The sequence below is a fragment of the Cynocephalus volans genome, chromosome 11 (assembly GCF_027409185.1).
Source record: "Cynocephalus volans isolate mCynVol1 chromosome 11, mCynVol1.pri, whole genome shotgun sequence".
NCBI classification, from domain to species: domain Eukaryota; kingdom Metazoa; phylum Chordata; class Mammalia; order Dermoptera; family Cynocephalidae; genus Cynocephalus; species Cynocephalus volans.
In genome coordinates this window covers 40445294-41022009 of record NC_084470.1, presented here as the reverse complement: position 1 = coordinate 41022009, position 576716 = coordinate 40445294, and the positions used below count along the sequence as shown (strand labels likewise).

Genomic DNA, 576716 nt, shown 5'->3' with positions numbered 1-576716 from the left:
ACCAAGATGAGCTCAAGACTGGAAGAAAATATTCACAATACAGTTGTCTGCCAAAAATTTATATCCTGAAAATAAAAAGAGCTACTGAAATCAATAATAAAAAGATAAACGACCCAATTAGAAAGAGCAAAAGATATGGCCATACTCTTTACTAAACAGAATATCTAATGGCCAATAAGCATGCAGAAGAGTGCTGAATATCATTACTCATTGGTGAATTATGTTATACTTATAATTATATTATACTTATATGATACTTTATATTATACTTATAATTATATTATACTTATATGATACTTTATATTATACTTACAATTATATTATACTTTGATACCACTGCAAACCCATCTCACTGCTAAAATGAAAAAAGACTTTCAACATCAAGTATAGGCAAAATTGTGAAGCAACTGTTATTCTCATGTACATTGCTAGAAACATAAATTGGCTCAATCTCTTTCAAAAATTACTTAGCAATATCAAATAAAGATAAAAATCCTAAATTAAGTTCCAGTAATCTTATTTTTAGGTGTATATCTAAAAGATATGAGTGCATATGTCCTCTCTGAGACATGAATAAGAATTTTCAGAGAAGCTTTATTTGAAACAACAAAATGAAAAAAAATAAATGTTCATCAATAAAAGAATAGATAAATGAGTTATGGTAGTCATACAATGAAATACTACAGAGAAATAACAAAGAACAAATGACTGATATGTTCACCAAAATGAATGAATCTTACATGCATTATATTGAATAAGGTGAATCAAACACAAAAGAATCTGGATGATTCTGTTATATGGAATTTTAGAACAGGCATCTTTTATGACCACCAGCTAGTTAGTGATAATAGAAGTAAGAAAGAGGTAACCATGAGGGGGTTGGTAATGACTGGAAAGAGCCATGAGGGAATCTTCTGTGCATTATCTTAATCTGGGTGGTGATTTTGTGGGTGTGTGAATATGGAAAAATTCATCAAATGGTACACTTAAAATTAGTGCACTTTAGTGTCTAAATATTCTAACGACAAAACATAAGAATAAAGTAAAAGGAAAGCATATTAAAGATAGGGGCAGAAGTTAATAAAACAAACCCACAATATTAAAAATTAACAAAAATAGAAGCAGATTCTATGAATAGACTAATCAAGGAAAGAGGACATAAGTTATATCAGTGTCAATCTTACAGATGTTTAAAGAAAACATAATACTCTAAACAAATTTACACCAATAAATGTGAAAATGTTTATGAAAATTATATTTTGTGAAAAATACAACTTATCAAACTAAGAAGAAACTTTCTTCAATGTTAGAAGAAATAGAATATCTGAAAAGTTTTACGTCTGTTTAAGTAATTCAATCAGTAACTAAAAATATTTTGACAAAGAACATTACTGGCCCAGATAAGTTCCACAGTGGATTTTTCCAAATATTTAAGTAAGAATAACACCAGAATTAATCAAAATTTTTTATATTATAGAAAATAAGATACCTCCTTCCAGCTTATAAAGCCAGAATAACATTGTCACCAAAACCTTATTAGGACATGGAAAGAAACATAAGTCACTGGCCAATCTCTCATGAACATTAATTTTAAAAAGGTATCAATGAAATATTCACCATTCAATCCAACAATGTCTAAAAGGAATAATATATCATAACCAACCTGGGTTTATCCTAGGAATGCAAGTTGGTTTAATATTTGGTTAATATTTAGTTAATATTAATATTTGATCTAATTCATTGCATTGACAATATAAGAAAAAATCGATATGACTCTCTCAGTAGATGTGAAAAAAGCATTTGATAACTTTCAACACTCATTCATGTATTTTTAAAAAACAGCTAAATAAGAATGGAAACTTCCTTAATATATAATGCATTTCTAGTGAATAATGATAATAATAGTTATTATTATTAAACTAAAACATCATACTTGGGTAGAGGGATCCAAACCCTTGACCTTGATGTTGTAAAACTGCACTCTAACCAACTGAGCTAACCAGCCAGCTCCACAAACATCTAACTTAATAGTGAATAACTGAAACCCTAGCCCCTGAGATTAGGAGTGAGACAAGGATGTCCTCTATAATCCCTTTATTCGATATTACTTTCTAAGCCCTACTTGATGTAACGAGAGAAGAAAAAGTCATAAGGATTGAAAAAGAGGAATTAAATCAGACAAGAGGATTGTATTCATACAACTTTCTTTTTAGTTTATAGATATGGTACTAGAATTAACAAGTGAATTCCACATGCTTACTGTGTACAAGCTGACATACAAAAATCAATTCTATTTCTGCAAACAAGCAACAAATGATTAGGAAATAAAGTTTAAAAATATATTATTTACAATAGCATCAAAAATATAAAATATTTCTAAATCTGACAAAACATGTGAAAATATCTGGAGAAAACCATAAAACATTATTGAGAATAAAAGGTCTTAGCAAAATTATAATAGAGTTATCCTTATACATTTTTATCTATGTATGTTATATTAAAAGTTTTTAAAATGAGGGAAACTAAAAAATCCCGAAGACATATACCATGTTCTAGGTTAGACTTAATATAAAATTATCAAATCTTCCCAAATCCATCTACAGATTCAACGAAATCACACAAAAAAATCTTGCAGCATTTTTCCATGAACATTTATGTTTACTTTAAAATTTACTTGAAAACTATAAAAGCCAAGAATAAAAAATGATCTTGAAGTAGAACAAAATGATAAGAGAGACTGTTAGATATCAAGGTTTATAAAATCAAGGGGAGAAAAACAGACTTTTGAAATAAATAGATTTCGGAAACAAGCCCACATATATATATGTTCACTTGATTTTTGACCAGTGTACCACTGCAATGCATTGTGAAAAGATAACCATTTTACTAAATGGTTCTAGGTCAATCACATACCCATGGGGAGAACAAAAATGAATCTCACTCTCTATTCCACACCATATGCAGAAATGAACTCCAGGTGGATCACGGAGCTGATATAAAATGAAAAATCTATTAAGCTTCTAGATGATAACACAGGATAATATTTTCATGATGTTGGCATAGAAAAATACTTATTTTAAAAAAATACAAAAAGCACTAGTCATAAAGGAAAAGATTATTAGCTTAATCTACATTAAAACCAAGAATTTCTAATCCTCAAAGACAACTTAAATGTACTAAAAGGTAACCCATGGAGTTCCAGAAGACATTTGTAATAAATGTAGTTGACAAAGGTCTCAAAACTAGAAGATTCCTACAAATTAATAAGAAAAAAGATAGCCAATCCCATAGAAAAATAGGTAAAAACACTTAAACATACCATTTGAGAATGAGGATATCCAAAAAGACAACAAACAAGAAAAGGTTGCTTAATTCCATTAGTTATCAGGAAAATATAAATTAAACCATCTTATGATATCACAACATACCCACCAGAATGGTTAAGAAGAAAAAAGAAAATAAAAGACTGACAATGCCAAATGTTGGTGAAGACGTGGAGCAAATGGAATTCTTACACACACGAATTTATACAACCACTTGGAAAAACTATCACTCAGTATCTACTAAAACTGAACATGTGTATATCCTATTACCTAGCCATTCCCCTCCTAGGTAAATGCACATAAAATGTGTATAGATGTGTACCAAAAGACAGTACAAAATACTTCCATCAACACTTCATAATGACCCAAAACCGGAAAACTGAGAACAACACAAATGTATATCAAGAATATAATGAATTAGGTGGTGCATTCATACAATGTACTACTTTAGAGCAATAAAAGTAAGCAAATTATTGGACCTGCAAAAATATTCATGAAGTTCACGGACATGTTGGATGAAAGAAGCTAGACACAAAAGAATACAGATTGTACGATTTCACTGATAAAAACACAAAAATATTCTAAACTAAACTTTGATGATAGTCAAATAGGGGTTACCTTGAAGAGTAGAGTACTGCCTGAGAGGTGGTTTGAGGGGGTTATCAGACACATTGGTAGAGTTTAAAAGTTTAATTTCCTGATCTAGATGATAGTTTACATGTGATTTTACTCTGAGAAAATTCATCAAGCTATATATAAAGGGTTAGAGAACAAGAGATGATAGAGAGCCTTGAAGTGCTTAAAGGACCATACCCACCCTCACCCACTGCAAACTGACCACCTGCTGCAGTATCTAGTTATAGATAAGAAAACTAATTAACTTCAAATCATGTTAACAATTTTGTTAATTACAAAAGACTGGACATTTTGACTGCTGGACTTCTAACTCTCTAAACATCAACAGAAAGTGCATGGGCTCCTTAGTCTTCATTCAGGGTCAATGTTTTAAGAACTGGGCAATAAATAAATGTCGTTTGTGTATCTATATCTATGTATCTATATGTATAGATATATACAGATTTTGTTTTAAACCCTCTCTTTCTTTGTCTCCCTGCTGAAGGCAGAGGATGCAGTGGAGGACTTGGGTCACGCCTTAGCGAGAACTGTCCATTCAAGAAAATCCACTTCGGACTTTTCTGAGCGAGACATAAATTCATGTTGAATATAGTTAATATATTTTAGAGTTGTTGGTTTCAGTTTTTAGCCGCACCTAAGTAATACACTGCTGTTAGAAGTTTCTAGGTAAACCAAGTCACCAAAGGCTTACAGATGAAAAAAGCAAAATGGCAGGAAAAACGACTTTTGTTCATCAAGTACTATTTCGCACCAGCCTCTCTGCTAATAGTGACTAGAACTTCTCACACATTTATCACTCCCCACGTACAATGTTAACTTCTTTATGGACATGATTTCATCTAGTATCTACGACCACCCTGTTGAGATGAGTATGATCATCATTATTATTCAGAAGAGGTCATTTGACCTGACCATGCATTCATTTACTCATCTGATATTCATTGTGAGCCTATTACACGCCAGTCGTGGTTCTAGGCACTGAAGATACACAAATGAACAAAATGTCCTCAAAGAAAAGAAAGCTTATATTCTAACTGGGTACTTCACAAACCTGGCTGCACGTTACAATTTCCTGAGAAGCTTTTAGAAAGCTTAAGTGCCTATTGCTAGGTGAAAACAGCCAGTCTGAAAAGGCTACGTACTGTAATTTCAACTGTATGATATCCAGGAAAAGGCAAAACTATAGAGACACTAAAGATTAGTGGTGGCCAGGGATACAGGGTGAGTCGGGGGAAAGGATACACAGGTGAGGTATGGGATTTTTCGAGTGGTGAAACTATGCTGTATAATACTGTAATGGTAGATACACGGTATTACACATTAAACCCACAGAACTGTACAACACAAAGAGTGATCCTTAATGTAAACTATGAAACTTAGCTGATAATAACACATCAATATTGTTTCATCAATTTTAACTAACATACCACACTAATATAAGATGTTAATAATAAGGGAAACTGTGCAGGGGGCAGCAAGTGTATGTGGGAATTCTCTGTACTTTCTGCACAATTTTTCTGTTAACCTAAAACTAGTCTAAAAATAAACACTATAATAATAATAATTTTTAAAGTTTATAACTGCTATACCAAAAAGAAAAAAGAAAAAAAAAAAAAAAAAGACCTGCCCTTGGGCCTCACATGAAAATTTTGATTAAATAGAATTATGGGTCTCAAGGAGTGTTTTAAAGTGTCCCCTCCTCATGCTTTTAAGCCTACAATACCAAGTGCTGGCAAAGATCTGGGACAACTGGATCTCTCATACACTGCTGCTGAGAATGCAAAATGGTACAACCACTTTGGAAATACTTTGACAGTTTCTTATAAAGTTAAAAGTATACTTACCAAATGACCTAGTAATCTCACTCTTAGGTACTTACCCAAGGGAAATGAAAACATATATTCACACAAAAACCTGTACACAAATATTAATAGCAGCTCTATTCATAATCGTCAGAAACTGAAAACAATCCAGATGTCCTTCAGCTGGTGAACGGACAAACTTAGGTACGTCCCCACAATGGAATACTACTCGATGAGAAAAAGGAATGAACTACTGATACACACAGCAACATGGATGCATTTCAAAAGCGTTTCACTAAGTTAAAGAAGCACTGTTCTAGTGAGATAATCTACAAATAAGCAAAACATGCAGTAAATCACAAAGTGCTTAAGTGTTATAAAAATAACAGTGCAGGGAAGTGAGAAAGGGAAGGGAGACTAAGGATGGACTTGCAAATTCAAATAGGGTGGTCCAGAGAAGCTTCTCTGAGAGGGTGAGATATCAGTAAAGACTGAAAGAGATAGACCTTGTATTCTGGGGGCACAGTTTGAATTTTATAGGAAGTGCATGAGAAAGCCATTGGAGGAAGAAAAAGGTCTTGAATGAATTTATATTTCAACTGACCATTCTAGCTGCTAGTTTGATAACAGACCCCTGTGGTTTAAGAGAGGAAGCAGGAGACAAGGAAGGAGACTATTTATAGTAGTTAAAGTAGGAGATGATGGCTGAGGGAAATGTTCATGCTGCACAACCTCTCTCCACACATTCTCTCCCTAAATGAAATAGAGATAGAGTATCTCTGAAAGGTATTGTGAAGCCTGTGCAAACTGCTAATTAAGCCTGGCAACTCAAGGACTACAAGGAGAAAAATGTTCACTTTTAATGTTACCAGGACAAATGTTTATGCTTACATGTAGACTGGCAATAGAAAATAAACAAAGCTCAGTCTACACAGAGCTAATCTGTTGTCTACATGTGTTAATGAGAAGGTTAAAGGACACAACTGATGGCAGGAGAGGACAGCAATGAAGAGTTTATCTGACCCACCATACGAGACCCTCATCTGTCTAGGATGCTTGCTGTGGATTGATTGAATTGTGTCCCCCAAAGTTCATATATGAGAAGCTTAACTCCCACTGTAACTGATGAGGGTAGGAAATCCTATTATGGTAATTGAAAGGTGGAGCCTTGGAGAGGTGGTTGGATTGTGAGGACTGCACCCTCGTGAATGAATTGATCCATTTTTGGAATAGTGGGTTTGGTTCTGAGGGCTTTAAAGGGAGAATACATGAGGAACTATCTCTCTGCTCTGCCATTTTCCACCATGTGAGACCCCTGGGTCACTGTTGCCACCACTAAGGCCTTCACCAGATATGTTCCCTGGACTTTGGACTTTCCAAATTCTGAAACTATAAGTAAAAAAATCCATTTTCTTACATATTACCCAGTTCCAGGTATTTTGTTGTAAGCAACAGAGATGGACAAATACAACATTCCTCTCTAAGCAGGTTCCTACCAATGCCAGCTCCTCAAATCTCTGAAGCCTGGCGTGCCAGCTAATGAGATTCTGTAACCAGTATTTCCAAGCCAGGACTAAGCCTGAAAAATCATTCTTTGTTCATGTTTCAGTTTGGGTTTTCCCAGAAGCCACCCTGAACAAGGATTCAAGTGCAAGCATTTATGTGGCAGACACAGGAAACACAACTAAGAAAGTAGAGAAGTGACAAGTGGGAGGAGAAAGCAGCCCACCAAGCTAGCTCCCCTTCTGGGTAAAAGGAGCTTAATCCTGAGTGGAGACTTCAGGACACTGTGTAATATAATGCCTAAGAATTACACCACCCAAGGAACTAGGGAGCTGGGGTGTTTATAAACCAACTCCTGTCAGTCATTTGTTGAGGGCTGCTGAGGACCAGCGAAGGTTATTTTTTAAGCACGACCAGTGTCCTAGAGTGGAGGCTTTGGAAAAAAGTCTTCAGGCAAAGAGATGCCAACACTAGCATTTGGAAGGCAATGGGAGCTCTCTGAAATCCCAAGGCTCAAGGGATAGGAACAGAGCACTCACAGATTCTGCTGCATTATACCCTCCCCTACTGTGTTAAGAGTAAGACATTTCATCACCTCTGGCCAACATACCAGCTGCAGAGGAAATGATTCCAACAAATAGCAAAAAGGAGGAACCCTTCCCTCCATCCATTTCTCTCAAAGTACTCGTCATTGATTTATCCATTATGTTATTGTTATAAATTAATAAAGTAAGGCACACGTTAATTTACTTTATAGGTTTCTCAGCCACTGATTTTCTATTATCCCTTTCTATTACTCAACTCACTGACTCCTCCAGATAAATTGTCTGCAACACAAATTCATCCCCGACTCTTGGATTTTATTAAGTACATAAAAGGTGTGTGATTTGTATTACCAACTCAACTCATCACCACATATTCAAAACTTAGCCAATTAAGCTCAAGTGCACATTTAAATAGGAAAGAGATTTCCAGTTTCTAGTTAGTATTCTTATTGCCTAATGAATTGCTCATTCTTTCTAATTCTAGTGCCATTTGCTTAATTTTCTTTTAATTTCCAAAATGTAAGAATAACATGTCTTATTTTCTAGATGTGTGAAAATAAGTTGTCTTAATATTGCTTGTTAAAATTTCTTAAGAACATTGAAGAAAAGTCCCATGAATGATAAGTAATAAATGTACCACCTGACAGTGCCAGGCACACAATAGGCACTCAATAAATGTTTGTTGAATGAATGACTGAGCCTACATTTTTATGGTCAATGCCCATGCACAAATCAGGAGACTGTTCAGTTCTCAGTATAATAGCTTATTTATTTATTGAGTAGCTATTGTCCTCATATGTTTTTGGTGAGCCTGGTAAAGTGAAAAATATATGCTTGCATTTATACTGTTTCTTAGGGCTAATTGGTAGTTCTTTATTTTTATAGTCCTTTGATGCATTAATAAATTTCAGTAAGAGCAGAAGCCATTAATCCACCCATTTATTCATTCAAAATATTTATTAAATGCCAACTATGGGCCAGGACTCATGAAAAATTTTATGGTATAGATAAGGTTAAAATGATGCCCAGCCCTTTAGAACATCATCATCTGTGCTAAAGAGTTTATAATACTACCATAATGCAGCCCACGGAAAAAGGAAACTGACTCCTGAGGGAGTCAGGAAAATTTCATGCAATATCCAATATTTGAGATGGGTCTCCTGGTTTAAAGAGGTTTCCAAACAGTAAAAAAGTAGGGAAAGGCATACTGGATAAAGAGTTGTGCAAAGTTCTGTACTCATGTGCATAGTTCTGTTTTTTTTCTGTTTTTGAAACTGTGTTGCAATGTCTCCGTATCCTATGTTAGGCTTCTCCTGAGAAAAGGAACCAATAGGAGATATTGAGAGGGAGGAGGATGGAGAGAGATTTTAAGGAATTGACTCACGTGACTGTGGGACCGGCAGGTCTGAAATTTGTAGGGTAGGCTGGCAGCCTGGAAATTCAGGTTAAGAGCTGATGTTGCTTTCTTAAGTCTGAATTGCGGGCCAGCAGTCTGAAAACCCATGCAGGATTTCTATGTTAAAATCTTGAGGCAGGATTTCTTCTTCTGGAAATCATGGTCTTTGCTCTTAAGGCTTTCAACTGATTGGCTGAGGCCCACCCACATTATAGAGGGGAATTTGCTTGACTCGAAGCCTACTAATTTAAATATTAATCACATCTAATAAATACCTGCACAGAAGCATCTTAATTGGTGTTTGACCAAACAGAGTGTGAGAACGACTGGACTGGAGTCTTAGGTTCAATATTTAGGTTATGAAGAACAGTATTTACATAGAAGCAGGTTATTAATAGGCTTATTTTTCATGGGCTTCAGTCTCTTGATAGATTTTCATGTTTAAATGGCATATCTGATAGTCCCAGCAATATCAACTTGTATTCTAATTTTGGAGAAACAAAAGAGAGCACTATTGATTGTTTATAAATCTTTACTCTGTGATATTAAATAATCCATTGAACTTTTTCTTCATCACTACCTCCAGCTCTTTAGCTAAGACTCTAAGCTGGCTTCAATTTCCTTGACTAAGGTCAATAGGACCCATATCAGAATTTGCCTCAAGACTCTTCAGTAGCCCTTCTACTTGTTTTGTCATACAACGGGAACTATTTCTCAACTGTTTCACAGCAGTCCAGAGACAATATATTAAGATTACCAACAGGAAGGGTTACTTTTTGAACTCCTTTTGTGATTTAAGTACTCCATTCACTCATGGACCTTCAAGCTTTTTGTATCAGTTATCTATTGTTACAATAATGCCTCACAAACAACCACAAAAACCTCAGTGGTATGCAACATTAAGTGTTTCCTGCTCATGCATCTGAGATAGGTGGCTTGGTGGCTCTGCTGCTCTAGGCTGGACTCAGTCACATGTCTATAGATTGGCTGGATACTGGCTGATCTAGGATGACCTCCGCTGGATAACTGAAACAGCTAGGTTCTGCCCCATGTCTCTCACCTGGCATGTTCTCACAATGATGGCAGAGCACAAGAAGAGGGCAAACAGAAATGCAAATATGTTTATTCACACCTCTGCTTGCATCATGTCCATCAAGATCTCATTATCCAAAGTAAGTCACACAGCTGAGCCCAAAGTCAGGGTGAGGGGTACTGCAAAGTTACATGGCCACAGACCTGTTTCATCCAGAGAGATAAAACACTGAGGTCATGCTTAACATCTACCTCACTTTCTGATCAGAAAACACTTCCCTATCTCCTCCTCTCCGTCATCTTCACCTGGGTACCTCTTACTCACCTTTTGGATTTACTTTTAATGTCACTTTCCTGGGAAACCTCCACTGACTCCTCAAAGCCAAATTCCATGCCCCTCCTGCGAGCTTCTGGAGCTCCCTGTCCATTTCCATTACTGTAGACTTCATGATATAATCATAAGTTGGCAAATCCAAGAAAGTTAACTTTATGAGCTTTCTTAAATATGAGATACTCATAATATGTATTTGAACAAGGTTGTGGTATTTGATTACCAAATGATTGAAGAGCTTCATTAGGATTTATTGGGTTTTCTTTGAGATTTTAATGTCTAGAATGAGTGACACAAAGTTCTGTTTATTATGAAGACTGATTTTCCTCATCAATACCCAAACATACAACCATACTTTTCCACAGGCTGTCCCTTCCACCTGTAACCTTTCCCCTCTGTGCCAAACTAAATCTTCCTCATCTTTTAAGGTTCTACCAGGCTTAGTTAGTAACTATCCCTAATGCTCTCATAACACTCCACTTACCTTTTTATGGTCTGAGGACAACAGATTATTTCCACTAGCTAATGACAAGAATATTATGGTATACTGCCAGATTGCGTTCTTAATAGCTCAGGGATGAAATGGAAACTTACACCCAGTGTGCCCATCATGGCCTGCTGCCCAGACACCTGAGTGAGCATTGGACAGCAGCCTTGCTTTCTGATCTCCACCATTTGATTGCAGTAAGCTTAACTAACTAGGTTTCTGCCCATGCCCTAATGCTCAATTGCCCTGAGGTCACTAGAAGCCCATGAAATCCCTAACTTGGACCCCGAACTCTTCCCTTAGGTATCACTATCCTTCCATCTCCAGCTGACTACACCCTACTTTCAACAGTTTCTTGACCTACAATTCAAACTTTGCAGCAACACTAGGACCACCCATCACCACCAAAATACACACGAAGGCTCTGGGCTCAGTTATTTGTATGTCAATCTCTCTCAACTTCATCTCCAAAGGCCATTTCTCTTATCCAAATTTCCTGCCTCTACTACTTCCCAGTGAGCTTTTGGCATCCTGCTCAGTTGGCAACAAGCTTTGAGAGCGGCTTGTATCTCTCATTCCTTCTCTGTTTTTGCCCTCTTTTCTATAACATACGTATTTCCCATAATGTTTTAGTTTCCCAAAACTTGTATTTTCTATCTTCATTTGCCCTTAGGGAGTCCGAGCAGCAAAAGACTCATAGCCCTGCCTGCTTACCTGCCGTCTGAAGGGGGAAACTAGATGATGGGATATTTCTTTTAAAAAAGAAAAAGAGAGAAAGAAATACAGATTCAGCAAGTACACATCATTAGCAGGAAGCAAGCTGGTCCCAGGAGTGGTGATTAGGCATTTAAAGAAATAATAAGGGTGGAAAGCTCGAAAACCGTATAGCAAAAAGCATTTAAAATAACCACTCACTGGCCAATTTTGTGAAGTCAATGACTTGCAAGCAGTTTGATTCATAACATGAAAGAGACTTTTAAAAAAATTAACAGACCAAAGTGCTATGAAGCTCCCTAGTCATTCTTCTACAGGATGATGACAGAAAAAATTTTCCCATTCAGGAAGAGGTTTCTGCCATGGATGCTGGCGGTCCTCAGGGCTCTGTCCTAAATTTATATCTTCTTCCCAGGATATGCCATCCATTTTCATGGATTGCATTTCCACTTTAAGATATTGATTCCTTCAGTCCAAACTATCCCTCTGTGTCCCAAACCCACATAGGCACAAGCCTATTGTATATTTCCACTTGGATGTCATAGAGGTATTGAAGGTACTTTGTGCTGTTTAGTTTTCATTTGTCCCCCCAGACACAGTCCTCACCCTTTTCTATTCCGCTCTGTGACTCTCCTGAAGCCTGGGCATCACGGGCGGCTCCTCCCCCTCCCCCTCACTACGATCTAGCAATCATCAAATCCTGTGCACTCTTAGACTCTCACATCCTCCCACTTCTCTTCAATGCTTGACAAGGTCACCATCGTCTCAGAGCAAGTTCACTGTGTCAATGTCCTAAATGATCTCCATGCCTTCGATCTTGACCTTCTCCAATCTGTTCCACACAATGCAGGCAAGATCATCTTTCATAAACACGAATCTGATTAAGCCACTCATCTGCTTAAAACCCTCCTGTGCTCCCTGTTGTCTTCAAAATCAAGTCTAAATTTTTAAGACTCAAGGACCTTTATTATCTGACTTCCAATTACTGCTGTATCCTCTTTCACTGTTTGCTTCGCCCCCACTTTTTATCCCTGAGACTTTATTCTGTTCCAAATCTCACCATGTTCTTTCATCTCTGGATTTTGGCAAATGTTGATTCTCTAATTGGAACATTCTCTCCTTCTCTGCCAACCCCTTCTCACCTAGCTAACAACTACTGATGAGGAGACGAATGCTTAGTTAGAACAGGGACCATGTCTATTGTGCACACCATTGTATCTCGAGCACCTAGTTCACTGCCTGGAACTTACCACACCAGCATGGAAGCCACTAGTCCAAGTGCTATTGAACAGCTGAAATGTGCCAAGTCTGAATGGACATGTGCTGTAGGCATAAAAGACGTACATGGTTTTGAAGACCGAGTACAATAAAATGTAAAATGTCTCAATGTTTCTATTCTGATTACATAATGATAATATTTTGAATATATTAGATCAACTACTCTAATTTTATGTTAAAATTAATCTCACTTGTTTCTTTTTATTTTGTCTAATGTTGGCCACTTTCACATTAGAATTTGTTAGGAAATTTTAAATTACATATGTGGCTCACATTATATTTCTGTCGGAAAGCTCTGTTGGTAAATATTTGTTGAACAAGTAAAGTTGAATAACTAAATAATGGAATAAGAAAAATATCCAGTTTCTAGATTTGGCTTTTCTTCCTTTAGGAACATTCTCCATATCTGAGCTACATGCTCCTTTTATGTCCTCCCAAAGAACACTGTAATTCCCCTAATATGATAATTATCATACTGCACCAAAATGGCATTTTTAAGTCCATGAGGGCATGCACTGTACCTATCTTGTTCAACTTTGGATCACCAGTGCCCGGTATGTACCTAGCATATAGTAAATGCTCAACAAACGTTTGATAAATGAGTGAACTAAGAGGTCAATGGTCAGGCAATATGAAAAAAGAGATACAAACAACAGTAGTGAGATGACGATGATAATTACAATGATATCTGAATGATATCTGCTATGATTGTATGACTGCTCAGTGACAGGTGCTTCACATTCATGTATAACAGGCCCTGTGCAGAGCCTAAGGGACATTGACATCACACCAGAGGCAAGTAGATTGCTGACTCTTATTCCAATATGGCAGCTCTAGTTAAGGCAAGTGTCTGAAAGAGGCCTGGAGAGACTGAAGCCCATAATGAGGGCTGTGATCACATCTAAGGTGACTGTTGTGGTCTCCTCTTCTGTGGGCATTATAAACACTGTATGATTCTGAGTCAGGGGAAGTGGTGCCTGGCACAAGTGCTGATTAGCGTAAGTATAGAACTGTTGCAGGCTTAGGTGCAAAGACTGGGTGTGGAGGTGGGCAGTGAGATACAGCCCTTTCTGACCTGGTGTTCTCCTTGGCTGCATGCCCACTGCTGAGGCCATGGTAGGAGTAAACCAGAAACAACTCTGTCTAGTGCTGGGAAATGTCAATCTCTCTTCTTTGTTTCCTGAATGTGCTGATATCCTTCTGTATCCTTTAGACAAGACACCACTTTTCATTTATTACAGTTTTTCATTTGTACATATGACGGTAATGTAGTTTATTACCTCTAATCTTCATAAGAATTAGGAGATGTTATTCTCATTAGACTGAAAGGGAAAATAAGCTAAAATACATAAGCAAACGTTTAAGGGTCACATTGCAAGCAAGTGATATATTTGGAATTCAATTCTACAAGAGTCTAACATCCATGCTCTTTCCATCCCTACCTCTCTGTGGTACATGACACAAGGACATGTCAGATTCCAGTGGTTATTCCTGTCCCTACAAAGAATAAGTGAAGCAGCTGGCAAAAGAGAAGCCTGTGGCTCTTTCTCCTAAATACAGAAAACCTTTCACAACCAGCAGAATCCAAGGTTAACAAAGGCAGCTCAAAGTGGCCAGATTCCATGACTTCAAATGGAGTCCCAGACTCTCCAGATATCCTGAGCAAATTCATCACCCAAGATTCCCATCCTTGTTCCCCAACTTTGTCTTGACCATGGTTTTGATCAATGACTCTGAATCTCATAGTTAACCTTCTTGGAGAGTCCTGCTACATTAACTTACCAGGTGACCTTTTCCCAGTATCACTTTACTTCAGGGCTACATTTGGTACCCTGGTCATGTCCTTCTTATTCTGGAGCCTTGGCCCAACCCTACTTTCACCTGGTACTGTCCATTTTATTTCCGCAGCACTAAGTTCTCAAACTGGTCTGAGGCACTTCCATAATAAACATGGAAGAACCTTGGTCACAAAAGCCCTGGGAAGATGGCAGCGGGATTAAGGAAGATAGAAAGGGCTCTTCTTGAGGCTAGGAGTAGAGAGGAAAGGATAGCGACATGGCCCTGAGCCTGGCTGTGAAACCAATGGCATCCTTCATGACTCAGAAGTATGAGCCGAGCTCACTTCTGCTCAACCATGGCGAGGTCCATGATTTGGATAAAGTTGGTATACCTACTCCTCTCTCATCACCCACAACAGGACTCTCCCATAGTTTCCTCTCATCTGTTAAAAAAAAAAGCATAAAAATGTTTATTTCATGATGTCAATGTAGTGGGTAAAGAGAATCTAGTACACTGTTTGGCACAGGATAAGATCTCAAACAGTATCTAGATCTTAAGTACATACTTTATGTGGTTTAAGGCATCTCTTGAAATTCATTCTGCTAGGAGTTTCTGAGAAGAGCCAAACCTAGAGTGGGTATAATAAAAATAATAAGAGGAAAGATCAAAACAGAAAAGAAGGAAAGAAGTTTTAATTAAGTTTTGCCATGAAAAGTTTTTGAAGAAAAATGAGCTATTCTGTGTAAATCACATGCAAATATTCTTCAATAACACAGACCAAGCTTGTCCCAGTTTGAAGTCATAAGACACTGAAATTTATAAACTTTTATTCTGGCCTAGGTTTGAATTAAACATATGAGAGACAGTTATATAATTTTTAAACTATTCACAAAGGACCTCAGTAAGGGCAATGATGAAGGAAACATCAGCGCTAGACTGGAAAAGGTATCAGTATGCCACACGTGGGGAACCGGCAACATGGTCACCTAGTTCATGATAAGGAGGAGCTAGAAGGCAAGAGAAGAGTATTTCTGTGTCTGTATGCATAGGTTATTTACCTAGGCAATTTATAATCACTTTCAGGGAATTTCAATGTGAGAGAGGACTTTAAAGGTGCTTTAGTCCCCATTGAAGAGCGTATACTGCAAAAATAAATAAATAAATAGATAGATAAATAAAATACACACACATATATTTCACTTCAATCAGGCCAAAGTTCATTTGTAATCTCAACAACAATAATATACATAAAGTTGAGAGAAGAAACAAAATATTTAAAAGAGAAAAGTATATAATGACTTGGGCAGCCATGGAACCTCTCATAGTCTCAGTTTCCCCATCTTCATGCATTTTGTGAGGCTCCAGAAAGGATGACAAAAAGCCATTTGTTAGTAACATCAACAACAATGATGGTAACAGCCACTGTTAGAATTTCCTGAGCTCTACGTATCAGGCATCATTTAGCACTTTACATATACTTTCTTGTGTAACACTTGCAATGAGGCTGTGAGACAGAGACGCTATAATGATTTCCATTGTGATGATGAGGAAACTGAGGCTCAGATAGGGTTAGACCACATGACAAGCTAGGGAGAAAAAGAGCTGAGATTCAAAGCAGGACTGTCTGGCTCAGAGCCTGACGCTGCCTCTCCCACCACTGTAGTGTATGGATGTTAGTTATTGGGGCTGCTATGACTGTGCTTCTTGGAGAGCCCCAGAAACCTGGCTAACCTGACATAAACACATAAGCAAAATACAACAGCTGAACTGAAGCACTGCAGGACTAAAATGAGAAAAATCAAAGGTTTAAGGTTAAAAATGAATAGAAGCTTCACTTGCTTTAAAAATGCCCTGGCCATAGCTCTTGTAGCCATGGCGGAAGAGTTGTACACATGACCTGGGTAAATTCCAACAGGAGGGAAAAAGGCTGGCTGTGCCTCACTCGTAAAAGAAAGCGGCAGGGAAAGGCTAGGATAAAAAGGACACAAAAAGCGTGTCAACAGAGCGGTGAGGGGACAGTGGGGTGAAGTGAAAGAGAACACAAACATCCTAATTGTTAACAGAGACAGGAAAACAGGCAGAAGTTAGCAGTGTAAAGGCTGCCTGGAGACACCGTCCTCTGGGGAGCCAGAAAAGAAGCTGCAATTCAGGGCAACTTAGGGGCACTTCCTTAGATTTTATTAAAAGCACTACTGCATGTGAATTTTTGCTGCCAGTTCTTCCTTAAAGTTTTCTGGAAATGCTTTTCCCTCTAAAAGCTAAAGAGTTTATAACTTATTTGAGGCTGTGGAGGAGAATTTTACAATTAAAAGCTCTAAAAGGCAGAGTTCTTCCATAAGATGAGTAGAAATAAAGGCTCTCTAATTTTTCCTTTATGACCCTGGGAGAAAATGTAGACAGAGCAGGGAAAGGAGCCAAGAAGATTTTAAGGACCGTCCTTCCGGGTGCCAGCCAGAGAGCTAGATAGAGCCTGGCCCTGAGGTTTCCCAACCCTAAATAAGACTACTACCCAACAATGTGAAACGTGGATTTGATTCCCATGTCAAGAATAAATCACTTTTTTGTGCAAAGTGGTGCAACTTCTTTGAAGAGCAACTTGGGAATCACAACGTTAAGGGGTAGCAACTCCAATTTAAATAATTTTGTCTAGAAGACATACAGATATATAGAGATGTGTGTATGAAGATATGTGTTAAAGTTTATTTATAATATTGAAAATCTGGGCAACCAAAATGGTCATCAATAAGGGACTAGTTAAATAAATGATGGCACATCATAGAATGAAATATTATGCTCCTCTTAGTCATTTTTGGCAATGTACAAAGATCTTTCTTCAAAACATATCCATTAAAAAATAACAATATGTATAAAATGAATGATCTCATTTGTGTTAAATGAATTACACATAATTTAATATATTTTTGTGTGCATAAAAATTTCTAGAAAGATTCATTAAAAGAATTGTTTTCATAGTGGTGGGGTAAAGTTAGGGCATATTTGAAGTGAAAGAAATTTTAATTTTCTTTTTATATCCTTCTGTACTGTTACCAGTTTTAAATCATGACCATGAATTTTTAGAAAACCATATTTAAAAAGTTAAAAGATGTTTCTCTATGAGGGAGTAGACTTCAAAATGGGATCTCTTTAACATTAAGATATAAATCCCTGAGAAGAAACCATAGTAAAATGGAATCAATACTTTAATAACTTTTTTACTTTTTGATGAATTAGAGTTATCCCACGGATGTAACCAAAGTTAAATATTAGAGAACCTATTAACAAAATGCATTACATCATTAGACTAAGAAAGAAGAATTACATAATCATCTTATTGGATGCCAAAGGACATTTGGTAAAAATAAAAAACTGATTAAAAAGAAAAAAATACTCTTTATAAATAGTAGACTTTCATCATGGATAAAGAGTAAGTAACTAAAAACAACAGCCAACTTCATAATTGGAATTACAGAGACATTCCAGTTATACAGGACATTGTATATTTCTGAACTTTCTTATGATGTCCATGTATGAGTTCTATATTTTAAAAAAAAAATTGTTTCAGAATCTGTCTGAAAAATTCCTTGGAGAAGACTAAGAAAGGTAAATATGTGAACCTGAAAAAATCTTCTCAGTACAGAAAAAGACCCAGGGCACTGTTTTAGAATTTGGTTACACCACAGACGTGTTTGAGAACACTTAAACTCTTCTCACGGATGACTCTAAACTATCTTCATAACGTGCTTTCCTTCAATATCATCCAGCAGGAGATACTGAGCATTTACTCTGTGATCAAGGACTGTGCTAGGCTTGAGGTTCTCAAAATAGAAAGTAAGAAGGGGAGGGCAGTGAACACTCCTAGGCAGGTATCAGGACTTGAGATGAGACGGTGGATTGTAACCAGTTCCCCCGGTAGGAGGTCGACTACAGCAATGACTGAGTAGAGTAGAGAACGGCTGCTAGGAGGGTAGGATGAGCTTCCAGCACTCTTCATAGTTTACCTAAGTGTGGAAAGATGTGACGGTGGTAAAACCAGGGCTCCATTCAGACAAGGAGAGGTGGAGGGATTGCTCAGTGGCAAGTGTAAAAATAGAGGGGTGCTTGTCCACAATTAGACAAAGGTTCACAGAGATGGAGAGAAGATAGAAGATCAGGTTTCAGCGTTCACGTGGATTGGATGGGTGGCTATCATTCACAAACCAGGAATCACCAAAACAAGAAACTTCACTGGAGGTTAAGTTTTAAATATCCCAGCCTTGACACATTGATTCCAGAACTGCCCACGGGCACTAGCTCTTGTGTTAAGTAGCAAATCCAAGACTTGGACTGAGCACCAGTGATCCCCAGTCACTGGCACTCTTTACATCTTACCTACCACTGCAGGGATCTGCCATTGGATATTTAGCACTTTCTATGCACAAAGCACTATGTAGAAGATAATGGAAAGAAGGCACAACCCCTGCTCTCAAAAACACTCAGCAAAACCAGGAAGATCTCTGACGATGATTCTTAAATATTAGCAACATCAGAATCACCTGAAAGACTTGTTAAAACACAGATTGCTGGGCCCCGCCCCAAAGTGTCTGATTCACTAGGTCTGTGACGAATCCTGAGAATTTGCATTTCTAACAAGTTCCCAGGTAATGCTTATGTTGCTAGTCCTACGACCGCATCTTGGGAATTGCTGACCTAGGGAAATAGTTAACTATAAACGCTGTGGAAACTCAGAGTATAGAGATGCTCATTTATGGAGATTAAAATCAGACCACGAATAAAACTTTTATATGTTCCCAAAGTTACAGCTTCTAGGTCCGTGATGTTCTCTGCAACATGCATATGGTTAATGTACTTTTTGTAAAAGAAGAGCCAGGTCCTAAGTCAATTCAAATAGCGGGGGATTATACGAGGATACTACAAAAATGATGACAAGATTCATATTATCTTTCCATTTTGTTTTCCATGAACTTTTCGAAGTACCTTCATATACTGCCTTTATTTAGGCCTACTCAAGCATTAGAAACAAGGGCTTCAGGATGTTCTCTTTAAAGATCAGATACTTCAGTACATGATTCAGAGTACAAGTTCATGGTCACTGCAGGTGTGGGCCATTCTGGACCACAGAAACATCTTTGCACCTCCAACTTTCCTGGGAAAAATAATAAACATAATAGCTACAGTTCTATAGCAGACTGCAGTTTACAAGTACTTTTACTTATGTTTACCTGAGGGATCAATTGAGAAACATACGAGTGTGCTGCAGCTGTAACATATATTTAAATACGACTTATCATCATAATTTGACCCTTACAGATTCCCCAGCATAGTATTGCTGTCTATCTTTTACCTATGAATAAAGTGAATGAGAAAAGTGACTTGACTGTGGTGAGAAAGCTTCCAAGTAGCAGAGAGAAATTTGAGAATTTTTATTCTGAATTTTGTGCTGTATTAGAAGATATACCAAGAAGTCAATTTTTGAATCTCCTCCATCCACAGCCATCATACTGTATCATTTGCTGCTCTCTCTATTTGCTCTGCCCAATCCCCCAGGGCACTTCCACAGCTCACTGGAGCAGAGGTGGGGATCTGACCAGAAGAGTAGCCAGGGCATAGGCCTGGGGTCGCACTATGTTTCTCAAACTTAAAGGTGTACTAAATTCACCTGGAGGCTCATTAAACCATTGCTGGGCCCCACCCCAGAGTTCCTGATTCAGTAGTTCTGGGGTGGGGCGGGGCCGTATAATTTGCTTTACTAATGAGGTCCTGGATGATGCTGGTGCTGCTGTTCAGGAGACAAAATTTTGAAGATTCCTGAATTACAGGATAGCTAGAACATCAGATTTCCTTTATTCAAAATGTGTACCAGGAAATTCTGAGAGCACACGGTATTTAACAATGAAGGAGGAAAATGAAAGAAAACGTGGGGAGAGCATTAATGAGTAAGAGCTGTGAGGGACTATGGCAAACTAGGCTTATAAAAGAACAGAAACTATAAGTAAAAGCAATGTGGCAAAGAAATGTTTTTCAGAACAGAGAAAAAAAAATGCAGCCATTGATGGCAGAACAGACAGAAGCAACCATGCAAAGGACACTCACGCTGAGAGAGCTTCACAGTACAGGGTAAAGATCCTAGAAGCCTCCTGACCAAGACCTCTAGCGTTGCCAGGAAACCAGAACTCTCTGCTACCTCTTCTTTCTGAGTCTTGGTTATTTGGCTCTTCTGGATGCCCTTGTAATATTCCCTGCCCTATTGGCTGTGGTGCCTATTATGGCTGATTTTATGTGTCAACTTGGCCGTGCCATGACGTGCCCAGATTAAGCATTATTTCTGAGTGTATCTGTGGGTGTTTCTGGATGAGATTAACATTTAGACTCAGTAGACTCAGTAATGTAGATTACCCCCCCCACCCCCGCCATGTGGGTGGGCACCACCCAATCTAATTAGTTGAGGGCCTGAATAGAACAAAATAGCAAAGGAAAGAGGACTTCACCCCTTTCCCTTCCTTCCCGATTGCTTGAGCTGGGACTTCAATCTTCTGCCCTCAGTTCTCCAGTTCTGAGGCCTTCAGACACAGATTGAAATCTATAACATTGGTTCTCCAGCAGTCAGGCCTTAGGTCTCCAGCTTCCTAGGTCTCCAGCTTGCAGCCAGCAGATCATGGGTCTTCTCAGTCTCCATAACTACGCAAACCAATTCCTTATTATAAATCATTTCATATATATGCATATATGTGTGTATGTGCATGCATGTGTGTACGTGTGTGTATGTGTGTGTATGTATATCTCCTGTTGGCTCTTTTTCTCTGGAGAACCCTGACTAATAAGAAATCTCTGTCCCTTTCAAAGAAAGATCTCCACATGATCAGGGGAGGAAGCTGAACATTTTGCAATAATGTTCCCTATTTGCTAATTCACAGTATAGTCCATAGATTTGGAAACTAGCATTGTCTAGCAAAGTAATGTGGGTGCAGAATCACTCTGGACTACCAGGTTCCTCAAGACAAGGCTATTCCTTGTTCTCTGGTTCCAACAAATTGACCTGATCAGCAACTATACATTTCTCTGTGTCATTGGTGATTCTCCAATCATATATCTTCCCCTTGAAGACAGCAATTTGCACTCTGAAGAATTGCCAGCATAACCTCCCAGGCTGGTGAAAAGGGAAAATAACAGTCAGGAAGTAAAAAATATATTCACTATAATTTCTAATAACTTTAAATAACTAGTTGCATGATCTGGAGTAATTACCTTTAAAAAAATGAAGCAGAAAGGGTTTATCTATAAGGAGAAAAGTGTGTCTAAATCATGAACAGATTTACTTGCCATTGCCAGTCAATCGGTAGTGACTTTCTAGAGGGTTGTCTGCAGAAAGATAATTAGGCTGTGTCCATCAAAGGTGCCATGATTAGTTAATAACATCTGTCATGGCATGGCAGGGGCATATTTGCCCTTCCTGACCCAAGTGCTATCATGAGTCTCTTCCATTTCTTAATTCTATGATTCCATGTTATTATCCTTAATGTGAAGGTACCAGGCATGTGTCTACCTCCAAGAGTTAAGTTTATTTCTCCTGTACGGTCATCTTTCTGTTTTTTTCCTCCTGTTGGGTATTGGGCTCCATTTTTTTCTCAGGTGAATATGACAACACTCCAGTTCACCGCATTAAAGTGCATAGCAAATGCATAATAATATAGTGTCTGCTAAACACTTCATAAAAAGTAGCACTAATAATCCATACCACATCTCTGTTTGCTTAGAAAAACCTGCATGGGGCAGATGAATTCAAAACTCCAGTGGGAGGGAGTTGCAGCCCTCTGACCACAGCCACTGGATCCAGATAAAGTGGCAGCAAGAATAGACTTTTGATGAAAACCACCTTGGTTTCCCCTGTTTCTTTTTTTCCTGAGCCTTTTTAAGAGTGGTGTCAAATTATTCCAATGCACTATAGCCCTGTTTCTGTAGAAAATATATCAGCATAAAATGACAAAGCAGAGAAAAATCATTAGGTCTAAATGCTCTTTCAAAGTGCATTAGAAAGACAGCACTATTTATCTTGTGCTGTCAGTGTTGATGAGCTGCCTCTAACCTGTGTAAATCATTTCCCAGAGCCTCAGTTTCCTCATCTGTCAAAAAAGAGGTTATAACAGATGAATTCTCAGGTCCTTTCCAGCTGTGATATTTTATGAATTCTATGACCTTCACTACAAATGATTGCTACATGGAATAGGCAAACTAAAATAACTAAAAAGGAACTGGCCTGTTATAACTAAAAATTCTAATGACTCTCTATCAATGAAAATCCCATCAAAAAATAAAAATAAAAATTCTATTGGTTAAATGTTGAATACCTTCAATTTAGTTGGATACCCATCCCTGGTTCTCAAACTTGGGGCGGCAGGATGAGGGTGGGGTTTCCACCCAGGGGAAATTTGCCAATATTTGGAGACACTTTTGCTTGTCACACCTGGGGCCGAAAGGGGGCGTACTACTGGCATCTAGTGAGTAAAGTCTAGGTACGCTGCTAAACACCTTACAATGCACAAGACAGCTCCCCACAACAAAGAATTATGTTGTCCAAAATGTCAGTAGTGCTGAGGTTCAGGATACCTGTGTTAACTCCATCTCATTGCAGCAGAGTTTACAAAGATTTTGAGCATGGGGAAAAAGATCTTCAATTTTATATATATATATATATATATATATATATCTCATATATATCAAATTTATATATATATAGTCTCTGTTGTTTTAATTGACAAAAATCAAGCTAATTGCTTGATTTACATCAACTGCACCAGGCCGAATTAGCCACTACACTACAATATAACTAAATATTAAGGATTTCTAAATATTACTAAGTTATGGAAAAAAAAAACAGAACTCACACTTAAGCCATTTCTAAGCTGATGAGTACTACTTGTAACAAATCTTTTCTTTTAATGGTCACATGCTTTGCTTGTATGAATTTCAATCAACCATAATTCTATTTTTAATTTTTTTCAAGAAAAACTGAAAGATCTTCCTTCATTATCATTAGATGCAATAAATGACACAGTTCTCTATTTCCCAACCTCATTCAGCTAAAATATGAGAATGGAAGAACTTGCCAAAGGAATGTGCCTTCTATTTTTGAAGGTAACCAAAAGTACCTATATCTAGTGCTGAGATTGCCAAAGTGGAAGTTAAAATAAAAGCATATTTTTTCCATTCTGCTAAATTTTATTTTTGCATGTTAACTATCTTTAGAGGACTGGAAAGATTCCCATAGAAAAGCCACTATATCTTCTTTCCTCCATGAACAAAGAGAGGCAAGAAATAATACTACACAACACTTACAATTGGAAGGTTGCTGTTACAGTGACATAGCATTGTCTATCCCGACAAATACACTCAGAAATTGGGCCTATCTTTCTAAAATAGGCCAGCAAATTAGAGCCCCACACTGCCTCCGGGGTATAGTAATATGTAATATATTAAGTAGTCTAACTCATAATTACAAACATGTAAATTCCAGATGCTGCTTTTTATATATACCTCATGCCTCTTTGCTTTGTAGTAAATAGGGTCTGAGAAATCCTCGAATCAGTGTCTTCACTGGCACAAACTTTAGTCCCAGGTACTGAGCATCTTCCAAATGATGAAGACAAGATGATCAGTAAACACGTTTTCATAAAAGGTCCCAAATAGTACATTCTTTTTGTTGTTGTTAAGTGATGAATAATCTGTTTGAGTGATTCCTTCTCTCCACTTAAATTCATCCCAAACACTAACTCTCCTTTATAAATTTTCCCTTTGTTTGACAGAGAAACTGATGCCAAGTATCTCTACTTGATAATGACCATCTCTGCTTTATATCCCTGTGACACTTTATGTGCAGGGTTCTCTTAGGAATAGTTAGGGAATTTGATTAATGTTTTGACCTAGTCTCTGCTCACATTCATTTTACTGTTTTAAGTACCCTCTTAATGGAAGACTTTCTGAAGTCATGATTCCCATCATGAAACCTTCATGAGAGAGTTGAGTCATTTATTTAGACTTCTCCATCTGAAACTTTACTCCAGGGTCAATTATCCAAATAGGGCAGGAACATCCCACCCCATCCCAGCCTACGCCCTGACAACTGCCCAGTTGGTCCAGGTTATTACCAGGCTGTCCATTTTATTTTATCAGGAGAAAACTGGCTTATGGATTTGCAGACTTTTGGTAGGTCATTCCTCAAAAGTCTGCTCTTCTATTGCTCTTAAAATAGTATGAGAGAGTTTCTTTCTCAGACACTGAATACTTTTGTTCTTTTCTATGGTGGAACCTCACAAATATTGTATTAGGTCCTAAACTAGAGGAATTAGAACTCAACAGATAATTTTGTCTAAAAGAGCAGACAGTGATTCTATGCAAGGAAGACCCATGCTATCTAACCATGGCAGATGGGAAATCTGAAGAGGTCAGAACATCTAAAATCCCTCTCTGTCCTCTGAGTGTTCTGATAAAAACAGCATGGATGACAGAATGTATAGTAATTCATTGTTTGCCTGTGACAGAATATAGTAATTCATCTATTTACAAGTCTGTTTTTTTCTGGACTGGAATATGAACTCTTGAGGGCAGGGAATGTGTCCTGTTTATCACCTCAAGGCCTCCAACAGTACATGGCACATGGAAGGTATTTGATTGATTGAGTAACTACATGAATGAACACTATTTTGTCAACCTGACTTAGCTGGCCTATGTGCACCATTTTGCTCTGCCTCTTACATTGGTTTTGCATTAAGGAACTATCACTAGAAATCTCCAACAACTTTAGTTTAATGCTCCCTTCTCCATTCAAAGCCCTGTGACAATACTATTTTGTTAATGATCTTCTTAGGAGGATGAGGGCACATGTCCTTACAAGTCTAAATAAGAGGAAATGGCAGGAAATTAGGTTGTACGTGAAGAAGGACTTTACCAGAGTGACAAAATATTGAAACAGGGATCTCAAAGAACATTCCAGAGTCTCTAGAACCTTCTCTTCTAGGGCAGGAATATCCCACCCCATCCCAGCCAAATGAAAAACTCCCAAGGTTTCTTTATCTCATAACCTCTCAAAGGCCATTCTGACTCTACGATAATATTGAAGGGATTGCAGTAGGCAGAAAGCTTAACCACCATTGCTCTGCTATAAAACAAAAGTAGAAAGGCCAAGCTACTCATTGAAAAATAAAAATAAAGAAGATCATAAAGCACTTTGCAAACAAAAAGGGCTCTAGCAATGCTGAATAATAATTTCAATGCCTTCCAAACGAGCCACTGCATTTGACAGGATTATCTTGAAATAACAAGTGAGGGCCTATTCTGACTAACAGAATAAACAACCATTGCTAGAGTGCCCTGGAAATTCTTACGAAGCATCTGGATTTCATAACACAATGCTCTTCTGTCTCTCTTCTGCCTTCCTCTTTCCCTCTTTCTATTTGTCTGTCTCTTCCTCTTTCCCTTCCTCCATTTTTGTTTTGCAGTCTTATTTCTATTAACACATGATGACAAAAAAATTAACTATAATAAAAAAATAGTTTCCAATTTACTTAAGACACAGAGCAAAACCTCACAGAATTCATTATCATTTTAAGTAGGAGAAAGCTTTTTAAAGCAGGCTTAAGTAATTGACAATCAAATTACTTCCAAATACACTAGTTTAAGGAATCTGGACAATGAGTGATTGCGGAAGGGCCTTGTGGAAGATGGATTCCATTACCGGTCCAATTAATAGCTGTACTGTATCCTCTCTCTGCAGTGTGACTTGGCAGTTCCTCCTGTCAAGAGGAGGAATCTGTTTCTTCATTCCTTTGGACTGGACTGAGCTGTGCCCACAAGAATGTGACAGGAGTGACAGTGTGTCAGTTCTGAGTATCTGAGGCTTTGCATGTTTACACCCTCAATCTCAGATTCCCACCACCATCACACAATAAGCCTGGGTTAGCTCACTGGATGATGAGAGACCACATGGAGGACATCCACATGGTCCTAGTTGAGAACAATATCAGTGACTAGGGAATGTCCAGTCAACTCCTCAAACATGTGATAGAGACAAGCCAGTATCAGCGGAGTTATCTACCTAACACCCAACTTACCTCAGGCACATGGGTTAGGTCAGCTGAGACCAGCAGAACCATTCAGATGAACCACAGACTTCTAAGCAATAATAAATGTTTGCGTTTTAAGCCCCAAGGTTTTGGAGTGGCTTGTTATGCAGCAATATCTAACTGAAACAGGCCTCATCTTTACCTCCTGACCACTTGATCAATTGTTTTACCTGATATTTACTAATTTCAATGGAGTTCATACATACCAGGACCCTGGATATATACTTTGTACCTGCTACATTACAATGGATGATTGACACTTGGACTATCACCCATGGTCCTAAATGGCATCCCTGTATTCAGAGAGATATTTATTCCCTTTATGATTACAGCAATTCCTGGTTACAATTCATGAAGACCCTCATGCTGTTATTAATATAAAAGGAGGCATGGCCAAACATGAACAAAACTGTGAAATATAACAGGCAAATTGTCAATATCATCTCATCAGCTCTCTGTGATGATGTCATCTTTCCCCTCATACAGACTTGATCATACAGTCTCTGTTACTCACAGCAGGAAAGAGTGAGAAAGCTCTATCAAGACCAGAGGTTTATCTACAGTCTGCTGTCCCTACAAGAGCAACAGGAAGTCAAGAAAGTCCCTAGAATTGTGTGCAAACATTTGTATGCACGTTCATATGTGCTTCTTACGAGAAAAATTGCTTGGTATCCCCTCTTAGCAACTGACAGAATAGCTACACAGAAAATCAGCAAGAATACAGAATATCTGAACAACACAATCAACCAATAGTATCTATTTTGACATAGAACACTCTACCCAACAACAGAACACACATTTTTTTCACATGCACATGGAACACTGACCAAAACAAAACATATCTGGGTCTTAAAAAAAAATTTAACAAATTTAAAAGTATTGAAATCATATAGCCTGTGTTCTCTAACCATAATGTAATCAAATTAGAAATCAACAATGGAAAGACAATAGGAAACCTCAAAAAACATGACGTAGCTAAAGGAGAGCTGAGAGGGAGTTTTATAGCACTAAATGCTTACATAAGAAGTGAGGAAAAGTCTCAACTCTAATCTAATCTAATTTCTAATCAGAAAACTCTAAGTTTCTACCTCAAGCAATTAGAAAAATGTATAACATTTGGTTGGTGATTATAATAATGGCTTTGAAGTTCCAGCAAAAAGTCAGTTTTCCAAATTTCTTTTCATTTACATATCTCTTATTCTTCATTATTCTCAGTTCCTAGATAAAATTATTGGTATTATTTCTTAGGCTGTCCTAAACAAAATATTAAAGGTGACAGACAATTGAAGAAACTTTGGAAAAGTAGAACAGAACAAAAACAACAACAACAAAACCTAGAAAAGAAAGAGCAAAATAAGCCCAAAGATAGTAAAAGGAAGAAAATTATGAACAACAGAAATGAATGAAATTGAAAACAGAAAAAAAAATTAGAGAAATACAGTAAATCGAAAAGCAGCTTCTTCAGTTCCAGTAAAACTGACAAACCTTTAGTAAGACTGACTGAATGAAGTAGGGGATGTCACTTCAGATCCTGCAGTATCATGAACAACTTTGTGCTCACAAATTCAGTAACTAGAAGAAATTGACCAATTGTTCAAAAACCACAAACTACCAAAATTCAGCCAGTATCAAAAAGATAGTCTGAACAGGTCCATAACCATTGAAGAATAAAAAGACCCCAAATAAGAAAGCTCCAGGGCCAGAGGGTTTCACTTGAGAATTCTACCAAACATTTAAAGAAGAGTTTACAACAATTTTACATAATCTCTTCCAGGAAAACAGAAGAGGAAGGAACAGTTTCCACCTCATTTCATGAGGCCAATGTTATCCTGATACTAAAACCAGACAAAGACATAGAAGAAGAAGTGAGGACGAGGAGGAGATAGAAGAGGAGGAGGTGGGAAGTGGGAAGGGGCAGGAAAAGGGAGTGGGTGGGTAGGGGAGGGCACGGCTAATATCTCGGATGAGCTCACATACAAAAATCTTCAACAGAATATTAGCAAACCAGATTCAACAATGTGTGCCCATGAAGAAAAGAACAGCTGCCAATCTGCAGGGAACTGTCAGTACCTTCAATATCTGCCCTAGCTGCAAAGAGCTGCCTTGCCCAAGGGTAGCACTCCTCCTGGAGCAGCATTGGGTGAATGAGAAAGGTTGGGGTATAAAGGTCCAGCTGTTTTAGCCCAATGAAGAATGTTCTGACACCCCTGTTTTAAGAAGTGTGACATGAGGTAAGAATCTGATCAGAAGAAGACTGGGGCATAAATGCCCTCCAGTCTACCTGGCTGCCTTAATGGTCCTTTTTCCACCATGTGCCACCACTCCCGGGCCTACTGGCCTTACCAATATCCAGGTTCCAAGTCAAACCTTTACCTTCACACTCTGACCTTTCAACATTCACCTGTCCTCTGTTCCATTCTAGTTTGGCAACCACTTCATTCATAAACTTGTTCCAATGGAAACCATGCCCATTAAATTCAGACAGTGTTAGGGACTGAACATCTTTACCTCTTTCAGAACCATTTACATTTTAACATAGGAGTCCTGGGACACCACTGCTTAATCCCAATGTAATATGGATATATTTAAAAATTCCGGTGCCTAGGTTTCAGCCCAGATTAATTGGATCAGAACATTTTGAAATAGGGTCCAGTATCTGTTCTTTTTAAATCTCCACTGGTGATTCTGATGCACAGTAAAGATAAAGATAAAGATTGATTGAAACATATAAAAAAAGAAAAAGCTTTTCCATTTATGGGGTTCTCACAGAAGAAAGAATCTATGTTTTAGTGCAGATATATTTGGCTCTACAATACTCAATATACTAGAAATAGAATTACTTTATCAAATGAAACTATAGCATCAAAATTATCGAGTAATCTGAGTCGTTTGTGTTCAGTGGACATCCATTATTTTTTTGCTTCTTTAGTGACTTTGCCTTTTGGGAACAGGTCCTCCTACACCTGGTGGGCCTGCCAATCCCATGATCCTGATTCCCCAGCCAAGAAAGTAAGCACGTGACCCAGCATGGCCAAGTGCCAATATGCCACCTCTAGACACAGGAATTAATCTAGGATTGAAAACACCCAAATAAGATTATTTAGTGTCCTTTTAGAGAGATTTATATAACCACTGGGAAAAAGAAGTCCCTTCTCCTTTTAAGACAGAAATCATCAAAGTTCTTAAAGCTGGAGTAAGCAGGAACCATCTCTGCTGCCACACAAAAATAATCACCCTGAAAATGAAGTTGTCACTGGAGAAAGCCATAAGATGGAGACAGTGAGAGTCCCATTAACTGTGTTGGTACCCCTACATGCATTCCCTTGGGTTCCCCAGTTATCTAGGCCAGTAAATTCTCTTTTTCTTTAAACCAATTCAACTTAGATTTCTGTTACTTGAAATCAAGCAATTTCTAATATATTATGTGTTACCCAGATCCAGCTGAAGTAACCTCATCCTTTGAGATCTTGCTAAAATTTATTTGCATCCCTTCCCCTCTATTCTATAATTCATTTGTCTTTTTCAAAATTTCTAAAAATTGGAAGGGATTTACAGTTTCCTTATTGCATTTAGCTTTAGGTCCTTACTTTATGTCTGCTGAAGCCTGATAGTCCCAGGTAGACTCATCTTTCTTTATACTACACTGTTTCAGCCATGGAATTCAGCCCCTTTTCTTTGGTATTACCAGAAACCCCTCACAAGATGTGTGTGTGTGTGTGTGTGTGTGTGTGTGTGTGTGTGTGTCTGTGCATACTCATACAGCTGACTTTACTAAAGCTTTGAGGTGATATAAGGGCTTTATATTACAAGACAGCAACTAACTTGAATTGTTAGACATGACTTTTCCTTAAAGCCATTTAGAGTCCCTACTTCCAGGGAGAATATCCCACTAGTCACCTAGACCCCGACTATATTGCCTGGTGCTCTTCCTTTTCCTCTAGACTTTCTACACCTTTCCTAGCTTTCTTATTTTCCTGATCTCTCAGCCTTGGGCTCCCCCACCCAGAAAGCTAACCCCAGCACTATTATACTGAACAAGTTAACCTCACTCAGGACCTTCCTGTACAAATCCCAACATTTGCAATGTCCTCAGTTAAACAAAAGGGCCTTCTGCTCAGATCTTCGCCTTCAGTAACACAGAAGAATTGACCAAGTCTTTAAATATCAGGCTCACCTATCTCTCTCCCTGATATGTGACTTTACATGGAGGAAAGCAGTATAGGGATCTCATTTGCCGATGATACGAATGGTGCTGCCATCATCTATTCTCTCATCTCACTCTTTTATCTTAGCAGGAAAGGCAGCTACAATCAGTTTTGGTTTCAAATACCAATTTCCTTTCCCAAACACACACATGTTTTGATTGAGAGATCCTGAAAAACATCTCAGTTCCCTGTTTTACTATAGAGGCAGCACCATGTGCACAGTGACTCCTGAGTGAGATTGAAGATATTCTGAGAAAAAATTTCCTTTAGTTGAAATAACCTGAGGTTAGTAAGATGTTAGCCTTAGCTTGGAGGTTAGAGAAGGATAGGAGCAGACAGGCTGTAGAATCAGCAAATAAAAACCTTTCTCTCTCTAGGACAGGATTTCTCAGCATTATTGACATTTTCAACTGGATCATTCTTCATTGTGGGGGGCTGTCCTGTGCACTGCAGGCTACTTAGCAGCATCCCTGGCCTCTACCCACTAGATACCAGTAATACATTCACCATCCCCCAGTTGTGATAATCAAAAATGTCTCCAGACACTGCCAAATATCCAATGGGGTACAAAATTGCTGCTAGCTGAGAATCCATATTTTAGGGGATCACTCTGTGGGAATATATGACATAAAAGAAATGGATATTGGTTGCAGCATTATAAAATGTCTACATATGACCTATTCTATCCTAACTCAATGAATAAAACTTTAATCTCTTTGATTCTGTAGTTCTAGATGATACCTCAAAATCCACTTTAAATATTAAGATAAAAATAAATGCTTATTCACTATACTAATTTGTTTTAAAAATATCTGAGTCTGGCACACATCTTTGGTAATGATACATACCTCAGAAGCATGCTGGGAGAATTAGTACTTAGAAAGTGCTTTAAAGATAAGACCATATTAAAATTATTAGTGCAGATTTTACAAGCCATATTGTTTTGAAAATGGATTTTGCTAAGAGATGTTCTGAATTTCTAAGTGCAAAACCTCTACTCATCTCTCCTTAATTACATGTTAGTGAATTTTACAGATGCAGGACTGGCCATAGTGCTATGTTTATTGGTCCCTGACATTTAATACTCATAAAATTTTTGTTTGCAGTAGGTGACCTGTTATATTACACTGTTATATCTAGTTCAGATTCTTCCCCAAATCATGCTGGGACGTTAATTGGGGAAAACATGGAAAACTGAAGAAACAAGAGATTGGATGTGGCCTATGCCAGGGGTACTAAGGTGAGGGGTGCTAGAGGACCAAATTCCAGGACCCTAAGAAGCTTGAATCCAGAATCCACCCAGCCCTGTACAGGTAGGTTGGCAGTGCTATGGTTCTGAGAAATTTGCATGACTTTGAAAAGGTCTCCAGGTATGAACTGAGGATATAAAGGGACAGACCCAAAGTGCATAAATTATAGTGAAGGTTGTTTGATGGGCATTTCTTCAAGCTCACCAGAAATAGCAGTTAGAAAAGTGAGACTAATTCCTGGGAGGTCAGATCTGGTTGAGAAACTAGGAAGAACTAAGGCTTCTGGATATTCAGAAGCTATACCTGAGTGTGCTGGAGCCCTATATACTCATTAAGATGTCCTTGCACTCCATGGATCAATGTGTGGTTCTTAGTCATTTAAAACATGGCTCTGTAGAGAGTGACATTCAAGAAGATCACAATACTCACCAAAATAATGAAACAAACAAACAAAAATGAGTAAATACAAGAGGTGTTCAAAAGGTTCATGGAAGGATTCATATCTTTTAATTCAATTTTTTCCATGAGCTTTTTGAAGTCCCCATGTATTCGTAACCACCTATTTAAACACCTTTCTTTAGAGACAAGTTCCTATGGTTGATACAGAGTAAAATGGAGATATCTTTATAAGGGCTAAGGAGAAAGGGAAGGAGAATGTATCTGTCAGGAGAGACTGCAAATAAAGAATTCACCCCAAATATATCAAACCAAGAGTCACAGATACTTGTTGGTAAGATTAAGGAACAAGCAAGGGATGTCTAAGCACCCAGCCACTGGCAACATGGGAAACCATTACTACTCTAGAGTCAAAGAGGCAAGAAGATAAGGCAAGCATTTCAGGAGCTCCGTGAGAGGTATTGTCTCTGTATCTGCATGATCTCAGATTCCACCAGAGGGCACAGCAGAGGGGCTCTCTGGTGGAATCTGAGATCATACAGAAATGCAGCCACTATCAGAGATACGGACTCAAAGCAGAGAGGAAACATGGAAGAAATAGGTTGGCCTCTCTCCCCTTCTGCTCTCTGATATCTTTCTGATGCCTTCCATTGGCCAAACCCTACTGAAAGCCATCTTAGTGAGTATGAGTGTTGTGGTCCAGAGGAGTCGGCGTTCTATGTGCTTAATCAGGGAACATGAGGGCAGAGAGCAGGCCTAGGTGGGAAAGTAAATGGAGAATAACCAGCACAGGAATAAACACATATTGAACACTTACTGTAAGTAGCAGACACTGGATGAGGCATTTTATCTAATTAAAGTCATGTGTCGATAGAGCTGATAGGTGATTTGAGCAAACCTTTCTGCAAATATTTCCCGTCAGCCTAAAATTTCCACCATTCAATAAGAATTGGAATTATATTGGTGCTTTAATAGTCTTTTGTAAGAATAACTCTTTAAATGTGTAAGAAACATAGTTTGGCACATGTTTTCCAAATATTGTCCTCGAGTTTTTTCATCATTCTTGTATGGAGGTCACCCGGTCACAGTTATTTAATGGCAGGTATGTGTTGATTAGGTCAAGAATATCCTGTAAGTCAGGCTGAAGTGCTGCTCAAAATGAATAAGAAATTATGGAGAAGATTGTGGTGATAAGTGATACTGATTGCTATCTTCAAATACCTGGTGGGCTGTCAAGTGAAAGACAATATGATTTCTTCCTTATTGCTGTGGGACTTAGACAAAGGGTACAAACTAAAGTCCCACAGGCCAAATCTAGCTATGGATGGGTTGTTTGTCTCTCAAAGTGTGGGCCCACAGAGAGTTTTAAAGGTTTTGCATCAGTTACCAATGTGAACAATCAGGAGATGTCACATAAAAATTCCAAATTCTGGTTTCCTTGGAAAAAATCAGGATACCTCACATTTCTTCAAAGAAACAATAAATGAGAGCTAAAAAGTGGCATGTGCTTCAGTTTACCACAGTCCCTACCACGACCTACTGTCTTCACTACATTGTGGTTACATGCTAGATGCCATTTATTATAAAACTTGAACTATTTACTATCTGGATTGCTTCACTCATGGGTACTATCTGCCAAACCTATGTAGGCATTTGAATTTCCTGAGTTATAAGTAAGATCCATGGGTAAACCCATAGAGACACAGATTTTCACCCAATAATAAGGATGAGCTCCCCAAAGATGGCATTGATTGCCATGGTGTTAACGTGTTCACTGACACTGAGCATTTCCAAGGGAAGTTGGATCACCATTTGGCAGCCACTCTACATAGGGAATTTAAGCTCTGAATGATAATCCTTAAAATTCCTTCCCTGATACTTTACTGGTGGTTAGATTGTGATCTTTTAAAGTCTTAGACTATTCTCCATTCATCTTTGATTCTAACATAGATGTGAGAGTATGGTTGATGTAAAATAAACATATAGTACGTCGTATAATGCTACAATTCATGATTCCGTATTTTAGGGCCGTGATGGCTGAAATTACTTTTTTTTAACCTGGGAAAGATGACATATTATTTGTCATTCATCAACAAACCAATAATCATATCTGATCACTTAGAAAGACCCAGCAGTCATGAGATTTAGAATAAGTAAAGTCTTAAAAAGGCATGCAGAATTAAACCCTAAAAGGATCAAAGAAGCCTCCCAATAATGTTTACATCCTTAAAATTTTTTTAAAGGGATTATTCCATTGAGTTACACAAGGTCAGTCACTTACAGGAAAAAAAAAAAAAAAAAGTGGTTTAACAAAAAGATAGGAAGAAGAGAATTCTACTCATAGTGTAAAAACTCTGGAGTGTGACTACCTCTGAGTTAAAGACAGAGATTTAGAAAATAATTGGTTCAGGGCCGACCCCGTGGCGCACTCGGGAGAGTGCAGTGCTGGGAGCGCAGCACTGCTCCTGCCGCGGGTTCGGATCCTATATAGGGATGGCTGGTGCGCTCACTGGCTGAGTGGGGTACGGCCGGTCACAAAAAGACAAACAAACAAACAAACAAAAATATCTTTTTAGAATGTCCCTACTTTCCACGCCTCTGGTAAAGTAAAACAGTCTTTAAGCTCCTTATCTTTCAGCTTATTTTTTCCTGCCTTTTCTTCCTGTAGGATTCATAATACCAAGGGCCAAGGTGGTTTGTGGACAATGGTGAAGAAAGCCAAGGAGGTGGCTAGACTTGCTTTTCTTCTAGATTTGCTTTTAATCCACAGAGAAAAAGGCTTTTTTGAGACCCAGCTACAGGCCAGGAAGTTCACCCACCTTAGAGCTTCCAAGTAACACTGTGGAGCCAACATCTTAGGATAATAAACAGTCTGCTTGCTTCTTCTCTTGTGCCACTGTAACTCCATTCCCACAGAGCATTACCCTGCTTTAAACCCCTGGTTTGAATGATGATGTCCCTTCCAAAATTCATGTTTGAAGTTAATCCCCAATGCAACAGTATTAAAAGTGTGGCCTTTGGGAGGTGATTAAGCAATGTGGGCTCTGCCCTCTTGAGTGGGATTAGCACCTTATCAAAGGGCTTGAGGTTTCAGGAAGCACTCTCTTGCCCTTCCAGCCCTTCTACCATGTGAGGACACAGTGTTTGACCCTTCTGGAGGATAGAGCAACAAGGCACCATCTGGAAGCAGACCAGGCCCTCATCAGACACCAAACCTGCTGGCTCCTTGATCTTGGATTTTCCAGCCTCTGGACCTGTGAGAAATAAATTTCTGTTGTTTATAAATTGCCCAGTCTATGGTATTTTGTTATAACAGCATAAATGGATGAACTAAGAAAATGCTTAGAATAAAATTCAAACTCTCTCCCATGGTACACAAATCCCAACAGGATCTAACCCCTTCAATCTCATCTCATACAACTTTCATTTATGGCTAAACTCTACCCCACTGGTCTTTTATCTCTTCCTAAAACACATACCAAGCATATTTTTGCCTCATGGATTTGCATGTGCTGTTCTTCAATTTAGACACTTTCCCCGAGGCTGGTTTTTCCTCATTCTTCAAGTCTCAATTTAAATGTCACCTCAGAGAAATCTTCCCTAACTATATACATCTCACATCCACAACTCTCTTTAATATCACTTTGTTTTCTTTTTCTATTAGCACAAACCACAATCTACATGGGTTTATTTCTTGTCTGTGTCCCTCCTCTAGAATGTAAGCTCCAAGATTTTGTGTGACCCAAATGCCTGGCATAGTGCCTGGCCAAGAGAGGGCCCTCAAATATTCGATGGATTATAAACAGCATGCATTTTTTAGAAATGTGCATCTCAATATCTCCCATATAGATGCATAGCAGGATTTAGGAGCACAGGAGCAAACAAATATGTTTCACACCATCATAATCACCAGGGATAAGGCACAAGACAGAGTGTGAAAGCATCACGGAGCAATATAGGAGAAAAAGAATAAAAGCTAATATTGGTTGGGGTAAATCAAGCAACCCTATAGGAAAGAAACAGTTCTTATGCATCTTCAAAGAGTGTTTTGGATTTCAATAGGTAGAGAAAGAAGATGATGACATGAAGAAAGGGAAATAACACAAACAAAAAATTTAATTTAAAGGCATGTTTAAAGATTGATACTAAACCAAAGAAGTGAGAGGGTTTATAAGAGAATAGTGGGAGAGAAAAATGAGAAAGTAAGTTAGGGCTGTACACTAGAAAATCTGGAATGGCAAGATAAAGAGTTTGAACACATCTCATCACATACTAGGAGTCATGAAGGCTTCTAGACCAGGACAATGACATGATCAGGGACATAATCTTTGGGAAAATTTGTGCTGCAACAATATTGAAGATGGATTGCAGTAGAGAGAGACTGACAATGAGAAAATCTGTTAAAAGGCTATAACACTTATTTGAATGGTAGCATTTGAGGGCCCAAGAAAGAGTTTTGTCAGTAGAAGAAGAAATGAAGATATCAGAGAGACATACCAAGGCTGGATCACATGGCCGTGTGGGATGATAAAAAGAGAGATTTGAGTGAAGCAAGTAACATGACTGATACGCAGGGAGAAGGGAAAATAAGAAGAATCTGGGCTGGGAAGAGGAAGCACTGAGCCCTGAGCTGCCTGAAGCACATCCAGATAGACATCCTATGCGTGGTTGAAAATGAAGATTCAATTTTGGGGGGAGGTTCGACCAACCAACAGTCCCCTCCAGAGATAATAATTTAAACAGTGTGGAAGAGTTTAGTGACAGAAAAATTTATCAAGAAACTAAGAAAGAAGGCAGAACCTTGAAGAACATCTACCTTTTGGGGTCAGATAGAGGAACAAGAAAACAAAGGGGTTTTGTCAGATGACTCCAAAATAGATCGAACACCTGCTCCACATGTCAGAAGTTCAAGTTCCTAACAATAGTATAAATAAATGCATCTATTTATCTTCCAGCACGATTCTTCCTGCAGGATCGCAAATGTCTTATTAATGTCACCCACAACATCTATTTATTATGGCTGTTTATTATTCATCTTGAAGTGACAGCATACCTGGCACTTGCTTAAACACTTAGAGAAATTCCTGCTGTAACAGATATCAGGTAAAGGGAGACAAGGTGTACACATCAATTTTAAAATCAAGATTTAGAATCTGGGTTTAAAGACACAAAATTCCTTTGTGTGAATTAATTCCTCCTCTCTCCAAAGATTTTTTCTGGAAAAAATTTCACTGGTGTTCATTTAGTGTAAAAGGAATTTTCCACATGAATTATGGAATTCTGTTTTCTTTTCATTAAGGTTTTTATACCACTCTGCACTTCAGTCTCTGTAGATGATCTATGGCTAATAAACAATCAGAATTGCCAGAAGAAAATGGAACCTATGAGTTAAAGGCGGATGTGGTTGAATATACAAAATTCAATATGATTCGAATTTCTGTAGCCCAGGGACTTGTCTTTCTAGAAGCTGTCACTTCTACTTTTTCTTTCTTAATCTTCAGCTTAATCAATGGTTTTAATGGCAAAGGCAACAAAGCCTATCACTATCTAGCCAACAAACCTCATTTTATGTCCCTTAGACCAATGGTCCTCAGACTATGGTCTCACTGCTGGCAGCTCTGGCCTCACCTGGGAACTTGTTAGACATGCAAATTTTCCAGCCTCACCCAGACTTAGTGATAAGAAATTCTGGGGGAGAGCCCATAATCTGTGTTTTAACACCTCCTCCTGGTGATTCTGCTTTGAGAACCGGCACCTTAGACCAATGGTATAAATTCCATCACCCACAGGACAAAAATCTCAATCTAAACCTTATCAAAGTCATACCTTTTACAGATGAGAAAACTGATCTTTCTACTATATCTCATGGCTATCTGCACCTGTACCCTGCCTTATGTTCATCAGTAAAAGGACTACAAAATGATGATCAACATATAAGGCTAATAAATGAGAAAGGAGTATGGTTACAGTTTAAGTTAATAATCCAGGAGGCATTGTGTAGGAAAATAAATTTAAAAAATAAATAATGGATAAACATTTAGAACAGGTAATAAAAGCACTCATTAAAAATGCTAATGAAAACTTATAATATTAAAATATATATTTTTCCAACACTCCCATTAAAGTGGCTCAAAGTAATAGTATTTTGTCTATCATCACATCCGTGGGGATAAAACTGATATGCCATCCTAGTACTATTCTGTTATAATAGGAATCGGGGCTTGCTTCTCAGGGATTAAAATCTTGACTAATAGTAGAAAACAATCAATATGGATATGAAACATCCTGTTGCCTTTAAGCAAGAGACTTTCAAAAGTGTCTCAAGAGTAAAGCTGAAGAGACAAGGGAGACAACTTAATGGGGTGCCCATGGTGCAATATTTGAGCAAAAAGATAATTACAATTCATTGGAGTACCTTAGGTCTATGAAAATCCTTGAGTCCATAATACTCTCAACAATGAAAAAGTAGAAGGTATACAAAGAGGTCAGTGAAAAACAAAAAGATATATTTATTTTTTTAATATTTTTAATAAGTAGATAAGTAATAAGAATTGACATGTATAGATGTTCAGTTTCCTTTATTTAATATATATTTTAACATACGTATTTTTCCTCAGTAAACAGAAAAAAACAGCTACAGTGAATTTTAAGTCAAATAACTCAGGAAAAGTTGGTGATTTTTCTCGGTAGATGAGTTATCAACTCCTGTAGTCACTTAATAACAGTCAGTAGAAAGAGCTCCATAGTACGTTGGAAGCTGATGTATGAAGTAATGATCTGAAGGAGAGAATGTGTTGCCCAGACACAGCCCTTCATCTCATGAATAATGAAACCACTGGACATTTCTATCAAAAATACCGAGAAACCAAAGCAACCCAAGGTAAAGGCTCCCTGCCTGAAACTAAGATTTGATGGACATGGCAACCATCAGGGGAGGCTCCACATTGCTAATATAAGACAGGGGCTTCCAATGGCCATTGACATAGCAACTGAACCTTGACTCTCAGAAAAAACTCAACCCAGAAAACACCAGTCCAGGTGGATCAACTCTGAAGGGATCGAGTAAGATCCTCTGTGCCAACTAAACAATCAAGTGATTGATAACTCAAAATCTACAAAACCAGCTAGTCTGGAACTACATTCTTTTTCTGGCAAGATTACTGTAACCCTAGGTAAGTATAAGAAGTATAAAAAACAATGGAGGTATAAAACAAGTTGATAAATAATGAAGACATAAGTCAAGCCCATAGTATAAATACTCTTAATAGTTTAAGTGTAGATACAAAAATTTTGAATCCCATTGTGATTTGTGTGTGTATTCGTGTATGTGCCATCTGCTTTCAAAGTTTGTAAAGCTTTTAAATGAAATTGGTGGATATTTTCTTAAAACATTTTAAAGAATTTGCCTAATTTAATTTGTAGTCAGCATTTAAATATTTAAGATGATTCCATTTATAAGAGATATTTTGATTTATTCGTGGCAAAGGTAGCATTTGAATATTTAGGGAAAAAAATTAAGTTAATAAGATGAAAATATGAGCATTTAAAAAGGTACCAACAATTGTGTTTCCCTCTATAAAAAGTCCTTGGTCATTAAAGATCTTAGGAACAATATTATTCTCTGATGTTTTCCTAACAGGAATCTTGCCCCTCAACATCTAAGCATGCATTCAAGGATGGGGATTTACTTTCCCTTGCCCCTCCAGTAAGCGCAGGATTGGGTGCACACTCTTGATGGCTCAAACTAAAAATGGACAGGAAATCTATGAAATATTTTCCACTATCTACTTCAATTATTTTGAGTAAAGATGGAGTAGATACCTAACATGGGGAAAATTCTCTCCTCAGCCACATATTGAATACAACGATGCATAAAATACAGCCCCACCCTCCAAGATCTTAGCAAAGAGTAAAAAGAAAAGAGATGAGGCAGACTGATTTGTACTATAATTCCATTTACATCTCCAATAAGAGAAACATCGAATCTTCTCCTGGGAACCCCACAGAGAAAACATGTTTCTTTGTATGTCTCCTCCCAATAAAAAAACTAAATTCAATGTGTGATGTCTGTAACAAAGATCCAGTCCCATTTTCTTACTTTACAGGCATGACATTTTCAATGTTTATCTTTAAAAACAGTAGCAGGTCAGTCTGACATGTTTTTTAAAGCATCCTAACTGGAACCTAAGAGAATCGGTTCGAGTTGATAATGAAAACAGCAAAAATGAAATCCCATTTATAAAACTGACATGCCAGAAAAAGCAAACCTCCTGTATAACAGCCCTGATCAATGTGTTCCAGCTACTCGGTATAATATTTTCAATATTCCCACAAAAATGTCCCGGCACAACAAAGGCTCGCAGACAGATAGTATCCTGGAGTCTCCTGTAACGGGATTTGACAAGAGCCAGGCACTTTAGGCAGGCTCAATCAATGTTAATTGAAGCAGAAGTGATTCAAAGGCAAATAGGAGTCCTTGAGAGGTGAGAGGGGGCATTGGGATTGTGACTCTGTCCTTTTCCCATTACCCCCTTATATTTAATTACTTGTTCTAGCCAGTGAAATTGTAATTTGATTTGTCATCAGGTGACACTTGCCTATGGTATAACATGTTGGTTGAGTCTTCCATTAAAAGGAAAAATATCTCATAACTTGTGGAAATGTCGGTTGCACAGAAAGAAAATCATTCTCTGGCAATTGAGTCACAGGTTTATGAGGTTCCCTTTCCTGTTCCTAACATAGCCAAGTACAAATAGAAGGACAAAAGAAGAAACTATTTAGTCTTGCATGATACTGCTGTATTTTCTCTGGTGTATAATTATTTTAAAAATTGTCCAGCACCAGAATTTTGAATTAGCTTGGACTCCTCTGAGAAGCAGACCCTAAGATAGGAATTTATGTGCAAAAATTAACTTTTTACTGGGTAGGTGATCCTAGGAAAGCCTGGTTGAGAAGTGAGAGGGTGAGACAGGGAAGGAAAGGAGATCACCAATCAAAGTGGGTTCGCAAGCTAGTTACCACCATGAGCAACTGGAGTGTCACCTCACCGGAGAACTCAGAGACAGTGTAGAACATGCCTCGGTCAGTCCACCCAAGGGGTGAGAGAGCTGGGGTGTTCATATTCCAACTCTCTTCAGTGATTACATGAGGGTTAGTCTCAAATGGGGAGGAGGAATGAATGCCCTAGCACTTCTGGCCTGTGAGGTACAAAGACACCCCGACTCAGAGAAAGGCCTCAGAAATGTGGACAGGGTGCCAACTGCATCTGCTGCAACCTGCTTGCAAATATGTGAATTGCTTTAAACTCCAGTGGTCCCTCAAACAGATACACCATATCACCACTCTCTGAATAATCTGTTAGAATCGGGAAGAGGTTATTTCAGTCTACCACAAACAATGTGCTCTGATAGAGACTTCAGGAACTAAGGTTAGAGTCCGCATCATTTTGCTCAAGAATCTAATAGTGTTTCTCAATTAATTTTGTGCTCTCTTAGTTACCCTTTACATAGCTCATGGGCTCAACATTCATATCCATTAAGACCTCTGGATATGATGCACTGGAACCTCAAACTGCTAAATAGAAAATAGAATTTAGCATAAGGTAGTCTCAACCTGGACCTCCTCCACAAGTGTTCTGTTGTTTTTTTTTTTTAATTTAAAAAATACTATTTAAAAAAAAAATTTATTTTTTATATTGATTTACACTTAGTTGGCATACATTTGCCAAGAGCTTAGACAATAATTGAGGGAAGCAGACAAGAGAGGATGATAATTAATAGCCTCTAATTACAAATAAGGACAATGAAGTTCCAAAGGTGAGGTTCAAAGTCACAGGCCAGTAAGCAATTAGACAGGGACGGGAGCCCAGGTGAGAAAGCATGGTGGTGAAGAGCCCCAGCTTTGGAGTCAGGCAGACCTGGTTCATCTCAGCTATGCTTCTCACCACTGAGTGGTTTGGCCAGTTACCTAACAACTTTATGCCTCAGTATCTCATAAATGTAATGGGGGTAAGGAGAGTGTTTACTTCATGTGACCATTGTGGTGATTAAATGAGCCAGGGCTTACAAAGTGCTTTGCCTAGTGCCCAGCATATAGCAAGTGCTCAACAAGGATTAACTTGATGTTGCAATTATTGTTACCATTTTAATGACTTCAAGATAGAAAGTAGAAAACAGTCTTTACTATGCATGTCTTAAAGTCCAAGGACAATGTCTGTGGGACTATAATACGTACAATGGCAATCAGAGAACAACTATTCCATCTGCCACCCAGCATGAAATAAACTATCTTAGCTCTTGTCCTTGCTTCACATTTTGGTCATCTCAAAATCGCACATGTGGTGCTGGAGACTGCTAGGGTTTTCTCAAAAGTAATTTCCACTAAAGTGACAGATCCAGCCTGATGAGGCCTTCCAAGGCCTCAATTCTTTCCTACCATGAATGAGATCTCCTTGTAGTATTTAGAGGGATACTCACCTGCCCTTGGATGGCATGGCACTGATGTTGCAAACAAGTGGGAAAGATGGTTCTCACATAGCTATGTGCACGGTAAATCACTTCCTAAGAAAAGGCTAATGTCTCTGTGAAGGAGGTAAAAAATCGGACTTATCTTACAGAAGGAGGAACTAAGGAGTTGAGGTATTTGGCTATGTGGACAAGGTGGGAGCCACAGATTCTCCTCTTCTGACTTCTGTCCCATGAATCTTCACATTTCTTTCCGATGGCTTTAAGTGAAGAGACTAAGACGCTATTCAGAGGTTACTCAGTGTTCTCAATCAAAGGCCAATGGTAAGGAATTAAAAAATTCATTCAATTTTTTATTAACAAATAAAACACCCACCATTTGTTGAGCATTGCTACATCCCAATGTATTTACAATGTGTAAAATACCATCCATGTGATGTCCTTTTACAGGCACCTATCACCATAATGACAGGAAGTATCGTTATTTCCATTTTGAACATGAGAAAAATGAGGTTCAGAGAGTTCATGGCTTGTCCTAGGGTCTCACAGAAGTAAATGGGGACTCCAGAATTAGAGAATGATGGCAGACAGCAGCACATCTGTCTAACGGGTTTATGTCATGACTAGAGATTTCTACAGTTGACTACAGTATAAGGAGGAGAGGAGTTGACCACGTGACTCTGACCCCATATGCAGACAATGTACAGCTCTGTGCCATTTCTGAAAAAGCATTAATGCTGAATCCAGCCAAAATCTCTGGCAGGTCTACCACTTGTAGGTCTACGTTGGTCTTTCTTACGAAGCCACTAAGGACACAGTTTTGCAGGAAATTGACAGAGACCTTGTTGCTGAGTCAACCGAAGGTGTTTTATTGCAAGGCAGGCACAGTTACAAAACGTAAGTCATAAATACTACAGTGTCCATAAACCCAATCACAGGAGCATGGTTGTTCTTTAACTCCTCCAAAACAGGCAGATCCACAGACAGACCTAAGCAACATTGTTGATGAGGTCAGTTGATCTCCAATTCCTGCTTTGTCTTAGAAAATGGCATTTTGAAACCATCTGCTTAACTGTTGACTAGCTTACATTCAGGGTATTTGAAGACACTTCTGATATTTATAATGTCTTCACCATTCTATCTGCAGGATTGGACAAGAATTAAATTTCAACCTTCCAGGTTTGTGTTTCTTTGTAGTGTAACATATACATCAAATAGTGTGCAAGAGCCCCAGACACAATCTATGTTTGACTATATTTCAACTTCAAGCAATATCACATTGAGATTGCTTCAGTAGCTAAGCAAATGTGACTTGGGCCATTACCTGGACCCAAACTTTAAAAATGGAAAGGAAATGTATTTTTAATCTACGGATCAGTCCTGCACAAGTCAAACCACACAGCCCCATTTACTAGATAACCTGGGATTGCAATTCAGAAAACCTCTATGGACAGAATTTGTTCATAAACAAGATGAATTTTAGCACAGAATTATAATTTTAAAGTAAATCCTTTTTTCTTTTTTTCAATAATTCTCAGGGCCAAGGAAAGAAAAAGAAAAGGCAGAACAAAAAGGAAGCCAACCAGTCAAAAGCATCCAGAACTGTGTGTTATGCAGGTGATGGTAGAGGAGAAACAGTCCAATCCAGAACTACAGCTCAGAGGGCTTCAGTCTGAAGGGTGCTGAGCTTGAGTCCCACTGTAGATGCTTCTTGGTTCCACCATCTGTGTTTCTGTTCTGGGCACCAGCAGCTTCTTCCTCACTATCCTTCCGTAGCTCCCCAGGACACCTGAGATGGTCGTCTGTCCTCAGGCCAAAAAGTGGTGCATGCCTGTGGAAGGACACACAGGAAAAAGCCCATCAGGCATGGGCCCCAACAATCTGAAAGCTAAAGCCTGATGGAAGTAACAGGTAGAGGGAAGAGTATGGGGTTCCTCACCTGCTCCCAGCTTGCTTCCACTGCCTCTCCAGAAGGGTGGCTTTATGCTTTGGAACAGCCAGTGCCTTGAATGGTTGAGATCCAGGAGCTAGCACATTGTGTTATCCATCACCTTGCAATCCATGATACCTCTGTTGACAAGAACATAACATAAATACCCTGGCATCAATGGACTCTGAAATCTTGAGGAGGAGACACAACAGAGCAACACAGACACACAGAAAGGAGGGAAAGGAGAATGAGAGAAAAGAAAACTCAGAAAGGATACTCTACCTGCCACCTTTCCCTGGGATTCCCCTAGGCAGGCGTATCCTGGACTGGACGGGAGGCGTGAAGTGATTTCTAAGACTGCCCAGAGGTCTCAAAGGTCTGTAAGTCAGGAGGCATCATTCCAGGGCCATGCGGGCACCTGAACTCAAAACTCAGCTCCTTGAGAACCTCAGCCAGCCTCGCCCCAACTCTCCTGAGTGGATCCTGTCACTGAAATACTATTTAACAGAGAGCAAAACGCAGTTGCAAATTAGCAGGAGGTCCTCCATGTTCCCTTGCCCCCAGGGTAGTTGTCAGGGAAAGGTCAGAGGGATGGGGTAGGGTATCGGCCACAAAGTCTTCTCTTCAGTGGTTTCAGTGTTCAAGTCAGCCCACTCTCAGCTTCCCACCAAGTGACAAAAGCTCTAGGAAGATTCCTCCAGGCCCATGGTTCCCGCCCTTTGGTTCAATCTAGCATTGCACGTTGACTCTAGGGTATTACTCAGACCCTGGAAAAGGTTCTGTCTCAGCCAGGCTTCCCAACCAGGGTAGAAGAACTCCAGATACGCAGCATGAGAGACACCTGGCTCGACTTGTGACCCTCCTTTTCCAAAACTCATGGGAATCCTAAGCCTACCTCTTTGTTCTTCATAGAACCTGTCTCCCCTGGACACACTGTTAGTAGTGTACAAGGAACAGAGGCTGGGAATCGTAGAAGCTGGAGTGCTACCAAGAAAGGCATAGAGAAGAAGGCATTCAAGAGAAACTTCCTCAAACAAACCCGGTTAGCAGTGGCGTACCAAAGGGTGGAGGATGGGAGTGCTCTGGCTGGATACACATAACAGAGGGGGTGCATTCCCTACAGAGAATTTAAAAGCAACAATAAAAGCAAGAGTCAGTCTGCTCTTTACTGTGACCATGCACTGGCAGTTCGAAACAGTGTTGATGACAAAATATTGCTCCTCACCCAGGCAGTTCCCCCTCCTTGGTCCATCACTGCTAACTATTCCTGGTACCCTGATCCTGCCAGAGCCTTTGCATGTGCTCTGCCTTTGCCTGGAACCTTCTTCCCCCACTCCCACTGGCCCACATCCTTCCTACTTTCAAGCCCATTTCAAATGCTCCTTCTTCAATGAGGCCTCTCATGACCCTCTTGGCTAGGAATAATCCCTTCCTGCTCTTAACCCCTAGGGCAACTTCTCTGTATTATTTTATTTATACTTTGTATTACATTTAAATATTCAAATATGTTATCTTCTTTATTAACAGACATCAAGATGCTGTGAAAAGTGTATGGGATTTGGAACTAGGCCTGGGTTAGAATCCCAGTTCTCCCCCTGAACTAGCTGTACATGTTGGGCTTGTTATTCAAACTCTTTAGCTTGTTTCTATGCCTATAACATGGTGAGAATATCACCTGTCTCACAGGGTTTGTTGCATGAAATTAGATAATGCACACAAAATATCTAGCCTGAGATAATGTACCCTCTACAGTTATTTGTTTCTTTACTCTCTGCCTTAAGGGGAGAATCTTACTCTTTCATCTTTGTCCTCCCCTCTCCATTCCCACAAGACTTATCAAGATAAGTCACAAAATGCAGAGGGTACAGAAATGTGGAGGGTATTAAAAATGAGGGTATAGAATACCTACCACATGGGCCTGTTTGGAGGATGAAATGAAGGAATATGTGTTAAGTGCTTAGATCAGAACCTCGCACATGGTATGAGCTTGGAAACGCATGTTAAATAAAATCATCTTGTAAGTTAATGTAGGACTCCTTGCCTCCATGAAGCACGACAAATATAAATTATCAAGATTCTCTTTCCCCTGCTTCAAATTCCTTCCTGCCTTCCCCAAATAAAAATATCACAGGGAAAACAGATTGGGCAGAGTGTTTACAAAAATCATTGAATGTTACAGCTAAGAGACCCTTTCCCCCTTTAGGTAGGTAACATGTCTTGAGAACTCCCAAGGGCCATGTACCATGCTAATAACTTTAAAGACAGTATCTCATTTAATCTTCACCCGAATCCTATGAGGCTCTGCCTTGACGATCCCTATTTTACAGACACAGCAACTGAGGCACAGAGAGGTTAAGTAACCTGCCCACAAATACAGAGCTATGTTTGAAAACCAAGTAACCTGCCCTAGTAAGGCGCAGAGCAAGGTTTGGAAACCAGGTGTTTGTGCCATGCTCTCACTTATTTTAGATCAACTGCAGAATTTTCTGCAATGACTGAAATGTTCTGTCCTATCTAATATGGTAGTCAGTAGCCACATGGAGCTACTGAGCTCTTGAAATGGAGACACTGTGACTGAAGAATTGAATTTCAAATTTTACTTCATTTTAATTAAAGTTTAAATAGCCACATGTGTCTAGTGGCCACCATACTGGAGAGTGAGGTTTATTGTATCTCAGAGACCAGTTCACACAGGCCCCTAGTTTTGTCACAGATCATATAATTCACCCTAAACAAGAGGTCAGAGCAGAATCTTCAGAGTGGGGAGCAGGGTGGTATGAAGAACAGAGTACAAGGGCATAGGCTTTGTAGCAAGACACACTTGAGCTTGAAATCCAGGTCCTATGGCTCACTGCCTGTGCCCACAGCACATTAGTTAACCTTCCTGTGTGTCTGCTCTCTTTTCTGTTAAGGAGGCATAATAATACCATTTCTAGGGTCAATGTGATTATCAAATAATACAGCGTATGAGACAGAGTGCTTAGCACACATCTGGTACAATTTAAGGTGAAGTTGTATCACACATACACATAACTTACATGAATTCCTCTCTCTGTGCTTGGTGAGAGTGCAGAAGAAAGAGAGAGAAACTCATAATATAGACAGTTGGGAGCCGGGGGTCCCCTGCATTCCACTCAGTATGCATACATGTGTCACAGAGTGAGCCTGCGATAAGAGACACAGATCTGTTTTTTCATCCCAATAGGCTCTCATGTCTTAGTGTATGATTCTAGTGTTTATTTGTGATTTTCTCCTAATGCCCTGACTTTAGAACCTAACCACCTCCCTCCTCCCAGCCACATAAGGATTCTCATGTTATTCCTTCTGGAACCAAGTTCCTACATACAGGCTACCGTTGTGATTATTTTTATACCTGAGTAGCAACCCATCTATCTTAGCCAGCTAAGATATTTTGTTCCTGCCAGCACACTCACATGCACACATTCTCCCTCTTCCTCGCCCTAACCCTCCTCTTCTCCCTCTTACTTCTCCTCTCCCCACTCCCTACCTCCTGCACTCAGATGCTCTCTCTGCTGGCTCTTAATTTTTAAAAAACTTAATTGCCTCCAGCCCCAAACCCACCCTGCTTAAGCAGAGCTGCAGCTGGGGCTCTGTAATCACACCTCTCCTGGGCCTTCTGGCTCCCTGCTAGGTTCTGCCAGTAGAGGGCGCCAGAGTGAGGCTGGAGGCAGGAGGAGGAGGAGGAGGAACTGGCTTCCTCTTTGCTTCCTGTTCGTCAGCATCACTGGTAATATTCTTAACCCTGGAGGCAGCAATTTGTTCCAGTAAGAGCAATTGATTCTGCTTGGCAGTTTCTCTAGATTCCCAGCATCAGTTTCATTGTGACCCCTTCAGAGACGCCAGCACAGCCAACCATCCAGTGCCCTTTCCTAAGAAGTCTTGGTTCTTTTGCAGGGCCCATAGTCCAAACTTTTAAGTTTTAATTATTCTAATTTCTTCCCTTTGTCCCTCCCAGCCCTTCCTGCAGTTTACTACCTCTGTGAACCTCAGTAATCATTTGTGCCTCTTGGGTAATCCAATACCTGGTTAATTTTTTATATTAATTCCTTCTGTTAAAGTAACTGCTGGGGCTTCTTTCTCCTGACTGGACCCCGCCTGAGATTCCTTTCCTTTCCTCTTCCATAGACTCGACTATGTTGCTGAGTACATAAGAATGCATGCCGAGGCTCACTGTACTGCCCTACAATTTTTTCTCCCAGATAAAAGCTGTCAACAAATTGTCAACAATAAAATTTGTCAACAAATCAACATGTACTGACATTTCTGTTTTAGGTCTTCTCTGCCTCACATCTAAATACAGGATAGAAAAAAAGAAATAGAGTACATCAGATCATATGATTTGATATAAATTCTCAGGGATATATAAATTCATTCCTGGGCACATCTGCCAGAGCAGCTAAAAGTCAGGTAGAACACACGGGCATTCCATTGCCAAAGATCAATACACAGGAGTCCTTGCAGGGGGCATTTGCTAAAGTTTAGGGGGCAGGCCTTTTGTAGCAATATGTCAACAAGCAACTAGTGTCAGATGAATAAGAGCCCTTTGCAGTGTTTCAGAGCCTCTGACAGTCTTAATTTCCCCATCTGCCAGCTCTCTAGAGAAGATACATACACACGATACAATCCAAGAGGAGACTGTATCATATCAATCAGATCCACTTTAGAGGTACAGATCACAATCACCCCCACACCCATCCCCCCAGTGCTGTCAGTCTTATCCCCTTCATAAATTCAGCAGGAGACCCAGAACAAAACCTCCAGTGCTTGTTGGTTACTGCCAAGGAAAGACACATTGACCCATGGCTTCTCTAATCACATTCACCTCTCATTCTTCTAAAGTGATTCCTCTGAAATGGTATGGAGGTTCCTCAAACAATTACAGATAGCTCTACCATATGACCCAGCTATCCCACTGCTGGGAATATACCCAGAGGAATGGAAATCATCATGCCAAATGGATACCTGTACTCCAATGTTTATTGCAGCTCTATTTGCAATAGCCAAGAGTTGGAACCAGCCCAAATGTCCATCATCTGATGAGTGGATAAGGAAACTGTGGTACATCTACACAATGGAATACTCCTCTGCTATAAAAAAGAATGAGATACTACTATTTGCAACAACATGGATGGACTTTGAGAAAATTATATTAAGTGAAACAAGTCAGGCACAGAAAAAGAAATACCACACGTTCTCACTTATTTGTGGGAGCTAAAAATAAATAAATAAACACACAAACAAACAAAGGGGTGGGGGGAAGAAGACAGAATAACCACAAAAATTCCTTGAACTATTAAAGTCAAGTGAACAGATATGATTGGTGGGGAGGGGGTAAAGGGGCATGAAAATCAACTGCAATGTATATTGAGAAGTAAAATAAAAAATAATAATAAATAAAAAACAAATTAATTAATTAAATAAAATAAAATAAACAAAAGTGATTCCTGTGAATGCATCAGGACTTCTTGGCACAAAGTGACTTGTGTGATCCATGGTGTGGCTAACTCACCCACTATCCCCAATAAAATTTGCAGTGGAGACATGTCTAGTGAATCTCAAGGCAGCCATCACAACCTGGATCCTCATACCCCAAACTGCTCATCATCAGTCTACTTCAGTTGGTAGCCTTCTTTCCCGTGCCACTGGGCCCTCCTCTTTTGACGAACTTTCATAAGAAAGTCTGTGGCTTCTGGCATGAATGCCATCCACTGCTGCTTTTAGGTTTTGTAGAGAGTGGTCTTCTCAAGGTTCAAAAGCCCTCTCTCCTTTCCTTCCCAAACCATCTTTCTCACTAATACCTATAAACGTAGCAGAGGCTGTCAGCACCTCATCCATACCCCTCAGGCCTCACCAAGGTCAACTTCCAAATGCTTCTTTGCATGAGGGTTTTCTCCAGAAACTATTCTGTCTGGGGATGTCAGTCCAGAAATATCTGGGTATTAACTTACCCTGAGAGAAGACCTCAACCAATGATGATAGGAGGCTAGGGCATAATTTTGATGCAAATGTTCTAAACTGTTCCCTAGAATTTTTCTGTAGGATTGAGCTCCAGCTGCCCATAGTCAAAGCTGGCCTCAAAACATACCATGTACTGGCTGCCTTCCTTTCCCTATCATCCTTTTCCTCTCCTCTTACTGGTGTTTCTTATACTTACCAAATAAACCATTTGCTCTCAAATCCTTGTCTCAAGGTCACTGAAAACTACCTTTTCTAATCCTAGTCACTTCAGCCATTTCAGAAATACCTTAACTTTATGTACATATAGATACAATTATACATAAATATGTATTTCCAAGCTGCATCAATTGGATTTATGAATAACTATATATGTCCAGCTGACATAGTTCAGTTTTCATGTATTTAGCTGTGTGCTGGCTCTGTCTCTTCTGTAAGTTGATAAGATGCTCAAAGGTCAGGAGCACATCATCCCCTTCTTCTATAATTTTCCATGATGCCTGGTGTGATGCTCTGCAGAATGAATATTCATTCAATCCGGGCTGAGAGACAAGAGGCCACAGAGGTCAGGTCCATTTGTCCCACGGGCCTGTCAAGGGTGAGAAAGCTCCTAAGAGAAAGAAATTGTGATGCTGTTTTCAACCCTTTGAAGGATGAGCCTGGAAGCCCAGAATGGAAGCTGGCACTGAGACAGGGCACCAAGTCAGGACACGAGTCATGTGACACGTGCTGGGCCCTCTAGGCCAGAGGGATGTGAAATGCTACATAATCATCAGATATGTTCTCATAGCCCGCTTCAGAGTGAATCCAGTCAGAAGCAAACTGAGCTATATAAGCTGGATGGACCAATGGGAGGCCCGTCCTTGGGAGATCTTTTCTGAAAACCCTGAGCCTCTGCTGCAAATCAAAATAGCCATTATTAAGCACCTCCGAGTACCTCACAGAACTGGGTGCTAATAGGCAAAGGTCCAAAACAGGTAAAGGAGAGGTCCTACCTCAACTCATGCTCCAAATAACAGTGGCAGACAATGAGAAATACTAATACCACTAACTACAAACACGCTTCTCTTTGCTCAGGGCTCTCATCTCCCTCTTGTGTCATGAGGACTTTAAGGCCTTTCCATTTGCCTATTTCCCTTCCTAACTAGAATGAAGGCTGGTTTATCAGACATTCTAGACCTGGAATCTTTATTAACCAGCTCCCCTAGGACATAAAGATTCCAAAGGACCTTCTGAATCAAACAAAGGTGAAATGACACTCAGCGTCATTTCAGAGCTGAGTATTTTGTTGCATTATTTCTAAGCCTTTTACAACTGACAATCCAGATAAGGTATTGATTAAACAGATCATTTTGCATCCTCAACTTGGCTGCTAACAGAGTTCACTGTAATATAGCTTCAGCCCTTTCTGGTTGAATCTAGTGCCCCAAGAGCAAATGGCCACCAGAGGCCTCTCACACTCAGCCCCTCCCAGAACCTGGGCTATGGTGCAGGTGCACAGGGCAGTCCTGCCCCCAGAAGGTAGCCTCCTACGAGCTGTGCAATTCTAAAAGAACATGCCTAATGCTTTGACTGAGGAAAGCACACCAACATATGGCTGCACACAATTTCTGCTGATTGAGGAAACCTTAGATTCTATAGATGCTTTCTAAAAATAATTCTAATTTGAATAAAAAGTCCAGTCCTTTGTAGAGCCCAGACTGTTTTTCCCCCATCACATGGGAACTTGAAGAGGCCACAACAATGACAAGCAGACAGAGCAATGTGTAATTCATCCAGAAAAGAACTGCAAACAGAATTACAAACAGCTGTCACAATGGCGAAGAAAAAAAAAAAAAAAAGCCAGAATTAAGAAGGGCATGGAAGGGAAGCACAATGACAGCCAGAGGCCTCCAGCACCAAATATGAAGGCACACATACCCTCAAGATCAGCCTCTAATTTCCACCTCCATCTACGTGGAAATGCTTCATCTGACAGTCACATAAACTCACTTAGGAAATAAATAATCATTCACACTAGCTATATTGAAAATAGCCACAATAGCCAGACTCATCAAGTCTCAGAGTGAAGTACTAGATGATTTGGTCAATTCAAAATGGGTTTTTTTTTTTACACATTATTCACAGGAGAAATTTGCTGCTAAAATTTCTCACATGCACGTGAGAAATACAATACCAATGGAATGTTTAATTACAGTCACTTTCAAAGATATGTGTCTACTGAAAGAAAACCATGGCAAAAGGGAAAAAGGAAACACATTCCATGAGGCTGATTCACTCTCTGGGTTCTTTGCATGCATGAGTGTCATTACAGAATGAAAATGGTATGTCATGTTGCCAACAGAATTATCCACGCATAAGGAAGACTTTGGCACTTTCTTACGACTCATGCTAATAATATTCCATCCTATGCCAAATCGTGCTCAAGACTGCATTGAACTTATGATTGGCTATTTCACCTGTAGCAAGTTATAATATTAAACATCACCCCTTGGTAATCTCGTTAATATCTAAAGCAGCTGAATATAAAAGAGTCCCTTATTTGAAGTCAATTCTAAATCTGCCCAATGTCTACTCCTAAGGCAGTTTAACATCTTAAATTTAACATTAGTTTTCTATCAATTTTTTTCCTTCACTCACAAAATGCATTTGTCCTACTAATCTCTAGGTGCTATTAATCATAAATGGACAAAAGAGTACTTACTGTGTTGAGCATTTTAATGATGGTGCTTCAAAGAAGACCACAGCTCCTATACAAACATTTTTGTATACATTCCAGATTTTAGCAACTGGAGTATAAACTCCATGAAAGCCAAGTCCATTCCTTATGCATGCACCTTTTACAAGCTTCATAATGCCTAGCAAAGTGCTAGAGACTAAAATAAGGTGACTGTATTATTTTCTGAATATAAAATCCAGTGCTCACTGTATTAGGAGATATCTTAAAGTATTACCCAACTGGGATTAGGCATTCCCAGGCTTCCAAGGGTAGGTTCCAGATAAGTGTTCCTCATGAAGGTGGTGCCAGTTAGTCATCTTCTAGAGGGCTCTCAGTTTTACCTGTAACCTACTGGTGGAGGTGGGAAGGAGGTGAGGAAGGGATAGTAAAAGAAGACAATTTTGTCTCAATGATTTCTAGCATTCCTATCTCTTCCTAGCTCCATATTCTACGAATGAGGGCTCTCAACAAGGTCTTGAATGCAAGAATTTGTTTAATATGCAGTTTACTGATGCAAGGATTTTGCCAGATCATCACAATGGGGAATGAGGCCCTAGGAAACCTCTGTGGTCGGCCCACAGGACAAGGCACAAATAGACTTGAGAGTTTTTGGTCTCCTAAGCTAGAGACCATCCCTCTCGGCCCTTTGTCCACTGCTGTTTACAGGAAATGGAGGAAGTGTTGGGGGTAGAGTCAAGGGGTAGAGATTTTTCTTTCCTCAGGAATGCTGAGAGGGGAGCTGGATGTCACTTGGGACAGATACTCAAGAAAAAAGGAGTTCTGCTTATTATTGAGAGGTATCTGTGACATATAATGGATACTTATCTAGCTATTTAGACAATTCTGGGTTTCGAATGCCTCATCTATAACATGGGATTACTGGATATCTTGATTACACTGAGCATCTCATATTTAGACATGACACTCAACGCAATCACTCTAATAGATTGGGGCTGTCAATGAGAAAATCCCCTTTGCTGTAGCCAAAGGAAGGTTATTAAGCTCAGCTCACAAAATGGGTTCAAACAAAGTTTTTGCATCCAAGTCTATACCAGTAAATTTCCAATGTATCAATTGTTTCAAAGCTGTGACCCAGAGGAACCAAGTTCCCAGGCAGGAAATGAATATAAACAGAGTTCACATTTGTCTGTGTGTGGCCTATCCAGAAGCAAACAGATTACTCAACCAGGGCAAACACATGAGGTGCCAACATCAAACTTGAATGGTGACAGGGCCAATTATGACTCGGCTTGCCTCCCTAAATTTGAAATGTCACTTAACTCTGGAGAAATGTTCTGTCTGTAAAAGACGTGTGTAAAAGACCTGTGAGACCCCACCACTATGACTTTTATTCCTGTAGATGTCACGAGGAAGAAGCCAGGTAGAATAACCAACTTGCCATGCTGTGCTGCAAACCTATAAATTCCTTGATTTTGGAGAAGTAAAAATCTTCAGTTTAATCCAGAAGTCATATGACAAAAGCCCCAGAGGTAACCCAGACAAATGAAGACAGCTGAGCAGGCACCTGGTGAGACTTGAGAGCATGTGATTCAGTTCCTGCAGTCACTTGCCATGAGACTATTAGGGCCGAGGGGTGCCAAATCTTCCTATTTTTCAAGAGAAGCCAAACATCTAGATAATTTATGGAAAACTTCCTGACATTAAAATGTTAGCAAGTACAAAATTTTTAAATTGCTGTGCAGGCAAACAAGACACATCTATGGGCCAGATTTGGCTTGTGAGTTGCCCAATTCCCAGGTTTCTTTTCTAGATAAAATTAGAGACATGGAAAACATCAGACTTCAATGGTATGGTTTTAACATAAGCAGGGTATAGTGAGTATCAGCCTTAAAGTCAGAAATGCTGTATGTTTGTCCTGGATCTGCCATGCTTTCATAGAAAGAAGGTGGACAAATTGCCCGGCTTCCTGAAGTCTCCGTTTCCTCTCATCTAAAATGGAGATAAACTTTAAGGCCATGGTGAGGATTACATCACAGTGGGCTAAGATATATGTAAAGCACTCAGTGCACTGCCTGGTATATTACACGGTGGTCTACTTTATGTCTCCGTTTCCTCAACTAAAAATTTGGGATAATAATAATTTTACCTCAAAGGAGTTGTTGTTTGAATTAAATGAGATAATGCAAACACAGGGCTTAGCATGGTGCCTAAGAGAGAGTAATCAGTAAGATTTTGTTGTTATTATTATTATTTGTAACCAAGAAACAAATTTTTAAACCCTAAATTTTATAGACATGGACACGAGACCCAGAGAGAAAGACAGTTTATTCAAGGCTCTACTAAGTGTACAGCAAAGTCAGAATCAAGAAATAGGTCTCCTGACTCCTGACTAGTAAACTTTTCCACAAAGTTCTAGTTTCTACTAAAATCTGAGATCACAAAGTGGTTTTTTTTTTTTTCATATACTGGTTTCACCAATATATTCAATACTAATCAATAGGGTAGTGTCATTTTTGTTGTTAATGACTGATGAGGTTGATGTGACTGTGTCTTAATGTACTGATAAAGTGGGGAAAGGGACAAGAAAGAAAAATACTAGCAGATTTTCTTCATTATATAAAGTCCAAAGAATAGTTCATACTTTTCAATAAAATCCAAAGCATTAATTCACTTTCGTTTTTTAAAAAAAACTACGATATGAAATGATCTGCATTCTGATTCATCCTGAAACCAACATTCCTAATGATCACAAGTACTATGTTTGATGTCTGCAGAAAAAGAACATTAGTCTATTTAGGTAGACAAACAAAGTTATCCAGAGCAACTGTTTAGACAGACAGGGCTTATGGACATCAACACTGTCAAGGTAAAACACTTAGGAATCCAACATTATCTTCTATGAAAGCAAAACTGCATAAAATGTTTGGAACACAAGAGGTAGGATTATGAACAATGAACAAAACTGAAAGTTCCTAAAACATGCAGTTGCCTTTAAATACAGGCCTGAAAATAGGGCCCTATTTGTTAAAATTTGTTCATCACCTCCTATCTTTTGTTCTCTTCTATTCTCCACATCTTGTCTCTCTTTAGGATCTACTGTTGTAAAATATCCTCTTCTCTCTCCAGTTCCCATCCAGGCTCCATGGCCACCACCATGTGGAAATCAGTCTATGCAGAGAGTTTATGCACAGCATCATTTCACTGGACCCAGAACAGGCTCTTGGAAGAACCTTAGAGAGTCTCGGTCCTTCTCTCAAAGTTCCCTCATTATGCTTCTTATCTCAGGTTTCCTAAGTTTTCCATTCGTGTAAACAATTAATACTAACTAGGAGTCTGCCACTGACCCAACCCATTCGGGCTCATACATGCAACAAATGGCAATTTCAAGCATTCATTTTTACTTCCATCTAGATAGGTCCTTAGCTATAATTTAAAACTACAGAAATAATGACAGTAATAAATTTTAAAGTCTTCAAGACTTGTTTTTAAATCATCTCTATTTACCCCTGATTCTATCAGTTAATCTCCCCATTGAAATATGTTCTGCCTCACTACAGTTTGTTTTTACTAGTATTAAACATGTATTCCTTTACCTCCCTGACTATGTTTTAAGCTCCTTTAGAAAAGAACAAGTATTGTCGGCATTTGGAAACATTTTCCCTACCCAGCACCTGGCAGAATGTTCTGCACTTAGTAGGCATCCTAGTAATAATTTGTTAAATTGAATTATGGCCCAAATTTATGTCTGATCATCATTTTAAAACACTGCGATCTATTTTCAAATCTTCTCAGTGCTCTCATAAGAGAAAGTGGAGATGAATTCATTACTACGCCCAGTAAAGTGAAAAGCCCAAACTGGATTTTGCTTTCCCTACTAGTTTGTTACGCAACTGGAATATGAAGCTGGTTAGAGCCCGTGGCACACTTGGTAGAGTGCTGCGCTGGGAGCGCGGCACGCTCCCACCGCGGGTTCGGATCCTATATAAGAATGACTAGTGCACTCACTGGCTGAGTGCCGGTCACGAAAAAAAAAAAAAAAAAAAAAAGAAACCATATGCATCTAGGCTGGTAGATCTATCAAGGATCCTATTGAAGATATTAACATATAAACTGTTTAGAGTGGGATTTATGCATTTCCATCATAGGTAATAGAGATAAAAGGGAACCTGTCAAATCACAGGGACTATTTGTCTGCCCAAGGAGAGTTTCAATTAAAATGATTATTTACATATGTTCTGTAGGGCTTTAAAGACTACATTTTTCATATTCCCTTGGGAATCCAGCAAGAGGCAAAGAGTACAGTAGTCCCCCTTCACCCCAAGTTTTGCTTTCCACGGTTTCGGTTACCCAAGGTCAACCATAGTCCAAAAGTAGGTGAGTAGTACAATGACATATTTTGAAAGAGAGACGAGGTCCACATTCACAAAGTTATATTACAGTACATTGTTGTAACTGTCCTATTTTATTATTTATTGGTTGTTGTTATTCTTCTACTCTGCCTTATTTATAAATTAAACTTTATCATAGGTATACATATATATAGAAAATACCATAGTATATATAGGGTTCAGTACTATCTGTGGTTTCAGGCATCCACTGGGGGTCTTGGGACATATCACTTGCAAAGAAAGGGGACTACTGTATATTCATTTTTGCAGGTGAAGCAGAGAGTAACTCAATGAAGAGTCTCATATTCCTCAGAGACCAAAGTTCTACATCCTAATCTCAGACACTGGAATGTTAAGCCACAGATTTCAGAATAAAGATTCTTTAGTAGGTTTATATGTTCCTAATCAGAATGTCAGGACTAATTACAATGAAGTTTACTGTCTTTTTATAGGCATGACTTTACAGAATGAGACTATTTCTTCCTAAGTACTATGATTATAACTCAGATACTCAGTTGCAAGCTGAGCATTGGTGGCTAAACGATGGCTTAAGGGCCAAAATAGAGGTATAAATCGCACCATCATTCCACTTAGGTAAGGCTTTTTTATAAAATAAAACTGTTTATTAAAACAATTACCTTTCTTTATATTTAGCCAAACAATAGACAGAGCAATAGTAAAAAAAAATTCAAACACCTAGGCACAATCAGGTGCCACATTCACAAATCTTACACTGTTATCAGTCATTATTCAGTCTAAGCATGATCATAAATACAATCTTGATTAGGCCTCATGTAATTCAAAGTTCCTTGCCTTTGTGTATGGGTGTGAGAGTGTGTGCATGTGCATGCACATGTGTGTTTTGCAAGGTATTCTTTGCTCAAAACCATCTATCCAGCATTATGAATGTCTAAACTCCATATGGCCTTTCTTCATGTTTAAGTTTTCAATTTCTGTAACATTCACATTGATGGAAAAATGCATCTCTCTTGTCTGCCTGACTACCTAGCACAAAATATTCCCTTTTTCCCTTTCCACATTTCCTGATTTCCCTTCTCTTCATGGTCTTTGCAAAAAGGAGAAAACAGGCGGTCTAGATATATGACAGATTTTGTGACACCTCAGTTTCTAATTTGGAGAGTAGTTCTACAACAATATTAAGGAGTTGGTGTGTGCATTATCCTAAGGCGTATTCTACCACCGTCTTTCAGCTGCTGCCCTGATTAGCTCACTCACACACAGCTCACAGATACTACACTATCTTAAAAGGAGTTGGAATTACTTAAGTACAAGCCTATTTCAGACCTTCTTCTTTTAAAATCACATACATAAAATATTTTCTTTGCACACATACACAGACACACACACACATACACACACACATACACACACACATTTAAGTGCCCCAAGGAACTGCACTGTATTAGATACTTTGACATTTGTTTTTTCCTAGGAGCTTATAATAGGTAATACTGACTCAGACAGACATGTCGTGAGCATTCAGCAAACACTATCTAAATCATTAAATTGTGAAGAGGCAGTGAAATGTCTGTCCCATATACAGCAGCCCAAGGGCTTTTGAGGTAAGGAACAAAGAAAGGTATAAAACTGAGGAAAATAGTCCAATATCTAGTGACACCCACATCCAGTAATCTCAGGATGCTGGGAAGCCATATGTTCTTTGTTTATCAGACCAAAACAAATAGAATCATGACATCATGGCTTGAGAAATTAAAAAGGAAGGTGGCTCAAGAGGTAGGAGATTCTTAAAGGGGGAAATTCTGATAATATTGTCATAAACATCCAAATGAACATCACAGGAATAGATTTTTTAAATATAACCAAGTGTCTGCACAGGCAATTCTCTGATAGGCTGATATTTTCAAAGGATGTGTACAAAGAAAGAAAAAAAGTGTCCATTGTGAAGGATGGAAAGTGTCAGAAAGGCTAAAGCAGAGAAAGAACCAAAGATTTTTGAGAAAAGTATGAAGAAATATAAGTGTCTCTTTTTTCTATGAGTCCTTCTTTTAAAGCTCAATCCAGAAAGAAAAACAAAGGTAGAGACAGTTCAGCTAACTGAAGTACAGCAGAAAAGAAGTAGAACCACTCCTTTACTGTCATTTTCTCTTTCAAGATGGCTTTTAAACAAAAAGGGTTGAACAAAACAAACAGGATATTTATTTCTTTATTTACTAGTTGACTACTTCAATTATTAAGTAACTCCTAAGGGCCAGGACTTGTGCTAGCCTCTGGAAAAACTTTGGTGCAAAAGGCAAACATAGCCTTTGCCCTCATGGAACTTGAAATCTAGTGAAATTAAAACTGAAAGGAAACTTGACAGCTCCCTTACCCACACAGATCCTCCAAGGTTAGCAAAAAGTTATCTATCACTCCTTTGGCAACCTTGAAATGCTTGAAGATTCGTTTTATTAATGGAGCTGTCAGATTTTGTTACAAAGTCTAAGAGATGATGAGGAAATATAATAGAGCACTTGACTGATTGAGTTAGAGACTCCAGACCAAATAAATCAGATTCTATAATACTGAAAGACTTTATGGAGTAACTGCAGAACACGCAGTGAATCTCTTTTCTTTCTTTTTTTTTTTTTTTGTTGGGCAGCTGGCCAGTACCAGGGTCTGAACCCTTGACTTTGGTGTTACAAGGCAGTGCTCTAACCAACTGAGCTAACCAACCAGCTGTGAATTTCATTCTTTAAAAATTTTTATAGGAATTTAAAAAACTACAAAAGTATTAAATGCTTTTTACAAAGTACTAATAATACAAAAAGAATACAAAAGACATACAGCATCACAATGATGCTGCAATCAAGGTCCCTGTGCACACGTGTTAATGCAGTGGTGTGCTACAGTCTGCCCTTCCAGACATAGTACAGCCAATTGTGTGCATTTCTTCCCAAGTCTGCGTTTAGTGATGGTTCATTAGTCACCTGAACATGATCATGGTGGGAGTATTTACAGTAGGGAAAGTGGCAAGTGCTACAAATGAGATTTTCTTCTTTCCTTCCCTTTCTTCCTCCTTCCCTCTCCCTTCCCTCTCTATTACTCCGCCTCCTTTTCTTCCTTTGTCCCTCCCTCTCTGGAGAGCCAGTGGTTAAACATCTACCAGTAAACCAATGTCTTAATGTAAAATGCCATGAATTCTGAAGAATAATATTTCTCAAAGGGTTCTTTGGGTAAGTGTATATTTTTTATTTTTATAGATGCCACCAGATTATTTTTCTATAATGTAAAAATTTATACTGTGACTACAGCATATGAATATATACATATAACCAAGTCCCCAACATTAATATGATGAATATTATATCTACATTTAATTTTAGCCAAATTAAAGGGTGGAAAATTGTATCCCATTATTGTTTCAATGTGTGGTACCCAGATCACAAATGAGTTGGGGGATCTTGTCATACAGTTATTGACAATTTGCATTCCTCTTCTGTGAGTTGCCTGTTCATATAATTTTCCCATTTTAAAATTTTTGTTCTTTACTTTTTTATATCATTTAATCTGACCATATTAATTATGTCATATGAAATTTTGTTCTGTTGTGTGTTACAAATACTTTTTTCCTAATCTATTTTTGATCTTTAGACTTTGTATTTGTTATCTTTTGCCAAACATTTTTTGCTGACAAATGTGTCTATCATTTCCTCTGTGGTTCCTGGTTTTCTTTTCTTACTTAAGCAATTCTCCCCCATCCAAGGCTTCGAGAAAAGCTACATGGATAATAGTTAAGAGCCTGGGGCTCTGTACCCAAACAGCTTCAGACTGAATCCCGGCTCTACCACTATATATGCCAACCTGCTCTTACTTTCAGTTTCCCACCTATATATAAATTGGGAAAAAAGGAAACAGTAACAAATTTATAGGGCTATTATGATGAGTAAATATTTAACTATATGCGAGTACTTCAAAAAGTTTACAGAAGGATTTGGATTATGTTTTAATTCTATTTTTCCACAAACTTTCTGAAGTATCCTCATATACTGTGAAGTATCATCACTGTTCATTGTTCTTTCTCCTCTATCCTGAAATGTCTATTCTGATTCAATTATCCTTTGGTTATATTAGTTCACCGAATATTTTCACAGATAGTATAAGTATTGCATATACTCTGAAGCTTTGCATGTCTGAATATTTCTGCCTTTTTTTCTGATTGCTAGGTGAAATCTCAGATAAGATTCCTGACTGCTACTCCTTCCCTCAACAGTCTCCAGACATCCCATTCTTCTAGTTTCAGTGGTTACAGGCTAGTGCTAGTCTGATTCTCCTTCCCTACTAAGGAATATATTCTTTCCGCCTGGAAGCTTAGAAATTTTCTCCTTTTGTCTTTCCAGAATTTCACCAGGAAATACTTGTATAGATTATACATACAAGGCTATTTCAAAAAGTTCATGGAAAAAAGGAATGAAAGATAACACAAATCCTTTCATAAACTTTTTGAAGACCCCTCATATGTACACCAATGTAAACCAATGTATACTGCTGTGTATATATACTGTGTGTGTGTATATATATATATATATATATATGAGTATTCATACACACATGCACACATATGTGTGCACACAACCCCATGCATGTACAGTCCAGTGTATACAGACCAACATATCTTCACGTGTATATTCATACATGTTCATGTATATGTATATATGTCCAAATATGTATGTGTGCATGTGCACAGACATGTGTGTACATATATACATATGTATATAGGTGCACACAGACATGTGTGCACCTATATACATAGACACATATACATATATATAGACACACACTCCTCCCCCCCCGCCAGGAAACCTGCCTGGACCTGAACTATATTTTTTCAAACAAAAATTTCAAGTCTTTTGTTACTTCAAAAAACTTTTCTGCTTTTCTTAATTATTATTGCTTCTCCATCTGCTACTCTTTGCCTCCTGGAAGTTTTTTTTATTTGCAAATTAAGTGTTCTAGAACTATCTCTTCTGTCTCTTACATTTTTCACTCAGTATTTTCATTCCTTTGCATTTTTGCTCTGTGTTGTAAGATAATCCTTATACTTAATCTTCCAGGAATCTAATTTAATCTTCAAAAGAGACTATTCTCCTTTCAAACTGCATGCTAAGTTTTTAATTTGCAAAGTATTTTTTTATTAATTCTAGAATGTGGGGATTTTAATTGCATCTCCTTAAAAAAATCTTAATTTTTTCATAAAGTTTTCATGTCAATTGCATTACTTCTATATCAACAGAAAAACATTTTCAACTGGTTTATTTGGCTATTTACACATACTTTGTACACAACCATGATGCTAAGCTTTAAAAAATTATTTTATGAACACCACCAGTATACAAAATAAACCTAAACAATAGCCATTAACCTATCTCATTTTTATTTTCCCCTTGAAGATTTAAAGAGAATAGGAGAAATGCCAGGTACCCAGAGAGAAAAGAATGTCCAGGTTTTCAAAAGAAATGGGGAATGAGAAATGGGAAAAGAAACAGACTCTAGAAATTGGCGAGCTTGATATCAGCCTCAATTAATTTTAATATGTATACTAAATAAATTGTGGATGCTTCAAAAGAAGTGATTACTAAAATTAACATTGGTTTGTCTAAATAGGATTACCAAACCTGGTCATTTCAAAGAAGTACCACAGACATTAAAAATAAGCTTAGTGATAGATTTTACTGTTTCAAGATATCCTTTTAAAGAAGAGGGAGAAATGGCTAGTAGCGAGATGGATTAATAGCAAGTTGGAAAACAAATTTCCAAAGAGTGTTGATTAATGACATCAAGTCAATGTGAAAGAAAATCTGTACAAGCTGCAAAAAGTTTTTATACTTTTCAAAAACATATATCAATGTCAGGTACAATAAGAGAAATCTGGCTTAACAGAAGCTCATATAAATAAGACCAAGGGACTTTAGTTAGATGCACGTTCAAAATATTGTACAAATAATACAATTGCCAAAACGGCATATGAAATCTTAGGCTGTAATAAAGATGTACAGAGTCCAAGAAGTGAGCAAGGTGAGAAGGGGTCAGAGTAATATGTTTGATAATGGCAAGCCCATAGGATGCCTTTGTGTTGATAAGAAAATGGAGGCTCTTCCTCTGTGAAAACACAGCCTTGAGCCCTGACATGTGGCTTGATAGGTTGGAGGGCAGGGTAAGGAGCTAGCCTCCCTTTGCCTCCATTTTCAGGCACCCTCTTAGAGCACACAATCTGCATAACTGTGAGGTAGCCTTGGTAACAAACCCCTATATTCTGCATTGCTCAGATTTCAGCTGGAAGATTTTGCTCTGAACTAGGTATTCCCTGTTAAGAGAGATTTTCAAAGTGGGATACTTATAAAGATGAACAGAATAGCAATTAGTCTGGAAAGGAAGTCATATGAGAAAGGATTTAAAAACCTGGTAAAGCTAAGGCTTGATAAGAAAAAAACTCAGGAGACCATGAGAGCAGACTTCAACTATTTGAAAGAAAGGGATTTAGATTTATTCTGGGTAGATCAAGAAGGTCAAATGAGTACTAGTAGGTAGATTCACAATGCCCTGCACATAGTGAGTACTCAAGAAATATCTCAGATTAAAATTATAACAAGACATGTTTCAAGTTAAAGAGATATTTTCCACAAATATGGCTATTCAAAAATAGGATAACTTCTTTTGAAAAAAAGTAAGTGCCTCATAAGTAGAGCTAATTCTATGGTCAAGAATTTTATAGAAGAACCTCTGTTAAACAAACTTTTAACTAGCAGAACTCTTCCAAGACTCCACAGAGTTTCACAGCATATAGTGTCTAACTATGCACCCACTAGCGATTATAAGAGATACAAATATAAATCAGGTGCATTTTCTGCCTTGAAGTAGTTCATCCTCTAGCAATGGAGACAGACAGGTACAAAACCATGATGCTAAGCTTTAAACAATTATTTCACAAATGCCCCCAGTATACAGAGTAAACCTAAACAACAGACACTATCTATTTTATTTTTATTCTCACCTGCAAGAATTGGAGTCTGAGCCATCCAATAATTTGCCACAGATGTTTATTCTCGTCTTTAAATATTTAACTCTGGTAGCAATCCTAAGAACATATTTATTCCCAAGATCCCACTAAAGTCTAATTTACTCTAAGGTATCAGAAAACAAATCTGAACACAGTGCCCTCTGCACAACTCTAATTTATGTTTTGATGTTATTTCAATCAGAATTATCATTCATGCTTACGGTTTGCCCTTGAGGGTCCTGGCTTGCACCTGTTGCCCAGCATAATCACTCATGCCACTCCCTTCACTCTCAAAAGTGTCCAGTTTGGACAATAAATTATATGGTCACCTTGATGCTACCCTACGTTCTAAATTCTCTGTGCTCCACTTTGTGGAATATAGAGAAAGAATCATAAAAGCACTAAGAGAGTAGTTGTGAATGAACAAGATACGTTCCTGGTGATTACTAACATTACTTAAATGCCATGATGCAGAGCAGAATGAAATAGTTACACAAACAAAATACAAAGTTCTATGGCAGTGTGGTGGAAGAAAAGACTCGAAGCAAAGACAAGAGAAATTTCTATTTCTCAGAGAAATAGAAAATTTCCTTAAAACAGAAATGGGTTAAAATATCAATAAGTGGAAAGGGTATTCCAGCCAGAATATGGAAATACTGTACCTATATACCCATGTTTATTCATTCATTATTTGCCTAACAAATAAAAAATATAATGTAAATTTGGTTCAAGGAACACTATATTATGTAGGTAATAAAATAGGGAAATGGAAATATTGGGTTAGTCCAATATTCCTATATCAACATTTTGTTGTTGTTGTTGTTAACAGAAATTGAAATGGAAGGAAAATAAGAGTAAATAGGTTTTCCAAGGTGTTTTACATATTATTGTTAGCAAATGTGGTGCAGTATAACTGTCTTAAATAGTAATGGTTTGTCCCTCAGTGGATTTCTTCATTCAAGTTATTTTTTCCTCTTTCTCCTGCCTGGGGATTTATGATTTAGCAGGCTGTAATAGGCAAGATAAAGCCATTCATCATGCAGGCTTAATGTAGGAAAGTAAATTTAACTTGGTGAGCTTGATATATAAATATTGGCCTTTTTGGGAACACACAGGGCATATTTACTTGAGTGTAAAATCCAGGCTATATACTACGTCCAACAAATTTCTCAGGTCTGAGGGACAGGGGAAGGGTCTTTCAGTGCTTTAGGTTATGGAAACTGCTGAGACTACTACTAGGGGTGGGAAAGGAGCTGCGTTTTTTCTACCTTCCCAGCACCTATTATTGAGGGCATTTTAATACAGCAGATTTTATCTCAGTATCTATATCTATGTTTATATCTATATCTCCATTTCACAGACATTGAAAATTAAAATCTAACCACGTGGAAATTCTAGGGTTGGTCTTCTGTAGGTGAATTTATTCACAGAGAGGGTTAGAATGTCTCTGATGACAGGACAAGTGAAGATGGCATTTTATGAGTTTTAATGCTATGTCTAGACAGCTTTTTCATAAGCCAGCAACCACGTCATATGCCAGAAAGGCTTTGGATGAAAGATATGGGGATTACCACTGGAGGGGGCTGAGTGAGAGTGTGTTATCAGTCAGCCAATACAGAGAAAATATTGTCAGGCTGATTGGTCAAAGGGCAATGACTTCACTTGTATTCATTTTTAGCAGGTGATTCTAGCATTCTTTAGATAAAGCTGAGATTTAGAATGAGAAATTTAGAAATGTAGATACATAACTCATCTCCATTTAAAGTTTTAGTATTAAGAGCTATGCTTCAAGCTCTCAGTGGATATGCTCTACTAAAATAATTTTAAATATTCCAGGATAAAATATTATTAAATAAGTAAAGTATTTATTTCAAAATGTTTAAAATAAAATTGGGGGATGGGGCTGCATACATGAATAACACAACTTTTACTTACTGCAGGTCATGGTTTAAGTCATCTAACCATCAATATCCAAAGGTTTTGTCAAAGTCAAAACAGAAGCCATCTCAATCCCAGTCTCAGCTACAATATCTTAAGTTAAACACAAAGACTGTCAAGAAGCCAAGTTATTGCTATGTCATATCTCTTTTTTCTGAACATCTTTAAAACAGGCATGCTATATCTGGTTACTAGAGATGATTCAGTTCAGTTCAACAAGCAATGTTGAGTGTCTACCACATGACAGGCTCTAGGTCCTAGGGACTGAAAATTGAGTAAACCATGGTGCCTGTCCTCAACAAGCTTATGGTTTTCTGGTTTAGGGTATCAGACTAATATAAGGGCAAAGTTATTAATTTTCATTTTTCCTAACTGCTTCAACTATATACAACTATATGTACTGCATGAGGAACAGAAGTATGAAATTAGATTGTGGGGAGAAAACACGGAGAAACAAGACAAGACTCCAGGGATACTGCAATCACATCTTTTAGTTCAGTTGATAATACAATCAAGGTGGTCTCCAGTCTCATCAGAGAAGGCTTCAGAGAAAGGGTGGAACTGAAGGGTATATTGAATTGGGGGAAGAAGAGGAGGCAGCATTCTAAGAGGTTAGGGTCAGTAGGATAATCGCAGCAAAAAAATTTATGCAGTTATCTAAAGATTGAAGTAAGACAGGAGAGGTAAAGAAGCAAATGCTACAGCTCAGTTAATAGAACAAAGGTCTTTAATGATAAGGCCAGAAACATTTATGGTGACCATATAGTACACTCAATAGCTGGGGAATGGCAAAATAAGCCAAGGATCAGTGTTGATAGAGGCTTTCCATGGAAATTTCCAATTCACTAAGTCAGGCCATTCACACTCATGATGGTTGACTTCATTCTCATTGAGCGTTGATGATAAACAGAAGCAGTTACTCTGTGAAATGCACCCAAAGAAAAAATACTATACATACAAGCCAAGGGGTGGGACTCCAGTTACCCTGGGGACCCAATCGTAAAGTTTTGATTCTGTGTCAGAAAATAAAATCCTTGCTTGTCATGAAAAGAATATTTGAGCCTACAATTAATTTGCCATACACTGACTTGTCACTCGATGCAGATTAGTTCTTTCCATCAGTTTTAAGCACATTAGAGCTCTCAAGCAGCAGAACAATTCCTCTGTTATTAAAGTTGTCATTAGTCATGTGTATCAAGCCCTAAAATGACAAAAATGATTCTAAACCTTTCTTAAATTGCTGGAAGACTGGGAAATCACAGAAGTGTAACCTTGTTTATAGATAACAGTAAAAACAGTGGTGGGGGGATGGAATAAAGAGGTGAGTATGTAAATTACAACTGCACCTGTTTGTTTCCTTTAGAAAGCATTAAGGTATCACCCCAGGTGATAATTATAAAAGCATACACACTCAGCTTTGGATATAAGGCTGACAAATTACTCTAGAATAACATTTGGGGTCTTAGAATGCTTAGCTGAATGGGTTAGGAAAGGCACATGATTAGGGAAAACCCTTTGGCTTCAAAGTATATTGATCTTATCACTGTTCCTCTACAGATAATGATAAAGATGTACAAAATAATGTGCTCAACTTAAATTTAGAAGAGAAAATTCCTGTACTAGCTTTCTTAGTTTGAAATCTCTTAATTGCATTTAAAAGCCTGAAAACATGTTCTCCAGCCCCAACTGTTCCCTCTTTTAAAATATTCTTCTATAAATAAGGCTAATAGCTTCATTTTCTTTACGATAATGGGATTAACTATTTATGGGCATAACAACAGGTCAAAAACCAATCTCCATTACCTGTCAGATAAAAACAATTCAATAACTGCTTTCAGCATCTTTTTTTTTTTTTTCCTTTTATGGAGGATATGACATAACATTATTTGAGATAACTATTAACCTTTGTCAGAATACTACCAGCACAAACCTACCCTGAATGTAACAGGGATAAGAAAACGAGATGCAGCTATTGCAAATTCAAGTGCTGAGGGCTAGGGGAGTAAAGGAAGCCTTTATAATGGGTCTTTCTGTCCGGTGGCAGCTGCTTACGAGAATATACTTTATAAAGTCACTATACATGCCAGTTGCTTTTCTATTCATTCCCCAAATATGGTCAGGTATTTGAAGGGGAAAAGGTCCCACAGTGTCTGTGTGGGCCAAGCAGTTCACCAAAACAGTCGCCCAAAAATGAAAAATAAACTGTTTCCTACCAAAATTTTAAAAATCCATTTTCTATTAAAATAACATTAGCAAAGATAAAATAATAGGAATTAGATTAGATTCTTCTTGCCGTTATTCTGTCCTCATTGTCTGAAAACTTTTCTAACAAGGCACTCTTCAACATCCATGAGATAAGATGAGGTTTAGATCGTGTTTTTCACTGTACCTAGAAGGCTAACGCACCATCCACATAACCTGTGATCTCACTGTGGGATCGGCATCACAAACGTGTAGAAAAAGGTTTTCAGTCCACACCTTACTTTTGCCTGCCATATAGACTCCTCCCTCTGTGTACCCTTTCCCATTCAGGCACTGTCATCAACTTACCCTAAAATTGGCTCAGAAGGAATTGTCTCTCCTACCATCACCCTGCCCTTTTTTCTCTTCCTTTCTGCCTCCCCATCTTCTTTACCTGCTTCTCTTTCCCCCATAATGTGCCACTATGAGGATTCATTTCAACCATAAGTCCATAAAATGCTGGCACCTCTACGTGGGTGCCAATCTATAAACTCAACTTTACATTGCTAAGGACAAGAGAGCAAGTCAAAATATTACCCAATCAAACAAAGTCTAATGACAGCACTGGCTCACAGCCTGTCCCAATAAAGATCATTTATATAATAGGTCACTTACTGGGGACATCACTGTGTAGCAATTTTTTCTAAGACCTTAGTCCGATTTCTGTTTTATCCTGTATACTGTCATGGGAACTTGGTGGTTCAGTGAGTCAAAATGAATTCAAAGATATATACACATGATTAACAAGTCTTTGAAAACACAAGTGTTAATTGCAAATATCCAATCACACCACATACATTTTACGAAGCAAATACAACAAGTTTGTATTGTTATTTGGAAGCATAAAATAGAAGGGTTATTCTGTTTTTCATTGTCAATCCTTCCCTATTAGAGAGATGATAAAAGACAGCACAGGCTAATTTGTTAGATGCAGAAATCATCCCAGGATCACTGGTTTTCAGCCACATTTCAACCAGACCGACTCCCTGAGAAGGCCCCTTTCCAGCACCTCTAAAACCCACAGAGGACAATATGAAAACTGCTCATTATAGTCCATCGACCTCACTTAACAGAAAAGGACTTTGAACTCAGGAAGACTCTATACCTTGCCCAATGACACACATGTGGCTAGCTTAGAGGCAGAGCACTCTCTTTTTACCTCCTCTTTCTCTTTGTGTTTTATACATTTGAGCACTGTATTAAATCGGATAGGCTCCATTTGCCTAGGGCCATGTTTTATTTCTTCTACCATATTGGTTTCATGACCATGGTTCCTTCATTGTTCTGTTTTTTCACACCTACTCTCAAAATCATACTTACTATTTTAAAATAGGTTTCAGTCTACCTGGCTCCTCCAGTCTCAGTCTCCACTCTTTGCCTCCCAGACAGAGCCCAACACTCATGGCCGCGCACTGATTTTTACACAGCTCTCTGAAGTCTTTCTGCACTTCTCACTTCACTTATTAAGTTGTAAGTTAAGCTATTAACTGTCAGATAAGCTATTTTCTGTTATTTCTTGCCTTCACTTTTTCTAATGAGAAAAGACTGATTTCTTGGGACAGTATCACTAGATGACTATCACTTCAGGATAAAAGAACACTTGTTTTGATAGTGGGTATAGTTTTTATACCTCTTCTCCTCTACCACTTTTAAATATTTACCTCACAGCTATTGAAACAAAAACAAACAAAAAACTTCACACACACAAAGTGACAATACTTCAATTGACATCATTTGCGGTTCTAAGTATTGCTAATCTCAATATGACTGCCTGTATGGGGGATCAATGAGCCATTCCATCTACCTGATTACCTGGACACTTCAAGGACTCGCTCATCATTAATTCAGCCTAAGAATTCTTGCCTAAAACTTAATGAGATTGACCTGCTGGTGTGGCTACTGATCCCACAATATCAGCCAGATGTGAGCCCAAAGTGTGAGCCTTCAATCACTAAACTGTGTGATTAAACCTTCTCTGCTTCCCTATTAGAATAATCATAATTGCAATTATAATCATAGAGATCTACTAGTCACATGGCTTACTTAAACTGCATACCTGCCAGAATTCATATTGGCCTAACTGTTCTGCCTTTTTTGTTTCCTATTGACATTATGGTATCTCTTGCTTTGGACAATGAATGTTCTGTGGCATAATGGTTAGGCCAAATTAGTGGGTGGCAACATTGTTGACAATCCTGTAGTTAAAAAAATGAGACTGGTGGTGACCCCAGGAAGGTTTGGAAAATAGCAAAGCATACTAAAAATAATAATAATAATAATACACTTAATAATAAACAGCTTTGGGAAGAAAATGAAAACAAAAACAATTTATTGTCAACTTCAATAAACACTTAAATAATATAATAACTGCCATTAATGGCAGTGCCAGCTACTACAAAAATTAAAAGCACTAAGAAGAGAATTATCAATAAAAAGATCTGTCAAGCAACTTTCTGTTAATTTTTTGATGCACCTATTTAAATGCTTTAGTATAAAAACAGTTTCATATTTTGGAGGTGTTTCTTCTTTTTAACTTAATCAATTATGGCTAGAACCTACACTCTGGTTACATTTAAGAGAGAAATGATAATATATTTGTCCTTGGTATACACAGAAATGTAAGTCCTCAGTCATCATTAACATGAATTCAAAAGAGTACATGCCTGCAAAGTCTTCCATCATCCAACAAATACTTATTAAGAACCTATCATGTTACCAGTTACTAAGTGCTGAGGATAGAGCAGTGAAGAAAACAGTAAAAATTCCTGCCATCATATGCCTAAAATAAGATTTTTTTTAAGTTACCACACTCTTAGGAAAAGACTCACTGCTCTACAGCCACAGCTACAAGTAACCACCAGAACTGGTCTTCAGCCCATTTAATCCATAAATGACAACTCATCTCAGTGAACGCACTTCTGAAAGCCAACCACACAATACAGCCCTTGGTCTCCTCCTGGCTTCTCTACATCTCCCTACCCCACTCCTGAAAATCAGTCTCCTAAGGGCAAGGGCTGGCTCTGCTTCCCCATCCCATCTCTCCAGCATCCACATCAGTTCCTGCCACACAGTCAGTACTTAGTTTAAGCAGATTGCTTTCCTCACTTTCAATCACTAAACAATATTTACCAAAGCAGACTAACTTAAATCTTTATGTTCCAGAGCTATTGTACTTTGAAAAGACCAAGCTGTCTAAATTCAAATAAATTTTGACATTTGGGGGAAGTAGGGAGTCTATGAGTAGGTGAGCAAGACTTGCCAAATTCTTCTTCCCAGGATCAGCTGTGGAACGGGTTCCAGTCTCTTCTGAATCCAAAGAATTGTAAAAAAAAAAAAAAAAAAAAAAAAAAAAAATTCACATTTTCTTACAATTGCTTCCCTTCAGTGCTCCAGCAGCATATAAGACACTTACATATATTTAGATAACCAGTTTGTGAGAAGTGACTGCCTAATTTATCCTTGTCCATTTGCGTGTAACAACAGTGTCGTGAAACTACTCTCACCCGTTCATTAAATTCTATTATCTGAAGTGTAATTGTTCTTTCACTGAGGGATCACAAAGAGTACCTGTTTCATATGTTGCCCCAACAGTCTGAGACAAGCACACAAACTGGGCTTTTTATTTCAAAGGGAAAAGGAGATGGGAAAGCAATCAACCTTCATTGAAATATCTCTTAGGTCCAAATACTTTGCTGCATATTCTACTTACATTGAAAGGTTCATAATCAAACCTATTTATTTGGTAGCTCATTAATTCATTCAATCATACACTCAATAAGTGATTATGGAGCATCTGTGATATGATATGCTAGGCACTGGAGATAAAACAGTGAACAAGATAGAAATAGGGAGAAATGTATCTACCAGAATGAAACCTGTAAAGGTGGTATGATTATCCTTATTTTTCAGACATGGATACAAATTTTAAGGAGCTTAAACAACTTTTCCAAATCATACAATTCATAAGTTTTAGAGCCTGATTTCAAACCACCCAGGGCTTTCTGATCATAAAATTCAACCCCTTTGTTCTACCAAACTCCTTCCCCTTCATTTAGCTACTTCTACTCAAGATATGGTCCCTAGACCAGTAGCATCAGCATCACCTGGGGGCTCATGAGAAATGCAGATCTCAGGTCTCTATCCCTGCCAGACCTACTAAGTCAGAATCTGCATTTTTAACAATCCTCAAGTGATTTGTGTGTACATTAAAATCTGCATAGGTCGGGGCCAAGAAGCTCTTTAGTTAGGTAAGGAATGGAAAACAAATAAAGAATTAAAATATTTTGTTAAAGCTATACCAAATGTGCTGTAATTCCACCAGTATGGTTTGCATTTTGAGATAAACTATGTAGGCTGAGCCTCCAAGTTTATAACCCAACTTGGTAAATAGTTTATACACATACTCAAAGAAAAGCACAAGAAACACAATTTTTTAATGGAAAAAAAATGATCTCTAAGAATATTACATAAAAATATAATTATACATGTTTTTAAAAAAATTTGCAGTGAGACCCTCAGAACTCATACCAACTCCTGGAATGCACTGATTTTAATACACTAGCTTGCTAAGAGTTTTCAGGATATGTCAGACTTATACCATTTCTAACCCTGTTCAGGTAAATCCACTTAATTAGAATGACCTCATATTCCCTCTAAGCAGCCATGCTAACCTATATTTTCTTCAAGACACAGGTTAACTACTACTTCCTCAGGCATTCACTTATCAAATGTTTGAAAGCCTCTTATGATTGAAGCAAGGTCACTCATAGGAAGCCTGAGCTTTTGGAAGATGCCAGTCATTTGCAAAACTTTTTCCACAGGAATTTATTTCTAGCCCCCGGCCTATGACTTCCAGTAACCTCTCTTCATCTCACTCCTCAGGACATGACCCACTGGACACTGGTGAATACCCTGCTTCCTCTGTTGCTCCTAGGTTCTTGGCTTCAACTGTGACAGATACCTTCTGAAATCCTAGTGCCTGAGACTTGGATCTGTGTGTGGTCTTTCCTCAACATTCTGTAATGTTCTAGTACCTTTCTGTATACACTTCTAACTTGGTATCTAAAAACAACTAACCAACTAATCAACCAACAAGAAAATCCTTCTAAATGCTTTCTGAATCTTGGTACTGAGACATGGCTTCCCTCACCTTCAATAAGGTAAAGTCATCAATAAACTCTGAATCGCCAAGTCTTATAACCACTTTTGGCAGGTTACGGTATTTTAAAGTATTAGTCTTCCCACAAAATTCTTCCTGAGAATCCCAAGGGCTCTTTTCTAGAATGCATGAGTCACCCTTGGGGAAACCAGAAAACAAAGACTGCAAAAATACTTCACTATTAATTTCAAAAGCCACTCTTTGAAATATACAAACCATTTGTTCAAAAAAAAAGCAGGAAAAGAGGAAGAAGAGCTAAGTAAACAGGAGGGTGTGAGACCCAAAAACCAGTATCCTCCCCTAAAGCATGTACCGTCCATGACCAGAAGCAAGGGCTGTGAGGTCATGCCAGACATATTTGACACCACTGACGACCATCAATGCACATCGACTCACTCTTCTCCCACTGATGGTTCCTTCTAACACGTTGGCTACGTCTGCTTCCCCTCACACTCTCTGTACCTATCCCCAAAGCATCAATCCCTGGTCTTCTACTACCTGCTTGCCTCCTCAGAGGCCCTTCTCTTCCCACCTGCCCTTCACCAATAGGGCACTATTTCTCCAAATTCATTTCTTGACCCTTCCTTCCAACCTCTCTCCTTTCCTTTTGTATTTCTGTAATGATACTTCATTGATTCAAAGGTGAAATTTCAACAGCTTAGGTTACAGACCAAAAGGAACAAGCACGTAGATGGATAAACAAACATGAATACTACACTGAAAACCTTATACTTTAGGAACAGACCTCAATTGTACCAACCACATGCAAAATTCAAACAGGCTGAACCATCAGCGGTAAAATAGATTGGAAAATTGGAGTAATTAACCAGGTAATTTCATAAAATAAATAAATAAATTCCAACAACTGAGGGAAAAAAGACATTTTTTTTAAGACGAAAGGCATCTGGGTTGCCAGTCTACATTGATCAAATTGACGAGAAAATTGCTCAGTTCTCTATTTCACACTTCCTGGTAAACACAGTGAAAAATGTGCAGGTTATTGAACAATTTCATAAAGTGACTAAAGTATATACATTATATTCAGGCCTTAATACAATTTACATTTGTGCAAATGCCTCACATGTGGTATCATGGAGAGATGGATCTGGATTTGCATAGTGACCTCTGTCAGCAGTGGCCCTGCACGTAGCATTTCAGAAGTTAAAAGACAGATGCTACACCTCTCTTTCAGCAGCTGGAAGCTGGGTGAGGCCGCCCGTGGGGACTTTCTGGGTGTAGTTTACAGTACAAATTTTTTATAGTCAGTCTCATATCCCTTTAAGGCAATATTCCTAAATTTTCTCAAATCAAAACATATTTGGTGAGCATTTAGACCAGGGATTAGAAAACTTTCTTTAAAGGGCCAGACACTTTAGGCTTTGCAGGCCACACTGACCGTGTCACAACTATGCAACTCGGCTGCTATAGCAGGAAGGTAGGTACAAACATTACATAAAGGAATGGGCCGGGAGGGCTGTGTTCTAATAAGACATTATTTACAAAAACTGGTGAAGGGCCAGATTTTACCCGTGCACCATAGTTTACTGACCCCTGCTTAAGACTGTGGGGAACGGAGAAAAAGGAACTCTCATACATTGTTGGTGGGACTGCAAAATGGTGCAGCCTCTATGGAAAATGGTATGGAGGTTCCTCAAACAATTGCAGATAGATCTACCATACGACCCAGCTATCCCACTGTTGGGAATATACCCAGAGGAATGGAAATCATCAAGTCGAAGGTATACCTGTTCCCCAATGTTCATCACAGCACTCTTTACAATAGCCAAGAGTTGGAACCAGCCCAAATGTCCATCATCAGATGAGTGGATACGGAAAATGTGATACATCTACACAATGGAATACTACTCAGCTATAAAAACGAATGAAATACTGCCATTTGCAACAACATGGATGGACCTTGAGAGAATTATATTAAGTGAAACAAGTCAGGCACAGAAAGAGAAATACCACATGTTCTCACTTATTGGTGGGAGCTAAAAATTAATATATAAATTCACACACACACACACACACAAACCGGGGGGGGGAGAAGATATAACAACCACAACTACTTGAAGTTGATACGACAAGCAAACAGAAAGGACATTGTTGGGGGGTAGGGGGGGAGGGAGAAGGGAGGGAGGTTTTGGTGATGGGGAGCAATAATCTGCCACAATGTTTATCGACAAAATAAAATTAAAAAAAAAAAAAAGACTGTGGGGAACAAATCCCCTCTCCACTGAATTTGAAAAACAATTAATCATCCATCATCTTAACACCATGTTCATCGTTATCGTCATCATAATTATCACTCCCATTTTATAAATTAGGAAAGTCTAACAGGTAAATCTGTATAGATGGTAAGTGTTTGGACTGGGACTCTGATGATTTGTTCTCAAGTCTAGTTTTCCTTCCGATAGAGCACAGTACGTATGCACAACATCAAAAATAAAACATTCTAACAGCAGTTCGATACCAGAGTAGAGAAAATGGCAAAAAGAGCAAAATTAGATTTATAGGAGTAAAATTAAAGGAGTGCAAATTAAATGTGCACAACAGTAATATCTCATTAGAAAAAAAGAAATATAACTGTCAATAGATACGCCCATCTGTCTGTTGTGAACTGCAACATTTATCTCTTATCTGAGCTCCTCTTATTGTCTGTACTACATCATTGAACTCATCTATTTTAATTCATACGTAAAGGTATCAGAATAAGAGATACAGGGTATTAGAGATACAAAAGGCAAGCTTTTTGAACATCTATTTCTCAAGTTTAGAAGTGGACTTTATATGGATATACCTGATCCTACAATAGATGAGGATAATTCAGATTATCTGGCAGAAGCAGGTAAAATCTTCAGAATTATTTCAGTGATATTATTTTCTTGGCTAAGCACATATGAGGGTACTTCAAAAAGTTGGTGGAAAAATGGAAATGAAACATTATACGAATCCACAAACTTTTTGAAGTACCCTTGTATATTGGAGTATATTCATCAGTAAAAGAGTTAAAAAATTCAAGAGAATATTTGTACTCAATTGGTTTTCATATACATATGTTTTCAATAAAGTAAATATAATTTGTATCTTAGGACAAGACATGTGTTCTAAAACAGAAACATTTTTCCTTATTCCAAAGCATTTTTCATTAGTTACCACTTCCTCAAAGTTTTCCATTAGTTAGTACAATTATTCTAGTAGCACATGGATTTAGCAAAATATTTTTTGAGACTGTTCTGTTCAAAATGCGTGAATTGGCAAAAAGTAAAAATACTTCTTGAATTTTTAAGCCACACTAAATATTCTAATACAGACAGTATTTTCAAGCAATGAAGATATTATTTCTGTCATTAACGTTTCTTTGAGCCATTGAGTAGATATTGCTGGTTCACAGTGATCTGTATTCCCCTCCTTCTTGGGCATATGGGAGACTCTAGTTCCTAAGCACCTTGTAGTCAGTCGAGGCCATGTGACCAGTGCTAGTCAATGAAACATGAGTGGAAGTCAGATGCATCACTTCTTGGCAGAGGCAGTGAAAAGTCCCAGTGTGACCCTTTAGTCTCTCTCTTGCCCAGTTCTGGCAAATGTGGAACAGGCTGTGTTGAGATGGCAGAACCAAACTGAAACTGCTTGAATTACTGAGTTACCAAATAAAAGAAAGTTCCTCTGGTGAGTCTCCTGGACCCCCACCCAGGGCCAGCTTCATGGGCATATGACCTATGTGATCACCCAGGACTCCATGCTAAGAAGGGCTCTGTGAATGGGTTAATGCTCTGCTGTCAATATCTTGTGAAACAGGACTTCCCCTAGATCAAGTCTGTGGCTGGGCATTTCTACTGGTTGCTCTTATACCTGGTGATGTGGCATTTAAACCTGGTTCCCCGAGCCTTCCAAAGACTTTAACAGCTACCTAATGCTCTCAAATATATACATCTGTGAGAGTGCATGTGAGGGGCATCTCTGTGAGGGTGTTTCTGGAAGAGATTAGCAATTGAACTAGTAAACTGAGTAAAGAAAATTGCCCTCACCAATGCAGGTGCATCATCCAATCCATTAAGGGCTTAAATAAAACAAAAAGGCAGAGAAATGGCAAATTTGCTCTCTCTACTTGAGTTGGACATCCCTCTTCTCCTGGACTCAGACATCATCAATCCTGGTTCTCAGATTTTCACAGCCTCCCTAATCACATGAGACAATTCCTCACAATAAATCTCTTTCTGTATTTCTCTCTATATATCCTATTGGTTCTGTTTCTCTGTGTGGCGAAAGTGAAAGTAAAGGGTCAGCGTCCCTCAGATGGTCAGAATCTTGCTGAGCATTTGATGTAAGTGATAACTGTGTGTGTGCACCCAGGTGTTCCTGGATTATTGTCTGATGTAAGTGTGCATGTGCACCCAGGTGTTCCTGGGTTATTGGACTTAAGTATAAAGGACAAGGCCCTGATCCACAGCCCCCCCATCCCCAGGACACCCCCAGAGGGCCACAGGGAGGCCACTACTGTGGCTGCAAGCTGTTACTGCCAGGGCCCCCAGGATGCCCCCCAGAGGCCACCGCTATTGCTAGATTTGTTGAAGGTTGCTGTAAGCTGCTGCTGTTGCTGCTACTGTTGCAAAGCTGAGGACTGAGATTGCATTGGAATGAACCTATCAACTCTGCCAATGGCTCCTGGGATCTTTCCTAATTACCTAGCTTGCGACCTTCATGTGAGGGCTCTATGAACCAGCAGGCATATGAGGGGTCTGTGACCCAGCTTGCATGGCATGTGAGGGGTCTGTGACCCAGCTTGCATGGCATGTGAGGGGTCTGTGACCCAACCTGGCATGTGAGGGGTCTGGTGACACAGCCTGGCATGTGAGGGATCTGTGACCCAGTCTATACAATAAGTTCGAAGGGTGTGAGCCCTAGCCTGACACTCTGGAAAACCTTAATACAGAACGGAATCATTCTTTCCAAACATTCATAGAATTGGGATATAAACCTGTTAATACAAGGGTACTCCAGAAAGTTCATGGAAAGATTTGTATTGTTTCCATTTTATTTTTCCACAAATTTTTTGAAGTACCCTTGAATACAATCTTCATATTTTAAATAGATCATAAATAATATATAATATATAAAGTAATACATAATAAATATATACATAAGTATAATAAAATGACATAAATAATACATAATATATTGTTGAAATACATAGGGCTTCAAATAGTCTTGCAGCTACAGAAAGACTGAATGCCTTAAAAGACCTGGTAGGTCTTGCCTATGTGCTATGGTATAATAGTAAACATGTGCATTTTCTGTATTTGAGTGTCTGTAAACAATCTATTTTAACAAGCCCTTTGCTGCCAATCTATTTCCCAGATAATAAAATGCTTGAAAAAATAAAAATTATACAATATAAAAAACCTGTGCTTTTCCACAACTTGAAAGCCGGGTTTTCATCAGGCACAGATGTATCATGTTACCCACAGCAGAGTAAGCTGCAGTTCTAGCTCAGGAAAGAACATTTGTCAAAGTGATTCCAATTTAAGTCTATCCCTTCATCCAGGGTTCCTCAGAATTTTACTCAAAGTCCTCATGGTAGCTTTGTGGGTGGTAGCAACACCTTGAGCTGCCCCATACTTTTAAAAAATCTGAAGTCAACACATTCAGCAAATAAGTAAAAAAAAAATTGGTGCAGCTCAGGCAAATGCACTCTTCGCTTCACCACATGTTCTCTTCAGTGGCAAATGTAGTACTACTTTAAATAGTATCAACTTCTTATTTGTAATTGTACAGTCACTGGAAAGTAGGTCAAGACATGCTGGAGCTTCCCCATTTCCCAAATACTATAGGCTATGCATGAAAATTGAGACTTATCAGGGCTGAAGTTAAGGGGAAGGAGGGGGAAAAAAAACAAGCAAAGGATAAGAAGAAATGTAATATATTTCCCTTCAAGCCCCTTCATAAATCTTCATCTGCTTTCCAACAAGATCTGGGAAAATCACAGTTTCACTCTGGGACAGGGATGCTCATTACCCAAGTTCAAAACCTATGAAAAATTACAGTGGAAAAATCATTCACAACTGATTTATGGTTAAATTGAAAGAAGTGGAAGTGTTGGACCAATCACCTGCTTTTTAAATATCTTTCAATCTCAAACCCACTCTAAAAGCTAGGCTCCAATCTGCTTCTATAATTAGAGTACCAAAACAAGAGGCATTAATACCTTCAACAGATCATTAATCATTCCCACTACCTCATGATGGAGGCCACGGCCATGGACTGGAGGCAGGGTTGAGCAAATAAAATAGTCATTGATCTCTATTTGAAGACTAGAGCAAGCAGTTCACTCCATGTGTGTGTTTTTTGGGTATCTATCACACTGGAATTGCTATGTAGATCAACAATAACAAAATCATTTCACTTTAACAGCCTGAAGCAATGATGGAAACTATGAGTGTTTCCAGTAATAAGCAAACTAAAATCCACTTTAGGTGCCTATACTTAGTCAGTACTTAGTTCTTATTTTTTGATTAACCAGCAACAATTCATTGCCTCCTATTGCTTCAATATTGAGACAAAAAGTTACGTATAGGCACACAAACTGTCTACTGGATTCTCTTGAATCCTTCATGAATCAACATCTTTTTGAGAGCAGTAAAATCTCATTAATATAAACTGTTTAGAAGGGTAAACTTTCTAAACAATGGAGAAAAATAGTTACTACAGATTAGATTTCTTAATCAAGTGAAGTTGCCTTCCTTTTATGGTCTGTTAGCAATATTTTGAAATTAACAGCCAATAGATGTAGAATCAACCCCAGATCACCTATCTTACAGTAAAAGTAAACCCCTGGGCATCTATTTGCCTCCTCTGTTTATTGCAGATCACAATACTTACTGATCCTTCCTTATAGGATGACTCTGAAGATGGTTGGATTTAAAGCTTACAAAGTACCTTAACTAACTTGAGAGTACTGTGCAAAGGTAAACTTCCACTAAGACAAGAGAAATAAAGTTGGAGTCCTTTAAGTATCTGTATTAATTAATGAACAGATAAGAATGCCTCATCGTTACACATTACTAGTTTATCTATAAACGAATGCTTAGATATCACTTGAAAAGTGTGCAAGGTACTCATTTTTAATTTGACAAATTTGACTGATTTACTACTTACAATTACTAGCTCTCTATATAAGTATTAATTCCCTAAAACCAGATGTTAAGTAGCAGTACTTCACTTAGCTAAAATAGCTACTGTTACTCCCATGCCAAGGTTGCCACCTGCATTCTTCTGTAGATAGATCCCACACACACAGAGGAACATGTGGACCCCTGAAAATACTAACTGTGTAACCCTTAGAATTCTTCTCCTACTCTCCACATATCAATACTAGAACAGGCTGGGTAAAAGCTTCTCTGAATCTTTCAGTATCACCTTGTGACCAGTAAAGGCAGAACAAAGCTACTGTCATAGAAATAGGGTCTGCTTCTGGTTCTGATATTCTAAATACCCACATGGTACTGACGCTGTTGCTAACCTGACAAAGATCTAGAACACCTTTAAATATCTTCTAGATACCTAGTGCAATGCTGTCCAGTAGAACTTTCTGCAATCAGAAACTATCCTTTAATCTGTAATATCTAATGTGGTTAGATATCATGTGGATGGTGAGTACTGTAGTGTGACTGAGGATATTAATTTTTTAAATGTTTAAAAATTTAATTTAAATGGTCGTGTGTGGCTAACAGCCACTATATAAGCCACTGCAGCCTCACAGTCTTTTCGCAGCTAATTCCAGTTTGCCATTCTCCTTGTAGGACCTTAAAAGTTACTTAGTATGTAGGAATCTCATGTGAAAATGGTGGTAACAGTACTCATCATGTATCGTTTTGGTGAGAATTAAAGATAACGTATTAACCGACTGGAGCAGGCATTCACACTGTTATCCCACATTCTCTATCCACCTAATTACTGTATCACCTTGGAACATCACTTCCTCCATGAATCCTTACCTAGTCTTAAAATTTGTCCTAAAACCCTTTCCTAAGAGGCTTTCAGGCACCTGCACTTCCTTTATTTAATTGCCTATATTTTCTCACTAAACTTGGCCGTCCTATTTACCATTATATTCCAAGCATCAATGCCTAGAACACAGTAACCCAAAGGAACTTTTGAAAGCCTCTTCTAGAAATTTCCAATGTATCTCAATGTTCTACAGGTTGTTTCTTCAATACTTGTGAATGTTGGTTATCTATATGATATATAAGAAATGACTAGTCCAAGAAGCATTGTCTATATTCTTGTCACAGAGAGAAACTAAATCTGGTTACTTGTGAGATTCAAGTGATTCAATAAAAACAGATTCACAGGGAAAGCATCCCAACTGCACCTGCCAGGCCTAAAGTGGAAAAGAGAAACGAAGTGACTCTAACAGCACTAGACTGGGTTCTCTTACTCACCTTCAGAAGAACAGCAGGCCCTGAAATCTGCAAATGGTTCTTCACTGCTTAGAGCCGTAAGATGCCAGATCCTCGTATCCAATCTACTTTTATGTCTGGATGAACTATGGTGTTGCCAATGGCAACATAGGGACTGCACGCTGGGAGTCTGTTATGCCCAATAAAATTAATACTGACTGCACCTCCACAGAGAACATGGTGCTTTCCTGGTTCAGACAGAAAACAAGCCACAGGGCTAAATACTTATGTGTACGTTATAACTGTAGAGGCTGGATCAGATTTCCTTTTTTTGTGGGTTTTTGTTGTTTTGTTTTATTTTTTAGAAAAACATTTGAACTTTGAAGACTGCAATAAATTAGCCCAGTGTTTAAATGAAGACGGGCCAATCTAAATTCCTTAGCATAGAACCGTGCACATTATTTCATAAAATAATACGTTATTATTGTTACAATCATTATGAGACTCAGTTTCCACATCTGCAAAGTGGCAGTAATAGCACCCACCATGCAAGGTTGTGGTAAGCATTAAAGATAATGCATTAAGTATCTGGAAGGGGATCTGAAGCTGTTATTCAGAATTCTGCACCTACCTAATTTCTACATCATTTCTTCCAGGAATCCTAAACTGACCTCAAAATTTGGGAAAGACCCCTTCCTGTAAGAACTCAAGGCAGCTGCATTTTCTTTACTTACATATCTTTTTTCTCTCACTAGACCTTGGCTACCCTGTTTACCATTATATTCCAAGCATTAATGCCTAGAACACAACAGAAACTCATTATTATTTAAAAATAAATGAATGAGTGAATCAATGAAGAAATGAATGCTTATGCATTACCCATCAATAGAACACATGTGGGGATGATTTGCTTCTTCTGTTAGGGTTCATACCCTTTTTCCTTTTGGAATGGGAAGTACTTGGTATGGTAGGCAGACTAACGGGCTACCAAAACTGTCCACATCATAATCTCCAGAAGCTGTGAATATGTGAGGTTGCGTGGCAGATGGAATTAAGGTTGCTAATCGGCTGATCTTAAAATAGGGAGATTATCCCAGATTATCTAGATGGGCTCAATGTGGAGGTCCTTAAAAAGGGAAGAGGGAGGCAAAAGAGTTGAGTCAGAGGGAGATGTGACTGCAGATCACAGTTATGAGATATAAGGAGGGTTTGATCTGTTGCTGGCTTTGTAAAAGAAGGAAGGATGGGCTCCAGATCCCAGGAAAGGTAAGGATTACAATCTCCTCTAGAGCCTCCAGAAAGGAACACAGCCCTGCTGACACTTTGATTATAGCCCAATGAGACCTATTCAGACTTCTAACCCGCAACACTGTAAGATAATAAATTTGTGTTGGTTTAAGCCACTAAATTCGTGGCAATTTGTTTCAGTAGCAACATGAAACAATACGCTTAGGTAGTTTAAAAACATATTAATGCCTGGGTTCCACTCCTTAGAGTTCAGATTTAGTTAATCTGGGGTATTGCCAAGGCATCAGGATTTTTGAAAGTGCTGCAGGTGAGTCTACTGTGAAGCAAAGCTTAAGAATCATTCAAGTATCCAACAGAATTTGTATAGTCAATATCACTCTTACACACACACACCCTCTCAAGAAAAAAATCAGCCATTACAACAACCCTACTAAGTCAGTAGGGAAGACATTACAATCTACTTCGTACAGGAAAGAAATCCGAGATTAGGTGCAGAGAGATTCAGCAGATATGCCAAATCTGGCAGTTAGCAGGTGAACTGAAATTAACTGGGGGCCAGAATCTTAAACATGGAAGTGCCTAGGACATTTAGAACTAGGAATTGTCCCTACCTTTGATTGAGCATTCCTGTGCACCACACCTAGGAGTAACCAAACTGGGAAGCAAATGATGTAAACACAACTCAAAAAGTATTTTCATATTCTTGACCATGAATTTGTGTCTCTCTTGCCATTAGTTCAATTTAGTAATGTATTTCAGAATCGGTTCATGAATCATCAGTGGACTTTAGTCTAATCACCTGGATCAGGTGTTAGCAAAACTACAGCCTACAGGCCAAATCTGGCCCATTCCTGTTTTTATAAATAAAGTTTTATTAGAACACCACTATGATTTATTCATAAATTGTCTACAGCTGCTTCCACACTACAAAGCACAGTTGAACAGTTGTGACGGAGACTTACAGAGCTGAAAATATCTTTATTATTTGGCCCTTTACAGAAAAATTTGCCAACCCCTGACCCAGATCAAGTATGGATATTCACCTTCCCCTTTGCCACCCTGTTATCCTTCAGCCTTTTAACCTCCTGAGGACAATTTAAAGAGCCTGGTAGAAGCATTCAACAATAACAGCTTGCAGATATAGACAGAAACACCTAAGACTGATCTTTTAATAATAATTTTAATTTACCAGGACTGTAGTTCAGAGAAACTCAATATACTTGGAACATTATCTCATTTTTTTCCTGACAGTTTTTATTAGAAAAAAAATTGCGGATAACCAATACATTAAAGACATCATTTAAATCATTTAAGATATCATCAGTTCCTCTATGCCTTCTCCCACTGTCAGTGTTTTGAGAAGTAATTGTTCATTTGTGCATAGCCCTGTACAATGCAATTTAAAAAGACATAGTATTTGCCTTTTGGGAGCTTACACAATCTAAGACAGGCAAGGATGGCAGAGAAAGAATGCTGCTGAGGGGTAAACTAAACAAATCCATAAAACAAACAAGCATTAATGTAATATATTCACAAAAGGTGAGTCTAGATTTAACAGGAAGACAAATAAATAAGCATTCATGAAAGCAACCCAACTCTCTTAACAATCTCTTTTAATTATTTAATGGAAGGTTTTCTGGAGATGGAGGTGTAAATGAAGTGATTAAGGTGACCTGAGAAACAATTCTAGGCATATGGCTTAATTACGCTTAAAGGAGCAAATTAGCTGTAAGCACTGGTACAGAAATTTACCTAGGAAGACTAGGGAAACCCAAAAGCATTCTAATGTCCAATGTTGAAAGGGAAGACAAAACTCTATATTTGGAATGGCAAAAATAGAGCATTAAACCCCCAGTGTCCTAACCCACTCCCACGGCAGACATCATGCTATACTGTGATATATATATTTTGTCTTTCCCTTTTTGTTTCCTGGCATACAGCTCCTAAAATCCTTGGAACCTCCAGAATGAGAAGAGTGTCTTTTGTATGCTAATGAGATAGCAGGTAGCTGGGGGTCCCTATATATAGCTTTAGGGATGGGGGCTGGTCACTGGAAAGACCAAAGCAGGATTAGAGGGTTGGGACTTTCAACCCTCCAGGGAGGGGAAAGAAGCAGGTTAAGCTGATCACCAATAGCCAATGATTTAATCAATTGTGCCTACATAATGAAGCCTCCAGAAAACACCAAAAGAGCAAGGTTCACAGAGCTTCTGGATAGCCTGGAGGGTAGTGCACCCAGAGAGGGCACAGAAGCTCAGCACTTCTATCATACCTCTCCCTATGCTACACTTCCATCCTGCTGTTTGTCTGTCTTCTTTGTAATGTCCTTTATAATAAACCAGTAAACATAAGTGTTTCCCTGAGTTCTGCGAGCCACTCTAGCAAATTGATCAAACCCAAGTATGGGGTTGTGGAAAACCCGGTTTATAGCTGGTTGGCCAGAAGTATAGATAACAACTTACCACTTGTGACCAGCACCTCAAGTGGAGAAAAGTCTTATGGAACTGAGCCCTCTTACCTGTGGGATCTGATGCTACCTCCAGGTAGATATTGTCAGAACTGAATTAAATTAGAGGACACCCAGCTGGTGCCTACTAGAGAATCCACTGCAGAATTGCTTAACTAACGTATGGGGAAAAACCCCCACACTTCTGGGGTCACAGAAGCGCTCTGTGTTGTGAGAGTACAGTAGGCCCTTACCCTTAAACATCACTAATTGATCACAGCACTTTCCTGTTAAGCGTAGACACAGCCTTACAATTCTGTTCATTACAGCACTCTTAGATTCAATACCAATAAATAATCAGAAGTGACCCTTAAATTAAAAAAGGAAAGATACCACCTCTACTTCAGATCTTTCTCCACTGGACAATGAGAGAAATAACTGTTTCTTCTAATTTACACCCCCCCCCCCCAGAAAAACTAAGTTGAAAAATCAAAAAATGATAACCTATATTAACTTAAAAGGAGCAATACTGGAATTGGGGGTCTCTAGAGGAAAAGGCAATTAATTGCTAATCAGAGAGGAACTTAGAGGTATAACGAGAAAGGAAATGGATGTCAAAGAGTAGAACAGAAGTGATCCAAAATTACTGAGCGTACAGTGAACACTGTGGTGTGTGCCCAGATCCCCTCCAGGACTGAGGCACTCAATCCCCCAGCCGTCACAGTGCTGCCTACCCAGAGCTCACAGCTGCATACCTCTCCAGGAATTGCCCTTGTGTAAAGGGAGCTACACACTCAAGGTTACAGCACCTCCCCTAAACAGCCCCCGTCCAACGACTGGCTGATGGAGTAACAAGGCTGGGCCTCCCTGAGATAATTCTGAAGGACCGTCCTGCTCTGGGTCTTCCCTTTGGTTTGACTGAAGCTTCAGCTGCAAGTGCATTACAGTTCAACTTCCCCTTCTGCCCAATCCTACCACCTTCATTCACTTCCTTACAGATGTGGTTCCAGAGACCACGGCCCCAGAGAATCTCCTGCACGCAAACCTCTGTCTCAGAGTTCCTTTCTAGGAAACCAATTTAAGACACAGTACCATCTGAATGGTGAGTACAGTTAGGCACTCTTTCATACTTTATCTTATTTAGGAGGTCTCACAAAGACCCAGTGAGAGTGTTATTACGATGACCATTTGAAAGATGGTTGAGGCTCAGAAAAATCAAGTCACATGCTTAACGTAAGTGCCAGAGACAGGAGTTGAACCCAGGTGGGTGCTGTACTATTCAGATCAAGGATTAATTGGCAGTTCCACAACAAGAAGTCCAAATATTCAGATGAGCCTGGAATGATTGAGATTAAAAAGATAGAGAAGACACTAGGCCAAAGACAAGAAAGGACAAGAAGTTTGAGCCAAGAGTGCAAACGAATATAAAAATAAGACTAATTCTGGGACAGGAAATTTTAGCCCTTAAATCTCAATTATGTTTCTTGCCTGTGGATAGTCTCAAGCCTATGTTTGTATATAAGAAATAAATAACAACAACAATAATAGTAGCTACCACTGATGGAAAAGCAATCTCAAGTCAGGTGCTATGCTCTTGTTTTACCTATTGCCACCCCTTTCTAAGTTCCCAACAGTGCTGCATGCAAGTACCGTGAACACCATTTTACAGGTGAGTACAACCGAAGCTCAGAAAATTTGAGTGACTTGCCCATGGTCACAAAGCTAATCAGTGCAAAAGTCAGTATTTAAATACAGGTTTGTCTCAGTGCTCAGTTCATGACGTTTCTGAACCAGAAAAAGTGCTAAAGGAGCTCTGTGACTCTAATATTGATAACAGCAATAGCTACCATTTACTGAACACTTATAATAAACCAGGTATTTTCTGTCTCTTAAATCTCAGTAATAGGTATTATTACTGTCTTCCTTTTACAAAGGACAAAAAAAGAGGCATGGAGAGAGAGAAGAAACTTGTCCAAAGTCACACAGCTAGTAAGGGGCAGAGCCAGAATTTGAACCCAGGCATCTGACTCCCCCATCCTTGTGCTTTATGGCTGTGTTAAACCACCAGAAGCTGGGGTAGAGAAGCCGGGTTTACACACAGTTCCTTAAAACAAATAATGAATCAAAAGTTACTCTAAAGTTTGTGATACAAAATCTCAGAGATATAAGATGGTATGATCCATTGTGATGAAAAAACTGAAATTAGGGAGAAATCATGGAGTGAGGATGAAATAAGTATCTTTGTTAAGTTAATTTTGAGCAGATAATAAAAATATTCTATTGCATTTTATATTTAATTGTGTTTTAATTGAGTTTTTTCTATATTATTGTAGAATGTGTATGATTTATACAGGGTTGGGTCAAGCTGACCATTTGGGGTGGCCAGGAGATTGAGGTATCATCTAAGAGTGAACAGTAGCCAAACCCAGAGGAGAAGGCAACTGGTGGGGATTCTGGAACAGAGGAATCCACAGGAAAAGGAATGAAAAAAAGAAAACCACTCTGGCGGGGGAGGGAGGAAGCTACATAGAAAACGATTGTGCCCTGAAAACCCAGTGTCCGAGGGAGAAAACAGCCTGGAACTCTCACTTCTTTAATGACATTTCCATAAATATTAAGCAGTAGTTCTCCTTTTTTCCTTCAAATGCCTCCTTCCAAAACAAGTCTGTGGTTACTTCCATCTCAAACCTGACATCACCTCTGGCACCTAAGTCGCTGCAAAAAAAATGCATCCTCACAATCAGCTCCAGGAACTGTCACCAAGGCTTCCACAAACAATACCTCTCATGGGCGGCAGTCAATTTCTTTTGAACCCAGTTCTGAATTGCTCTTTGAACCTTGCTCGAACCTTGCCCTTTGAGTAGCTCCAGGAATTGGTGTCTTCCCACAGAGACTCTGACTGGGTGGCCCTCTCCCTCCGGCCTCAGCTCTCTCTTCCTGACACTTGAGCAGAAAGAATGGAGGCAGCATCCTCTTAGAAGAATTTTACCCTTTTCTTGTTCTCAGTTTGGCATTATAAGTTCAATTCTCTTCCTTCTCAAGTATTTGCTCCTCCTAGGCTTTTAAATATTATCTCCTCTTCTTTCTGCCCCACTCCTGAAACACATCTGATCAATCACCAAGCCCATGACTACCACCTGCAAAAAACTGCTCGGAGAACTGCTGGTTCCTGCTCCTGCTCTCTGCTGTACTCATCTTCCCACCACCGCTTTCTTACTCCTCAGCATTATCACTTCCCTGGACTTTACAGCCACCACTGTAACCCATTCATTTTGCCTATGAAGGCAACAAACATCTCAGCTTTTACTCAACTTCCCATTAACTCCCTGCTAACCAGGGCATGACCCCACAGCATTTTCCATGAAACCTTGGCACAGAGAAGTCAATGACTCAATTCTTACCAGCACTGCAAAGGCCTACATCTCTTGGCTCCTTTTCCATCATCCTCTACATCAAGTTCTTCTTCCACCTTCAGAGAAGGGTGATAGCAAATATATACGTGTCTATATTCATGCCAATATATTTTCTAATTAGCAAATAGCTTTGTCTGGTCCAGAAATAGCATTGAATAAGATCTCTCTACTTGTACAGTCATGGCAAGAAACCATTATCAAATAACACTGGCAAATAAGCGTGAGTGCCTTGTAAGTACGAGATATTGTGCCCCACTGCTTCTGAGTTCAGACATGATGGAGTAACCAGTTTCTTAGGTTCATTTTTGAAAAAGAAGTAATCAAGTGGTTAGAGGCACCTCTGAATCCAGCTGCCTCTGGCTTAATGCCAACAGAAAATCCAGACATCTAGTGAAACTGAATGGGCCACCAGACAGATGTCTGCCCGTCTGTTACTACCTTACAGGGTCACTCTGTGGTCCCAGCTCAGTCCAGTTTTCTCAGGAAATGTGGGTCAGTTGAAAGATGGGTCATAATGGGAGACAGGCTGGTCCAATGGTCCCTGCTGATATGATTAAGGTGGATCAATCCAGAGTCACCTTCCAGAACCACAATGTTTCAGGGGAAAGTGCCAAATAATGAGCTCCCTGTTGGATTGAAGGAATGGGAGACCACAAAATCCAGAAGTTGAGCATCAGGGGAAGCTTCAATGGTAAAGTTATTATTGTAAAAAAAAAAAAAAAAAATTAACATCTGTGACATCGTCTTTGAGATTAGTGACTAAGTCCTGGTTTGGCCACTGGTCTACTCTGAAAGTTTGGGTAAAGCAGTCTTAAAATGTACCTTCTGCCAAATGAGAAAGGTAGAGATTCCTGAAAACGATAAATGTTTTACCATTCTGTTTATAAATGTTATTGAACTTACCAGCGAAAACTATACAGAAAATATATAGAAAATACATGTCTGCATCTCCTTCACAACCCCACACCCTCACCCCCCACCACTCATCCAGAAAAATGCCCAAACCTCCAGTAATCCCCCTGCACCAGAGCACAGCCAGAAACGTGGAGAAGGGAAAGCAGCGTAATGAATCACGGGTCCCTGAAGCCTCTTTCCAGTCAGACAACGAACTGGGACAAATGCAGGATCTGGGAACCAAATTAAACCGGTCCAGCACCTCCTACATTTTAAATTAACCAAGGATTTAAGCTGATATCAATAAGGTACACAGAACATTGGGCATTGTTGAATTTAAATAAAACTCAGTGTGTGTTGCAGAACATTTTCCATAAAATTATGAATCTGAAAGAACAATCACTCATGGGGAAGATAATTAGAAAAGTTGAAAAGTATTTTTGGCTTTAACTTCAACCACTGTAGGAAATAAAAGAACACAAGGAATTCTTCTCCTATTTAAAATTTAGGAGAGCCTGTAGGAACTAAACTTGCTTATCCTTTATAAAATAGTGCTCCCGGGTAGGGCATGATAGATAACTCCATATAAATATTGGAAAGTAAACAATGCTGAAAAACCAAGGACTACTTTCACTGATATTGGCTTTAAAACAAGAAAACAGCTGAGGCAGACAAAGATTCTCTCAGCAGAGCCACTTGTCTTCCTGCCCCTCCACTAAACACAAACAAGGCTTTGCAGAATTAGGGACAGGTGTGCAACTCATCACCTGGCAGGTTAGGAAACATCGCAGAGCCTCAGACCAGCTCTACCCCCTCTGACAAGGCTGGTACTCTGCTGCTAGGCAACTGTACTGGCATACCTACACATCAAAATACTCAAAAATCAAACAAAACAAAACCTCTGACCTAGTTGGAAAATGGTTGCTGTCCTGAAGCCCTCCAGGTGTTCCCAACCCCACCCCCCCACCCCTGACTGCCCTTGGTCTATCTCTTGGAACTTTCTGGAACTCCTCACGATTTAGATTATAAAATGTTAACAGCTGCCACCTCAGGTGGCCTCCAGGACGCTGCTTCAGGTTTATGCCCAGGATCTTTAGTTTAATATCCATGCCTTACCATTTATTGAATATTAAATAAATATCACTTCTGTCCTCTATTTTCTTCTTGTGGTTCACAAGTAAGTGGATCACACAGAGATTTACTTCTTCCCCAGACAAAACCACCAGTTCACCATTCCCCAGAATAACACAGTAGAGTAATGGGTTTTTAAAGTATCAATTTAGGCAGTGCCTTTTTTTTGCCCCAACAATGTAATACACAGCACCTCAACAGTGCAGAAAGCCTGGACTTTGGCATCAAAGTGACTTGGGTCTGAAGTCTTATACTCTTGACTATCTCTGTACTCCAAAATACATTCCTTTCATTTCCCAGACTTCTTTGTCAACTGAGCCCTTCTTTTTGCAACAATCAGCATCCTCTTATCAGAGCCCACTTGAATAAGTGCTTCTCTACTGGAAAACCAGGCACAATTCAGGTAACAGTCAGTGTATCCATGTCCCTTGCCTCCACAACGGGACAACTTCAGGACCTCGAGGCCCATACTATGGACCATCTATAACTACCCCTTCACATATGAAAGATGGCCCTAAAATAATATCCAGGGCTGATACCCAGTTGACATTGGCCTTGGAAGTCCTGACACTGGGACTCCACTGAATCAAGATCTTTCCCTGTGAACTAGGAACCACAAAACACCAAACTCCAGCAAGATGCCCTTGCGGCGGCAGTCCTGGTACTCGATGGGTTCTGCATGAGAGGCAAGCCTCATGGCTTCATATTCTGGGCCTGCTGCAATGCTGCCTTTAGGGTCAATGCTATGAAACTTCATTACAAGACCATGACATGATGAGATACTGAGTATACAGCCTTATTGAGACAAGCTCAAGGCTGGTCCAATTTACATAGAATTTTGAAACATCATAAGCAGTTTAGAATCAGGCTCCAGGGTATGTATATAAAAGGCTACAATGGTATCAGCTACTGCCTATTGTGCCTCTTTTAGGGCCCATGCATTGTGCTAAGTATTTCCATGTCCCATTTACAACCACCCTACAATACAGACATTATCTCAATTATACATATGGAGAAACTGAGGCTCAGAGAGGTAAAATAACTTGCCCTGAATCACAAAGCCAAGAAGAGACAAAACTAGGATGCAAACCTCCTCAAAAGCCCATGCACTTTTCAGTGCTCGATGCCTCCTATTTGTATTTCATTCTCACACTGAGGTAGAAGTCATCTCCACTTTTTGAGTGAGAAAACTGAAACTTAGAGAAGTCCACACTTCTAAGTAGCGGAGACAGTATAAAAACCTAGACACACTGTCTCTCTCCATCTAAAATATGTACAAGGATGTAGACACTAAATGCAGAAGGTTAAGCATTTATTTTACACTAAAAAAAAAAAAAAAAAAAAAATCAGGCAGCCTTGGTTGGCCTGTATGAATAGCAGAAGAACAAGAGTGAGAAAAGTTCAGAAAATGTGGACCAGGCAACCTGTCATTCCAATCTTCTCCAGAAAGAGTGTCCAGGAAAACATCAGTCTAGGTGACTTTCCCCAAACCAACTTTGCCCTCAGTCTCTGCTTTTGCTTTTTTTTTTTTTTTTTAATAGGGACACAAATTTCAGTTGCAGAAAGATACTTGTCATTTCTGGCTAGAGCTGAAGGACTTCAACTCACCTACCTTCTCCAGTCTTCAGGGACTTGAACCAAGATCTTGCGATGTATGTTAATCATGCAGACTGCATTCCTCTCTTCATTTCTGACATGTTTAGTTCAAGGAGTTTTCAACAAAAGGCAACATTCCCCATCTGACTGGAACAGTCAATATTTGGCAGAAGGTTAACATGGGACTCAAGTGGTCAAGAAGAAATTGAGGCTGAAAACAGCAAATACTGCCATTACAGATATGCTACAGAGAACTCTCTTGGTCTTGAATGCAACACCTTTAATTCAAGCAAGCAATGTAAGTAGCTGCCACTGTTTGAGAAGATGAAAAGAGTAAATAATAACACCTTTACAAATTCAGGCTCTCCCACCAAGGGGCTTGAACAAAACTGCCATGGAGTCATCCCACATACAGTGAAAGGAAATAAAATCACTGCTCTCACCAGCAAAGTCAGTCAGTAGGCAGCCCTACAAGGGTGGTTGTGGTTGGAAAGGAAGGCAGTTTGCTTGTTAGAAGCCAATATGGTATAAAATTTAAATTTAAAAAACAGAAAAGAAAAGGCAAAACAAAACCCCTTTCAGGGTCAAAAGATTCCTAGATTGAGAGAAGGCTCTGGAGCAGCTTGCTAATTGATATGGCTGAAAGGCCCCTGCTGCTCCGCCATGACAGAGATGCATCTCCACACTCCCACCCCAACATGGAACTCAACCTCCCAGGCCCAGGGCTAAACGACCTTGGCATTCCAACCTTTACCCACAGTGGTAAGTGTATATACTAAAACCCAGAGTGTCATTCCCTAAATGTTCTAGTCATTTTGAGCCCTTCTTAAGAATGGTTGCTTTAACTAAATGGGACCCTGAGACGTAGCAATCTAGAAAAAAATTTAGCATCTAGTACATCTTCAGAGATTATTCAGTTTATTTACCTCTGTTCTTCAGGTAGGAAAACAGGGAGGTACAAGAGGGAAAGGACTTGCTCAGGGGCTCTCAGAAAGATAATTTTAGTAAATATGAGAGACCCTAGAGTGAACTGGACTGTTCATATGACAAATATTGGACTTTTTTCAACTTCTTAATAAAAGAAACCTATCTCACTTAAGGAAAACTTTAATAAGCCTTTATAAATATTAAAATCAACTGTTGCCTAGTTAGTTGATGCTTTCAAAATTTACACACCAATATCAACCTTTGCCAATATTTATCTTGAAAAGCTTATAGCTTCACAAAATTCCTGTGTTCTTCTTATATTAACCCTCAGAGGTTCTTGAGATATATGAGATGTCTGTCCTTCATGCTCCTTCCATAGAGCTGCATACTCAGGTGCCTGCCTGGATCTTCTAGGTGGCTGCCTAATAAATAACCCCCAAGGAAAGAGATAAGGACCATAACATAACATCAAACTTTCAGAAGGAGAGAACAGACCTATACTTACTAGACGTGGGAAAGTGGGAGGGAGGTGGGAGATAAGAAATAATTGGGTAAGGGACACAAAAAGTAATTATGATTTGTAGTGATGAACATGCTAATAATATTGATTTGATAATCACATTCAACTCTGAACTCCATAAATATATATATATTTTTTTAAAAAATGAATAAATAAATAAATAACCTCCCAAACCAAACATGGCCCAAAGGACAACCCTGCCACCATCCCTCTCAGTCCATTGCTCCTTTGTCTCCGTCATCGCAGGAAATGGTACCACCATCAGCTAGTGAACAAGTGAAGGAGCAGCAATCAGCTCTGGTTCTGATTCCTGCCATTTGCGTATCCCCAACAAGATTCTTCACAATTCTCATCAAGTCAATCTCTAAAATACACTTCAAACATAAGCACTTAATTCAAACTACCATCATCTCTCAACTAAACTGCTACAATAGTCTCCTAATTAATCTCTCTGTTTTTGATCTTACCCCCTTCCAATCCCTTGTACGTTTAGCAGTGACAATCGTCATATATATTACAGAAATATTAGATCATGTCACTCTCCTGCTTATAATCTGTCAATGGATTCTACAGGTCTTATAATAAAATTCCATATCCTTACACCACCTTCAAGACCCTATGTGAGCTTGCCCTTCCTCACTCTCCAATATCAGCTCGTATCATCTACTGCTCACCCCACCCCTGCCCTGGACTAGCCACACTCCAGCTTCTCCCACCTCCTTTCCATGGCTTGAATTCACTGAACTCTTTCATACGTCATGGCCTTCACACTTGCTTTTCTCCTCCACATGGAATACTTGTCCCCTCGCTGTTGACAAGGCTATTTTCATTTCAACCTTCAGGTCTCACCCCAGTCTTTTCCTAATTACCCCCTCCACTACCTCAGTTGCTCTCTACCACATGACCTTATGCATTTCTTTCTTTGGAGGTACTTACTCCCACCCCACAACAACCCTACCATGGAATATAACCTCCTGAGGGTCAGGGCCTTGTCAATCACATTCACCTTTGCATTTTCTTGTCCAGAACAGTGCCTGGCACAAAGTAAGTGAATATTACATGAATATTCAATAAATATTTGCTGGATGAATTAACATTCACAGTCATCACGCATTAGGGGTCTTGTGACTTTCTCACATACTATCTCCTATTTTATGATTGTCACCTGTTATCACAAAGCTTCCTCTCAGTACATCCCAGTAACAACAACTGTACTCTCCTGCTTTCTAATAAGATGCTTCCAATGATCTAGGATCTAGAAACATAGACCAAAAACCTGTTAGCAATGAATGAAGCATAAGAGTAAATGTGCTCAGAAGAAAGATCTAAATAAGAAGCCTGTATTTAGACCTATAATTTTATATCTATTTTAGCTTCTCAGGAGAGTATTTTTGCTTAGATCTTCATATAGGTATACCCTATAGAGTATAGCTAAAGGGAAAGTGACCTCAAGAAAAGACATTATCATAGTGGTTAGTAGTAGTAACAGTCATTTTAACAATAATTAATAATCATAATGATAATATCTCCTCACATTTTCTGGGTACTTACTAAATTGCCAGTACTTTCATAATTGCTTTATATATATTTAACTCTTTATAATAATCCTATAAAATAAGTATTAGTAATATCATGCTCATACAGGTGAGTAAACTGAAGCACAGGGAGATTAAATACAGTAGATCACCAAAGTAGACGGTTAATGGCCGAGAGTGGATGTGATGATCCCCCAAAAATCTTATGCTAAAACATGTGCTCATAACCACTACCCCATACTGCCTCCCAGTGAGCCATGACTAGGTCATAATTTTACACTTTAAATAAGAATGGTTTAGCTATACACATATTTGGGATAATAATGTTTTAAAATAAGTTATAACCGAACATATAAGCCCATTAATAACATTTTTTGGCTTCTAGAAATGTTTAAAATGACAGAAAAAAAAGAATAAACAAATGCATAAAACAAAGTAAAACGATCAATGGCAGGAGCAAGAAAAACCTGAAATGCACTTTTGTACATATATAGTTAATCGCGAGCCACTGACTTAGAAGAAATACTTGCCTGTTGCTCTTTAGGATGGAAAAGATGTTACCACCACCAGAGGGTTTCTAAAAACATTATGACTTTGTATAATTTGCATATGACAAAATTAAATTTAGTATAGTTGGTCCCGTTATGTAACATGTGTTCCTGATAGTCATGAGTACGTACTGAAGGATTACTGGACCAGTAACTCAGGAGAATGCTGTTCCAAGGGGTCTTGATTTGAGGAAGGCATTTGGCAGTCCTTTACTGCATTCTTGGGACACACTGGTGACATGCAGACTCATGACAGAGGGAGCCTGTCTTTGCTTAAGTTTGCAGAAAGTGGAGCCTGGGTCAGAGGGAGTCAGGAGTGAGGCAAATGAGGAGGACAGTGGAGGTGGAGAGCCACAAAAAGAGCCAACACAGCCACCACTACGTGCTACCAACTGCTCATCAGATGCAACCCAGACAGACTGTGCAGGAGGAGGAAGAGCAAAAGATATATCTTCAGTCTCCCTTTGCTCAAAGATGTGCTCCACGGGGTGGGAAACCATCACATTTCCAGGCTGAACATGCAGGGACAGGACTGTGGTCCTTTGGCATCGCATGCCTCGGTGTCAATAGGAATGTCTCAGGACAGAAGGTGAGAAGGCTCTTCACAGACATGTGGGGAGGTGCTATCAGGTTGCACCTGCATGGAGCAGATGAAAGCCCACACTGGGCAGGTCAGGGCAGCAGCAGCTGGAAGAGTGCTGAGACAGGAGAGGGAATCTGAAGTGACTGGTACACAAGGGGTTGTGGGGCACAAGTGGCAGGCTGTGTTTGCAGCTGGCTGAAGGAAGGGTCCCAGACAGGGCTGGTGAGCTGAGCTGATCCACTCCAGCCTGGAAGGGAGTAGGCATTCAAATGCTGTGAGGCTGTGGCTTCAGCCAGCAGGAAACAGGGAGGGGTTGGTATTCGATATCTTTATTACCTACTCAGAGGAAGACATAGAAAGTGAGCTCACAAACCATTCAGATGTCACAAGACTGGGAAAGACAACTAGCAGCTTGAATAAGCCAATCAAAATTCTAAAGATTCTGACAGGCTGGAATGATGAGTGACAACTGGTAAGAGGAAATTTTACAAGGGAAAAATATTGCCTGGGTGGGTTCACTGGCTAGAAGATAAATCACCGTCAAGAATGAACATCTGCAGGGAAAGAAATCATGAAAAGAGAATGTTTTATCTCTAGTTCCCTCACTTGAGGGTCTGGGCAGGGCACAACAGAGAGAACAGCACTGCACAGCATTTATTGCCCAAATGCCAAAGAAGCCCGCTTCTTCCTCCACTAGTTTGTCAGTCCCCCATGTGCTTTATTCCATTAACAATAATCATTCGTTGAATTTGCTTCCCAACTTTTTGTTTTGGAAATGTTCAAACATAGAAAAGTTAGAAGACTAGTGCAATGAACTCTCATATACCAATCACCTAGATTTGAACTGTTTACATTTTGCCATGTGTCGTACACGTTTGTGTGTGCATGTTTGTCCCAAGCACTTGAAAGTAACTCAAAAAACTTCAGCATACCTTGTATAACCACAATATTACCAGGATAACAAGATGATATTATCAATTAACAATAATTCTCTAATAATATCCACTATCTAGTCTATATTCAACTTTCCCAGCTGACCCATAATATCTTTTATAGCTTTCCTTTTTTTTTTTTTTTTTAAACTGAACACAGTTTCATTTCCCACATGACACTTGGTTGTTTTATCTCTTATAATTTAGAGGAGCTCCTCTATATTTTTAGTTTTAGATTTGTCTGTTTCCTTTTGGTGTCACTTAACTGATTCCTGTGTTCTCAGTATGTCCTATAAACTGGAAATTATGTCTATGTCTTGATTAAATTCACCTTAAACATTTTCCACATTTATGAGCACTTCATAAATGGTTTTTCAAAACCATGTGTCACATTAGGAGACACATCACATTTGTCTGTCTCACTTTTAGTAATGATGAGTCTGATTACATGGATAAGGTAGTGGACACCAGATCTCTCCTCTATAAAGGTTATGTTTTTCCTTTTACAATTAGCAAGTAATCTGTGGTATTGTGCTTTTACACAGTATGAGCGTATTATTTCCCAACAACCCTTTATGCAAAGGTTTCAATATCTATTGACAATCCTTGCCTACATCAATTATTTCATAGGGACTATAAAAATGGAGATTTTTAAATTCTATCATTCCTTCTTTATTAGCCACCATTCTTCATTAAAGAGCTTTCATCAACTGCAGATGAACTACATTTTCCTCCTAAAAATTCACATTGGATGCCTATTTCTTCTCCACATTTGAGAATCCTAACCGAATAGTCTCTAGCAGGGATCAGAAGTCTTTTATTTGCAAAAAATCCAATAGCAAATATTTTAGGCTTTGCAGGCCATATGGTTTTGGTCACAACTACTCAGCCCTACCATTGTAGCATGACAGCAGCCATGGACAATATGTAAATAAATGGACATGGCTGTGTTTTTACAAAAACAAGTGTCAGGCTAGATTTGGCTCTCAGGCCATAACTTGCCCACCCTGGTCTACAATAATATCATTAACGTCTGGTACCTTTTATCTATCCTAGTGACTGGTTTTCAAGTCACTTTCACCCCCATCATCCAGTCCATTTTTCATAGCAGCCGTGTTACATCGATTGGGCATACATGCTTTCAACAGATCAGATGAGGCTCATAAAGATCAGGTGAAGTAGAACCTAGAACCTAGATTTCTGAAATCTCTGCCTGCGCCTGTATTCCCATGGTCTCTCTTTATGGATACAGACCCCAAACCTACCATCATGAACAATAGATGCAATGTCCCCAAACACTTCTTAAAAATGAAAGGTCAAACAATCTAATCGCCAGATTATGCTTTCCCCAGAGAGTTTGATATTGATTTGCCAGAATGAAAAATAAACTATCACAGCATAGATACTCTCTGAAGACTATAGTTATATTTTCATTTTCATGAAAATAAAATTTGAAACATTCTGAAACGCATAACCCAGATGGAAATTAATGTCTGGTCTCAGTTTGTTAATAGAATATAAAAATAAATACTAGTACAAACTCTTTCACATTGCCATTTCTTTGCAACTAAATCTATCAAAATGTCAGAGCCAGTTTTCTTCCCTAACTCACTAATAGGTGGTCAAATACATATAAGCACGTTGAACACTGTAACGTACTTCTCTGTAGTCAGTTAATATTATTGTTGTTAGTGCTGTCATTGTAAAAGACAGAAATGATCCTTAAATGGTGAGACAAAATGCATATTTTGCCAACCAAGTAAGCTTGTATCCATGCTGGGAAAAGAGGAACATATTTAAATACAAATAAACAAGCTCTAAGTCTGGCCTGTTTGTTATCGATTCTCATGAACATATAGTCTTAGTGAAAACAGAAATTTTAAGAAATAACATTTTGGCTTTTTCTGCAGAATTTGTCTTGAACCCCATGGGAAAAGACTAAGCTACTTAAAGTTAGAAAAATCTTAGCCATCATCCTATAATTCCATGTTCATAAAATGAAGACAAAGTTCAGAGAGCAGCTATTATTTCACTGTGAAAGACAAATAGATTAGAGAAGAGGAAGGAAGTTAACTTTTATTAGGCAACTACTATGACTTGATATTTTATGTTAGGTCTAACCCTAATATTAGCAGGGCCTGGGACAAGAATACAAATAAAAGCCTACATATCACATGTTTAATATTTTAAATTATATACAAAGCCCACAAACAGCTAAATAAAATATGTTCTATTCTCCTATCTTGAAAAACACTTCATGACTATAAAAATTTTCAATGTGTATAAAGTTATAGCTTTTATATAACAAAGTCAGCACATATCAAAGACAAATGAATTAATTTAATTATTATTGCACACATCTGGGTGTTGATGGACCAGTGACTTGGGAATGAGTAGCTATTTAATATTACAAAACGTTCCTCAGTCACCATGTGCAACTCCTGCAAAAAGCACACTAATTCACCAGTACCTCTGGAATCATGAAGAGAATCGAGAAAATGAATGCTCAGTCCTACTGCAAAATAATAGTTTTTTATGCAATAAACTACTACACTCATGCTGAGAAAAAGGTTTTACAATTTAATTAGTCTTTTGTCTTACCTAAGTGCTTTTGCTGCTCAAATCCTCTCCACACTCCAAAGCAGTTCCTTTTCAGACAGCACAACCCACAAATCTTCACAGCATTCAGATGCAGTCATCTTTTGTATGAGAACATTGGGTGAGATGTGGGAAACCATTTCCCTGGGGCCTGAGCAGTATTAGCAGTCGTGAGAGTGGATGTTGAGCTGCAGACGCTGAGTGCTGAATCCTGAGTAACAGGCATCGTGTATTCTTTATCAAATGTAGAGTGAGTGTGTGAGTGTGAGTGTGAGTGTGAGTGTGAGTGTGTGTGTGTGTGTGTGTGTGTGTGTGTGTGTGTGTGTGTGTGTGATCACAGGGCCTTTTAAAGTGTAAGGCCCAGGGCAGAGGCCCCCCAGTCCAGTTTTATAGGTGGTACTTACTGCTTGACATTAATTTTCTTAAAGTAGCTGTGAACCACTTTTTCTAAGTACATATAGCTGAGTTCATTGTGCTCCAGAAGTGAGGGCTTTAGTGCCACTCATTTTGCCATATCAAGCTAAATCCAAAATTCAAAATAGCTACTTCGTATTGACAACCACTACTATTCACTGCGGCCTCTTCAAAGCAAATTTCAATTTTCCCATTGTAGTTCTATGTGGTCAGGGCAGGGAAACAAACATTGGAGCTCTGGAGGAGCTGGAGGAGAGAAAAACAGAATACATGTTTCTTCCAGGGTTATTTTTTCTGCAATTTTTTCTTACCCATAGCAAAATGACACCATTGCCTTCTAACACACTGGCAGTTTGGACCCTTCTTTCAACATTTATTGGCACTATGCCAAGCTCTGGTGATAAACAGATTAGTCCCTGCCATTAAAGATCAGAGTATTCCACATCCATGGGTTTTCCATCACCATTTCCTTGACCATTACAAAGAAAATATTCACTACTTCTTTCCTGTACTTTTCCTTTCACTCTTTCTCTTTTCCAGTAAAAGGTGTTGACTACAGCATAAAGGACGATATTAGGTGCAGAGTCCTGTTTTCTCTGTAATTGAGAGCAGATGCCGTAAGTTTTCCACATTTTGAGGTCAGAAAACCAGCCACCATCCCACAGGACCTGTTGAAATCATAACAAGTCAGTAGAACCAGCCTTCACCACCCCCAACCCCCATCCTCCTACACCCACCTTGCTGGATTAAAAAAGTAGAACAAAGAGGGAAAAGAGGAGGTTGAAGTACTGAAGAATTTCTCAAGGTTGGCTATTCTCTCCCCCAGTGCTGCTAAGGAGAGAGGCTACAGGAAAGGGGAGATGACATCGTCTGCCACCATCGGTGCTGGTTAGTCACTGAGCTTGCTAGAAAGTCCCTACACCATTGGAGGCAGGCAAAGATCACGGAGCATGGATGTGATGGTGTACGAAGGAAGAACTTGGGAAGTTTCCTTTTCCCAAGATACATGTAAGTTAGAGCTGAACATGCCAGCAGACCAGAGAAATGGAAACACCACAAACACCAGATGACACTGTATTAGAGTCTTGCCAGGCATACTCATAAAGCAAGGCAAAGCGATGGGACATCTCCAGCTAGGGCTCAACTAGAAGTCTCGCATAGGAAGCCACTTGGGATTGAGGCTTTTATCAGGAAGCCTGATGGAGCCACTACCCTTCCTCAATGAACCAGGGACTAAGTCACAAACTGGGTCAGCAGTTATGGCCAACCGAGAAGAAAAGGCTTGCAACCCCATCATGGGCAGGCATGTGAGGCAACATTTTCATCTCATCCCCTTGCTCACTGCCCCTACACCAGGTAGTCATTCCAAGAAGGTACAGAGAAAAGTTTGTGGGAGAACAGACTGTGACCCAGACCCCTCTACTCCTAGCACCAGAGCCACAAGTTTAGCCTTGGCTGGGGAGGGGGAGGGAAAGAGGGGGATGGAAGGTGGGAAGCAGGAAGGATGGCTAAGATGAAGAAATATCAATTAAATTGGATACTGAAGTTTTTATATTGGTAACACCAAAACAAAAACTTTAGGTGGGATTGGAGAAAGAGGAATTGTAAAGGTACACGAAAGTCAACTATACTGTATATTGATAAATTAAAATTTTTTTTAAAATTAAAAAAAGAAATAAGAAAGTAGGTTTTGCTAGAGCAAGTTGGTAGCACCTACTGAATAAAATAAGACTATTTCATATATGATACTGGTGGGGTATAGGAAATGCTACCCCAAAATATGGCACCCTGGCATATGAGTGTTTTTGGCTGAAGGAAATTGAGAAAATCATAGAAGCAGAAAGGTCTCTTTGACCTTCTCTTATGAGACCCTCATGTGACAAGTGTCCTGCCCTATACCCAGAGGGAAGGAATGTTACAGAGAAGTCAAAAAGAACCTGAACAAACAAGCCTTGCTAAGTTCCCCCCAGTTTATTACCATCAAGTCACACTCCCCTTTTGTCCAACTACATGACTGCCTACTCTTCATCTAACCTAAGCATAAAAGTAGATAGTTTTCCCCATGTCTTTGGGTCTTCATTTCTGAAGGCTTCTGTGTCATGTAAAACTTTGGCTAAATAAATTTGTTATGCTTTTCTCTTGTTAACCTGTCTTTTGTCATAGGGGTGTCAGCCATGAACCTATTGAGTGAGGAAAAGAAAAGATATTGCTTTTTCTCCCCTGTAATACCAAAGCATTCAGACAACAGAAAGCCAGGATATTCTCAAACATATTCATCAAGCCGCAATTGGTAAAAATGTTATGAAATAAAATCACAGTATTACAAAGAAACCTGGTGTGTGCCTGGGAAGGGTCCCACGAAAGCTAGGCTTGGAAAGTTCTGTCCCATTTGCCGGTTCCAGCTGTTTGGAGTTATATCAGAGAGTGATGCTTCTTGTGTTGATTGGCAAAGGCATTTAAATTCGGCAGAAAGTCTGGCTTAAATATTTGCAAATTGTCCACATTTACAGCTGGGATCTCCTTCCCCAAAACTACAGAGAATGGAAAATCGCATGCTGCATTTTTCTCTTTGTACCTTCTTCTTCTGGCCTCTCATCTTTGTGGTCTCCCATTAATAGTGATGGCCTTTGGAAAGGAGATCAGAAATTGCTTCAGAAAGGAATCTGTTCTTCCAAATGACATTGGTAAGATGTTAGTGCTTTTTTTTTTCTTAATATAAATCTATTTCTCTTCTGATCTCCTCACTTTGCAGCTAAAGTCTTTCAACCTCCTTGGGATGAAAGGACTGTAGAATATTGATTTTTTTCCTTCCCCCTGTAAATTCATGACAAATGGTGAACAGAAGCTTATCTGGAAGTTTAGACGTCCAATTAAAATTTTGCTCTCAAGTGAAAATTCCTTTAAAAAAAAAAGGACTCCAACTTCTATGCACTCCTCATATATCTTCATCTCACTGGTGACATGTCCCAGAACCAGTTTCAAGAAACTGATCTTAAAATTAATTTAGGGTGTGTGTGTGTGTGTGTGTATGTTAAAAGTAAGATGCACCACTCAAAATTTTTTCTTCCTTTGGCTCAAAGGGAAGGCAAGACATGGTATCTAGCTGGAAGGATGATGCAGTTTTGTGAATTCGGTGGTAATTTGGACCCAGGCCCTGGGTGGGGCTGGCTGTGGCGAGATAAGCCAGGAGGACTGAGAAGGAAAGGGCATGCTATTTCAGGCAAAGCATGAATGTAAGTACCGAGGCAGGAAACGAGAGGCCTGGACAGGTATGAGCAAATCATCTCAGAACAGTGATGCATTGTTTACAGGACTGACACAGGGTTTGTATGACAGGAAGTCAGAAAAAAGTCTGGAGAATGAATTGGATGGAGCCAGCCTCACATGAGTCCATTTCATAAAAGTCTCGGTATTTAAATTGTTTCTTTAAATAAGTGAAAATGAGTCAATTTCATAAAAGTCTCAGTATTCATGAGTCCATTTTATGAAATGAGTCCATTTCTTAAAAGTCTCAGTATTTAAATTGTTTCTTTGCTCATTTTTTCACTCTGATTCTCTCTTTTTCCATCTATTAGCAACCTCTGCTACAACTTTGCCTGATAAGCTTTATCTACTCCCTCTTTATGCCCCTTCTCCTACTACCACTTGAAATCATTACTGGAAAAGACAAAGGGCATTTGCTAATAACTGTTGATTAAGTGAAACTAGTAATGACGCCTTGTGAAGATGATTATGATTCCCCCCCCCAAACAGAAAGATAAATGCCTAGATACACATACATATACACATACATGCACACAAGCACACATAGGCACACATACATGTGCAGGTGCATGTACACACATGAATATATATGTATGCACATGCATGCACATGAATATGTGTGCATATGTGTGAACACGCACACAATAAAAAGAAATAAAAAGCAGAAGAGTGATTCTCCTCTTTAAAAACAGAGCTGATCCTGAAGGAACCTGCCAATCTTTCTACCTCACAGGGTTCATCGTGTAACTCAAAATTCCACAGCACTTTCCCACCGAATAATATCAACAACAATACTCAATTGATAACCTAACCTCAACTTGATCACCATTTCTCTGCAAAGCCACAGAACAGTTCTGAGTAACAGATATAGATGCAAAAACCTCTACAATCTTAAGTCCCTAACTTCCTAACACAGGTTTGGCTCCAGGAGCTCCAAAGCATCCTCACCTTCCATGCTTCCTGCCTTTCTTCCTGCACTCATCTGGCCTCCCTGAGGCACCTTGCATTTGCTTGATTCGCAATTCTTACATCATCTTTTGGAAGCAGATATATAGATAAGGAAGCAGAGCACTGAAAACAAGACAGCTGCTGGGGGAGCCACCTGAGCAGAAGCACCGAGCTGCAATCCCTCATTCTACGATATATCTAAGCAATGAACGGTCAACAGGAAAAGTCTGGATAGAAAATTCTATTTTCTGGCTGGCTTTTGGAAAATAAAGTAGGGTTGTTCCCAGTTTGACCATATGTATAACAAAGCTTCAATTCTTTTGTCATGTGAGTACTATAATGGACTCAGAGTAGCGGTCCTTTGGGAAGTTCAGCCCATTCTTCCCTTTGCAACTGTACTTAGAAGGACTTTTTCACTTGCTAATATCAAAAATCCCACACAAACTGTCTTAAGCAAACAAAGTGACCATATTGACTTATGTAACTGCAAAGGCAGGACGATATGCAGGCTCTCAATCAACACTATTGTATAAAATCAATCTCAATTTCAATCCCAATCAATCTGCCTTCCTTCCTGCTCTTCCTCTCTCTCCTTTCCTTTGCCCTGATTTTACTCTGGGGGGGGGGGAGTATTCTCAAGGGGCTCTCCCAATGTGATGGCCAAGATGACTAGGCTTATATTCTATATCCCTTGCCCTATAACCCCAGTAAAAGTCTTGAAGATCCTTCCCATGGGCTTGTTCTTTGTCGTGTGACTATACCAAAGTGATTCCTGTGGCCAGGAGCCTACCCTGCTCTCACTGGCCACATGCCCTTCCAAGGAACCAAGAGCCGGGATCAGGTGTCAAGGGCAGAGAGGGGTTTGAGATTTTACCCTACTGGCAAATTAACAAGTGAGCCTGCCACAGCTTCACACATGCTGCTAGACTCCTGGGTCAGAGAAAAGGAACTTTACTTCTCATGGCACAGCGTGTGCATCACATTCATCTTGATTCCTCTTGCTCAACTCCCCTGAGGAAAATGCAGAGTGGCCTAGGCAGGTGCTGCACACACAGAGTTGATACGCATCACAGCTGAGGATCCTGAGTTTAGGAAACCCCAATCTTACAAGGCGGCAGCTAGTAAATCTGCCAACCCTTCACCTTGGCCACTGCCTGGAGGGAGACCCTGTCACTGTTATCCTGTTTACTGTACAAACATCTTTGAAAACACAGTCTGGAACAAAAGCTGATACAAGACGTGCAGAAACATGAGACCCATAACAATTGTCTTTCAACAATAAGCCCCTAAATCATGAAGAATGATAGACGGGAGGGGTGGTTCTCTACAACGAGGGAGCATGTTCTGATACCAGAAGGGAAACCCTGAGCAGCCAAAAAGAAGTACCATAACTTGGGGTATTATCCTAACTCCAGGTGTATGAAATCTCTCTCTGACTCCACAACTCAGTTTTATCTGCTAGTAGTCCCTGGCACTATTTTTGCACCTGAGTGAACTGTGTCAATGCCAAGTTCAGACAGTTATTTACATCTGGCAGCATGCCCCCCTGAAATCCACTTCTTTGAAAAAAATCTCAAAGTCCTGGAGGAAAAAAAACATCACTCTGGGACCACCTCTTTGTGTGGTCTATGAGTGGTGAGGACCATAAATTCTGTCTCAAATTTTGACAATTTTGCCCCTGTATGATCACCTGCTCCCCTTTAGTTCCTCAAGCCCACACAAATAAAAAGGAAAACTGGGATTCGATACGTAGACAGGGAGGTCAGTGTTGTGTTGGAATAGATGAGCACCATAGCAGCCTTGGATTCAGAATTTGCTTTGTCATATAACTGCTGTGATCCTACCTATCCATGAACCCTGAGGAATGCTTTGGTTCTCCTTGGCATAGGTTCTATGCATGGAATCTAGGAAGAGAAGATTTGCAAGAAAAGATGCAAGCAAGGTATAGAGTCCAAGAAGGGGCAAAATTTCCTCAGAGAAACAGGCCATGCCAAAGGACAAAGGACAACTCCAAAAAGGAAGACATTTGAAATTCCACAAAACTATCTCTGAATAAATCCTGCTATTTTGAGCCAAAAACAAGTTTCTCAAAATTTTGACCTTATTGAGTATAAAGAACACTACATTTCAAAAATATACGGATCAGTTCTTTGAGTCACAGGCATGGGTTTATTAACTTCAGAATCAGATTTTCCAGGAAAGAAGTTTTAAGGGAGACACAATGTTTTGAACTGATCTGTCTGACCAAGCAAACAGTGTGTGTGTGTGGGGGGGGGGGGTTAATTACAACTGGACTCTTAGGCAAACATTTCAAAAACAGACCTTGAATATGTAACAGACCTCAAATCAAATATGTTTGCTGACAGGTAGAGCAGTGCACAAGGCTATAGACACATGATAGGTAGCAGGTTCTCTTTTTCCTCCTCTCCTAAGTTTTTCCTGCAACCCCTAAGCATTTTGGAAACCTATCCATCTGTGACATAAGAAATATATATTTGGTCTCTGCCCCTGGCGATAAGGATAATAGGAGGAGGTTTTGTTATAATATTTGGTCTTAGTCCCTGGTTCCTAACACAAGAGCTTCTAAGACCCTTGGAATCTCTGGAGTGATGGTATGCTAATGAGGTCACAGTGGCTGGAGTCCCTAGATAGCTTCAGGATGCAAGCAGGTCACCAGGAAGACCAAGGCAGAATTAGAGTTCGAACTTTCAGCCCCACTCCCTGACCTCCAAGACTGGGAGAGGGGCTGAAGATTGAGTCTGTCACCAACAGCCAGTGACTTAATAAATCATGCCTACATAATGGGACTTCCACAAAAACCCTAGACGAAGGGGTACAGAGAGCTCCCAGGTTGGTGAATGAATCCATGTGCCAGGAGGGTGGCCCAACTCCAAGAGGACAAAAGCTCCTGCACTCAGGACCCCTTTCAGTTTATTTGGCTGTTCATTTGTATCCTTTATAATACCCTTTAGAGTAAACTGGTAATAGTAAGTAAAGCATTTCCCTGAGTTCTGTGAGCAATTATAGCAAATAATTGAGCCTGAGGAAGGGTTCGTGGGAACTGCTGATTTGCAGCCAAGTTAGACAGAAGTGTGGGTAATCTGGGGACCCACTACTTGTGGCTGGCATCTGAAGTGGAGGGCAGGCTTATGAGACTGAGTCCTTAACCAGTGGGGTCTGTGCTGACTCAGGGCAGTTACTGTGAGAATTGAATTAAACTGCAGGATATCCAGTTGCTGTTCACAGAGAAATGGAGAATTGTACTGTATGAGAAACCACACATTTAGTGTCAGAAGTGTTAAGAGCAGAGAAACAATTTTCCTTTACTATCCACCCATCTTGTTACTCACTGAACAAATCTTTATTGAGTATCTACCATGTGCCAAGCACTGCTATGCATTAGAGATTCAGCACTGACTAAAACATAGGGCCTCTTCCTTCATAGAGTTTGCAATCTAAGAGAAAATGCAGTTATTCATAAAGTTAAAACACAGATGAATATCATAAAATATTGTCCTAAAGACATGAAAAAAGGAACAAGCAGAAATACAAGCTTTGCTTGTATGGTTCGGGATGGCTTCTCTGACGAAGGGACAGTGTTGCTGAGAAGGAAACAGGTGAAATAAAAGGAAGAAAGAAAGAGGCTTCCACAGAAAGCAGAGACCTTGTGAAGAGCCGGAGGCAGGAAAGAGCAGGAGGCATGGCCGGTCCCGAAGGGAGGAGGTGAGACAGCAGAATGGCCAGGGAGGTGCAGATGGGACAGACAATGTGGGGACACCAGGCAGGGTCAGACCCTGTGGCCTCGTAAGCCAGAATACACAGGGCCTCAAGGCTGGGGCAGGACTTGGGAAGGTGAGAAGAAAGAGATGCCATCTGACGTGTGTTTTTAACAGACCACCTGCCTACTGCATAGATAACAAGCTTGGGGGCCAAGAAAGGGGGTAAGAAGACTACGTATTTAGGGCACAGATTCTCTATGTGAGGACTGATGGCATCGACATCACCTGAGAGCTCATTCGTAAAGCAGATCTTCAGGGTTCTACTCCAGACCTACCGAATCAGAAACTCAGGGGATGGTGCCAAGAAATCTGTGTCTTAATAAACCCTCTGGATGATTCTGATGCACATCAAAATCTGCAAAATCACTAGGTTAGGGGATTACCAAGTAGTCCTGACAAGGAACTAATGGTAGCTTAGAAGATGGGGACGGTAGAGATGAAAACCATTAATGCATGAATAATTCATAAGTATTAATAGGTGTTCCCTACAAATTTGGCAGAGGTGAGTAAACGCAGCCCTTCTCGGCCATCGGGAGGACAATAACTGAGTCAGCGGGCCTTGCAGAACAAAAGAAAACACATCTGTCCTTCAGTAACTCAGCTCACTTGCGTGAGCCTTTGTCACCCCTAAGGACTTCAGCACTTGAGGCTCTTTAAAGAGTTGCTACAATTAAGAGCTAATATTTGAAATATAATTATGTTCGATTCCATTCAACAAGTCTCTACTAAGAACCTGCTGGGTACAGTGAGTAACAGAGGTCTTAAGAACTTAAAGAAATCTTTGTAAATAACCCCCACCAGTCAGGACTAGAAAATAATAATGGGAAGGTGAAAGAATTCTAGAAGACAGCAGTTGTTGCACAGGAGCTGAAGTAAAAAGCAGAGTGGGAAAAGAGAGGGAAAAACTGCCCACTTGGTCCTTAAGCTGACCACAATATTCTGCTGGTATAACCGCTCCTTTTCAGGTCCCCCAAAGCTGCCCTTCATGGAACACACACGTACAAGTACATGCACACACACACTCACAGTCAAGCCCACCTGCCCACCTACACACATCTCATTTGATGGGGGGGAAAAAAAGGAATAACACATTGAACAGCTAAGATATCTCTGCAGCTAAGATAAGAAACACATAAATTAATCCTTACTCAAGAAATAAGAACCACAAATTTCATGGATATAGTTTCTTCTGTAATCTCTACTTTAAATAAGAACTGACCTGCTTAAGAGAGAGAACAACTCTTTTAGATTAGGCTCCAAATGCATCCGTCCAGAACATTAATTATGTTGAAAGGACATTAGTGACCATCTAGTCTAACCTCCTTTCACAGGAGACATCCAGGGAGGTCAGGGGACTTGACTAATGTCATACTACCCACAATAGACCTGAAACTAGAGCCTGCCTCCCTCTGCCAATTTTTTTCCACACCACTTCCAAAGAGTCATCACACTGAGAAAGTACTCATTTATATAAAAAATGTTTGAGTAAACCTGATTTAATGACTGTGAAATAGACACTGTAGAGAGTATTCCAGTTTAATCAAGAGGCAGTCTGTTCAAGCAACTCCATGCCCTGAACATTCTGGCTAAGATTTCACTCTGTGTCCTTAGCCACTGTTCTACCATCAGCATAAGACGTGCCTGCATGCCGTGAAGATAATCATTAGAGGGATTAAAGACATTTGAGTGCAGGCGAGTGACAGAGGAACCAAGAGAGGCCTCTTCCCTGGCAACATCAATTAAGTAATCCAAATGGCCAGAGTGAAGCAACATCTTACTTCAAATACAACGGAGGTGGGGGAAAAAATTTATGGCAAACATCAAGGAAGCAGCAGCTCCAATAATACCTTCATATAAAAACAAACCCCAAACCTCAGCAAACATGTCAATGTTTTTTCTTTTTTTTTTAATTCTCAAAATAAAGAACAGCTGAACTGAGTAAGGGTTTTGATGGAGACAAATGATTTCTATGATTTGGTTCCCCAAAGTTTATTTGTTCTGGTCATTTTCTCTCATTTGTTCCTAACAGATCAATATTTGTCTTCAGTTACTCCCCCACAATTCAGTAATATGAAAAAAAAATGAGTTTCTGCAGAAAAACTGTGACTCATTGGTGGGGTTTGGGTCAGGGCACCCACAGCAGATTTGACTTTGGGGAAACCTCCATCTTTGGAAGTATTGATACCAGCACATCTGCTGAGTTTAAGATCAAATATTTACTCAGGGGAAAAATAATCATTTTTTAATTAAGGAAGCTTACATATTAATAAAATAAGAGAAAGAAAAGCACTTATGCTCTCTATTACGGAAAACTGCTTTTCACGAAGACTGGGAGCTCCCAACGGCTCAACTATGCCATTCCAGGCATTTTTGATAATCCAGATGGGACATGCTGTGGCTAAGAGTAGGCTTGGGGAACTTTCCCTCAGGGGAATCTCTTTAATAGATATGTCTTAGGTGCCTGTTTTGCCTAAAGTGGCAGAGAGAGACCCAGTGAGAGAGAAACTGAAGAAACAGAAACACAGAGTAAGAAAAGAAAGAGATGGAAATAAACATGCATTGAAAAGAAAAGAAAGGAAGAGAGGTAAAGATGTCCAAGCAGAGAGCAGAAACACACACAAGTACATGTGAGCACACATGTACGCACACATATACACGTGCACATGCATACACACCTGCACACACACATGCACACATGTACAAACAGCAGAATGGCTGCTTCAGTGCTCTTATTTACATGCCCCTACCTTTAGCTGTCTCCTTCTCTGTTTCCTGTCCTTGGAATTCTTGAAACCAACCCACCTGTGTCCTCAAAGCCAGACCTCTCACAACCAATGCACACTGAAGTATCCATTGCCCTGTTTATCTTGGGGTTGCTGGCTTCAATTTTTTTTTTCAGTCAACATGAATATACTAATCTATAATACAAATTATCATAAGTCAACTCACAAATACTGAACCCACAAAGTAAGCAAATATGGCCAGATCACTCCCTCCCTAAAATCCATTGATGCCTTTCCATTGCTCTGGTGATACAGGTCAATTTCTCTAACATGGTTTACTAAGCCCTGCAGGACCTGACCTCTGCTGACCTTTCCAGCCTCTGCTCTTGCCTTTTCCCACCTCAAACCCTGTGCTCTAGCCAGAAGCGTGGATGTTTCTCACTCAAGCCCAACAGGGTTCCCTTCTCTTCTCCTAGCCTCTCCATAAAACCCCCTCCACAGGATCCCATGCTATCTTTTCCCAAGGTTCACTCACTAATCCAGTCCCTGGTGCTTCTTTAAACAGCCTTCTTTAAATCCCCTCCTCAACTCCAGTTAGCTGCTTTTATTATGTATCCTCTCGGGATAGTGCAGATGCCGAATAACAGCATCTCTGGCCATATCGTAACTGCCTCCTAACTTGCCTGTCCCTCCACCACAGGGTCCTATCTTTCACGCTCACTGCTGTATGCCTAACCTCCACGCTGAGGACAATGATTAAACACTGCAAATTTATGGTCACTTTAGGCTAAACTATTCTTTTTCTCTTTGAGATTTTCACTAAGAGATATCAGTGAAAGAACTGCCTACTTCCAGTATTCCTTATGCAGCTCCATGCCAAGAAATATCCAGGTGTCATGAGTAACTGTTTCACCTCAGTGCCAAATGGGGGATTTTAAGCTCTGGACCAGTGTCATTTGTTTGGCAATTGGGGGTGAACACAGGAATTTTGCCCTCAATTTTCAGCTAACCCACTGCACAGATAATCAGACTACCTGCCTGAGGTTGAGCTCCCTGGGAAAGACTAAGACTTTTGTGCAAGAGGTCTGTTGGGAGTGCTCTTGGGATCAACCCTGAAAGGAAAAGAAGGAAGCAGGATTAGGCAGAGAGAGGAGCTGACCTGGGATGCACTCTCAACAGAGATCTCTGAATCCCATGAGCAGAAGCTTGGAAGGCCCTTTGCAGTTGTCCTGAATTGAAGCAAGGGGCTGGGCATTTGTGCTCTAGAGAAAAGGTCATTGGATGTTGGCTGCCCCATCCCTTTTGGAGGGATCATAGCCTTGGGCAAAGTGACTCTCAAAGGCAGCAAGCAATTAAAGAGACAGAATGAGAGCTGAGGACCGTCCATGGCCCACACTGGCTGCAGCTGGGGAAAGGAATGCCTGGGTCCTGATGCAGGCACCTGGGCTGCACACCACAGCATCCACCACACTATTTCAGAAGAGGGAGAAAGAGGTTCTGATGCTTTTATTACTTTCCCCCCATCAGAACTCATGGGCACAGGGTGCTTATCATTTACCACTTTCCTGCAGCTGACTGGCAATACAGTGGGATAGATTTCTACCTCACATTCCTACAGGGAAGTATCTAAAGAGCTAGCTAGCAAGCATTTTTCAAATAAAAACACAGCTCAATCAAGAGACTTTGAGGAGGTAGGGAGAGGGGTTGCAAAAAAAACAAAAAAGTTTAGGGGACTTTGACTAAGAACCATATACAATACCTATATTTCATTCATTCCACAGGCTTCCAATGAGAAGGGAACTAAATCCAAATGAATCTGAATGAATCACAAAGTTCCAGGCCCTCAGTGGGGAATTTTCCTGAGGACCTATGACAGCAGATACAGAAACTCTGTGCATATTTGTTTAACTGAATTGAATGAAATCATATGCAAAATGGTGGCACTCATACTTTTATTTTGAAGCAGTGAAGGTTTTGGTTGTAGAATACATGAGGGCATTATTTTAGAGGTAAATTAATAAAGATGTCCTGGGGTTTGGGAATTAAACAGGAGATAAAGGAAATAGCAAAAAAGGAAGAGGGGTCTTACGGGACGCCTAGGCGAGATAAAGGAGATGAGGGAAGGTAAACCGGAACCTCAGCATTACAGTCTGGATGTGTCTGAGCCAAGGAAGACAGTTGAGAGGTGTTGAATAGGGGCTGACAGATGTGGACCCCAAGAAGGCAGAAATCAATAATTCTGAGTCATAAAATTGGAAAGGCATTGAACATTTGAATGGTGAAGGAGGCCCAGAAAAAAAATTACCTTGCTGTATGCCAGTATCTGCAAAAATAAATGAACAAAAACCCATAAAAGCTACTTGCTGCAACTGTTGGGAAGGGAGATCCTGGAATTACCCTGCTACCCACCATAAATGTGTAAACTCTCGCTGATACTGTCTTCCATTATGGTGCTGTTTTAAGTTATTTTAGTGAACATAAAATTGTGAAAGCTTTCATAGCCTCGTTTAGGACTTCTATTGCCCACCCTTATTTTTAAAATGATGTCCTTGGCTGTGAATTCTCCTACTATGAGGGTGTTTAATACCTCATTTCTGTGGTTGGGTAGAAGCTATTGTGCGTACACACACTTTACTAATGGACACATATGCCATTCAGCTGCAGATTACCAACCTCCTTGCATGCATGGTGGTCCACAAACTCACAGAACTTGACAATGAGCGTGAACTACTAGGACAAGTAGGATGGTGGTCCCAGCTTTGCAAAACTCCCTTAACCCCATAAGACATAGACTTCTTATCTCTTAAATAACATAGGAATGAATATTTTGAAAGTCCTGTTCATCTTGCAAGGATATCTGAGAGATTCAAATGAGATTTTGTAAGTGAAAGTAGCTTATAAACTTTAATATGCAATACAAACATAAGGAATTATTACAACATGAATAAAGAATATGAGTCTGTTATGGAAAGAGCACAGAAAATATCCAGTAAAATTGGTGAGAAAAATAGTTTAGGTATTAGTTTTTTTTACATTTGGCCCTTTTCCACCCTAGTAATAAAAGCTACCACAACATGAAACATAATAATAAATGAATTTCTTCATGGTTACTGTAGAAATGCTTTCTGGTCTCTAGATAGCATCATCAAACAGTTGTGTTTGGCATGATAGAAGAAAAAGTCAATATTTACAAGTGCACATACATGGGTTGGTTCTATTCTAAGGGTTTTATATGTATTAGCTCATTTAATCCCCAAAACAACCCTATAAGGAAGGTACTATTATTAAACTCACTTTACAGGTGAGACATTTCAGGTCAGAGAGGTTAAGTAATTTGCCCAAGACCACACATGTAGTAAGTGGCAGCACCAAGAATTGCACCCAAGCCATCTGGCTCCTAACCTAACAACAGTGATATAACAGAGAGAGAGAGAGAGAGAGAGAGAATAGCAACATTAACCTCAAAAAGCTATAGCTGTGAGGAGGAGGCAGATAAGAAGATCAGGGAAAGAAAATATTTTAATAATGTATTTTTAAAATGTTTGTATCTACCCTCTTACAAGTATGTAAAAACTGTGATTAAAAACAAACCCCTAGCCCACAAATAGCCCAACTGGGAATCTTTTTTTTTTCTCATTCAAGGATCAATTGGTCCTTGACAGTTCTGCTTCCTGATCTCAGACTGACCTAACCCCATTCCCAATCCTTAATTACCAGCAATTGGATTTGAACCAGGGTAAATAGACAGCTTAGTCATGGCCTGCAGTTTGCCACCAGGATTGCTTCAGCAACCTCTCGTTTTTATTAAAAGAAATGATCTTGTGGCTTGGGTCATCTCCTACCTTTCATCCTCAGAGGAAGGAAGATGAAATGCACAAATGAGCCACACCATTGGCCGAGGGACCTGTGTCATAATGAGTCCCTTCCCCCCATGGGACAGAGCATGATACAAGGCCATTCAGAGCAGACAGGGCCAGTTAAGTACCCTTTGAGTTTACGTGACCCCAGGAAAGAATAGTCATTGTGAACCTCAGGGCTTCTGACAGGAGAACTTTATTTGGTCCCCAAACATGAGCACCTTCCTTATGCCAGGCAGTATGTCAGACACCTGGGACACAATGAGTACGCCCTAGCCTCTGCCTTAAGGAGACACAGGCATGTAAGTAGCCACCTGTGATGAGCATCAAAAAGACACAGGAAGACAGGGTAACGGGAACACTAAGGAAGGAGAGAATGGAGGGGGATGCATATCCAGGAATTATTTCTGAACAAAATCGATGGGATTTGGGATCCAGCAGAGTGGGGAGAGAGAGGAATGATCCCAATGTTCCTAGTTTCAGTCTGACTCAGACCAGTATAAAGACTGGTTCTAAGAGGCTATACCTGTGTTCACTTGCTCAAAAGCTCCAAGTGACAAGTTCCAAACTACTTTTAGTGCCATCTGTTGGCCACAATAGGAGGTGACATACATTGGGCTGGCATTAAGCTTTATCCAAATGAACTTCGGAAGTTACAGAGTAGAGGACCATCTGTATATGATGACATCCTTAACCTAGAGGAGGAGGAAAGGATAGGTTAAAAGTATGGGGTCAGATTGCCTGGGGGGTAAATCAATAGCACGTGACCTTGCTCATTTATCTTGTCTAACACTAAGATTTTATTTAAATGTAAAATAAAAATAAAATAATAACTATGTCATAGAACTGTTTTGATACTTAGAATATATGCTGCATGAACAAGAACTCTCATATACTGGTCATAGGAAAATAAACTGATAGTACTATTTTGGAAAACTGTCAATATATACTAAATTGACTGTATGTATACCTTATGACCTAACAGTTTCACTCACAGGAATGTACCAACAGAAACATATACATATGGGTACTGAATGATACATATGAGAATTTTATAGCAGCCCTACTTTTAATAATAAAAAAATAAATAATCCAGATTCCCAGCGACAGAATAATAGATACATAAACTGTAGTGTATTCACACAATGGAACACTACACAGTAATAAGCATGAGCAATCAACAACCACACACAAAAAGATGGGCAAATCTCACAAACATAATATTGAGGAAAGAAGCCAGACGCCAAACAGTACATATTGTATAACTCCATTTAAATAGCATACAGAAAAAGGCTCAACTAAACAATGCCTTTAAAAGTCTGGATAATGATTATCCTTGGGTGGAGGGTTAGTAAGTGGAAAGAGCACTAAGAAAGCTCCTAAAATGCTGGTGATGTTCTTTTGTGATCTGGGTGCTGCTTTCCTGAATGTATTTACTTTGTAAATTTTTGTTAATTTTTTAAAAAGTTAAATAATTGAAAAAAAAAAAATTTAGTGCTCTCCTGCTATTAAAGCTCTCAGCACAGAACCTGGTTGATAATGAGCATGTGGTATATATTGGCTCTTAGAACATCACGAGAATGAAGAGCAGGAAGATAAAGAGTCAAATAAATGAGTAATTTGGGAGGAGGGTGGAGGGTATAAATGCTACTGCTACGTTCAGATAGAGACATTCGTCAGCTCCACAGACCGTCGCTGAAGCCAGGCCCAAGCATGAGCTTGCTAAGCAGAGCTTCTAAATACAGGACCTGTGAGACCTACTACGTACAAGAGAGCAGAGAAGGAAGAATTTGGGAGTGAGGTTCATCGGGAGGTGGGAAGACAAGCAAAATAGGATCACAGTTCAAAAACACAGGGAAAAGAATCTCCCATGAAGTGTGGTGTCAGCAGTTTTAATGCTCCATAAGATTGGGACAGATGAAGACTATATATAGTCGCACAGATTTGTCTGTGACCCCAGTTTTAAAAGAACTGAATGTAGAATGGAACTTGAGGGAGTAAAAACAGTGAGACCTGAACCACTGGGGCAATGAAAGGAAGGGGAAGAGAAATAATCTATCAAGAAGAAACTGGTGACGGCAATGTCTTTACTACAACATTTAAGACTTGAGTACTTTATTAATAATTTGAAGGAGCCATGGAGAGGAGGCAATAGAAGATGCAGGAAAGATGAGGCAACTGACAGATTAAGGTCCTTGAGCAGGCATGAGGGAGATGATCCAGTTTCCAGCTGAAGCAGCTAGTCTTGGAAAGGGAGGGCGGGCCCCTTCCTCTAAGACAGGCAGAACAGCAGCAAGGACGGGCACTCATGTCACCTGCTGCTGCGGACTCTGCTGCTGCTGCTGCTGCTGCTGCTGCTGCTGATAGCGGCAGCACCGAAAATCCTAACATTTCTTGAGATATTCCCTATATCCTTTGTTGAGAGTCTTGCTCACAGCATAACCCCAGCAGACATGTTTTTACTTTCATTCTACAGATGAAGAAACTGGGTGCAACCAGGTTAAATAACTTGCCCAGACTGGTAAGTGGCAGAGCTTCCCCACTCCTCTCAACATTCTCCTTGAAATACTTCAGACCTTTCTTTCTCTCTCTTTCTCTCTCTCTTTCTCTCTCTCTTTCTCTCTCTCTTTCTTAGTTCCCAAATACGAGTGAGGACATGCAGTATTTCTCTTTCTGTGCCTGGTTTATTTCACTTAACATAATTTTCTCCAAGCTCATCCATTGAACTTTCAGAAGGAGAGAACAGATATATGGTTACTAGATTTGGGAAAGGAGAAGGGGGAAGGAAAGGGGGGTTAGGGAGAAATTGGGTAAGGGAGACAAGGAAGAATTATGATTTGTAATGATGAACATGCTGATAATATTGATTTGATCATCACATACTGAACACAAATACTGATAGTCATAAATATGTATAATCAATCATGTTTCAATTAAAAAATAAATTTAAAAAATGTTAAAAAAAATAACTTCGGGCCTTATGCTGTGCTCGGTAGCAATATGTTTAAGTACTCTTCCAATACACAAGGCTGGGTATAGAAAATAAAGAGCACTCTGGTCTACCTCTAATATGCTGAGGAAACTTGTTTAAATCAGTGGTCATCTCCGAGGTTCAGTCTCTCTTCTGTGGAATAAAAGACTAGATCCATCTCAGATTGTTTCTACCTCCAATATTCTTTGATCACTTGGAAATACAACTTCTAAACAGAAAATCTTGGGAAGAATGTGATATCTAGCTATAAACTCTTTCAGCTTTTAAAGTGAAGAATGTGGCTCATTCAATCCAGGGGTCAATAAACTTTTCATGTAAATGGCAAGATAGTAAATGTTTTAGGTGTTAAAGCCATATAGTATCTGCCACAATTACTCAACTCTGCTGTTATAGTACTGAAAGCAGTCATAGACGTATATAAATGAAAGAATGTGGCTGTGTTCCAATAAAACTTTATTTACAGAAACAGGCCACAGGCCAGATGTGGCCCATGGGCTGCAGTTTGCCAACTCCTACAACTTTGGAGCTGTAGCCATTAATAACACCTCTCTCCTATAACTCAGAGTATGATCTTGAATAAGTCAGTTAAATCTGCCTCAAATCAGCAAGCTAGAGACCACAGGAAACAAGGGCATTTACCTTACCAGGACGTCAGGAAGCAAAGTTATTAAAAGCAATAGTAAAACACTGAAAACAGAGTTAGGAATATCATACAGAATAGCTAGGTCAGCTATTATTTCTTTTCAGTGACTATTAAGTAAGAAAAATAAATGGGATTAAATTGCACAAAGAGTTAAAGGGGAAAAAATGGTAAATGCATTAGCTATGAAATATCATACTGCCTTCTAACATAAAGCAGGGGATTTGGCTTTTCTGGGTATTTTGAAGAACTGAATAGATAATGATGTGTTTACAATCATCAGAAAGATGTCCTGACAGGAACTGATGGGAAGGAAGTGGATGTGAAATGCTCCTTCCTTGACCTATGAAACGTAGAAGAACTCTATGGCAGTGCACCATCATGGACACTTGTGGGCTGAGTCTGACAATCCATCCAGCCCTTTCTGATATTCCCCATTTATATTTGAGACTCTGTGACTCTGGAAACACTGACCCCATCCTCACCTCCAGGGGTGAGCATGTGACCTAATCTAAGCCAGCCAAGTGGACTGATCAGAATGAATCTCAGGCCCTCTCTAGAAATGAAGGAACAAGGGCATACTCATCTTGTTTGGACAGGGCCATTTGTGGACAGGAAGCCTGGAACTGCTGCAGCACTTTGCTACCATGAAGACAGCCATACTCTGAATGATGCCAAAATACCAAGGATGGTAGAGTCAAGAGAACCATGAACAGTAAGTCAGAATCCTAATGACTCTGGATCAAATACTACCTTTTAAAGCTCGCCCTACTTTTAGCCTTCTAAAGAGCTGATCTAAAGAGCTGATACCCTTTGTTGTCTATGCCAGTTTGAGTTGTTTTTATTGTTATTTTCAAAAGATTTTACCCTAACTGATATATCTCCCCTGCTCCCCCCAATTTGTATCAATAGCATGCCTTGGGCAGGGAGATGAAACGAATGTTTTAAATGGTCCTAACACTTTCATATACTGCTAAAATATTTTCCCAAATTTTACTCTAAATTGTTCTGAAAGCACAAGTCACATAATCACTTTATCACCATCATCATGGTTACAACCTGTTAGCTGTTCCTTTCTTCTACAGCTTCTGAAAGCAAGACAGACTAGCTCAAAATCCCCCCGCCCTTTTATTCTGACCAGATATAAATGATTATAATTCACAGTCCTATCCTTGTGAGAGAATTCCCTCTGGCAAATCAGTTCTGTTTTCCAATCTCTAAACTCCCAGGTCAAATGGCCTCTGAGAAAAAGCTAAGAAATTACGCCACAAACACACTATTCCAGCCCCACAGAGCCCCATCCAAAGGCAAGAAACAAGATATCAGGAATCTTTATGTCTTAGGGCACCAGAAAAGAGATTTCTGATTTATTCAGGAAGGAGGGAAATAAATTAGAGAATGCTGGGTTATATTTCATTCATTCTCTCCATTTTATTTTTTAGTTTCCTCCAGGAACTAAAGGACCACAGGAAATTCTTAGTGTTCAGCATATTGGATGCTTTACATCAACATAAAAACAAGAGCAAGACAACTTATTGGCCATCGTAACATTTCTCCCTTGCTAGCCAGGAGCAAAACAAAGATAATGTATTAACCAGCTTCTCCAATCCATTCATCTTCTCAAGATATACTGGATTCTTAGCCTGGAAAGATGCATGATAGTGAACATCCATCTTTTAAATGTCATTGAAACAAGGCTACTACTTCAAACACAAAGTCGTCTTTCTTTCCTTCACTATTACTAAGTAAAACTTGTCTAAATGGCATGCCCTCCTGCAAACTCAAATATAGATAGAACAGGCCCACGACAAAAATATGCATTGCTCTACGTGCCCAGAATATAAAGGGAATCAAGTAGGCCAAATGGAAAGCAAACAGAAAAGCCCATGGAAAGCAGACACAGGGACCTTAAAGGCATTGCATGAATCTTGCATCTTATTTAAGTTATGTTTCTGATGAATTTCTTGGGATTCTATGCCTGTGAGAGAACTCAGAACGTTGGAAGGGGAAGGCAAATAGTCGTGAAGCATGAAAAGGTGTCTTGGGAACAATCTTAGTGGGTCTCTCTGACCCTGGCTGCAGTTTCTGCTTCTCCCTGTCCTGATCTATTCATACCCCTCCCCTTCATACCAGCTTTTCCCCCCATCGCTTCCAAGGGTGAGCTCATCTACAAATGGCACTATCCTCTGGTGCCCACGGGGCTTGAAATCCCATTAGCATTATTCTTGTATTGCTTTTCTCTTCCTGTGGGAATACAGGAGAGTAATGTTATAACCATTTTTCTAAGCAAAGAAGAAGAAAGGCCAAGGTGCCCTTTCTTATAAAATATCCACATGCTTACTTTGAAAAGAAAGAAATCATATTTTCAAATACCCTGCTACGAAATTCCTTGTATAGAAATTCTGCCTACTTTATCTCTATTTCTTCCTAAATATGTAACAGAAAAACTTACACCTTTATATCCCCCCCAAAAATCATAAAAGACTTTGTAGGTTGAAGTCACAATTAGGTACTAGTTAAAATGATTCCCAATAGCCCATTCCTCTGACACCAAGAACATCATAAAAGGTCTGGGATTTCCCTTCTCCCTTGCTGAAGGGAAGACTGGTCAACTGGCTAGAGATCTGTTTGTGAGACCCCTTTCTGTGTCCCCATCACTAAGGGAGAACACCAATTTCAAGTCTCCGAATCCTTGGATTTATTGACAAGATCTACCTTCAGGGAGGAAGCTGGAAGAAGTTGGAGGATTGCTCAAATACTTTGTGAGCATTGTGTTTGTCAGTGAATAAGAGATCATGTGGAGCTGTTCAATATCCTAAAATTTCCATTCACCCTGCAATTATTAGAAACAAAGAGTGATCTGGTTCAAAAAGTGGAGGAACCCTAAATTAGCTTGTAACTCTTCAGCCAACACTTCTCTGATTAACCATGTTTCTAACTCCAGTCCTAATAATGACCATGTCCTTTTCTTAATCTACACCAGTCAAAGACAGAGAACAAATTCCATTCACCCAGTAAAATCTGTATATGTCTACTTTTGGAAACTCTTTGTAAGGGCAAATTAACTATTAGTAGTAATGCTTCCCAATTGTATAACAAAAAGAATAGGCACTCAAACAACCAGAATTTTCAGAATCTCCTTGCAACCAACAGTTAGTGAAAATGATGAAGATGGAGATAAGATAATGTTAAATTCTATTAGCTTTACTTGGTGACTTGAAGCATCATCCTACCTCGAAACTACAAATAAATTAACATTATAACACAGTTAGGCACCTCCAAGCAAACTGTACTGGTGGGTATTGATTGTTTGAGACCAGATAGCCTTCTGTTAGAGTTGTGACAGCTAAATTCCCAAGGATCCACAAAGAACCGTGGGTACCAAAGCCATAAATTGGGGGGTGGGATAAGGTTGGATTTGCAGGAGTACAACTAAGTTGCATATTAAACAAAGATGTCAACAGGATTATTTTGAGGGTTAACCAGCCTCGCTGAGCAGCAGAGAAGAATGGAAAGGATTTCCCACTACTGTGAAAACCACATCAAGTAAAGAAAAAAAAACTAAACATTCCAGATGGGGAATCACCTTTGCTGACAATCTGTGATATATTGAAGACAAGCCATATTCTCAGGCAATGTGGTTTGACCTAAACTTCAAATACCAAGGATGTTAGGTGAGAAAAGTATAAGTAAATCCTGCTTTATCACCACCACTCACTCATCCACCCCACCCTCCAGAAAAAATGGCCTTCTACCACCTCTGGTTAAAGAGCTGGGAGATTAAACATTCAGTTGTGAAATCTAGTGACCTCTGCTCTTAACTAATTTTTTTTAGGTTTATAAAATAATGAACTCAGAGATTTCACACACACACAACCTATTCAACATTATATTCTATACTATAATACTTCAATCCTTTTTTCTTTGCCCTTATTATCAATGGGCACACTGTTTTGCACAACATTTCCCACATATTTTTTCCATAGAAATATTTCATTGGCATATCTGCCATTTTTAACAGCTTTCTATTCTTAAGGACAGGAGAAGACGACACATGGCAAAAGGCCACATACACACACATATGGACTCACATCATATATCCCTTCTTCTCCTTGGAAGGAATGAAGCAACTTCAAATAGAAATCTGAAGATAATGTAACATGAAGAATCCTATTTTGCCCGTCTGTATCTCCTCATCCCCACAGATAAACCATGTATTAAATCTGATTTCTTTACTTGCTCTCATGAATGACAAAATGGTACAAATGTAGCTTTTTCTGACCAACACTCTAGGTTAGATTCTCCAAAGGGATCTTCTAAAGAACATTAATACCTGGGGCCCACCCCTAGAGATTCTGATGTAATTAGTACAGTGGAAAGGGTCTAAATTGAAAGACAGAAGGACTTGCATTTGAATCTCCTATCACTATGAGTTACATACTCTTGATCAAGTTACTTAATTCTTGCAGCTCAGTCTTCTAATCTGTGCAATGGTATTACTGTAAGGATCAGAGATAATATACGCACCAATATTTGGAGGTCCACAATACACCTCCAAAAATGTCATCTTATTATTAATACTCACTATTCTTTAGGTTTCCTGATAGTAAAACAGAAACCAGAGTAAAAGAGAAAGCTATATAGCTTTCAAGGATTCTCACATGCCTAAAATCTCATGCTGTTTAATAACTATGTCTACGAAAAACTGTACACTATCTGAAATACTGTTGTGATATCTAAAAGAGGTAATGTATTTCAGTGCTAAGCAGTAATGTATTCTGACTCATTTTATCACACATTTTTCTTACTAAATGTCTTTATCTAATTTAACATGAATATATTATCTGGGTTATTACATGACCAGTATTTTTCAGCCACGACAGAGGATAATAGAAAGCTCTTTAATGTTTATTTAACAGTAGAGCATTACTTGTTTGTAAAGGAAGCCTGAAATCAGTGGTCTGTTATACAATGGTGTGGTTTCTGGTTTTTATTTTTCTAAGCAGCATTTGAAATTATACTGTATACAAATCTGAGTAGATATAAGCTGGACACATTACCAAGATGCTGTTAAGTTGTCACGGTCTGACAGTCCTCAGTAGCATCTTGTCTGTGCGGTGTTTTGCTACCAAATGCCACCTACCAACACCAAATGCATGAGTGATAAAATCACATACAAAAATCAAGAAGGAAGAATATGTGCAAATAGGGAAAAATAATCTTTTCATTTCAGTACATTGATCTGAATTAGAAACTGAGTTTTTTCTCTCAAGCCATTCATTCCATATTTCTATGAACAAATTGCTTCCGTAGAAGAATTCCAAGAAAAACATGCAAAAAGAAGAATAGTAGACTCATCATAGGTTCTGTCTTCTAACAGGATGGCATACCCTTGCCTTTCATAAAGGAGTTCTAGCCCTGTTCTAACAACAACAGCAACAAAGTCATGAGAATAGAAAGTCTTGCTGGGACACAGAGCACGATCACTCAGACTCAGGGAAAGGGAGCAAAGCAGAGCGAGTGAAATTATTTTCATTCTCAGTCTTCATGTTCCAGATATTGGAAAGAATAAAAGAGGTATTGGAAAAAGTGCCTGGAGGCGCCACCCCAAATGTTTTAAATTACTATTCTGAACATTCATTAACCATCAAAAATATGCTATGCTGAACATAGTCTTTGGTAGATATCAATCAAAAGCACATTTTCTCACAAATGAATAGGGGGAAAAAAAGCCCCAACCCTGGCATCTTTGTTCCTACTGATTTTTTTCTCTGGGAAAATATTGCTTTAAATTGCTGTTTGTTCTCATAATGGACTAGTGCCTTTGAGGTCTTTACTGCATAAAGTGCTCTTAATGTACAGTCAATATACATGTAAAGTTCGCACTGATTATATGCAGCTCAAAGGATTTCAAAACATCTCCCTAGAAGCTTTTCCTTTCTCCTTAGAATTCCCATATGAGTTTCCTGGAGGCTGATTTTCAACAGAGCACAACAGAGTCTTCTCTCAGAAATGGATTTCCCACAGAAATGGGCTACATCAAAGGAGTGCTCACAAATGTGAGCGCCATCTCTCTGATCTCATTGAACCGCCAAGCAAAAGAACAAAAACAACCTATTCACAGATATTGGAAATGTTACACCAGGCATTAAGCACGGCTCTAACCTTTCCCTCCTATGTTTTTTTAGCCAGTCCTTCTTGTGGTTCCTTTCCTTGTGTTTTGCTTGCTTATTTCAGAGGTCCTTGGCCCTCTTACTTGAAATTTCTGCTAAATTCAATGGACTCATTTGCCATGGAGCTTTCTTGACACCTCTTCAGCGTTTGATAGAGTGAACACTTAGAAGTGTCTCCACTTTGATTCTATTTCACATACTCTTCTCAGTCTCTTTGGGGATCTCTTTCCTGTGCCCTCCCATGTTGCTGTTCATCTCACTCTGTACACTCACTCTCTTAGGAAGAGTGTGATCATTCTTAAGATATTAATTACCATCTCTTAGCTGAGGAATCCAACCACAATTTCAGCTTAAATCTTCCCCAGTCCAAGGTACTAATGTGGGGAAGGACTGTAAATAGAAAACATGTTATCTAATTCAACTGGGTACATAGCAGGCAGGGAACTTTACCTAAGTTTTGAAGTGTCTTCCTGAAGGAAAAGGATATGACCACAGAAATAAACCAACTAATAAGAGAAACCAGATTTTTAGTGTTCTTTCCCTAATCTAAACATGGTTTCAAGTTCTAGCATGTGCTTTTACTGAACATAGGTTTTTTCATATTTACGCACATACAAACACAGGCATACACACTAAAATAAAATGCCAGCCATTACATTTTGTTCCCCAGGTCATTTGGTTCCGTGTGTCTTAAGACACACTGAACACAGGCAGCCCCGCTAACTCTTATGTAAGACTGAAGGAAATTAAGAGTGTGGGGATTAAGAGTGAAGGAAAAGCAAAAAGAATTGGAGAAGTTGTCTGGATTACGTATGTGTTCACTTCTCCCTTCCAGAATATAATCCATGCAAGAGTAAGGAATTTTGTCTCTCTCTCTCTCTTTTTTTTTTTTATGTCTCTCTCTCTCTTTTTTTTTTTCTCACTGTTCTTTCTTTTCTTAATGATGCCTGGCACAAAGCAAATGCTCAATAAAATGATTGTCAGATCAAAGAATGAATCTTTGATGACAAGATGTCAGGAGTGACTGCATCCATCTGGATCATTCAAGTATACTGGAGGGTTGAAGGAGCACAAGAAGCCAAAAAGTCCACAAGATAAAACAATGGAACCCACAACAAAGTAATGAAAGCTCTCTACTACATCTCTCCTGATAATGGTGTCAACTGCTTCTTAAGGGATATGTGTTGTTGTTATGACAAAAGTCAAGAGAATGGAAAAGATGGAAGGGTACAATACCTCTATGATTCAAACCCTTTTTGGAATGGTTTGCTTCTTTAAGATGGATTTGAGATACACAGCCTGCTACTGTGGCAGTAGGCAGGCAGCTTGGTAGTTGGCAGGCAGCTTGAGGTCAGTGTCTGATGTTTAAGGTTTTGCAAACGAGACTATCTTCTCTGGAGAAACTTTAGGGAGGACCCAGGGTCTGCAGGTGGTGAGAGAGCCAGAAGTGGTATTGAGGTATAGTGGAGTGAGTGCCAGAATGGGAGTAGATGATCTCACTTCTAGTCACGGTCATGCCATGAGCCAACTTGCTTCATGCTCTCTGTAAGGTACATACTGTGATGCACACATAAGGTACCTACCGCAGTGCATGTATGCTCACTCAATCGCTGAACTTATCATCTCATTTGACAAATGTTTAAAGGATGCCCACCAGGTGCAAAGCATTGTGCCAAGTGCCGTAAAGAAAGAGCAGAGAATCAAGTCCCTGCCCCCAAAACAGAGCTACTGTATGATAAGTTGAGATCACTGGACTCTTATGAACCTCTGAGTTTTATTTGGATCATGGGACCTATGCTGCAATCCTGGACATGAAAACTGTGCCTTTGATATCTGCCTTCATTGCTCTCTTTTAAATACTGTATCTATAGTTGCATGTTGTAGGAATGCTACAGACAGTTATTTCATCATTGTTTTGTCATAAGAAAGCATATACTGGAATAGTCTCAGGCCTTGCTGGCTTTTTATGACCTAGAGCAATCCAGAAAAGTAATACAATTATGCTATTAAGCATAATATTCCCAAATATGTTTACACCATTATATTCAATATGCCTAAAGGTGAGTAACCCAGTAGATAATCCATAGTTTATAGGAAGGAGGAATAACACCCATGGTTACTATCTCCCTCAAAATGAGATCACCCGCCAAGTAAAGCAGGTCATGTTTGAAGGAAGCAGTTATTAGAACATTCCAAACTAATATACAAAAGGTGGGAGAAGTTAACTAAGAACCAATCTTGAACAAAAAGTTGGGTGGTTGAAAATGACTGGTAGGTAACGAGTTGAAATCTGAACTTGCAGAGTACAAGCAAAGTCAGAGGCAAGAGTCAGGAAACAGAGTCACAAAGAGCAGTAACAGGTCAGCACCACGTTTGACAGTCGCACAGGAGGCACTGCTTATGAGGATGGAGATCACTATAAGCCAATCTCTTTTAGAATATCATGCACAATTTGGAGCACTCCATCTCGAGCATGTCAGGAAATGGGAAGTAAAAAAAGGCAAAGTGATAAGCGCTGTACATAATGCCCAGAGAAAAGGTTAAAATAATATACACTAATTAAAGAAATGACAAGAATGTATAGACAGGACTACAGCTGCAAAGAAAAGAGCCAAAGCAAGAGGCTTTTGGAGGTTAGTATCCTCAGTTAACAGCTACTAAGTCTACCCACCAGAGACAAGATTTCTCCAAGTGGAAAAAAACAACAGTGCCCTATTATGGAGATGGCAAATCTGAGTGAAATGAGACTGGAAAACTTCCTTCTGAAGGGAGAATTCAATAAAAATGATGCTACAAAGAAGAGACACTGAGGTTTCCTTAGTGCAAATGTCTAAGATGAGGCTATGTAAAACCAAAAGAACAATGAATGGTGCAGAAGAAAACTTCACAGTAATCCTCATCTATTATCTGTTTTCAGGTGCAGAGGAGGAAGGAAACAAATATATCCAATTTACAATGATAACTTTTTAAAGAGATAGTGAAACCACAGCCTTACGGTTTTGACGTACTAAGTACTTGCCACCTGGCATGTTAAAATAGAAACATTGCAATTTTAAAATTTAATTCACAAAAAGGGAAAAAATGACCATTTCCTAAAAGATACAAAAAGATATATTAGCAAGAAAAATTTATTTAAAATGTGCTTGTGTATTAAGGTAATTAAATAAAAAACATGAGACAAGGAGGAAATGATTCTAATATTCAAAATTGCTTTTTTTCAAAAACATCACCAAGCAGTATCATCGAATGAGAAACTTAAAGGACTTAACCTTTCTGCTTGACCCATGGCAGAATTAAATTATATCTTCTCCAACCTGATTCCTCCCGTGAAATCTATTCTGTTTAGGATGAAGGTCAAATACCAAGTGAGAATGATTTAGTGCTGCTCTTCAAATCCAATTCCATAATCATACTCTTGTCTCAAAATACCAGCTGGACATCAAAGATGAAAAGAAAAAAAAGACAGAAAAAATGTAGCCATGCTCTCAAGAACATTATGAAGCTGAAATATGACCATTTCAAATTCTATCATCCTCGAGTACAAATAGAATTTTCATTCATCAAATACTGAGCAAACACGTAGCGTATTACTGGCTCCACTGTTTTTTTAGCATCTCACATTTTCACACAGGGCAGCACCTCCCATTGCTATCTCCTCTTTCTCTAAAGAATTTGACGTCTTTTGAAAAACTGCAGTGTTTACAGTCAATTCTCTCCTTTCCTTTCTGCCCATGCATAATAGTCACGTGACTCCAGAGGAAGTAAACCTCCACAGCCCTCAGTACTACTGAAAATACTTCAAAAACAGGCAGGACCAAAATAGTGCAGTGGACAGGCATAGAGGCTGTTTTGTCTGTAATAGAAACCTAACAGTAGCTTAAAGAAGGGGAAAAAATAGTCTTTATCAATTATTACCTGTGCGATGATGCACCTTCAGGGGTTTGGAAGAAGAAGATGTCATTTAAATAGATGCTCTAAAACAAAGTTTGAGCTAGGCCAAAGGATGGTACACTAAGGGAATTTTCTCCCCCAGTTCTCTCTTTTAAAGCATTTCAGAAGCATGCCATAGATTAAAAGTTCTCTATGGACAAATTAGGGTTTTAAATAAACACTCTTGTACAGAGGGAGTTAACCAACATGTATGAATTGAGTATTTACCATGTGCCCTGCTTTTGCCATGGTCCTTACAAAGAAATAAAGATTTGTTTTGTTTAAGAAATTTACAATCCACGTAGGCAACAAAGCGAAAATAGACAAATGGGATTATGTCAAACTGAAAAGCTTCTTCATAGCAAAGGAAACAACCGACAGAGTAAAGAGACAACCTACAAAATAGGAGAAAATATTTGCAAACCATACATCTGATAAGGGGTTAATATCCAAAATACATAAAGAACTCAAACAACTCAATAGCAAGAAAATAAATAATTAAATTTAAAAATGAGCCAGGGACCTGAACAGACATTTCTCAAAAGAAGACATACAAATGGCCAAGGAGTACATGAAAAAACTCTCAACATTATTAATCATCAGGAAAATGCAAATTAAAACCACAATAAGATATCACCTCACCCTTGTTAGGATGGCTATCATCAAAAAGATGAAAGATAAAAAGTGCTGGTGAGGATGTGGAGAAAAGGGAACCCCTGCACACTGCTGGTGGGAGTGTAATTCAGTACAGCTATTATGGAAAACAGTACGGAGGTTCCTAAAAACCTAAAAATAAAACTGCCTTATGATCCAGCAATCCCACTACTGGGAATATCCAAAGGGAATATCCTAAGGGAATAAAATCAGTATGTCAAAGAGACATCTGCACTCCCATGTTCACTGCAGCATTATTCACAATATACAAGATATGAAATCAACCTATGCAACCCTCTATGGATGAATGGATAAAGAAAATGTAGTATATTTACACAATTAAGTACTATTCAGCCATAGAAAAGGAAGAAAATCCTGTCATTTGTGACAATGTGAAAAAACCTGGAGGATATTCTGTAAAGTGAAATAAGCCAGGCACAGAAATACAAATACTGCATGATCTCACTTTTACGTGGAATATAAAAAAGTTGAATTCATAGCAGCATAGAGTATAATGGTGGTTACCAAGGGCTGGGGTGGGCTGGGGTGGGCCACTGGAGAGTTGTTGGCTAAAGAATACAAATTTTCAGTTAAATAGAAGGAATAAGTTCAAGGATCTATCGTATATCATGGTGACTCCAGGTAATAACAACATATTGTATATTTGGAAATTGATGAGTACGTTTTAAGTGTTCTCACCACAAAAATGATAACTATGTTGAGTAATGGATATGTTAACTAACTCAATTTATCCCATCCACAATGTATACATATTTGAAAACATCATGTTGTACATGATAAATTTATACAATTTTTGTTTGCCAATTTATAAATATATTAAAAATAGAAATATTACAATTTAAGTGGGGTAATTGGACAGCTCGGTGTCAAAAGCTAAATTATCAGATAAAACAGCAAAATATAAGTTGTCATCAGGTAGTACTGACTACAATGAGAAAGGCAAGCGCCAGCATCGCAGAGAGGCATGGATGAAAGGTGGAATGAAAGTCCGGGTGGGGTTCCGTTCCCTGGTGCCAGCTATTCCCAAGCCCACCTGCATTTGTGCCATTTTTACAGTTTGTTAAGTTAACCACTCTTGGAATCGCAAATAAATCCTCCCTTTTTGCCTAAACTAGTTTTTAGTTAGGTTTCCTCAATTTATAACCCCCCCAAAAAATGCAATTTATATATAATATTTCATATTATTCCCTTACAGAAAAATTTTCCTATGATTTCTCATTAAGCACAAAGAACTAATATGAATTTTCCAAAAGCTCAAAGTATGAGAAAAAAGTAGGGCTTGTCTTTTCTCCTAAATCAAATTGGGAAATGCTATCATTATTCTGTGTTCAAATCCAAGTTCTACCAGTTGGAAGTTTTGTAACCTTGGGTAAGTTATTTAAGCTCTCCAGACCTCAGTTTACTTATCTATAAAACAGGAATGAAAATTGTAACTAACTTGCAGAGTTTTTGAGGATTACATAAGTCAATGAAGAACACAGAACAATGCAAGGTAGTAAGTACTCAATAAATGTGAGTAAATATTCTTGGGCCTACATCAGGATCCTAAAAACAATGAGATACCCAAATCATAAAAAACAGTAAGTGAATTCTCAGCTGTGGGTCCAACAAGGAAACTATTCTTTTAAGCATCTGCTGTGTACATAGCACTCTTCATGGTGCTTAAAATATGGCCTAATATTAATTCGTAAAATAAGCCTATTAAGTAATTATAACTAGATCTACTCTGGAGGCAAGAAAACCAAAGATTTGAGAAAGTTAAATATTTCCACTATCATCATATAAACAGAATTTGAACCCAAGGTTGCATGAATTACAAGACTCAACTTTTCCCAGGATTCCACACAACCACAAGAATAAGATGCATTCAATATTTTGGTTCTGTATTAATGGAGTAGAATGATTATAATGGATTCTCATCTGACTACAAAAGTTGTTGGAGTGGTAGTGGAGGCTGGGGAAGGGTCTAAAATAAGATTTTAAGGCAATATTAAGCACAGACAAAATGACCTTTGAATAATCTCTTAATTCATCTTTAAATTTCCAGCAATTGAGTCCTTAAAAGTAGAAAAGCCAAGAATGAATTCTTCTAGCTCTTCTTTGTATTTCATATTTTTTAAAAAGCTTTGAGGGAGAGAGTATATGGAACCCCATGAGGCAAAAGGATACATTTTGTAAGCCCTTATTCTTTTGAATTGGTGTACTTGGATTTGTACAAGTAGAACAGGTGTAGTGCCCCTCCATGGTGGCTGTTGTACAAGAGAGCTCTGTCCTGAGGAACTTGGTTATCCATTCTGGACATGATCATTTAACTTCCCTTCCCTCTTCAAGAAGGTGAAATGGCTGAATCAAGATCATGAACAGAAAAAAAAAATGCAAATATTCAAGTATTTCCTTCTCCTCAAAAGAGTTAAACAATTGTTTGCCTTCTTATCCTATGGACATACTGCCTCTGGACACCTTTATATTAGAATAAATTTTGAGACTCCAGCTAAATATTGTAGATTGAATACATATGTTTACCACCATCCTGACTCAAAACCCCACGGTTCATATAAATTATATATTATAATTATAACAGCAGAGACATCTTTTAAGGCAAAAAAAAAAAAAAAAAAGACAAAGAAGAGAAAAACAACCATCAAACTTTGAAGGCAGGTGAGCATATGAAATTAACAGACCAGGGGAAGTATGTCACCAGTGGGGAATCCCCTTTCTAAGAGGATTTGTACTACAGACCCACAAAAGGACCCAGGATTTGGGGGCAATAGATAACTATGAAAGATGGGGTAAAACAGAGAACAGGAAGAATGGGCTAAAAGTCTACATAAAAAGCTATTAGATCCTCAGACCACCTCTACCACTCCACACAGACCCCAAGTTGTCACCCTAAGTGCCCATCCCCACACACACCCAAGATCATCTCCTCAGGCCAGAGTAAAATGACTCCAGGCCAGTTCTCCCTACTGGGGTCCCCATATGTTCACAGGACACACCCAGGCAGTCTTTGCTCTGGGTGTGTCTTTCCACTTAATTGGATCTTTAATTTATCTTAGCAACGTTTCCGACATACAAACTCTCCTTCGTTACTGGTGTGCAAGCAGCTGGTTCTCGCCATTCATTTTGGCTTGTGCCTCACTTTGGAATTGTATGTCTTTCATTACATGGTGCCTTGGATGAAACAGAATTTAATATCCCATCACACTTACATAATCAAATATTATAAAACTAAATACTGATTCTTACACACATTATGACACACTTCTAATGAGGATGGGGATAAAATTTGGTTTAGTTGGGGTGAAGGGAAGAGCCTACTTCTTCCCCTCCAAAGAATATAAATAGATAAACAAATCAAGAAATGACAGTATAAGCATGTTGTGGGGAAATACAAAAGTAAAACAGGAGAAACAGCTCCAAAAGCTAGCAGTGGCTGACTCTGGGGAGTGGGAATGGAGCTGAACAGAGTGACTCAGAGAAGACACTGTTGTCCATCGTGAGTCCTGCAGAACTGCATAATTTTAAAAGTTATCCATATGTAACCTTGAAAAAACAAAACTCAAACAAAAATAAATATATATTGAGGAATGTGTTCCCTCTCTTAGTTGTTAACTCCACATACAGTTTTGCTTTTACATCCTATCTGCTCTCAAAATGTCCAATGACCACAGGGTAAGTCAAGTTAAAACGTCAGAATGATTAACTACAACACACACTTTAAACAAGTCTGAGAAAATCCATACTAAAATACTGTAAACCAGGAGACTACACATCAGTCTATAAAGTTTTTCCCAAATGGATTTTTTCTTTACGCCGAAAGATCCTCTAATATATCTAAAATGATTCGATTGATTTTTAAATGTGATTTACATATAGTTGGACAACCAAATCTTCATTGAATACAGAAAAGAAGGCTATATTAAACCTACAATTTCCACACTATCACCCTGAGGATGATACAATTATGTGAGATCACTACGGGGTACAAATGCAATTTGTGGTAACGGGTATGCTGCCAGTATGAATATGGTCCCCATACCATGGGCATGAAGGGTGACAATCAGCTTTGTATTGTCATGAATATTCATAACCAGTATAAAAATAAATAAATAAATAAATAAAAGGAAGGTGTTTAATGTTAAAAAAAAAAAAAAAGAAAGCTATCAATCCATCATTGCATTGCTTGAAATGCTGTGAGTTAAAATGAATACTCTGTGAATGATCTTCTCATGTTTAGAGTAGGTCTGAAATACAGACTCACAGGCAGGATTAGAAGTGTGATCAACCCCACTGAGAAATGCTGCCAATAAATGGCTTTAGTAAAGCGAACTGTTAAAACATGGCATTCACTGTCAACATCTAGCTATCTGTCTTCCCTCCCATCTGCAAAGACTTTCCTCAGACAATGCTTTGTTTGATAACTTCCACGGCCCTATGTATTCTGGAGTTGTTCAAAACCACTCAACTGAAATGCATTTTTCATTAAATCACAGTGACTTTGGCCTCCTGCATTTAACACATCATAAGGTTTCATATTATATCTTTTCTACTACAAATGAACACATGTCTAGAGGTTCATTACATACATTTACAAGATTTCCAATGTTTATTTTCATAGATTCATGGAGGTATATAAAACTACTGAAAAACTTGGGTATATTTCAAGTGTGGACAACAAATTTCTCCCGTGGACTTGGCCTAAACTGCACTACTGCACTGTGTCTAGTTACACAGAAAGCACTCAAAAATGATGTCTGAAAAACATTATTTTTTTATACTTTTAAAAAGGTGAATTGTGTAACATTTAATCTAGTTTTCAGAAAACTATTTCCAGCTTCAGATAGTAATTGAAATAATTGGGGTGACTAAAATTAAAACTTATTAGATAGTGCCAGCATACTTAGAATGATGTCACAATTTATTATCATTATACCCATGTCTCTACTCAGCTATGTTACAATTTTTAATCATCTTCTCATTGATTAATTCTCAAAACTAAAACATAAATATTTTCCAAAACACTTTTTTCTTGTTATCCAACACATGTTTAAGACTTCATGTCTTTTTTTACCATCTTAGAAAGCTTTATCCAGGTACTGGAGTACATACACTATAAGTTTAGGTTTATAAAACCAATCTCATAAGCAGTGATGAAATAAATATATAGATAATGAATAATACATCATCAACACTTAAATTGGGTAATGGTTCCAAATTTCCATAATAAGCTTTAAAATATACTTGCCATAAATGATATAATTTGAGCTAAAAGACGACATCAAAATTTGACATTAACTTCTACTCCTGAGAGAGCAGTACAGTATAACCAGTATTAGAGGAAATGCTAAAATATCTCCCCAGTATCTCTCAAGGTACTGGTGAGAGAGTGGCATAGGAGGTATCAAAAAAGATAGGAAACCCTATTTGGAATCAAGTCATCCCTCCGTAGATCAACAGCATTGGAAGCCACAGTACTCCTCGAACAGGAAACAACCTCCAGGTGCCATAATTGAAACTATGAACAAACAACTGTAAAAAAGTTGATTGGGTCAGGACAATGTGCATGGCCTGATCCAACAGTCCATGAGCAACAGAACACCTCCATAACCTCCCTTCTCACACAGGAGGCCCGCTTATCCCAGAGTAGAGAACCCAGGAAAACCCAAAGGGCAAGGAAGGAAAGGATGACTCAATATTAGGAAAAGACATCAATCTAATTCCTCATGTTGATAGAATGAATGATAGAAATTACATGATAATATAGATAGATGCCCAAAAAGCATTTGATAAAATCCAACATCAAGTGCTAATTAAAACACTTAAAAAAAAAAAAAAAAAAAAAAAACCTGGTATGGCAGATACTTCTGTAACATAATATCCTTACTAGTGAGAAAGGTGAAAAATTCCCATTGAAAGAACAATAAAAACTCAAGGATAAATGCTGTAAGTTTTAGCCAGTTCTGGATAAGAATATTAAGTGAAAAATATCTTTTGGATGTTATTTGGCAACATGTATCAAAAGTCTTAAAAAGAGGGCACTCCCATGTTTACTGCAGCACAATTTGCAACAGCCAAGATATGGAATCAACTTAAGTGCCCAACAATAGATGAATGGATTTTTTAAAATGGGGTATAGAAGAATCAAGATGGCAGAAGAGACGGTCCCCAGCATCACTCTCTCCCACAATAGACCAATTTACAACTATTAAAAAGCAAAGACTCTCAAAATGAGGCCATTGGAGCTCAGGGGAAGAGGAGGAGAGACCAACGGAATTCGTGATGGCAGGAGAAGCCGCAATAAGAGAAAGAAGGGACCACTCTGACTGTTTTGAGCCCTGGCAATTTCAAAGCTGGTCCTGGTGAGCACACAGAGCAAGAACTGGCAAAAACCACAGCTGTGCCCTTTGTGTGAAGTTGCTTGGAGACTTCAGGGGAGAAGAGGGCCTTGGTGGCCCCCAGGTCACCAAGGTGACAGGGTTCCCATGGACCCACACAAGAGTGAGGGGCCACAGACAACTGAAAAAAGATGCCACTCAAAGGCCAGTGAGTCATCGCAAGCAACCAGCGCACGGCCCTCCCCATGGGCAGTGTTTGGAATGTGGGGGATGGGGGAACATTGGGGCACAGCAATGACAGCTGATTTGTCCCCCAATCAGCACAGGATCACTCAAGGGAGACTGGTCAGGAATATAGAACTGCAGGGGGTGTAGTTTGATGAAAAGACTCAGGCCTAGACCAGAGTTTCCATATAAGCGAGGTGTACTGGACCTCACAAGACCTGGAAGTGCTTAAAAAGTCAACAATTAAAACCTGAGATGTACAAAAAGCCTTTCCCAGAGAATCAGTAGCAAAGCAGCAATTTAGCTCAACCATAGGGCTCATGTGCTCGTCCCCACAGGAAGTTTCTTCATTTTAGAAGTAAGCAAAGGACAACAAATTAGTTCCAGTGCAGAGTTTAAGTGGCGGGAATAGTGAATAATCCAACACAGAAGTGAAAGAAAACACAAAACACCCACAGATCAGAGACAAAGTTCTGATATTAACCAGTAAAGATCTCACACCACCAAAGAACATCTACAAAACCTAGAAGTGCCAGAGGCCCCCTGGGCTCCTGAGCTGGGGTTGAGGGAACCAGGGGGCTTCAGCCACATACCCCCAATGTCCACATATAGCCCAGCAATGACTGAGCTGCTGCTGGAAGCCCCCCAGGCTCCCGAGCTGGCGTGGTGGTGCTGAGGGCCTCAGCCACACACCCCCCCCACCACCACCACCAACATCCACATCCAGCCCAGTGATAACCACACTGCCTCCAGAAAACACCCAGGCTCCGGAGCTAGAGTGTGTGGGTGGGGAGTGGTCCAAGTGCTTCAGCCACACCCCTCCACCCTCCACAACCAGGCCAACGAAGAAGCCAGCCATGGGCCAGCCCCACCTCCCCAACTCACACTTCTGTCTCCCTATCCTCTCTTCCTCTTCCCCCTCCCCCTCCCACTGCTCCCAACATCTTAGAATGTAAAAAATAATAATAATAAATAAAAAACTATAAAAATAAATTAATTAATGTGGTACATACACATGATGGAATACTATTTGGCCATAAAAAGAAAAAAAGAAAGAAAATCCTGCCATTTGCAGCAACATGGATGGACCTAAAGGACGTTATGTTAAGTGAAGTAAGCCAGTCACAGAAAGACAAATACCACATGACATCACTCATCAGTGAAATATAAGGGGGAAAAAGTTGATATTACAGAGGCAGAGAATAGAACAGTGGGGGGAACAGGGAGAGGTTGGCCAATGGGTACAAAATAACAATTAGACAGGAGGAATAAGTTCTGATGTTCTCTTGCACACTAGGGTGACTGTGATTAACAGTTTGGTATATCACATAACAGCTAGAGGAGAGGCTTTTGAATGTTTTTGCCACAGAGAAATGATAAATGCATGTGGTGATTGATATGTTAACTACCCCCACCTGGTTATTACACAAGATATATATGTATTAAAACATGAGATTGTACCCCATAAGTACGTACAATTACAATGTGTAAGTTTAAAAAAAAAAGTCTTAAAAATGTTCATAGCCTTTTACTAACCAACTCAATGTCTAGGACTTTACCCTCTGAGATAAGCAATCAGAGATGTGTACAAATATGTAGGTGCTTGTCACAGTGAAAAGAGTGAAATAAATACGCACTGAATGGATAAATAAAATTTTCTTCTGGTAAAGAAATAGATACGTATATATGTATGCATGCATGTATGTTATAGTTCAAATACTATGCAGTCATTTAAAATGTTGCCCAAACTACATAAGGACATGATTGTTATATTTTAACTAAAATAAGCTAAATAACAGTATGATCTTTACTTTGTCTTAAAAAAAAAAAAAACACATACATTTAGTAACACACAAAACATGCCTAAAATTTTAACAGTAAATGGTAAAATTATAAATAATTTTTTTCTTTGTGCTTTTCCATATTTTCCAATCTAAAATAAACATGTATCACTTGTGAATTCTGAAGAAACAATAAATATTAAGGGTCTGTGCCAAGCTGGGCGTCTCTTTTCAGCAGGAGAGGGTTTGGTAAGTTGACAATAATAAGGCTTTCTACAAGTGATACCAGTCGAAATACAGGTGGAGATGAAAAGGTAACAGTGACAACTCTATACTTGGCAGATCTGGGTATCCCAGGATAGGAATAACTGGAGCACACCCAAATACAAGATAACAGCTCACCCATGTTATCAGCAGATGGACCTTGTCAGATGCCTGTTAGAAGTGGATGTGACAGTTGTTTCAGTTTAACCCAACCACTCGAAAAATGCTGTGTGAAGGGTGGCCTACGCTATATATAGCACATTGTATGGACTGGCTGCTATTCCACAGCTTCTGAACAGGCTTGGCATGAACAAGATCTGTGAATGACAAAGCTCACCAGTGGCACTCATTCACTGGATTCAGGCCTTGGAGAACCACCCCTAGGAACAGAGTGTGGGGGGCTCTGAAGAAAGCTGCACATGGGGCAAGTGCAAATGATTCCCTGACTACAACCCAGAAAGCCAAACGAGGAAGTCTATGCTGACGTGCACCATAAGCACATTGTGCTTCAGAACTGTGCAGGTGATACGTATTGACTAGTGGAAGAAAACAAAGCTGCTTCCAGTAAACATATCTCTTGGTACACAGAAAATAATATAACTCCAGCGATGACAGAGACGTGTAAGAAAGCTCATGCTGCTAGACAAGGTAGTGCAGTCTGAGAAGAAACCGGTGAAAGAGGTTTAAACAAGAAGTGGAAACAGTTCCCAAATGTCTCTTGCTCTTAAAATAGATGGGATTGCCCAGAAAGGCATCTCAGAATTTTATGAAGATGTTAAAGATTAAGACAAATTTATTCACTAAGGAAAAACATATGCATACTTTAAAACTCCTTAATCCCAGCTCATTATTTGGTCATGGCACACACAATTCTAAGGCTAGAGCTCAAACTCTTTAGATGAAAAAAGCTGAGGTAAAAGGCAAATATGATTTCAAACAAATAAGTTACATTTGTGAGTTATTAAAAATTATGTGACCATTTTTGCAGTTTTGCATACAATTTTCAAAAAGCAAGTAATCTACAACTTGCAAAAGTAAGCTAGATATTTTTCTATATATTCCTCCACCCATTAAAGTCCTGATCCATGCATCTAAAATCAGAGCATTTTCTTTGTATAAAGATGTAGTGCGGGGTTCTCCAACCTCGGCACTAATGACACTTGAGCTGGTCATTCTTCATTGTTGGGGGCTGTCCCGTGTACTGTATGATGCAGAGCAGCATCCCTAGTCCCTCCCCACTAGATATTATTAGCAATCCCCACCTGTTCCCCAGACCCCATCCCCCACAGTTGTGACAACCAAAAATGTCCCTTCCCGCCATTTGAAAACCACATATCTAGTGGCATTTTGACCACTAATGGAATATTTAAGGGTCTGGATATTACAGTGATTGGGTCCTTTATAAATCACAGACAGTGAGTTGCTTAGAATCGAATTTAAAGAGAATAACAGTATGATTTTTAGTTGTCTGCTGTGATTTAACCTAATTTGAGTAAAATTTAAAATTTACCAGAGGGTATGTTGAAAAGTGAATCTTTTATCATAAAAATAAGACTATCGCATAAATTTTACAGAATATTTCAATCCTTCCTTAGTATTCCCATCGTTGTCAAAAAAAAAGTAGAATATACTAGAAGGCAATAGCATAAAATCCTGTTGCCAACACAAACCACTCCATAATTGGCAGATTTAGATTATGTCATAATGAGCATAGGTAGATATCACCAACGGATTCAACATTAGGTGTGTACAAGAAAGCAATCATTAGGTGTGAATAAAGGGACTTCTACCCCAATTAAAGTCAGTCTATGAAAATGTGTTTAAGTCTTGATTCTCCGCTCTCATCTCTACCTCTCTCTCTCTTTAAAAAAACTTATTTTGGGGGAGTGATTGGTCAGGAAAAGGGCATAAAGAAAAATTACAATTTGTAATAATGAATATGCTAATAATAAAAAAACTTACTTTCTCAATTCTGACATGGAAATATACTTCCAACGAGGATGACCCTCGCATCATCAAGGAATCAAGCATTAAGGATGCATTGATGGAACAAAGTCAGGCTAGAAGAAATAGAAAGATTAGAAAGTATGAAGCTCCCTTGTAAAAACTGTATTCGTTTACAAATCAAATTCACTTGTTTCTTATATGGTAAACACTCAGTCCTCACTTATATTATTTATTATATTATTATTTTAATTATTATTTCTTTAGAGGAACTTTTAATTATCTTTATGTTAATTCTTAAATTTTTTCCTTCCTTCTTCCTCTACCCTGAATTCTTAGCTTCAACCCTGTACTCTTCTTTTTCCACATTTTTTCTCTCAGAAAACTTAGACACACTGAGAGTAAAAGTACTAACCAAGCAAAAATTCTTTACAGGGCCCTTCATAAATTCAAAGCTCCGGATCAGGTGCAACGATGTGAGGATGAGCAAGCAATGAGCTTCTGCCCCGATACACCTGGAACATCCTGGTGGATATGGAGCATGGAGTAAGGGACGCTCAACGAGGGCCCACATGCCACCCTAGGAAAGCTTTCCCTGATTCCTCCAGGCAGAGTGAGCAGCTACTCCCTCCTCTGAGCACAAACAATTACCAGGCAGCTTAGGGAATGTGAGGTCAGGTGTGTGGGCTCTGGAGTCAGATCACCTGGGTTCAGATCCCTGCTCCACCACTTACCGTGTGACTGGCTTAGGCACGTTATGTAACTGCATGTAGGGTTCCACATCTCTCAGGCTGAACCATATTAAATTGCTATCCTACAGCTGCTTTAACCTTCATCAATGGCAATGGCAATTTCACATGGTTCAATATAGTATAAAATGGGGATAAAAGTCATACCAACCCTTGTGGGATTCCTTAAAGAATCAAATGAATTAACACAAGCAAAGCACTTAGAATACACCAAGAACACAGTGAACACACAAAATAAATTTATTATCATTATCACTATTTTTTTCAGAACCTTTTCCCTCCATAAATTTGAACTTCTCGACTACAAAGTCTCTTCCTCACCCACATCTGGGTTTGCCCCATTCTAATTCCAACACCTACAATAGTAGAGGGCACACAGTAAATGTTTAATTAATGTTTGTTGGTGAATGAATGAATGAATCTAAGAATAAAGTGGAGCTGAGAGGGACTTAAGATCACAGCACAGTGAACTAGGAGGCCAGGAGAATTCATACAAAGGAGATGGGCCATAGGTAGGCAAGACTGAAAAGTTTAGAAAGGAACAGGGAGAGCTTTTAAACTGTGATGGAAGGGAGAGATCCATGACTGGCCAGGCCTCCAGCTCTACAAAATGACCTGTGTGCATGAGAAAAATGCAGACCTCTGGGCCAATGCAGTTCTGCAGGTGCCTCCACTTATGGATGAAATGCAGGTTAGATTTCAACCTGCACTTGCCCAAAATCTGGAGCCCTGGGCAATGCACAGCCTGTACAACCATCCAAAGCAGACCTGAGGTGACTCCCTGAGAGGCAGCAGCAAGAGATTTCATTCCTAAAGCAGATTCTAAGGACATGAGTCTACTTGGTTAAGTTGTTACCATGAGCAAATGCTCTCTCTTCATCACTCTGAACAGCTGCTCTCATTCACCTCTCTACCTCCACATCACAAGCTAACAGAACAGTACACCACAGGATTGAAATCTCAGCTCCGCTGCTTAACTTGATCTTGGAGCAAGTTTAATTTAATCTCTCTGTGCTTCAGTTTCCCCATCTGGAAAATGGGGATTCTGACATGTCTGCCCCACTGCTGCTGCAAGAAGCAGGTTGAGTAATCACGTGTGTGGGACCCTTAGCACAGTGCCAGGCCCTGCGCACCACCCAGTGAGGGGCCCGAGTTGCCATTCACCCTGCTAGGTGATGCCTACATTTCCAATATGAAGCACTTGGGGAAGCTAGTTATCGCCAATAAAAATTGCTCTTTATGTCCTAGGGGGTAAGGAATTGTATATTTCCACTTTAAATTACCTGTTTTATTTAGTACAAGAAGTTGGTGCTACTTTTTTTCAGCTAGTAAAATGTTAATATTAGAACACTTTTGAGGAGCAGAAACTAGGAGAAAGCATTTAGATTTTTTTATGTGTTCATAATCACATAGCCTCTTCTGTTAACCTTGGAGGAACCCCAGAAGGTAGCTGAAATTATCTTCCCCAATTTACAAATAGAGAAACTGAGGCTCAGAACCAGGGAGACACTGGCTGGAAGGCACACAGAAATAGCAGCAGAGCTGACTGAGGCAGATCCAGGTTCGGAGGGGTTGAAGCATGTACATTGGGGAATGACCAAGAAAAGGAATTCAACGTTATAAACACAAAATCAGGTTCAGCACTTTGGAAGGATCCTGTGCAAGACAGACGACTTTCTGATGGTGAATTTCATGTGACAACTTGACTGGGCCACAGGATGCCCAGATAACTGACTAACATTATTTCTGGGTGTGTCTGTGAGGATGTTTCCAGAAAAGATTAGCATTTGAATGGTGGGGACTCAGGAACGTAGACTGCCCTCCTCACCTGCGGATGGGCAACATCCAATCCATTGAGTGCCTGAATACAATGAAAAGATGAAGAAAGGTAGACTCGCCCTCCCTCTTCCCACCTGCTTGAGCTGGGAAACTGATCTTCACCTGCCCTCGGAAGCTCCTGGTTCTCAGGCCATCAGATTCAGTCTGGGATCTACACCATCAGCTCTCCAGCTCTCAGGCCTTCAAACTATACCACTGGTTTACCTGGGTCTCCAACTTGCACACAGAAGATCGTGAGACTCAGTTTCCATAATTGCGAGAGCCAATTATAATACCTTATAATACCCCTGCCCCCTCTCTCCCCCTCCCTCCCCCCTCCTCTCCCTATCCCTTCCTCTCTTCCCTCCCTCGATTGGTTCTGTTTCTCTGTAGATCACTGACTACTACAGGCTTGAAGCTTTAAATTTTATTCACTGCAAGACAATTCCTCTTCTGGTCAAGGTAAGAATTAATTTACTGCATTCAAATGCAATATTTAGGGAGTGTGAGGCCCTGTGCTAAGTGTTCTACAGGACATAGTTCTGGAAGCATCCTCCCATCCTCCCCAAACCCTGGGCTTGATAGTCTTATGTGTCAACTTGGCTAGATTACAGCACTTTGTTACTGAATCAAATACTAATCTAGGTATTGCTGTGAAGGTATTTTTTATATATGGTCAATATTTATGATCAGTTGACTATAAAGGAGATTGCCCTCAAAAATGTGGGTGGGCCTCATCCAAATCAGTTGAAGGCCTTACAAGCAAAAACTGAGGCTTCCCAGAAAAGAAAAAGTTCTGCCTCAAGACTTTAGCATCAACTCCTGCCTAGGTTTCCAGCCTGCCAGCCTGCCCTACAGATTTCAATTTTCCAGCCCCACTGTTACATAAGCCAATTCCTTAAAGTATATCTCTTAATACATACATGTATATATATAAAAAACTTTTTATATTTACATATTTATAAGATAGATAGATAGATAGATAGATAGATAGATAGATAGATAGATAGATAGATAGATAGATAGATCCTACTGTTTCTATTTCCCTGGAGAACCCTGACACCCTGGGCCTCCTCCTGCTCCAAAGGCTGGATATGGTCTTCTCTTAGCACGGCTTTATCTATCCCATATTATTTTGAAAAAATTTGAACCAACATTTAGAAACTCATGAGGTTTTACAGCAATAACTAGATTTTCCAGTTTCCTTTGAAAATACAGGGAAGTCTCACACCTTGGGGGATGGGGTTGGGTACTTCTCCCTTTAGAAGGAGCTAGTGCTCACCTGTCCATCTTCATCCCCACCACCTCCTCTTTTAACCCACCAGGCTCCTTCTTTCATTGAAGTTATCCACTTGAACCCTATAATCCATCAGTTTTGGGGGGAAATAAAAGGATTCATTTGACATCATACCACCAGCCACGAAACAAGCAAAGAGAGTTGCATGAGGCTGCAGGCCTGTGGGCTGGGCTCAGACTCCATGAGGGCTGGGCCCTGTTCTCTTACATCTTTGTACTCTTCACATCCCAGCAGGTGCTCAATGAGGACTTGGCTGCTTTGTGGCCCCCTGCTCTCCAGCCCCTTCATTAGTCATTAGCAGAGCCAAACAGGATATGCACAGGGAAAAGACATAAACTATTCATTTTTCTAATCATTAGCAGTTCTCAAAACAGATTCAATGGGAGCATGAATTGAAAAATCCTGGCTAAGAGGGCAATTAGGGATTATATAGGGCTTTTACTTTTAAATTCCTTCCAGCACCTTCATACAGATGGTGCTAAAAAATTGTCATTAGTAGGAGACGCTTTTAAAGTTAATATTCTGGTAGAGAGGAAGGACTCTAATGAGTTTTCCATATGATTATGAACCCACCTGAAAATGATAGCAGACCGCTCTGAAGTGTAGAGGAGATCACAGGGCTGGGTGACAGAAGAGAAAGGTGGTTTTCACACTACAACAGATATACACTTGGGGCAATCAGCTTAATGAAACAGGGCATTTTTATTCCTGCTATTCCCTTTCTGCTTTTGGTAATCATAGAACATAGAAATGGAATCCTGCATTAACTGCCAAGGCCACTACTATATGATGCCTGTATACAAATTAGATAAAGGTGCCCTCTGTGAACAGAAGAGTTAGTACCAGGTGTCTGTCTGCAGGGGGAAAAAGCCCTATGGATACCTGGTTTAGCCAATGGAAAGTACTGTTGATGCAGGAAGAGAAAAGGCACCCTTTCCTCTGATTAGACAGAGCCCTTGCCAGGGTACATGGTTCAGTGAGCAGAGCATGGGCTGAATTAGAGTGTCAATGTGTCTTCCTGTCTGTATGTTTGTATGCAATACCAAAACTGCACAACTGGATTCAGGAGTCCTACCAGGGATAGAATACTACAGTTTCTTATGTACAAATAAGATGCAACGAGAAGAAAGGAAAGAGAAAATTAAGTTCTTTAGGAGGGTAGTTGCTACACATATTTTATGACAGACACTAAAATCATTTATTCACCCATTTATTCAACAAACAATGATTCAGCAGCTAATATGTGCCAGTTAATGAGAAGTCAGAGGTGTCTCAGACACAGTCCCTCAAGATACCAGGGAGAAGGATGTGTCCACAAGAGCCTGGCAGGTATAATGACTTCAGAAAACATTTGGAAGATTAGGAATCCTGGCAGGTGGGAAGGCTGCTAGTTTAGGCACCTGATGCTCATGCTTTCTATACTTCGTACTTAAAAGAATTTCTGAAGGCTTTTCCTCTGTATATTCCACTTAGCAGATACAACACTCAAAAATGGGAATTAAAACCAATATATTGTTTTTTCAGTCACTTATTTCCTTAGAAAGCCCTCAGGGAAGGCAGCTAATTTAAAAAGAGGTAGGCATTGAATTCCAGGATTACATGATGAAAAATGTTCCCTAGAATCAACTCACTGTTCATCAACAGAAAAGCTAAAGAATTCTCCAAATTCTAATTGGCAACTACCTCACATGAAGTTTTATTCTCCCTTTCAAAGTTTAATCCTCTCGGGATTATGAAGGGACATTAATAATAAAAGATAATGGTTGTTTAACCACTTACTATATGCCACACATTCTTCTAGTTGTTTTACTATATTAATTCATTTAACCCTTATAGCATCTTTTTTCCTGATAAGAAAAATGAGGTTCAGAGAGTTTATGTAATTTGCCCAGGAACACATATATAACTAGTGGTGACACTGGGATCTAAACCAAGGCTGTCTGACTCCACCCACAATGCTTTACTGCCCAATGATAATCATTTTCCTATTATACTTACCATATGGAACTATAATTATTGGCTTGGGTGCCCAACTTGACCATGGCATCATGTGCTCCGTGGCGCAAAGACTTTCCAGTCACTAGCACAGGACCTGCTACATATGAGGCATTCAATAAACAGTTTCTAAATAAATGAATGAATTATACTTATGCTCATGATTTTTTCTTAAACTATGCATAGCCTCTACCAAAAGAAATGATCACATATACCATAAGAAACAGGCAAAATTAAGTAAAATACAGAAGTTGAGAGAAAAGAAAATTCTAAGTCGACAAAAGCAGGTGGTTGAAGAATCTTGTGAAATTGCCAAAGATGTTTAAGAGAATCATTCCTGGGTTTACATTCTTCATCCAAGCAGCAGGAGGCTGATGACTGAGAAATAGGCAAACTCTGTTACATGGAGATGCCCATAGTTACATGGAAAAGGGTCAGGAAGAGAAGCAACAAAATATTCTGAAAATCCCGCAGTGCGATCCCAGCTAAAGAACCTCTCCCTGTTCCAGGTTGTTGTGAATGATCACAAGATGCCAGGAAGGATCTAATTCTACAACAGCCCTGACAGAGAGGGAAGGAGAGAGAGAAATGGAGGCAAGGAGAAAGAATACCAGCCTTTACAAGGCGTGTCCTGTAAACGAATGTGGCTGAAACACTGAAAATAGAATATAAAAGTTAATTAATCACAGCACCCTGACCAAGAAACTCAAAGAAACAATTCACAGAAGTGCAGAGAACACAATCAAAATCAGGTAGTACAATCAAAACACAATCACATTTTTTCCTGTTTTGTTCTCACAAAAAACCAGATATTAAAATCTATCTAAAAACTGACTTTCATTCTTTGCTGTCTAAAGTGAGGGTACTTTATGGCTTTTAAAGCTTTAGAAGGAGTTGTAAATACAGAAAATGGGGCATTTTCTCCTCACAAAATAAGGGAAAGAAATTCAATGTCTCCTCCATGAAAAACCAAGTGGGAGGTACCGAGAGTTTAATGAAAACTAATTCCAATCACACCATCCCACCTGCCAACTCTTCAACTCCTCGGTACCAGACCTAAGTACAGTAACTTCTCCAAAGTTCCACTGGAAGATAACAGAACAGAAATAGCAGCACCCAACCATGCCTTCTGGTTGGAGACATGCCGATTACTGCAATAACCACAGCCTATTACTGGTGTTTGTCCAGCCACTCTTGCCACCAAATAATTCTTCTTCAAACAATAGATTTTTTTTTTAACCAGATGATGCCATCCTTGTTGAGATATTCCCGCTGTACTTAAACTAAAGCCCTTACTTCAGACCTAATTTACAAAGAAAAGTATAATAATTACAAAGAACTATTTGAATCAGCATGACCATCACATCTTTTCTTCAGTAGAGAGATCTACATGGGAAGCAAAATCACAGTGGGAAGGTTGCATGGGGACCGTGGAATCTGAGCCATAGTTCACCTCTGATAACCCATAAGGCCATCAGTAAAATGGCTCCTGCTACTCTTCCTCCTCATCCTGTATTACTCAGTGTCCTCTAGCCTACAGGCCTCTTCCTATAATTCAAACACTGACGAGTGTCATACCAGCAGATTTGACACTCAGAAAGGCCATTTCCCCTGACCTTTCTCTCACTCTTTTCTTCGTGCATTCAAACTTCACCTCCACAGGGGGCCTTTTTGATCATTTACTCCCACTGTTACCACATCACCCTGTTTTGTGTTCAACATTTTACTTGCACCATCTAAAATTATCTTGATCTCTGATTTGTCCACTTCTTTATTATCATTTACCTGTTAGGTTCCAAGCAAGAAATAGATTATTACAAACAGATTAGGCAGTTTGAGGGTAGCTTAATAAAGGGCTATTTACAAAAGCAGGGGCAGAGTGTGGAGAAACCGCAGGGATGTGCAGTACCCAGGCCTTGGCGTGGTGAGTGTCATTAACGCCCCTCAGCCTGGAGGGGAAAGGGACGGAGCCGATGCTAGTACATGGGGAAGGAAAGGGTTTTATATCATGAGGACCACCTGGCAGGAGCTGTGACCTTCAGGAGCTGATTCAGCCAATCCAAAGAGAACTCAAAGTGAGGAAGCTAAAGAACAAATGCCCCAAAGTCTGCCCTCCTTCAGCCCAGCTTCCCATTTGCCAAGCCAAACAAGCAGCAGAGGGCAAGCAATCTGATGAAGAAGGCCAGGGGTCAGCAATTTTTTTCTAAAAGACAGCAAATGTTTCAGTCTTCATGAGCCATAGGGGTCTCTTTGGCAGCTACGTAGTTCTGCTGTTTTAGGGCAGTAAGTAGACATAAAGGACAATAAACAAACAGGTGTGGCTGGGTGCCAATAAGACTTTACTTATGGACACCAAAATTTGAGTTTCGTATAGTTTTCACATGTCATGAAACATTCCTCTTTGATTTTTTTTCATCCATTTAAAATTACAAAGTTCATTCTTAGCTCATGGACCATCCAAAAACAGGACCAAGCCTAATTTGGCCTGTGAGCAGTAGTTTTCAGGCCCCTGACATAGACCATTCAGTTCAGCCTCTCAGGACACAGATGAGGGCTGAGGAAGGTAGATGGCAGATCTGAAGTAGCAAACAGAAGACATCCAGCACCTCTATCTTCCCACACTCCAACATAAATACCAGGAAAGCAGTGACCTCACCACATCCCCAGCACACTGTATGGGGCCTGAAATAGACTAAGTGCTCAATAAAAACATGTTGAATGACTCTTCACATGAGTTTTCTGTTGATTATTTGTTTATATGGTCAAACTACTTACAACTATCAAAAGCCCTTGAAGCCTCACTAAATTGCATTCCCTGAAAATATTTTTGGGGCATTATCATGTGGCATTTCAGCTTTCATTTTGCAAGCGAACAAACCATGCAGAGGATCTGGAGTCTACTAAATGATGTGAGGGGGAGGCGGGTACAGGCTTCTTAATATATTGGCCATCAGGCCCCCAAGGCACTTCATCCAAAGTCTAATTCCAGTAAGAAATGATACAAAGAGAGAAAAAAAATATTTTCCTTTGCCTTAAGCCAAAGGCAGCTCTGGGACTAAGCCTGAGGGACTCTGTACACTTGACTATTGATTCGCCTTCTAATCAAAATGGATAAATGTGCCCATTCAGACTACAGCTAGACAAAGAATGATGAACGCAGGTGGGGAGTTCCTGGACAAGTTTGGGCCTTTCTGCTTTTAACACAAGAGCAGCCCTAGTCCCGGGCATGTGGATGCTTCTAGGAGCTGGGTGAAGGCTACTATTATTCAGTACCATCCCAATGCCACTCAGAGAAAACCCTAAATTCATAGTGATATTGCCAGTTTTTACAGCAACTCATTGTCCAGATTAACAATATGAATATACCTCCCGAATGAAAAGGAGAAAAGAAAGACATGCCATGACTTACACCATACTAATCACTATGGATTTTTAATATTAACAACAATAATAGTGAATACTTATATAGCACTTATATGTTATATACTATTCTCAGAGCTGTATATATATATATATATATATATATTAATTTATTTCATCCTCATCAAAATTACGAGGTAGGTACTATTATTATTCCATTTTACAAACTGGGAAACTGAGGCACAAAGTGGCAAGTAAATTTCTAAGGTAATTCAGCTAATAAGGAGGCATCTGAACCCAGGGAATCTGGATCTTAGCAACTACACTATTCTATCCATTTCTACACTTAATAATAAATCCACTAAAATATCTGCCCAAGAGATGCATGCAGTCCAAAGTTGATAAGGGAATGACATCATTCATGTATTTGAAGCGTTTAGAGTCAAGATTCAACACAACAGGTGAACCGCTAGGCTAAGAGATTGTATGTAGATCACAGCATCACAGCATCACCCTCACACCCAAATGCAATTTAGCAAGTGTTTATTCAGTGTCTATTTGCATCCCAAAAGGATGTGAGGTACCTCTGGGAACACAAGCAGAATGTAACAAGGGCCCAATTATAAGAGGGACACATGTGAAACAGCTAGAGAACGTAAGACCAGAAATGATCACCAAATGGCAAGTACTTGTTTCTATTTCTTTTGAGAAGAATTAACCCTCCTTACTACCAGGTTGAGTGCCAAAGAACTTTTTTCATTAGCAAAAAGTTTGAATAAAATTGTTTCCAGATAGGATAATCAAGATGTGTACAACTGAAATTCCACATGGTTACCTACAAAATGCTCCTCACGTGTGCATTTTAATTAAGCTCAGTGACTTTTGTTGACTTTTGGTGATAAGCTGCTACCATATTGAAAATAAACTGTTGAAACCAATGTTTTGAAGTTACATATATATATATATATATATATATATATATATATATAAGACCAAAATAAATGAACAACTGCCCTTATTCTACAGTAACCCAAGTTAATTAACTCAATTCCCTGACGCTGAACTGCATCCTCAATCTCCTCTAAAGAGTAACAGAAGTGTGTCTGAGGACATGAGCTAAAGGAGAAGGGATTTTAAATGAGGGCAGGGAAACGAAAGTATTGTGTACACTCGCTCTCTCTGTGGACTGGCAGTGAGGATAATACATAGGACCACTAAAGAAAGTCATCTCCTGGGTACTGGGTTCATCTACTGCTTGAATCCCAAGAGGGCTTCACGATGGTGGGTCCTGGCTGTTTGAGTGGGTCCATGCAGAGCCCTGTGAACCAGTAAGCCTCTGCTAGCCTCCTTCAGACTGCCCTTGGATTCCTTATTCTTACGATGACATTGACAAGAATTATACAATTGTCCTATAGAGATGAAAACCTGAATAATAGAACTCTAACTGAGCAATGCCTTTCTTCTTGGTGGATCTTTCTTCATAACCACCCTCCCACTCACTCTTCCACCCATCCTTTCCTTTCTGATGTAGATAAAATTGGCCCCAGTTTCATTTCTCCTGGCCTCCAGAAAGTTCAGTAGCCTCCAGAGATTTTCTTCAGATTCCTAGGGGATGTTTGCCTCAAGGTCACTATAGGTCCACCAAACTCCTTCCACATCTCACATGAGACTTTACCTCATGCAGCACTGCTCTCAGCTCTGTGCCACCCTGTCACGGAATCCAGCCATTATGACAACCCAACCATGCACTAGGATGTGTAGCAGACCTTACTCACGACTGTAAAATGCAGCCACACACATCACATAAATTTGAGTATTAGACTTTTTTCATATTGTGTTAGGGTTCTCCAGAGAATCAGAACCAATGGGGTACATATCTATATATAGATATATATAGATTTAAGAGGATATTTATTACAGGAATACGATCAAGTGATTATGAAGGTCAAGACGACCCACGATGCCACTGTCTGTAAGGCAGAGAACCAGGAAAGTCATCACTGGTGAATTCAGTCCATGTCTGCAGGCCTGAGAATTGTGGGGCCAATGATGTCAGTTTGAGTCTGAAGCCCAGACACACTGATGTCCAAGGGCAGGAGACGATGGATATCTCAGTTCAAGCAGAGAACAAACGCAACCTTTCTCTGCTGTTTCATTCTATTCAGGCCCTCAACGGATGGGATGATGCCCACCCACACTGGCAAGGGCCATCTGCCTCACTCAGTTCACCAATTCAAATGCTGACCTTTTCCAGAAACACCCTCACAGACACACTCAGAAATGTTTTACCAGCTATCTGGCCAACTCTTAGCCCAGTCAAGTTGACACAAAAAATAGTCATCACAAGTCTACCCCTTGTCAACTTAGCACCTATATGGTTCTCGTTAAACCATACTTAACTTCCAAATAAAGACAAAATTGTAATTCCTCCTAACATTATACAACTGTTCTTTGTACAACCCCAAACAGAACTAATCCCTTTCTCCAGAGGGGGGATAAATGTTTACTCTTGTCCTGATATTCTGTAATTCTGCAACTTAAATACTAAGATGTAAAAATAACAATACTTAAATACTTATATAAAGTCAATGTATCTATCATATGTTATATGATAAGGGAATAAGAAAGAAAACAAAGATATTTGCTTGATATATGTAAATATATGCACAAGAGTATTCATAACAAAATAAGGAAATACTCATGATAACTACAGTCCTAATTTCTGTAACTGGTCTCGTCACAGCTGTTTATCACTACCTTCTTCTACTACCCATTCTCTATTCCCTTTGCCTTCAGCAAGTGCCTCAGCTGGTCACGTTTCTTTACCTGGTGGAGTGACCCAAACATTCACTCCTGAAGGGTCTGGATCATCAGTTGCCTGGATTGGGTTGTTGTCTTCCACTAACCTTAATCGTAAGGCATAGTAATACAAAGAGACACCCTAAGAGATCTCCATATTCCAGACATAATCCTCCTCACCACCACCGCCGAGTCCTATTTCCTTTTGGTAGTCAACATCGATCACCCGAGCCAACATCATATCTCCCTTCTTTACCTGTTAATTTTGATGCATGAGGAGCCCAAAGTGACTGAGTGTTGAGTCTCCTGGAACTAAAACCTCTAGCCCAGAAGAACATAGAATCATGGAACAGGAATCAAAAATTTTGCTAGTGGGTCAGCAGGGGTAGTAGTGAGTGGTGTCACTTCCACTTCCACCCCTTGATTCTCAGACCTTGAATCCTGGCTATGGGCAAAACAGCACCATATACTGGATGCTTATTCAGAGCATATACAGCCTTCTGCAGAACCTTGCTCCAGTCCTGCAAGGAATTGCCGCCTAGCTGACTGGCACTGTGTATAAATGAAAATGTTCCTCAGCCAACTTAACATGGGGAATTTCTCCCCAGTCACCTCTCTTTGTAGACTCCACTGTCCCACCATGTTATCTGTCTTGTTCATTTCCTTTGCCCATTCCTCTCGTCTTCCTTCACCTCCTCTCCCACAATCATTTTTGTTCATTAGGTATACAAATGTATTTATTTGTTTAATATTTTTCTTACAGAACTTGCCTCCAAGGATTCACCTTTCCCTAGATATTATCCTAAACAAAAATAGTTTCCTTGCTAAGAAAAACTTTAGTACCAGCTATTAAATAATGTGTCTTATCCCCTATGAATAAATTAATATCACACTTATATACATATATTAACATTTACAGGATTCTAAAATAACATGTATAATTATTTTAAGAATAAAGCAAATTTGTATTAATTTAGTTTAATGAGTAAATAAATCTGCCATATATAGTCATTTTTGTAGTTCAAATATACATATCTTCTTAATATGATAAGGCTCAGCTTGTTTACAGAAAAATAAATAGCTGAAGTTCCATATTAAAAGGAATTTATTATTTACACCAGTTCTGCAAAATTCACTTGTGCAATTATTTCTTGTTTTGGAAAGAAGCTTGCTGAGCTCAGGCCTGAATTCTGAAGCAAGCTTCCTTCTGTGGTGTACTGTGTCTGTGGATTTCCTGAAATAGCAGTCCCTTTGCCCTGGCTCTCCTGGGCTTTGATGACAGTGCCCCCCCACCCCCCACCCCGTGTACTGAGTCTGCGTGGCAACTCCTCCCTGTCAACCATTCAATCAGATTAATGACTCCCTATGTGATTTTTTAAATGTGCCACACAGCTTTAAACACATGATACATCCTAAGAACGAAAAATGTCTTCCCATCCAAAAGATCACACCATCTTCCTTCTCCACCCAGATGAGGGCCCTTCCTCATCAGGTTTTGTTCTCTCCATTGACTGGGTTTCTATTCATCTGGCTGAATCCAGCAATGAGCATTTAAAGGTGCTGAGTACTGAACTGGGGTTACAAATATTATGACAATTCTGGCTCACAAGGAGCAAACAAACAAGTGAATATTCTTACTGAGGAGCAGAGATATATACATATTAAATAATTTTTGACCCACATAATAATGCACTTTTGGTATTAGGTTGTTGAGTTTTGTTTTGTTTTGTTCTTGCTAAGTACTTACAACAGCCAAATAATCTTGTTAATTATAATATAGTGACCTTGTTTTCAGAAGCACATGGCACACCATGAAAATAAATAAATAAATCAGAATTAGCAGAATCCAATACATTTCAAGTGTTCCCACTGAGAGCAGGAGCACAAGGAGAAAAATTCAACATGGAAGCAATAATCATGGCAAAACAGCTGGGCCCGGGAGCAGAGAAGAGTGAAAATTTCATAAAATAATTTTTACCAACCCTGTACATGGGCTCAACTCTAGATTCATAACTATAATGCCAAAATAGAATATGATCATGAACTCACTCCAGTATGCCTATCTGAGATGTGAAAAGGCCTCTATATTTCCCATTCGCAGGTAGAACCAGCATTTGACAGATATTAGATATTTTATCAACAGACTCAAACTAAACATGACAACTGACTTTAAAGATCCAATTTCCTAAGAGTTCTAAGATGTAGTATAGGGAATTTTGCTTTTTAGCATGGGAAACACAATTCACTAACAAGAGAGACCAATTTGTTCACAGGCCTGAGTCTTGATTATCAATTAAACAGACTCTAAAAACATCTAAATAAGATGCTAAACATATCTATGCAGATGGTCTCATTCAGTCTACAAGTCTCAAGAGAGAAAACTCTAACCCATTCATGGAAATTTCATCTCCTATGAAGTGATGGAGACATGACATTGAATTCAATTGATCTTTTTAGAAGAGCTACATTGATATTGTATTATATGTCACTTAAGAAAATCGAGTTGGGATTGTGGTGGACTGTAACAGAGGTGCTGCAATGGGATTACGAAATAAACAGAATTCTACAGTCTTTTATTGGCAAAAATCCACAGTATTCCTGACTTGTGTAAGTACAAAATCTTCAACATTATTTTTAAAAATGCAGTCCTTCATAAACAAGATTTCTACTGACCTCGATGGGGCTTCTAAAATTGAAATAACTTCAGGGATGTTTGCATGTAGAATTTTAACATACTAATGGAAAGATCATTAAAACTTTAAAAATTCTTCCTGATTGCATCACCAACACAATGTCCACTGCAATTTTCTTTTCCAGGGGTCACTGTTATCTAACATGCTCACAAGGTTTCTTTTTAATTATTAAGAAGAGTTCATATCTCGATGACACTAAAATCTTTCATTTTAAGACCATACCAAAAACTGTTCCAAAATGGTGAGAATTGGGCTTTGAAACATAAAACATTATTGGCAAAATTAAAACAGTTTCTCTGAAAATATGTGAACAATTAAAACACATTTCCAGTAAATGTCTTCTTTATGCACAAACATGGACCGCTTTTTACAGTAATGAACATTTTCCTCAGAGTTCTCTATGTGCAAGTTTGCCCTGTGGGACAAGAAAGACGTGAATTTGGCAGGGCTGTTTGCCAGTGTCTCCCTAGTGCTTACAGTTGGTTTCCCATGTCTGATCAGCAGCTTTCTCCTACGTTAACAGTAGGAAGGATTTGGGGAAAAGAGAAAACAGGGCTGTCACATGATGGTAAGAGTTTTGGTTTTTGGAAGTGGTGCTACCTCCAAAGAGGAATACAGATCTCTAAGCAGGAACACTGGCACCTCCTGTGTTCCCAAATCTTCACAATTGGCTTCTTTCTCCTTTAGCCATGTGGAGTTGGCTGACATAAGATCAACAAGAGAAAATTTTCTAGAAGAACTCTGGCACCATAAAAGCCTTCCAAATAAATTGAGGAAGAATGAGTTTGTCAACCAAGATTGCCTGAAAATTTGCAAATTTAGGAAAAAGAAAATAAAATTCAAATCTCACCTTTACCATACACCCAAATAAATTCCAAATAGATTGAAGAAATAATGTATAAATAATAGACTATGGGCAAATATTTAACTTATTTGAGAGAAAGATTTTCTAAGAAAAAAATGTAAAGGAAGAGGTAGAGAAATCAAAATTTTTTTTTAAAGAATGCAAAAATAGACTTATTTTACTACAAAAGTGTACCTACAATTAATATAACCTTTCTACTTATAAAAATGTTGTACTCTTACATCTAGAAATTTAGAAAGCACAAAAAATTTTAAAAATAAAAACATTTAAATCACCAACAATACCAAAAGATAGCCACATCGATGTTTTTATTGTGTCCTATTTTATCTATATTATATTAAAAAGGATACTATAAATATATATATACAGTATGCCCATGTGAATGTACTTTGATGTGGTCTGAGAAGGAATACAACCCCAGTCTCCAGGCATGGGACACATAACCCAGACTCAAGTCAGTTAAGACTTGATATTCATCTTGGCCACAGTGAGTCACCCGGGGATACATACATGACCCAGTGAGAGACAGTAAGACTGCTCAGACTTGTAGAAAGGAAACTCTCACTCCTCCTAACATACTTGATGCCATGTCTGGCAGCCACCTGTGACCAGAAAGGGACATGCTGTGTGAGAATGGAGCGAATACACAGAGAACAACAGAGCCAAGAGAAAAAACTAAATCCTGATCTGAGCCCTGAAGTCAAAGGAACTTAAAGTCAACCTTACTCTAGAACTTCTGAGTTATGTAAGCCAATATGTTCATTATTTTTTTTCTTGAATTAGTTATGTTGAACATTCTATCATTTGCAACTGAAAGAGTGCTACCAGATTCATTTGTGGTTAGAAAATTAAAAGAATCTCCATGAATTTAGGCTTCCAAAATCTACATCTCTTTTTTCACCAGTAGTTTCAATTTTCTTAGCTTACACCTATATCAGAGCCTCTTCTGGAGCTTTGGGGTCACACATTCACACATCTGCATATGAGAACAGGAGTTACCCTGAAGAAAAATCATGAGGAAAGATAAATGGATGATGGACTGCAAAACTACATTCATACCCTACAAACTGTTGACAAAGTTTGGGACATATACAGGAATTCCTGTTGCCATTTAAGGTTTGGCCTGTTTTCCTCAGAACATATGACCGCTTAGACATGATGCGTAACAGAACTTGTGCCTTCCACAGTTCACTTCTTATTCTGCCTCTAAGAATCTTCTATACCAGTAGCTGTGGTGAGACGAGTTCAAAAATGGCAGCAATCTTCCAGAGGAAAACAATCAAGGAGACCAGCTCTCACAAAACCATGGTATTTCACAACTTCTATTACCAGCTAGATCCTAATCACTGTCTTGAAGGATGAGTAATTACACATTACAGGTGCCACACCAATCAATCAGCAACATGAATTTACTGACTTCCTATTATGTGCCTAGCATTACGCAAAATGCTCTCTGAATTATAACATGTATTGACACTATATTAAAATGTCAAAGTTTTCTTCACAGCACCTCAAGGAGACATGTGGGAAACACCATGCAGGCTTCTCTACTGTATCCATCAACCACAAAGTCATGTTTGACATCATCCATGAGCTTAACTTACAAAGGTACTGATCAGATTTCATTGCTGAAGAAAAAAATCACCTCAATGACATGGTTTCATAATTGTGTCACAGTGTTATAATTGTGTCATTGTGTGTGTGTTTCTGTGTGCATGTTAAAGGTAGTTTTCAAATACAGAAATATAAAAAAAGAGAGATAAGACTAATCTACTAATTTCCAGGAGAAGCTCAGTATATAAAGATCATGATGAGTTATGTTTTGTTTTTATAGATGCAAACTTAAACTGCAATATAATTTGTTCTTTCTTGTCTCTCTTCATTTTGTGACATATCAGAGATTCTGAACAGAAAATCTGGAGAAAAAAATAACACCATTCCACTGAGAAATATTCAGCAGCTGCTGAGATTGTGGGCTGCCCCAAGAAGGGCAAAATTTTAGAACATCAAAGCACCAGAGATACAGCAGCAGCTATGCCACAGAAGAACTTCTGACCCTATGAAAGGAAGCAAGGAGAACTGAAGAGTCAGGATTATTAGAGTTAAAGGAAAATTAGTGTAAATGGAAGCAGTTGTTAATAGCAGTTGCTCTTAGGTGAAAACTGTATCTGCAGTGGATATTTACTGATTGACTGGTTTGGCTTCTCAGCATCGAGATGCAGTCTTCAGTCTTGGTGGCATTATTAAGCCAAGTGCAACCCATCCAAGGGGCAGTCTTGTAATCCAAGCTTCAGTCATTGGACACCTTACCGTAACTTCTAATCTTAAGCAAAGTGGAGCAGGATCTTAAATGAGAAAACATTTAGGTAGATCCTGATGCTAAGAGCAGCCTGTTCAATCTATCACCAAGCATCATCTTTCAGTCTATCATCCATTCTGGCAAATACTTGGTATCCCTTCTCTAAACTCTCATTCCTTAACTTGCACAGAATTGGAATCTGTTGCTTACACCAAAGACTCTTAACTGATGAAGTATCCAATCACACCTCAGTGTTTGTGTTTCTTTGGCTTTTATTGTAAAACGCATATCATCCTTTTTAAAATATTTGGTAGCTCCAAGAGTTAGACAATACAGCTCAATAACAGATTTAAATTAAGATTAGGAGTATTTACATTTTATGTACCCATTATCCAGACCTTGATGGCTCAGAGTAATAGAATTTCTTATAAAAATATCCCCACAGCCATAATCCACACATACCACCTTGACCTGTGAGTTAACATTTTTATAGTCACAAGACTCTCTGCTCCACACACAAAACCCCAAGCCGAACCCTTCACCAACTTAATCCATTTATTTCCTTTGAAGGAAGGAAGGGTGGATGAGCAAAACAGAAAAAAGGAAAGAAGAAACAAAAAAAGAGATCATAATTACTTTTAATAATTTTAATACTTTTTTCAGGGAAAATATACACGTCTTTAGTTGTTAGACAATCTTTCCACTCCTGTGATATTAGGAAGCTCTACTTTTTGTCCAATACAATTCTATATAATTCCTATTACTGATATTCTAACTTATTTTGGTAACTTACCAATTCATTCTTTTTCTGGGAATGATACTTCTGTGTTTCAAATAGTACAAGCTATATACTGGGATCATGATCCTGAGTGCTCGAAGATAGTTTTTGTTAACAACAAACCATAATTGTTAATAATTATGTTTTGATGAAAAAAAAAGTATAATCAACTCAAAAAGATATGCCACTCAGTTCTATTAGAAATGATGATGGCTTCAATTTATGGATTATCTACTTCCTCTCAGGCACAGAGCCAGATGCTTTATACAAGTTCTCATTAGCTCCTCAGGACAATCATAGAAGGGATCATATTACTGATGATAAAACTGAAAGAGCTCATAGTAAACCTAAGCTTCTAATGCCTGTCTTCTTCCCAAAAGGCTACACTTTTCACAGCTGTCCTTGCTTCAAGGAAACCAGGCCATGCCACCCAAGTACCACTCTCCATCATATGGCAAGTTTCCCAGACTGCAATCATAGTAATCAACTAGTAATTAAAGCTCTACAAACCCTTTCAAGTGATGTCATCACTTTCCAGAGAATTTCAAAAGAATCTTGAACATTCTCCAAAAAGATATGACCAGTCATAGACTGATGACATTCAGTCTGATTCATACCCTATTACCAGAAAGAAGTAGATTACTTAAGAAAAAATCCTGCAAATTAAATTTAATTCATTAAATCATTCTAGCAGGCCCTGCAAGAAGTCGAAACCTGGACTTGCTCAGCCTGCATTTTTGAGCTTCCGGTAACTATGTTTAACTCTACAGAGGATAAACATCATCTAATATCCTCAAACCAGTCATCCAGAAATGTCTTTAAGCTTCTAGACTGCATTACTCTTACCATGGCAATGCTGAGAAGTTAAAAAGTTCTTTGGCTTGGGTCTTATTTCCTCTTGGGTTCTTTGCCCACCTTGTGGCTGAAATACTAAGGACAAAAAGAATCAGCAGAAAGACAGCAACTAAAAGCTCTAAGGAGTCTGACAATCCATTAATATAGACACTCAGATTCTATCACTAAGATGTGACTATATTAATAATAGTGCTGATGCACCCTTTGTATACAAAAACAAGCTTTCATAATTACACTGAGAGCAGCCAGAAGTAACCATGTTTGGAATTTCTGACCTACCTGATTGTTTCTAGTAAGTTTTTCTTGAGGATGGTTTGACTGAATTCAACTTATTCTTTCAGAACCAATATGGGGAGAGGGATGTTATGACCTGGGGCTCTAGATCTGCACTGTCCAAGCCACCAGCCACATGCGGCTTATCGAGCACTTGAAATGTGGCTCGTCCAAACTAAAAAGTGCTACAAGTATAAAATTCCCACTGGATTTCAAGATATAGATAACAAAACAAATATAAATATAATATTTCAGTAATTTTGATATTGTTTACATGTTGAAATGATAATTTTTTGGATATATTAGGTTAAACAAAATGTATTTTTTATTCATTTATTTTCTAATTGATACATATTGATTGTACATATTTATGGGGTACACGGTTATATTTCAATACATGTATACAATGTGTGATGTTCAAATCAGGGTAGTTAGCATATTCGCCACTGCAAAAATGTATCATAGTGATGAGCATTTGAACTCCTCTCTTGTAGCCAATTAAGAACATAAATTACTGTTAATTAAAATGCTTAGCACTATTATAGAACACTAGAACGTATATTTCCTATTTAGCTGTGATTCTGTATTCATTAAACAATCTCTTCCCTAGCCGTTAATAACCACAATTCACCTCTTCTATAAGCTCAACGTTTGTTTTTAATTTTAGCTCCCACATGAGTGAGAACATGCAGTATTTATCTTTCTGTGCCTGACTTATTTCACTTCACATAATGTCTTCCAAGTTCATTCATGTTGCCACGAATGACAGGATTTCATTCTTTTTCATGGTTGAGTAGTATTCCATTTTATACATATATACCATATTTTCTTTATCCATTCATCTGTTGATGGATACCTAGGTTGATTCCATCGCTGGGCTATTGTGAATAATGCTACAATAAACATGAGGGTACAGATATTTCTTCAGTATGTTAATTTGCTTTCTTTGGATAAATACCCAGCAATGGGACTGCTAGATCATATGGAAGTTCTATTTTGTTTTTGAGGAATAGCCACACTGTTTTCTATAATGGCTGTACTAATTTATATTCCCACCAACAGTGTATAAGAGTTCCCTTTTCTACACATCCTCACCAGCATTTGTTGTGTGTGCATTTTTTTGGTTTTGTTTTTGTTTTTTTGTTTTGTCTTTTTGATAATAGCCATTCTAACCGGGATGAGATGACATCTCATTGTAGTTTTGATCTGCATTTCCCTGATGATTGGTAATATTGAGCATTTTTTCATATACCTGTTGGCCATTAGTATTTCTTTTGAGAAATGTCTGTTTAGGTCATTTGCCCATTTTTTAATCAGATCATTTGTTTTTTGCTGTTAAGTTACTTGTATATTCTGGATACTAAATCCTTGTCAGAGGAATAGTTTGTAAATTTTTTTTTTCTATTCTGCCAGTTGTTTCTTCGCTGTTGACCATTTCTTCTGCTGTGGAGAAGCTTTTTAGTTTGTAGATGTAATCCCATTTGTCTATTTTTGCTTGAGTTGACTGTGCTTTAGAAGTCTTTTCCAAAAAATTTTTTCTCAGACCAATGTCTTGGAGTGTTTACCTGATATTTTCTTCTAGTAGTTTTATAGTTTCAGGTCTTACATTTATGTCTCTAATCCATTTTGAATTGGTTTTGGTACATAGTGAGAGATAGGGGTCTAGTTTCTTACTTATGCATGTGGATATCCGGTTTTCCCAACACCATTTACTGAAGAGGTTGTCCTTTCCCCAATGTATGTTCTTGGCATCTTTTTCAAATATCAGTTAGCTGTAGATAAATGGATTTTTTTCTGGGTTCCCTAATCTGTTTCATTGATCTTTATGTCTGTTTTTATGCCAGTACCATACTGTTTTGATTACGACAGCTTTGTAGTATATTTTGAAGTCAGATAGTATACCTCCAGCTTTGTACTTTTTGCCCAGATTTGCTTTGGCTATTCAGGGTCTTTGTGGTTCCATATGAATTTTAGGAATTTTTTTTACATTTCTGTGAAGAATGTCATTGGTATTTTGATAGGGGTTGTATTGAATCTGTAGATCACTTTGGGTAGTATGGTCATTTTGACACTATCAATTTTTTCTAATCCATGAACATGGGATGTCTTTCCATTTCTTTGTGTCCTCTTCAATTTCTTTTATTAGTGTTTGTTTTCATTATAGAGATGTATCACCTCAAGAAGTATTCTTAAAATATTTTTGCCTTTTTCATTCTACTTTTTTTTTAATGTGGCTACTAGAAAATTTAAAATTACATTTCTATTTCCACCAAAGTGCTATGGTTTGAATACGGGATTTATCACTCACAGCTGGGCTGCCACACAGGTTGTGTGAGCTGTGCAATACACAAGGGCATCTGGTAGCAGGTGCAAGCAAGGGCCAAAACCCATCCTGTGCTCTGCCAACCAAGCCATTATCAGAGTGAGAGCTTTTCCTAATTTGCACATAGTGCCACGTGGCGCTAACTGCAGCCATGCTTATTATCTGCCTGATTTGGGGCAAGATACTTAACCTCTCTTTCCCATTTTCCTCATCTATAAAATTGGGAGACCCTATGGGCCTCATAGGGTTTCTGCAAAGACTAAATGAGGTAATTCACATCAAACGCCTAGCCTAGTGTCTAGCAGACAGTAAATCTCAATAAATGTTTGTTATTATTGACTGTTCTTTATAAATCTCCAATTTTGAGCCTTCTACAGACTGTTGAAAGTGTTCAGAAACATTTTCATTATAATACTAGTTCGTCAAGCAGGTGATGGTTCTCTCATTCAGACATCTGTGATTTAAAAGAAAGAAAGAGTGACTGGCTGGGCATTCTTTCCCAGCAGTCATGACATGAAATCGACCCAAGAAGCTACAAGCATTGAATATTACCAGAATAAATTTTACCACAACTGTTGGGAAAGAAGTATAATGAATGGAAAGATTTTTTTTAATGAGTAAAATAGAAATCTGAGGAAAGAGAAAGAATGCCAAATAATATATTTCTCATCAACTTACTGCATCTATATCTTTTCCTCTCAAAATGAATGCCAGGTGTATAAGAAGGATAAAACTTTCAATTAAGCTACTACATAAAGAATAAATGACCTTTAAAACAACTAGTATACTTGGAAAGGCTATTAATCATCATTAGAGGATGTGTCAACCACAATCCTAAAGTATGAGGCCTCAGACTGGGCACACTATTTCAAAGGCAGTAATATTTCACTTCAAAGTGCAAAGTGACAAAGGTCAACTAGAATGAAGCAGGAGTATGAGTTCCCATCAGGGAGGGCTGTTACCTCAGCCTGCTTTCCCACTATGTGAAATGAGTTACTGGACACAGAGTTCATTAAGCTGTAAGCCCAATTAGTATCACATGGCATCAACCGTATTGCAATTACGGTCCTTCCAAGAGGCAGCCAGCCACTGTTTCCAGTAGAGAAACACTGGTTTGGACAAGGTTTATAAATGATTTTCATTAACTATCATTTACCATTAGTGCAAATAAAAGAACTAAATGCCCACTTTGCTGTAGAGAATGACCTTTGGCCTGGATTCTTTCTCTAACCGATGAGGGCTAAATGCATTGTGACAGCTCCTAATCACATTTACTGCGGCCCGTGATTTGATGGTGCTGGGTGTCCTATCAACTACGGACAGTCCTGGCAAGGCCATTATATCCTTTTCCTTTTAGAGATATGCATATGAGGATCACAGGGAATCGAGAAATATAAGCCTTTCCCAATCATCCAGCGTATATTTCAATAACTTAAAAAACTCATACAGTTACATCATTACCTACAAAGAATTGCTTGCAATGAGAACATATTTCTCTTCTTTATAATTCAGGTTTATGTGCCTAAACTGCATTAATGTGATCAGCCCAACTCTAGTACTATAGATAAAAACCTAGTCATCATAACTCACCAGTCAGAAAGAATCCTCTCCAAAACCTACACGTTTTGCAGCTCAGCTTTATCTCATAAAAAGTTAATACAGCTGTGTGATATTTAATAAGGAGGCATCGGGGCCTAATTTCGTGCTAATCCAGGATAACACACACAGAAACGTCAAGGGGAAACACTGCAAAGTCAAGACTTGTAACGTGAAATGATTTACTTTAGATCTCTAACTCCTTGATTTGAATGAAAACAAGTAAATGGCTGCCAAATGTTCAAAATACTAAATTATGAGTCTGACTCCACATTACCATAGGTACTCAGCTTTCTTTTTGCTGAAAGAGATTGGATCATACATTTCACCAGCAAATGTCTATCCTCAAACAGGGGATAATGGTTTCTAAGTACATAGTCTGAGGCCAAAAGAGAGAAGAGGTGGAAGATCTACAGAGTTATGCAAAAGTCAGTTTCTAATAAAGAGCCAAAGCCAAAAGGCAACCGGATTAAATACTGCCCAAGCAGCCATGGTTGGGAAGCAGGTGTCAGTGGTTATCGGTTGTCTTTGCAGCATAAAGACTGGCTTGTTCTCCACTCTTTGTTCCCTACAAGTGCAGTCTTTAATATCAGGGGGAAAGCAGCAGGCTCGTGCTCACTCTCTGTTCTGTAGGAAAGTGAAAAACTCAAGAAAAGGCAGTGCTTTTTATTTCAATACAAATATTTATGGGAAAGAAAGAAAAGCCTCAACACCAGGGGATACTTCAGTTTTGGGGAGTTAAAAATAGATGGTTTACATCGGCAGGCCCTCTTCCTACAGACTTTTGGCAGGATGCTACGTGTTTTTATCAATACTGAAAGAGCCTAAACAATTTTTAACTCGGCTACATAGACACCCTTAAAAAAAATCCCCATTATCATTCCTTTATTTGGAACCAATGAGAACTTGGAAGTCAGAGAAAATGTTTCCCTCTGTGAACTAAACTTTTAAAATCAGGGATGTGCAGTCACTTTAAAGAGAGACAAGGCCTTCATTGTGAAGAAAGAAGTCTGTTAGGCAGCTGAAGCATGGATGGTGAAGGTGATGATTTCTCGTGGGTCACTTTGTCAAACCATTTACTCATACATTTTTTATAGGTAAGGGACTTGAGACACAGTGAGACAAGTAACTTGCCAAGGTCACACAGGGCAGTCACAGTTGGCAATGCCCATCCAAGCACAGTTTAGGGAATGCAGTCCCAATGGTAGGTCTCGCCCTTTTGTGGAACTGATATAATCGACTGTCTTACCCTATGCTACTGAGTATTTACATCATGTAACTTACTCATCTTAGCTAGTTAGAGCCTCACTAAGCAACCAGATGACTATAATTTGTTGCCTGTGCCTGTAGGGAGATAGCAGGTTGACCGGTAACATGTATCTATCCCTTTGAAAATAGGGTTCACTTTACGTTCATCAATTGGCTTTCTGGTTTTATACTTCAGGGTCAGAAGTCAGTGAGTCCACATCGGAGAGAAAAAGCTACAAGCAGTGCATTGACAAATGAGTGCTCTGAGCCTAGTGGGGCTGGGCCCAGATTGTGACAAATTCATACCATCAATGCTATCCTATGATGAGATCCCCAGCAGGTCTGGGGCAAGATATTCTAGACATTGGCATTGGCCAAGTTAGACCCTTTTCCTTTTAGTTAAATGCACACAATTATACAATTCATGATCTCTGATATCCCATGGTTTCCAAAAAAATTTTTAAAAAAAAAACTACAAAATAAAATTCTAATGTCATATAGTTAACCTATAAAGAGCTTATTACACCACCCTTTAACTTACCTTAAAAAGAGAGTCCCCTGAACAATACAGGACATGCTTTATTTGTACTTTTTCATGCTATGTTGCACTCTAGATATGGATTATAGAGCCCATTGTCCTTCTTTCTATTTTTTTTACTTCAAAGTCACTGAAACTAAAAGCTTGGCTTCCTTTAATGTTATGCATTTATGAACAAGCTACCCTTGGAAATAAAATATTCTAAATGTTTCTTCTAATAGACGCTCCATGTTTTAGCAAAACAGGGCAGTTCCACTTAATCCAGTTTCCTTTGAAGAGAAAGTACTTTTAAATTCAATCTTTTAAAATGGGTCACCTGCAACTGTGTCAATTTCCTAATTTATTCATTGCCTTAACCTTGACATGCCCAGGCACAACAGGCAACCTGTTCATAGACCATCCATGCTAACGTTTAAATTAGGGGGAAAGGCACACCGAAAGATACTTAGAAAACAGAGCTGTGGGGCCAAACCCTGCAGGGCATTAAAGCAGAGGGCCCAAGAGCAAAGCTTGAGGTTTGAAGCACAGAGGGATTAAAATCCCAGCTTGCTACGTGAGAACTATTGACCTTGGGCAAGTTATTTAAACTTCTCTGAGTCTTAGTTTTCTCACCAAGATTAGAATAATTTTTAAAAAGTTAACAGTTGAGCAATTACTATGTTCCAGACATTCTGATTAGCAATTTGAGCCTTACAACTTTATGATGAAGGTGGTATTATTATTACTATTTACATATGGGAATCTTGAAGTTTGGTGAAAGCAGAAGACTTGCTAAGGACACCTGGTTAGCAATCCCAAGAGCTGGGATTTGGACCTAGAGTGTATGACTCTGACTTGCACCCTTAATCATTTTACTTAATGCCTCTCAGGGTTGACAACATATTAAGTAAGATAATATATGTAAAGTACATTTCCTAGCATGTATAAAGTACTCAGAAATCGATTTTTATTTTTTATTAGTTTATTTGATGCTGAGGTGAGAAGAAATATATGACCTAAAGGTTAAAAGTTACTCCTTGCACCAGTAAAATCCCTGTTTATTAAGTGAAAATATTATTTATATCACTTTAATATTAGCAGCAATAACACCATAATAGTAACAGAGTGGTTCAGAGCATGGCTACAAGCTCAGAAGATATGAGTTCAAAGCCAAGACTGCTACTTACTGGTGAGATCTTGGGCAAGTTGCTCAGTCTCTCAAAGCTTCATCTGTATAAGAATCCCTACCTCATAAGACTGTAGTGACAATTAAATGAGCTGATACATCAAAAGCACTTAGCATAATACTTGGCACAGAGTAAGGACTCTCTAAATCTCAGCTATCATTTTGGGTATGGTCCCCTTCTCTCAACAGACTCCAAGTCCTTTTGTGTAAATTATATCTATTGATATGTTTGCTCATTTTGGAGGTCACATACTAACAGAGGTTTCCAAAAGCTATTTCAGGTGGTATTACTTATAAATCTCCAGAATGTTTCTCTTATAAGCACGTTCACCATCATTATCCTAGCAATGTTAACACATACAGACAAGAGCCACATGAGGCTTTTCAGTTTTCCCATTTTTCTTTTCTTTGTCCTTTTACAGAGTTTGCTTTTGTTTTTTACTTTTTTTCTCAATGAACTCATTTCTAAAAGCAGATTTTTGGGATCATTCTAATTTTTTTTTTTTAATGTATATCAATTTCTAAACATCCTCTATGCTGCTCCCTATATTACTTTCATTCATGATGTTTCCATTGTTTAAGGCAAATCACACGTGCAGGCTTCATAAAGTTGTCCATTGATGACATTCAGCACACACTAAGTGTCTACTTTCAGAAGCACAGTTCCGGGTTCTTCTCTAGTAGCTCCCTCAAAGATGACTCTATTTCTTTTCCTTTGCCCAACTCTGGCCTATGATAAAGTCCATTCCATGTTCTTGAGATTTCATATCTCCTTTACCTTTTAATATCTTTAGTCAAAAAAAAACCCCAAATTATAAGTGTTGGGTGTTGAGAAGGAGAAAAGAATGATTTAGAAAAATCATACCATCTCAACTGGTTGAAAAATGAAAAATTCAATCATTGGGTTGTTTTTTCCTACACCATAGCAAATAACTTTCTCTAAAGCCTTAAAACTGTCTTATTCCTCCACGGCTATTTTAGATTATTAAAAAGTCTTTATTATCACATTTTCTTTCTGCCCTGTGGTCTTTGGATCTCATTAGAACTGTTTATTCTTGAGAATATAAGCTTTTGTATACAGTCAAAAAATATTGAACTTCCGTCCTTTAATCACCAATTAGCATCTTTCTCTTCTGTGTTTATGCACTTTGAGACTAGACTCTTATTTCTCTGAAAAGAGGCTAAGCCCTTTCACACTGATTTTAAATGGGGAAAATGACAGTGGAACATTTCAGCTTTCTCCCTTCCTTTCTCTTTTTAAATATTTAAGACACATGCACCAGTCCATTAAAAAGGCATCATTTTATCTCATATGCAAGTACTTCTCTTTCCCAGAAAAGTGAATCATTATGCATCTTCTAACCAAAACCACCTCAACAATAAAACTATGTATTCAGTTTTGGGTAACAAAGGGTCCTTAGGAGAGAGAAAATGACAACCATCTAATGGTCTGTATGCTTCCCTAGAGAGCACACAGTGGTCCTAGCCAGGAGCACCCTTGGACTTACCATACCTAAGCCTCTCTCCTAAGGAGGCTGTCTCAGGTCAGATACAACAATGTACCCAACTGATATGTCCCCATCTTCCTGTGCCCTGTTTCTAATGTGGACTCATCGTCATTTCTCTATTCAGATGCCAATTCCACAAGATTTTACTGGGAAGAGTTATATTTATTTCACAACTGTTTAAGGGAAATCACTATGTCCCCAGTTGTAACCACTGCATTCTAAAGCATGTACATTTTGCCTTTAGACCGTTTAAGTCAGTCTTCTGTGCTTTGTCAATATAGGTTAATTCTAAAATTGGAAAACCCATGAAGAATACTTTATACTTTTTATAAATGTGTAGATATTATTCACTTTAAAACCAAGAGTGATACATAAGGAATTTGTTGTCCCTAATCACTTCCAATTGGAGGAGACATTTTCAGGTGCCCACTCCAACTGACCTCTCGCCTTCTTTCTAGTTTCCTTTAGTTCTCCTAAATCTTACTCCTCTTTCCTCTTGCTGAAATACCTCCTATTCCAATCTTTTCATAAACTTCCTGAATTCTTGCACATCCAAAAAGGTCCTTATTTTGCCCTCATGCATGATTGGTAATGTGGCTGAGTTTACAATTCTAGCTTCCAACCTTCCCCCGCCCTCCCAGCATTTTGAAGACACAACTTCCTTGTCTTCCACTCTTCAGTGTTGCTGACAAAAGTTAGGATGTCGTTCTGATCCTTACTCCTTGGTAAGTAACGTTTCCTCTCCTCTCTGGGAGCTTTTAGGATCCTGTCATTATCCACAGAGTACTAGAATTCCCCTAGGATACATGAAGTATATTATCACAACTTCTGTGACAGAAAACCCATCTCAAACTACCTAGTTCCTTATGTGAAGCCCGAGGGTTAGTGCTTTAAATCAGATATGGCCACATTCATGGTGTCAAACAACGTTATTAGGTCTGGGTTTCTTTCTTCCCATCTCTCAGACATGGTCTCCTATATGTTGAATTCTTTCTCAGGCTGATGCTCTTCCTGAGGAACAAAAACGGCCCCTCTCTATGTCACAGTCACTGGGTCCTGAAGTGCTAGAGATGGCAGAATGGGGGAGAGCCAATCTCTCTTTCTTCCAGGAGATCCCCTAAGAAGTATCAATTAGCCAGTTCTATCACATGGCAGAGGAGCTGTTAGTCACCAAAGCTGAACAAACAACAGATGTCCACTAAGCTAGCAGTAGGTTTCTTTTCCTTTGTTGTGTTTGGCATCTACAGGAACATTTCAATCTGCACAGTTTCTTCTAAGAAGTTTTCTTCTATTATTTCTGGCTATGTCCTTTCTTCTTTTCTTTCTTAGTCTTTCTGGAACTCCCATTACTGTCACATTGGATGTCCAGACCTCTTCTCCTTATCTTAGCACTAGTTCCCTATTTTCTGACTTTTTTTTTTACTGTACATTATAGAAGGTTTCCTTGATTCTATTTTCAAGAACAATGTGATCTTCAGTCCCATTTGATTTTTTAGTCCATCCATTGATTTTTTTTTAACGTCAGCAATCCATTTTTTGATTTCCAGAAACTCTAGCCTGACTTAAACATGAAATCTCTTTACTCTGAAAACATTAACTTGAATTTTTTTCCATTATTTGAATTATTTCTATTTACTTGAGATAAGTTGTTCTGTTCATCTTTGTTCTCTTCTTTCATAATTTTCCTCATGGTTTTCGTCAAACGTCTGCTAATCCTTGTTTATTCGCTCATACTTTTGAATACATGGTTTAGGAGTGGTAGCACAGATTTACTTCAAAGCTGTACATGTTTGCTTCCACAAGCACCTCTCCCTTGAATGGAAGGGCTGACTGCAGGTCCTGGGTAGGACAACAGGTTATGGGAGTATGAAATCAGGCACACGTACTGGAGTTTGCTTGGACATGAAGCATGTGAATGACTGGGAGCAGCCACAATTACTGTAGGCAAAGAATAGTTGGCTATATTTCCTTCTCAGACACCTGTCTTTTGTTTCCCTTACCATGTCTGGTGTAGAGATCAGAATTTCCTGCATGCGGTGCCCGCTTCACTCACAGACTCCTATATTCTCACTGGGAGCTCTCCCCAGACAAATCACTTTCTTTAGGAAGCAGTTCTTCAATCTTAGCTCGAGGGCAAAAACCCATTCCGCCAAGCTATTCTGATTAATAAGGGCCAGGAGGAACACAGGCTCTTAGAAGCGTAGTTTTAGAAAATGAATAACTTTGATAATTGCTCTGTTGACCCCAGACTTGAAGCTCTCTGGATTATGTTTCTACTGAGCTTTCTCCATCAGTCCAATCGCATGTTTTCTTCTTCCACATATTCTTCAAAATGTTTGGCCATTGATAGCACAATTTCTTGTTCTTCAGTGCTATTACAGTTTCGTTCTTCCTAAAGATATTTTTTCTGTAATTTTGATGGAAGTAAGAAGAGTTGGATACATGTGATCAGTCTACCCTCTTGAGCCAGAAGCCTCCAGATATCAATTAAAGCCTATTGGATTGACAAAAGTTACAAAAATTGATAATACTGGGTGATGGCACAAGTGTGAAAAATAGGTACTTTCCTCAAAGGAAAAGAGACTAGAACATCCTTTCTGGAGGGAATTTCACAGTCATTACCAATCTGTTAAATGATCACAATCTATGACTTTGTAATCTAACATTTACAATCTACCCCATAGAAACACTAGCATGACTACTTAAATATATATTATGTAATTATGTTTACTGAAGCATTCCGCTGAAGAACAGATAAATAGGCAAAAGTTAAACAAATTATTTTATACCCATAAAATGGATAAAGAATGAAACAAATCTGTGTGTGATGACTTGGAAAAATGCCCGTGATATGTGACTTACAAAACTAAGTTGTAGAAAAGTATGTTGTGATGATCCCATTAAAAAAATAATAAAATAAAAGCAGTGTTGTATATTAATGGCGTGACCTCCTATTATCCCAATATATTATAAAGAGCTTCTAACATATTTCTTTTGTCTGTTCTTTTTTTATTTTTAATTTGTAATCTCTGGCATAAACCAGACATAGTTGATAGCTATCATTAATTAAAAACAAGCAACAACCTATATGATGTCACAAAAGCATGAAATGCAAGATTTCTCTGGAAAAAGAAAAGTGTTACAGTATACTAACCAAAAAAAGCATTGTAAACCATAAGTAGGATATTTTAGTGTTTTAAAACATTTTATTTCCTAATTTTCATCTTCATACCTCTCAAATTTTAGGTATCTAAATTCTGTAGCTGATCTCAAACTCCATCATGCCACAATCTGAATTAAGACAAAATTATTTTTCACCAAATAATTTCTAAATCACAATTTGCCAATTTCACCTATAATCAATTTCTAGTTGTACATCATCTGTCCAAACACACTATGTAATGCTCTTGGTGTCCATACCATTTCTTCACAAACTCTCTTTTTCTCCTCCTTGGACATTTTAGAGTAAAGAACAGCATAACCAGGACCAGAATTTATTAGGTAAAAAGCAAAATGTTTTACACAGATACTAAAGTTTAGAATTGTTTTATAATTTCAAAAGTAACATTTGAATACACTCATAACACCTAAAGACACTTAAAGTTTTACTAATGAGTCCATCAAAGGCATTCTTTGCTTCTGTTACAGTGTCTTTGATTTGTAGCATTTCTTTTTTGATTCTTAGAATTTGTATCTCTCTGTTTACATTACCCATCTGTTCTTGCATGTAGTCTACTTTTTCCATTAGAGCCCTGAGCATGTTAATAATAACTATGATTTCTGTCCTAATTCCAACATCCCTGCCATACCTGAGTCTGACTCAGATGCTTGCTCCGTCTCTCCACACTGTGTCTTTTGCCTTTTAGTGTGCCTTGTCATTTTTTGTTGCAAACCAGACACAATGTACTGAGTTAGAAGGAACTGCAGCAAATAGGCCTGTAGTGATGTGGTGGTAGGTGTGGGGGAAGGAAGGCATTCTACAGTCCTCTGATTAGGTTTCCGTGTTAGTGAGCCTGTGCTCCTGGGCTGTGCACTCAGTTCCCCCACCCCAGGCTAGACGAGAAGACTAGAGGGGGCTTCCCTTCCCCCCAAGGCTGCTTAGGCTTTGGTAAAATACCAGTCTTTTAAGGTCTGGTGAAGTACTTTCTTTTGAGGGCAGACATTATAAGAAAGAACAGAATGCTTTGGTCATACTTCAAAATGATTACTTTTTCCCTCCTCCTGTCAGAAGCACAAGTGGATTCTTCTCTGATATTCACTGTGAGAACCTGGTAAAGCTCCTACAGGTAAAATTCACAAAAGTGTGGGAGCCCTCCGAAATACCAGAGCCCCCTGGAGTTTTTAACTCAAATTTGTCCACGCTGAGCCTCCAGTAATTCATCAATTACAGTTTAGGTTTCCCTACTCTTGTGCTGGTTCCCCCAGAGGTTTCAGCTGGTGGGTTTCTGCTCTAGTAAGTTGTAATTCTCTGTATTTGCCTGTCTCCAATTTGGGCAAGGGTTTGCCCTGTGATACTCAGTTCTCTAATGGATCTAAAAAGAGTTGTTGATTTTTCAGTGTGTTCAGCCTTTTTCTTGTTGTGTGGATGAGGAAGATGACTTCTAAGGTCCTTATATGCCAGACCTGGAAAAGAGGAAATTTTACAATCCTTGATACTAGATGCTTACTTGAATGTGTCTGTAATTTGGAAGTATCTATTCCTATTATTGATTTAAATATAGCAAAATGAAGAGAGTCTTACTTAAGCAAATTTATCTAAGAAATTAGCAACAGGCTATATGAGAAGTTAAGCCTCTGAAAATCAGATTAGTACCTTTGATAATAAGGTCAAACTTCTTATCCCCATTGGAATGCTCAGAAACTTTTTCTGGCTGTTAGAAACTGGTGGTAACAAAGCTTTTAACTCAATCTGGTGGTGGGGAGGCAGGGGAGAGTTCTACTAATCCTGTGCCTTTACCAAATTATAGAGATTAACACCTGATTCCTTTAGATAGATAAGGAAGCTATTAAGAATTAGGGCAGCTTTCAAATTTACACCACTCTGTTATCCAAAGTTAAAGACATATACATACACCACAGTAGGGGAAAACCAAATGACTAACAAGACAAAAATTGATGTTTAAATGTACTATTAATAGGAGAAATGCAACTAAATCCCATTAGGGTGGCTAATTTAGAAAGGGGGACATTTCAAGTGATGGTAAGAATGATTTTCATGTGTGTTTCTCAAAAACCTGCTTGTACTACTGACATAAAATAAACAGGGACAACCATTCTAGAATGGAAAAAAGCAGTATTTATTTATATACACTATAACCAGGCAAGCCAACCCCAAATACACACCTCAGAGACACTGTGACACAGTAAAGCATTACTTGTCATAACTGGGAGTTGGAGGCACTGTGGATGTCTACCCACTGGGAAAATGAATCAGTAAAATACAGTGGCTACACACTTGGAATATGTTACTGAAGCAAATCAGCTACACACAAAACATGAGTAAATATCAAACACATAGTTATAGGTAAAATAAGAAGCCAAGTGAGAGCCACAGTATAATACACAAAACACAACGACACATTTGATATGAATGTACCCATCTCTCATGATGGACATGCTAGACTAGGTGCCTATGTGGAAGAGGATAACTGAAATGCAGTCAAGGAGTGTTGAGGCTTAAAGAGAGAAACCTTGTATGGGAAAGCACAGCACACGCACGAGCCCTCGCTAGAGAACTATTATTCTTCCCTACTTTTTCAGTTTCCCCTAGACCTGCTAGATCACAGCAGACAGAAACCATACCCCTGATTCTTTGTCTTTTACTTAACAATTTTTCCTACATGCCCCATGTTTACCTGCTGGGTTCTCAATCAAGTAATCATTGGTTTCCCATGAATCTGTTCATAACTGAGTGATTCAATAAGAAATAAAATCCAGTATCTTAGTGATCATCAACATCCCCTTCCTCAGTTTACAAGTTCAGACTTGTTTTGTGACTTCAAAAGTGACATTTAAATATACTCGGAACATTTAGAGGCACATAAGGAAATTTTATAATCCTTGGTACTAAATCCCTAACTGAATGTGTCTGTAATTTGGAATTATTCCCATTACTTATTATTCATATGAGAAAATGATGGAAGAAAGTCTTGCTTAGACACACACACGCAGTAAATTAGCAGCAGACCATTAATGAGAAGTTAGGGTCCCTGGCTCTCAGACAAGCACTGTACTGGTAGGGTCAAGCCCCGCAGATGAAGAGTGGCCTTCGAGCTAGGTTCCAGGCAGTCAGGAGCAGACCGCAGGCCTCCAGAGCCCCCGCTGGGTGAGCTTCCTTCTCTCCTCACTGTGTGTATTTGCACTGATTCCAGCTGATCAGCTATTTCCCATGATGGTCCTTCCCTGATGAAACCAATATTGTTGTTATTTTAAGTAAAAGAACATAGTCCTCTGATGCCCATGTTAATTCCCAAAGGGAGAGCATTACAAATTCACCTATCAAGAATACAAAAAGTTAGGGAACTTTAGGGAGGAGGTAGTTGGCAGTTCTATACTTTCATACTTTCCACATAAAATCCAAAAAAGCAGAGAAACTTAGTTACTTTTTAAATATTTCTTCAACACTGAATAAGGTCTTCAGTGCTAAAAATCCACCATGATACGGTCATAGTTCCCTGAGTCAAAACCCCTACCTTCATTTACTAATCACATTTTGTTGTCATTGTAGCACTAGAAAATTAATCTAGTTCTCACTGACAAAATACTTAAAGGAAAAAAACTCATCAAGGCCCCCCAAAAATGTAAAATAGTCTCCAAAGAGTGAATTAAAATGCTCGTTTTGGTTTCCCTCAGGTCTAAGTCTCCTCAGGCACCTTCTGTGATCTTTTATTTAGAGGGAAAAAATATTCGGCTATCCGCCTACACTTTCCCCTTCAGGCATTTAGCCCCAAAGAAAGAAGAAAGACGAAAATATTTCTGAAGAAAGTGCAAAATATAAGAAATGAAGAAACAGATTAAAATCCAAGTGACTTTTGCAAGAGGTTGAAAACAGCGTCATTTTGAGTAACCCTGGATATACAGATTACATGTGACTCTGATCTTTCGCAAAGAATTGGAGTTTGTATTGATAGAAAAAGCTTCCAGCTATAAGAAAACAAAAGTAGCAACAATAATCAACCCTGATCTCTTCTCACAGCAGCTCTATTCATGGACAAAGGAATTGAAGTGGAAAAGTAACTTCAGATTTCAATCTGCTCTGTAGAGTGGTTCACACAAACATACACAGAAAACGGGCTTAAATGATAATCACCTGAACAAAGTACAATAAACCTCGGGTAACAGCATATCTCCCAAGATGAAGAGTGACTTCATAGATTTAGCAATGGCCCAAAGAGGTCACAGAGAAGACCACCTCACTGTAAGAAAAGTCCACTTAACCACTCCTGCCAAAAGAGATTCTAAAGATGCTTAAAGGTTTCCAGATAAGACTCCAAAGTCACACTCAGGAACACATTTCAAAGCTTAATAGCCTACACTTCAGGAAATGATTTCACGTTGGTACCTTAAATCACCCACCCAAGAGATTTAACCTATTTTTTCTCTTTTTGATTGTACAGGGTAACAGCTGACCCTGCTGCAGTGACAAGCTCTTGCTTTAATGGAAATGCCTTATCAAACTGTTCCTCAGGATGCACCACTGTTCTGTTTGGCCTTTGCTTCTCGTTCTCCCTCACAACGCTCCGTACACTTTGGTGGCTCCTCAGGATACCGTCTGTATCACGAGAACAAGTCACGTGCAGAGAAGAGCAAAGAGGCCCCTTCATAATAATTGCAAGAATAGGAGAAATCCATAATGGAGCCTCAGAGATATCTGATACGTGGGAGGAAATTGAGAGCAACTCTCAAAAGGATATTGCAGGACCCAGGGATCCCCTTTCTAAGCATTTATGCTAAAGATATTTCCTAGCATTAACATTTATCCACTAAAGTATACTAACGTTTGTCTATAAGGATATTCACTGAAGCCCTGTTTATAATAGGGAAAAATTAGAAGCAACCTAAAAGTCTGATGTTAAGGGAATAATTGTTTACAGTTTTATGTAGATTGAGTGGAATAGTATTCATCCATGAAAAGTAATGTTGCCAGATGAGCATTTACTAACCGAAATATTTTAAGAAAGCAGGATGCAATATATATATACAGTGTTCTAATTTATGTTAAATTACATGTATTTTGTGTGTGTTTAAAAATATTGATCAAGAAAAAACATACTGAGATCTTGGCAGTGGTTATTACTGGGTGGTAGGATTTTGAGGGTTTTCCTCTTCTTTCTACCCATCAGTGTTTTCTGAATTTTCTCACCATGAGCCTATATTGCTTTTGTAGTAGGAAAAAAAATCTAATAGTTATTTTTGAAAATCCTCTTTTAGGGAAGATAACTTACTACTTTATACTAAACCAAATAGAAAGTAGATGTAACAATTCTGGTAACAAGGAAGTTAGGGTCTAGACAAGGGAACATCCAAAAAAGGAAACATGTCGGAGACGGCAAATGAAAAGTTAGATTGGGGTTCAGAATCAACGGCTCCTCTTCCATTCTGCACAACTTCTCTAAAGCCTCACGTGCTCACTCCTCTTCAGAAAGCCACACCCTCTTCATCTGTCCTCACCCTCTGCCTCTCCCTTCATTCTTGGCTTCCACCCCTCTGCATGTTGCCCTAGGTCGATGTCAGCTAGCACTCTGTAACTGCACCTCCCATCGACCTCTCCCTAGCCTTCAGAACAGCTTCTCCAATCTCCAGAAGTCCTACAGGCCCACCAACGCCATCTGTTGCAAATCAAACGTATGCTCTCCCCACCAGTGCTGGTTCCCTCTGCTCAGCAGCAGCATCATGCACCCAGGCTAGACACCTCAGGGTGAATCTTAACTCCTCCTCTCTCGTATTCTTCTAGCAATTCAAGACAAGTCTTGCCATGCCCACTGTCAAAATTTCTCTGATTTCTTCTGTCTCCTCTTGTTTTTCCCCCCTCACAGCATCAGATACTTCTTCTCTCCAGTTCAAAATATAAGTTCATTACTTCATCCCCTGCGCAAAGCTATCTAGTACCCTCCCTGCCTGCTAAAGTCCAAACTGCTTTCTGCCTTGAACAAAGCCCTTTACAGTCTAGTTTTAACTTAGCTTTCCAATCTCAACACTACACCCCACCACCAACTACATCATGCCCCCTCACATACTCTAGAGCCACCAGGTTTCTACCAAATCCCAAACTGAAATGCACACAATGCCCATGTGTCATTACATCCCATTTGTACTGCCTGGAAACCCTCTCCCTTTTCCCTTCCTATCATCTGTTCTGCGGAATCTTTCTCAAACGCTCTTCCCTCTCTGATATTTAAGCCTCCACCATGCTTTTACAGCATCATGTTCTCCTTTTATATTTCTTCTACCCCCATTTTCATGCCACCCCTGTCATTGAATGAGACCGTGAACAGGGTCCTTGCCCCACTCCTGTGTTGAAGCTGCAAAAGGTAAACAGTCACTTTCCCAGTCCCTTTTGCAGCTAGGGATGGTCATGTGACACAACCTGGCTAATGACACATTTGTGACAACTTGCAAGGGAGTTTCTGGATAATTTTTGTGTTTTCCTGCTAACAGAGAAAAGCATGTCTGATACCTGCCTCTTCCTCTCACCCTGCCTATAGATATGTCTGCAGCTGCACAAGCCACCTTGTGATCATGAGGATAAACCCAAGAATCACAGAGATTACAGCTCTGACATGATAGAGCTCTGAAGCAACACCAGCAGCTACCAATCTTCAAATTTATTAGGTGAGAAAAATCCACCCTGGTTTATCTAGTTATTTTGCATCCTTTCCATTGCTTACTGCATTCATAACTGATAGTTTTTTAATAAGATGTAAGCAATAACTATTGGGAACCTAATAGACTTCTGACACCATACTAAGCATTTTTATTTATTTTTCCTCATTTAGTCTTTAAGGCATCCTCATTTCTCCTTACATAATTGAAGATTAATGCACTGAAATATTAAGTAATCTCTCAAATACCATGCACAGCTATGAAGTTTCTGAGCCAGAATTCCAACTCAGAGCTGCCTGATTTGAAAGCTTGTTCTTTTTGCCACTTTTGAAGACTGATTCAATGAGGCTAGACCAAAAAAAAAGAGCTGTCGCGACAACATGAGTCTGCAAGTCCTGCAAATGAGAAAATCTGTATCAGCTGAATTCATTACCAGTTTACCGATGAGCTGGTAGTGTGGGACAGAATGAAAGGCCTTGCTAAAGTTGGTAACAGATGAATTCTCTCTAAAGTGCCTTCAGAAGAATTATCAATCCTGCCACTTTTTGTCACAGGAGATTGGATTCTTCTTTACAAAGCCAGAATGGTTACTGCCCCAGTGCTCCATTTTCTTCAAGATGCCTGCAAACTTATTCGCAAAGGAAATCTATGTTCTACGTAAGAGTGGGGGAAAGGTTGTTTAAAGCATTAATGAGCATGTAAGAGCACTACATGAAAGGAAATGTCTCTGTTCAGAAGTGAGAAAGCCATGTTTGAGATCAGGAATGATTTTTAAAAGAGTAGGAAAACACTTCCATAGTGTGATTTAAGGATCAAGAAACATGTTATTTAATTTATCCTAGAGATATGAGACCAAAAAATCAAATATACTCACTATATTGCACTTCTTCTGATGTACATCATAAAGTAAAAGAAAGGGCAAGGGCTTTGTACTGGACAGAATATATTTAAATCCCAGCTCCACCACAGACTCTGCCTTAGCTTCTAAAACTCAGTTAACATAATGGTCAAGTAAGAGTGATATATATTCACCTTATAAGGTTTTGTGAGGATTAAATGAGATAATACACAGACAAAACACTTAGGTCGATGCCTGGCCCTAGTAAGTGCTGGATAAGTGGTGTTGCTGATATGGGTAACAATTTTAAAAGCAATGACAACAATGGCCCAGAAGTGCCTCAACTGGATAATGACCATGTTAAGACTGGGAACAAAAGAAGTGGTTGAGATATGCAAGTTAGAGCATATCTAAGAGCTGAGAGCTGTAACACTGTCCCAGGACACTTTGTGTAAACAAACTGGATTGCTTTCTCTGAAAGGGTTGATATCTGGAAAACCTCATATATTCTAGAACAATCCTCAAAAAGGATGGCTGACATTTATATTTATCATTCCAAAGTGGTGCTTTTGCCATATATCAATGTTGTAAATACTTTATGATGCACTGTCCAAAGTCGGCCACAAACTTTGAAATTATGTGATTCTTGCTGAACTTTTTATTATAGGATTAGGTTCACATTATTTTAAATTTTACATATAAAGTGAAGTAACTTTTGCCACAAAATTTCAAATACAGTGATATGGACGGAATTGTGTCCCCTAAGTTTTATGTATTAGAAGCTTAATTCCCACTGTAAGTGGTATGGGTAGGAAATCATACTACAGTAATTGAAAGGCGGGGCCTTGAAGAGGTGATTAGATTCTGAGGACCATTTTCTAATGAATGGATTAATAATGGCAGTCATGGGCATGGTTCTGAGGGCTTTAAGAGGAGAGCACATGAGACGTTTTCTCTCTTTGCTCTGCCGTTTTCTGTAATATGAGACTCCAGCATTGCTATAAAGTCACCACCAAAGACCCTCTCCAGATATGTTCCCTGGATTTTGGACTTCCCTGCCTCAGAAAATGTAAGCAATAAATTTCATTTTCTTATAAAGTACCCAGTTTCAAGTATTTTGTTATAAGCATCAGAAATGGACTAATACATACAGTGTACATAATTCCACTTCTCATAAAATATGACTGTTCCACAAAAGCATTCATTGGGGAAAAGGCTGCCTCTTCAATAAATGGTGCTGGGAAACTTGGATATCCATATGCAGAAGGATGAAATTAGACATGTACCTCCCACCATATATTAAAATCAACTCAAAATGAATTAAAGACTTAAGTATAAGACCTGAAACTGTAAAATTACTAAGGGAAAATATAGGTGAAACACTCCAGCAACTAGGTCTGGGCACAGACTTTATGATCAGGAGCCCAAAAGCCCAAGCAACAAAAGGAAAAACAAACAAATGGGACTGTATCAGACTAAAAAACTTCTGCATAGCAAAGGAAACAATCAACAGAGTAAAATGGCAACCTACAGAGTGGGAGAAAATTTCTGCTAACTATGCATCCAACAAGGGATTAATATCCGTAATATACAAGGAACTCAAGTAATTATACAGTAAAAAAAACAAATAACCCAATTAAAAAATAGGCAAAGGAACTGAATAGACATTTTTCAAAGGAAGACATACAAATGGACAACAGGTACATGAAAAAATGCTCAACATCGCTAGTCATCAGGGAAATGCAAATTAAAACCACACTGAGATATCATCTCACCCCAGTTAGACTGGCTATAATCAAAAAGACAGAGAATAACAAATGCTGGTGAGGGTGTGGAGAGAAGGGAACACTTCTGCACTGTTGGTGGGACTGTAAATTAGTACAACCACTATGGAAAATAGTATGGAGGTTTCTCAAACAACTATAGGTAGAGTCTCCATATGACCCAGCAATCCCACTTCTGGGTATATACCCAAAGGAATGAAAATCATCATATTGAAGGGACACCTGCACTCCCATGTTCATCACAGCTCTGTTCACAATACCCAAGATATGGAACCAACCTAAATGTCCATCAGTGGATGATTGGATAAGGAAACTGTGGTATATACAACCCATGGAATACTACTCTGCCATAAAAAAGAATGAAATTCTCCCATTTGCAACAACATGGATGAGCTTGGAGAAACTTACGTTAAGTAAGCAAAGCACAAAGGGATAAATACCACATGTGCTCACTCATAGGTGGGAGCTAAGAGGTAAAGAAGAAAGGAAAGAAAGACCACAGTGGTGTGTTGGACTTGCAGAGGGAGAGAGCAGACCTAGGGATACAAAGTGAAGTGGGGAAAGGGCGATGGGGAGGGAGGTGGGGATAACTGAGGAGATAATTGGGTGGGGGACATGAGGCATAATCACAATTTGGGGTAATGGACATGCTAGCAGTATGGATCTGGTCATCACATCTTCGGAACGAGTGGTGACAATTTCCTTTGTACTCCATAAGTATTCATAACCAATAAAAACAAAACAAACAAAAAAAAAATGTGACTGTTCCAAGGCAAGCGAAATTCTGAAGTCTGGAATGTCAGGTAGAGATAGATGGTTGCCTTTTCATCAAAATCTATCCCAACCCCTGCTTCTAGAGAATGCACTGTGTCTGGGAAGCAGCTGCACCATGACTGATCACATTTCCCAGTGCCTTGGACCAGTCACAGCTGTGTCACTGGTTCCCTCAAGCAGAATGTGAGTGGCACTGCCATCCCCACTCACTTACTCCTTCCACAGACTGGATGTAGATAGTGGTTGGCCATCCAGAATAGCAGAGCCAAAAGATGGAAAGAGTCAGGGTCCCTGACTCACTGCACGAAGAAAAGCCATCTACAGATAGGAACACACATCTTGGACTGTGATATGAGTGAGAAACAAAGTTCTGTCATGTGTAAGCTATTGTACATCTTCAGATTTTTTTTAAATAGCAGTTAAATCAAATACAGATGCCACAGAGGAAAGTTACATAAAAAATATTCTAGTTAATAAGACCATTCAGAATACTAAGCAAGAAACAAAAAGAAAATCTAGATATATGTAACTGCAACCCTTTAAGAGGATTTTTTAAAAAATTGAACAAGCGTCCATTACAATATCCAGCCAATGTATCTGACAGGTGTTATTAATAGAAAAAAAAATCTGAACTGGTCAAATATATGCTAAGTTTCACATTCTCACTTATGTGAAAAGCCTCAGTTAGTTATGGCCTTCATAGGTTTAGAAAGAATATTTCCTGAAGTTTCTATCTCCATGCAAATGAAAGCTAAGGGCAGGTAGTTATTCAAGGAATCTTTCCAGGTAACTGGCTATAGGATCCACCTCCAAGATGGTCCCCAATGATTCTCAGCTCCTAGTATTCATACCCCTGTGCTGTCCTGTGCCACAATGAATAGTGCTGACCTGAATAACCAATAAGGTATTGCAAACATGACAGAGTGTGGCTTCCAAGGCTAGGTTGTAAAAGACACTATGGCTTCTACCTTCCTCTCACTTGGATCTCTTGGGAAAAACCAGCCCTCATTTTGTAACAAGATACTCAAAAAGCCCTGCGGAGAGATTTAGGTGGCAAAGAACTCAGGCCTCCCACCATCCACCAGCACTAACTTGCCAGCCCCAAGACTGGGCTACAGCAGAAGCCAATCATCAGTCCCAAGCAAGCCTTCAGATGACCGTAGTTCAAGCTGACATCTGTGCTGCAACTTCATGAGACACCCTGGTCCAGAACCATCCAGCGAAGCTGCCTGGAGTCCTGACCTACAAAAACTATGTGAAATAATAAATATTTATTGTTTAAGTTGCTAAATTTGGGGGTAATTGCTATAAAGAAACAGATAACTAATTCACTAGCTTATTCAATATACAGAGAGAGAATGAAAAGGTTTGCCTATCTTTAAGTCTTTTTAATGCTTCCTGGAAAGAGGGGAATAGGCTGTGCCAGGAATCCTGTAAGTACCTTGAGTTTTCTCCAAGTCATAAGATGAAATCAGTTCTACAAGGATGACAGGCTCTTTTTAACAAGGTGGCAAAGGTTTTAGTTATGAGCAACTTGTTACTGGCTCATGTGAAAAGCAAATTTAAAGGTTTCATACATTCTCTCTGAGAGTGTGTGTGTATCAACGGATAAAATTGAAGAAAACATGGCTAATTGAACATAGTATATACTTCATTCAGGGAATCAGAGGCTATTTCTTAAGAGCCTCACATTTCACATAAAATGAAGACTTCAGGGTAATTTTATGCTTGTGCTGCTACACGGCACACTGCACCTCTCCCATTCCGTGCCTGAGAACCCTCACACCAAACTACTTCAGTTTTATCTGTCTTAACTCAGGGCACTTAAAGGGTGAGGGAAAAAAATCTCTCATTGCCTCCACAGTGCGATTGGCTGGCTTGTTGGAAGTGCCACAGTGTTTGATCACACTGGTGTGATTACTGAGGAACAGAAAGCAAAGAACTTGTGGCGGCTCATTTCTCTCTTTACAGTTTGCAGGAACCATCACTCGCTCTGACATCACATTAGCTGACACACTGACAAGGCCTAATAACACAATCCCACACCAGAAAATTCTATCAGGAAGACCCAGAATATAGCTGAGCAGGACAGTGCCATACCTTATCATACAATCCCCAGGCCAGAATCTAGCAATGTCCGATGACTTTGCTGAGTTGCATGCATCATTCTGACCAGCAGTCTGTGGCACAGTTCAAGTCCGCGGGGAACCTTCTTTTGAAATGCTGATTTTTTTTTCCTCCCCAACCTGATTCTTCACTAAATCTGAAATCTAGCAAATATTAAGGAATTATGTGGTATTTTTATAATAACCTAACAGACACTATTAGATTATTTCCATGAATGCTGCATTGCTTTTTAACAAAATCAATTTGTAGGGATGGTGTCTTCTTTGCCTTGTAGGTTGTTGATGGTGTATAAACCCACACTTAAGTGCATCCTGCAATGATTCCCAACCTGGAGTCTTTGAAGATGTATTTGGGCTCCATAATCCTTACCACTGCAAAAAAGAAGTAACAGAAATCAAGCATTTGCCCATGATAAAGCATGGGTCAAATAAAACGGGTGGGCATAACTATGGCCTGAGGGCCAAATTGGGTCCAATGCTCATTTCTGTAAACAAAATTGTATTGGAATGTAACCACATCCATTTGTTTACGTATTGTCTATGGCTGCTTTCACAATACAAAAGCAAAGTGGACTATTTGAGACAGAGACTGTATCACCCAGAAAGCTGAAAATATTTACTAACTGGCCCTTTGCAAAGTTTCACACATCTCACTTTGGGCTCTGAGTGTTGTAACTGATGTGGAACCTTTTCCTGACTATCTCACATTGACTGGTAGTTAATTTCTGTGTCCAACAAAGTTAAATAACAAGTTTGATACGTTAAATCTTTCAAGATTTAGGGTGGAATCAACAGAATTTTCCTTCTTAATCAAGTATTTCCCTACTCATGCTTATCACAATTAAAAAATGGAATCTAGACTGTGCATACAATTGTGTAACAGCTTTTAAACCCATTAGTTAAATTTAAGACTTCTTTTTTCCACTGTGACTTACTTAGTTCATCACCAATACTTTACAAGGCTAAGTGTTCTTAGCTTCACATTGCGTTGGAAAAAATGTAAACTGTTTGGGATACCATGTTTTTCCTGACTTGAAAATTAATAAGCACAGATTAATCCATATTATACAAGATAAGAAAATGCTTGTAGCAAAATTTAATAAGAGTATAATAGCTACAAGATTTGAAATCACTGGTTTGGAAACACAAAGCGTATACACTTTGGCATCAAGACAGAGAATCTTTGTTACAGTCTGAGACTATCATTTTTAGAGAGGAGGATTCCCTTGTTCCACCTTCAAGGTAACAGAAAGAGTCCAATGAATCTCAATTTTATTAAAGGAAAATATAATGGGTGGGATTCTTGGTATAAGGAAATTTCTCCTCATACTAGTCTCTTAGAATTAGATCTGGATAAAGAATGAATTCACAGACTTGGGGTTCCTGACTACCCCACAACAAGGGAAATCCTTGGACAGTCTCTGCTTTAGAACTTTCCCTCAAGATATTATCCTCATGAAGTACAAGGGTACCTCAAACATTTTGGAAAGATTAGTATTATCTTTCAGTTACATTTTTCCACAAGCTTTTTGAAGTACCTTCATATGTACAAAGGCAAGACCTTGAAGATCTAGATTATTCTCTAGATCAGGGTTTCTGAACCTTGGCACTACTGACATTTTGGACCTGATGATTCACTTTTGTGGGAGGCTTTATTTGTGCACTGTAGGATATTAAGCACCACCCTTGGTCTCTACCAGCTAGATGCCAGAAGCACCCCACCAATGGCTGACAACCAAAAACGTCTGCAGATATTGCTGAACATCCCAGATGGGGATCACCCCCAGTTGACAGCCACTGCTGTAGAGAAGTTAGACCTTTAACTTGCCAAAAGGTGGTTAGTTTGTTCATCCCAGACAAACCAAGTATCCATACCTTTGAAAGCAAGATCCTTCCAAGATGAAATACCTACATGCCCTATCACAGTTTTTATCACTGCCAGGCACAAAAGGGGGACCAACACTCTCCTCAGAAAATTCCACTGTGCTAACTTCCCTGAGTTGTTATCTTTGCTAGAGAACCCAGATTTCCTTCCTAGAATATGATCAACATGTAGAAGGAATCATAGACATTCAGAGAGACACACTTTTTAACTCAGAGTTTCCAAACCCCACCCTGATTCAACAGCAACGATGCACAGCCTCTTGTAACTGATAGGAGAAAAAAACATAAGTAGCCCACATTTGCTAAAGAGTCCACTGTGATGGATTATTGTCTTACATATTGCACATTAACAGAATTCCTTATGACGGCACCAACAGTCAAATGTGGTTGTTTTGCTTGTGATCCTTTTAAATCCCCAATTCAATTTCCATGCTCATTTTTCTGATGAATCATCAGCAGAAAGCCAGACTGTTTTTTAGAGAGTGATATGATCCTCAGCTGGAAAACATCATTTCTGTCAGACTCTGCTTTGCCTACCTGGCATTAAACAGACACTCAGTCTAGCCCTGAAGGAGGTTAGAATTTATTAGTTAATCAGCTTGAAATTAACCCCTTATGGAACTTTTCAAAGACAGCTGTTATACCACTGACATGAAAAGGAAAACAAAACAAAACTAAATAATGGAGTAAAGTGTGTGGTGTTACTTTATTGTTGTATCTCTACATTTGATAGCCTCAGAGATGCAAATCTCAGCTCCAGGCCACAATTAAATTGATGCATCAAAATAAAGACTTCACATGTATTTTCAAACATCACAGCAGCTGCGAAATGTTAGGTCTTCGATATTGCTTTTCCCTCAAGGATTTCCTTTTTTCTCTACTTCTCCTTCCTTCACTAGAGGGATACACAATCAGCCAAGCAACATCTGACATGCTGACACTGCTGCAGACACTGAATCCCTGTAGAACTCAGAGACTGTACCATAAACGAGGAGGTTTCTTTGAATTCCAAAATTGCCTAGAAGCTGAAAGTAGAAGAAAAAATAGACAAGTGACTGCCGAACATTTAGGCTGTGACTCTGAGCTGCCAAGACTCTGAGCTATGTGCCTTTGCTACAATATCACGTAGAAAATGAGGACACATTTCTGAGTGGTGGGCATGGGAAGACACAACGGTTACGGCAAGGAGGTCCCCAGAGATGAGAAGTCAATTAATTATTCTATTTTCTCTTAGTGCTTCTCCTTATTCATACAACTTTCTAGGTTTCAAGTTGCTTAAAGCTGTTGACATCACAGATACCAGGAGTCCGTCTTTTTACCCACAGATCCCAATGGTGAAAAGTGAAACCCCTAATGTACAAGATTCTGGAATGAGCTCCAGCTAAAGCTCTTTAGCTCTAACATAAAGAAATAAGGTAATGACTAATGGGCAGTTAGTGTTGCCTTGGCTACCACTCTAGCTCTTGGCAAATATATTAATTTTTCTGTACCTCCATTTTTTAAATACTTGTTTAAATGGTATGTAAAAATACCAGAAAGGTTACTGGCTTAGCCATATACCTTTTTCTTTCTTGATTATTGCTCTATTAGGTGCACTCTCACTCCCTGGTCCACATTACCTGCCACTGCTGGGATAGAGGACAAAGAGCTCACATCTCTCACTCATTGTTTTCCATTCATTGCTACATTCTGAATGTGATGCCTAGGGGCCTCCCAGCTAACTGGATGTGTAAATAGAAGAGTTTAAGATCACTTCAAGGTGTAATTCAAATTTTCATCCTAGCTAATAGTGAAGAAATTCACCCGATCTACTCTGGGGCCATTTTTCCTTCCCTTTTCCTGCTAACACTCATGTAATGTGCCAGACAAATGCACAGCAAGTCCCATATTAGGATCTCTTAGGACTAACTCCCCAGTCCTTCCTCCAGTCTTAAAAAGATCACTCTTCTCTGTTGTAGATGAAAAAGAAATATAAAAAGGGCTGAAAAGGTAGTTTCTATCATCAGACCTTTTTTTAAAAAATATATCCTCTTTTTCTTATTTATTCATACCTGAAACCACTCATAATCATAATATACTTGGAATTTCATTGAGTGAAATAATAAAAAAAGAAGAATAGGACACCTTAAGGGTGTAACTTTGTAACTTAGTAGTACTCATTATCCACTATATAATTTGAAAATTATTCCTTGCATTGTTGTTCCAAGCATGGAGGCTCTGTGATGATATTAGATTTGGGCTCTTGGCAAGATTTCTCTGCCTGTGTATTCTGACAGTAAGTACCATCATAGTAATCCCCACAGTGTGAAGACAATCATTAGTAAATGGCTAAAAGGAGATGTCAATGGTACTTCAGACAGTGGTTCAACTACCACTAATAAAGGCTTTGAACTTGGATAATAGAAAAGCCATCTCTTGGAACCACTTTATCAGAGACTGTTTTCTATAATGGTCAAGGACAAATACTAAGATCCAGTGGAACACCTAAGAAAAAATAGCAACACCACTAGTCAAAGTTTTTGAATGAGATCTTACTGTAAGCAGCCTCTATACACAACAATATTGACAGTTCAAAAACAATTTGTAAGTAATTCACCAAGAACCCAAAGCAAACCCAGGGAAGTCGTAAACTCTCCATCCTTATCAAAAGATTGTTTTCAGAGCACCTCTGAGGGATTTCAGTGAACAATGGCTGGGACAGGCTGAGAGAGATGAGGTCCACAATATTGCTGTCCAGTAGAACTTTCTACAATGACAGACATGTTCTATATCTGTACTGTCCAACATGGTAGCGGTTAGACTTGCAGCTTTTGAGCACTTGAAGTATTGCTAGTGCAAATGAGGAAATGAATTTTTAATTTCATTTAAATTTAATTAAACTTAAATAGCCACATATGTCTATTCACTACCATATTGTATAATGCAGTTCACCATACTGGATAATGTAGGTCTAGAAACTGAGGAGGGGAGTGTTGAAGATTGAGTGTCGGGTCTAGGCAAGTGAGAAGGCATTGCTAGAAGAGCTGCAAGCCTATGGCAAGGACAGCACCACAGTTTTATCTTGCACACCACCTCTGACGGATTGTTAATGAATGCCTTCTTCTAAAGCTAAGGCTGAACTCATTAGGAAAGAGTACCATGATTAGTTAGCAATGTCCAACATGAACACAGAAAGGGGAGTTGGGGGCACACGATTACATATGTCCCAGTGCCAATATGGTGAGAAGAACTTAAACTCTGTAGAGAAAGTACGAAGAAACAGAGGAGGAGGCCAGGTTCTGAGGCCATAAAGATACGTGGTAACTCTAGAAAACAGACTAGATTATGGTTATTTCTTTACTGCTTTGAGTCAACACTCTTTTGTAAATATGGGTAGGCAGGAGTTCTAGATATATGCCTATAGACAGGGGGTCGCTGGTGTCAGATTATTTGTTTAGCTGTTTATTATCTGTCATATTTATTTAGTTGTTTACTTGTTAAGTATCTGTCTCTCCCACTAGAATGTGGGCTGTGTAAGAACATGAGCCATCCTGTACCAAAAAGTAGGTACTGGATAAAAGATTATCAAAATGAGTATTCATACACTGCCTTATTAGCCAATTATATATTTAAAGGTCTACATGTAACACATTATGGTAGGGTTGGAGAAATAGGTGTGGAAAAGACAGACCTGGTCCCTGTCCTCATGGCATACATTAAACAGATTTCACAATTAAGAATGTGTGATGCCATATCAGCAAGGACCTGACCTATGCGGTAGGCAGGGAAAGGTTCAAATCAGAGAAAGCTTCCTTAAGGTACTGAACTTTGAAAGTTGAAAAGGAATTAACTGGGTAAAAGGGAGTGTGAAGGGGAGGGCAGGAAGGGCATTCTGAGAAAACAGAATGGCTTGTGCAAGGACAATGGTCTGGGTAGGACATGATGAGCTCCAAAAAACTTCAAAATTAAAAAAAAAAAAAAAAAAAGGTCAGTTTTACTGTCATCCAAAGAGCAAGCAAAACAGAGCGGCAGAAAAGCAGCTGTCAGAGTCTGTTGAAGATGCCCCCAGAGGAGTACTGCAGCACAAACCCAGCCTTTAGGACCTCCCAGATACCTGAACCCACACAGTATCATGTGAGGGCATCCTTCCCAGGAATGACCACATGCTCCTATGCACCCTAACACCCAGCCCTTTCAACTCTAATGAGATAGTATTTTGCTCAATTTCTTAAATAGAATCATAGAATGCAATGGAGGCAAGGGAGGCTCATTTACCCAATAAAACTGGAGACACTAAGATAGACTTACACACACATGCATGCACACACACTCAGACTCATCTAAGAACTTACAAAAGGCTCTGCTCATGTGCTACTGAATTTGAGTTTCTAGACTAAATAGTTCTTACAAAAGTAAAAATAGTATCCCCATTTTACAGATGAGGATCCTGAGAGTCAAAGAAATGTGACTTGTCCAAGAGTTCACGATTAGAAGAGGCAGAGGCAGGATCCAAAGTCACACAATCCAAGTCCCATGATCTTTCCTACAAGAGCAGCTTCCTTCCAGTTGAGGGCCCTGTGGGAAATACTGAGTCTGATCCTTAAAGACACACACCCTACCAATCATTAGACTTTTTAAAAATTGTTTATTGAGGTGATTTTTGTCCTGCCAGTGAAGGCAGTCCCCAAAAGAGCCTTCCCTTTTCTAGCCAGGGAGACTTTTTCAGCTACTTTCTAAAACATACTTGCTTCATGGTTAGAAGCTTTCGGGAGCTACACTTTATTCAGAAAAGTAAAGTTGTTCATCCAGTTCAAATCCAGAGCCTTTCTTTGAACTAGTTTTTGTCAATTTGGAGAAAGTGGAACCATTCACAAGGCCTCATTAGTTCTGAAATATGATGACTCATTTTCAGACTCATAGATCGAATGCCCCAAAGCACTTTCAACAATGACAGCTCTCATACCTTGAGAGTCTATAACGGTCCAGATGATTTACATGCATCTGACTAACCATCCAAGTCTACGTGGGCTGCAGGACTTTCAATGATGCTAACCTGGGATGAGTTGGTCACCCTACCTATAAATCAATCCTTGTAACCTCGGTTGTAATAAGGAGGCCTCATCTGCCATCTTTACTGATAGGAGAATCCACACATGTTCACATGGTTTGCGCAAGATCCTTACAGCCTATAGGAAGAAAACTGGGGTTTGAACTGGGGTCAAATTTTCAGGGGTTAACCCTACCCTTGGCCCTTGGGGGTAACCATAGCAGCACAATTCAGCTGAGATAGATGGACATCCTAGGGTACTGACATGTAAATGGACACCTGAAACCTTCCATTTCCCTGGAGAATTCTCACTTTTTTATCTTCCAAAGTAGATAGGGTTTTTCAGGACTGAAATAAAACTGGGAGCATTCTCTTTTGCCTTAAGCTCAATGTTCTGATTTGCATGTCAATACCAGCCGTGTTATTTCACCTAAGGGCTGCTTTTAAAACACCCAGAGCAGTGCAAGCAATTTGAGCTGGGAAACTAACCAGTAAGTTATGGAGAACAGGTGTCGGAGGCACACCTGAGGTAGTGGAAAGAGTAAGAGTAGGGCAGACTTAAATTTAAATCCTTCCTCTGGCCATACACTAGCTGTGTAACCTCAGGGTTAATAACAGTTATTTCTCAGGATTACTGTGGAGCATAAAATGAGATCACCCGATGTGACTCCACCTTGCTCTGTGACTGGCACATGATAAATCCCCAATAAATGTTACTTCAGCAACAATCCCAAGAAAGGAAACTCAAAATGTCCCTCACTTTGTAATCTCCTCAAACGTCTACCAGGGTTTCTGAAACCTAAGCCTACATGAAAATAATAGATTGTATCAATAAGAATGCAGACAACACAATTTTTTCTAAAATGGGCCAGACTTGAACAGACTTTTCACCAAAGAAATATATGGATAACAAACAAGCACATAAAGAAATGTTCAACAGTATTAGTTGATAGGGAAATACAAAATAAAACCACAATGAGATATCATTACATACCCACTAAAATAAGTAAAATTAAAAATACTGACAATACCGAGTGTTGGCAATGATGTGGAGCAACAGGAATTCTCAGACATTGATGGTGCAGATGCAAAACAGTACAGGCACTTTTGAAAATAGATTGGCAGCTTCTTATAAAGTTAAACACACTCTTATCATATGACCCAGCTGTCCCATTCCGAGGAATTTACCCCAAAGAAATGAAAATGTATGCACACGCACACACACACACACACAAAATGCTTATAGAAGCTTTATTCATAAAAGCCAAAGTTGCATGAATAACCCAAATGTTCATCACCAAGTGAACAGAAAAACATGTGATGCTCCCATACAATGAAATACTACTCAGTAAGGAAAACAACAAACTGCTGATACACACAACAAAATGGGTGAAATCAAATACGTTTCATTAAGCAAAAGAAGCCAGACACAAAATTTTGGAAAAGGCTAGGGAAGGGTGAGGGGATGTACCGAGGACCACAAAGGAACTCTTTGGGGGTGGATGAAAAGATCCTACATCCTGTTCAAGGTTACACAGGTGTACACACTTGTCAAAACTCATTGAACTGTACACATAAAAAGGGTGAGTTTTACTGTCTGTAAAATGTATGCCTATAAACCTGACTCAAAATAGATTGTAAAGAACAGGGGGTCTAAGCTGGGGAAGGGATGCCAGCCTGGGGAAAGTGTGCAGGTGGAAGCCCGAGAAGGATGGAAAGGACAGAACCACAGCTAGCTTTTGTGAATGTGGTATGACCTGTGCCTTTGATTATTTGGGGAGCAAACCACAAAAGAAAGGAGCCACCCACTAACCAGTGTCTTTATGTGTCCTACAGTCTCATTTCACATGGCTACTTCTAATGCCTGTTAGATGGGTCAATACTTTACCTTAGAAAATGTGTTAAATCCTTACATTTTTAAGAATATGCTAGCAGAGCTGCTATTCCCCCTAGCTGTCCCCAGTTACATTTCTGAAGGAACTCAAGAATGACTACTTTTAAATTACTTCTTACAAGTGAAGACAACAGGTAGTCCAAGAATACAGATCCCTCTTACCACTGATTTCAACTCTACCAAGGCCATGCCTGTAAGAAAAGGAAGATAAACTCAGTAAAATGCCTCGACCCCATCTCAAGCTTGACAAAGAAGTGTCCACTGCAGTTCCCATACCCCAACCCATAAGAAAATGTGTAGAGGTCCCCAGAGAACAACAAAGCCAGTGGGTTATGACAGGGTGGCATGGGAGGCATGGGGAGTGGGGCAGATATTGGGTGAAGTCTATTTATATTCTTTCTTTCTCAAGAAAGACTACTCTATTCTGAGCTTTTATTTATCCTTTTTGTTGCTTAAATGCTCTTTATTTATGAAATAACGTAATGTCCCCTCTTGTCACACACTAAATAGGAGTTAATTCAATTTCTGTCTCTGCATTTTCTTTTACATTTACTGATCCATTGAATTCCCAATTCTGGGAATCCCTACTGGACAGTGTTAGATACATGCTATGACAGCCTTGAAGCTGTACTCTCAGCCTACTATTTATAAGTCCAAACCTCCTGTCATGCCATCTCAAGGCATTCATGATAAATACACCGCCCGCCACTACCTCCATTCGATCCTATGACAAGCTTCTGAATCTTTCTCAGCCATTCTAAACTCTGACACATTCCTTCCATCTGCAAAGCCCTCACCCTGCATTTCCTACTCCTCTGAGACCTGGTGAAATGGCTCCTTCCTGCACAGCCTTCATGCAGGTACAGCCATCCTCCCTCTCTGCAATACCTTATTCTCTTCTATGGCTCTCCTCCCCTTATAGCTTTATGATTAGTGTGTCTCCTCCATTAAAGTGTAGGTTTCTCTTTTTTGACGTTACAATCCCAGCGTTTAAGGAAGCGCTTGTTGACAACACATCAAGGGAGAATTCAATGTAAACACTTTTTTATTGAGTGCCCATAATGTGCCAGGCATGGTGCTGGAAGAGTGTGTGCCCAGGAATGAACAGCTTACCCCTGCCACTTGCCACCCCAAGATGAGAAACAAACACCGCCCATGGTGCCTCTTTCTACAGGACTTCCTCAGTCTAGTGTAAGGTCAAAATGTGTGGTCAGAAACACCTTGACACATAAATTCAAAGGTCAAAGAAAAAGCTTTAGGAATTTGAGCAGGAAACAGACTTGCTTTAATTTATGGACAAAAAAAGTTAATGTATTTTATTCTATGAGTACCATGAAAGATGTATATTTTAAAACATCAAGGCCCAATTGTATTCACTCTCAGATTATTTGCTCAGCAGATGTGAACTATTAATCTCATTTTATAAGTGGAGAAACTAAGAAATCTGAAATTATGAAGTAGGTTCCAAATGCTTCACATAACCATATCAGAACTCAGAGAAGATTAGGATTCCCTAAGAAGAGGGACTTAGAGATAACTTATGCCATCTGGATGCATGTTGTAGGCTAAAAGGCCTTCCAGTGCCTGCTCTGGCTTTGGGCAAATCACTTGTCTTGGGTCCTCAATTTTCTTATCTATAGAAATGGAGGAGTGTGGGAGGTGGGCCAGACCCAGTGGGCCATGTGTTCCAATCCAGTTTCCTAATTCTAGGAGTCTCATGTCACAAACAAGAATAAGTTCTCTGCCCTTCTCCTTGTACAAAAGTAATCGATAGATTCCATAATTTTCTCTGTATTTTTTTCTTTTAAAATAGTAGAAAATGCAATGCTACTAACTGTTCCAGATTCTTAACTAAATTTGTTTGGCTCCCCTTGTTTCTCTCTCCCCCCACCTCCCTGCCTCCTTTTCTCTATTCTCTCTCTTTCTCCCTCTTTCTCTCTCCTTCCCTTTCTTTGTTTAGGAGAGAGGTGATGATGGTTGCTCTGCTCATTAACATTCATTTCATTTGGTCTGGTAATAGCACCCTGATTTTTTTTTTCCCCAGGAACTATACCCCCTCCAAAGGATACAATTTGCCAGAACCTTCAACAAGGACTTCAACCCTCTCCTGACCACAAAGCAGATATCTGATCCAAGTGAGGCCAATTAGATAACCTTTCCATGGAATCTTGGACTTGCTCAGAATGGCATAAAGGCAAAAATGGCTGGAATTTATTCTTACATCAGTACCCTTGAGGGACCTTTCATCCCTTTTTATTACTTAGATCTTCCAAGCTTCCCTGGCTTCAGGATTTCCCAAAAACCAGTTTTAACATTTTTCCTTTGATTTTGTGATTACCTTTAACCTTACAATAAATACTTTTTTGTTCAAATTAAAGTCAGCGCCTGTTGCCTGCAACCAAAGAGCCCTAATGAATAAAACTTTTTAGCTCAATTATTTTTGTAACTCTTAAAATTTGCCACCTGCTCCTCCTGAGAAGCCATTAATGGAATGTGTAAAAGCAGGGCAATCTATTCACTTTGTAAGTGGCTTGCACGTATCCCCAGGGCCTCAAGTGGAGTGTAGGAACTTTCCATCCTGGTCTTCCTTTGCTTTTCTGATGAGAGGAGAGCAGTCTATTAACAAGTCAGGATAAGTCTTTGCTATCCTCCTGCCCACCAGGAAAAGACCTGAGAACATCTTAAGGCCCACAGGGCAAAACCAGGTCAATGAGCACCAACTTGGTTTGACTGAAGAATGGTGTGTCTATGTCATCTTCAGGCCCAGAACCCTCTGTATACTGGACATTCTAGGGGAACTTGGAGCCCCAACTCACTCTCCTTTCCAGAACCTTCAACCCCAATAGTAATGATAACAACCAAATTAACAATTATTGAGCAGTCATTACCTATGAAGCATTGAATCAAAAACTTTATATGGTTTACCTCATTCGAGCCATACAGTAACCATAGATGGTTGGCACTATAATTATTCCCATCTTACAGATGAAAAGACTGAGGTTTGGAAAGGTTAACACCTTGTCTGAGGTCAAGAGCTAGTGAAAGAGCCAAGATCAAACTCAGGTTTTTCTGATTTCATAGTCAACACTCTTAATCACTGTGACATTCTACCTAACATGGGCAAGTTTCTGCTTCTGTGTCAGATATCAGAGTCCACCTGCCTAACACAATGCAAAAACAAAAGTTTCCATTATTTTTCATGCCAGGAACAATCACCCAAGGGTTAGGCATCAGAGTGAACTGCCTTGATTTTATCAATTTCTCCTGTATTCATTTTCTCCTGTACTTGGGACTTTATTGTCCTCTTTTGACTCTTAAATACCCTCTCATTGAGCCTTTATGTGTAAAAAAAGGCCTTAAGTACTAATAATGATGGAATGGAAAACATTGATATGTTACACATTCACTCAAGAAAAATTTAGTGGACAAGTTAGCTAACAGTATTATACAAATGTTCATTTCTTCGCTGTGACATACACACCATGATTAGTAGGATATTAACATTAGGGGAAGCTGGGTAAATGGTGTATAGAACCTCTGTCTTACCTTTGCAACTCTTGTATAAATCTAAAGTAATTTCTAAATAAGTCTTTAAAAATGTAATGGACGGGCTGGGTAAGAGATTCCCTGCAGTACCCTCCTTAAGAGTGATTGTTTAGGACAGCATTACTGATGGAATGCAGCTAAAGTGAGAATCTTGAGTCATTTGCATGAATTATCACTGGTAGGAATAGCACAGAGTCCCTCTAGTCCAAAGCCACAAGAACAACACATCTTGCAAACCAAGGCTTTAACAAGAGCTGAACAAGAAAAGAGATCAGTCATGATCCTTCACATCTGGGCCATAAGTATACCCTTCTATGAAAAACATCACGGTAAATGGTGTGTGTGTGAGAGGAGGAAGGAAGGAAAGGGGGACAGGGAGAGGGTATATGAAGCCAGCCAGGAAGAAAGAGGAAAAATACATATATGAATGAGATGAAGCTAGAGGGAACAAGAAAGAATCATTTCTATTCCTCATCTGGGATCAGGGGAAGAATTTACACATTTGCATAAGTAACTTGACAACAGAGAGAGAGTAAGACACTGGAATACTGGTCCTCAATACAAGAAACTTTTTTTTTTTAACTTTTCCAAAAAAAGTTTCAGAAACACCCATTCAAGAGTTATTTAGTATAACCAAAGCATTTCAGAAGAATTTTACAAGGCACTAAAAGCAGAGTATTTTGGGCATGAAGAATACTCGGTAAGAAAGTTTTGAGCATGATCAAATCCAGAATCAAGAACACTTTGAAGGACGTAAAGGTTTCTTACTCAAGGACAGTGACCATTTAATCTTCATTCCTCAGACTAGAAGAAAATAGATTTGTCCAGTTTAGGGGAAGAAGGTCTTGAAATAATGGGTGAGGAAATACTTGTATCTCACTAGGTCACCAAAGGTGATTACCACATTGTCTTTGGATGTCATTGCAAAGAGAGGAGGTTGTTTTTTGTAAGGGTTTAACATAAAACTTCCTTAAAGCACAGGAGGAATAGATGGTCAATTTAGGGTCTTCTCTAATTCATAGAGGCAAAGCATATATAATATGTAGCTGCTTTAACATTCTCTTTGAGGAGTAGTTGCTAAAGAGGAATCAGGCATTGTAATTCTAGGACAAAACTGTCAGTCACATCATGAAACTGATGTAAAAAAAAAAAAAAAAAAAAAAACCTCCACTGATTGAGTTTTCTAACCTCCCTTCCTATTTCAGAGACTTTCTGAGGATGTATGACCATGAACCTGCAATTTAGGAGACAAGCTGATCTGGCACTAAGCTCTGATTTCTTTTCCATTAAGACAACTGAGGTAAGTTCATGAGAGAATAAATCATGGCCCCAAATGAGAATCTGAAAAAATGCTATTACTCCTCCAACACTTTATTTTCGAGGGGCTTATCCATTCATATCCTATTTACAGTACCCTATTTAATCTACCCTTAGGGGAAGATTTTAAGATAAATTATTCAGTTTTCGAAATTCATTTTTTATTACTTTCAGAAGAAGGAAGAAAATATAGTAGTCCAATACATTATATCTGTACGTTACTGTCGTTAAACCCTCCTCTGAGAAACTCCCCACTTCACCCCAAACAGCTTGTTAAAACCACAATCCACTTTAACCCGGTTTGTCTTCCATTTATATTTTAGTAGAATAATTTGGCCGTACACACAAAGGCCTTCCCACTAATGAAACCAGGATTTGCTAAGAAAAATCAATTTAGAACTTGCCTTAGTATCTATCAAAGAGAAAACCAGTTATTAAAGTGTGAAACACAGCAACCATCCTCAAACTCTTAGAAGAACCAGTAGGAGAGGATCAGAGACAAACAAAGGGTTAACACAGCTGATTTCTGGGTTAAGAGAAAGATAAAACATAATTTAAGGCAAACACCTGGAGGGAAAAAAGTAGTATTTTGTTTCCACCTCAAGAAACAGCAGACAAACATGAAGGAAATCACATCATTGGAATACTCAATTATCTGAACATGCTAATTAACTAAATGTAATCAACCCGCTTTCAGTCCTCTCTTCACCTGCTGTAATATTTCTATTGCATTGCCTTCCTTATTTCTCACAACCAGTAGTACATTAGACAGTCTGCATGGTGCATCAAAGGGAAACAAATAAGCACAGATTTTTGCTGATGGCAGGAATTTCTCATGCTCAGGGCATATGAACCAACAATATGGAAATGGCAGCACTGGCTGTATATTTTAATTATTCCCCACATCCACTTTGCAAAAGAGACAAAGTTCAATTAGGTTATATGATGCTCGGTTATGGTTATTTCATAAAACTGAGCGCAGACAGTCATTTAAAGTAGTAAATATGCAGTCATGACAGAATTAAATATTCATGAAATCAAGAGGGAGTGGAAAGCCGAGGATATCAGAATATTAAAATTCATCATAGTTTTCACAATGTAAATCTTGTATGCATTTGTAAGACACCCCAGTCTTGTCTAGGGTGTGTTCAAATTCCAGTTTCTTGGTAGAATGCCATTTAAATAACAATATTGATTTTGGTAGAGAAACAACAATCTTGAATCTTAGCTCAGTTTTCAAAACACGAAATAATTTTGAACATTTGCAAGTCTGAACTTGTTAAGTGCCTGTCTCCAAACACAGAACAGCAATATTCAATGTGATCTCGACATGTTTGGGGTATTTGTTTAATCCACGAGTATCTTAGGAAAGATCGAACAGAAACCAGGGCAGTCTCCAAGGAGGAGCACTTCAGGAGATGCAATACATTTCTAACCAGCAGAAGTGCCTACTTTCCTGTGCACTTCCTTAAGTGAGTGAAAGTGAGAAAGTAGATTGACTCTTCTTTGGTTCTAATATTCTGATTTGTTGAACTTTTCCCCAATATTAGCAGCCAGTTTCAAAATGTATTAACTAATACACGTGTACACTTTATACAGATACAACTAGACACTAGCTTCCACAAAACTAAATTCCAAGTGTGTACGGAGAGAGACTGCACCCACAGACAAAGCTGTAATAAATACACACTCTACTAACATTACCAAGGCATTGTTTCCTATGCCATTTCCTCTACTTTACAATTTTCTCAGCAGAAGAAACATCAGCTCCAGAGAATCACATCTGAGCCATTTCTTACTAGAATCCAATTACCTGAAGAACTCCTCTCGCCACAGTAAGTAGCAGTTATCCCCTGGTCTACAATGACACAGCAGGGCTGCAAAAGATTTGCAGGGTTCCTCTGCTGCCAGGTACTTGGTCCTTGCCCTCCTAGGTAGGAGCATGCCAGGTGAGGAGAAGCACCTTCAGTTTAGAGCTGGGTTAAGCAGTGTTCTCCAATCTGCAAATGAGCCAAACTTTGCTCCCATTGTTATCATCTTTAGGTTGATGTCACCTCCCTCCTAGGAGTCTCAGAAGCCACTTGGCAGCTCCTGAAGACATGTTTCCATTAGTCCTGTATCATCCAAATAAGCCTTCGTTACACTGTGAAGGCAAGCAAAGGTCTAAGACTGCTCCCCTGAGGCGCTGTGCTCTGCCCTAAGCATCACACTGCATGTACCAGAAGACTTTTCTCTGCACACGCCGCTGAACACGGAAGCCAGGACAGACTTCTACAAGCCTTCCAGTTCGGAAAGTCACTATCGCCCATGGATTCCTGTAAAACCCACGCCTTCTCCACATCTGCCGCCCCCGCCCCCACACAAACGAGGGAAGGGGGTTGGAGGAGCTGAGGGGTTAAAGTGACAGCCACTACTCGAGCTCCTTGGTTTTGTTCAAACGGTGTCACAGCGCCAACACTGTGGACCTACCTTGCTCTCTCCCTTCTCGCCGTTGGGTCTCGTCTCGGGATCGTCGCTGTCCTCAGCGCCTGCACTCTCTCCGGGCAGTTCATCCTGAGCCAGCTGCTGCTGCTGCGGCTGGGGCTGGGGCTGGGGCGGCTGTGGCGGCGCCTGGCAGGCTCCGCCGGCCCCCTGGGAGCGGGGGATGGGCTCCGGACGCGGTGAAACTCCCTCAACATCCATCTCCATCTTCCCATTCACTGGAGGGCAAGACAAAAGCGGAGCGGAGACTTGGCAGCAGCGCCCGGCGGCTCCTCAGCCGCCCGTGGCACGCATGGCTCGCCGAGGAGGGGCCGCCTCCTGCGCGCCCTCCCTCCTGCCACCCTTGGCCCGCGCTCCCCGCAGCTCCGCTCGCCTGCTCGGCTCCGGCACTGGCGGCGTCTGGGCCGGGTAGCGCGAAGAGCGGGTGGCCGCGTGTCCTTGGAGTGGTGGCCTTCAGGCGCCCCCGGCAGTCCCGCTAAGCAGAGCGCATCCGGGCGGCGGCGGCGGCGCCTCCCCGCTGCGCGCCCAGCCCCGCGGCCGCTCGGGGACTTGCTCTCCAGCCCGGCCTCCGGATCGTCGCAGCTTTCCAGCGTCTCCTGGGGCCCCTCAGCGTTTCCCCTCCCTTCCAACCTTCTGAACAAAGTTACTGGAAGAACAAACCAGATCGCCAGGATGTGCCCGGCGAAACTGGCGAGAATAGGGAATGTCAGGTGCAAGTGAAAGCTCCCCTACCCGCCCGCTGACCGCGCGCCGACCCTCAGCCTCGCCCGCTCCCCAGCGCACGGCAGCCAAGGAAAGGAGGGTTTTCTGTGCTAGGTGGCGACGGCGAAGACTAGAAGGAGCACGCGGAGGGCTGGTGGCTGGTGCGCCCACCTCCGACCCCAGGTGATCCCCACCTCGGCGCTGGCCCTGGGCCCCCTCCCTCGTGCGGCCGGGCGCGTCTCCCGGGTCAGCCCGTCAGTGCCGGGCGTGTGTGCCCAGAGCTCCGCTCTCCGACTGCTCCGCGCCGCACAGCCCTGCACTGAAGAACTGGAGTGGACCAGGGGAAGCCAGTGGCGAATCTCGGGCAGGAAACCGACCTACCCTTGCCTCCGGCCCGATCGCGGGTTAAAACTGGGAAGAGGTGGGGCCCCGCGGGGATCTCGGGGATGGCGGGGATCGCGGGGACGGCGAGCACGCGAGTCTCGCGGCTCGCCGGAGTTTGGCGTAAAGGTCGGCAGCAGAGGGTCGGTGGGGGAGGAGGAGGGAGAAGCGAGAAGTCGCTGCCAGGCATTTACTGCAATGTGCCCCTGGGTGGGCGCCAGCTGGGCGCCGTATCTCCCTAGTGGCGAGTTCTGTGCTGGGAGGGCGTCCTCAGCAGGGCAGGTCTTCAGGAGGCTCCGGTGGTGACCCCAAGGGCAAGCGGTAAGCTGCGTCTATAAATATAGAGATGGCAAGGGTAGACTTGGAAATGCTTAAATTGGGGCTCACAGTCAGGTGATCAGGATGACTTCTAAATTTAACACCGCTTGGGCTGGGGAGTAGCTTACAACTTCACGGCTACTTCATGGCTACTGCAACTCTGCACGTCCAGGAGAGACCTTTGAGCAGCTATGGAGAAAGATAACGGGTAATTAAGAACCTGTTTAATATTAAATAGGCCCATTGTTCTGGGCTTTGAGTTCCATAATGCCCCCAAAAGGATCAGCAGATAAATGAACTATTCATGCATTTCTTAGCAGAGGGTGTCTTTTTTCCCCCCTCACATATAATGGATCACAGATAGCACTTGCCTAATGAAACTGCAAAATTGCATTTTTCATCTCATGTCTGCTTTGCATTGAACAGAGATTTTATGTATCAAGACACTGTCCCAATAGATGCAGTTACACAAGAACACATGATTAGGTTTTACCCATCAGTGCAATCTCTTAATCTCTAACTCTGTATGTAAGAGTGACAGAAATGAATTGCCACTTTAATCAGTGTAGACAGCCAATCTGGATAATGCTATGTGGACATGCTTTTGGAAAGAAAAAAGTGTGAGGACTGAATCGGCCATTCTCTTTTTCTTCAAAATTTCTAAAAACTAGGTTTTAAATTCATTTTCTAACTTGGGAACGCGTTAAAAATAAAGTGAGCTTTATTTAGTCTGAGATTCACTATACTTTTAAATATTATAACCTTGTATGTATTAATGTAGCAGCAGAGAAAATAAATACAGAGCTATGTGCCTTTCAGGACGCAACTTTCCATTTCCTCCCCAGTACATGGTAATAAACCAAAAATTCTTACAGGATTTTTATAATGGTAAATTAGATTATCTGTGTGACGTGCTTAGCAGAGTACCTTAGTACATAGTAAGCACCCAATAAACATTGTCTGTTATACTGAGAGCAGTAAGGTATAAAGTCACCTTGAGCATTCATCTGAAGACCTTGATTCACAAAGAAGCTACCAGTTTAATTAATCTTTACTTAAGTTTCCTAAAAGATATTTGGTATCTCCAGAAAATGAAGGCCCTCCTGAGTACAGAAAGCAAATCAATGGTTTTGGGCAGATTTTCCTTCTACAATGTAGAAATAAAAATCACATGTCAGTTCAGACAAGAGCTGGAACCGCTGACTGGTAAGTTATTATTCTTCCATGCTTGTTACTTCCAAAATGTGTTTGTGAACTTCTTTCAAGGCTTAAATGAAGATTAAATCAAAATAAAGATAAGATACTTCAACTAAATGTTCTAAATTTAGGTATGTGCTTTTAAGGATTCCTATTGTTAAATGCAAGCATTATTCCTTTCTTCTGCCCCTCTGTTTTGGGGACACAGATTTTTTTTTTTTTTAGCATCTGTCATAAGTAAATATGGACTCGGAAAATATATTACATTTCAAAACTGTTGATTGCACCTAATTATGCATGTAAATTGCTACTTCAAGCATGCAGACAGCTTGCAACATTTTGAAAATTTTGCCCTACTAGTCATTTGAGGTATTTGTTACTATTTTGCAGTTGCCTTAAATGACTCATTTCCCAATTAACTTTCCGTTAATGATAGGTCTATGAATAATTTTGACCTTTCGATGTCTTTCTCTCAGATGATTCAAAATTAGCAAATCAGCACTTTTAACAAAACCACTCTTCTGTTTATACCAAAACTACTTGATTTTTTGAGTCACTGAGATAAGTTTACAAAAAGGTGTCCTGGAATAGTCGTCAGTCTAACCCCCTAGTACTCAGAGTGTGGTCCATGGAACCAAAGCGTCTCAACACCTAGTAGATTGTTAGAAATGCCAAGTCTCAGGCCCCACACTAGACCTACTGAATTAGAATCTGCATTTAACAAGATCTCCAAGTGATTTCTACCACATTCAAGTTTAAGAAGCACTGCTCTAACGCATCACAAGGTTAAGCTTTCTACATTACCACTATCTTTGGCACTCACGGGATTCCTTTAAAATTCTACCTAGAAAGACTTACTAGGAAGACACAATTTAGCAACACTTTTTCTCAAGGTATTATCTACTCCCCTCTCCCCCCCCCCCCCCCCCCCCCGTCCATCCCCCAGGATTTTAGTGTTGGCATATGTACAGCTAGGGCTTACAGACCCCTTGAGTCCATTGCACAGACTGGGTCACAAACCCTCCACACACGCAGGTCTGTGAGCTAGGTAATAGAAATAAAAGGTCCTGGGAGCTGTGGGTATAGAAAAATGAATGGGTTTATTCAGATCTAGGAGCAATTGCCCTAAGTGGCTTCTCTGAGAGTGCTGAGAAACAGTGGGGTTCACAGCTGTTAGTCTTTTATACTTAAGTCCACAACCCTGGACACCTGGGTGCCCATACACAACTTACATTAAGTAGTAACAAGGAACTCCTGAGGATATTTAGAGCAAATCTCGGCAAGATTCTGAACATCTGAGGGGTCCTGACCATTTTCCTATTTTTTCCCAACAGCATAATAAAAAGTTTCATAAATTAAGAGTATATTTATGTTTTACTTCTCTGGTAATGAATAAGAAGTGCACAGTTTTCGAAAATCAAAAGACATTAACCTAAAAAGCACTTTATCCTAAATAATAAACTCTATGCAAATATGTGGAACTAGTTCCTAAAAAACTCGGGTATTCTTGACCTACTTAAAAGTCCACAGTTTCTCTCTGCTGGGATTACCAATGTCTTCTGTTACAATGCAAGCAGAAACCAAGTTTGTGTCTGTGTGATGACAGTCTAATAAAGTTTTAATCTGAAGTAAGTTTGGACTAAATTATGGGCCCCAATATTTTTAGAAACTATCAGAAATTGTTACTTGGAAGAATTTCTTTATAGCACATACAGACATAGATCGATAAATTATTACTTTAAAAAGCAATCTAGTACAGCATTTCTCACCTTTAATGTACATGAAATAACCCAGAGAATGTTATTAAAATGCAGATTATGATAAAGCAGGTCTGAGTTTGGGCCTGAAAAAAATCTACATTTCTAACATCCAGGTGAAGTCAGTGCTTCTGGTTCTCAGACATAATAGATTTGCTTTTTTGTCATCAATTATTCTCAAATTTTAATCATGTGGGGAACTTTTAAAAAATCTTTAATGCCCAGACTACAGCCCAGGCACATTAAATCAGAATCTCTGGGGGTGGGATCTAAGCATCAGTAGTTTTTAAACTTCTCCAGGAGATTACGATGTGTGACCAAGATTGAGAATCAATGCTTTGAGTCAGTGATTCTTCAAGATTCTCTGAGACCAGCAGCCGCAGCACCTGGGAACTCACAGAAATGCAAATGGTGGTGCCCCACCCCAGACCTGCCAAATCAGAAAACTCCAGATGTGGGATCCACCAATGTATGTTTTAACAAGGTACAATTTTGATACATGCTCAAGTTTGAGAACCACAGCTATAATTAAAGATTCTCTATGACTACATGTTAGTCATGTAGTGTTCAAAAAAATACTGATTCCTCAGTGCATTCCTCCCCCCACACACAATCAATTAAATAAAAATCCCTGGGGGTGAAATCTAGCATGGTGATATTTAAAAGTTCCCTCAGGTGATTCCAGTTGTGCACACAGGGTTGAGAAACATTTCTATAGACTGAATTTTTATGTATGTAAATTGGTGTTTCCATGGAGCAGCAGTTTCTTCTATGCTAGTTTAAAAAAAAAAAAAATCCTTAATCTGCAAAAATGGATTAACTGGAAAGGCAAATTAAGAGTACTATCCCAATTATCATAGATTCAAATTAGTGTACTCAGTATTTTCTGATGAGCCGGTTTTTTTCTTGGTAACATGACAGTGGCTTCTGCTTTCTGCAAAAGAATTTGATGTGAAAAAACTCAATTTTAAGTGGTTATGAGATGTACCCTGGTACCAGCAAGCAATGACTAAAGGTTCCTTTGTCAGGTTGGTTAGCCATCTTTGGGGATATTGCTATAAATCAGGTAGCTGCTATTAAGGGCTTTAGCACCTCGTTACCCAAAGTGTGGTTTACAGACCAGTAGCAGCAGCGTCACCTGGCAGCTGGTCATGAATGCTGACTCTCAGGCCCCACCCCAGAACTACTGAATCAGTATCTGCACTTTAGGATCCCCAGGTGATATGTATACACATTTCAAGTTTGATAAGCATAGCTCTGGTGTATTTCTGTGAGACACAGAAGTGGCACCCAACCAGCAACCTGATCCTAATCTCTTGGCTCTTCATGGATCTACACCCATTCTGAGACCCTTGTAGAACTCTTATGTGTAAAGTTCCTATTAATAAGAGGAATCTACAAGCATATTTCACTCTATTTTAATCCTTCTGTGGTTAGCACCAGTGTCCAATGGGACCTTCTCCAATGATGAAAATGTTCTTTACGTGTGCTCTTCAATACATAGCCACCAGCCACATGTGGCTGTTGAGCACATGAACTATGGCTGATGTGACTGAGAAACCGAATTTTAATTTTATTTCATTTTAATTTGATTTAAATTTAAATGGCTTCATGTGGTTAGTGGCTCCAGTATTGGACAGCACAGCTCCAGAATAATTATCCTTCCTCTTGCTCAACCCTGATTCAAGATCCCAGGTTGAACACCGGCACCTCCTACTCAGCTATTGTATGTATTAATCCCCAGTGAAAGCACCAGGATGAAAAACATCTGCCTTGCCACCTCATTTACATAATAAGTAACATTATGCTTATCATTTTGAATGAGAAGAGTTTAACTTGAATTAAATGCTACCAAAAGTTGTCAAAACCTTTTTCATAGTATTCATAATTACGTAGCTTTAATTTTACAGCCTTTTCAAATGCCAGCAGACATGGCGTGCGTCTGGAAACTACCTTAAGAAAAAGAGACAAAAGACTGCAAATGGATTCAGGGTAGAAGACACATAAAGACATCCCCTCCCCAGTGTCTTGTTGGCACAGAATGGAAAGTTGTACACATTGAGTGCATCTAGGATGAAAGTAAATATCAAACTTGCAGATTAATACCAAAAAGGAAGATGAAGTACAAAATAAAGGAGACATCCTGGAGTCAACGCTGCCAGAAAATAGCAAATGAAATTCAAAGTAGAAATGTACTCAACAATCAGTCTGAATGTAAATATCTAGTCTGTGGAACCAATGGAATGGAGTGGGATGAGATGGGATGGGATGGAATTAAACAAAAAGACACATGATTGGAAGACAGACACAAGCCCCCTTGAGTCTTCTCTGAAATGAGAATAACAGCAGCAGCAACCACAATCGTAATAGCACTGCCCACCATCTATTAAGTGTGCTCTGTGCATTATCCCTGTAATCCCCCGAATGACCCTGTGAGGAGGGTATAAGCAGAAAGGAGATTATTCAGAAGATTCAGATTATTATAACTGACATGACTCAGAAAATCAGAATAAAAATAAGCAAATTCCTACTTGAGAGGGAAGAGGACAGTGTTAAAGCCAGCTCTTTCCTTTGATTGGAAAAGGACGTGGGTCCTTTCTAAGCTGAATTAGCCACAACCTGTCTTATAAAAGGAAGCTACCAGTAGGAAAATATTTCATCAGAGTCTGTGCCTTGCCCAGCTACTGATTTGGTACTGTGTGATTCAAGATCATTCCCACAAAGAAATGTGTAGCTAAGGGCAACAGTTTCACTTCTGCAGGATGGTCACTTCATAGCAACTGAAACCAATAAATAGACTGTTGTCCTCAGGAAAGAAACTCCAAGGGACTTCAGACAATATGATTTCAAGGAGGCTGGCCGTGAGCTCAGACATCATTCAAAATACCCTGACTTTCATGCAGGCATCTTAAATTCCACCTCACTGAGACTCCCCTTTTCCTTGGAAGCTAAGGGCAAGTTTCTTTATAATCCACATCAATCCACCTCAAAAGGGAGGGGGCAGAGTGAGGATGAAAGAAGACAAAAATATTTACTCCCCTCAGTGATGGACTAAAAGGGCCAAATCCAGTTCAGTTTCTACAGCTTTGCTGGTATCTCATGCCTAACAGTACAACTCATTAAAATTAAGCCACAAACCCTAATAGTTGTTCTAGGCAGTCTTTGAAGGACCCACCACCAGTCACTTGTTCAAACATACGTGTTTCTTGAATCGATGGCTAAAATTATAGGTGTGGTTTGTGGATAGAAGAACTTCCAGGATTTTGAACCTCAATTTCTGGGTCACCTGAAAATTTTCCAGGACATTTCAGTTTTAAGAGCCATCACATTCTGCCCTGGCAATATTGAAGCAATTCTGTCTTCGTGAGCTGGCCCCATTTGGCTTCCCGAACCTTGTAGAGAAGGTCAGCTTTGCTGAGCTGGTTCTAAACTTGATTGGTGCCTCTGACCGCTTGGGTGGTGGCGCTCAGGAACACACTCCCTCCCTGTGCTCTCCTGCTTTTGATCATCTCTGTGCCCTTGATTGATTTAGGACCTCCCAGCTAGGGTTCCTGCCTGCTTTACTAGGCATCTTTGCAACATATTTACATTTATTAGATTCCTTGCTGGATACTGGAGCCACAAAGATGAAGCAGATGGTGGCCTTCGTCTCGTAAACAACAGCAGTACAAATACTTAACGTGCGCTACAAAATACTGTGAGAGTACCAAGAACAACAACGTCACCCAAGGGTTTCAGCCACCAGAGTGTTTTCCCTGAGTATCCAAAGGGGCACCAAATAAATAATACAGCCAAGTTCTTTAACTGAGAAATAAAGCCGAGAATATACAGGGCAAAAATATCACCTTTATTACTGATAAAGTCTAGGTTAGAGGATGTGGCTTGTATCTGTAGGCAGATCTCTTCCTATTTCTGAATACCAGGATCAGACAGACGAATCCGCTCAGTCATAGTAGTGTGGGCGTGTGTCCTGCAGGCAGCCAGCTCCCAGAAGGTGAAAGGAAGAGGACAGCAAGTTCAGTTCATTTATTCCCAAATTCACTAGGCAGATAAGACACTTTTCCTGGGGCAGAGAGAGCAAAATTGTTGAGAGAGGCCGGGAATGTTTTGCTAGTTGAACTACCTACACATGCAAAGAAACGTCAGATGTGGGGAAGAAGTGTTACTCTCCCCAAGCAAATTCTGCCTCAATTTCAGAGGCAGAATATCCTATATCCATATCTCATATCCCAATCCTCTTTGCTGCCTGGTGGCTCTAGTGGCAGGGGTGAATTCCAGGAGCCTACGTGGACAGCTTTATTCCCTGCCTCTTATAAACTATTCACAAGTCCTGTGTGGCCTCCAGGTCACCATCAGCTCTACAGGCCACACTTCCCACAACTGCAGAACTAACTTACTGGGTCCTAGACATGGTTGGTCAGAATTAACATTCCTAGTACAAAGTTGTCAAGAATTAAACTCCTACCCTCATCTCATTAAAATCATGCTTGTATCTACTGAGCAAACCAGAAATTTTACGGAGGTGTGAAGCTTACAGAGGAGGGTCTCTAGCGAGTACCTCTTATCTTACAAGTGCCTAATAAATATTACATTTTCATAATTTGGCTTTTTAAACCAGAAATTATCTTTCATTCCCTCATATAATATATTTTAGAAGATCCACCTAATGCAGTGCCTCGTACACGGTGGAAACTAAATAAATGTTTGAGAATGAATATTAAAAAGCTTTTATGTGAAAGTTTAGAAATGACTTTGCATCTCATCTTGGAAAATTTAGTCTCCAAAAAAGTGAAACAAGAGAAATAGGCTATTTGGAAACTAGTTTTTCACCATGGACTTACTATGATCACATATTTATATCAATTTCACTGAACTGCATGGAAAACTAACCGTAACTTTGCACAAGTACCTTTTCTGACTCCCCATTTCCTTATTTATGAAATGAGGAATTTGTAATACCTTCCAAGACAAAGACTCTGAAATAACAGTAGTTGTTTTCTTACCAGTTAAGTGTACTCTGAAAGTATGAACTCATCAAGTGAAGGTGGGAGAGCCCCTGTAGATTTTAATGGTATGCTTTCATTTCCACCTATGAAATAGCAGATCTCTCCTCTTGCTTCTTGTATGACCATTGGTCTCCTGCTCATTGTGTCCTTTATCTGTTCAGTCTTCATTCTGGAACCAGAGTATAACAAACATGTACAACTGTGGTAAATAATTAGGTGAGACATTTTGGAAAATGGGGGCTTTAGGTGTAAACATGAAACACATAAGAAAAGATAATCCACAGAGACAGTAATAAACATAATAAGTGGCTCCTAGGAAATGCCAGTAGAGTGTGGGTGATGAGTTACAAGGTCCACCTGGATGTATTTCTAGAGAAAAGAAAAGGACCACTGTAGTAGGGAAATTGAAATTTCGGTGGGTGATATATTACCTTTTTATTATTTTAGTATTCTCACGTCCCTTAAGAATATCACACATGCTTATAAATTAAGACATAAGTAAATCTCGACTGTTTGCTGCTTCTCAGTACTCCCTCTGTGTTTACCCCTCAGCATTCAGGCTTCCAGCCCTCTGCTCTGTTGACACTGTTCTGTCATGTGTCACTAATCACCTCTCCCCTGCCTTTCTGGTTCCTTGGTCTTCATCAGCCTTCTGTCCCATATTTTACTCAAACTTTCTCAAGAAGCTACTCGGCCTTGGTTCCCCCTCCTCTTCTGACTATTCCCTCACCAACTCTCTTTATTTTCGTCTCCTCTCCATCCCCAAGGGACCTGTTCTACTCCATGTATATGGTTTCTTCAGAGAGCTCACAAAAATTTCCTCATCTTGGGGAAATCACATTCACTATTAATCAATCCCCAGAGATGTTTAGCACAGCATTAGACGTTTCATGTATGACATCTGTTTTAATCGTCATAATAGCCCTCTGCAGTGGCCATTGCTAGCCCCGTTCTATGCATGAGGAAACTGAGGTTCTGACAGTTTGAGGAGCATGCCCAAGGCCACAGTCCAGGTAGCAGCAGAACCAGAGATTTGAACTCAGGTTTGTCTGACTCAAATTTCACAATCCTTTCATCTACCCGCATATATACCAATGATTCATCACTGTGTAACAAATTACCCTAGAACTTAATGTCCTAAAACAATAATCGTCATTTATGGTGCTCACACGTCTGCAGTTCAGACAAAACTTGGTGGATATGACAGGCCTCCACTCCACGCAGCATCAGCTGGAGCAGCTCAGGTGGGGGCTGGAGGCTCCACATGGAAGACAGCTCATCCATGAGGCTGGTAAATTGGTACTGGCTGTTGGTTGGGAGCTCAGGGGCTGTGGGCCAAGGGCCTCAGTTCCTCTCCACATGAACTCACCAAAGGCTGCCTGGGGTTCCTCACAGCATGGTGGCTGAGTTCCAAGATCAAAGAATTTAATAGAACAAGGCAGACATGCAAGGCAACCTTATAACTTAATCATGTAGTGTCATTTCTGCTATTCTCTGTTGGTCAAGACAAACATAAAGGCCCACCCAAGTTCAAGGGAAACAAACATAGGTTCCACCTCATGATCAGGAAATAGCAAAGTCCTAGAAGAACAGGAGGGAGAGGAGGAAACATTGTTGCAGCCATCCGTGGAAAAAACAAGCTGCCACATCATATTTCTATTTAAATCCCACCTATAAAGAGGACTTTCAGACCTTTATCTCTAAGCCCTGACATCTCTTCTGAAGCCAGTTCCACACTTCTGATTGTCTATTAAAATTTATCAAAAAAACAAATTAACAAAGCTTTTTGTTAAAACCAAGCCTTATTCCATTCTTTGTCATTTACATTATCAGCACCGTCCTTCCTCATCACCAAAGCTGAACAGCTCACATGCGGCTGTGACTCCGCTTGTTCCCATCTCCACACATCCAGACAGTTGCTGAAACCCATTAATTCTATGTCATTAAATAATGTATTCATTTATTTACTCTTTCAAAAAACATTTATTGAGTGCCTACTATGTAACTGTCCCTGAATTGTTTATTGTTAGTAATTAGTGATGGAGATACAGTAATACACACACACTGTCTTTGCTCTCAAGTAGTTTACAGGATTATGTGGGAAGAGCAAATAAATCCACAAAATGTTATAATTGTTGTAAGTATGCTCCAAGTAAACTCAATGTGCTGAGGTTGCAAAGAAAAGGAACATTAATGCAGTTTCAGTGTGAGTAAAGGGTAGGGAGAAGGGACCAGAGAAGAAGAAAGTGAACTCTGATCCAAGTTTAAAGAAATAGTAGGAGTGTTGTTCCATCTGAGCTCACACTTTACCAACAGAAATCCAAACAAAACTAAGCAATATGCCACTTCACTTAGGATGACATTCAGTTGGTCTGTTGAGAGTTTCTGAAGCACTGAATGATACCCAAAGCTAAACCTCTATTCAAATATATTTCTCTATAGACTCTTACTGAATGTGTCCAACCTACAGAAAGTAAATTAATTTAATTGAGAATGCTCAGTATCACTGAGCATTGTAGTATTTGAAACTCAATGTGGAGAGATTTTTTAAAATTCTTTAGAGGTTGGGGATAACTTTTTAAATGAGAAGGAAAGGAATCCTTCACAGCCTGGTGTTTTGCCAGTTTGCTCTCAGATCTATTCCTCGTTGTTTGTCATGTCCCCTGCTCTGCTCTGTGTCACAGGAAACTTCATTTCTAAGCCCCTATGCTAAGTCATCTCTGGGTAGTTTCAGTCCATGGAAGGCGCTGGTGGAAGAGCGCAGGGTACGAGGAAGAGAGCAGCTGGGGTATTTCTTCCCTCTCGCCGCTTCAGCTGCATCAAGCAGCAGCTGCATCTCCTCTGGGGCTCCAGCTCCTGCCAGACAAACCCTCCCTCAGTGGCCCGAGGTCACGCTGGGCAGCAGCATTCCCCGTGGTTCTAGCTCCCACCATATGGCCCCAGATTCTGGGAACAGGTAACCACCCTCCTCTCTGTGGAATTCTAGCCTTGGGGGTGGGAACAGCTTCCTGCTCTTGCCAGTCTCTGGGTGGCCTCATCGTCCTCTGGCAGCCATTCAGTGTGTGACCAGTTCTATCACAATCCCTTCCGTTTGAAAGACTAGAGTGGTATCTGATTTTCTGACTGATACATCTAGCTAGCTCATTTTTTAATGATTAGTTTTAATTGTAGTAAAATACATATAACATAAAATTTACCGTCTTAACCATTTTAGGTATACAGTGCAGTGGCATTAAGTACATTCACATGGTTGTGCAACCATCACCACCGCCCATGTCTAGGAGTCTTCACATTTGCAAACCTGAAATTCTGTACCCATTAACAACTCCTCATTCCCCTCAACCCCTACCTCTGGCAATCACCATTCTGCTTTTTGACTATCAATTTGATTACTCTAGGTAATCATATAGTATAAGTGGAATCATATAGTATGTGTTCTTTTGTGACTGGTTTATTTCACTTAATATAGTGTCCTTAAGTTCCTCATATTATAGCATGTGTCTGAATTTCATCTCTTTTTAAGAATGAATAATAGTCCATTGCACATATATGCCACACTTGGTTTATCCATTCATCCGTCAATGGACATTTGGGTTGCTTCCACATTTTGGCTATTGTAAATAATGTTGCCATGAACATGGGTGTACAAATGTTTCTTTGAGTTTCTGCTTTCAATTCTTTGGGGTATATATATCCAGAAGTGAAGTTACTGTTGTATGATAATTTCTCTTTGTAATTTCTTGAGGAACTGCCATACTGTTTTCCAAGCAGCTGTACCATTTTACATTCCCACCAACAGTGCACAAGGGTTCTAATTCTGCCACATTCTTGCCAATACTTATATTCTGTCTTTTTGATAATAGTCTTTCTAACAGGTGTGAGATGGTATAACATTGTAATTTTAACTCATTTTAGTGCCAGAATGGTAGTCTTTGATTGGTAAAAATGATCAACTCAAGCATTTCTTCTAGTCTTAGGGTGAGTAATAAGTAAGATTTCTGGTATTAAACTGATTGGTGCTCTATGTTTCCATGATAAGTTTATTTATTTATTTTTATTTTATTTTGGCAGCTGGCCAGTATAGGGATCTGAACCCTTCACCTTGGTGTTACGAGGCTGTTATCCAAATAACTGAGCTAAACGGCCAGCTCTGTGATAAATTTCAATATGAACCTTACTAGCACCCAACAACTGAGGTACAATGAGGATTTCAGAGTAAGATGGGCCTTCTTTAAATATCACCTTGACCACCCATTCAATGACCTTGGGCAATTCACTCACTGCCTCTACCCGATCTCAGTGTTTTCATCTATTACATTGTGAATAATAACCCCTGCCTTGCACAGCTAAAAGAATAATATTTTCTCTACATATTTACTTATATTCTAGATTTATAGTTTTAAATATTTGATGCTTCACATCTTGCCAGCTTGTTTATATAGTTAAAACTTCATATGCTTTTGTTGACACAGTATCAATAAAAAGAACTGAAAATGTGCCTATGTTGTTTTCCCTGGTGGCTAAGCTTCAGAGAGGTGGTTAATTAAGAGTGAAAGTCCCTGATGTCTGACAAATATAATTTCAAATCCTAACTCCACTACCAGTAAATGGATGACTTTGAAAAGTTACCAAAATTCTTTTACTCCTCTGAACCTCAATTTCTTTACCTGTAAAATGGGGATAATAACATTTTCTACATGTTTGGGTTGTTACGAGGATTAAATGATAAAATTACATAAAGCCCTTACTTACCAAATTTGTAAATCTACATTATGTGTTATTAGACACTATTTGAATTGCAAATTTAAAATGTTAGTAGATCCAATGTTGAATGATCCATTCAAACCTTTTTCTACCTTACAGGGGATTCTAGTTTGGTTATATTTGAAGACACACTTATCAAGACTACTACTGCCCCAGTTTGCAGTCCTTACTGGCTATCCCGAACTCCAGAGTATGTAGTAACTTTCTATCATGGTAGGTAACCTTTCTGTGTGGGTTGGACAAGCTCCTAGGGCCTGGTCTTCTTTCAGTGTGCTTGAATATTTGGAATTCCATGGCATTGTGCTTTTTGTTTAGTACAGGAAATCAGAAATCTAGATTTTGATTAACAACCCAATATGAGCCAACTATGCTCTTCTTGCATAGGCAGCACTTTTGTTCAATCACAATCCAAACCCCTCAGGACTGAATAACAAGCCCAACTCATTCATTTCTTCTCTCCTAAGAGAGCAAATAAAGCATGATATCTACCTCATTCATTCATTTCACAAACTTTCCTTGAGCACCTGTACCAGGCACTAAGAAATATGTCAGAAGTAGAAAAATGCAAAAAATGCAGGCCTCCAGGAGCTTGAGAGACTGACAATTAGCACAAGGTGCTATGGGAACCATGGGGTACATAACTCAGTCTGAGGTGTCAGGGAGGAGGCGATGGCTGGGCTGAATCTGGAAGGATGAGGAGATTCATTAACAAGGAAGAATGAAAAGGAGGCAGTGTGCTGTGCAAGGTAGAGAGAACAATAGGTAGATAGAACAATGGGTCCAGAGCACAGGGGATCAAAGTAACATGGCACATTGCAAAACCTCAAGTGTGTGAGAGAGAAATGAGAGGTCAGTAGAAAGTTTGGCTGGATGCAGGTCATAAAGGCACGTCTATAACCTGGTAAGGAGTTCAGACACTAGACCGTGTATCCTGTGGAGGAATGATGGTGGTATTTTAAGCTGGGAATAAAAAGAGGTGAGATATTTCATGACAACCCGATGGAGCATGATAAGACTAGAGGGCAAGGAAACCACCTAGGACAACATAGCAGTAACAGAAGCAAGAAATAAGATTTTGACTAAGATGATGGCTGTGGAAAGGAAGAGAAGGTGCTGGATTCTGGAGAAAATTAGAAAGCATAATCAACACGGCTGAGTGAGTCATTAGGTGTATCTATTGCCTCTAAATTAAGAGATCCAAGATCACTGAGCAGACTGTAAATATCCTCTGACCATGTGTGAGTACACCAAGCAAGGCTTCAAAAGATGAACAAGATAGGTAAGAACAAGATCTATGTGCCATGTAGTCAGATTTCAACTGAGGCTGACCTATTTCACCATCAACTATGCACTGGAATATCAGAGGCCAACAAATTCTATGAAATTTTTGAGGAGAAAAAAGAAAGAACCCATATCTTTAAGGTGGTGTGAATTTTTGCTTCTGTTTTTAGTGTTACTCATCCTGAAAGCTCCCTTGAGTCTTTTATCAGGAAACTAAGTATATGCTTTCCTGTGTCAAACCTCAGACATCAAAAGATTCTATTTTCCATTGTCTTTAAGCAAATCTTTACCTAAACCACGTCCAACTGATGAGAATCCATTTAATTTTTAAGGATCTCTAAATAAATATGTTTTTTAACCTCCTTAAGTAACCCACTCCAGTTCTTAAATCCCCTTGCATGAAGAAAAGCCTCTCCACACTTACTGTAACTCTCTCATATGGCCAGATAAGGCTCTTTCCTCTCATGCTGCTTGGAGTATGTCGAAGAATAGCTGTTGATAAAAGGTGTAGATTTGCATTTGACCGGATCTTGTGAATGAAAATGACTTCTCTCTCAGAAATCAAGGCAAGGTGAACTACACTAAATGTAATTTGCTGCAAATTACACTTCCCAGGTTCCACAGCTAATCACTCACCATTTATAAATAAATGAATTTTGGTTTGCAGTGGGAGAACTAATGACCCTGAACGCCAATTCCAGAACTAGGCTTATCATCAAACATTTTCTTGCCTCATGGTTTTTATATAATTTAGAGGAAGGTCTCCTTTTTGGAGTTTATAGTTGAAAGACACTCACTGTTTCAGGACATGGGTATCATATGTCTTATGGTCATTCCCATGTCTAAAAAGGTCTTCGTAAGCTAGGTGACTAGATCTTTACATGGTCAAGTATTGACCATATTTTGGGAAAATATTGGCAGGCAGGCTGAGCCATGGGTATTGGATGACTGAAATACACAGTTGGAACCCAGAGAAGCAAAAAGGGGAACCAAGAGTGAAATGTAGGGTCAATTCAAGGCTGAAAGAAGATATAAGCTACTTGTTTTTCAGTAGAGATACTTTGAACTGAAAGTGATGGAAAACCGTCTATTACTGTTTTAACAAAGGGAATTTATTGGTACATGGAACTAAAATGTGTAGAAATAATACAGTTTCTGGAACAGTTTGAACTGGCCTCTGACTTTATCTCACTACTCTTGGGTCTGTCTTTCTCTGCTGTGCCATTTTTGTTCTCAGGCTGGCTCCACATTCATTGAACTAAATTAGTCGCATACCCTCCCATGAACTAATCACCATGGCCAGGAAAATACCATAATCTGATGGACACAAGCCAGTCATGTCCTGCCCCTGGATATAAGGGTGGTGGTTCATTCTACTGAACCATATGCCTGCCACAACAGAAAAGGAGTGGAATAGATGCTAGAGAGACACTGAAGCCCACTGCAGTACCCACTAAATCAGTAGTCAATGAGGGCAGAAGGGTGGAGCCAGAGAAAAGGGAAGCAAAAGAACTTGAAAGCAGAACACAGCACCAACATCAGACCCAATCTACTAAGCACAAGAGAACCTCACACTGGAGCAAAGCTAGCCTCAGATGGGGGTATGATTATATTCTTCCTGCTGTCACAGCTACCTAAGAATAACTCCTCAGGGAGGTTTGATTCCAGCACCTACATTCATGACAGCCACTTCCGGTTTTTAATTATTAAGAAAAGGACAATGAGCTAGCTCTTGGCAGTAAATCACCACTGTAGAATAAGAAAAAGAAGCATTCATTCTTTTAAGCAGCTAATGGACTATTTAGTAAATGTCTGCTCTTAAAGACAAAGTAGAACTCTCAAACACTAAACATTTCATTAAATAAAACAGCTTGTTTCCTAAGAACTGCACTATGTGCAGTGACAGGATGTTCCCGTACTGACTGATTCCTTTGACAGGAACAAGAAGTTTACACACCAATATTGAATAGGGAAGGGGGAAGAGTCATAGCCATTGGGAAAGTGTATCTCACAATTTATCAAGATCTAAGTACAAATATGATGTTTTATTAGCCCATTTTCTGTTGCTCATATCAGAATACCTAAAATTGTGTAACTTATAAAGAAATAAAATTTATTTCTTACAGTTTAGGAGGGTGGGAAGTCTGCAGTCCAGGGGCCACATGTGGTGAGGGCCTTCTGTTTGGTGGGAACTCTCTACAGAGTCCCGTGGCAGTGCGGGGTATCACATGGCAAGAATGGCAAGAGCTCTTTAATGTGCTCACTTGCTCTCCTTATAAAGCCACTAATCTACTCTCTGATAACCTATTAAATCATTAGCCCATTACTCCATGAATAGATCAATCCATTAACAAGGACACAGTCCTCATGATCCAATCACATCTTAAAGGTCCCACCTTTAAAATACCATAATCAGATTTCCCTCTCTCTTAACACTTATAATGGAGCCAAGTTTCCAATATATGAACTTGGGGGGGGGAGGGGGAACACAGTCAACTCATAGCACATATGTTTTTTTTTTAATTTATATTATTAAAGTTCCTCTACAGTTCCTCTGAGAATAAATCAATTAGTAAATATCTTGTACTGTACTTGGCAAGTAGTAGGTACTCAATAAATGTTCATTGAATTAAAGTATTTATTAAGCACCTCGTAAGCACTGTGACAGACACTGATGGTAGTTTAGCAGACACTGTTCATAGTCCTCGGCACTCACCATCCCCAAGTATATGGATGGCTCTTGCTACAAGTATCTGAGACTCTCTGTTTGAGGGAGATGTTTAGTCCATACATGCGGCAGGCTGGAGGTGCTGGGGAGTCCCTGGGAGCAGCTCTCAGTGATGGATGGGAATGGGTGGTTAAATACCCCAGCTGCTTTGCCCCTCAGGTAGGATCTGTCTGAGGCATGTTCTATGCTGTCTCACAGAGGTCCTGAGTGGGATCGAGCCCCAGTTGCCCATAGCACTAACCTGTTCATTAATAAATACACAATTGGCTTCCTAACCTTCCATTTCTCAGTTTCCCTCTCTCCTTCCAGTACTTTCTGGGATCACCTCCTAAATAAACTCTTTGCTTGCAACCTTGTCTCATGATCAGTTTCTGAAGGAATACAATTTATGACAGTAACCCTTCCAGTAGCACTCTCCCTTTCTTCATGGCTAAGAGACCCCAAATATCTTGGGGAGAGGCAAAAAGCCTAGCTAGCCCCAGGATATGCATTATTAATGGTATACACCAAACACGACAATCTCATTTTCAGATTTTCCAGCCAATCTTGCAGCTACAAAGGAATGATATGATCACTCCAGCCAATAGGATGTAAGCATAAAGCAGATGAGAATGCTCAGGAGAAGCTGTTGTTCTCCTGATGAAAAACTAGAGATGTGACTGCCCTCTTCCTGCCTTGCATGTGATCATGGTGCCTGGAGCTGCAGCAAAGCAAAGCAAAAATTCACAGCAAAAATTTTTCTGGCCCCCATAGCATGGACCCACCGAGCCAACAAGAACAATGGCCCATCTCTGAGACTTGTTATGGGAGGAAATAAAGCCCTGTTTAAGTCAACTTCATTCAGATTTCTATTACATGAAATCAAAAGCAATCCTAACTGATACAAATACATAGCAATGTGAAAGGTTGAAACAGATCAAAAAGGAACTCATGACTGTTTCACTGGGGAGTGAAAACTAAGTTGTAAGGTAATTAGAACCATTCTGATTAACTCTCAGGTAATGGGTATGATGTAATAACTTGTTCAAGCACAGGTTGTACAATGAATTGGGACAGATTCAAGTACTGTCAGGTTTTGAGACAAGAGGACACTTTAGGTCCCTTCCAACCTTAATTTTCTATCATTCTCTTCCATAGAGAAGGAAAAAGTCAGGGTAGTAATCACAGCAGTAGTCCCAGAAAGGTTCAGAGAAAAACAGAAGAAAGAAATGGGCCTTGGAAGGTGGATAGTATATGAATAAAGTGAAATAAAGAGAATTGCAGTCAGAGCAAGGGGTTGAAACTATATGCTGCAGAAATATTGCCTACAATGTGGAAGTCTCATAGTTGAAAGCTCTGTACTTGGACACCACCACCCCACCCCCTCCCTCCTTCCCCTGCTACATTAAGGGAGAATTCAGCTGCAGATGATGAATTTTAATGTAGATGTAGATGTTGACATAATAGCCATTTCAGAAGAGTATATTTTAACTGAAATATCTCCTATGACTGGATCTAGATGATCTTGCTTTTAAACCCTCTTAGGAATCTCGAAATCAGCTCAATGGATAATGACAAAAGTGTTAACTTCTGTGACACCACTCTCTGAAGATGAGACTGGGATGTCATCAGGTATGGTGTTAAATGCCAAACTGAAAAGAAAGTGGAAGAGACTGATGTGGTGGAATTCTATGGTACTAAACCTCTGAGGGCAGCCTGTTGTCATTGCTTGGCATTTACAGCATTTGTAATTCATTAGCTATTTCTTAGCAAAACCCCGTGAACTACACTCATTTTTTTTAAAATGAAGAAACAGAAAGAGGATCAAGGGATGAGCTCAAGATAACAAAAAATCTTTTCCATAGTGCGATAAAGAAATGTTATGAGTCTGAAAGCTAGAGTTGTATGTTGGGAAGAAATATATGGTGCTTGTTAATTCTAACCAGAACCATTGACTGTATAATTACAATAATAATAAAAACTACTGGAACCTATATTTCACAAAGTGCTCTCACCTGTGATACCTCATTGAAACCTGACAAAGACCCCAGGAGGTAGATAAGTCAAGAATTAAATCCCCAAGAATTAATTTCCTTTTACAAAGATTGGAAACTGAGGCTCATAGAGGTTAAGAAATCAGCCAACTAACCAACCCAAGTCACCTAGCTGGTAAGGGACCAGAATCCAGTGCAAACTCCCATTCTCTGTTTATTACTCCACCCTGTCAAGTAGCTTTCAGCTACAAGAAATCAACTTGATGGTCAACTCTGGTTAGTCCTAGAGTGCCCAAGATACAAGCCAACGCACAGATACTAATTTGTTAGAATCTATATAATTCACTTACTCACCAAATAATTATTTATTAAATGCTGACCATGTTCTAAGCATAACACCATATGCTGTGTATCTCCTTAGGACAGGAAAGGTCCTTGCCCTCAAGGAGTTTCCAATTCCTTTCAAAGGATCTAGCATCTTTGGGTTATTCTCCTCACACCTGAGGCAGAAATCCTTTCCAGGAGATACTCTTTCAGCTAGTGCTGGGGGTGAGACCTGCCATGGTTTGCTGACTGGATCAGCAAGAACAAGGTGATTTACAGAAGCGGACAAAAGAGAATGGTGACAGAGGTCTAGGGACCCTTGAAGAAGCTCTACAACAGCACTGGCTAATATAATGTTCCAGGATGACAGAAATGTCTTACATCTGCACTGTCCCATTTGGGAGCCACATAGTAGCCACTTGAAGTGTGGTGAGGAAGACTGAGGAACTGAATTTTTAATTTTGTTCAATTTTAGTAAATTAACAACCATGTGTATCAAGTGACTGTCACAGTGGGCAACACAGTTATAGAAGCTAATCCTAGAGCTGAACAATAGCAGCACATTCTGCATTGTATGGCAGAAAGAGCCACAACTTCTACTTGTACAGAGGTAAAAAAAAAAAACTGTCTTTCCTTGGAAAACTATCCTGGTAAATTAAATGAGGCTCTGAGAACATGGATATCGTGCTAGATCAGGGCCTCTGAATCTCAGCACTATTCACATTTTAGGCTGAATGAATGCTTTGTGGGTTTTTAGGGCGGGGGGTCGTCATGTTAGCAACAGGATGTTAGCAACATCTCTGGCCTATACTCACTAAATGCCACTATTACCCCCAGTTATGACAGTGAAAAATGTCTCCAGACATTGCAAAATGTCCCCCTGGGCACCAAATTGCCCCTGGTTGAGAACCACTGCAGTAGTTCAAATAATAATGCCATGGCCAAGCTGCCCTGCAAGACAAAGCAAGAGAAAATAGGGTTTGCTCTTGGGAAGGAGGGGGACAAAAGACACCTGAGGGGCTGAGAAGAGTAACAAAGGAGGGAGTAGTCTGGTGGAGGCCTGCGGTGGGCTCTTTGGGTGCTGTGGGTGAAGAACCAATAGGAATGCCCAGGGGTATGCAGCAGAAGAAAGTTTTAAGAACAAGAAGGCTGGCTCTTCAAGTTGGAGTTGTTTGCAAAACCATGATATAAAAATCCTCTTTCGTATCCTTCTACACCTGCCCAGGAAAATTAACTATGCTTTGCAAATGTTTCTGTGAGTGGATTTTTGCTGAAATCAAGAAAGAAGCTAAGATTCAAACTTGGACTAAATTACAAACCTAAAGCAGGTAGCTGGGCATATAGATGATGATGATAATGATGAAGATATCCTGAATTGAGTCCTTTGGATGTGCCAGACACTGTTCTAAGCATACCTCAGCACACGGAGATACCTCCCTATGACACGGGTGCTAATATTACTCCCACTTTACATATGAGAATATTGAAATACAGCGGGGTAAATTGCCTGTATCTGTTAGGATTCAGTTAGGGAAGCAGAAACACCTGAGCATTAAAGGATAAGAAATGTACTAAAGTAAGGAGGCCTTACGTAATTGTAAGAAAAGCTAGAGGAGTAAAGTCCAGAAAAGGCAAGCTGGAGAACAAGAGGAAAGTCAGTAACAGGGACCATCGCGCAGGTGGACAAGTGGGAGCTGACAAGCACATCCCACAGCTGGGAAGGGGTCACAATCAGCACCAAGTATTTGATGGTGGACCTGGGACCGCTGCTGGCTGGTGGCCTGTAGTCCAAGAAGGGGATGTGGAGTGGGGGAAACGAGGGCAATCGAGCTCTGGATCTGTCTCTTACCACTTCTCTCTCCCTGCTGGCTTTTATCAAACAGCTAGATATTGAACAGGAAGACAGATACTCACACTGACATTTATACGAGTAGATGTTCATGCAACAGTTATGAGCACAAAAACCTGTTGCCTATTGTAAACAATTAAGACAATAGGAAAAGGTTGCATAAGTTATAGTATAGCCACCAAAAAATATTTTTAAGACTAATGATATGGGAGAAAGATCATTATATAATGTTGATGGTGTTATGGACTGAACAGTGCCCCCCCCAAGTCATATGTTAAAGTCCTAACCCCCAATGTGACTGTCGTTGGAGATAGGGCCTTTTAAACAGATAATTGAGATTAAATGAGATCATAATCCAATATGTCTGGTGTCCTTATAAGAAGAGGAAGAGACACCAGGAGTGCATAGAGAAGAAGCCAAATGAGGACACAGAGAGAAGACTGCTGGCTGCAAGCTAAGGAGAGAGGACTCGGGAGAAACTAAACTTGCCAAAACCTTGATCTTGGACTTCCGGCCTTCAGAACTGTGAGAAAGTATGTTGTTTGTGTCACCCGGCCTGCAATATTTTGTCATGGCAACCCTAGCAAACTAATGTAGAGCTATTGGAAAAGCATACGTATGTGTGATCTGCAATGACCCAATTTTTAAAAAAATTATTCGCACAGACACAGAAAAATGGCTAAAGGAAATACACCAGAACCCAGGTAGGGAGGTTATGGATGATTTTTATTTTCTTTCTGTGTTATATTTTTCACTGAGTGATTTATACACTAATAATTTTAAATCATCTAGCTTTTCATACATCTGTTTATATAGGCTTGTTTGCTTGTTGATGTGTTTGTATATTCTGCCTTATTACATAAGATATCTATAACTGAAATTCTTTGCCCAAAAACCCTGTTTTTAAAAACTTATGTTAACTTTCTTACTAAGGAAATGAGGTAAAATTTTTAAATCTTTGCTCATCAGCATCTCAAATGAGGTGAAAGAGCTCTGGGACCCCACTTGCTGCCCTCAGTAATGCAGTGAAGTGGGCCAGGACAGTTCCCGCTTTGGAATGGTCAGCCATGCTGCTCAAGAGACTCAGCCTCGGGTAGGGAGCCCACTGCCTTCTACTACTCTTTCCCCTGTCCTCCCCTCTCCACCCATTCACCACACACAAGATTGAGTGGACTGCGCCAGTCTTGAGGTTCTGGAGCATTAGGCAACTGAAGACCTCACCTTCCAGCAGGTCATGTTTGAGAGTGGCTTGGCATTGAATTTTTCAGGAATAAATGATAGGCAAATGCTTCTGGTCAATGTCTCTCTCAATTTCACTCTCTCACTCCTTCCCGGTGTCCAAAAAATTACACCTTCTTTCACTAAAAAAAGAATTACCTATGATTTTCTAAGTCTGATGCCTGTCATGCCCATGGCTGTGATAAGGTAGTTAGTCATGGAGCTGTCAGACACCCTGGAAGGACACTGCTAGTTATACGAACTGGGCAGTTGTCAACAGGTTGTTCCCACATGGATTTATGGAAATCCTGACATGTGGAAGGTACCCAGGAATGGGAAACGAGAGGAGCAGGAGATTCATGCAGGCAACCAGAGAAGTTCATCAGCCCAAGTCAGAGTCCTGCCCTCCTCCCTTTGCATGTGTGAAAGGTAAGTGTGAGGAAGCCCTGGGAAAGTGATATGGACTTGGAACTCTTTCCTCCTGTAGTAGCATGATTCCTATACAACTCGTGAATCTGGAAGTACAAACTCCTAAATGCTTTAGTTCTCCAGCACCGAGACTCTCAACCAATTTCAATATCTCTGCACAAAGCCAGTTCAGTTTCTCACTAGGTAACTTGGAACAACATACATTTGGCACAATCAGCTAAATCATTCTCATGGTCATACCAGCAGGTTCCAATCATGGCAACCTAATCAATCTTCTGACCATCTACATTAATCCCCCAAATGACCCAGATAATCCTATTGGCTGCAGTGCATCCCAGTCACAATTTACATCAGACCATCTGGTGACTCTGTCTCCTCCAAGGGTAGCCCAGAAGGACCATCTGCTTTAATGATCTGTATGTTCTGCTGAAGGAGGCAAATGTTGAGGCTGACCACATACCGGCAAGCCTTTCTCCTCCTGCCTTTGCAAGAACCAAAGAAATCCTGAAATACACTGTAATCTAGCTGCTCACAACCTGCTGAGTCTGCTTTGCATTCTCAGTGAACACATCGTAATATTCAGAATGCAAATTAAACTTTATGGGTGCCATAACCTTGGCCATTTATTGCGGTAGATTCGGTAATTGCCTGATGCTGCTAATACAGCCAAGACTACTTTAGTTTTTTTTTTTTTTTTTTTTTTAACTTTTGCCAATCGAACTGCCACATTGATTAAGCAATCCTGGTGTTTATTTCTTTGGCTATTTCTTTGGCTAATGTATTTGTTAAGGTCACTTTGCATATGAGCAACCAGAATCAGGTAGAGATGGGCAGTAAAATTGAAAACAAAATGAATTAGTATGCTCAAGTTCAAGTAGTATTTGAGAAATAAGTAGAGTTAACATTCTGAGGGAAAACAGGCTTGAACAAAAATACAAGGAGAGATAGAAAAAAACACGTCATTTTGAGACCAATTGCTCACTACATGGCATACTAGAAGGTCGAAGTTGTTCTTTGAATAATATGAATCACAAAGGCATCTATGGTTTGCACTAGTTTAGAGGAAACTCACACAGTATTAGGATCATCACGAAAGAAGGACTAGGAAAGCTAGGGCTGTTATTGACCTTTGTTACACCTTTGTGTGAATTAGAAAAATGTGCCCATTCCTCTGGACAGATAAAGTTAGCCCTGATCAGGCATATTCCATTGCAATCTTTAGCCCTGGGGAAATGAGGACCAAATAAAGTGTCCCAGAACAGCAACAACCCCTCCCATATTTTAATGACATAGTGATACAAGGAGGTAGATATAAAAGCCTAATTTGGGAATGGAAGCAGACAGCATTTCCAGAATGCCCAGGGGTATGGTCTTCCCCAAGGAAGGTATTAGGTAGAAACATAGGGGAGTTAAAGGATGAATTTTGGTATTTGAATAAAAACTGAACTCCAAGCACATGGAGTGAGATGTCCTGGATTACAGGAGACCTGTTGCTCCTCTCACTGTCCCAGTGACCACCACTGTAAATAAACCAGAGTACAATTCATTTTCCTTTGCCTCCTCTATCTAGTGTCATAGCTATGAGAACTGGGTCTTAAACCAGGAGCATTAGTCCATTTCTGTTGCTTATAACAAAATACCTGAAACTGGGTGATTTATAAAGAAAAACAAAATTTCCTGCTTACAGTTTCTGAGGCTGGAAGTACAAAGTCCACCTGGTGCTGGCAACAGTGACCCACGGGTCTCACATTGAAAGATGGTGGAAGCATAGAGAGCAGAAAGAAAGACAGACTCCCCTCTTCTTTTAAAGTCCTCAGAAACACACCCCTGACCACCATTTTTAATCCGTTCACTACTGTGTGGTCCTACAATCCAATCACCTCTTCAAGGTTCCACCTTTCAATTACCATAATAAGACTTCCCACTCTCTTAACAGTCACAGTGGGGGCTAAGTTTCTAATACATAAAACTTGGGGGGGGGCATAATTCAAGCTTCAATGAGTTTTGGGGGTACATGATTCAATCACTACAGCAGGACACTGCAGAGATCATTCCTCTGGCAATGCTCATGGGCTACTCTGGCAATTTAGTAATCTCCAATGGGCTTCCTGCTTGTTAGTTCTGAGGTGGGTAAGAGAAGTGAACGTACTGAATGGAAATAGAGAGCAATAAACAATCAACACAACCAATATTCTGCAAGAGCAGCATGACAGATTGCATTAAGGGCCCCCAATTCTTCACCTCAATGTCATATGAATTTGTTATTCTTCTCACTGAAAAGGCAGAGTCTATTTCCCCACTGTCTTAGTCCATTTGTGCTGCTATAACAAAATACCATAGACTGGGTAATTTTTAAAGGACAGAAATTTATTTCTCACAGTTCTGGGAGCTGGGAAGTCCAAGATCAAGGCACCTGCAGGTTTAGCATCTGGCAAAGGCTGATTCTCCTTCCAAGATGGCGCCTTGTTGCTACATCCTCTGGGGGACACAAACTGCAGGTCCTGACATGGCAGAAGGGATGAAAGGGCAAAATAAGGCCTAGGCTAGTTCCCTCAAGCCCTTTCTGAAAGCACCAATCCTTCAGTAGGTCAGAGTCCTTCCTTGTGATTTAATCACTTCCCTAAAGGCCCCACTTCTTAATACCACCACAGTGGAAATTAAGTTTCAATATGAATTTTAGAGGGGACATAAACATTCAAACCATAGCACCCACCTTTGTATCTGTGCTCAGTAATAAAATTTGTTTTGGCCAAATAGAATGAGGTAGACATAACAGTATGCCAATTCCAAGCCCAGGCTTTGAGAATCCTTGCATGTTTCTGCTTGTTCTCTTGCACTTCTGTCATCACCGTGAGAAGGACATGCCTGACCTAGTCCTCTGTCCCAGGAGTGGATGAGAGACACATGGAGCAGAGCTGCCCCAGACGAGCTAAGCCTAGATCAGAGCCCCTAGCCAACCCAACGATGTATGAGTGAGCCCAGTAGAGGTCAGATAACCCACAAATGTGTGCATTATAATAATAAATGATGGTTGTAAGCCACTGAGTTTTGGGATGATCTGTTACACAGTGATAGCTAATTGGTACAACAGGACCTAGGGCAGATCCACAGCATTGAAGTTTATGGACCTTTTCACAAACAGCTTCCATTAACCTGCAATGACTCCCAATTTCTGCTTCTCTGTTCACAGTTCCAAATTCCTGACAGGGACAAATAGCTGGGGAGGATGCAGTAGAATCTCAGGGAACATAAATCTCTTTGTGTTCAGGGACCAGGAAGCCTCCCCAGTGATGGCTGCTACAGCTGGGCTATATGCCCAGGCCATACACTGTGACTGATTCTACCTTCAACCTGCATCTCCTTGTGCTGCTGATTATTAAACACCTCATTCAGTCCCAAATACAATGTCAGCAATCAAGGAAAGCAAATGATAATAAGAACGAAATGCTGTCATCATCTCTGCTGCCTGTTTACCCATTCCTGGAATTTTTCATAACCCATTTTTTCCCCTCAGCATTGATGTTTATCATCAATGGCAATATGTGATGCTGGGCACTTATGTCCTATAAAAGGTTGCTTCCATGGACAAGCTGTGGCCTGATCCCATCTACTCAGAACACAGCTGCTTTGTGACCTCTGGATTCTACACTTGACTTGTGGGGACCTGAGCCCTGTCCCATGGGCTCTGTGGGCTCTTTCACAGGCTTTATCTGGAAGCCTATCACGACTTTTAAAAATTCAAGTAAATTACTGTCACCAAGTTCTGTTTAATCTCTATTTCTGTTTACTCTTTCCAAGAATTTAATAGCTAGGATTATTTCCTTTCCAGAAAAGGGTCTGTGTGTGCTTACCTCTATTCTTTTCCCACATTTTTTAACAAGGTCTTAAAATGATACCTGAACAACAGCTTTCCTGAGCTTGAATAAGACTCACCACTCTATCATTTTAGGAATCACCTTCTTCTCTTTTAGAAGATAGAACTAATCTCGGCCTCTTGGCCGTTTTAAGTAACAGGACTTTCTTTTCTATAAGAACAAATGAATATCTCCTGCTTTGCCTTTGCAGTTTAACTCAGTTTGTTTTCAATAATACATTTTAGGCCAAAAGAAGTTTTCACCATTAATTTAAAAAATTTAAAGACTTAAAGATTGTATTAAAAAAAACTCAAGTATACGAAATTAAAAATGTAAGTCCCTAATGCCAGATTTTTATTTATCTTAATTTTTAAAAAAAAATAAAATACATAAACTTACCTCACTTAGCTGTTTAGTTAACAGCTCTTTAAAAGCTTTACTACTTTTCTTTTTTTTAAAATTTTATGTTGTCGATATACATTGTGGCTGATTATTGCTCCCCATCACCAAAACCTCCCTCCCTTCTCCCTCCCCACCTCCCCCCCAACAATGTCCTTTCTGTTTGCTTGTCGTATCAACTTCAAGTAATTGTGGTTGTTATATCTTCTTCCCCCACCCTCCGGTTTTGTGTGTGTGTGTGTGAATTTATATATTAATTTTTAGCTCCCACCAATGAGTGAGAACATGTGGTATTTCTCTTTCTGTGCCTGACTTGTTTCACTTAATATAATTCTCTCGAGGTCCATCCATGTTGTTGCAAATGGCAGTATTTCATTCGTTTTTATAGCTGAGTAGTATTCCATTGTGTAGATGTACCACATTTTCCGTATCCACTCATCTGATGATGGACATTTGGGCTGGTTCCAACTCTTGGCTATTGTAGAGTGCTGCGATGAACATTGGGGAACAGGTATAACTTCGATTTGATGATTTCCATTCCTCTGGGTATATTCCCAACAGTGGGATAGCTGGGTCGTATGGTAGATCTATCTGCAGTTGTTTGAGGAACCTCCATACCATTTTCCATAGAGGCTGCACCATTTTGCAGTCCCACCAACAATGTATGAGAGTTCCTTTTTCTCTGCAACCTCGCCAGCATTTATCGTTCAGAGTCTTTTGGATTTTAGCCATCCTAACTGGGGTTAGGTGGTATCTCAGTGTGGTTTTGATTTGCATTTCCCGGATGCTGAGTGATGTTGAGCATTTTTTCATATGTCTGTTGGCCATTTGTATATCTTCCTTAGAGAAATGCCTGCTTAGCTCTTTTGCCCATTTTTTAATTGGGTTGCTTGTTTTCTTCTTGTAAAGTTGTTTGAGTTCCTTATATATTCTGGATATTAATCCTTTGTCAGATTTATATTTTGCAAATATTTTCTCCCACTCTGTTGGTTGTCTTTTAACTCTGTTAATTGTTTCTTTTGCTGTGCAGAAGCTTTTGAGTTTGATATAATCCCATTTGTTTATTTTTCCTTTGGTTGCCCGTGCTTTTGGGGTCGTGTTCATGAAGTCTGTGTCCAGTCCTATTTCCTGAAGTGTTTCTCCTATGTTTTCTTTAAGAAGTTTTATTGTTTCAGGGTGTATATTTAAATCCTTAATCCATTTTGAGTTGATTTTAGTATACGGCGAGAGGTATGGATCTAGTTTCATTCTCCTGCATATGGATATCCAGTTGTCCCAGCACCATTTGCTGAAGAGGCAGTCCCTTCGCCACTGAATAGGCTTGGTGCCTTTGTCAAAGATCAGCCGACAGTAAGTGTGTGGGTTGATTTCTGGATTCTCTATTCTATTCCATTGGTCAGTGTGTCTGTTTTTATGCCAGTACCATACTGTTTTGGTTATTATAGCTTTGTAGTATAGCTTAAAGTCAGGTAGTGTTATGCCTCCAGCTTTATTTTTTTTGCTCAGCATTGCTTTGGCTATGCGTGGTCTTTTATTGTTCCATATAAATGACTGGATAGTTTTTTCCATTTCTGAGAAAAATGTCTTTGGAATTTTGAGGGGGATTGCATTGAATTTGTATATCACTTTGGGTAGTATGGACATTTTCACTATGTTGATTCTTCCAATCCAAGAGCATGGGATATCTTTCTATCTTCTTGTATCCTCTCTAATTTCTCTCAGCAGTGGTTTGTAGTTCTCATTATAGAGATTTTTCACATCCTTGGTTAACTCAATTCCTAAGTATTTTATTTTTTTGGTGGCTATTGTAAATGGGCAGGCTTTCTTGATTTCTCGTTCTGCATGTTCACTATTGGAGAAAAGAAATGCTACTGATTTTTGTGTGTTGATTTTGTATCCTGCTACTGTGCTGAAATCATTTATCAATTCCAACAGTTTTTTTGTAGAGGTTTTAGGCTGTTCGATCTATAGGATCATGTCATCTGCAAACAGGGACACTTTGACTTCCTCTTTTCCAATCTGGATGCCCTTTATTTCCTTCTTTTCTCTGATTGCTCTGGCTAGTACTTCCAACACTATGTTGAATAGAAGTGGTGAGAGTGGGCATCCTTGTCTAGTTCCTGTTCTTAAAGGAAAAGCTTTCAGCTTTTGCCCATTCAGGATGATATTGGCAGTGGGTTTGGCATATATGGTTTTAATTATGTTGAGATACTTTCCCTCTATACCTAACTTATAGAGGGTCTTTGTCATGAATGAGTGCTGAACTTTATCAAATGCTTTTTCAGCATCTATAGAGATGATCATATGGTCCTTGTGTTTGAGTTTATTAATATGGTGTATCACATTTATTGATTTGCATATGTTGAACCAACCTTGCATCCCTGGGATGAATCCCACTTAATCGTGATGAATAATTTTTCGTATGTGTTGCTGTATTCTGTTTGCTAGTATTTTAGTGAGGATTTTTGCATCTATATTCATCAAGGATATCAGCCTGTAGTTTTCTTTTTTGGTTATATCTTTACCTGGTTTGGGTATCAGGATGATGTTTGCTTCATAGAATGAGTTTGGGAGATTTGCGTCCGTTTCAATCTTTTGGAATAGTTTGTAAAGAATCGGTGTCAATTCCTCTTTGAATGTTTGGTAAAATTCTGCTGTGAATCCATCTGGTCCTGGGCTTTTCTTTGTTGGGAGCCTTCTGATAACAGCTTCAATCTCCTTTATTGTTATTGGTCTGTTCAAATTTTCTACGTCTTCATGGTTCAGTTTTGGGAGCTTGTGTGTGTCCAGAAATTTACTACTTTTCTTACAATGGGTTCTTCCCAACCCACCCCCCATTCAGGGATCATGTAATAACTTTTCATCTAAAAACAGAAATATTCTACAAGGAGTGGTATTTCAAATTTACCATTTACTAAACAGTTTCTGGTCATAAGATATATAGAATAAATTTAAATTATTCACCATGTGTAGAAGAACCCAAAGAATTTTGTTTGCATTTGTATGCCGAGGGACAGGAAAGAGCTGGCCTCTTTATTGTACATGTGTGCAATTTCTGCATTTCAAAGCACTTATATATTTAGCCTTCATTTGGCTCCAAAGGTGTTTTTCTGTCTTATAACTTTATTTTTAAGTTTAGTGTGACTTCAAGATAACCATGAGTTCCCATGATGTTGAAAACTTGGTGGAAGTATAGGTGCAGAAAGAAGAATGCATGTTCCAAATAATAACTTCCTCATATCAGTCCTCCACCAAGGGGGGTAGGAAAAGGCACCTCAGCTGGTGATGGAGTTTGGATGTGTTGTCCCCTCCAAAACTCATGTGGAAATTTAATCTCCAATGTGGCAGTGTTGGAAACTGATTGAGTCATGGGGGCGGATCCCTCATGAATGGATTAATGCTCTCCCTGGGGGAGGGGGTATTAATGAGTGAGTTCTCGCTCTTTTAGTTCCCACCAGAGCTCGTTGCTTAAAAAAGACCCTGGCACCCTCTCTCTCTCTCTCTCTCTTGCTTCCTCTCACCATGTGATCTGCTTGTACCCGCCGGCTGCCTGCCACTTTATGCCATGAGTAGAAGCAGCCTGAGGCCCATGCCAGATGCAGCTGTCCCAGAATCGTAAGCTAAATAAACCTCTTTCTTTTATAAATTACCCAGTCTCAGGTGTTTCTGTTATGGCAACACAGAATGGACTAAAACAGCTGGTCATGGTTCTTTACCTGGTAGAGTGACTCAAGCCTTCTTTCCTGAAGGATCTGGGCCATTAGTGGCCCTACCTAGATTGGACTATTGTTGTTTTTTATTTACCTTGATCACAGGGCATGTAATACTAACAGACTTTCTAAGAGATCTTCTGCATTTGTATTCCAGACACTCTTCCTTACCTCCATTGTGGAGTAGTACTCCAACTTCCCTTTGGTAGACAGAATCAGTCACCTCAGCCAACATCTCTTCTTTGCCTATTGACTCAGAAGCATGAGAAGCCCAGTGTGGCTGGGTGACAGTCTTAACTTCCAGTTTAGTAGGGTCACTGTTGTGTCTCCAGGTATAAGCATTCCTCTCTCTGGAACTAAAACCTCTAGGCCAGCGGAGTACGATTGCAGGAACAAGAAGGAAAATTTGACTAGTGGGTCACTAGGGGTAATAGTGAGTGGTGCATCTCCCATTCTCACCCCTTGATTCCTGGACCGTATAAATCCTGGCCATAGGAGAAGTAACACCACTTATTGGACATGGATTGGGCATATACAGCCTTCTGTAGACACTTGCCTCAGCCCTGCAAGGTATTGTCACTTAGCTGTCAGTGTAACTGGGTATTCAAAAGGCCATTCCACCATTCTATCAAACAAGCTGCTTCAAGATGGTGGGGAACGTGGTCAGACCAGTGAATTCCATGAGGATGTGCCCATTACTGCACTTCTGTTGCTGTGAAGTGAGTTCCTTGATTAGAATCAATGGTGTGTGAAATATCATAATGGTGGATAAGGCATTCTGAAAGTCCATGGATGGTAATTTTGGCAGAAGCATCCCATGCAGGGCAGACAAATCTGTATCCAGAGTAAGTATCTAATTCAGTAAGAAGAAAATGCTGCCCCTTCCATGATGAAAGAAGTTCAATGTAATCAATCAAGAAGCTGCTTGATCACCCCGGGGAATGGTGCCATATTGGGAACTCAGTGTTGGTTTCTGCTGCTGGCAGATTGCACAATCAGCAGTGGCTGTAACCAGGTCGGCCTTGGTGAGTATAAGTCTATGTTGCTGAACCCATTTATAACCTTCATTCCTGTCACCATGACCACTTTGTTCATGAGCCCATTGAGTGATGACAGGGGTGGCTGGGGAAAAAGGATGACTGGTATCCATGGAATTAGTCATGCTAACTACTTGATAATTAAAATAGTCCTCTACTGAGGTCGTCTTTTGGTGGTAATTCACATAAGACTCAACTATCTTCACAGTTTTTGCTCATTCAGAGAGGCATATTCACATACATCTTCCCCAGAGTTCCTTGTCACCAATTTTCCAATCATGTTTCCTCCAAATGCCTGACTATCTAGCTAAACCATTAGCCATACCCCATAAATCAGTATATTTGCACATCTGGCCATTCTTCTTCCAAGCAAAGTGAACAACTAGATGCATTGCTCGAAGTTATGGTCACTGGGAGGATTTCTCTTCACCATTGCCCTTCAGGTGTGTCCCAGGATGGGGCTGTAGTATCGCAGCTGTCCACTTGCAAGTGGTTTGTGCATATCATGAAGAACCATCTGTAAACAAGGCCTAAATCTTTTCTTTCTCTGTCAACTAATCATGGGGAACTCCCTATGAGGTCATAGATGCAGGCTGGGGAGAGAATAACCCAGTTTATAATGGGCAGCTCGGGTCACGTGGTTACTTGGTGGCCCTTGGTTAAGTTTCCACTCTTTACTAAGGTCCAGGAGTAGGCCAGGAGCTGTTTCTCAAAAGGAGAGTGGTTATTTGTGGATGATGGCAGGGCTTTGCTCCAAAATCCTGAGGGACAATCCTGAGGGCCTATACTGCAGTTCACCTATAGAGGCATGGTAAAGGCTCTAAACAGCATTCCCATATGACACTTTAAGAACCATAGGATTTGCTAGATCATATGACCCAAGTGTTAGAGAAGCTTGCACAGCAACCCGGACCTACTGCAGAACCTTTTCTTGATTTGGGCTATAGTCAAAACTGGTAGCTTTTTGGGTTACCTAGTGAATGGGCCAGATCAATATAACCAGCTGAGGGATATATTGTCTCCAAAATCCAAAGAGGCCCACTCAGCATTGTGCCTCTGTTTTGGTTGTGGGAGGAGCCAGATGCAACAACTTATCCTTCATGAAGGGATATCTTGACATGCCCCACACCATTGGACCCCTAGAAATTTCACTGAGGTGAAAGGTTCTTGAATTTTTGTGTGGTTTATTCCCCATCCTCTAGTGCACAAATGTCTCACCAGTACCTCTAGAATAGTTGCTACTTCATGCTCACTATGTCCAATTAGCATAATGTCATCAATGTAATAAACCAGTGTGGCCTCTTGTGGAAGGGAAAGACTATTAAGATCCCTGTGAACTAAATTATGACATAGGGCTGAAGGTAGGACAGGGACTGGCCTTTTCAACTGAAAACAAACTGCTTTTGGTAGGCCTTATTGACAGGGATGGAGAAAAAGCATTTGTCAGATCAATAACTGCATATCATGTAGCAGGGGATGTGTTAATTTGCTCAAGCAATTAAACATCATCTGGTATGGTAGCTGTGCTACAGTTTGAATGTGTCCCCTCCAAAACTGAGGTATTCCCAGTGTGATAATTTTAAGAGGTGATTAGGCCATGAGGATTCCTCCCTCATGAATGGGATTAAGGCCCTTATAAAAGAGGCTTTACACCACGTTAAATTTTCTTGGCCTCTGTCTTCTACCATGTGAGTGTTCCCCCTTTGTGCAGGATGCAGCAACAACGTGCCATCTGAAAAGCAGAGAGAAGCACTCCCCAGACAACTGAACCTGCCAGTGCCTTGACCTTGAACTTTCAGCCTCCTGAACTGTGAGAAATAAATTTCTGTTATTTATAAATTACCCAGTCTGTGGTATTCTGTTATAGCAGCAGAAACAGACTAAGACAAGCAGCAGTTGCAGTTATCACTTGGTTAAACTTAGAATAATCCAATACCAATCTCTAAAGTCCATCTATTTTCTGCACCAGCCAAATAGGAGAGTTGAATGGGAATGTGGTGGGAATCACCCCTACATCTCTCAGGTTCTTGATGATGGCACTAATTTCTGCAATCACTCCAGAGAAGCGGTGTTGATTTTGATTTACTATTTTCCTAGGTAGAGGCAGTTCTAGTTGCTTCCACTTAACCTTTCCTAGCATAGTAGCGCTCATTCCACAAGTTAGGAAACCAGTGTGGGAATTTTGCCAGCTACTAAGTATATATGTTCCATTTATGCATTCCAGAACTGGGGAGATAACCACAGGATGAGTTCAAAGATGCACTGGACCCACTGTGAAATTGACCTGAGTGAAAACTCCATTGATCAATTGACCTCCACGAGCCCCTACTTTCCCTGGTGCCCCAGAGATGTTGTGGGTATCCTGGAATTAGTGTCAGTCAGCTCAGAGCCAGTATCCAGTAGTTTCCAAAAAGCTGGATTATTTCTTCTCCCCGAATGCACAGTTACCCTGGTAAAAGGCCATAGGTTCCTTTGGGCTATGAGAAAAATTAACAGTACACATTTGGGCAGTGTTTCTCAAGGAGAACCAGCCTCCCCTTCATTCCTGGTGTTCTGGGTCTAGGAAGTTGCTTAAGTCTGGGAACTGATTGAGGAGTTGGGACTCTCTGTTTTTATGATTCAGGTTAGATCTTTGTTCCCTTGACCTGAAACATTTCTGCTTATAGAGATCAAGGAAGAATTTAGTAGACTTCTGCTGTGGTTTGAATGTCTCCTCCAAAACTCATGTTGGAATTTAATTGCCACTGTCACAGTATGGAGAAGTGAGGCCTTTAAGAGGTGATTAGGCCATAAGGGCTCCGCCTTCATAAATGGATTAATGCCATTATTGCAGGAGTGGGTTAGCTGTCAAGGGAGTGGTATCCTGACAAAAAGGATGAGTCCAGTCTGACTTTTTTCTCTGTCTTGTGTGTTTGCTTGCCCTTCTGCCATGGGATAATGCAGCAAAAAAGTCCTCACCAGATGCCAGCTTCATGCTCTTCAACTCCCCAACCTTCAGAACCGTGAGCCAAATGAACTTCTATTCTTTATAAATTACCTGATCTGTGGTATTCTGTTATAGCAACAGAATCCAGACTAAGACAACTTCCTATTATTTCACGTATAGGAGCACCATGATCAATCAGCCAACACCGTTACGTCTTTCTGAGTCAGGATATTCTGATTGCTGCTTTGACTCTGCTTTTACCATTATGGTAACCATGCCCACCTTGCCTTTGGCAGCTGAGTACTGCCACTTGGCCTCTGTCATCCTGGAATCTAATTACTCTCATTGCATTTTGCTTTCCCAGTTTGGTCACTGCAATCCCTACTGTAAGGTCTGGCCTGTAGAGAAGAGTGACCACAGAGCTCTTCAAGTCTGCTGGGACTTCCCTCACAATTTTCTCTCTCAAAATATTAATGGAAATTATGTCTTCTGAACCTTTCCAGTGTTAGTTAGTAGGTCTTAAATGGCAAATCCACTCTAACATTCCAATCTAAGTCTTTGAATGCCTTCCTCTACATTCAACCAGGGCAGGTCTGTCATTTATAATTTTCTCATGGTAGGCCACCTTTTGGTCCAAGTATTAGCTAACAAAACAAACTGTTAGAGCCCTTTCTAACTCTCTAGCTGGAACATTAAATGCAGAATCTCTGCTTAGTGAGCCCATATCAATAAATTCAGCCTGATCCAACTTTATGTTCCTTTTACCATTATTCCATACCCTCAATATTCATTCCCACATATGTTCCCTTGATTTCTGCCTGTACAAATTAGAAAACTCAAGTAGTTCTTTTGGAGTATAGTGCACCTCCTCATGGGTCATACTTTGTACCTCACCTTTAAAGGCCGGCTAGATTTGAGTCTAGTTACAGTTCTAGAAGCAAAGAGGGGTTCTGGGAGTGAGTCCTGAGGAGAAACACATTGTCTTGCATGGCAACTGCCTCAAAGGAGGCCACTGCAGCTTCCTCAGGTAATGAGGGGTTAATCCCCTCGGATGGGGGTAAATAGGCTGCTACCACTGGGGAGGCCACTTCCACTGGCAAAGAACACTCATCTGAATTTAGGGGGTCAATGCCCCCGGGGTTATCAGGGTCTTCCCACACATCCTCATTTCACCTTACAGGATTTCATTCTTTTCCCATCAATGCCCTCACTTTAACAGTAGACATCCTACAAGACTGGGAGTTCAGCTTGCATTATAATTCAGCCAGTTGCAGGATAAAATTCTGTGTTTGATTTTCAGCAACCTCAGCCCTGTGGCTGTAGGAAATAGGTGTCTCTTTTAGGCACACATAGAAGTTTCAGGTGACTTATGTGGTATTTGAGATAGGAATTCAAATTCTTGAACTCATCGTTTTCTTTCAACACTTTGTCCAACAACATTAGGCACAACCAGCCAACCTCATAATATTCATTAGATTTCAAAAAATATTTGAAAGCGTAATATACATTAAGTCACCCAGCTTCTTGCTTCCAGTGGTTGATTAGGAGTATCAGATGGAAATATTGTGCATATCTCTATAAACAGCTCATGCCATTGACTATCAGTGCTATCTTTACTACTGGAAATAGAGTCATTAGCATCTCTAAATTTAATCAAAGAGCCAATTCCAGAAACCCCAGAATGAGTTTAGAGAATTCATCCTTAAAATAATGTAACACTTGAGCCACTCTCAGTATCAAATTTTGTATCAGGGTTCTCCAGAGAAATAAAACCAATAGGATGTGAGGGTAAATGTACACACATGTGCATGCATATGCAAAGGGTCTTCAAAAAGTTCATGAAAAGATTTCTATTATGTTTGAATCCTATTTTTCTACAAACTTTTTGAAGTATGAAAGAGAGAGGAAGAGAGAGGGAGAGAGAGAGAGATTTATTATAAGGACCTGGCTCACGCAATTATGGAGACTGAGAAGTCCAGACCCAGCAGAGCTGATGGTACAGTTCCATCCAGTCAAAGTCTGAAGGCTTGAGAAACAGGAGAGCTGATAGTATAAATTCTAAAGGTCAAGTCTGAAGGCAAGAGAAGAACCAATGTCCCAGCTCAAAGAGAGAGAATTTTTCTTAGTCTTTTACACTATTTAGGCCTTCGATGGATTGGGTGAGGCCCATCCACATTGCGGAGGGCAATTTGCTTTACTCAGTCTACCAATTCAAATGTTAATCTCATCACCCCACAGACACTCCCTGAAATAACATTTAACCAAATATCTGGGCCCCCCATGGCCAAGTCAAGTTGACACATAAATTAACCATCACAGATAGTAATTTCTATGACTTCAAATACTAAAGTAGGAATTGTAGAGTGGGAAAACTATATGCATTGGTCAGGGTTCTCTAGAGAAAGAGAACTAATCGGATATGAAGATATTTATTATGAGGAAATGGTTGACACAACTATGGAGGCTGAGAAGTCCTACAATCTACTGTTTGCAAGCTGGAGACTCAGGAAAGCTGGTGGTGTAATTCCAGCCCAGGTTTGAGAACCAGGGCAGCTGATGGTACCCAGCCCAAGGACAAGAGAAGACCAATGTCCCAACTCAAATAGGCAGGCAGGAAGCAAAAAGGGAAGAATTTGTCCTTTCTCTGACCTTTATTCTATCCAAACTCTCAACAGATTTGGTGATGCCTACCCACTTTGGGGAGAGAAATTTACTTTACTGAATCCCGCAATTCAAAAGCTAATCTTATCCAGAAACATCCTCATAGGAATACCCAGAAATAATGTGTAGTCTGGGTGCCCTGACTGGGACAGTCAGTTTGACACATAGAATTAACCATTGCACCATCAACACTCAATTGTCCAGTGAAGCACTATACATAGTGTTGAAAGCCACAGTGCAGGAGGACAGGTCCCTGAATGGCCTCGGCCAACCCAGCTCTTCTCCCTTTGCTTGCAATTCTCAAGCAGAGTGTACTAAGAGTGAAACATCCTGAGATAAGGAGGAGATGTCCAGAACAGCCTGGGATATGTCCTTGTTCCTCCTAGAATAGAATGTTCTACAACACTTGCACTCTGCAATCCGAGTGATGCCCAATGTATAAAACCCAGAGCAGGGGCTGGCTTGTTAGCTTGGATGGTTAGAGCTGACAACAGCAAGGTCAAGAGTTTGGATCCCCATACTGTCCAGCCACCAAGGGAAAAAAAAAAAAAAAGACAGAGCAAAGTGCTTTCAGAGTCCCTCAGCTGTGGTGCAACATGGGGCACGCACAGATGAGAACCCATCCTCCTTGAACAGCTTTCCTGCACCTTGGGGAACTGTGTGGAAGAAAACACAAACACAAACCATTCTTCCTCTGCTCTCACACCACAATCAGCTCAGAAGACTTCTGTGACCAAATGTGTGGGGATTTCTCCCCGCCAAAAAGCAAGCAATTAATTCTGCAGTGCACACCAGTTGGGTGTCCCTAATTCAAATCTATCCTGACACTATTTACCTGGAAACAGTGTTAGATCCCATAAGTTAAGGGCTCAGTCCCTAAAACTACTCCCTCTTCAGATGCCAGTTGCAAGTCCAGGCCTATGAAACTTCTGACCCACAAGCTATAAACCGGGGTTCCCACAACCCCCTCATTGGGTTCATATAAATTGCTTGAGCGGCTCACAGAATTCAGGGAAACACTTATTTGTGTATACCAGTTTATTATAAAGGATATTACAAAGGATACAGATGAAGAGATACACAGGGCGAGGTGTGGGGGAAGGGGCATGTAGCTTCCATGCTCTCCCCTGGCACAGCACCCTCTAGTAAGCTGAAAGTGTTCAGCTATCTGGAAGCTCTCTGGACCCCAGCCTTTTGGGGTTTTGTGACAGTTTCATTACATAGGCATGATTGATTAAAGCACTGGGTGAACAACTTAACCTTCAGCCCTTCCTCCCTCGACAGAGGTTGGGGTGTGGGGTGGAAAGTCTCAACCCTCTAATCCTGCCTTCATCTTTCCCATGACCAGCAGTGTGGCCAGCCCTCAGTCAACTCATTAGCATTCAAAAAGACATCACTTTGGGGCTTCTTAGAATTTAAGGAATTGTATGCCAGGAAACTGAAACAAAGACTAAATATATATTTCACAATATCACAGGAAATGACTTTCCATGGATCCTACGCTTCTGTCTATTCTTGCTCCCTGTGAGTAAAAATTCACTTTGTCTAATGTGTTGTGTGAGTGTTGTGTGTGACCTGACTTATACTTTGGCATCTGGGTTGGCACAAAACTTCCTGCCAGACTTAGAAAACTTTGCACATGGTTCTGAAGCAGACTGAATTTGAATTTCTTCTCTGCTACTAGTCCTTGGATAAGTTACAGAACCTTGCTGCGTGTCAGTCTCCTCATCTGTGAAATACAGATAATAGTAGTGCCTACCTCATTTGGTAGTTTTGAGGACTAAATGTTTTATGACAAGCTAAAGCACAGTGTCAGGCATATACTAAGTGTTTAACCCATGTTAACTATTATTCATACAAAGGAAATCGGAATGTCAAAGCAAATATACATTGAGTTTAGTTTTTAAACTCTAAGTAAGGCCCTCAAATTATTTTTTGCATAAATCATGAATTTGCTCGTGCTTGAAAAATTGCTTTAACAAACTCACTTGACTCAGACAAAGCTTGTCTTGATCCTCCACCATAAACCTCCCGTGGTTTTACTCTGAAATAAAATAGAACGTGTGTCAGAGCGGCAGATGTTGACGCATCCCACATCACCTCAGTTCTGACCATCTCAGTCCACTCTCGTGTGCATGGCAGGAAACACGACGCTCCAGGAGCAGTCCTTAATCAGTGACCGATGGGAACTGGCATACAAATATTCCCACTTCCTTACCCCCTGGGTGGGATAGCTCTGAAGTATGTGGCCTACACTGGTTCCCAGAGTTCCCCAGCAGGGTTGAGCCCCATTGCCCATAGTGCAAGCTTGCTTGATAACACACCTGTGGTGGCCCCCTTCCCTGTGTCACTTTCCCGCCCCCCTATTAGTGTTGTCTGGAATCACCTCCCAAATAAAACACTTATCATCAAATCTTTGTTTCTGGGAGAAACACCAACTAAGACATTCAGCAATACAAATACACAAGCAAAAAAAAAAAAATGAATTTTTAAAAATATTTGATTTCAAATTTTTTAAAAATGACTGAAACATATCAAACAAATTCAAGAAATTCCAACTTAATCTACTTTGTGTAGAATTTGTTTTAGGCCTTAGATATTTAATGGTTTCAGAAGAACTCATTATTCCTTTTTAAAATCTTTAGCTCAAAAATACTATCACACAGTGAACATTTCTATTCTTTACTTACATCTCATTTGAGACTAGAAGAATAGCTTTAACCTTGTTCAGAGTCAGTTGAACTCTGGGGGCTCCAAGCTAACTTTTTCTCCTTCACCTCAAACTCCATTTAGTGCCAACAAAACATGACTTTCTAGTTCAAGTGAAAATATCTTTGAAAAGGCTTATAAAAGGATTCATAGTAAAGCAAGCAAGTACCCAAACCAAAAAGCCTTACTTATTTTAAGAATGTTTGCAATATGTATGACAAAATATTAGTATCAATAATTTTTTTAATGAGCAGTTAAAAGAATGAAAAATAAGACTAGGAGAAAATATTTGCAAAATACATATTCGATAGAGAACTAGTACCCAAAATACGCAACAAGGTTTTAAGAAAAACTCAAAAGTACTAAAACAAACCAATCAAAAAATGGGCCAAAGACAGGAACAGATGCTTCAGCGAGGAAGATATACAGATAGCAAATAAGCAAATAATCATATGTCATTAAGGAAATGCAAATTGATGTGATGATGAGATAGCAGTACAGGCCTATCAGAATGTCTAAAAATCTGAAACTAAATGCTGATAAGAATGTGGAGCAACATGAACTCTCATTCACTGTGATGGGAATAAAAAAGTATAGCCATTTTGAAAGACAGTCTGGCAATTTTTAACAAAGCTTACCATGTGATCCGGCACTGACGCTCCCTGGTAGTCATCAAAATGAGTTGAAAACTTATGTCCACACAAAAACTTACACATGAATGTTTAGAGAAGCTTTATTCATAATGGAAAAAAATTGGGCTGGCCAGTTAGCTAGTTGTTAAGAGTGTGGTGTAAGGTCAAGGTGTTTGGATCGGCATACTGGCCAGCTGCAAAAAAAAATTTAAAAATTGCAAAAAATTGGAAGCAACCAAAATGTTCCTTCAAAAGATGAACATATAAACAAACTTTGATCCATCCATACAATAAAATAGCATTCATTGCTAAAAAGAAATAAATCATCAAGCCATGAAAAGACATGGAGGAATCTTATATGCCTATTACTAAGTGGGGGGAAAAAAAGCCAACCTGAAAAGGCTACATAGTGTACAATTCCAACTATATGACATTCTGGAAAAGGCAAAACTATGGAGATGATAAAAAGATCAGTGTCTGCCAGGGGTTAGGGAGAAGGAAGGATGAATAGGTGGAGCACAGTGGATTATTTTTAGGGCAGTGAAATTATTCTGTATGATACTCTAATCGTAGATACATGTCACTATACTTTTGTGAAATCCCCATGGAACTATACAACATAGAGTGAACCCTATTGTAAACTATGAACTTTAGTAAATGATAATATATCAATAAGAGCTCATCAATTGTAACAAATGTACCACATTGCCCATTATCAGTAATAAGGAAACTGAGGGGAAGAGGGGAAGATGAAGAATATGGGAACTCTTGAACTTTCTGCTCAATTTTTCTGTAAACCTAAAACTACTCTAAAAAATAAAGTCTATCCATTAAAAAAAAATAAATTCATAAGATATGTTGGTGTTTGAAATGGTTCTGCCATGTATAAATGAATCAGGAACACACAGATTAAACATCCCTTGAAGTACAGTTCCTAAAAGAAGAAAGTTCTTGGGGAAAATATTTGTAAGGATTTACTTCTTTGTTCTGTTTGTTTGGTTTTTGTTTTGTTTTGGTTTGTTTTATTTACTTAAAACATTTTAAGGGGGCCGACCCCGTGGCTCACTCGGGAGAGTGCAGCGCTGGCAGCGCAGCAGCACTCCCACCGCCGGTTCGGATCCTACATAGGGATGGCTACTGCACTCACTGGCTGGGCGCGGTGCGAACGATACCAAGCCAAGGGATGTGATCCCCTTACCGGTCACAAAAAAGAAAAAAAAAAAAAAAAGGCAATAAAGAAGCAAGATATTAAAAAAAAACATTTTAAGGATTGTTGAAATTTTTCTCTTCAATAAAAGCATCCCTAAATTCTCTTAAAATTGTCATTGAGAGAGACAATCATTTCCATGGAGGATGAATATTTAAAGTTTTTGCTACTTACGGAACCAAATTCTAGACAATCTGTGAATCCAAAATAATTGTGTCATGTCCTAAAATCAAGAAAAATATCTTTAAGGATTGTGCAATTTAACATAAATAAGCTTCAGCATATAATTAAGTTTATGCCGAATTTATAGTCATCTGCATATAGTTCGTGAAAAATAATTTGTAAGAAAGTTTGAAATTTCTTTACATTTTCCAAATTCATTTACTTGATTTCCATCAACATTAATTGTTTTAGTAAATTATTATCAAAGCCAAGTATCTCAAGTGAAATAATTTATATTAACTAATAATTAACAATTATCCAAGTATTTCAAAGAGAAACAATTCATATTAATTAAATACACACCAAAGAAAGATTTTTTAAAAAAATACCTTTGCATATAAATGATTAGGCTAATAAAATAAATTCTCATAGAAATTTAAAGAGCTCATTGTTTTCATAAACTGTGCTTTACAGAAGAAGCATATAAAGCTGAGAAAAATTAATTATAAATGATGCTACACATGCCTGGTCCTCATACATTTTAATTTGCTTGGATAAAAATGTACAGTAGTAGGCTTCCAGGTAAACCACTAAATACATTTCCTTTTATTTAGTTCTAATATTTTGCCTCTTACAATTTGAATGGCCTCTTATTTTTATTTAAGAAAAAAATGCATGTATGGTAACCTTTTTTTCCGCACTAATCTTTCTTTTTTTTAAGATAACGTACTCTTCTTCCTTCCCATAAACAAATCCTAGTCTTTAAGTAGTTGTCCTTTTTCTGTTTATATCTAAGTTGTTATGTCTTTGCTCTCTTGTCCACACACACACGCATGTGCACATGCAATGCGCCTCTCTTTCTGGTTTCCTCTCTTTGATTCTCTCTTATTCTACCCTGTTCCCCTCTTCTATGTATCTCTGCATGAGTGACTGGGAAAAATGCACTGTCTTTCTCCTGCCCTCACAGGACAATCATCAATGCAAAAGACAGACTTCTGTGTCACAATGTGTGGGGATTTCTCCTGACTACAAAGCAAGCAATTCTCCAGCAGACACCAGTGGGGTGTCCTCTAATTCAATTCAATTCCAACACTATCTACCTGGAGATAGTGTCAGATCCCACAGTGTGAGGTCTCAGTCCCCAAGACTGTTCCCCTCTTCAAATGCCAGTCACAAGTCTAGGCCTCTGGAACTTCTGGCCACCAGCTATAAAATGGGGTTCCCACAATCCCTTCCCTGGATTTGATCAGTTTGCTTGAGCAGCTCACCGAACTCAGGAAACATTTACGTTTACCAATTTATTATGAAGGATATCACAAAGGCTACAGATGAAGAGATGCATGGGGTAAGGTATAGGAGAAGGGCAGTGGAGCTTCCATGCCCTCCCCTGGCACACCATCCTCCAGGAACCTCCACATGTTCAGCAATCTGGAAGCTCCCCCAACTCAGTTCTCTTGGGGTTTTATGCAGGCTTCATCACAGAGGCATGATGGATTTTAAGTCATTGGCCATTGGTGATCAACCTAACCTTTGGCTCCTCTTCCCTCTCTGGAGGTTGGGAAGTAGGACTGAAAGTCCCCCCTTGGTCTTTCCTGTGACCAGCCTCCATCCTGCAGCTGTCTAGGAGCTGCCAGCCGTCATTAGCATACAAAAAGACTCGTCACTTTGAAGATTTGAAGGATTTTAGGAGTTGTATGTCAAGAGACAGGGATGAAGACCAAGAATATATTTTCACAGTATCACAGTCTCTCTCCATGAAATCTACTCGTCAGAATTAAAGCTCAAATAAAAGAATTCATTAATTTGCCAAGATCATGTTTATAAAAGGAAGCAAGAAAAAAGGAAAATCACTCATCTTTATAAAGAGAGAACACCAGCTGCTGTCATAGCAGAACAATGCAGGAACTCTTTTTTACATGATAATTTAAAATATTAAATGTGAGTTTAAGTTCTACATTATGCCTCTCAGAGGGGTGTTTACTTGTTAAAGTAAAAATACACTTATTTATCAGAAGTGAAAGGTAAGATTTAAAAAATTCATATGTCTATGAAATGCAAACACAATTTCATTTATTTATGATCGCTAACACACTGTAATCAAGACAGAATTCATTATTCGGTGATCATTCGATTCACTGTGACATGTGTTTCTTTCAGCAAGAGAAGGAAAAGAGGTAAAGTCCATATCATGGAATGACAGATCATTTAGGAAACAGAATTTTATTCATTCTTTTCTTGGGAGAGCTAATTACTTGTTGATTTGAGACCTTATGTCTTGTTAAATATATATTGATTGAGCCTGATTCTATCCTGCAATGTCAGTAACATTTAAACATAGTTGTGTTACTACAAAAGTTATGTACTTTATTGGTGGGCACTAAACCATTTAATGAAGTCCAAAGCTTCAAAGGAAGATTGCAATTGGTAAATTTTCTAATTCTTCATTCTGGCTACAAATATTAGACAACTTTGACAATTTAGCCATGTTCATATGTTTATAAAATCACTAATTTGCATGAACAGATCCGTTTAAAGTACATCTATATCTGGGGCCCTGTTCAAATTCAGGAAAAAAGGGAAAGAAGAATCCAAGCCACCGAAAGAGCTTCAAATGCAAAGTGGCATTTGTGAGAAACTCAATTAACTAAATAGTGAAATCTGAAGCAAATAGTGAACTCAGCCTTAGCTGTATTGGCTTTATTGAATATACCATGCTTTTCCAGTCTCATGGCCTTCAAGCTTGAGGTTCCTCTGGCTGGGATGCTCTTTCCCAGATACATGCATAGCTCTACTCAAATGTCTTATCAAAGAAGGCTTTCCTGATACCCTATCTAAAATATAAAAAATAGCATCCCCCATGTTTGTTTTTCTTCTTAGCTTCATATCTTCATTGACCTTGTCCATATGTATTTTTCTAAATTACTATCTGTCTTCTTCACTAGAATTTGTCTCTGTTTGTTTACTGCTTTCTTTATCTCCTAGAAGAGTATCTGATGGGCACTAAATAAATTCTTATTGACTTGACCAGAAAGTAATTGTGAAGCATTTACATCATTTACTGAGACTAATATTACCTCAATACTATACAAGTCACTGTGAGAAATGAAAGATATCATTCTGTTCTTTCAGATGTTGTCTGGCTATGGCTAAGGCCTGGAATCCTCACACAGCACCAATTGTCTTGCTCTTAATCCTGTTTGGGACGCCAATTGTAAAGCTAGGTGACCACGCTAGTTGTTGGGCGTAATTCTGCACTGACTGGGCCAATTGTAAAGCTAGGGCTGGGTCTGGAGCTCCCAGACCCCTCAAGCTCATTCACAGACTGGGTCACAAACCCTTCACCTGACAGGCTGGGTCACCAGACCCCTTACACACAGGTTTATGAGCTACGTAACTGGCCAAAAGGTCCCTGGAGCCATAGGCTGGAAAGCATGGCTGTGCAGGGCAGACGCCCAAAGCTGACGCCTGCCCGTTCGCGCTCGCTCTCGCTCGCTCTCTCTCTCTCTCTCTCTCTCTCTCTGACACAAGAATAGCAACAAAACTTAAAAGATACATTGGCCCGCATGTGCACTAACTCCACATACACTCACAATTTGCTTACAAAGGATGCTGAACCACACCCAACTGGACCCAAGGCGAGGGCCCTGACCCAACTATTCTATTTTCCCAACAATCAATTCCTTCAGGGTCCTCGCTGTAACAATCTATGCATTCAGAATCTTCCGCAATGTTTCCTTTAGTGAGGATAAATGACCCTTACATTTCCATACTACACATTCCATCCCAGTCCCAAAAGTCTTTAACTTGTTGCAGCACCAACTCAAAAGTCCAAAGTCTCCTCTGATACCAAAAGCAAAAGTCCTTCCAGCTGTGAACCTGTAAAGAGTAAAAACAAGTTTATCTACTTCCAAGATACAGTTGGACAGACTTCGGGTACACATTCCCATTCTAGAAAGGAGGAATAGAAAGAAAAAATAGACCCTAAAGAAATCCAAAACCCAAACAGGGCAAATGTTAAGCACACTGGGGCACCTGGACCCCTAAATCGTTGGGCAACCTCGCTCCTAGAGCTCCGCCAAGTGCAGCCCATTGAGCTGCCCTGGTGCCTGCAGCTTTTCCAGGCCAACGTTGCACACTGCCAGCAGCCCCACGGTTCTGGGCTGCTGGTGGCAGTCCCGCCATCCTGAATCCACTAGGCATTTCTTCAGTGGGGGCTCTCTGTGGTGGCTCCGACCCTGCTTTTCTGCTCCACATTGCTCCATAGATGACCTCCGCAGTGTCTCCATCCCTGCAGCAGGTCTCTGCCTGAGTCCCCCAGGTTTTTCATACATCTTCTGAAATCTAGGTGGAGGCTGCCACGCCTCCACTGCTCTCACATACTATGGGCCTGCAAACTTAACACAACGTGAATGCCAAGGTTTTTAGCTTTTTTTTCTTTGGAGGTGCTGAGGCAGGATTGCTCCAGCCAGAGTGGCTGGGATGCAGGGAGCAGTTTGCTGAGGGCAATGACACCTCAGGTCTCCCCTCCAGGACAAACTCAGTTCTCCTAGGATGGGAGGGGCATTCTCCCAAACTTCTCAAATGCTCTTAGGGCCTGTGATGGTTGGGGCACCCTTCCAGACTTCTCAAATGCCTTTGAGGCATTTTCCTATTGTCCTGGCTTTTAGCATCTGGCTGTCTCACCACCAAGATAACGTCTTTAGCAAACAGTTTATCTGCTTCACCCTTGCGTTTTTCTCCTGCTCTCTGCTTTTACATTCTGGCTTTTGAATTACTTCAATCAGCTCAGCTTACACCGGCTACTCACTCAGACTCAGGCAGTTTTTTGCACTGTTCACCCACAGTTCAAACAGCTGCTTTCACTCAGTCCATCAAGGAATGGCTGCCCTGCCTCTGTGTACATCTGTGGCTCTTTCTGCAGCTGCTGCCTCAGAGACAGGCACGTAGTAATGGAGACTAACTTTTCCATCTTTTCAGCAGGTGAAGACATACTTGAAATTCTGCAGTGGCACCCATCCTTGGGTCATTTGCCCATCTGCATGTGGCACTCTTTTCTCAGGTTTTTTTTTTTTTTTTTTTGACTGGTAAGGGGATCGCAGCCCTCAGCATGGTGTGGTCTGCACCACGCTCAGCCAGTGAGCGCACTGGCCATCCCTATATAGGATCCAAACCCGCAGCCTCAGCACTACCAGCACCGCACTCTCCTGAGTGAGCCATGGGGCCGGCCCATCAGGTTTCACAGCACCCGGCCAGCCATCGGGTTTAAGTGGCACCCTCCAAGCCTTTTGCCTTCAGACAAATGCAACATGCGTTTACTACATAGTCTCTAGAGCATGTTACACAATCCACCCCTGTCTCATAGTTGCAGCTTCCAGGGGCTCTCCCTCTTTCTGCTGCTTTACTGTCTCAATTTCTCATGCACAACAGGTCATGCCTGGAGATGCACGGTTTTCCCCAACTCACCACTGGGTGGTCGTCTTCCCTGGTGTGAGAGGCAGGAGTGGCCAGTCGCTGCATGTCGTCCTCCAAGACATTTATCCACACTTCCAACAACTCTGCTTTCTGCCACAAATCTCAATCCGTTTGCAGCATAGTTAATAGCAACCAGGCTCCAGTCAGCAGATAAGTGGCCACTGGGCACCACATGCTCAAGGATAGCCACATTTCCTCCTTCTTCCAAGGCCTTTCAGCTCCTGTACCTGCTCAGAGTCCTGTCACAGACTACACCAAGTTGTGGAGGTCTGCTAAGGTGGTGGCTGAAATCCTGCTCACAGTACCAACCGCAGAGCTACTTAATCCTGTTTGGGATGCCAATTGTAAAGATAGACAACAATGCTAGTTGTCAAGCTCTTTTACCTGCCAGTATTCCTGCACCAGCTGGGCCAATTGTAAAGCTAGGGCTGGGTCTGGACCTCCCAAACCCCTCAAGCTCGTTCACAGACTGGGTAACAAACCCTTCACATGCCAGGCTGGGTTCCCAGACTCCTTACACACCAGGCTGGGTCACCAGACCCCTTACATGCAGGTTTATGAGCTAGGTGACCGGCCAAAAGGTCCTTGAAGCCATAGGTTGGAAAGCAAGGCTGTGTGGGGTGGATGCCCAAGGCCGACACCTGCCTGCTTCACCAAAAACTCTTCTCTCTCTCAAGAAGAACACAAGAATAGCAACAAAACTAAAAAGATACATTGATGCACATGCACACTAACTCCACACAAATACACACATACACACACAAATTTGCTTACAAAGGATGCTGAACCATACCCAACTGGACCCAAGGTGAGGGCCCTGACCAAACTATTCTATTTTCCCAACAGATGTTTATAATCTGTTTGGTGGCACAAGCCGATCACACATTGTATTAGCTATCTATTGATGTGTAACAAATTACCTCCAAATATTAGTGGCTTAAAACAATAAATGTTTATTATCTTACAGTTTCTATGGGTCAGGAATCTAGGAGCAGCTTAGCTGGGTGGTTCTGAGTCAGAACCTCTCACAAAGTCGCAGTTTGGACATCAACCTGGGCTGTGGCCATCTGAAGGCTTCACTGGGGCTGGCTGATCTCTTTCGGAAGAGCTCACCCACATCACTGTTAAGTTAGTTCTGGTTGTTGGCAGAAGGCCTCAGTTTCTCACCACAAGGACTTCGCTATTGGGTTGTTAGGGTGTCCTCATGATGTGTCAGCTGGAGTCCTTCAGATAAGTCATCCAACAGAGAGCAAAGTGGAAGCTGCAATGTCTTTTATAACTTAGCTTTAGAGGTTGCGCTTGATTGTGTTTGCAGTATCTTAATAGTTACACAGGTCAGTCCTGTTCAATGTGGAAGGGGACTACATAGACTATGGCTTCCAGAGGTGAGAATCATCTTGGAGACCGGGTACCACACACATGAAATGAGTAATGAAGCATATATGGCCACGTGTAAGTGCTAAGTTGTGAAAACATTCAAGGGTTAGCCAGTTTTGAGAACTTGGACTTACATAATTGAAAGGCTAAGTTAGATGGCAAATGTAATCCCTCTTTGGGCAAAGGTATTTGTTCCAAGTATTTTAATAACAAACTCCATTTGTTTATTCAACAAATATTTATTAAGCCCTTGCTTGCTATGCTAGGTCCTAGGATTATAAAATTCATAAAGCCCAGACCCTGACCTGGAGGTATTCATAAATCCACTCAGTGTAAAACTTATGCAGCAATAATAGTTTTAAATGAATTTAAATACTTTTTGCAGGAGGTGGGGTAAGAACCATCATCCTAAACTGGGCATTATTGACAGAGACTACAAGTACAAAAAATAAATACATATGTGAATGAAAAATAAAATAGTTTTTATGACCTAATTACAAGCAATTTCAATTTAATCCAAGAAAGGTAAATTTTAGAAATCATCAGCTAAGTAATCTAACACCAAAAAATTCACTGATAATGATTATAATACAGTAAAGAAAGCCACATGACCACCTTAACTAAAGGAACCAATAGAAACTGATCTCATTAGCTAAAGCACCTCCACTTCCCTACCCCTGCACAAACTAGAATATAACCTTCCAGATTTGTAAATTCTGTCAGTCCATCAAAATGTTTACCAGCCCAAAGACTCTCCACTAGAATTTATCACAATGACTCACCAGAAGGATATTTAAGCACCTAAATCAAGTGACCCATTGTTTCTTTTAACATTTTATTTTTCCCCCTCTTAACTGCGTGATTTGTTATTCTTATCTTAGTCAATTTCAGGCTCAAGTCTTTGCCCTATGCTAATGCTAATTTTCATCCCTCTCTAAGGAATTAGGGAAAAAAATACCCATCTCATAGTCATTTAGTCAATGTTCTTTAAGTCAGAGATTAACCCAATGCACTGTTATAAGTAACAAAATTCAAGTAGAAACTGAATCCCAGCCTTGCAAAGAAATAGACACTCTCATACACATCTGGTGGAAGATAAGTTGTTAGACACAGTGTAGCCTTAAACAGTGTAAACATTCTGATTCATCAACTCCTCTAGAAATGACTCAAAAAAATGAATGTATGCAAAGATTGAATGATGAGGATGTTCACGGCAGTGTGGTTTATAATTGTGAGAACATGGGAACAAATTAAGTGTCCATCAAGAGGGTATTTCATTATGTGGATGTAAATACAATAAAATGCTAGGCAATCATTAAAAATCATGTTGTAGTCTTTCCATCTGGCAGCAGCCATCAGGTAAGCCAAGATGGGTGCATACAAGTACATCTAGGAGCTATGGAGGAAGCAGCAGTCTGACATAATGTGTTTTCTTCTGAGTGCCCACTGCTGGCAGTACTGCCAGCTCTCTGTGCTGCATAGGGCTCCTTGCCCCAACTGGCTAGATAAAACAGCAGACAGGGATACAAGGCCAAGCAAGGTTATGTCATATACAGGACTGGGCCACAATTGCCCACTTCCCAAGGGTGCATCCTAGGCAAGCCTGCCCATCATGGTTTTAACCAGCTAAAGTTTGCTCAAAGCTTCAGTCTGTTGCCAAAGAGCAAGCTGGATGCCACTGTGGGGCTCTGAGAGTCCTGAATCCTTACAGAGTTGGTGAAGATTCTACATATAAATTCTCTGAGCTTCGCGGATCCTTTCATAAAGCTATCAGAAGAAATCGTGACACCCAGTGGATCACTAAATCAGTCCACAAGCCCAGGGAGATGCGTGGGCTGACCTCTGCAGAATGCAAGAGTCGTGGCCTTGGAAAGGGCCACAAGTTCCACCCACTATTGGTGGTTCTTGACGTGCGGCTGGCAGAAGGTGCGATACTCTCCAGCTCCACCGTTACCGCTAATATAAGAAATATTTGTAAAATTCGTACCTAATAAACAATTTAGGACAGTTAAAAAAAAGCATGTTGTAGAACAATATTTTATGACATGGAAATATGTTCACAATACCTAGTTAAGAGAAAAGAGCAATGGAAACAATTATGTGATTGATATCATTTCATAGGTCCTTTTGAAAGTACATACTTACTTGGAAATATGGTTGTAAGAATTTTTTAAATATCCACAATGATTTATCTGTAGTCCATAGGATTGCAGGTGATTTGCCTTTTCTTATTGAAATTTTCTCTTTAATGTGTGATAGATAGATTCCATGTAAGGCCCATCCCTGTATCCATGTCCTTTGGCAGTGCCTCTCCATCTGACTCTGGGGTCAGCTATGTGACTTGATTTGGCCAAAGAGATGTTACCAAATGTCATGCCAGCAGAGGATTTGAAAGCACTCGCATGATGGGGCTGGCCCTTGCTCTTGTCCCTCTGCTATCTCCATGAGAACGTGTCTAGGCTAGCCTGCTAGACGAAAGGTAGCACATGAAACAGGGTCAGGTTGCCCCAATTTACCCACATGAGACTGCTCTCAATCACCAGACAGCTGGCTGGTCCCCAGACAGGTCAGTGAGCCTAGCAAGATCAACAGAGCCATGCCTGAGTATACCTGCAGCTGACCACAGATGCATTAGTGGGACCTGCAGAAAGCAGCCAAGCCAGTTGAACCTTGCATACTAAACATTGTGCTGTGTTGTTTGACCCTTCAAGTCTGTTGCACAGACTGGGTCACAAACACTCCACACACGCAGGTCTGTGAGCTAGGTAATAGAAAAAAAAGGTCCTGGGAGCTGTGGGTATAGAAAAATGAATGGGTTTTATGCAGATCTAGGAGCATCTGTCCTAATGACTTCTCTGAGAGTTCTGAGAAGCACTGTGGAGCAGAGCTGTCAGTCTTTTATACTTAAGTCTACAACCCTGGACACCTGTGTGCCCATATGCCATTACATTAAGTAGTAACAAGGAACTCCTGAGGATATTTACAGCAAATGCTCGGCAAGATTCTGAACATCTGAGGGACTCTGACCATTTTCTTATTTTTTTTCCCCAACGATCCACCCCTTCAGGGTCCCTTGCCATACAATCTACGTGTTCAGAATCTTCCATGATGTTCCCTTAGCGAGGATAAATGATGCTTACATTCATATAACCTATTGTCTGTCCAATATGCCTTAAGGCTGGTCCTGTAGTTTTGTTCTTTCAACTATTAGCCGCACATGTCAGGTTAGCAGTCATCATTGGTGTGAAGTTCAGTGTATTTTCAATAAGTGTATTCAATAAACCAACACATTGTTCACATGAATGTATGTCTGTATCCAGTTGACTCTGGTGCCTGCAGCCATAACACTATGAGTGAAAAGACAGAAGGATTATTGGTACAAAAGGGGGAGTTCTTGCCCCTCTGGTAAGATACATGCCAGTTTGCCATCCTGGGGAAGGATGGTTGCAGGAATAGGTATCTTACCTGGTTTATGATACCATACTTTATCTGCTAGTACTGTTGGATCTGTAGGTTCTATGTGTAACAGTATAGGGGAACTCATAATTGGACATAATGATAATAAAAATGTGTCCTTTGGAATAGAGCACTTATCTGTTCCAGGCCATGTAACCTTTACTCAAGGAGGCCAAGTACTTGTTACCCAAGGTGAAATTTGCAAGTCTTTTTTCTAATCCTTTCCCTCAAGGCCCTATTAGGCCTACCCAGCATATATGGGGGGCTTCTATTCTCCAAGGCTATTCCCACTGTACTGTCTGTCCCTGTTGTAAACAGGTTGGGGCCAGTAAGAGAACATTTCCATTCTTGCCATATCCTGGCTTCAAAAGCTCATCTCTAGTAGTGACTTGCAGTTGTATAGGTGCTGCAGTCCTATGCAACAGAGCTTCCACTGGAGAGGGCCTGCCCTTGTGTGGTCTCTCATTTAGAATCCTGACTGTCGGCCATAACCACCATGTCCACCCCTTCAGGGATGGGGGTTGGGCAGATAGCCTAGCCCTTTTTTAAAAGACCATTGTATCGCTCAATCATCCCTGATGCCTGGGGATGATATGGCACATATAACTTCCACTGAATAGACAACTGGGAAGCCCACTTCTGAACCTCATGTCCAGTAAAGTGGGTTCCATTGTCACTCTCCATGACTATAGGCCAGCCATACATGGCCATAAGGCTATTCAATGCCTTCACAGTGCTTACCTGGTCTGGGGCCTTATAAGGCCATACAAACAGAAGACCAGTGGCTGTATCAACAGCAGTGAATATGTATCTGAAATTCTCTGACCTTGGCAGTGGTCCAACAAAGTCTACTTGCCATTGAGTCAGGGGCACGCTTCAAGTTATTTGCCCATCTATATGGGGTACCCACCAGGGGTGTGGACACTCTTGAGCACATACAGGACAAGGATGACAGACATTCACTACATCTTCCCATTTTATAGGCAAGGCCCATCTTTGAGCCACCATCCACATGGTTTTGCTGCCAGCATGCTGCATTTGTCGATGTAACCATTGGGCTACATTAGTAGCTGGTGCTCTCTCCAGCTATCGTACCTTAGTCAAGGCATCGGCTTCATCATTTCCTGGACTGGCTAGGGGAAAATGTCCTGTGACATGAAAAAGGGTTACTTCTTTCTCATGCCCCAATTCCCATAACTCTTGCCACATGGCTTGTCCCCACAGGAATCAGTGGCCTACCATCCACTGTTGATATTTCCAAGTAGAAATCCAAAGGGTTAAACTTTCGTACACAGCCCAGCTGTCAGTACAGATGGCTAATGCCCCAGGCTCATTTTTTATTACCATCCAAACAGCTCTCAATTCTGCCCGTTGACTGCTTTGCCCTGGGCCATTTTCATACCACATAGTATCTGTTAAGGGCTGGACAGCAACAGCTGTCCATGATGCTGAGGGTCCCATGCTAGAGTCATCTGTATACCATACTTGTTCTGTGATAGGTCCTTGTCCCTCATGGAAAGGTGTAGCCTCCCCCTCCATGGGTAAGGGTTGTGTCAAAGTTTCCTCCACAACCTATACTGGGCCTAGCACAGTTTGCAACTCTTTGCACAGAGGACACATTGACACAGTGCTCCTTTGTTCTATATATGCTCCCCACTTAGACAGAATGGGAGTCTGAGCTACACCCGTTTTAGGGTTGGTTGCCCATGTGCACAGCCATCCTAGTATGGGATATGTTGTCCTTACTATGACTTTGGCAGTTCCTGTGATAGCTTCAATGGCCATCAAGGCAGAATACACAGCTGCTAGCTATTTTTCTATTAGAGAATAGCGTACTTCAGTACCCTTCCAGAGCTGAGACCAGAATCCTACAGGTGTTTGGAATTGGTCTTGTCTGCCACAAACCCTATCCTAACCCCTCTTGGGTGATATTTATATCTAATTCGAAAGGCTTAGTGGGATCAGCCACTTGTAAAGCCTGTACTTGCTGTACTGCCATTTTTGTAGCCCGGGAAGCCTGTTCTACTTCCTCAGTCCAATCCCAAGGGGCTCCTTTCTTTGTTAATGCATACAGTGGGTGTGCCATTTGAGCCATATGGGGTACAAAATCTCTCCAATACCCAAGAAGTCCCAAATATGTCTGTAGCTGAGCTACAGTTGTGGGTTGAGGGTATGCCTGTATCTTGTCTACAATAGCTTCTGGGATGACCCTCATCTTACCCAACCAGTCCACTCCTAAGAATTTGACTGACAGCCCAGGTCCTTGTACTTTGGGTGTTTCACAGCCCACCCACATTGTTCCAAATGGCTTAGCAGCATTGGAGCTGCCTGGGTTAAATCTGTAAGAGAATCAGAGGTTAAGAACACATCATCCATGTAGTGAAACATTGTAACCATGCTGGGCTTTGTCCACTTGGCTAGGTCGCCAGCCACTAAACCATGACAGATGGTTGGGCTATGCAGATAACCTTGGGGGCAATACTTGAAAGGTCCACTGCCTCCCTTCCCAGGTGAAGGCAAACTGATCTTGGCTATCAGCCGAGATTGGAATAAAGAAGAAAGCATTTGCAAGGTCCATTACGTAATGATAAGTTCCCAGCTGAGTCATCACCTGATCCATCAAGTCATGAACCAAAGGCATGGCTGCATGCAAAGGAGGCACCACTTTGTTTAGTTCTTGATAGTCTACAGTCATTCTCCAGGTACCATCAGGTTTTTTCACTGGCCATACTGGAGCATTAAATGGGCTATGAGCTGGACAAATAATGCCAACATTTTCTAACTTCAATATAGTGGCACCTATCTCTGCATGTCCTCCCAGTAGGCAATATTGCTTTACATTAACTATATGTCTTGGCTGAGGTAACAGCTGTGGGTCATGTTTAGCATATCCCCATAACACAGGTTTTATTGTCTGTATTCACAGCTGAAACTCCCCAACTGTTTTTTGCAGGTGCAAGCCATAAAGTACATCCATACCCAAGATGTATTCAGCCACTGGGGATATATACACAGTATACACATTAGGGGGCAAACATCCTATGCTTAATGGTAGTGACACAGTTTTGACTTAAATAGTATGTCCTCCATATCCATTTATATGAACTGTGGCCCCTGGAAACTTATGTGGATTGCCATATATCAGGCTACATTCTGCACCTGTATCCACCAATGCAAAACACACTGCACATTAGTCCTTGACCAATGTATTGCCAATTCAACATGAGGCCTCTGGTCCTCACTTGCCCTCAAAAGAAGAGTACCTTGGCCTTCTCCCTAATCAAACTGGAACATTTCATCCACCTTCTCAGGAGCAATCAAAAGATCCTTTAAATCCACTGAGTGTAATTTGCTACCTGTTTCTGGACATTTAGTGAAACACTGTTCAGGGTGTAATTGCTGCCACAAGGCAAACAGGACCACATTTGGCTGCCAATCAGTTTTCTTGCTATCAAGCCCTGCTGCAAGCAAGCCAATCCACATCCACGTATGGCTAGTCTTGATTGGACCTCTCAGGATAAAATCCTGATCATTTCTTGGGGGTTGGGTCTTAGCTACCTTCCAGACCTCTTTTACTTGTCTCCTCTTGTCTACTTCACCCAGGCTAGCTATCATGGTCATTACCTCATGTACAGGATGACAAACGTATGGGGCCAGTATGGCCATCAGTGACCCAAAGGATGTTGACGGGACATTTTGCAGCACTGTCTCTCATGCTGCCTGTAAAATTTTCATCATCCAGACCACGGGTGTTCACATTGAACATGGACTGCCTCATCCCTAACTCCCGAATTATTTGAACCAAGTTAGTATATGTTTGCCATTTACTCACAGTCTTGGGCAGTTCTCCAGCACTTGTCCACATGGTTTGGGCAGCTGCACTCACCCATTCCATTAAGGAGTGATTACCTGGCCCTTGTGTGTATGTGCAGCTATTCTGCAGCTGCTGCCTCAGGGACGGGTGTATGGTAATAGAGGCCAATTTTTCAATCTCCTCATCAGAGCACATCACACTATCCACCCCTAGGTCCCATAACCGCAGCAGCCAAGCAGCTAGGGGCTCCCCCTGTTTCTGCCAGAACTGTCTCCCTAAATCAACTAATTCAACCTGGGTATACGGGACATAGGTAGTGAGTTCAGTCACCTGTGGATCACCCGCCGTTGTCCACCTGGCCCTGTAGGCTGCTTGTGTTTCAGTTTCTGGTGCACAACAGGTTGTGCCTGGAGACACATGGTCTCCTCTGACTCACCACTGGGTTTGTCATTCTTCCAGGTGTGAGAGGCAGGGGTGCCCAGTCATAGCACGTCATCCTCCAGACAGATTATCCATGCTTCCAACAGCTCTGCTTTCTTCTTTAAATCTCGATCAGTTTGTAGCATAGCGAGCAGTAGCCAGGCCCCGCTCAGCAGAAAAGTGGCCACTGGGCACCACATGCTCAAGGATAGCCACATTTCCTCCCCTTTCCAAGGGACTCTCTGAGGCCACACTGCTTCATGGAGTGCCTGGTCTATGCTGACTTGTAGTACAGTAAGCAGAAACCAGATCCTGGTCAACAGGAAAGTGGCCAGAGGGCACAACATATTCAGGCGTAGCCACATTTCCTACCTCTCCAAGGGGCTTTTGGCTCCTGTACCTGCTCAAATATCCTGCTAACTATGCCAATTGTTAAAGCTAGGGCTTACAGACCCCTCAGGTTTGTTGCACAGATTGGGTCACAAACCCTCCACACGCAGGTCTGTGAGCTAGGTAACAGAAAAAAAAGGTCCTGGGAGCTGTGGGTATAGTAAAAAATGAATGGGTTTTATGTAGATCTAGGAGCAACTGTCCTAATGGCTTCTCTGAGAGTTCTGAGAAGCACCGGGAATCAGAGCTGTTAGTCTTTTATACTTAAGTCCACAACCCTGGACACCTGGGTGCCCATACGCAATTATATTAAGTAGTAACAAGGAATACCTGAGGATATTTACAACAAATGCTCGGCAAGATTCTGAACATCTGAGGGGCCCTGACATTTTCCTATTTTTTCCCAACACTGGCATTTTGTGGTTGCTTGCTACCCTGTATTACTGTAGCAACTGATAGAGCATGTGCTTGTTGTGAGGTGTTTGGAGGAGTTAGAAGAAAAAACAAACACCACCTTAGGTTCAAGCCAAAGATGTTTGAGTATAAAACTTGTCAGACAGCATTTTGAACAGGCTAGATTGGAAGGATGTTTAAAATCAGTATAAAAATAGAACTGATGTTCTAACATGTACAAGGCACTGGATGAGTCACAAAGTGGAAGGACATGTAGCCCCTACCTCCATAAACTCAGACAGATACTGCTCTCAGAGCTACCAACAATTGTATGAATATGCTGAAGCACCAGAGCTTTAAATTGCTGAAGTTGGTTAAAAATGCATTAGCTCTTCCCCAACATGATTCTGAGAGCACAGTAAAATCAGAAAGACTGTTCTAGCCACCCGATGAACTTGAAGTAATGAGGTCTATAAGTTGACTTGAACAGAAGAAAATGATATTAAGCTTTCATGGAGGACAAATGAAAGTATCTACCTGTGACCTTTCTGACAGCCAGAGACCCTTTGCCATTTAAAACTCTGCAGCTGTGGTGCATTATTCCCAGGCAGCTGAGAGTTTAATAAGACTTCACAGAGACACCTAACCTTCCAGTCCCTGGCTGCCTGTCTGCAACCCTAAGGAGCTCACTGTGGAAGATGACAATCTGAGCTAACATCAGGGCATAGATTTCTTCAGACAAAGGGGCACAAGTTAGCATAGCAATGTCAGCTTGCTGCCCCCTGATGCATGCCAGTCACAGAATGGTCTGATTCTAAGCCAGTCCCAGTGTAGCTCCCTTAGGTGTTTAATTCTGGACATTCTGGTGGTCATTGCTTTTCTGTATGGTAAAACCTGGCTCCACTGCTGATTGAAGTGCTGCTGCTTTGGTGTGATATAAGAGGTCTTCCTTGAGCAAAGCCCTGCCAACCTGGTCCAGCCTTAACTCCTTATATTCTTCCCCTCACACTTTCCATCCCCTGCCCTCCGGTTACTCCTGTTAGTTACTTGCTGTTCCTACTTTTCTTACCTCTCCAGGCTTTGGTCTGTGACTTTCATCTTCTTCAGCCATCCCACTCTTCTTTCTTCAAAATCGAGCCTTGCTTCATGGTTTTTCTCTCCTCAACTAGACTGTACAAATAGTAATGATAGTAACATAACCTGCAACATGCTGGGCAGCTTGCTAGGTGCTTCCCATGTCTTAACTCTTTTTATTTGGTTCAACCACTCTATGAGATCAGTATATTATTACTATCATTATCATCACCATCATCCTAATTTTCACATAAGGAAAGTAAGGCATAGAGAGGTTAAAGCAACTTGCCCAAGGTCAGTGTCAGCTCCATCAGGTTGGAGCTCATGTCTATCTTGTTTACTATTGCATTACCAGTGTCTAACACAAACCTGGCTCACAGTATTGAATAAAGAAATGAATGAAATGTCTCAATGAAGCTCTTCCTGCAGTCAGAATTAATCTCACTCTCCTATGCTTTCACATTTCCTCTGTAGTACTTAACACATTCTACCTCATAAGTTTGGGTCCCAATTTCCAAACAAAGACAGTTCCTGACTTATGATGGTTCCACCTTAGGATTTTTCGACCTTAATGATGGTGTGAAAAAAACCATTCTGTTTTTCACTTTCAATACAGCATTCAATAGATTACAAGAGATAATTAAAACTTTATTATAAAATAGGATTTGGGATAGATGATTTTGCCTGACTGTAGGCTAATGTAAGTTTTCTGATCAAATTTAAGGTAGGTTAGGCTAAACTCTGATGATCAGTAGTCCAGCTGTATTAAACGCATTTTCAACTTATATTTTCAATTTAGCGTGTGTGTATTGAAATGTAACCCCGTCCTAAGTCGAGGAGTATCTTAATTTGCACTTTCACATGTTGCTGTACATCTACACCCTAATCCTCCTTTGCTTGGAAGAAGCCAGGCTTTTAGAGATCAGGTGACTAACAGTGATTTCCAGTTCCAGCATTGCCTGACAGCAGCTGCTACTGAAAGACAGGGCTAGGCATCCACGGTAGGGGTAGGAGGGACTGTTGGCAGGAGTAGGAGGCTGATTGGCCAGCCCTTTACCCTGAAGAAGCACAGCCCTGCCCCCTTACTCACCCAGTGTCCCCCACTCCTCTATATTGTGAAGGGCTTCCAAGAGCTCACTGGCTACATAGGACTATAATCCAATCTCCCCTCCTAATTCTCCCACACCTTGGCTTTATTCACAATAGTAGGGGTAGTTATGGATGTTGCAGAGGAACAGAGGGCAGTGGGTTGCAGGCAGGAAACTAGGCAGGAAGTGGAGAGGAGGAATGACTGGTGGTCATATGGGGTACTTGGGGTCTGATCCAATTGTGCAGGTAGAAGCAGAAAGTACCTTCAGGGCAAGACCTAGTGGGACATAAAGATCAGGTGTCATTGTCATTGGCCCTCTCTGAAATTCAAGAAACATCAAGGGAGGGGCTTGAGAGTGGAATCCTAGCTCTGGCTTAACTCCCTCTATAGACAGCTGTTGGCAGGCAAGGCCTAAAGTTGTTTCCTGACCTTGGTCTTTATAACGTTGTTTCTCACCTCTGGCAGCGAACTCCTGAGCCTGAAGGAATTGTATTAAGAAATTTTGTAATTATTGACTCTTAGCTATCTAGGAAAATAACTCCCTTCTGCTTTCAGACGTTCAACTTTCGAATATACTTTCTGCTTTGAGGACACTTATGTTTGTTTACATTCTCCCATCACTAGATTATAAGCTCCAGAAGAGAGGGGCATAGCCACATTCACATTTCTTTCCTGCCTCCTTCTTTCCTTCTGCAAATTGCAAAAGTTTTGTTTAATAAAATTGAAAATTTATGCAATTTCATTGCATGTCATAATAAGGAAATGTCAAAAATTAAATAAACTAGTGTTGACAACAACATATTTTGGTGAGCTTTCTGGCTTTCAAAAGATCTTTTGAGCCTGGGCCCAAAGTCTAACTTGATGGAAGAGGGCATTCTTAAGCACAGCACATGTTCCCTTTAAAGGCATTCTGCATTTACTGGAATACATCCAAAATGACACAGAACCCCACCACTACCCATCAATATTAAGACTTTTCCCCTTTCCCTTTTTAACTGAATGTCTGTGAATAAAGCAAGGTGATTTAAAGCCATTTCTAAAGTTCAACAGTGAGATGCACCTTAAAAGATAAACATTGTTGTTAACATACCCATCAGAGAGAAGATCATATACTGCTAGTGATGGTTTCCAAAGATTAATTTTAAAAAAGATAAAAAAGGAACTCTGAAATTGATGACCGGTAGATCAAATAATACAAGAGTAATAAAAGTAATCATTTCAAATGTATCTTAGTAATTATTAATTGCAATGTACTTAAATACATACTTGGTTCCCTTTGGAAAGAGTAAACAAAAGATTGAGTTAATTTACAAACCACTTTTACCTAAAATATCTCATTTATTCCTTACAACAACGCTTTGCTTTAGATAGTTCCATTCCCATTTTACATATAAGAAAACTACATGATCATTCCACCACCCAGCTAGTAAATAGCTTATCATGACGATATACAAGTAATCAAAGGCATGGGATCTGGAATCAGATGTGTTCAAGTTATGGCCTTTCTTTATATTGGTTATATGACTTAGACAAGTTAGCAGGTAAAATCTGGACACAAACAGGTTTCACAACTCAACATTCTGTGATACAATACCAACATACTAAGGAAAGAATGGGGAAAAGAAGAAGTGGGGGTAGAAATACATGCACACTTTTCTTTGACAAATGAGATATTCCAACATTACGGGCATTATCCCCATTCTCTATGTGATTATTATAGAGCCTAAAAATACTTAAAAGGAAGAAGTGACCCACACAATAAACGCTTAGTGATATGTTGGTTGTGTTGTTCTATTTACTTCTAATATCTATACATATGCTATCTCCTTAATAAAGCAATATAAGGCAGTTTACAATAAAACTGACCACTGTGGGCTGGGTAGAGAATCAGCTGAGCCCCACAAGTTGAGGGATCAGTCTGGGCCAGATTCAGACAGATTTGGTGAGGTCACTGGGCAGAAAGCCTCGGGCTAGAACTCCTGAGTCCAACCCAGGAATTAGAACCATTTTGATAGGACCCTAGGGTGAGAACACCCCATTGGCCCATGCAAAGATGGAAAGCTACCACCAGAGTTGGTCTGTAAAACTGTTGCTGGGACCAAGAAGTCAAATGTAATAGTTTACTATTTCCATAATGATGCTGTGTAACAAACCACCCCAAAACTCAGTGGCTTAAAACAACAATCCTTTATTCTATGGATGTGTATGTTGAATAAGGCAGCTCTGCATCATTCTGAAGGTCTGTGGGTCTGGGTTTTCTCCATAGTCTTTCATCCTCCTTGAACCAGAGGGTTTACTGAGCCATGTTCTTCTCAAGGCAATGGCAGAAGTACAAGAGAAAAAGCAGAAATACACAAGGCCCCTTAAGGCATGGACTCAGAAATGGTGCCAGAAGTTCTGCCCCATTTAATTGATCAAAGCAAGAGGCCCAGCCCATAGTCAAAAGGTGATGAAGTACCCTCTGCCCATGATAGGGCCATGACAAAGATGCAGTGAAGGAAGACACAAAGAACTTCGTCCAATAATTCAAGCAACTACTTCAGGCATCTTGGCCACATTATTCTTATCTCTACAATGTGAAAAAATCCCTATCTCCATCAAAAGACACTCAGAAGTCTCACCCAATCGTAGCATCATGATACAAATTTAGGAACTCATGATCTATACCAGGTCCAGATACCAAATGGACCTAAGAACTAAAAAGTCAAATTATTGCTCCCGCACACACATACTTACACACTACGCAATGGTGTAACAGGGGCAGAATAAACACTCCCACTCAAAAAGAGGAAGATTTCTTCTTAATGATTTGATTCTGAAATACCTCTAGGCAAGTTAGCCAAGTTACCCTGCTGTGGGAGTAGGGAATGTTTCGTGATTAGACCTTGCTTCTGTTTCCAAAGGGAAGGGACGGGGACGGGGAGTGGGTTGGTGTGTGTCGGGTGGGAGATACCCAGAACGTTGTTCTCTATGGCTCCTGGCTCTGTCCTCTGAGACATCTTTTTCCATCATCTTCCTCATTTGATTCTTTGTTCCAGTGGCTAAAAAGTTTTCCCAGCCTGTTTCCTACTTGTAGACAATTGTAGGCTCAGTGGTCTTTTTTAAACCTCTCAAATAGTTTCAGTCTCTTTTAGTTCAGGCTGGCTGTATTTTGGCAATATTGTTCTCTCTTCAACTGAGTTTTCTATGTATTTGATTACAGTTCATTCCATGTATCAAAATTACGATTTTTTTCCAAGACATGTTCAGCTCTCCATATTTAATAACTAGCACTTTGAGCACATCAGGTAGTCGTAGTACCATGCATTGAAACTTTATAAAAGGTATTGTCCAGTTGAAAGATCTAAAAGTTGCCTTGTAATATTTTACAATGCTATAGCCATACCCCTGATTGGGTCTTTACCCTGAGGCCATGTTTTCCTGCAAGCCACGTGGATTTGGTTTTTGTTTCTCTTGTTTCTCTTGCCCTAATTTAACAATGATGCCCTTAACTTGATCTTTGTCCTGAGGCTATATTTTAACTTGAGAATTTTTTTCTGGCTAGAGAGGCTAAAGATAATAATTTTTTTTTCTAACCCAGTAACTTCTAGGCTCTCCATAGACCCTCTAAATTCTGCTTGCAAACTGGCCTTTTTTTCTTCTTTTTCTTTCTTCTTTTTTTTTTTTTTTTTTTGGAGCATATCTCTTTCTTGGTGTACCTTGCTATATGCATTGAAAAGCAAATAGTTCATTCTTTCAAAATATTTCTTACAAACCATTTTCTGTTCTCTATGGCTGCCCTTCTATTTGATTATACTGCTCACTGCTTTCAGTGTTTATATCATGCAACAATTAAGTAGGCGCAGACTTAGATTTGCAGGCATAGAATGTCCTACTTGGAACTTAAGGCCTAATTTATCTGTACAAAACAACTTTTCTTTTTAAAAAAATTTTTTCATTACACATTACACAATGTAAACATTTTTTTGTGGCCCTTTACCAAATTCTCCCTAACCCTTTCTCCCCCTTTCCCACCTCCAAAACAACTTTTCTAGAACTCTATTGAGGAGCATCAGAAGTTGCCACAAGCCTAAAGAAGTACTCAGAATTTTTAAATTGTACTATGTCTAGATCTCCTCTTGACACCTTACAGAAAGAAGAAATGATAGAGCAAGACTGGATATTTTTAGGATTTTCAAAATCTCACTTTTGGGAAAGTGAGAGACTTTTCATCTCTTGGAAGGACCACAGATGTAAATTCTGCTGGTCTGAAACTATCTGGAGAAGAACTCTACATTTGTTAGCCCCAATAAATTGTGGGATTACCAGCTATTTGGTGGAGGCATTAGATGGTGGAATGGTCTGCTTCCATCAAAAGCACTATAGTTACCTCAGGTTCATGAATAAAAGGTTCCTCCGGAAAGAGCTAACCACCAATTATTCCCACATAGATTCTAGACTGATTTATAATATTTGCAGTACTACCTAGGTCTATTAGTGGATGAGTTAACTGTTTATGGCCCATCACCCTTGTCACTCTCTTTTACCTGCCCGTAACCCTGCCAACTGGGCCAATTGTCATGCTAGGGCTGACGGACCCCTCAAGCCCATTCCAGACTGGGTCACCAGACCCCTCACATGCCAGGCTGGGTCACCAGACCCCCCTCACACACAGGTCTATGAGCTAGGTAACTGGCAAACAGGTCCTTGGAAGCCATAGGTTCAAGAGCATGGCTGTGCAAGGGGGCTGCCTGAGGCAGATGCCAGCCAAGGTGGCGGCACTGCACATATGCACTAACTCCACCCATACACAACCTATTCACAAACAATGCACTGCACCACCCCCAACTGGGCCTGAGGCGAGAGGGCCTGATTAAATTGTTCTATTTTCCCAACAACCCTCCATTACAGTGCCAGTAAGTTCAAGTCTATAGACACTACAGACTTGAAAGTACATGGGTGCACTTCCTTCTTTATCACACTGGTGGCAACAGAAGACTAACCCATCAAAAGTATGCAGATACAATACAGATGGAGCTAAGCCTGTTACCACTCGAAATCTCTGCATAAATTCAACTTCCAACATATGGCAAATGAATCAGGACCTCCTGGAATATGTGTTTAATAGAGCTGTCTTTAGTGATCAACACTCTAAGGTCTACAGATCTAACTGGGGGCTCAGCTTTCTGGTGGATCCAGATCATCCATATATTAATTCAGAGAGACTGTACAATAGGACGGCTTGGCTCAACTTACTCCAAAGACGTTCAGTCAGCCACTCCTCAAATTGGATAAAAAGAAGTTCTTACTCCATCCCAAATGCTCGGCAGATGCCTTATACCTCATATATCAAACTTGGTAAAACTGATAGACTTAGAATTTAACTTCCCTTGGGGGGAAAGTGCAATTTTCTTGATATTTTCCTTTGGAGCTAGCAACAGGATCTAGCAATAAATGTAGGATATTGCCCATCTCTGGGCCTGTCCTGAAAGTCAGCTAATCACACACAGTCCTCCGTCCCAGTTCCCCAGAAGCAGGTGTATCACCTTGGGTTCTGTTGCAACGAGCATGTTAGTCCACTAGGCATAGGAGAGTTATGGCAGGGGCAGTCAGAGGAGAAATGCTCTGAGCCAACAATAATCAGTCATAATCATCATAGTTTTCCATTGTTACAGGAACAGAGGCAGACAGGCTGCCGAGAAACCAAGCATCACTCCGAGGGTTGGAGAACTCAAAGTTTTATTACGCCAAAGGGCCCAAAGGAGTTCACGCTCCAAAATCTGAGTGCTGACTCAGGACTTGCAAAGGGTTATATAGGGCACCTTCTTCTGGAGTTTTAGGTTTCATTTTCTCGGAAACCACACAGCAGGGGCTAGGCTGATGCAAGAAGTGGGCAGTGTTACAGAAGCAGAATGAAAAGTGGAAGTACAGGCATGGGTTTGATCTTTTCTGGGCTGTCCATACCACTACGTGTTAGGACTGTTATACACACTTTATGTATATTAATGTTTCCTTCCGTGGCTACCTCCATTTTATAGATGAAAAAAGCCTAGGCTCAGAGAAGTTAAATAATTTGCCTCAGGTTACCCAGCTAATAGGTGGCAGCACCAGGATCTGAAGGCAGGCATTCTGGATCCACAGGCCCATTGGTAAGTCCTGGTCTATGTTATACAGCTTACTGAATGTGGGATATTTACCAATAGGGAGGTGCTAGCCAGGCATGATTCTCAGCCACAAGGACAGAGATGTTAGTCCAGAGCTTCTTCATCTTTTTTCCTGGCACATTCTATCTTAAACTTCAAAAGCCTATATTCTCACATGGATAGCGATTTACCCCAGCTCTTCTTGGAAGTAGATTGTAGTTTCCTTTGCAGACAAAGCCAACCCAAATGTTTGTTCTCAAAGTCGTTTTGAGCTGCTCAAGTGAATAAAGCCTTCAGTGGAAACTCCAGACTTCTACAACTCAAATCATGACAGAGATGAATTCAGTCTGGAAATTTTAGAATATTGCCTACGAAATCTATGGTTGATAAACACTAGCTGTTCCACCAAGAAGAATTAGCTGCAAGTTATCTAATTAATCTACTAGATGGGGGATTACAGCAGACACTTGCATTGTGGATAAAGTCTTTCAAATACAATTGTAGTAATTTTTACAGTTACTTCAGAGCAGTAACCCAAAATGGGATCAATTATTCTTGAAGCATCTTGTAAGCTGTGAATATAAAATCATACTGCTAAGAAAAGGAGGAAGGATTTTCTGGAATGCTGTGGAGTAAACTCAGCTGTAAGAAAAAGTAGAGGCTTCAGTCTTCACTGTTTTATACCACTTAGAATTTAAATATTATGTGTTGAGAGACTATTCCCAGTCACTTTGGTTCTCAGAGTAGCATTGAAATGCAGGCTTTGTCAAAACATGTATAGCTTAGAATCTCTGCTGAACTTGCAAAATTTGGCCCAAACTTGGTATCTGCCCATGTTTCTAGTCTGCCTGTATTCCTGCCTCGGTGAACAGCATTGTGAATACCAGAAGCCTGGAGTTGTCCTTGCTTCCTCCTCTGTCTCATCCCTATATTCAATCTCCAAATCCTAATAATCCATTGATGTTAGTTTAGCTTGAATCTATCCACTCCTTTCCACTGCAGCACCACCATAATTCAGTGTCTCATAATCTCACAAAATTCCTGAAGTAATCTAACTGGTTCCCTGCCTCCAGGGTTACTCCCTCTCACTCCATTCTCCACACTGTGGCTGGTGTGATCTTCCTGAAATATAAAAGCCATTCTCTGGAGGTGGGAATGAGAAAATGTAATTTAAAATGTATAGAGAGAAGTTAAACATAATCACTATAAAAAAATCCAATAATATAGAAAAGAAAAAAGTACATCATTCCTTAGGGATTCTCATGAACAGTTTTAGCAGATATCCTTCTAGATCTTGTTCTACACACATCAAAATGGGTGTGCATATATATCTATCCTTAATTCCAGTTCTGGCTTTCTCTATGCTTGTCTCTCTTGGCAGGGGAGGGGGTGGTGGGGGGGTGCAAGGGCATTCCAAGCTCATAGAAACAAGAACTAAAGCTTGAGGAGAGAAAAAAACCTGACCGCATCGGGGACCGCTCTTAGTTGAATTAACTGGAGTGATGTGTGATGATGAGAAGGTGAGGCCATAGTAGACCAGGGGAGCAATGAACATAGACTAAGGACCTTACAATGTATTATGAAAACTATAGGAACTATTTTGTTGGATTTTTTATAGTGAATATGTTTAACTTCTCTCTATACATTTTAAATTACATTTTCTCATCCCGACCTCCAGAGATATTGATTCAGGAAGGAAGGGTCCAGGATTGTGATCTTCCAAAGTCTCCCAGAGACTGTTAAGCATTCAGTTTTGGGAACCATGGCTGAAATGATTGTTTCTGATACAAGGCAAATGACATTTTTGTTTTTTTAAGAAAAGCTCCAACTCTATTGTGCAACCATTTAAAATTATTTCCTTTTATTTTACAATAGCTTAATTCCGGTACAAATACACATTCTCTGAGTGCATTAGATTTAAATTATCTCTAAGAATTATAATAGATTGGGCAGCCATTTTAACAGTTTGTCACATTTGAATAAAAGCCCTAAATAATCATCGTAAAGTATATGTTTGTGAGGTAAGTTTTATAAAGTTTTATAAAGTTTTTAAAATGTAGGCAAACAAGAAAAAAGTCTACAAATACAAACATCAGAGGTTTTTTAATTCTAAATTTTTAACACTAACTTAAATATCATTTGATGGGCTCTCAAAACTATGGCATTCTAAAACTATAAAGTACGAAGTTATTACAGATAACAATTTTGATACAATGTATTTCACTAAACATTTTTAAGTTTTTGAGTTTGGGAAAATATAAAGATGCCAATGTTTTCATAATTAACTTTTGAAAATATGTATAATGCACTAAAATTCAGACATCAAAGCATCTATTTCTTCAAACTTTTTAGTTATATTTTCAATACATTCTCCAGCTTTTAATTTTATCCCATCAATTACAAGATAGTCCTCTTCATAGCAGTTTTCAAATGGACTGCCTGCAGGAGCTTCAGGGATGCATTTAGAAAACTGCAAAAACAACCATATAATTCGTCAGAACTACAAATTACTTGATTATTTGAACAGAACATAAAGTAGTCAGTAATTCCTCAAGCCACAGCATTTATACAAACTTTTCTGTTATGCTGGTGGCCAAATAATGATTCCCACATATAGTACAAAGTATGGTAAATGTGTTTGTATAATATAAGTATAATGTATGGTAAATGTGTTCGTAAAGAATGAGTAGTTATTTAGGTCCTGTCTCTATTTCCCAACGTTATGCATTTTTAGTCTTAATTTTATGCTTTGGAAAAACGTGATGATTTTAATTCTGTGTGAATTTTATATATTGTTTTATTTTTTAAATTGTTATCATAGAGAATACAATTTAAAACTATTTTAATCACATCTTCTGTGGTCATATTCTCATAAGCAAGTGCATTACTTTCAATAGTGATAGTGCACTCTAGCTTAGTAGGAAAAGACACTGGTAAAAACAATGTGTACGTAGACAAGATTCATAACTGCAAGGTTCATTAAAGGTAGGGTTAACTTCCCCTATAATTCAAGGGAAAAAATACACATGTAGTTTATGCAAATATTTTCATATATCAAAAATGTACCTTTTAATACAAACAATTACTCAGTAAATTTTGTGTTATTTGTGCGTGGATTTCCCAATTTGTGAATTATTCATGTGGATTTATAAAAATCTAAAATTAATTTCCTTCCATTGCTTACCAAGTAAGGGCATGTCAACCAGTGTTAATATTAGCTAAAGAAGAACATAACTAGGAAGGTGACTCTAGTGAGTAAAATAATCTCATAAAGCATTTCAATGACAAATAGAAAGAAGTTTTGATTATCCATGTGTGTATGCTTTTTTCCACATTGATACTCTTATCTATTGATGTAAATGATTGAGAGTAATTAAATTGAAAATTCATAGATGAAATAAATGATGAAAACATCACCAAATTTACAACTTTGAAAACAGTTCATATAATATCTGCTCTGAGAATCAGCATGCTCTAAACTTCAAAATTTTTCAGGTGGCTCTTTTTGGCGTGTTTAGCTTATAGGATGCCACTTTCTCCTAAAAAGGAAACACTTCAACAGTTTTAAGTGAAATTTCCTTGGAAGCCATATTAATTGTTTCTAATAACCAAATAAATAAATAAATAAAATTCCAGAGGTGATCATTTCTTTACTTTTAAACTAGAAATTCCTCTAGCTTTGATAGTTGGTTTAATTCCTATTCTTCTCATTTAAAAACGAGTAAGGCCCTAAGTATTCTGAACCTGGCATAAATGCTAGAGTTACAAAGCTCAGTGAGCAGAGTGGCTTATGAATCAGTCAGCAGGAAGCACTCACCTGCCTGCCAGCAAGTTAAAATGGTTAATTTTTACAATTACTAAATGCCTTTTGAAAACATAAAATAATAAAAGAATCTAAAAAAAATAAATAAAGCAAGCTCTTGCTTGGTGATGTATTAAAACTATGTATTTTACCTTAAGAAATAAAAATCAGAAATAATTTTCTGTTCTATCAAGTTTGCTAGTTAAAATGGCAAAATAGAAGCCAAATCTGTAGCTTTAAAAGCTACAGGACATCACTACAAAAATCAACCTGGCTATATTTTTGAAAAGACAAACTGCTAAGACTGAAAAAACACGGCACAAAATCATATAGTGTTCAAACAAAACACATATTTGCTAGAAAAGAATAATTTATATATATATATTCATTATATGTATATACAATATATGTCACCAATCTATAGACCTTATTCTACAAAAGGTAAGACTTATCTACAGAAAACAGTCTTTTTAGAAAGTAATCTTAATTAGAAAAATGACATTTACAGCCCATGCAAATTCGGGTAAAAGTTGGTATTGCTGGTACTGATTTAGAAAGCTATCGTGTTTTCAACTCAGTAGGAGTTTTTAACATTAATTTTATTTTATTTTAATACAGTTATCTTTATAATGATAAATTCTGTATATCTTCTTTTTTTAAAAAAGATGACCGGTAAGGGGATCTTAACCCTTGACTTGGTGTTGTCAGCACCATGTTCTCCCAAGTGAGCTAACCAGCCATCCCTATATAGGGATCTGAACCTGTGGCCTTGGTGTCACCAGCACCACACTCTCTCAAGTGAGCCATGGGCTGGCCCCTAATTTCTGTATACTTTCTTAATTTCTAACTCACTAAAGGAGGTGTTTAAGAATTATCTTTATTCTTGTTGAATGAAATAATGCAATTGGGCAGTCTGTCAAAGGGTGTGAAACACCTTGTCTATTTATAAATCCATCTTTTTCTGCATCTGTGAACTTACAAATTTGGGGATGGGTAGCTCAACGTGACAATGTGGGAAAAGAGAAGTGAAGTAAGAAAATCTTAGCACTTATTCTCTCTAGCAATTGATACTGCCAATTCTCATCTATAATAGCTAACCTTAGGTGTCTATTGCTTTGCAAAGCACTTTTCCTGGTTTACCTTATTTAATCCTCAAAACAATCATCTGAGGCAAGTAATAAGCAATTTTGCCAAATTACCCAGGTCCTTAGTGGCAGGACCAGGACTGGGTCACAAACATTACATTTTAGCATCAGTGTCAATATGTTCTCTTGAATCCAGGTATACTATATATCTAAATGAATGAATGCAATCTTAAGGATATACACAACTACTCACTGCCATTTTTCTTCTTATTTAGGGAACAGCTGTACTGCCTTGTAAAAGCATCTGTCCTATCACCTATTATTCTCATACCTACCACATTGCTGCTCTATATTAATGATCTGCGTGGGCCCATATCACAAATCCTCATTCAAACATTGAATGAAGTAAACACATATGGCCCTTCTGAGTCCAACATAGTTGGCCAGGAAAAAAAAAGGCCAAATGATTTCTCAATAGGCTACTGGTTTATTATTCACCTCATGATAGTCAAGGGCTCAAATTTTGGATGTGAAAAAAGTTTTCCATATAATTAAAATATACAACTAGGAAAAATTCTGCAGTTTAAAGAATTTTAAGTTGCTATTTAGGTCTGATAATAACTATCAATACTACCTTTTCTTCTGTATTTATTTCTTCTCCATGTTCTTCTTCTGACTCATCAGGTATTGCTGTGGGCTCTAGTGCTTGCTGTAGCATTTGCTCCAGTTCTTTTAGTAAAACTTCTGTCTCAGAGACAACTAAAGAAACACCAATATAGTAAAAAATGCTACATATTGATTAACTCAATCTAATGCATAATTTTAACCATCCAGAAAGAAAAAAAAAATCTTCTAAATGCTAACAGATAAAATAAATATTTTACACAATTTTCACATATGTGTGACCTCTGCAGGATGCAAAATAATTATGAATTTCCAGGTGAATCTTTCACAATTCTTCCTTGAAAAATGTAGGTGGTTTTTTGCTATGTATAAACCATAAAGTATCCCTCAAATATCAAAAGCTCACTAGAAGTTTTTGTTGTTGTTTTTCTTTTTTAAGGGCACCAAAATAAATTCTGTTATTTATAGAACAGGAGTCAGAAAATTTTTTCTGCCAAGGGCCAGAGAGCAAATATTTCAGGCTTTGTGGGCACAATGGTTTCTGTGACAACTGCTGAATTCTGCTGTTGTAATGCAAACCATAGACATGTACATACATAAATGACAGTGGCTATGTTCCAATAAGACTTTATTTATAAAAACAGGCAGCAGCTGGTGGCCTGTGGGCCACAGTTTGCCAATCCCTCTACAGACTGTTAAAACTACTGTTTAAAAGGAAAAGTCCTGTAATTAAGTACCTAGGTTGAACATAGGTTAGTCTATTCCTAATCAAAATGGTAATGTATTTTAATTGTCTAATCTGATTTTTTTAAAAATACCACATTTATAAAAGTTTTTTGTACTACTGTGACATAAATACAAAAGTAGAGTAAAAAAAAATCTGGTAATTCATTGAACTTGCTGAGATTAAAAAGAAAAAAAAATCTCCCACCAAATAAAAAAAAAGAAATAAAAGCCTATTATAAGTCTATAGACTCAACTACTGATTAACAATATGCATTTGAATTCCTGATTTAAATAAAACATTTTCATTTGATATAGGGTCTGTTGAAGCAAAGATCAAAGAAAAGAGGCCATGTGTGGCCTGCTGCCCTGCACCAGAGACAGATGGAACATATGAGAAGCTCTTCCAAAGGCAACATAATTCAGAGAGAAAGGCCATGAGTACAAACCCCTTCATCTTCCACTCTAGTTACTAAAATCTGACATGCCACCTCCTATTATCTGCCACTCATTGGCAGGTCACCAAAAATCATACCAGGTAGAGCAGCTAAAAGTTCATGGAACATGAAAATATACCCAAATAGAACATAAAAAAGGAAATTTTAAAATTCTGTTAAAATAGTTATTAAATAATAGGGTAAAGTCATGGCAGGTTATGAAATAGAAAGTTTCCCTTTCATGGTTGTTGCTACAGTACTGGAAAACATTTTTAGCTTATATTTTTCACATTAAAGTTTTGTCCACAAAATTAGTTTTTCTGTCACTATTTATTGCTTGCCTCAAGCATTTTTATATTCAATCAACAAGTATTTATTGTGTACCTACTCAGGGCCAGGAACTCAGGAAAATTGACATCAATTAGCAAGCCTTCCTAGCCATCATCTCTTCCCAGCCAATCTTAGGTTTTCTCTATGGAAAACTTCTTTTAAAACAGTTTGAAAGAAGCTTTCTGATAAGACACTCCACACCTTAGAACAAGTTCCCATGTTTAAAAAACAAAACAAACAAAAACTGTAATTAACATATTACATACATCCACATAGACCTACATTGTATGGTTATTGCTAAAGCCTAAGAACACAGAATACAAAAATGCTCCATTATAGAACCGTGGTATTCAAAATTTGGTGGGCATAAGAATCACTTGGGGAGTTTATTAACAAATATAAATACAACTCCATGTTTACTAAATCAGAATTTTCTAGAGGAATGTATGTTTTTATTGAAGCACCTTTGTTAATGAGATTAACCCCCTCTTATGACATATTTCTTATTTAGTAACCTGTTACTTAATAGATGAATAATTGTGGTTATCTTCACACTGATTACCCAGTCACATTCACAAATGTTGTTTTCTTGTCTGACATTCTGAATCTACAGAAATTGACACTGTTATTTAATGCATTGTTGAGAAGATGGATTTTGAGCTATGCTATAAAGGAAAAATGGCAAACAAATATCTTCATATTTCTAACGTTAGGCTAAAATATAATCAATTTATGATAATGAATGTTATTGCCCAATGGCATTGCAGGCTCTCCGTTTTCAAACAATCTAGAAAAGTCTGTACATTGCCTTTTGATCAAAGGGTAGACAAAGTAATGGATGACTTCATAAACGAACAAGAGGTCATAACATAAACTTGACTGATGTCAAATTCTGCTTCCAGAACAATGAGAGGTTTGCTTTTCTAAATAGGTACTCCTATAAAATAAAGTGAAGTTCAAAAATAATTCTCAAGAAATAGCAGTTACTGTAATCTACGAAATAGGTTATCAAAATTGGTCAATGATATCTTCCAAAGATAGAGACAAAATGAATGCCTTTGCTGATTGCACAACCAATCATCCTCTATCAATACTGATTATCCTGTAGTTTTCCTGACTTGTTTCAGTTTGTTGTTTAAAGTGGTAGCATTATAGCTGTTCTGTCACTAAGAGAAAGTTAAGAAAGAAAGAAAGAAAGAAAGAAAGAAAGAAAGAAAGAAAGAAAGAAAGAAAGAAAGAAAGAAAGAAAGAAAGAAAGAAAGAAAGAAAGAAAGAAAGAAAGAAAGAAAGAAAGAAAGAAAGAAAGAAAGAAAGAGAAAGAAAAAAAGAGAGAAGAAAAAAAAAGTATTTCTAAAACTGAAATCCCTATCTGCTTTTAAAAATGAATGTGTATAAATCAGTGTTGTTTTTCCATTCCTGATAAAAAATAACTCAATATTTGTCTCAATAAATTGGTCACTATTTTAAGAACTTTCAAATGTATATTTATAAAGTTTTCTTTAATCTCTACCTCTTTATTGAATGTTTAAAGAAGCTGTCTCCTCCCTTATATGGAGGCTACTGGTTGAGTTATCCCAAAACTGGCATCGAACAAAAAACTCTTAAATATATTTGCAGAGCAACGTCAATGTTGAAATTCTGCAGGAATTCTAATGGAGGAGGAGGGTAGGAGGAAGAAAAAGTACATCATTTGGTTTTGTTTTAAAGTAATCACAAATACTCCTCTATATGCTTATAACTTAAACATAGAGAAGAATGAAATACAGGTTGAGACGTGATGAAGAGAGCACTACTCTTGGAAAGAAACAGAAATAGGAGGCATGGTGCTCTGGGGAAAGAAGGATGAGGGCCAACCCCACCTTTTAGCCTAGAAGTTAAAGGTAACTCCAAAACAAGAATAGGTGGGCAAAGTTTGTTTTGAATAGCAAGATACCAACTTTCTCCCTGTCACCACTTCTACCTCCTAGACCCATACCCCAAGGCTTTCATGCTTCCTCCAGGATCCACCCAAGATCCAGACCTTTCCTATATTAACTATCCTCTTCCAAGCTTACCTGTCTCAAGTGGCCGATAAATATATCCTTTGCTAATTTAATAATGAATGTTAATAGATTAGTTGGTCCTGGGTAATATGTCAATCTTTTATTTATTCAAACTTTTATAGATTGTCTACTCCCCCAAAAAGAAATGAGATATTTACCAAGAGAAACAATGAAATAAAAAACAAAAACTCAAAAGACTAAAAGAAACCAAAATCAATTCATTAAAGGGGATACAAAGGGCAATAATTAGATTTAAAAAATGCTTAGATCAACTACCAATGCTGTACAAAACCCCCATAAATTTAGCTTTAAGTTTCCTGGTATTAAAACAACCAAGAAAATAGCTGCACACTTTGATTAATTTTAAGAAGCTATGTGTTCTTTGAAAAGTCATATAACCTCTTAAGTGCCTCAGTTTCCCTGTCAATAAAATGGGAGATAATATAATACCTACTTCATCTATCTCACATAGATCATGTAAGAAGGTTAAATAAACATATACATGGTGTTTAGAACAGTGAGGACACATATCAATTGTTATAGGTGTTAGTCATCATTATTATTATTGCTATTTATCATTTTATCATTATAGATGAATTTTCTTGTTCCTAAATGGGGGGGAAAATTAGTTATAGAGACAATATAAACATAACACATGATATTCCTGGTAGCAAGGTAGCAGTTTTCCCAAAAATACAAATGTGTTTCACAAATACTTATTTATTAGATTAAATCTTTATACAGCCATGGACATACAGTTTAAATTATTTAATGATTCCTCAGCTTTTTTTAATGAAAGTCCAGAAACAGGCCAGTTCTTATTGGATGAGAGAGAGAGAGAGAGAGAGAAACAATTTGGTGGAGCATAAAGCCCATAAAGAAAAAGCAAATCTGGGGCAGGAGACTAATGGGAACTTCAGCACCTGGGAGCATAAGTAAAGTGGGTCCAAGAAGTGGAGAGGAAATTCAAGAAGATGGTATAACTTTCTTCTAACATTTGGCCCTACCTTAAACTATGAAGAAATGAGAGATATCAGAGGCTTGGACGGAGGGATCCACAGAAACATGAGTAAGGGATAAAAAAACTTCAGGAAGGTTAAACTTGAAAAAAAACAATTTTTCAGGAAGTAAGTCAATTTTTGCAAAAAACATAGTAGACTAGATGTTCCTGCTCTTTGGTTGTTCACAATGGAATGGAGGAGTAACTATTTTAACAATTAACTTTTGAGACTTTAAAAGCCACACAGAATGTGAGACTCCTGAAGGGATGACTACTGAGGAAGAATCATTTCCAGTCAACGGATGCCTCCTGGCTGCTGTGGATTTCTTCTGTAGTATCTTGCATTGAGATGGAGGGGAGAAGGATCCCAGTGTTGGAATCCTCAATTACAATGCCAGTGTCTTCTAGTGGGAACTCAGTTCATGGATAAACAGAATTTTGCCTTTCTACAGAAATACATAAACTGATTTATGTAAGGGACACAGTAGCTAAGAAAAGGCACTTTAATTAGTGGGAAAACAGCAGCAGAATAAGCTTGAAAAGAGAGAAACAACAGAATCTTGTACTGGTTTAGGAGAACAAAAGAATTTTTTTTTTAAAGTAACTGCTTTGTCCTTCCTCTGCCTGCTTTTCTTTCGTTTAATGAGACTATAAATGAGTGGCTTATTTAGCCAATTGAAATGCAATGCCATAGGATCTGGGGTGGCTTGGCAGCAGAGGGAGTATGGCACTGATAACTCCTCGGGGTTTAATGGGCTTTGAACATGACTGCCAAAGTTCCATCTTTGCCTGCTATTCTAGACTAAGGAAAATGTAGAAAGAGTGAATGGATTTTGAAAACTAAAAATTGCTCCCTGCATTCCACATTCACCCTACTGTGTTCTAATACTAATGACAATTAATTCAGCAGGAAGCTCCAGGCTGCTGTTTTCCCTTCTCTCCCTTTGTCACTCCTCAGACCCCGATAATTTGGAATAGAGAAATCTGGAATGAAATGTAAGTTGCTGATACTTCCTCCCACAACTGCTGGTGCATTATTTAAAAAAAAATTAAATACATGAAAAAGCCAGAGAAAACTGAGTTCAAGGAAATAGAAACCTAAAGGCAATTGAAAAGCCCCAATATGTAAATTAATACCAAAAATGACCCATTAACGTTTCCCATATATATATGTATAACAGATTTTTTTTCTTTCACAGGATTACAACTATACTTTGTGAATTAAATATAGGTAAAAGAACCAAAAGCACAGAGGCCTTTACATACCCATGTTTTCCTTTGATAAGGCATCATCTGAACAAACATTTTCAAAAGCGCATTTTAAAATCATTTTCCTAGAAAAAGAATTTGACAAATTTAGCTTTAAAAGTTCAATCATATACTTAAATAACCATTCATGTATATTCATTGGTAATTGTAGATTATAAATATATTTTCTTTACCTTAAGGTACTTTGTCTTGGTTGTTTTATTCAGTAAGACAGCAGGATGTAGTAAAAAAAAAAAAAAAAAAAAGAGGGAGGGGACTAATATCAATTTGAGCTCTCACTAGGTACAAAGCACTAATGATCTATCAAGCACCTTACACAGTCTTTTTCATGTGATCCTCCTCCAAAAAAACCTACTAAGTAATTGTTACTCTCATTATATAAAGAAATGGAGAAAATATATAAATATATATATAAATAAATTTTCTTTATATATAAAATATATAAAGAAAATGGAGATATCAGAGAAAATGAAAAACTTTAACAACTTTAGGTGAATGGCTGAGCATGACGGAACTAAATTCTGTCAGACTGCTTTTTCCACTCTACCATGTTGCTGATTTACAGTCAGAAGACACCTGTTCAAATGCATTTTTTCTAACCATAAGATCTTGAGAAAGCCACTTAGTTTCTCCAAGCCACAAATTCTTCATTTTTAAAATGGAGTAATTATGATATACTCTCATCTATTTGATGAGGTTACTATGACATGTAACTGAGACAAAGCAGTGAAAGTCCATTTTAAAAAATTTAGTTTTTCATCTTCTGAAAAAGTACAAAGAAGAAGAGAAGGACTATCCATTAATGTAGTCTTTGTTCTTGAGCAGAACTCTTTCTAACACAGCACTGATTACCATTCTTTAAAATAATAAAGAAAACGTATGGCTGGTTCTATGATAAATAATAAAACTCATCAGTGGCTTATTAGTTCATTAGGAAGGCCTGTTTCTGGTTTGCATTACGTATTTTTAAAGTAAAAACCTGATTATCTGGTTGCTGTTATGATATTAACCATCAAAAGTTCTAGTTCAACATCTTTGTATAAATATAGAACTTTCTTCATCCTTCTAAGACTACTTTTTATTATTCTATTAATTCTTTTAGAAAAATGTAAACACAATATTTCCCTAGTGAAATCGAATCAAAGATCAGGGTAAATGTCATGTAATAATTAAATCATATATATATATTTCAATTTTATCATAACACTTTTTAATTTTAAAAAGCATACCTTTTCCTTTTTCTAAATTTGGGCTTTTTCTTTTCAATATTATTTTTGGAAACTTGCATCTATAAAACAACCACAACCAAAAGATGAGTTAATTCATATGAAACTGGATCAGTTCAGTATAGTAATGGATCCTATATAGTCCTAGTAATTTAGCCAGAAAAGAGACTCTGGCCCATAGCCCTAAACACTTGTAAGTCTAGTCAACTACCTCACAGTCACTGCAACTGCATTGATCTGCTCAGCTTCCAGGAATGGTAGACTGATCTGATATAGATGCCTATCTTCCTTATTATCCACCCCCCCTTACCTTTGCAAACACATAAAAATAACGAAATAAAATAACATTTAAGTTTTATACACATATATGACCTTTAAAGAAAGAAAAATAATATTTGGATGACAGAAGCATGTGGAAAACAAAGTTTTATAGGTGGGAACTGACATGGTAAAGGTCCACAAGAAATTTGTACCAGGATAGGGCAAAAGGGGCTTAGGGCTGGGCTTTTCATGTCTAAGCAAAAATAAGTGATACTTATTTGTAGGGGTAACACTGGTTAGAAAGCTGTACTGATAATGTACCCTAAAGCCTGGGGACTTCAAGGATTTTCTGCCCATAAAAAGAGAACAGGCAAAACTTTACCTTACAGAACACAAAAGTAGCAAGGTGGTATGGAGTCTGAATAGCAACAAGGTAATATTAGTATGTAGTATGAGGAATTAGATGGATAAAAGCAGTAATCCTGGAAGAATGAAAACATTAGGCCTATACCATCAAAGTAAGAAATCCAAATTTATGTCTCCTAAGAATAATAGGATTTCCAAATCAAATATTGAACATAATGTCTTACCAGAATTCCAAAAATCACTAAGACAGAAGTAAGCACAAAAGCCAAGCAATAAATATTAGAAAGACTTATACAAGATTCCTAACACCACTAGTTCAGGAGAACTAAAATTAATGGTATACAGATTATCTGGAGAAGGAAAAAAAACGTATAAAATAATTATATTTGCACTGTACATTTCAGTTGACACAAAATTCAAAAACAGGTAAAACTAATCTGTGGAACTAGAAGTCAGGATAGCTATTACCCTTGCAGATGGGGAATGTGAGTAGAAAAGGGCATGAGAGCACTTCTGGGGTTCTGGAAATGTTTTGCTTCTTGATCTGGTGCTGATTAGAAGGGAATGTTCATTTTGCAAAAATTGACTCATTTTTATTTATGCTTATGATTTTAATTTTTTGTTTGTATTATAGTAATAAACTTACATTAAAAGTAAACATGTTGTAACTATTAAATGTTTTTAAAAAGGAATAGTACCATAATGAACAAGGTCAGGTCTCTTTGACCTATAGAAAAATTTGAAAAAAACAAAAACAAATAGCACTTCTAGAAAGAAAAGTTACTGAATTTAAAATTCAATGGATAGTCTAGAGCTGGAAGGTATATTTGAAGAAATCCTCAAATTTACAGCAGAGAGAGATATAGAGAATTTTTGGAAGGGAAGTTAAGGGTCTTAGAGAACAGAATCATAAGGTCCAGCATAGTTCTGAAAGTTCGGAGTTCCACAAGGGTAATATAGAAAGAAAAGGGAAAAGAAAATATTTGAAGTGATAATGGCTAAGAATTTTCTAGAATTAAATAAACCAAATTGTAGAAGTTCTGTAGTATCAATCAAAATCAATAAAAATCCACATCATGACACGTAAGTGGTAAAATTGCACACAGCAAAATAAAAAACTAGATATTAAAAGCAATCAGAAGAAAAAAGCAAGACTATAAAGAAGTGACAATTAGACTGTAATAGATACCATATCAACAGCAATAGCCAGAAACATATCTTCAATTAAGCTATACTCATCAAAACTACAATTCAAGAAGGCAGTCATATGTGCGTGTTTCTTAAAGCTGTTTGAAGAGTACTAGGAGGTTCAATACTGTTTGCTCTACTTTTTTGATTGTTGGTTTCCATGATTATAAAAAAATTATTAAAATTTTAAAAATAAAATTTTTAAAGAGAGAATTAAAAAGATATAATTTTGCTGAAAGAGCTACTAAAGGATATACTTGGGAGGAAAAAGATTGAACTCACAATAACCAAATTAATTATTAAACAAAAAACACTGACCTAAAAAAAGACTAATTGGTAATGGAGTAAAGAACAAGGAGGATTTTAAAAAGTAGACAACTGAATGGAAGAGGGAAAGGAGTTAGTTTAGGGTGAAAGCATTTTAAGAATCTTGAATTACTCAGGAGGAGAGAGATGATGATTAAACTTAAATTGTTAAATTGATTAAACATGTTCATATTTAAGGATAATCATCAAAAGAAGAGAAATACAATTTATAATTTTTTAAAGGAAATTCATTTTTATTGTGTCTAAAACATGTACCTCAATGGGTAGAAAAATGGGTAGATTTAATACATGGATAAACAGATAATTCCTGTCCAATCAGTATATTTATTATTCAGAATTTGCTGCTAACATTTTGAAAACATTTTTCGCTTCAGTACACTATACATTTCCTTTAATATCTTATTTACATCATGTAGTTTTCTATCAGTTCTCATGAGAGAAGGCGCAAAAATCTGACCCATCTAAAGAATATACACTTAATCCTAGTTGGTTCACATCTGGATAGCCGAAAAGCTTCCTTTTGGTCCCTTCTTGCCATGAAAGTCAATTCATCCTTCAGACTACCATCTTGCCTATCTTTTTTCCTCTTTTCCCTCCAATGTTGCTTCTTTCCTCTCCAGAATTATTTCCAAAGTCATTCTTGACATGTAGGGTAGATTCCAAGTCTTGACTGTCATCTCGATAATTGAAGAGGCTTCAAGGTCCAGATGGTATAGCTACTGATCACACAGAGTAGATCTTCCGTTCTAATTCTCTCAAACACTACTAATCCTCAATGGACATGTACAGTGTTTGTAAATGACTAATACAATTAAGAACATTGTCCATCATCTTCTTCTCATGGAAGATCCTAAACTTTTCTTGGAGAAAGTGGTGGCCTCTTATCATGGTGGTGACCTCAGGTTGGTTGGGGTTCCTCTGGGCTTTGTGAGGAAGCTCTGATTTACAGTGAGGTAGCTGGGAATACTCTTTATCTTGCTTCAGGTCTAGGGTCAGCTGAGTTAGCACTGCCCCGCAGAACTCACATGTTCCTCAGAGCACTGGGGAAACTTGGGTTAGGGCAGAGGCATGAAAGGAAAAGCAGAGATATCTAAGACCTCTTGAGGACCAGGCCCAGAATTGTCACACTGTCACTTTTACCTTATTCCATGGGCCAAGGTAAGTCATAGAGCTCATCTAAAGTCAAGGAGTGAGCAAATATACTCTTCCTCTTTAAAAGGAGCAACTGCAAAGAGTGTGACTATAGGAAGTTGGTCACACGTTGTTATTTCAAAACTTATGACAAACCTACAGTAATCAAGACAGTATGGTATTGGGATAAAAATAAAAGAATGGATCAATGGAACAGAATTAGGAGTCCAGAAATAAACTCTTACATTTATGATGAATTGATTTTCAGCACTGGTGCTGTGACAATTCAATAAGGAAAGAACAGTCTTTTCAACAAATGGTACTGGTACATCTGGATATCCACACATAAATAATGAAGTTCAACCCCTACCTCATATCATATACAAAAGTTAACTCAAAATAGATCAAAGATTTATTATTATTATTATTTTTTTTTTGTGACCGGTAAGGGGATCATAACCTTTGGCTTGGTGTCGCCTGCACGGCGATCAGCCATTGAGCGCACCGGCCATCCCTATGTAGGATCCGAACCTGCGGCCTCAGCGCTCCCAGCGCCGCACTCTCCCGAGTGAGCCATGGGTCGGGCAAAAGATTTAAATGTAAAAGATAAAACTATAAAATTCTTAGAAGAAAACACAGGAATAAATCTTCATGACCTTGGGTTAATGTTTTTTGTAGATATAACACCAGAAGCACAAACAACAAAAGAAATAACCAATTAGAAGTCACCAAAATTAAAAAACTTCTGTGCTTGTAAAGGACACCATCATGAAAGTGAAGATAACCCACAGAATGGGAGAAAATATTTTCAAATCATGTATCTAGAATAAAAGACAAATAAGCCAATTAAAATACAGTAAAGAAAATTGAATGGACATTTCTGTTAAGAAGATGTATGAATGGACAATAAGCACAAAAAAATGCTTAATATCATCAGTCTTTAGAGAAATAAAAAGCAAAACCACAACAAGATACCATGTCACACTCACTAAGATAGCTAAAATAAAAAAGACAAGCAATAACAAGATGTGGAGAAATTAGAATCCTCATATATTGCTGGTGGGGATGTTAAATGGTGCAGTCACTTTGAAATATAGTTCAGTAGTTCCTCAAAATCTCAAATGTAGAGGTACCCTATGATCTAGCAATTCCACTTGTAGGTGTACAACTAAGAGAAGTGAAAGCATATGTCCCCACAAGAACTGGTACATGAATGTTCATGGCAGCATTATTCTTAATAGCCAAAGAGCAGAAACAATCCAAATGTCCATCAGTGAATAAATAAAGTGTGGCATATCCATACAATGAAATATTATTCGGCTATGAAAAATAATGAAGTACTGACACACGCTACAACATGGATAAATCTTGAAACATTATGGTAAGTGAAAAGTAAAAAGCCAGACAAAAGGCCATATATTGTGTGAGGCTATTTGTCCAAAATGTCCAGAAAAAGCAAATCCTTATAGACAGAAAATAGTGGTTGCTAGGAATTGGAGGGAGGTGGGAAATGGGCAGTGACTACTAAAGGGTATGGGGTTTCCTTTTAGGGTGATTAAAAACTGTCCTAAAATTAATTATCAGAGTTGGTTGAACAATCTTGAATATACTAAAAACCACTGATTTGTATACTTTAAAAGAATGAGTTGTATTGGAAAATAAATTATATCTCAATAAAGCTACAATTAAAAAAATTTCATGACATGGAAAGTTGAGAGTAAGGAGCTGAAATATAACACATCCATAATTAACAAAAGAAACCTAATTTAGCAATATTAATGCTAGAAAAAAGCAGATGTTATGTCAAAAAGCACAATCAGAGATATAAAGCGTTATTACTCAGTGTTAAAAGAAACAATCCACTAAGAAAATATAATAGTCCCGGATTTGTGTATACCTAAAATCTTAGCTTTTAAAATAGGCAAAAACAAATAGAATTACATAAAGAAACTGATGAATCTATACTTTCTTATCTCTCTTAAAATTTCTTACAAAATTGACCTCTCAAAAACGTAATAAAGCAGACATAAAAATTAGTGAAGAAATAGGAGAGTTTAATAACACAAATGATAAGCTTAATCTAATAAACATATAATGAATCTGGCATTGAATAATTAAAGAATACATATTGGTTTCAAGCCTGAGCCTTTTACAAATTTAACCACCTACTTGGTCACAAAGGAAGTCTCAAAAATATTAAAATAATCCATTTTATAGACCACATTCATTAACTAAAATGCAGTAACAGATGAAATCAAAGCCCAAAAGATAGCTGACTAAAATATTTAATCAATTCATAGGTATAGAAGAATTCACACTCTCCTATGAACCTTCTTTCTGTGATAAGAGTTATGACCTATATCATTTGGATCAGAGTTATTCTCATATTTTAATAATTTGCCTGCAAGATTTATGCCACACCTTGCATGCTGTAGGTATACATAAAGTGTTTGTGGAATAAATTAATGAATGAATGTTGGGAGAAAGATAAGGTAAACACAAATATCATCACAGGCAAAAAAAAAAAATGTCAGTGTTAATGCCCATTTTGTAACATCATTGTTTTTGATCTAGACATTTAACGACTTCATGAAATTTACCCTGAGCTTCTAAGCGAGAACTTCAAATGCAACTCTCTTCAAAATGTTTGTTAGCTTCTTTATTTTTGGTCTTTTCACTTTAACCTGCCAATTTGAGAAGTTTCTTAGCCCATTTTGTTTACTTCTTTCACTGTTTCACTGACCTTGATTTTACTGATTTTGAATCAACCACAAAGGGTAAGAACAACTTTTTAAAGTATTCTGAATGTTTAGCAGCTAGCAATGACATTCATATTGTACATTTAAAAGTATTAACTGTAATGAGATAACTGAATGTAATAACTTTCAAAGCATTATTAAACAGCTTAAATACATTAATAATCATTCAAGGGAGATTTGTATGAAGCATTTAGGGAATTCATATTATTATGATGCTAAAGACTAAGTACTCTTCTTTTTGTGATCTTCAACCTCAAGGTAATAACAGTATTCAAATATTTTTCCAGGACTATATATATATATGTGTGTCTGTGTGTGTGTTTCTAAAATAAAGTAAAAAAATAGAAAGTAAAAAAGTATATAAAAATACTGATCTAAATCACTGATCTACATCTCCAAAGACAATGTAGAGCTATTATTTCTATCTCGTTATTAAGCTACTAAGGGTTACTACAAGAGGAAATAAGATTCAGGTAAACAGTGAAAACACTTTACAGGTATTAACAGAAAGAAATACCCTTAAACACTAAAACGATAAATCAGGGAGATTTGTGTTGAAGATAATAAATTCCTTTTCTACTTTGTAAAATACTGCACAGTAACCAGAATGGACTAGTTAGTTTTTCGAAAATGCTCTGTGCCTTCCTGCTCTGAGCCTTTGATAAAGTGTGACGTGATGGAGAATAGCACAGAATTTGGCATGACAGGATCTAGATTTGAATGCTAACTCTGGCACATACAGACTGTATCACTTTTAGTAGGTCACTTGATCACTACAGTATCCAGTAAGAATTTAGTATAAAGTAAACACATAAATATTTCCTGCCTAAATGACCATTCTGCATTTCATGGTCTTCTTCTGTTAAATGATGCTAAAAAATAACTATTTCTAAGAATTTTGGGGAAGATTAAATTAAATAACATGTCAGAAAATATACAGTTGTGCTTGCCAATTAGTTGTTCAATCATTGTTAACACTGGGCCAGTGTCCAAATTCTACCCTTTTTGTTTATAGTATTCGACTGAGGGAACCTGGCATTTTGGTATGGTTGGAGTTTGGTTACTGTACTAGTTTCTTAGGGTTGCCATAACAAATTACCACAAACTTCATAAAGTACACTAGTTTCTTAGGGTTGCCATAACAAATTACCACAAACTTCATAAAGTAACAGAAATTTATTATATTACAGTCTTGTAGGATAGACGTTTCTCTCTTATGTGGACTCATCATTACATTTAGGGCCCACCTAATCCAAAATGACCTCATCTTAATATACTTATCTTAATTACATATGCAAAGACCATTTTCCCAAATAAGATCACATTCTGAATTTCCAAGTGGACATGTCTTTTTGGGGTCACTATTCAACTCACTACAAGTAGATACTGTAATCTTTATCCCATCCCTTCCACTTCTCTTCCCTCTGTTGCATAGCTAATTCTCCAATGTTGTCTAGTCCAGTGCTATTCTGAGTAAGGGCCATGTGACAAAACTAGCAACACCTGAGAGCTTGTTAGGAATGCAAATTCCCATGCCCATCCTAGGCCTACTAAATCAGAAACTCCTGGGGTGGAAACCAGAAATCTGTGTTTAAATTAGCTCTTTAGGGGATTTGCAAGTACTAGTCTAGTTCTTCCCACCCATCCATACCAATATAACGCTATGTAAGTGTCATTGATTTTAAAGGAAACAAAGTATTAATTCTTTTCTTGTTTGATGCAAAAAACAAAAAGATATATGTAGAGAGAGCATAAACCATTTAATGAAAAGGAATATATATATATTTTATGATAATTAGAATTGTTGACTACAATGGCAAATGATAGAATTGCCTTTAATTGCAAAGGACAGAAAATCTATAAGAATTGTGTTTACATCAAATTTATATAATCTGCATAAACTGACTTGACATTGCCCATTTCCTTAAGTCACTATTCATTTAAATAAAAATCATTTTTATTTTTAAACAAAAAGAACAAATTTGTTAGCTGTGTTAAATCTGAGGGTGTAAAATTTCGACTCAGCATTTTATTTTAGAAAACATAAATATGTTTCCTAGCCTTCTTTTGAGAGTGTCAGTCAATAATCACTGAGAGCTGCCTACTTTGACAGAATTTCCAAAAGTGAATCTGTGTGCTTTGAATTATGTACACAAACTCCTTGTTAAAAGTTATATAGAAGGAAAAGCCAGTATCCTCATTTCCCAATTCTGTTGAGAAAATCTGCTTGGAATAAAGAGTTATGTGGAGCACTATAATATTATTACTTAATCTGAGTATTTGGAGACTACAGATAATATAGTTAAGTCTCTGGGCCTAAACGATGATTGCTTTCAATACCTCTTTGAAAAAGGAGGGAAGATTGAAATGATCATTTTCTGACTCTATTTTAGACACTATTTCTACAGAGAGGACACAGATCTAGTGTTTCTTATGTAAATGCCAATCATTAATTGCCACATGTTCCAGTCAATATTTGGTAGAGTTCAGCATTCCTGTTAGATCTGAACAGTATCAGAGACCAGTCCCCAACAATATGACTTATAAATATCTTGCTGTCCTCTGTACTCTCTCTTCAGTCATATGTAAGTTCACAATAAAGTACTGTGGATTTCTCTGCTTTGAGGGGCTTACCAGAGAAAACACTGGAGTGTGTATTCAAGCAGTGAGCTGAGACACAATAGAGTATTTTCTCTAAAAATAGAAGCTGACCACCAGGCCCACTTTAAACAAAAGGCATGAAAGGCCTTCTATTAACACCTCCAATTCTGGCTGAGGATAGGAATAACATGAAACTTCAAGGAGTTCTATGATCTGCTACTTCACTTATATTTTGTAAAGCCTTTTTTTTTTTTTTAATGTTCTTTGACTATATCAGGGAACATAAAAATTCAGGTTGTGTGTGTTTTAGGAGAACAGATTTCATTCATATCTATAAAGAGTTTAAGAGTACTAAGGGCTAATCCAAATAGGGTGTCCAGGGAGGGAAGAACTCCACGAAAAACAGAACTTATGGAAGTTGTTCATCTGATTGACTAAAGCCAATAAATTAGATTACTTGACCTCTAATTGGAGACACTCTAAAAATCTAAGACAGCTGAAAACGATTTCTATTTGTGTACATTTTTTTCTAAATCCACTAGATATTTTGCAAGGGGAATGTTGCGAAAAGATGCAGTTTCTAGGGAAGACTTTCTAGAACCTACATATTTCAATCAAATTTTAAAAAGCTGATGCACAAAGAACATTCAATGGTTATAGTACCCATATTATACTATTTTTTTCTGGACAAAAGAACAAATGTTGAGAGCTTCATTGTCTGTTTTATAATTTCTCTCTCCATCAACTTGAGTAGTAAGCATAGCCAGTCTGATTCTTCAATCCACAGATCATTGTCAAATGTTCTAAGCCTTTATCCTCAGCATAATGCATAAGATCCCTCTCCTGCATAGGAATAGACAAACTCTCCACAATAGCATAATAAAAAAAATAAAAAGGTTATTCTTTTAAAAAATTTTGTATGGATCCAGCTTTTTACATCAACTCTATGATTATTCTAGACGTTGAGATGAAGGACATTCTTGCACCTAGATTCATGGAAAGATATGGAAGATATAGCTCCCTTTGCTTGATCTGGGTGACTGTGTTCCTCAGTATGAAGTGGTACAGATTTAAGAAGCATATCTAATATAAGTATTTCATGATAGAACAAATTATTCTGGAACTGAGTGAAGGTATTAATATATAAACAGAAAGATAAATAGCACCTCAAAGTCATTATAACTTTAAAGAATTTAAAAGGTAATAATTTATAAGTTTTCAAAGAAAAGAACAGGTTTGTGGTGTTTAACATAAATGAAAAGTTGGAAGACTTGTGGGCAGAAGCCAAAGGCTTATAAATTTGAAATTACAGACTTGAATTCTAATATGTTACAAGATAATTCTATTAATTTGCACTAGTATTGTAGTTTTTCCAGTAACATACCCTTTTGCAAGTAGGAGAACAGTAGTTGTTACTATTAGGCATAGAAAGATCAGTTAATATCTAGTGTAATAGTTACAATCTATAAAATACAAGCTCATTATTCAAATTCCTATTCTTTGCTATATCAATAAACACTCTAATGATCGGTAAAATTGATTTCAGTTTTAATGAAATGGAGTGAGGAAGGTGATGGTGAACAAGAAATATTCCAAATCTTAGAAGAAACCCAGATTCCTTTTTTGTGTGTGTAGCTTGATGATGGAGACATAACTTACGTGTCTTTGGATCAGAGACAAAGGATGATACTTGCAATGAATATAATCAGCAAAACAAATTGAAGAAAGCTGCATAACACACACAACCTTTAGTCCCAGATAACAAAGGACAACACCTGGAAGCTGTTCTTCATGTGATAACTGGGACTCAAGCTAAAGAGGTTTTTGTTTCTTAACAAAAGAGCAAACACATTTTGTGGAATTCTCTTCACTGCCTTTTGGCTCAAAAGTACAATATAGAATATAAAACAGGAAGTGTTACGGTTGAAAAGTTTCTAACTTCTGGAATCTGTGGTACCAGATTTTCAGTATTATCAAACTCAAATTCCAAGTGAATCAATCTCAAGTGAATTTTTAAATGGGCACTATGTTTACAGAAACAAAACTACTCTTATAAATAATGACATCCAAAAAGGATACTTGTGTTTTTTAAAAGTAATTTAGTAATAAGGATAAACACACTTCTTAAAATACAAGAGAGAAAATCACAGATAGATAAACATCAATTTGTTTACCAAACACCAGGTCTGCATAAGTAAACCCTCAATTTTCTCTGACAAACCACTGCACCAGGACAAACCATTGGTTTAGGAAGTTATAACCAATACCCCTTTCCTCTTCCACCTTCTACAGCACCTCCTCAGAACTGCAACCCTGGCAACAACAGCAAACACCCAGCCCTGTGAATGGAAAAACTGCCCCGTTATAGCAATCTGCTAGCCAACACCTCTCCCACTACATGCCCTGAGAACTTGGGGAACAGCATGAGCATGGCCCTCACACTAGGACACTTGTTTTATCTCTAGGGGAGGAAAACAATGAATTTTCAACTCTGCTGTACTCACCCCTGAAGCACATTTCCCCTATACTCCCCAGCTACTCCACCCCCAACTGGCCATCACATGAGAACTACAAGGAAGCAATTTGGCTGAAGTCAGATCCATGGATTGAAAGCCAGATCAAAAAAAGGGTTCAGCAAATATTAAGTCCCAAAGTAAACCTTTAAAAAAATAAAAATAAGGAGCAAATACAAGCACCCATACCAGAAATTAGGTACTCTGAGGCAAGGCAAGAGATGTTTCCTTGCTCTCATAAATGGTGTATAAAAGGCTTTGGAATCAGAGATTAATCTATTTTGTCTAATATTAATATTTTACTAATTTTTATCATATATAATTCCTACAGAGTTTAATACAAGATAGAAGAGGTAAATCTTTCAATCTAATTAAGCACATTTAGTTATTAAGTTACGAAAGAGTATCATGTTAAAAATCAGTCTTTGGGAGGCTGCCGTAACACTACATTGTAATGAAGCAGTTTACCTCTGCAGATTTTGAGCTTAGAACAATTGAAGTTATTATAAAAAGAACTTTCTATGTTAAGGTTTCCATTGATGATTTAAAGTGATAAATGGACAATTTTCTATATTAATGTCTCTAGTATTACATATATTTGAAAAATGAAAGTGCACATCAAAAGAGTTTGTTTACATTTTTAAATTTACATTGGAAAAAAACAAAAAAGAAAAAAATTGACATTAGGAAACTTTCTGGGGTGAGGAAAACATTTTCCATTTTGATTGAGGATGGTAGTTACATGGGTGCATGCATTTAAGAAAAGTTCATCAAACTGTACACTTGAATCTGTGCATTTTACTGTGTTTAAGTTTTATCTTAATCAAAAGATTAAAATAAGAAAAAGATTAATTAAATGCGTTAAATAAAATTTATGGGAGGCCATTGTTGTGGACTGAGCTCCTTCACTCTGCCTGAACAGACCGCACCAGACCAAACCAGAACGTACTCACTCATGCTAGGTGCCACATAATCAAACCGAACCTAGAAACAGACCAGTTTTCCAAAAATCCCCCCAAATTCAAGGCAGCCAGTCAGTCATTAGGGGTCCAGTCAACCTGAGCTGGCATAATAACGAAGTTCCCTCTGCATTAACCCATGCAAGGAAAGTAACCTGAAGTAACCTGATACTAGCCAATCTGCTTTTTGGGCTACACTGCTGTTTCCTTGTTCCTGCCGGGGGCTGCCTTACAAAAGCTGATTGTTCTCCCAAGCCCAGCTGAGTGTCCTTCTATTTCATAGATGAGATGCTGTCTGACTCATGAATCGCTAATAAATGCCAATTAGATCTTTAAGCTCAATTTGTTGAAATTTTGTTCTTTGATGAATGAAAGAAAACTATAGTAACAGTACAGAAAATGGCAAAATGCTGATGGAATACCTGTCTGATTCAAGTTTGAGGAACACGTGCCTATAGGAAGGTGAATGATGCCCACAAAGTAGAATCCAAAAGGAAACTAAATGAGTTTTGAAGCCTGACTGTGACTCTTCCCAAGGGGTTCTTCTGCTGCTTGCTATTTTTTTATGAGATTTTTTTTCTGCCTAGGTCTAGAAGCCAGTGGTAGGGATCCATTATAATATTTATCTTTGGGGAAAGATGCATATAAAGCTAAGTAAATTAAGTGAGTTGTAGTACATGAATTCCATATTAATAGCAAGTTTAGCAATTAACACAAACATCCAGACATCTAGCCATAAAATGTAAGCAACTTATCCTGCTAACTGGGCTAATGAAAAATTTCTGCTTGTTATGAAGATTTTTTGTCATTACTTTCGGGAAACATATTTTTTTCATCAGAAAATAAAATAGCCCAAATCCTCATACATAAATGTATAAATCAAGAGAGTGGTCATTAATTTTGTCTTTCAAATGGCATAAGTTAAATTCTTGGCATTGTTAGAGAAAAGGATATGCATATGTAATTTCTATTTGTAAACCAAAACAAACAAAAAAAAAAAACAAAATGAAAAAGTGATCCTTTTCCAATTAATAACAATACCTGGGATAGAGTTAATTAGAAATATGTAAAACTCTCCATTGAAAAAACTACAAAAAAATGAATATAAAGACAAGTTATGTTTCTACATGGGTGCATTTAGTATTATAAACATGGAATTTCTAGGACATAGATTTTCTACAGTACCAATCATGAGCTCAACAGAATTTTTCTTGGGACTTGACTAAATAATTCTAAGGTTCATCTAAAAAAGTAAACAGGCAAGAATTATAAAAATAATTTTTGAAAAACTAGAATAATGAAGGATCACTAATCCACACATCAAAGAAAAGATAGAGAAATAATAATTAAAGCAATTTAGAACTTGCTTAAGCCCAGCTACATAACAGATACAGAAATAGATACTTTGACAATTTAAATGCTATATGTTATGTTATTAAAAAAAAGAAATATTATACAATCTAAGGAAAATAACAAAAAACTGTAAAGAATGGAAAGATTACTTATTAGTCAATAAATAGTATTAGGGCCACCAAGACCTAGATGGCTTCAAGACTCGCTGCCTTCCTCAAGAATGCCTGGATCAAGGAGCCGGCGCTGGTTGTGTCCTTCACCATAGGGGGCCTGGCTGTATTCTGCCCCCACTGAGCCCCTACACTGAGTACACCATCATGATCAACCAGGCCATACCCTACAACTACCCATTGCCCCTCCCAGATGATGGTAACATGCCTGACATACCCAGCCACCACCAGGACCCCCAGCGCCCCAGCTTGGAGTGGCTGAAGAAACTGTGAGCACCTCTATTGACAGGGAGGAGGCTGCCTCCCCAGTAACCCTAATAAAAATGTGAAAAACCAACCCATAAACAAATAAGTAAATAAATAAATGGTATTGGGATAAATGGTTAATAACAGCTAACATTTATGAAATGTTTCCTATGTTCCAAGTACTATGCTATGTGTTTTACATAAATTGTCAGAGCAATTCAATTTTGTAATACTTTTATTCTCATCTAACAGAGGAGGAAATTGAGGGCTTAGAGAGTTAAGCAGCTAACTTAAGATGACACTGATAGTAAGTGATAAGAGTCTGAATTCATACCTCAATAGTCTACTTGCAGATGTATCCCTCTCTTACCCATTCCACTGCACTATTCTCTATAAAGTTTATACTATTATAATAAGATAAATCAAAAAGACCCAGAAATGTAGATATGAACACATACAAATATTTAACGTACATATTTCCAGGAAAAAAATGGAAAAGCAAGCAATACATTGAGAAAAGCATATGCAGAAACCATGACAAATATCTTTACTACTAGTATCATAAAGAGTTTGTATAAATTTGTAAGAAAATATTAAGAACTCAGACACAGACAACTTATCTCACATCAAAGAAATGCAAATTAAAACCACGACAACAAAGTATGACATAAACTGCCAACAACATCTTTATTGTAATAACTGTCGATGACAATTGTGGCATTTGCATACACTGCTGGTGAGTGCAGAATAACTTGACAACATGGTTCCATCCCTTCCCCAATAATCCTTCTACTGAGAATTATCCTAAGGAAAAATCCAAAAAATGGAGTAAGAGAAGAAGCTATACTAATATTATATTCATATAATGTATACGATATTATACTCATATTAATGAAAGGGCAGTCTCTTAAAGCATGTCAAAAAGCCCAAAAGCCCCCAAAGAAAAGACTTCGCTTTATAAATACAGCAAAAGAACCAACAAAAAATTTAAAAGGAAAACTGAAAAAATGTTGGCAACATATTGACAGATTATTAATAACTGAGAGTGCCCATGGAAAAAAATGAGTAAGGGTATAAAGAGGTAGTTTTCAGGAAAAAATATAATGTCCAATAAATATGGGAAAAATTCGTACCTCACTAATACTCAACAAATAAATAAGACCAAATTAAAATAATGATATATTTTTTTCTTACTAAGGACTGGCAAATATGTAAAGATTAAAGATATCTAAATCTGGCAAGAGGGTGGGAAAAGAGGTACTCACATTATGCTGGTAGGAGCATATCAGGTACAACTGTTCTGAAGCAATTTGGCAATGCTTGAATAAAATTTTTAACTTTTATTTTGAAATAAGTTTAGATTTATAGAAAAGTTGCATAAATAGCACAAGATAGTTCCCATATACCCTTCATCCAGATTTCCCAATGTTAATACCTTACATAATCAAAGAACAATTACCAATAACTGGAAATGAACCTTAGTACAACATTGTTAATTAAACTAAAGACTTCATTCAAATTTCACCAGCTTTTCCATGGATGTCCTTCCTATATTTCAGGGTCCAAACTAGGATCTGGCATTATGTTTGGTTTCTACACCTCCTTTGTCTCCTTCCATCTGTAAGTTTCTCTGTCTTTCCTTACTTGTGACCAAATTTTAAATGTTTGTACAACTTACCCCAGCAATTTAACTTCTAGGCATTACTTTGTTGAAATCTGTGCACAAGTGTGCAAAAATGTATGAATATTTTACGAGCATACTTAATTTCAGATTTTGAGATAGTGAAATGTTGGAGGTGGGGCAAGAATGACTTGAACTTTCCAGTGTATACACTTTTGTATTTCTCGATTAATTTTTACTTGCAGCTATTTATTTTATAATAAAAAAAGTTATAAAGAAAGCACTGTTAATGGCTAGAATTAGCAAGCTAAGGTGATCTATGCCTTGCCTTACACTAATGATGGAACTGTAATTGGTACCATAATGTTTTTTGTTTGGTTGGTTTTTTTTGTTTGTTTTTTGTTTTTGATGAAGGGTGTTTAGCAATTTGGCAAAATTTAAAATGTGCCTAGTCTTTGAATCAACAAGCCCACTTCCAGTAATTTTTCCTACAGAAATATCTGCACAAACATTTACAGACATTTGTATAAAATGAATTTGCTGCTTTTTTATTTGTAATTTTGCAAATCCAGAATCAACCTAAATGTCCAGTAAATTGAGGCTTTTCCATAAAACAAAATGCTATTCAGTCACCTAAGATCTGGTAGATCATTAACTTGTAAAAATGTCCATAATATATTTCTGAGGGAAAAAAGTAGAGTTTAATTTATTCCATTTATGTTAATAAAGTATATACACTTATACATATACATATTATATTTTGTTTATTCATAAGCATTTATTTGTACATATAACATATGTTTATACATGCATAGAAATATATATATATATATATAAAACTATTAACAGTGTTTTTTTTCTTAGAACTGAAATTGCAGCTAGGAAAGGACTTACATATCTATGTTTTTGTTTTTCTCACAATGCTACTTTTCTTATTGAAAAAAAATCTTAAACTAATAAGAACCATAAAACAACATGGAAAAGTTTTGTGATGTAGTATATAAATGAAAACACTAATGACATATTAATCAGTGATTAAAACTATGCAATTAGGGCCGAGCCCGTAGCGCACTCGGGAGAGTGCAGTGCTGGGAGCGCGGCGATGCTCCCGCCGCGGGTTCGGATCCTATATAGGAATGGCCGGTGCACTCACTGGATGAGTGCCGGTCACGAAAAAGACAAAAAAAAAAAAAAAAAAAAAAACTATGCAATTAAATACATGCATATAGAAATGACTATAAACAAATGCATCAAGTTAATAAAAATTGGTTTAATTAAGATGATGGCTTTTAGATGATCTTAAAATTCTATCCTCCAAATATAATATTATATTACTTTGGAAAAAAGATCACGACTAAAATGTGGGACCTACTTTAAAAAAAAAAAAAGACTTTACCTAATCCTAACTGTCTAATAGAACTATGATTATAAGTCTGAGAATTTTAAATTTTCTTAATTCCTTACTTCTTATCTCTTCCTAAGGAGAAAAGGAGAAATTGGGGAGAAAAGTACTAGCATTTATTAAACAAGCACATACTATAATATAGTTACTATATGCTATTATAATTCTTTGTATATTAATCTTTATAACTTTCATACAAGGTAATTATTACTGTTACCAACTTAGAGAGATGAATTAAATGAGGCTCAAAAATATTAAGTCAATTTGCTTAAGGTGACACAACAACAAAGGAGCAAAACTAAGTCTTAGAGGCAGACCTGTCTCAATTTTAAGTCTGTATTCTTTCCACCACAATATACTGTTTCTTGGTATTTATGTATGTATGTATATATGTATGTGTGTATATATATGTACATATGTATGTTTGTATGTATATTCAAACATCTTTAATATCTCTAACATGCAATACCATTTGCTACTCCACCTGTCTTCCTGGTAAACTACCATTTTTATTCTTTATTTCCAGGCCAAATTGACTCAGATATTTATTGTGGATATAAACTCTGGCCTGCACAAGTTCTTTGACATTCTGAAAGTACTGCAGTTACAAGTTTATGTTTTTATGTTTTATGCAGTTACAAGTTTATGTTTTCTTTCTCCACTAATTGTTTGCTCTTTTTCCTCTTTACTTTTTTTCCATGGGCAAGAATGTGGATGTGATAATATAACCAACCTTTGATCATATAAATGAGGACCACACCATTAGGGTTGGCATAACAATAAGACAGAGGAACTTGGAAGTCAGAGCAAGGTCTCCTCCGTCCTGGACCAATGGTCCTCCTTTAGTCAGACTTATGAGAAAGAGAGAAACTTCTTGTGTGATTCACTCTAATTTGGAGTCTCCTTAGAACATTATAACCTGTACCTGAACTAATACATCTGACTGATGGGTCTTGGACATGACTGGTGCTATTTGGCACACAATAAGCACAAAGTGGCTGCCAGCCTTGTCTTCCACTCCAGCACCAAACTCCTCCCCACTTCCCTTTATGAGAAGACTTGTGATTTCTGTGAAATAGAAACCCTTTTGCTTCTGCAAAGGCGTAATTCTCCACCTTGGTTGCATAGCTTCCACATTAGCATAATGCCTCTCCTTGATTGTATCAGCCAGCCCTTGGTTCCCTATATAAGCTCTCTCACCCCCACATGTGGTGCTGTCCTCCATTTTGAGCACAGCCCCAGCTGTCCTCCATTTTGAGCACAGCCCCAGCTGCTCTCCATTTTGAGCGCAGCCCAGCAGATTCTCATCCTTTAATAAAGCTTCATCGGTACACAGCGTTTCGGCTCACTTTCTTTCATTTTGGTGCCGAAACCTGGGAAGGGTTCTGGCCAACATTGTTGGATGATCCTCACCTGGGTTGATTGGCCCTTGGCCACCCTTCCTGGACCTGCTGAACCAGGTACCTCCAGGACTCTCTTTTTGCCATTTCAGACCAATGAATCCAACATTGGCCTCAATTCAGGGTGAGTCAGTGGGTCCGTCCTACCTACTCTATGGGTTCCCCCAACTACTCTCTATGACTACTGCCTACTTGCTACAAAGCCCAGGCGCCTGGCCGAGGGAACTCTTCTCATGCCCCCCAGCTATTGGAGGACACTCCATCAGCTGGTCAGTGGCTTTTGGCTTGAAAAGAAGATGAACACCAAAGAGGACACTCCTTGGTGGCATTCTTCTTCTACTAGGACTGCCCATTTCCTTTCTCACCCTCTACATGGGAAACTCACAATCCAAACCTCCACGCTCTATGCCTCTGGGCTGTCTCCTGGCCAATTTCCTCCACATTCTATACCTCTGGGCTGTCTACAATCTCTTGGGCTCCAGGGAGACATTAAAACTACGCCTCATTTTACAAATAAGACAATGGATCCCAGTGGCCACAAGATGGCACTCTCGATTTAGATACTCTCAGAGACTTTTGTCACTGAAACAGCAAAAGCTGGAGAGATACCTTATGTTGAAGACTCCTTCTCTCTGTCAAAACTGTCCTACTCTCAAATTCTCCTAGCTCATGCCTGACCTCCCCTTCCAGACTCTGATAAATCTTCTGAACCGTCAGCCTTCACCTTTTCCCTCTCTTCTCCTTACCTGGTCTTGAGACGTTCGTCCTCAGCCACTCAACCCCTCACCTTCTCCACCTTCGTCAGGTGACAACCCCTCCTCAGCTCCAGCTCCTTTATATCCCCTCTGTGAAATGGCAGAGACAGGGGGAATTGTCTGTGTCCACATCCCCCTTTTCTCTTTCTGATCTTTTCCAAATCAAAAAACAAATGGGATCCTTCCAGTCTGACCCAGACACATATCTGTCCCCTGAAGACAGGGAGCAGGTCTGGGTAATGGTCCAACAACAGGCAGACAAGGTACATGCTCAAAATAATAGGTGGTCTGTGGGAGCCATTGCTGTTCCTCACACAGACCCAAATTGGGACTACCAGGCTGGCCACAGGGACCAGGATCTCCATGATAACATGATCACACACCTACTTCATGGCCTCCAAAAGGCTACTCACAAGTCAGTCAGTTATGACAAGCTTAGAAAAATCACACAAAGATCCACTGAAAATCCCAGTGAGTTCCTAACCTGCCTCTCTGAGACCCTACATAAATACACACGTATAGATACAAACTCCCCTGCAGGCATGGCCCTCTTACACTCTCATTTTACTACCCAATCAGCCCGATATTTGAAAAAAACTAAAAAAACTTAGGATGGTCCAAATACAACCTAACAAGACTTCCTCAATGCAGCTTTCAAGGTTTTTAACAATAGGGAAGAGGAGGAGAAAAGAAGGATCGTTTTAAAAAGATATCAGGCCAAATACCAGCTCGAGGCTAATGCCATCTGAGGCTCACATACCCCTAAGCCAGCTGCCTCTAGGGGCAAGCCACCCGGGAACTGCTTCAAATGCAGTCAACTGGGCCACTGGGCATGGGCCTGTTCTAACCCCAGGCTCCCTCCTGGGCCCTGTCCTCACTGCAAACAGCCAGGTCACTGGGTGGTTGATTGTCCCACTCGCCAGAGAGGGAATAGACCAGTCCCCAACCCACAGCCTCTGGCTTCATGGCCATTCCTACCAAAGCTGCTTGGCTTTGCCCAGGAGGAGGATTGATGATGCTCATGACTGGAGGCCCCCACAGAGATCACCATGCATGAGTCCAGGGTAACTCGCCTCATAGCAGGTAAGCCAATCTCTTTTGTCATTGATACAGGGGCCACTAATTCTACCCTTCCTGAATATGCAGGACCAACAACAGCATCCTCTATCACAATAGTAGGGGTCACAGGATCAGAATATCACCCAGGGATCACTCAACCCCTTTCCTGCACCCTACATCACACCCAATTCACACACAAATTTTTAATAATGCCTCAGTGCCCAACCCCCTTACTGAGATGGGACATTCTTTTCAAACTCAAAGCCACTCTTACTCTAAAAACTTTAACTCCAGCTACAATACTCTTGTTACAGGCTGCACCCAGAACTGGCCCCTGGGGCTTCCACCTTCCCCTCCCCCTTGGACAAAGTTAATCCCTAGTATGGGACACTTCTTCTCCCTCCATTGCTACACTCCATTCCCCTATCTTTGTTAAATTGTGGAACCCCTCTTTGTTCCCTAATGTACCCTCTCACTAACAAACACCTAATAGGCATAAAACCCGTCATACAAAAACTCCTTTCTTCTCATCTCTTATGGCCTACCAACTCGTCTTTTAATACACCCATCCTTCTGATTATAAAGCCTAATGGCTCACACTGTTTAGTTCAATGCCTCAGGGCCATTAATGAGATCATTTTACCCATAACCCCAATCGTTACTAATCCCTATACTCTTCTATCCACAATCCCAACAACAACCTGCTTCTACTCTGTACTTGACCTCAAAGATGCCTTTTTTTTTTTTTATTCCTTTACACCTTTCCTGTCAAAACCTATTTGCTTTTACCTGGACTGATCCTGATATGCGTCATTCTCAACAACTCACCTGGACAGTACTGCCCCAGGGATCTTGGGATAGCCCCCAACTTCTTCAGCCAGGCCTTAGCTCAAGACTTATCTGAACTTCCTACAACCTCTAGCAATATGTGGATGACCTCCTCCTTTGTAGCCCCTCCTATGAGGATTCACAGGCCCACACTGTTGCTCTCCTTAATTTCCTGGCCTCCAGGGGATATTGAGTGTCCCCCAACAAGGCCCAAATTTCTTCCTCTTCAGTTACCAATTTGGGAGTCCATGTCACCTCCCCCAACACCAGAGAAATAACAGGGGATCACTAAAGTCTAATTTCTGAACTCCCTTCTCCTACCACAAAGGGTGAAAGCCTTCTTTCTTGGGGCTTGCAGGGTATCTTCGCCTACAGATTTCTAACTTTGGTGTGCTAGCAAAACCACTTTATGGGGCAGCACAAGGGGATTCTGCCATTTCTTTAAATCCCCAAAAGCCCATTCATTCTCCCTTCCAGTGATTAAAAGCTGCTCTCTTTGCAGCCCCAGCTCTATCCCTCCCAAACCTATCTCATCCTTTTATCCTATATGTCACCAAAACCCAAGGATTGGCAGTTGGGATTTTGGGACAAGAGGCAGGAGATATTTTCTCCCTGGTTGCATACCTCTCTAAACAACTAGACACCACAGCCTGAGGATGGGCCTCCTGTTTATGAGCCTTGGCAGCAGCTGCCCTTTTAACACAAGAAAGCTCTCAACTAACTTCTGGACAATGAACAGTCAAGACTTTCTCAGCCACAAGGCCAAGTCAATTCTCTCCCTTTCCTGCCTACAACTTATTCACCTTACTTTCATTGAGAATTCCCAGTTTTCCTTCAAACCTTGCCCTCCCATAAATCTTGCCACTCTCATCCCAAAACACTCACGACCCTTAGAATATAATTGCGTGGAGGCTTTAGACTTCTTTCTCAATCCCTTTCCACACATCTCCCCACATACCATTATGCAGCCCCATCATACATGGTTCATAAATGGGAGCGCCACCTCCACACCCACCCCCCTTGGTAGGTTATGCCATAATAAATCTAACACACCTCAACAAGCTGTCCATGGAACTTCACCTCCCTTGGACCCAACTTCTCCCTCTAGTACTCACTCGCTTGTGAGCTGCCCCCTGCAAACCCACCGGCCTCAGCCCCTTCGAACTTATGTATGGTAGACCCTTCACACTCACACCTCTTCCTTCCAGCTCATTGCCTTTAGGCCAGTATCTCCCTACTCTTTAGCTCATTAGGGATCTTCTTCAAGAACAGGCCAACCTTCTATTACTTCATCCTTTCCCCACTGCCCCCTCAGACTTTAAACTGAGCCTGGGACAGCAAGTGTATATTAAGACCCGAATCCCAAAGCCCCTCTCACTATGTTGGGAAATACAGTACTTCTCATCACCCCAATGGCAGTAAAAGTATTAGGAAAGTCCCCTTTGTTTCACTTACCCTTGATAAAACTAGCACCTGAGTCTTTACCCAAAGAATCTGTTAACACAAAGCTGGAGAGGTCCCTCTGCTCAACCCCCAACCCAATATCTCCTTACACTTCATCCATTTTAGGACCCACAAAACTGAGAATCTCCAGGACCTCCACTCTTCCCCCAATCCCAGAAGGATGATCTTTCCCCCAGCAACTATCCTCTCCCTCTTGCAGGCCTGCTTCACATCCTTTACACGAGCTACTCCAAGACTGGTCCCAACCTGCTATCGTGGGTTTGCCATCATGAGGCATGATAAGTATAATGTTGCTTTGCCTCCCATGGATTTGTCACCCCTTTTCTCCTGGGTGATGGAGCCCATCTCTTCTGAGCAGTGAGAAGCCCCGAAAGGGGTTAATCTCCCGGAACCCTCAAGATAGAGGTATTCCTTCCATTTGGGAAATTAACCCTGAATTGGGATTCTCTTCCCGCATTTATTCTCCAGACCAGGAAGTTACAGGAAGAGAACACAGGTGGGGTTTTTGCTAAGTATAGTTTAACAAGTTTAACAATAGAAGATGGTAACATTCAGTAAAACAAGCAAGGTGACATTCCATAATGGAATTTGCAAGAAGTTAAGTTGATCCACCAACAAAAGCTTGATTTTAGCAAACATTCTCTTCTTACAGCAATTTCCCAGTATCTTTACATATCAATCAGTAAACTGCCTGTTTTTGAGCCAGCAACCTTGCTGTGTAACAATTCTTTATCTTACAACAGAGGCTATAGCCTGGGGAAAATTTCCTGTCTTTTGCAAGGTTAACATTTTAAACTGCAAGGCTTTGGAAAACCAGGCCCTGTGAAATACATTTGCTTTGTGTATACTCCACAGTACAAGCCACCCTGTGTCTCTAACCTTCACTATACTATCTGTTCTAGTACTTGCTACAAGATTGCCCAGTTCTGCCCCAAAGGACTGTAACATTTTAGGAAGATTTCTCCTGGCACTCCTTTACCTCCTATCAGTAGGATGCTTCTTAGCAATTTCATTGTGGCAATATACCCTTTCGTTTGGCTCCCTAACCCTTCATGTCCTTCCCATGATTTTCCTCCAATCTCAATGCTCCCCCTTACCTGGAACATGGAGGTTCCAGGTCCACAGGGAAGATGCAGTCCTCGGCGAATCAGACTGGTCCCCGAGCAACTCATCTGTCTCCTACTTTGAGAGAAACTTTTTGTGATCACTCCCCTCCCTGTCAATACAGCCTGCAATGTTTCCAAAAACGTCTCTTCATTTTCTTCTAATCTCACCTCAGTGGGGACTGTCAGCGTTATGCGGGGCCTGCCCACACTCTGCCTTACTAATACCACCAAACGCTATCACTCACTTACCCCCTCCTCATCCATGCCCTAAAACCGGAACATATTTCCTTTGTAAAACTATGTTATTCTGTTGCCTTCCCCCTAATGTGATTTCTTGTATATTTGTTTGGCTCGTCCCTGACATCACCGTCCAGACAGATGGAGGGATGGAGATAGGACTGGGACTAACTTTGCACCCCCCCTCAGAAAGTGCCCCTGCTCCCATAGAGTACTAATTGTACATTTTGGGGGTGCAGGGATCCTTCCTGCAACTGGGACTGGCATAGTGGGCCTTGCTACTGCCTCTCAATTCTATCAAAAACTCTCAGAAGAACTAAATATAGATAGCATCTCCTCCCTCCAGTGACAGGTCACCTCACTCGCAACAGTTGCTTTACAGAATGGTCAGGCCCTTGACCTCCTTACAGGTGAGAAGGAAGGCACCTGCCTCTTCTTGGGGGAGGAATGCTGTTATTACTTAAATGAGTCTGGGGTGATCCAAAACAACTCAAACCATTTAAAGGCAAACATTGATAGCGGACATAAAGGGTTACAAAACGCAAACACACCTTGGGGGTGGCCCTAGTCACTGAACCCTTGGATACCCTGGCTTATGCCCCTACTGGGAACCCTAACTGTGCTGTGACTCATCCTACCCTTTGGTCCCTGTCTCTTTTGGTGTTTCTCTAATTTCTTACAGGAACGTATGTAAGCTTTCACCAACCAAAAGTTCACTGAATTGTTCCTGAGAGGAGGATATCAGCCCCTCAGAATCAGTGACCCTTCTCCAGAAGAATACAGCCTCCCCACACAAAACCAATACCCCACCACCTAATTGTTTTATTTTTTTCCATATCTTCGCTCATCTCCAGCAGGAAGTAGCTTCAGAAGAATGAGACTTTTGCCCCTTTCCCCTTCTCCCTACACTTAAAAGGTGGGAATGATGGAATTTGGACATGACTGATGCCATTTTGCACACAATAAGCACAAAGTGGCCACTGGTCTTGTCTTCCACTCCAACACCAAACCCCTCCCCCCTTCCCTTTATGAGAAGCCTCATGACTTCTGCAAGATAGAAAACTTTTTGTTTCCACAAGGGTGCAATTCTTTGCCTTGGTCGCATAGCTTCCACATTAGCATAATGACCCTCCTTGATTGTATCAGCCAGCCCTTGGAACCCTATATAAGCTCTCTCACCCCCACACGTGGTGCTGTCCTCCATTTTGAGGACAGCCCAGCAGATTCCTTTCCTTTAATAAAGCTTGATCGGTACTTGGTGTTTTGGCTCATTTTCTTTCACTGACCACATGAATAATTTCAAAAAATTATAACTATGATCTCTATAATTAGTTTTATATAATATAAAAGAGAAATAAAAATATTTTTAGTAAAATAAAATGTAGTTCTTTTTTTCGAGATCAGGTTTATTTATTTTTTATTGAAACATGATTGATTATACATATTAGTGTGGTAAAAGTTGACTATCAATACTTGTGTACAATATGTGATGGTCGAATCAGGAGAGCTAGCTTGTTCACCATTACAATAGGTAATCATTCTTTGTGCCCATTAATCAATTTCTTGCTGACTCCCCTTCCTACCACTCTCCCTTTCCCCCTTCTAGTAATCACAGTTCTGTTCTCTCTGAAAGTTCAATGTATTATTGTGATTGTTTCTTTCTTTCTCTCTTTTTTTCTTATTTATTTATTTATTTATTTAATTAATTAATTTCTTTAATTACTTACTTACTTTTTAGCTCTCACATATGCGTGAGGACAAGTGGTATTTCTCTTTCTGTGCCTGGCTAGTTTCAGTTAACATAATTTTCTCCAAGCTCATCCATGTTATTGTGAATGGCAGAATTTCATTATTTTTTATGGCTAAGTAGTATTCTATTGCTTATATGTACCACATTTTCCTTATCTAGTAACATGAATATTTAAGTTGATTCCATATCTTGTCCATTGTAAAAAGAGCTGCGATAAACATGGGAGTGCAGATATCTCCTTGACATGATGATTTCCATTCCTTTATTGGGTATATGCCCAGTAGTGAGATTGCTGGATCATAAGGTAGTTCTATCTATAGTTGTTTGAGGAGCCTCCATACCATTCTCCAGAACTGCTGCACAAATTTACAGCCCCACCATCAGTGCAGAAGGGTTCTCCTTTCTCCTCATCTCCACCAGCATTTGTTATTCTCTGTCTTTTTGATAATAGCCAGTCTAACTGGTGGTTTTGATTTGCGTTTCCCTGATGACTAGTGATGTTGAGCATTTTCTTCATGTACCTGTTGGCCATTTATATGTGTCTTCCTTTTAAAAATGTCTATTCATCTTTGCCCATTTTTAAATTAGATTCTTTGTTTTTTTACTGTGTAGTTGTTTGAGTTCTTTGTATATTCTGGATATTAAACCCTTCTCAGATGTATAGTTTGCAAATATTTCCTCCCATTTCATAGGTTGTCTTTCCACTCCATTGATTATTTCCTCTACTGTACAAAAGCTTTTTAGTTTGATATAATCCCATTTGTGTTTTTTTTGTTGTTACAGTTGCTTGTGCTTTGGGGGTCTTTTTCCATAAAGTCTTGCCCAGTCCTTCTTTCTGGAGTGTTTCCTCTATGTTTCCCTTTAGTAATTTTATGGTTTTGGGTCTCATATTCAAGTCTTTAATCCATTTTGAGTTGATTTTGGTGTATGGTGAGAGGTACAGATCCACTTTCATTCTTCTGCATATGGATGTCCAATCTTCCCAGCACCATTTATTGAAGAGGCATTCTTTTCCCCAATGTATGTTCTTGTTGCCTTTGCTAAAGATCAGTTGGCTGTAAGTATGTGGGTTGATTCCTGGGTTTTCTATTCTGTTCCATTAGTCCGAGTATCTGCTTTTATTCCAGTATCATGCTGTTTTGGTTAAAATAGCTTTATAATATAATTTGAAACCAGGTTGAGTTATGACTTCAGCTTTATTTTATTTTATTTTATTTGCTCAGGATTGCTTTGGCTATTCAAGGCATTTGTTATTCCTAATGAATGTTAGGATTGCTTTTTCTGTTTCTGTGAAGAATGTTATTGGTATTTTGATGGGGATTGCATTGAATGTGTAGATTGCTTTGGGTAGAATGGACATTTTCATAATGTTAATTCTTCCCATCCATGAGCATGGAATGTCTTTCCACCTTTTTGTGTCCTCTTTAACTTCCTTCAATAGTGTTTTGTAGTTCTCACTGTAGAGATCTTTCACTTCCCTGGTTAAATTAATTCCTAGGTATTTTAATTTTTTGGTTACTACTGTAAATGGGCTTGCTTTCTTTATTTCTTTTTCTGCTAGTTCATTACTGGAATATAAAAACATTACTGATCTGTGGGTGTTGATTTTGTACTCTGAAACACTACTGAAATTGTTAATCAGCTCTAATAGTGTTTTGGTAGATTCTTTAGGTTTTTCTATATGGTAAGATCATGTCATCTGCAAACAGGGATAATTTGACTTCATCCTTTCCAATCTATATGACCTTTCTTTCTTCCTCTTGCCTGATTGCGCTGGCTAGTGCTTCCAATACTATGTTAAGTAGGAGTGGTGAGAGTGGGCAACCTTGTCTTGTTCCTGTTCTTAAGGGTTTTCAGCTTTTCCCCATTCAAGATGATATTGGTGATTGGTTTGTCATAAATGGCTTTTATTGTGTTGAGATAATTTCCTTCTATACCTAATTTGCTGAAAGTCTTTATCATGAAGGTATGTTGAATTTTTTTTTTTTTTAAATTTTATTTTGTCGATATACATTGTAGCTGATTAATGCTCCCCATCACCAAAACCTCCCTCCCTTCTCCCTCCCCCCCCCCAACCATGTCCTTTCTGTTTGTTTGTTGTATCAACTTCAAATAATTGTGGTTGTTATATCTTCTTCCCCCCCCCCCCGGTTTGTGTGTGTATGTGTGTATGTGTGTGTGTGAATTTATATATTAATTTTTAGCTCCCACCAATAAGTGAGAACATGTGGTATTTCTCTTTCTGTGCCTGACTTGTTTCACTTAATATAATTCTCTCGAGGTCCATCCATGTTGTTGCAAATGGCAGTATTTCATTCGTTTTTATAGCTGAGTAGTATTCCATTGTGTAGATGTACCACATTTTCCGTATCCACTCATCTGATGATGGGCATTTGGGCTGGTTCCAACTCTTGGCTATTGTAAAGAGTGCTGCGATGAACATTGGGGAACAGGTATACCTTCGACTTGATGATTTCCATTCCTCTGGGTATATTCCCAACAGTGGGATGGCTGGGTCGTATGGTAGATCTATTTGCAATTGTTTAAGGAACCTCCATACCATTTTCCATAGAGGCTGCACCATTTTGCAGTCCCACCAACAATGTATGAGAGTTCCTTTTTCTCCGCAGCCTCGCCAGCATTTATCGTTCATAGTCTTTTGGATTTTAGCCATCCTAACTGGGGTTAGATGGTATCTCAATGTGGTTTTGATTTGCATTTCCCGGATGCTGAGTGATGTTGAGCATTTTTTCATATGTCTGTTGGCCATTTGGATATCTTCCTTAGAGAAATGCCTACTTAGCTCTTTTGCCCATTTTTTAATTGGGTTGCTTGTTTTCTTCTTGTAAAGTTGTTTGAGTTCCTTATATATTCTGGATATTAATCCTTTGTCAGATGTATATTTTGCAAATATTTTCTCCCACTCTGTTGGTTGTCTTTTAACTCTTTTAATTGTTTCTTTTGCTGTGCAGAAGCTTTTTAGTTTGATATAATCCCATTTGTTTATTTTTCCTTTGGTTGCCCGTGCTTTTGGGGTCGTATTCATGAAGTCTGTGCCCAGTCCTATTTCCTGAAGTGTTTCCCCTATGTTTTCTTTAAGAAGTTTTATTGTCTCAGGGTGTATATTTAAATCCTTAATCCATTTTGAGTTGATTTTAGTATACGGTGAGAGGTATGGATCTAGTTTCATTCTCCTGCATATCGATATCCAGTTATCCCAGCACCACTTGCTGAAGAGGCAGTCCCTTCCCCAGTGAATAGGCTTGGTGCCTTTGTCAAAGATCAGATGGCAGTAAGTGTGAGGGTTGATTTCTGGATTCTCTATTCTATTCCATTGGTCAGTGTGTCTGTTTTCATGCCAGTACCATACTGTTTTGGTTATTATAGCTTTGTAGTATAGCTTAAAGTCAGGTAGTGTTATGCCTCCAGCTTTATTTTTTTTGCTGAGCATTGCTTTGGCTATGCGTGGTCTTTTATTGTTCCATATAAATGTCTGAATAGTTTTTTCCATTTCTGAGAAAAATGTCTTTGGAATTTTGATGGGGATTGCATTGAATTTGTATATCACTTTGGGTAGTATGGACATTTTCACTATGTTGATTCTTCCAATCCAAGAGCATGGAATATCTTTCCATCTTCTTGTATCCTCTCTAATTTCTCTCAGCAGTGGTTTGTAGTTCTCATTATAGAGATTTTTCACCTCCTTGGTTAACTCAATTCCTAAGTATTTTATTTTTTTGGTGGCTATTGTAAATGGGCAGGCTTTCTTGATTTCTCGTTCTGCATGTTCACTATTGGAGAAAAGAAATGCTACTGATTTTTGAGTGTTGATTTTGTATCCTGCTACTGTGCTGAAATCATTTATCAATTCCAACAGTTTTTTTGTAGAGGTTTTAGGCTGTTCGATATATAGGATCATGTCATCTGCAAACAGGGACAGTTTGACTTCATCTTTTCCAATCTGGATGCCCTTTATTTCCTTCTCTTCTCTGATTGCTCTGGCTAGTACTTCCAACACTATGTTGAATAGGAGTGGTGAGAGTGGGCATCCTTGTCTAGTGCCTGTTCTTAAAGGAAAAGCTTTCAGCTTTTCCCCATTCAGGATGATATTGGCAGTGGGTTTGGCATATATGGCTTTAATTATGTTGAGATACTTTCCCTCTATACCTAACTTATAGAGGGTCTTTGTCATGAATGAGTGCTGAACTTTATCAAATGCTTTTTCAGCATCTATAGAGATGATCATATGGTCCTTGTGTTTGAGTTTATTAATATGGTGTATCACATTTATTGATTTGCGTATGTTGAACCAACCTTGCATCCCTGGGATGAATCCCACTTGATCGTAATGAATAATTTTTCGTATGTGTTGCTGTATTCTGTTTGCTAGTATTTTAGTGAGGATTTTTGCATCTATATTCATCAAGGATATCGGCCTGTAGTTTTCTTTTTTGGTTATATCTTTACCTGGTTTTGGTATCAGGATGATGTTTGCTTCATAGAATGAGTTTGGGAGATTTGCGTCCGTTTCAATCTTTTGGAATAGTTTGTAAAGAATCGGTGTCAATTCCTCTTTGAATGTTTGGTAAAATTCTGCTGTGAATCCATCTGGTCCTGGGCTTTTCTTTGTTGGGAGCCTTCTGATAACAGCTTCAATCTCCTTTATTGTTATTGGTCTGTTCAAATTTTCTACGTCTTCACGGTTCAGTTTTGGGAGCTTGTGTGTGTCCAGAAATTTATCCATTTCCTCCAGATTTTCAAATTTGTTGGCGTATAGTTGTTTATAGTAGTCTCGAATGATTCCTTGTATTTCAGATGAATCAGTTGTAATATCGCCTTTTTCATTTCTAATTTTTGTTATTTGAGTCTTCTCTCTTCTTGTTTTTGTTAGCCATGCTAATGGTTTGTCAATTTTATTTATCTTTTCAAAAAACCAACTTTTTGATTCGTTGATCTTTTGAATTGTTTTTTGGTTTTCAATTTCATTCAGTTCTGCTCTGATCTTAATGATTTCTTTCCGTCTGCTAACTTTAGGATTGCATTGTTCTTGTTTTTCTAGTTCTTTAAGGTGAAGTGTTAGGTTGTTCACTTGCCATCTTTCCATTCTTCTGAAGTGAGCATTTAATGCAATAAATTTTCCCCTCAATACTGCTTTTGCAGTATCCCACAGGTTTTGGTATGATGTATCATTGTTTTCATTAGTTTCAATAAACTTTTTGATTTCCTGCTTGATTTCTTCTTGGACCCATATGTCGTTAAGTAGAATGCTGTTTAATTTCCATGTGTTTGTATAGTTTCCAGAGTTTCGTTTGTTATTAATTTCTAGTTTTAATCCATTGTGGTCTGAGAAGATACATGGGATAATTCCAATTTTTTTGAATTTATTGAGACTTGATTTGTGACCTAATATGTGATCTATCCTGGAGAATGATCCATGTGCTGATGAGAAGAATGAATATTCTGAGGTTGTTGGGTGGAATGTTCTGTAGATATCTGCCAATTCCAATTGGTCTAGAGTATTGTTTAGATCTTGTGTTTCTCTACTGATTCTTTGCCTAGATGATCTGTCTAATATTGACAGTGGAGTGTTCAGGTCCCCTGCTATTATGGTATTAGTGTCTATTTCCTTCTTTAGGTCTAATAGAGTTTGTTTTATAAATCTGGCTGCTCCAACATTGGGTGCATACATATTTATGATTGTTATGTCTTCTTGATGGATCAGACCTTTTATCATTAAGTAGTGTCCCTCATTGTCTCTTTTTATGGTTTTTAGTTTAAAGTCTATTTTGTCAGATATAAGAATAGCCACTCCAGCTCGTTTTTCTTTTCTGTTTGCATAGTAAATCTTTTTCCATCCTTTCACTCTTAGTCTGTGTGAATCTTTATGGGTGAGGTGGGTCTCTTGTAGGCAGCATATAGTTGGGTCCTGCTTTTTGATCCAGTCAGCCAGTCTGTGTCTTTTAATTGGGGAATTTAAGCCTTTAACATTAAGAGTTGTTATTGAAAGGTGTTGATTTATTCTTAGCATTTTATTGGTTGTTTGGTTGTCTTAGGTGTCTTTTGTTCCTTGCTTTCTGATTTACTGTTTGGTTTCTTTGTTTGTTGGTTCCTTAGGTTGTAGATAGTGTTTTTGTTAGCTTGTTTTCTCTTCATGAATGCCATTTTTATTGTACTAGCGGGTTTAGATTTTTCTTAGGTTTTTATGGCAGTGGTAGTTATTTTTCAGGAACCAAACCCAGTACTCCCTTGAGGATTTCTTGTAAGGGTGGTCTTGTGGTAGTGAACTCCCGCAGTTTTTGTTTGTCTGAGAAATATACTATTTGCCCCTCATTTCGGAAGGATAGCCTTGCAGGGTAGAGTATTCTTGGCTGGCAATCTTTGTCTTTTAGTATTTTGAAAATATCATCCCATTCCTTTCTAGCTTTTAGGGTTTGTGATGAAAAGTCTGATGTTAACCTGATTGGGGCTCCCTTATAGGTGATTTGACGCTTCTCTCTTGCAGCTTTTAAGATTCTCTCTTTGTCTCTGAGTTTTGCCAATTTGACTATGACATGTCTTGGAGAAGGCCTTTTTGGGTTGAATACGTTTGGAGATCGTTGAGCTTCCTGGATCTGAAGATCTGTGATTTTTCCTATACCTGGGAAGTTTTCTGCCACTATTTTGTTGAATATGTTTTCAATGGAATCTCCATTTTCCTCCCCTTCTGGAATACCCATGACTCGGATATTTGAGCGCTTGAGGTTGTCTGATATCTCTCTCAGATTTTCTTCCATGTCCTTGATTCTTTTTTCTTTCTTTTTGTCTGCTTGTGTTATTTCAAACAGCCCATCTTCAAGTTCAGAGGTTCTCTCTTCAACTTCGACAAGCCTGCTGGTTAAACTCTCCGTTGTGTTTTTTATTTCGCTGAATAACTTCTTCAGTTCAGCAAGTTCTGCTACATTTTTTTTCAGGACATTGATTTCCTTGTATATTTCCTCTTTCAGATCCTGTATACTTTTCCTCATTTCATCATGATGTCTAGCTGAGTTTTCTTGTATCTCATTCAGTTTCCTTAGAATTATCACTCGAAAGTCCTTGTCAGTTATTTCAAGGGCTTCTTGTTCTATAGGATCTAGAGTATGAGATTTATTAACTTTTGGTGGTGTACTTTCTTGATTTTTTGTATTTCTGGTGTCTTTTTTTTGGTGTTTATTCATTGTGGCAGGGGGTTTCACAGTCCACCGGTTTAAGACTAATGACTAACTAGGATGTTGCTGTGGTTGCCAATTTGGTATGGCTCCCGCCGTGACTGCTCAGTTGGCCTCTAGTGTCTTGTGTGTGTGGTCGCCTCGGGTCTTGGGCTTCTCCGGGGATCCACCTTTCTGGTCAGCTTGTACTCTGCTGGGCTGGTGGATCACGTACCACAGGGTGTGTGATCTCTGTTGAGCTTTCACTTTCTGTACAGGACTTCTCCCCTTCCGTGTGCTCTGGCCCAGGCTGTTAGATCGTGCAGTGGCGACCCCACCAGGTGTGTGGTTTCTGTCGAGTCTCCGCCTCCCTGGCCGCACGTCTCCCCCCTCTGTGCACACTGTGCTGGGTTGGGGCGTGTCTTCTGCACCCCTCGTCTATCAGCTGGGCCTTCAAGACCCTGCTCAGCACCGCCTCGCCCAGGAAGTCTACCAGGTTTCTGCTAGGCACAGACGACCGGTCTCTCTGGGTGCCTTTGTAGCACTGTGTAGATCTTTCTCGGGTCTTGTTCACCTTTGTATCCCCCCGGTATAAACCGAGTCTAGTGCCCGCCTGCAGCCTGCTCTCCGGCAGGTTCAAGCGGACCTGGGAACTCTCCTACCACACTATTCCCAACCAGAAATTCGTTAGGCTTTTTTCCAAACTGGTGGTCGCAGAGATGGTATCTGCCTCCCAGTAACAGGAAGTTTACCGGGGCCGGAGTCCAGGGTGTGGTGGAGTGACAGTCGGCCCGCCCGTACTTCCTAGCCCTCCCAAAACTGGTCGGGACGCCCCACACCCCCAGCCCTGCCAGAGAACCGTGGAGGGAGTGGGAGAGGAGGTCGGCCCGCAGGGTCCGGAAAGCCCCGCGCCAGGCCAAGCAAATGGGCTCAGTGATGGCCGAGCAGGGCGGAGCTGCCCGCACCTGGGAAAATGGAGGCAGCACCGGGGCAGTGAGTGGCCTGGTGGTGCAGGCGGGGAGCCGCGTGGGCATCCATCCCCCGAACAGAGCTGTGCCAGGGATCACTCACAGTGCTGTGCCAGGTCGGGCGCTCGCTCTGTCTCTGGTTTGTTGCCTTCCGTGTTCTCGGCGCTGCCGCCTCGGGCTGTTCAGTCGCGGCGCCGCTCGGGCGCTCCCAGGAATCTTCTTTAATGCCGGCCTGAAACCTCGAATCCTGGATAGGGCAGCTGGCCGCCTTCAGTGCGGCCCCAGCCTCCGGGATCCTGGCTGCATCCACAGCAGCCCTGGCGCCGTGTTCCCTGTTTCAAGACTCACTTTTGCAGCTAAGAATCAGTTCTTTTCCTGCTCCACACTTCAAAGCTGTTGCCTGTAAATGAGGCAGCCTCTCCTGCCGGGGGCAAAGTGGCGTTGAGCCCCCACGACCGGCCAGCAGCAGCAGTCCTCCCTTAAGAGATGGCCAGAGGAAGGTCCACAAGTTTCCCGGCTGCCTGAGGCCCAGTGGCCACCTTTTCCACCTCAGCTACTCCGCGCCAGCCGCCGCAGCCGCCGCCATCTTGAAACTCCAAGGTATGTTGAATTTTGTTGAATGTTTTTTATGCATCTATTGAGGTAATCATATGGTTTTGGTCCTTGGTTTTATTGATGTGGTGTATCACATTTATTGACTTGCATAAGTTGAAACATCCTTGCACCCCTGGGATGAATCCCACTCGATCATGGTGTTTAATTCTTTTGATGTGTTGTATTTTGGTTGCTAATATTTTGTTGAGGATTTCTGTATCTATATTCCTCAAGGATATTGGCCTGTAATTTTCTTTTTTTTTTAATTATATCTTTATCTGGTTTTGGTAATAGGATGATGCTGGCCTGGTAGAATGAGTGTGGAGACTAGCTTCTGTTTCAATTTTTTGGAAAAGTTTGAAGAGAAGTGGTGTTAATTCTTCTTTAAAGGTTTGATAGAATTCAGCTGTAGAGCCATCTAGTCCTGGGCTTTACTTAGTTGGAAGATTGCTGATTACTGCTTCAGTCTCTTTACTTGTTATTTGTCTCTTTAGGTTGTCTATTTCTTCTTGTTTCAGTTTTGGTAATTTGTATGTGTCCAGAAATTTATCCATTTCCTCCAAGTTATATATATTTGTTGGCATACAGTTGTTTATAATAATCTCTAATGATTCTTCATATTTCTGTGGTATCAGTTGTCATGTCTCCCTTATAATTTCCAATTTTTGTTATTTGGGTCTTCTGTACTTTTTTCCTTGTTGTTGTTAACCTAGCTAATGGTTTGTCTATCTTATTTATCCTCTCAAAAACCAACTTTTTGTTTCATTGATCTTTTCTATTGTTTTTTGGGGTCTCCATTTCATTTAATTCTGCCCTGATCTTAATTATTTCTTTCCATCTATTACTTTTAGGAATGGATTGTTGTTGTTTTTCTGGTTCTTTGAAGTGTAGTGTTAGGTCATTTAGTTGAAGTTTTTCCATTCTTTTGATGTAAGCATTTATTGCAATAAACTTCCTTCTTAGTACTGCTTTTGCAGTATCCCATAGGTTTTGGTATGATGTATCTTTATTTTTGTTAGTTTCAAGAAATTTTTTTATTGCCTGTTTAATTTCTTCTTGGACTTATAGGCCATTCAGGAGTCTATTGTTTAGTTTCCATGCACTTGAGTAGTTTCCAGAATTTTGCTTGTTATTCATTTCTAGTTTTAGTCCATTATGGTCAGAAAAGATACTATGAATGATTTCAAATTTTTAAAATTTCCTGAGACTTGTTTTGTGTTTTAGTCCGTTTTGTGTTGCTATAACAGAATTACCTGAGACTGGGTAATTTATAAGGAAAAGAAGTTTATTTGGCTTACAATTCTGGGACAGCTGCATCTGGCATGGGCTTCAGACTGTTTCTACCCATGGCAGAAAATGGCAGGCAGCCAGCGGGTACAAGCAGATCACAGGCAACAGGAAGCAAAAGAGAGGAAGCAAGAGAGAGAGAGAGAAGGTGCCAGGGTCTTTTTAAGCAATGAGCTCTCACAGAACTAATAGAGTGACAATTCACTCATTAAGCCCCTCTCCCCCAGGAAGAGCATTAATCCATTCATGAGGGATCTGGCCCCATGACTCAATCAGTTTCCAACACTGCCACATTGGAGATCAAATTTCTTTCTTTCTTTTTTTTTTTAAAAGATGACCAGTAAGGGGATCTTAACCCTTGACTTGGTGGTGTCAGCACCATGCTCACTCAGTGAGCTAACCGGCCATCCCTATATGGGATCTGAACCCGTGGCCTTGGTATTATCAGCACCACACTCTCCCGAGTGAGCCATGGGCCAGCCCGGAGATCAAATTTCCACATGAGTTTTGGAGTCGACAACACATCCAAACTCCAACATTCCGCCCCTGGCCCCCCAAAACTCATGTCACTCTCACATACAAAATACAATCATTCTGTCCCAACAGTCCCAAAAGTCTTAGCTTGTTCCAGAACCAACTTAAAAGTCCAAAGTCCAGAGTCTCCTCTGAGACCAAAAGCAAAAGTCCTTCCAGCTTTGAACCTGTAAAAGTCAAAACCAAATTTTTCTACTGCCAAGATACAATGGTGGAACAGGCATTGGGTATACATTCCCATTCCAAAAGGGAGGAATAGGCCAGAAGAAAGAAAAACAGGTTCCAAACAAGTCCAAAACCCAGCAGGGCAGACACTATGTTTTAAAGCTCCAAAATAATGTTCTTTGACTCCAAGTCCTGCATCCTGGGCACAATTGGGCATCTGGGCCCCCAAAGCATCAGGCAGCCTTGTTCCCACTGCTCTTCCAGGCACAGCCCAGTGGGCCATGCTGGTGCCTGTGGCTTTTCCAGGACTGTGTTGCATGTTACCAGTGGCCCTGAAGTTCTGGGGTCCTAGCAGCAGCCCTGCTGCATTGACTCTACTAGACATTTCCCTGTTGGGTGCTCTCTGTGCAGGCTCTGACCCCACTTTCCTGCTCAGCGTTGCTCTAGTAGATGGCCTCTGCGGTGGCTCTGCCCTCATGGCAGGTCTCTGCCTCAGCCCCCAGGCTTTTCCATCCATCCTCTGGAATCTGGGTGGAGGCTGCCATGCCTCCAGTGCTCTCAAGTCCTGCCGGCCTGCAGACTTAACACAATGTGGATGCCACTGAGGTTTCGGGCCTCTGCTCTCCAGGGCTGCTGCACAAACCACACTTGGGGCTGCTCCAGCTGGAGCAGCTGAGATGCAGGGAGCAGGATCCCAAGGGCAGCTGCACCCTAGGTCTGTCCTCCAGGATAACTCAGACCTTCTAGGCCTCAGGGTCTGGGATGGGTGGAGCACCCTTCCAGACTTCTCAAATGCCTGCAGGGCTTTCCTCTCATTTTCTCCACTATTAGCATCTGGCTGCCTCACCACCAAGATAATGTCTTTGGCAACCAGTTTATCTGCTTCACCCTTGCATTGTTCTCTGGCTCTCCGCTTCTTTACCGCATGGCCAGGCTGCAAAGTTTCCAAATCTTTATGCTCTGCTTCCATTTTAAATTCTGGCTTTACATCATGCTTTTGCTGCCATAACTCAGAGTAGGCTGTTAGAAGTAGCCATGCAGTGTCCTCAATGCTTTGCTGCTTGGAAATTTCTTCAGCCAAATGCTCTGGTTCACAACTCTTAAGTTCCAACTTCCACAAAGTCCAAAGGCATGGACACAGTGCAGCCAGGTTCCTTGCTATGGTGTAGCAAGGGTTATCTTTTGTCCAATTCCCAATAAGTTCCTCATTTCTATCTGAGACCTCATCATCTGCATGGCCTTTACTGTCCACGTTTCTATCAGCATTCTGCTCACCACCACATAAGTCTCTAAGACATTCCAAACGTTCCCTTGTCTTTTTCTCTTCTTCTAAATCCTCCAAACTCCTCCAACCTTTGACCATTACCCAGTTCCAAAGCTGTATCCACATTTTCAAGTATCTGTATAGCAACACCACACTCCTTGGTACCAATTTTCTGTTTTAGTCTGTTTTGTGTTGCTATAACAGAATTACCTGAGACCGGGTAATTTATAAGGGAAAGAGGTTTATTTGGCTTACAATTCTGGGACAGTTGCATCCGGTATGGGCTTCAGACTGCTTCTACTCATGGTGGAAAGTGGCAGGCAGCCAGCGGGTACAAGCAGATCACATGGCGACAGGAAGCAAGAGAGAGGAAGCAAGAGAGAGAGAGAGAGAGAGAGAAGGTGCCAGGGTCCTTTTAAGCAATGAGCTCTCACAGAACTAATAGAGTGACAACTCATTCATTAATCCCCCCTCCCCCAGGGAGAGCATTAATCCATTCATGAGGGATCCACCCCCATGACTCAATCAGTTTCCAACACTGCCACATTGGAGATCAAATTTCCACATGAGTTTTGGAGGGAACAATACATCCAAACTCCATCATTTTGTGACCAACATATGGTCTATCCTGGAGAATGTTCTATGTGCTGAGGAGAAGAATGTGTATACTCTAACGGTTGGGTGAAGTGCTCTGCAGATGTCCGCCAGGTCCAATTGATCTAACATATAGTTTAAATCCTGTGTTTCTTTGTTGATCTGTTGCCAGGAAGATCTGTCCAATGCTGAGAGAAGGGTCTTCAGGTCACCCACTATTACTGTGTTAGCATCTATTTCTTTTTTTTAGGTCTAAGAATGTTTCCTCTACATATCTGGGTGCTCCAGTATTGGGTGCATACATATTTATGACTGTTGTGTCTTCTAACTGTGTAGATCCCTTTATTATTATATAATGGCCTTCTTTGTCTCTTTTTATGGATTTTGGTTTGAAGTCTATTTTATCCAATATAAGAATAGCTACTCCTGCTGGTTTTTGATTTCTATTTGCATGGTATGTTTCCATCCCTTCACTTTTAGTCTTTATGTGTGTTTATAGGTGAGGTGCGTCTCCTGAAGACAGCATATAGTTGGGCTTAGCTTCTTAATCCAATCAGTCAATCTGTATCTTTTGTATGGGGAATTTAATCCATTTACATTTAGGGTTGTTACTGATAAGTATGGCTTTACTCCTAACATTATATTACTTTTTGTTTAGATGTTAAAATGTCATTTGTTTCTTTCTTCCCCTTTTATTTTTCATCTTCAACATTAGTTGGATTTTTGAAGTGACATGATTTACGTTCTTTCTCTTTCTCATTAGCATTTTGGTTTTAATGGCAGGCTTTGCTCTTATAAATCTGTGATAGTGATTATCATTTTTCAGATTCTGGATGCAGGACTCCTTTGAGAATTTCTTGCAGGCCTGGTAGTGAGGTAGTGAACTCCCATAATTTTTGTTTGTCTGGGAAATACACTATTTCTCCCTTGTTTCTGAAGGATAACCTTGGTGGGGTATAGAATTCTTGGTTGACAATATTTTTCTTTTAGTATTTTGAATATATCATCCCATTTTCTTCTGGCCTGTAAGATTTCAGTTGACAAGTCTGCTGTGAGTCTGATGGAGGCTCCCTTATAAGTTACTTGATGCTTTTCTCTTGTTGCTTTTAGAATACTCTCTTTACCTTTGAGTTTTGCCAGTTTGACTATAATGTTTCTTGGAGAAGATCTTTTTGTATTGCATCTGTTTGGGGATCTTTGGACTTCCTGGATCTGAAGGTCTGCATCTCTCACTATACCTGGGAAGTTTTCTGTTATTACTTCCTTGAATGGGTTTTCAATGCCTATTCCTTTCTCCTCCTCTTCTGGAATACCCATGATTCAGATGTTTGTGCACATGAGGTTGTCTGCTAGCTCTCTTAAATTTTCTTCATTTTTTAAAAATTCTTTTTTCCTTCTTTTGGTCTGCTTGGGTTATTTCAAAAAGATCTCCTCAAGGTCTGAAATTCTTCTCCTGCTTGCTCTAGCCTACCACTCAAGCTTTCTGCTCTGTTTTTTTATTTCATCGAGTGAATCCTTCATTTCTAGGAGTTCTGTTACATTCTTTTTTAAAGTATCAACCTCTTTGTAAATTTCCTCCTTCATATCCTGGATACTTTTTTTGGTTTCATTGTGTTCTCTAATTGATTCTTCTCTTACCTCTTTGAGTTTTCTTAAAATCAGTGCTCAGAATTCCTTCTCAGATATCTCAAGGGTTTCCTGCTCTATAGAATCTGGTACTTCAGAATTACCATATTCCTTTGGTGGTATCTTGTTTCTTTTATCTTCTTGTTTATTTTATTATTATTAGATTCAACAGACAATAATTTTTCTCTTGAATTACCACACAAATTTGTAAACAATTACTCTTTCTTACTCATCTCATTGAGAACAATAAGATATAGTTTACAGACCAGCTCTGGTCCATGGACTTTGGCACTGTCCTGGGAACAGTACTGCCTTCACTGAGAATGATCGATAAAAATAAAGCAATATATAGAAATGTTAGCTATTATTATATTTATAATTTTTGGTTCTAAATATCCCTTAGCAGAGATGGAAATAATTCCATCCACATTAACAGTTCTACACTATCTCTCATATTCCTTTCCAAATCTCCAGATGTACACAAATGTCCTAATTCCTTTCTTTTATAAATAGCAACCTTGTCTTCTATGATGTTAAATTCCTCCGTGCAAAGGAGCATCGTTATTTAGCCAGTAAAAAGTCCATGTTCCATTTACAAGCCAAAAGGCAAAAGGACAAAACCAATTCTGATTTTTAAAATCAGATTCATAAGATGTTCATATTCAGATTACAAAAATGATGCTCATCTCATTGCCTAACCATCTACAGACATTCTTTTCTATTCCTCATTCACCTTACCTGGGCCCTGCCCCAATCCCATCACTCAACACAGGAAATCTGACCATAGGCTTTCCCTTTCATCACAATTTGTTTTCTTTTCATACTAAAATATTATATGTCCAAAGAATTTGTTTTAAATATCAACACTTTGTCTTTTTTAATGGTGTCCTGTAAGATCCTTATTAGTTGAAGAAAATGCCAAGGTTCATCCTATCCCAATCATATCTTTTTTTTTTTTTCTAAATTTTTATTTTAATTGAAGTGATTTTAGTGTTTCAACATTGAGAACAATATTTGCTGTTAGATTTTAATAAATAGTCTTCATTATATTTAAGCAGGTTTCCTCTTTTTCTTTTTTCCAATCATATCTTTGATAGTAAGTAAACACCCCCTGCCTAAAATATTCAGAATAATGTGTTAAATTCTTTTAATTCTTTAAAAATGCCATTGACTTTACTTTTCATTAAAAAGATTCTAGGCTCAGAATAGTCATTCAAATGACTGATGTTTTTCTCTACTTAAGTTTAAGGGAGAATCCATATTAAGCTGTGAACTTTATTTAAATTTTCCACGAGATTGTATATGTTACAGTAACATAGTATGTAAGGAAATAAAATATTTTAGTATATAAGTGTATTATGTGGAATATAATTTAAATAAAAACAATTCTTTACTTGTCCACTTAAAATTTTCAATTGTTCTAACTTCTGATAATTGTAGAACACTAATATAACTAAATATAAATAATAATTTTGTAGTGTCAATCTAAGAAAGGAAACATATACTCAACTAACGTTTAGAAGAAAAAATAGGTTATATATGATTTTGCTTTTAAATAATTTAATGTTCTTTTAAAACAGTATTAATCATATGGAATTTGAAGTTTAAGTGTTTTATATAATAAAACATGAGCTTACTCTTTTCTTAGCCACCACAGCAACTTTGTCATCTGCTTTGGATTTATCTGTAAGATAATAAAATATGGCTGCTTCAAAAAATCGCCTATGCTTCTGTTCAAATAAATACAGTTACATAACTAGAATTTTCTACTTTCTCATGATAAAAAATACAACTCAGCTTCCCAGAGTTGAGTAATCCAAAAGTGATAGATAATATCAGGGATTCAATTATTATTTGACAAACCTCCTCCCTTAAATTTGATTGGTTGGTTGAATGTCTTCAAATTAGCATCTAATATATCTAGTATAGGTTCTGGTCACCTTATGTGCTCTGGAGTATATAAGATCTAGAATTAAATCTCAGCTACCTCCACTAGCATATATACTACATGCCTGACATGGGATAAGGACTTTTCACAGACAACATCTTGTTTAATCCTCATGATAACCTTGCAAGGTATGCAGTATATTCTCATTTTACAGCTGAGAAAGTTGAGGCTAAGCTAAATTAAATACCCTGCTTGAGGTCATGCAGCTGGGCCAGACCCATCTGATTACAAGCTTCTAATCTTTTCAGGATGTCTGCTGCCTCCATTCGGGACCACTAAACAGCCAACAGTGCCTCAGAGAAAGACTCAGCAAGAATAAGGACTATAATTACCTTTTCTCATTCTATCACTCTTAAAACCAGAATAATTAGTAATCAAATAGTTGATGGCATATTGTTCCAGAATACTATTTCGATATGTGCAAAAGTATGTATGTGTATATGTATATATTGGTAAAAGTTTTTGGCATGAAAAATAGAAACCCAGAGGAGCAGGTTATTATATTCATATCTACAACTGCCTGGTCACATGTAAACTGTCCTCTTTCCTATATCCAGCTGCATGGTGGAGATGATTCCTCCTTTTGGAACATACTTTCTCCCCACTGATGAATGGACTAGGCCATCCACCATTACAGATGATTCCTCCAACTAGAAAAAAATCCCCACTTCTTTTGCAAATGCATAGTAATCTAAGGCCATAGAAATTTCTTCCTTGTAGTATGGTTACTTCTGCATATATCTAAGCACTCTGCAAGACTAGACTATTATTCCTCAAAGGCAGGGACGACATTTTATATGCAGTAGGTGTTCAATATTGTTTAAATTAATAAGTGTACATGTATTTTATCCAAAGTCTTAACATGAATTTGAAATATACATTTTACCCAAACAAAATTTATTAAAATATATTAAGCATTTACTTGGTATAAGCTACTATACTAAATAGTGTAAGATATAAAATAATGTATATGCTCTCAGACACTCAGTTTCTTTATTAACAAATCAGGAACAATAATTATTACTTCACTGGCATATTGTGAGATCTAAATAATATAATCTATGTAAATAGACCTCCTAAAACAATGTCTGACAGATAATAAATCAACAAATGTTCAGTACCATTTTAACTAATAAAGACATTATGGGGTGTGTGTGTGAGTGTGTGTGTGTAATCTTAACCTTTGGAATACTATGAAAAATTGTTTAGTGATGATATATTTCACTATTGTATCATCTTTTTAGGTGATTCCACCATTCTTCAATCTAAATAATTATTTTAGTCTTTTTAACACAGTTATATATAATTGATGAGTAACAATGAAACAGCAAAATGTTTCAAGATATAGGAAAAAATAAGATTATTAAAATCTCATAATGTATTTTAGATTCAAAAAAAGGCCCAGTGTAATTACCTTATGGTAATTACAAGATAGAATAAGTTTTGTTTTATCTAAAAAAAAAAAGAAAAAGTGAATTTTTCCCTTTGTTCTTTTGAAGACCTCTAATAAGAATAATCATCATGATTAAATATCAATCCTCACAAACAGTTAAAATGGAACAAAAAAGAAACTGAAATACTAAAATTGGATCCAATAGACCCTGATGGTATATAGAGTTAATAAAAATAGAATGAATATTTGTTATGTTTCTCCTCACCATATATTTCATTCTTATGTAAATTTTCTAATATGGAGATGAATTGGGAACAGAAATATCCAAACTGTTGTTCAAGGAAATTTTTATGTTCCAAAGCTATAGAACCATCTCCCAATAACAGGAGAATATTCAGGGGAGTATCAACCATGCTGATTTTCAAACGCCAAGGAAAAATTTCAATGTAATTCTGATGGTTTCTCTTTTTTAAATAATTTTTTAGAGCTTGTCCACTCATGACCTCTAAAAAACTTTGTCAGTTGTAGTTCTTTAAATGAGACAGCTGAGAGTATGTTTTTAAAATATAAAATAAAAAGCTTCCTAGCACCAGCAGAAGAATTACTTAGTTGAAGTAATAGTTAATACAACAAAAACAGCACAACTAAATCATGTGGTCAGGACTTTGAAATTTGTTACAGTCTGATTGGGTCTATATTTAAATATCATTTAATGACCCTGCATATTTCAACCATGAAAGTTGCATCAAACATAACAGTGACCAATTTCTGCAGTGTAGGAAGAATATAGGCTAAATATTAGTAGTAATTATTCCCGGGTTGAAGAATAAATTGTTAGGTAAAGAAATCCTCGAAGTTGCTGGGATGAAACAAATGTGTTGCTGCTAAGCTACTTACCTTTTGTGAAATACCTGAATAATAGCTAATTATCTCTCAAAATTACTTTTGAATACAGTAAGAAGCTGAATATGGTACCAGAATCCACACTGAATGCTAAGCAGACACAAAGATTAAATTGACAATTTTGGAGATAGTGAATAGTGAATATGAAGCTAGTAAGCCTGTTACAACAAAGATTGAACTCCTGGAAGTCTGTTCATGCCCCTCCAGTTTGGCTACTTCAGGGAAAAAATGAAAGTATTTAGGCACATGGCTCTCAACAATTAGGCTCAATTACCTCAAATTCTACATGTAGAAATCATCAGACTTTGAGCAAGAAAATGAGCTGTTGCTGCAAAGCCAATCAGAAATAACCCCTCTCCAAAGTCTCTTGTCAGGCAAGAATGTCAAAGGACCCAGACACCAATAGCCTGGTACACACAGCAGTAGCAAAGACATAATTCCAACCTTACTGAGAGAGCAAGTCTACTGCTAGTGGGAAATAGATGGAATATAACTTTAAAAACTCAATGACTATTATTTAAAAGTATTAATGCTTAAAAAAATTAAATGATTCAAATCCTGTTGTGATTAAATTGTATATATATAATCTGTGCGAGGCATAAAATTGTATTTGTGACAATAGAGTGGGTCCAAACTTTATTGCTAATAAACAAAGGCATTACAGGCATTACATATTCAATCCAAGGAATAAAACCATATTTGTGGTAATAAATGTCTCTTCTCTCTGGTCTCAGAGTAAACCAGAGTAGTGTGTTTGTCATTCTTTTTCCACTCTTTTCAAATCTACCTATGTGCTTTAAAACCTTAACTTAGGTGGCTGAATTAATATTTAAATGTTTTCTCAATAAAATGTTTTCACATATAAGTCTTTTGGAAATACATATATTTTTCCAATGGAGAAAAAAAATCAGTGTTATTTTAAAATTCAATCAGTAGCAAAGGGCAGATCTTCCCATAGAATAATGTTTTAGGACTTAAGGTAATAAAGACAGAAGGGCCTTATAAAAATTACTATAATCACTAACCAGAAAAATTTAAAACATATTTAAGTTTATTAAAAATTATTCTTTTTATGTGACAATCATATCCTTTTTAGAGTTAATAATATCCTACATATTATAATCTTTTAGACAAATTCATTAAAAAAGCTGTCTGTAAATTATAATATTTACAATTCAAGAGAACTTCTTTGAAAATGAATTGAATGAAATATTATCATATTTTTTCACCTAATTAAAAATGAATTGAAGCTTATCTATATCGCTGCCTTAAATAGTTTCAAAGGACAAAATACATGCTATTAATTAATACAATTTATTATTATTAATTCAAACCTTTCCAATGAACAAAGATATACTATTTTTCTATGAGGAGAAAGAGACAGACTTTTAAATGTGCAAACATATTTTAGAAAACATACATTTGAGTAAATCCTTATTTTGGAGTGGTAAAGAAAAAAATGTATATACCCTGTTTTGATAGGCAGCACATTTCCAGTCTTTGTTCGTGAGAATATCCATAGAGTAGGTATGCTTCTTGTAGTGCACTTTTATACCACTTCTTTTTATTCTTACATTTCCCTGGCTATATAAATACAGAAAAAGAATAAGATTTATTTTTAAATATATGATTTTTTTTTAAAATCCCCTTGATTTAACTATTGATCTGGGACTAAATCTAATTTGGAGCATTGTACAATATATTTCTTAGACTTTGGTATCTGATTATTATTTTATTATTATTTTAGAATTTAGCAAGGTTATGGGAATTTTACAAGTTGGAAGCCAAAAGGGTCAAATGCTTGGTTCACTAAGATAATATTATAATATGATTCATCTCACACTTAGAAAGTTACAAAAAGTTAAGGCCCCCAATGTAATGAAGTAATCAAAATTAATACATTTTATTAAAATAACATTGATTCCCTTTTAAGTGACATAGCAATGAAACTAAAGAGGTAGAAACTGAAAAGCAGGATTCTTATCTAAGAAAATTAATTCCATTTGCACCTAGTTTTGGAGTAATGGCAGATAATGATATGTTCATTTTTAAAAAAAAAGAAAAATAGAATTAAAAAATCTCTGAGTTAAAAATGAGTATAAAATTGTTTAGTCTAATATTTTTTCCAATGTTATTTAAAACTTGCCAAAAAAGTTTTTATAATGTTTTTAAATGTTACAATTTATAAAATGCATGCTACCATTTTCTTTTTGGAAATGTTACCATCAAAAAGAATATGGATATTTATTCTATTAACTCATATTTACCACCTTAATATAAAGATCATATCTTTATCTCAGATGTATAAGATAATTCACCCTTTACACAGACATGTAAATCTATATAACACTCATATTCAATAAATTAGAATAAAACTGTATATTTAAAGCTTTTCTCAAATGCCATCATATTCTTAGAGGCCCCAAATTAATACATAATACTGTCACTTAATGATTTACTACATTTGTTCCCATTATGCTTAATACTGTCATTTAATGATTTACTACATTTTGATTTGTATTAAAGTTATTTGTGCTCATGACTGTCATTGCCCATAAAAAGAAAAGTCCATGAAGACAGAGGCAATAAATAATATTTTGTCTAGGTTTCTTCCACAGTAGCCATTTGCCTAACACCTCGTTGTATATTATTATAAGCATTTAGAAAGTGGTTTGTTAAATTGCATTTGGTCCTGGGCACAGATTAATTTGGTATAAAAGCAGTGAAACAATATAGTCAAACAAAAAACTACTTTTGTACACAGAATCTATAAATTTCATGTAGTAAGTTCTATCATAGGAAAAAAGATGAAAATATAGGCGGATACAGTTCAATAAACCTTAGAAATTTTAAGTTATTTTAAGACTAAGCTAGCTTTGTAGACTTAAGACTTTTCTGCAAATTCAAATGTTATCCTGATGTTAAGAAATAGTGAAAGATCACCTAAAAGCTTATATAGCACTAAACAGTTGCTATACTATTCCCTATAAGGAATAGTATAAGGGAATAGCACAAGAAAATATTTAAGGAAATTTCCTGAGAAAAATTAGTGTGATACAGCTAAAATAAACTTTGGTTACTTAGAACTGAAAGCTTTGTTTAAAATGTTGTGTCTGGAAGTCTTTAAGAACTTATCAGTAGGTATGTGCCACCTAGTGGTAATACAAATTAACATCTAAGTAACTCTAAAAACTAAGACTTATTTTATAAAGAACTTTAAATTCCAGAATTAGGCTCAACTATGCATTATATTTTAAAACTAGCTTTTTAAAAATTGACAAAGTGATAAGTGCAAATTCTAACAGTATAGAAGGTACCTTCCTTCCCATCCCAGGTATTGTTTTTCACAAAGGCAACCATTATTACCAGTTTTTAAAAATAGTCTTCCAGATAAACTGTATGTGTTTACAAGCATTTACATAATTGTATTAGTCCGTTTTGTGTTGCTATAACAGAATTACCTGAGACTGAGTAACTTATAAAGAAGAGAGGTTTATTAGGCTTACGATTCTGGGACAGCTGCATCTGGCATGGGCCTCAGACTGCTTCTACTCATGGCGGAAAGTGGCAGGCAGCCGGCAGGTATAAGCGGATCACATGGCAAGAGGAAGCAAGAGAGAGGAAGCAAGAGAGAGACAGAGAGGAGGTGCCAGGGTCTTTTTAAGCAATGAACTCTTGCGGGAACTAATATAGAGCGAGAACTCACTCATTAATCCCCCCTCCCCCAGGGAGAGCATTAATCCATTCATGAGGGATCTGCCCCCATGACTCAATCAGTTTCCAACACTGCCACATTGGAGATCAAATTTCCACATGAGTTTTGGAGGGGACAACACATCCAAACTCCATCAATAATTTATATAAATATATATGTTTACAGAAGGCTATGAATAGTTATACTAGTATATATTTGAGTTTTTCAATTTTCTTGCAGATGGGTTAATTTATTGATTGAGTCAACATCTTCTAGACCCTCAGGATCTATCACTAAAAAATAGACAAAGCTTGCATTATAGCCTGTGAGAACAGATAATTTATGACAAGTATAACAAATAAGTAAAACCTACAGTATATAAGAGGTGATAAGTACTATGCAACAAAGAAAAGGTAAGGCAAGGTAAGGGTGATCACAGGTGCTGAGGGGTGGGCAGTAGAGTGAGTGGTCAGGCTAACTCTCATTGAAAGGGAGACATCTGAGCAAAGACCTGAAGGAAGTCAGGGAGTTAGCCATTACATATCCAAGAAAAAAACACTCCAAGCAGAGAAAAAATCCTCTAAGGTAGGAAAATATAGGTGTATTCAAGAAGCATCAAAGAATCCAGGGTGGCTGAGTCTGAATGATGAAGAGAGAGAAAAATAAGGAATGATGTCATAAAAATTAACAAGGACCAGATCATGGAGGTCCTCGCAAGCCATTACAGGGTCTTGGTCTATTACTCTGAGTGAAATGGAAGCCAATGCAGAGTTCTGAGCAGAGGAACAACATTTGATTTAATGTTTCAAAACAATCATTCTGGTTGCTTTGACAAGAGGCAAGTGTGGAAGCAGGACAACTGGTTAAGAGATTATTGCAATAATCCAGACAAGAAATAATGGTGGTGTGCACCACTGTGGTGAAAAATGTTAGGACTGTGGATATAGTATGATGACAGAGCAAAAAGAATTTCCTGATCAACTAAAAATTGTGAGAGAAAGGGAGATGACTCTAGGACTTCTGAAGTGAATGAGTAAAACGGAATTTGCTATCTACTGAGATGGGGCCAGCATCAAAGAAAGTGAGATTTGGGGGAAGATCAAGAATTCAGACATGCTGAGCATGGGGTATCTCAAAATGAAATCCACATGGACATGTTGAGTAGCAGTTGGATGAGAAAATTCAGGAGAGAGAACTTAACTACAGATAAAATTTAGGAATCACATCACCCCCCCACACACACACTATTTAAAGCCACAAAACTGGATGAAACAATCAAAGGAATGAGTAAATAGATGCATGTATACCCACATATGTGATGTGTATGCACCATTATTATTATTATTATTATTGGCAGCTGCCTGGTACAGGGATCCAAACTCTCGACCATGTTTTTGTAACACTGCACTGTAACCAACTGAGCTAACTGGCCAGTCCCTGTACCATTATTTGACAAATGCCATAGTGATGGATATTTAGGTTGTTTCTAATATTATGAAATTTTAAACAATGCTGCAATAAAAAAAAAATTGTCCATGTGCTATTTTGCCCATGTGAGCGTATATTGCAGGATAAGTTCCTAGACATTGAATTACCAAATTTAACGTATGTATATTTTAAATTTTGGAAGCTATTATGAAATAATAGCTACTGCTATTGGAGCTTTATTATGCCTTTTACATTTTATAGGACTAACTCCCTCTTTCTTATTCAATTTTATTATAAATTTTAGAATTAATTTGTTTTGTTAAAAGTCCTGGTTTTTTATTGAGATAGCATTAAAATTAATTTAGGGAGAATTGACAACTTCCATATTAAATCTTCCAAACCAAGAAAAGGATTACATCTCTCCATTTTCTCAGGTTTTGTTTTCTATCTCTTAGTGGCACATTAAAGATTTATTCATATATATCTTGTATATTGCTTCTTTAGGCTCACTCTATTGTATTAGGTATGCTTTGTTGCTATTACAAATGAGAATTGTAATCCTTTCATATTTACAAACTAGTTACTTCTGTATAGTAATTTCATAACCTGACATATGAATAAGTTTTCTTATTGTTTTTTAGTAGATTTTCTATTGTTTATAAGCTTTTTCATCTGGTTCCATGGCTTTTCCAGGTATACAACAACATACTAATAATGTGATTTTGCTTCTTCCTTTCCTGTATGTGTACTATTGCTTCTTCTTTAGCTAATTATATTAGACAATTAGATGAAGACAATATTAAATAATAATAGTAATCTTATATACTTAAAAAAATCCAAATTTTCCCACCCGAACAACCAGTTTCTCCTCAATTAAAATATTCAGCCAAATGAGTTCATGTACTTTTTAAACATGTTGAAGTGATTCACATTTATTTAACTGAGTTATTGTGCAGAGGCTACTCCCAAAAAAGTCGGTTTGTAATCTTAGCTCTTTGAGATACCGTCAGAATCTTTCAATTGGAATCTGCCAATGAAAGGCTTCTGGATTGACAGGAGAGAAACAAAGATGCAGTATCTCACCAAACATAATAGATTCATTCAATATATGGAACACTAGGACAAACTTTGTGAAGGATGAATGAAAATAATGCTTGAATGAATTACAGTAATATTGTGATTAAGTTCAATTTTAAAATACTAAAGTATTTAATGAGCTAAATGTTCAACTTGAAAGTTTGCATTTTGGAAGCAAAGTTAGGAAAGAAAACAATGCTGTTTGCTAATAAGCCCAAACTGAGGCTAAATATACTTTTTTAAATAAAACAAACACATATGTCTTTTGAAAGTCTGAAACATTTATGTTTACCTTTCTAGCCAGAAGTCAAATACATAATTAAGTTCAGATTTAACAAAGATTTGTTCAAAGCCAAATACTAGTCAAAATATGACTCAAGATTAAACAGAAAGTAACTGCCATTCAAATTCACTTTTTCAACTGGAATCTAGATGTTTCTTAACCCTTGGCTAAAATCTGCAGCAGGTCCTGTGACTTTTCTGCTAACACTCAAATAATAAAATGTTCTCCAGTTACTTTTTGTCCTCCAATATTAAAAAACTAATTTTGTCTACTCATATGTAAGAGACAAAATTCTCAACTCCATTTTCAGTCAGAGCTCCTGTGCTCCACCAGCTAGGGGCACACTTGTCCTCTTCATGCTTCTCCTTCTCTCCCCACATCTTCTGGCTCCTCTGGGGTTGAAAGGGAAACAGAAGAGAAATGACGGAAAATGTTTTTATTTGTCTACTATTATGGCAATCTGGGATTGGGTGCTTTCTGAGCTTGAAGTGTTTTTATAGTGGGTATGTTGTGGATTTTTTAGAGAACCCTGTCTCTCAACTAGGAACATCTTACTGCAGCTCCCTTGACAGGGGTAATAACCTTTTTTTAGCTGTTTGCTTTCAACCCATATCCAATTATCATTTTCTGCAACATTCTGCTTAGGTTGCAATGTGGACAGGAAGACCTCTTGAGTGGAGACCCTTTTAAAATGACCCCCGACTCTTTTCCCATATTGTTTGTATCATTGTCTCCGAAAACTGTGGGAATGCTAGCCATACCCAGTGCCACCATCTTTCTTCAGTTGCAATAACCAGAAACCTTAACCCTGTAAATTCTTCAGGAGGAAGCTGGACACTAGTATGCTATGTCGCTCAAGCACCAGGGTACATGCATCAAAAAACCTCTGCACTACACATGATGTAAAGGAAAATGACTATCCTTCCTTTTCCCAAGATGGGAGGAAGAAGGAAGGTATAGGGAAAATACCACAACATAACAACATTTCCTCTAAGAAATTTCTATATATTCAAAATCAATATCCTTACGTATATTGAGTTAAGGAAATCAGGCCAGTTTTGGCACCTCCTTTGTAAGTCCTGCATACATACTCTTGTACCTCATTTTGCAATGTAAAAATAATCACTTTTGTCCTCAGCTTGAAGTCCTAAAGACACATATCTTTCACTAAAACCTGGGTATATCTAATAATTTTAGAACTTTCATATTAGCTTATTTGCCATCCCAAAACAAAACACAGACAAGTTCTAAAATACAATGCTTTCTTAAGAAGAAACTTTTCAAGGCAGCTCTTCAGTAAACTTTTAAGGAGCTAAAAGCTTACAAAGTCAAGGATTAAGACCAGTGACTTTAGTTAGATGACAGTATAGGAGGGGGTGGGCACCCTGATCTTCAAATTTCCTTAAATCCTCTGATCCATAGAGAGTATATTACATCCTTTATTATGTCTATATTAATTTGGCAACTTGAGTTTTCTCAGTTTTGTTAAATTCGGGGTGGAGGGAAAAAGAAGTACTCATCACAGAAAAAGAAGAAAGATATTTAGTCTAAAAATTTGTGTAAACTTATGAGTATAAATAAGATGATCCTTGATAGTTGAATAAGCATGTAAATGTTTGGAGCAAGTATGAAGTTTGAGACTAAACAGACAGCTAGACAGGGAAAGATAATGCCCTATGTCTGAGAAAATTCCTAACTATGTCCAAAATTGAAAGTTTATACATCACTGTCATATGTTTTCTTGTTTCAGTCAGGTGTTATTGTCCAGCTGAAGGCCTTAGTATTTTTTCACTTCCTAGGGTTTGAGGAGGAAGTTGAATGTCCCTTCTCAGTAACTTTTGACGCACTGAGTAAGGTTTGTACTGTCACTGCATACTAATACGGAGTGGCAAATTCAAGGAAAAGAATACATATGTGTTTGTCAACCCAGTAAGGCCAATGGAAAGAAATCTGCAATCTGGCAGAAATTCATGTCTTCTGTTGCTTTGCATTTTAAAAAATTTGATCTCAGTCATTTTAGGGCCATCTTTTACTTTCCCCACTATGTGTCTTATTCCACTAATTTAAGATTCATAAAGGCATTGAATTTTGTCTGTTTTGTTCACTTCCAAGCCTAGAAGAGTCTTAAATAACAGCAGTTCATTAAATATTTATTGAGTACTATAAATAGACATATTTTGTCCTAGGTGGCATGGGTAAAGGAAAGGAGATGATAATGAAAGGCTGCTACATTTTAATCTAGAATTATGTATTATCCCTACAAAGATAAAAGAAAAACTTACAAACATGATGACTATCTGGTTTTATGGTAATAGTACTTCTAAAATAATATAGAACTTCATTTTTTGTATAGAATTCAGATCTGTAAAGTACTTCCTGAGTCATTGCTTTATCCTATGACATTAGGAGCATTTTTGTCTTGAAAAAAGATACGCCTACTTGCAAGCACTAATGTTATGTAAAAAATAATACTAATTTTAAAACTAAAGTAACAATCAAATGTTTCTTAATATGACCTATTTGGAGGACATAACCCTTCAGGTACAACCCTTCAGGTACAATGACAACATCCATAATCTAAAAGTATCAATTCAAATTTTGCTTACATTAATATTAAACTTAACTGCAAACATAAGTACTTACAATCTTTAGAAGATTTATCTTTTAGACACAATGTGGAGCATATATTAAGAACTATGGAAAACTGGAATTGTAAGTACTTAGAAACTGTTTTATTGAGCTTCATAAATTCATTGAAATGACTTCAAATATTGACCATAACTTTAAATTATTTCTTACATAATATGCCTTTAGAAACATGGGGCTATAAGTCATAGATTTCATGATCTAAAGAGATACAAAATGATTACACTTTGGAATGCATCTCCACTAAATGTTTGAGGACCCAAACTACCTATTATAAATGCTCTGCCTGGAGATTTATGCCAATTGCTGCTATTTATGCATTCAGAGTTACAGTGTAGCTCACTGACTCTAACCTTGTATTGCACTGATGCATCGTTCTATTTAATATTGTGTCAAAGCTATCACTCTTTTCCTGTTGGGCAGATTGTTTTCACTTACAGCAATTCAGCAGAAAGTTAATCACAAGGATATCTTGTCTTCCTTAAATTGGATTTCTGCAACAGCAACTAGTAATCTAGACAGTTAGAACATTCCTGTTCCTTTGATGCAAACTAGAAGATAGTCACATTACACTGATGTGCACCACAGAAGCTACAGCTTTCGTCTTCTTGGCTTCCTAAAAATATCTGCCTTCCCTCTCACCTGTCATCTTTAACAGAGGTTCATATAATCAACTTTGGATTACTTAGAAAGCTTATTCAAATTATTGAATACTTCAAGCAAATATTTTAGAATATTATAAACTTGTTGCTTATTGTTTATTTTTAGACATAAATAGTAATTTTGCTTACTCTAACTCGGCAGAATTTTAATATCAAAACAACTTAAGTCTCCCACTCTCTATGTCACTGAAAAATGTGAACCAGTAAAGTTGACAAAAATATAAAATGTCTAGCTCTGTTTAGTGTGAGATTCTTTACATCAGACTGAGAGATAATATGAGATCGCAATGAATGCTAGAGGAGAAATTAAGCAGAAAAAAAAGAATAAGGAAATTTAAGAGTCAAATCTTTACAGTGTAATTCCATTACTTAGCTTGAAATACTGGAAATTACCAAAACTCCTGAGTACTCCCTGCAACATTGGGCGTGAGGGTAGGAAAACAAGCAGGTTAACATAAAATGGCCCCAACTGACAAATCAGAAAAATCACAGGATGCTAGACAAGCTTCTTATTAACCGAGACGTTAACATAAATTTATTAAGTATTTTGGATATCTTAGCTCTTTTCCTATCAAGATGGAAAAGACAACTGCTACATACTGCCATTTTTTTTAAAAAAAAAAGAAGCCCTAGTCTGACATTTCAGGTTGGTCCACTACCTGGAGGGATATCCTTTAGAAAAATAATTTTGTACCACCAATACGTCAGTCAATTAGTGTGAGGCCTGAAATTAGATCTTGAGAAGAGAAAGTAACAGGGCTCCAGCTATCACAGCAGGGAGAAAATCAGGCACCACCAAAGAGGAGAGCATGTTTTAAAGGATAAGGGAGTCTAATGTCACAATTTTGCCCATGATTTACCTGGCTTCTTTAGTACCACAAACTCATAAATACATTCACACATTCCACATAATAAATGCAATAAACATAATATACATTTACACAAATATCTTCTTTAGCTAATTCCAGTAAACACAGAGAAAATAGGTATTTATAGGGAGGTAATCTGCTGTAGTGGTTCTTGAGATTCACTGAGAGAAGTAGTTTCAGGAATATGTACTTTTTTATTTAATCAAAATTGATTATACATATTTTTGGGGTCCAACATTGAGATATGTTGATCAAATCAATATTCCTAGCATATACATTGTTACAAATCGTAATTATTCTTTATGCCCCTTGTCCAATCTCTCCCCATCCCCTTCTCTCTCCCCCTTCCACCTCTAATTACCCTACATTTCTTCTCTCTTGAAAGAATAATGGTTACTTTGTTGATCTGTTGCCTAGATGATCTGTCCAATGCTGAGAGGTGTGATCAGGTCCCCCAATATTATCATAGAGCAGATGCTTCTGTCACTCTGAAATGAGCTTTGTGGACAGAGACATCCTCTTCTTTTCTTTCCCTCTGCTGGTGACTCTCCTTGTCCTCATTGCATTCCAGTGGCTGGTGGACCATCTGAGTGGTGGTTGTGGCGTATAGCCACTTTCACAGCAGCCATGGTTATTGTGGTGGCTGTGGTGGGCCACCCACATGGAGGTGATGTTTTTACATGCTCCTTGGTGCTAGAAGTGTACCAGGTTGTGGGAGGGGAGTCCGGTCCCCTTCTACATGTCCCGGGTCCCCAGGTGGGCCCAGAGGTGCTAGTGTGGCGTGCCCGGTTGTGAGAGGGGGTTCTGGTCCCTGGCTCCATGCCTCGGGTCACTGGGCAGGCCTTGATGCGCTGGCACGGTGTGCCTGGTTGTGGGAGGGGGTTCCGGTCTCCTTCTCCATGACTTGGGTCCCCAGGCAGGCCCCAAGGTACTGGCGTGCTGTGCCTGGTTATGGGAGGGGGTCTGGTTCCTGGCTCCGTGCCTCCGGTCCCCAGGCAGGCCTCAAGGCACTGGCGGAGTGTGCCTGGTTGTGGTAGAGGGGTCCGGTCCCCTTATCTATGCCTTGGGTCCCTGGGTGGGCCCCGAGGCACTGGTGTGGTGTGCCTGGATGTGGGAGTGAGGTCCAGTCCCCTGCTCCAAGCCTCCAGTTCCCAGGCAGGCCCCAAGGTGCTGGTGGTGTGCTGGGGCTGGAACTAATTTTGTCCTCTGCTTACTTCTAAAACGGGGGAACTTCTTGTGGGAACCAGTACTTGACCTCTGTGATTGAGCTAAATTGCTGCTTTGCTGCTATTTCCCTAGGGAACGCTTTTTGCGCAGCTCAGGGCTTAATGGTTGACCTTATAGATACTTCAGGATCTCCAGAGACCTGGTGGATCTGGGTGGTGTAGAAACTCTGATCTGGGCCTGAGTTTTTTTTATCAATCTGCACCCCATGCAATTCTCCATTCCCGACCAGTCTCCTCTGAGTGGTCCTGTGCTGATTGGGGGGCAAATCAGCTGTCCTTGCTGTGTCCCAGTGTTCCCCTGGTGGGCCTGTCTCCCCCACCACTCATACTCCAAACACTTCCCATGGGATGGGCCATGCGCTGCTCCCTTGCAATAACTCACTGTCCTCTAAATGGCTCCCTTTTTTCAGTTGTTTGGCTCCTTGTTCCTGCATTGGTCCATGGGAACCCTATTAGTGGTCTTGCTGTCCTAGGGGCCGCCAAGACCCTCTTCCTTCCCTGCTGTCTCCAAGTAACTCCATCTGAAGGGCACAGCTGCAGCTCCTGCTGGCTCCTGCTCCATGCACTCATCAGCTCCAGCCTTAAAGTGGCCACGGCCCAAAGTCCTCAGAGCAGTATTTTTTTCTCTCATTGTGGTTTCTCCTGCCTTCATGAACTCTGTAGGTCTCTCCTCCTCTTCCCCTGAGCTCCAGTAGCCCCAACTTAGCTGATGTTACATTTTTTTAGTTGTAAATTGGTTGATTTGTGGGATAAAGTGATGCTGGGGACCATCTATTCCACCATCTTGGCCAGATGAAGGAATATATATTTTTACAGAGCTTTATAGCAGAATGTGATGATCAGCAAGTCTGGGAACCAATAGTAGAGTAAAAGAAAAAACAAAAAAACCCCCTGGTATCAGGATACCAACATTTCTATTAATAATAATCAGTTACTGCTAACATTGTGAGAAAATGAAATAAACCCTAGCTAGGTTTTAATGATAGCATGAAGAGCCCCCAAATCCATGGCAAAGAATCAATACACTAAACGTGAAGAGAACTTTCACATCTTTGCCCAACTTTTAAAAACCTTGGTTAGGGCTGGCCCTGTGGCTCACTCAGGAGAGTGTGGCGCTGGGAGTGCCAAGGCCGCGGGTTCGGATCCTGTATGGGGATGGCCAGTCCGCTCACTGGTTGAGCATTGTGTGGACAGCACCGTGCCGAGGGTTGCAATCCCCTTATTGGTCAAAGAAAACCCCAAAAAAACCTTGGTTAAAAGTTAAATTAGTTAATCAAGTTGGCTGGATTAACAACAGGAGATCAATAAAAAGGCCTTTGTGGTTTTCTAGTCTATAGATGATAGTGTATTATGAATTTGGTATGCTTATTAAGATTAGAAGCAGATGGCCCAATGTAAATTTCAAGCAGATAGACATAATATAAAAACCTGGGGTTTGTAATCATAGACTTGGGCTTGAGTACCAATTCTGCTACTGTGTGACCACAGGCAAGTCACTTAACCTAAGCATCAACTCTCTTAGCAATGAATGAAGATCAAATGAGATTATCATTTGGTCTCTGCAGTCTAAGAAAATGAGATAGGAACTCTATTCACAATAGGGACGAGCTGATTGTGTACATATTTTATTTCTATAGGGGTTCTATTACTTAAAGAGCCTATTATTTTTTAACTTACTCATTTCATCCAGTGCTTAAGTAGTACCACCAGGCACTATCCTAAGCACTTCACAAATAACTCATTTTAACTTCCTAAAAAGCTTATGAGGTAGGCACTATTATCCTCATTTTACAAATGAGGAAGCAGAAGAACTGAGTTCAGAACTTGCCCAAGTTTACATAGCTAGTAAGACAGAGTTAGAACTCATACATAGGCAATCTAGCTCCAGAGTTTATGTGCTCAACCACTACAAAATGATATCATTTTACTACTAGGCAATTCTGTTACACAAATCTCAAAGATGGTATTATAAAGAGCTTCTACCCCATATCACAGAGAATAAATGGTGTTGAAAATGATAGAAAACTGAAATGTGGCATTTGCTGTATCAGGTCACTTTTATATTGCTTAGGAATATCTTTTCTAGGACAATTAATCAATAGTTAAAAACTTAAATCACCACTGAATTGTACATTTAAAAGTGGTTAAAATGATAAATTTCATGTTATGTATATTTTAATGCAACAGTTAGATAAGAATAAAAAACACATCAAATTTATTGATTGTGTACAGTTTAGTTTATATATTCTGATTAAGTTGTAGTATTTCTATTTTTCAAAACTGAACATATCACTAGGTCTGTAGTAAGAAAACAGTTGTAAACACTGCTGCGTAAAATGATAGTGAAGTATTAGTAATATATTGATAAAGTACAGGAAGCAAATGAGCATTGAGTCAACGGATAATTTTTAAGGCCAGTGCTTATCCAAAATTCTGCTCTAGCCAGGCTGACTGCTTCAGATAGGGACATTAAACAGAACTAGGAGAAATGTACAGGCTTAAATCAGCCATGAAAATAAGCATGTGCTCATTTGCCCTGAGCCTTAAAAAGTCAAGATTGGCCTAAAGGGTTTTAAGCGACAGTATTAATGGATATCAAGACCTGAACTTAAAAGAAAGTTAACATACTTGACTCCTATTTTCTATGCCATATTTGCTTGTTTATTATAGAATATGTGTTTATAGGAAAACACTGGTCATTTTTACTTGCAGACAGATGCTCAGATTCTATGTTTAACAACAGAATCAGAAGAGCAGGTGGGATGTCTAGATAAAGAAGATGGTTAAATATGTGATGCACAACCAGTATATATTCTGTGAGTTAAATAAGATGGTAAGGAAATGGTAATTCTGAAATTTATTTTCAAAATTAGTTAAAATAGCATTATTTATGGTTAATAGGTTTTTCCTAATTCATGGACTGGTCCTGACCCCTTTGCTAGAAGATACTTAAAAAAAAAAAAAAAAAAAAAAAAAAAGGTAGGGACAGAATTAAAGAAAATGAAAAAGAAGTTAATATATCCTATTGTAGACTTCCAGTTATAAGATTATGAGTTTTGGATTTTGCCATTCCCTGATAGAAGAATGTACCAAAAAGTTATGCTATAACCATTTACTCATTTAAGAACCTCAACATAAAAGGTGCATCATAAGGCATGCTTACTCATAAGGGTATGACTCTGAGGGCAATTTAGTGAGCCTTGTATATTGGCTTAAAAGCAATGATCTGACCCATGGTTTCTTTAACAGAAAATAAGCACTTTTACATAATTGAGAAAAGTATATATTGGAATTTTATGAAAAGAATATTGCTGTTCCACTAAAGAGTCAATGTGAGAAACCTAGCTGACACTTAATACATTTTTCATGCATTTGATAAAGAAAAGGGTAGCTGCCTGTTTCATCCTTTATAAACTGAGTAAAGTTGGTCATACTACTTAGATTTAGACTTTTAACTTCAGTACATGTTCACAGCCATCTAAATTTTTAAGAGATAAAGTCAAGAGGTGACAGAGGTGAATTCAAGAATTTATGTGCAGCAGCAAAGTCAGTATATATAAACGTGAGTGAATCAGAAAAGCAGAATAGAGATAGGGAAAGAAACTGGTTTCATTCAATTGCAGAGAACATAAAAGATAATATTTCCTGTTCTCCTTCCAATTTTCATCAAACAACTCCGAAGTACTCTTGAGGCATTGCTGATATTGGAGAGTCAGATTAAGAAGGCTCTTATCTCCTGCTTTTAATAGTTGTTAGTCCTTCTGTTTATACTACACTAGAAAAGCATTGCAGCAATAACTTCATTTCAGTCATGTGTACTGAAGAATCAAAGAATAACATGATCAACTAGCTCTATTTTCCTCAGTTTCTGGAAGCATTTTGTTGGTTGATAAAAGAACACTAAAATCATGTCATTTTCCATATATGATCCTAGTCAAAATAAAAGATACTATTCTCTACTTTATTGTTCTTGGTATATTTTTTAGTACTGCCTCCTATAGATGTGGGGCTCTAGGGAAAGGAAATAAATAATTTAACTGTATTTTTAACCTGTTACTTCCAATGAATAATAACACCTAACATTTATTGAGAGTATACTATATGACAAGCACTATGCTAAATGATTTACATATATTACCTCAGCCCTCACAACAACTTTATGAGGCAGATACTATCATAACCTCTGTTTTACAGATGAGGCCTCTGGGATTTGTAAAAAGTTCAGCGACTTGTCTGAAGTCAACTGTTAGTAAGTAGCATAGCTGAGTTTCAAACCCAAAGAGCTTGACTGTACAGTCTGCCTATTTAACTGTTATGTTAACCACTACAACAATTTAATTCTTTTCCTAATGTACATTATTATAAAAGTTTTCTTAGCAGATTATTCACAAATAGGTCACAGCTATAGAAACATGTTCTATTTTCTTAAACTTTCTCCAGGCCAGAAAAACACTACCCGATGACCTAGTTATACTCATTTGCTAATCCTTGTTACAGACTACATTCTAAGAATTTACATCTTAATGAATCTTAGAAGCAAAAACATGCCCAAATAGATATGAATCCAGATGCACTTGTCAAATGACTATTACAAACGCAATTTGAAAATATCTTGAATTCTGCTTGTTCTTCTTGGTCTCTAGTCCTTCAAAGGGGAACATCAAGCAGCAAGTAAAAAGCAAGTTTACCAGAGACTGTTACATCATTCAACATGTTACATTAGAATTAAAAGGTGAAAAGGAAACACCAGGGTTCCAGTTCAAGATGGCTGAATAGAGGCACCAAGCTCTTTCACCTTTGATGCAAAGAAAGTCCAAAACAACAAATAGATTATCACACACTGAATAAACTGCCCTGAAGAAAACACTGGAGTTCAGCAAACAGTGAAAAAGACACCTTGAGGCTCAAAAACTCAGATAGCAGCATATAAAGACAAATGAAGAGCCAGACTGAGATTGGCTTGTCTCACAGATCCAGGAAACTCCTTACTGCAGGATAAAGGTAAGCAAAAAAAAAAAAAAAAAAAAAAAAATCCCCGACAATCTACACTCCCACCACAGATGCCTGTAATTCTAGCTACAAAAGAGCCACACAGCTTTTGCAGGCTCTGAGCCCAGTACAGGAAGCTGCCTGGAGCCCACACAATTGTATTATTCCAGAAAGGGAATTCACACTGAGCCCTGCCCCTCACTCTTGCCTTGACACCCAGGCTATAGCAGCATATCACCATTTTGGGATCGGAGCCAACACCAGAGTACATTCTTCCCTGGACCCAACAGACCTCTCATCATGTCATGATTCTGTTACCTGAAACCACTCAGTGCCCTGCACCCCTGGGAACAGGCAGTCCAGCACAGAATCATCCACTCTAGCTGCAGAGCTGCAGAACATTCCAGTGTCTCTCCTGGAGATGCAGAACCTGCCCGCAGCCCCAGCTACCTTGCCCAGAGTTGCCAACTCCACCTGAGGAGCTGCAGAGCACCCAAGCGTGTGTCCTTGGGGAACAGGGTTCCACCCACAAACCCAACAATCTTGATGAGAATAATGCATTCCAGCGTGGGAGCTGCAGAGTATCCCATTATCTCTTAAGGAAGCAGGGTCCTGCCTACAGCCCCAGCAATGTCACTCAAGGTCACCAACTCCAGCTTAGAAGCTGCAAAGTGCCCCAGAGTCTCTCCTGGAAGCTCAGGGTTCCGCCCTCGTCCCCAATGACCTTGCCCAAAGTCACCAACTCCAGCTGAGGAGCTGTAAAGCACCCTTGCAAGTTTCCTGAGGGAACAGGGTTCGAACCACAAACCCAACAACCTTGCTCAGAGTGACATATTCTAGCTGGGGAGCTGCAGAGTACCTCATCATCTCTCTTGGGGAAGCAGGGTCCACCCACAGCCGGAGCAACATCACCCAAGGTCACCGACTCCAGTTGAGAAGCTGAAGAGATCCCCCAGAACCTCTCCTGGAATCTCAGGGTCCCACCCATGGCCCCAGTGACCTCACTCAGAGTAGCCTACTCTAGCTGAGGAGCTGCAGAGTCCCTCAGAGTGTCTCTTGGGGTGCAGAGTCCTGCCCATGACCCCACAGACCTCACCCAGGTCCTGGCCACAACCACAGCTATCCCACTCAGGGTCACTCACTCAAGCTGAGGAGCTTCAGAGCTTCCCAGAGCCTCTTCTGGGGATAAAGGATCCTAGCTGTTGTCCTAGCAAGCCCACCCAGTGTTTCCCACATCAGCTGAGGGACTGAAGAGCACCTCCCTCTTCTGGGTGCCTGAGATCTTGCCAATGACCCCAGCAATCCTGTGTCACCTATTACAGCTGAGGAGCCACAGATAGCCCTAGTGCCTCTTCCAGAAGTTCAAGGACATGATTTCAGCCCCAGTTACCTCCTCCTAGGGTTGGCCACTCTAATTGAAGAGCTCCAGAGAGCCCCAGTACTTCTCCTAGGGCTCCATGTTCCCATCTATTTTCACAGCAACCCAACTCACATTAGCAAAGGAACAGCCTCTTGCCACAGCTCCTCTCCCAGAACACTGAAGTCCTGGTTGTGACTGCAGTGAACTAATCCAGGATAGCCCTCTTTAGCTAAAGAGTCACTGAGTACACTAACACATCTCACAGGGGCTCAAGGTCCCACCCGAGCCCTCAAAAATCTCAGCCAGTGTCACCACTCCAGCAAGGAACTGCTAAGAACCCCAGATCCTAGGCCATGGAGGGATTCACAGAGAACTTTGATGCTGAAAACATTTGAAGAAATCACATGGGTACTACACTACTGCCCTCACCCAGAACCAAAACTAAAAGATCCTATCCAACACTATAGAACACATCTACAGGAAAGAGTATCTCACTTCAAAAGCTAATGTAGAAAATTAGAAGAGACTGTTCCACCAGATGCCCAGACATCAATGTAGGGAATACAAGAAACATGGAAAAACATGGAAACATGACACTCTCAAAGGTATACAATAATGCTCCAGTACCAGAATCCAAAGAAAATGAAATCTATTAAATGCCGAAAAAGGATTTCGTCATAATAATCCTTAGAAAACTCAGTAAGATGCAAGAGAATTCAGATGGACAATTAAATAAAATAAGAAAAATAATTAATGATCTGAATGAGAAATTCAACAGAGATAAATATAATTTTTAAAAAAGCAGAAATCTTGTAACTGAAGAATTCATTAGATGAAATAAAAAATACAACTAAGAGCTTAAGCAAGAGTCTAGATGAAGCAGAAGAAAGAATTTCTAAATATGAAGACAGGTCTTCTGAAATAACCCAGAAGAAAAAAAAAACAGGAAGAAAGAAAGCCTGTGAGATTTATGAGACAATGTTAAACATACAAACATTAGCATTATGGGTCTTACAGAAAGGGAAGAGTAGGCAAAAGGCATTAAAAACCTATTTAATGAAACATAGCTGAAAACTTTCTGAGTTTTGGGAGGGATATGGACTTCCAGATCCAAGAAGTTCAAAGATGCCCCAACAGATTTAACCCAAAAATGTCATCTCTGAGGCACATTGTATTACTATCAAAAGTCAAAGACAAAGAGATATTCTAAAATCAACAAAAGTATCAAGTCACCTATAAGGCAGATTCCTTGAAAAACTAAAAATAGAACTACCATATGATCCAGCAATTCCACTGCTGAGTATTTATCCAATGAAAAGGAAATTAGCACACTGAAGAGATATGTGCATCTCCATGTTTACTGCAGCATTGTTCACAATAGACAAGATAATCAACCTAGATATTCATCAACAGATGAATGGATAAAGAAAATGTAGTATATATACACAATGGAATACTACCAAGCCATAAAAAAGAATGGAATCCTGTCATTTGTGGCAATATGGATAAGCCTGGAAGACATTATGTGAAGTGAAATAATTTAGGCATGGAAAGAGAAATACTTCATTTTCTCTCTTATATGTGGGAGCTAAAGAAACAAAACTTGGGCTTATAGAAGTAGAGAGTAGAATTGTGGTTACTAGAGGCTGAGAGGGGTTGAGTGGAGGGAGGATAGAGAGAGGTTTGTTAACAGATACAAAATTACAGCTAGATAGAAAAATAAGTTCTAGTGGTCTACAGTAGTGCTAGACATCTATAATTAACAATAATTTATTGCATGTGCTCAATTAGCTAGAAGAGAGGAGTTGAAATGAATCACAAAGAAATGATAAATTTGTGCAATGATGAACATGTTAATTACCCTGATTTGATCATCACACATTGTATACATGTATTGAAATATAATTCTGTACCGCATAAATAAGAGCAATCAATACATGTCAATTAAAAATCTAAAAAGGTGAAAAATTTTCCTTGTTGTAGGTACAAATGTGGGAAAACATTCAAAAGCAAATTAGACAACTGTTTATGCATACATAACTTGGCATAGTGTAAAAATAGAAAAGAATTTGGACTTTATCATTGGACATTTTGACCCGAATTATTGCCTTATCACTTAGCAGCTGATTGACCTAGGATTAGACATGCAGCTTGGATTCAGTTTCTTCCATATGTCAAATAGTGATGATGCCTACCTTCATGGGGTTGCTGTGAAATGTTAAGTATTATATGAAAGGATCTACCCAATCTTTGACCTATATATGGACTCAATATATGATTGATATAAATATTTTTGGGCTCTTTTATTTATTGGAATCATCATAGTGCATGTTGACATCAGAGCTCTTTATTGGAAAACATTTTCTCGGCTAAATATATATTCAGTGCATCAATCATCCATTGATAATTTCTACTCATATGTTTATAATTATACAGAAAAGAAATCTACTTATTTGACAAATTACTATAGGATAACGAGTTGTTTATTTCTATTCACAAACTGGAGAAATTAGAGTAACATGATCTCGGTAATTTGTCTAAATTCTAAAGAGTAGTGAAATTTCGGGGATGGACCTTCTAAAGATACAGGCTACAAAGAACTGTGCTATGATTAGTGTATCCGTCAGAATAACTCCAGGGGCTTAATACAACAAATGCCTGTATCTCCTTCACATTGTATAGCTATCATGTGTTGTTGGCAGGGGGCCTTTGCTGAATGCAGTCATTCAGGATCCAGGCTGAGGGAGCAGCTAACCAATATCTGAAACATTACCAGTCACTGTGTCACAGGGAAAGAAAGAACACTGGATGATGTTACACTAGCAGTTAAGTGCTCAAAGAGGTGACACCCATCACTTTCACTCACAACTCATTGCCTCTATCCCACCGCGAGGGTATCAAATGTTCAATTCTACTTTGTAACAGGAAGGCAGAGACCTGGAAAACTTTGATGAACAGTATTAGTGAGTACCACAATTAGAAAGCAGAATTATTATACCTGTAGAATTGAAGTTTGCAATATGGCAATGCTCTCTTTTCATCTCCCTGGAAAATACAGGGAAACTTCATAATATAATGGGTAAATACCCAATGACCTCTGATAACCAAAGAAATGTTTGCATATTTATACAATCATATCCTACATACAATGGTAAGCAGACTACTAAAATATATAGCCACAAACATACATTCACATCATGGACAAGAAAAGCTAAATTTTACCATAGGATCATCTTAGCATCAGGGGTGAATACCTAATTTTTCTCAGCAATATAAGGAACTAGAAAAAGTGTAGGCAAAGCAATCACTGGTTGCAGTATACTGCTTAGTAGAAATATATTATTTATACCTAAGAAAAATTATAATGCCTTTATACAACTTACAGAATAGAAGAGAAACTTAAACATGCTGTAAATATTAAGTTCAAATTCTGAATCAGCTTTATGTGCAATATCTCCAAATTATGTATAACATTTGATGACAAAAAAGACCTCAAAGCTGAGTTCAATTAAACTAATTATTATTGAGCCTATGACAGTAAGCATAATTTCCAGGCAAATGAAAGTGCAATACTAACAGAAGAAGTACACAGAAGAAAGTCAACAGAAAACAGTAAGCTATAACCAAAGTTAGATTGGGATAAAAACATACTCGATGCCTCAAGTTGAGAAAATCTTAATAAGTGGTTCTCTCACCCTGGGCTGCACATTAGATTTACGCGTGGAACTTAGAAATGTCAATGTCTGGCCCCACTCCAAGAGATTCTGATTTAATTGATCCAGTAGGGTGGGGCTCAGGCATTGCTGTGCTTTTGTTGTTTTGTAAAGCTTCCTAATCCACAGCCAGGCTTCAGAAACACTAAACTAAATCATGTAATCTATCAAGCTAAAAAATAAACTTTTAAGTCATGGGCTCTGCAGACACATACCTACTAAATATAAAAGAAAAATCATTTATACTAACAGGGAAAAATTGTATACCATGTATTAGCTTTTTCAAAAATAGTCTGTAGCCAATGCTCATGTCTATTTTCTCTAATTACCAAAGTGATGTGAATTTTGAATACACACTTTCCCCCCATTTTTTATTGTGATAAAATACACATAACATAAAATTTATGATCTCAACCATTTTTAAGTGTACAGTTCAGTGGTATTAAACATATTCGTAATGTACAACCATTACCATCATTCATCTCCATAACTCTTTTCATTTTGAAAACTGAAATTCTGTATCCATTAAACAATAACTTCCCCTTTTTCCTTTTCCTTTTTCCTGTTACCAGCCCCTGGTAACACCATTCTACTTCCAATTTTTATGATTTTAACTATTATAAGTACCTCATATAAGTGGAATCATACAGTATTTATCTTTTGTGACTGGCTTATTTCACTTAATATCCTCAAGGTTCGTCCATGTTGTAGCATGTGTCAGAATTTCCTTCTTATCTAAGGCTGAATAATATTCCATTGTTTGTATGAGTATATACTCATACCACAAGTATTTTCCCTATGTTTTCTATTTTAAGAGACTCATACCACAAGTATTTTCCCTATGTTTTCTATTTTAAGAGTTTTATACTTCTAGGTCTTACATTTAGGTCTTTGATCTATTTTGAGTTAATTTTTGTATATAGTGTTAAATAAGGGTCAAGCTTCATTTTTTTTTTTTTTTTTTTTTTTTTTTGCATGAGAATATCCAGTTTTCCCAGAACCATTTGGTGAAAACATTGTCCTTTTCCCATGAAATGGTCTTGGCAGTATTGTCAAGAATCACTGGACCAAAAAAGTGAGGATTTATTTCTGGGCCCTCTATTCTATTCCATTTGTCTATATGTCTGTATTCATGCCAGTACCACATTATTTTGAATACTGTAGTTTTGTAGTAAGTTTTAAAATCAGGAACTGTGAGTCCTCCAGCTTTGTTCTTATTTTTCAGATTGTTTTGGCTGTTCAGGGTCACTTGAGATTCCATATAAATTTTAGCATGGGTTCTTTTATTCCTGTAAAAATCATCACTGAAATTTTAATAGGGGTTGTACTGAATCTGTAGTTTTTGGGGGTATAACTGACATCTTAACAATATTAAGTCTTCCAATCTGTGAACACAGTATGTGTTTCATTTATTTATATCTTCTTTAATTTCTTCCATTGATTTTTTGTAGTTTTCATTTTACAAGTCTTTCATCTCCTTGGTTAAGTTAATTCCTAAGTATTTTATTCCTTTTGATGTTATTGTAAATGGAATTTTTTTCATAACTTCCTTTTCACATTGTTCATTACTAGTGTATAGAAATGTGACTGATATTTGTGTGTTGACTTTGTATCCGACTATGTTGCTGAATTCATTTATTAGTTCTGATAGTTGTGTGTGTGTGTGTGTGTATGTGTAATTTTTAGGGCTTTCTGCATAGAAGATAAGATCATATCATCTGTGAACAGAGATAATTTTGCTTCATTTCCTATCTTGCTTTATTTTTTAATTTTTTAAAATTTTTTGCCTATTTGCTCTGACTAAAACTTCAGGTCTGTGTTGAAATGGTAAAAAGTAGGCATCTGTGCCTTGTTCCTGATTTTAGAGGAAAAGCTTTCAGTCTTTCATCATTAAGTATCATGTTTGCTATGTGTTTTTCATATATGGTTTCTGTTATGTTGAGGTACTATCCTTCTATTCCTAGTTTGTTGAGTGGGTTTTTGTTGTTGTTTTTTAATCATGAGATGGTATTGAATCTCGTCAAATACTTTTTATGCATCAGTTGAGTTGATCATATTTTCTTTCCTCATTCTGTTAATGTGTTGTATTACATTGATTACTTTTGTATGTTGAATCATACTTGCCTTCTAGAAATAAACTCTACTTGGTCATAGTCTATAATCCTTTTAACAAGCTGCTGAATTAGGTTTGCTAGTATTTCCCTGAGTTTTGTTTTTCATCAATGTTAATAAGGGATATTAGTCTGTAGTTTTCTTTCCTTGTAGTGGTTTTGTCTGATTTGTTATCAGGGTAATGCTTGCCTCATTATAAAATGAGTCAGAAAGTATTCCTTCCTATTAAATATTAAATTTTTAGGAAAAGCTTGAGAAAGACTGGTATTAGTTCTTTAAATATTTGGCATAATTCAACAGTAAAGCCATCAAGTCCAAGGATTTGTTGTTGTTGGGAGATTTTTGATTACTTATTCAATCTCATTACTATGTATAAGTCTGTTCAGAATTTCTATTTCTTCATTACTTAGTTTTGATAGGTTTTGTGTTTCTAGGAATTTGTCCATTTCATTAAGGTTATCAAACTTGTTGATGTACAATTGTTCACATTACGCTTATAATCATTTTTATTTATGCAGACTTGGTAGTAATGACTCTACTTTCATTTCTAATTTTAATAATTTGAGTCTTCTTTTACTGGTCCATCTAGATAAAGATTATCACTTTGTTGATCTTTTCAAAGAATCAACTTTTGGTTTATTGATTTTCTCTATTTTTCTTTACTATATTTTGTATATCTCTGCTCTAATCTTTATTTTTTCCTTCTTTTGGGTAGCTTTGGGTTTAGTTTGTTCTTTTTTTTTCTAGTTACTTTAGCTGCAAACTTAGATTGTTAATTTGAGATATTTCCTATTTTTTAATAGGAAATATCATATAGCTATCCATTTCCCCTTTGATACTGCTTTCATTGTGCCCCATAAGTTTTGGTATGTTGTGTTTTCATTTTCATTTGTCTATAAGTATTTTCTAGTTTCCCTTGTGATTTCTTCTTTGATCTATCAGTTATTTAGAAGTATGTTGTTTAATTTCCACAAATTTGTGAATTTTCCAGTTTTACTTCTATTATTATTTCTAACTTCATCCTGCTGTGGTCACAGAACATGGTTCCCATGATATCTATCTTTTAAAATCTGTTGACAATTTATAGCTGGACATATTGTCTATCCTGGAAATGTTCCATGTGTACTTGGGAGAAATACATATGCTGTTTTGGATGGGTAGAGTGTTCTGTACATGCCTGTTAGAATTATTTGGCTTACTGTGTTGTTTATGTCCTCTATGTATTTATTTTCTGTCTGGTTTTCTATCTATTACTGGGGGTGGGGTATTGAAGTCTCCAATTATTATTGTAGAACTGTCTATTTCTTCCTTCAATTCTGCAAGTTTTTGCTTCATATGTTTTGATGGTCTCTTATTTGGTGCATAAATGTTTACAACTGTTGTATTGTTATACCCTCTTGTTGAACCTTTTATTAATACAGGGTCTTGAAAAAACTCATGGAAAATAAATATTATGAAAAAACCATGCATGGATTTAAAAAACTTTTGTACCAAAATAAACTTTCACTAACTTGTTATAACATATCTAAACAGGATCTAGTTTGAGGCACTATGAATAAGACATAAGTTTGGAAAGAGTCCATATCAAAGCAATATAAATTCTTCTAAAATTGAAGAACAAACATCAAATTTATGGTGAAACTTGGTTGGAAGAATGGTGAAATCAGTGATACTTTACAAAAGTTTATGGGGACAATTCCCCAAAGAAATTAGCAGTTTACAAATGGATAACTTATTTCAAAAAGGAACAAGACAATGTTGAAGATAAAGCCTACACTGGCAGATCATCTACATCAATTTGGAAGGTAAAAAATTAATCTCGTTCATGCCCTACCTAACTGAAGAGGACTGACAATTAACAACAGAAACAGTAGCCAATACCACAGACATCTCAATGAGTTCAGCTTACACAATTCTGACTGTAAAATTACAGTTCAGTAAACTATCTGCTCAATGGATGCCTAAACTGTTGTGCCCAGATCAGCTGCAGACAAGAGCAGAGCTTTCAATGGAAATTTTAAGCAACTGGGATCAAGGTCCTGAAGCATTCCTTTGATAAACTGTAACAGGATGAAACATGGATTTACCAATATGGTCCTGAAGACAAAGCACAATAAAAGCTATGGCTACCAAGAGGTGGAACTAGTCTAGTCAAAGTAAAAGCAGACTGTTCAAGAGCAAAGGTCATGGCAACAGTTTTTTTTGAAAATGCTCAGGGCATTTTGCCAATTGTTGACTTTTGGAGGGCCAAAGAATGATAACTTCTGCTTATTATGAGAGAGTTTTGAGAAAGTTATCTGAAGCTTTAACAGAAAAATGCCCAGGAAAGCTTCAGCAGAGAGTCCTTCTCCACAGCAACAATGATTCTGCTCATTCCTCTCATCAAAAAACAATGGCAATTTTATGAGAGTTTCCATGGGAAATCATTGTGCATCCCCTTTAAAGTCCTGATTTGTCTTCTTCAGACTTCTTTTTGTTTCCTAATCTTAAAAAATATTTAAAGAGCACACATTTTTCTTCAAGTAATAATATAAAAAGACTGCATTGACATGGTTAAATTACCAGGACCTGCAGTTCTTTATGGACAGAATAAATTGCTCGTATCTTCACTTACAGAAGTGTATTGAACTTGGTGAAGGTTACATGAGAAATGAAGTTTATATTTTTTATTTTTAAATCCTATTATTCCACAAACTTTGAAGTCCCCTCATATCTAATGTCTTTGTTTCTTGTAAACTTAAGTTAAAGCTTATTTTGACTGATATTAGTATATATATATAGCCACCCCTACTTTTTGGTTACTATTTGCATGGATATCTTTTCCCATCCTTCCACTTTTAATCTATTTGTGTCTTTGGATCTAAAGTGAGTGTTTTGTATACAGCACCTAGTTGGATCATAATTTTTTAATTTATTCTGCCAGTCTCTGTCTTTTGATTGGAGAGTTTGATCCATTTACATTTAAAGTAACTACTGATAAGAACTTACTTCTGTCATTTTGTTATTTGTTTTCTATATGCCTTATAGCTCTTTTGTCCCTACTTCCTGCATCACTGTCTTCTTCTGTGTTTAGCTCATTTTTTATACTGAAAAATTTAAATTCTTTTCTCATTTCCTTTTGTATATATTCTACATCTATTTTCTTTGTGGTTAACATGGGGATTACATTTAATATCATAATGTTAGAACACTAATTTGAGGTATACGTGTTTATCCCTAACAACATACAAAAAGTCTGCTTCTTTAACAGCTCTGTCCCCATACCTTTCAGCTGTTGATGTCACAAAGTTACATCCTTATATATTTTTTATCCAAAAATATAAATTAATAGTTATTTTAAGTGCATTAGTCTCTGAAGTTATGTGCACAGCTGCCGGCCACAGGGCTGGGGGGTGGGGTACTGGTAGTGCTAAGAATTAATATTAACTGAAATTAACCACAGTTTAAAGACCAAGCCTTCACCTCCCTGGCAGTTTCAAGCCTTCAGTAGATTCAGAGATCCGAAACAGTTACATTAGACAGATTCTGCCAGTGTAATTGTTATTTAGGAGCAAAGCCAGATTTCTGATGCTTCCTGCCCTGGCATCTTCCCAGAATCCTCTCTCTGAATACTTTAAGGAGAATCAAGTTTTCTTTAAATCAGGGGGGTGGGGGACCAGCTATTTTTCTAGCCACTGATTAAAAAATAAGATATGTGAATAAACTAATATAAATTTCAAATCTACAATCTAAATATTGCCTTCAACTTCTTTTTGAAGTATATCTCAGTGTATCAATGAGTGGCTCTATTACTGGGGGAAAACCCTATCATCTGTACGAATAGACAGTGACTGAGTACTTTTATGCTTTCAACAATAAAATTAATAAGTTAGCAGTCCCATAAACATGTTAACCATGGGGAATTGACTATTTTTTAAAAAAAAACTAGATAAATATGATTGAACTGAAGAATAGTTACAATTTTAGTAATATAAAACTATAAAATATTTAATTTTCCTACAGATGCATATAATGCAAGTCTGTCTTTCTAGACATGCTTATTTCATTCCCACCTTAACATATGCACTGCAAAATATATAAAGAGTCCATATTCACTGAAGATCCTGAAATATTATTTAATTATTTGTTAAACTAAGCTTACACAAATTAGGAAAAACTGATGTTGAAATAATACATGAAGTAAGATTTAGTCAGCTATAGCCAGTGAGAATTATATGCCTATCACTCTTCATCTGATTTTAGAAAAAGTAATCAGACAACTTGTGCAATTTACACCCTCTTCTACCTCCTCCAGAAAAAAACTTAAGAAAGTCTACATTGTTTACTATGTATTATTTTTTATGTAAATAGTCTTTTCCTGGGGGCAGGGCAAGTGTATTTAATATATGGATAAATGTGATATACAGTAATGTGGTATATAATATATGGATCAATGTGATATATAATACATGGATCAATGTGGCATACAGAGACAGCATTTGAGGATATAGGAGCTCCAGGGAAGAGAAAACCAAAAAGTATTAAATCCCTGGGAAGTCTAGGCAATAAAACTGTAGGTTAGAGTTCAAGAAACAAACTCAGCTATTATGGGTAAGATTTTAAAACCAACTTCATGAGCAGTTTCTCCATCCTTTAAAAAGGGGCAGGAGAACACAGAAGTCTTCTTCTGTCATCTTTGGTTGACAGCAGAAGTGTCTAGAAACACATCCAGAACATCACAGCAGAGAAGGTATCTCACATTAAGACGACTATCTCATAACTACCACAAAATGAATATATGTGCTGCTATTCCATCATTAAATATTTTTCTAAAAGAACATTCCCTTCTAGCTGCTTTCAAACTGATAATACTGAACAGTACAAAATATATATGCCAAAGATATAGTAAAAACCCATTTTAAACTACCTCAAATTTCCCCAGATTTAATTATGGATTAAATTATATGCTTTTTATATAAAACTCACATTTATATCTGAATATGTATCCTTATCACTATAAAAAAGAAACTGTCCAAATTGAAATCAAAGGTATCCAGATGTTTCTGAAATTGACTTTTTACCAGATTTCTAATGAAAGCATGGTGCAGAGATGAAAAATTTCAACATTAGGCTATAGACAAAGATAATTGAACTCATTTACACTTATTAAACCAAACCCTTGGAAATAGGTCCAGTTCACCTCTTCTCATCACTGTGAGAATCTGTTCTATTCACTAATTGTAGTATGGGATTTAAAGTTTAAAAAGAGTCAAAAAGATGCTAAAGGAGTTAGTATAATGAAATATTCCATTTGAAATTTGAAAAACTGGTTGTATTTCATAATTTTCTCTGTGAGCTAGGGTTACAACTTATGAGTCTTCTCAAGAAAATTAAAACATTACCAAATGATGATATTAAAATTGTTTCAAAAGGCAATTATGTAAAGTTTCCAGTTGCTTTTTACTATAGTGCCATTAGAAAAATAAAATTTAAAACTCCCACAGCTATTTTATATCCATACTTTCTTTGAAAAAACTTCTTTAAAAATACAAATATTTGAATTTAAACAAATAATATATATTATTTTATTTAAATAAATCTGAAAGTAAATAATTATAGATATTCTGGGATCAGAAATAAAAATGACCGTAATTAAAAATAACTGGAAAAAGAATAAAGTTTTGATGTTACCATACCTACCTTAAACATGATACTATAATGTCCAACAAAAGTTGCATTTATCCATGATCTTGAATGGGGATCACCCAGGAATTCTATATGATACCGTTCAACATTTCCGTCCAGGTCATAGGTCACATATTTCCCTTTAAAAGGATCAGGGCAAAGTATTCCTGGCCAACTTTCAAAAAAATATATTTTTAATTATTTTTATGCTTTAAAAAAGGCTAGACATCAACACAATTGTCACAATCATATATTAAACTTCCTCATTTGAATTTTAATGACTTTTTTTTCACAAAACAGAAACATATTCCTACTTGTATCTTTTAAAGGTAGGATATCCATTTGATACAGGTCATAAGTTGTATCTTTGCAGGTATAGTAAGGTTTGAAATAGTCACAAATTTAAGCTATTGGTAATATATAAGAGGAAAGAATTATAAAACAAAAGAATGATCTCCAGGGTCAATAAGAGACACTTAGGCACTGCTGACAGAAAAGATAAGAGAAAAAGATTCATCATATTCATGGTAGGGTTGAATTAACTCTAACCAATCAGAATGAATAATTACTAAAATGTTAACCCAGTGGATAACTTCTAAGAGAGTAGCAGAGAGTTGATATTTCCTGAGCCAGGGTTCCTAAAGGAGTACTCATAGCTCAGGCTGCAATAACACTGTGGAGTAAAACCACTGTGGGAAAAGCAGAAATAGAGCTCAGCAGTTCTATTATTGTTCCTTCACCCCCTGCCAATCTATTCCATTGGCAAGTGACCAAACTGTTAGAAATCATCAGTACTGGAAATAAAATTTATCCTCTATTAAAAATAAATCTTTAGAGGTGTGTTCATTCATTACATAAACCTCTAGAAATGCCTTGATATGTTTCATTTTTCTCTTTGGGTGTTCATTTCCCACTTTTGTCTCTTTCTGTTCTTCTACTTTCTGTTTTGGTTTTACTTGTTTTTTCTTTTCTATACCTGCAGCAGACAGCTCCTATCACTGACACCTCTGATAAGCAAGAACAGAAACAATATTTCCATGTGGAGCCCAAACAGGAAATTAGAGAACATGTCCTGAAAAACGTTGGAAGAAAACGCACACCTAGGAAATTATTCATTTTATTTGGTTTATGAGATTCTGTTTTAAAAGGAAGTTTGAAACAATCTAAAAACTCACAGATGTATAATCATGTTTAAAATTCCCGATTATAAATGTAAATAAAAACAAATTTAGCACTGAGAAAATTAGAATTTTTAAGTGATACAATCACTCAACATTTTAAAAATAATTTCTGTATTTTTAAACAGTAAAAGTTAGGAAAATTGACTCAATGCTATTATAAGAGAAACTGAGGAGGAATATGACAAATATTTTAAAAGTTGTCCTGAAAAAAATCTGGGGTGGAATTAGAAGAGAGCAAAACTATCTTTTCCTGGGGCAAATTAATAATGTCAGTGTTCCTGGCACTCCTTTGATGCTTTATCACATTTAATCCTCCCACCAACCTTATGAGATGGGTATTTATTTCCTCTCTGCAAATGGGAAAACTGAGTCTGGGAGATATTATGTAACTTTCCCAAGAACACTATTAATAAGAGGTAAAGACACCATTCGTAAAGATGTCATTCAAAAGAGGTCGTCCTGATGCCAAAGTCCAAATGTTTTCCAATTGACTAGATCACAGTCATGGCTCAGAAGCAGGACCAGTACCAAAGGAAGGGAAACCACAAGGAGACTATACTGAACTCAAGAAAAAGGAGTTCAGAAGAATTAATTGGCCCAGAGAGAAAATATTCAACTTCATAAATTATATTGCCTTGCTGATCAGAGCCTAAGCAATCATTAGGTAAATGGTACTAAAGTGTGTGGTATGTAGTGTAGGGTGTGTGTGTGTGTGTGTGTGTGTGTTTAAGAATGTGGTATGTGTACAGGAGTGGGGAAACTATACAACTTGTGAAGGTCTTCTCCAGTTCTATGGTAAAATGAATTTGAGAAGGATTACCTTGTATCACAGTCAAAAAAGCAAAATTACTAAAATTACAAAAGGCCTTTCTTATTAGACATTTGGGCAATAAGAAATACTACCACATCAACCTCAAGGACAGATTTATTATGTAGTTTCAGTGTAATAACAACAAATAGGATATAGATGAGTTTGTTTCAATAATATCTATTTTCCCCCTTCAGATAAAATATCCTAACTATACTTAGTTATTTTATTTATCCTACATATTAAGTCCACATTTTCTTAAATATTTAGTTTTAATGTCTCATAGAAATTGACTTCTTATTTTTAAAAACTATAACTCTGAAATTAAAATGATTATTTAGTATTTAAATAGCAGAACATAAATTATTTGGCTGAAACTGTGTTAGCAATCCAATCCATGGGCTTTAATATCCTATCCAGGCAAAACTGCACTATATACAAGAACTAAGTTTTTAAAATGTTACCAATAATTCTAGACTCTGACTAACTGTTCAGAGAATAAAAAGCAAGAAGCTAAGGCAGCCAGCAAATAATGGCAGGAAGCTTTGACTAGTAAATGTACAGTAGAAACTTGATAGAATTTTATAGACCAAGATCCAAAGTATGCATATCTAATACACCCAAACATTCAAAAATATCTGTACAGCTGTCAAGTTCTACTTCAGTTTACAGCACTGTAGAGTGAGAAAGATAATGATGTTCAAGTCAGGAAAGTCAGGCTCTAGTTCTGCTTTCTACCAGACAAGAAGCCTCAATCAGGTATCTAGACCTCCCTGTACCTCTGGTTCCACACCATTTTGTTACAAAGTTCAAACAAATGTGTGCTTTTTGTTTTTTGGCAAATTTTGGATAAATTTTCAGACACACACAAACTACCACAACTGAGCCAAGAAGATGTAGAAAATCTGAACAGACCAATAACAATAAAAGAGATTGAAGCTGTTATCAGAAGGCTCCCAACAAAGAAAAGCTCAGGACCAGATGGGTTCAATGCAGAATTCTACCAAACCTTCAAAGAGGAATTGATACCAGTTCTCTACCAACTATTCCAAAAGATTTAAACATAGGCCATTCTCCCAAATTCACGTTACGAAGCAAACATCACCCTGATACCCAAACCAGACAAAGATACAACAAAAAAAGAAAACTAAAAGCCAATATCCTTGATAAATATAGATGCAAAAATCCTGAATAAAGTTCTAGCTAATAGAATACAGCAACACATACACAAAATTATCCACCACAATCAAGTGGGATTCATCCCAGGGATGGAAGGTTGGTTCAACATATACAAATCAATAAATGTGATACACCACATCAATAAAATCAAAGGCAAAGACCATATGATCATCTCTATAGATGCTGAAAAAGCATTTGACAACATTCAACACTGGTTCATGATAAAGACTCTCTATGAGTGAGGTATAGATGGAAAGTATCTCAACATAATTAAAGCCATATATGCCAAGCCCACTACCAATATCATCCTAAATGGGGAAAACCTGAAAGCTTTTACATTAAGAACAAGAACTAGACAAGGATGCCCACTCTCACCACTCCTATTCAACACAGTGTTGGAAATACTAGCCAGAACAATCAGAGAAGAGAAGGAAACAAAGGGCATCCAGATTGGAAAAGATGAAGTCAAACTGTCCCTGTTTCCAGATAACATGATCCTATATATCAAACAACCTAAAGCCTCTACAAAAGACTCTTAAAGTTGATAAACGATTTCAGCAAAGTAGCAGGATACAAAATCAGCATGCAAAAATCAGTAGCATTTCTATTCTCCATTAGTGAACATGCAGAAAAAGAAATCAAGAAAGCTAGCCCATTTACAATAGCCACCAAAAAATAAAATACTTAGGAATAAAGCTGACAAAGGATGTGAAAAATCTCTATGAAGAGAACTACAAACCACTGTTGAGAGAAATTAAAGAGGACACAAGAAGAGGGAAAGATATCCCATGCTCTTGGATCAGAAGAATTAACATTATGAAAATGACCATACTACCCAAAGTGATCTACAAATTCAATGCAATCCCCATCAAAATTCCAATGACATTTTTCTCAGAAATAGAAAAAACTATCCAGACATTTATATGCAATAACAAAAGACCACAAATAGCCAAAGCAATTCTGAGCAAAAAAAATAAATAAATAAAGCTGGAGGCACAACACTATCTGACTTTAAACTATACTACAAAGCTATAATAACCAAAACAGCATAGTAATGGCATAAAAACAGACACATGGATCAATGGAATAGAATAGAGAATCCAGAAATCAACCTATACACCTACAGCCATCTGATCTTTGACAAAGGCACCAAGTCCACACACTGGGGAAGAGACTGCCTCTTCAGCAAGTGGTGGTGGGAAAACTGGATATTCATGTGTAGGAGAATGAAACTAGACCCGTACCTCTCACCATATACCAAAATCAACTCAAAATCAATTAAAGAATTAAATATACATCCTGAAACAATGAAATTCCTTAAAGAAAACATAGGGGAAACACTCCAGGAAGTAGGACTGGGTACAGACCTCATGAATATGACCCCAAAAGCACAGGCAACCAAGGAAAAATAAACAAATAGAATTTTATCAAAATAAAAAGCTTCTGCACAGCAAAAGAAACAACTAACAGAGTGAAAAGACAACCAACAGAGTGGGAGAAAATATTTGCAAAATACACACCTGGCAAAGGATTAATATCCAGAATATATGAGGAACTCAAACAACTTCATAGCAAAAAAGCAAGTAACCCAATTTAAAAATGAGCAAAGGAGATGAAAAGGCATTTCTCAAAGGAAGATTTACAATGGCTGACAGACATATGAAAAAATGCTCAACATCACTCATTATCACAGAAATGCAAATCAAAACCACTTTGAGATACCATCTCATTCCAGTTAGTATGGCTAATATCCAAAAGACAGAATGATAAATGCTGGTGAGGCTGCAGAGAAAAAGGAACCCTCCTACACTGTTGGTAGGACTGCAAAATGGTGCAGCCTTTATGGAAAATGGTATGGAGTTTCCTCAAACAATTACAGATAGATCTACCATATGACCCAGCTATTCCACTGCTGGAAATATAACCAGAGGAATGGAAATCATCATGTTGAAGGCATACTTGTATGCCAATGTTTACTGCAGCACTATTTACAGTAGCCAAGAGTTGGAAACAGCCCAAATGTACATCATAAGATGAGTGTATAAGGAAAATGTGGTATGTCTACACAATGGAATTCTACTCTGCTAGAAAAGAATGAAATACTACCATTTGCAGCAACATGGATGGACTTAGAAAAAATTATATTAAGTGAAATAAGTCAGGCACAGAAAGAGAAATACCACATTCTCACTTATTTGTGGGACCTAAACATAAATAAATAAATACACAAACAAACGGGGGGTGGGGTGGGGAAGAAGACACAACAATCACAATTCCTTGAACTTGTGAAGACAAGTGAACACATACGATGTTGTTGGGTGGGAGAAGGGAGAGGCAGGGAGGAGGGAGGAATCTGTAAAGGGACATGAAAATCAACGACATTGCATATTGATAAAACTAAATAAATAAATAAATAAATAAAACACTGTAAAGTGCCATTATTATGGGCTGAATTGTATTCCCTCTCCAAATTCATATGTTGAAGTACTGGGTAATTTAGGGTTACCTAGTACCTCAGAATGTGACCATATTTGGAGAGAAGGCTTTTAAAGAGGTAATTAAGTTCAAATGAGTTCACTGGGGTGGGCCCTAATCCAATATGGCTGGTCTTGTAAGAAGAGGAGATAGGATATAGACATAGAGAGAGGGAAGACCATGAGAGGACACAGCAAGAAGGTGGCCATCTACAGGCCAAGGAAAGAATCTCAGAAGAAACCAAGACTCCCTGCCAATACCTTGATCTCAGGATTTCTAGCCTACAGAACTGTGAGAAAATAAATTTCTGTTGTCTAACCCACCCAGTCTATGGTGTTTTGTTATGGCAGCCTCAGCAAACTAATACACCAAATATGTGCAAGATAACTGTTATAGCTGAGAAGAAGGAATGACACAGAAATATTTTTGCCTAATTAAAATAATTACTTAGAAACTAGATAAATTTGATATTTAGATCTTTTTAAAACCTAAAGGAAGCATACAAATCATGGTGTAAAAAATCTGAAATCGCACACACACAAAAATCATAAATTGCTTGGATTTGAGGTCTGTAGATTACTGATTTGCTACTAAATTGTCAACTGATATTAAAGGTAAAAAATATGTTAAAATGCATCCCAAAGGATAGACAAAATGGACTCACTGCAGTTAAAAGAGACATTCAAATTGTTAAACAGAACCAAATGGCCTCAGGGGGAGGGAAAGGACAGACACATATTTCTCAGCCTGCATGTATATATCTCACTAACTGTTATGAAGTTTTCTTTTCTGTAACCAAACAAAGGCAACTCTCAGCAGATAAGGCCAAACCAGCTATACTGACCTTGACCTTCAACAAGTCCAGCTGGCACCAGCCACCAACCCCCTCTTTCTCATTCTTGAGGGCCCACTATGGCTCTGGTTAGACAGAAATGGACGCTAAGGACATTCTTCTCCCTCTTCTCAGATGAGTCCACATCAAAGCCAGCCACAGCCAGCCTACAGAGCCTGCACAATTACACACCTTTGTGATATGTATATGTACAGCCCTCTCCATAAATATTCACAGCATTTCTCTAAGCTCTCTGAACATGCATATGAATCTGATATTAGAAGGAATAAATAAATACTAGCCTTCCTCCTTTGTTCTCCAGAGTGCTTGACTTCAGTCCTGCCCAGGTCTGTACTCCCCAATCTGCAGACTGTCTTTTCTTTGAAAATAAAGTCTCACTTTTCTCTTTAGCATATCTTGCGTTCCTCGTTTGTTAAGTCATAAGTATAGAAATATATCAACCCACCCCATAACCAACCATTAAAAATTTTTTACAGATCATAAGTTAACGATACAATATAAACTGATAACATTATTTTTCCTTAGTAAAAATTCTCATTCCATGAAGTTGACAAGTCCCAAACATAAGCTGCCAGGAGATGATGACCGGGCAACAGCCTACAGCGATGGTGGAGTGTGAGAATGAAGCAGACATTCAACTGCTCCCTGGATACTGAGCAGAGTCCTGTGGCTCTTGTGCCTGAGTTAGAGGAAGAGTAAATAGAAGACTGTCCAGCAGCCCCAGATCATGGAAGAGGAAAACCTAAAGGATTACAAATTGTTTCAGACGGTTTGGAACACAAAGAAGCCTAACATTTCAGAAAAATTGGAAGTGATAATGGAAAATCAAATAGAACTTCAGAACCTAAATGAAGAAGACTATCTGATTACTATCAGGTTCACGCCACAGTATCTCATTGCTGTTTGGTGACTCGTATTGGGCTATGCTTAAGAGTAAACTTGAGTGGAGTTTAACCTTTAAACCTATATTGAAAATCTACATTTCTGAAGGAACTCATTCAAAGGAAGACTTCAACAGGGAGGGAAACTACTAAGAATGAGTGGCAGCAGCAACGAAGACCCCCAATTTATCAGAAATCTAGGGATGTGGATCTTGCAACTTGATTAACAGCTATTTTAAAAGCAACCAAACTGTAATTGTTACATTACAGTGTTCAAATTCTGTAAAATGTAAGGAGCTCATGTTTAATGCTTGGTGATTTGCACTTCACAGCAATTTTTTAAAGGATCATTTCCAAGCAATATTAAATTATAAGTAGCACCTACTCTATTCAGCATAAAATAATCACAGGATTTCTAACATTTGAGTCATGAAAGAAAAATATTTTGTAGTCATATAAAAGATGAGCTGCCACTTTGCTAATACAAATTCTGATACAACTACTTTTTACATCAAATATCTATTGGGCCCAACAGTATTCATTTTAAATTATTACTCTTTAAAATATAAATAAAAATGGAGAAGACTTTTAAAAAGAATTAGATGCTAAAGAAAGAAAAAGATTCTGTTCCCTACTTAAAATATGTTAAATTATAGAAAATATTGCATGCTAATTTAAAGACAAATTATAAAAAGTATTGTCATATGTCCAAATAATTGGGGCACTTTAGTATTTCTTCAGGCAGCAGAGAGGAATTGTCTAAATCCTAATCATTATAACCCAGCTAAAAATGAACGTACCAAACTAAAGGAAAAGCTGAGCAGAGGCAGCAGATGGAGAAAACATGATTAATTCTCTATCTGTTACATCCATCTTTTCTGACTTGCTATGAATGAAGAAAGCTGATGTCCATTTTTTGTCCTCACACTGATTCAGTTTGAGTTCAAACATTGTCACCCATGAGAGCTCATTGTACACTTCTACTTCCATCCATATTTTTCACTTTCCTATGAATGAGAAATTTTGATGTGTTGCCTGGGGAAAGGTGGAAAGGGAGAGTAAGAGTAGGCCACCTGACAAAAGGGTACCATAGTTACAGGAAAAGCGTATGATCAATTTTAGAATCTGTGGGTGGTGGGAAGTAAAATGCATGAGCAGAACAAAAGTCAAATATATACCAGGTGCTGAAATCCATCAGAGAAAAGAGCAAATTTTGGCAGGACAAGTAACCTCAGGGGAAGTATAGATATATCACAAAGAAACCGATGTTTTACACATTTGTTATCTAGGGGAAATGATTTTTAATAAGATAATTATTGCCCCCAATAGAAGTTGAAGCTTCAGCATGGTTTCAATGGCCATGTATTTATACCCAGTTAGAAGTACTTGACTGTTATTTTCACACTGTGGTTTAATTAAAAGTTTAAGAGGAGGGCAAACTTTACTTTAGCCTTATTCCTAAACTGTTGGAAACAAAATGAATGAGATGGAGTCATGACTAACCGAATGATATATTTGCCAAGAAATCTCTACACTGTACCTAACTGCAGGAGCTGATAGGAAAAGGAAGTTTCCCATCCAGACACACACTCTCTGAGTATATCAATTCATATGCAAAAGAATGTAAATAAGCAATCAATTTACATTTTATAATACTGAAAGGATCTAGTAAAAATGTTAATTTATAAATTTATATATTACATCTAAAAAGTATCACTGGATTGCTTTGTTAACTTAAGTCGTATTTTATTACCAAACTGTTTGGACTACACTACATTAGAATGCAAATATATTTTCTATAAATTAGTTTTCATATTTATGAGAAAGCTTTGTAAAATATCTGTGTAAATATACCCAAAGTATTTAACCTAAATAGAGCTTAGCAGTTTCTGCTAGACAATGTATCTTCCTGAATTAAGTGAGATATATATAGTTGTTTTTTCTTTGTAACTTCTGGACTCTAAGTGAATACAATACTTTTTGATAATTTTTTTAAAAAAAATCAAGGCTGCTTAAACACTGTGAGATAGTTTTTCTCTTCCTTGTACATGCAGACATTCCTACCTCCAAGTACATACACATAGGCATAAATAAAATCTGATTTTCCATGGACCTTGCCCATAAACAAAGTGCTGTTTTCGTGACAATTATTTGTTTCATAAAATTAAATAGGCAATTCTATATTCTGTATCAGTCTCTCTTTAGCTTTATTAGAGGGTGTCAATTCTTTTAAGAAAGAGTAACTCTCAAATGTTGACAAGATTGAGTTTCTGAGCCTTAAAAGCTGGACATAAAGACATAGGCTAAAGAAAATTGACCCACATGAGGCTGCACTGCTAAGTATCTCTACAGCCAGCAACTGCTCTTTCCACTTGGAACTTTAATGTCTATAACATTGCTTAAATAAGAACTGATATTTGACTATTTCTAGTAAGTTAATTCCATCTTTATATTCTACTATTACAATGTATCCTGTTACTATCCTTCTATACATTTGTGCTGCTGACTAAGCAATGTAAGTAGATTTGAGTTTCTTAATTAGTATTTTAAGGTTCTGCTCAACTTTGTTCATAAAAAGGAATATATGTGACTACTTAGTCAAATGCATTCCATTTTCAAATAAGTAGGATGGTAGATACAGCTGTATTTTTCAAATATTTTGATGGCCCTAATCAAAGATTAGAGAAATTTAGGCGCTGCAATAAAACATATTTCATTTGTAATTTTAAGTCCGGAGCCTCAGTTACTAGCACAAAACTGCAAAAGAAATTTCTAATCAAATTTCTAACAAAGTATCTCAGACTTAGTGACAAAAAAAATCCATTTCTTGAACTAGACTTGTTAAAACTTCAGAATTTCCATTAGTGAATACACTCTGCTTTCAAAATGTTAATTTTAGACATAAAAAAATGATATGGGACTACAAATACCTTCATAAATAACCTCATAAAATGATTTTTCATGTTCATATCTTTTAAAATATTTTTTCTTACATAACTATCTATTTCCTCTTGATGTCCATTCTAATTATTACATGGAAACTAATTAATAATAATTTTTTTTACAACATTATCACATTTGATCCCTAGAAAAGTCCTCAGTAACAAAGGGCATTTCCAAGAGATTTCCCACATTTGCAAAGATATTATTGTAAAGATATTATTATTACTGTAAGTATATTAGTTTGCTAGGGCTGTCATAACAAAATACTATAGACTGGGTGGCTTAAATAACAGAAATTTATTTTCTCACTGTTCTGAAGTCTTGAAGTCTAAGATCAAAGTGTCCACAGCTTTGGTTTCTTCTAAGGCTTCTCTCCTTGGTTTGTAGTAGACTGCCTTCTTGCTGTGTCATTACATGGTCTTTCCTCTGTGCATATACTCCTGATATCTTTTTGTGCATCCAAATTTCCTCTTCTTATAAGAACATCAGTCAGATTAAATTAGGGCTCACCCTAACAGCCTTGTTTTAATTTAATTACATCTTTAAAGGCCCTATCTCTGAATAATAGCCACATTCTGAGGTACTAGGGGTTAGGGCTTCAACATATAAACTTGAGGGGAACACAATTCAGTCCATAACAGTAAGCTATAGAGCAAGAATAAAAATCTAGGAATGGACTTAAAGGCCTGGTGTGTATGTGTGTTGGAATAAGACCATCACAATCTCTCTATTAAAGCCAACATCTTATTTTCTTCATGAAGTGTAGTTGAACATGAACAAAAACAAGGTAATGAGCCAGAATATACCAGCTTTAAGAACATTATGTTGGAGGATGTAACGTAAGATAAGGGAATCTGGGAAGATAGCAACAATAGTGGTACAGTTTTAGAATTTCCTGAAATTTCCCCATTTATATATGCAGAACAACTATAACAGCAATATCAAACCTGACACACAACATCTATGGTAAAACTAAGTGATAAGCTAGCCACATGAACACCAAAACAGAAACAGGCAGCTACAAACTACTAACAATTACAAGACCCACATAATATTTGTATCTGTTTGAGAGGAATGAGGATAGGAGGAGGAAGGCAATCAGATGTCTTATGGCTTTGAGAAAGGAGAATTTCAAAACTGCAACAAGCATTCACTGGAAAGTGCAGCAAGTCAAACTGAGAACAGCAGCCAAAACTGCAAGGGGCATTGCAACAAAATCTGAAAGTACTGGAGCAGTCTGGGCCATATGAACACTGTAAACTAACTAACAAAGATGCTCTCCAGGAAAAAAGCTCAGAATTATGAGAAACTGCTGGAAGTAACATCCAAATTGAAGAGGATAGGAGCAATAAGAACAAAGGAAAAAGAAGGTGTAAATAAAAGTAGGGCTATAACACCAAAGGAACAACCATGAAAGAAAAAACTGGTAAGTTAGAATTCATTAAAATTTTAAAAATCTGCTCTGCAAAAGACAATGTCAAAAGAATGAAAAGACAAGCCACACACTGGGAGAATATATCTGCAAAAGACATATCTGATAAAGGACTGGTATCCAAAACATAAAAGAATTCTTAAAAATCTACAATAAAAAATGAATGACCCAATTAAAAATAGGATAAAAGATCTGAACAGACACCTCACCAAAGAAGATATACAGATGGCAAATAAGCAAATGAAAAGATGTTGAACAGCATATGTCCTTAGGCAAATGCAAATTAAAACAATGACATACACTTATTAGAATGGCCAAAATCCAGAACAATGACATCACCAAATGCTGACAAGGATGTGAAGCAACAGGAACTCCCATTAATGGCTGGTGGGAATTCAAAATGGTATACTATGGAAGACAGTTTGGCAGTTTCTTAAAAAACCACATATACTCATACCATACAATTCAGCAATTGCATTCCTTGGTATTTACTCAAAGGAACTGAAAAGTTATGACTGCACAGAAACCTGCACATGGATGTTTACAGAAGCTTTATTCATAATTGCAAAACATTAGAGGCAACTATGTTATTCAGTAGGATGAATAAATTGTGGTACAAATGTATTCAGTAATAAAAAGAAATGCGTTATCAAGCCATGAATGTACATGGAGAAAATGTAAATGAAAGAAGCCAGTCTGAAAATGCTACATACTGTATGATTCCAACTATATGGCATTTTAGAAAAAGCAAAACTATGGTGACAGTGAAAACATCAATGGTTGCCAAGGGTTTGGGGTAAGTAAAGGATAAACAGGTGGTGCACAGAAAAGTTTTAGGCCAGAGAAACTATTCTGTATAAAACTATAATAATTACTACATTTCATTATACATTTGTCAAAATGCATAGATTTTTACAACATGAAGAATTAACCCTAATGTATACTATGGACTTGGTTGATAATGATAGGGAAATGTTGGTTCATATATCATAATAAATGTGCCTAACTGGTGCAATATGTTGATGGTTGTGGGGGATGTGTCAGGGGTGGGTAGGAAGAGAACATGGGGAAATTTTTGTACTTTCTTTTAAAAATTTTATTTATTTATTTATTTTTAGTTTTATTTCCTTTGTCAATATACAATGTGGTTGATTATTGTAGCACATTACCAAAACTTACCTCCCTCCTCCCTCTCTCCCTTCCCTCCTAACAATCTTCTTTCTGTTTGCTTGTTGTATCAACTTCAAGGAATTGTAATTGTTATGTCTTCTTCCCTCCTCCCCCACAGGTTGTTTGTGTATTTATTTATTTATTTTTAGCTCCCACAAATAAGTGAGAACATGTGATATTTCTGTTTCTGTGCCTGACTAGTTTCACTTAATATAATTCTCTCTAGGTCCATCCATGTTATTGCAAATGGCAGTATTTCATTCTTTTTTATAGCAGAGTAGTATTCCATTGTGTAGGTATACCACATTTTCCATATCCACTCATCTGATGATGGGCATTAGGGCTGCTTCCAACTCTTAGCTATTAGCTATTGTAAAGAGTGCTGCAATGAAAACTGGAGAACAGGTATACCTTCAACTTGATGATTTCCATTCCTCTAGGTATATTCCCAGCAGTGGGATAGCTGGGTCATATGGTAGATCTATATGCAATTCTTTGAGGAACCTCCATACCATTTTCCACAGAGGCTGCACCATTTTGCAGTCCCACCAACAATGTATGAGAGTTCCTTTTTCTCCGCAACCTCACCAGCATTTATCATTCACAGTCTTTTGGATATTAGCAATCCTAACAGGGGTGAGATGGTATCTCAGTGTGGTTTTGATTTGCATTTCCCGAATGCTGAGTGATGTTGAGCATTTCTTCATGTGTCTTTTGGACATTTGTATATCTTCCTTTGAGAAATGCCTATTAAGCACTTTTGCCCATTTTTTAATTGGGTTACTTGTTTTTTTTCTTGTAAAGTTGTTTCAGTTCCTTGTATATTCTGGATATTAATCCTTTGTCAGATGTGTATTTTGCAAATATTTTCTCCCACTCTGTTGGTTGTCTTTTAACTCTGTTTATTGTTTCCTTTGCTGTGCAGAAACTTTTTAGTTTGATATAATCCCATTTGTTTATTTTTCCTTTGGTTGCCCATGCTTTTGGGGTCATATTCATGAAGTCTGTGCCCTGTCCTACTTCCTGAACTGTTTCTCCAATGTGTTCTTTGAGAGGTTTATTGCTTCAGGGTGTATATTTAATTCTTTAATCCATTTTGAGTTGATTTTGGTATATGGTGAGAGGTATGGGTCTAGTTTCATTCTCCTGCATACTGATATCCAGTTATCCCAGCACTATTTGCTGAAGAGGCAGTCTCTTCCCCAGTGTATAGGCTTGGTGCCTTTGTCAAAGATCAGATGGCTGTAGGCATGTGGGTTGATTTCTGGATTCTCTATTCTATTCCATTGATCAGTGTATCTATTTTGATGCCAGTACCATGCTGTTTTGGTTATTATAGCTTTGTAATATAGTTTAAAGTCAGGTAGTGTTATGCCTCAAGCTTTATTTTTTTTGCTCAGCATTGCTTTGGCTATGCGTGGTCTTTTGTTATTGCATATAAATGTCTGGATAGTTTTTTCCATTTCTGAGAAAATTGTCATTGGAATTTTGATGGGGATTGCATTGAATTTGTATATCACTTTGGGTAGTATGGACATTTTCACTATGTTGATTCTTCCAATCCAAGAGCATGGGATATCTTTCCATCTTCTTGTGTCCTCTTTAATTTCTCTCAGCAGTGGTTTGTAGTTCTCATTATAGAGATTTTTTACATCCTTGGTTAACCCAATTCCTAAGTATTCTATTTTTTTGGTAGCTATTGTAAATGGGCAAGTTTTCTTGATTTCTCTTTCTGCATGTTCACTAATGGAGAATAGAAATGCAACTGATTTTTGTGTGTTGATTTTGTATCCTGCTACTTTGCTGAAATCATTTATCAACTCCAAGGGTTTTTTGTAGAGGCTTTAGGCTGATCGATATATAGAATGATGTCATCTGCAAAGAGGGACAGTTTGATTTCATCTTTAACAACCTGGATGCCCTTTATTTCCTTTTCTTCTCTGATTGCTCTGGCTAATACTTCCAACACTATGTTGAATAGGAGTGGTGAGAGTGGGCATCCTTATCTAGTTCCTGTTCTTAAAGGAAAAGCTTTCGGCTTTTCCCCATTCAAGATGATATTGGTGGTGGGTTTATCATATGGCTTTAATTATGTTGAGATACTTTCCATCTATACCTAACTTATAGAGGGTCTTTGTCATGAATGAATGTTGAATTTTATCGAATGCTTTTTCAGCATCCATAGAGATGATCATATGGTCCTCGTGTTTGATTTTATTGATATGGTGTATCACGTTTATTGATTTGCATATGTTGAACCAACCTTGCATCCCTGGGATGAATCCCACTTGATCGTGGTGTATAATTTTGCATATGTGTTGCTGTATTCTGTTAGCTAGTATTTTTTTGAGGATTTTTGCATCTATATTCATCAAGGATATTGGCCTGTAGTTTTCTTTTTTAGTTGTATCTTTACCTGGTTTTGGTATCAGGATGATGTTTGCTTCATAGAATGAGTTTGGGAGATTTGCGTCTGGTTCAATCTTTTGGAATAGTTTGTAAAGTATCGGTATCAATTCCTCTTTGAATGTTTGGTAAAATTCTGCTGTGAATCCATCTGGTCCTGGGCTTTTCTTTGTTGGGAGCCTTCTGAAAACAGCTTCAATCTCTTTTACTGTTATTGGTCTGTTCAGATTTTCTACATCTTCTTGGCTAAGTTTTGGTAGCTTGTGTGTGTCCAGAAATTTATCCATTTCCTCCAGATTTTCAAATTTGTTGGCATATAGTTGTTTAGATTAGTCTCAAATGATTCCTTGTATTTCAGATGTATCAGTTATACTATCACCTTTTTCATTTCTAATTTTTGTTATTGGATCTTCTCTCTTCTTTTTTTTGTTAGCCATGCTAATGGTTTGTCGATTTTATTTACCTTTTCAAAAAACCAACTTTTTGATTAATTGATATTTTGTACTGTTTTTTGGGTTTCAATTTCTTTAAGTTCTGCTCTGATCTTAATGATTTCTTTCCGTCTGCTAATTTTGGGCTTGGATTGTTCTTGTTTTTCTAGATCTTTAAGGTGAAGTATTAGGTTGTTCACTTGCCATCTTTCCATTCTTCTAAAGTAAGCATTTAATGCAATAAATTTCCCCCTTAATACTGCTTTTGCAGTATCCCACAGGTTTTGGTATGATATGTCATTGTTTTCAGTAGTTTCAATAAATTTTTTGATTTCCTGTTTGATTTCTTCTTGGACCCATATGTCATTAAGTAGAATGCTGTTTAATTTCCATGTGTTTGTACAGTTTCCAGAATTTCGTTTGTTATTGATTTCTAATTTTAATCCATTGTGGTCTGAGAAAATACATGAGATAATTCCAATTTTTTTAAATTTATTGAGACTTGATTTGTGACCTAACATGCGATCTATCCTGGAGAATGATCCAGGTGCTGATGAGAAGAATGAATATTCTGAGGTTGTTGGATGGAATGTTCTGTAAATATCTGCCAAGTCCAATTGGTCTAGTATGTTGTTTAGATCTGGTGCTTCTCTGCTGATTCTTTGCCTAGATGATCTGTCCAATATTGACAGTGGGGTGTTCATGTCCCCTGCTATTATGGTATTAGTGTCTATTTCCTTCTTTAGGTCTAATAGAGTTTGTTTTATAAATCTGGCTGCTCTGACATTGGGTGCATATATATTTATGACTGTTATGTCTTCTTGATGGATCAATCCTTTTATCATTATGTAGTGGCCCTCATTATCTCTTTTAATGGTTTTTAGTTTAAAGTCTATTTTATCAGATATAAGAATAGCTACTCCAGCTCGTTTTTCATTTCTGTTTGCATGGTAAATCTTTTTCAATCCTTTCACTCTTAGTCTGTGTTAGTCTTTATGGGTGAGGTGGGTCTCTTGAAGGCAGCATATAGTTGGGTCCTCCTTTAATCCAGTCAGACAGTCTGTGTCTTTTGATTGTGGAATTTAATCCTTTTACATTATGAGCTGTTATTGAAAAGTGTTGATTTACTCCTAGCATTTTACTGATTTTTGTTTGGGTTTCTTAGGTGTCTTTTGTTCCTTTCTTTCTGATTTACTGTTTGTTTTCTGTATTTGTTGGTTCCTTGGGTTGTAGATAAACTTTTTTTTTCTCTTCATTGTTGCCCTTTTTATTTTACTAGTAGGTTTTAATTTTTCTTGAGTTTTTATGGCAGTGGTAGTTATTTTTCAGGTCCCAAATGTAGTACTCCCTTGAGAATTTCCTGTAAGGGTGGTTGTGTGGTAGGGAACTCCCACAGTTTTTGTTTGTCTGAGAAATATACTATTTGCCCTTCATTTCGGAAGGATAACCTTGCAGGGTATAGTATTCTTGGCTGGCATTCTCTGTCTTTTAGTATTTTGAATATATCATCCCATTCCTTTCTGGCTTATGGTTTGTGATGAAAAGTCTGATGTTAGTCTGATTGGGGTTCCCGTATAGGTGATTTGATGCTTCCCTCTTGTAGCCTTTAAGATTCTCTCTTTGTCTTTGAGTTTTGCCAATTTGACTATAACATGTCTCAGAGAAGACTTTTTTGGGTTGAATACGTTTGGGGATCTTTGAGCTTCCTGAATCTGAAGATCTGTGTCTTTTCCAATAACTGGGAAGTTTTCTGCCACTATGTTGCTGAATATGTTTTCAATGCAATCTCCTTTTTCCTCCCCTTCTGGAATACCCATGACTCAGATATTTGAGCACTTAAGGTTGTCTGATATTTCTCTTAGATTTTCTTCAATGTTTTTAACTCTTTTATCTTTTCTTCTTTTTTGGTCTGCCTGTGTTATTTCAAACAGCCCATCTTCAAGATCAGAAGTTCTTTCTTCTGCTTCTGCAAGCCTGCTGGTTAAACTCTCTGTTGTGCTTTTTATTTCATTTAATGAATTCTTCAGCTCAGCAAGCTCTGCTACATTCTTTTTCAGAGCATGGATTTCCTTGTACATTTCTTCTTTTAGGTCCTGTATACTTTTCCTCATTTCAACGTGTTGTCTAGCTGAGTTTTCTTGTATCTCATTTAGTTTCCTTAGAATTCTCATTCGAAATTCCTTGTCAGACATTTCAAGGGTTTCTTGTTCTATAGGATCTAGATCTTGAGAGTTATTACCCTTTGGTGGTGTATTTTCTTGTTTTTTCATATTTCTGGTCTTTTTCCTTTGATGTTTAGTCATTGTGGCAGGGGATTTCACAGTCCACTGGTTTGACACTATCGTCTGGTTAGGATGCTGCTGGGGCTGCCAATTTGGTATGGCTGCCTCAGTGTCTGCTTGGTTGCCCACTAGTGCCTCGGGTGCATTGTTGCCTCGGATCTTGGGCCTCTCATGGGAGGTGCCTCTCTGGTCAGCGCGCACTCGGCTGGACTGGGGATGGAGTGAGGCAGTGGTGGATAGGCCTACCTTCTGGGTTGTGTGCTGGAACCGCAGGGCGTGTAGTCTCCGAGGATCATGGGCCTCTCTGGCTGGGCGCCTCTCTGATCAGTGTGCACTTGGCAGGGCTGGGGATGCAGTTGGGTGGCAGCAGTGAGGCCTACCTGCTGGGTTGCACCTTGGCACCACAGTGCATGTGGTCTCCGCAGATCTTAGGCTTCTCCAGCTGGGCACTTCACTGATCAGTGCGCACTTGGTGAGGCTAGGGGTGGAGTCAGGCAGCAGCAGTAAGGCCTACCTGCTGGGTCATGCGCTGGCACCACAGGGCACCTAGTCTCTCAGGATCTTGGGCCTCTCTGCCTAAGCACCTGTCTGATCGGCACACACTTGGCGGGGCTTTTGTCCAGGGGCAGCCTTGCCTCTGCCCTTGTTTTTTATTGGCCTTGAAATTTGCCATGATGACTAGGCACAGCTTCCATAGAATCTGGGGTTTGTTTCATTGCTTCTAAATTTTTGTACTTTCCACTCAATTTTTCTGTGAGCCTAAAATCATTCTAAAAAATAAAGTCTATTAAATGAAATAAATAAATAAATAAATAAATAAATAAATAAATAATTAAATAAAATATTTAGAATTAAAGAGAAAAACCTATGGGAAGAAAAACTGAGGAAATTTCAGAAAACAAGTTCATATTTTTGATACTTTGAGAAAACAGTAGAATAAGGGGCTCCAGGACTATGAATTCCAAAAAAAATCTAAAAAACCCAAAAACTTTCCTGCAACTTCTGGTTCTGAACAAGAAGTAGAATTATTTCTTTATAGTATTCCCTCTAAGTATATCTAAAAATCCCGGATATTATAAATAAAACAAACATAAGAAGACTCTAAGAGGTTAAGAGAAGAAAATAGACCAACTAGAGACCCTGAGACCCAAAAAATGATACGGCAGTGGGTTCCTGGGCTATCTTTTCACCTCATATATTCCTAGACTGGGTCCTGAAGAAGCCAACAACCGAGAAACACCAATAGTACAAATGAACAAACAAAAGAAAACCCAACGAAGCCTTCTTGTTTTGGCAATAGGACCAGGATAGGAACAACCTAGCAAGACAGAAAAGCTTTTAGATAATAACTGCTCTATCCAGACAAACACCATGGAAAAAACTATGGCCGACACATACCCCCACCACCAAAGGCCAGTGGTAAATCTAGACTTCAAACCACCCAGCAGTAATGAAGCACCCTTTCCTCCCTCTCTGCTTAGAAGGTGGCAGAAGATGCCTAGTGGGAAGCTGTGATTTTTACCACCTTCCAGTGCTAATAAGATCCTCTTTCCATGGTGTCTATAACAAGGTACCTGTACCCTTTCCAGTGAGGGGTGTGAGTGGGGAGCCTGAACTCTCACCTAGCTCAGCAGTAATGAGGTAACTCTCCCTCCCCTAAGAATAACAGAGGCTGAGTGGGGAACCTGTACTTCCACCTCTACCTGGCAGTAGCAAAGAGGTGCCCCTCATAGATCTCTGGTGCAGTAGCAAAAGCAGCCTCTGAAACAGATTTTTAAAAAATCCAAAATGGAAAGAATAGAAAGTCTAGTAAATAAAAAATATAAAGAACCAAATGGACTTTTCAGAACTTAAAATACAAAAAGCAAACAAACAAAAAAAAGCACGATCAATAGTTTCAACAGCAGAATAAATATTACAGAGGAAAGAATCAGTGAACTTCAAGGTAGAAAAATGGGAATAATCTGATCTGAACAACAGAGAGCTGGAAAAGAATCTATTCTGACTTCCTCTTCTCTTCTCAAAGAACAGGAACTCATTTCATATAAAATTATACAACAAGAAAGGATCATAGTAGAATCTAATATAAAGTTATTATGGCAAAAATGAATAACACCCTTATGAAAAAGTGAAAGTTTGCCAAAGGGGTATGGCCTTAAAAGAGATCAAAATTGCACCTGAGATTGCAAAGTGAGCTAACAAAAATTAGGAAAATAATGTAGGTAATAATAAAACAACGTAAATTAGAATTAGAAAAACTAAAAAAATAGGTTATTAGAGAAAAAGATTTGAAAAGAGGAGTGAAGTAATCAGAGAATTTTTATATATTTCAGTAAAGCAGAAGAAACACAGAGGAACTAGTAATTGCTTCAGAAAAATAAAAGATGGGAAGAGAAATATTTAAATTTTAAAAAACTTAAAAGATGACAACAGTTCAAGAAATAGTAATATGAAAGAGAAACAAAGAAGATCCAACATAAGTAATACAGGGGTCCTGAAATAAGAAAAGCAAAGCATTGCAACAGGACAATATAGTTTTCTATAATGTAAGAAAACTAAAAATAAGACTTAAAATTATATACTGAAATTATACACTGCACACTTGGGACAACCAACCCAGAATGGGAAACATTGAGATATATTTTAATATATCTACATAAACACCCGGCCCCCCCAAAAAGAAAAAAAATGTTTTAGGCATCTAGGCAACAATTATAGAACATATTTTTTCCAAATGCACATGAAACATTCACAAGCTATGTCATGATAGGCCATAAAATAAAATTCTGAGGAACTACTTACAATAGATTTATTTTTTATTTATTTATTTTTTAAATTTTATTTTGTCGATATACATTGTGGTTGATTATTGTTGCCCCTTACCAAAACCTCCCTCCCTCCTCCCTCTCCTCCCCCCCAACAATGTCCTTTCTGCTTGCTTGTCGTATCAACTTCAAGTAATTGTAGTTACTTACAATAGATTTAAATTAGAATTCAACAAGATACATTAAAATCCCCAAATAATTGGTAATTTAAAAACACACTTCTAAATAACCCACTTCTAATAAGAAAACACACAAAAAATTAGTAAATAATTTAAATTGAATAATAAAACACAATATATGAAAATCTGTGGGATGTAGCTAAAGCAGTACTTACACAAAATAGCTTGAATTGCCTATATTGAGAGAAAAGTTTTTTGAATTCAGTTACCTAAGTTTCCAATTTCAGAAACTAGAAAAAGAATAAATTAAACCCAAAGAAGTAGGAAAAAGAATAATGAAGAGATCAGAATTCAATGAAGGAAAGTAGACGAACAATAGTGAAAAAGTTGATTCTTCAAAAAGACTTTAAAAATTCATAAATCTAGCAAAACTACACCTTAATAGTTTATTATAAAACAACAAAAACCTTACCTTGGCCAATTCTGTAATTGTACCAAAACCAGGCTTCCAAGAGGAAGCTGTGAATATATGATCTTAAATCCACATTGATGAAGCTGAGACTCTTCAGGAAAGTCTTCTTCAGAAATACAGCAGTTATTATACCTTGAATCAGTGTTCATGAGGCAGTACCATGGTTCATTGTGATCAACTTTGGCTGCATCCTCACTTGACAACAATCTCCATTTCAAACAACTTTCATTCTCACATTGAACCCACACTTTGTTTACATACATGTTGTTTTCCACTGAGGAATCCATTGCACTGTTACAATGTTCAATTATCTTACCATTCAATTTTACTTTTTCCATAAATGTATTTAATCTGGAAAATAAGAAAGAGGAAAATAAAAGAATAAGGATTCAAGATTACAAGGAAAGTTCAAACCAAAGTCAGAGAATACCTCTTTGATATCTTCTTTGCCCACTCCCTCTCTATCCTACACAGTCAACATACATTGAACATTTCATGTTTCCACCTACCCAGAAACAAAAGAACGAAATAGAAACATAAATCACTGTGAACATAAAATGCTCCAAAATTAAAAATAAGAAAAGTATGGTCGGACAGAAGAGTAGTAAAGGTTAACTATAATTTCTATTAACCTACTTCATAGCACACATCTGCTAGATATCCAACACTTTTTTTGCCATAATAACAGCTAAGCCTTATTGAATGCTGACAATGCAGTAGGTATTATTCTAAGTGCTTAACGTGCACTTAATAAATAGTCCACCCAACAACCTTATTATATCCATTTTTATACAGACAACGGAAGCTAAGAAAGTGAAGTAATTTGTTTAAGGTTCCAGAGCTACTACATGGTAGAGTTAGAATTTAAATGTTTTGTTCTAAATTCTGTGATCTTACCCATTAGACTATACTTCCTCTTGGGTATATTTACAGCATAATTTGATGATTCTTTTTCTAATTCTCAGGAAAATCAAACACATCAAATATTATACCACATAAAAATTTGATTTTTTTTAAATTAGAGGAATTGAAAGGGAATTTGCTTTCCTTTTATTCATTATTAATTCAAAATTATCTTAGTTTTTTATTATAAAAATTTTAAACATATGAAACGTTTAGAATTATATGATTAAACTCCCAAATTCCAGCTTCAATAATAATAATGTGTATACTAATGAATTAATATAACTGAAATACATGTAAAACTAATTAGGAACTTATTTTGTAATACAAAGCCTATTTCTTAAAAAAAAAATTAGACTTTGTTATACCACATTCATGAATTAGTAAAACTACTATCCAAGTGTAAGCACCATTTATTAATTCATTTTAATTAATTTACTTTTACTTGCACATTTTAATGGGGTCCAGTTTGTTGTTTCAATACATGTATATATTGTATAATGATTCAATCAGAATAGTTAGCATATCTGTCAACTAAACATTTATCATTTCTTTGTGATTATAACATTCAAGATACTCTTTTCTGGCTATCTTGAAATACACAGTGCAATATTATTACCTATAGTTACCCTAGATCACCAAATTTATTCTTCCTATCTAACGGTAACTTTGTAACTTTGTACTCATTTACAGACTTCTCCCCATCTCTCCCTCCCCTCTTTCCTTCCCTACATCTTGTAACCACATTCTACTATTTTTTTAAAATTCATTTTTTCTTGATTGACCCATGATTAATTGCACACTTATGGAGTACAATGTGATATTCGGGTAGATTTACATAGTGTGCAATGATCATATTAGGATATTTAGCATATCCATCACCTCAAACATTTGTCATTTCTCTGCACTGGAAACATTCAAAATCCTCTCCCAATAAGCTACTTGAAGTTATACAGTAATTTGTTGTTGACAATACTCTCCCTGTATTGGGTATATATCCAAAGAAAGGAAATCAACATGTTGAAGGTAAACTTGCACTCCCATGTTTATAGCAACTGTATTTACAATAGCCAAGGCTCGGAACCAGCCTTGGATGGCTCAATGGATGATTGCATAAAGAAAATGTGATATACATACACAATGGAATACTACCCAGCCATAAAAAAGAATGAAATTCTGTCATTCACAACAACATGGATGATCTTGGAGAAAACTATGTCAGGTGAAATAAGCCAGGCATAGAAAGAGAAATACCATATGCTCTCACTCATATGTAGAAGCTGAAAAAGATGATCTCACAGAAGTAGAGAGTAAAGTAGTTAGTTACTAGAGACTGGTAAGGGGAGAGGTGATGGGGGATGAGGAGAGGATTGTCAATGGATACAAAACTGTAAAGGCACAGGAAGAGTCAGCTTCATTTAAAGATGACTTTAATTCATGTGTTAATGATATATTTAGAAACTCACTTACGTATGCTTATTTGTCATATACCTTACCAGGGCCACTGCAAATTGCTTGAGAAATCTGTCAATATTATTTCAAAAGCCACTGCTATGGATTAAATGTGTTCCTCAAAAGTTCATGTATTGAAAACTTAATCAATGAGATTATGTAGGGAGTTGCCACCAAGAAGGCCCTCGCCATATGTGTCCCCTGGACTATGGACTTCTCAGCCTCAGAACTGTAAAAAATAAATTTCACTTCTTAGAAATTGCCCAGTTTCAGGTACTCTGTTATAAGCAACAAAAACAGACTAATATGGCCATAGTTCACTGTTTTTGACCTATTAATCTCACTCATGTAAATGTATTCAAAGAAAATAAGAGACCAACCTATACATACAAAGAACAAAAATATCAACTTGTAACACTGTTTATCATCTTAAAAGAGTGTAAAAATCTACAAAAAGGATGAACCAAATCTAGCAGAAGATAAATATAAAATTTTGCTATGTATGTTTTTAAAACTTTGTTTAATTCTTTAATTTCTGAGGAAATTTATAAGGAGCAAAACTGCAGTTTAGATAGAAGCTTGACTTCTTCTTTGGGTCACCATAGAGTAGAGCAGAAGTGGTGGAGTTCAGACTTTGGAGCCAGATTATGTGGGAACAACTTATGGTTCTGCTACTCACCAGCAGTATATCCTTAGGCAAGTCATTTAGCTTTGCTGGACCTTCACTTCACATTTGGTGTACCTTCCACGTGTATGTGCGTGTGTGTGTGTGTCTGTGTGTGTGTGACAGTTTTGTTTCTTTATTTCCAGTCCTTATTTATTATCTTACTATGCTGACTAGGCCAGGTATAATACTGAATAGAAGCCATGATAGTAGACATCTTTTTCTTACTTGTAAAAAGAATGCTTCTAATGTCTGATTATTGAGTCTAATGTTGGGATTATGTTTATTGTAGAGACCATAAAAAGGTTACAAAAAGTTGTTTTCCATCAATTACCAACTTACTATAAGGATTTTTGTTGTTGTTAATCATAAAGTGGTGCTTAATTTTATAGAATGCATATATTGAAATGAACATAAGGTTTTTCTTTTACAATCTGTTAATTGGGCACATTGTATTAATGAATTTATGAATGATAAACCATACTTGCATTTCTGGGTAAACAATAGTTGGTCATGCATCATGAGGTTTCTTTTTTCTTTAGTATACATTGCTGTATTCAATTTACTAATAATCATTTAAGATTTTATATATATATATATATATATACGTGTATAGATAATAGTTATCTATTATTTTTATTTTTGTATTTGTCTGTTTTTGATATCAAGATTGTAAGTCTCATAAAAAGAAGTAAAGAATGTTCCCCCTTTTTTTGAAAGTTTGCCTGAGAGGAATTTTCCAATTTATCATAAATTTTATGAATTTAAGTATATGTACTACATCTCTCATTGTTTCTCTCTTTCACTTTGAAGTTTGTTGTGCCTTCTCTCTTCTTTATTCATTTATCTTGTCAGTGCTTATTAAATAACCAGAGTTTTAGTCTCCTCATTTATTTTTTGCAATTCTATTTAACTAATAGCTGCATTTTCCTTTATTATTTCTTTCCTTCTACTTTCTTTGAACATTCTTTGTTGCTCTTATTTTTCTCCTCTTGTGTGGATGCTTGGTTAATTCATTTTCAATCTTTTCCAATAAGAGCATTGAGAGCCAAACATTCCCATGTAAGTTATAAATATTCAATTTCCATTCTTTTCATCTTTGACCCACAAGTTATTTACTCTTTTAAAAAAAATTCAGGAGGTATGAATATCTGGGGATTATCTTATTGTTACTGATGTTTAATGTAATTGCATTTTGGTCAGAGATATCTGCATGATATTGTTTTTTTGGCATTTGTTTTTTTTGTTTTGTTGCTTATTTATAATACTTGCAAATGTTATATGTGTACAGAAAAGGATGTGTATTCTCTAATTGTTGGATGCAAGGTCTACATTTAATCATTATACCAAGATTTATATCAACCATTACAAACTAAGCTTTATAACTATGCAGTTAAATCTTCTCTATCCAAACTAAATGGTTGATATATCAATTATTAAGGGACCTATCTTAATATCTCCCATAATAATTGTGGATTTGTCATTTTATCCTTGTAATTCTGCCAGTTTTTTGCTTATTAGATGTGCACATGTTCAGGTTAGTTACACCTTACCAGTGAAATTGTCCTCTTATTGTTATGTGATAATTCAATGGGTCCCTAATAATATTTTTTGCCTATTAAAATCTATTTGGTCCACTATTAACGTAGCAATCAAGATAGCAGCTATGTTTCTGGGATGATTTGGTCTGAATTATACCTTCTCTATTTTTTTATTTTTAACCTTTCTAATGCTATGTTTTTGGTCTCTGCCTCCTATAAACAGTACATAAGTGGCATTTGCATTTTAATTCAATCTAAGATATGACCTGCTAACTGGTAAGTATAATACATTTACTTCTATTTTTATACTGATATATTTGAATTTTTTTGCATGCCTTTTATTTAGTATGCTATTTCTTTGCTTTTTTTCTTCTTTTCTTCTTTCCTAATTTGTGTGGGAATAAATTAATTTTGGTTTTCTCCCTCAACTGGCTTTGGGAGTTTATATATTATTTCTATTATTTTAATAGTTACTCTTAATACTTGATTTAACAATGTCTAAATTAATCAAATCTCTACCCTTCTCCAAACTAACACACAGAATGCTTTAACTCTCATGACCTTCTTTTTTAAATAATTAATTAATTAATTAATTAATTAATTTTATTTGGGGTCATAAAACAAGTCTTAATACATTTAAAAAGACTAAGATCATAGAAAATATGTTCTCTGACCATAATAACAGAAGGAAATTTAGAAAATTCACATGTGGAAATTAAACAACATTCTCCTAAGTAAACAATGGGTACAAAGAAAAATCAGAGGGAAATTAGAGAGTTACTTTGAGATAAAAATCAAAGCATAGCATATCAAAATTTATAGGATGTAGGGTTCATGCTGTACTTACAGGAAAATTTATAATTGTAAACACCTATATTAAAAATAAGAAAAATCTCAAATCAGTAAACTTCTACCTTAAGAACATAGGAAAAAAAGAGCAAACTAAACCAAAACCAAATTTAATTAGGAAGTAACCAAGACTACAACATAAATATATGAAATAGGGAATTAAAAAACAATAGAGAAAATCAACAAAACCAAAAGTTGATTCTTTTAACAGATCAACTAAATTTGATCTAGACTGAGCAAGAAAAAGAGAGAAGACCAAAATTACCAAAATCAGAAATATAGCACAGGCATTACTATGTTGTCATTATGTTCTTTTTTTGTGGCGATAAGATTTAGTTTCTTTCTCATTTGTATTTTTGTTCTACCAGTGGGTTGTCTTCTTTCTTGTGTATTTGTGGTAGTGATTACTGTTTTTCTGATTCCAGATGCAGGAATCCCTTGAGGATTTCTTGTAGGGCTGGTCATGTCATGGTGAACTCCCACAGTTTTTGTTTGTCTGGAAAGACACTGTTTTTCCCTTGCGTCTAAAGGAGAGCCTTGCTGGGTATAGTGCTCTTGGCTGGCAGTTTTATTCTTTTAGAATTTTGAATATATCATCTCATTTTCTTCTGGCAGGTAGAGTTGCTGTTGAGAAATCTGCTGTTAGCTTGATAGGGGTTCACGTATAGGTGACTTGAGCTTTTCTTTTGCTTCTTTTAAGATTCTCTCTTTTTCTATGAGCTTTGCCAGTTTGATTATAATGTGTTTTGGAGAGGATCTTTTTGGGTTGAATCCGTTTGGGGATCTTTCAGCCTCCTGGATTTGAAGGTCCTTGTCTCTCCCTATACCAGGGCAGTTCTCCATTATTATTTCACTGCATAGATTTTACATGCCTTTTCCTTTCTCCTCCCCTTCTGGAACACCCATGATTCAAATATTCATATGCTTAAGGTTGTCTGCTAGTTCTCTTAGATTTTCTCCATTTTCTTTTTTTTTTTTTTTTCTATCTGGGTTATTTCTAAAAGACTGTCTTCAAGATCAGAAATTCTTTCTTCTGCTTGTTCTAGTCTGGTGCTTAAGCTATCGGTTGTGTTTTTTATTTTGTTGAGTGACTCTTACAGTTCTGTGAATTCTGCTACATTCTTTTTTAAGGTATTAATCTCTTTTTAAATCTCCTCCTTCATATTCTGGATTTTTTTCTTCTCATTTCATTGTGGTATTTAACTGAGTCTTCATGTATCTCAGTGAGTTTCTTTAAGATTATTGCTCAGATTCCTTTTCAGTTATTTAAAGCGTTTCCTGCTCTATAGGGGCTGGTACTTGAGAATTACCATATTCTTTTGGTGGTGACGTATTTTCTTGGGTTTTCTTATGTCTAGTATCTCTACATTGATGTCTGGTCATCTGATAAAGCAGTTCCTTCTTCTATTACTCTGGAATGGCATTGAGGAGACATCCTCTTCTTTTTCTGGTTTCCACTGGTGACTCTCCTTGTGTCAATGCAGTTGAGTTTCTGGAAGGCCATGTGCACAGTGGCTGTGGCTACTGCTATGGCATCAAGCCACTTTTGTGGCAGCCATGGCTGTGGTGGTGGCTGTGGTGGGCCACCTACATGGAAATGGTGTTTTGGCATGCTCCTTGCCGGTTTCTGAGCACAGGATCCTGTCTTCAGCTCCTGCCTAAGACCCCAGGTGTGCTCTGTTTCTTGCCACCTGTCCTAAGAGCACTACTGTCATGGGACCAACTTTAGAACATTTTTTTTTATGTGAACAAGTTCCTATTGTCAACACATCATGTAAATTTAAATCTCAAATTTATTGAGGTAATGGATTCTCAAAGCCCATGTCATGGTAGACAAGTTTCTTTGTATTCCTTTGTTCTAATAATAAAAAAAAAAGGTTTAAGTCCCTTCTTTTCTCATTGTGTTTAGCCATTTGAGAGACTGGGCTATAAGCAGGTTATTTCTGTTCCAATTTCTCACCTCACTAGAGCTCAAAACCCCATCTTCTGTCCACATGTAGCCATCAAAACACAAACCCTTAGATGATAAGGTCTACTGACTGGTCATCCCTCTTCTCTCTTTTTCTCATTCCCAAAGGGGAAAAGCAACAGGAACTCAGGTGCTAACTTCTCTTGTTTTCAATTCTGTCTTTTTTCCTGGCCCATGGTGATTTTTCCTTTCTTTGTGGCTGAGCTGTACAAGCAAGGATGTTTGCTATATTTTATCACTTCTGGTTATATGTAGCAGAGATGAGGGAAAAGGTATTCATATTATGTGATTTCATGTATTACCAGATCTAGCAAACTATATTGCCAGAACTGGTAATCTGTACACACTTTTTTTAATGTAAGAATTGAATTGCATATTGTAATACAGCTTGCCTTTTTTCACCAAATGATATATTGTGAACATTTCTCTTTTATCAAATTATTTATTTATTTATTTATTTTTACATTCTGAGATGTTGCAGAGAGGTGGGAGGGGGAAGGGGAAGGGGTACAGGGGTGACCCACAGCTGGCTCCTTCGTTGGTCTGGATGCTGATGACCGGGGGGGGGGGGGGTGAAGCCTGCACCCCCCTCCCCCCATGGTCAGGCTCCCAGGGGCTTCTGTCGGCTCCTGTCATCACTGGTCTGGATGCCTGAACATTTTTCAATTACATGAAATATTCTTCTACAATACAATTTTTAATAACAGCACAGTGCTTAAATACACAAATGTACTAAAAATTATTTTAATGATATCCTTTTAGTTATTTAGATTACCCATAAGTATTACTATAGATAACACTGGATGAATAACTTCAGTCAGCCAGCCAACAAATCTTTATTGAGTGTATACTATGTACTAGACACTATGACAGTCACTGGCAATAGAGTGATGACAGACAGATATGATTCCTGCTTTCATCCTTATTCGTAAATTGTTGAATACATCTCTACATATTCAAATGATAAACTCCTAAAAGTAAAATTGCTAACAGGTCAAAGAGTAAGCATAGTTTATACATGTTTTCACACTTAAATACTTATTCTAGTCTATAGAAAAGAAAGTGACAAGAATATAAAGGAGAAAAGAATGAAAAAGTGTAGTGGCTTGGTTTGTTATTATTATTATGATGATGATTATGATTATTATATTTTATTTAGCATCATACAATGTAATTGATTTTCATGACCCTTTACCATAAGTAATCTTGATGAGTTCCCTCTAATGAAATATACTGTTAGGATTATAAAATTTATAAAGCAGTATCAAATTAGTAAATGATCACAAATTAAGCAAAATTGAATGATCAAGTATCAAACTAGAAAAATTATAATGTTATCTAATGTTTCCCAACACTGGTCACTCATTAGAATCACATGTGAAGCATTTTAAAAATGCAGAAGTTTTAGAATCATCCCAGATGTAATGAATGAGAATATCTGGGACTATTGTCCAAGAATTAGCATTAAAAAAAAACAAACAAAAAAACCCCACAAGTAATTCTGATATGTATGTAAGGTAGCAAGATTCTAAGAAACAGAATAGGCATCAATGTGTTTTGGGAAATTTTTTTGCTTTTATTTTTTATTCTTTTTCTAATAGGGAAGATGTTATTGAGTCTTATTAAAAAGTCCATATTCATATTTAATTAGGAATTAAATATGTTCAATAAAATTTACATAAATAATTGTAATGAGTCCCTGGATAAAGATTCTATCAGAGTAATCAAAAAAAAAAAAAAAAGGTTAAAAACAATTAATGACAGTTTAAGGCAAATTCAAAATCCTTTCCATGTGATACACTAAGCTATTAAAAAGACTTTATCTTTTTTGAAATATATCTTCAAAGAGGTGGGAAGATATGAGTTCATAAACTCTGTATCAGAATGTACCTTTTCATATCTAAAATTAGACACATACACAAACACGGTCACTCTGATATCACTATACTATTTAAAACAGTTCTGTAAACACAGTGGTCATTCTTAGTAATTCATAATATTTCTTTGAGTTTATACATAGGAGAATGAAATGATTTATCCATTCACCTGGTTCTATTGAGCCAGTCCAACTACAATTAAATGGCTAATATAGCTTATTACAGCTAACTGCCCTCCTAATTTAATTCCCAAACTGTCTTCCATTCTATTAAGCTTAATTTTAATACCAATACTAGGATGTTTCTAATTTTTCTGTGTATCTTATTCTGTCTAAAATTGAATGAACCAAAATTTTGCATTTTTGATTCTCATCTTCAGAATGTTGGGTCAGAACTGTCCAGATACCTAGAAGAATAAACATCTCCTGATTCTAATGAAAACAAGTCTATTTCCCTTTGTGATATAATAAAAAAGTTATTAAGTATATTTTCTAAAAGAGAAATAATGTAGTTTCAGGACTTGGTATTTTTACTCCTTTCATAATTTTAATTGATTAAAGATTTTTACTGGTAGAAACTACATATATTTATGCTCTAAAGAAAAAGACCAAATATTTAATTTTTCTAATCAAAAATAAAGCCACCCATAACATTATCCACACACTTCCCTGAAAATTAACCACTCATTACTTTAGTGTGTGATGGAGTTTGGATGTGTTGTCACCTCCAAAACTCATGTGGAAATTTGATCCCCAAACTGATTGAGTCATGGGGGCGGATCCCTCATGAATGGATTAATGCTCTCCCTTGGGGAGAGGGAATTAATGAGTGAGTTCTCTCTCTATTAGTTCCCGTGAGAGTTGGTTGTTTAAAAGACCTGGCACCTCTTCTCTCTCTCGCTTTCTATCTCACCATGTGATCTGCTTGTACCCACTGGCTGCCTGCCGCTTTCTGCCATGATTAGAAGCAGCCTGAGGCCCGAGCCAGATTCAGCTGTTCCAGAATCGTAAGCAAATAAACCTCTCTTCCTTATAAATTACCCAGTTTCAGGTATTTCTGTTACAGCAACAAAAAACGGACTAATACAGTGTGTATTCTCCAGATATTTCTTATTCATGTCCATATTCGTGTTTTTTCATATAAATAAAGAATTTGCTGTTTTTCAGTTTTTTGTGGTTATGTTTCTGTGTCTTTGAGATCTTTCCCTGTTACTACATATCGAATCATATCACTCCTATTAACTCTGCATAGCATTCCACAGAATGAATGTAACACAGTTTATTTGACTAATGCCCTCTCAAGCAGTCTGAGGTATTTTCCAGTTTGAGGCTATTACAAACAATACCGTAACATATATCATTGCATACTTATCACTCCATGTATTTGACTGAGCATGTATGCCTCTGGCAAGACTAGAAGTAAAAATTCTGGGTCAAAAGGTATGCACACTTTTAATTTTAATGAAAAATTCCAAAAGGCCCTCTAAAAAATGTTATTCCAATTTATACTTCCACCAACAGAGTGTAAGAGTACCAATTTCCCCATTCATTCACCAACAATGAATACGAACAATAATTCATTTTTTTTCAAATAGAATAGACAAAGTGTGTTTTCTTACTGTAGTTTTAATTTACATTTCTCTGATTACTAGTGAGGTTTTATTGAATATTTGTATCTTTTTATTGAAAAATGTTGTTCCTATCATACTCATCTTATATATGATTATCTCCTTTACATTGATTTGGTGGAGATTTTGATATATTCTTGGTATTAACTATTACATATGTTGCAAACATTTTCATGCAGTTTCTCACATATCTTTTAATTTTATGGTGTCTTTTGTTATACAGACATTCAAGTTTTAATGTTACCTGCATTTTATGTTTTATTGAATAAAAGACTTGTCTACCCCAAGGCTTTAAGCAAAATTTTCCATGTTTGTCTAATATATTTATTGTCTTGTTGCTTACATTTAGGAATTTAATCCATGTGGAATATTTTGTGTTTGTAAATGATGAGATGAAAGACTAACTTTACTTTTTGTCTAATTGGTTAACCAATTATCCCAGCAACATTTATTTAATTGTTCATCTCTTTGTTATTGATCTGAAATAGCTTTTTATTTTATCCTAATTTATATATGCACACATGAATCTATTTCTGGGCTCTGTTATATATTCCTGTGTTTGATATGTCTTTCCCTGTGCCAATTATGATTGCCTTACGGTCTGTTTAATATCTGATAGGACAATTCTACTCTCACCATTCTTCCTTTAAGAGTGGCTCTCCTTTGCCAACAAGTCTTCTTTTTATGCCCTTCAGTGCAGCTTTGTATTGTATTTGTATTCCTTACTTGAGTATTTAACATTTCTAGTTGGTTTTTGCAAGCCTTTGAAATTTTCAGGCAAATGATTGTGTCACCTGCAAATACTGACAATGTTGCCTCTTTCTAAAATTAAAATGTTTTGTTTTCTTTACTTTTACATTAGTTCCAGGAAAATATTAAATAGTAGATGTTAAATATCAGAAATCCTTATCTTCTTATGACTTTGACAATACTGAAGCATAAATCTGGTCATTAAAAATGAAAGAAATTAAAATTATTGTCAAGGCTCTCTTCTAGCAGTAGGTTCCAGAACACCATCATCCATCCTTCATAAGCCCTTACCATGAGCTGTGAACAAAGTAGTAGTAGAAGGGCATGACTGGGTGTATTAGTCCATTTTGTGTTGCTATAACAGAATACCTGGGACTGGGTAATTTATAAAGAACAGAGGTTTATTTGGCTTACAATTCTGGGACAGCTGTATCTGGCACAGGCCTCAGGTTGCTTCTACACATGGCGGAAGGCAATAGGCAGCCAGGTACAAGCAGATCACAGGCAAGAGGAAGCAAGAGAGAGAGAGGGGAGGTGCCATGGTCTTTTAAACAACCAGCTCTCGTGGGAACTAATAGAGCTAGAACTCACTCACTACCCCTTATCCCCCAGGGAGAGCATTAATCCATTCGTGAGGGATCCGCCCCCATGACTCATACAGCTTCCAGCACTGCCACATTGGGGATCAGATTTACACATGAATTTTGGCGGGGACAACACATCCAGACTCTATCACTGCGTAAGCTACTACCAACCCCAAAATCAAGTATAAAGAGAGAGATGGAAGATTCTAAGTTTAAGGCAGGTATTGGGAATCTGTGTGGAGAACTGAACTAGAGAAAAGAGTTGAGGTACAATTCTAGAAAGAATGAGCTATCAACTACAAGTTTATTCAAGGACTTTCTATTTATCTTTATTTTTATTTAATAAGTAAGAAAAATAGGCCTTACTAATACATAATATCAAATTGACTTGGAATCCGCATTCAGACCATTTGTAAGCTGGTCATATGTCTTAAATGTGGAGCCTCCTACTGGAAAGGTGGGAGGTACCATAAGTAACAAGGTTTCACAGAGGTGCCCTTCAGTTATTCATTTACCTTTACCATACTGCAATGTATTCAAGTTACATTTAACTAAACAGGTTTATAGATTATCTAAATTAAACTATTTCTCACAAAATGGAATCACTTTAAAAACATTTCTCAAAGAAACAGTGAAACTAGACAATATTAATAATACAAATAATTGAAGTATGAGAAAGAAAGCAGAAAATGATTACTGTCACTCAATTGCCTAGAATTTTATCCATCTTGCAACCAATGGACTGCTATAAAGGAAAAGGCACTCTAAGTGTGGCACCAAATCAATGGAAAGCTTATGAAAATCCATTATGATAGTCTATTATAAAATGTTAAGGGGATTAAAAGATTACTTTTAAATGGTAGATAAAGTTTTCAGGTTTTCTTACAAAGTTAAGTGTCACAGTATATAATACTGAAAAGATAAATTAACACTTAGAAAATGTCATTATTACTTAAATAGTGATACTTATTTTCAATTGCCTCAAACTTAAACCTCTTGGTATTTTAGATGTGACACACTTTATCCAGGCTAATAGTTTTCATAATACAGGTTATAAAATGCTTATTCTTTTCAAACTGGATTCTCATTTTTTTTCTATTACCTTTTCTCGAACACTTTGCTTCCACATACAGAAGAGGCAAATGACAAGGAGGTCACAAAAATGCTAGAGTCTGTGAAGTGGTCCCTATAAAATAATACCTAAGTAGTCCACACTTTAGTTTATATAGACATTGACAAATTCAAAGCTATACTAAGTGCAACACTTGCTTTACTCTACTTGTTTTTAATTTTTTATTTCATAACAGCTAATATATTGAACTAGAATATTTAGAAGAAAACCAAACATTTAAATTTTAGAAAATAGAAAACAGAATGGCTATTCAAAATTATACAGCCTTAAATTCAGGGGTTGCACACTGGTTTATCCATTCATTCAAGACAATGATTATGAATGATTATAGACACTCAATTTTCATTCAGATAGCCCTACAACTTTTAACTAGGCAGATTAGTTAACCACTCTAAATCTCTGGTCCCTTATCTGAGGATAATAAGAGTACTACCTATTCCCCTATATTGAGCTCCTACCACAGTATATCAAACACTTCAGATATTCAATAAATATTTTTTGAATAAATGAATGACTGAATATTAATTGAAATATAGAGTTCCTATTAAATGTTAGGCACTGACTTAAGGACTATGGACAGAATATGAACAAGAAACAATCCTTTTTCTTCAGTTCACAAACAGAAACATAGACAAAGCCAAGTTCCATAAAACAGTTGACAAATATAATCAAGTGTGATAAGTGTTATAATAGATTTACAAATATCTAGGAGAACACAAATGAGAAAACGATTCTTTTTAGGAAAGGCGGGCTCCATGAAAGACATACAGAACAGCTGACATTTTATCTGAGCCTGAGAGGATAAGTGGGAGTTCACTGTAGAGAGGTGGAGGAGGAAAAGAGCATGTAAGAAGAAGAAACTACATGCACAAAGACATGAAAGTGTAAAAGTGCAAAGCATGTACAAAATATTGAGCTGTCAGTCATAGCTAGAACACTTTTTAAGAGAAGCAAAAGTTGCAGCAGGTGAGTTTAGAAAAAACATCAGGAGGCAAGACTGTGAAGGGCCTTATTTACCATGTTAGGTTAACAGACATTATACTGGAGGCAAAAAGGAGCAATTGACCAATTAAAGCCAAGAGCATCACAAAAAAATCAAACAACTTATTTCATTGTTTCCAAGGCACACATTTTAACAGTTTAACATCTCAGCAACCACAATATGACTTCCAATCAATGATTTCTTAAAGTCACAATATAGTTGCCATTGTCTGTACATGTATGAACTTGGTGAGTTAAAAGTATAAACTCACTGAAAAGTATTGAGACATTGTTGTTTCCTCATGGTATGACTGGACAACAGTCACCACTAAGTATTTCAACAACACTTATGATTTCTGAATTGCCTTCAGGGTCTTGGACAATAGGCTCTGGCTTTGGTTTAGATGGCTGACTAATCTTTTTATCAGATGGTCACTTGGCCACACCCTTTATGTTCCCTCCTAAACAGGCTTTCTCATTATTTGCAGTATGGATAAGCTGATATTTTCCAAATCTTTAAAGTTCTGCTTCCTTCTGTCTTTAAATCATTTCTCTCTTCTTGCATATTACTTTAGCAGTCAAAAGGAGCCAAGCCACAGCTTCGACACTTTACTTAGATATTTTCTCAGCCAAATACCTAATTTCATCACTCACAAGTTGTCTTCCACAATACACTAGAAAACAAACACAAATCAGCTAAGTTTACTGCCACTTTATAACACGGATGGCCTTTCCTCCATTGTCCAACAACATGTTTCTAATTTCCATCTAAGACCTCATCAGAGTGGCCTTTATTGGCCATATTTCTACTAACATTTTCTTCAGGATTGCTTAGGTATTCTCTAAGATCAAAAGTTTCTCTACTGCTCTCCTCTTTTCTTTCTGTGTCCTCACCAGAATCATTCTGAACAATCCATTCACAACAGTGTACACTTTTTCTAACATGCCCCTCAAAGCTTTTCCAATCTCTACCCATTACCCAGTTCTAAAGCCACTTCTACATTTTTTAGGTATTTGTTATGGTAGCACCCCTTTCTGATAGCAACTTCCTGTTTTAGTCTGTTCAGGCTGCTATAACAAAATAGTGAACACTGGGTGGCTTATAAACAACAGACAATTATTTCTCACATTTCTAGAGGTTGGGAATTCCAAGATCAAGGTGCCAGTAGATTTGGTATCTGATGAAAGCTTGTTTCCTGGTTCATATGTAGCTGTCTTTTTGCTCTGTCCTTGTATGATGGAAAGGGTGAGGGTACTCTCTCAGGCCTCTTTTATAAGGGCATTAATCACATTCATGAGGACTCTTCTCTCATGACCTAATCACCTCTAAAAGGCCCTACCTCCTAATACAATAACCCTGGGGGTTAGGAATTCAATATATAAATTTTAGGGGATACAAACATTCACACTTAGTAATATATGTGGAAAAATGAAAATTAAAGACTGAATTAAGTTATTTAGAAAAACTACTCATATGAAGAAGTTTTAGGAATTCCTTAGCCAATTTGTTTTACTTATATGTTCTTTTTTGTGTATATGCAAAAGTGAGATATGATAAAAATATATATCTAAATGAGTTCAAAACATACTTTTAATAAGTATAAAATAAAAATTCTAGGTATTAAGAAAGTGTTGTCATAGTTAACTTAGCAGTTTTTCTTCTCTGTTAGTGGTACATGAAGAAAGGACACAAATTATTTCAATGGCATCTGCTACAGACTGAATGTTTGTGTCTCCGCTCCCCCCCCCAAATTCATATGTTAAGTCCCAATCCCCAAGGGGATTATATTTGGAGAAAAGGCCTTTGAGAGGTAATTAGGTTGACTGGGTACATCCCTTAGGATGGGATTAGTGCCCTTACAAAAAGAGCCAGAAGAAGATTTCTTTCCTCTTTCTGCTGTCCCTGATATGAGGATACAATGAGACAATAGTCATCTGAAAACCAGATCTGGCCCTTGCCAGATATGGGATCTGCTGTTAGCTTGATCTTGGACTTCCCAGCCTCCAGAACTGTGAGAAATAAATACTGTTTAAGCCACCCAGTCTATAGTAATTTGTTATAGCAGCCCAAATTATGACAATGTCTTACATTCAATTTGTGTTTTAGAAATATAGCTGTAGACAATGTCATAGGACTGAAGAGATGCAGAGAAATTAGAAGCAGGCCAATCTGTTAGTAAGAAAGCTACTACAAAGCACATACAAAATACGATGAAGACTCATTAGAATAGTAGAAATAATGTCATAGAAATAAGATGGATATAAGAAGCTTCCTAGAAGGATAATGAAAAGTGATTGATAATAACTGAAATGTATGTGGGTTTTAAAGGGCGGTTGGAATATCCCCAACCAGATGCAATTTCTCCCTGCTTTATCTTCATGTCCTCATTTTTCTCCCTTAACTTCAGGTATTTACCTTATTCTACCTCACATTATAATGATGTGTATTGCCTACTGCCCACCACTAGACTGTAAGGTCTTTGAGGGCAGAGAAATTATTTTCATATCTCCAGCAATGAATGAGTTGGTGATAGAAACATTGTTCTCTGTGCACTGATACCTACATGCCTAAAAAGTTCTTTACATGCAGGTAACTTTTAATCTCACTTCCCTAATTTTGTTCAATTTCTTTTATGTATCTGTGGAGCATCTGTAACTGGCTAAATATTCCAACAGATGGGTAAAGAATTAGTGAGTAATTGTTTATTTGTAAACATGTATTACAAGGCATTACTAGTTAAACTGAACTCATCAGAGAGATCACAAAGGCCTATAGAATCCCATTAAACAGTTCTTACAACTTAATATAGTACAATTATTATATGTATTTGTAGCTTTAAAGTAAAGTTCATGAGCTAATGAAAGAAAATAAGAAAAGCCCATGAGGATTTTACATAAATTCTCCAGAGATTTCTGTATTCTATGAATGTTATTTTAAAATGTTATAGCATATAATGTTGAATACACTAATTATCTTGATTTGAGCATCACATATTGCACACAGGTATTAATATTCAACTCTTTACCCCACAGATATGTACAATCACCTATTTCAATTAAAAAAAATGTTATAACAGAGTTGTAAAAAATTAGAAAATAAGATCAATTATTTTTGAATGAAAATATTACATAGTTTCATTGTTCAGTAGAACAAAGGTCTTAGGGGAGCCCCCAAGGGCCTCAGCCATGCCTCCCCAACGTCCTCATCCAGCCCAGTGATGACCACCAGGTCACTGCCAGAAGTGTCCCAGCCTCCCCTGCCAGAATGAGTGGGTGCCACGGACCTTGACCATGCACCCCCCTCCCTCCTTCCTCCTCCTCTCACTCTATCCCTCTCCCTTTCCTCCTCCCGCTCACTCCCAACTGCTCCACTACAACATCTTAGAATGTAAAATAATAATAATAAATAAATACAGTAAAAAATTAATTAATTTTAAAAAACCAAAGAACAAAGGTCTTTAAGATGGAGTATATCCTATACGAATTCTTGTAAAGCATCAATTTTTATTACAATGTATATGTATTATGTGACTGATGTACCCCAGATGGTAAAATTACAACACACCCAAAGAGTTCTGAACAATATCTGAATTTAATGAGACAGTGTGAATAAATACAAACAGAACAGAAATGAAGATAAATGGCTACTTATAATAGAAATTATTTTTATTGTTTGTATGTGAATGAGAAAAATGATGATTGTTCTTCCAAACCAAAAAAAGTTGTCATTATTTCGTTTGCCCTCCAAAGTTATTGTTATACGAAGTGTATCCATTTTTAGCTACAGGCTATCACAGATTGTGCAACTGTTCTGGGTTTGAGAAAACCTATAGTGGCTATATGGCTTCAGAGTTGGAATATTTCAGCATTATAATTTTAATTTTCATCACTTTCACTTTCTTGACAATATCTCACTTGTAACCAATGATTGTAAGACTGCAATATTGAATATATAATATTTTCAGTCAAACCTTCATTTTTAAAATAAAAATGTTCACATAATGCCATTTTTAAAGTATTAACAGGATTAAAAGAATATTCCTTATTTGTGCCCTGCCTACTTCCAAAAAGAACTTGAAATGATTAATATGGTAATTTTAATGTGATGAATTAAAATTCCATAATATTTTAGAGACAATAGAAAAAGATCAGAACTGGAGTTCCATGTTGTGGTGATCCATGTTGTTGCAAACTGTAGGATTTCCTTCTCTTTAAAGGCCAAATTATATTCCATTGTGTGTGTGTGTGTGTGTGTGTGTGTGTGTGTGTGTGTGTGTGTGTGTGTGTGTGTGTGTGTGTGTGTGTGTGTGTATTAAACATTTTCTTTACCCATTCATCTATCAGTGGACATGAAGGTTGTTTCCCCCTCTTTGCTACTGTCAATGCTGCTGCAACAAACATGGGAGTGTAAATACCTCTTCCAGATCCTGTTTTTAATTCTTTTGGATAAATACTTCAGGGTACAAAGTATGAAGTATTTGGAATTTGGGGAGGGATCACCATACTGTTTCCCATAACAGCTGCATCATTTTACATTTCCACCAACCAGTGCACATGGATGCCAATTTCTCCACATCCTCACCAACACTTATTTTCTGCTTTTTTGATAATGGCCATCCTAACAAGTGTGAGGTGATATCTCATTGTGGTTTTGACTTGCATTTCCCTGGTGATTATTAAGCATCTTTTCATATAACTGTTGGCCATTTGCATGTCTTCTTTAGAAAAATATCTACTCAACTCCTCTGTTTCTTTTTTAATCAGGTTATTTGTTTTTTTTCTATTGAATTATATGAATTTCTAATATTTTGGATATCAGATGTATGGCTTGCAAATATTTTGTCAAATTCCATAGGTTGCCTTCTCACTGTGCTGATTTTTTCCTTTGCTGTGCAGATACTTTTTAGTTTTATAGTTTCACTTGTTTATTTTTGCTTTTGTTGCCTATGCTTTTGTGTCACATCCAAGAAATCATTGCCAAGACCAACATTATGAAGCTTTTCCCTTACATTTTAAGAGTTTTATGATTTTATATCTTATACTTAAGTTTTTTAATGTACTTTGAGTTGATTTTGTATATGGTGTAAGATAAAGGTCCAATATTTTATTCTTTTGCATGTGGCTATCCAGTTTTCCCCAATACCATTTGTTGAAGAAACCATCCTTTCTCCATTGTGTATTTTTGGTACATTTGTCAAAGATTTGTCGACTGTACATGCATGAGTTTATTTCTGGACTTTCTATTCTGTTCCATTGGCTATGTGTCTGTTTTTATGCCAGTACTGTTCTATTTTGCTTACCATAGCTTTGTAATAGAATTTCAAATCAGGAAGTGTAAAGGCTCCAGCTTTGTTGTTCTTGATCAAGACTGCTTTAGCTATTCAGGTTTTTAATGGTTCCATACAAATGTTAAGCTTTTTATTTTCTATTTCTGTGAAAAATGCCATTGGAATTTTGATAGAAATTGCATTGACTCAGTAGACCACTTTGGGTAGTGTGGAAATTTTGACAATATTAATTCTTTCATTCCATGAACTTGGGATATCTTTCCACTTTTGTCTTTTTCAGTTTCTTTCATCAATGTTTTCACTGTACAGATCTTTAACCTCCTTGATTAAGTTTACTTATAAGTATTTTATTCATTGTGATGCTATTGTAAATGGAATTATTTTCTTAATTTCCTTTTTGATATGTCATTGTTAGTGTATAGAACTATTTTGTTGAGAATTTTTGCATCTATGTTTACCAGAAATATTGGCCTGTAATTTTCACTTCTTGTAGTGTTGTTGTTTGGCTTCAGTATCAGGACAATACTGGTCTCATAATAAGAATATGGAAATGTTTCCTTCTCTTCAATTTTTTGGAAAAATTCAGGAAGGATTAGCATTAACTCTTCTTTAAATACATGGTAAAATTCACCAGTGAAGCCTCCTAGGCTTCTAATAAACACAGAGGGTAAGTAAAAATGCCACAAGATTCTCTTACAGAAATTTCTCAGCTTCTTTCTTTATTAAGCACTCCTCTCCTCTGTCTGTTTAGTTCTTTAATAGATTCAAAATTAGATCCCACAGTCTCAAAGAAGTTAATTCTGACAGCTTTTGCCAGTTCAATCATTTTTTTATTTTAGTGAATGAACAGATTTTTTCTGTTCTGCCATTTTCTATTCTGCCATTTTTCTATCCTGCCATTTTCAGTGGTATCATTGAAACTTATCCTGAAATGATTCGGTAGATAGATGATTGACAGATAGATAGATAGATAGATACATGCACACATAAACACAGAGATAAGGCAAATGTAATAAAATGTTAACATTTCGGAAAACTGTGTGTAAAGTAACTGGGAATTCTTTCTACTATTCTTGAAACTTTTCTGTAAGTCTGAAATTATATCAAAATTTAAAAACTTGTAAAATGAAACTACCCTGGGGTCTGGTTCAAAGCGGAAGACTGAATACATGCCAAAGCCCTCTCATCCCACCCCAAGTACCAGGAATTTACAGAAGACTATATCACTATATCTCCTAAAAATATAACTAAAAAAAAAAAAAAAAAAAAAGCAGTACCCACAGGTCTCCAGAAACTATGAGGAATCTTTCTATGAAAGAAGACAGATGGGAATGAAGAGAAGGAAACAACAGCCCAAAACATACACAGAAGAAAATTCCTACAAAGATGGAAGGTGTTCCAAAGATTTGCTAAGCCTACAAGTGCCAGATAATGAACACAGGAGAGGTCTGGGACAACAAAGAGAGTGATTCATTGGAATAGTAAAGTAATAGCTTACAGAGTCATCTCTCTTTGGGCCAGACAGTAAGCAACAGAGATGCCTGTTACCAGGTAAAGCAAAGATAGCTGAATATGGGGTAAAGGGGCAAAACAGGATATTCAGAAAGCTAGCAACATCCAGAAGTGGGTAGTTTTCACTACCAACAAGAAGCTACTGACTCACCCTATCTAGGAATTTCTCCCACCAATTCTCCTTCTATATTTGGAGAAAGCTAAAGTAAACAGAGAATTCATTAGCAGGCTAACAGTGAATCTCAAATACAGTTGATCACCCAATCACAATAATCAAAGAGAAAAGCCAATAATTAGAGAAAATAAATCCAACAAAAGAAAAAACTTCTATTCTATAAAACATGGGTTTAATGAAGTAAACAGGACAGCATTTTAGAATACCTATAGTCATATAACCCCATCCTCACATATATATAAAATGATATTCATCTTTAAAAGTACTGACAAAATATCATGGAAATTTAAAACCTGACCATTAAGAATTTAAAAATCAATTGACAGGCTATCAACTGATATTGATATTGATATGTCAAAAACAAAACTAAAATTAATGAGCTGCAAAACTCAGCTAAGAATTTTTCAAAGGACACATCTGAAAGTAAAAAAAAAAAATGTATAAAAGAAATGAATAAATTAGGGATCAAGCAAGCAAAAAACTAACATATAAACAAAGAACCAATAGAGGTGATCAACGCATTAGTCTGCTTGGGCTACCATAACAAAATATCATAGACTGGGTGACTTAAACAACAGAAATTTATTTTCTCACAGTTCTGGAGGGTAGAAGTCAAAGATAAAAGTTCTGGCTAATTTGGTTTCTGGTGAGGGTTCTCTTTTTTGCTTATAGTGCCTCTGGGTTATAGAGCCTCTCTTAATGCCTTCTTGCTATGTCTTCACATAGCCTCTCCTTGATGTGTGCACAAGGAGAGAGTGTATGAGTTCTCTGGTGTCTCTTCTTCTAAGGACAATAAATCTATCCAATCTGAGCCTCATCCTTGTGACATCATTTATGCTTAATTATCACCTTAGACCCCATCTCCAAATATAGGCACATTAGGGGCTGGGCTTCAATATCTGAATTTGGGGAAGACTCAGATACTCAGTCTATAACATTCAAAAAAACCAAAATCTGGTCTTCAAAGAGAAAATGCAGGAACAAATTATATTAAAAACATAAGTATAGAAACAAAAACTTTAAAGTTACCAGGGGATTTAATGCATATATTTAATAACGAAAGTCATTAAAAATGATTAATAAACTTGAACATGTCAAGATAATCTTCTGTGTAAATAAAATAACACTATAAAAGTTAAAACCATAAAGTAGGTTGAAAGGCAAGGAAGTAGCTAGAACAAAATATTTTCATTATAAAGGCATATGGATTAATACCCAGAATACATAGAGCCCGAAGTGAATGTACTCAGCAGAAGAACTTCAGAGAAGCAGGGAAGCCATAAGGTTGCTTTTTTTTTTTTTTTTTTTTTAAAGATGACCGGTAAGGGGATCTCAACCCTTGGCTTGGTGATGTCAGCACCAAGCTCAGCCAGTGAGCAAACCGGTCATCCCTACATAGGATCCGAACCCGTGGCCTTGGTGTTATCAGCACTGCACTCTACTGAGTGAGCCACGGGCCGGCCTTGCTTTTTTGTTTTGTATTGTTTTCTAATTCTCTAATAAGACTAAAATTATTTAATATCCTAGTAAAAGTTTGACAATCAGTGTCTGACAACATAAAAAGTACAAAACAGATTTGTGATTTCTACCATATTAATACAAAGTGTATGGTTACAAATAGTATATTCTATAAGCAAAGAGAGGCGGAATGTGCTAAAAAAGACTCGTAACAAATAAATACAGAAGTAGAGATGATCCATATTATAATATATTCTCCCACCAAAACCAGCCAATATGTACCAAAAACATTTTTAATATGGAGAAAGATGATAATAGCTAGGACTTTTATAATATACCTCAAAGGCTGTGCGAGAGGACCCCCCTCCCCAACTCACTACGTGGTCGTTGTACATGGTGGCATGTAGCATGTATGTTATTTACAAAAGATAGAAACATAAAATTTTAAGTTTAGATAAATATAAAATTATAGAGTACCTATGAAAAGTGGCTCACTTCTTATTCCTATTTAACCTACCAATTTTTAAAATCTAGTTTTAAAACTAAGCACTGAATTGGTTTGGACTCAAATGAGAGAGGCTTTTAATAAAGATTTAAGAATTAAAGAGCTCCACGTTCAGGGTTTATTAATTATCTAACATCTCAATGTTCAGAAAGCCTAACTATAAGAAGCCACCCCAAAACCAACCCACTCCCCATTAATACATACCTCTTTTTTTCTGGTAGAATTTCTCTTTAAATATGAGGGGTCTTCAAAAAGTTAATGGAAAGATTCGTATTACCTTCTAATTCTATATTTCCATGAACATTTTGAAGTGCCTTTGTATAAAGTAGGAAAACAAAACAAAACAAAAAACACTCAAATAGGCTAAAACAAGCCAGAAACTCATGTCACACAGGTAAAATCTTCACAAAGGACAACTGAATCCATAGCTAAAAGTGAATTGTGCAGGTTTTCAGTAAAACCACCAGTCATACAATACAAACAAAAAAAGTCAACTATACATACACATGGTGCTATGGTTTGAATGCCCCCTCCAAAACTCATATTGAAATTTAATTGCCATTGTATTGGGAGGTTGGGCCTTTAAGAGGTGATTAGGTTGTAAGGACTCTGCCCTCATGAATAAATTAATGCCATTATCAAGAGAGTGGGTTAGTATCTCAGGAGTGGGTGATAGAAGGATAAATTCAGCCTCCATTTTCTCTCTGTCTTGCATGCATGCTTCTCTTACCACGTGATGCCCTTTTGCTATGGGACGAGGCCCTCATCAGATGGTGTCCCTATGCTCTTGGACTTCCCAGCCTCCAGAACTTTGAGCCAAATTAACATTTGAAAATTACCCAATCTGTGGTGTTCTGTTATAGCTTCAGAAAATGAACTAAGAAAAATGAAAAGCCATCTGTAAAATTTACTCTATGAAGCATCATACTTTGTTCTTTGTCACATTTTATTTTTTAGAGAGTGTAACATTTTAATAGAATGTATGAGCTACTATGTGGCAATGTGTTGGAACTATTCATATAGGATCCCTTATCCTAAAGATTTGCCATTTTCCCAAGAGGAGCTTTGGTTCTACTTTAGAAGTCTCACATAAATTAAACACCTTATCAAATATTAATATGAAGGGAGGGGATACAGGATGCAACACAGACAGTCAAGTAACCTCTTTGTACACTTAGGAATTACTCTCTCCTTCAAAGTATTTGCACTAGAAAGCTTAGTCTGTCCTGATTAATATTTCAGTAGTTCAGGGTTGAATGATCAGAACCTTGGCAAAACCTTAATTTAAAATTATTAGCAAATACTTTTAGTGTCAAGTCCATGTGATTGAGTCATTACAAATTTATTATGATGATGGAAAATAAGTATAACCAGTCATCTTTGAAAAGTGCTTTCACCACCTTTTCTTAATATAGAAAGACTAAAACTACATATGGCTTATGTAAGAAAGTAATCTAAGTGATTCATTTTCAGAAATGACTTATCTGAGTGTGTTTTAACTGATTCAGGCCTAGCCTGAAAGTTGTCTGACTGGTCCAGCCCATTCCCAAAGGGTTGCTGAACAGATAGAGCTCTCCTTGAGATGGTAATTAGTTACTAGCCCCCATTGTTTTCTTCATTCCCTTTCTCCTTTCACAGGGCTTTAGCAAGCCTTTTTTGCAGGCTTGTGTTGAGCTCTCAGACAAAGAAATTTCTAACAAGGGGGTAATAAGTAGTGGTGATAAATCTTAGGTGTCATCCAGGAAGACTGTGTATCCCATAGTACTCTCAGCCAATGAGGAACTGGGGGGAGGGACTTGTGTACTAGCGAATAAATTGCTTGCTACAGCTCTGTTTTGTGTGTCTGCCCTTCAGACACTCGAAACTTGAAAGGCCATAATTAAAGTCTCACTTCACTGTACCTCATGTCTGTGTCCATCATTTGGTATTAGATGTGTGAGTGCTTTCTCACAGTTTATTATACAATGAATCCTATCTTTGACCTCTGAAATTCCCTTAATTTCATTCATTAGAAGGAGATTTAAGAGACTTAGCACTTTACAACAACATTCATCTTTACTATCAAATACTCATTATCTTAAATATTACATAAACTTTTTCTCTTTTAGTAAGCTAGACTCTGGCTTCACAGTTTGAAGAAGTAGAAGGGGGAAAAGACTCAATTCAAAACCATTCTAGAAATTGTCTTTGGCAGAATAGCAAGTATCCAAGTAAAAAGCAGGAAAGCATTATTATGGGCTGAATTGTATCCCCCGCACTCCCAATTCATATGTTGAAGTCGTAATCCCTAGGAAGTTAGAATTACTCTACACGGACATAGAGTACTTAAAAAGGTAACTAAATTAAAATGAAGTCAATGAGAGTGGGTCTTAATTCAATATGACTGATGTCATTATTAGAAGAGGAAATTTGGATCCAGAGGCATACAAACAGAAGACAATGTGAAGATACAGGGAGAAGACAGGCATCTAAAAGCCAGGAAAAGAAGTTGGGAACAGATCCTTATCTCATAGCTCTCACTTTGATCTCAGACTTCCAGGTTTCAGAACTGTGAAAAAATAAATTTCTGTTTTTTAAGTCACCCAATCTGTGGTACTCTTTTACAGCAGTCCTAGCAAACTAATACAGCCACTTTGTATTAAAAATTTAAATAGTTTCTTTGTTCCTCTTCTACATAACCTCAGTTACCACTCCTGAGTAGAGATGGGTAGAGACTCTATCCCCTGATTTCTTATTGCTACACCAAAGCTTGAATAGATGTTTGCCAGGGAGAATGTCCCAAAAACTTTCTTTAGAGATAAACCCACAACACATTTTCTGTCTTTTCCAAAATGTAAAATTAAAAAGGAAAAGATAGGTGTTTTGTTAGAACCAGAAGCCATTTCTATATCAAAGCCATCATCTGACTGGTAACTGCAACAAGAAGATTGGGCTAAAGAAGTACTTCAGGCAGTACTGTGAGCATCAGAATTGTGAGACTGAAATTCCCCCTGCAGTTTACTGATCTGGTTACTCCTTTTTATCCTTTTTCCATATAGCATTTTCACTTTCATTGATTTAAATATAGGGTTTATACTGGGTCTTGTTCTTGCATCTACCAGATTGTGATGGTTGATTTTATGTGTCAACTTGATTGGGTCACTGGATGCCCAGATAACTGGTTAAACATCATTTCATGGTGTATCTGTGAGAGTGTTTCTGGAAGATATTAGCATATGAATTGGTAGAAGATGGCCCTCCCCAATGGAGGTGGACATCACCCAATCTACTGAGGGTCTAAAGAAGGTTGCATGCACTCTCTGCCTGCCTACTTTAGCTGGGCAGTCAAGGCTCTGCCCTCTGCACTCCTGGTTCTCAGATCTTCAGACCCAGACTGGAATCTATACCATCAGCTCTCTGGCTCTCAGGCTTTCAAACTACAAAACTGGCTTTCCTGGGTCTCCAGCTTGCAGCCAGAAGATCATAGGACTTAGCCTCCATAGAGTCAGTCAATACTTTATTATCTCTCTCTGTATATATATATGTGTGTGTCTGTGTGTGTATATGCGTATGTGTATGTGTGTGTGTGTGTGTGTGTGTGTGTGTGTGTGTGTGTATGTATGTATCTGCGTGTGTGTGTGTGCACACACACACACAGTTTCTCTGGAGCATCCTGACTAATACATGATTCCAATTTTTTGTTTGTTTGTTTGTTTTCCTATCCTGCTGGAAGCTTTTTAAATCTTCTCACTAGTAGGACTCAGACATTAAAATGTCTCCTGAAGGAGTCCCATGCAACTGCAAACAGCTCTGGAAATCCTTTCATAGCATTTACTATCACTGAATTGAGAACAGAAGAACCCAGCTCTATAAATACAGCAGCCACCTATACTTTAATACATCTTTGCCTTATAAAACCAAACATCTTTTCTTCTAGGAATTAGTCTTCTAGAAGCAGCCATTCAACACTCAATAACATTCCTGAGGTGTGGAGTGCACACTAGGCCATCCCCTGCCCCTCATCCTGTTCCTGCCTCCTCAACTGCCTTTTCTAGGAAGATTTTCTCCTGAAGCTCTCCAAAAGATATTTTTGTTTTTGTTTTTAACAAAGAAGTAGCACACAGCAAACCTTTAAAAGCCTAAGGAAAGGACAGTATCTACAGTTGTGAGTGAGGTAAATGGGCATTAGGCGGTGCTAAGAAATTCTTAGTATCTAAACGCATTCTATACACTTGGGGTTGATATAGGATAGGGACATAAAGGTTAAAAATACAGCTTCCATCTTTCCCTCCTCAGTGCCCATTTCTAAGAAAAAAATTTTATTTGTTCTTAGGTACTTGGTTGGTTGATTGATAAAAATGCATACCTGGAGAGGCTGAAAAAGAATACTCTTTATAGAAGAAAGAAAATTAAGATGTTGTAAGACTAGATTTGAGAGGGTTTAGGAGAAAAGAGGGAATAAAGTAAGAAACTGATAGATTGTTTTATTTTTTTAATGAGTTTTAAGAAAAAGAGGCAAGCAATTCCTGCACAGTTTGGCACTTTGAGGAGGATAGATGAGTAAGGAAGTTTACTTTGTTTTAAATGAAGGACTTCCTTCTTTGCAACCCTTTCAAGAGACTTCAGTAAAGACTTAAATTAATATTCAATGCTTTTAAAAGTAGAATTTTTAAAAATGTGACACCAGGCAGAACCAGGTCTTAATAAGGAACACTGTCAGGGATGGGAAAAAAGGCATTTGAATTATGGCTGACATAAACCAAATGCTCCAACAGTGTCAGGCCTCAGAGGCTGAAAATACTGGGATGAAGTGAGAATCTATAGAGCCTAGAATTTGTAATTTATTGTGAAATCAAAGCCACAAAGAACTACTTCTGTGGCAGTATTTCAGTCTACCTTCCACCCTCAACTCTTGCCCCCACCCCGAAGAAGGAAAGAAATCATACACTGCAGGGTAGAGATTTTCTGGGATTCTTAGGTCAAGTTAATAACCACATAGTAAAGTAAAAGGAAAATAGTCTATCTACATATTCAGACTTTGGAGATTTTTTAAATCCTCCAGCAAGTTTTGCAGAAATAGAAATGAAAAATCAGAAATGACAATACCATGTTAGTGCAGGATATATTAATGCAGTCGAAATTACTAAACAAATTTATACACCACAAATAAGAAATAAGTCTTAAGAGGAGAAGGTAGTAAGGAGTGCCAGGAAGAACTTGGGGCACAAATAAGATTCGGTCTCTTAAGTATGATCCTTAACTAGCCAAGTCATTGAGCTTGTACCAGTTCTTTCACTTACAATCAGCGGACTCTCAGAAGGAGTTCATGGCCCAAAGCATAAACTTTCAGCAGGATTAGCTTTCAATATGGTGGGGTTGCACACAAATGGATTTGCTGTAACCATCCACACATATTTCTTCAGCAGCTTACACATCTCAATATTTGTGATATCTCAGATATAGTTTTAATCCTGACCCCAGGATTGGTCATGACCTTGTGACGTGGATACTCACTTTTGTTTTGATTATGGAAAGTAGGGGCAACTATTTGAAACTCTCCCCAAAAAGGAATGGACTCCTGGACACTCTATTTTCTTTTGCTTATAGAAGAAATAGACTTTGGGGGTATGTGTGTAGGAAGGAGGCAGGGTATATAAATACTTTATAAACACCTTACACTTCAAAATTTTTCTCCCTGGCATAGATATATGTTGATTGCAGACCCAGGTTTAGACAGAGATCTTGACTCTGACACTCTTCTGACTTTACCAAACACTATGATTAAACAAAGTGACTATAAATTACTAACCTGCATTTAATTTATATGAAATTACTCATATGATGGAAATGTAAACACCTTGTTCTCACTTAACACCCTTAGATAACACTTAGTTCTCTGAACTTCTGACTTTCAGCTCTCCTTTTCTATTTCTACTCACCTCACTTTAACAACTCTCTTCCACAGACATTTCTCCAAGTAATGTTATCACCCCACAATATTAATTGCAAGTTTCTCTAATCCTCTTGTTCCTCCAACAAGTCCAATGAAACTAATCATTTTTTCAAGTAATGTAGTCGTACATTACTTCAATCCCATCTTCATTCTCATCTTTCTCCAGCTTTGATTCTATGGCTTATCATTAAAATTACTCCCATTAAAAAAACCCCTCAGAAATCTCTCTGCTTTTGCCTTTATTTGGATAAACTCAATGATCTTTTCTTTTCCTGCTTTTACACCCATGCAACTAAATATTGTACGGCAACTAAATACTGTACGATTAGTTTGTTTTTTTAAAAATATATAACAGCTTTGTTGACATATAATTTAAATACTATACAATTATTTTTTGGCAGCTAGTCTGTACGGGGAATCCGAAACCTTGACCTGGGTGTTACAAAGCTGCTCTCGAATCAACTGAGCTAACCAGCTAGCCCAATATACTACACAATTAACTCATTTAAATGTAAAACTCAGGCTAACTAACTGGTTCACTTGGGAGCATGCAGTGCTGACAACACCAAAGTCGAGGGTTTGAATCCCCCTACTGGCCAGCTGCAAAACTAAAAAAAAAAAATTTTTTTTAAATGTGCAACTCAGTAGTTTTCAGTATTTTCACAGAGTTGTGCAACAATTACACCATTCCATTTTAGAACATTTTCTTCATTTCAGAAAGAAACCCATTAAGAGTCACTCCCTACTTCCTCCCAAATCTACAGCCCTAGGCAAGCACTGTTCTATTTTCTCTATACATTTGCCTATTCTAAACATTTTATATAAATGGAATCATGCGATATGTAGTCTTTTGTAACTGGCTTCTTTCACCTAACATAGTGCTTTTGAGTTTTATCTATATTGTAGCATGTATCAATACTTCTTTCCTTTTTATAGGTGAATAATATTCCTCTTGTGTATGAGTATGTATTTCTCTTTATACACACGGTGGGGAATACACACTACCATTTGCTTATCCATTCATCAGTTGCTAGGCACTGGGTTGTTTCCAACTTTTGACTATTGTAAATTATCATGACTATGAACATCTGTGTAAAAAGTTTTACAAGGACATACATTTTCATTTCTCTTGGATATATACCTAGGAATAAAATTGCTTGGTCATAGTGCAACTGGATATTTAATACTTTGAGGAACTCCAAACTATTTTCCAAAGTGGCTGCACCATTTCACATTCCAAACAGCAATTTATGAGGGTTCCAATTTCACATTCTCACCAACACTTATCTGTCTTTTTGATTATAGCCATCTCAGCAGGGGTAAAGTGCTACTTCAATGTGGTTTTCACTTGAATTTCCCTGATGGCTAATTATGAGCATCTTTACATGTGCTTTTTAGCTATTGAAATATCTTTGGAGAAATGTCTATTTAAGTCCTTTACCCATTTTAAAAACTGGGTTATCTGTCTTTTTATTATTAGGTTGCAAGAGTTCTTCATATACTATAGATACAAGTCCTTTATCATATATAAGTATGAAACATTTTCTCCCATTCTGTGGGTTGTCTTTCCATGTTCTCTATGGTGCCCTTTGAAGTACAAAACTTTTAAATTTTGAGGAAGTCAATTTATCAATTTTATTCTTTTGTCACCTGTGATTTTGATGTCATATCTAAAAAGGCTTTGCCTAACCCAAGTTCATAAAGATCTACTCCAATTTATTCTTCTAAGAGTTTTATAGATTTAGCTCTTACATTTAGCCATATAATCTCTTTTTGAATTAATCTTTCTAAATAGTGTGAGGGAGGCATTCAACTTGTTTCTTTTGCATATGGATATTCAGCTGTCCAAGAACCATTTGTTGAAAATACTATTCTTTGCCCCATTGAATGGTCTTGGCACCCTAGTTAAAAATTAATTGCCTGTAAACGTGAGGGTTTATTTCTGGATACCCAATTCTATTCAACTGGCACATTCTTCTGTTCTTATGCCAGTACCACACTGCCTTGATTAATGTATCCTTGTAGTAAATTTCGAAATTGGGAAGTGTAATTCCTCCAGTTCAAGATTGTTTCGGCTATTTTGGATCTCCCTTAAATTTCCACATAAAATTTCATGTCAACTTACCAATTTCTGCCAAGAAGACCGCTGGAGGTTTGATAGGAATTGCACTTCATTTATAGATGGGAATAATATCATCTTACAGGGAACAATGCCATCTTAATAATAGTAGTTATTCCAATCTCCATAAACTTGAGGTATCTTTCCATTAATTTTTGTCTTAATTTCTTTCAACTCAACAGTGTTTTATAAGTATTGCACTTTTTAAAGTAAATTTTCTCCTAAGTATTTTATTCTTTTTGATGCTATTGTAAATGGAATTTTCTTAACTTCATCAGGACTAAATGATTTTATAAGGATTTGGTTTCTCTTAGTTTCTCTATTCTGCCTCCTTCTCCACTGAGTTCAGTCTTGGTTCTATGTGAAAGATGGTGGCAACAAGTTCAAGTCCAGTATAAAAGAGCAAGTGTCTCTTCACTAGTTGTCCATCAAAAATCTCATAGTAACATACTGGCTTTAAGTATGCATATGGCAACCTACTGTCAGTGACTGTATGTAGTCAGTGAATATCACGTACTAATGTTTAGGCACAGGTCACATACCCATTCCTGGAGCACAGGGTACACACAGCTCCCCCCAAATAAATAGATGAAGAAGGAGGGTTTTCCAGAGGTAAATTAGAGTCAAAGACCAAAAAACGTAGATGTCCATGCAATATTTGAAAATGTATTTGAAAAGGGAAAAATTAGGGCCTATTTGAAGGCTAAAAATTAGGCCACAGTGACAGGTAATAAGTACTTGTAAAGGGAGAATTTCCTACCTTATCAAGTTTCTACTTATAGATAGTAGGATATCCTACCTAGTATCAATTAGGAAAAAAAATCAGAAAACTCAACTAAAAGAACAAAAACCAAGAGACTTGAACAGTTACTTCATAAAAGAGGAGATTCAAATGACCAATAAATATGAAAAGGTCCTCAAACTGTAGTTTCTGTATAGCTGAGCATGTGAGCGTCCTGGAGGGTAGCGTGCTTGGGGAGGGCATGGGAACTCTGTGTCCCTTCCCACAGATCTCACCCTATGTATCTCTTCATCTGGCTATTTCTTTGTATCCTTTAAAATATCCTTTCCAATAAACTGGTAAATATAAAACAAATAAACAACAAAAGAAAAGGTCCTCAAACTTAAGAGTTGTAAGTCAAATGCAAATAAAAGCTACAATGAGATATCACTATATACTCACCAGCAAAACTAATGCTAAAAAGACAATGCCAAGTGTTAGCAAGGATATATCCACACTGAACTCTCAAACATGGTGTATTAGTCAGTTTTCTGTTGCTGATATCAGAATACATGAAACTGGGTAATTTATAAAGAAAAGATGTTTATTTCTTACAGTTTTGGAGGCTGGGAAGTCCAAGGTCCAGGTAGCACACCTAGTAAGGGCCATATTCTTGGTGGGAACTCTCTACAGAGTCCTGTGGTGATCACATGACAACCACTGTATAAGCACTTTCATATGCTCTCTTTACATAAAGCCAGCAGTCTACACCTATGATAACCCATTAAACCATTAACTCATTATTCGATGAATGGATTAATCCATTCAAAAAAACATAGTCCTCATGATCCAATCACTTCTTAAAGGTCCCACCTTTCAAGTAGCATAATCGGATTTTTCACCCTCTTAACACTGTTACAATGGGAATCAAGTTTCCAACACATGAACTTTTGGGGGGCACATTCAACCCACAGCATTCTGCTCCTCGCCCCCAACATTCATGTCCTTCTCATATGTAAATACATTCATTCTACCCCTATAGCCCCAACATCTTAACTCACCCCAGCACCAACTCAAAAGTCCAAAGTCTCATCTGTGAAACTGTAACAAGTTATCTACGTCCAAGATACAATAGTGGAACAGGTACAAGATAAGTACTCCCCTTGTAAAAGGGAGAAATGTGCTAAAAGGAAGGGGTTACAGGTCCTAGGCATATCTGAAATCCAGCAGAGCAGGCATTAAATCTTAAGACTGGATAATAATCTCCCTTGACTTCATGTCCAGCAGCCTCTGCACACTGGTGCTGTAGCTGGGCCTCCAAGTCCTTGGGCAGCCTTGCTCCTATGGCTTTGAGTTCAGCCCATGCTTCAGCTCTCCCAGGCTGGAATTCCATGGTGATAGATCTACAATTCTTAGGTCTCAGTGACAGCCCCATTCCCACAACTCCACCAGGCATGGCCCTGGTCAGGGTTCTTTGCTGTAACTCTGACCCCATATTTCCACTTAGCATTGCTCTAGTGAAGGCTCTCTTCAGTGACTTCGCTCCTGTGACAAATCTCTTCCTGAGCATCCAGGATTTTCCATACAGTTTGAAATCTGGGTGGAGGTTTCCATGCCTCCACAGCTCTTGCTTTCTGTAAGCCTGCAGACTTACCACCACATGAATGGTGCCAAGACTTCTGGCTTGTATCTTCTGAAGCTGTGGGTCCAGTCATAAATGGGGCCAATTTAGCTACAGCTGGGGAAGCTGAGGAGCACTATGCTGGAATGTAGGATGCAGCTTGCCAAGTTGGTCCTGGACAATGAGCCTAAGCCTGTTCCCTGACACTATTCTGTCTTCCTAAGCCTGTTGGTCTGTGATAGGAGGGGCAGCCTCAAAGATCTCTGAAATGACTTTAAGGTCTCTCTTCCATTCTCTTGATGATCTCTTCCTTCTGCACTGATCTCCTTAGCAGATGGTTGCTGGGCTATACCTTTGTGTTCCTCTCCTGAACACACTTTTTCACTTTTTACATGGCCAGGCTGAGAGTTTTTTATTTTTTTTACCTTCTGCTTCTCTTTTAATTATAAATTCCACTTTATGTCATTCCTTTGCTGCTGTAATTCAGCATTGGCTAAATTCTGCTGCCTGAATGGCTTTGCTGCTTAGAAATTTCTTCCACCGAATATCCTGGTTCACTCACTCTTAAGGTACACATTACATAAAGCCCTTGGGCATGAATTCAATCCAGCCAAGGTATTTGCCAATTCATAACAAATGCCACCTTTGCTCCAGTTTCCAATAAACTCCTCATTTTCATTTGAGACCTCCTTAGAGTGTCCTGTCCATATTTCTACCAATATTCTGGTTACCATCACTTAAACAAATCTCTAAGAAGTTCCAAACTTTTTCTGGTCTTCTTGCCTTCTTCTGATCTCTCACCAGAATCACTCTTAATACTCCATTTACAGCAACCTCTGTTTTTTTTTCTAGGCTGCTCCTCCAAATTTCTCCAGCCTCTGCTTATTACCCAGTTCCAAAGCTGTTTCCACATTTTCAGGTATTTATTATTAGCAAAAACGCCACTCCTGGTACCAGTTTTCTGTATTAGTCAGTTTTCTGTTGCTGATAACAGAATACCTAATACTGAGTAATTTATAAAGAAAAGAGATTTATCTCTTACAAATTCGGAGGCTGGGATTTATCTCTTACAAATTCCCTAGTCTAAGGTCTAGGGAACACATCTGATGAGGGCCTTATTCTTGGTGAGAACGCTCTATGGGATCTCATGGTGATGCAGGCAATCACACGGAGACAATCACATGGAGTACTTGCATGTGTTCTCTTTATAAAGCCACCAGTCCACACCTATGATTAGCCCATTAAACCATTAATCCTTTAATCCATGAATGGGCTTAATCCTTCACGAGGCCATAGTCCTCAAGATCCAATCATCTCTTAAAGGTCCGAACTTTCAAATACCATAATTAGACTTTCATCCCCTTTAACACTGTTACAATAGGGATCAAATTTCCAACACATAAGCTTTTGGGGGACATATTCAACCCATAACACATGGTATGTTGGGTTGTCAATTAGTATAACAATCTGGCAAAAATGCTTTTCATTATCTACTAAATTTGAACATACTCACTTCTAAGTATACACCTGACAAATATCTACATCTAATATCTATATCTACCTATCTCAAGAGAGATGTACAAAAATATCCATATTCAAAACCTGTAAACAACTCAAATATCTATAAACTGTAGAACAGAAAAGTGAGATGTGGTTTATGCACATATTGGGATACTTCACAGCAATAAAAATGAACACACTACTGCTACACACAACTTGGATAAATCTCATAATACTGAGTGAAAGAAGCCATATATATAAGAATACATACTAAATGAGTAATATAAAGCTTTATACAAATTTTATACACATAAATTTTTCTGCTTATATAAAGTTTTAAAATAGGTGAAACTAACTTGTGGTATCAAAAGTGAATATAGTAGTTAGCTTTGGGTAATAGTGATTGAGAGAAAGCATAAGGTAGCTTCTGTGGGGATGGTAATGTTCTTTTAGGGCCCTGGAAACTGTGACAGGTGAGGAGAAGAGCTTCACTTTTGTCCTGAATGGTGGTTATACAAGTGTATTTACTTTGGGATAATTTGTGAGCTGTGATATCTAAATTTTTGCACTTTTCTGTATAAATGGTGGTGGTCATCAAAGCATATATTTTAAAAATATAGCATACTACTCTGTAGAGAATAAATTAGAGGAAAGATAATGTTTTGGCCTTGGGTGGAAATAGGAGTCTGAGAAAAAAGTAGACTAACTCTCTATATTTTAGAGGTAAAATAGGCAGGACTTGCTGATGTATTACATGTAGGGAATAAGAGAAAGAAAGAAATCATGTTTGTCTACTAAGTTTTCATTCTAAATAATCAGATCAAAGTTAGTGACATTTATATTTCCAGAAAGAAGAAGTGGTAGATTGTGTTGGATGTTGCTTAGAATTTCAGTAATAAGGACAGAGAAGTTGCCATTGGATTTCAACATGGAAGTCACTGATGACCTGACAAGAACAATGTCAGTTTTGTGGTAGGGATGAAATTCTGATTGGAATATGCTGAAGAATAATTATAAAGTAAGGAAATGGAGAAAACAATTTCAGGTAACTGTTTTTGTTTCTGTGAACAGAGAAAATGCAAAGAAAAAAACAATCTGTAAAAAGTTGTAGGGTCAGAGCAAGCTATGACATGTACTTACGAGGCTGATGGAGGAGAAAGAGCCGGTATAAAAAAAATAAAGTTGACTTACGTAATAATTTTGGCCCAAGATTAGGCCTTGTACTACAATTCACCTCCCCTCTAGCCCCAAAACTGAAATCTACCTTCTAAGAAACTTCTCAATATATTACTAGAGCTAAAAATGGTCAAATTTTTCTATTCTTTAAATTTTGCTACAGGAAAAAGTTCTCATCTTTCTCTTTTATTTCTTTTTCTTTAACAGTTTTATTGAGCTGTAATTCACATTTCACAAAATTTTCACTCATTTACACTGTACAATTGTTTCTTTTTATGTCCTAGATTCTTTAATGACGTTCAAGTGTTATCTGTTGTTAATGACATTCTATGTAAAAAAAATGTTTTGGAAATAGAAAAGATATTTTCCTTTTAAACTTTTGTTTCAATGAATCATTTTAATGTAAAAAGTATTTGTTGCACAAAAGATTTTGGAAAAACACACAGATACACTATTTCCAATTGTTGATATTCAGAGAAGCCATTGCAGTAATGTTCTGAGGGCTGTATCTTTTCTTTTTGTTTTGCTTTTGACTTCAGTAATCTTACCTTCAATAGCACCTGTTTAAGACTATCACTTTAAAGTATTCTCTCTCTCATACCCACAGTGATTATTCTAGATCTGTATAACTCTCAGACTATCTTCCTCAATCTCAAAAGATAAACTTTCCTTCTACTTTACAAGGAAACTCCATCACTTTTTATCCCAATACCTGAAAGCTTATCTAAAGCTGCTCTCTTATGTTTTTGCTACAGCCTCAGACATTTAGTCTATTTTCTTTGTTCTAAAATATTTCTTAAGAGTTTTCTATGAGCCAGGCAAAGACAATTACCTTTACACAAGTAATAAGTAGTACTATGGGCCAAATACAGAATGCTATGGAAGCACACGGGGCACACCCTAGACTTTCAGGTAGGAGAGGTCAATCTATTTGAGGAAAGTGATGTCTAAGCCAACCTGAATAATGATAAGTAGGAATCAGTGTTCCTTATATGTGTCCTTAGCAGTCTCCACTTCCTCTGCATACCACTTAATACATTATATTAGATATTTAATGAAGTCCTCTAAAAGACAAGAAAAATCCACTTAGAACAAGGTTCATATCTGCCTTGTTAACCATTGTAACCCTAGTATGTAAAAGAGTACTTGCCAAAGGGAAGCACTGAATGAATATAAGGCATGAAACAATGGAAAAAGTATGAACTTTGGAGTTAGACCGGCCTATGTAGTGATGATTTTCAAAATATCTGACAACCAGCATGGCTGTGTATATCACTGAATATCATTCCTACGTCTGGGTTTAAATTCTTACTTCATTTTCTATGAGGTTTTTAAATTAAGACAAGTCAGTTAAATGATCTGAACATGATTTTATTATCTATACATGTTGACAGTAATTATACTTATTTCATAAGATGGATTTAATGATGAAATAAAACAGTATATGAAAAAACCCATTTCAGTTCCTAGCATACTGAAGAAATAATAAATGTTTTTTTTTTACTTTCTATACTGCTTTTAAATGAATTATATTTGTTAGCTAAGAAAATTAAAATATGCAAAAACCAATGCAGAATGAGAGCACTCTAATTATTTTGTCTTTTATGATTTTTCTCAAGTGCTCAACTTAACAAATAATTATTTACGTTGCTTTTAATCTTTAAAATGCATTAATTCTTAAATCTTCTCTATGATATAAATTTAACATTCACTTTTCACTCATTTACCTATTTAACAAATTTGTGCCTGTATGTCAACCTTAGATTATACTTACTGATTCAAGGGAACTTTGTTGAGAGCCTATTATCTGTATAAAACTGTAATTTATCTTTATCATTCAGGTACTAGTTTATGCAGATACTGCTGGATAGCTTCTAGTATAGCTCTAAGATGCTTAATACATATTTTCTTTTTGTTGTTGTTGTTTAATAATGAAGATAGCTGATGGATTTCATCCAAAATCAGAAATCAAACTAGATTGGGAAGAAACAGCTTATTGGCGCATTTAAAGCTGGTATTTTTTAGAACAACTATATTCTGCTGTTTAAAAAATATTCAAGGAAAAAGTAAATAAATTAGAAATTTAATAAACTGTGGTAAACACCAATTTCAAATCTTAAAAGTCAATCTATATGTATTAGATCTATAATGAATGGCTGTCAATATCCCAGTTCATTCAGTATATTAAGACTTGTAAGACTATAACAGATTCAGTAACAATAATTAAGTTATTCAGACAGTATATCAAATACAATAGCGTTATGAATGGAAAAGAATTATATCCATGGATTGAACAAGGGGAGTACAAATTTCAGACCACTTAGTTATTTTATACCCTACATGTGTCCTGTAGTGGATTGAATTATGTTCCCCCCAAATTAACTGAAACTTGAATTGTATCCCCCAAGTTTTATGTATCAGATACTTGGCCTTCACTGTGACTGTTAAGAGGGTGAGAAACCCTATTATGGTAATTGAAAAGTGGAGCCTTGAAGAGGTGATTAAATTGTAGGACCATGCTGTAGTGAATGGATTAATAACAGTGGTCAGGGGCATGGTTCTGGGGGCTTTAAGAGGAGAGCAAATAAAGAGGTTTGTCTCTCTGCCGTCTCTGTTCCACCATTTTTGCAATGTGGTGCTCTGCTGTCACTGTTACTACCACCAAGGTCTTCACTAGCTGTGTTCCCTGGACTTTGGACTTCCTAGCCTCCCAAACTGTAAGCAATAAATTTCCTTTTCTTTATAAAACACCCAGTTCTGTGTATCTAAGCAGACTACTTAGCTCTGCAAGAAATAATATATGGATGAATAAATATAAGTAAAAAAATATTGCATATGGTTCCAGAAAAAATGCAAATGTAAAAGCAGAGCTATAACTGACAAAATTTTGGAAGTAAAAGTTATGGCACTAATACCTTCATCTTTTAAAGCATGGACTCAATAGATAATGCCTTAAGTTGATAAAACTAGAAACAGAGGTATAAAGGTCAGGTATTAAGATAACCATGGGAAGAATTAAAAATAGAAATTCTTTTAAAAAATGGTTGCTTCTGAGGCCTAAACTGTGCCGTAGGGTAAAGAATTGTTGACTTTTCATTAGAAGCTGTTTTTTAAAAAAAGTATCTGAGTTGTATCATGTGCATATTGAGTATTACAGTCAAAAGAAAATCCAGTATTTAAAATGCAATTTAAAAAGAAAAGTTAGGAAAAAGATTGTAAAGAACTCACAGAAAGAGATTAGAAGAATGTTATTTCAAAATGTAATAGCAATGGATAAACTGTGGTTTTATTTTGTTCTGTCTTTAAATAGATATATATATTTTTTTACCCTCACAGTTAAAGAAAAAAGTAGTTACTTTTAAAAAGGACATTCATCATTCCCTGATGACATAATATCCTATCTTGAAATATTTGGGCTGTGAAAATTTCATGATTTGCTTATTTTCCTTTTCTAACAAAATTTGACATCTTTCTTAAACTTCTAAAAACTCTTATGCCTTTATATAGAAATTGCTTTAATCCTGTGTGCAACAAGAATTTACTATAGACTACAATTATTGAATATTATGGCTCAGTGAACATTTTACCTAAATAATCTGTCTCCAACAATCTTCATAATCATTATCTTTTATCAATACAAGTCTTTTAATGACTGTACATTAATTGAATACAGATTAATGTAGTATGGATTTTAGGAAGTAATTACTCAAAGTGTAGAACCAATCTACCAAGGACAAGATTAAGCCCAGTATTATTACAAAAAAGAAGAAATGAAGAAACTGACAAAGACTCTCCCTTTGACCAAACTTTAGGCAGGCTCCTCTGAGCCCTCTTTGTGACTAAGCCTGGAGCTTGAACTCCCTCTGTTCCCCCTATCAATACTGTCCTGTCTTTGGCCTGCCCAACCCAATCTTGCAAAAGAATCCTGCTAAATCATTTAGTGAAAATCCTTTCACCTTCAATATCTGATCACTCTTGATATTTGATTAAGTTCCCTATCCTCCATCTTTGATGTCCTTGATCTGCCCTTGGCAAGAATCTTGCTAGATCAGTTCAGCAACAATCTCCCTGCACTGATGTCTCCTCTTGGTAATTTTCTATCAGCTGAACCCTTCACTCTGCTCCTTGCCTATAAATTCCAACTTGTCCTTACTGTAGTCTGATCTCTCTCCCCTACTGAAATACTCCTATAGTAATAGTCTTGAATAAAGACTCCCTTACCATTTTTACCAGTGTCAGAATATTTTTTTTCTTTAACACAGCCAGTAGAATGTTATAATAAAATCAGCAATAAGCACTGATACATAATTTAGGTAGAAAATCTTATATAGTTTAATCAAAATCATACAAGGGTACTTCAAAAAGTTCATGGAAAGATTCATATTACTTTCTATTTTTTTTTTAGATTTTATTTTGTCGATATACATTGTAGCTGATTATTGCTCCCCATCACCAAAACCTCCCTCCCTTCTCCCTCCCCCCCTCCCCCCCAACAATGTCCTTTCTGTTTGCTTGTCGTATCAACTTCAAGTAGTTGTGGTTGTTATATCTTCTCCCCCCCCCCGGTTTGTGTGTGTGTGTGTGTGTGAATTTATATATTAATTTTTAGCTCCCACCAATAAGTGAGAACATGTGGTATTTCTCTTTCTGTGCCTGACTTGTTTCACTTAATATAATTCTCTCAAGGTCCATCCATGTTGTTGCAAATGGCAGTATTTCATTCGTTTTTATAGCTGAGTAGTATTCCATTGTGTAGATGTATCACATTTTCCGTATCCACTCATCTGATGATGGACATTTGGGCTGGTTCCAACTCTTGGCTATTGTAAAGAGTGCTGTGATGAACATTGGGGAACAGGTATACCTTCGACTTGATGATTTCCATTCCTCTGGGTATATTCCCAACAGTGGGATAGCTGGGTCGTATGGTAGATCTATCTGCAATTGTTTGAGGAACCTCCATACCATTTTCCATAGAGGCTGCACCATTTTGCAGTCCCACCAACAATGTATGAGAGTTCCTTTTCTCCGCAGCCTCGCCAGCATTTATCATTCATAGTCTTTTGGATTTTAGCCATCCTAACTGGGGTTAGATGGTATCTCAATGTGGTTTTGATTTGCATTTCCCGGATGCTGAGTGATGTTGAGCATCTTTTCATATGTCTGTTGGCCATTTGTATATCTTCCTTAGAGAAATGCCTACTTAGCTCTTACCCATTTTTTAATTGGGTTGCTTGTTTTCTTCTTGTAAAGTTGTTTGAGTTCCTTATATATTCTGGATATTAATCCTCTGTCAGATGCATATTTTGCAAATATTTTCTCCCACTCTGTTGGTTGTCTTTGAACTCTGTTGTTTCTTTTGCTGTGCAGAAGCTTTTTAGTTTGATATAATCCCATTTGTTTATTTTCCCTTTGGTTGCCCGTGCTTTTGGGGTCGTATTCATGAAGTCTGTGCCCAGTCCTATTTCCTGAAGTGTTTCTCCTATGTTTTCTTTAAGAAGTTTTATTGTTTCAGGGTGTATATTTAAATGCTTAATCCATTTTGAGTTGATTTTAGTATACAGTGAGAGGTATGGATCTAGTTTCATTCTCCTGCATATGGATATCCAGTTATCCCAGCACCATTTGCTGAAGAGGCAGTCCCTTCCCCAGTGAATAGGCTTGGTGCCTTTGTCAAAGATCAGATGGCAGTAAGTGTGTGGGTTGATTTCTGGATTCTCTATTCTATTCCATTGGTCAGTGTGTCTGTTTTTATGCCAGTACCATACTGTTTTGGTTATTATAGCATTGTAGTATAGCTTAAAGTCAGGTAGTGTTATGCCTCCAGCTTTATTTTTTTTGCTCAGCATTGCTTTGGCTATGCATGGTCTTTTATTGTTCCATATAAATGTCTGAATAGTTTTTTCCATTTCTGAGAAAAATGTCTTTGGAATTTTGATGGGGATTGCATTGAATTTGTAGATCACTTTGGGTAGTATGGACATTTTCACTATGTTGATTCTTCCAATCCAAGAGCATGGGATATCTTTCCATCTTCTTGTATCCTCTCTAATTTCTCTCAGCAGTGGTTTGTAGTTCTCATTATAGAGATTTTTCACATCCTTGGTTAACTCAATTCCTAAGTATTTTATTTTTTTGGTGGCTATTGTAAATGGGCAGGCTTTCTTGATTTCTCGTTCTGCATGTTCACTATTGGAGAAAAGAAATGCTACTGATTTTTGTGTGTTGATTTTGTATCCTGCTACTGTGCTGAAATCATTTATCAATTCCAACAGTTTTTTTGAAGAGGTTTTAGGCTGTTCGATCTATAGGATCAGGTCATCTGCAAACAGGGACACTTTGACTTCCTCTTTTCCAATCTGGATGCCCTTTATTTCCTTCTCTTCTCTGATTGCTCTGGCTAGTACTTCCAACACTATGTTGAATAGGAGTGGTGAGAGTGGGCATCCTTGTCTAGTGCCTGTTCTTAAAGGAAAAGCTTTCAGCTTTTCCCCATTCAGGATGATATTGGCAGTGGGTTTGGCATAAATGGCTTTAATTATGTTGAGATACTTTCCCTCTATACCTAACTTATAGAAGGTCGTTGTCATGAATGAGTGCTGAACTTTATCAAATGCTTTTTCAGCATCTATAGAGATGATCATATGGTCCTTGTGTTTGAGTTTATTAATATGGTGTATCACATTTATTGATTTGCGTATGTTCAACCAACCTTGCATCCCTGGGATGAATCCCACTTGATCGTGATGAATAATTTTTCATATGTGTTGCTGTATTCTGTTTGCTAGTATTTTAGTGAGGATTTTTGCATCTATATTCATCAAGGATATCGGCCTGTAGTTTTCTTTTTTGGTTATATCTTTACCTGGTTTTGGTATCAGGATGATGTTTGCTTCATAGAATGAGTTTGGGAGATTTGCGTCCGTTTCAATCTTTTGGAATAGTTTGTAAAGAATCGGTGTCAATTCCTCTTTGAATGTTTGGTAAAATTCTGCTGTGAATCCAGCTGGTCCTGGGCTTTTCTTTGTTGGGAGCCTTCTGATAACAGCTTCAATCTCCTTTATTGTTACTGGTCTGTTCAAATTTTCTACGTCTTCACGGTTCAGTTTTGGGAGCTTGTGTGTGTCCAGAAATTTATCCATTTCCTCCAGATTTTCAAATTTGTTGGCGTATAGTTGTTTATAGTAGTCTCGAATGATTCCTTGTATTTCAGATGAATCAGTTGTAATATCGCCTTTTTCATTTCTAATTTTTGTTATTTGAGTCTTCTCTCTTCTTGTTTTTGTTAGCCATGCTAATGGTTTGTCAATTTTATTTATCTTTTCAAAAAACCAACTTTTTGATTTGTTGATGTTTTGAATTGTTTTTTGGTTTTCAATTTCATTCAGTTCTGCTCTGATCTTAATGATTTCTTTCCGTCTGCTAACTTTAGGTTTGGATTGTTCTTGTTTTTCTAGTTCTTTAAGGTGAAGTGTTAGGTTGTTCACTTGCCATCTTTCCATTTTTCTGAAGTGAGCGTTTAATGCAATAAATTTCCCCCTCAATACTGCTTTTGCAGTATCCCACAGCTTTTGGTATGATGTATCATTGTTTTCATTAGTTTCAATAAATTTTTTGATTTCCTGCTTGATTTCTTCTTGGACCCATATGTCATTAAGTAGAATGCTGTTTAATTTCCATGTGTTTGTATAGTTTCCAGAGTTTCATTTGTCATTAATTTCTAGTTTTAATCCATTGTGGTCTGAGAAGATACATGGGATAATTCCAATTCTTTTGAATTTATTGAGACTTGATTTGTGACCTAATATGTGATCTATCCTGGAGAATGATCCATGTGCTGATGAGAAGAATGAATATTCTGAGATGGTTGGGTGGAATGTTCTGTAAATATCTGCCAATTCCAATTGGTCTAGAGTCTTGTTTAGATCTTGTGTTTCTCTACTGATTCTTTGCCTAGATGATCTGTCTAATGTTGACAGTGGGGTGTTCAGGTCCCCTGCTATTATGGTATTAGTGTCTATTTCCTTCTTTAGGTCTAATAGAGTTTGTTTTATAAATCTGGCTGCTCCAACATTGGGTGCGTACATATTTATGATTGTTATGTCTTCTTGATGGATCAGTCCTTTTATCATTAAGTAGTGTCCCTCATTGTCTCTTTTTATGGTTTTTAGTTTAAAGTCTATTTTGTCAGATATAAGAATAGCTACTCCAGCTCGTTTTTCTTTTCTGTTTGCATGGTAAATCTTTTTCCATCCTTTCACTCTTAGTCTGTGTGAATCTTTATAGGTGAGGTGGGTCTCTTGTAGGCAGCATATAGTTGGGTCCTGCTTTTTGATCCAGTCAGCCAGTCTGTGTCTTTTAATTGGGGAATTTAAGCCTTTTACATTAAGAGTTGTTATTGAAAGGTGTTGATTTATTCCTAGCATTTTATTGGTTGTTTGGTTGTCTTAGGTGTCTTTTGTTCCTTGCTTTCTGATTTACTGTTTGGTTTCTTTGTTTGTTGGTTCCTTAGGTTGTAGATAGTGTTTTTGTTAGCTTGTTTTCTCTTCATGAATGCCATTTTTATTGTACTAGCGGGTTTAGATTTTTCTTGGGTTTTTATGGCAGTGGTAATTATTTTTCAGGAACCAAACCCAGTACTCCCTTGAGGATTTCTTGTAAGGGTGGTCGTGTGGTAGTGAACTCCCACAGTTTTTGTTTGTCTGAGAAATATACTATTTGCCCTTCATTTCGGAAGGATAGCCTTGCAGGGTAGAGTATTCTTGGCTGGCAATCTTTGTCTTTTAGTATTTTGAATATATCATCCCATTCCTTTCTAGCTTTTAGGGTTTGTGATGAAAAGTCTGATGTTAACCTGATTGGGGCTCCCTGATAGGTGATTTGACGCTTCTGTCTTGCAGCTTTTAAGATTCTCTCTTTGTCTCTGAGTTTTGCCAATTTGACTATAACATGTCTTGGAGAAGGCCTTTTTGGGTTGAATATGTTTGGAGATCATTGAGCTTCCTGGATCTGAAGATCTGTAATTTTTCCTATACCTGGGAAGTTTTCTGCCACTATTTTGTTGAATATGTTTTCAATGCAATCTCCATTTTCCTCCCCATCTGGGATACCCATGATTTGGATATTTGAGCGCTTAAGGTTGTCTGATATCTCTCTCGGATTTTCTTCAATGTCTTTGATTCTTTTTTCTTTCTTTTTTTTGTCTGCTTGTGTTATTTCAAACAGCCCATCTTCAAGTTCAGAGGTTCTCTCTTCAACTTTGAGAAGCCTGCTGGTTAAACACTACGTTGTGTTTTTTATTTCGCTGAATAACTTCTTCAGTTCAGCAAGTTCTGTTACATTTTTTTTCAGGACATTGATTTCCTTGTACATTTCCTCTTTCAGATCCTGTATACTTTTCCTCATTTCATCATGATGTCTAGCTGAGTTTTCTTGTATCTCATTCAGTTTCCTTAGAATTATCACTCGAAATTCCTTGTCAGTTATTTCAAGGGCTTCTTGTTCTATAGGATCTAGAGTTTGAGATTTATTAACTTTTGGTGGTGTACTTTCTTGATTTTTTGTATTTCTGGTATCTTTTTTTTTTGGTGTTTATTCATTGTGGCAGGGGGTTTCACAGTCTACCGGTTTGAGACTAATGACTAACTAGGATGTTGCTGTGGTTGCCAATTTGGTATGGCTCCCTCCGTGACTGCTCAGTTGGCCTCTAGTGCCTTGTGTGTGTGGTTGCCTCGGGTCTTGGGCTTCTCCGGGGATCCACCTTTCTGGTCAGCTTGGACTCTGCTGGGCTGGTGGATCACGTACCACAGGGTGTGTGATCTCTGCTGAGCTTTCACTTTCTGTGCAGGACTTCTCCCCGTTCCGTGTGCTCTGGCCCAGGCTGTTAGATCGTGCAGTGGCGACCCCACCGGGTGTGTGGTTTCTGTCGAGTCTCCGCCTCCCTGGCCGCACGTCTCCCCCCTCTGTGCACACTGTGCTGGGTTGGGGCGTGTCTTCTGCACCCCTCGTCTATCAGCTGGGCCTTCAAGACCCTGCTCAGCACCGCCTCGCCCAGGAAGTCTACCAGGTTTCTGCTAGGCACAGACGACCGGTCTCTCTGGGTGCCTTTGTAGCACTGTGTAGATCTTTCTCGGGTCTTGTTCACCTTTGTATCCCCCCGGTATAAACCGAGTCTAGCGCCCACCTGCAGCCTGCTCTCCGGCAGGTTCAAGCGGACCTGGGAACTCTCCTACCACACTATTCCCAACCAGAAATTCGTTAGGCTTTTTTCCAAACTGGTGGCCGCAGAGATGGTATCTGCCTCCCAGTAACAGGAAGTTTACCGGGGGCCGGAGTCCAGGGTGTGGTGGAGTGACAGTCAGCCCGCCCGTACTTCCTTGCCCTCCCAACACTGGCCGGGGACGCCCCACGCCACCAGTCCCGCCAGAGAACCGCAGAGGGAGTGGGAGAGGAGGCCAGCCCGCAGGCTCCGGAAAGCCCCGCACCAGGCCAAGCAAGTGGGAGGGCTCAGTGATGGCCGAGCTGGGCGGAGCTGCCCGCACCTGGGAAAATGGAGGCAGCACCGGGGCGGTGAGTGGCCTGGTGGTGCAGGCGGGAGCTGGGTGGGCATCCGCCCCCCAAACAGAACTGGGCCAAGGGTCACTCACAGTGCTGTGCCAGGTCGGGTGCTCGCTCTCTGTCTCTGGTTTGTCGCCTTCCGTGTTCTTGGCCGCTGCCGCCTCAGGCTGTTCAGTCGCGGCGCGGCTCGGGCGCTCCCAGGAATCTTCTTTAATGCCGGCCTGAAACCTCGAATCCTGAATAGGGCCGCTGGCCGCCTTCAGCATGGCCCCGGCCTCCGGGATCCTGGCTGCATCCACAGCAGCCCTGGCGCCGTGTTCCCTGTTTCGAGACTCGCTTTTGCAGCTAAGAAACAGTTCTTTTCCTGCTCCACACTTCAAAGCTGTTGCCTGTAAATGAGGCAGCCTCTCCTGCCGGGGGCAAAATGGCGTTCAGCCCCCACGACTGGCCAGCAGCAGCCGTCCTCCCTTAAGAGATGACGAGAGGAAGGTCCACAAGTTTCCCGGCTGCCTGAGGCCCAGTGGCCACCTTTTCCACCTCAGCTACTCCGCGCCAGCCGCCGCAGCCACCGCCATCTTGAAACCGCCTTTTGAAATCTCATATTACTTTCAATTCTATTTTTCTTGGAAATTTTTGAAGTATCCTTGTATGTTTATCAACACTCTGTGATATTCAAAGTCTTAATATCTCAAATCTAATAATATTTGATGTTTAAGGGAATTTATAACAAATTCTGTAACTAATTATAGTTTTTAAAAAACTTTTATTGAAATTAGCACACATAGAGAAAAGTTCATAAATTATAACTAAATAGATTAATGAATTATCACAAAGTGAACATATTCATGTAACCAACACCCAGAACATCAGTAATCCCTTAGAAATCTTCTGTGCCCCTCCCCAATTACTACCTCCATCTCCTCCTCAAAATAACCCATTATCATGACTTCTAACAGTTTTTCTTTGCCTGCTTTGACCTTTACATAAATTAAATCATAAAGTATGTATTCTTTTGTGTCCATATGCAATTCATCCATGCTATTGCTTGTAGCTGGGTTTTATTCATTTTCATTCCTATAGAATATTCCATTATATAAATATACTACAATTTATTTATCTAATGTTGCTAGCTATTTAGATTTTCATTTTAGGGTTGTAATGCCACAATGAATACTTTTATACAAGTATTTGTCTATGTCTATTGGTACGATGTGCACATGTTGCAGTTGGGTATATGTCTAGAAAAGGAGTTACTGGGTCATACATAGTGGACAATGTCAAATGACTCCAAAGTTTTTGTACCAACTTACACTCCCACAAAGACTGTATGAAAGTTTCCGTCATTCCATATCTTGGCACTTGATACTATCAGTCTTTTTAATTTTAGGCATTCTTGTGTGCAATAGTCTCTCATTGTGGTTTTACCTACACTTCCCTGATGACTAATGACTACAAATTAACTGAATATAGATTAGGACAGTATGGATTACAGGAATACTATACTGCTTTAAAAAAATAGGATAATAATAGAAAATTTGACGTATACACAGTAAGGCCAACAGATCTAGAGATGACTGCCATTTAACAGTTTATTACTCACAAGAAGAGGGGGCACTCAGTGCCACAAAGGGCCACACGAGGAAGCACTAGGGTCAGTCAGGAGGCAGAGGGAGAAGAAATGTGGGCAAGAGCCTTTATTCTGTTTTTTTTTTTTTTTTTTTTTTTGGTGGGGGTAGAGGGAAGGAATGAAAAAGCAGGCCAAGCAGGCTTAAGATTGGCTAGTTTGAAAAATTTCGGGGAGCTCTGAAGGGATGTAAGGGGCTGGTGTTCCTAGTATTCTGGTACCTGGCTCTGAGCACAGGTAGATAGTGGCATGGAAAGTGAGAGCATGGTAAAGGGGATGGTTGGGTGTGTGGGTTCTGGATAGATGGTCAGCATTTGAAAAGTGCACTCCTAGGCCAGTTATTTACTATCTCTAGAAGTTTGTTAACACTGGGAGGGGCAGTGCTTCTAGGGTCAGCAAAACATCAGAATGTCAAAGCATCAGAATACAGAAAATAAAAGGTATGGTTAATATGTTCACTCAAAGTGTAGAAACGATCTACCAAGGATGAGATTAAGCCTAGAGCTATTACAGGAAAAATTGATCACCTTTTCATTTTTTTTATTGGACACCAGGAAATTAGCTTTGGTAAAGTACTTGCTCAAGTGTCTTGCCCACTTTTTATTTGGTTGTCTGTCTTCGTCCTTTTGAAATCAAAATTTTTATATACTCATATTCTGGATATCAGTTATTTTATTTTTGTTTCTACATGTTGTGAATAGCTTCTGCCATTCTGTGGCCTCTATTTCACTACTTTTTTTTTTTTCACTATTAGATGCCCCTTTCTTGGTAACATAACATGAATTCTATCCTCTTTTTTTAAAGTGGATACTTTTTTTAAAGTATTGTTAACATTGTTGTACAGTATATCTCTAGAACTTTTTCATCTTGCATGACTGAAACTCTGTACTCATTGAACAGCAACTTGTCATTTCTCCCTCCCTCCAGCTCCTGGCAACCACCATTCTATGAGTTTGACTGCTTTAGATACTTCCTATAATTGAAATCATGCAGTATTTATCTTTCTGTTTCTGACTAATTTGACTTAGCTTAATGTTTTCCAAGTTTTTATCCTTGTTGTAGCATATGACAGGGTTTCATTTTTTAAGCCTGAATAATATTCCATTGTATGTGTACACAACATTTTCTTTATCCCTTCATCTATTAATGAACATTTAGGTTGTTTCTACCTCCTGGCTATTGCGAATGCTGCTGCAATAAACATAGAGTATAAATACCTTTTCCAGATCCTGTTTTCAATTCTTTTGTATAAATAACCCAAAGTAGAATTGCTGGTTCACATGGTAGTTCTATTTTTAATTTTTGGAGGAACCTCCATAGTGTTTTCCGTAGCAGCTGAACCATTTTACATTCCCACCAACAGTGCACAAGGATGTCAATTTCTCCACATCCTTGCCCACACTTATTTACTGTTTTTTTGATGATGTCCATCCTAACAGGTGTGAGGTGATATCTTATTGTGGTTTTGATTTGTATTTCACTGATAATTAGTGATGTTGAACATCTTTTCATATAGCTGTTGGTCATTGTAAGTATTCTTTAGAGAAATGTCTATGCAAGTCCTTTGCCCATTTGAAAATCAAGTTTTTTTTTTCCTATGGAGCTGTGTGAATTCCTTATGTATTTTGGCCATTAACCCTTTATTAGATGTATGGTCTGCAAATATTTTCTCTCATTCCATAGGTTATCTTTTTACTGTGTTAAGTTTTTCCTTTGCTATGCAGATATTTTTCAGTTTGATACTTTTGTTTTTACTTTTATTGCCTGTGATTTTGGTGTCATATCCAAGAAATTGCTGCCAAGACCAACATATGAAGATTTCCCCCCACAGTTTCTTTTAAGAGTTTTAGAGTTTCAGGTTTCAGTTTTAACTCATTATTTAATCTATTTTGAGTTTTTTTGTATGTTGTTAGATAATGGCCCAGTTTTATTCTTTTGCATGTGGATATCCAGTTTGTCCAAAACCATTTGTTGAAGAGACTATCCTTTCCCCATTTTGTAGTTTTTGCACACTAGTTTAAGACCATTTGGCCATCTGTGGGTTTATTCCTGGGCTCTCTATTCTGTTCCATTGGTCTACATGTCTCTCATTATGCTAGTGCCACACTTTTTTTTGATTACTGTAGCTTTGTTATATGGTTCGAAATCATAAAGTGTGATGCCTCAAGCTTTGTTCTTCCTTCTCAAGATTGTTTTGGCTATTCATGGGCCTTTGTGGTTCCATACAAATTTTAGAATTGTTTTTTCTATTTCTGCAAAAAATGCCATTAGTAGTTTGATAGAGATGACACTGAATCTGTAGATCACTTTGGTAGTATAGACATTTTGGGGCAGTATGGTCATCTATGAACATGAGATGTCTTTCTACTTATTTGTGTCTTCAGTTTCTTTCAGCAGTGTTTTGTAGATTTCAGTGTACCAGTCTTTCACCTTCTTTGTTAAGTTTATTTCTAAGCATTTTATTGTTTTTGAACTACTAAAAATGGGAGTTTTAATTTCCTTTTAGAATTATTTGTTAGTGTACAGAAACATAACTGATTTTTGTATCCTGCAACTTTGCTAATTTCATTTGTTAGTTCTAACAGATTTTTGTGGGTTGTTTGGTTTTTTTGGGAATGGAATTTTTACAGTCATGTATTCTGCAACAAGATAATTTTTTTCTTCCTTTCTGACTTGAATGCCATTTATTTGTTTTTCATGCCTAATTGCTCTAGCTAGGATTTCTTGTACTATGTTGAACAGAAGTGGTGAGAGTAGGCATGCTTCCCTTGTTCCTAATCACAGAGGAAAAGTGTTCAGTTACTCACCATGGGGTATGAGGTTAGCCACAGACTTTCTGTATATAGCCTTTATTATGTCAAGGTATTTTCCTCCTATCCCCAGTTTGTTGAATGTTTTTTATCATGAAAGGATGATGAATTTTGTTAAATGTTCTTTTTGGTTTTTTTGCATATATTGAGATGATTATGTGATTTTTATCCTTCATTCTGTTAATGTTGGGCATTACATTGATTGAGTTGTGTGTGTTGGACCACTGTTACATCCCAGAAATAAATTTCACTTGGTCATAATGTATGATCTTTTTTACTTACTGTTGAATTCTGTTTGCTAGTTTTAAAAAAATCCTCTATTTCATTGAGGATTTTTGCATCTATGGTTCATCAAGGATATTGTTTTGTAGTCTTCCTTTTCTGTAGCGTCTTTGTCTGGCTTTGGTATCAGGGTAATGCTTCCCTCGTAAAATGAATTTGGAATCCCTCCTCATTTTTTTTGAAGAATTTAAGGATTGGAATTGGTTGCTCATACTCATCTTATAATCCTTTTCATTTCTGTGGCATCAGTTATATTGTCTCCTCTGTCATTTTTGATTTTGTATTCTCTCTTTTTTCTTAGTCTAGCTAAAAGTTTGTAATTTTGTTGATCTTTTCAAAAAGCCAACTTTTAGTTTCACTGATATTTTTCTATTGTTTTTTGATTCTCTATTTCATTTCTGCTCTAGTCTTTGTTATATCCTTCCTCATGCTAACTTTGACATTAGTTTTTCTTTTTCTAGTTCATTGAGGTGTTAAGATCTCTCTTCTTATTTAACGTAGAATTTACCACTATACAATCCCCTCTTTTTTGCATCCCATGTTTTGTTTCTTACGTTGTGTTTTTGTTTGTCTCAATATAATTTCTAATTGCCTTTTTCATTTCTTTTTTTGATTCATTAATTTGTCAAGAGTGCAATATTTAGTTTCTACCTATTTGTGAATTTTCCAGTTTTTCTTCCACTGTTGAATTCTAGTTTCATTCAATTTTGGACCGAAAAGACACTTGGTATAATCATGATCTTTTGAAATTTGCTAAAACTTGATTTTGACCTAAAATGTGACTTATCCTGGAGAGCATTCTGTGAGAAGAATGTGTATTCTACTGCTGTTGGGTGGAACATTCTGTATGTATCTGTTGCATCCTTAGATGCCTTTGATGAACAGCATCTTAATTTTAATGTGGTCCAAATTTATCAGTATTTTCCTTTCCAATTAGTGCTTATTGTCCTTACTTAAGAAAACAAATTTTACCTACCCCAAAGTCATAAAGACATTCTAATACATTATCTTCTAAACAGAAGCTTTGTTTTACACATCACAATTAGATCTACACTCTATGTGGATTTGATATTTCCATATGGTGTGAGGTAGTGGTTTCATTTTTCCTCCATATGTATATCCAATTGTCCCAGGACTATTTATTGAAAAGATCATTATTTCCCCATTGCTCTGCAATGCCACTTTTATTCTATATCAAGTGACCACGTAAGTGAAAATCTATTTCTGGATTCTCTATTCTGTTGCAATGCTTATTTGTCTATCCTTGCACCAAGTACACATTACTATAATTGCTATGGCTTTCTAATATACTTGGATAACTAAGAGAGTGTCATCTCCTTATTCTTCTTGGTAACTGCTTTGAAAACTGGCCCTTGGCATTTCCACATAAATTTTTGAGTCAGCTGTTGAATTTCCACAAGAAAAAAAAAAAAAGAAACTGTTAGGGATTTTGTTTAGGATTGCAGTGATTCTGTGGAACAATTTGGGGAAAACTGACATCTGCACAATATTAAATTTTCCAATCTATGTACATACTATAAATCCTTCCATTCAAAATTTCTTTTAAATTTCTCTTAATGATGTTTTACATTTTTCTTGAGAAGTTTTACTATTTTGTTAGATTTACTACTAGGCATTTGATCCTTTTTTATATACCATTGGAAAATGGATCTTTTAAAAATTTCATTTAGTTTGTGGTGGAGATATAAAAATAAAGTTTATTTTTAATATTGACTTTTAAAATCTATCAACACTGAGGCATGGAGCTGGGGATGACCCCTCCTTCTGCATCCAGGCACGCTGCCACTGCCACAGGACCTGCCCGAGGTCCTGAGGCATGAAGTCGAGGACCAACCCCTTCTCCTGCAACCAGGCAAGGAGTACGCCAAAACACCATATACACGTGGGTGGCCCACTACAGCCACCACAATAGCCACAGCTGCTGCAAAAGCAGCTAGACACCACAACCAACGTGCAGCTGGCCCGCCAACCACTCGAGTGCATTGACACAGGTGAGTCACCAGGGAATACCAAAGAAAAGAAGAGGATGTCTGTCTCCACAAAGCTCATTCCAGAGTGACAGTAGAAGCATCTATTCTACAATAATAGTGGGGGATTTGAACACCTCTCTCAGCACTGGACAGATCACCTAGGCAACAAATCAACAGAGTAACCATTACACTTTCAGAGTAGAAATCTAGGGTTATCAGAGGTGGGAGCGGGGAGGGAGAAGGGTACGGGTAGAGACTGGATAAGGGGCATAAAGAATAAGTATGATTTGTAATAATAGATATGCTAATAATATTGATATGATCAACATAAGCCAACATTGAACCCCCAAAATATGTATAATCAATTATGATTCGAAAAAAAAAATTAAAAAACACAGAAAACAAAAAATAAATAAAATCTGGCAACACTGCTAAATTCAGTGAGTTATACCTATATATCCTTGACTCATTCCTGAATTCAGAAGGAAAAAGTTTAATATTTTATTATTATGCATAATTATTTATGCAGTTTTTTTTTAGCTACCATCTTTCAAATAAGGCAGTTCCATTCTATTCCTAGTTAGAGAGCAGTTTTTTCCTCCACAAAAACATGGCTAATTTTTATCAAATGATTTTTCTGCATATATTCAGATGTTCATATAGTTTTTTCTCTTTTATTCTATGATTATGGAGTATTGAAATGACTGAATTTGAGTGCTAAATCAACTTTATATTTCTAGAACAAACAACTCAGCCATGATGTTTTATCATTTTTATATAATGCTGGATTCAGACTGCTAATATTTTATGATATTTTGCATCCACGGTCCTGAAAATTTTGGGCCTATAATTTTCCTTTCATGTAGTATTCCTGTCAGATTTGCTATCAAATGCTGGTTTCATAAAATGAGTTGTGACATGTTCTTTTGATTTCTATCTTCTGCAAGAACTTGAACAAGATTTGTATATTTTCTTCCTTAAATGTATAGTAGTATTCAACAGTGACCCCATCTGTGCATATAGTTTTCATTGCTGATGAGTTTTTAGTTAAGGGTTTGATTTCTTTAATAGATATTGCACTACTTGAATTTTCTATTTCTTCTTGTGTCATTTTGTTAAGTTTTATTTTATGAGGAATTTTCCCATTGCATCTAAATTTTCAAATTAATTTTCATAAAGTTGTTCATATTATACTATTACAATTTTATTATCTGTAGAATCTAATAATGGTTATTTGGGTATTCTCTCATTATTTTTCCAGACTGGTCTTATCAGGAACTCATCAATTTTATCCATCTTTTGAAAGGATCATCTTTCATTTTCCATGATCGTCTCTATTATGTTTATTTTCTATTTTATTAATTTCTTCTCTTATCTTTCTTTTGTTCTCTGTTCATTGTATTTAATATACTATTCTTCTAACTTCTTGAGATGGATGTTTGGATCACTGATATTCAGTCTTCTCTAATATACACATTCAAAGTATAATTTTCCCTCTAGGCCCTTGCTGAGCTGCAGGGCACAAAAACTGCACAGAAACTTTTGATCATTTTCTTATTATTCAGTTCAAAATATCCTTTAATTTTTGTTGTGAGTACTTATTTGATCCATGTATTACTTTATTTATTTGGTGGCTGGCTGGTATAGGGATCCAAACCCTTGACTTTGGGGTTATAACACCACACTCTAACCAACTAAGCTAACCAGACAGCCCCATGTGTTATTTTAAAGTGTTTTTCTTAATATCCAAACACATGGGAATTTTTTACTTAACATTTTGTATAGCTTAATTCTTCTATGGTCTGTAAGATTATAAATTTTGCTGTGTTTGATACTTGTTTTATGCCTCTGTATAATGTCATTTTGCAAAGGTTTGAAGCATACTTGAATTTGTATCTTGCAGATGTTAGGTACCATATATATAAATTGGATCAAACCTGGTATTGATTTTTTACTGTAGTATATCAAAAAATTTTATCATTTTAGTGGTTTAAGTGTACTGTTCAGTGGCACAATATATTCATTTTGTTGTGCAATCATCACCACTAACCATCTCCAAAACTTTTTCATCTCCCACTGAAACTCTATGCTCATTAAATAACTCCCAATATCCCCCCTCCCCTGCAACCACTATTTCACTTTCTGATTCTATGAATTTGGCTATTGTTGGCACCTCATGTAAGTGGAGCATACAATATTTGTCCTTTTATGACTGGCTTATTTCATTTAGCATCACGTCTTTATGATCTATCCATGTTGTAACATGTGTCAGAATTTCCTTCCTTTATAAGGCTTAGTAATATTCCATTATATGGGTTTGCTACATTTGTTTACCCATGTATCTGTTAATGCACATTTGGGTTATTTCCACCTTTTGGCTATTGTTAGCAATCCTGCTATAAACATGGTGTGCAAATAATCTGTTTAAGTCCCTGCTTTTAATTCTTTTGATTCCATATCCAGAAATACAATTGCTGGGTCATAGGGTAATTCTATGTTTAATTGTTTAAGGAATTGCCATACTGTTTTCCACAGTGGCTGTTATTTTACATCCCACCAGCAATGCACAAAGCTTCCAATTTCTCCACATCCTCACCAACATTTGCTATTTTCTGGTTTGGGTTTTTTGTTTTTGTTTTGTTTTATGATAGTCATCCTAATGGATGTAAGGCCCTCATTGTGGTTTTGAGTTGCATTTACCTAATGACTTATGATGTCAAGTATCTTTTCATGTGTTTTTTAGACATTTCTTTGGAGAAATGTCTATTCAAGCACTTGGCTCATTTTTAAACGGGTTGTTTTTGTCATTGAGCTAAAGCAGTTCTTTATATACTCTAAATATTAATCCCTTATCAGATACATGATTTGCAAATATTCTCTTCCGTTCCGTTTTTTTCACTCCGTTGGTGGTGTTCTTTGATGCGTGAAATTTTATTTAATGAAGTCCAATTTATCTATTTTTTGCTGTTGTTGCCTGTGCTTTTGTTGTCATATTCAAGAAACTATTGCCAAATCCAATGTCATGAAGCTTTTCCCCATGTTTTCTTCTAGGAGTGTTACAGTTTGAGCTTTTATACTTAGATCTTTGATCCATTTTGATTAAATTTTTGTATGTGGTCTGAGGTAAACTTCGTTTTGCATATGGAAATCCAGTTTCTCCAACACCATATGTTGAAAAGGCTGTCCTTTCCCCCAATGAATAGTGTTGATACCTTTGTCAAAGTCACTTGGCTACATACCGGCCAGCCACCAAAAAAAGAAAAAAATTATTTGAACATATATGCAAGGGTTTATTTCTGGGCTCTCTATTCCATTCCATTGGTCTATATACCGGTCTTTATTTCAGTACCACACTGTTTTGGTAACTATAGCTTTGTAGTAATTTTTGAAATCAGGAAGTGTGAGTCCTTCAGCTTTGTTCTTTGTGCTTTGGCTATTCAGGATCCCTTCAGATTCTACATGAAAATTAGGATGGATATTTTCTGCTGTTTTTTAAAAAACAAAAGCTGTCCTAATGGGTGTAATGTCAATCATTTTAATTCTAGTCATCTTTTTTCTTAATGCATTTTTTTGTTTATTCTATCAATCACTGAGGAACATTTGTTAAAATCTTCCCATATTTTAGATTTAGTTCCATCAAGTTTTACTTCATATATTATGAGGTTATTTCATTAGGTACACAAAAACTTAGAATTGTTTTATCTTCTGGAGAAAGTAATCTATTTTTTTTCTTAAAATCTGCTTTCTTTCTTGTTAATGTCATCATACCAGGCTACTTTAGTCTATGCATACTTAATATATCAATGATTTTCCCAATGTACAGTTAAGTGTTTCTAGGCAGTAACACTTCTGTGTTTTCTCTATTCTTTAAACTTCTTTGTTATCTAGCACAGGTAATGGAATATATTATCTCATTTGCGATAATAAATACATCAAACTGTCTAGCCAGGAAAACATAAGAGAACACTTTTTCAAATTGAAATTTTGTATTATTCCAGAAGAAAAAAGAATTGTTTGGGGAGGGCAGGGGGTGGAATAAGGTAAGAATACCACTTGCAAATCCTGATCAGAATATTCAGGTAGCAATCAAATTCACTATGAAGATTTCAGAGAACAACTGAGAGTTCTAATTTTAGTTTGAATGGTCTTTGTGGGGAAACCTTTCTATTTCAAGCACATAGTGAATGTGTGGCTTTGAACTTTACTACACAACACTTGATGTTAAGTTAGTGATAATACCTTAGAGGTACATATTACAAAAAATTTTATGACTCAATATAAAAACAATCCTGACTTATTCTGATGATATTCCCTACCCAGATATAGGATCCCCTTGTAAATGTGTTGTCATTTAGTACAAACATATAAGAACTAGACCCATAATTCTCAAACTGATGCTGAAGAATTTTTCTGAGGTTCCCCAACTCTATGAGAATTTAAACTTTTTTGAAAATATCAATAATAATCTAAAAAACTAAATACTCTAAAAGTATAATTAGGGTTACCTGAATGAAAACCTTATGAATAAGTATATATATCCAATTTTAGTGCCTGAATTGGCAGAATTTATAAGAGCTGGTGGAAAATAGGCTGGCCTAAATTAATCACACCCTTTTTAAAACAGAGTAAGGAGTCATCTCAAGAGTTTAAGAGAAGCATAACAATAACATTTGTATTTTTAAAAGATTTTTAAATGAGTATAAAGAATGAGTTGGAAGCAAAAAAAAAAAAGAGGAAACTATCATAATAGTCCAGATTGCTAAGGAGAACTCATAAAAACAGGTGAACAGATTTGACTATGGAACGAAAGGGTAGGGGTTACTGAAGCCAAAAGGGAATGATATAAAACGATTGCCAAAAGAAAATGAGTAATAGAATAATTTCAGTGATTAAACTGAAAACACATTTTTGGGGAGACTTTTAAAAATCAGTTGAGTATTCAAAGACAATTCAAAAAATCTATACTAGAAAATTATGACTTTAATTTTGAAACTAGTACAAAGCGTATTAGGGTTTTCCAAAGAAACAGAACCAATAGGATGGATGGATGAATACACACACACACACATATATATATATCAGCATACCTCGAAGATATTGTGGGTTTGGTTCCAGACCACTGCAAAAAAGAGAATATTACAATACGGCAAGTCACACAAATTTTTTGGTTTCCCAGTACATGCAAAACTTATGTTTACACTATACTGTAATCTTTAAGTGTGCAATAGCATTATGCCTAAAAAAAAAAGTACATACCTTAATTTAAAAATATGTTAATGCTAAAAATGCTAACAATCACCTGAGCCTTCAGCAAGTCATAATCCTTTTGCTGGTGGAGGGTCTTACCTCAGTGCTGGTGGCTGCTGACTCGTCAGGGTGGTGGTTGCTGAAGGTTAGAGTGGCTGTGGCAATTTCTTAATATAAGACAACAATGAAGTTTGTTGCATCGATAGACTCTTCCTTTCACAAAAGATTATTCTGTTGCATGTGATGATACTGTTTGATAGCATTTTACCCACAATAGGACTTCTTTCAAAATTGGAGTCAAACCTTGCCACTGCTTTATCAACTAAGTTTATGTTATATTCTAAATCCTTCTTTGTCATTTCAACAATGTTCACAGCTTCTTCACCATGAGTAGATTCCATCCCAGCAAACCACTTTCTTTGTTCATCCATAAGAAACAACTCCTTGGGCGGGCCAGTTGGCTCAGTTGGTTAAAGCACAGCCTTGTAACATAAGAAACAACTCCTCATCTGTTAAAAGTTTTATCATGAGATTGCAGCAATTCAGTCACATCTTTAAGCTTCAATTCTAATTCTCTTGCTATTCCACCACATCTGCAGTTACTTCTCCTCTTTCAAAGTCATCCATGAAAGGTGATATCAACTTCTTCGAAACTCCTTTTAATGTTGGTATTTTGACCTCCTGCCATGAATCACAAATGTTCCTAATGGTATCTAGAATGGTAGATCCTTTCCAGATGGTTTGCAACTTGCTTTTTCCAGATGCATTAGAGGAATCACTAACTATGGCAGCTGTAGCCTTATGAAATGTATTTCTTAAATAATAAGACTTGAAAGTCAAAATTTACATGGGCTGCAAAATGAGTGTTGTGTTAGCTGGCATGAAAATAACATTAATTTCCTTGCATATTTCCATCAGAGATCGTCAGTGACCAGGTACATTGTCAATGAGCAGTAATATTTTTAAAAAGAATCTTTTTTTTACTGAGCAACAGGTCTGAACAGTGGGCTTAAAATATTCGATAAACCATGATGTAAAAAGATGTGCTATCTGACATCCAGGCTTTGTTGTTCCATTTATAGAGCACAGGCAGAGTACTTTTAGCATAATTCCTAAGGACTCTAGGACTTTTGAAATGGTACATGAGCACTGGCTTTAACTTAAAGTTATCAGCTGCATTAGCCCTTAACAAGAGAGTCAGCCTATCCTCTGAAGCCAGGCATTGACTTTTTCACTCTAGCCATGAAAGTCCTAGCTGGCATCTTCTTCTAATAAAAGGTTGTTTTGTCTACTTTTGAAATCTGTTGTTTAGCATAGCCACCTTCATCAATTGCCTTAGCTTGATCTTCTGGATAACTTGCTGTAGCTTCTACATCAGCACTTGCTTCACCTTGCACTTTTATGTTGTGGAGGTGGCTTCTTTCCTTAACCTTCATGAACCAAATTCTAGCTTCAAACTTTCCTTCTGCAGTTTCCTCATCTCTCTTACTCTTACTTAGCCTTCACATACTTGAAGAATTAAGGCCGTGTTCAAGATTAGGTTCTGGCTTATGGGAATGTTGTGGCTGGTTTGATTTTCTGTTCAGATCACTATAACTTTATCCATATCAGTAATAAAGCTGTTTCACTTTCTTTTCATGTATTCACTGGAATAGCACTTTTAATTTCCTTCAAGAACTTTTCCTTTGCATTTATAATTTGGCTAACTGGTGCAAGAGAACTAGCTATCAGCTTATCTCACCTTTCAACATGCCTTCCTCACTAAACTTAATCATTTCTAGCTTTTAATTTAAAGTGAAAGATGTGCGACTCTTCCTTTCACTTGAACAGCTGGAAGTCACTGTAGGGTTATTAATTGGCCTAATTTCCATATTGTTGTGTCTCAGGGAATAGGGAAACAGCTGGCCAGTGGAGCAGTCAGAAGACACATTACATTTATCAATTAAGTTTATCTTATATGGGTGTGGTTTGTGGCACCACAAAACAAGTACAATAGTAACATCAAAGAGCACTAATCACTGATCACTATAACAGATATAAAAAAGAAAAATTTTGTAATATTGTGAGAATTACCAAAATGTGAAAGGAATATGAAGTGAGCACATGCTGTTGGAATAATGGCACTGATAGACTTGACACACAGTTGCCACAAACCTTTAATTTGTAAAAAATGCAGCATTTGTGAAGCACAATGTGGGAAAATAGCCTAAGTGATTCATTTTCAAGAACAGTTTAACAAGGGTTGCTTGACTAACTTGTGGTGTTATAACCCCTGGAAGTACACTTCCCCGAGGGTAACTTCTTAAGATGGTGGCTGGTCACCTTGTTCTTTTTACTTCCTGGTTCTTCTTCCTCCTCAGGACTTCTGGGGGGTCTTCTTCATGGGCTTGTCCTGAGCTCACCCCTTTCCTCCAGAGGAAAGGGGACAATAAATGCCTTATAAGGAAATAATAAAACTTAGGCGATGCCCAGGAAGATTGTACACCCCATTGTACTCTGCCAATGAAGAACTGAGGGAGGGACTTGTGTGTTAGGGAATAAATTGCTCAATGTAACTGTTTCTGGTGTGCCTGCCCAATAGACACCCAATCATGCAAGACTGCCACTAAAGTCTCACTTTGCCATACCTCGTGTCTCCGTGTCCATCCTTTGGCATTGGATGGGTGAGGCATTTCTCACACAATAAGGCTAAGCACAATAAAATGAGATATGACTATATATATGTGTGTGTGTGTATATATATCTATATAAGGAATTGGCATATGTGATCACGAGGCTGCCACAGTCTGCAGTCCGCATGCTGGAGACCCAGGAGATCTGGTAATATAATTCGGTCCAAGTTCAAAGGCCTGAAAACCAGGAGAGCCAATGGTATAAATTCCAGTCCAAGGGCAGGAGAAGACTGGTGTCTCAGCTCAAATGTTCAGGTAGAAAGTGAATTTTCCTTTCCTCCACCTTTTGGTTCTATTCAGGACTTCAATGAATTGGATTGGATAATGCCCACCCACAATGGGGAAGGCAATCTACATTATTCAGTCTACTGATTCAAATGCTAATCTTACTCAGAAACACACTCAAAGACACACCCAGAAATAATGTTTAACTAAATATCTCGGCATCCCATGGCACACAGTCAAGCTGACATACCAAGTCAAAAATTTCACTTTTGTACTGTGAGAGTTGTGCAATGGGTTTGGAAAATTTCCTTCTCCTTTGCTACCTAATCCATTTGAAAAATGTAGCTTAATTTCTTTCTATAGATCTTATTGTGCATTGGACTTGCAGAGGGAGAAAACATTCCTTGGGCTACAAAGCGGAGTGGGGGAAAAGGGGGAAGGAGAGGGAGGTTGGGGATAACTGGATGGGGACACGGAGTACAAATGCAATTTGTGGTAATGGGTATGCTGCCAGTATGAATCTGGCCCTCACATCATGGGCACAAGGGGTGACAATCAGCTTTGTATCTCATGAATATTCATAACCAATATAAATAAATAAATAAATAAATAAATAAATAAATAAATAAATAAATAAATAACTTACCAGGATAAAAAAGGATCTTACTGAACTTTAATGTCATCCTTTCACTATTGTTTATTTGATAAAATGACTTTTCTCTGAAAAGCTGGCTTTCCCTTCTTGGTTTTTAGAATGCAGATGAAAGCCTAAAAATAGAATTATTTCTTCCTCTCTTCCCATTTCAAACAGAAAAAAAAGTTGTTTTCTTTATAGGCACATATAGAAACTGTCTGCAAAAATAAGTGGAAGGGAATTTCCTGTTATGTCATTAAATTTCAGATAGGTCTGTGTCAATGTGATTTCTCTAATAGATTTTACTTCCTTATACTTTGCCTAAAATAGTGTTTGGCACATGGTAGGTGCTAAATAATTTGCCAAATACTGAATAAATGAATGTATTCATATCTCAAATAGCAAAAATGTATAACTCCCAGGACTTACAAACTAAAGGATTCCCTCTACTGGGTTGTCTTTCCCTGTACAATCTACCAACCCAATCCTAGGTTCTCTGTTGCTGTTCTCCTGGTGGTCGTTTTTATATTTCTTCTCCTTAATCTTCACATCAAAGGTTTTCCAGAAGCATTAATTTTTATTCACCAATACATGTTTCTGCTAGAAAATCACTGCAAGCAGTTACTGTACATACAATTATGGCTTATGTTTTATTTTGAAAAAAATGAAAGTTCTGTTAGAAACTAACACCAGTTGACTGCAAAGCATTTCAAGTCAAAAAGTTATTAATGAAGAATAGATTACATATCCAGAGCAAGGCTAACTGCTATACAATAGTCTATCTGTACCCCTTTTATAAATGAAATGTAAATACTATAGTAATTTGATATCTGCCGTCATCCATCCTTTTGAAAAGTATATGATAAGTTCTCTTTTAATAGTTAAAGACTGCATTATCATCCCTTTTCTCCTTGAATTAATATTTCCCTCTCACTTCCCCCACATAAGCTTATACCAACACAGTATATTTTAGAGTATGAAAATATTTTAAGTTGATCACCTTACATTTCCCTGCAACAAAAAAAATTTAAAATTTCCAAGAACATAAGTTTTAAAATTGTTCCTTAGTATTGTGTTATCATTAGATTACTACAGCACTGTGGATCAAATACCAAACATATCACAAATTATTATCATTACAAAATATTAAACATTAAGCTTTTATTGGAAATGTATATAATAAAGAAATGGAGAGGATCTTCCTGCTCTCCCCATTAGGTCACGCACCCAGAGATGAAGAAATAGGGTTCAGGTTAATTCTATTCTTATATTTTATATTCTTCCATTCCAAATATTTGGGAGTGAAAGGATTTCTGGTTATAGCAATAATCTTTTTTTTTTTAACTCCTAAGTTATATACCAAAAATCACATATGGGTATGCCATCAAAAATTATTTCTAATGATCAGCTGATAACTCAATTTTGTCCTTCTGCAATATTTTCAAAAGCAACTGGAAATCACCAATTTTGCAGAAGAATTAACTACCTAGTCATTAGAGTTGTTCACTTTCTAAACCTACCATCAAGATTTAGATCAGATTAAAGGTATTACTTTATTTGTAGAGTAAGAAAGGGAAAATTACTAAATAAGAAAGTAAAAGTATCTAGTTCAGCACACTGAGGCAGGTCAATTTTGGGGATGAAAACATGCAAGTTGACAATGTGAGAATACCGTTAATCTGTATCTATATAGCCTTTTGGAAAGCCTTCATGTACCTCCCAAGGTTAAAGCCTAAGGGATATGTGTTGCCCAGTGTGAAGACTGCTACTTTAAGATACACACACAGCGTAACCTCGCCAGCATTTATTGTTCAGACTCTTTTGGATTTTAGCCATCCTAACTGGGGTTAGATGGTATCTCAGTGTGGTTTTGATTTGCATTTCCCGGATGCTGAGTGATGCTGAGCATTTTTTCATATGTCTGTTGACCATTTGTATGTCTTCCTTAGAGAAATGCCTACTTAGCTCTTTTGCCCATTTTTTAATTGGATTGCTTGTTTTTTTCTTGTAAAGTTGTTTGAGTTCCTTATATATTCTGGATATTAATCCTTTGTCAGATGTATATTTTGCAAATATTTTCTCCCACTCTGTTGGTTGTCTTTTAACTCTGTTAATTGTTTCTTTTGCTGTGCAGAAGCTTTTTAGTTTGATATAATCCCATTTGTTTATTTTTCCTTTGGTTGCCCGTGCTTTTGGGGTCGTATTCATGAAGTCTGTGTCCAGTCCTATTTCCTGAAGTGTTTCTCCTATGTTTTCTTTAAGAAGTTTTATTGTTTCAGGGTGTATATTTAAATCCTTAATCCATTTTGAGTTGATTTTAGTATATGGTGAGAGGTATGGATCTAGTTTCATTCTCCTGCATAGGGATATCCAGTTATCCCAGCACCATTTGCTGAAGAGGCAGTCCCTTCCCCAGTGAATAGGCTTGGTGCCTTTGTCAATCTACCATACGACCCAGCTATCCCACTGTTGGGAATATACCCAGAGGAATGGAAATCATCAAGTCGAAGGTATACCTGTTCCCCAATGTTCATCGCAGCACTCTTTACAATAGCCAAGAGTTGGAACCATCCCAAATGTCCATCATCAGATGAGTGGATACGGAAAATGTGGTACATCTACACAATGGAATACTACTCAGCTATAAAAATGAATGAAATACTGCCATTTGCAACAACATGGATGGACCTTGAGAGAATTATATTAAGTGAAACAAGTCAGGCACAGAAAGAGAAATACCACATGTTCTCACTTATTGGTGGGAGCTAAAAATTAATATATAAATTCACACACACATACACACACACACAAAAAAAACCGGGGGGGGGGGGGAAGAAGATATAACAACCACAATTACTTGAAGTTGATACGACAAGCAAACAGAGGGGATATTGTTGGGGGGGAGGGGGGGAGGGAGGGAGGTTTTGGTGATGGGGAAACAATAATCAATCACAATGTATATCGACAAAATAAAATTAAAAAAAAAAAGATACACACACAGCGTAACAGAAGTTATGAACTTGATGGAGTTCACAACCTTGTCTTTCTCCCCACCTCCTTTGCGTATGTATGTATATGCTGGCGTGTGTGTGTGTGTGTGTGTGTGTGTGTGTGTGTGAGAGAGAGAGAGAGAGAGAGAGAGAGAGAGAAACTTTTTGGATGATATAATTCACAACTCCCTCTTGGAAAACAGAATTCCTCAAAAAATGCCTAAGCAACTTTCCCATAAACTTCAATAGAATTAAGACTTGCTCTGGAAAACCAGCCACTTATCTAACCAGTTGACTATCAGTTAAGAGTCTAGTATCTCCAAAATTCTTTTTTTCTGTTATTAATTTAATAATGATTATCTAATCATTTTCTTTTTCTATAAAATTCTCCTGCCAAGACTGTATCTTTTAATGATTTATCAGAGGTCTTTTCCTTTGCAGCAAGATTAAAATAAAACTGACACGTAACTATAACTAAACTGTGTGACAAGTATTCTCTAATAATTAATTAAAGCAGATGCATATAAGTGGGTGACCATTTCCTGTTAAATTCAATGAATATCTGGATTATATTTTGTCATATAGTAGGCTTACCACATCCCCAAAACAAAAATTAAGATGCTTCATTTGACTAAAATAATAAACTTTTGCATTCTGGTCAAGCAAATACTTTTGTTAATAAACCCATTTTTTAAATAGTTATAATCGGAAGGTGTATTTTGAAACAAAAAGTAGATTCTCTCACCAGATACACTTTAAAATACTGAGCTATGCTATTTTCTCTTTATTTACCCTGAAGGAAAAGATAAAAATAAATTTCCCTGCCTTTTCAAAATTGTGAATAAAGGTTCAAAAAAAGAAACCATTTCTATACCTCCCAAGTGAGAACTAGACTATCACTTTATTTCTAATGACTTGGGATGGCTCAACTGATTTTGTTAATATGCTTCAAAACCATACTGGCCCAAACTCTTGATTTTTGAGGGTTCGCTTTTTAATTGAAATTCATGAAGTGCGTCACGGATGCAATCAAAAAAGTTAAGGACTGATTCTTGCTCAAAATATTAAAAACAATGCTCTTCTCCATCCCCCATCACAATAAACTGAAGCAAATGGATCTCCTTTATAAACAATTACATTATCAATTTCAAAATATTTTGCAAAATATCATATAAACTTTAAATTGTGGTCTTTGTTCATAACATTTAAGTGGATTTTCACTTAAATCTAAATCGAAAAGAGAGGCATAACAACAATAAAAACATATTTTCAAGTAAACCTTTGAGTTGCATCCATTCTCTGGAGCTGACAGTTGGGCTGATAAATTAAGACGTGATGCAGAAAGACCTCCCAGCAGAACACTGACCCAAACGATACTTAAGCCCTCAACTGACAAAATTAGCGCGTGGCAACGGGCGTCAGTGTTGCTAACTGGCGGTTAGGGAGGATAAATTTCCAATTATTGTTCTCTCGTTTATTCATTTAACCAGAAATAGTCCAGAACTTCGGGGGTTCCCTCTATCTGCGACCCCCAAAGACTGTAAGGAATTCAATTACTCGTGCCTCCACAGCTCACGACTGTCGTGTGGAAATAACCAAAGGTGGTGGCAAGTCTAGGGAGGCCGGGTTCTGTCCCAAAGCTTTGCCATCTTCTCCCTGTCTCTCATTCCGTAAACTGAACAATGGGCTGGAACCCGTGTTCTATCTAGCATGTGAATAACTATGGGACCTTGAGCAATTCAAGTTCGTGTTTCAAATGACCCCCTGAAGGTTCGCAAAGCGCCCAGAAAACAGACACCGCAGAGGGTTAAACGTCTTCCCCTAGGTGAGCACCTAACACGTTTCCCAGTTCCTTGCCACATCCGGGCGACAGCGCTGTAAACGCGTAGGGGCCAGCCACACGCCCCACTCGCTCCGGGACCCCCAGGTGGACACTCGGTGGAAAGGACGCGCTAGAGGGCGCCCCCGAAGGCGGCCCTCAGCCCAACCGCCGTGGCCGCGCCTCTTACCCAACTCCACTCCTCCTCCGCCTCCTCACGTCGCTAAGGCACGGCCGGCCCTGCCCCGCCGCGGAGGCTCACGGGACACGTAGTACGCCGCGCCCCTTCCCGGCGTCGAACTACGCTAATTCCCCCCCCCCAGCTCCCTTGGGCCGGACTTCCGGTTTCCTCGAGTCGCTTTCGCGTCGATCCCGCAGAGAGCAGCAGTTCGTTTTCCTGCCCTGAGCTGCTCGTCATTCCTTCCAGCACCTCCGTCTACAGAGCTTCCCCTCTACGGCGCACGACGCGGTCGCCGGCCCGTGCGGATCCTGACAAGGCCGGCAGGCCTGGGCCACGCGCGCGTGTTGCTGGGTAACGGGCCATCTCCCGCGGCGGCTCGCCCCCTCCTGCCTCGGCTCGGCCCTCCTTCCAGAAGCTCCGGCGTCCCTTCCGAAGGGCGGGGTGGCGCCTGGCCTGGCGCAGCCGAAGTAAAGAAATGGGAATCTCTCCGCGGTGCACCCTTAGCGGCTACCTTCGCTGGAGAAGCGGCGGTGTCGTCCAGGAAACCGGAAGCCCATGGTGACCCCTGGCGACCCGGTTTGGTTTGGTTCCGTTACCAAACACTGGGGAATAGAACGTCGGCGGCCCTGGGGGCGGCCCTACGTAGCCTGGCATCAGGGTGAGTGATTCGCTTGGGCCCGGCCGGGGCTAGGGTGCGGGCAGTGCTGGGATCAAGCTCCACTGCTGTTGCTGACCCGATGAGACTCATCGTTTTTCTCTCAACCCCTCCCGCACCCCCTCTTTTGATTAGGGAGCGGCCCGCTCCTGGCCGTCCCTTGCTCCTGTCACCCCCACACCTCAGCTGTTCCAGGCCCTTCACTTTACTTCTCGCCTATTGCTCATTTTCGTTCCGTACTCTGATTTACTGGGGCGCCTTTATTTTTTTCATTTTTTTATTTTTCCCATTCATTGAGACGGCATTTATAAACCGGAAAGGAAGGAGGGACTTGTGGCTAGGACCGTACTGCCTGGGGCATCCGAGCAGTGACCATCGACCCCTTGCACTTTATAGAGGGCTAACGATAGGTATATGTCGTTTCTCCAGTGTCTAACCTCTGTATTCAGTGAGTTTTTTAGTTATTTGTTGAGTGACTACTGCATGCGAGGTAGGCTAACACCCGCGTCTCTACACGTAAGGAACTCGAATACTCGAAAGAGAATTAAAATACCTACAAAAATTGTAGCACAATTCAAAACATAGATTGCTCCCCGATGTATTGGAAATATGCTAAGGTGACCGAAGACACTGACGTACCAGGATTAAAACTGACCCTTGCTTCTTAAACGTAGAAGACGCTTTCTTTTTTATTATTGGAATTTTAATTGGATTGAGCAATATTTCAAAGCATGACTAAAATTTCAGTTCTCTAAAAAATGTCATATCTAATTGCCCAATCTATTGTGTTCACTCCACCAATTGTAAATTATGAATAGTGCATCCTTCACAGGATAGTTACAAAATTTTAATGCAATATTGTTTATAAATGGGAAGTTGTATGCAAATGTAAGTTTTAATATTAAAGACACAACATAGTGTAATGGGAAATGGCACTGGATTAGGTCGGACCATCAAGATATGAGTGCTGAATTTTCCACTTAATCACTTGATACCAGATAAGAGGGTAAACCTCCTCCTCATTTCACCTATCAAAGCATAGTTTCTAAGAGTTATGCTGGCTCGGCAGTCAATTTCCTGACTTTCATTCCTGGTTCCCCACTTACTATTGCTTGCATGTCTCAGTTTCTCCACCTGTAGTATGGGAACAGCCTTGTCCACCTCAGAGGTCTTATGAACAAATGAGATAGTTCCCCTAGAAGGTGAAGCACACTGCTTGGTATACCATAAACATTAAGTTAATATTAATTACGAACACAGAACACTGTAATGGTCATTGACTAAAATGATGTGATGAGGTTTTTTGTAATCCGTGAAGTCATTGAGTCAATGTAACTTATTTTTTTCTTTTTTATGGTACTTATATTCTGAATTTAAGTAGAGTTGTCTTATCACTGTTAGAAAATAATTATTGGGCTGGCCCGTTCTCAGCTGGTTAGAGCGCAGCCTTGCAACACCAAGGTCAAGGGTTTGGTTCCCCATACCAGCCAGACACCAAAAAAAAAAAAAAAAAAAAAAAAAAAAACCCGAAAAAAATTCCACAATAAGAATATAATTATTGACAATACCAGTAACATTTAGGGTATAGTAGGTGCTCATTTGCATTGAGATATATGAGGGTATTTCAAAAAGTTCATGGAAAAATATAATAAAAGATAACATGAATCTTTCTGTGAACTTTTTGAAGTACCTTAGTATTACCTTATGACAGGAATGGAAAAACGTAGACTGCTCTTCCTATACCTATGCTATCGCTTGAAAGAGTCTTGATTCCCTGTCCATACAAACCAATTTCTGGACTAAAGCAGTTAGTGAGATAACTCAGTGTAGGTCATAAAAGTGGAAGTGGAATTTTTCATATTGTATACCTGATGCTAAGTACATTTTTGGACACTCACTGAATTACAGCGTTTTTCATTGTTAAGGTACATAGATTAAGTGATAATATCTTGAAAAGAGGCACTTGATGTTGTTCCCTTCTTTATAGACTAGGCCATTGCTGCCCCTAATTATTTCATTACAAGTAGGGAAAGAGGGAGTAAATGTTGGGCTGTTCGTCTCCATTAAGACTTAATCCTTGCACCATAGTATCTTGACTTGATTGTATATCTTGACTGATTGTATGAAGTGGGTTCAGGCATATTCTCGCTTCTCAGAGGTAGAAAGGTGATGAAAATTCAAAATAAGATTCACATCGGGAGACATTGTGGAACAGAGGAAAGAGCCTACTGTATAGGCCTTGATTTAGACCCTAGCTCTGTCACATACTGCTGGTGTGATTATAGTCATATTTACCTCACTTCTTTGAGCCTCAGTTTCCTTATCTGTGGTGGTGATTATACCTTCTTGCTGAGTTTGATGTGGACTTGTAATGTGTGTACTGTACCTTTTACTCAGTTCCTGGCACAATGTGAATTCCTTGCTATCTGTTTAGGTTGCCCTTCTGTATTTGGATTAAAATTTTACCTTCATAATTTAGGAAGTTAGTATCTTAGTGATGTAGTACAACCCTGTCGTTTTATAGGTGGGAAGATTTAGATCTGGAGGGGTGAAGTGAACTAAACTGTTCTCAAAATGGCAGATCCTAGACTAAAACTGGGTTTCTGAATCCTGGGCCAATGTTCTTTCTACCATTGAGTTCTTTCTGCCCTGTCCATATTCTTATTAGTAAAATCAGAATTCACTTTGTGTTGCCTCTCGGAATGTTGAATTAAAAGCACAGATTTAGAAGATTGTTAATCTGAGTTCACATCCCAGTTTTACCACTGATTAGTTGTGTAGCTGTGGGTAAAGTACTTAACTTTTCTAAGATTTTGTTCATAAATTAGAATAATAGTACCTGCCTAAGAAGTAGGAAAATGCACATAAAAGCATTAGTGCCTGGCATATGGTAAGTGGTCAATAAATAGTAGATATAATGGAGATGAAATATGCCAGGAAGCCATATTTATTCCTAAAAAAAATACCAACCTGGTGTCAGAAAATATTTCTTGTTTTCTAGTATTACAAACTCCAGTATATGTAGCATATGAAGAACTGTGTCCTCTTCCTGTTGATTATAATGAAGACTGAAATTTAAGATCCTCTAAAATAATTCTGACTAATAATGTTGGAATCTTTTTTTTGTTATGTCTCTCCCCTAGCCTTAGGTATTATTCTCTTTTCTACCTGCTTTATTTGACAAAATAGTACTCTTCATTCTCTATTAACATTCTTGGGAATTTCACTGTTCTCAACAATAATTGTTTATATCTTTCACCTCAGTCCTTTCTGATTCTTTTAACTTTACGTGAGTACTTCAGAAAGTTTGTGGAAATATAGAGTTGAAAGGTAATACAAATCTTTTCATGAACTTTTTTAGTACCCTCATTCTTAAGTAAACCTTTAAGAAGATACAAAATTTAATTGCCAAATATATAAAATGTTTGCATGACTACATATAGGTATATATGCCTATAAATACACTATATAATCCTTCAGTACTATTGTGATGAGATGGGATGATGAATATGAAATCACTTTCTATAATATTAAAAACAGAATCTTCACGTGAAAGTTAGGTGGTGTTTACCAATTGATAATATAGAACTAACCATTCCTATAAATGTTCAAGAATACTAGTTATAATTGGAATTCTGTAAATTACACAGTAGCTACTTAGCTTATGTTCCCTGTAGATGAGCAGTTCTCAAATTGGAGTGGGACCTAAAATCACTTGAAGTGCTTTTGATCTGCAGTGGAGCTTAGCAGTCATTATTTTTGAACAGAATTCCATGCAATTCTAAGGCAGTAGTCCATAACTCACTTTGTCAAACACTGCCCTAGGTCATCTCCAGCTTCTTAGAATTTTTTTCTTTGGTAGCTGGACAGTACTGGGATCCAAACCCTCGACCTTGGTATTGCAAGGCAGTGTGCTCTAACCAACTGAGCTAAGTGGCCAGCCCCTAGTATGTTTTTGAAAGAGCCAAAATTCTTTGTGTCATGTCCCTGTGGAATACCTTTATTGATATTCATGATTAAGAGGAATCACCTTAAGCATGCCTTTGGACAATGTTTTCATGTTCGTTAAGCTTTGAAAGTGAATGTTATCAATTCCTGTTAGACTATTTAAAATTGTGTAGTCTTGGCAATTCGAATTTTTGATAACAATATTTTGCTTGTGGCAATCATATTTTAAAGATTAATGTAAACAAAGGTTTGGTATTTTAAGAAAATTTAAATTATGGTAAGTAAGATTAGATATAGGCAGTTTCCCCAAATGTTAAATGTTAAAACTTTTGTTTCATTATAAATTTAAATGACAGTTATTTTAGAACTTAAAACTTGATGCATATCTGTGGTGCTAGTGGATTTTCTTTTGGGTGTGCTTTAATATGATTATTTCTCGTATAATTTTTAGGACAGATAAGCAGTTTTCATGCTGCTTTTCAGTGCATTCCAAGTCATGTTTATAGTACCTAGAATAAATATGAAGAATAATAGTATATAACTTGAAAAATCCTAATGAATGTAAACAATGTTTTCTTATACTAAGAGAGAGACCACACATATTCAACTTTTTGTTGATTTATCTATAAAAAAGGCAACAAATATAAATAAACCAGTCTGACTACTCATTTTGTCCTAAAAATCACCAGTTATATTGCATAAAATGTGACATTGTTATATCAGTACATCTAGAGTACTTATAAAACTTATAAGTATCTAAATATCTTCTAAGTATCTTCTTCATCTAGAGTATCTTCCATCTAGAGGACTTATAAAACTTATGAGGGGTTTCTAATTTTGTAGTTCTCACTGGAAGATTTTATAAAAGATTCATTGGGGAGAAAAAAAGAAAAAATAATAGCTGAGGCTCTAAAATCTAAGTGCTTCTGCTACATAGTAATTATCTGATTCTGGCTAAGCTTCATGACTTTTCCAGGCCCCAGTTTTGTCATTTATGAAATGGGTTTAATAAGGCCTCATAGGGTAGTCATGAGAATTAAATGGGATAATATTTGTAAACATTTAGCACAAGTAATTCATTTGGTTGTGAATGTTCTTAATAAATGTATAAGTATTCTTCACATTCTTTTAGTCATGTCCAGGTCTGTCTTCTAAAAATTTCACAGAATGAGGACCGAAATCTATGATCATTCTGTCATAAAGGGTCACCTCAGTTTGTTCCCATCCTGTCTTTCTTATCTCATCTACTGCCACTCCCCTTCTCAACCCTTCTTCCCACATTCTTTCAGGTCTTTGAACTTGTTCCCCCTGCTAAAAGTAAACTGTAAAGGTTTAAGTACAATAATTCTTCACTTAAGAATGCAGGCTTAAAAGTCATTTGTTCTTTTGTGGTACCTTCTGTGAAAACTGTTTCTCCTCATCCCCTAACTCCATAGCATTCTGTATTGTTTCAAATATATTACCTGCCTTTATGGTATAATAGTCACTTTTCTGCACAACTTTCTACCACACTGGGTTTTCCTTGCTGAGTAAATGATTGTTTCATGATAAAAAGGAATAAATAATGAAATCATACAGCTGAGCTATTTAGAACTTTGTGTAAAGCAAAAGTGCATAATAGGCTTTGATCCATAAAGAGCACAAACTGTGGGGCATCTATTTTGGCTTTGTAAAGCAGTCTATACTTATTTTTTGTTTTCAGCTCTCTTTAGAAAAATATATTCAAGTTGAAGAAATCCTGCCCATTTGTTTAAATCAAATGCCTAATAAGGGCACAGTTTTACCTCTCCTTAAACCAGACTGCATCCTACTAAACTAGCCGTATACTTTTGTTGTACTTTTAAGATAATGTGTGTGCGTGTGTACGAGTCTTGAATGGAGATACATAACACATACTTGCAGTTTGCATTATGGGAATAACTCGTACTTTCCTTTCTGAAAGGAAATAATGAGGGTTTTGACTGGCAGCAGCATGATTGGAATGATGTTTGGTATTATTTTGGAATAGAGTTGAATCCGGAGATTGAAAAGTAAACCTGTGTAGAGGGAGAAAACTTAAACTCTTTATCATTAGGAGAAGGTGCAGCTTTCATCAGCAGCAGCATGAGTTAATTAAGGTTATGAGAATCTGTTATTTTGGGAGATACTGTAGGTAGAATAGTCCAACCTTGTTCTTGGAATTTATTGATAAACTGGGAAAGATTCTAACTTAAAAGCAGGAGTTATCCTACATAGTTAGAAAATTTTAAATTGTTCTTGGTGAAGACTGGATGGCAGGTTTCACCTGCTCAGGAGTTATAGTTTATTTTGCCTACCTTTCTTATAATCCCAGATAGACATGAATTGCTTAAACACTTCGAACTTTGGCTTTAGTTGAGAGCAACCGTAAGCTTTTAATTGTAAAATTAGGAATGCAAAAATAATAGTGATAGAAGACCAAACCCAGAAGAGCACACAAACAAACCTTTCATTAGTATTCATGTTGTGTGAAACAAAGGAAAATGAACACAGGGAGGAAGATCAGAAGTTTGGGAGGAAGATCAGAAGTTTTGGAGGAAAGCAGGCATAGTGAAATATGGATCGCCTTTGTTTACATCTCAACTCTCTACTTACTATGTTACTTTGGAAAGGTTAAGGAAATACTTTCTACCTCAGTTTCTTTATAATGTTCTCCAACAGTGACTGATACTAGTAAGTAACCAAATTTTATTTCAAGCAAAGGAGAGTAAAAAAATTTTTTTTCAGTAATCTTTAATTACTAATCTAAGATCTAAGCCACAATTTCTCCTTCCGTAGTGTTTTTCAGGAACAAAACTCTCAGATGCGGAAGTAATGCTGTACCTAACAGCAAAAGTAGATGTCAGAGAAAGTATATTTTTCATTAAATAATGAAGGTAACAGGCTTCCTGTCTTAGGTTATGGAGTCAGAGTTTGATTTGAATCCTACTCTATCAACTCTTTATTCAGTGTGGAATATTTACTGAATACCTTCTACACAATGATGAGTTGGGGACATGATGATGAACAAAACAGACTTAGCCACTCGTCTCACAAAGCTAACATTCTTCTAGCTTTAACCGGGCAGATTACTTTACCATTCTAAGGCCTACCTATAAAATGTAGGTGACACACACCTCATAGAATTGTTTGGATGACTAAATGAGATTATATATATTTTTTAATGTAGTGCATAATACTGGGACATAGTGGCCACTCAAATGTTAATTTATTTGTCTTTTACTGTTAATACACAAAAAACATAATCAATTACTGGTATGGAGATAAAGTATGCATTAAAACTTCTATAATAATATGTTGTAATAAGTTAAACTTAAGGAGTTTTTGAAAATTTATTAATTGGGAAGCTATAAAACTTGCTATTAATAGATGTAAATGGAAATGTTGATGACAAGAAATATATGGCCATAAAGTATTTAAAAATTTGATCCGTTTAATGAAAATTTTATTTCACAGGTTTTTATAGAACTTACTAATAATAACAGTTTTAAATGTTTTATAGATATCAATTCATTTGATATTCTGAAGACTATGAGTCACTGTTATTTTCTGTACTTTAAATAAATAAGGAAACTGAAGCAGAGAGGTTAAGCAACTTGCCCAAAGTCACATAGACACTAAATGGTAGAGCTTGGATTAGAACCCAGGCAGTCTGGCTCCGGAGTCTATGGCTGTTAACCATGATGCCATACAGCCTCTAAGAGAAATAGGAGTTTTTAAACATTGTCACAGTATTCACGTTATTCTATATATCTTTTTTCCCTGCTCATTTATTCGGTGAGACATTTGTATTTTATACATACTTTTTCTTTTAAATAGTTGTCATGGATGCACTGGTAGAAGATGATATCTGCATTCTGAATCATGAAAAAGCGCATAAGGGAGATACAGTGACTCCAGTCTCAATATATTCAGGAGATGAGTCTGTTGCTTCACATTTTGCCCTTGTTACTGCATATGAAGACATCAAAAAAAGACTTAAGGATTCAGAGAAAGAGAACTCTTTCTTAAAGAAAAGAATACGATTTTTGGAAGAAAAGGTAATTTTATCTTCTACCTTCATTATGTTTTATGACATAAAGAAAAATTCAAAATATTTGAAATTTTAAATGTTTTCTTTCTTTCTTCCATGGTTGTACTGAATTTCCAAGAATAACCCACTGCTAATCTCAAAACTCTGGGCATTATACTTATACTCTGTTTCCTATACTGTGTTCTTAGTGGATATTTCTAGAATAGAATTTAACAACTTGGAGGAGTGATATTCCAAATTTTTTTTTCCTTTTTTCAGATTGTCTTACCTTCATAGTTGTATGTATTTTATTCATAATTTTCAAATCTGTACAAAAAAAAAAAATGACATACTAACAGGAAATTAAGTATCATAGGAAGAAGCTATTGGAACATTGTTCTAATGTGTTTAATAATGTCTTCAGTAGGACTGAAATCTTCCTTAACATTCTCTTTTATTTTTTAACACCCATAATAGGAATGATGCTTTTAGCTGATAAATTAATGTCCCCTGTTTACCTTTTCATGCAGAACACTCACACTCCTAAATGTGTTAGAATACATAAGCAAGGTAGCTGATTCAATATAAATCACCAGATTTTTACTTGGCTTTGTGTATTGAGAAATCTTCCACAATCATTCCATTTATTTTTGAGTTTTAAAGTTTTAACTTAGTTTAGTTTATATTCAGATCACATCAGTGTATTTGTATCTTACAAATAGCAGCTTCCACAAAGGGTAAAGGAAATGAATTCTTAGCAGCCATGGAAATGAATTAGGCTGTATAAAAAAAAATTGAGGATGGGACTTGGTAGAGTTTTATTCATTTGAGGGAGGTAAGAGGAGGAGAGTGAATTGTAAAAATAATCATAGTTTCTTTAAATTTATGTAAATTTTTAAAAATGGTGATTAAGTAAATTTGTAACATACTGGGATAGAGTGAGAGAAGGTAAAACTTTGGAGCTTGTAATAGCTATGTTTATTTTAAACTTCAGTAGAAAAATAGTATTTAGTGTATAGTTAACATTGGAAACATTTCTGTCGTTTCTGACCAACAATCCTATTAATTCCTATTCTATAATAATACAGGATTTAATGAACTAACATGTCTCTTCCTTAAAAAGTCATGCACTCTATGCCTTAACTTTGATACTTTTTCTGGTGATGGAAATTAGATAATACTGACTTGGAAAACACCTAAGTACCTCAGAAGAATGTTATATGTACTGTGTTGTAGTGTGATGACAATATGTTATAAAACAGATACTATGAAGTATAAAATACTGATTAAGTAAAAGTGTAGAATAGAAAGTTTTTAGAAATATTCTGTACTTTTGTGCTTTTTACTCAGTAAAGATTAAATTGTATGGAAATAAAATGTTCACTTAATTATGGTCCAGGCTTTATCCTTGCATTACAACGATTAAAGTAAGATGTGGAGCCATCAGAAGCCTGACTTATTTTTTTTTCTGTAGAATATTCTGTTAAGCTTTCTCTTCTAATTTCATACCATTAGCTCGTAGGAGCTCGATTAGATGAAGAAACAAGTTCTGTGGGACGAGAACAAGTAAATAAGGCATATCATGCATATCGAGAGGTTTGCATTGATAGAGATAATTTGAAGAGCAAATTAGATAAAATGGTAAGTTGGTCTGAAAAGAATGATATCTGTATATTGCAAATGAATTTTCTTCTTCAAGAGGTTTAAAATTAGAAATGAGAGGTTTAATACTTACAGTAGTCCGTCCTCCCTTATCCAAGGGGAATATGTTCCAAAACCCCCAGTGGATGCCTGAAACCACAGATAGTACCCTATATATACTATGCATGATTCTTTTTCCTTCTTCATAGTTCTATGGATAAAAGATTCGTTCTTCACATAGATCTTAGCAACCTCAGCGTACATTTTTTTTTTCTTTCTTAAGTCAAGAACTTTCACCTTTTCACTTAAAGAAAGCACTTGATGGCGTCTTTTTGGCATATCCATATTGCCAGCAACACTACTCTTGTGCTTTGGGGCCATTATTAAGTAAAATAAGGGTTATTTGAACACAAGCACTGCAATACTGCCACAGTTGATTTGATAGCGGAGATAGCTCCTAAGTGACCAACACACAGGTAGCATATACAGTGCGGATAAGCTGGACCAAGGGATGATTCATGTCCTGGGTGGGCAGAGTGGGGCTGCTCAAGATTTTATCACACTACTCAGAATTGCCATGCAGTTTAATACTTTATGAATTATTTATTCCTGGATTTTTTCATTTAATATTTTTGGACCATGGGTGGCCAGAGGTAACTGAAACTGTGGAAAGCAAGGCCACAGTTTTAAGGAGGGACTAATGTACATTTACAAGGTAAAAATTTTAAATATACAAATTTAAGGCAAAATGAAAAGTTTTAATAATACTTGTAACAAATACTTCGTACTCACTGATGTCTAGGACTTAAGCACATCTAACAGCACTAAATTATTTTGAAAAATCATGGCATTGTAACATTAAAAGAAGCCAGTGAATAATAATGTTCTAAGTTAGACAAAATAATAATAATAATAATAATAATAATAAAGTGAGAAACTTAAGCTAATTTTTCCACCTTGCTTTTGAAGGCTAGAATGAATTTTTTCAATACCTAACTGAAAATTAAGATATAATACTGACCTATAGATTTTATTGAATGTAATATGGCACTTTCCCTATTTAACTAGAATAAAGACAACTCTGAATCTTTGAAAGTATTGAATGAACAGCTACAATCTAAAGAAGTAGAACTCCTCCAGCTAAGGACGGAGGTGGAAACTCAGCTGGGTATGCCACTTACTTGTTATAAATATTCTAACATTAATACATTTTTCCATTTATGTGTTATATCCACGATCAGTTTTCTTTATCTGTAAATGTATGCTAAGGCTTTGTTTTAATTTTTAGGCTTATATTAATTTCTCTGTTCTGTATCACCTTTTAACTTTTCCTTAGCTATAATTGTACTTTTCCTAGAGGAAATTTGATGGTTTTTATTCAAGGCTAGTTTGTGATGAAGTGTAGGAGGAAAGAGGTAGAACTCCATCCTGGTCAAAACTTCTGGCTCACTGGTATGTCCAGGCTTTTCTTTCTTACTGAACTTGTTGCCCACAGACACACTATTAAGAAGTAATTACAATTACTTTCTTTTTTCTTCTTTCGGCAGGTTGTTAAAAGGAACAGATGAAATGATGGGGTGGAAAGTTAGGTCTGGGGGATATGGGTAATAGCCTGTTTCCATGAACATTCTGATGAGACAAGCTGCAGAGTGGGCCTCTGAGAGACCTTTTGATAGGAGATTGAGATGAGATCTCTTATTGATTGAAATGAGATCTCTTAAGACTTTTTATAGATAGACTAAGGTACTAACTCAAGGATAAAGCACTATCCAGTTGTATTGAGTTTCTACAGTGGAATGTTTATGAATAAAATTGTTTTGACATCATGTTCTAAGGCATGTCATTTAAACTTTATATTCTCTGAGGGGACTAAGATGACTAGATGGAGTGATTAGCTGAGCTTCAGATTATTGTTTGTTACTTTCATCACTGTTTTAACCTTGACTTGTGCAGAATAGATTGTCTGTCTACAATATTAGCATATGCTTGATTCATGTAGTAACTTTTAAAATTCCAGACTGACAGATTTGTATTTCAGCTTAAGTAAAAAATCAAGAATGGGGTGATTAATACATTCTGAAGCAAGATTGCAAGATTTCTTATTCTCATTAGCATAGATCTTTTTTTAAAAGAGCTGCTAATGGTTGTGTATGTTTTATACTAGTTTTTCTATTATTTACATTTTATCAGCATAACCTTTTTAGAATTGCAATCAGTGTAGAAGGTAGAGATAACAATTTTGATGTCCATCCTTTTTGTAGTGATGAGGAATTTAAGTCCACCTTCATCAAACTGGGAGGTGGAAAAGTTGAGCTGTGACCTGAAGATCCATGGTTTGGAACAAGAGCTGGAACTGATAAGGAAGGAATGTAGCGATCTCAAAATAGAGCTACAAAAAGCCAAACAAACGGTACTACAGAATTATTACATTGAGAAGTTCAGTATTCACTGTGCATTATATGTAGGATTTATAACTATTAAACCATAGAGTTAACATAAATTGTAACTGCTTTGAAAGAGAATGTTCTCATCCCTGAAACATTCATGTTTCTCTTTCCCTTTCATCATTTCTGCTAAAATGTGATATGCTGTATACTTTTAGCCTGATCCCAGAATTACAATTTTGTTTTTAAAAAGGCTTATTTTAGAAAAGCTTATTAATTTATTATAACTGTTCTTTAAACTCCCTTTTGTTCAATTTCCTTAAGTTATTTTTTTCTCCGTAAAGTTTAAAGAGAGCTCAGGTTTTAAGTTTCCCATTTCATTTCTTAAAAAAACAACAACAAGAAGAAAGAAAACTTTACAGAGCCTGAATCTTTTCAGAAGACTAATACTTTTGGGGAAACATCAGCAAACAGCTTAGAATTCAAGAATAGGAAGAAACAAAAACTTGCCAAGCTGCTAAAGTGTGGTTCACCTAAAGTCATCCACTAAAATACAGGCTGCCTCTCAATTCCTCACCAAGCGTCTGTTTACTAACACTACTTTACATTGGGTTCTAGCAAGCTTGGATATATGTTTTCAGATGTCCTGACAAATATTGCTGAGGATCAAAGAGGAAATGATATAGAAGCAGGAGAGTGTGAGAGCAATGCACCAAATGCAAAATTTAAAATAGTTGTTCGAAGAAATCGAAAAGCTTAGTAGTCTAGAGCAAATAGCCATTTTGTGCATTCACGTATTTCATACTAAGCTGTAACCAGTTATATCACTGTTTCCCTGCCCATTTTGCTTGCTAGAGCATTCCATCACTATTGAGGAATGGTGTCTCCTATTCCATGGGAGTTTCTCTGGGATACCACCACCTGAAAAAGGACCTACTTTCCATACATCCTGAATGCTAGTCAGGATTCTGAATCCCAGATATCCTTAGATGGAGCCGACAATTCTATTCTGTCTTCTATAATGTAGTCTTTATCAGAAATGAGCACTGGATAAGAATGAGCCAGAATAATATAACATTCTGCCTTGGCCTTAACCAAATGAATTCCTCTGAACTGGGCAATGAGAACTGGGTTTGGAGCCCCCAGCCCTGATAAAGGGGAAACACTACAAAAATTACTGTCAACTCCTGTTAGAGCCAAGATTTTTTTTTTTCTACTTGACATCTAAAGTTGATTTTCCCAGCTTTGAACTTGTGGCCACATACCACAATTCCTTCAAAGGCTTCAAGCATACTCTTCCACAAGTCCAGTTGCCATAGTCACTGAGAAGCCTCTTCCAATAAGATGTGTTTGCAAGAAAAGATCTGCACCTTTAAGCTCTGAATTTTAATTGTCAGGATATCCATTATCCTTGAAATATTTCTATAGCTTTCATTCATACATAATGGATATTTCATTGTAGAGTAGGAAGCAGTACCTGGAATCATAGAAACCTGGCTCATAATTATGGTGTTGCTTATTAGCTGTGTAACATTAGGAACATCATTCAACTTTTTGGAACTTGCTTTCTGTAGATATTAAATACCTAGTTTTTCATGAAGATTAAATTAGTGTATGTAAAGCAGTAGCATAGTGCCCAGTACATAGTGTGTTCAGTAAGTAAATGTTTTTAAAGAAAAAAACTTGATTAGAGTAATTCAGAAAGGCAGTGCTTTCAGACTATGTGTATGTTTAAAGTTTGGTTTATAATTTATTAGTTACTCTTTTCCACTAGGTGGTGCTAGGCAATAAATTTGCTTTTAGTTTAAATTCATCTACCATAAGCATCCAAATCACAGAAAGAGACTTTTAGAGAGAAGAAACTTTAGAAGTCACTTTTCTTTAACTTATGATGAAATTAAATCTGAGAGACAAACTTTTAAGAGCTGAAGGTGAGATAAGGGAGGAGTACTGAAAAAAAAAAAAAAAAAGACTTAAATCATGGTCCCCTTCTTCACAGGCATTTATTTGGGGTGTGGGGAGGCTGTGAAGTAAAAAAAATACTCACAGTTGAGAAATGAACCAGGAAAAGGAAGAGCAGAAAAATCAATTTATAAAGGGTTTCAAGTTAAAATCTTGATGTTGTGGAATGTACTTTTAAATATTGTTTCAGAGGTGGTGTTGATCAAGTCCTTTTGGATATGGGAATCTGATAGCAAGCCAACAAGAGAAATTTATGTTCACATTAATAATTAATCTTGCTTATAGTTACTCTAGCCATATTTACAAATATTTTTAAGATGGTACTTTCCAGGAAACATATTTTATAATATGTTCTGAAGTGTGTAATAGCATCCTATGTGGACTAATAGTGAATAGTGTTGGGATTTTTTTTGCTTTTTTAAGTATTTAGTCAACTTAGTTAATTAGTATTTGGTGTTAGTGTAGTTAGTTAGACTTTCTGTATCCCATAGTATTCCAGCCATTTACATTCCAAACAGTTGATCCTGTGAGAAATATAGACTCAAGGGGCTGAAGAAGTATAAGAAACACTGCATCAGTAAAATGGAGTTGGTTTAGATGTCTAAGGTCACTAATAAGCCCATTTAGAGATTCACAATGTGCTGTAGTATATTAACTGTTTTAAGAAGACCTATAGCATAGGAACCTGTATAACTGGAACATTGTTCAAAATTTTGTAGCCACGGGCCCTTCTTTATGTGAAACTACCACATCTTAAGGCCCTAGTTGGGAAACAAATCCATTACTGTGTTTAGAACATAGCAAACTGATTACTAGCCAATAATTGGGTATTTGAATATTAGAGACAATTCCTTTGAGCTTATTGCTGATTTACATTAGATTTTCTCAATTGTTAGATGGCAGCTCGAAAAATATTTTCCCACCCAAACTGTCAGATTATTTTTTTAATATTGTTCACTTTAAAAATGAGGAAGCTTTCCAATGAATGTATGCTTAAGTATATGCTACTTAAATTTTTTTTTTTTAAAGTAGTGATACAAAGAAACTAAAAGTGATCTGATTCTTTCATTTCCTATGGAGAACAGAAAAGATCATTGTCCAAGGATATGTGCCTGGTTAGTGGTCAAACCTCCCCTGACTCGTGGGCCAGTTCTGTTTCCCCTTTCCATAGGGCTTTCTAAGATGCAATTTATTATGTTATTAAAATCAGAGATCCAAAAATGCTTTAACTACTATAATATGAAATATTTTTAATATTTTACTCTCCCAAGTTCAGAGTACTCATGAAGTCCTTATTCAGCTTTTTAATATTCCACTTTAAAACATATAATTTAGATTATGTAAATAAGGCATAGTACACTTAAATTTTGTTCTGTCAGCTTTTACTGGCCACTTTTGCCAGTAGAATAGTACCTGTGATACTCATTTTTATTTGCTACATACCTTTGTGTGAGAATTCATTGCCTAAAACGTTAGAGAATTGTCTTAAACATATTAAGTTTATTTAAAAATATCTTTTGTAGGTTCTTTCTTGTTATATCTACATCCTAAACTACTGTAACTTAAAACTATATAGGGACTGTATGAAATCCTTGCCAGGTCATTTTGTGTCTATGTGGAATGAGGAAATTTATGCTCATCTTTTTAAACAGTAACGTGTTTTAAATTTTTGGTTCTTTTAGGTAATACAAAAAAGTAAAATACCAAAAAATCACACTTTCCCATGGAATTCATTTCAGCTGTACCTTGAATAAACAGCAATGTAATAAATGTTATACTTTTTGAATATAGACTTCAGATTGGTGTCTTCAGAAATATATTTTCTAAGACTCAAGTTCTTTTTCATGAGAGCAATATTATTCTTTAAGGAAAATTAAAGAATTAATGATTTAAATAATTGGAAGTGATTTTGGTATAGGTTGGAAGTATCTTAATAAAATTGATATGAAATCAAGTTTTATGCTGTACAGTTATCGATGTATTCTGTAAATGCTGAAACATGTCTGTGGTAATAAACAGCTGAGAATAAACAATGTAACAATTACAACTTATTAACTTCTTTTTTAAACAAATGACAGGATCCATCTCAGGAAGACAATCTGAAGAGCAAAGATCTCCAAAGACTAAGTATTTCAAGGTACGAACATTCTTCAACATTAAAATAATATATGTTCTCTTCTATAGGTCACTTTTTATGGGTACCTAGATTTCTGTTATGATTTAACCTTAAAAACAAAACAAATGGATACTTCTTGGATACTGAATGTAACCTGTGATCACAATATATTTATTAAAAAAAACAGTAGGCTTGAACTTAAGTTGCAGGAAGGTGTACATTGTGATACCTTAAACAGAATTTCTGAACATTCAGTAATATTTTAGATATTATTTTAGGGAACTAGCTATGTGGAAGTGTTCTGTAATAAGCCCTGATTTTGTGCATGAAGAATTATGCATTTCCATATACAGTAATAGTAGGCAACCTTGGAAAACCTTAGTCTTTGTAATAGCACGAATTTTGAAAAACTATTATATATTCCTCTTAAGAGTAAGAACAGAAGTAACTATCCGAGTTCATGTATTTTAACCCATTTTTCTCAAATACGTATTTTTACTTACGTAACTTAAGTTCTGTGTTTTAAATTATTTAATAATTTTTGTTTCTACTGTGTTAGGATGCCCTCTCTACATGGATACCTTCCATCCAATGAAAAATATTGATTTAACTTCATTGTTAATCATTTGGCTTCCCAAGTTTACTGACCCGAGTGAATAATGTCAATCGTCTCAGCACTATTCCTATTAAGTACCTGCTGAAAGAAATATCAGTTAGGGAAGACAATTTGAGGAAATGACATGCAGCTATTCTGCTAGATCAGGGATTGGCAAACTATTTCTACAAAGTGCCAACAGTAAATATTTTTAGGCTTAGTGGGGCAGCCATGTAGTCTCTATTGCTGCTACTCAACTCTGCTTGTTGAAACTGTTCAATTATGCCTTCAGATTTTATCTAAGTTTATATAGTAAGGAATATTTTCTTTTTTAAAAACAATGTGTCTAGTATAGTATCCATGTAAACTGTTTGTCAAAGTCATCTGTTTTGTCCAAGTTACCTTCTTTTATCCTGTCAACCTAGGTCTTTTCCCTTATTAATTCTGCAGTACTTGTCATTTTTATAAGGCCACTTCAAATCATTTTTGGAAAGAAGCAGAGAATGAATAAATATGTTAGAGTAGGTCAAATAAAGGGGCTATATAAATAGTATATTAGAAACACATGTTATATAGAATGAGACTTCTTCCATTCAAGGTAGATTACATAATTTGGACCACTTCCACTAGGAGTATCTTGAAAAGCTGGCTCCTCCCAAAAATATGTTTGAAGGCATCAGGTAACTAACAAGATAGTGAAGAAACTATGCTAGGATTTGGGGGATATTGAAGACCCAAGGAGGTGAGTGCAGTTTTTGAAGCTACAGAGCTATAGTTATGGCTTCAAAGTGCAGTCTTGAATTCTCTAAAAATCAGTATCAATTCAGAGGGTTACATGAGAAAAAGTTTTTAGAGAGAATTGCTTTAAATTCAGTCTAAAAAGGGGCCAGCCCGTGGCTCACTTGGGAGAGCGTGGTACTGACAACACCCAAGTCAAGGGTTAAGATCCCCTTACCGGTCATCTTTTTTAGGGGGGGGAAGAAAATTCGGTCTAAAAGATACTTTGTATTAAAGCTATACCAAGGATATTGTATGTTAAAGAACTTTGTAATTTTAAAAAATGTCCTAATGGCTCCCTTAGTGCTTGAGTACGCTTTTGATTTTTTTTTGCAAATTGGTTTGTATTTATCTTACGTCATCAATGTGAACTGCAAAACTGATTAGTTTTCCCTCTTCTGGTTAGCAACTAGAAAACTTACATCCAATACATGGCCTACCCTTGGTAAACCTCATATCATGCATTTTTATGTTTGCTTCATTCCCTACTGCATTTGCATCCTGTTTTTTCTTCATCTCATTATTTATACATATTTCCAGTTTATATTCCTGTGGTTTACTAATCATTGCTAAGTTACCTCATTCACTTTGAAGTGGAATAATTCAGATGATGAATTAAGTTTACTATATTAGGGGAAAATATGTAGGAGTATTTCCACAAAACCATTAACTAAAGATTTAGATATTTTTTAAGGATTATTTTTCAGTTATTTGGAAAACTCCCTTTATTGGAACACTTTTTTTTGTATTTCCTTTATCATATTGCCAGGCAAATGAGGTACTACAGTGTTTCCCTAGGACAGAGTGAACCTTTGAAATTACTTTTATATGGTGCTTCATGTATATATATGAATACATATATAATATATAACATATATATGCATATATATACATATACAATATATATACATATATTTATATGGTATTTTTATAAATCATCATTTATCAATAACACCCTATCAGAAATTTAGCCAGTGTCCTGTCAGCCTCTTGCTTTGCTGTTGGCTTTAAGTTGACAGCTTTGGTTTTTGAACCAGATCTAAGTATGGAGTTACTGTACTTGTTTTTGCTCATCATCTATAAACTTACATTGTGGAACTGAGTTACAGATGACTTCTTAAAATGTAAATCCCTGGTTTAGAAAATATGGATTAGGTTAGTGTTTTTCAGACTCTTCTGTGTTTCTTTAGTGATCATGAAATTTTGTGAGTTAAGACAAACATTTTTGAAATATGGAATAAAACAGAATAGAACAAAACAATGTAATTACACATAAGGGTACATATGGTTTCTCATAACTTGTTTTCTTTGGGTTGCAGTGTAAAATGATTGCTTTGCTGTGTACCTTGCAATCAAAAATGTTTGAAAGACACTTGTTTGGGGGAATCACAGTTGTCAAAATACATGTTTTTAAGCTATAGCTCTTTGCTAAGAATATCCCATACTTTAAGTTTAGTTCCTCTGGCGGGGAGGGAGGTAACAGTTCGGTAAATTCTCAAAAGCGAAAGAAAAATACGTATGGCTGAAAACTCAGTGAAGTAAATTTTTCTTATACAAGGAATATTCATTTCTGTATTAAAGAGCTGAATGTATAGTGTCAGGAAAACTGAGCTTTTATACAGTTTTACTTTGTAAGCAGGACATGTACCCCATCTTGAGAAGTGAAAAAGCAAGTTTCATTACGTTTAAAAGTCAGAGGTGTAAAGTTTTATACTGAGACTGAGAAGATTGTGTTGGCAGTCAGCATATTGTAGGTGCTTGGTAAATGGAGGATGATGATGTTGATGATGTGAAAAATGCTACCCCAGAAGGGCAGCAATCAGTCATTAGACTGGATAGCTGAAAGGTTGTTTTCAACAGCCATATAGTAGAGTAGAGTAGACTCCTGAACATCTTACCTTATGTGTAAAATGAGGTTACACTTTGCACAGTTGTGTCGGAATGTGGTTGAAGTGCCTAGCACATAATAAATGGTAGCCATGATTTTTGTTTAATCTTTTTTTTTTTTTTTTAAGGGTTCTCATTTGAGATGCTTTGGTGTTGCATTTTAATATTCAAGCAGTTATATGATTCCTTTATAGAAAACTATATATATTACTAGGATTTTGCTTGTATGGCATTTAAAACAAAACTTAACTAAGTTAACACTCCCAAGTTGGGGAACTAGGGTGAAGTTGGGTTGGAGGTGCATAGCCTCAGAAATGCTCGTTTAAGTAAAGTGGGTTAGTTGGAACCTTGCTAAAAATTTGAGGGATAACAACTTGCCTTTTCCAGTCTCACTTAAGTAATGGTTTAAACATTTTGTTCAAGTAGATAGAATTAAAAGTGATATTTTACACGCTTTGAAGACTGTGGCACTTTCGGTAATACTAACTGCCATTTTTTTTGTTATCCACAAGAGGGAGAGCTTATGCTTAGTAATAATTTTAGATTTTATGTCTGTAGTTTTCAGTTCAGGTGAAATTAAGGGCAAAAGACATAAAAGACCAGATATGTGTGAAACTTGGTGACCTAGTTTTCAACTTAATTTTTAAGGAGTCTTCATTGAATTAAATTGAAAAATGTATGTTAGACACTATGTTAACACCTTTCTTATAATTGTTTCTCTTTTATTTTACAGGCCTAGCTATTTTGAATGATTAAATGTGCTTGGTATTTCAGTATCCAAACATTATCTTGAGTATTTGCTTTGCTTTTCTCTAAGTCAAGTACTGATTTATCATCTGATGCCAATGATAAACTATTTTCAAACTGTATTATTCATATCATGACTATCTGCATGAATTAGCACACATACATTGTTTATATTTAAACAATGTATAACGTCAGTAATTCTTTGGAAAGCATACTAGATGCCCAGAATTGCATTTACTATTAATTACACTTACTGCTGTACAGTTTGAGTAACTCTTTGGAAAGCATACTGAATGCCCAGAATGGTACCAAGGAACCAACAACTCTTTTCACGCTCAAGACAGGTTCCTGTGTGAAACATTCATTGAGCAAACATCTCAGATGTTTTACTGGTGGAATAGAGGTGGTTAACTAATTTTTGCTGAAGTAATTATTTCACAGCTATTAAAAACCTGCAAAAACCCGTGATTTTTTAATACACTGTGGGTTAACAAATGACGTTTACAACAGACTAAAACTAGAAGATTTTTCTCAAAAGTAGTATAAAGTTTGTTCTGATGCTTGTAGTTAAAGAATTATATTCTGAGTAGAATATGAGTATTTTGACATAAACAAAGTTATTTAACCTTACATAATCCAAAATAATTCTTTTTTTGAATATATCTATTGCTTCTGTAACAAGGATATTAGATTTAGATTTTGAGTGTTATTACCTTGAAGTTTAAGTTTTCATAATTAGACAAAAATCTAGTTTTATTTTTATACTACTAAAACTACACTAGTATCTCTAAGAGGTTGCTTGAACACTATGAGATCAGTTATTATGACATTTAATATTTTGTGTATTCTTGTACAACAAAATGAGAATATATGCTGAAGATTTCACTTCATTTAGTTGACAATTTAGAACCTAAAAAATAAGAAAACCCTGAACGTCTGAATGTTTAATGGAAAACGATACCTAAAAATTTAGGTTTAAAGTAACTAATTTATAATTGCTCGGTAATTGAGGTAAAATACTTTTATTATAAAAATATGAGAGGCATTTTCGAAGTTTTCATTTCTGTTTCATATAATCCTCTCTGTCTAGCTTCTTTTTTCTTACCGGGAAATCATCTGGCTCTTCATGTCTTGTGCTGTCATGTCACATTGGTTTAGAAACAACAATATGAGACAGCCCAGTCAAACATAAAGAATGTAATTCATGAAACCTAAATTTTATTTTAATGTGGATTTGGGTATACATTCAGCAATTGACATGTCATTTCAATTCACAACCTCAAAACAATCAAAAGATAAATAAAAATTTAAAATCCTTATATGAATGAATGTAACTTTATTCTTGATTAGGTTTGCAAATGAAGAATATATTCCTTACTGCTTAATAATTATATTAACACCACTGTACATTATAGGCTATAATAAAATCTCAGTTCTGAGAAGAGTCCTGTAAGAAATTCTTACCAGTTAGAATATTTCTTTATATGTACCTTCTGTTTAATACAGTACAGGTAATTGCTAGAAATCAGAAGGACAATGTTATTCCTATAAGATCTTTTCACTTATTAAATGCCCTAATTAAATATCTTTCAGTTGTTTTATTTACACCATCTCAAAACTAAGTGGAGCAGAAATGCAGATTTACTTATTTCTATTTTAAAGTTATTTATTCCCTTTTGTCCATAAAAAGAATGTTAACTTTTTTTTAAAAAAAAAAATGTATTTCAGTGATAATATGCAACATGCATACTGGGAACTGAAGAGAGAAATGTCTAATTTACATCTGGTGACTCAAGTACAAGCTGAACTACTAAGAAAACTGAAAACCCCAACTGCAATCAAGAAAGGCAAGTCACTGTTTGCTGGAAACCACTGATTCCAGCCAAACTGCTTGAAAAGCAACTGGCTATCATATCTTATCAAAATCTAATCAAATGAGTCTGATAAGCCTAAGTATATATAGTATGTTCTGTTCACAGCCTACCCATTCTCTGCTTTGGCTTCAGTCTCATACTGGTCAACTTCACACATAAAGGTGTTGTTGATGTGTTTTTCTTCAGTACTGTATTCTTTTCCCCTTGTGGCTTTTCTCAGCCAAGTGTCGCTTATATGTATAAGGCTGAGGTGTTAAGTTTGCTCTAGTTGACCTTTTACCACAACTACTTCATGTATTTAAAAAAAAAAAAAAAAGACACCAAATGCAATTTTTCATTCCAGTGCTACAGAATACACCAAAGACCTAGCGTTTTTAAGTTGTTTTGAAAAAAGTAACTTTCATTCATTATTTGGTTGCTGTGTTTTTTATTAACCTAATTTTTCTTTCCATAAAGGTTAGCTGATTATAACAGAGACTAGGTGCTTTCCCCTTATCACCTTCAACCAAACAAAAATTTTTATTGCTTTGCCTTTCTTATTGAACTGCTTGGCTGACTGAACTTTTTGAGTTTGGGTTAACAAGTACTGGCTACTTTTGCCAAAGCCATTTTTATATCTTAGAGAAAAATTGGTGCATTTGTACCTAGTATTACATAGTAGGTTTATTTATAAAAAGTTGTATAATATAAATTTGGATGCCCTAAAATTTACCTTTTAAATGAATGAAGTATGACTTTTTATAAAAAATAATCACCATCTAATTTAAAATTATTTGCACCTCAGATTGTTTTAAAGAGGACACAAGAGAATTGTATTTTATAAATAGTTTTCCCCAGGAGTGTTTATTAATAAGTGCAGGGAAATGTTGCATATTGGGAAGGAAAATTGAATTCAGGATTCCTTTCAGTTTCTGTAGAGAATCAGGCAAAATAATATGGTGTTTTAGCAAGCCTAGCGTAGTTTGGTTCATTTTGTCCTTGAGTTTTCCAGTGGTCAAGTTGTATATGAGAAGATAAGTTGATGGTAGAAATAAGACTTCTCTTTAAATGGACTAATAATTTTGCAGTAAATTTTCATTGTGGCTCTTTATTTACATTAATAAATATAACTTCCAAAGAATAATAAAGGAGAAATGCTCATTCCATACTTGGAAATAGCTCATTCTGTGTTCCTTTCTGGCTGGATAATGATGCTCCGGACCATAAGTTTTCTAGTACATTTTCAATGTCAGTGGCAGGCTTGAGTTCACCACTCCTTACCAGAGATGAAACTTTTTTTTCCTGAACTATGCATTATCTTTGTCCAGAAGCTAAATACTATTACTTCCAATTCTCCCTTAACCCTACGTACCCTCTCAAGAAAAAAGGCAATGAGCTTATATTATAATGTAGTTCATTTTGTTTCTTCTAAAACTACAGAGTCAAGCCTTAGTTATGCTTGGTCATCCTTCTCGGGGTAAGAATAAATTTATCTTTCTACCCTGATAGATTGAGTTGGAAAGAGAGGAAAAGCTCAAAGTATGACACATATTTTGTGTTGGCTATGGCTAAGTAACAGCTTTAGAGCAGTCTTTTTTCTTAGCCATTGCATGTGTACAAAACACATATTTTTTTCTTTTTTTACTATTTTTTTGCTTGACCTGTATTGTGACCACAGCAGAATTTACATTTGCTATTATATGTGTTTTATACATATTTTACAACTTTTTATTTAAACTGCTTTATCCATAAAAGCCTTTAAATGTATATTAAAGCTTCACTTGTGTCTCACCAATTCAAAATTATTACTGAAAAAGTTTACTTTTGGACCACCTATGGAGAAAAGGTTTAAATAAACAAAGGAATATTTTATTTAACTAAAATATATTAAAACTTAAAAACAGTTTTCTCAGTCCCCACTGACACATAAGCAGTCTTCAAGCCTTTTCTAGCCACATTAAGAGCCAAGAACAGGATCTTAACTTGTATTTTAACTTCATTAGTTTCCAATTTTTTAAAATATGCATTTCTTCATCTTTTAACAGCTCTATGACACAGGTGGGACAGGATTACTACATCCGTTTTGCAGATACCTGCACAGTGACAATTGGAGTAGTTAAGTGACTTACCTGAAGTCACACTATCAGTAAATACCTGATCCAGGATTAGAACTCAGATCATCTGTCATTTTTCTCCAAGTCTCAGAGCCCCAGTGATCAAAATAACTTGGAAATATTTCATTTTAAGTTCTAGAATTAAACCAAATTAGCTAAGTGTTAAAGTATTTTATGATCATAAATGCCATGAAAACTGACATTTAGCCTATGCTTTCTTTTAGCTTGTGCCCCAGTAGGATGCATTGAAGACCTTGGAAAAGACAGCACAAAACTGCACTTGACGAATTTTACTGCAGCATACAAAAGACATCCCCCTCTCTCTCCAAATGGCAAAGCTCTTTATCATACATCTTCCCCTTTACCAGGAGATATAAAGGTTTTGTCAGAGAAAGCAATTCTCCAATCCTGGACAGATAATGAGAGATCCATTCCTGCTGATGGTACAAACTTTCAGGAACACAGCTCTTATGGCAGAAATTCTCTAGAAGATAATTCTTGGGTATTCCCAAGCCCTCCTAAATCAAGTGAGACAGCATTTGGGGAAACTAAAAGTAAAATTTTGCCTTTACCCAACCTGCCACCACTGCATTACTTGGATCAACATAATCAAAACTTCTTTTATAAACATTAGTTCTGAAGAGATGCATGATTTGATCACGAGGATACTATCTCTCTCAGTGGTTCTCCCAGGAAATTATTTAACAAACTGAAAGTGGATTTTTATTAAAATTTTGCAGAGTTCTTCAGTATATACATTTGAACATACTGTATGATAATTATGTAGTTGTGTAGTTGATTTTTCAATATGAAAGATCACTCCTCAGTTCCATATTCTAAGAATCATATGTGATACAATACTAATTAAGGTGTTTTAAAACAACAGTTCTTCCTTTGAGAAAAACTGTAAAATTTTGCCTCTCAGATGAAAAAGGTAATTGGAGATTTTTAGACATGGTTTTACAAAGTATGTTAAATGCCTAAATACACAGTCATAAAAATAAAAGGAAGCCATTAATATAGGAGAAAAACATGTATGTTGCTTCAAATTGCATAAAGGAGCAAATGGCAGTGTGAATAGGTTGTATTTCTGTTGACCTTACGATGCATAAAGATATAAAAAATATTATAATGAAATAAGTGTCTAGGTTATTCCATCTCTATATGTTATTGTGTTTAAAAGTTTAAGATTTAAAATGATTTTTTAGTCACAATACTGTTTGTTGATAAAATTTTAGAATTGCAAATTGGATTCTGACTTGAAATAAGCTGATCATTGAAGCCAACTTTGTCCCAGTACGTTCCTCATGTCTAATTGAAAAAAAAAGATGAAGTAGTTGAAAACTGTGTGGTGTGTGAATAAACTATTACAACCCTATACACCATTCAGTTAGAAGTAGAAAGAGCATCACACAGGTTTCAGTCTAATCTGTCCATTCAGTGGTCCATGCTGAAAATCTAAATGTTTGTCACTGTATAGTCATTTTCCTCAAAGGAACTACAGCTACTTGTTATGGACAGTAACTTACAAACTGTTAGACTTTGTTTTGAAATGTAATATTTTACTTATTGAGAAAGTTAGGTTTAATTAATTGAATAAGGAATTCTAATTCTAGAAACCAAATTTTGTGCTGTATTTACGTAGTACAATCGTGAAATGTCCCTAAACTCTATTGTTCTAAGTGGCCAGTTATTTGTAACTAGTAAGGAAACAAACAACAAAGATGGCTTCACATGGAAATTTATCTGAATTCTTTCAGGGTGGAGGTATTAAGAATGTTAGTAATATATTACTTGGTTCATACACCTTTTGCTTGGGATAAAGTGTTTCATGTAGGAGAACTTTATCCTTTTTGATAGAGTTTCATATATCTTGAACTCAAAAGAATATCTCAGATCTCTTCTTCTATATTACTGAAGAGCATACATACATAAACAATGTTCACCATTCACCAGATATTTTTGCCTTTCTATTATCTTACTCACTTATTCAGGCTTGCCTGTGATTAATGGAATTGGTGTCAGATGCTGGAATTTATTCTGACCAATGAACACAGCTGACTCAGGGGAGTACAATCACCTGACAAGTAATAGAACAAAACCCAATATGCATTAAACAAATACAAGACTTCAGGCTTTAGCTGAAGGAGGCAACTACCTGTGTAATAAAGCAGCAGAAAACTATTTCTCATGTTGCTGCATAGTCTGTATATTATATCTAATCTCTAATGTAGCTTACTGGTTTACCTTTTTTAAAACCAAGATTGGAAATTTTCATTTGTAAAGAAAATGAGTCTTAGGAGATAACAGCTTGATTAATGTTTTAAATAATGCCAAGAAATTGTTTAATTAAAACAACTTAAGTTTTATTTGAAATTGAAGTGGATGTGAAATACTGCCCTTGCCTGTGTATACCCAGGTCTGGTACTAATTGTTAGTTATCAATATGATTTATACAACACTGTCTTGTTAAACCAACTTCTTTGAGAGAAGAAAATTCTTTTTTATCTAAACAATAGAATGGTAACTATCAAACAGGTATGCTAAATGATGTATAAGACTCATTAGTAAGGAAAGATGTATTAGCCCGTTTCTGTTGCTTATAACAGAATACCCAAAACTGCGTAATTTATAAAGAAGTAGAATTTATTCAAGTGTAGAGGCTGGGAAGTACAAAGTCCAGGGGCGCATCTGGTGAGGGCCTTGTTCTTGGTGGTGACTACATAGCAATGCAAGTTATATTGCAAATGGCTGAGCAAGAGAGCTAACCTCCTCACTTGCTCTCCTTTTAAAGCCATCAGAACCACACTCATTACACCATGATTGGATCAATCCATTCACAAGAGCATAGTCTTCACAATCACCTCTTCCTTCAAGGTTGCATCTTTGAATTACCATAACGGGATTTCCCCCCCCCCTCTTAACACTATGAAAATTGAGGTTGGGTTTCTAATACATGAACCTTTGGGGAGAAGGTTTAACCCACAGCAAAAGATAACCAAAAAAATTTTTAACCTAGCCAGAAACTTTTTTTTGGATGGCTGCCCTGTATGGGGATCCAAACCCTTGACCTTGGTGTTAAAACACCACACTCTAACTAACTGAACCTTCCAGCCCCCCCAGCCAGAAATTTTTTAATGTACACTTAATGATCATCTAGGTAAGATTCAAAAAGAAATGAGTGGCCCATGAATGGCTTATGATTTTCTTAAAATTGAAAATTTTAGGTTGACCTCTCATACTAGTTGAAATTTGCTCCAAATAGCTTCTTTTGAAATTTTCTTTAATCTTTAGATTTATTTTTATAAGATAACCCAATTCAGCACATCCATAACGGAACAGAATGAAGAGAACACAGAAAACAACACACATTCTTTCCTCTTGATCCCTTATCAGTAAAATTTACATCTCTAAAAGGAAGATTTTTTTAATTGCGTTGCTGCCAAAATGGAACAATTCATAAGTAGAACAGGGACATACTTATGTGAAACATTAGGAAACCAAAATAGATAGGGGGGAAATTCAGACTTAATCATGTGACAACAAAGTAATAATCTTATCCAGAAAGGCTTCTTGGAGAAGGTAACTCTTGAGGGGTTAAAAAAAAACAACCCATGGATTGTCACTTGTGAACAAGGAATAACATAAGCAGAGGCACCAATGAGCAAGCAAGACGCAACTGAGGCAGCTGAGTGTGGACAGGCATACATGTTCTGGATGCTATAATGGTTTAGTTTTTGACATGATAAAGAGGGACAAACCCATTATTTATACTATTTAATTTGCCTGGCACCTATGGGGAAAGTGACATCTATGTAACTGAACTTTCCACGTAAAATTGAAGTCTGCTTTGATTTTAATCAAAATTATATAATGGTCAGATGATTTCACCAGCTTCTTAAAGTAACTGTTTTGCCTTTCTTCATTTGAACCATCATTAAAAACAAGAATTAAGGTCCTGTGCTCTAGGAAATGCACGAAAACCAAAAGGCCAACAGGAATATAGGCTTGTTTGCCCCTATGCTGTGTGGTCTCTGGATTTCTTTATTTGCTTTGCTTTTGTCTGTTCTAGTAATCTCCCTCCTTTTGATCTGTGGCCTGGGAAAATGTGGTTTCTTTGTATTTCAAATAAGAGTAAAATAGTTCTTTGAGTGGCTCACTCGAGTAAAGTGTGGAACTTAAACATCCATTGATTCTTTAGTGTCTTATTTGACTTAATTTTACTAAGTCATTTAAAAAAAAAAAACTCAGATCTATTTCATGGGATTGGGGCCAACGTTAAATCTTGTCTTACTGGGTTGTAATTTCTGTTTGCGATTTTAATGAGGACTGTGAAAATATACATAAAGTTTACTTAACTGGAAATTGGTTACAGTGGCAGTGATAAAGAGTTAACAGTTCATGGGGAAGAAAAGAACAAGTTTTAATACAGAAGCTCAACCTGGGACCAAATAATTGCACTGGGACAAATTTTTCATACTATCTCCTGAGTCCATTACTATGTTACACAAACGGTAATTCATACTTACAATAATGACTTTTTAAAATGAAAGATTTTCAGTAGCCAAGTTAACAGGTCAAGAACATAATACCTTTTAGAACATTTTCCATCAAAGATGTAATTAAAATTAATTCATTTAAGTACTCATCTCCCTATCTATGTTTCCAAATAAGCTTTCACTACTAACAACAACTACCAATTAAAGAACATTTGCCATGTCTGAGACACTGTCCTATATATACTGTACACATACCTGTAATACTCAATAAATCCTCACAATAACTGTGAGATTTACTTCCACAGTTGCATAACTAATAAATGGTAGAGCCTGGAAGGATTCTGGTTCTAGTTATTATTAACATCTTTGAAGTTTGTCCATTCCTACTTTTCTTTATTTTTTGTCCCCATAATTGGCCATTTGCCTAAACACTGGAAGAAGGTAATATAAGATCCATATGGAATTCTTAAGAATTATCATCACTGTTACAGAACCATAGTTCTGGAAAAACTTTAAAAATCCAGAATGACCAGGAAAATTATATCCCATTTCAGTATGTATGACTATCTATTCCTTCTGATAAAGAACTTTGAAATAAAAAAAAAGATCTTTATTTCAGGTAAAATTAATATTTCCATAATTAAGATAAAGCAAACACATTCTTATCATGAGCCCATTTTTTCAGGTGATTTCCTGAAATGACTTCCATAAATAATGTTAGAGTTCGTGAGCATCATTTGAATATTTGCCTACATGCTTGTGGGAAGCTTCTGAAGCCTTTTCTTGGTAGGAATTCCAGTTTTTCTGAATTCTTCCCTTTCCTTCAGGTATTCCATTTTGCATTCTTCATAAAAGTCTGGATTATTATAGCTACAAGAAGGAAATAAAAGTCTCCTTTTAAAGTGAATAACGTTGCAAGTATTCAATATAAGCCTACTTTATTTAATAATATTCACACATCTAGTTCACTGGGCTCAATCTTTAGAAATAAACTTTTAGTAATGCTCACAAATTCACTTTAAAAAGTATGCTACCAAACTAAAAGAAAAAGACTACGTGTACAAAGTGTTATGCTAGAGGTATGGCCCAGGACAACATGGAAACATGAATAAGAAATGAGGAAGGGGACAATGTCAAGGAGAATGCCTGCATTTTGAAGCACCAACAGAAATCCAATAAGGCACATGTAGAAAGGCACACATAAGGAAAAACTGTGATATATGAAGAATTGCAAGAAGGCTGGTACCACTATAGTAGATTACGCACACAGGAGAAAGGGCCTGAGAGGAAGATGGAACAGGCAAGGGCCAAATCACGATGGGCCATTTATGCCATACCAAGAAATCTATCCTGAAGGCAATGGGGCACAATTAACAGAGCACCTATAAGATCAGTTTTGTGTCTTGGATGATTCTGACAGCATGTGGCAGATAGGGTGAAGGGACAGCAAGTTAGAGGCAGGATGTCCAATAAACTATTAAAATGGTCCAGGCAAGACATGATGAGGGTCTAGGCCAAAGGAAGTATAGAGAATGAAAAGGGAGACGTGGATGTGGGGGAGATTAGGAAATCGATAGGAAACAGCCAATTAGAGAGATAGGAGACAAAGAATACTCTAGATTCTAGACAGCTGTACAATTCACAAAAACACATGATGCAGGCAGAGCAAAAGGAGCCAAGTTCAATGTTGGACCTGACGAAAGAAGCAGAAAAATGTCATCTGTAGAAAGTAATTGCATCCATGGGTGCAAAAAACTTTCTCAGATTTAAGAAGAAAAACCAGGGAAACATCAACTTTAAGGAGTAGGTTAAAGAAAAAAAGGTTGGGAAGTACAGAGAGATGTTGGGGAAACCAAAAAGTGTGTTACAAAGGAAGCTAGATAGAAGAGAATTTTAAGAGAATGTCAGAGGTCAAGTAAAAGAAAGGTTTCTTCCTTGGATTTGTCTACATAAGCCCATTAGAACCTTAAGGAAGAGCAGTTTCAGGGGAGTCGGCAGAAATCAGATCACAGTTTTGAGGGATGAAGGGATGAGAGAAAAAAATGAGCACAACCCATTGTTTGAAGATGTCACTTCGAAGAGAAGATGGCAGAGGGTAGTGGTTACATTCATTTCATAGAATGTCAATAGTAATTAACGCAGAGCACTTAATGTGCTCAAAGATGAAAAATTATTTCTTAGAGTATTTTGGGACTTAAGGTCAAGTAAAATTTTCCTTAATAACTTTCCTAACTTTCAGCAAATGTCTCATCCATGTTTCCTTTGGGGGAGAAGCTTCCCCATCTCTCCTCCCAGAACTCTGTGAGGAATTCTTATTCCTCTACAGCAAAGCACATAGTATAGTTCCTGGCCCATGAATAAGCTTTGCTGTTGATATTAATCACTTGAGAGAAAACATGAACATTGAGTGTGTTTCCTCACCTATAAATGTAGAGATGAGTTCAGATAATTTCTAAAGTCTTTTCCAACTCTAGCATTCTACAAGAAGTCTATATAAGTTTATGTGTACATACAGGTCGAGTATCCAAACTGCTTGGGGCTAGAACTGTTTCAGATTTTGGATATTTTTGGATTTTAGAATATTTTCAGAATAAATATCAGTTGAGCCTCCCTAATCCGAAAATTAGAAATCTGAAGTATTCCAATGAGCGTTTCCTCTGAGTGTCATATTGGCAATCAAAATGTTTCAGATTTTGAAGCATTTCAAATTTCAGATTTTCAGATTAGAGATGCTCAACCTGTAATTTGTTATTTAAAAAGGAACAAATAAAGGGTTCAGACTATCATTTATTTTTTATTTAATCCCTAAGAAATACCATACCATACTAACATATATGCTTCACAGGCTAGAGGAGCAAAGTATAAAGGAAATAAGGTCTTACCAAAACAAAGATTTTACAACTATCAATTAACAATACTTACTAAAGTATTCTGCAATATTACGTCAATAATGTGGGGAGATAAAATAGAAAGCCCCTGGAGAGAGAGAGAGACAGAGACAGAGAGAGACAGAGAGAGAGAGAGGGAGGGAGGGAGGGGGAGAGAGAGAGAGAGAGAGAGAGAGAGAGAGAGAGAGTGTGTGTGTGTGTGTGTGTGTGTGTGTGTGTGTGTGTGTGTGTGTGTGTGTGTGTGTGTGTGTGTGTGTGTGTGTGTGTGTGTGTGTGTGTGTGTGTGTGTGTGTGTGTGTGTGTGTGTGTGTGTGTGTGTGTGTGTGTGTGTGTGTGTGTGTGTGTGTGTGTGTGTGTGTGTTGCAGCTGGCTCGTACAAGGACCCAAACTGTTGACCTTTATGAACTTTGTACATTTTTACTTAAAGACTGAATGAACTAAAACAAGATATTACTGAACAAGATATTTAAGAATTATTTTAAAAATTAATTTGATTAACTTCAAAAATCTAAATTTACCTTTGTATCCTTTATATGATTTATCACAACTTTCCCAGGAGTTAAATTATAGTGATACAATAAATAACAAAGCTGGAAAGGTTTTAGAGATATTCTAATTCAGTATCTTTCCATTAGAAGAAATAAACAATAATCAGTCTATACTATATTCTGCAGATCAACTTGTTTATGAAAAGGGACTTGTTAAATCATGTGAAAAATCATTTACTTTTGTTTGCTGACTTCCTATTTTTAATCAGTTACAATGCTGACAAACGTAACTTGAAAAGACCATTTCATAAATATGCTGTTTTTTAAAGAATAATCTTCAACATATTGAGATTTTATTTTAGACTTGGCCAACAATATGACAAAGTTGGTGGGGAGGGAGGTACAGAATACATTACATGTAATAAGTTAACTCACATGCTCTTACTACACACACACACACACACACACACACACACACACACACACACACACACAAAAGCACAAACACAGAGGTAACTACTTACTAAGCAGTTAGACATTCTTTCAATGCAGAATTTTCTTTCCGGCACTTTACTACCATAAGGAATCCAGAATCTTTACAACATTTGGTAAAATCTAGAATAAAATATTTGGAGGAAAAAAATTACTTGTAATTACGTCAATATAATTTTTTTTTTTTTTTTTTTTTTTTTTGTCTTTTTGTGACAGGCCGCACCGCGCGAACCGGCCATCCCTATATAGGATCCGAACCCGCGGCGGGAGCACTGCCGCGCTCCCAGCGCCGCACTCTCCCGAGTGCGCCACAGGGTCGGCCCAACGTCAATATAATTTTTAACAGCTCTAAAATATTCACTCATTTAACCTGTATTACCAAGACTGTGCTTGGCACACATTATATACCCAACAAAGGGCATGTACACCAGCAGAAGGCAAACTAAGATGAATGCCGCTCACTTTGTAGAGATAAATAAGATTTGAAAGGATGGAGAGAGGACTTCTGAGACAACGGGTGAGGAGGCTTCATGGAGGCAGACAGGATGTAGAGACTAAGTAGAATTTCTAGGGGAAATAAATAAGAGTCAAACGGGAATAGTTTGCAGATATTGGTATCTGGTGTCCAGCCTCTGTGTGTCTTCTCAGTACATGGCAAAGCTGGTGGATCCCCCCACCTGATGGCAGCAAGGCATCCCCTTTCTTTTACATAACCCTTCCATCATGCCTGAGCTTCTAATAACAGGACCCCCCATTTCACTCCCAAGTCAGTTCCTAGATGCCTCATAAATTTCAAATAGCTTTCTGTCAAATTTCCATGGTAGTTTGCCTTTTAAATTGTATTGGCCCCTTTGGTATCCTGCCTTCTCAGGACCACTAACCCAGAAAAGCCTGGTTCCACACTCCCACACTCCCACATTCCACCCATAGCTGGGCCACTTGCTACTCTGTCTTGCATCAGACTCAGTTCTACCTTATCCCTTCCGCAGGACAGTTTGCTTTGCTCCCCACCCTTTTCAGCTACTCTCCTGAGCTGTTCTGGCTCTTCCTCTGACCACTGGCTCTAGTTCCAGGCTCTGCCTCCTCTAATCTGCTGTAAGTAACCAACAACTTCCATGTCAGATCTTAAAATATGACATCATCCTCACAAAGAAGCTGTATGCAAAAAAAATATGTTTTCTCAATATCTTTTATAATTTCTTTAATACAAAATTATCAAGATTCCCCTCTTTTCTTGAGCTTTGTGTTATCCTTCCAGTAACTGAGGAATATAAATTTTTATAATTATCTTAAAACAAGCAGATAATTTCAGGAGTCTCTATGAAGGTACATGCCTGTAATATGTAACAAAAATATTTTTAAGCCACAAGCAAGCAAAAATGATTGAGATCTGTTAAATGCATAAAAAACTTATTAGGGAGGCTTTTCTGGGACAACAGCCCTATCATATAAAAATTTCTATCCACCTGCGGCATCATAACCATACTCCAGAAAATATTATTGTAACAGGAACAAGGATAAAGGATGTAAGAAATGACTTTAATTCAAATAATGTGCATGATCACATGAAATTGTGAGTGATATGTAATATTCCCCTTCAAAGACACACAGGATTAGCTTCCTTTAGCTTCTTTTTCATTAGTCTCAGCACTCCCACCGTTTGCTCTCTCATTCCCAACTCAGTCTGTTAGACTCTGAACCTAGTCAAGTATCTTCTTCATTCCAACTATAAATCTAGTTGTCCCTCTCTGTGCAGATGAGCTGGGCATATGGGCCAAATCAAACCAAGGGAAATTCCTTTGTGTCCTTTGACTAAGGACTCCCTACAACTCAAAAGGCAATGCAGACTTACAGGGAGCTCATTACCACTGGAATTGCTAAGGGGTGTCTACATGGCTATCAAAAAGTCTATTAACTGTCACTTCCTTATACCTATACCAGACTAGTTCACCCAGATAATGTCTACAAGGAAGATACATGAAAATATGCTAGGTGACCAAACCCCAATCCTTTTTTGGAAAACACAAACATGACTATTATCAAAAGTCTATTTTCTTAATTTAACAAACCCAATACTTTTACTGACTTGAGAAATTCACAACAGAATGCTTAGGCATTGTATTATTTTAAGATTTGTCTTCCCTAATACAAATTAAAATGCCCTTTGTAGGGAACTGATGCATGATAGCATTTATGTGTTCTGATCACAATAAAGGCATAGTCTATATATTTTCACACTTGTTCAAATCTCTTCAGGAGTAACTGACTGGCCTGAAGCCTCGAGCTGTTTGTAAGGTTTTTGTCCTGTAATGAGGATCTTTCCTTCATCCTATATTAGCATACATTCATATAATAGTGATGATGCTAATATTGCCAACTGATTCTAAAATGGCATTTTGAAACAATTCCAATTTAAAGTGCTTCCCTCTCAATTTGATGTTAAATGTTAAAGAGCTTGTTCACCTGATTCTATCAATAGTTTATTTTTAATTACCATTAAAGACTATGACAATAAAATTTCATTCAGTTAAGTATATCTTAAGATAATGCAATGAATATCAATAAACAGAGAAGAAATGTGGAGAGATTGTTAAAGCTTATTCTAAAGCTTGAAGCGTGCACTCAAGACCCTTTTAAAGTAAAGAACATGAAATTCCATCTTTTTTTTTGTATGCCTTTCACTTCTCTCAAAGAAACCAATTATCAGCATACAACAAACTACTGGTAAAAAGATTCTTTGGATATAATAAAATTTGGATCAAGAACATCTAGGAAAAGACAGATATAAAATCTAACTTTAGTTGAACTAAGATAATGGATAAAATAATCATTCATATTATAATAAAGTACAACTAGTCTATATAATTTCCAACTTACTATCATATGAAAAAACTTTTTTGGAGCCTCCATATAAAAGCAGTAACAGAAATAATGGATTAAAATTATTTGTTTTTAATTTATTCACTGAGAGATGATAATTTTAAAACATACCATTATTTCATATATCTGACTAGAACCAAGGTGTTATTATCTCCATTAATTTATGATCTTTAAAAAATACATTTTTTCACAATCACCTTTAAACACAGCACTTATTCCAAACTTTTCAGTACTTTTATTTCCTTAACCAGTACACGTTATTTATAAAATGCCTATTTTCTCCAACCAAAGATATATTTGGATAGAAATATAACTTAGAATTTTAACATACAAGCCATATGCAATATGTTCATGACTACACCATCATCTTAATGGGTTTTACCTTTAAATTGGGAACTTGAAATTAATCTAAATGAAAAACATTTAGGAGGTCCTGGTTATTAAAAAATACAGTAGGGCAAATTTAAAAATCACCCTTAATTCCTAAGATATCATATCAATTCTACAAATGGAAACCTTAAGCATAAACTGTTTTCTTATATAAAACTGGATAAGAATGAAAATGGAGATGTACTTTAAACATAATATAGAAAAGATCTTTTGACCAGTTATTGAATCTTAAGGGGTTTTAAAAATATAATACTGAACATAATACAATTTGAAGAGGATCTAGGTACCAACTTTTTGTTAAGATTTCCCCACAGATAAAGGTATCTATGGTTTTAAATCTATAATGTAAATTAAAATCTAAAACTAAATTTTCTCATGAAAAGCTATTTTTTATGTGAAGACTTCTGTAGTGAACAGTCTAATGTCAGGTCCCTGCAGACAATGCCTAAGTGCTGTGCTGTTCTCAGTTATCATCATCCCTTCTTGAAGCTGTGAAGTAAAAAGTGCCTGAAGACAACAGGAGGTCACCCTCACTTTTGAGCTCACCAGTTCCAAATGCAGTGATGAAAGCCTGAACCAAGGTAGAGACAATGAAGACAGTATTTTGTCCTCTTCTTTCTAATGACTGCTCAGCTGATGAAAAACGAGGCTACAAGGCCACAATGCACATTAATTCTGTGTAACCAACAGCATGAACCATATTTCATGAGGTTCATGTGAAAGATTTTGTAAACAGTTCTGACTTTATGTATATTCGTTTAAAAAATTTAGTAATGAAACTGTAGACAGACCTCCTTGCAACCCTGTGTCAATGATCCCAGTAATTTTGACTTTTGGAAAGAACCCAATCCAACCTGTAGACAAAGCCAAGTATTATAAATAATTTTAGACTGATGAGATGTTAATTAGGACAAGTTCAATTACGTTGAAAAAAGTATATCAGTGAGTCTTTTCTGGCAAACATTCTAATCAAAAAACAAAAAACAAACAAAAAATATGGTTCTATAGATAATTTTCCGAGGCATCCATAAAACTAATAGTTCAAATGGAAAAACAAAATGTGCAGGAACGATAAGAATCTTTTACAAGAGACATACATTGAAATAGTGGCTTCTTCACTGCACTCACACCTTTAAGAATGTTTCAGTTTCCAAAGGCAAATCTACAACACTGCAGATGGGAAAAGGCCAGGTCATGTTGTTACTTTAACGTTTAAGAAGAGATCCATTTGTTTTTTCTTTAAATTACCAAACTAGAACGAAAAATAAAAAATCACCTACATTTCTGTCTTCACAATAGCAACAACAATATAATAGTTAATAATTTTTGTGTTTACTATGTACAATGCACACTCCAAATGTGCTGATTGTTTCACACATATTAGCTGATTCAATAAATTAGGATATTTAATTATTTTCATATATTCTTTCAGTACTTATCCAGGGGCTCATAAAATATGATTCATTCCTTCAATGAACATTTTTAAAGTACTTATTACATGCTTAGTACTGTGTTAGATTCTGGGATTTCCGTGCTGAATTAGACAGAGAGGGTTTCTGCTCTGTGGGAGCTAACAACAGTCCCTGGGGAAGACAGATAACTAAAAAGTGCTAACAGTTGAGTTTGATACCTGTTCTGACAGGGGAAGCACAGGGAGGGTGCTGTGGGACGAACAGAATGGGGACCCCAATCATATTCAAGAGGAACTCCCAATGTGAACTGCTTTTAAGCTAAGATCTACACTCTGTATTTAGCTAAAGAGGAGGAGGAAGAGTATTCTGGACAAAGGGAAGAGCAGAACAGAAGGTCTGGAGGTGAATAGGCAGGACATTTTTGGAAGTGTGTGTGTGTGTGTGTGTGTGTGTGTGTGTGTGTGTGTGTGTGTGTGTGTGTGTGTGTGTGTGTGTGTGTGTGTGTGTGTGTGTGTGTGTGTGTGTGTGTGTGTGTGTTGGATGTAATTGGAGGAGGAAAGGCATGAACCAAGTATGACCTTTGGGCAGTGTTAAAATGTTTAAGCTTTGTCCTAAAGGGCAATGGCCACCCTCAGAAGCATTTTAAACAGTAGAATAGCATGATCATATTTTCTTCTGCAGAGAACTGAGAAGTACGCAGGGGAAATGGGATGGGAAATAATAATTTTAAAAAAAACTGGTTAGAAAGTTAGTACAATAATGCAAGCGAGAGATGGCAAGGAGCTAAAAAGACAGAGGAAGTGGAATGGACAGAAGTGGATAAATACAGCTGAAATTTAAGAGAACTAATTGGACTTGGAATACAAATAAGTATGAAGGTAACAGATGAAGGAATCTAGAATAACTCCTAAATTTCTCGCTGGGTGCAAGATGGCACAGTTTCATGACTTAAAAAACACCAGAAAACAAAACACTGTTTTACATAAAACACATACACACATATGCCAGAAAAGGAACAGCATCTGATTTGTTACATTTTGGTGGGAGCCAGTGGAGGAAGATGGAATAAACATGACGATGAGTTTAGGACATGTTCAGCTAGGGTGCCTGTGAAATATAGGAGCAAAGTTGTCCAGAAGGTACTCAGCTCTACGAGTCTGAAGCAAGTCCAAAGATATTGTTTTGACAGAAGTAACTAATTAAAAGTAGGAAAAAGAAAAGAGACCCTGGGCAACCACTGAGGAATACCAATAATTAAGGATCTAGGAGAGAAAGAAGAGACTGAAAAGATACGAAGGACTATGTAGCATCACGGAAGTCAAGGAAACCAAGCGTTTTACCCTTGGTAGATAATCAGGGTCCACTGGACCCAACTATGGATTTTTTGTTTCTTTTATGAGTAGTTTCACCTATTTCAAGTATGATATTTCATGATTTTTATTCTTTCTTAGAAGCCTCCAAAAAAACAAAGAGAATTGACATACTTCTAATACAATTCATTGTTTTGCAATTATCACATAGGTTCATTAGATTTTTGTATAAGTCTAGGATACAATATAAAACTTAATGATCTTATTATTCCTATACCTTGAAAATTTTTATTATTTCATCATCCTAGGAATCATTTTATCATGTCTCATCAGTTATTTCCAATTATGATAGAAATGACTAAAATAAGAAAACAGAATGAAGGAATCGTCTAGAAAGATGATACAACAGTGAATGAAACCTTCATTATTATGTCACTTACCTTATCGTATTGCTCAATGTACTGTATCATCATTCATTAAGATACAAAAGTAGTTTCCTTTTTTTAATTTTTCATTTTCTGCTTATGTTAAGTAGAGTAAAAACCCCCAAAGATGTCCAAGTCAGAAGCCCTGGAACCTGTGAATATCTTAGGTTACATGGCAAAGGGGAATTAAGGTGGCTAATCGGCTGACTTAAAAATAGGAAGATTATCCTGTATTATCTGGGTGGGCCCAAAGTAATCACAAGGTCCTTCAAAGTGAAAGGGGGAGAGGCAGAAGACGGTAACAGAAAAAGAGATGTGATTACGGACATAGAGTCAGAGAGATGCTATCTTGATGGCTTTAAAGATTCAAGAAGGGGAACACAAGCCAAGAAATGGAGACAGCTTCTAGAAGTTGAAAAAGACAAAGAAATGAACTTTCCCCTATAGCCCCCAATAAGGAACACAGCTCTGCCAACACCTTGATTTCAGCCCGGTGAGATCTATATCAGACTTCAGAACTATAACATAATAATTGTGTGTTGTTTTAAGCTACTAATTTTGTATAATTTGTTACAACAGCAATAGAAAATTAATAAACTGCCAGAGTAGAAAAAAGAAAACTGACCAAAATTTGTCTGAGAATTATTAGATGAATTAGAAGAATACAAAGAAACCAACAGCACTCTCGACTTTAATGATGATGGTGAAACTGATCATATAAATACATAATCATAGACTACAAGTCTTTAGATGACAGTATCCTAGATGAATTTTTGCAAAATCAGAAACTGATAAGTGAGTAATATATTTTTAAAGACAAAAAGGAAATATGGTATTCTCATCCCATTAGTCATTCAACAGGAGGAACTTTTGCAGTATTATGTAAAATAAACTGATACTATCCCGTTGTGCTAAAAGGACATACAGCAGTATTTGTCCATCTTTTATGATATCTGAGTACTGAAGTATGCTTGATCCAAATGCTTGAAAGCAGATGTATAAACAGAGGTGATTAGAAGGAAATAGTACTTATGACATTTATAAGTCTAAAAATGAAAATGTCTTAAAATTATGGAGCAAAAAGATGGCCATCCTCACTTTAACAATATTATGAGTCATCAATGTTTTCAAAATTATGGCATTTTAAAGACGCAAGTACAAGAAGAAACAAGATTAATGGTAAACTAGAACCTATTACAGATATACTTGAAATCTGGATTCAGAATCTACAAAACTGATATGTTCCAGGTGCATGATGAGCAGTTAGTTGCATTCAAAGGACATTGACCATTTCAAGATATAAAATTTTCAAAACAAAGAAAACACAGAATAAAAATATGGGCTGGCTCTGTTTAAATTCTTATTAAAATTTCTAGAGTCACTATCCCTTCATTCTTCTGTAGATTATTTAAATACGATTTTAAAATATAAAAACCTAAATAAATAAAAGTCATCCATTGGATGACTACCTTTTCTGAGATTGTTTAGTTTAAGGAATGGTCATTATTGTCAAATGCTGCAGAGATGTTTACTAAGATGAAGAGTGAAAAGTACCCATCAATTTTCATGTTAAAATTTTATACTGCTGTCCAGAAATACCTTTGATTCATATAATGTCAAGGAGGAGATTATAACGACCCAAAATCCTTGCTTCTTATCTCTGATGCACTGAACTTAGCTTTTATTTTCAATTCTCTAGACAGTTATTTCCTTAAATCACTGTTTGTTAAATATAAAATATGGTTCCTAACTTTAATGTATTTACAATATAGTAGCAGATACACGAAAGAAATCAATCATACCAAAGAGCTATATCCTCATTAGGTCAACGGGGGTTTGGATATATTAGGTTAAATAGAGTATAATATTGAAATTAATTTTACCTTTTTACGTTAGTTTCACATTTAAAAAATGTGGATATTATAAATTTAGAATTAGATGAAGCTACTTCCAAAAGTTCATGGAAAAACAGAATTGAAAGATATAAATTTTTGCATGAACTTTTTGAAGTACCCTCCTATATATGGTTTGCATTATATTTCTATTGTCCCATAAAACTTTCTGTGATGATGGAACTCTTATCTGCACTTTCCAATAGAATAACCACTAGTCACATGTGAATACTGAGCACCTGAAATGTGGCTAATGCAACTAAAGAATGAAATTTTTCATTTACTGAAATTTAAATAGCTACATATGTGTCTACTGGCTACCATATTAGACAACACAGCTCTAGACATTTTTAGGTACCTAAACTTCAGGTGAGATAGCTGAAGTTTAGGTAGCTGGTGGTAATTTGGCTATTGTTTCACGATTTGAAACTTATTATCACTTTAGGCATAGTTATCTTCCATATCCTTCCTTACAGCATATTTTTCCATTCACTGATCATTTTTAAGCCTATTAAAATACCTAATAAAAATAAAATATTAAAGAAAACTTAAAAACTAATATAATCATTCTATATTTTCTATATTTATATATTCTATAACTACTATAAATGATCATTCAGTAAACTTTACCTGCTTAGCTGGGATTCAACAAACAGCTGAATAAATAAGTGAATTACAAGAATGAGTGTTCAAATTATGACATTCTACCAGACTTGAGTTGATTTTGCTCACCCTTATATTTGAAAACATGGTCTTGTTAAATAATCTCTCCCATTACTGTTATGTAATTTCTTTGACACAGATCTAAATTTTTGACACTGTTCTTTATCATCATCATGTCTTCAGTTTAGTTAGGGTTGTATTCAGAATTTATCCAAAAACAAAGTTCAAAAAAACAGTAACACAAAACTTTGGGGTTTAATAGAAATTAAAAAGTTTGAGGGGGATATTCAGATTTATTATCTCAGTTTATTGGAATACAAATTTAATGAGATTAAAATGAGACTCCTACAAGGAGCACTTAGAACTTAACACTTAGCGCTTAGCACTTGGAACACAGATGATTTCTGTTTATGGAAAAGCAAAGGACAAGGATACATTAGTAAAGTTGAATAAGGTCTTAAGTCATTCTTAATTCATTTATCCATCAGAAGAAACTGTCTTATTTTAGGTAGCCTTTTTCTTGTTTTTCCATTTAATCACGTAACTTTATAATTATTTTTGAGAGATATTTAAAGATGTTAATAAATAGCAATAAGAACAACATGCTAATGGCAACTAAGATACACTGAGTGTTTCCTACGTACCAGGCACTATAATAAGTACTTTATGTTCATTGGCTCATGTGAATTTTACAAAAATATTATTAAATAGGCACTATTCTTTATTAGCCAGATGAAGAAACTAACCCTTAAACCGGTTATATCATATTTTCAAGATCACTCAGCATGGCACACACTCTCCTAGAACGAGGCCTTTTTAATTCCAGAATAATATCTGTAACTACTACTAGATCCCACTTACTCATTTCTACAATCAGAACACAGGAAAAAACCCTACACCTAGTAGAAATTTCCAAATGTCCAAATTTCCATGCTTATAGAATAGAGACTTAACACAGGACAGTTCTCTCACATAAGGACACAGCTGGGAGCTGGGAAGTGAGTGGCTGCAGCTCAACACAGTCTATCATTACCATAGGAAAAAATAAGGTGGTTTATTTCCGATTTTTTGCTAAAGAACAACTTGGCAACCATCTAAATTGAAATAGAATCAAATACCTCAACTCTCTGATTCCATACCAGTTTCCAGAATTCCCATAAAATATATTTAAATATTTAAAATGAGGTTTTTACACATTAGAAAGTAGCTTATCTAAACTGTACATAATGAAAAGATAAATTTTGTATTTCAGATTTTAAGTGCTACCAGAATTTGAAAGGCAGACATCAGCAAAGCCTAGTGTGGCCAAGGAAAGCACCAGATCAGTCTATCTTTTTAAAAAGACTACATGAAAGAGATGTTCTAAGTCTCTCCACATAGAATCCATGAGCATTATTAATGACAAAAGTGAAGGATTTAGAAAGCGACAAAGCAAGAGAAATATAGGTGAATAAGTCTGGTTTATACCATACATTTTTCTTACATATTCCTTCTTTGCTCCCACATAATCTACAATGTTAAAAAAAACTATTTGTTAACAGGTATTAAGTAACTGACCAAAAAAACTGGGCACACTTCTGAACATGGAGCCTTCTGGAATCTCTTGCCATTTCCCAGTAGGTGCTCTTCCCACTCCCATCCCCTACACCAAAGTGGAAACAAAAGTGGGATCAATGTTTTCAGTAACCCAAGTAATAAATTCACCGGCTGTACTTTTTCAAACTTGCAAGTCGTCTTATAGCCCATTATGGGGATAAGTGTGGGCTGACAGTGACCATTAACCACCATTCACTGAGCATCCTGGAAAGAAACAGCTGTCTTGTTCTAGAGTTCTGGAACTGAAAAGGTTAGAGTAGGAAAGACATTAGAGGTCACTTAACCTAAACCCTTAATTCAGAAAGTCCTCCATTTTACTGTTTAAATACTTGTGGTGACACACCTCACAAGTCAAGCAATTCCTGTGTGTGTGTGTGTGTGTGTGTGTGTGTGTGTGTGTGTGTGTGTGTGTGTGTGTGTGTGTGTGTGTGTGTGTGTGTGTGTGTGTGTGTGTGTGTGTGTGTGTGTGTGTGTGTGTGTGTGTGTGTGTAGGGGGGGAGGGAAGGCTGAAAATGCAAGCATAAGTCTAATGCTGACTTTTCATCAAACATGGCAGGAAACAACATTCATATTTTTCTCTTCTTCTGGTTCAGAGCCAGTTTAAAAGTTGCCGCATCCTCCTCACTGGATGTGGTTTCCAGACTATTCACAAATTCTGGTCATGCTCCCAGTAATATGCTGGTTTGTCAAATTTATTTATTTAACATATTGCTTTGAAACAGCTTAGCATCTCCCTTAAAAAAATAGTATCTGTAAAGTTAGTAAATTCTGCAAATTCAATCACAGTAGAAATTTTCATCCAATTCCAATATAAAAAGGTTCTCATTTGTATGGAATCATTAAGAGAATAATATCACTACCCATTCCTCACCCTCTCTTCTCTCGCCTGAAGCAAAAAATATTTTTACATAAGGCTTTTGGTGACATCATCAAATCTAACACAGTCATACCAACTGCCAAAATGGAAATACTATACCACACAATACTATGCAGCCAGTAAAAAAATAGCACACTGATAGAGAATGATCTCCAAGACTGAAAGTAAAAATAGCAGGTGCAGAAGAGTATATTATAGAATGTTACCATTTCTGTTTAGCCTCCTGTGGTTAGCTCACAGGAGGAAAATGGCAGTTTGGGGGACAAGAATTGGAGAAATACATCTATACTGTGTTTTGGTACTCTCTACATATTACAAAATGTAATTTAAAAAAAGAAAGAAAGAAATAGCTTTGGGTACAGGAGATGGGAGAGTGGAGTACAGATAAGAGGAAACTTGGCTTTCATGAGCAAAGTAAAAAGCCAGCCTTTTTTTTCTCTCTAAGCAGGCCCTTTTCTCCGAATTGCCATTTAGCGACAACTGGGTGGGGAGCCCCACTGCATCTCACTGACAACTCCCCACTCATCACACTCTAAGGATGTCTCCACATGCATGGTTTAATTTCACTAAATGCTGCTTGTTCTCGAATATAAATTTGGACTTTTTTTTTTTTTTTTTTTACAAATTATGCAGCTACATAGATCCTGTTATTCCCATTATACCAATATCAAGTGAAAAGCACTATTCCATGGTAAAATGACACTATCAAAAGTCATGCTATTGGCTTTCTTTTAATTTAACACAGCCACACTAACTGCCAAAATGGAAGAAATCTGACAATAATATGTGCTACCTTACCAATAAATAGGTCTAAATTCTCAGCTTAAAAGGGAAAAAAAGAAAAATAAAAGACATGCTATGCTAAATTTAATTAGACATTTAATAAGTGTAGTATCCCTAGTTAACAAGGCAAATCGATCCTTTCAATTCTGGCTGCAGTTTATTTAAAGACTTTACAATTTTACTGTTTAAGAGCAAGTCCCATGGAGGTGTTATCTCACCATTTATATTTTCACAACACTTATGATATTGCTATCACACTCTTAAAATAAATGAAAAGCCCATGCCACATTTCAGACCAATATAATGCTATAGACTCTATTTTTATTTCTGGAAATAAATATTAAAATAATTCTGTACTGCTCACTTTCTTCTTGCAATGTTGAACATACAAAAAAAATTCTAGTTTTACTTTTTTTTTTAAGTCCCAGGTATACTTGAAAAGCAGAGAGGTTTAACCACTTGGTTTTGAAATTAGGCACTAGAAAATATATCACTATAAAATTCTTACAACAATAGCATTTTATGACAAAATTATTATGCTTTTAATTTTCTATTAAATTGTGATTTATTAGCTTGCTACTTTAAAGATTAGTCTGTATACAGAACGAATTTAGTGGTGCATTTAATAAGACAAGAAAGTAGAAGGATGAACATGAAAAGATTATTTTACATTGTAGTGCATGAGCTATTTGATAATTCTAACATAGTACAAAAGAAAGCCTCTCTCTAGATTGATCATGGTCCAGTTAACATCACTGAATATCTAATACCTCCAACTCAATTAATTCTCACCTGATTAAGATCAGACTGATATTCAAACTAAATCATCTCTCCAGTCAAGTAGAAATCAATATTTCTGATTTTACTTTTAAATTACAATAGAAAATAAAATGCATGCATCTTCAATATGCCTAGAGTAGCTTTTCTATTCTAGTCTACCATAGCATGGATAACACAGTTGATTAAAGAATTATTCTAATTTGAGCACCAATATGTAGCACAATCTGATTAATTTGAACAAAGAGATGGAGTAAAGTAATTAAATATATCTTATACAGGGCAAATAGAAAATTGACATAAAATAAACTTGACTTCTTTAAAACAAACCTCACTATTTATCAGCTCAAGTAGTTAGGAATGCAGTTTTATTAAAGACTGATTACTCTCAGAGAAGAGGCTTGTTTCAGGCACAGATATTTATAAAGTGGGCAAAAAAACAGCTCCTTTTAGATCATACACTTTCCACCATAACTGCATCCAAAAAGCATGCACATACCTAAAAACAACCAAGTAATTTCAATATGACTTTTCCAGAAAAAGAACATACTAACCTATTCCTGTTGAGCAGGGAAACCAGTGAATCCAAAAATAACAAAATGCTTATGTATTTGTAACTGTTACTACTAAACAGAACATCAAACGAATTTTCCTCTTCTTTCATTCCTTAATTCTCTTCAAATTTAAAATGAAGAAGAGTAAAGGCAAATAATTTGTTGTATTAACTGAATAAAAACAATTGTTTTGCTTGTTAGCAAACTCAAAAATTCAGATGAAAATGACAGTAAATTTCAAATTTTAAACAATATATTTAAGAAAGCAAAATCATACCTAAATGTACATTTTATTAGAATTGAAAAAAAACACAATTTAGAGAGTATTTAGTGTATGCCAAAATTGTGCACTATATATATATTTATTATATATGTTATATAGTAAAATACTTAATATATAATTTACATTTTATATAAAATAGAATACATAAACACATATATGTATTATTTGTAAACCTCACAAACTAGGTTATTAACCATTAACTAAATATTCATAGGTATTACATTAGATGTACTTTTTCTGTTGTCTTAGATATATATCCCTTCACAGAAAATATGATGAACCAAGAATTACGCAAATTAATCTGGAAACAGATTTCCAAAATTCATATCCTCTGAAAAACAGCCACAGAAATTACTTATAGGCCATAACTAAGGCATGAAAACCAAAATTTGATATGATATGATATTCTCCAAGGCTTATAGACTCTTGAGGCAGGGCTGCCTATGCAACTTGGAAGTTGGGCGACTTGCATGTTATACACAAAAAGATATTCTTTACTTTCACTAAAGACTATTCAATTTTTCTTGAACCACACAGATATCTCAGTTGGTTTTCTTATTTATGTCTAAAGTGTAGTTTCAGAGGAATATTTCACATATACACACACACACACACACACACACACAGCTGGATATTTGTTTTATGCAAAATCTCACAATTTTACATAGCTAACTTTGTTTTCTAAAACACTGCACAGAGGAAAAACAAAATATGTCTGCATAATGGCTTGCTGCTGAAGGCTGGTGGTCTTCCTCATCTGCTTGAAAGGCTTTCTTCAACATTTCAGTTCTATAATAATCATGCTCATGTGGTTATCCTTTCAAAAACTATCACCCACTCAACAACTACTAAAGTAGAAGTCCCTATAATGATTCTATATAGCATTGGAGAACCTAGGGGCAGAGGAATTAAACGGAGACTTTTCCCATCTAATTCCACAGGCCTCATGCTCTTCCATGGTCTTGTGAGGCTGCCTCAGTCATGGTGGATAAAGTACATTTTACTTCCTTTCAGGAACCAACAACAGGGATTCAAAATGCGCTCTTTTAAAAGCTTACATTTCCTTCAAGCCCACACATTGTATTATTTATCAGTTGCTGCACCTCTCAGAATATAAGCTATAAGAGACACTTGCAGTAAGAATGTTTCATTTGAATAGATGCTACTTTATAAAGGGGGTTTTTCCTCCTCCTCTGTAAGCAAACTATTTGTCAGTTTAATAAATATCTTAAGTTACCAGATATTTAAGAAGTCTCCAAGGAGCAGCAAAGCAATGACACAAAATTAAACAAAAAATAAAATAAAATATCAATTGTGGAAAAAGAAATATCACATACAGTGAAAGATTGATTGTCCAAGAAGGCCCCAAGCAATGGCTAACAGTAACAGTTTAAGGTGGAAGGGCTCACCAGAGGCTATTAGAAAAGCAGCACAAAATCCAAGGGACTATTCTCATGTTGTAAAGATGGAGAAAGAGTTCCAAGAAATGTAAAAAAAAAAAAAAAAAAAAAATCCACCTTTGCTTCCAACTAAATAGTCTACTACACAATCTGAGTACAAATGATGAAATGAATAATTATTTAAAATATTTCTATTAAGTTTACATTGTTAAAATAAAAGCTGTTAAATATACTAACGCATAAAGCATTACAACATAATCTAACAAGTCAAAAAGATATCACTTGGTCTTAAGAAGCTACTTAGAAGATATGTATAAATAAGAATTTTACTTTTATTCTATAAATTATTAGTAACTTTTATTAAAATAATAAAAATAAACAATAAAACACACCTTATCTCAGGATCTGGAAATCTTCTGTTATAAGAACAGAAGAAAGCAGATAAAGTGGCTGTCACAGAGTCTTATTTGTTAGATTCCACAAAGAATATTTTTAATTTTAAAACAGAAAGTCAACAGGGTTGATTGAAATAAAGAGAAATAAATTAATGCTAAATAATTACTAAGGAAGTTTTATTTATGGAAATGAATAATTCAGTGTTTTACAAAGCAAATTCAAGCAGCAGCTGCTTTGCTGACATTAAGATAAAAAGAACTTCCTCAAAATATACAAACTTTAAAACTAGAGTCATTTTTTTCTTTTTTTTATGTCAAACAGGAAGAAGTTATTTCCCAAGTCTTCTAGTTTTAGTATATAAAATACTGTATGCTAACGATGGCAGTCAACTTACCATTCAGGAGTCTCAGCATTAAGTTTTTCATGGGAGGTATCTGTCACATTCTAGATAACTGAAGAACATGCATAATTCCTGCCTGTTAAATCCTATCACAGCTGCGGTAAGAGAGGAGTTCAGATTTCTAACAATCTGTTCCCAACCCACTTGGTCCTGGATTTTATTCAGATCTCAAAATGAATCCTATGGCTGCCTTTTAACTGCAGTACAGTCCCATTTCTATCTGTTTGTTCTCATACCGGGAAGGAGCTCTTCCTCCTTCAAAAAGAAATGAACTCAAAGTTAAAAACATACATACACACTTCAGAGAAATTGCACATGTTATAAATTCAGCTTATTTTTACTAAATAATTTAGCCGTAGTTTCTGTAACAAATAGTTTCACATAACAGCAACTAATAGACATAGGAACTTGAACACTAAAATGTTACAGTAACCTCAAAGATCAATTTGACATTAAAACAAAACACTTCCAAACAGTCACATATGATTGAAAGGAAACCAGGTTCTATATCTACACAAAATATTTTTTAGGTTTATCTATTGCCTAATGCAAACTAAAGCCTGCAATTCTTCAGGGGATCATGAAAATTCAGTAGATTGCAAATAGCATTTGTTTTTAAGAATGAAAAAGAATAGGAAATATTAGAGTATATATTAATAATAAATATTAGCGTATATAAAGCACAGAGGATTTTTAGTGCAGCAAAACTATTCTGTATGATACTATAATGGTGAATACATGATATTACGCATTTGGCAAAACCCAAAGAACTGTACAATACAAAGAGGGAATCCTAATGTAAAATTAATAATAATATATCAATATTGGTGAATAACTGTAACATGTACCACGTCAATAATAGAAATTGTATGTGTGCATGGGGAAGATATGGGAAATATCTGTACCTCCTGCTCAATTTCTCTAAAACTTATAAAAATAAAAAATAAAAATAAATGAAACAATATAAAATATTGAACATATCATCTATATAAATACATGCATACACACAAAAATGCGTATGCATGTGTACTCTGAGTTGTACTTTTAAGTGTGGGCCAGGTGAAAAGAATTTGATACCACTGGTCTAGTCCATGCTAATTTTTACCCTGTACAATAGTAGAAAATAACTCAAGCAAAAATATTCTTAATTCATTCTTTTGTTAAATATTTACTGAGCATTTCTTGTTTGTTTGTTTGTTGTTGTTTCTGGCGGCTGGCCAGTACAGAGATGGAAGCCTGGACCTTGGTATTATCAGCACCATGCTCTAACCAAAAGAGGTAACCAGCCAACCTGTTCACTGAACATTTCCATATCTTGAGCCCTATTCTAGGTACATGAGACACATGAGTAAAACCAACTGGATCTTTGCTCTGGTAAAGCTTATTCTAAAAGGAAGAGACAGACAAGCAACATAAGATTGTGTAGTATGTTAGAATGCGGTTAACAGTTATGGGGAAAAAAAGAGAGAACAGTAATGGGGACATGGCAGGTGGACATAATGGAATGCATTTTAATTAGGGCTGTCAAGGTAGGCCTCTCTGAGGAGACTTTGTGGAAAAACTTAAAGAAAGCAAAGAAATCAATAACATAATTTTTATATCCAACATAGCATAATACAAACACTGAAGTTTCTAATTCTGTGCATGACATATCAAAAAATAAGTACAAGAAAAATGGGCACGAAGAAAGAATAACTGTAGATAAGACTGGATTCCTAAACACAATACAGGTGGCCACTCTACCAACCACCAAAGAGAAGGCATAGCCACTAATGCCAATGTAAAAGTACTTAAGTTACTCTTGTGGGAATCAAATGGGGCTTAATTTTAAGATGTCACTAAAATCAAAGTAATGGCTGAAGACAAAAGACTACATAAAAAAATGACTTAAAATCTTAGAGCAAAAATGGGCTCTTATTAAAACAAATCCATTGGAAAAACATTATTCACTAAGGGTATTCTGGGGTAGCAGAGTATGAAAACTGCATTCTTTGCTACCAGAGTCTACAGATTCTTGTTTTGTTTTTTTTTCTAAAAAATCACTAACATAAACCAAGCATAAGAGATAAATTCAGTTAATAACCAAAGCCTGAGTTCTAATACAATAAGTTCCCTAAGAAATAACTGATGTGTTGGCTGATGTTTGGGAATGACAAATCTGGAAATAATCCCATCAGCATAAGCTAAGAACCTAAGTCCTCTATTTTATCCAAGTCAATGAACACTAAGATATTTCCTAAAAGGAAGATCGGAAATATAAGATTAGAAAGCCCCAGTTTAAAATGATATATATATATATATATATATATATATATATATATATATATATTTTTTTTTTTTTTTTTTTGGTCTTTTTTTTGTGACCGGTAAGGGGATCACAACCCCACACCGCGCTCAGCCAGTGAGCGCACCAGCCATCCCTATATAGGATCCGAACTCGCGGCGGGAGCGCCGCTGTGCTCCCAGCGCCGCACTCTCCCAAGTGAGCCACGGGGGTTGGCCCTAAAATGATATTTTTAATTCATAAAAATGACTGAAATAGTCTCAGCAAATTTGGAATTCCTGGAATTATTACCTTATGTTTCCATTAATTTTTTTAACTCACAATTAAAGCACTTTATTTCTTTTTATTTATGAAATACAAGCAGATTAATACCTAACTTTTGGTGCTCACTCATGACTATGTAGCTACACAGTTCTTCCTCTTACATATTTTGTGAAATCCTACAAAAATGTCTCCCAAATCTATTTAATATCTCAAATGGTTCATAAAAATTTATTTGTCCTATACTGTAGAAGAGAGGGATTTACTTCATATGACAATAAGAAAGTACTACCTTAAAATTTTGCTACTAACTACACAATTTGCAACTTTAGCAAGCTATTTTATAAGAAAATAAAGCAATTATAAAAATGTTTGTATATTAAGGGGGGAAAAAAGCATTTCTCTATTTTGTGTACATAACCACTGAGTGAGGTTCTCATGATTGCAATCCATTTATACAACTTTGTTTACAGAGTTCATTTATGTAATTGCTCCACAGTTGGCATTGCCATGTATCATTAGTGGACATACATAAAGTTATGGTAGAAAGGAAGATCCTGTTATAGCAGTTTCTACATAACAAGACAATATTTTAAAGGCCTTTAAAAAAAAAAGGTACAAACTTCATATTTATTTTAACCGATTAAAATAGGTTCTTCAAAAAATAACAATTATTCTCTTCCCTTACTTGAAATACATAGAGTTCAAATTTAATCTTACATCCAAAATATAAAAGGTCTTAGGAAGAAAATTAACACGTATTTTACAGGATGAAACAGGTTTTCAGGTTAAAGAAATAATAACTTCTAAAGATGATATGTTTTGTTTTAAAACCTAGAACCTTAAGACTCAAAGCAAATTTTTGTTAAAAGCTACTTCTTGGATATCTCAAGACTATCTACCTCAAACTTAACCTGACTAGCTTCACTACTTCTTGCAAATCATTTGAAACCAAACTCTTGGCATCATCACGCTTCTCTTTAGCAGTCATCTCTTCAATTGCCAAATCCTGCTAATGCATCCCATTCTGTCACCCTCCCAAAAAACAGGCCCTCTACACAGCTGAATCAAAGGAAAAGCTTCTCCTTTCTCTAAAATCAACTCCTCCATCTAGCTTGAGCCCATATACAGAACAACTACAATTTTTATTTCAAATGTCACCAATATAAGAGGAAGACACAAAGCTGTATAAAATTTTTAAAATGCAAAAGTAATGGAACTACTGCATTTACCTTCCCACAAAACTACTACTTCTACTAAAGATTCACAGGAAATCATTAAAGGTATAATTAGCATACACAGATATGAGAGGATTGACGTGAGATTCAAAATAATCTCAATAGTATGAACAACCAGGGCAAAAAATCTTAAAAGGTGCAATTTCTCAGGAATAAATGCACATTCCTGTATTTAAGATTAAAAAAAAAAAATATCTTTCAAACTTTTTTGAAAGAATAACATTTGATAAACTCAATGTGATTCAACACTATGATGAAATATGACAGATCATCTTAATACCAGCGTCCCAATCACAACTGTAAGGAGCTAACAGCACATTTGGAGAGAACACATTCTTAGCTGGATCTTAACAAATGAGCATGTTCCTATACAAAGACGATCAGGAGATTGAGAGGTCTAGAAACCACAATGTATAATAAACACCATATTATGTATTAACCACATCTTGGAAATCTACCCAGGGCATCTATGGGAAAAAAGAAAGTATTTAAATTTAGCTAGAAAAAAAGGCTCAAGAAAGGGAAGGAGACTATGGTTACTAAAGTAGGCTGAAGTAAAGTCCTGAAGACCTTAAATTTAAGAGTTAAGGCTCAATCCTGTAAGCAGTGCGGAATGACATGAACTAAACTGTACACTTGAGAAAGCTCTACCTAGCAACAATGTTTAGGGTAAAATTAGGGAAGAGGAAGGAAAAGAAATTTTCTAGATAGGGAAAGCTAGTCTATATGCTAATAAAACAAATCAGGCAAAAGATATTGAGGACAGTATTGGGTAAAAACTGCAGGATACTGCCAGCTAATAAACTATTCCTCAAAACTGAACGAGATAAACAAAAGGAGTTTTAAAGAAACAAAAATTGACTAGCTGTCACTATACCATAAAAGAAGGATATTCTCATACTGTAAACTTCAAAAAGTAGCAGCACGCAAAGAAAGAAAAGATTCTCAGCACAGCAAGGCTCAGTATGGCATGAAGCCTAGACCCAATCCTGCTCCCTAGAATGCATTGGAGAAAGAAAATGAGTTAAAATATCCTGAGAATTTCCACTGATAGCACTCTTCATTCTCAAGAGAAGCAGACTGAGGACATAAATAAGAAGCCGAGAGAAAAGATTTAAAAAACAACAACAAAAAAAAGTAAAACAGTATAAAAGCTTCTACCCACCTTCAAAGGATTTCAGCAGAGGTTAGAAAAGCCACCAGGGTATGCAATTTTTCAGGTATCCACACTTAATAGAGAGGATAACCCAAAGGTAACCCCACAGGAAAAGAGGAAACGGTCCTGAGGGCTATTTAACAAAAACACTGCATTGGCCGATGTGTTCCCTCTCCCCCTCCCTCCAGGCTTTAGGGAACTACACAGAAGAACATCCCACCCCTCACAATACAGCCCACAGGGGAAGACAGACATCAGAAAAAGGTGGCAGAAGTGTTAAAGAGCATTCACCCACAATTTTTCAGAAAAACAGCAGGGCAACTCTGCAAACATGCCTAAGGAAAAGAAGATTCATCTCAAATGTCATATTGTGTAAGAACATAATACAAACATAAATTCAAGAAAACTAGACTTCAAGGAATAGTTGATAAAAGAGTGAGATGGAAAAGGAGATAAAACAAATTGAAGACCAAAAAATATCTGTAACAGTGATAATAAATCTACTAGAAATACAGAAAAAAAAAAAATAGCATAGACACAGCTAAACTTCAAGTGACAGATTTTACAAAAATGATGCAAGATAATAAGAAAAAATATAGAGGAAAATTTTTTTTAAAAGGTTAATGCAAACATAGAGAAAACTAAGTTGTGATAGGCAGCTACTGTAGTAGAGAGCTTCTAAAATGGTCTCCAATGATCCCAACCTCCTGGTATCCATGCCCTGTGTAAACCCCTGTCATTAAAGGTAGGCTAAACCCAGTGTCTTGCTTCTAATCAAAGAATATGGTAATGTGGATGGGATGTAATTTCTACAGTTAGGTCACAAAAGATTGTGACTTGTTCTGTTAACAAACGTTACGTTCTCTCTTGTCTGCTCGGCTTGCATGCATTGATGAAGTAAACTGCCAAGAGAGACAGGCTCAGGTGGCAAGGAACTGAGGCTGTCAGTCCAACAACCCATGAGGAACTGAATGCTGCCAACAACCACTGAATGAGCTTGGAAGCAGATCCTTCCCCAGTTGAGTCTTCTGAAGAGACTGCAGACCCTGAGCCAACATGTTAATTGCAGCCTTGTGAGAGACTGAAGCAGAAGACCCAGCTAAGTCATGCCTAGATTTCTGACCTAAAGAAACCATGAGATTAACAAATATGTAATGCTTTAAGCCATTAAGTTTTGGAGTAATTAGTTACACAGCAAATAATATCAAGTGTTAATCCTTGTTTCAAAGTTCCAGGGATGATTGGTAGGTATCTTTGAGGAAGAGAACTCCAAAAAACAGAAAGAAAAAACATTTTAAATTACAATTTGAGAAAAATTTTCTGATGCAAAGAACTTAATCTATAAAAGGGCACAGTAGGTTCTAGAAAGAATTGATACAAGATGTGTCTTAGTTAAGTTACAAAACTCAACAATAAAGAAAGAATTGTTCTAGTATCCAGGTAGAAAAATCAAGTCACCTATTGCAGAATGGTTTTGAGGTAGGGTGGAGATGAAAATTAGGCTGGCCTCAGATTTCCCTGAGCAACATTCAATGTCATAAAATACTAATGAAATGTGTACCACGTTCTGAGGTAGAGAAAATATGACCTAACCATATTATATGGTAATATGTCATAAATGTAACAGGTAACAAGCAATCATTCCCAAACATGAAAGATATCAAGAATTCTAGAGAACCCAAAGACCCTTCTTAGTAAACTACTGACAATAAAATCAAGCAATGGATCAAAAAATGTATACATATGAGGAGATGATGTGGTGAGAACTAAATTTATGGTTACCGAAAAGAACACAAGTATTATAAATTTTGACAATGTAAAAATACAACTTACAAAAACTTGGCCTTAAAAGAGAGGAGGTAAGGGAAGTACAATTATATTTTTATAACAAGGAATCAATCAATACTGTTGAAAATTAGAATATGGAGTTCAGAAAACACAACTCAAACTTATTAATGGCTTTCATAATATTTTTTCTAATCATTGACACAAGTAACATCTTTCATCAAGAAAACTAGACTTCAAGGAATAGTTGATAAAAGAATGAGATGAAAAAGGAGATAAAGTAAATTGAATACCAAAACAAATCTATTACAGTAATAATAAATCTACTAGAAATATAAAAAAATAGCACCAACACAGCTAACCTTCAAGTGAGACATTTTATAAAAATGATTCACGATAAGATGTTTTTCCTGCTAAATTCAATTTTTAAAATGTATATGATATAATCCCTTCTGTATATGTTCACAGAGAGATATCTGTATTTGTGAATGATGAAATTTAGGGTAATTTTTGGAGGGAGTTTCATATTTCTATATTACTTACATTATATAAATTGAGAATTTATAATTTTTATTAAAATAATGATGTTATTTTTCCATAAAAAACTAAGAATAAAATGCAGGGGAAATAATAAAGCAAATAACAAAAACCTGAATTAAGGAAGATTGTAATGACAATGAAGTCTCACATGCCTGGAAAGATTCCTGCACTGGGACTACTACTAAAAGTCAAAGGTTCCATCTAATGCTAAGTTTTGAAAATCACAGACATCCCCCCTAAGTAAAAATCTCTGCTACGTGGAAGTTCCTGTTTTCTATTATATCAATTCTAGAATTCTTTGCCTGGCTTTCAAGGAACACCAGAACATGACCCCACACTGCAGCTAAATTGTCTTACATAATTAGTCTAATCTACTCACTTTCCCACAAATATCTTGTGCTATATATTCAGCTTCTATATCTTAATTCTCACATGGAATATCCAAACTATCTCAATCTCACCTAGCTAGTCTATTTGTTGCATAAAATTCTTCCCAAACTCTTAGAATTTAACTAAAATATTATTTCAGATTCTTAGAGCATTCACAGACTTTTCTATATAAAAATTTAATTAATTCGGCTTTGTAAACTGCATTAGTCTTAACTCAAAAAGTCTGAAAACCTCAAGAATATAAAAATTAAAAAATATAACATTAAATACATTTAGTTGAAAAAACACTCATCAAAAAATTAAAAAGAAAATAAGTGACACAAATAAACCCGATTTGAAATGAATTCTTAAATCTTTGATATGGTCTTCCCAACCAAATATTTCATATTATGTATTTTTAAAAGATAAGGGTATGCATTTGTATAGAATGATACAGTTTACTAAGTGTTTTAATACTCACTTTTTCATTTACTTCCAAAAATAATCTTATAATCATAATTATCCACAAAGAACTGTAAGCACATTTAAAAATTAGAAACTATAAAAATGAAAATTATAAAAAAACTAAACATAAAGAAACAATTTATCAAACTTTATAGATTCATTACATAAACATAATCAACATAACCCTCTTTAACAATACAAAGCTACACTTCCGAGTAGCAGCTAAAGCTTTCTTTTTTTATTGTTCCTCTCAACCATGATTAAAATGTTTATATTCCACGTTTTAATATTCCAGCACACATTTAGAATGCGGCAGTCACATTTATAGATTTCCCTTTAATAGTAACTATAACCTAAAATTATTTTTAATTGGCTCCTTGAGTAAGACCCAAAACTTTCTATATAAACACTTAACACTTAATGTTAAATTTACAGTAATGGGAAAGAGCAGGAGTAAGTCAATATAAAGAAGAATAAGCTTTAACTACATTCTTAAAAACATGATCTTCATATATTTCTACCACAAGATGGTGATAAAGGAGATGTACTTACATATTTTAAAAATATGCAATTTTTATTAAAACATTTGATATCACTTAGCTCATAATCAGAAATATATGCTCATCTTCAAGATAAATAAAGGTAAAAATCATTTCATATGTGATCAGTTTTACAGTTATTTCCAAAATATTCTTTTGATAAAAGAAAATATAAAGACATATACTCTTTTCATGTTTCATTTTACACGGAGAACTACCAGTATTAAGATATTTTTTAAAACACACTGAAGAATATGATTCATATACCTATGTCAGAGTTAGCCCATAGAATTTTCTACAATGACGGAAATAATTGATGTTGGCGTTGTCTAATGCAGTGGCCACAAGACACATACAGCTACTGAACATTTGAAATGTGGCTAGTGCTACTAAGAAACTGAATTTTTAATTTTAATTAGTTTAAATTTAATATTAAAAGACCATGTGACTATTGCTACCACAATGAAAAGCACAGATATATATCATAGCAAATTTTAATAATATCAAAATCCAGTGGGAGTTTTCAGATAACAAAAAAATTAATAGATGAAACGTGAATTTTAAAAATAAAGGTATTATAAATTAATGATAAAAATAAATATTCTGACCATTTAATAATAAAGGTTTTTCCAAAATCATGAGAAAGAAAACAGAAAAGCTCAATATAACTATAGAGGTTAAAAGAACACTGTACATTAAAAGGAGTAAATTTTATAGCATCTTTGAATGGAAATAAAAGAGCATGTATTTATACACACACACACAAATCTTTTAAACTATATCAATAACAATGTGAATTTTCATATTTGATATAGAAATGTGCTTAAATATTGAAAACATTTAAATATCTGCACACAAATAAACCTCATATTTACTGCTTACACAAGTAAAAGTTCAGTTAACATTTTCAATAATGGGGAAAAAAAATTGCTCCCTCTTCCCAAAACAGCAATAGTTTAACTCTGCAACTATAAAGTAGAGGATTTAGTACCAGATACAGTTTCCAACATGAATTAACTGGACTTCAAGCAATGCAAAGTTGGGTACCATTTAGACTACACAGTCAATAGCCAATCTGTTTCGAACTGTGGGAACTATTCTCACCAATCCAGATGAAGATGCCAATCAACGGTACTGAAACCAAACGGAAGAAAGTTTAATGATGACCACATCCTAAAAGCCTAAGAGAAGATTCATGATGAAGCCACTTCACTGGGGTCACTAGCTTTGGCCAGGGTAATGGTGGCAAACTGTCACTGGATTTGGGCAGGGTAAGGGAAGCAGTTAAACTCAATGTCACTTCTATAGCACCAAAAATTGAGAAGAAGAAAGAATGTTAGAAAAGAATCAGTGGATTGGTCACCAAATAATTCTTGAAAACGTGTTGAAGGTTGAATTGCTCTGATATAGATGCCCTAACTTTAAAAACAAACAAACAAACAAACAAACACAAACAAACAAAGGTGTTTAATTAAAATATTTTTAGGGGCTGGCCCCGTGGCTCACTTGGGAGAGTGCAGCACTGGGAGCACAGCCAAGGCTGCGGGTTTGGATCCTGTGTAGGGATGGCTGGTGCGCTCACTGGTTGAGCATGGTGCAGACCACACCGTGCAGAGGGTTGTGATCCCCTTACCAGTAAAAAAAAAAAAAAAAAAAAAAAGTCTTTAGGTTACAAAACTGGGATGCATTCTCGTTTGCAATAAATAATCGAAACCAGCTTTTTGCTGACCAGTCAAACTCAGAAAATGAAAACTAGAGCTCGTCTGTTGAGCATACCTATCCCTCCCCCAAAAGATCTCACTACATTATTTCTACATGTGCTGTGTTAAAACTGAACCCCTAGAGGGCAACTTAGCTTCAATTTTTACCTCATAATATACTTCAGTTCCTCAGCAGTTTAAAGATACCATGACCTACTTCCTTATACCTTGGTACTTTTCCTTTAAAACAAAAAGGAAATGGAAAAAAGAAAATGGATATATTCCATCCACTAACGAAAAATATCACTGTGGAATGCATTCTTTAACAGTGATAATTTGAAGATGAAGACTATGCTACAAATAGGCATATTATGAATAACACACATCATAAACGAATATTTGAATATTAACACCCTCAGTAGAAATCGGGTAGCAGATAGGAAAGACATACTTAACAAGCCTATTTAATATAAATGCTTTGCATAACTTTACATTCATTAAATGACATGTTAAAATTTATAGGGAAAAAAGGTGAAGAATCCAATTTCAATAACAATTAACTCTATATAGACTACCCAATATAACCAACCTCAGGAAGACCAATGTTCCTTCAAGGTCAAAATGTCAAGAGGTTTCCTGAGTGCTCATCTAAGCTAACTATTTCATGAGGTAGAAGTGTTGATATTCAAATAAGCCCACACAAAATAATGATGTAACAAAACAAAGGAGTTATTGTACCAATGTGAAAGAATGCTGGCTAGCAAGGCCACCAACCTATACAACTCAATAATGGTATCTTAGATTCAGCCTTCTTTTAGTGAAACTCAGAAATTCAGCATATACAAGGTCTAAAATGTATATAGCAACAAGGGAGCATAACAAAATGAGCTGAGAATTTACCTGGAAAATATGTAGGATTATAATAAAAACTCGATAACTTGATAAGAAAGTCATGTGTTTTTTAAAAATTCAAATAAGATTTTTAGATAATCAACTTTCCTATTTGTATATATATTCTACAATATGAACTCTAACAGGAACAAAATTATAACTCAATTCATAAACAGTTTTTTAATGTAAATATGTATACAGGTGTCACCACAAGTCCTCCCTTTCCAGCAGGGCAGGTCACCAGTATCTCCTTATTTACAGTGCTCAGTAACAGAAGCATTATCTTACTGAGAAAAGAGAATACATGCACATGCTGGTTTAAAGACTCTCCATGTCACAGTTATTTATTCCACTAAATTTATAAACTAATTATTCATATTACATCCTGTATGCTCAGGAACCTAAAACAATCAAAAATCAATCTCTGCTCATTTGAGTTAGAATCTACATGTGAAATGTTACAAATCAAAGAATGTACTGATGGAATACACATACAGAAGAGAGAAGTTGCTAAGGGTGAAGTTTGTGTGCCACGAGGTTAGTAAAGGGAACTGCCATATAACTTACAGGATAAAAAAGAGATCAAGGTTTAAGGCTGCAAGAGCATACCTGGGTTCATCCATTCCTGAGAGTTTGCTAAGAATCCTCTCCATTGGAAAAGAACATGAAGGCTGGCCTAGATAATTTGGGGCTCAAACTCCAAGACAAAGTAAGAGAAGTAAAGCTCAAGAAATAGCAAACATACACAAAAAAACCTAGTAACAACAATAAAAAAACAGCCAAAAACTTATAGTTTGTATGGAAAAAGAGTGCCCTAGGTAATGAATTATGTAACTTTAAGATAGTGAGTAAAAATCCATATGGCCTGTTGCTATACTGTTTTAAGGAGAAATTCTATTACTTTGGCTAATCCATCATTTCTCAACTTTGGTTGCACATTCAAATCATCTTGGGAGCTTTGAAAAACAGAACCATTACCTCTCTTTGTGGAGCGAAGCCTGAGCATTGGTTTTTATTTTATTTTTTCCTTAATTCTCAGATAATTCTGATGCACAGTGAGAGTTGGGGACCACTGCTCTCCAGGAATGGATGAATGGGTCAAAGTATTAATTAATCCACAGATATGCTTTTGACTTTGCTGGAGAAAGAAACGAATATAAGAGCAGTCTTTTTCTTCACTGGGCTTATTAGCTATATGAAGAGATAACACCTATGGGAAATAATATATAGAATCTTCAGTTTATATGTCATGAGTGCCCAAGAAGTGACTAAAAATAAGAGCCCAGTCATGAAGACTAGCAGGAGCTCATTGTGGGACCTTTCACAGTATTAATCATAATTTTAATTTAAATATTTGATGACAATCTCCCCTACTAAAACTCCATAAAAACTGTATCTCTGCTACAACTACTCAACTCTACCACTGTAGCATAAATGCAGCCATAGGCAATACATAAGTAAATGAGTATGGCTGTGTTCCAATAAAACTTTGCTAACAGATAGGCGGAAGACCAGATTTGACCATCAAGCTATAGTTTGCCAACTCCTGAAAGAAAACAATATATTATGACTAGTCTCAATCAAACACTATGATTGTAAATGTATGTACCTTATCATATCCTATACCATAATTTATAAAAGCAATCAGACTCTGTTGACATCTAAGTTTTTGACAATATTCCATACTATATGTGATGCGATGTTGCACATTCTTATGCATATTTTATCACACATCTCTGATCATTTCCTTAAGATGAAATCTTATCAATAAAATTGTAGGTCAAGGTGTAGCTACATTTATAAATAAATATATAAAACTTCTGTTAATACATATATAAATTTTTGTTCATTTTTAAAAATACAAACTCCTTTCATGATACCATATCGATCGATATTCCTAGCCACAATACTTGCTTCTCCAAAACCTTGTCAACGTTATATATTACATGTTTTCTTACCCACAAATACTTCATTATGATTAAAGTTTCATATTTGTTTACATGTTTCTAATTAGATAACATTGATGTAAAATGAAATAAACAAATCTTAAGTATATGACTCAATAAGACAAAAGGATACCCCTGTGCAATACAAACCAGCAACAAAATACAGAACATTAAAATCAATCCAGATAGTTCCTTTAATGGCCCTTTCCAGTCAATAACTGTCCTACTCCCACTCCAAGAGTGCAACCATTTTTGGATTAGTTCTGCCTATTCTATAATACCATATACATGTTGCCTCCTAGAACATAATATCAAGAAAGAGTATGCTCTTTTATATTTCTTTTGTATTTATATTTCACTCAGCATAATAGTTTTGAAATTCATATCCATTTTTGTATAGAACAATAATGTTTTCCATTTTACTGCTGAACAGTAATCCATTACATGAGTATAGCACAATTAGTCTACCCCTTCTCTTTTTAAGAGAAACCTGGCCTACTTTCAATTTTTGGCTATTATGAATAAGCTACTGTAAGTATTATTGTATACACCTTCTTTTCTTGTGTATCTAAGTTTCATTTTCCTGGGTAGAGTGTTAGGTCATTGAGTAGATGTGTGTTTCGTGAACGTTGTTAGTGTTCTCAACTGTAACCATTCTGGTAGGTAAGAAGGTGGCTGTCCTTAGTTATTGTCTCCAAGTCCTTGAGGATCTTTTCATTTTTTTTTAATCTTTTTTTTTTTTCATGTCTGTTCTTTAGATTGGAAATTTCTATTGATCTATCTTTAGATTTATGACTCCTATAATTTTTTTTCTGAAGGCTTTACATCAGATATTGTATTTTTCAGTTCTAGAATTTCCGTTGGTCTTTTTTATTGTTTCAAATTCTCTGTTAAGATTTCCTGTCCTCTGGGGCTGGCCAGTTAGCTCAGTTGGTTACAGCACAGCCTCATAACACCAAAGTCACACGTTCAGATCCCCATACTGGCCAGTCACAAAAAAACAAACAAACAAAAAAGAAACATTTCCTGTCTTTTTTTTATTCATTGCAAACATATTTTCCTTATATTCTTAAGCATCATAACAGCCACTTTAAAATCTTTGTCTGTTAATTCTAACAATCCTGAAGTTAACCTCAGTTAAATTATCTTGAGAATAGGTCATGTTTCCTGTTTCTGTGAACATTGAATTGTATTGTGAATATTGTGAATGACATGATGTAGAAAGTTTGGGTTCTGTTTTGTTTCTCTGAAGAATATGTTTCTCTTTTCCGTTTAAGCAGGCAATTTACTTTGTATGTACACATGTACACACGAGCATGCACGAACATGATAGAGTGATTAGGCTATCCCAGAAGGAGAATTTCTCCGAAACTGTTAATTTTTAAAGCACACCAAGTTCATAGGTAATATATGGTAGTATAGGGTGTGGTCTGCAATTAACTAACTGAAAGTGCAAGCATTTTTTATGTTTAATAATATGTAATTTATCATATACAATTTAGTAATCCCACTACTGGGTATATATCCAAAGAAAATGAAATCAGTATGTAAAAGAGATATCTGCACTCCCGTGTTTACTGCAGCACTATTCACAACAGCTAAGATATGTAATCAAACTAAGGTATCCATCAACAGAAGAATGGATAAAAGAAATATGGTATATACACAATGGAATAATCAGCCATAAAAAAGGATGACATCCTGACATTTGCAAAAACATGGATGAACCTGGAGGACATTATGTTAAACAGAATAAGGCAGGCATAGAAGGACAAACATCACATGATCTCACTTATATGTGGAATATAAAAGACTTGATCTCACCAAAGTAGAGAACACAATAGTGATTACCAGGGGCTGGGGAAGGTAGGGAGAGGGCAGAATAGGGAGAGGTTGGTCAATAGACATTATGTTACAATTAGATAGGAGGAATAAATACTGGTGTTCTGTTATACAACAAGGTAAATATAGTTAACAATAATGTATTGATATTTCAATACCTAGAAGAAGGATTTTGAATGTTCTTACTGCAAAGAAATGATAAACCTTTGAGATGATATGTATGCTAATTACCTTGACTTAATCATTACACAATGTATACATGTATCAAAATATTACACTATACCCCATAAATATGTACAATTACTGTCAATTAAAAATTTTTTAAAAATAATATGTAACTTCTCAGAAAGAAACTTTGTGTCTTTTGCTCATTTTTTGGGGGGTGGGGAGCAGCTGGCTGGTATGGGGATCCAAACCCTTGACCCTGGTTTTATCAACACCATGCTATAACCGGCTGAGCGAACCAGCCAGCTTCATTTTTTAAAAGAGATATTCATCACTTCCCTACTGATAGGAAGAGCTGTTATACACTAAGGATATCAAATCTTTGTCACGTATGTTGCAAATGTATTCTCCTAGTTTGTGATCATCTTTCTTTCTATTATGTTTACAGTATATGACATACAGAAAATTTTACTTTTTCTATATTTATAAGTTTTTCTATTATAAAGTAATATAACATTTGATTCTTTAAAGTTTTTTCAAAGAAATATAATTCATTATGAAAAATTCAAAAACAAAAATCTATGAAAATAAAAATTACCCATAATCCACCTTCTTGTTCCCATATCCCTGTATGACTGTTTTTAAAAAATTAAGTATACTTTCAAGTCATATGGAAAACTGTTTAACACTGCCTGCTGAAGTTGAAATTATACACATCCTATGACCCAGAAATTCCACTTCTAGGTACATAACCAATAGAAATGCATACATATGGGTACCACATGAACAAGAATGTTTATAGGGGCATTACTTGTACAAAAACTGGAAATAACCTATCTTCCCATCACAGTAGAATGTATTAATAAATTATAGCATATTCACACAATGGTACTGTATGGTCATGAAAATGAAGGAACTATCGCCACATGCAAAAACATGGATGAATCTAACAAACATAATGTTGAGTATAACAAGCTAGACACAAAAAAGCACATATGGTATGATTACATTTAAATTAAAAAGACAGGGAAACTAATCTATGAAGTGTGGTGACTTTTTGAGAGGAGTAAAAGAGTAGTGACTAGGAGGGAGCACAAAGAAGGCTGGCTTCTGATAATTTCTATTTCTTGACTTCAACAGTGATTACACAGGTATGTTCATTGTCATAATTCATCAAGCTATATATACTTATAATTTGTACATGCAGGATATAAAAGTTTATTTAAGAAAGTAATATTTCATTTTGGAGAATATGAAAAAACTACACATAGAAATAATTTCTAGTCTACTTTATACCTCCCATATTTCCAGATGCATATTATTAAATTTTGGATGTATCTTTTTTTCCTACATATATGTGTATCATTGTGTTATAATTAGGACTATAACATGTATATGATTTTTATATCTTTGTTTTTTACATAGCATACGAACATGTACACATTTGTTAATGATCCCCCATAAAATTAACTATTCATTACCACCTAATATTTTATTTAATGAAATCTTTCATAAGAAAATACATGACAACAAAAATCAAGAAGAGTTTTAATTTCAGTAAAAACTAAGCATCAAAGAAGTAGATATTATTAATTATAAATTATAAAAATAAAGAAAATATTTAACTTTAACATGTAACTCAAATTATTATGTGGGTATAAATGAACTTTTCATGAATAAATGGCCTATAGTTTGTATATGCTGGGCTACAGCCCAAAAAAGAATGCCACGGAAAATATTACAAATGTCCCCAGAAAATGAAATAAAAATTAAAAATTGCTTAAGCTATAGGAAGAAAATAACTTTTTCCATCTTGGTGAAGTCTGGCATATAAATAACACATAATACACCCAATCCAGCAAATAAAAAGTAATAACTAGAAATAAACTAGCACATAGGCCAGAAATCACAAATACCAGGCAAAGCACATCATCACTTGCCAAATCTACCACACATGACAGACATAGCTAATTGATCTAATGACAGTCTTTCTGATTGATCCTATTCACTGTGTGCTAGGCAGCCACTATCAACTGTTAAAGTAACACAGATGAACTGTATTTGCTACCTTTGATGTAGTCAAATTGTACATTAAAATGGAAAAAGCACTAGGCTGGGAATTAAGGTATCTGAATTCTAATAACAGCTCTGTTATATTAACAAGTCCAATCATACTGAATAGGTAATTTACTTTACTGAAATATGAGTCCATGTCTTTCCATTCCCCACCGTACCTAGTACCATATATTGCACATAGTAGTACTGAAGGATCGTTTGTTAAATTAACAAATCAGTGTAGTTATGGTTTGTTATGGAAGGAAAGTGGCCTATGTGAAATCTTAAAAGGAAAATCCAGGAATAAAAACGCCAGTTTTTAATCTATCATTGTCCAAGTTGAACATATGTATTGATTGTACACTAGCAGAACTGACACTAATTATACAAAAATGTTAGAAAAATATTAGAACCACCACAACTGTATAAACATTCAACTCCTTTCAATCCCTCTCAAAGAATGATTAATTTTTACCACAGTTTAATGAAATGGTTTCAAACTTAGATATCGAAGATACCTCAAAGTTAACATGTGCAAAACTAAACTCCTGATCCACTGACCAGCAAAGAATAAAATAAATTAAAATTTCTGTACATACAGTCTTCCTTACCTCTGCTAAGTATAAGTCCATCCTTTCACTTGTTCAGAACAAATAATAGGGAATCATCTCTTTCTCTGTTGCCTGTACCTTCAAAATATATCCTGGGAGTGCTCATTCTCATCATTTCCATTGCTACCACCCTTCCAATCCACCATCATTTGTCACTTGGATTGGCTCAATCACATTCTTACTGGTGTTCCTGATTCTGCCCTTGCCCCATCCCATCTCTTAACACAGCAGTGAGTTCTGTTAAATTATAAATCAGAACGTCTCACTCCGCTGTTCAAAGCCATCTTGTCTTTCCATTTCTCTCCTTAGTACCTATAAGTTCTCAGTACATACAAGACCCTAAATGATTCTGTTTCCAATCATTTTGCTGAATTTCTCCCTTTTCATTCTACCCCTCATTCATTCCTCCCTATCGACAGTGACCTTTCTGGTGTCCCTTGAACATACCAGCCTCACTTAGTACCTAAGGTTCTTTGCTTATGCTATTCCTACTAAGATCATTTTTCTCAGAGATATCTGCATATCTCACTCCACCTCCTTCAAGAATTTTATCCAAATGTCACTTTCTCAGTGAGACCTGTACTAACTGCAGTCCCATTCCAACACAAAGCACTACCCACTGTCCTTATCCAATTTTATTTTTCTCCAGAACACTTATATTAACTTATTGCTGTGGACTGACTGTCCCTGCAAAACTCATTGAAGCTTGATTCCCTCTTGTAACAGTGTTAAAGAGGGTGGGAAATCCAACTATAGTATTTGAAAGGTGGGGGCCTTTAAGAGGTGATTGGATCATAAGGACTATGCCTTCAGGAATGGATTAACCTATTTATGGATTAATGGCTTAATTGTTTAGTGGGTTGTCAACGGGAGTGATACTCATGGATTTATAAGCAAAGCAAGTGAGCACATTAAAAAGCTCTTGGCATTCTTGCCATGTGACTGCCTGCACTGCCACGGGACTCTGTAGAGGGTTCCCAGAACAGAAGGCCTTTACCAGATATGGCCCGTGGACCATGGACTTCCTAGCTTCTAAAACTGTAAGAAATAAATTTTATTTCTTTATATATTACCCAGTTTCAGATACTCTGTTATGAAGAACACAAAATGGACGAATAATACACTTATAATGTTTATTATTTACCCACCTCCCCCACTGAAATGTAAGGTCCCTATCATAAAGATTTTTGTCTGTTTTATTCACTGTTCATATAACGGTGACTGACATACAGAAAAATAATAAATATTTTTTGAATAGTTATGTTCCATATAACCCTAAGGTTCCACTTAAGTACTCAAAGGAATTGGAAAATTCTTTATTTGCTTTGTAAAAAATATTTTTAGTGATGTAATAATCAACTAAATCTTAAATATATGCAAATAACATTACCAAATGCTAACAAAATGGAGACAGCCAATGTATTAAAATATGATGCCAGATAAATTTGTTTATAGGCCTCAGAATAAAATCTCTACCGTCTCTGTTTAATTGAACAATAATCTGAAAATCTGAGTAAATCATAAGAAATCATTACTATTTAGCTTCTGGTCAAGATGGTGGAATAGACAGTACCCAGTGTCACTCTCTCCCACAAATCAATCAACTTACAACTATTAAGAAGCAACAACGGCCAAACTGGGGCTGCTAGAGCTCAGGGGAAGAGGAGGAGAAACCTATGAAGTTCATGAAGGCAGGAGAAGCCACAATAAGAGAAAGAAAGGATCACTCCCACCATTTTGAATCCCAGCCACTTCAAGGCTGGAGCTGGTGAGTACACAGAGCAGGAGCTGGCTAAAGCCACTGCTGTGCCCTTTGAGTGAAGTTTCTCAGAGGCGGCATGGGAGAAGAGGGCCTTGGTGGCCCCCAAGCCAGCAATACCACTAAAGGGTCCCTATGGACTCACACAGGAGTGAGGAGCCACAACAACTGAAGAAAGAGCCACTCAGAGGCCAGTGAGTCATCGCAAATGACCGGTGCATGGCCCGTCTCATGGGAAGTGTTTAGAGCAAGGGTGGTAGGGGAGACGGGCCACTGGGGCACAGCATGGATAGCTGATCTGCCCCCAGTCAGTGCAAGACCACTCAGTGGAGACTGGTCAGGAATACAGATCCGCAGGGGGTGCAGTTTGCTGAAAAGTCTCAGGCTCAGACCAGAGTTTCCACACAACCCAGGTGTACTGGAACTCACAAAACCCGGAAGTCAACAATTAAAACCTGAGCTGCACAAAAAGCCTTCCCCAGGGAATCAGCAGCAAAGCAGCAATTTAGCTCAACTACAGAGCTCAAGTGCTGGTCACCACAGGAAGTTCCTCCATTTTGGAAGTAAGCAAAGGACAATGAATTAGTTCCAGTGCAGAGGGACTAGCAAATAATCCCTGGTGGGAACAGCAAATAATCCAACACAGAACTGAAAGAAAAAACAAAATACCCACAGATTGGAGACAAAGTTTTATATTAACTAGTAAAGATCTAACACCACCAAAGAACACCCATAAAACCTAGAAGGACTGGAAGCCCCCTGGGCTCCCAGGCCATGGAGCAGGAAGTGCTGGGGGCCTCAGCCATGCGCCCTGACATTCACAACCAACCCAGCAATGACTATCAGGCTGCCACAAAAGCACCCCAGGGCTTCGAGCCAGGGCAGTGTGGAAACTCGGGCCTCGGCCATGACCTCAACACCTGCAACCAGCCCAGCGACAACGACCAGGCCACCACAGGAAGCACCCCAGGCTCCCACACAAGGCAGTGGGGAGTGAAGGCTTCAGCCACAGCTCCCTGACATCTGCATGCAGCCCAGCAATGACCAAGCCACTGTTGGAAGCCCTTTTGTCTCCCCTACTATAATGAGGTGGTGCCACAGGCCTCAATCATGCCCCCCCTTCCTTCTTCTCCCCTACTTCTTTTTCCCCTTCTCCTCTCCCCCTGCGACTACTCAAAAACACCTTAGAATGTAAAAAAAAAGTTAATAAAAAAAAATTTTTTTCTAATTAAAAAAAAAGAGAAATCATTATTATTTAGAACTACCTCTTTATGTGATTTAGGATTCACTCTATACTTTGCATCCCCCCCAAAAGAAAACCACAAAAACAAACTGAAAGGAGATACATACTAGGCTACAGTTGTTATTTGTAACTTCTAATTTAAACTCTGACTCATAAATCAATACAGCATTGTTTTCATGTACTGACTCTGTAAATATAACAAAATTAAGTATTTGTGGATATTTGCAAAAAGTTTACCAGTGTCAGGCTCTGATTATCTGGAAAGAATGCCAATTACAATTGGAGGATCATCAGGTAGCTTAAGTGAAGTGTGATCTTGTACTCAGGTTTTATATACAAGGGCACAGTATTGTTTAAAGACCATATTTAATTTTGGATTAATTTCTCATAAGATGAAAGGATTTAAGTCTATTACAGCAAAATAATTGAAAGTTGATGTCTAGGAAGATTAGAGTAATAAAAACTTGTTAATGAAGAACTGGCAGAAAAGCTATGACATTTTATAATAATATATATTCATTTTAACAATACTTTTTGTTTCAAGTCATGTAATTCTTTGCTTTTGTGTTCAAATGTACACTTTTTACATTTATACCTTTCAAAATGCACTGCATAATTAGTTTTTAAAAATATATTCATCTGCCCTGATAAATTCCCTAATTCAGTCATTTAAATATTTGTCTTTAAAAGATTTCATTTACTTCCAAAACTAAAATATACTACACCTTTCTCTGTGAGAAGACTAGCCATTTTATTTATTTAAGGATATTTATGTCCAATTACATACAATTTTATTGCAAAATTGTTCTTTTATCAGAAACAAGGCAATAATAATAAGCCATTAAGTCTGATAGTAGGGGTATGAGTTAACAAATGTAACTGAGAACCACCAGGTCAATGAGTAATGACCATTATATATTTCGTTCATTTCCTTCAAAAATAATTTTAAAAATAATCACAATTTTGTGACTGATATAGAATATGAGTAATGATTCCACTGCCATAACATCAGGTCTGATAGGCATACACAAATATTTACCACTAATTAACTTTTATTATGTCCATGTGCAGAAAAAAGTTCACAGAGCAGGCATGATACTGCTATCCTTAGAAAGGCCTACTTGCAAGTCTGGCCCTTAGCTGGCACCTCAGAACTTGGATTTTGGGAGTGTTCGCACCATTACCTAATTGATAAGCGTGGCTCATTGTCCCTAAACTGTACAAACAATATGGTTTATGCTGAACACCTGCTTTCCTTTTGAAAATCTGAAATTTTGGTTCAGTTTTGGTAGAGGGTACCCATATGACCAACTCCCAATAAAAACTGTGGACTGTGTCTCTAATGAACTTCCTGGTAGATAATGTTTTAAACATGTCAAGATTTTATGCTGGAGGAATTAAGCACATCTTGAGTGAATCTACTAAGAGAGGACTCTAGGAAACTTACGCCTGGTTTCCTCTGAATCAACCCATGTGCCTTTTTCCCCTTGTTGATTTTGCTTTGTATCTTTTTTTTTTTTTTTTTTAAATTTTATTTTGTCGATATACATTGTAGCTGATTATTGCTTGCTTTGTATCTTTTTGCTGTAATAAATCTTAGTCATGAATATGACTATATGCTGTGTTTTACGAGTCCTCATAGCAAATTGCTAAGCCCAGGGGTGCCTTAGGGACCCCTGACATAATCCAGTATAAGTCCAAAGAGCAGAAAGTGTGCCTTATATCTATTTGTATTTATCAGAGTACATGACATAATCTTACACATAACAGATATTCACCATATTCAATGATTTCATTTATTATCCTCTTAATTATATCCAAACCAGTCTAAAGATGTGTCACATCTCTACTTCAGTGTTAGTTAATACTAGTAAACTGACTAAAGGACGAAAATATATGGGATAATAATGGTACAGTTCAAACAACAAATGAAAATATTTTGGCAGGTTCAAGTAACACAGTTGGATAAAAGACTGATCACATTGATCTTGTATAATCTGTAGTCGTCTGACTTCTTTTAATGTTGTATGGATAAGTTCTTTGCCTGACAACTTCCTAGAGAGTATCCTAAACATTCTTAATTTGATTTTCTTTTTTATCTATTCACACATCTTCGGAATTTAGCAAAATGTAACATACTTCAGTTCTTTGTAACTGAAAGACGGGGGCAGGTATTTTTATCATGCTTCTGTGTTATTTAACTATAACTCTGTGATGTTTCAAAGAAACAATCCATGCTTCCTGTGCTTTATATAAATTCCTTCAGAACTACACCCTACTTATTAGCCTAAAGATAAAAAAGACCAAAACATACATACAAAACAAATATTAAAATCAGGTTAAAAAAAAAAAAAAAGCCCAAGGGATGAAAGGAATCAATGAGTAGGAGAATATAGCTAGGTTTTAAAAAGATCCAAACCATCCCTAACGATAAAGTATTTTTTGGTCTTGAACTGTCATAGCAAAAAGAAAAAATAAATAAATAAATAAATAAAGGCTCTTATTATTTTTAAAGCAAATGTCATCACCCATAGAGACTTTATATCAAATGTCAACTGTGCACTTCAAAAAAGCAAAAAAATATGATAGGAATTTTTACAAAATATAGCAATTCAGTGACTTCCTCTCATGGAATCTCTATTTCCAGAAGAAAAATTTATAATACTAGAATGTATACTTTACCAACATATATAACACAAACAATGTTTTAAAAAATATTACTAACATAGAAAATATGTCATTAAGTTAGTGAAGTCAAACAGCTGGAAAAAGGCACAAAGTTGAAAGCAACCTCTAAAGTTCATCAAGCCATCTCCCTAAAACACAAGTTGGTAGATCCAACAAAAAGCAATCATTCCATCATCACAGCTGGTGGAAGTGGATTCCTGATTTGGCTTTTGAGAGGTGATGGAGGCTTTAGAAAGGACAAGGGAGAAAGAAAGAGATTTGGCCATTCTAGTTTTCCTTCAGTTCCATTCCCAATGTACGCAGCGTTCATTCCCTGTGTATAGTTTACTCATTTATTCTAGTGGCTCTATTAACTGCCAATAATATCACTGACAAAAGAAGAATGCTATCAATTTACTTAAATCAATAACTTTTTGTTTGATATCAACAGAGTTTATAATTTTGTCAGTATTCACCATAAGATGAGGATTCTCAATTCTGTACATTTCTAAATCAAGCCACCTTTACTATTCAAATCAAAGTTACATTCCAAAAGAAAAGTAATAAGCACCATCTTTCTCTTCAAAAAGAAACATATACTTTTATATTTTTATTTTACATTATTAAAAACATTTTTTTAAATTTTATCAATATACAATATACTTGATTTTCATGCTCCTTTACTGATTCCTCTCTCTCCCCTCTCCTTCTCCCCGCTACCACCCATCAACATCATATCTATTCACTTGTCTTAACAAGTTCAAGGAATTGTGATTGTTGTGTGCCCGTTTTATAAAGACAAAGATTCCCAAGTTGACACCAGTTTAATAATACAAACACTGCTTAACTGTCATGTAAAAGCTGAGGTTTTCTTGTATCAGGTTAGTTTTCATTATATTGAAATGGTGCAATAACTGTGACATACAAATTTACTGTAGAATTAGAATCATGTAATTGTAGATTATAGAAGTACTAAGGTATAAAATGATGAAACATTCTAAATGTTATCTACTATTTAAGACAAGTTTTTATTGTGTTTAAACATTAACTGAAATATGCAACTCAGACTAAACTAGTGTATAGTGAAAACCAATAGGCTATAGATAATGAAGGTATCATGGAAGCTGGTTAAAAAATTATAATGAAGAGAGAACAAGTAAGAATATGGCAACCTGGCTGAAATTGATATTCATTAGGGTACTCTTCACATGAATAGGTAGCATTTGGACTCTGTGGTCTTTATCAGTGTCCCAGCTGGTAATGGTTGAAGGTTAATGCCTTACCCCATTCTGTTCAATTTTCTATCCTAATTAGCCATCCAAATCTATAGCTGTGAGCACCAAGTGTCTGTGTTCAAAAGAAACTAATTAATGCTAGCAAATTAGATCAAGTCCAAAGATCCAACAGCCAAACTCTTAGTTAAATGCTCCTTGTTAATAGGAAGTGTAGCTGTCAATAACTGCTGTTGGTGACTATAATGAGGCATCTTTCTTTCATTGAAAGTGATTTCATTCCTCTTTGTCCCTAGAAAAGCTGTTCCATTCCCTTCACAAACCTAAGTTGCTGACAGTCTGATCCAATTCTTATGGTCAGCTGGGTCGAAATGACGTGAAAAAAAAAAAAATCAAATAGAAAAGCTTTCCTACATAATCATGTTTCAGGCATTTAGCAGAAAGTCAGATCACTTATTAAAATTCCTATGTCTTTACCCACGAAGTATACAATTAGCATGCATAATGTCTTTTTATAAAATCCTATAATTATTTAATAAAGCAAAGAATATAAACAGTAAATAAACTACAATGAAATTGTCCTGATTCTAAATTATGTCTCATTGTTCAGTTTAAATGCAGCTTTCTTCTGCTACTTGAACAATACTATGTGCATTCTTTTTCTAATTCTAATTCACATGGTTAAACAGGAAGACTACTAAGGATTTGTTATTTTTTTATGTAATAATTTTAGATTCTAAAATACTGTTTTGGACCATATGGCCTAAAAAAATCAATATATGATTATCTATAAGAAATTCAAATATTCAAAAATCAATTATAACACACATTCTAATAAGGGCAAATGCATTGAAATAATCCAAATAAATCTCAGATTTTAAGATGGTTCCGGTCTTCAGAAGTTCGTAAACATATTAGAAAAACAAAAACTTAACCATGCTAACATCCTAAACAACTTAATTTTTAAGAAAGTTAAAACTAAACACTTTCTTTTCTGTACCTTATAAAGTAGTAGGTGTGCAACACAAACAAATAAATATTTTAAAGTTATACTCTATTTTTTCACTTTCAAAAACCGAAAACAAAGTTTACTGTCTAAGAGTAAGCAAAGGCAGTTCTGAAAGCCATACAGTCATTCTGCATTTTCATCTGAATCATATCAGTAAAAATTTAATCTATAATTGAGTTAGCTAGCTTTCTCTTCATTCTAGGTATAAGGATAATGTGTTACAAAACAGCATAAATAAAACTTATATTTATAACTTTAGAATGATATATCAGTAATAAGTAAATTTTCCTAGTAGTGAAAAGTTAACCCTGTAACTTCATTATCCATTTTTAAGCTTTATCCGCACTCACCTGAATCAGGATAGGTATTTTTCAAAGTTCTATGAGGCAGGTGGAGGATTACCTCTTGAGACTATCAGCATGACACCTGCCAATGCCAGATGTGCACTGAACCCTGTCTGCAGGTGCCAATGGGTTAATTTCTCCTGACACCTGGGGTTAGGGGTTGAAGGAAGGTACTCTGATTAAACAACTAGTTCATAATGAAAAAAGAGTAATACCATAGGATGATTATTTTAAATTACCAATTTATAGATGAATTTAAAATGGAATAGGTCATAATAAGAAACTTAACTTAAGAAACAAAAATGACCATCACGGTGTTGAGTCTAAGGAACTGCTTTTATTTTATTGCCTCCATCCATCAATTACAAAGGTCATCTCTAAGCGACAGAAGCAGGGAAGGAAACACAAATGTTCCTAGCATCCAAACATTATTGACATAGTCCTAAAACTAGAATTGACATAGCTTAGCTTCCCTGTAGAGAAGCTTGTAGTGGAACTATAGCCCATCATCCTAAGAATTATTGTCATCCCTCAGCAAAGACGACTACAGGGGGAAGTGAAGGAGAGCCAGGAAAATAGCCTGTGCCAGCAAAATTTTACTACTTCCTTTGGATGGCCATTCCAAAAGAAAGATTTTTAAAAGACATTTCTACGGTAATATTGCCATCTGCTTTTCTAATTACCCATCATTTACAGATGTATTGAGGCCTCAATTTACCTTCCACTGCTTTGTTTACATTTTTCACTAGAATGTTACATATTAACCAAGAATATGCCTCTAGATTATAGAGTATACAAGTATTTCATGTTAAAAACATTTCCCAAAGAGAACATGCATGTGTGGGTGCCTAGTGCATGCATTTACACAAATATCTTCCATTTAGAAACATAAACAAAACAAACACAACACAAAAAGCCCCAGACTCATTGTAAGTCCTACTGGGTTTCCATTAACAATTCAGGAATAAACAATGACACCAAAAAAAATCATCTTAGGAAAACACACACACACACGAATATGTTTATAGGTGAAAAACAGGTACATGTTAGATTTGACATTTCTTCTTTGCCTATCAAAATCAACAGACTAACTTCTTCCTCCAAAATACTCATACCAAGTTTTTCTCTCTATATAACTATACCTCTGAGAAAACATGCTTTTACTAGTAATTTGGGGGAATGTTTTAAAATTGTAAATGAATTGAGCACTGCCTGGAAGTTCTGAAAGCTGAAATACTGGTATCTCACTGAAAGGGTGAGAAGCAATTCATACATATTAATTCACTGACTACTTGATTCTGAGGCTAAGGATTAAATTCAGATCACATTATTAAAAATGAATTTGATCTTTATATGAATATTTGAATCTTACCTTGAACTTGTTCAGAACACCTCTCTCTGGCCTTTTCTCTCATTATTTTAGGGATCAAAACATCTTTTTCAACATGTCTGAGATGCTGCCCTGGAAAATAAAGATTTTTCTTTAATATAGTAAAGTCCCAAATAAATCACCGGATTAGGGAAAAATAAGTTCTGTGGTTTACTTAAAATATAAATCTATACAAACAAATTAAAAACTGATTCTTTTACAACCTGAAAAAATTGTGATTATTTTAGTCACTGAAAATCAAAAGATAACAAAAAAATGTGAGGGACATACGTAAACTCTTTCTAAAAATTTCTGCAAACTATATTGCAACACTTCTACTTGATAACAAATTCCATATGGTTTTGTCAAAACTGAAGTCTAAAACATCATTTTCTTATTGATATAATCCACAAAAGGAGGATTTTCATCAATACTGAGATCCAAGCATAGATGAAGAGATGCAAGATAAGAGAGATACTAGTAGTTTTTCTAGCTAGTAATAAGAATAGTCTAAGAAAGAACTGGGAAAAGAAAAAGTAGAATTACAGGTCCATATACAAAACAAAGCTTGTGAGATTTCTGTGCATTTTAAACACAACTTCCCCAATTAAGACTAAAATGGCAGACTAAGAACCCGCTCCAGAGTCCCATCTGCTCCTTAAATTCTAAGACAGCCCTGAAAACAACTGTCCTCAGTGAAGCAAATATAAGGAAGAAACTCTGAAAGACAAAAAGCAGATAAAATCAGATTAAAGTAGGTAATCATATTCCCATTGAATACCCAAGAAAAAACTAATGCCAAAAGTGGGAGTTTCTCCATGCTCTAAAGCAGCAAAAATGGGAAGTGAGAAATTTCCTTGGCAGAAAATAGTTATTGGTCAAAATACTTCAGTAGAAGCCAGTCACCTCCTCTGCTGCCTTCAGCCATGGCTGAAGGGTAAATATAGGTATTTATCCCCAATGACAGAAGTTTCCCGGTATCCAGTGACACTTAGGAAGATGAGGAACCCCTAAACTCTTCCTGGTACTTTGTTGTTTCCAACAACCTCTGGATGCAGGCAACTATGAACTAACAAATATTTGTAGAAAGGAAACAAAATCAACAACAAAACAGCCAAAAATTTCCTAAATTTGACAGACAACAAAGTGAAAAGAAGGAACCAATTACAGTTAATCAAAAAGTGATCAAAGAAGGCTAAAAGAGTAAAGAAAACAAGATTTCAGAATGAGTATAATAAATATACTGAGGCAAATAAAAAAAAAAGACATGGGTCCTCAGAAATGGACTGTAGATTACCTAAACTCATTTTGATGAAATATCTGAAACCCACAAATCCTAAAAGCTTCAGAGGGAAAAACAAAGCCCACACAAAGGAATGAGAATCGCATTTACAGGACATCTCACTGGCAACAGACGGATGCAACATGACAATGGAGAAATAATTTCAAAGTTCTGAGAGACAATTACTTTATATCTAGGAATTCTAGAGTCAATTAAACCACCAGTTAAGAGTGAAGTTAAAACCATTTTCAGATGTGTAAGGACTACAATGTTTTCTTCCTTGAATCTAACAGAAACAGAAATAATCTTGCTACTACTGTTGTGCACCACCACTAATCAAACTTAATGGTACAGAACAATAAATACTTTATTATGTTTAGGAATCCTATAGGTCAGAGGGGACTCATCTGGGAACACTGAAATGATTGGTGTTGATTTCAACAGCTGCAAAAGTTGGGGCTGGAGACCTTACTTTTAAAATTACTTCTTTCTCCACGTAGATATCTGACATCTGGGCTGGAATGGCCAAAGGAAGTGCTCAGTTAGAGCTCTAACCCAGAGCACTTACACATGGCCTCTCTTTTTGGTTTGGCATCTCACAGTGTGGCAGGTAGGTTCTGAGAAAGAGCAATCTAAGAAGGAATGTCTGAAGATCAAGCATTCCAAGATAACCAAGTGAAGGCTGTATGGCTTTTTCTGACCTTGTCATGGAAGTCATGAAACACCATTCCTGCTACATAATAACTGATTTCAAGTGACTAAGGATAGATAGCCCATACTCAAGTGGAGGGGAATTGGTTTCCATTCTTTGTGGCAAGGACACATTACAGAAGAGCATGAGGGATGGAAAATAATGTTGTGAACTTCTTTGTAAAATAAAATCTGCCAAACAAAGTAATAGAGAATATACTCTGATAAAATAAAAATGAATCCATGATGTACAAATGTAAAAAATATAAAGCATATTAGAAAAACATACATTTAAATTTGCATGATAAAACTGTAAAGTACTTGAACGTTATCAACTACCTTGATCTAACATTTATAAAATACTCCACTCAATAACAGCAGAACATTTACCAATATAAATCATACTCTGGCTATGAAACAAATCTCAATAAATGTGAAAGAATTCAAGCCACACAAGGTATGTTCCCTGACACCAATGAAATTAAATTAGAAATCAATAACAGAAAGATCTCTGGATAATCTCCAAATACTTGTAAGATAAACAATACACTTTTAAATAACCCATGGGTCGAAGAAGATATCAAAAGTGAAATTAGAAAGCATTTTAATATGAATGAAAATGAAAAAACAACATATCAAAATAGGTGTGATGCAGCTGAAACAGTACTTAGAGGGAAATGTGTAACACTAAAAGCCTATGTAGAAAAAGAAAGGTCTTAAATCAACTTAAGCTTCCACCTTGAGAAACTAAAAAAAGGGTAAATTAAACACACAGCAAGCAAAATTTTTAAAATGATGGAATCAAAGCAGAAATCAATGGTATAGAAAACAAAACAGACAAAAACAATAGAAAAAGTCAATAAAACCAAGCCGGTTCCTTGAGAAGATCATTAAAATTGATAAATCACTGGTCCACTTAATAGAGTGATCAGAAATAAAAGATCACAAATTTCAAACATCAAAGATAACTAATATTTTTAAATGATAAAGGAATACTATAAACAAATGTAAGCCAATAAACTTGACAACTAAAATGAAATAGACAAATTCCTTAAAAAACACAAATAATCAAAGCTTATTCAAGAAAACACAGATAACCAGTAAAGCCCTATATCTATTAAAGCACTGAATTTATAGTTAAAAGCCTTCCCCCAAAGAAAATTCCAGGCCCAGATAGCCTCCCTGGTGAGTTCACCAGACATTTAAGAAAAAAACACAAATTCTACACAAACTCTTAAAAGAAAATTGCTCTGAGGCCAGCATTACTCTGATATCAAAACCGGACAAAGACATTTCAAGAAAACTGCAGTCCAACATCCCTCATGAATATAGATGTAAAAATCTTAACAAAAGATTAGCAGATTGAATCCAGTAATACACAAAAAGATAGTACTTCATGACCGAGTGGTATTTATCCCAGGATTGCAAGCTTCACTTAACATTCAAAACAGTTAGTGTAATTCATAAAAAACAAAAAAGTAAAACCATTTTTATCACAATAGACACAAATCCAACAAAAATCCAAAATCCATCTTGAATAAAAACTCTCAGTAAAGCAGTAATGGAAGGAAACTTCCTTAACATAATAAATCACATCAACAGAAAAAAACCCACAGCTAAAAGCATACTTAACGGTAAAATACTAAATATTTTCCCCCTAAGGTAGGGAACAAGATAAAGAAGTCTGTTCTCACCACTTCTGTTCAGCATTATACTGGATGTTCTAGCCAATGTAATAAAGCAAGAAGAATAAATAAAAGGCATCCAGATTGGAAGGGAAGAAATAAAACTGTAGTTATTCAATGACAACATGATCACCTATATAGAAAACTGGATGGAGTCTACAAAAAAGATACTAGCACTAATAAGTGCTTTTAGTAAGGTTGGCAGATACAAGATCACTATACAAAAATCAAATGGAGATGACATATGAAAAAGTCAGAGAACTAGAAGATGATTTAATAGAAATTATCCAGTATGAAAAGTTATTCAGAGATGAAGAAAATGATAATTAAAGGAAACTTAGAACAAGAGGAAGGAAGAAAAAACAGAAAGGGTAAATGTAGTAAACTATTCTTTTGAGTTTTTAAAATTGTTTTTGACAGAAGCAAAAATTACCGCATTCTCAATGTATGTGGAGGTGACATTAAAGATAACTAGATCATAAAGAGAAGGGGGTAAAGCAATTCTGGTGGTGCTAAGATATCTGCATTCCACTTGAATGATAAAATGTTGATGCTAGTAGACTTACTGATAAACCATGCATGCATATTGTAATTTCTAGAGCAACCACTCAAAAATCTAAAAGATAAACTCAAAAACAATATAGATAAATCAAAGGGAATACTAAAAAACTGAAAGCAAAGTATTTTCTCTGACTATAATAATATCAACTAGAAATCAATAACAACATGATAATAGGAAAATCTAACACTTTGAAATTAAACAGCATATTTCTAAATAATCCACAGGTCAGAGAGGAAGTATCAAAGGAAATAAAAGAATACATTCATTGACCTTAATGAAAATGAAAATACAACATACTGAAATTCATAAGACAAAGCTAAAGTAGTTCTCATAGGGAAATTTATAGTAATAAATGCTCATAGCAGAAATAAAGTCTCAAACCAATGATCTAAGCTTCTACCCAACAAAACTAGAAAAAGGACAAAATGAAGCTTTAGTAAGGAAAATAAGAAAATAATAAAGAACAGAAATCAATAAAATTGACAACAGAAAAAGAAATGAGATAATCAATAAGACTGAAGCCGGTTTTTAGGGGAAAAAAAAATTAATAAAACTGGCCCTAATGGCTTCATTAGCATGTTCTATGAAATATTTAAAAAATAAATAACATCAATACTAAATTCTCTTTCCAATATATTTAATGAGGTCAGCATTATCCTTTTACCAAAAGCAAAGAGAGTATTTACAAAACACACACACACAGACCAATATATCTCAGAAACAGATGCAAAAATCTTCAACAAAATATTAGCAAATCAAACCCAGCAATATATGAAAGAAAAACATACCACAACCAAGCTGGGTTTATTCTAGGGATGCAAGGCTGGTTCACTATTTGAAATTTTAATCAATATAATCCATCATATTAACAGTCTAAAAAAGAAAAACCATACAATCATATCAATTGATACAGAGACTCTTAGTAAACTAGTAATAAAAGTGAAATTCTTTCATGTAAGGATAAGCATCTGCAAAAACCCTATAGCTAACATCATACTTAATGGTAAAACACTAAACACTTTCCTTATAAGAACATGAACATGGAATAAAATTGCATAGAACTATATAAATACACATATAAGAGCATGTAAAAACTGGTGAAAACTGAAAAGGTCTATAACCTACTTAACAGTATTGTACCTGCACTTGATCTTGTACTACAGTTATATAAGATGCCACTACTGGAGAAGCTTTGCAAAGGGTACATAAGATTCTATACAGTACTTTTTGCAATTTCATGTGAGTCTATAATCACTTCAAAATAAAAAGTTAAAGGAAAAAACTTCTAGAAGAAATTATAGGAGAAAATCTTCATGACCCTGAGTTAGGCAAAAAGTTCTTATACATGACACCAAATACATAATCTATAAAAGAAACCGATAAATTAGACTTCATCAAAATTACAAACCTCTGTTCCACGAAAACCCCTAATTTATTAGAAGATAAAAGACGAGCCACAGATGGAGAAAAATTATTTGCAAATCTCATATCTGACAGAGAACTTGTACTGAGAGTATATGAAAAATTCTTTAACCTCAACAGTAAGAAAACAACAATCCAATTGGAAATGGGCAAATGACGTGAGCAGACACTACACCAAAGATGATATACAGAAGGCAAATAGGCATATGAAGAGATGCTGAACATCATTAGCTACTAGGGAATGCAAATTAAAACTACAAATAGATACCACCAAAAACCTATTAAGATATATAAAATTAAAAAATATGATAATACCAAATGCTGACAAGGACATGGAGCAACTGGATCTCTCATACATTGCTGGTATAAACATAAAAAGGTACAGCCACTTTGGAAGACAATTGAGCAGTAACTTATAAAGTTAAACATAGACTTAACATATGACCCACCACACTCTTCAGAAATGAAAACTTGTGTTTACACAAAAACCTGTACACAAATGTTAACTGCAACTTTATTTGTAACAGCCAAAACCTGGAAATAATCCCAAACTCCTTCAACAGGTAAATGAATAAACAATGTTCATCCAGACAATGGAATATTACTCAGCAATAAAATAGAATGAACTTTTTATACACAACGACGACTTGGATGGATCTCAAGGGCATCATGGTGAATAAAGAAAAAATAATCTCAAAGGGTACATATTGTGTGATTCTATTTACATGACATTCTTGAAGTGCCAAAATCATAGTGATGGAAAACAAATCTTGGTTGCCATAAGTTATAGATGGGAAAAGGGTGCAGCTGTTAGGGGGGTAACATGTAGGATTTTCATTGTGGTGATAAAACAGCTCTGTATTATGATTGTGGTCCTGGTTACTCAGATCTTCACATATGATAAAATGTCCTATAACTATAGACCAAAAAAAAAAAAAATGCATGTAAACAAAATAGAGTCCAGAAATACTTCATATATATATGATCAATTTATTTTGACAAATGCACCAAGGCACTAGTCAATGAAGAAATAAAAGTATTTTTAACAAATGGTGGCCGTACAACTATATAAATATGAAAAAAAAAACCAACCTGAACCCTTTGACCCCCTACTTCATAGTAACCACAAAAATTAATTTGCCACGGATTATAAACTTAAATGTAAAAATAAAACCATTAAACAAAAATATTTTAAATCCCTGAAGCAGGCAAAGATTTCTTAAAGAGGACACAAGGCACTAAACAAAAGAAAAAATTATAAATTGGACATCACTAAATACAATATCTTGTTATTCACTAGAAGTCACCATTTGAAAAATTAAAAGGCAAGCCACAAATCAGGAGAAAAAGTTCACTCTCTGTGTCTGTCTGTCCTGTCTGTCTGTCTGTCTGTCTCTCTCTCTCTATATATAAACAAAGGACTTGAGTCCACAATATACAGAGAAGTCCTACATATCAATAACAAAAATGCAAACAACCCAATAAAAAATGGGAAAGATACACAAACTGTAGATAGGTATAGGAAAAAGTGCTCAAAATCATTACTCATTAAGGAAATGCAAATGAAACCCACCATAACATTTCACACCCATTAGAATGACTAAAATTAAAAACACTAACAACCCCAAATGTTGGAAAGAATGTGGAGCAACTGGAACTTTCATATACTGCTGGTAGGAGTGTAAAACAATAAATTTTATTGGAAAACTGCTTGTGGAATTATAAAGTTAAATATATCCAATCTATGTTCCATTCCTAGGTGTTCATAACCAAGAAAAATGAAAATATATGTCCAGAAAACAACTTGTACAAGTCTGTTTATAGAGGCATTATTCAGCAATACTCCAAAACTACTCAGCAATAAAAAAGAATGATACTATTGATATAATACTACCAGAGATACTACTGATACACTCAACATGGGTGAATCTTAAAAACATTTGCTGAGCAAAAGAAGCCCCAGACACAAGAGTACATTTAACACCTGATTCAAGACCATGCAAAATATACCCATGGTGATAAAAATTAGAACAGTAGTTGTCTATGGGAGTTGAAAAGGGTACTTGATTGGGTTGTACTTATGAAAACTCACTGAAGATCAGTAAATTTCACTGTACGTTTGACCTCAATTTAAAATAGCTCAGCTTAAAAAAAGACACAAATTTGCAATCACAGTGAGAGATTTTAACACACAACTATTAGAAATTAGATAATTAAGTAAACAAAAAGTATAACCTCCTTAACAATACTGTTCATCTTTTATTAAATTTATTTCTATTGGTAAAGGTATCTTTTTCCTAAATAACATGTTGCAATTATTTATTGCTAATGTACAGGCTCAATTGATTATTTTTATATTGTCCTTAAAACCAACACAACCTTACTGAACTTTCTCACTAATTTTAATTTGACAACAGATTCTCTTCCAATTTCTATGTAGATGATCAAAGGGACAGTTTTACATCGTCCTTTTCAATTCTTACTGGCTATGTCCTTTAAAGAAGTGGTGAGTAGTAACTAGCAGGAACCCTGTCTTGGATGCTCAAATTTTGTTTACAATTATTCCAGTTATCTTCATGTTGAAATTTGCCTATGACTTCCTCTCTTATCTTTGCATTGCTTTGGCATCAAGTTACATTATTTAAACAATAAAATAGGGATCTTTCTCTCCCTTTATATTCCCCAGAAGACTCTATAAAATAAAGATTATTACCACTTCTGTAAAAGTTTGGTAGAAACCACCTACAATGATCAGTTTTATGGGCAAACCTGGCTAGGCTACAGTCTCCAGTAACTCAAGCAAACATTAATCCGGGTGTTGCTATGAAAGTATTTTCAGCTACATAAAAGGGATTATCTGAGATGATCTGGGTGGGCCTGATTCAATCAGCTGAAAGGCCTTAAAGATCAGAACTGAGCTTTTCCTGAAGAATTCCACCTGCTGATTGCAGGTTGGGCTCACGAACAAGAGTTCCAATACTGTCCTTCCTGATAGCCTGCCCTGCCTTGCGTTTTTCAGACTTGCCCAACTAGCCCCCAGAAACATATCAGCCAATTTTTCGCAATAAATCTCTCACAATATATCTCTTTACATATATAAGTGTACTTCAAAAAGTTCATGAGAAAAATGGAATTACAAGATAATATGAATCTTTCCACGACCTTTCTGAAGTACCCACCTATATATAAAGAGGGGTCTTTGAAAATTTCATGAAAAGGTTATTATCTTTTAATTCCACTTTTCCGCAAACTTTTTGAAGTAACTGTGTGTGTGTGTTTGTGTGTGTATTTATCTCCTAATGATTATTTCTCTGGTGGAACTCTGACACACTTACCTATCAGGGCCCACACACAAGACACATAGAGTTTTAACTAGTGATTCAATTTTGTAAGTGCTCTTACTTTTCTTGAGACAATTGCAGTTTTAATAAGTTTGTATTTCTTGAAGGCACTATACATTTTATCTAAATTTTCAAAATAATGATATGAGATGTTCACATGAATTTTCCTCTCTACCACACCTATAGTTATATCTCAGTTTTCGCTGCCTATGTCAGAGGTTTTTGTTAAGCACCAGAGTATAAATATTTTAAGCTCTGCAGGCTCCACACCATCTCTGTCATGTATAATTTCTCAGCTTGCGGGCCTTACCAGATTCGACGCACAGGACATACTTGGCTAAACTCTATTTATGCCTTCTCTTTTTCCTTTGCTTTGCAGAAGCTGCCAAAAGACAAGAAAAAGCTTATAGAAGGAACTGGAAGTATGGATGAAGAGGAAAGGGCAGGTTTGGAGGGAGGCCCTACAAGATTGGCAGGGACTGATTGAAGAAGGGGATGATTCAAGGAGAGCTCCCAGTTTTCTGGCTCTAAGTGAAATGACGTTACCACTCACTGAAACAGGCAATACAAAAGAAAGACCAGGTAAGAGACGAATTGGGTCAGGGACATGTTGAATTTGAAGTGCCTGTGAGACATCTTGTACAGTGGAAAGCTGATGTCTGCCTGAAAAGAAAATAATAAACCTAGAACCATCTCCACACATTCCTTTTCTCCTTGTCTACAGCATAAATCATAATTAGGCATCAATAAGTAACAATGTAATTACTGGACAGATTAGAATATTGTGATATACTGATCTATTTTACAAAACCAATTTCAAAATGGTACCTCTTCCTTTCACTTATATAGTTTTAATTATACAATCTATATATGTGTCCTGATGAATCTACTGCTTGCTTTTTAAGTCTTGCAGTGGTCTTAGATAAATAAAGCACTATTCTTTTGGACCAGTTCCTTGAATACTGACACAGCTTTGTGATTATGAACCATTTTTCCAAAAATTATAATAGAAATTTACTTACACTATGAATTCTTACAGTATTCCTATCAAACACATTTTTAAAATGGCTTGCAAGAATGCCTTCTGATCATTCTTCTAAAACCTCCTTAAGGCAAAGGAACAATTCTAGAATTGCGTAAATATAGATTTTGACTTTCTAAACTCGGTGTTAATTTTAAAATGCAATGTTAAAAATATATAAATTCTGCTAAAGATTTTCCCATTTGGTAGCATACCAACCAATAAATATCAACTATTAATTAGAATTTAATGCATATTTTAAAACTATTTTCAATACTATAAATATTATAGAAAGGGCACCTTTTATTCATAAAATTACAAAATGATTCCCTTAATGTCAATGTGGTGCATATATGTCATACATTTGCATAAGAGCCTGCAAAAAAGAAAAAAATCAAATTTTGAAAGTTTGCTACTATACAGTCACAGGAATTTATACTGAGAGAAAGAATCAGGATATCACCACCAGGGAAAATTTCCAAAGCTCTAACTTCTCAACATTCTATCATCACCTGAAAGTCAATTTTCACCTTTTTCACTGGCTGACTTTGTTAGCTTGGATTTTGCTTTGGGGCTCATGTGTTCTTGCAATATGGCAGTACTAGATTATAAGGCTACTGACAACAGCACTTGCTATGAATCCACAAAGATAACAGTGAAACAAATAAGAATATTACAGAATCTTTCATAGGAAGGAATGTGATATATGAAGGGAAAGGTATGCCTTTTCAATAACAAAAATATTCTGATTTAATAACTAATTTGATTTTTTATTTAGGTAATGCCACCTTTTTTTCTTTTTAAACTTCCAAGTTACACTTATTTCCTCCTGAAGACATTTCGGTGCTACTGTACACTCTGCAGAAAAAAAAAAAAAGAAAAGGAAAGAAAATGCTTGTAATAAATCTGCCAGTGTTCTTATTAGTAACAGTTTTTATCTTTATAGGTCCCTTTTCTTTACCAGTTATCAAGAGCCTCAAAAGGAAGCGCCCCAGGCAGACGGCATCATGTACAATACAATGAGACCAGAGTTCTCAATTGTTAGCTCTCACTAAGGGCTTTACAACAGGAAGCTGCGTGACTCCATTTAGTTCTCAACAAGACAAAGACATGAATGCTCATAATCAGATTTTCATGTTCTTGCCAGCTTGTTCATACCTTCTTGCTATAATGATAATGCAAACTGAGGATGTGGGGAGTGGTCTTAGGCTGAGAAAATTAATATAGTGAAGCTCGATGTTCCTTTCACTTTCTTCTCTTCAAGCCTTACTTGAACTGACAAAACAAAAATAAAAAAGAGAAATCAATAACACGAGAGATTTTTTCCCTCCAATAATCCTGCCTCTGGCTGTGGAACTAGGAGATGAGGGCAATGAATGCTGTACTTGTATACTCTTCATATAACAGCCCTCTCAGGTAAGTATTTTGATTCCATTTTGCAGATAAAAATGTAGAGGCTCACAGAGGTAAAATGACCCAAGCCTCTGATAAAGTTGTAATGCCAAGATTATATAACCCAGGTCCCAAATTTGCCACACCACCATGCACATGGGGCGGTAGCCTATTTAAGGGAACTTCAGCAAATAAGGTTAAGTGAGCTTCCACAGTTATGGTAAAGCATAAACAACCCTTAGACAATAAGACTGTTTCAGATGCATCATTCTGAACAAGCAAAATTCAAAACTTCACAGTTCTCATTTTTTGATCAGAAAGTAAATGAGAACTTCACAGCTCTCATTTTTTGATCAGAAAGTAAAATCAGGAATTCTGATTCTGATTCCTACCATGGAAACAGTTACTTAAGGAAAAAAAAATAGCAAGAGGAGCAATACGTCAGTTGGCTGAAAAATACCTTTGAAAAAAGTAAACATCAAATATTAGGTCAATCAGTAGCAATATAGTTTTTTATGAGCTCAAACTCTTAGAAAATTCAGAAAGTATATCAGTGAGGTAGATGTGTCTATTTCTGCTTAGCTTCTAGGTCAACTACCACCTATATCCCACAATAATCTGCTTCATTTGAACTACTTTGTCCTATCAGCTTTCACTGTTAATAACCACCTCGTTTACACTAGATGTGCCCATTTCCCAACATCACCCATTTCTCGGACCTCAGATTCTGCAGATTGCTAGGTGTGAAAACTTCCTCTTCCACCCACAATGCTTTAACCAAGATGAGGTTAGAAAGGGACAACAAACCTAAAAGTATACCAAAGCAGGAAATCAACTTATGCAATAAAACATGCCAATTTTAGAAACGTGCTGCAATCTCCATTGTGGCCATAATTCCATTAATAAACAAGTTTCACACATACTTTATTTGGTAAAACTTCAAGACTATCTTTTCCTACAGCACAATTTCTCATTGATATCTAGTAGAAAATCAGCAGTGTTATGGGGGGACAGAAGAAAATATTTGAGAAAGTAATAAATGATAACATACCTGTGGCCTTCTTAGCAATATACTGCCTGATTTATTTCTCCTTGCATATACCTCTAGAACACAGTAGAATATTCTCAACTCTGTAAATGTTCCTCAATGCCTTTGTCTACCCTTTCTCTAACTGTTCTTCTATTTCATCTTATAATATTTCATAAAATTTCTGTAAAGAACATGTACTACTTCGATAATGGGGTGAGGAAATTATTTTTATATTGAGAGGTTATTCACTTATTTCAAAGATTTCAGGCTTTGCTCAAATCACATCATCTGTCTTGGTATGGCCTTCAGAGCCAGTCCGAGTAAACACAAAAACCAGCTCTATAATACAACTTGGGGAGTACGGGGGAGGAAGGGTTGGGTAGCAAGTTCACTGTCAGAACAAAAATTCACCAAAATGAGGATATTAAGATTAAAGTACTGTAGAGTCTGAAGGGAAATGTTAAAGGAGTCTCAAAAATATCTTGAACAATAGCAATAACACTAGAAAAAGTAGAAACACTTCCAAGGTAATACCTGCTCTTATTCCTCTTGTGGCAATCCTACATGGTTCTATCTTTAAAGACGGTGTTTATGATGCTGAATTCTCAATGTTCATCTCCATCTCCAACTTTACTCTGCCCACATTTCCAACTATTTACTGGTAATTTCCAAGTCCCACCAGTATCTTAATTTCAACTTAAATTTTCTACAATTTAAATCTTCACTTTGCCATACTGGTGGTTATGTTTTCCTCGTTACCTGAAAAATCAGCTTACATTTACATAGTACACAGAAGGAGCACAATAAATATATGCAGAAGGAAGAAAGAAATGGTGGAAGTAATTGTTTTACGAACATCATCTCATTTAGAAGCAGATATGAAGAAACTGAGACTCACAGAACTCAAAGCAATCTTGCAGTATTACCCAGCAAATAACTGGTAAAGTCAAACTCTAATTCAATCTCTGTCTTTATTTTTCCATCTTCTACCTCGAATTTTTTGTTATCAAAGTTTACCTATTTAAAATCCAACTTAACATTTCTGCATATCAAGGTTCTTCCTAATCCCCAGCACCCGAAAGTGATTTCTCCTTTCTCTAACCCCAAGATTTTGCCTGCACCAATTCTATTGCTCTAATCACATCTGGTCTTTTATCACATCATATCACACCATATATGCAATCTTCTCTCGCCAGAATAGTGTATGCTATGAATTGAATTGTGTTATCCCACCACCACCACCAAATTCATATGCTGAAGCCCTAATACCCAAAGTGACTATATTTGAAGACAGTGATTCAAGGAAGTAATTAAGGTTAAACAAGGTCATAACGATGGGGCCCTAATCCAATAGGACTGGTGGCCTTATAAGAGGTAGAGATCAATCTCTCTCTCTCTCTCCACCATGTGAGGATACAGTGAGAAGGCACCCATCTGCAAGCCAGGAAAAAAGTCCTCACAAGCAACCAAATCAGTTGGCACCTTTGTGTTAGACTTCCTACCCTCCAGAACAGTAAGAAAATTAACTTTTGGTGTTTAAGCCACACAGTCTACGTTGTATGGCTCACCCAGTCTATGGTATTTTGTTATGGCAGCCCAAGCAGAGTAAGATTTCGGCATCAAAATTTCTCAATCCTTAAGGGCCGAGCCCGTGGCGCACTCAGTAGAGTGCTGCGCTGGGAGCGCGGCAACGCCGCGGGTTCGGATCCTATATAGGAATGACTGGTGCACTCACTGGCTGAGTGCCGGTCACGAAAAAAAAAAAACGACAAAAAAAAAAAAAAAAAAAAAAAATTTCTCAATCCTGGCTGTACCTAAGAACCACCAGAGAGGGCTTTACAAAACTCTGATGCATGGACCCCATCCCTAGGCAAGTTAAATCAGAAACACAGGGGTAAAACCCAGGCATTAATATTTGTAAACGCTCCCCAAAATAATTCTAATATGCAGCAAGATTAAGAGCTACTACATGAAACAGTTAAGTTTAATGAGGTTAGAGACCATGTCTAATTCATCAGTGTAATTCTCTCTAATGCCTAGCATATGGTAAATATATAATAAAACTGTTTAACTGTTTAACAAATGACACATATATTTAAGAGTTTCAATATAGGACAGTCACAGATACTTACTCTGTTAACAAATATTTATTAGGCACCTACTATGTACCAATCACCATGCTAGGGATTGTATTTGCAATAATAAGTAAGATGAGCAAGCTTCCTTATTCCGCAGCATAAACATTTGAAAGTCTACATTCCAATTAATCAGGTTTAGATAATTAACATATCCTTTGATCTGTAAAGATTTCCCAATAACAGTACTTTAGCAAAAATACAATGAAAGATAATAAACACCATGCTCTTAAAAAAATTCCCCTTAATCTTCTTACTTAAAAATGTAAAAACATAATAGGAGATTGTGGGGGAGAAGGTTAATTTGGGTATCAATGTTCTTATTTGGCCACAATTTTGTTTGGTCCACTTATACCAAATACAAGGTAATATTTCTCATATTTTTGACATCTGTAAACACAGAGTTTTCTACAAATATGCTATTAACTCTCCTAAACAAAAATAATGATACTAATGCAGTCAAGGAAACAAACTTGAAGTTATTCTTTTCTGTGGTGAACTTTCTTTGCTTAGTAAAGAACCCCTCAAGACCAACAACACATATTCAAAATCATAGATGTAATTAAAGGCTCAAAGAAATCTTAGCAGTTATGTGATATATCTCTCTCCATACCTATTATCTTTAAACCCCACATTATGCCAGTAAGAACAGGTTAATGGCAAAGTCTGAAACAAGAAGTCGGTCCAACTAACACCCAAATTGGGTGTTGATTCTACAACAATGCACTGCGCCTCCCTAGGGATTGATGGGCAATCTCCTACTGGCCAGGTGAAATTAACATCCTATCCTTTCTAGTCATCCAGTCTCTAACAAACTTAAAAAGGTAAATGAAAAATATTTACTGTTTATTACACAAGTAGAATACTCCCATTCTCCAAATCATATTTTTCTTCATCTCTCAAATTACTTGTTACACATAAATAAATCACATTTGTTTCACTTTATTGCTCAAGGAAAAGACTTCAGATCTAGAATGAAAGAAACTCTATACAGGGTATGTGATATTTTGGTGGGCTTTTAAAAAATCCTAAGTACTAAAAAAACTATTTTTTGAAAGACTGGGGGGTGGCAACAATCAGGGAAAGCCTTCTATAAAATGGACTTTAAAGTGAGGTATGAAGAATAAACAAGAATTAGATTTGGGGATGAAGAAGAGAGGAAAAATTCCAGAGGGAAGGAACAGAATGTACAATTGCCTAAAGTAAAAAAAATACAGTTTGGCCTACCTTAGGTATATCTTAGGCCAATGTTATTTGAACGTTTTTTAACCACAACCCTGTAATATTTTATTGGATGCAGTAAACATACCTGTGTGTATGCATCTGACCTATCACTATCTGAACTCTAACTATCCAAACTAAGATACCTAACAGATTCAGATAAATTATTTTTAGGATAGATCTGGTATCCTTCCCATAGCAGAGAACGTTGGAGCATTCACCTCTATAACCTTCCCATGATTGCTGTTGGCAGGGTAGCCCTTTGCAGTTTTCCTTGCTGCTGCTGCTGTTCTCTCCACTCCTACAGTAACAAATGACTGACACATGGCACAAAAGCCCAGCTCCCTTGCCTCCAAGACAGGACAAATTTTATACTTCGTGGTGCACCAGAGATGATCAGTCTGAGACTAGCCTTCCTTGAAACCACATCTTTGCTCAGCTTCTTCCCTTTCCCTCTCCTACAGGTTTTTTTCCTAATGGCTTCCACTAATAAATCTCTTGCATGTAAAACATGCAAGTGGTACACAGACCACTTAGTGACCAGATCTTGTTCTCTAATACCATGCCCAAATAAAAGTAACCAGGGCTTCTCAGAGAAATAACTAATTCTTTGGATAGGCCAGTGATACCTTGCCTGAGAAAAAAATCAGAAATGCTCAAAAAATGATGGGAGTATATCAAAAGAATCCAGAAGCTAGATTGAAGGAACTCTCACTGGCCAAATCTGGGAAAATTTATGCACAAAAATAATTATGTACAGTAATAAAGTATAAATCATTGAAAAAAATAGGATTTCGTGAGTCCTTATCAGTAATATCAATAATAAATCCATAAATAAATGAAAAGAAAGCAAAGCATTTTGCTTACAGCAAAATGTCAACAACTATCTAGTAAATGTGGAGGGAGTGCTGGAGGTAGAAAATCATCATTTTGCAACTATCATAGGAAACAAACCAAAATCATCAATGGATGCTAATCCAAAGGAAAATTTTTGATGAGTGGTTAAATACATGGTTTAAAATGGCCTTCACAGAGATTACTTATTAATTGCAAGAGAGGGAGAAAACAGCCAAGAAATGGGGCAAAACCTTGACTGATCAAAATTAAAATCACCTGTGAGAGAGAGACATACCACGTGCCTCCAGATATGATATACTGAGAAAGACACATCACCGCTTATGCAGTACTTGGCTGAGAATGGCTCGACCTAATCAAAAGTCAGATCAGCACAAAATAAGGAAAGTTCTATTTGTCACTTCCTTACCTAAAAACCTGGCAGTGTCTTCCCACTGTTCTTAGGATAAAATTCAAACTTCTTGAAATGATTTACAGGAAATTTCATGATTCGCAACTAAAACACCTCTACTGCCATGGCACACACTCCTCTTTGAACTCAATTCTTCTTTCTCATGCTATTTGCTTCAACCAGTGTTTTTCAAATTTCACAGAGCACCCCATCAGAGGGCTGTTAAATCAACCTAGTGAGACAAAACAATGTATTTCCTATGGCAAACATACTTTTAGTTTAGAAATACACAAAACGTAGAAGTTAAACAGCTTTTTTTTTTTTTTCAGTTCTGAACTAGCAAAATAATTTGTCTAAGAAAATACTCCAGAAATATAAAACTGCAATCCAAATATTCCAAGAGGGGTCATAATGACATCCTCCCAAGACACATATACCTGAAAAACCTACTCATGGAATGTTATGAAATTCCAAACCCTATTTTCCACCCACTGAGCCCTATCACTGTCTCATCTTCCTCCCCTTAGCAAACTCCTGGAAGAAAACAGCAATGAAGGGATGGACACACACACACACAGCATACACACACACACACACTTGATTAAGGAATCTTCCCTTAGACTGCCATTGCCCCACCATGCAAGCATAAAGAATCCACACTAATTGACAGAGGAAAGAAAAATCTCCTCCCTGCTAAATGGGGGACAGGTAGGGGGGGGAAAAAAGAAGAGGGAAAAGGAATCACTTCTACTTAGTAGAAAAAATAAAAAATAAAATTTATCAGGCCTAGGTCCTGTGGGCTGTCATCTGGGGATATAATCTTGTCAGAAAATTTGTCTGGAACGTGAGAATAAGCAAAGAAATCACCAAGTGTTCTTTCAGTACTTTCAATTATTTAGCTATTTTACAACTTGTTAAGGGCAGAGGTTAATTTCTAGAATTTTGTCAAGTAGAGATAGAAATAATTTCAGACCAGTGGAAACATAACTACAAAGATTACAGTTTTGGGCCCTGTTAAATTAACCGTTTTTTTTTTTTTTACAAGGCAGCAATCTATGATATTAGCTATGTATCTAGCTTCTCAAATGCTTTTTGGACTCATTTTTACATCTTACTGGTTCCCTTCCTAATTAATGAGTTGAAGAAAATCTTCAACACATATTCATTTTGTATTTGCATGAGTCATAATTTTGCTTTTATTAACATTATACTTTAACAAGCACTACTTTTAACATTGTTTCTGTAAGTGATCATGGGCTATACATTCGAAATAAACTTTTAAAATTTTCAATCACTTAAATTTGACTGGATTTTTAAAATATACAATTGTTGTAGAAAGAGCTCTAAATTGGTGAAGAAGCTGCAACTTGGAATAAGAATAACTAACTTAAGTCCTATTGTAACAGAATAAAGTATACTGTATATCTCTGAATCATTACTATAAGGTCAAAGGTCTCAGTATGGTTAAAAAATGTAGGGAGAATATCCTCTAGGAATAGGGAAAAAATTAGACTGACAAAAAAAAACAAAGCTGAAGGACAAGTCAATAAAACCAAAGAGAGTTCAGAACACTGGATCTCCTCTACTCTGCACATTAGAACTGCCTAAGGAATATTTTACAATGTTGGAGGCTTGGGCCCTATCCTCAAAAATTAAATCTGAAAATCCAGAAGTGCAACCCAGGCATCATTTTGGTTTTTTTTTAAAGTTTAATTCTCACCACAACTACTTTCCCTGGGTGTTTTGGACTCTCTCCAGCCTTTTTCTCTGTGTTCAAAATAATGAACATAATTACGGCTGATAAGCCTACAAAGAATGCTGTTATTATCTCTACATCAATGAAAAGGAAGATAGTTTAAATAAAAGTACATGTAAGAGTAAGTATATAACATGTTGGGTTCAGAGTTAATTGAGGAAAATAGACTCTACATAGCTAAAAGTTGCTGTCAAATGAAAATCAAACTTGTATTAAGATCTCAAAAATGCCATATAAACCAATAGGAAAACAGATTTTGCTGCATAAACCACAATCAGGCATAACTATCTACTCATCTACTCAGTATGGGCACGTATCATTGTGGACTGAAAAAGGGCAGTAAAATATCAAAATGTGAACCTAAGCTTCAATTTATGAACCAAACAAAAATGAAGTTAAAAAAAAAAAAAGCTAGCTTCAATATATTATAGTCTGGGATTCAGAGAGACAAGGCAATTTAGAAAAAATCTTTCTATTTGTTGACTCCACCTTCTTAGTTTCCATTTTTTCCATCTCACCTTCTGTAGAAGTTTCAAACAATCTTCATGTTGTTAGACTGGACCATCACCATCCACCCAGTTGTTGAAGTACAAAGCCCAGAATTATATCCTTAATTCCTCCACTTTCTCTCACCACCCTTATCCCTTACAACAGCAGTCATGTCAATTCCTCCTCCAAAACATATATTGATACCTTATATTCCTTTCCACCTTTTCTAATACCATCTTAAGCCAATATACAAATGTATTTAGCCTGGACTGTTACTCCTGTCTCAACCTGTCTCCCTGCTTCCACCCATGACCTGACCCCCTCTAAAATGGATGCTACCACTGTAGCCAGGGTAATGAAGACTTAATATATTAAGTCACTGCTCTCTTTAAAAGCCTCCAAAGGCTTTAGATAGCATCAGAAAAAATCCAAATGCTTTATTATCATAGCATTCAGGCCCCTGCAGCATATAGGCATTTAGCTCCTGCCTACTTTCCCAACATCTTTCCTTATGGATCTCCTCCACGGCCCTCATTCCAGTCAAATATTTTAAGCATTTGCTACTGGACTATCAGGCTCTTTCCCTAGCTTTTCACATGGCTGCCTCCCTCTCATCCCTCAGATTCCAACTGAAATGACTTCCTCATAGAGCTGTTCACACACCATTTTAGTCTTCTCTTCACCATCTATCACATGACACTGCTTATTTTCTTCATTATGTTTATCACAATCTGTAAAAGTGTGCGTGTGTGTGTGGGTGGTGGTGCTATTTATTTTCCTTCCTCTAAGGGAAGCAGACTCTACTGGGAGCAGGGATAGTGTTTGTCCTATATGCTACTGTTTCCCCAGCGTCTAGAATAATATATAGCATATAGTGGGCACTCAATAAGTATTTGTTTTATCAATAAATACTCAAATGGTAGCATGGTCTACAGCGATGCACTAGAAATGAAATTACCTTGGTTCTATCTACACTTGGCCCTACCAACAATTAGTTGTGTGGCCTTGGATACATCACAAGATTGGAGTGGGTTAAAAGTAACTGGAAGATAAGAAAGTGGAAACAGCAAGAATGAAAAAATTTTTTTTTTCCTAAATATCCTTATCTATCTAAATTCAAGAATATAGACATATGGAAGCCTTTAACCTCTTGGAGACTCAGTTCACTCATCTGTATGAGATTACTTTGGAGGTCACTTCCAGTTCATAAATACCAGAATTATATGGGCCTCAACCTGAAACTTCCCTTACCCACCCCTCATTTACACCCCTTCTACCCCTAGGAACCTAATCAAGGTATTCACCCTGGAACCAAACATCACACAGTGCACTTTTCTACCTATACCTTTGCTCATGACACTACCTCTTTAACTCCAACTACCCAAAAATCTATCGTTCAAAATCCATATCAATTGCTACCTGCTTCATAAAGTCTAATCCAATCGGCTAGCCCAAAATTGTATGATCGTTATGTGTTATGGAATTCCTTTGTGCTTCAAATTAGAGTACTCCCTGATCTTACCACTACTTGCTTGGACTAGTGACTTAACCTCTCTAAGCCTCAATTTCCTAATCTGTAAAATGGAAATGAAAAAATCTACCATGCCGCAGATCATTGTTGGGTAATTGAGAATACTTAGCTTGATAATAAATATACAATTTATGTGCTACACATATTTTTTGTGCTCCAAGGGGCCGAAAATGTCTTCCCTTTCTGAACCTCCAAAGGTTTGAAACTATTTCACCTCCCAATGCTTTGAGTTTTCGTATTCATAAAATGAAAAGGAATGGATTAGACCAATTACCATTCTTTCCAAAAATGAAGTTCTATATCTATACCCCAACATTGCCTAAAGCAAAGATACCGCAGGCGAGGTTCTGTAAGGAGGGGAATTCGAGGGGGGAACTACTGCTGCGAAAGGAAGTGGGTGGAGGCATGAAAGTTTTAATAACATTCGACTTTGGGGATCCTTTCCCAAAAATTCCTGACTCTTGCCACAGTGATGGATGCTCTTAACTGTTGTTTTCCAGTTGGGCTACAAAGATGAACTTGGGGTCCGTGAACTCCCAAAAAGAAATGTAAAATTGTGCACCGGCCCAAATATCCAAATTTTTCTGGGGCAAAAAACATTGTTTAAAACAGTCATTGTTTAAAACAGTCTGTGCCCCAAAGGGTCGAAAAAGACTTCAATTAAGAGACTAGTCGTGTTAGGGAGGAAAATGTAAACCACAAATGGACGAGAGTTTGGACAACAAATGCAAAGATCCTCACCTAACCCTAACCCCAGCGAACGGGAAGATGATGACCTATAACCGAGGGAAGAAGGGGCCCTCCAGAAACCCTAAGGCAATGGCCGGGTTGTGGGGGCACGTTTGCGGAAGCGGTGCAACCTCAGAGCTTGGCACTTTTCCCAGGCCAGCCTCCAGCCCGCTCGCCCGCAGCGCGAGATCCCGGCCGAGGCCCCTCAGCAAGCCCCGCTTGCCACCCCCGTACCTGCGGGGTCGAGCACCATCTCGGCGGGCGGAGAAGGTACCCGCGTGACGGCTCCGGAGGCAGAGGGCGGGGAGCGGAGGGAAGGGGCTGGGCTCGGCTACAAGTGAGGTCCCCGGAGCTTCCCGCGGTTGGTGGAAGAGGAGGAGGAGCTTAGCGCCCTTCGTGACACACGGTCAGACCCCTATCGCTCTTCCGCCCCAAGTTCCTACTTCCGCCTCTCATTGTGCCTGCGCCCCCTTGGCTCCGCCCCTAATCCTGTAACTCTCGAATGGAACCGACTTCGCAGAGGGAATGACCCGGGAAGGGGGCGTGGCTGCGCGCGCGCCTTAGGGACGGGATCGTCTCAGGCGCGGTCTGGCTCTGAGAGGCGACGGCGCTGGTTTGCGGTCTTCCGTGGTCGGAGCCAAACCTGTAGGCCTTTGGGACAGCTCCTCCTTTGGCGACCGGGTCACAGTCCGAGTCCCTCCCACATACCCACCTCCAGAGAACCAAATTAATCATCCCGTTCATTTTTTTTTTCAAGGTTCATTCATTCATAAATGTCTGTTTCCTGCCTGCCAGGTTCCCGACACAGTTCTGAATACTAGGAGAAAATAAGTTAATAGAAAAAAGGTCCCTAGTCTCAAGGAGCACAATGTCGGCAGGAGAGTCAGATGTGCTGTCAGATGTGATAAACGCCACACGCGCGAGATGAGCACAGCTTGTTCTACTATAAAGGTGATATAGTGTGTCCAGTATCATTTCTCCTCCAAATCAGCTCACCCGGAGGTTAAAACTGTGGGCGCTGGGGATACCTCTGTATTGTGGAATAATATCTTCAGGGCATACAGTTACAAATCCCAACTCTGTCAATTAAAGCCATACGTTTTATGAGAAAGCTGAAGGACGGTAATGGCTGTCCTCTCTTAAGACCCCAACTACCCTTCTGAATAGCAGAACCGTTCTGGGTGGCACTTTGATTCATTTTGACTCACCAACCAGCCTTCAGAAGTGCTTCCTTGTCAAATTCTCGTTTTAACTAGCTCGAGCTTCCAAAGGGTGAGGTGCGGCCAGGGACAGATGGGACAGATGTTTAGAAAAACTAGGAGCAGCTGCTTCTTCCCTGTGAGGGATTTAGGGCTTTCAGAATGATCCCCTCCCCACCTACCTGCATTCTCTCCTCCCCTGCTGCTGCTTCCGCCTGGTCAGCTGGCAGAAAAGCTGATGCAGTTGAGCGGGGCTGGGAAAGTGGGTCTCTGCTCAGCAGGTCTTCCGTTTAAAGGCCTATTTGGGCCTAACGGCCTTTATTACAACTGTAGGTTGAGGTGCCAAGGTGTAGAATTAACGTTTCACTCAGCCAGGCAGGAAATCGGGTCCTATTCCTTGTATGTTTTATAAATATGCTTAAAAACACACCAGATTCATTCTGGTGCCCCTTTTGTTTTTCTGGAGGTGATTTAATTTAGAAAGCTAAACGCAAATTTTTTGAGGAAAAGAGGTGTGATGTAATGACACAGGTCAGACACCCACAGTCAAGTAACTAAACTAAATCTTTCTATATGCAAAAGGTATCACAGTAAGTGGAGGGGGAAGGAATAGAGGAGTTTGCAGGGCTTGAGTCAGAGACCTGGGTACCTTCACTTGAATCTTGTAGGATAACCTATTAACTTTGTGTCTTAAATACTCATAAGTTCCATCATTTTTCTGGACTTAAGTTTCTAGTTTGCAAAGTTGTTCTTAGGAATAAATGTGATATCATGTAAGAGATTCAAAGGACATTGAAGGATCACTTCTAAAGTTTTTGCCATAGCTACAACTTAAATATTATTATTTAATATTTTTTATTTAAATCAACTTATTTTTAAAAAAACTTAAATAGGCACTTATCCTAAGCAATAATATCTGTAAAATTAAGGGTTTTGTGTGCCCCATGAAATGGATTGCTGGTTATATCACACCATGAGAAACACTAGCAAAAATAGCAACTCAATGTCTGATATAAAATAGTTTATCCCTCTCCACTCTTATATTAAACTAGATACTTTTGGGGGAAACAGAGCCTTTACACTCTAACTAGGGAAGATGTCATTTTTTAAAAAATTAAATTACAGAAATTTAATTGGCAGTTCAAACCAGAAGAAATTTCCTAAGGCATGACATTATTAGACATTCTTTGGCCAGTAACTGCATTCAGAGCTTTAAAGAGAGAGTCACATTGTCCTGGAAATTAGGAACTGTGTATTATCCAACCATGATCCCTAGAGCTCACACCATGTCTGGCACCTAATGGCCTGATAGTAGCCTTTCATGAAGGATTGAATGCCAGGGTGGTTAGGAAAGACTTTAAAGGTAAGTTAGCAATTATGGTTGGCCTTGAAAGAGGTGTAGCACGGGCAGGCAGAGTAGAAGGCATGTCATGCTGGATAAAAATGGGAGCAAAAGCATCTGAGATTTGAGCTGTTCTTGAAAGACAGCTGGAACATGGAAGAGGTAGAGGCTAAGGAATGGAACCATAGGAGCAAAAGTGCAGGAGTGGGAAGCACAGAGCTGCGTGTTGGGCATGTGGAGGGCAATGCCTGAAACCATGTCAATGCATTTGAGGATTCGAGGTCAGTGAGTTTGTGCTAGAAGAGTCCGGGTTCCCATAGCCTTAAACACTAGGCTGAGGGTTTGAATTTGTTGCTATAAGCAGTCAGGAGCTATTGAAGGTTAACAAATAGAAAAATAGCCTTGTAATCAAAATTTTATAGAAATATTATTTACAATTTTTGTGCAAGATGGATTTAGATAATAAAGAGAGAGCTAAGAAGTAAGCAGAAAAGTAAGAAGGCTATTGCAGTAGTTTAGGCAGGATCTGAAAAGAGCCTAAACTAGAATGTGTAGAAATGTAAAAGGAAAGGATGGATGTGACAGTAATTGCAAAGGAAGAATCTATACCAAAATTGGACTTAGGAGACTAGGACAAGGAGTCATGAGGATTTCTAGGTGATTCCTTTCCTTGGCTAATGTATACAGACAAATGAGAAAATTGTGGGAATGTGCCTAGTCATGCTTAAAATGATTTGCCCTTGATCCTCATTACTGGGGACAATACTAGGGACAGAGAGACCAGTTAGGAGGAAGTTTCAGTAAACCAGGGGAGCATTGATAGAGGTTGAACTGCAGTAGGGCATGTGAAGGCAAAGAGGCATGTTTAGTATGTAGGCTGGACATTAAAATACACAAAGGCACACACACACAGAGATGTGTCTATGTATGTATTTTTTCCTTAATCTAATATCTGAGGAAAGTGCAAACAGAAACAAATATTCTAATTGTTTATTGAGTCAATTCTGACTGGATCTAGCATTTCTTTTTGCTATATGTTGATATCAGTTAGGTATTTTTTGAAACTGAGATAGTAAGTCAGCTTCTGCTTGCTTCTGACTCTGCTCAGCACAGTATTCAAGACTTTTCACTCGTAGCTCTGCTCAGCTCTGTGTTTGAGTGAATGAGAATCAAATATGAAAGAATATTAGAAGCCTCATCCCTACCAGTGGATGGAGTTTGGAACTGGTTCTTGACTAGAAGATCACTAGCCAAGGGTTCCTCATAGCCCTTGCCTGCTTTCTGACCTGCGTGATTTAGCACCCAGTCCCCATGGCTTGTTCTCTCTCTAATTTGAAGAACTTAAGTCTAGGTTGACACTTGTATTGGTGACACTTGTATTATTTTCTAGGGCTGCCATAACAAAGTACCACTGTCTGGGTGGCTTAAACTACAGAAATTTATTTTTTACATTTGAAGGCTGGAAGTCAGAGATCAAGGCTTGATTGGTGTCTTTGAGGCCTTTCTTCTTGGCTGTGGATGGCCATCTTCTTCCTATGTCATCACGTGGTCTTCCCTCTGTGTGTCTGTGTATACTAATCCCTTCTTGTAAGGATACCAGACATGTTGAATTAGGACCCAACCGAATGACCAAACTTATGACTCCATTTTAACTAAACTACCTCTTTAAAGACCCTGTCTACAAATACAGTCACATTCTGAAGTACTGGGGGTTAGGACTTCAAAATATGAATTTTGGGGGGATATGATTTAGTCTATAATAACACTCAAATTCTTTACAAGGACTGAAACCCTTCCTTGAATCCCAAATCACTTGGCTAGATCCCTTACAACCTACCTAGCTGTAGGCTATCCCCAGAGCAATATACTTTGTCCCTGTTTTCCTAATGGTTGAACAGGGCCTGCTTTAATCTGGATCAGTCCACCTATCTGTGTTAGTCAACCTTCTGTCCCTTATTTCCCACATCTGATTGATCAGAACATCCACGCAGTTCTTCTCCTTTAACATATCTTTATTTAATCTACCAACCACATGGTCATAACACTTAGTCCAAGATCTACCCACTTTTGCAGAGATTATTATAACGGCCTCCTAACCAGCACTCTGTTCTTAGGCATTTCCTCCTCGTTCCCCTTCTCTCTAATCCCTTTCACCATGACAGCAATATGATTATAAAATTCCTTATATAAAATCCCTCAGTAAGAGACAACCTGTGGATTAACAACTGATGGTTAATATCCAAAATATATAAGGTACTCAACTCACTAGCAAGAAAATAACCTGATTTTTAAAATGGGAAAAGGACTAAAAAGACATTTCTCAAAAGAAGACATATAAATGGCCAACAGGTATATGAAAAATGCTCAACATCACTAATCATCAAGGAAATGAAAATTAAAACCAACGTGAAATATCACCTCACATCTTTTAGAATGGCTATGATCAAAGAGACAAAAGATAAGTGTTGATGAGAATGTGGAATAAAAACCCCTTCACACTGTTGGTGGGAAAATAAATTTAGTACAGCCATTATGGAAACAGTATGGAGGTCTCCCCCAAAATTAAAAATAAAACTACCATATGATCCAGCAACCCCACTACTGGGTATATATCCAAAGTATATGAAATCAGTATGTTAAAGAGATTTCTGCACTCCCATGTTCATTGCAGCATTATTCACAGTAGCCAAGATAGGAAATCAACCTAAGTGTCCATCGATAGATGAACAGATAAAGAAAATATGGTATAGATATTTATACAATGGAATACTATTCAGCCCTAAAAAAGAAGGAAATCATTTGCAACAACTTGGATGAACCTGGAGGACATTATGTTAAATAAAGTAAGCCAGGCACAGAAAGACAAATGCCACATGATCTCACTTAATATGTGCAGTTTAAAAAGTCAAACTCACAGAAAAAGGGAGTAAAATGGTGGTTATCAGAGGCTTGTGGTTGAGGGGATTGGGGAGATTTTAATCAAAGGACACAAAATTTGGGTTAGAAAGGAATAAGTTTAAGAGATCTATTATACATCATGTTACTTCAATTACTTATAATATATTGTATATTTGGAAATTGCTAAGAGAATAGATTTTAAGCGCTCTCATTACAAAACAATAAGTATGTGTAATAATGCATATGTTAAATAGCTTGATTTAGCCATTTTACAATGTGTACGTATTTCAAAACATCATGCTGAACACCATAAATATATACAATTTTTACTTGACTTTTAAAATAAATAAATTATCAGTGGTTCTACATATGAGAACCACTTTAACAAGGTTCAAAAAACACTTAGTACAGTAGTCCCAGCTTACTACATCATCCTTTCATAACTAACTTCCTTCTACTCTGCAACTTCTGCTACATTAATTTACAAGAAATAGTTGATTAAATTATCTGAAGAAAATTATCTGTGCATTATCGTGGAAAAACTGGTAAGAGTCTGTGCTTAACATAAAAACTTGAAACTCATTGCAGAAACAGTGTCTAGTGGAAAGAGAGTGCCTGTGGAACTAAACAGAGCTAAACTCATTCTTTTGTCCCTACTTTTACTTGTTAGCCTTTTTATTGAGATATAACTTATATACAATAAAGAGCACAAATCTTTGTGCAGCTGAATTTTTTACATATGTATACATTTTTGAACTACCACCCATGTCAAAATATAGAATATTTCTAGTACTGCACAAGCCTCCCTGGTACCCCTTCCTCGAGACCTCCTACCCCACAAAAGTAACTACTCTCCTGACTTCCATGAGCATTGATTAATTTGGCCTGTTTTTGAGCTTTATATAATGTAACCATACAGTGTGTAGTCTTTTATATCTGGCTTTTTTGCTCAACTCCATAGCTACGAAATTCATTCATGTTGTTGAATATATATCTGCTCTCTACTTCTAATGTGACATTTGGTAAATCATTTATCCTTCTGAGCCTCAGTTTCTTTATCTGTAAAAATATAACCCATCCATGAATGATTGATTTGAGCCTTTAAGATGACCTATTATAAACACTAATAGTGGTATCTGGCACACAGTAGGCCATTCATAAATTGTAGCTATTGTTACTATGATGATTATCCGTTAGATCTTCTATTTTCATTTTTAGAAAACTGTTCTTTTGAAATATTGTTACACTATACATAGCTGTTCAAAAATTTAATTGTTCAGAGCTACCCTGCCTTTAGGACTGAAATCTAAGCAACAATATGTTTAAATCAGTATTATGTGGAACACTCTTCAAATGAACAAAGGAGATTTAGCAGTATGCCCTATCACTTATCAGGTGAGAAAAAAAAAAAGTGTGAGAAAATCACCTCTCACCTCTGTGGAAGGCTTTCTATATTTTCTGTTTTGTTTTTACTGTGTGTTGTTTTCCGGGTGGCCTCTTTTGAGACAGACCACAATTTACTTTGGGGTCAAAGACTCTTATTTCTCAAAAATAAAATAATAATAAAAATAATGGTAATACTATGACATGAATTATATTGGATTTCTCTCATCTTGGTCTTGTACAGATGCTATGATCCTTTGCAGAATTTTTCACAGGAGCTGACAAACTTTACAAACAAAAAACAGTAGTGTTTTTTGTTGTATGCTGAGTCTGAAATATCAGTGACATTGTAGTTAGGTGGCCAGATGCACTAAAAACATCCCAGAGACATTTTTCTCATTTAGAAGAAATAAAGTCAGTGAAAACTTTGGCGACTTACATCAAATATCTTTGCACTGTTAATCTGAAAGAGGACAAATGTCCAGAATTCAACATCCATTCCTCCCCCAAATGAGAGAAATTTCTATACACCATGCACTGTGCTGAGTCCTGGGGGCAAATAAAGATAAATAAGACGAGGTCCCTGCCCTCGGGAACTCAGAGTCTAGAGGGAGACAGACAAACACATGAACAAATCTTTACAATCCAACTGATAGAAGAAGATGTGGGAGCCTTGAGGAGGAAGAAATTAATTTGACTTCCAGAAGACTTTATATGAATGCTTATATTTGAGGTAGATCTTAAAGAATGATTAGGTATTCAACAAGAGAAAGACAAATGGAGTCCTAGTTGATAATGTCTTACTATGTAGAACAGGTGTGGGATAAATGACATATTCCATGAATATTGTTGAAATAGCCAGATTGTCCACTATTATTTGGAGCCAGACAAGATCCATGGGGAAAAGACAATCAAATGTTGAGGATTGCTATCAAGTTTCAATGCGTCCTTACCAGTGCTATGCACGAACAAAACAATCCCATGTCACAGCTTCTGTTATCTTTATCAATAAGAAAGGAAGCATTAAGTCAGAATGAAGAGCTCTCAAAAACTCAGGCCGTCCCCTGTAAAAAAACAGAGTTCATTTCTTGTACATGTGAATTTTTTAAAAAAACGGGGTCGGGGGAAGAATAGTGTTCATACTAATACTAGAAGCCTTCCAAAAGTTCATGGCAATATTCATATAACTTTTAATTCCATTTTTCATGAACTTTTTGAAGTACCCTTGTATTCCATTAACTAGATTCCATGTCATTGAAGCCAGGGATCCCATGGCATACAGAAAGACTTCCTATAAAAATGAGGTTTTGCTGTTGCTGAGTCACATGACTGTCTGCTCTTTGAGGGCAGACACTGTGTCTTATTCACCGTTGAAGCCCCACCACTTCTCACAGGACTTAGCAATTGGTATCATAAATGTGCGTTGCATGAGTTCCTGTTTATGCAGAATATAAGGGCACCATGTGAAACTAATATGGGTCACATGGCCTGCTGACACTCCTCATTCACATCATTTCTATTCTCTTCCCTTTTACTAACTCCTGACTCTCTTTTGTCTTTTCTGATCTTTTGTTACAGGTACTTCCAAGCTGTATACGCTTTGAGAGATGTTTTCTGGTCAAGGCACCCCCTCTGTTAAAACATGACATACACATTTCTGGTATTGTCTGCTTGGCCTCTTGCTCTTCTTTTGGAAACTGCTCCTCTCCTACTTTATTACATGGTTTCCGCCAGTGTTCTCATGTCTTTACATGACATCTCTCTTTAACTATATTCATTGGTCCAAGAATGGATACCTTACCTAAAAGAGGCCAATGAAACTCTGCCCTAGAAAATTTTAGATGTGAGTCGAAGCATATCAGTTTGTTTCTTGAGGCTGAAATTGTAAAATGCAGAATATATAAAAGTCATTAAGAGACAGGTTTTCTGCCATGTAGAGAAAGCTGCCTATAGGGAGAGAAAAAAGAGATTTGAGACTGAGAAAGTCCAGATGGAGTTTGACCCTCTGGTTGCAGTTGCTTTGAGATTTAGCTCTATGTATGCCTTTCTGTGTCTTTGCTTTTCTTTGAATCACAGTAGATTTATATATATGACATCTATAGTATACCACTCCAAATACACTCAGCCCCAACTCTTATATGTAGCTACTAGTTCTTTATAGGCTTCAACCATCTTCATGTAAGAGCAACCTGATACCACCTTGCCTCAGCCTTGTACCTCTCACTTGCTTCTTTGACACTATTGCATGGAACACCCTCAGGGACCCTATCAGCAGTCGTCAAATGGAACCCAGAAGTGCAAGGGAAGTTAATGCCTGTGGGGCCACCTTGACTAACAGTGAATGGAACTAAAAGGATAAATATGTCCCATTTTTTGTTTCCTGGGCAAATAGTTCTGAAATAAATTTTGTAAGATGCTTCCAAAGGTCTCATGGTAAGCAGCTTCAGTCACCTATAAAGTGAGAAACACAATAACACATCTGTGTGTTATCTTTCCCTCCCTCCCTGTTTCAGTCTTCCTTCTTCCTCACTCCTGCTCCCTGGGATTATATTCCAAGACAATCCACTTGCCCACAATCTAGGCTAAAGGAGCACTTTCTCATTATTCCCCACTTTTTGTTTAAGCTGGTTTAAGTTGGTTCCTGCCCCTTGCTACTCAAAGACATCATCCTAATTAATTCTCCTACAAAGGCCTGCAATGGTTCCCTCATTGATCATAGAATAAGATCATAAAAGCAACAAAATTGAATGGAAACACATGAAAATCCAGTCACAGGAAATAGTCTTCTGTCTCCAGAATTACCCCAGACAAATATTTGCCTGTGCTTTGTCTGTTGTGGTCTGCTGTTCCTTTGCTTCTGGCTGGCAATTCCTTAACTTAAAACTCAAGCTCCCAATACTCACCCAGGCCTTCCTTTTTTGAAGACTCAATTGTCATGCTACTCCAGGTATGACAGTCATACTTTCTCTGGATATGGTTCTATACTCATAGTTTAGCTGCATACCATAAGTTTACAAATAAACTATAGACCCAAAGAACCCATAAAGGCCAAACCAGGTCATCCAGCATCTCCACCAGTACCTGAGACATAGAAAGTACTCACCAAATGTCTGTTGAATGAATTTATAAAGACATTGATTTCTGTGTACTTGAAAGCAAAGACTGGAAGGGAAATATTCATTCACTTGATTTTGCTTGAATCATTATCAATCATATATGATACATATACTAGATATATCTACAAATACTTCCCTTTATTCATTTGTTTATTTATTAGAAGCTTAGAAAACAGCAAAGCCTTCATCAAAGCTGGGTATAGATACCACAATTTATTTTACTGTTTACCTATTGTTAAAGTTCTGGGTTGTTTCTAATTTTTCTTTTAAAATTAACACAGATAAATATTCTAAAATTAAAGTTTTTATCTCCAGCTCTGTTTATTTCTGAAGGGTAATTTCTAGAAGTAGAGTTATTGTGCCATTACTATTGACAAATTGTTAACAATAGGTAAAGTCATTTCAAATACATTCACTAAATTGATACAAATAGGCATATTGTTATAACTTATTATTTTTTATTAGTAGTGATAAGCATTTTAATGTATTTAATAGCCCTTTTATTGTCCGTGAATTGCCTACCATTTTCTTCCCCATTTAAAATTTATCTTTATTTCATTTTATCTATGGTGGCAATTGAATATCTAACTTTATTGTTTTCCAAATATTTAACCAAATTTCTAATACTTTTTTTCCAGAAGTATTTTAGTTCTGTCTTATCTTGGGTCTGTTTCTAGGCTATTTATTCTCTCCTTCTTTCTGCCACTTTCTGTGAATGTGTCCAAGTCTTTCCAACTGACTTTTAAAATCTAGGAAGGTAAGGTGAGGGTACACATGATATTTTCTTCTCTTCCAGTTTTAGGCCTTATTTCAGCACATTTGACCATTGGAGTCAAGACAAGATCTGTGACTGGTTGGTATGAGGAAAATGAACAGTGTCACCTGCCTGTCCATCTTGATTCTGTGCCTTCTGGCTTCTAGTTTGTGAGCAGACAGGTGAGGAGGGTCTGTGGGAGCCCATATTCCACTTCCCAGGTTCAGCTAAAGAATCTTGACTTCCCATCCTTGGTTGCAGAGCATGTTTATATTTATTCTATACAAACCTGCTATTGCAGTTGGGTGCCTGAGAAGCAGACTCTGAGATGGAGATTAGCACATGGAATTTTGCTAGAGAGTGCTCTGGTGGTCAATACTTTTGGAAGGAAAGGGAAAGAAATGGCAGGAGGAAGAGAAAGAAGTTGAGCTGTGGTGTAGTCATGACAAGAACTTCAACACTCCACAAGAAGCTCTGAAGCTGGGATGGTCCTTCAGAATTGTCCCGAATTCGAGTGAGGGACTGAGCTCTATACTCCAGCACTGACAAATCATTGGTAGAAAGCTGCCCTAGGAAGGGTGCATGGCCTTGGATAAGACATGCCTCCTTCACAGACACTGTAGCACTGATTATAATTAAAAATTGACATAAATTGTGAGATTCATTCATTATTATCTGTCTTTTTCTATATCATAAGCTCCAGGAAGTGGTAAACATGTCTGTTTTAACCACCTTTGTGCCTTAGAGCACAGCAATTATATGTTGAGTATCTGGCACATATAAAACACGCAATAAATAACAAAATGTAGCAGGCATTATTATTTTCGTTTTCTATATTTTACATGAAGAAACTGAGGCACAAAGATACAGCTAATGAATGACAGCACTGGGGTTTACATCCACATCTGTTTGGTTCCAAGGCCACATTCTTTCCACTATGCTTGTGCATTGGTCAGCTTAGGCTGTAGTGTCTGGTGAGGCCTTTCTTCCCAGCTTTTCAGTCCACCTTCTTGCTATGTCCTCACATGGCCTCTTCTCTATGTGCACACAGGGAGCATGAGAAAGATCTCTGGTGTTTCTTCCTCTTTTTATAAGGACATCAATCCTATGGGATTAAGGCTCTGCCCTTGTGACCTCATTTAACCTCATTTAAGGTTATCTCTTTATAGGGCTTATCTCCAATTACAGTCACATTGAGGGCTAGAGCTTCAATATATGAATGGGGGGGGGGACACAATTTAGTCTATAACAGACATATTTCCAGAGTTTATTATAAAGATGCAAAGATTTAGAGGAGTCTACCCCAGGCAGGACTGAGGGGCTCTCCAGGGCCTCCTGAACTACTGTTGTTGCAGTTATGCTGCCATTTGTGTCCAATTATACAAGAAATAAGAGAAAATTTTTTTAAAGTGTTGAAATGAAAGGTATGAGAAACTTAAAAAACAGACAGCAGTACTTCAACATTTAAAAACATATTGAGAGAAGAGGGTTATTTGGTGCTGTACTAATTAGCAGACTCCAAATTGCTGCCAGACCATGAAGCACCTTCTCAACCACCATATCAAATTCTGACCCATATTTTCTCATTAAAAAAATTTCTCTTCCAGCCTCTCTTTCTTGTATTTTGCAATAGCCATAATCTTCAGCCATTAATCTAATCCATACTCCATGCTTGCTATTTTTTATCCAAAGCATGTAGGAACTTGTCACTTCTTGTTTAACTACTCCCTATGTTCTCATAACCCACATCAGTGGTTCTCAAACTTCCCTGTGAGACAGAATCACCTGGAGCTCTCATTAAAACACAGATTGCTTGACCCCACTCCCTCCCCCAGAGTTTCTAATTCTGTGGGGCTGGCTAGAGGCCTCAGAATTTGCATTTCTAACCAGTTCCCAGGTGATGCTAATGCTACTGATCCTGGCGCCACACTTTGAGAACCATCCCTATGGGTAAGACTAATCACAGCGCTTGCCTCTGCATGGCTCCAGTTTGCTTGTGCCTCTCCAGATCATCAATCTGCACTCTGCCCACATATATCTTACACTCACCCTCATATTTTTCCCATGCCCAGAACACTTCTGGCACTGTTATACTGAATGCTTTTACACCTGGCAAAGTCTATTCTCTTACTCTGCTCAGGTTCCTCCTCTCTGCAGCCTTCCCTTACTCTCTCAGGACATTTTAATGATGATTCCACACACTGTGTTCATATCTCTGTTTTACATTAATGCTTTATTTTGATTGTTTTCAAGCCTTTCTCCTTCACTAGACTATGGGGCTTGTCTATACAGGGGTCAAGTCTCATTTACGCTTGCATTTCTGATTCACATAGTGTCTGGCAGGAATAGCTACTTGGCATATGTTAAATCTGTATCTAATTTAAAGTTAATTTAATCATTCGTAAAAATTTTAAACCATTTATGGGATATATGATCATCCTGACATCTTATGAAGTTCTTTTCTATTAGGATCTGACCAAAAACCCTACCAAGGAGCATTTCAACTCCTTTCAGCTACTGCCTTACTCATTGTGTTTTACATTCAACTTGTCTATGTGGCTAACTTCTATTCCAGGTTTTGCTGACCATGCTCTGGTCTGGCACTCTCCTGCCTTCTCTCTGGCTTATACTTTTGCTTCTTGAGGTTCATACTAGGCTCTCCAGCCCTCTGTTCCCTTGTCTCCCTCACCTCTACTTCCTACTAGAACAACACAGCCACTTTTCTTGAGCTGACTTGGCCCAGTAATTCCTGGATTTTGAAACTTATAATGATCACTAGACTAATGGCCCATCCAGTTGCAGTCACTATAATCTGTAGGGAGGCTCCTGGTTGAGCCTCCCTCCCTTCTATCCCTTTTCCCACTGGTCAACAGTTTTCCATGGGCCTTGATTTATTGTTCAAACATTCTTCAATTCACTCTTCTTTTTATTCTTCAACTTGTCTTGTAGGAGACAAAGGGTATGACATCAGTTATTATATTTCTGCTTCAAACTATTTATTATTACATTTTGAAATCATGAAAGGGAAAAAAGCCTGGGCAGGAAAAGAAATAAAAAAATTTTCAATCACAACCTACCTGTGAAATATTGCTGATGACAGCCTCTTCAACTTACCATCAAGAGGGCAGCATGAGCTGGGTTTTCAGAAAAGATGTATAACCAAACTCTTCCTTAATTAAACTGGAAGTATTCCAACTACAGAAATTATTAGCCATGAAAGACTGCATACCTTGTTCACTTTCAGGGCGAAATACACCTTGATTTGTAGATTATTTTTACTTTGTAGATCAAGTTGAAGTGTAAATGATAGTATATTTCCCCCATAAGCTAAATAATTTTAAAACAACAAAGAAAAACTCAACTTCTGATGAATAGATGCAAGTGATAGCTAAGCTATTATGCCAAGTTTTAAATTAAAAGTTTTAACAGTACCTGGGCCAAATAAATTGACTTAGAGAGAAATTCTTTACTCTCATGGATTATGGTATTTCTTATTTATTTAAGGAGCTTGATATTATCTCTACTAGATAAAATTCCTCATAATTTGTAATTTCAAATAATTACTGGTAACAAACCAGAAGAACAGGTAATATATGTCCTGATAAACATTATTCTTTTGTGCTGAAATACTTTTCTAATTTTGATTCTTTGAGCTTTTGGTCCAAGAGTGGGTCATTGTCTCAGTTTTAAAAAGTATAGAGACATTGTCTTTCACTTCAAGGGGAATAAAACAATTGTGGGATACTTCTCCAAAAAATAGAAAAAATGATGTCTAACTTGCAGTATTGTTCTCAATATTAAATAAGAAAACAATTATAGAAATACTAGCCAGTGCATGGCAAACAATTGGTGATCAATAAATGTTAGATGGTCTATAATAGCATTTTTGTAACTTGTGAATCTCAGAATTACCTTAGGCATCCATGAGCTTACTATCCAGCAATAGAAATAGCCATAAATGTTCATATCTTCTGGTCAAATAAAGTGAATTTCTCCTTAGAGTGGTTCTGAGAAAAACGTTGAAACACAAGTGCCCAAGCACGTACCATCTGGTGTTCTAGATCAGCTACTGGAGGAGAGCAGGAGAAGTTTGCCATCTTCTGAACTTCTGGTAATGTGTATCTTCTGGGAATGTGCATTTTCTGCTACTCAAAATAGAACCACATTCGCCAGAGAAGGTTAATTATCAAGAGATGAGATAAGTAGGAAATCACTCGAATTATGACTTCTGTGAATGCGTTTGCAAGCTGAGAGCCTTTCCTCAGGCCTCGTTTTCAGCTTCTGTGCATATCCAACCCTGTTGCCCACTCTCCTTCCCCCACCTTTCCTTTTCGAAAGCCTTTTTTCTTTGAACCAGACTGAAAATGTACTCACCTACTTTTCCCATGAATTCTATTCTGTTTTGTTCTCTGACTAAACCTCTTCCATTTTTAAATCCTTGAATATTCCACTATGTTCTATCTTGAGAACTCTGGCCTTGTCTATGGTCTTTCTCTTATAGAATTGATCCATTTTTGAAAATGCAGCTGTTGCATTTTATGTGGAGGGTTCCCAAACATTACTCAAGTTCTGATTTCTCTCAGGTTTTAAGTTTTCACCTCCAGTTCTCTAATGAATAATTTTGATCTTGTATTGATACCTCAAACTAAGCACATCAGAAGGAGACTTACCTCCTATTATCCCTATTTCTCTTAAAATTCTCAGAAGTCAACTCATATTTTAAACCTGAATTATCTTTAGCCTAAGTTCTGCATTTCACTCCCTAAATCAAAATCATGTTGCACAACCTTCTGAAATACCATATCTCTTTCTGTCTTCACAGTCAACATTTTTGTGTAGAACCACATTCCTTCCCACTTGGATTACTTTTTGTTGCCTCCCAACTACTTCAGACCCCCAGGCTTTCTTCTCTCCAAGTCATTCCATGCACAGTCAGATTACACCTTTTAAAATGCTTTTCTATCCTTGTCATTGCTTGCTGAAAATCCTTCAATGACTCCAGATTTTCTGCAGTTCAATTTTCAACTTCCAGTCCTACTAGGCCTACATCTGACCTAACCTGATTTTATAACCTCACACTTTACCACTTATAACTATCCCTCTGAAGCCCCAATTCATTCCATTTACAGGAAGTTTCAGAAAAGCAGTGACTCTTAATAGGAAAGAAGAAACAGAGCCCTAAAACATTATTGAGATACTTTGTTTTCTGCCCAGGACACTTCATCATGATTACATACCCCTTCTTTAGAGACCCAACTTGATTCCACAAATACAAAGTAGCACCAGGGTTCTAGAAGGCGCCCATAATAAGCAATTTTTGCCATTCCTTGTGTAATCTGAACACTAAGAACTGGCAAACTTCCCAAGTCTTTTTTTTTTTAATTTTAACATTTATTTGTACACATTTGTGGGGTATAGCATGTTGTTTCAATACATGCATATATGCAACATGAGTCACTTAGGGTAGATAGCATAGTTTTGTACCCATTAGTCCACCATTTTTCCTTCTCCTTCCCTGCCTCTGGTAACCATTTTATTCTACCATTATTCTACACTCCCCTCCGCTGCCTCTGGTAATCATTATTCTACTCTCTACTTATATGAGAACACCTTATGTATTTTGTAGATTCCACATGACATAAGTGATATCAGGCAGTATTCATCTTTTTGTGCCTGACTTACTTCATTTAACATGATGGTTCCATCCATGTTGCTGCAAATGATACAGTATCTTTTTTTTTTTTAATATCTGAGTAGTATTCCATTGTGTATATATACCACAGTTTTTTATTCATTCATCCATTGATGAACATTTAGGTTGATTCCATCTCTTGGCTATTATGAATAGTGCCCAAGTCTTTTCTTTATTCATATAAAGACCATTAAAGTAAATAATATCCTTCAATTTATGAATTTCTGGATTTTTCATCACTTTAGAGAAGTTTAAATTTTAATTTTTTAAATTATATTTTAAGTAGAAAATATAATAGACATCCCTGTATCCATCACCCAGATTTAATAGATGTGAAAAGTCAAAAGCCATATTTAATGCAGGTCTGTTTAAAAAACGTTTTTTACCTTATTTCATCCTACTAATGAATATTGTGCTCATTGATAGCTATTAATGATTGGATATAATGATTTTAATCTGTTGATTATGAGAAAAATAAAATTCCTATATACGTTTCTTTGGTAGTGTCTAAGGGAATAACAGATATAATGAGTTTTGTGACCCAAACTTCTAGTTCACCTGGAATTCTATAAATTAATACTGTGGCAATAACTCACATGATATAAAATATATTGAGATTTGTGTAATATTTGTGTTAAATTTTGTCTATGCCTTGATGAGGATGGAAAAAGAGTCTGTTTGGGAAAGAGCAAGAATATAGATGTTCTTTTATTAGACTCGGAACTAGTTTACCCAGTGATTTTCTCATTATATCTTACCTGCTAGGAAACTTGCAGTATTCTAATTGCTAAACTTCATAAATTAACTCATCCCACCTCCTGGTACATCTGTTATTCTCACTCTTTTTGATAGGTTTTTGTAATTTTAATTCTTAATTGTCTTACACGCTTTAAAAAATTAATTTAATGGTTTATTGAACATGTGGGTTAAAAAAACACACAGAAACATCTAATGTGATATATTGATGAAAATCATCAGAAAAGTTCAAGATATAATTTCCATTGCAGACACAGTCAAGTTTTCTATAGATTTGACTTTAATAGTTACTTGTTTTAAGTATGAATAATGAAATCTAATTTTCATGAAATCCACAGTTATCTAAAAACTCCATCTTCTTTTCACTCACATCAAACTTTTTACCAGAATACTAAGTAATAAACAAAGAACTGATGAACATTTCTCAACTTTTCTCATTGCTTTGATGAGATAATCAAGGGCTCAAATTAAAAAAAAAACACAACTAAAAAACACTAACCTCTTTCTCTCTATACAAGAGGCCTTCAAAAAGTTCATGGAAAGATTCATATTATCTTTTAATTCTATTTTTTCACAATTTTTTTTGAAGTACTTTTGTATATAGATAGTACAGTAATGTCATGTCATGGTGAAAACAAATACAGAATTAGAGCAGCAAATCTACATTTGAAACAGTCAAATTAATCATAATAAACTGACGTCTCAGGCCAATATATTGATGTACTTTGCAAAAATGAATAGCAAACAGAAGAGAAGGTATTGCCATATATTAATAATTGCTATTCAAAGCATCGTGAAATGACCTAGAAAACTAAATATTGACAGATGTCAAGGTTTTTTCTTAAACAGATGACAGGAAGTAGCCTAACATGTGAAATACAGGAATAAATATGTGAATTCCATGTATATATGTACATATGGAGAGAGACAGAGAGACAGAAAATGTTCCTGGCTTTCAGTAATTTTAGATACATAATTAAGGTGCCTTTAAGTGAAAGAATGCAATTAATTGCCACATGATCAGTTTTGCTGAAGCTTTTTTGGTATGCTTCTCAAACATTGACCAAGTAAATAACTCTAATGATTGGTAAAAGATCTTTTCACAATTTAGAAAAGCAATTGTTTACTTTTTATGAGATTGAAGGAGGATCTAATCAAGTTGCCAACTGAAAGATCATTGCAAAATATTTTTTAATTATATATTATGTGAGAAATTGGTAAAGGGCTACAAAATATTATACTGCATAATGTTAAATATACTAATTATCCTGATTTGAACATCATATATTGCACATAGGTATGTATATTCAACACTGTACCCCACAGATATATACAATCAGTTATGTTTCAATTAAAAAAAAAATCCAAACTCAACATTAGTACTAGTTATATTAAAATAACAAAACAAAACAAAACAAAAAATAATATATTGTATGTTTTTTGGTAGATTACTTGGAAGAAGTTTAAAGAAATGATTGTCATTGCTATAATATGGTTTCTTCCTAGCCGATATAGTTATTTATGGAATCAAAGCTTTTCAGAAATTACATCAATAAAACCAAATATATGTATAGAACTTAATTCTGAATGCTCATCTAGAAATAAGTAATGTTTATGCAGAGGCACACTTAACTAATAGAAAAAAGACACATTTAGAGGTGGTTTTCTTATATTTTACTTATATTTAATTTTACTTATATTTAATAAGTATTTTTCTAAATATATTTATGTTGTTTCTATCAACTGTATTTTAATGATACAGTAAATCAATATGTAAGATATTATTTGATACTTAGAGCCTTATGGTTACAGGACATAAGCAAAAACTTCAGCTATATATATGCTTTTGCTGCAGTGTGATAGAATGATCAGTAAGAAACTAAAAAATATTCTGTTTTAGTATAAAATATGTGAGTGGAGTGGAATAAACATACAAGTTCAAGGAAAAAATATTAAATTACCAACTGTTAGAGAAGAAATTATTCATGTACTTTTTAAGAGGACAATGACAGGTATCAAATCTTATTATTTAGATTCATTTAGTGTCCTCTTTTGAATGTATCCAAATGAATGCCTTTTATTTTTTCCCTATCAGTGTTTATACCAGATAGTCCATCCTTTGTAATTATTTAAACTTACAGTAAAATAATCTTATGCCAACTTAAAAATGTATAAGAGGGTAATGTAATTTTCAAACTTTCTACAAGGGGTTTGTGAGCAAAGAAGTTTGAAGACCACTGCTACAAAAACTTCTTTGAATACAGTATAAGAATGAGCAGAAGGGGGCAAGACTGAAAGCAAGAAGACCAACTAGTAGGATGCTGCAATACATGAGGCAAGACAGTGGTTGCCCAGACTGGAGTGGACAGTGGGAATGGATAGAAGGGGATGAGTCCGAGAAATATTTGGGAGATAGAAAGAATAGGATATGGTGAGAGATTAGATGTGTGTGTGGTGAGGGGGGGGGGGCGGTGAGAGGGAAGAGTGAAAGGTGACACCCAGGTTTCTACCTGGGTAAAAGAATAAATAGCTCCTCAGTTACAGAGAGAGGAAGACAGAATGAAAGAGCAGCCTCCGGGGACAGAGAGTGGTGCTGCAAATACGCGTGCATGCAGGTGCGTGCATGCGTGCGTGCATGCGTGTGTGTACTTACATTCATTCACATATATGGGACTGAAGGTAAGAAGAGGTATTTGGTCAAGAGGTTTAAACTTGGCAGGCATGAGAATATACACATAGTAATTGAATCCACAGAATTGATTGAGATCTCCTGGAGACATGTAGAGGAAAATCGGGAGAATGTGATGGCATGGAAACCAAGAGAAAGCAATGTTTTGAAAAGGAAAGGGTACTGAGTGTTGGTGTCAAATGTTATTGAGAATCAAGGTAAAGAAAGAGGGAAAAAAAACTTGACCAGGGTGGTTTCAGTAAAGACATGGAGTCGGAAGCCAGGTTTGAGGGGGAGAATAGGTGTACGTATATACCTACCCCCCCCCCCGCCCCCCAACACACACACGTTCAAGGTGGGGCAATATTGACTACTTTGAACAGTTGACAACATATTCACTCAGTGCTGACAGATTAACTGTTGGTAATGAATACAGTTTTTCTAACCAAGAAATATGTAACTAATTTATGAATTCAAAATCATGCTTGTTTATGCTCCAAATAGTCACGTTTTCCATGAAAATGCAACTTTGTAGCAACTTCTGTCTCATCATTTACTATTTAGCTTTTATTCAATAGACAGGATCTCTACTTAGTATAAAGCACTGGGCGAATCAGGGGCAGGGTAATGAATGAGATATATAGCTAGATTTCAAGGCATTATAGGGGAATTGAGATGTCCTTAAAATACCTCACTATAAGGTGATAAATATGTGCCACAAATATATACTTTAGCTTTAAAATAAATACAGATAACTATTTTTATTTTAAAGGCTTTAAATACAATGTACATGGAATACTGATTTTAAACCTTCCATGAGTAGATCTACATTCCTCCAACAGTGTCATTGTCTTTAAGGAAGCGATCACACAAGTAAATTTAGAAAAATAACAAAATAATGAAGATAAGAGCCTATCTCCCAATTTGGAGTTTTATACATCAATCAAAAAAAAACTTGCTGTGATAGACTGAATATTCAATTACCTATTCAGATTAGTCTGCATTTTAAATGAAAAAGACAAAGTCCAGAGGAAAAAAATAACTGACTATTCACTCAAATGTGATTCTTCTTTCTTGGCTCCTCCTTGCCTGTGGTCTTGAGCCTTACCTCTCTTTTCCTTCTTAAACTCTTGTTTTTAAAAATGCTTAATTAGGGGAGAATCTGAAATTTTCTTTATTCTTTTTTGAGGAGTCACGCAATTAAAAAGCTGAGAATCTGCTTAGGAGCACAGATTACACTGAACAATCCACCCTTAAAAATTAAATAGAATGTTATAATCATAAATAGCTCTGCCTTGCAGTCATTTCTGTAATTTCGTCTAACATTCATATTGTCATTTGATTAGTTAATCATCCATTTTCAAAGGTGTGAATGTGTTTTCACACTTTTGCTAAGACAGTGTTAACTATGAAACTATAGATAGCAATAGAGATTAATTATCTATTGCACAAGTTCCCACACCTTGTGCTTACCAGATAGAGAAAAAGAGTGCATGTCTTAACACAGGTGTGATTTCAAAAAACTGGAAAAAAAAAACTTGGTTAAATGAGTTTAAAGAATACTTTCAATTGACATATCCTTAAAATGTTAAATGCATTTACACTTTTAATTTTATTTCATAAAACAGTTGATCTCCCATGTATAACAAGATTTGTTTCCTGAGTGGATTGGTGAATGTTTTCAGTAATAAATGAGTGAATGAAGTAGAGGCATTTTACAAATGAGTCAGTCTTTCATAAATTTAGAAAATGGAACAGAAACTCTTCATCAGATTTTAACAATCCCTGTAACTTCAATACAGCAAAGCCAGAAAATGAAGACTTGTCCTCTGAAAAGTTAAATACAGTGAGCCTTCTGAACAGTCTGGTAACTCATAATAATAATAACAATAATAATATGATAATAACATAATAGTAATTGGCTTTTAATTTGCTGTTGCTCTCCTACCCTAATGATGAAGTCTGTTCATTTAGAATCTGCCTCACCATTTCTTTGGAGATCTGATTTTTCTATCTCAATGAGTTAGCTTTGATGTGTAGGGTATCATAACTAAAAGGAGGGAATAAGGATAGAAATTCATCTCAAACCATATTCATTTTAAAGTAAAAATGAATTCAAATTTTAACCCATTATGAAAGATAATAATTCCTAGATCAGCATTAGCTTTGGTCCTATGTGAGTTATTAAAGCAGTGCAATTGATTATTAATATATTTAGTCTTCCTTAAAATGTAAACTGAGTACTGAAAATGAACTGAACTTTACTTCCCTCATTCAGAAAATGTCTATTCTATCCTATATGCTTTCTTCTTTCTTCAGATATGTGGGTACAAGCTTCTCCCAGGTGTGGTTCTGCATGCACATTTAGAAAAGCTTGCAGATCTCTGAGTAACAGCCTTGTTAAGTGCCTCCCATTATAAGTACTTAGCCCCAGTTGTCTTTTTCTTTCTTGGTTTGGATACAACACCAGGCAAGCAAATGCCAGATCATTAGGGTTTTTGGTAGCAGGAAAATGAGATAAAAACGAAATAGTTGAACAAAGGAACATAACGTTCCAATATTTCTAACCAGTCTATTGGTAGCATATTATTTTGCAGCATTGCAAGTGGGCTGGTCAATTTATATTTAATTATTCTCTCCCAATCTAAATTCCCACCTCCATGCTAGTGCCCTCTCCAGTCAATAAATAAGAATGGCTGTCATTTATCACCATGGCTCCACTTAGATTTAGGACACCTTTGTTCTCATTTAGGACACCTATTCTGACCTTCCCAGAAGGCCAGAGTTAACCAGGCACCTGCTGAGAATGCTTAGCCCTAGCAGCACCACTGATATGTTTGCAACCTTACAACAGAGATATCTGGGAGAATATTAGTTGGAAAGAGAAAAGAAGAGAAGCGAAATATGACCAAGATCAGAGACTTGTTCCTGTAAAAGAGGTTCCAGAAAAGTAACATTCATCTTCATTGCACATGCTTCCTGAGGAAGGGGAGTACCATGCCCTCATGGGTTTATTTCAACCCTCCTACTTGGCCATCTGCAGACCTAAGATAGAACAAGCACAAATGGGTCAAAAGAGAGGTGGATGTGGGTCTGGGAAACTAAGATGTCTTTCTGTGGAGCAGCTCTTGAGGTTTAAGATTTTGAATGCTTTGACCAGTGCCAAAAGTAGAGCACACTTCCTTAAGTGCACCACACCCATTTAAAAATGTGCTCATTAAAATCATACATTGACTGGCCTCATTGTCTGTAGGCCCTAAACTTTGGGGCCCAAAATACAATAACTCTGAAGTTCCTCTTAACTTCAGAATTGGTTCTGAAACAGAATGATTCCCTGGGGCATAAAGCTGATGCCACTTCCCATTTTTGGAGTAGTCTAAGCCAGAGAAAACACTGTGGATGATGTGAATATCTTTTTCATCCTTCTTTTTGGGACATTCTCCAGAATAATCTTGAGAACTACCAGAGTTCACATGCATCATGCCCTTCCAACTTTCTGCTCATCATTTACAAATACCATTTATAAATATTGGAGGTTTAACAATAAAATAGAAATATTTCAGTTCATAGATCTCAGTACTTTTGTTGTGTCTGTTTTTTGTTTATTATATGTTAAAAATAATTCCTTTGCCATAGGATTCCTATAGGAATAAGAACTAATAATATTACATATTTATATTATTATGCCTCATATTTACTGTGTGCAAGACAGTGAACTAAACACTTAAAATCTCAATTTAATCATACAACAAACTTATGACATAAGTATTATCTCCACTTTACAGATGAGAAAAATGAAGTACAAAATGTTTAAATAATGTATCCATAGTTACACAACCCAGAAGATGCTAAAAATAGCTAAAAAGCAGAAGTAACACATTGTATGTCTTCCAGAACTAGGCCAGAAGAAACTTAGTAGCTTCAGCCTTATTTCTTTGGAACACACTTTCTGGGAGCCCTGATGGGCTTTGTAAGAATTCTAATACCCTGAGACCATCATGCTGGAGAGGCCACATATAGGTACTCCAGTTAAGCCTAGTCGTCCAGCCATCTCTATCAAAGTGCTTCAGACGTGTGAGAAGGCTGTCATGGACTCTCCAAACCAACCCATTTGCCCCCGCTGAATACCACTGAGTTACCTGAGTCAATGTAACAGGGAACAGAAGAATCACTCTGCTGAGCCCCGCCCCAATTCCTGACACACAAAACAATGAGGTATAATTAAATTACTATTGTAGAAAGCCATTACATTTTGGTGTAATTTCTTATACAGCAATGGTACCTGGAAAGGGGATGCTCCATGTAGTGGATTGAATTATGTCCCCCTAAAACTCCCTGAAGCTTGAATTATGTCCCCCACATTTTATGTATTAGGAACTGGGCTCCCACTGTGACTGTTAAGAGGGCAGGAAATCCCATTATGGTAACTGAAAGGTGGAGCCTTGAAGAGGTGATTGGATTGTAGGACCGTGCAGTAGTGAATGGATTAAAAATGGTGGTCAGGGCATGGTTCTGAGGGCTTTAAAAGGAGAGGAGAGTCTATGTCTCTCTCTGCTTCTGCCATATTGCAATGTGAGACCCCTGGTTCACTGTTGCCACCACCAGAAGGACTTTGGACTTCCCAACCTCAAAAACTGTAAGGAATAAATTTCATTTTCTTTATAAATCACCCAGTTTCAGGTATTCTGTTATAGCAACATAAAACAGACTCACTCCATAACAAAAACCTTAAACACGTGATGTTGACTTTGGGACTGGGCAGTGGGTGAATGCTGGTAAGGCCTCAAGGAGATTGCAAATGAAAGGTCAAAAGGCCTCAAGAGGCCTTTCTGGGGACTCCTATGGTGAGGAAAGTGCTATCTGAGAATGAGAAAAAGGGGATTCTTGCTATGTTGTGGCACATAGTTTGGTAACACTGTTGCCTGGGGTAACTTGGAAAATAGAAAGGATGCTTAAAGTATTCATGGACTTGGCTGTGAAGATTTTCAGGTAGAATGTATAAAGTACCAACTATATTCTTCTATTGACTATAGTAGATAAAACTTCTTACAAGAAGAGAGAGAAAAAATAAAGAAGTAACTGTAAAATAAAGAAGTAACTGTTAAGTTTTTGAGTCAAATTTAGAGAAAATAGAAAATATTCAAAACTTGCTGGGCTTGAAAATAACACTGTTTTTTTTATCCCCAGTGCTTCCCGGTAAAATATTTCAAAGTAACAAATAGCAAGATCAAATCCAGAGCTATCAGAAGAACATGACCTCCGGGTAAATATTTCAAGTATGTAGTTATAAGACCCTTTGTTAGGATCTCAGAAAGATTTAAGGGCAAGTTTTTAAAAGGCTTTGAGGAATTTTAAAGGTGTTATCTCATAGAAGCCTTACACATGACCCAGATATAAAAGGACTTGCTTTGGAAAGAAATGTGGATGTGGCTTTGTTTATTTGAGTTTATTATCAATTGATATAAAAACCCACAAAATTGTTAAATAAACCAAAACAGGTTGGAACAAAAGAGACATAGTATAAAATTAATATCTATGGTCAGGAAGCAGTCTAAGAAAGCTACCATATTGCAAACACAGATTTTTTTTTTCTTTAAGAAAGGGAAATGATGATTCAGAAGGAAAAGACTAGATCCGAGAAGTTAAAGCCATGAGACAAAAGTAATCATTCATAGGGAGCAGAACTGGGCCTTTATCAAGGAATTGGTGCTATATGCCCAAGTGATTTCAGAATTGCTATGGATCTGTGATTGCTATGCACCATCTGTTCTCTCCCTTTTTGGATAAGACTCTCCATTATGGTCATTCAATCTCTATCTCACCATTACAGGTTGAGAAAACTTTTCTCTTTATTTCACAGTTTCTGTAATTAACAGGAACTGTACTTGGTGACCTATACTCAAGGATCTGAGGATCTGCAGCTAGACCTGTGCTATGGACTGAATTGTGTCTTCCAAAATTAATATGTTGGAGTCCTAACACCCAATGTGACTGTGCGTGGAGATAGTGTCTTTAGGAGGTAATTAAGGTTAAATGAGGTCATAAGAGTGAGGTCCTAATTTGATAGGACTGTGGCCTTATCAGAGGAGAAAGAGAAGATGCACAGTCCTATCAAGAGATCGCTCTTTCTGCCATGTGAGGACACAGTGAGGTGGAGGCCATCTGCAGGCTAGAAAGAGAGCTCTCACCAGAAACCAAACCCGGTTAGATCTTGATCTTCCAGCCCTGAGAACTGTGCAAAAATAAATTTCTGCTGTTTAAGTCACCCAATTGATGGTATTTTGTTATGGCAGTCTGAGCTAACTAATATAACCTGATTTAGATGACAATATTTAATATCTTGAGACTGAACCTGAGCCTGGTATCATAATGGGATGAGATGTTCTTTGAAGGGAGTGAGTGTATTTTGCATGTGGAAGAAAAGTAAATATTTTTTTTCTGGAGGATATACTGTGTGAATTAAAGGTAACTAAAAATTTTTTGCTGTGCCTCCTATTGCGGGATAGGCATTTATATTCCTTCCCCTTGCATCTGGGAAGGCTTTATGACTTCTCTGACTGATAGAATACAGAGGAAGCAATGCTTTGTCAGTTTTGGGCCCAGGCCTTAAGAAATTAAAATTCCCATTTGCTTTCTCAGAACACTTATTCTTAGAAACCAGTTGCCATGATAGGAGGAAGTCCAAGCAACCCTTTGGAGAAGCCTTCATGGAAAGAAATCAAGTCTTCTGGCTTACAGCTTCAACTGAGCACCCATCTGACAGAGCACCAACCTGTCAACCATATGAGCGAGCCATCTTGGAAGTGGACCTTCCAGCCCCAGTTGAGCAACCCCAGCTGATGCTGCATAGAATCAAGATAAGCTGTCTCATCGGGGCCCTGCTCAAATAGCAGATTTGTGAGCAAAACAAATGATTTTTATTGTCTCAAGCTACTAAATTTATTTATTTATTTTTAATTGAAACATAATTGATTGTACATATCTGTGGGGTACAGCATTGAATATCAATACCTGTGTGCAATACATGATCCTCAAATCAGGATAATTACTATATTTATCGTTACACAATGTAATAATTTTTTGTGGCCTGTTACCAATTTCTCGCTAACCCTCCTTTCCCTTCCCCCTTTCCACCCGTGGTGGTCTCAGTTCTGTTCTCACCTTTTGAAAGTTCAACAAATTATTGTGATTATTGTATCTTTCTTTCTTTCTCAAGCTACTGTATTTTAGAGAAGTTTGTTATATAGCAATAGATAACCAGAACATCATGACATGTGAATTAGTAACCTATTACTGAGTTGTTGGTCATCCTTTCTACCTCTGAAAATTAAATACATGACCAGTCATGATAAAGATCCAAGGGCTTGGACTCCATACTGGCCATTACAGGCCAATCACCAAGAAAAAAAAAAAAAGAGTCGGTTAAAATAAATATGGAAAATATGAGAAAAATATGAAAAATTAAAGTCAGGGGCAGAAACTAGGGTCAGGAATGAGGCTAACACAAAATGCATGGCACAAAGTCCTAGATTTGGAAAACTGTTAGTCAGTTTCTAATAAAGTTAAGTATATACCCAACCTGTGATTCAGCAGTTCCACTCTTAGGTATACATCCAGTGAATACCAAATGAAGACATATGTCCACCAAAAGATTTTTTAAAAATGCTCATAGTAGCTTCATTCATAATGATCCCTAAAGGAGCACAATATAAATGTCATTCATCAGTGAAAGAAGCCAGACACAAAATACTACGTATTGTATGATTCTGTTGATATTAAGTTCAAGATTATGCAAATTAAACTGTGATGACAGGGATTGCAGTAGTGGCTGGCTACCTCTGGAGGAAGAGAGATTGACTGGGTCAATTTTTTTCTGAAAGGGTCAGCAAAACATCTTCTAAGGTGATGGGATTTTTATATCTTGATCTGGGTGATGGTTACATGGATATATACATATGTAACAATTAATTGTGCTCTACACTAAAGGTTTGTGCATTTTACCATGTCAATTACATCACAATTAAAAATAAGTAAATTGGCATTGTGTTGAGAAATCCAGGTGTAGCGATAGTCCCTACTATTTAGGTAGGCACAGACAGGCATAGGGAAAATTTTCTTAGTGTTTCACTAAGAGGGTCATTCACTAGGAGGGTCTCATAGGGCTTCTCTCTCTTCCTTTTCTTGGTATATTAGCTAAGGGGAACTGAATTTTTATATCAGTGAATCCTTATACTAATCATATGATTTAATCAGTGCTATTGTATTTCTTATTTTCTGTTAGAATACTCTCACTTATCATTCTCTTTGGAGGTTCTTGCATTATATTTGTTCTTGATATTTCACTTTCAAATTTCCTCCATTTTGGAATTTATCATGTTTCCTTTTGGAATTTATCATTTTTACATTATTATCTTTCAGTGTCAGCATTTCCCAAATCAAGCTGCAAATCACAGTCTAGCAATTCATAAACAATTAAAGCCGTAATTATTTATGGCACTCATTGACATTATGCAAATTAACTCCATTTATAGCACAATAGCTTTTATAACTAGAAAAAGTAACATTATATATTAAATTATATTTTATTTTCAAATGGGCAATCTGAGGTTTTGTTTCTTCCTTTTTCTTTTTCTTCCTTTGCTTGAGATAAATTCACTGCATATTGCACGTTCCAAATTTAAACCTGACACCTAGATAGAAAACTGACAAACAGGAAATGACTAAAGGAAGAGACTCTTCCTACCATGTTTGATACCATCAAAACAAACACTTCTGTAAAATTTTTTTTCTTTTGGGGGGCAAAAAGGGGTGTGGCAGTAACAATGTTGGTTTATACACTTATCCCTTTGTGACTATGTTAATAAAAAAAAGTGGCTGTACAATTAGTACAGCCTTTTTCAGTACTTGATTTATAACTTGGTATAGATCAAATTCTTGATTAAGATTTGGTTCGGATTATTTAGCTCTTATGCCATTTACAAACCAAAAATGATGATAAAATGCAATATGTCCCTTTAGGGGACAGTAGTGTTCATTAAATATCCCCTTTGCCCCCTTACATTTCCTGGACTCATTTGTAGTTAAGGTGGGCTAAGGTGACAAGTTCAGGCCAATGTCTTGTGAGTGGAAGTGATATGTGTCACTTCAGGACCAAGGCAGTGACACAACAGGCTTGGAAGCGATAGGCTGAAATGGTGGCATCTCAAGATGAAGGGAGCCTGAATTCTTGAATAGCTAGATGGAGGATAACTCTGCTGATCCTCTTTAGACTTTGCAAGAACAAGAAATAATTTTCTCTCTGTGTGAAACCACTGAGATTTGGGAGTTTGATACTACTGCACAGCAGGGATTATCTTGACTAATACAGTTATAACATCAGTTTCAGAACTCATTTTTTTTCAAGGTAGTTTTCATATATTAGAAAAACATATGAAAAGCATATGATGGAAATAAGAAAAACACATGACTTAGAAATAGAAACATAAAAAATGTGATATAGGGAAATGAGGAGGGAGCCTTCAATTTCTCATTCACCAGCAACTTTTTTGACTGTAAACGTCTGGTGCCTTTCTAATAATATAGCAATAATGCTTCATAGACTATTAGGGTGCCTTTTATATATGAGGGTACTTCAAAAAGTTTATGGAAAATGGAATTAAAAGATAATATGAATCTTTCCATGAACTTTTCGAAGATCCCTCATAGTAGCATTGATTTTCATTTGGAGGCCTAACCAGTTAAAATTGTAACGGTAATATTTATATTTAGAGCTCTCAAATCATTTTCATATGCCATATTAATTCCTTCATTTATTTATCTATTTATTAAATAACGATTTGTTGAGTACTTGTGATATTACTGTATGAGATGCTAGGAATGGTGAGAAAAAACAGCACAGATTCTGCTCTCATGGAAATTGTGGTCTGGTGGGTTACATAGACAGGAATCGAATAATCAGTGTTAAGTGCCATGAAGAGAAAGTATGGGATGCTGTGAAAAAGTAACATGGGCATTTCTTTGGTGAAGTCTGTGGTCAAAGTGTTAAGAGAAGTATCCCTGAGGAAGTGATATGAATCAAAATCTAAAGGATTAATAACAGTGAAAATAATGCAGGGAGTGGGTGGGAAGAGAATGCGTATTAGTTTCTCACTGCTGCTGTAACAAATTACCACAAACTTAATGGCATAAATGAGCACAAATTTGTTATCTTACATTGCGGAGTTGAAATGTCTGAAATCTGCTGGCAGGGCTGCATTCTTTCTGGAGGCTGTAGGGGAGAATCCATTTCCTTTTTTTTCCAGTTTCTAGAGACTGCTCACATCCTTCGGCTCATAGCCTCTTCCAGTGGTGGCATCACTCTGATGGGGTCATATCTCCTTCCCCCTGAGTCTCCTTCCCTCTAACCCTCCTGTCTCCCTCTTAGAAGGACCCTGATGATAACATTGGGCCCACCTGGATAATCTTCCCATCTCAGGATTCTTAACTTAATCATATTTTGAAGTCTCTGTCACATAAAGTAACATATTCGCAGGCTTTGGATTTTAGGACATGGACATCTTTGGGGGTCATTATTTTGTCTACCACAGAGTGCAAGGCAAAGGGTCCAGCACTGATCAAAGCCCTGAAGTAGAGGGAGCTTTTCTCATTGGAGACACAGACTGAAGCCACTGCCATAGGAGTGTCAGAGCCAACGGGGCAATGATGTGAGGTTGGCTGGAGAGAAAGGCCACGCTTGGTCTCGCAGAAACATGTAGGCTATTTCTAAGATTTGGGTCTATAATTATCCTGGGAACACTTGGATGCATCTCTATTTATCAGGAAAAGAACACCTAAATGAACTTCCAAGGTTGTTTCTATCCCCAAGGTGCTGTGGAATTCAAAATGTTCCAGCTAAAATTCATAATTAAATCTTGGAGATAATAATAGTACTTGCTGCACAGAGTTGATGTGAAGAGTAAAAAACCTGATTCGCGTAAAACAGTTATAACAGTGTCTGGCACATATGAAGCACTATATAAATATTAGCGATTATTACCCAACTATGCAAAATGAAATCTTCTGGTATTAAGAAAATGAAGGAAATACCTTATGATTGCCCAGCTCTGTGGGATTTTAAATGAAAGATGAGTGAGGTGGGTGGGTGGGGGCCGAGGAAGCAACACAATGATTCAGACTAAAAATGAAATGGCAGGCTAGAGAGTGCAAAAGGGAAAGAAGTGGCCATCTAATTGTATTCCCTGGTGAATGCAGTTCAAATGGACAAGACAGATTGAGTGCATAAACAGAACAAATGAAGCACAGTTTGAAAATCTCTGGGAATTCTGAGACATCTTAGGCTACCCTTGATGGAGCTGCAAATTGTAGACGGCAGAACTCTGGAGCCATCGTGTATTATCAAAGGACAGGGAGCCACTTATTCAGGCTAAACACTTAGTGCTGTCACACTGATGTGACAGAGAATGACATTCCAGCACAGATATGAGGCCATTTTAGTCAAGATGAATACTACACTGTGTTATAGTCTGGGTTGAAACTTGTTAAGGCATACAGGCTTTGTTTGAAGTTAGCCTGGAATGACCATTTTTCTTCATGACTTGGAAGAAGTACTGTACTACTAACTAGTAGGTAGGGCTTAGTTCAAAATCATTTGAATTTATACTGTCTTGGGTTGGATTTCCCCAGATGCAGATGCTGAGACAAGGATTTGAGTTTCAGTAACTCAGATTTAGGAGATGATCCCAGGAAGCCCAAGCACTTCTTGCAGTTGGGTGGAGGAGTGACAGGGGAGGGAAAGCAGCCAGGACAGGGTGAGGTGATGAGCAGATTACTTCTATGGGCAATTGGGGTCCAAGTCCATGAGACCTCTCAGAGATTCACAGAAACCTTCTTAGGGTACTTGAACTCCAAAACCCATCTGTCATTAGCTGAGGGCTGCTTGGAAGAGAGGAGGTCAACGTCAGTGGACCAAACCTGCTCTCCCAGTAAGAGGAAGCCCTCATACTGTGCATGGTATAGAAGATATGGGCATGTACAGGATGGAGAGTCCAAAAGCGCATCTGCTATGTATGTCTCGAACTTTACATCCTTGGCATTTACTATACATATTGAAATGTACATATGTGACTTAAATGTCATGATTAATTCTCTGTTGCCTATCCAAGAATATCACTCCAACAATATTCTCCTCTCTCTTCTGCATCGTTGAAATTTCCCTCTGAACTGGAATTGTTTCTTTTATCAGTATAAAAACATGCTCCTTATGTTTCCTTTCCTGAACCTTTGCTGGTTCCTCCTCATCTCTCTGATTTCCAAGTATTGGAGCGCCTCAATCTCAGTCCTTGGACCTCTTCTCTTTTCCAACTTCCCACTGGTGTTATCAACTGGTCTAACATCATCTTTATGCTGATGACTCCCAAATTTATGCCTTTGTCCAGATTTATCTTCATAACTCCATTCCATTCCAGTGGTTCTTACTCCAGGACAATTATGCCCTCCATTCCCTACCCTGGGAGATATTTAGTAATGCCTAATGGAGATTTTTTGGTTGTCACAACTGGGGGTAAGAGTGCTACTTGCATCTAGGGAATATAAGCCAGGGATACTGCTAAACATCTGACAATGCACAGGACAGCTCCCCACAACAAAGAATTATCTGTTCCAAAATGCCAGCAGTGCTAAGATTGAAAAACTCTGCTCCATTCTCGTATACACAAATGCATATTTAACATCTCCACATGGATGTCTAATGGACATTTCAAACTTAACATGTCCTAAACTTATCTCTGACCATCCCCAAACCTATCATTTCTACATCCTTTCCCAGCTGAATTAATGGTACCTCTATCTTTCCAGTTGCTAAAGCCAAAAGTGGCTCTCTTTACCTCACACTCCCCAATAGCCAGTTCATCAGCAAACCCTGCTGCTCAGTCTTGAAATCTCATCACCTTTACTGCTATCATCCACGTTCAAACCAACACTATCTGTTGGCTGAGTTATTGCCTTCCTTTCCTAAGTGTTCCCCTGCTTCCCCTTTGGTCCCCTATAGTCTATTCTCAACCCAGCAGCCAGCGATCCATTTAAAATATGTGTCAAGTCATGTCACACTTCTGCTCAAAACATTTCAATGGCTTCCTGTGTCACTTAGCGTAAAAGTCAATGTCCTTTCAATGACCTAAATGCCCTACTTGACCTGCATGCCTCTTTGCTGATTTTAACATTATTATTCTTGCCCTTATTCAGCCACACTGGCCTCCCATCTTTGCTTTTCTTTGAGCATAACAGACACGCTCCCATCCCTGAGCTGCTGAACTTGCTATTTGGTCTGCCTGGAATGTTCTCATAGATTTCTTATGGCTCCTTTTTCACCTCTTTGCAGGGCTTTACTCAAATGTCCTCTTTTTTATGGAGGACTTGCCTGGCTAGCCAACTTAGAATTATACCCCTTTCCTCAGCCCAGCACACCTATGCTCCTTCCTTTTATGATTTTTTTCCTCCACTGTATTAATCCGTTTCCAATATGTTATATATTTTACTTATTTTTCTCATTTACTGTCTGTCTCCCTCTTGTAGAATGTCAGTACATGAAGTCTGGTTGTTTGTTTTGTTTACTGCTGTATCCACAGTACCAAGGGCAGTGCCTGATTTTAAGTAAGCTTTCAATAAATATTTGTTGAATAAATGAATTAATGAACAAGAAATACAGATTTCTTTATTTTCTATGATTAATATAATTTTACTTTTTTGTCCTCATTTTTTGTCATGGCAGAGAAAATAAAGAACAACATAATACGTTAATTAAAGTTAAGTTAGGCTTGTTGGCAAGACATGAAACAACAGAAGTCTTATACTGTTTGTGTGAGTATAATTTGGCAGAATCACTTTGGAAAAGAACTAGGCATTACCTAGTAAAGTCAAAGATGAACATATCCTACAATACAGCAATTCCACTCCTAGGTATATACCCGAGAGTTAAGATATTCTTACTCCTGTGTAAAGCAGAATTGTTCATAATAACAAAAAGTGGAGATGACCTAAACATACATAGATAGGAGCGTGGATAACTAAGTTCTGAAAAAATAAAATATGAATGAATTCACAATAATATTGAGGAACAAAAGCAGATTGCATATATATATATGTCAAAAAATGCAAAACTAAACGATATAATATTAGACTCAATATGTGAAATAACAAAAGGCAAGGGAGTGATAAACAAACACAAAATGCAGGATTCTAGTTATCAAGAAACCAGTGGGAAAATAGGCTTTTAGATGCATGCTCAGGGAGTTAGCGTCAAAGGTTTTTGTAATATTCAGTTTTTTAAGCTGGGTGATGAGTATGCAGGTGGTCATGATACTATAATTTTTAAAACTATGCAAACTTTATATGAGCCACATGCAAATATTCTGTGTATATTGTACCAATATTAATTGTTGTGAAAAACAAGAGTCTTGTACATATGACCATTATATACTATATTCATCTAACCCAGAAAAAAGTCAATTGGAACAAGGTTTTAAACAACAAAAATGCTAATTCCAGCATCACAATCTACCATTTTACATTATTAGTCATTACTGACTTTATAGCCATTATGTGACATGGAAACAAATATGGGAAAAGCTGATAAAAACTGGAAGGCAGTGGTAAAAATAATTTTTTTCACAGTTGGTTGAGGAGGTGGAATGGCTCTATCTTAGTTATCTATTGCTGTGTAAAAAATCACCACAAACTTAGCACCTTAAAACAACATGCTTGTAGTATTTCACAATTTCTGTGGATCAGGAATCTTGTCACGGCTTAGGCATATCCTCTGTTTAGGGTGTCACAGGGCTACAGTCAAGGTGTTGACCAGGCTGTATTCTTATCTGGATGTTCAACTGGGGAAGAATTGCTTTCAAGTTTACTCGCATTGTTGGCACAATTCACTTCCTCATGGCTGCAGGGCTGAGGTCCAGCTTGTTGCTGGTCATTGGCTGGAGGCTGTCCTCCACTCCTAGAGGCTGTCTGCAGCTTCTTGTCACATGGGCACTTCTCCATCATGCTCACTTATTTCATCATGCCAGCAAGGACAGTCTCTGGAGTGCATCTGCCAACAAGACAGAGTCTTATACAATGTAATGTAATTACAGGAGTGACAGTCCATCACCTTTGTCATATTCCATGGCTTAGAAGCAAGTTACATGTACCTTCCCACACTCAAGTGGAGGAGATTACACAAAAGCATGAGTACCAGGAGGTGGAGACCATGGAGGGCCAGCTTACAGTCTGTCTGCCACAGGTATGCACACAAAAGGATTGATGAGAATTTAATGAAGGGCCTATTTACAAAGGTATGGGCAAGCCAACAAGGGATGTTGAAGCACTCCAGGGCTAGCTAACAAAACGGAGCCTTTATTACTCCTAGGTTTAGAGGGAAGCCTGGGGCATGTAAAATTTATCCTGCAACTGTAGGAGAGGGTTGGCTGCCAACAGAAGATGCAGCTTTGATAAGAAGAACATCGCTACCTCCAACTTCCAGCCTGGCAGAGAGGGAGCCAGGGGCATAAACAGTCTAACCAGCAATTTACGGTTAACTGGTTCCGTCATAAGGCTATAGTAGAAAAGTAGTTTCTACAAACAGACTTGCAGTGATAAATCTAGCTTCTAGCCCAGTGTTGTAGAATCTAGCAATTAACAGGTGTTCTACAAATATTTGTTGAATGAATGAATAAATTAATTAATAAAACTAGTCTTTATGCTTTCATAACATGCACAAAACCACACCATTTTTAAGCAATAATCATACATTTTAATAACATCATTATCAGCCATATTGCCTTGAAAAGGGAATATAAATGTGTACATGTGGGTATTTTTGATATGTTTCAAAATAAGGCAGAGCATACGCAAAGCAAAACAACAGTAGGTAACAGCTATCTGAAAGTCAGTGCAAAAAAAAAGGTGTTACCAGAATTAATACACAAATGATAAAAAGTCAGTAAAATATT

General features: G+C 37.5%; 3 protein-coding genes and 3 pseudogenes across 3 annotated transcripts; 3 read left to right on the top strand and 3 right to left on the bottom strand.

The window, feature by feature from the left end:
- Positions 1-252389: 252389 nt before the first annotated feature.
- Positions 252390-252980, top strand: LOC134390929 (large ribosomal subunit protein eL15-like; annotated as a pseudogene).
- Positions 252981-270087: 17107 nt separating this feature from the next.
- ZCWPW2 (zinc finger CW-type and PWWP domain containing 2) lies at positions 270088-442821 on the bottom strand. Its single transcript, XM_063115455.1, has 9 exons — positions 442813-442821; positions 375436-375786; positions 353994-354153; positions 325725-325839; positions 321649-321695; positions 280321-280379; positions 279089-279156; positions 273301-273425; positions 270088-270249 (listed from the first exon to the last, which is right to left on the bottom strand). The coding sequence occupies exons 2-9, from the start codon at positions 375771-375773 to the stop codon at positions 270088-270090; spliced, it is 1074 nt and encodes a 357-aa protein (XP_062971525.1). The 5' UTR covers positions 375774-375786; positions 442813-442821.
- Positions 293965-294218, top strand: LOC134390375 (NADH dehydrogenase [ubiquinone] 1 alpha subcomplex subunit 3-like; annotated as a pseudogene).
- LOC134390062 (SIN3-HDAC complex-associated factor-like) lies at positions 401373-402643 on the bottom strand (annotated as a pseudogene).
- A 171-nt stretch (positions 442822-442992) lies between the features above and the next one.
- AZI2 (5-azacytidine induced 2) lies at positions 442993-471695 on the top strand. Its single transcript, XM_063113775.1, has 8 exons — positions 442993-443461; positions 451244-451464; positions 452952-453077; positions 454146-454245; positions 455339-455487; positions 459502-459560; positions 465274-465392; positions 467737-471695. The coding sequence occupies exons 1-8, from the start codon at positions 443359-443361 to the stop codon at positions 468144-468146; spliced, it is 1287 nt and encodes a 428-aa protein (XP_062969845.1). The 5' UTR covers positions 442993-443358; the 3' UTR covers positions 468147-471695.
- CMC1 (C-X9-C motif containing 1) lies at positions 470141-541353 on the bottom strand. The gene is made up of 4 exons (XM_063113776.1): positions 541154-541353; positions 519391-519480; positions 475912-476002; positions 470141-472881 (listed from the first exon to the last, which is right to left on the bottom strand). The coding sequence occupies exons 1-4, from the start codon at positions 541170-541172 to the stop codon at positions 472761-472763; spliced, it is 321 nt and encodes a 106-aa protein (XP_062969846.1). The 5' UTR covers positions 541173-541353; the 3' UTR covers positions 470141-472760.
- Positions 541354-576716: the final 35363 nt, after the last annotated feature.

What these genes read in the sequence shown, in the direction of transcription:
- ZCWPW2 (XM_063115455.1), bottom strand. Translation starts at nt 375,773, where the DNA reads ATGGAAAAAGTAAAATTGAATGGTAAGATAATTGAACATTGTAACAGT. An exon ending in GTGCTGCCTATCAAAACAGG is followed by an intron (nt 321,696 to 325,724) that starts GTATATACATTT and finishes ATTATCTTACAG; the next exon opens with ATAAATCCAAAGCAGATGAC. An exon ending in AAATAAATACAGAAGAAAAG is followed by an intron (nt 270,250 to 273,300) that starts GTAGTATTGATA and finishes TTGTTTTTGCAG; the next exon opens with TTTTCTAAATGCATCCCTGA.
- AZI2 (XM_063113775.1), top strand. Translation starts at nt 443,359, where the DNA reads ATGGTGACCCCTGGCGACCCGGTTTGGTTTGGTTCCGTTACCAAACAC. An exon ending in AGAGCAAATTAGATAAAATG is followed by an intron (nt 453,078 to 454,145) that starts GTAAGTTGGTCT and finishes CTATTTAACTAG; the next exon opens with AATAAAGACAACTCTGAATC. An exon ending in CCCAACTGCAATCAAGAAAG is followed by an intron (nt 465,393 to 467,736) that starts GCAAGTCACTGT and finishes GCTTTCTTTTAG; the next exon opens with CTTGTGCCCCAGTAGGATGC.
- CMC1 (XM_063113776.1), bottom strand. An exon ending in GTGTTCTGAACAAGTTCAAG is followed by an intron (nt 476,003 to 519,390) that starts GTAAGATTCAAA and finishes ATTTTATTCTAG; the next exon opens with ATTTTACCAAATGTTGTAAA. An exon ending in AAAGAATGTCTAACTGCTTA is followed by an intron (nt 472,882 to 475,911) that starts GTAAGTAGTTAC and finishes TCCTTCTTGTAG; the next exon opens with CTATAATAATCCAGACTTTT.